Source organism: Xiphophorus maculatus, chromosome 6, assembly GCF_002775205.1.
Source record: "Xiphophorus maculatus strain JP 163 A chromosome 6, X_maculatus-5.0-male, whole genome shotgun sequence".
NCBI classification, from domain to species: domain Eukaryota; kingdom Metazoa; phylum Chordata; class Actinopteri; order Cyprinodontiformes; family Poeciliidae; genus Xiphophorus; species Xiphophorus maculatus.
Genome location: NC_036448.1, coordinates 22669371 through 23116433, shown reverse-complemented (window position 1 = coordinate 23116433; position 447063 = coordinate 22669371). Strand labels below are relative to the sequence as shown.

At 36.8% G+C, this 447063-nt stretch overlaps 13 protein-coding genes and 1 long non-coding RNA gene across 23 annotated transcripts; 10 read left to right on the top strand and 4 right to left on the bottom strand.

The window, feature by feature from the left end:
- Positions 1–1259: 1259 nt before the first annotated feature.
- LOC111608799 lies at positions 1260–4374 on the top strand. Its single transcript, XR_002752851.1, has 2 exons — positions 1260–1635; positions 3859–4374. It is a non-coding gene; the product is annotated as an uncharacterized LOC111608799 (long non-coding RNA).
- Positions 3486–8292, bottom strand: LOC102232031 (cathepsin Z-like). The gene is made up of 6 exons (XM_023334926.1): positions 8125–8292; positions 7189–7352; positions 6289–6468; positions 5952–6102; positions 5018–5183; positions 3486–3893 (listed from the first exon to the last, which is right to left on the bottom strand). The coding sequence occupies exons 1-6, from the start codon at positions 8250–8252 to the stop codon at positions 3780–3782; spliced, it is 903 nt and encodes a 300-aa protein (XP_023190694.1). The 5' UTR covers positions 8253–8292; the 3' UTR covers positions 3486–3779.
- Positions 8293–18040: 9748 nt separating this feature from the next.
- Positions 18041–143919, top strand: piezo2 (piezo type mechanosensitive ion channel component 2). Of its 2 annotated transcripts, XM_023335477.1 has the most exons (55): positions 18041–18480; positions 33167–33262; positions 42435–42560; positions 52555–52597; positions 57069–57231; positions 61317–61596; positions 65632–65845; positions 70708–70882; positions 76741–76860; positions 77396–77431; positions 79584–79701; positions 81286–81458; positions 82264–82494; positions 82876–82996; positions 84355–84548; positions 85598–85746; positions 87570–87743; positions 89652–89693; positions 91238–91270; positions 93262–93536; positions 98697–98857; positions 102333–102503; positions 103502–103627; positions 104898–105098; positions 105171–105375; positions 106259–106360; positions 107954–108119; positions 110403–110646; positions 110740–110857; positions 112260–112416; positions 113296–113385; positions 114227–114351; positions 116122–116190; positions 118288–118391; positions 120786–120906; positions 122059–122139; positions 122271–122437; positions 124115–124308; positions 124846–125019; positions 125146–125760; positions 126769–127027; positions 127159–127338; positions 128386–128698; positions 129909–130041; positions 131359–131506; positions 132410–132621; positions 133377–133535; positions 134621–134768; positions 135601–135789; positions 138087–138194; positions 138336–138529; positions 139923–140042; positions 140254–140327; positions 141468–141666; positions 142702–143919. In XM_023335477.1, the coding sequence occupies exons 1-55, from the start codon at positions 18417–18419 to the stop codon at positions 142952–142954; spliced, it is 8907 nt and encodes a 2968-aa protein (XP_023191245.1). In that variant the 5' UTR covers positions 18041–18416; the 3' UTR covers positions 142955–143919. The 2 variants fall into 2 exon arrangements, with proteins under 2 accessions (XP_023191245.1, XP_023191246.1); XM_023335478.1 differs by lacking the exons at positions 89652–89693; positions 91238–91270 and having other exon boundaries at positions 61314–61596.
- Positions 143920–146340: 2421 nt separating this feature from the next.
- Positions 146341–153339, bottom strand: napg (NSF attachment protein gamma). The gene is made up of 12 exons (XM_005801972.2): positions 153161–153339; positions 152869–152936; positions 152681–152765; positions 150929–150946; positions 150815–150845; positions 150627–150736; positions 149643–149709; positions 149487–149557; positions 149034–149112; positions 148613–148692; positions 148394–148523; positions 146341–147269 (listed from the first exon to the last, which is right to left on the bottom strand). The coding sequence occupies exons 1-12, from the start codon at positions 153214–153216 to the stop codon at positions 147123–147125; spliced, it is 942 nt and encodes a 313-aa protein (XP_005802029.1). The 5' UTR covers positions 153217–153339; the 3' UTR covers positions 146341–147122.
- A 1441-nt stretch (positions 153340–154780) lies between these two features.
- On the top strand, positions 154781–164286 carry rab12 (RAB12, member RAS oncogene family). The gene is made up of 6 exons (XM_005801971.2): positions 154781–155170; positions 157252–157312; positions 160157–160295; positions 161205–161294; positions 162065–162169; positions 162603–164286. The coding sequence occupies exons 1-6, from the start codon at positions 154939–154941 to the stop codon at positions 162708–162710; spliced, it is 735 nt and encodes a 244-aa protein (XP_005802028.1). The 5' UTR covers positions 154781–154938; the 3' UTR covers positions 162711–164286.
- An 883-nt stretch (positions 164287–165169) lies between these two features.
- On the top strand, positions 165170–255835 carry mtcl1 (microtubule crosslinking factor 1). Of its 4 annotated transcripts, none has more exons than XM_023335174.1 (18): positions 165170–166831; positions 173003–173227; positions 173648–173806; positions 198222–198281; positions 199404–200756; positions 209518–209658; positions 214311–214412; positions 216751–216951; positions 219751–219912; positions 222439–222606; positions 226074–226349; positions 229165–229506; positions 230505–230584; positions 231810–232234; positions 233254–233815; positions 234499–234994; positions 235166–235190; positions 253265–253350. In XM_023335174.1, the coding sequence occupies exons 1-17, from the start codon at positions 166061–166063 to the stop codon at positions 235181–235183; spliced, it is 5541 nt and encodes a 1846-aa protein (XP_023190942.1). In that variant the 5' UTR covers positions 165170–166060; the 3' UTR covers positions 235184–235190; positions 253265–253350. The 4 variants fall into 4 exon arrangements, with proteins under 4 accessions (XP_023190942.1, XP_023190939.1, XP_023190940.1 ...); XM_023335173.1 differs by lacking the exon at positions 235166–235190 and adding an exon at positions 237801–237858 and having other exon boundaries at positions 165172–166831; positions 253265–253353; XM_023335171.1 differs by lacking the exon at positions 235166–235190 and having other exon boundaries at positions 253265–255835.
- A 7522-nt stretch (positions 255836–263357) lies between these two features.
- LOC102226141 (acetyl-coenzyme A synthetase, cytoplasmic-like) lies at positions 263358–296996 on the bottom strand. Of its 3 annotated transcripts, XM_023335526.1 has the most exons (20): positions 296936–296996; positions 283077–283223; positions 282834–283007; positions 281153–281348; positions 278177–278268; positions 276947–277050; positions 274513–274585; positions 274333–274408; positions 273371–273455; positions 272447–272584; positions 270710–270880; positions 270499–270632; positions 269753–269885; positions 269435–269491; positions 268321–268401; positions 268067–268175; positions 267882–267950; positions 266274–266450; positions 263733–263807; positions 263358–263652 (listed from the first exon to the last, which is right to left on the bottom strand). In XM_023335526.1, the coding sequence occupies exons 3-20, from the start codon at positions 282955–282957 to the stop codon at positions 263525–263527; spliced, it is 2022 nt and encodes a 673-aa protein (XP_023191294.1). In that variant the 5' UTR covers positions 282958–283007; positions 283077–283223; positions 296936–296996; the 3' UTR covers positions 263358–263524. The 3 variants fall into 3 exon arrangements, with proteins under 3 accessions (XP_023191294.1, XP_023191293.1, XP_005802027.3); XM_023335525.1 differs by lacking the exon at positions 296936–296996 and having other exon boundaries at positions 283077–283423; XM_005801970.3 differs by lacking the exons at positions 283077–283223; positions 296936–296996 and having other exon boundaries at positions 282834–283070.
- ndufv2 (NADH:ubiquinone oxidoreductase core subunit V2) lies at positions 284875–293623 on the top strand. The gene is made up of 8 exons (XM_005801969.3): positions 284875–285000; positions 285967–286029; positions 287467–287529; positions 288850–288966; positions 290038–290206; positions 291254–291363; positions 293285–293361; positions 293446–293623. Exons 1-8 carry the CDS (start codon positions 284959–284961, stop codon positions 293537–293539), a joined length of 735 nt encoding a protein of 244 aa, XP_005802026.1. The 5' UTR covers positions 284875–284958; the 3' UTR covers positions 293540–293623.
- Positions 296997–297065: 69 nt separating the features above from the next.
- On the top strand, positions 297066–350595 carry ankrd12 (ankyrin repeat domain 12). 2 transcript variants are annotated; one of them, XM_023335523.1, is made up of 14 exons: positions 297066–297222; positions 327835–327948; positions 330806–330956; positions 333142–333213; positions 336886–337026; positions 339993–340196; positions 340366–340508; positions 341944–342091; positions 343253–346341; positions 346880–347890; positions 348387–348485; positions 348569–348712; positions 348785–348880; positions 349552–350595. In XM_023335523.1, the coding sequence occupies exons 2-14, from the start codon at positions 327889–327891 to the stop codon at positions 349735–349737; spliced, it is 5544 nt and encodes a 1847-aa protein (XP_023191291.1). In that variant the 5' UTR covers positions 297066–297222; positions 327835–327888; the 3' UTR covers positions 349738–350595. The 2 variants fall into 2 exon arrangements, with proteins under 2 accessions (XP_023191291.1, XP_023191292.1); XM_023335524.1 differs by lacking the exon at positions 333142–333213.
- Positions 350596–351355: 760 nt separating this feature from the next.
- On the top strand, positions 351356–366810 carry twsg1 (twisted gastrulation BMP signaling modulator 1). Its single transcript, XM_005801968.3, has 5 exons — positions 351356–351773; positions 354131–354291; positions 360945–361044; positions 363112–363372; positions 365208–366810. The coding sequence occupies exons 2-5, from the start codon at positions 354166–354168 to the stop codon at positions 365387–365389; spliced, it is 669 nt and encodes a 222-aa protein (XP_005802025.1). The 5' UTR covers positions 351356–351773; positions 354131–354165; the 3' UTR covers positions 365390–366810.
- Positions 366811–370088: 3278 nt separating this feature from the next.
- On the top strand, positions 370089–385767 carry ralbp1 (ralA binding protein 1). Of its 3 annotated transcripts, none has more exons than XM_005801967.3 (10): positions 370089–370152; positions 372440–372742; positions 374974–375405; positions 376664–377013; positions 379122–379283; positions 380427–380558; positions 382177–382287; positions 382380–382501; positions 382580–382700; positions 383917–385767. In XM_005801967.3, exons 2-10 carry the CDS (start codon positions 372493–372495, stop codon positions 384223–384225), a joined length of 1989 nt encoding a protein of 662 aa, XP_005802024.1. In that variant the 5' UTR covers positions 370089–370152; positions 372440–372492; the 3' UTR covers positions 384226–385767. The 3 variants fall into 3 exon arrangements, with proteins under 3 accessions (XP_005802024.1, XP_023191747.1, XP_023191748.1); XM_023335979.1 differs by lacking the exon at positions 370089–370152 and adding an exon at positions 370159–370246; XM_023335980.1 differs by lacking the exon at positions 370089–370152 and adding an exon at positions 370167–370253.
- A 1523-nt stretch (positions 385768–387290) lies between these two features.
- On the top strand, positions 387291–397313 carry rab31 (RAB31, member RAS oncogene family). Its single transcript, XM_005801966.3, has 7 exons — positions 387291–387479; positions 388667–388746; positions 390661–390742; positions 393317–393388; positions 393666–393772; positions 395092–395201; positions 395926–397313. The coding sequence occupies exons 1-7, from the start codon at positions 387444–387446 to the stop codon at positions 396021–396023; spliced, it is 585 nt and encodes a 194-aa protein (XP_005802023.1). The 5' UTR covers positions 387291–387443; the 3' UTR covers positions 396024–397313.
- Positions 397314–399664: 2351 nt separating this feature from the next.
- On the top strand, positions 399665–416892 carry vapa (VAMP associated protein A). The gene is made up of 6 exons (XM_005801965.3): positions 399665–400000; positions 409848–410000; positions 410852–410955; positions 412518–412595; positions 414245–414412; positions 415928–416892. The coding sequence occupies exons 1-6, from the start codon at positions 399943–399945 to the stop codon at positions 416090–416092; spliced, it is 726 nt and encodes a 241-aa protein (XP_005802022.1). The 5' UTR covers positions 399665–399942; the 3' UTR covers positions 416093–416892.
- A 2729-nt stretch (positions 416893–419621) lies between these two features.
- On the bottom strand, positions 419622–445674 carry LOC102222827 (protein APCDD1-like). Its single transcript, XM_023336016.1, has 5 exons — positions 445332–445674; positions 436383–436554; positions 434987–435512; positions 423643–423964; positions 419622–422347 (listed from the first exon to the last, which is right to left on the bottom strand). The coding sequence occupies exons 1-5, from the start codon at positions 445369–445371 to the stop codon at positions 421890–421892; spliced, it is 1518 nt and encodes a 505-aa protein (XP_023191784.1). The 5' UTR covers positions 445372–445674; the 3' UTR covers positions 419622–421889.
- Between the last annotated feature and the right edge of the window lie 1389 nt (positions 445675–447063).

Here is a 447063-nt window from a genome sequence, read left to right as displayed (position 1 = left end):
GTCAGCGAATGGACCTGCACGCAGTCCCGCTGTGGTCCTCTGGTTCTGGTTCTGCTCTGAACAGGAAGTTCTGTCTCCTCCCTCACAGTGAAGCAGCTGTTACTGTATCCGAAATTAAAAATAAAAATATTTTTAAAAATGCAGAGCTTGATTTTATTGGAAGTTAAACATCTTGTTACATGTTACAGTTTTTTACTCAAGCTGATTAAATACAGTTCAGGTCAAAAGGTTAAGTTGGGTAGTAACTAGTTACATTTACTTGAGTAAAATGTACTTTTAGGAGTATTTTTATTATGCTGTACTTTTACTTGAGTAACTTTATTATTAAGTATTTTTACTCTTGAGTAAAATTTCTGAATTTTCTATCCACTGAATAAAGAACAGACATAATTTAACCAGACTCAGACACACACCTGCAGGTTTTGTTAAAGTTTTCTAAGTTTTTTATTGAAAGAAACTGATTTGGAGGGGGAAAAAATATTTTACCTGATTTTATAATTTTTTAAAATTACATAAGTTATAATTTTTATGCTTACCATACTAAAGTTTTCACTTAACTTTATACTTTAGTCCGTCTGATTATGTAATTTTTAAATATGAAATAATTGATAATTTGATCAGTTACTAAGTACTTGTGTTGACTTTTTACCAAATTACTTTTTTACTTTTACTTGAGTAAAAATATGTTAAAGTAATTCTACTATTACCAGATTTTTAAAAAATGTTTTCATTTGAACCTTTCTTTCAAGGGTTGAACTTGTATAAAATATTTATTATAATTAAATATAATTTTGGGGGTTTCTATTATACAAGCATAGTCAGAATTATGCATTCAGGCTCAAATGTACGCATACACTCCCACTCATATTTGGATAAACTCCTTTTATGTTGCACCTCAGCCACGAACGACTGCCGATGTTTCATTCATGGTTTCACATGTTACAGGTTTAATGAATCGAGACTCTGGTCTCTAATCATGAAAAACTGTAACGACAGTCAGGATACTCAGAAAATAAAGATCAGGTAAGGTGCAGGAACCTTGAACAGAACACACCTCTCCTACTCTTGTGTTTTACAGAACGTCACCAGTCCTGAATATCCAGTAGGGTGACATTCATCATTTGAGTGACTCATAAACAGGTAAGCTAATTTCCATCGCTTGCTGGTGAACAGGTTTTATTGCTTTGCAAAACAAAAAACACAATAAATAGTGAGGATATCTGAAAAAGTCAGATGCGTTCTTGTTGTTTGTGCAGGAGGCTCTACTTCTGCTCTTCAAAGATGCATAGTTGTGGCCAGCAGCAGCTCATTGTGATTTAAAGTGACAGAGCCTTAACACAGCTGAAAGGAGCTCAGACAGGCAGAGCTGATCTAACCTAACCGGTTCAAGGAAGCATAAAAGGTAACCTTTAATGTTTAGGAGATTGAGATGCTAAACAGGCGTGTTTGGTTGAACTTCAGGCTCATCAGGAGACATTTGTACTCATATTTTTATTGTGACATCTCAAAGTAAACTGCTGATGTTGAATTTAAATGCGAGAACTTCGCCTCACCATCTGGAATAAATAGTTTCCTCGTGTGACTACGCATCTTGAGATGAGGAAACGTCAGCTTCTGCAGCCTGAGACGCTTCAGGTACAGAGATATTTATTCGTATGCAAAAGCTCGACTGTCGTTTCTCAAGGTTAGACCTCACAAAATGTCAAAGATTAATTTTCTCACTGTGCAATCTTAAGTCAGACCAAAATTATCTTGTTTTAGGTCAATTAGAATGACCAAAACAATGTATATTTGCTAAATGTGACAGCAATAATGAGAGAATATGTCAGATTTATTTATTAGTGTGAACTGGAAGTGATCCGTGCCATCTTAGTAGGCAAACGCAGCAAAAAGCAAAGATGAACCACAGCTTCAAAACAAAAATAAAGAAAATATATGGACATTCTTGAAAAATCTACATGAAGAAAATGGCTGCTGTCTGGATCGACCCGTTTGAGACGGAGAATAAAAACATGTCAGACAAAACAAGAGAAGTTTGGTCTGATTTTATGTCACAGTGAGGAAAAAAAACATTTGTCTTTTTTTTATTCAGTGTATGTAAACATCTGGTTTGAATTGTAACTTTTAAATATTTATCTATCAATGTTTATTTGGAGTGAACTCATTAAAAACAAATTAATTATGAATTTTCTCCAAAATTATACATAAACACTGAAATCCTCATTAATATTTGGATAATTATCTGTTAACAAATAAAACAACATACTTCTGTTTGAATGTTTTTGTCTGAATATTGGTTTCTGGGAACTGACCAGGATCATTGTCCAGTCAAAACACCAAACTGGTTCCAGGATTTAACCATCAAACTGCAGATTTTAAGGTCAAGTTAAGGAACTTGGAGACCCGCAGCATGATGCTGCCACCACCTGGCCGTAACAGTTACTGCAGAATCCTAAACTTTACAAGTTCAAACTCGACTCCAGCAAACAGAGAGAGCTTTGATTCTCTGGCAGATATTTATGCGGTGGGAAGGTTTTACAGAATCTAGAAAAAACAAGACAGGATGTAAGGAAGGACACAAGGAGATAAGGAAAGAAAAATAGGACAAGAAATGATGGAAGAAAGGACACAAGGAAGGATTGATGGAAGGAAAGAGTCAAATAAGGAAGGATGTAAGGAAGGAAACAAGAAATGATGGAAACAAGGAAGGAAGAATACAAAGGACACAAATAAGGAAGGAAGGGAGGAGACAATGGAGAAAGTATGGAAGGAAGGAAACAAGGATGGAAGAATTGACATGAAAGAAAACAGAGAATGAGACAAAGAAGGAAGGATGGAAGGAAGAAGGACACAAATAAGGAAAAATGAAAGGAAAGACACTAGAAAGGAGTGATACAAAGAAGGAAGGATAGAAGAAAGGACGCAAGGAAGGAATGATGGAAGGAAAGAATCAAGCAAGGAAGGAAACAAGAAATGATGGAAATCAGACAAGGAAGAGTAGAGGAAAGGAACCAAGGAAGGAAGGATATAGGGAAGGACACAAAGGAAATGGAAGAAAGGAAACAAGAAAGGAAGGATAGAAGGAAGGACACAAGAAATAAAACAGACGGAAGGAGACAAGGAATAAAGGACTCAGGAAATGATGGAAGGATGTAAGGAAGGTGACACAGATCCCAAACCCATCAGAACCGGGTTTGGACTTTATAAATCAGAACATTAACCTTTAACCTTTCAGAAAATTAGAACAATATGTTTAAGTACGGCATCTGTGTCCTGGGGCTGGCAGATTTAAATAAACTATTAATTTATCCAAGAAGAGTGGATAAATATAAAATAAATATATCAAACTTATATTTCTATTTTTACCTTTTGAGGATTAGAGAAAATCCACAAAAAAAATTAAAACTTTGCAGCCAGCAGTGCCAAAAGTCACTGAAGTTAAATTATGTTTTATCAGTTCTTCTCTAAAGAAACACAAATTAACAGTTATTTCAACAATACTTTATTAATCCAAGAAGAAATTCATACAATTTTCTTCAAGGGTCTCCTGTAGCAGTCAGTGTTACAGCGGTTGTGTAGAAGCCTCTGACTGAACACACTCACTGTAACAGTCTCATGAAAAGGATTCTTCTCCAGATGTAAATAATGTAAAATAATTCCTGCCAATAAGTGAATGTAAACCTCTGAGTTTTTAAAAAAAATAGTCCGTTGTACTTCTGAAATGTTTTTAAAAATTCACAGATTCATTCTTTAAAAAGCTAAAAGTGACATTTTGAATTTCATGCAACAACAGGGTCTGCGTATGCGCAGTTTTTCTCAATGCCGAGGTTAAACCAGTTTCCTTTTCCTCCTTTGTAGGAACTGGTGACGATTCTGGCCCAGCCGCGCTCTCCCTGAAAAACAGAAAACTTTTCATTCCACAAGCAGACGGGACAGAGCAGCTGCGTCTCTACTCACCAAATAACTGCAAAATTTCACATTTCAAAAATAAATCTGCTCAATGGAAATTAGTCAGGTAAAAAAAAACGTGTTTTTTGATTAAAGGTTTTGCTGCTAGGATTTTTTTAGCCATATCAAAATTAGTTTATCTCACAAAGCTGCAACAAAAGCACTTTTTTCACCTGGTGGAGGAAGTTTGCCCCTCCACCTTCTTCAAACCAGAGAATATTTGTGCTACATTTGTGCCGCTATCAATTCAAACATATTAATAATTGTTTCCAGAGGTCATGAAAGGTCAACCAACCCTGCCACCTTCTTCAAATCAGACAATATTGGTGTTATTCAACTCTGCTACGTTTGTGCTGCAAAAAATTTAGTTTGTGCTGCATTTGGTTTGAAAATAATCAAGTTTAAAGGTCAGAAGGTCAACAAGCATCCCTTCCCCCAACATTACTGAAATCAAACAAAACTGGTGTTGAAAATTGGCAACATTTTGTGCAGCAAAAATGTTTTGTTTGTGCCGCTGTCATTTTAAAGATATTAATAAATGTCCAGAAGTCCAGCTTCTTCAAATCAGGCAATATTGTCAGTCAACTTTGGTTACGTTTATGCTGCAAAAATATTTGTTTGTGCTGCCTTTGCTTCGAAGATATTCATTAAAGTTTAAAGGTCAAAAGGTCAACCAGCCCCCCTACATTACTGAAATCAAACAAAATTGATTCAGATGTTTGTGCTGCGATTGTGCAGTAAAAATTGTATTTTATGTCGCCATTTTTTAAAAGATGTTAATATTTAAAAAGTTTCCAGAGGTCATCAGAGGTCAACCAGCCTCCCGCTCACATTTACAGAAACAAATATGGTGTCAATCAACTCAGCTACGTTTGTGCTGCAAAGTTTTTTTGTTTGTGCTGCTCTTGCTTTCAATATATTGATGATGACCTCTGGAAACTTCTTTATTAATATCGTTAAAGTGACAGATCCACAAATGAAAATCTTTGCTACACAAACAGAAGTTAGTTAGATTTGAAGAAGCTGGGGAACGAACTTCAGTCGGATCAGGAAGTTGAAATAAACCGACCCAGAATTCCCCCCAGGAGTTCCTGACGATCCAGAACTCGCTGCCGTCTCCGTCTACGCCCCAGCCGGCCACTGAGACGATGTGATTGGGCAGAGAGACGGGGTGAAACTCGGAGAAAACGCCGCCGGCGTATCGCTCCAAACCGCCAGTCGCCATCAGCTCACAACTGAGAGACGAGGACAAAAACAAAATTCATTTTCTGCTCGTCTGAAACGGAGTTTCACTGCAAAAACACAAAACCTTCCCAAGTATTTTTAGTCTAGTTTCTACTGCAAATATTTCAGTACAGTTGAAATAAAACAAAACTAACTTACAAGTAGCTTTTCAGCAAAATATAAAAGCTTATTTTAGGTCAACAACTCAATATCTGGTAGAATATTTCACTTGTAACATGAAAAAAAGGTCTAATAATCAAAGTCAAAATGTATTAAATTCATGTCTAATGAGAAGATATAAACTTCTCATTGAAATTGTGGTTTGAAAAGAAAGAAAAAGACAGAGACAGAAAAAGGACAAAAAAAACTAAGACAGAGGACATAGAGAGGAAAGAGAGAAAATAAAGGAGCAAAGGAAAGTAAGGAAAGAAAGATCAAGAAAAAGACTGAAAAAGAACAAAAAGATAGGGGATATAAACAGGAAAAGAAAAAAGACCCAAAGAGAAAGAGAGAAAGGAAAGAGAGAAAACAAAGGAGCAAAGAAAAAGGAAAGGAAAGACAAAGAAAAAGACACAGGACATATACAGGAGGAAGAAAAAGACAGACAGGAAAGAAATAGAAAATAAATCAGCAAAGAAAAAGGAAAGAAAGGAGGGAAGAGGAAAAGAAAAATGCAAAAAAAGACTGAAATCATAAAAGATAGACAAAAAGAAAGAGACAGTAAAAACAAGAAGAGAAAAAGGACAAAAAGACATAAAGAAAGACGGAGCCTGCGGTACCTGATGGGCCCGTTGGTGTAGATTTCTGCTTTCATCTCGTCTCTTCCAGAAATTTCTCCATAATCTCCAACTTTCCAAACTGTGTAGTTCTTCACAACAGCGCAGGAGTCAAAGAAGGAGCAGGTCCCACACTGATTGAACTGAACGCACTCTGAAACACACAAAGAAGACTTTTAATGGTTTATATCAGAGGACGAAATGTCAACAACACATCAGTGCACATGAAAACGCCAGGTGTGTTTCTTCAGGATTTCTATTCATTTGAACATAAAATGAACAGAAAATCAGCCTGTAACTGGAGGTTTGGTAGCTGAAACACAGAGGAGTTATTTCTTACTTTGGTTGACAGCTTGGTAGTTGTTGCAGGTTTCATCAGGAATCCCGGTTTTATGAGCGTAGGCGTAGACTTTGAGGTGATCGCCTCCGAAACAGGAGCCCGCCCTCCCGCAGTCGATCACGTTCTGGACAGACAGGTAGGCGGACGGCCACGCTCCACCTCGCTTTATGTTGATACGATCTTAGAAAAACAACAAAAATACAGTCACCAGATAACTGTTTCCTGCGTCTCTGCTCCGTGGTTACCTGGGATTTAAAATGATTTCAGATTCAATTTACGATTATAATCAATTATATTTTTATTGCTTGCTTTCTTTTCTCATCCCTTATGTAAGAAGATTTGTTTGATTATGAGAATAAAGCAGAAAAAATATCTTAAAATTAAAAGAAAAAATTTGTTTTAATGAGAAAAAAGGCTGAGATATATTTATGAAGATCTGATGTGAGCAGCTCAGTTTGTATAGTTCTTGTTTCAAAATAAACTTTGTTTTAAAGTTCTGCTACTGATAATTTAGTTGATTATGTGTGAAAAGATAAAGTATTTATACTAAGCATTATTTGTAAAATTCATACCAAAGGATAACATCAAAATAAGATCAACAATTTTTTTATTTTTTGTGTTGGAGTTCTCATAAAATCACTACATTATTCTGCTAATATTACAACTTTATTTGGGTAAAAAATAAAAATCTTAGCCCTAATATTCAGTTGAACTCAAACTCCAAATAAAGAGAAGCAGTTAAACAAGATGGTAGCATTTGGCATGCTGACATCACTCCGAACTATAAAAACCCAAACAGCACATACACATCAGTAAAAAAAAAAATCCAGATTTTCCAAAAATTAAATCTTCAAAAATGTGATTAATCAGTAAAATCGATTATTGCTCAGTCCCAGCTACCTGCCAGTGCGCTGGTGGCTCCCATGGCCCAGCAGGAGCCGCAGTACTGGGGGATGTGCTGGTTCCTGGTGACGCTCACATAGTTCTTCCCGTTGATGTTCCTCCAGTCCCACGACGGAGGAAGGTCCGACGCTTTGATAAACTCGTGTGGCCGCGCTCGAGTCCTACAATAAAAATACAACAGAGAACCGGTTACTTTAAAAAACTGATTCTACACAATTCAAGCTCCAACACAGGCTTTTTAATTCTGCTTCAAAATGTTTCTCTGATTAGCATTTCGTCACCAGTTATGACATCTATGATGTATGCCGATGGCTGATAAGTCTTCTGAAAATGAAGCAGAAATAATGTAATCTTTATGAAATTAAACAAAGTCCATCCATTTTTTGTATATTATGCTGTAAACAGTAAATACAGTTTAAAGATGGGATTTTAAGCCAACTGAATAAATATTGTTTGTACAGACAAAAAAATTTAAATAAAGATATTTCACATTAGAATTAAATGGAGTTTCTATAAAACAGCTAATTTTTAATCATCTTGTCTTATTTGACTAATTCTAACAACCTTCATCTTTGAGCTTTTTCATTAATTTTTTTGATAATGAACGAAACATTAAAGTTTACTGAAATAATCTATTGCTATTCTCCTATATTACAGGAACAAATATTTTAAAGACAGAGATCAACATTTTTCAGCTTCTAACTTTCAATGATATTATGATAGAGAATGCAAACGTTGGTTGTACACTTATTTTATCCTAACTTTGACCTTAAATTGCTTTATCTGTTATTTCTGCCTCTCTGTGAGCAGATTACTAATCACAGATTATTAATCAGAAATTGCAGGATTCCGTACGTAAACGCTTATGTATTTATTTTGCCATCAACAGAATATTTTATCTGCGTCATTGTCAGTTATCTACGTGTTACCTACCGGACTGAGGCTGGTCTGTCATCTTTAATGGGCTTATAACAAGGTTCCGATAGATATTTAGCGCTGCTGGTTTCCACAGAAACCGTTGCTAACCAAAGTAGCAGCGGGCAGATATTTACAGTCGCCATCTTGACTCCTCCCTCTTTTCCTCCCGTCGCTCAGAAGTAAAGGATGCTGGTATGGAGCGCCCTCTGCTGGCTGGATAAACCACTGACAACCCCTATTCTCTGTTGTAGAAGCGCAGTGAAATAAGCTTCATAAATGACAGAAAACGGGAAAACTAATAGCTTTATTTATTAGTTATTGGCTTTAAATAGAATTTTAGCACTGATAATCCAAAAACATGAAGAAATTAGCAATATATGTGTTAAAATAAAATTAAGCACAACACTTACTGATTTTGCCAATTACAATTTTTAATACAAATTTCTAAAAAAAAAAAAAAAAAAAAAAAATATATATATATATATATATATATATATATAACAATTTCATACAAATAAATATATTGTTATATGCATTTTATAAAAATTCCTAAATATTGAAATTGATTGAATATGCCATTTACAAAATTATGTATTTAATAAATATTTGATTTATTAAATATTTATAAACAACTATTAATTTATTAAGTTAGGGACAATAATAATAATAAAAATAATAATAATAATAGGGACAAACACAATAACATAGACAAACTGAATAAAACAACAGTCTTCTTGTATCGTGGCGCTAACAGCTTGTGCTAATTTGCAGCACTTGTCCCTCGATGGGCTTTTATAAACACTATACCTAATATATAATTAAGAAATAGAATAGCAATAAGAAAATAAAATGATGAAAGGTGGCATTAACCTGTAAAATATTCAGGACAGCATTAAATACTAAAAACCTAACAAATATTTTGCATACTGTTTTATAGTCTATAATAATTTCTAGTGAAATGACATATTGGCAACATTTAAAAACAAGTGACTACATTTTAAGAAAATGTCTTATTTTAAGATTATGCATTACTGTATTTTAATAAAAATATACTTTAGCAATACCTGTACAATATTAATTATTTTTACTTTTCAAAAGCCTATTTTTCTTATTAATTTCTAACGTCTAACTGTTTTTGCTCTCCAAGCACGAAGAATACTTGACAGATTGATGTATTCTCTATTTGGGCTGCAGACACAGAACGGCCGACAGGTGGAGCCAAAGAGACAATTTTCAAGTCAAATAAAAATGATTACAGTATCAATACCTACTAATGTCTCTCAGAAAAAGAGATTTTCCACATTTGAAAGACTGGAGGCTTGCTGCCCGCAAAATAAAGAAAAATATGATATTTATGAATCCTCAAAGAGGATTAAAGGCAAACAAACATGATCAGGTTTTAATTAAAAAAATACACAATGTGGTACTTGTTTAAGCATTCTTCTTTTTTAGGTCCACAATTATTTCAATGCTCAAAGGAAATAAGTGATAGAGAGCAGAAGGGTTGCATGCTCAGCATGAATCCTTTAAATGACCGCCTGTTAAAATCGCATTATGCTTAATGCAACATAAAGGACTGGGTGCGTTATTATAGAAAATAATCAGCACTTAGCAGCGTTATCACATCACTAGAGGAGCCTGAACATTTCTGCATCCAGGAAAGCAAAAATGCTTGTGATTTAAATGACTGAAGATTAAATCTGCGTTAGCCCCCGAGTAAAGCCTGGAGAGGGAGAGAAAAGAAAAACTACTTAAAGCAAATTGAGCTCCAAAAATAGATGGTGAGAGCAAAAAGTTGGTTTAAAATTCACTTATTTGATGTGAAACAAAGTTTATTCTAGATTTTATTTGTTGCTTTTACTATTTTGAGTCATTTCTGTTTGGAAATCTACATATTTATCTGTTCTGTGTTTCCTTTTGTTTAGTTCCTGTTTTACTTTTTCAGAAATATTCTTATTTGTATTTTACCAGTCCTTCATAATCCACAGCAAAATGTGCATATTGTACCTGACTTACACATTTTAAAAAAGAATCTTAATGCAACAAAAACAAGCCTTCAAAAGAATAAAGGGGATTATTCTGAGTGTGAATGACTCAACTTTCATTAGTGAAGCAGTGATATATGGAGCACTGATCTTGCCAACACTGACAATTAAACAAATAAACATGAGTAAATAACTATTAAAATATCCATTTTTAAAAATATGTGTATTTAAAAACTTTCTTTCCTCATACATTTAATTATTCTTCCATGATTTATTGTCAGTTTTGGAAGGATTAGTCCTCCATATAAGAAGCTCAAGAGGTAGGGTTTGCACTTAAGAGGATGAAAAGAGCTTTCTGAGAGAGACTGAGGTCATTCATAACAGAGAAAACTTTTATTATTGAAGCAGTGAGATGTTCGTATGGAGGACTGATATGTCAAAAGTAAAAATAAATGAATGTGGAAATAAATAATTAAAACATATACTTATTTCAAAAAATATATATTTATAAACAATTTTATTTTCTCATACATTTAATTATTCCTCCCTTATTTATTTCTTCTCAATTTTGACAGGATCAGTCTTCCATACAAGATGCCCGGATGCTCATTAGAATAAAAAGAGCTCTCTGAGGGAAGCAGAGGTTTTATTGACTTCATAAAATCATAAACATAAATTATTCACAACAGAGCAAATTTTATTCCTGGAGCAGTGAGATGTTGTATGGAGGACTGATATGTCAAAAATGAAAATACATCAATGTGGAAATAAATAATTTAAACATATACATAGTTATTCCCAAATACATTTATTGATAAACAATTTTATTTCCCCATACATTTAATTTTTCCTCCTTCATTTAGTTATTGTCCCTCCATACAAGAATCTCCAAGACGTAAGATGTGTAGTTGAGGGAATAAAAGGAGCTTTCTGAGGGCGGCCAAGGTTTTATCAACTTTATAGAAACATAAACAGTCATTCACAAAAGAAAAATCACTGAACAATAACTCTGAGCATCAGAAAAGTCTGACGCATGTGTAACTGAGAAGAGGGCGGCTGAATGTTCCCAGAAGGAGTCGATGACCTCAGATTATTTACTTCCCTACTTTTAAACCTGCACTGAACTGAACTCCTGAGACATTTCACTCAAATCTTAAGCTGAAACCACCTCCAACAACGTATCGTGTTTTCTTTGAGGGCGGCTGTTCTGTCCTGAGAAGTGCAGTTAGACCCCATCGAACTTTGACCTGCGGACGCCATTAAAAGCTGCACTCCATCGTTGCTTTGGCGCTTCTTCAAAAGCAGAAACGATTCTCAATTATGCAGGAAAGACGGTCAGCCGGTGGGGCTGTAAATATTTTAAGAACATAATGCGGCGTTACAAGCAATCCGTCAACATGCAAGTCGTTTTTGATCAAACCGACATCCGCATGAGCTTCTTCCTGCTTTCTGAAGAGGCGATAAAAGGATGAACACACGTCAGCCGTCGTTTCAGGGGAAGCATTACACCGCAACAATTTGGAAGAATTAAACAGCTGAGAGACACAAACAAAGGGAGCAACCGTACAGCTGAGTTATTATGGAAAATAAATTAAATTCTGTGATTATCATTTATTGACCCACATGCAGAAATCACTCAGACAAAACCAGATTTATTTACAGTTTTATGAGTGCAAATGCATCTTTAAAAAGGACAATATTTTTGTCAATTATTTAAGAAAGTGAAACTTAAATATTAAATAGACTCACTACACAGGTAGTGGAATATTTCCAGACTATATTTCTAGTAATTTTGCTGATTATGGCTTACAGAAAATATAAAAATTGGAGTATTATGTAACTGTAAATAAGAAAGGATGTTTTAAACTGGAAGATATGCTCATTTGCTTTAAAATGTATTTACTTCTGGGTAATTATACTGGTTATGCAGAGTTAGACCAGCACAAGTACGTCTAAAAAATTAAAATATCATAAAAAAGTTAAACATTTCATTTCTGAAAGTGAAACTTTTACTTTACAGAGACTCACTACACACAGAGCGAAATCATTCAAGTCTATAATTTTAGTAATTTTGATGATTATAGCTTACAGATAATGAAAAGATAAAATTAAATGTCTTTGAAAATTAGAATATTATGTAACTTCACTAAAAAAGGTGTTTTAAGTGGAACGTCAGGCTTCTGAGGTTCTGTAGTTGGAAAATTAAATCAGCATCTATACACATCCTGTCAGCTAAACATGAAGGGCTTTAAAATTTCATGGAAGATTATTTACCACAAGGTGAATATATTGGTAAATTCCTGGTTTTCAGTTGGAACAGTGCAAATGCATCTCAAAAATCAAAATATCACGAAAGAGCTCAATATTTTATTTCAGAAAGTGAAGCTGATATATTATATAGTCTCACTACACACAATTTTGATGATTATTGGCTCACAGAAAACCTTGAGTCTCAGAAAATGAAACTATTACGTCACTTCTTGTTTTGACATGTCAAAGGTCAGACAGCACAAATACAAGTGATTCAGTTTTACTCTGAAAGTAACGTTTTACAGTTACGAGGTTGGGGTTTCGTTTTCAAGCCAAATCACCTGAAAATGTTTTACAACATGAAAAACAACCTAAAGCACAGAACAAAACCCTCCATAAAAATATGATTCAGTAAAGTTTGTGAGAGGAATGTCACTGGAACCAATTCAACTGGGTCATTAATCTGGTTGTTTTTATGATATTTCCTAAATTAAGCTACAGGTGGTTCTGGAGCAGCCTGACCCGGGGCTCCATCTGACCCGGAGATTTTGTCGATACGTTCCCTCTCAAGGATTGGATGAATAATGAATGAAAGACAAGATGTTACTTAAGATCTGGACTTCAAACAGCTCCAGCCAATCGCCGGCTGACATGTTTTGGGGCAGCGTTATTGATCGCCTCCGGCTCCAACTGCTCCCACATTGACCTTAAAAAAAAAAAAAGTAAAAGTCCAGCCGGTCTGGATCGCCGGGGAAAAGTGCAACTTCAGTCCAGAGGTTTTTAACTGTTTACTTTTCTTATTTCTGTAAAGCGAATCATCGCTGTGGTGATTCATCACATCACGAGTTGGACCTTTGCTGCTGTGAGTTTCCTTTTTCAGAAGCGCAGGGAGGTTCGCCGGGATCGTTTTGGGTTACTCCCTTCTCCTCTCCTCCTGCACTGCAGAGGAAAACAACTTCCTTCTCAGAGGAATCAGTGTAACCATTTAATCGCTTACTTCTCCCTCATGTGCACAGATAGAAAAAGAATTAAGCAAACGCTGAAAACTTATGTATTCTTTGTTTTTTAGTGTGAATTGATTTTCTTGATCAAAATAATTTGCAAGAATCAAATAGACAAATAAAATTCTTTACTGTCAGAAGAAGTTTGAAATGAAGAGGAAAGTTTGTCTAAAAATAATCTCCAGTAAACACCAAATGAGTCAGCACAAACTTTCTCAATACACTGGAGCTCTTTTAGACAACTTTAATTACATTTTTAATGTTGGAGTTTATTTATAACGCAAACCTAGAAGAAAAACATCACGAGTTTAGATATTTTTACATGTTTACTACTTAATCTCACTGTGTGACATGTAACGAGACATGTTGCCGACGACAGGAAACACATCCACAGCGGGAAGCGGCATCCTTTGCTGAAACGTTTCTGTCCTGATGAGGGTTTTTCCTGGTGACAGCGGCCCGGTCCGCAGGGAAAACGGCTTTCTGAACACAGTTAGAGGATGTGAGCAATGGGATGAAAAGTTCAGACAGGAAAACGACCATCTTTTCCTTTTCCTGCTCCAGCTGACTCAGGATGTTTGAAGGTCGTGTGCTGCAGCTTCTGTGGCTCGATACTGATCACAAAAAGCTCGAAATCCATAACTAGATCTTTAAAAAATCTCTTTCTCCAAGCAAACTTTGTGATCTTTTAAAATAGTTTTTTTTTCTGATCATTTTTCAAGGCTTTTCTTTAGATTTTTACCTTTTTTTTTTAATTTAATATTTTCGAATCAAGTTGATGGCGTACTAGGACCAGTGTAGATGGAAAGAAAATAGTAAATTTCCACCAAAATATTCAGAAGATTTGAGATTGATTTCAGAAATTTTCTGGATAAAATAAGGACAAATTTATCCAGAAAATTTCTGAGTTTTTGTGAGAGAAAAATTCAGAAATGTTTACATGAGATCTGAAAATTTTCAGAAAATTTCTGAAGTTGAAGTTAAAAATTTGCTAAAAAAAAAAGTTTTTAGATTAATCTCAGAAATGTTCTATAAAGATACATGGAAATTTCTGAATTTCAAAAGTTAAACATTTTTTGACTTGGAAATTTTTTGAATCTCAAAATTAAAAAAAAATCAACTTTGGAAATTCAGGAATGTCCAAATTTTTGCTAGAAAATTTCTAAGCTTAATCTAATTGTTTCTGAGTTTTCCTCTAGCAAATTTAAACTTTTCAGACTTTTCAGATTTTGTTTTCTGAGTTTTTTCCAGAAAATTTGACATTTGAAGCTCAGAAATTTCAAAGTTTTTCTACCCAAAATTGTTCTTAGAATTTAGATTTTTTTTGGCAGAAATTTGCTCCTCATTTTTTCCTACATAATTAGCTCTAATACGCCGTTGTAAATAAGGTTTATGGATTTTTCTTCATCTCTTTATGTCTTGACAATTACATTAAATAAGCAAGGGTTTGCCTGATGAAGTTTTTCCCCTCCTTGTAGATGTAAAGGCAATGTGGAGAGACTCAATAGCATTGATTTACTCATTTACCAAATGACAGCCTGAGCCAGCTAAGGGAACCTCAGAAGGTTGTGATGTTGTTATATTTTTGAAGGGAAATCCAGAACTGGAAATAAAACACCCTGTAGGGGGAGGGCAGCCCTGTGAGAGAGGAAAAAGCAGGTAAATTATATTCTGCGTTGTGAAAGGAAACATCTGCATTCACCACAACACACATCATCCTCTGCAGGTCATAACTTGCATCACAGTGATGCAGTTTAGCTTATATTCTTCCAGTTTACTGAGTGAATTAGTGGCCATAAAAAGGACGAGAACAAAGGAAGATTAGAGCAGTTTAACTTATGAAACGTGTCTGTCACCAGGCCATGAACTGGGTGTGTTTTTGACTGATTCAACTCAGTCAGACTTACAGTTCTCTGAAAAAGTTTTCAGACTCCTTGTGTTTATACTCTGTGGTACAGTTCACTGCAAAAACACCAACTTTAACCAAGTGTTTTTGGTCGTGTTTCTATTGCAAATACTTTAGTAAACTTGAAATAAGACAAAACTAACTTATAAGTAAGTTTTCAGGAAGATACAGGAGCTTGTTTTAAGTAAATAATTCCTTACTATTTATGAATAGTAAGGAATTACTAGAACTAGTACTAGAAAGTACTAGTTCTATTGGCAGATTATTTCACTTATAACCAGATTTGATAACATTGATTATAGCAGCACTGTGTTCACAGGTCAGCCTACGCTGATCCAGAACGCTGCTGCTGGAGTTCTGACTAAAACCAGGTAGATAGACCTCATCAGTCAGTTCTTAGGTCCTTCACTGCTGCTGGAGTTCTGACTAAAACCAGGTAGATAGACCTCATCAGTCAGTTCTTAGGTCCTTCACTGCTGCTGGAGTTCTGACTAAAACCAGGTAGATAGACCTCATCAGTCAGTTCTTAGGTCCTTCACTGCTGCTGGAGTTCTGACTAAAACCAGGTAGATAGAGCTCATCAGCCAGTTCTTAGGTCCCTCACTGCTGCTGGAGTTCTGACTAAAACCAGGTAGATAGAGCTCATCAGCCAGTTCTTAGGTCCTTCACTGCTGCTGGAGTTCTGACTAAAACCAGGTAGATAGACCTCATCAGTCAGTTCTTAGGTGCTTCACTGCTGCTGGAGTTCTGACTAAAACCAGGTAGATAGACCTCATCAGCCAGTTCTTAGGTGCTTCACTGCTGCTGGTGTCCTGACTAAATCCAGGTAGATAGACCTCATCAGTCAGTTCTAAGGTCCTTCACTGCTGCTGGTGTTCTGACTAAAACCAGGTAGATAGACCTCATCAGCCAGTTCTAAGGTGCGTCACTGGCTCCCTGTAGCTCAGAGGATAGAGTTTAAAATGCTGCTTTTAGTTTATAAATCACTGAAACCACAATACAGTACAGATCTACTGGTGTTGTATAAACCTTCCAGAACCTCTTAGGTCTCCTGGTTCTGGTATTGGTCTGCATCCCCAGAGCCAGAACCAAACATGGAGAAGCAGCAGCATTCAGTTTTTATCCTCCTAATCTAGAACAAACTTCCAGAAAACTGAAAATCTGCCAAAACACTGAGTTCCTTTTAGTCAAGGCTGAAGAGTTGCTTAATAACCTGGAAATGGATTAATTCAAGTCTTCGCTCCCTTATTTGATGTTGATTACTCTTTTTGATGATGGTAATTATGTTTTTATCGTTTAAAGCCCTTTGAGTTGGCTTGTTGCTGACACGTGATACACAAATAAACTTGACTTGACTTCTTCTCTGATTAATATTCTGCTCCCCCGGCTGTTTGTTTAGACGGCCGTATCCTGGCGGGTCAGGTGGTGGATTGAACTCTGACCTGTCAGACGTCCAAAGCTTGGGATATTGTTTTTGAACCAAACTCCACTTTAAACATCTCCACAACTTTAAACCGGGCCGATCTCAATGATGCTGTTTGTTTAATAATGTTCTCTAACAAATTTCAGAACAGCTGCATTTATTTTATAATAACACAAATATTGTCTCTATTAACCCAATATTTGACTTCTGGAGGCATTTAGTTTCATGAGGTATCAGAATAAAGGGAACTGAATACTTATTTATTACACACTTTGTCTAAATTTTATTTGTAAAATATGTTTTTTTGAAAGTTTGTGGTTTAATGTGACAAAATGTGGAAAAAATCCAATTCCTATGTGCCAATAGTCTGTCTTTTAATGCTAAAGACTTTTTTTTTATTTAACCAGGCAAGTTGGTTGAGAAAAAACTATCATTTTCAACAACTATCTGTTCAAAAAAACATTAAAACAATATCACAATATCAATAATAATATCAACAATATCAATAAAACAAATACACATTTTCATGCTGACTAAACATACTATGTTGATTATAAGTCAACAATTTGTATAAATTACGTAACTTAATTAATTAACAGTTAATTATAAGTCAACACTTTGTACATTTGGTAAATTAAAAACTTGGATAATTCGGTTATATCTACATATTTATGTTGAAATATTCCATCTTTCTCTGTGTTTTTTGCTGTGATTGTGCAGAAATTTCCCCATTATGAGACAATAAAGGATCATTCCTTTATTCTATTCTATTCTCTCGTTTTCTATTGTCTTGTTTTTATTCTATTCTATTCGATTCTATTCTATTCTGTCCTGCTTTGTGAAATTTGGTTTTCCACCAGTAGACGTCGCTGTTTCTCTTTAAAAACATGTAAAATTTAATTATAATCAACATCTCATAAAGTGAACGTTCTCATTTGATGTTCATTGAATTAAAAAACTGGTGTAACCATATAAAAGCATAATAAAGTTATAAACCATAGATCACGTTGTTGTTTCTCTGCTGTTGCCTTTATTTTTCTTATTTCGATTTTTGCTCATGTTCTGGTCCCACCTCTTGGGTCCAATTATCTCAGGGGGCGGGGCATACTTCCAGGCGCTCACTTCTGATTGGCTGACGTGGCTGTCCCTCTCTGGCTCGTCCTGTATCCTCTTGTTGGACAACAGAGTCAACAGCAGAAGTCAGAAAGTCAAATTTGTGTAAGTGAGGAGGGGGGAGGACTCCAGACACAAACGTGGACTTACCCGCTGTCTCTGCGTCTCATCCCGCCACCCAGAACCGGGGAGTGAAAACAACGCTGGTTAGTAGTTTCTGCGGGGTCTAGCTGAAGTTTTTTTTTGCGGTTCTAAAGGAGGTTAATTGGACTTGCGGACTTGTTGGCTCCTCTCTCCGGTTGTTTGGCGCGCCGTTGCAGCGCAGCTCGTCTGCGCACCTGAATCCGCCACCATGACCTCAGCGCATCTCCGCTTCTGAAAAACTACCATGCTGGCCTCGGTAAGGGGCGACACCCCCTGCTGTGGCGACCCACGGTGAGTGCGCTCGTTCCCCGCCTGTGGAATGGCCGGAGTCCAGGTGTCTGCAGCAGCGGAGAGCCGATGTGGCCGCCCGCTGGAGCCTGCCGGGATCTGAGAGAGCGCACCAGACTGGGATGCGAGAAGAGAGAGCCTGAGCACAGAGGGACGAACTCCGGCTTGTTTTACCTGGACCTGGGCCGCCCGGAGCCATGGCCTCTCAGATGGTGTGCGGACTGATCTTTAGGCTGCTGCTGCCCATTTGTCTCGCAGCCGGTGAGTTTAACCTCTATTGCATCACCAGAGGTGGCTGGAGTACCCAAAAGTTGTACTCAATAGAGTTGGCACTGCTTTAACAATGCCATCTCTAAAAGCCCGTTACTCTGTTTGAGTAACGGGCTTTTACTCAAACAGAAGCCAAAACGTAGCCATCCAAAAAATACTCAATTAAGAGAAAAAAAACGGATTTGGTAAAAAGTCTACTCAAGTACTGAGTAACTGATCAAATAATCAATCATTTAATGTTTAAAATGTATCTCTAATGTGAAATTAAGAGCTATTTTAAGGATGAAAATCCTAATAATTCATATTAGTAACAGAAAATAACAAAATCAGTCAAAAGAAAATTTTCCAAATCAGTTTCTTTCAATAAAAAACTTATGAAACTTTAACAAAAACTGCAGGACTGTGTCTGAGTCTGGTGAGTTTTTGGTTAAAACATGTTTGTTCTTCATACAGTGGGAAGAAAATCCAGAAATGTTACTAAAGTAAGAGCAGAAATACTTCATAAGTTAATCAAGTATGTAATTGAATAAATGTAACTGGTTACTACCCAACTCTGAGTAAAAGTAAAAAGTAGCCATTCAAGAAATTACTCAAGAGTATCAATACTTAATTATAAAGTTACTCAAAGAAAAATAAAAAGTACGGCATAGTAAAAATACTACATGTAAAAGTAAACATTTTTCAAAAAAGTTACTTAAGTAAATGTAAGTAGTTACTACCCAACTCTGAATAAAAGTAAAAAGTATCTGTCCAAGAAATTAGTCGAGTAAGAGAAAAAAGGTATTTGGTAAAAAGGCAACTCGAGTACTGAGTATTTGATCAAATGAACAATCGTTTCATATTTAAAAAGTACATAATCAGATGGACCAAAATATTAATTGAAATGGAAATTTTGGTATACTAAAGATCAAACTGAAAGTAATTCATATAAACATCGTTGTAAAATAACAAAATCAACAAAATACTCTTTTTCCAAATATTTTTTTTTCATTTAAAACTTCTGAAACTTTAACCAAAACTAAAGCTGTGTGTCTGAGTCTGGTGAGGTTTTGGTTAAAACATTTTTGTTTTTCATTCAGTGGGTAGAAAATCCAGAAATGTTACTCAACTAAGAGTAGAGATACTTTATAATAAAGTCAATCAAGTCAAAGTAAAAAAGTACAGCGTAATAAAAATACTCCTAAGGTGAATGTAACAGAGTAAATGGTCCGATGTCATTAGAAATATGAATGGACTCAAGATGCTGCCACTACTTATATTGTGCTTTCATAGCAGCCGTGCTTTGTTATGAAAGTTATTCTAATGCATAAATATGGTCGACTGGTGGAAAAGCAGTGAAAATTTCATATGGGTGTCCAGACTAAGCTGCTAACAATTTCAGGGGCGGATGGCAAATAAATAAATAAATAAATAAATAAAAATTAAATATTGAAGACATGCATCTCTGTCTTCAAACAAGATGTAAAACCGAATAATTGAATACATAAATTTATGGAATTGAAATAGAAATATATTTAAAGACATTTATAAACAATGTTTTAATGTTAATTTATTTATTTTTTGTTTTTCTGTGACCTGAACATGGTTCTCTGTGGTGCCCAACATTTTTCCAGATGGGGCCATGGCCCCCTCATGCCCTCCTCCTGGAGACGCCACTGTGTAAAGCAGAAAAAAGTTTGGGAGTAAAAGAGAAATACTGCGGCTTTTCTAAGAAATTTGTGTGTTAAATCACTGGCTTCAAGTTTAAGTGAGTTGTTGCACTGAGTGCAACAGGATCTTCCTCTGAAACCAAATTCTCACTTAAAGTTGAAATAGAAAGTTTATTGGGCTGATGACGTCGCAGTTTGCAGCTTTTCCTAAATGTTGCATTTTTAAACAAAGCTGCCTTCACAGTAACGTATAATCTGTAGTCTATTTATTTTCAAACTTGTCTGGAATTTTTTATAGCAGATTTTTAGGCACTTTATTGTTTAAATCGCAACAATTTGTTGAAATTTGATCAGAAATTTTACAAGGCCACTGAAAATATATCCCTGGGCGGTTGGTCCCAGTAAAATGGCTCTGGCAATGCTGGTTATGAAACCTTTAAAGACTAAATAAACTGCTGTTAAACCAACAGCAGTTGGTATTTTACAGTTTTCTCACTCGGGTCAGAGAGTGGTTCAGTGTTTTGCTGTGGTCTTATGGGAGCCTCTGTGGGTTTTACCAATGAAAGTTTCAAGAAAATCATTAAAAATACATAAAGCTAACGTTAAAACAAGGCTCCTGGACCGAATCTGTTTATTTTGTACATCCAAATATTTTAAAGTAATTTATTTACTTTAATTACGATGTCACCAGGTGTCTGAACCCATCCAAGCACTGAACAGATTCTTAGGACAGATAAATGTGTGGATGTGCCAAAACTTTCTCCAGCTGAACAGAAACAAAACCAAAGTTATTATTTTAGAAGAGGAACGATCAAGAATAAGCAGCTTCAGTTATTACAGCTTGAAACTAGTGATCTGACCTGACCCTTCAGAGTCGCATAAAGACGGTTGCAAAGTCGGCCTTCTATCACCTGAAGAACATCTCCAGGATTAGAGGACTAATGTCTCAGCCAGATCTAGAGAAACTCATCCATGAGTTTATCTTCAGTTGCATCAATTACAGCAACAGTGTCTTCACAGGTCGGCCTAAGCTGATCCAGAACGCTGCTGCTGGTGTTCGGTAAACACAGTCCAGTGGGTTTTCCTTACAAAACGGGCTTCTCAGTTGCTGAGTACATGAAATATCACCAATTTGCTCATTAATTTAGCATCTCAGTTGCATCTGTTCTCGCTCTGTGAGGTTCTTTCAGTTTGACCTCAGGATGCTGGAGGGTCATCTCTCATAATCGCCCCCCGTCAAAACAGACTGCGCAGCCACAAAAACCAGCGGCTCTCGCATGCAGACGCTCACTTCAACCTTCACCTGGAAGAAAGAGAAAGAAAGAGAAACGTATCTGAGCGTAGATGGTTGCACAATCCTACAGAACTCAGCTAGAACCGCCTCATTTAAGGCTAAAATCTCACTATATTGTTTTGTCGCAATAGGTTTTGCACAAAATTAATGACGGCTGTCAGATGCTGCTGACTTATTCTGCTGTTCTAAAAGCCAAAGGGATTTCTGTAATTTGTCAAAGTGGTTTTGTTGGTTAGCTTCTCATTGCTGTTGTTGGTATTTAAGCAGCTGACAGTGTTTCTGTTATTAATTAACATTTACAAGACGCTGACAGTGTTTTCACTGCTGTTTCACATTCCCCTGGTTTACTGTACAGGAGTCTGCTTTATTATCTAATAAGTTTGTTACTGTTGCTGCTATTGAATCTTTCTGCCTGATTCACTCTTTTGCTATGCAGACGTGGACGATGATTCACTCTGGTCGCTTTTTTATTTTCCTGGGCTTGTAGTTGTTCAAACAAGGATTTAAAGTTTATACAGAGGCAACAAAATTGTTTCTAACGATGTGTAAAACTCCTGGAAGGTTGCCAGGTTTGTGCTTGTAAAAAGATGTAAAGACCTTAATCTTTTGTCTAAAAGTGAGCATGTGGTTAATAAATGAAAGGTGAAAAGACGTCTGTACAAAAATGTCTGGTAATGAATTTGGACGCTAAAAAGCTAAATAAAAACGGCTTAAACAGCCATTCAGAGGACCAGTTGGGCAATAAATCAGTAACGATATATATGGTGATAGTGATCAATATCATAGTTAATACATCTGGTCGAATATTCAATAATATCACTGAACTCCAATCCAGAACCGCACAGCACTCTGGGAGATGTAGGCAGAGGAAAAGCTTTAGCTGCTCAACCTTTCACGGCTAGCTAAGCAAGGTTGGTTACATCTACTGACTCGCTCACTCTTTGGTTACCTAGCAACCCTCTCACTCTTTGGTTACCTAGCAACTCCATGTAGAGTAACTGACACAGCAGCAGTTTAAAGTTTCTCCACTGTAGCTTAAAAATAAAAAACAAGAGCATGGAGTGAAAACTGAATCAAGGTCACATCACCAGTTTGGCAACATTTCAGATATTTAAAGCAAAATAAACCTAATCAATAATTATTGATATTGACTGATTAAAACCCTTATTTCGTTGCCCTGTTCAGAAGATGACCATGAAGTGTTCGGATGGGACTGAGGCGGACATGAAGGAAGGTTGATTTTGTTTGTTCAACCATTTCTCTGTTGATTTGACTAAATGTTTTTTGAACATTTATGAACATTATTAATTTTTGGCACCATTCTTAGCTGTGTGTTTTGGAGATTGAACAAGTTGTTTTGAGAAATGCACCAGAGCGACTGAGAAAAACTGAAAAGCAACCCTGATGCCTAACCCTAATTTTACCCCTAACTTAACCACAGCCTGCAATGATAAAACGTCAAATTATACATTTTCTTATCATAATGTGCCCAGTTGTGAACCGAAACCAGACTTGGACAGGTTTAAAATTCCCCATTAACCTCAAAGGGAAAGTAAATGTTGCTGTAACTCATATTCAGATGGCTGCTGGCAGGAAGGATCTCCAGTAGCAGTCTGTATTACAGCGGCTCTGTAGAAGCCTCTAGCTGAAAACAGTTTTGCTGTAAAGCCGTTTCATAAAGAGGATGCTCAGGATTGTCCATAATTCTCTTGATTTTGAATGACAGAAAATTCAAGAAATTGAATAGTGTCAATTTCTTGAACAGGAAAGATTTTCAGAAAGTCATGAAATTAGGACACATTTTTCAATTTTTAATGTTTGTTTAATAGATTTAATGTCTTCATATGCAATCACTTTTATCGTTGTTTCGGTGCAGCATTTCGGTGCAACGTGTTTTATATTAACTTTGATGTAAATAAATTTGACACTGACATTGCCATAGTAGTTAAAACTAGACTTGTCATGAAAACAAATTTTGCTGGACTATAAATTGCCCCCAAACTTTTTGCGATTAACAATAATATTGTTGTTTTGAGACCATTTTCAAGCAAAATAACACAAGTTCACTCTTTCAAATACCAATAAACTCTAAATTTATAAAGAACCTTTAACACTGAAACTGGAAGACATTTTAAATATTGAAAATAAAACAACCAAAATCAATAAATACAGTGGAAATAATAAGCAATTACTATTGAAACCATAAATTAAATGGATTATGATGACCTTCAGAATGGAAATGATCAATATTGCTTTCATTTATTAAGGGACTAATTGACTAATTGGTTATTGTGACAGGCTTGGCTATATCAGTGGTTCACAAATGGGCTTGAATTTAACGTTTTGAATGTTAAATCCGTGATTCTGCTACTGCAGTAAAAATAAATATTACACGTTTTCTGCGGGTGCCAAGCAGTTGGTACGATAGCTTTTGAGTAAACTTAAATGCAGTTTACTTACTGCTGTAATCCTGCGGTAGGCCACAAGTGAAGAATGATTAGCGCCGAACTGCCACTGAGGTTCCAGCGCGGTGTCTGTGCACCGCCGCCGGGGCACTTTTAAAGCTAACAGCATGCTTTCTATAGATAAGGCCCACTCAGTGGAACCGTAATGCATCGTTTGACAGGCTGACGTGCCCTTTATTTCCAAAAGCAATTGTGGGTCCATGCGTTGTCTCCATTAATTCGTGGAAAGTCGTTTTAACAGTATGAATTAATAATGCGGTTGTTAGGGAGAGAAGAATTGCCTTTCCCCTTTATCGTAAACATACCTTTAATATTTTATGTTTTTTTCTTCTTCAAAGTGCCAATGAGCTCTTGTCATGCTCTGCAGCTGTGAGCCGGCCACTGACAGGATGATGGAAATGTCATGAAAGAGCTAAAAGAGGAAGCGCTTCTTCCTAATCTGACGAAGCAGATTAAGATTGAAATGAAAGCTTTTGCAAACACCAAACCTTACCAATTATTTTTGGTGAAGTTTATAGTGCAAGTATCATGGTACACTTGAAATAAAACTAACTCGCAAGAAACTTTGTATAATCCAATAACCCCTTAATAATAATTAGAAAAAGTACTAGTTCTTATAACAAAACATTTTTCCCACATTATAAGTGAAATAATCGGCCAGTGGAACTGGTACTTTTTCATCAATATTAAGGAATTATTGGCTTAAAATTAGCCACTATACCTTCCTGAAAAGTTACTTGTAAGTTAGTTTTGTCTTATTTCAAGTTTACAGAGAAACCTGACTGAGGCTGCAACTGACGATTATTTTAGCAATCAATGTTTCAGTCAACTATCCTGACGATTAATCGATTTAATCGGATAAAAAATTGACACATCCTACAGATTTTTCATTTAATTACTCAAACCTTTTTATACATGATTAGAAATGCATCAAAACTTTTTTTCACAAAGAAAATAATCATTTTATTGCCTAAAATTCATTAACATAGCATTCCTTTTGCATGTTTGAAACAGGTTAAGGTAAATCTATGGCATTTGTGGAGTTTAGGGTAAAACAATGTTTTGGGCTACTTACTGCTCTGAATATGTTGTTGTTGGGGTTTTTTTTTAGCTTTTTTTGAGTCTGTAGCAGTTAATTGATTACTAAATTAGCGAACGATTATTTCAAAAACCGATTAATCACAATTAATCATTTAAGCTCTCAGCGAGACCAAAAATACTTTTTGTGTTTTTGCAGTGAACTATGTTGTAAAAATGATTTATTCTCCTTTCTGTGCTACATAAATAAACAAAAGAAAACTCCAGCAGCTGTTATGTGGCTTCAGACACCTTCATTACCGTCTCTGTATACGTTGATGTGTGCAGCGCATGTTGCAAACTGCTGCTTTTCAGCCGCTAGTGACTGAGCTGTCTGCTGACGTTACAGAGTCGGTGTTTCGTGTCGGCTGTCTGACAGCACCTCTATTGAAACTGCGCCGCTGTTGTGTACACAATCGCCTCGGCCAGCACACACACACACACTCTGACTCACAATTACAGTTTTCCTGATCAAACAGGCCGCTGTTTATGTGTTTACCGGCAGAGTTCGGGAGTGCAAAGCGTAATTGTGAGCGTTCGCTTTCCCAAACGTCTCATCTGAGGCTGGAACGTGTCTTCAAACGTTCAGGAGAAAACTCAACAAAACGGATATAGAGAATGCAGAAAGCAGTGATAGAGATGAAGTGGGATTCATTAAACAGGAGAAAAGGTGCTTGAGAAGAAGAAGTTTGTATTTTAGTCTTCTGAAGCGTCTTTAATTACAGCAGTCACACAGAATTAATTTAATCGTTATTGTTTTTCCAGCAAGGCACAGATTAGGTTTTCATCATGTGATATTTTATCGCTTACTATAAATTTTGAACTTTGTAAATAGTAGGGTTTTCCAAATTGTTTTTATTTTGATGTAATAAGCTGTATGGAAATGTCCGAGAAAGTCTGGAAAAGTCCAGAATTTGGTTCCAGTATTTTACAGGTCTGGATTATTGTGGAAAAACAAAAATAAGAATGTGAAAATATTTTATTATTTCCAACTTTATTCACATCTGTTTGACCTACTTTTCTTCTTTCTGTCCTTCCTTACCTCCTTGTGTGTCACCTTCATTTAGGGCTGAACAATATGGCTGAAAAACTTATTGCGTTTCATATTAGTTCCTAACAATAATTAGGTTATTGCCATAAGACTACTAAACTACCATTCATTTTTATTTTATTTTACATATTTGTATTGATGTTTTTTTATTAACACTTATTTATTTTCTTATTATTATTGGAGCCTTGCATTGAAATTTTTCTCAATAACGCACATTCAGTGTACAATTGAATGCCAATAAAGTAGGTCCAAATCAGTCGATATTGATCATTTTTGATTCGTTTTTTTATTTACATATGTGAAATACTGCCAAACAGTTTTCACTCCACGCCGTTGTTTTTTATTTTTTAAGAAGTTATGAGGCACAGTGGCTAAAACGTAAACTGCTGCTGCTGGCAGTTACTCAACAAGTCGTTGCTAGGCAACCGAAGAGTGAGTCGGTTAATTCCCCCAGAATGCAATGCGGGTCTGGATCAGAATTCTGTGAATATATGGATTAATATTCTATCATCTGTATTATTACTTTATATTGATCATCTTTCTGTTGTGATATATATTGATATTGATTTATTGTCCAGCCGTACCTTTATTACCTCCTTGATTCCTTTCTTCCTCCTTTCCCTTCCTGTCTTGTACTTGACTTATCCACCTCTCCTCCACATGCCTTTCTTTATTTACTTTCTTCTTTCCTTGTGTCCTACCTCCCTTTCTTATCTCATTCATTCCTTTCTTCCTCTTGTCATCTTTTTCTTTCTTGACACCAAATGTTAGATGTTTTTCTTCTTTTGTTTCTTTTTCTTCAGTCCTTTACTGCGTACATTACAAAAGAAATTCTGGTTTTGGATTGGGCCAAACTCTTTGAACTTAACTTTAAAGAAAGTCACTGTCAGATCTTATGTGCGGATGAAACATTTGGTGTGGAATGCTCTTTATTACTTGGAGATTCCTGCGTTATCCCCGTACCCAGTTTGCACTGGCACCGGGTTGCCTTATCTTCCAACCTTATGTTGTCTTTTTTCATGTATTTAGGCTTCTTCTCCTAACAACACTTGATCCCGACTCTAAATGCAACTCTACTTTGAATTTTTATGTGTTTAGGTTTTGTGTTTCAGTAAGAATAGCTTCAACTCCAGAGAACAAAATTCAGAATTGAATGGGAATTTTTTTTTTTTACTGTAATCTGATGTCTGAAAGAAACGATAGTTTATTTTCATACTCGGTGTAAAAATCCTCAGATGTTGAGTCATAGCGCGAACGGCCAAATGGTCAGGAAGGCTGCGGTCAAGTGTCTGCAAGGCCTTTAAATACAGCCCTACCATCAGAAACAATAAACAGACTGGGTGCAAACATCTCTAGATTTGTAACTATAAGCAGATGGGCAGCGATGACGTTGTGTTTAATATCACATTTATTAAAAACGTGCAGGGTGGAGGACAGAAGGCTGTTGGACAAAAGAAAAAAGTTTCTCACTCCCTCCTCCAGCATTCCAGCTAGAAAATCTCGACTTCCTGCCAGTAAAAAAGACACAAAAGGAATCTGATATACAATAATCATTAAGTGGTTTCTCTGTTTGGCATATCATGCCGTCTTGCGCAACTGAAACCAATCTCGGAGATAATCTGCAGATGTTTGCGACTTGCAAAAACATTGCACTCCTCCTCCTGCCATTTATCAAACTTTTGTTAGTTTTCCTTCGGCTTGTATCTGAGAGTGGAGAAAAGCAGGAGGTGCACTTACTTCGGCACCAAGGGAAAAGCCGGAGCCAAGTCAAATGTCAATGAATGGCTCCATTGACTGCGCAAAGATAAATAAAAGCACCATTTTCAGCGTTTAAGTGTAATTTTTCAGTAGTTCGGCTCGACTTCGACGATAACTCGTGCGGCCGACTTGGTTGTAAACTCCGAGCTTGTTGATATTACGGCAAAGACGAATTTCAGGAGGTCAGACTGACTGTCCACATGCTACACAAAGTCGCTGTGTGCTGCCTTCCTCACTGCCTGACCTAAAAAATGTTCAAAGGCTTGTCGCTGTTTATGCCAGATGTTCTGCTTGTTTTGAGGTTTAACCTGTAATTGAAACCATGACTTTGTGTCAGTGCGCAGCTTGAGTCATTCAGGGAGAAGAAAAAAACACTCTGTTTGTGGTGTGGTAGATTCTGCAAGTGTTAATTGACACTCAGTGAGGAGATGTGAGCTGTTTAACCGGTAAAAACCTGCAGTCAGCACTGATGGGAGCTGGACTCAGGAAATGAGGTGGATTGAGGATCAATACATCAATTAATGCGTTTTAGAAGCCATGTTTGCTCTAAGGTGTTTTAACTTTCATCACAGAGACTAAAAGACGTCCTTTATGCCTCTGTTTGTACAGTATAATGTGCAGGGGTCCTAATTTAATCCAGAGCCAACATGCAACATTTGCTTTCATGCATGATTTGTTTTTGTTTTAGAAGTCAGCGCAGCGTGGCGACACCGTAAACCATTTTATGTAGCTATTAATCGAATCGCTTGGAGAGGAAATAATCTTCTGGTATTGCCTCACTAAGCGTTTGATTCAAAAGTGGGATTTTATGGGAATTAATAAAAATTTTCAGGTATAAACTCGGAATTAAAAATGTTGCCCTGCAAAAACACAAAATCTTACCAAGTATTTTTGGTGTAGTTTCTAGTGCAAATATTTTAGTACACTTGAAATAAGACAAAACTAACTTAAAAGTAAAGATAAAGGAGCTTGTTTTAAGTCAGTAATTAATTAATATTGAAGTGAAAGGTGCTATTTCACTTGTAACAAAACAATTTTCCCATCTTATGAATGTAATCCTTAAGATTAAGTGACCTGTGTGTTTCAGAAAGTACATTTTTAATTCTGTGGAAGCAACCTCTACAGAAAGTCGCCTTTGAGTTGAAGAAAAAATAATCTGCACGATCCAGGAAAGGATCTGCATTGTAAAAACACAAAATCTTACCAAGTAATTTTGGTTTAGTTTCTAGTAGAAAGATCTTAGCACATTTAAAATAATGTACAAGTAGCTTTTCAGCAAGATATATGAGCCTGTTTTAAATAAATCATTTCTTCATATTGATGTAAAAGTACTAGATGGCAGATTATTTCGCTATAACAAGACATTTTCCCTTGCTATAAGTGAAATTATCTGCCAGTGGATCTAGTACCTTTTAAAATCAATGTTAAGTATTTATTAATCTAAAACAAGCTCCTATATCTTGCTGAAAAGCTACTTGCAAGTTAGTTTAGTCTTTTTCCAACTGTGCTAGGATTTTTCTACTAGAAACTAAACCAGAGTTACTTGGTAGGATTTTGTGTTTTTGCAGTGTAAATCTTGGACCTTGAGAGGTTTTCAGTTTGGTTGAGGAAAATGTAAGCATTTGATTAATTTTGACAAAAATAACCAGATTTCATTCAAGTACACTTGAGTATATCTAAGCTGTTTCTCAATCAGACGTGGCACTCTGCTTGCCACCTGAATGCTCTCAACTTGAGGGTAACTTTACTCCTAGCTGTAGAAAAAAAGAACAAAATAGTGAAGTAAAGGTACTTTTGCCCCACAAATTGATCTTTAAAAAACTGATATTGCAAAATGAATCCTTGGCCATTGCCTTGCTACACAATTTCGTTCGATTCTCATCTCCGCTCTCTGGGATTTCTCCCATTTACTTGGATCGCATCAGGTAGAATTTCAGTCGGCGAGTAGAAGGAGAAGTTGTGAATGGTGTCGTTGATTTTCTGCATCGTTTTGGAATCGTAGACTGCTGGTAGCTTTAGCAATAACAGCGGAGTAAGAGAAAACCTTAACGACTGGGTAAAATCCACGCCTCCATGAAGCAATTGCTTGTGTTTGCTTTGGAAATTAAACACCTGCACAAGTTGAGTTATGCAAACAAGTCTGCAATAAATCACATCATAGTTTCAGTTTATTTCTTAAGGATGACATTTGTTATGACCTCAAGCTACATAAATAAAAATAATTGACTTAAACTGGCTGCAGTGGGCAGACTCCACCTAGCTTACCTGACGTGTAGCTTTAATCGTCAGGGATTTATTTTCCTTCTGCAGAAATCTTGTGTTTCATTGGGAGGGGAACCAAAAAATCTTTCTTAGATCATCTCCTTGACCAATAAATATTTAAACCACATTTCCTTTTTCATCCAGTCGTCCCAAACATATGGCAGCTTCTTTTCAATCCACTTCAGCCCTGATTTTTTTCTGTGTAGGTGTTTTTTGTATTTCTGAACCTAAATCACATTTGTTTCAGTTTATTTCTTACATTTTGGCTCCTGTTTCTGCCCATTCATCGTTGTTGTGCCTTTTTATTATTATTTTCCTCAAACATTGCTCTGAGTGTTTTTATTCTAACACTTTGACGTCTTTCTTAGTCCGCCAGGATGCTTCCCGTTTTGTTTTGCTCCAAATTGTAGACTCAGCTGACTCGTTCTGCCACCCTTCATATTGATTGTAATAATCCTTTCCATCTCAGTGGCTCTGTTTCTGTCAAACTTATGGAAAGTTAATGCACATTAAAATCTGAAAACACTTTCTTATTATAGAAATACAAAGTGCAGGGTGATTTTATGTTTTGCCTCCACAAACTGATCAAACAAAGATGACGTGTAATTACTTAAAGAAATATAATTTCTTTTCCTTTTTTAGCCAATATCCAATTATTTTACAATCCAGAATGTTTAGCTGTTATATAATAGGTAATAAATTTATTTTGTTTTTCTGCTGCAAACTGTATTATGGATGAAATTACTTGCTAATTGAAATATCATCTTTTCTGATTTACCTTAGGGATAGTTTTATATTTGCAGCACTGTGTACCACTGTGCGAGTTAAAAAACCCAACAATTCCACTTTTTGAAAAATGTGTTGATAAAAAACAAAGTATTCATATTTTTTAATGGAAATGGGTAATTGGTTAAAATCTTTTGCTTTTCCGGGTACTCCTGCATACAAAACGCCTTGTTAAGCCTTAATTGGTGGTTTTTAATTCCTGTGTGTGTGTGTGTGTGTGTGTGTGTGTGTGTGTGTGTGTGTGTGTGTGTGTGTGTGTGTGTGTGTGTGTGTGTGTGTGTGTGTGTGTGTGTGTGTGTGTTCGTGGGTGTTTTGTCCTTTCACTGTTTTGACCTTTTACAACCCACTACCACATTGATCCGGTGTAGAAAATGAGTGAGCAAATAAATGTAAAACTGTAAAATCTGAGTTTGTTGAGAACTGAAGGTTGATTTTAAATTTAAAAGTTTTTATTAGCTTTTCAAGTTTTTGACCCTTTTTATTTGCAAATTTCTTCTTTTTCAAACATGTTTTGACATGTTCTCCTTCCATGACTCTTTGGTCACAAATGTTTGTTACATTGATATGCACAACAATTTATATCTAAGTTACAAATGTGTATTTTATTCCATTTAGTAAATATTAAACCTTTATCTTGACAATTTTGTTTTTCTCCTACAGAGTTTTACATTCAACCTCACAAATGTGTTAATTTTACCTAGGTGTTAAAATCATGATCACACCTGATCTGTGTTAACAGATATTCATATATCCATGAACCCAGTTAAATTTTCACTCAATTGTTCCTCATCCTGCCTGAAACTCAACCACACGCTCTTAAATTCACTCCTGCTATTAAATATTTGCCTTGTGGAAGCCATTTCATAAAATAACTCATGGTTACACATCTGTAAAACATAATCCTGTGCTTCTTTTGTTGATTTTTAAACTCATGAATGCAGTTTTTTCTCCTGCACAAACATAAATGCAAGGCTTTAGATGAGTTGCTGATTGTGGTTGGCTTGTTTTTGTTTTCCTTCTGGAAGAATAATCGGTCCAGATGGGGCCAAAGGCTCAGGCAATGACGGATCAAACAATAATTAGGTCAATTTGAGTCTTTTATTGATACCACAATTTCTTTTTTTATTGAAAACAAACAGCTGCCTCAGTTTTGCCAATCAGTTTTGTTGAGTTTTATATGATACATTTATTGCTTTTATTGGGCTGGGCTCTCTTGATATTTCCAACTCAAACCCTCATTTTGGATGTATGCTAAACGTTTCTACACACAAATACTTTTTTGAGTTGATCTAGTAATGTTCCAGTTTTTAAACTCTCCTGGTTTTAGCAACATGTTTTTATTCTTCCTGTTTTGACAGCATTTTGTGCTCCCAAATGCGTGCTGCATTCAGGTGCAACTGGGGCATTCGGCTGTCGAAACGCCAAAACAACAATAAAGTAATTCATAAGTTCTTTTTCACAAATATATGCAGTTTTATTTAAAATATCTAAACATTAACATTGACTGTTTCCATGTGGTTATATTGTTGTATAATCTATTTATGCCTGCTTAAACTTTAATTTACTGAAAAACATCCAACCAAATCTCAGTTCTTGCCACTTTATTATATTTTAGTACATATTTAGTAAATATGAAGTCAGAAATATTTAAATATGACAATGATACCATGTAAAATTACTATTCTGGAGAGATTTTTCTAAGCGTTTTCATAGTGGAAGGAAAAAATATGTAAAAGGGTAACTTTGTCAAATAGGGTGATTACGAAAAAATCTAAGATAATTTATTTGTTTTAGAAGAGGGGACAAGGCTTCAATACAGCACTGGAAAGTTCAAATAAAGTCAACAACAATAAAGACATAAAAGTAGTGCAAATATTGTTCAAAGAAGCACTTTTACAGAATGTTAATGTGCAAAAGAAAGAATATTGACTTCAAATATATCCGCACAAACATGCAGTATCTGTGCAGAGGAAAAACATGGACAGGGTTTGTTGTGTTGACGATAATTAAAATTTTGCTGGTTAATTGAATTGTGTCAGATTCCTTTAAATTAAAAATATTCATGTTATACAAACCAAATTTTTTAGAGATTAGAAAGGTGCAAATGCAGCTCCAGGAAATCTCCTGACATCCAGGAACTAATTAGAGACAATTTAGCTTCAACAGCAAACGAGGTCCTGAATTTTGTGGTTTCTTGTCATCTTTCTTGTGATGAGATGAATAGCCTTGTGTGTGTTTGGAGTGGTCCACTCAAAGGTCCTGTTGTTTTATTACCACAGCCAACTTTTCTTTATTCTGATCTAATTTTCTGCGTTTGTCTTGCTCTGTTCTGCAGCTTGCCTCTTCAGGTACAATGTCCTGTCCCTCGTCTACCTCATCTATCTCCTGCTTCTTCCGCTCTTCCCAGAGCCGACAAGCACAACAATGCAAGGTAAGATGTGCTTTTTATTTCTGCTTCAGGCCTTGAGGTTTTCACCGAGTTTATAAAGGTCACCTGTTACAGGTTAGGATGGATCTATTCAGCTTCTATGTATCACAAATCTGGAATAAACGTCAAGAAAACTGCAAAACGGCTCACTGGAACACTGATAAACATAATATGTGTTTTGGTGATTTTGATGATTGACAAAATATAATGTTTGTTACTGGTTTCTTAATTGATGACTGTATGATGTTTTTATTTTTGTGTTTTTGTGATATGAAGCTCTTTAAATTGCTGAAATGTGCTATACAAACAAACTTCACTTGACTTATGGTTGATACAAAACATTTTAGTTGCATTTTTTTTTTTTTTTGCACAAAATCATTCTTAGATAATGAGCTTTAAGTATGGTCAGTTCTTTCAGCTTTTTTGGGCCTTTTGTCACTTTAAATCCAAAGTAGCTGCTGCTCCGCTTTGGTTGCTAGGTGACGGGGGAGTTCCGCTGGGGTTGCTAGGTAACGGCGCAGCTCGTCTTGAATGAGATTGAACAATCTGGAGGTTTTTCAAATGGCTTATTTTCCCGACACCAAGAAACATGAACTTATTGCTAAAACCTAGATGACCCAGATGTGATGACTTTTAAAGCTTGGGTTGTTTTTAAGAAGCAGTTGATATCCAAAATGGAAGTATAAAAACATGCAAAATGTACATTTTGCATAGTAAGTCCCCTTTAAATGTTTAGCTTTGGTTTGAATGTTGTCCTCTGTAACACAAACCAGCCCTTTCCTGCAGGAGACGTGAATTTCCCTGTGATGAGGTTGGATTTGGCACACAGTTTAGCCCCGTGAAATGTAATATTGGTGAGTCCAGGCACGAGTCCATCTGTAATAACAAAAACGATCCGCTGTCAGGCAGATCTCAGATAAAACGCTTCGATTCGTCAGTTCAAGATCTGAAGTCTGCTTGATGAAAACGGACACTTCAGGCTCTCTCCTTCTTCTATTTAGTTTTATTTAGCAAATCCAATAAATGTGTACGTTTAAAGAGCACAATTAGTTAATTCAGTCCATGTGAAGGTTTGATCTTAAACTTTTTGCTCTTTAAGCTACATCAACCTTTCAGGGCTGTAGGTATTCATCGGCTGCAGAAGTATGAATCACAATGGACGTCTGCGGTTTTTGAGAAGTGACTGAGGTGACTGTTCTGCTCACGGATGATAAATGTGGGATTGCAGCCGCTGGCCCTCCACCGCGAAGTACTAAACAGCACACCTCCCAGACCTCCACAGCAATAACACGGGTTTCTGGAGGAGACCGCATGCAGTGTTTAATAATACATAAAACCATATTGGCGGAGGCGGAGGGAGCAGCATCCAGTCCCAGGTTCGTCTCCGCGTCTCCAGCTGAAATAACAGGCAGGAAGTAAAGGGAGGAAGAGAAATGAGAGAAAGTGGACCACTCACAACCTCATCAATAATTAAAGAGAAAAGGCTTCTAGTAAAGCTGGATGCTCACCTGTCTAATAGCTGTTGACTTCAAGAGTAGCTGAACATAAATATCAGTAGTCATATAGTCAGTTTATAGTAATTTTGTTTGTTTTTTTAGAAAAAAAAATCATTTTATTGTCCCACAGTTAGGGGAAATTAAGATGTAGCAGCAGCAAGAAATATAGGTTTACACAAAGATCAAAAACTGTTAAAAGTATATAAATACACACCCGCGCACACCCCACACACACCCCACACACACCCCTACACACACACACACCCCTATATATATATATATATATCTGTAAAAAATTAGCAGCCCACTGCACTGAACTCTATTGAAACCTGGTTATTCCACCAAATATTGTTTTCTGAACTCTACCTGAGTTAAAACATTAGTGTTGTTGTTTCTAAACAAATATGAACTTTTCTTTGCTTTATTTGAGGTCTGAAAGCTCTGCGTCTTTTCCGTTATTTTGACCATTTCTCATTTTTTGCAAATAAATACAAAATTTTTGCTTGGAATTTCAGAGATGATCCTAATCTTCCTAGAGCTTTATATATGTAAAGTGTAATCCCTCGTCTCCGCTCCAATAGGTTGACTTCACGACAGACACAATCAGGTTCACAGTATTTATTTTAACAAAAACAGGAAGTAAAGTTTGTGATTAACATCAGTTCAGCAGCTTCTGCCTCTATACATTAAATAAAATACAATAAATAACCCCAAACAAACTACAAAGCAATAACTCCCAGTGAGTAGTTAATAACAGTTTTAAAATTAAACATAGCAAAATTCCTCATGAAACATTGTATATAATTAAATTAGTCTAAAATATAATATTTGTAAAGAAAACACAGAGCTGATTCTAATACATACCTCAGTTACCAACGGCAACAGAGAAAAAGGGGGAGCAGCTGTCAGTTACCGGTTGCTATGGTAACCACCAACTGCCAAGAGCAGCGTAACCGAACTGAGAAAAAGTAAACAAATTTTGACAAACTTCACATCTATAATATTTTTAAAATGAAACTTTGTTGCATAAACAAGATTATGAATACTACTACTACAATACAGTAGTACTTTTTTAAGAGTTAATTTTTGGAATAATCTGGATTCTTCTACTTATTTGGACTTTAAAATCAAGTCAGTTCTACAACAGAATATCAGGGTAAGATTTTTTTTTATTAAGCTACAAGAATAAAGTCATAGGGCAGTAAAGTAATATTACCAGAATAAGGTGGTAATATTCTGAGAATTAAGTAGTAATTTCAAATTCAATTCAAAATTGCTTTATTGATCCCAAAGAGAAATTAAATAATTACATTTTTTTTTTATTCTCAATTATCCAAAAAACTATCTTTGCTTGATCGAAATGAAAAATTAAGATATTTACTCCTCACAACCCCTCTACAGAAATCCCACTACAAAAGAAAATCTGAACTGCCCCTTTAATGCCCTTTCGATTTGTTTTGCTTTTCAGACTAATTTTATTTAATGAGGTCTAAATCAGATCAAGAAATCCAAACCAAATAAACTGGTGTTTCTTTGTTTTCTTATAAAACTAAAATAGAAAAGCTTAACTTTTGACAGATTTAAATAAGGATGGATTTTGAGAACTAAAGCAGAGTTTTGTGAAAAGCCAAGCCACAAAGAAGTCGTCACTCAGAAAAAAACATTGTTGTAAAACTAATATAAATACTCTGCGGCTCACCTCATGTCATTCAATAAAAAACATCATATTTTGTTTTCTATTCAACGTGATTAGCCTGAGGAAGACTACATTGTCCTTTTGTGTGTATTTTTGTTAGATGTATTTATTGTCGAAGTGATCTACCTGCCTTGTCCAGATCACAAAAACAGCAGCAGTAAAACACCCAGAGCGTCGGAAAGCGTGACATACTGATCGGGTTCAGCTGGTCCGGACTTGTATCCCATCTGTCTCTGGCTCAGCTGTCTGTCATCAGGGACGGCCCGCAGGATGACAGACGGCGCTGAGGAAGGTACAACAAACAGGATCACAGTCGGGGAAACACTTCTGACTGGAAACGGCTGTGATGTCAGCCTTGCACAATAAACTCTGGATTTTAGCTAAATATTTGCTTTTGAAAACAATAATCTCTTGTTATAATCACCACAGATTAAAGGCTTTTTTGTTGCATTGAAGCTACACATGGCTTATTTGTGGCTTTTATTTCTGTGGGAATTATGGTTTTCTTTTCTGTCAAATCTCTATGGAGCTAAACTGACACCATAAAAGTGGGCTCAAAAATTTTTCAACTTGGATAAAACCATTAAAACTATTGTTAACACCCCCCCCAAAAAAGCTGAAAAATATTTATTTCTTCCGTTTCAAATTTCAACTATCATTCACAGCTTTGACAATATCCTAAAGCTACACGTTTCTTCTGTTTGCAGTGGACCTATCATGCAAAATTCACTTTTTACCTTGTTTTTATACTTCCTTTTCTACTGCTTCTGTAAACCGTGTTTAAAAAATGCTCATACATTTTTTTTGGCAATAAGTTCATGTATTTTGGTGTCTGGAAAATTAGCCATTTCAAGAACCTTCCAATTGTTAAGTCGCACTGTGCTGTCAGTCCATCAACCCCAGCCGAGGCCATCCCGTTACCTAGCAACCCAAGCGGAGCTCCAGCAAGTTTGTTCAACTGATTTTACCTCTGCATGTGATGTACAATGGCTGCTGGAAAAGACTAGTGTTTAGTTGTTGACTTAACTGTCCAGAAGTCACTTGCTACATTCTTGTTGGTTGTGCGGGAGGCACTACTAATGCTTTTAAAAGATGTACAATTGTATAACTGCGTATCTGTTTGCTGCCATTTTCACGTGAGAGTGTAAACGTTGAATTGGCGGGCGTGTCCAGCAGCAGCTTATTTGGATTTAAAGTGACAGAGACCCTAAAACAGCTCATTCTGAAAGGAGTTCAAAATAGGCAGAACTGAGCAGACTAAAATATCATTATCTAAGGATGATTTTATTCAAAAGATGTAATGAACATGTTTTGTAAAATTCATAGACCTAAACTGACCTGTTAATAGATCACCTTTGAACAAACTTTATGGCACCAATTTAGCTCCATAAATCCCACCAGAACAGAGAGAGGTCACAGGATCTCGCCCATAGGCAGCAATATTAGTTGAAATGTCAGGATTTGTAAATTCATATCTTCTAGTTTTTTTCCAAAACCAATTGTGGTTTTCCAGGAGTTGCTGTTTGTTCAGACATTTAAATCCTGTGTGATTTTCGCTTGTCTCTACTGTTGATGCAGGCTCGGTATTTTAAGTCTGGCATTTGAAAGACTAAAACAAAACAAATTTATACAATAGCATGACTACAAAATAAATAAAGGCAGAAGAAGAGACACATTTCCAAATATATGTATTTCAACATAGAATGTATGAAACTAATGTCACATGAAACATCATACATTACCTCAAATATCATATAAATTCCTTACAAATATTCCTAAATTAGCATCACAATGCAAAAATCCTCCACAAAAACAATCACAAACTCCTGGAGGAACAGCTATTAATATTTTAACAGTTTAAAGGCTCTTATCAACAGATTCTGCCCTTTAACATTCAGATTTTTGATATGGTCCAAAGTGAAAATGAGTTTGACATCCGTGATATATAGTATTTTTTTTATACAATCAATCAATCAATCAATCACGTTGTGAGCACATTTCTGCTACACGGCAGTTCCAAGTTGCTTTACATCATAAAAACACACAAAAAAGAAACAACTGGCCCAGAAGATGGAAAATAACATTTAAAAAACAAAGCTTGTGTATCAACAAGAGGTCTCACTTCAACATCAATTGTAGGTGTGTTTCTGTATATACTGTATGTGTTTCATATACACTGCTCAAAAAAATAAAGGGAACACTTAAACAGGTGTTTAACACTTAAAGTGTTCCCTTTATTTTTTTGAGCAGTATATTTTTGATTAAAACGTATTCGCTCTTCATTATGTGAAGTTACTGGCAGTGGGTAAAGTGTCTGCAAATGTTGCACAAGTAAGAGTAGCAATATTTTGGGGCGTGCTGTGGTGGCGTAGGGGGTTAGCACGCCCCACGTTTGGAGGCCTTAGTCCTCGACGCGGATGTCGCTGGTTCGACTCCCGGCGACCTTTGCCGCATGTCTTCCCCCCTCTCCTCACCTTCCTTCCTGTCTGCCGACTGTCTAAAAAATACGAGCCACTAGCGCCGCAAAAACTCTTCGGAGAAAAAAAAGGAAAAAAAAAAAAGAGTAGCAATATTTTATACTTCAAACTAATTTTACTCAAGTAAAAGTAAAAGGTACAGTGTAGTAAAACTATTCCTATTTTTCCACAAACGTTGCTTCTAATTAGTTATTCCTAATTAGCTTTAAAATCCTTTGATTCACTGGGTATTGTTTTTGTTTTCCTACATTTTGGCTGTAACCAGCATGATAAAAAATGTAAGAGATGAAGACACAGCCCACTCTGTTCCAATTATTTTGGCATTTAAGTGAATTTAATGCTGCGTTTTGATGGTCTGTTTCATTTCGCCTGCCGATCCTAAAGGATGGGCAGCAGTCAAATCTGTTGGGTTAATTTAAACCAAATGTTTGGCATGTATAATTCATTAAATGTAAAATTGTCCTTTAAAAAGCCACAACAGTGCAGTTTGCCCTCCAGGATGTGTCAGTTTCTGAGGCTTTAGAGACAACTTGTTTGGATATTAACTCTAGTTTTAACTGTGCTATTTGGCTTCAAGGTATTTAATTCTCATTGGAGAGGAACAAAATGTGAACTATTACTCTAATACACTGGGAACATTTTAAGAGCCTTCCATGAGACATCCTGTGCCTTGTTAAATGAACACCAACATGACTGATTCACTAAGAGAAGCATTCCTGTATATATTTTGATAAATATTTTATGTTTTTGTAGATTTATTGTGTTTATGCTTACCCCAGGTTTGCTTTTTAAATTCTGTTCGTTATACTTTTCTGACTTTAAGAACTCCACTTTGTTAAGCCTGGCACAGAATTTTTAATTTGAGGCAAATTGCATTAAAAACCCATTTATTTCCCTGAAGACTATGGAGTTATATTAGGATTGAGTGCAGTCAATTGAAGCGGTTCTCAGTGTGGTGATGGCGAAGAAGCAACTATAAAATCTGAACAATGGCTTTTGTTAGGAAGCTTATAAAACGTCATCTCAGGGGAAACCAGAGCGCTGGACACAAGCTGCCTTCACAGAACCAAACCTGTTCTGGAGCTGCAAGGAAAGATGGAGCAGAAATGAGCCCAGAGTCGCTGGAGCGGATTTAGAAATCAGCGAGGACTCACAGATTTCACATTTACAAGATTTGGTTTCACTGGTTTCATTGGTTTCACTGGTTTCATTAAATGTGATGGAAATCAGAAATAAAATGGGAAAATGGCGTCAGTCAGTCCATCCATCCATCCATCCATCCATCCATCCATCCATCCATCCATCCAATTGTCTGTCCATCCATCCATCCATCCATCCATCCATTTATACACCCGTCCATCTGTTCATCCATCTGTTCATCCATCCATCCAATCGTCTGTCCATTCATCCATCCATCCATCCATCCATCCACCCATCTATACACCCGTCCATCTCTCCATCCATCCAATCGTCTGTCCATTCATCCATCCATTCATCCATCCATCCATCCATCCATCCACCCATTATTACACCCGTCCATCTCTCCATCCATCCAATCGTCTGTCCATCCATCCATACATACAATACATCCTTTCGTTCATCCATCCATTCATCCATCTATCCATCCATCCAATCGTCTGTCCATCCATTCATCCATCTATCCATCCATCCAATCGTCTGTCCATCCATTCATCCATCTATCCATCCATCCATCCATCCATCCATCCAATTGTCTGTCCATTCATCCATCTATCCATCCATCCATCCATCCATCCACCCATTTATACACCCGTCCATCTGTTCATCCATCCGTTCACCCATCTATACACCTGTCCATCTGTTCATCCATCCATACATCCATCCATCCATACTTCCTTTCGTCCATCCATCCATCCATACGACCTTTCGTCCATCCATACGTCCTTTCATCCATCCGTCCGTCCGTACGTACGTAGCTCTGAACTCTGTAAATGTGATTTTGGAAAGTTTTTCTGTAAGTTTGTAGAGTTTTTCTGTAAGTTTGTAGAGTTGTGAGCGTTTCTGGAAGCTGTGTGCTCAGCGGTAGAGCCTCCATTTACTCCGGATATTGCACAGCAGCACAGTAAAACTCCGCCATGCGGATGCTGTAAACTTAATGAGAAGAAGACAGTGCCACATTTTAACCGCTGGATCGCAGAGAGCAGATATGTACGATCATCTAATCAAGGTAAGACATCAACTCAAACTGAATCCGGAAACTTAAAATTATCAAAAAAATCTTAACATAAATGAATGTTTCATTTAGTTTCAACGGCTCTCTGCTTGGGAATTATCCTGAAATTATCCCAAATACCTGTAGGTGCACCATAAAGCAGCCATGTGTTGAGCAGCTGTGGCGGCTCCCTCCCCCCAGGTTCTTTACCTGCAGTAATCAGGGAAGAAACAAATTCGTTCAACATATTTACATTACAGAAATACAGAACCTTACCAAGTATCTTTGGTCTAGTTTCTAGTGGAAATATCTTGTTACACTTGAAATAGGACAAAACTAACTTACAGGTAACTTTTCAGCAAGATATAAAAGGTTGTTTTAAGTCAATAAATGTTTAATATTGATGAAAAAATACAATTTCCTATGGCAGATTATTTCACTTCATCTTGGGGAAAATGTCTTGTTATAAGAGAAATTGTCTTCCAATGTAGTTGGTACTTTTCCCATCGATACTAAGGAATTATTTTTCTCTAAATAATTCCTTACGAGTTACTTGCAAGTTAGCTTTGACTCAATTCAAGTGTATTAAGATATTTGTACTAGAAACTAGACAAAAATGCTTGTTAAGTAACTTAGCAGCAAGAAATTGTTTGTTTTCAGTGACTAATTCATGAATACTGATTTTTAAAAAGTTCTGGTTCTCATGTTATTTCACTCATAACATGGGGAAACCATCTTGTTATAAGTGAAATAATCTACCAGTGGATCTAGTACCTTTTAAATTAATATAAAGAAACTATTGATTTTAAAACGAGTTTTTATATCTTGCTGAAGTTACTTGAAAGTTAGTTCAAGTAAACTAAGATTTACTTGACAGATTTGCATTGGAAACTACACAATAAATGCTTATTCAAACGTCGTTTTTACAGTGTAGGTGTTTTAAAAACAAAACCTCAAGCGGTGACATCAGTCACCAAAACCAGAAGCCAAATCAGCGATGAATAAAAGCCGGTTCTGCTTCTCTGACAATGAATCAGAGACGTAAAGGCCTTGTGGTCCACCAGAATGTTTATTTAGGTTTCTCTCAGTCATGCCAGCTTTTTGCCAGGATATGTTTTGTGATCATCTCTAAATCCCTCCCAGTTGCCGCCGTCTCAATGTAAAGCACATTATGTCAATAGAAACCAGCTGTACATTTTTAATGCATTCCTCAATAACTGCTGTCTAAAAACGGAGAAATACCAAGAACATTTTTTTTTAAAGGAAATTCTTGCGTGAACATGTTGAACCCACTGTGCTCCTTCTTCCTGTTTAGGCCACACAGGGCGTCTGCTGCAGTGCCTCTGCTTCACCAGTATGTCCTTCCTGCTGCTGCACATCATCTATCAGATTACCGTCAACAGCCTCCTGGCCGGGAACTCCATCTCCTCCAACTTCAGCTGTGAGTACACTGCAGCCTTTGTGGTCGAAGCTTTAAGGCAGAGCGCCGTTGTGTGCAGAGGAACCGAAGGACTTCGAATAATCTGAGAACGGACCTGAGAGATGCACTGCAAAAACACAAAATCTTACCAAGTATTTTCGGTCTAGTTTCCAGTGTAAATGTCTTAGTTCACTTGAATGAAGACAAAACTAACTTTCAGCAAGATATAAGAGCTTGTTTTAAGTCAATAAATCCTTAATATTGATGAAAAAGTACTATTTCCACTTGCACTTTTAAGTAAAATGACTTGTTATAAGTGAAATAATCTTCCAGTTAAACTGTTTTTTTAAAATCAATATCAACACTGCAGAAGCACAAAATCTTATTCCTTCACTACAAAAAAATAATTTAAAGTATTTAATTTCCCTTTGGGATCAAAAACACAAAAGTCTTACCAAGTATTCTTTGCCTATTTTTAGTGTAAATATCTTAGTACACTTGAATTAAGATAAAACTAACTTACAAGGAACTTTTCAGCAAAACATAGTAGCTTGTTTTAAGTCAGCAGTTCCTTAACATTAATTTTAATAGACTTTTTCCATTATAATCAGACATTATCGCCATGTTGAAAGTGAAAAGTCTTTCGAACTAATACTTTTCCACCAACATTAAGGAATTATTGACTAAAAACAGCTAAAAACTTGCTGAAAGGTTCTTCATTTAGTTTTGTCTTTATTGAAGTGTGCTAAAATATTTAAACTAAAAACTAGACAAAAATATTTGGTAAGATTTTGTGTTCAGTTCAATTCTCAAAGGGAAATTAAGTGAAGGAATTATTTTCTCTAAACAATCTTGCTGAAAAGTTGCTTGTAAGTTAGTTGTGTTTTATTTCAAGTGTAATAAGACATTTGCATTAGAAACTAGACAAAAATACTCGGTAAGATTTTGTGTTTTTGCACTGTGGAGGTCCCTCCATTGCTCTTGTCTGTCTGAAAGAGAGATGAGAAAACATCTTAGTTTGATAAAACTGCAGATCCGTCTGGTATTTATATTTTCCGAGAGTAGCACAAAATACAGACGATGCTTTAATTCAGGCTGAACTGCCTCCAGATATTGGTGGTTTGTGTCTCTCAATGGTGGAAATCTGCAGCTTTGCCATGTGTTTCTACATCTCAGACATATGTGTCCCATTAATCCTGCAGGCTGGTTTATGTTTGAACTCTGACCTCTGCAACTGAAGGTGGAGCTTTTTCACAGCCTGAAGCAAAAAAAAAAAACCTCAAAATAAACTGTTAATAATTTTAGAAATATGCCCAATTCTTTCATATTTTCTGATTTTCTACAACATTCTGTAGCTTTTGTTACAAAAGTTATTCACCACAACCTAAACAGTAGTTTCTGAAGCTTCTGTATTATGCAGGTTGATTTAAAAACATACAAGTAACTTACTTACTACAATGCTTTTGTAACACTTTGAAACTAATAATTGTTCCTGGAAAGTAAATTACATTATTGGCCATAACATCAACATTTACATTGGATATTGATCGACCCAAATTTTCGTATTGGTGCATCCCTAATTTCTTTTGTTGGTTGTAAGTGTTTGCTTCTGTTTAATGTAATTGCAGGATTTCTCGTTTGTGCCGTTTTGTTTGTTTTGTTTTTGTTTGTATGTTTTGGAGTTAGCATAATTTATGCGTTTGTATTTGTTTGCATTTGTTATAGATTTAAAGTTTATAACATAGCCAATTAAATGAACACTTTAGAATTTATTTGGAAACATTAATTTATGAGAAGCTAAACGTTTTTCAAAAGAACTAAAGAGCTAAGTGAAAAATTAGCTCCTCTATTAGTGGATTAGTGGAAGTATGCCCACTGCTAATTTAAACATTAGTTTTTCCTGAAACTTAAAAGTTGCTTTCTGGAATTTACAAGTTGCTTCTCTTACAGATTATTTTAAATGTTACTGTCTTAAGAAAACAAATGTTACTTTCTGAATCTTCTTGCATATTCCTTCTGGAGCTTACAGGTTATCAGTTACTGGTCTCCTGGAGTTCAAATAGTACTTCCTTTACTTGCAGTGTTGTTTCGCAACTCTTCCCTGAATTTGATTAACTCCCTTGAACGTACGGTGATGTAAAAACAAAAATGTTGCTAGCAGAATAAGCTACTCATCCACTGTTGGAAAGGTGTTAATAGCTGGCTTCTGGGCTTCTCAGGAGACGTGGTATCAAGCTATAAAATTTGAATGTGTCTAGACGGGGACAGAGCCTGACCTTGTGCTCTAATGACTTGTTCTTTCTAACGAGAGGAGCTTGCTTTGCTCGGTTGAATCTCGGCCAACTCAGAGCGCAGAATGAACCTTATCACCTCAGGTGGAGACACACAGAGCCGTTCAGAGACCAGAGGCTAAATATGCTCTTTATTACCAGATTCTCAAGGGCAGTGAAACGTTTTTGGTTTTGCACATCATAAATTCTGTCCACTTTATCTCACGTTGCATATTCATTTAATAACCTCATATTTTATGTTCATGTTATTTTATGAGGATATTCAAGATGGTTTTGGGTAATTATGAGGCAGGATTTTGTTTCATTTTTGTCTCTTACTGTGAAATCATAAACACTGACTATAACTGAGGGAATTGGTTTGTAGTGCTTTAAATGCATTTCAAATCAGTTGAATCTATAATATTCAGTTAGGGTTGGACTGAAAAATGCATTACAATACAATCAGTTCATATCAGTTGATATTGATAATTCTCGATCTTGATAATTACTGATTAGCTTTTTGTTGTAAATATCTATAATACTCTCAAACTGGTGGCATGACCTTTTCTGTTTTATTAACAGTTTTCACTCCATCTCATTGTTGTTTTTATTCTTGGGAAGGTATTGAGGTATTGTGGCAAAACCTCAAACTGCTGCTGTGCCAGTTACTCAACAGGTCGTTGCTAGGTAACCAAAGAGAGTGAGTGAGTTGCGAGGTAACCAAATAGTGAGAGAGTCATTTGATTCCACCAACTGTGCTTAACTTTAATCAGAGCATAATTATTATCAACATAATTTTCTTAAAATGGAAAATGTTAAATGCAACACAAAGTATTTGTCTTTTTATAACCAAGCTTTTATGGTAAGTAGAGTTTATTCAGAAACTTTTACTGAAAAGCCAACTTTGCTGCATACAAATCATAGAAAGCGTTTTTAAAGAATGTGACCCAAATCCTGTTCTTATACTGAGGTTAAATTTGTTCAGTGAACCCCAAAGAAATTGAAAAATCGATGCTTTTCTCTTAATAGAGTAAAAATGAAAAATAATTTTGATGTTTTCGACTTGGACCTGGGACAAAATGCTTGGACACCCCTGAACTAAGTGATTTCTTGTTTTTGCAGGTCTGGTATTAATCAGGTCAGTGTTGAACGTGAACATAGCTGCCAAAACATTTAGTAACATTTACAGTTAAACCAACATTATATTTATTTGCTGCATGACCACAACGTTGAAGACTTTTTATTTGTAATCAGGGTAAAAGATTATTATATTTATTTACGGCAGGTTATTTATTAACTTATAGTGCTGTGAAAAAGTTTTTATCACCCAGATTTTCACTTTTTATTTTGCTTCTGAGGATTTAGACATTCTTGTAATGTTTTAAAGTGATCTTAAATAAAAATGTCCTCCCGGATTTCAGAAGGTATTTGAAAATTTTCTTTGGACTTGTACTACTTTTTAAAAAAATATTTAAATTTTTTTTGTCTGATTCTTGTACCTCACCATGAGAGCATAACGCTCCAAACATGTGGGGAAAAATGTGAGAAAAGCAGAATCATCAGGATTAAGATAGACTGAATCTGAAAATCATAACTATTAATTAAGACGGTATTTTATTGTTTTCATTGTTGCAGAAATGTAGCTTGTTCCAAACAATTTTTGTTTGGTTGTTTTTCTTGTAGTGAGAAAGGAAGTCTGATATTATGTGTGTACTATTTCTGACTAGATGCCTTATCTCAGATTTGTATATCTGGTATTTAGCCCTCCTGACACGCTTTTCCTTTTGGCAGCCGAGTATAAACAGGGAGTCCTCCTTCTCCGTGAAGTGCTTATTTCCCTCTGGAAAACCTAGTGGGCTTCCTTTTGATTTTAGAGGCCAAAAACACCTCAAGATCTCTGAGCTGAGCTAAACATGAGCTAGAAAATCTCTCCTGGGAGAGCTAAAGCCTCCAGCTGTTGGGGCAGGTCAGGGAATGGCCACCAGATGAGCCGTAGCCATCTTCCTGTGCAGCCGTCTTTCATTCCTACGCTCTGACTGGACAAGGATGGAGCCGCGTTTACAATCTGTTTGTGTTAGCCATGAAGGATCACCAGGTGGGTGGAGTTTGTTGCAGGTCATGTTGACGTACTTGTCACCTCTCTGACTTCCAAACATTTTCCTGCAATTGTCCAAAATTCTCTGTAGTCCTTAATGCTGATTCCCAGAAGTATGACATCTTAGGAGGTTAAATCAAGTCTTTGAACTCATAGGGTTCATTCACACCAGACCTGTTTAGTCCACTTTAATCAAACTAGTTTGTCTATAAACTCTGGTTTGTTTCTGGAGCTTTGAATGTGCAATTTAACTCTGTGGACCAAAAAACAACCAAACTCTGATTCGCCTAAAAACCTTGGTTACAATTTGGTTGAAGTGAATTCTGGTGCGTTTCGGACGCATATGTGAACGTAAAGCAGACCGGAGACCGCTCCAAAAGCAGGAAGTGGACTGTAGCACAGGGCATTCTGGGTAAATACAGGCAAAACAAACATGTGACTCTAGTGCAAATGGGAGAAATGACTTGTGGTCTTTTACCAAAGAGAAATCCTACAACCGCAGAAATCTGGCGCTACTCCATTTTTGTTTACATTTTGTGAAGAAGGAAGCTTGATTCAGTGTCTTCTTGAGAGGTTTTTGTGTCGTTTCCTTCAGTGGTTCTTGGTGCAGCGCCACCACAGGCAAGGAGGGGAACAGGTTTTTCAATTAATTTGGCTCATCTGACAGTGCAGTGTGAAAGCGAACCACTGCAGCTCAAAATAGTGTTGTCTCATTTGATAAACTTAGTTTGATTGGGAACCAAAATTGCAACGTTTCACATTTTGGGTAAGAACAAGTCAATGCTTCCACTATCTGCAGATTCTCGTGTTTGTTTAGATTGTATTTACCCAGAATGCCCTGTACTGTAGCCAACTTCCTGCTTTTGGAACACTTGGTGTTCTCATATGCATTTGAACCGCACCAGAATTCACTTCAACGGAACCGAGACCAACATTTTTGGGCAGACCACAGTTCACTTTAGTGGTCCGCATCAGAGTTCGATTGAGGATTCATACATCCTCAAACAAACTGGACATCCTAGACAAATGGACTCTATTTCAAATAAAGAGGACTAAACTGGGCTGGTTTGAATGAACCTTAAACTAAGGCCTGCTCACATGTTGTTGCTTTACTTTTACAGTGTGTGAAAGGGAGTAACTGGCGTTTGGCCTACAGAGATAGAAGAGTGCAGAAAACTGCTGCATGGAGGTTTACAGCCCGGGCAGCACAAAGGGAGTTTTATGATGCTGACATAAAGTCTGGAGGACAGGTATTTTTGGTACCCAGCTAGAGTGAAACGCTGGCCCCTTCTCGACAGACTGAAAATCTCAAACTTTCTTCCAGAAGTGTCCGTGCTGAGCTCAGTTTGTTTTACACAATATTCCCCTGTCATGCTACGGATCAGACTCTACCTCATTTTACCTCTGGCATTCCTCAAGCATGAAGTCACGCTCAGGATGGGGGCTTTCCTCCCACACCTGAAGGTTTAGTGCTGTCAGGGAGAAATTACGTGTTGCAGAGGTTTGGATACTGGTACTCATTTAAACAAGCTGGGTTTTGCTTGCTTTCTCTGGATTTTATTTGAACTTTTGAATGGCGTACTGTGACCTTACCTTCATAAGTCTTTAAACAACATGAAGAGACCTTATTTTCATCCTGCATGATCTGGCTTTTAATTACATTTAATTTTCCTTTTAATTCTCTTTAAAGCGTATAAGTTCAAGTGTCTCTAACTTACTCTGAAAGAATATGAGGTAATTTTTATTGATCCTATAGATTACTTTCAACTAGAGGTAGACAATAAATCAATAACAATATATATTACGATATATACGTGATCAATATGTTTGATAGAATATTCAATATGTAAAATTTTCACTCAACTCTGACTCAGAACCGCACTGCATTCTGGGAAATGTAGGCAGAGGAAAGACAGCTTAGCAAGGCTGGTGGAGTCAACTCACTCGTTCATTGGTTACCTAGCAACTCACTCGTTCATTGGTTACCTGGCAACTCACTCGTTCATTGGTTACCTAGCAACGACCCTTTGAGTAACTGGCGCAGTAGCAGTTTAAAATTCCCCCATAACGGCTTAAAGGTAAAAATTAACTCTGTGGAGAGAAAACCGCGGATAAAACAGAAATAGTCATACCAACAATTTGGCAGCAGTATTTTCAGACATTTAGAACAAACAAAAAACCAAATCAATAATTATCGAAATTGACTGAAATGAAGCGCTTATATTGTGATAACATTTTTCAGCCATAAAGTATTGTATTTCCTACAATACATACTTTATTTGATCTACACTAAATGTAGATTACACTGTCTGTGGTTTTGTATGTTTTTGTTCAGCTTTCTGCTGTAAATTACTCATCCTGTGAAATGTGAAAACAGTCAGACACAGTGGACTGAAATAGATTGAAAACTACGTTTTGAATCTGTTCTTTCTTTCTAAATATACTAAATTCTAATCCAGAGAGATTTTATCATATTTCTGCCACACAGATTGTAAAAAAACCTGGGAAGTTAGTTGTAATTTGAGTCCTTGCTCCTTCCTTCCCTTCTGAAATGGTGTCGATGTCTCCATGTTGTCTCTAGACTCCATGATGCTAATCTTAGTTTTGTAAAAGGTACCAAAGTTAAAATGGCTGTTCTTTCTGTTTAATTTTTTGGTGCTGGTTATCGCTGATAAGTCCATCTGTCCTCTTTCAGAGTGGTTTTAGGATCAGTGTGCAGCTGGACAGATAAGTTTTAACAGCTCGGCATGACTCGGGGTGAAGTGCTCGTTGTCAGGGATTAGTCATGCAGCCGCCTCCTTAAGCAGATGTTTCTTGCCCTTTTAAATTTCGCAACAAGACGTTTAGCGGCTTCCCACTGAGCTGTCTTCTCTTGTTTAGCAACTGTAGTTCCTGGTTGAAGAAAAGTCATACTCAGAGCTTCCAGCTTTGGCAAAAATAGAAGGAGTTTCAAAACTCTTTGAAATTATGAGACATTTTTGTTCAAGCTGATTCTTTAAAATGATTTCACTTTCACACTGCACTAAGTCAAATGAACCCAACCCTTTGAGAAACCTGTTCACTTTCCTGCCTGCGAAATATTTTACTTATCTGAAATCCATAATTCTTGTTTTTTTTTTAAACAGATGATGAAAACTTATGCTTCTTTGCTTTTACGCCTGAGTTTTTGTGGTTTTGAAAACAGGAGCACTTGTGATTGTGCTTGTGAGACTAACTTTCTACTTACAAGCAGCTGAGGAGTTTAAGGGAGTTTTAACACCTGATTTTAGACTCAGTTCCTTTGGGGACCAAAGTTGCAACAATTGTTGTTAAATATTCAGCTGGTGTAATCAAATTAATCAAAACATTAGAAAAGCCTGTTCCCCTCCTCGCCTGTGGTGGCGCTGCACCAAAAACCATTGAAAGACATGACAGGAGATCCTCTGAAGACGACGTGACACTTCTTTGCAAAATGTGAACAAAATGATTTTAGTGGTTTTAGGATTTTCTTTGTCTATGGTAAAGGACCACAAGCCATTTCTCCTGCTACTCTCGTGTTTGTTTTGGTTGTATTTACCCAGAAGGCCATGCACTGTAGTCCACTTCCTGTTTTTGGAGTAGTCTCCAGTCCACTTGTCGTTCACATATGCATTCGAACCGTACCGGAGTTCACTTCTACTGAACTGAGACCAAGATTTTCAGGTGGATCAGAGTTTGCTTTTTTGGGCAGCATTCACACCTCCCCAAACAAACCGGACTTTCTAGGCAAACAAACTAGAATTTTATTAAAGCGGACTATACTCTGGGTGAATTCTCCTTGAGTATGTTTGATACTGACCTGCCAGTCTGGTGGTTTTCTATGGTTTGCCATGCATGCTGTCGCCTAACTCAACATGCTTGAAGGCTCCTTCAGTGAAATTTATATTGGTGCAACTAATTACCACCTGGTTAAGAAACATGGTATGGTATTGTAATGAATTTCTGACATTGCATTTTTGGGAGTACGGTACATTAAAACGCAATATTTCTTCTGATATAGTGTCCATGGTTGAACAGTACTTCACTACAATAAGAAGACATTACATTGTGTTTTCAAAGAGGAAAAGTGCATGTCTCTTTCAAGAAAATCTTTAGTTTAAATCATTATTTTGTCCTGCTGCTCGGTGTATCTATCATCAGGCTGCAAGCTAAGCTTTTATCTTTATAGTTTCAATTCTTTGGAGATATTGAACCATCCAAGTGACCTTTTTCTGTCTGCATCCTCTGAAAGCGAAGACTTCTTTCACAGTTGTTAACTTAACAATCCCAACCTAAACAGAAGCTGTAGCCTCCACTCATGTGAAACAGAAGATAAACTCAATGAGATGAAGTGCTTTGTCTGCGATCTCAGTTAAAGCATATTTAACATCAGCAATGTCCTCCCTGCACATTGTAAACCTGAAACCTGAGTTCACTAAAGTTTAGCACCTAATTATTGGGCCATTGAACCAACAAAGCATTGAGGTACGTCAATGCAAGTCACAGACTGAAGTTATGTTTCCTTTGCATTTAGAAAAAGAGCCAAAAAACCTAAACCTTTGGAGAAATGTAAGGATTCAGTTCAAGTTCAAAAATACTTTATTGATCCCAAAGAGAAACTAAATTAAGTTTATGCTGCATTAATGGCACTTTTTTAAGTACTTGCTGTTAGTATCAAGAAAGGACTGAAATGATTAATTGGATTAATCGAGATTAATCAAAAATAATCATCAACTAACGTAGCAATCAATTAATCATTAACTGGGATAACAGACACAAAAAAGTGAATTAGGTGAAAATAAAACCTAGGATGTTTTATATAGAGCTAAAACAATTATTCAAAATTAATCGATTATTGAAATAATCGTCAACTAATTTAGAAATCAATTAATAATGAAATTATTACTTGATGATAATTTATCAAAAAGCTCATTTGCTGAAAAAAACAACATAGTCAGTGCAGTATTTAAGCCAAAACTGTACAATATATGAAAACATTTTGCATTTAAGATGAAAACACTTTTGTCTGTAAATATGTTTTAACCAAACCTTCTCAAGTCTCATAGTTTTATTTTCACCAGATTCAGATCTACTCAACGAAAGCATGTTGTTGCATTTTATTTTAAAAAGAAATTTTATTATTTGTTTATTTGTTTTTTTTATTGCAATATATCAAATATTGTATTAAATATGCTTAAATGGTTAAATGAAAAATCTGTAGAGTGTGCCAATTTTTTCCTCAGATTAATCGATTAAGTATTAGAATAATGGATAGATTAATTGATTACTACAATAATTGGTAGTTAGACCCGTTTTTAACTGCTTTAATTTTTTGCAGCCTGGATACAACAAGCTATCTAAAACATTCCTCAGACATTTTTTGACTATTGATTGTTGCTTCACTTCTTCTGCAGATTTGCTTGCTGCACATCTGTGATGCATTGCTTGTATTGGAAATTGTATAAATTGTAAGGTTAGATATCAAAAACATTAAAACTATCTTGAGGCTGATTCTCCTGATTTATTTTTATTATTTCAAATAATAAACTGTCACTTGTGTCTGTCTGTAAAGAAAAAATCTGTCACTACAGTCGTTCGTTTTTTGCAGAGAAAAATGTCTCAATATTAAATGTTTTTGTATTATTTGTTCTAGGTTCGTCATGGGAGAGCTCCATACGACAGATTGGCTTCGAGAGGTAAGAAAGTAATTATTTGATCTACTAAAACAAAAGAATCATGAAGGATTTTAGAAAAAAGTCATTGCTGAGATTCTGTGGATATTTTTGTACAATATTTAAGAGCATTTGGGTGTTTTGGACATGGATGTTTACTATATTTTGCATTATTGGCCGACATGCTATTATGGATTTGCAAAGGGTTGTAAATTGATAGTTGGCTAATAAATCTTTTTAAATTTATAGGAGCTGGTAATAAATGGAGTCTGTTTGCCAGGGAAATATCCTGAAATAGAAACACATGTTGATTTTCACATGAGTTTGGTACAACTATACTTAGGTTACAGCTATAATAAAATGCAATAATGTTTTATCCTGACATAAATCAATTGTGAATGAGCAGTAATGTTTAGGGATATCTCTGTGTTTCAGTTTGGCTGCCTGAATCTGATTTCAGAGGTGAAAGTAAAAACTTTGGCAGCTTCTCTGCAGATTAGAATGATTTTATTTAGAATTCTGGCTGCAACTAACAATTATTTTAGTAATCCATTATTTATTCTATTGATTATTCTAACGATTAATCAATTAATCAGATAAAAAAATCGGAACATTTTATAAAAAAAATTGTATTTAAACACTTAAGACTTTTTTTAAATATTAAAAATAGATTAAAAATGTAAGTAAATAATTCAGTTCCATTTTTAAATAAAAAAATGGAAAAAAAATATTAAAAAATATAAAAATGAATTTTTTGTCGTCTGAAATGCATTAGCATAGATTTCCTCTAGTGAATTAGAACCTGGTGAAGCTAAAATTATACCACTGGAGGAGTTTTTTAAAACATTTTTATTTGAAATGCAAATTGTATACATATTTTGTACAGTTTAATTTAATTAGTGCTCTGAATATGTTGCTCTTTCAGCAAAGGGCCTTTTTTCAGTCTGAATAATTCAGTTAACGATGAATTGTTTTCTAAATTAGTTGACAATTACGATTAATCACGATTAATCTGATTAATCGTTTCAGCCTTATTCAGATTGAACAAAAGAAAAACCTGTAACACATAACTCATGCACTTCCCATTTTTTCACTCCATTCCTAAGGAAAATGCTACACAAAGTGTCCTATATATAGCAGCCTCTCAACAACATTTACCCCCGCTTTTTGCATTTAGCCACACTAGCTAATCTTCTCTCTACCTCCTAACCTGTCCCTTTGTGGATTCTTAATGAAGGCCAAACCCAGTTAGCCCTCACACTAAGCTGAGGGGTCTATTTTTCATGGCTTTTGTTTGCCTCTGCCTGAGCACATCCCCGTGATCTTATTAAATGTGGTCTGTAAGTACGGGAATGTCCGAAACACAGCCACGTCCTTTTTTCCAGCACTCATCAGCCCTGGGTGGATTGTGTACTCTACAGTTAAGTGGCGGAAATAGACCCATAAACATTTTCTCCTGCCTGCATTTACCTGTTTGTGCTGAGGATCATATGTAGTGCATATACAATATTTGCTGCTGTAATGGCTGCATTTCAACAGCCTGGGCAGAGGAAAATGTTACTCGAGTCACATTTAAAGGAGCCTGAAGAAGATGGACAACTTCTGTTCTTTTGTCTTGGTTGCCCAATATGTCCTGTTGCTGTATTTTTAAATACATCGACATCTGTTGATGACTGAGTCCATGAGAGTCGTTAACTAAAACAGGCGTTCTGTCAGAGCGAAAATCAGTGAAGTCAGGAGTTACAGCGTTGTTTGTTCAAATACAATTGGTAACTTCAGTTCAGTGATGAGTTGCCATCTTTGTTGTGGCGGGTAGCGATGATTCGGTCTAACTAGCCGACAGCAGGAGTTAAAGCTTTAAGATGCTCATTTACATGATGAGGCACAAATGGAAACAATAAAGTAAAAAGAAGAGACAGAAAAATGTAAAATACACATAAAAATTAAAAGAAAAAACAAGACAAAAATAGTTATATAAAAATTTAAAGAAAAAAACCCGCAAAATGTATATGGTATGCTTAAACTTAACACGTTTTTGAATGGACTGAAAAAATAAATATGAAAGTCAGTTAAATTATAAAAAACAAAACAAAGTAGTTTTTTAAAATTAATTGGTGCATTTTAAGTGTATTTATTTATTTATTGGCTCATTAATGTATTTCTGCTTTTATTTTTAATTACTTAACTATTGGAATGAATAGTTATGGACTATAATACATACATATATACCTAATACATGATATATAAATATATATATATAAACATTTACTGCATATATCATCAGCTCTGGTTAGCGGTGGCCCAATAGTAGGTTCATGCACTGCAAGCCTCTGGAGGATCCTCCACCTTGAGGTTCCAGAGGCTCCAGCAGCTTCAAATAACTGTTTGCTGCTTTGTAAGGACATTTTAACAGCTGTTCTCTTAATCCGATAAGTTTGTCTAACAGAAACCTTCCTCATTATGCCTTTATCTGTACAAACCCATCTTTGTTCTGAATCTGCCACAAATCTCTTCACAGTATGATGATAACTACACTATCTGATGATTTTCGTCAGCAGAGATCCTTTCTCTTTCCCATATTGCTTGAAACCTGTGGCCTGCTTAATAATGTGGAACATCCTTCTTAAGTAGATTTCCTTTAATTGAGCTCACCAGACAAACTAATCAACCCAGCTCTCTGAAAGTAATTATAGTGATTCAAAGAGCCCTGACACACAAAACCATCTATAAATTTAATAGCACAACAAAAAATTTAATCTTTATGACACTTAAATCCAATTTGCATAATAATAAGGAACATGGTGTATATATATTTATTTACATTTTGCATTTAAGATGATGACGCCTTTGTCTGTGAAAACTCCTCAAGTAGCAAAGTTTTAGCTCCACTTGATTAGAATTTGTGAGATGAATGTTATGTTGTTGCATTTTAGGCAATAAAATGTTTTTTTATTATCTAAAAAAGGATCTGAATTATTCTGTTATATTTCTAATGTTGTATAAAAAGAATTGTAAATACTTAAAGGAACGATCTGCAAAATGTGGCAATTTTTTTTATCAGGTTAATCGTCAGAATAATCAGTCACTAAAATAATTGTTAGTTGCAGCTTGAATTGCAACACATTTTGAACTTTCCACACTAGTAGTTTTTCCCTGAATAGGTCTGCAGCGCTGCTGATGTTTCTCTAATTCTCACACATAATATATGAGGGAAAGTGGGAGTCATTGAAGTTGCCGCCTCAGCGTTGCGTGTCTCTAATGGTTTCCATATCTTTCATTCTTGTGAGGATGCACAAAGCTTCTCAACAATAAAGCACATGGAAACAGACGTCTTTGATTGGATTAAACTCACCAGCAGCAGCCAAACACCCAAACTGGTTTTTATTCTGACTGTGCATTTTCCATCATGACGATCAACACTTGGTTTTCAACTTTTACTTGCTTTATTTCCACTCAAGACCAGGCGTGAGATTGGTTCTGTTTGAAATGACCAGTTGCTTTATAACAGCAGCCAAATCCTCTGCGTTGCTCCGCAGTTACCAGTACGTTTTATTGGGAACTGTTTAATTACACTTGGAGCTCAGCATGAAATGCAAAGAAAAACACTTTGGTGGCCAAACACAGGATGCAATCTGATTGCAGTAAAACTGAAATAGAAATTAGTTCGGATGATTAAAAAGAGAGCGTTTTAGAGGTTCGGAAACCTGTTAGCCATTTCAAGGACAGTTTTTATTTGCTGTAATTGCACATGCAATCATGGCACCTTGTAAAACGTGTCCTTTGGCAGCATAAAAGCATCAAAGTGGATTATATGGAGCTTGACATTATGGTAGCTGTCATAGCAACATTCTGCAGATGGTGTTTGGTCTCTTTTCAGAACAAATCTTTTCATGTTTGGTCAGACAGAAGAAGATGAAGTCAACACAATATTCAAAAAAATCTAAGAAATCTTTTGGTTTGTTTCAGCTGCTGCTGATGCAGATTGTTCCACCTAACATAATATATATTTTTTAAATAAGTAAGCATGATTTTTTTCCCCTAAACTGAGTTGAAAAAGAAAACAAATAAACTTTCTCATGAGTTTTCTTGTTGTTGTTGATGTTTTATGGAATTTCACTCACTTGTAAATTGCATTTGGTTTAAAGGCAGCGAGCCCTGTTTTACTACGCAGGGTGGTACTCCACATAAAATCTAATGCATTCAGCACAACACATATTAAAAGAACAATTACGTAGCGGAAAACTCACGATTTCCCGCGTACTTCGGGTAAACAGGTGGTGTTTTCTGAGAGATATAATTGCTGCACTTATATTTGTTCCCATGAGAGAACTAGCATTCTGCGAAGACGTTAATGAGCTCGTCGAGAAGATGAGCTTATGTGATTTTCCAACTTTTATCCTGCAAAACAATTCTTCTTTCGAATGTGTTTGGATTCATGGGAAGTGTGCTTCTGCTTTTCTCACTGCGTTTCCTCCATTTACTGTTTGTCCCACAGTGTTATTGGCGCAGACGCGGGAAACGGTATCCGAGTGTTCGTCCCTGACATCGGCATGTTCCTGGTCGGACTCGCCATCTGGCTGCTGTGTCGCACTCTGGTCCAGAAAAGGCCGCCTGAGGAAATGGGCCAGTACAACGAAGACTTCGACGCAGAGGAACAAGTAGGTTTAAACTGTCCGCTGTCTCTCCTGAAGTTACTTGAAGGAGGAGACATAATGTTGTTTTTATGATTCAAGAACAGCTGACTTAAGCACCACTGAAAAGTATACATGGGTTCATCTAACGCTTGATGGATTCTTTTAATTGTCTTAGCATCTTGCATTTTGTATACATACAAGCTAGAGGCTGAAGCTAACAGCTAGTGAGAGTGGGGCCAAGAGAAAATATTATTTCTATTATTATAAAACAAATGAAACGATGGTTCTGAAATCCATTACAATGATTTTGGGCCAAAGTGGTTCATCGGATTAATTGGATTAATTGTGATTAGCCAACTATTGAACTAAGTGTCAACTATTTTAGTAATCAAATAATTGCTTAGTAGAATATAAAAACTCTTAAACATGCTATTTGCTGAAAGAACAACTCCTTCAGAGCAGTGAACTGTACAACAAAATATATTTTTATAAATATTCAACCATTATGATAGGTCTATAGGAGATACAAAACATGTTTGTCGTATTTATTTATTTTTTACATAAAGTTATTCTTAGCTAATGATATTTTAGTCTGGTCAGTTCTACCTATTTTGAGCTGTTTTAGGGGCTCTGTCACTTTAAATCAAATTAAGCTGCTGCTGGCCATGCCCCAAATGTCCTGGAACTCTGCTTAGGTTGCTAGGTAACGGGTTGGGCATGGCTGGGGTTGCTAGGTAACGGCGCAGTGCCCTCCCAATGTAACTTTTTTTCTTGAACAGGCTGTTTTTAGAAGCGGCTCAGACTTAAAATTGAACTATAAAAACATCCCAAAAAAATTATTTTGCACAATAGTTCCCTTTTAAACAGGAGAAACCTTTAAATGTTCAGGATGTCTTTAAGCTGTCAGTGATGTTTGAAATGACAAAGCTTTCCAGAAGTATTTTTACAAACTGCAGACACTGATAAAAAAATAAAAAAAAAACCCGGAAGCAGGAGATAAATTAAATATTTTAGGAGAAACAGGACTTTGTAGTCAGTTTGCTTTTGGCTTCTGTCTTCAATGAAAAGTGAAGCTTGTAAAGATGTTGGCTTAGACTGAAACCATCTGGAAATCTGCGTATAAATGTTGACACTTATTTCTACAAAGCCTAGCTGAAGACTAAGCAATTAAAATCATGTTCCTGTAAACATGAAAAGATTTGGGGTAGCGCTCTCCAAACAAAACTGTTGGTCATAAAACTGAGATGTAAACATCTTAACACAAATAGGTTCTAGATTTCATGACTATAATACTGTAACAAAAAAAAGATGGTGGAAGTCGGACGTTTATACACAGTAGACCCTTTTTTTTCAGGTTGATTTACGATTAATCGATCAATCATCAGAATAATTGGTTGCTAAAATAATTGTTAGTTTCAGCCCTAATAAAGACGAGTCTTGCGCTCCTACCTTGGAAGTTTTGTGATCATTTGCTGAATGGAAATTAAAATCCGTCTGACAAGAGAACGTCGAAAATGTAGGGAAGAATTATGTCCAGTTTCCTCTTGGACCTGTTCTTATTTTGACTCAATCACACATAAAGTGATGGCAATGTAGTTTTTCCTTCCAGTTAGCTTTCCTATTATTAAGTTGACCTTTCTTTGTTAAACTCCTTGTTGAAGGTGTCTGTTACAGTTTGCTGAACATCTGTCAAGTCATCTGCTTTTCCCCGCAATAATTTGGTCAGGGGTGTCGAACTCAATTTTATCCTGGGCCTTATCAAAAATCTGAATGCTCTTAAAGGGCCGGTTATGCCAGAATGTATTGATAAAACTGTTAAAATATTAATAAATAGCTGTTTCTTCAGGATTTTGTGATTGTTCTAGTATTTTTTTTTTTTTTTTTTGCAATCAAAATTGCAGATTTTGTGGTGTCAATTAAGAAATGTTTGTAATTAATTTTACAATATTTGCGCTGATGTATGATGTTAAATGTGACTTTATTACTCACCATTTCATTTATGGACTATAACAAGTAAGGCTGAGGCACCAGTCGCTTAAACTCACTTTGACCAATTTAGAGAAATTATGCAGTAAAATCAGAAAACAAAATGGATATTTGTTTATTTTGTGTGAATTTTGCAGATTTGTGAAAAGCTGGAAGGATTTATTGAGTAATTTGGAGTCTAGAAGGCCACATAAAAATCTACAGTGGGACGGATGTGGCCCCCAGGCCTTGAGTTTGACACATCTGATGTAGGTCATAGCATAACATGTATTGATATGAAATCATTTTTATTGATCCAAGTATTCTAAAACACTAAATTTATGGTTTTTCTTTGCCATAATCATCAACATTACATGAGATAAAAGCTTTTTAATCGATTTCTTTAAAGAGTCCAAATGATATTTGAGATTAGCTTCTTTAATTACATTAGTAAATTAACTTTTCTATGATATTTTAATTTATTGAGATCCATCTGTGTAATGGCATTAATATCTTCAGCAGTGAACATAATAATGCTTTCCATGTTGCAGCTGCAGATTAGTATATTGATGAGTTTCACGTTTTGTATTCTTCTGCTCACTGACTGCAGGAAACGAGGTTATGCCCTCACGTTTTCCACTTTAGCTCCTCTGGTCTCTTAACAATAGATGCCCCATTTGAGGCTTCATCCACATCAACATAAACTTTCTGACTGATGGAGTTTAATCATTACTTTGATCCAGCTGTAAAGCTGTCCCTTTCTCCCACTCCGGTCTCGCCGAGCTTCGCGGGAGTTTGAGCATAAACTTTCGTGTGAGAGTTGATGACTTGGAAAACAGCCTCCCATCATCGCCTGGCAAGTCTCTACCACCGCTCTTTATGACTCAGGCTTAATTAAGTCCACATTTCCCCGATCCAATGTTCTCCGACTGGCACAGATGGCATCGCTCCATCTCTCTGTGCCGTTATCGCTGGGAAAAGCACCAGGGAGGTTTATCTCTACTGGCTTTTGTGGCTCATGCTTTGACTAAATCTGAATTTTTACCACCTGTTTCTTGTGCCTGTCTGTTGGTTTATGTATTGAATTCAACAGCTGAGTTATTATGTTTGTCTTTTACCGAGACTGTGGGCGACTGGGGGCACATTTGCTCACAGCCAAGGAAGAACAAAGTGGGCCAACATCTGGTTCCAGAGGAAAACATCCTTCGAAGGCAGTTTGCTCTGTAGGGCCGCAACTAATGATTATTTTAATCATTGATTAATCTATCGATTGTTCTGATAATTAATCGGATTAAAAATCTGACTGAAACACTGAGTTCCTTTAAATCAAAACTAAAAACCCACCAGTTCAGAGCAGCTGTTGAACCATAAATGCTGGAACATTGATCAGCAGTTCTGATGTTTATTATTTTAAAGATGGCACTTGATATCTTGATGATTTTATGTTTTCATGAAGTTGAGCACTTTGCCTTGTTGCTGAAATATGCGATACAAATAGACTTCATTGATGGAAAATTTTGTTTCATTCTACAGATTTTTTTTAACCCTTTTTTTGTACAATATTAGAAATACATTTAAACTGCAAATTAACAATTCACACCCCTTTTCAGATGAGAAAATAAACATTTTATTTCCTTAAATGCGATGACACAGCATACCTTTACTGTACATTTGATTATTTCTAGGAAAAGATGCGTCTGCAGCTAAAAATAAATACAAATCTATGGACTATTTCTGGATTAACTGATATAAAATAATAACTTTATGTCTTTTTTTTTTTTTTTTTATAGAATTTGAGCTCAATCAAATAAAAACTGCCACTTCATGGGTTTTGGGTAGAACATATTTACAGATATATATATACAGTAGTGGACATTTTTGGCTTAATTACTGCTCTGAGTGTGTTGTTCTTTCAACAAATGGCTTTTTTTGGCCTGTGTACGCCATTTAACGATTAATTGCTAATCGATTATTTACGTCATCGATTAATCACAATTAATCCGATTAATCGCTGTGACAGATTTATGCTCAGATCTGCTGAAATAACCTGAGATGACACGATATGCTAACGTACCTGCAGGTAAACGGTTTTCAGCACCATGTAGAGATCTGATTTCTAACCGTCGTCTTCCACCTGTAAGCAGGACGAGGAGAAACCGAGCCTGGATGACGACGACGACGACGTCCTGCTGGAGGACGACCTGGAGGCCGGGTACGAGGCCGAGGAGGACGAGGAGAATGAGGAGCTCTACGACGAAGACGAGGACGATGAAGAGGAGGAGGAGGAAGAGGAAGCCAAAGAGAGCACTAAGATGAAGATCCTGAGGATGGTGGCGGAGGTTGCTTCCAAAGTGAAGGAGATCATCGGGAACCTGATCACCACAGCAGGGAAAGTGGTGGTCACCATCCTGCTGGGCATGACAGGTGAAACTCTTCTTCTTCTCTCAACTCCTGAACTTTCCTGCAACCCAACGCTGGTGCTATCCAGTATAAGACTGCAGCCAACAATCACTTTAGTAATCCGTTATTCTATCAATTATTCTGACGATTAATCAATTCATTGCTGAAGAGAAATTCTGCAGATTTTTCATTTAATTAACCACGTAAGGCTTTTTATACATCAGAAATTCCTTTTTAAAATAAGAAAACAAACATTTCATTGCCTAAAATGTCCCAACAAAGCATCCCTTCAGTGAATTTGAAGCAGATGAAGCTAAAACTGTGGAGGAGTTTGGAGTAAAACACTTTTACAGACAAAGGTATGTTTGTCTTAAATGCAAAATTTGCGTATATTTTGTAAGTTTCAGTTGAATTACTTGTCTCAACATGTTATTTTTTCAGCAAACACCCTTTTCTTATCTGTACCCTCCATTTAGTGATTAATTTATTACTAAATGAGTTGACGATTATTTCAGCAATCGATTAATCCGATTAATCGTCTCAGCCCCTTTCCAGTTTATGGTGGAAAATAATTGGAAATATCAAACTTTTCATTAGATGGTGGTTTTAAAACCAAAATGTTGAATAGAATATTATAAAGCAAAGCATCTGCTCATCTGCTTAATAATAGCACTAAAAAACACCTTTACTTACACCGTAAATATCGATTGATTATGGTAAATATGATTAATATATAAATTGTTTGGATGTATTTTAAGTCAAATGTGCTTGTGATATAGAAAAAAAGAAAATTCAAACTCAATTCTAAGAGTGAACACGTTAATTATGGCTGAGATTGACTAATTGATAATAATTAAACATATTTTTAAATAAAAGTTTTCTTTAAAAGAAAATGTCATTATTTAAAAATCTACCTTTTAAATCATTTAAACGGTAGTTTTAATTATTTCATGTGACATTTAATTACTTAATTGCATACATTATAATAACATTATATATTTCGTTCCTTTTTAAGTATTTACTTATTTGTTTTAATAATTTCATGATGCATTTAATGAATTAAATTATACAAATATATTAAAGTATATGGCATATATATATATATTATTTTGTCACCCCTAGCCCTCCTTAATTAATGAGCTGATCTAAATGTAAATCCAATAAGAAGTGTATAAAACAATGCAGCAATGTTACAAAATACTATAGAAAAAATGGAAAAGTTGTTTCTAACATGACTTTATGAATGTTTGACCCACTCAAACCAAAGTTTATGAATAAATGCTTTAAAATAAGAGAGATCTCTTGTGACACTTATACATTCAATATTTTGGGGTAAATGTTGCATAATAAGAATGTTGCTGATGCTGAAAGGATCAAGAATTAAATTTATTCATGCACAGCACATCTCTGTCCTATAAAACAAGCTCCATAAGCATCAAACAGGCCAGAACATGTAAAATGGCCGTCAGAGAGTCGTTAATTTGAGGCATGAGTGGAGAACTGAGTCAATGTTCTGTTGAGGAACTGAGTTCGCATCAAACACTAAGAGTGCTATCATAGCTCTTTTTTTTTCTTTAGATGCATTGCACAAACATTGATACTTCTTTAACACATTTTTCACATTAGAACCACAAACATCTGTGTATTTTATTGGTATTTTATGTGACTGATCAAAATAGAAGGAAAGAAAATGGAAATTGTTTCAAGGTTTTTTAAATTTTAATAAAAATTTGAAAAGTGTGGCTTGCATTTTTAATCTGTCCCATTCACTCTCACATTTTAAATAAAGTACAATATATATAAAGACAAAATATCTGTCTTCAGACGTCACCTAATTCATACCCTTACACATTCAATATTTTGGGGGTAAATGTTGCATAATAAAAATGTCGCTGATGCTGAAAGAATCAAGAGTTAAATTTATTCATGCACAGCACATCTCTGTCCTATAAACAAGTATAAGTTCTTCACTGTGTATTTTGGTAGTCTAAATCCAGAAAAAGAGTGAGAGCTTCTTAGAGACAAAAGCCAATTTCAAGTCTTTAAAATTGCATAGTCAAATGTCCTTTATGTCATTTTTTTAAAGAGGACAAATCGTGCAAAATTTACGTTTTGCACATTTTTGTTTGTTTTTATTTGGTTTCTACTGCTTCTAAAAGCAGCCCAACTGCTTAAAAAAAGAACAACAACCAGCCGCAACAACCTAAAATTTGTTGTTTCACAAACCTCCAGAAACAAATCAGCAGGCATTGACTGTTACCTAGCAACCTCATAAGCCCAGCCCGTTTCCTAGCAACCCAAGCAGAGCTCCAGCACATTTTCTCCAGCGCTGAATGTGTTGTACAATGGCTGCTGGAAACGACAAGTGTTTTGTTATTGACTTATCATCCAGAAACCACTTGCTGCGTTGTTGCTTGTTGTCCATGAGGCTCCACTTCTGCTTTTCAAAGATGTACAGTTGTATAATTGTGTATCTGTTTGCAGCTATTTTCATGTGCGGGTGTTGGCGTTGAGTTTGGGTCGTGGCCAGGAGCAGCTTATTTAGATATAAAGTGACAGGAGGTTCTAAAACAGTTGAAAGGAGTTCAAAATAGGCAGACCTGAACAAACTAAAATCTCATTAGCTAACAATGATTTTGTGCAAAAAATGTAGACCGTAATCTGATCCTAACCTGTTCAAAGAGGAATAATAGGTCACATTAGGCCTGTCATGATAGCAAATTTTGCTGAGCGATTAATTGTCTCAAAGATTATTGCGATAAACGATAATATTGTTTGAAGACCTTTTTACACTGATTTAATGGAAATGACATAACAATGCATGCGATTTCTTGCCAAAGATAAATACACTTTATTTTCAAAAGAACACTAGACACTGGAGCTGATAAACAAAATAAAGAAAACGACCAAAAACGAAAATAAAATGGATTCTCAGTCTCCATTAACAAAAAACGCACTTGAAAAAAAAAACTAAACAACATAAAGCTAAAGTGGAAATAAATACTGCATTCAACCAAAAGAGTGCAGATTATGAAGTCTGTATATTATGTTGCCCTTCAGTAATAATTAGATTTAAATAGAGAAGATGGGCTCATCCCACTACCTGATGCAATAGTTCACACTACATAATTTTTTGCTCCTATTTTTCCCCTTATGACAATCTTAAAACGTTGGTCTTTCTAAGATTGTGTGGTGTGTTACGGTAGATCGTCGTTGCCGCTCCGATCTAAATCAGGGTTTTTTCCCCACTGGGATCTTAACGCAGCCTGTTGAATGTGACAGGCAGCCAATCAGAAAGCGTGGATTCTCCTCCGAGATTTCTGAGGGGAAATTATGAGGGGAATCCCAAACAGCTGACACGGAGCAACCCGAAGTCCAGCGAACATTGGAGATGATATGTGGAAACAACATTAATGTTTATTCAACATGCAAAGAATATAGAAATGACAAGAGGAGGAGTTGGAGCGAAATTGCTACTGCAGTTGATAAACCCGGTAACTTTTCAGCTGTTCTTCGTTAACGTGACGTAAATAGGTTCTAATGATTTTCATTCAGTCAGGACTTTACGCTGACACTAGCCACATGCATTGCAGGTAGATTGTAGTAAAGCATTGATTAATGCCTGGTTTTAAAATTAGTTAACTGAACTTGTAGCCATTATTTTGTGCCCACTGTTGGACACCACAGGGCAGGACCGAACCTGATCGAACCGTTATAGCTAGGACAGCTCTAAGATCGTGTCCTGTGCGCTGGGCTTTACACTAAGGAAATGAGGAAGGGAGGGTCAGTGGAGAGCACCGGAGTTGAGCCTTTTTTTCATTCAGTGTCATTAACAGAAAGAGAAAAAGGCCGGAAGAGACGATAATGCCGATAATTGAAAGGACGTCGATAGTTTTAATTTATCGCACGATTAATCGATTTATCATTTATCACGACAGGCCTAGGTCACATTTAAGAAATAAGTTCCATAAATATGAACTATTATGAACTTTGCTGACTCAAAAAGGTGGTTTATCTTGAACTAAGCTGCTGCTTCTTTTTGTTTTTCTGTGTTTACAGGGATCATGCTGCCTTCGCTGACATCTTTTGTTTACTTCTCCATTTTCCTGTTCCTGTGCACCTGGTGGTCTCTCTGCCGGACCTTCAACACCCTCATATTCAGCTGCATGTGCGTCCTGATGGCCATCTTCAGCGCTGGACACCTCTTGGTGCTCTACCTTTACCAGTTCCAGTTTTTCCAGGAGTCCATCTTCCCACAAGACAACTACATCAGGTCAGAAGCTAATCAGTAGTTTGATTTAAAGGTGATGCTTTTTTCTGGCATAAAACGTGGAATATGGAGACACGGCGATATTTATTTCACCAGGTTTGTTTAAATGTCAATAAATATTTGCTCTTGTTGCAAACAGGAAGGTAAAGAGAACTGGTAAACAGTGAAATTTATACCCAATAAAATGTTTTCTGTTAGATTCAGATTCAGTTTCTTGGCTAAGATAGTGTTAACAAAACAAGGATGTTGACTTTAGTTTGCAAGAGCTCACAGACATAATGTATAACTATAAAAAATACGTTATATTCACTTATAACTTGGAAAAAATGTTTCGTAATAATAATAATGTGGGCAGTGAAACTAGTACTTTTTCATCAATATTAATAAATTATTTATTTTTAAAAAGCTCATATTTCTTGCTGAAAAGTTACTTGTAAGTTAATTTTGTCTTAATTCTACAGTTCCTAGATATTTGCACCTGAAATAAGACCAAAAATTCTTGGTGAGATTTTGTTTTTGCAGTGTATGTCATGTCGTATTTTGAAAAGGAAAAGATTAATTACTGCACACATTTGATTCAGAGATGTTAGAGAAGGAATACAAGTTTAGAGGCTCATCAGGAATGGACTTATGATCCCATTAACTTCTAATTTAAACTTTCCTATAACTCAGTGGTTCCCAAAGATTTTCTGGGCCCCCCTATGGATTACAATAAAATTCCCCCTAAAAAGAAAAGGAAAATCAACTGGGCTCACACATCGTTCAATCAGACATAAACCTAAACACATATTTTGTTTTCAAACTCCACTGAAGTTTATTTCACGCTTCAGGTTGTAACAAAACAAACTAATAACCATGTTTACAGTGAAACATTTTGTGTAACTGTTTTTTTTTTTTTTTTCATTCATCCATATTGGTTCCCGCGTCCCCCTGCAATGGCCCTGCACCCCCTCACTTTGGGAACCACTGCTATAACTTATGATCAGATAAAAAATAACATAATTTTTAGATAACTTTTTAATGCCGTTTTCCCACAATATTTCTGTTTTTAATCCAAAGAAAGTCTGAAATTTCTGCTGAAATCTGGACCAAAATATGTGAACACAGTTTCCTTTATGGCAGTATGATGTTCATTTAAATGTTATCTGTTAAAATTTTTAAAATATTATAGGTTAAAAATTTTAATTCTGTGAAAATAGTAAACTGTATACCAAACTGTGATGTTTAATACATGTTTGTTTACTATAGATGCAGCATAAATTTCAAGGCTCAGCTTTATTGAGCAGTTTAATGAGTTTTTATTGATTACAAGCATATTAAAGCAAAGCGTAGTTCGCAGTCTGCTGTTCATTTATGATTAATTCATTCTGATTGATTAAAATGACAAATATCTTTGGGAATGAAGGATTTAACACTCGGCAGTCTCTAACTGAAAATGCCGAACTGTGTTTGTTGCTTTAATAGAATCCTAAAATTATAAATTAGTTCAAAAACTGAAGAAATTTCAATATGTGTGCAACCCTTCGATGTCTGTCTCAGGTGCAGTAGGTTCACGACAGACACACTCAGGTGTTTATTTTAACAAGAGGAAGTCAAGTTGGTGGTAAACATCAGTCCAGCAGCTTCTGCCCCTATACATTAAATGAAATATAATAAATAACCCTAAACAAACTACAAAGCAATAACTCCCAATGAGCAGTTAGTAGTTGTAAAATTAAACGTAGCTAAAATGAATAGAATAGAATAGAATTCAACTTTATTGTCATTGCACTGTCACAAGTACAAGCAACGAGATGTGGCTTGCATCTATCCAGAAGTGCTCTACAAGATATACATATTTATTTACAGATGTACAAGACTAAGACTATAAGGGGTTATAGCAAAGAGATATAGATATTGTGTATAAATATAAATATGGGAGCTATATGCACAGATTATACAGAATATACAGAATATACAAGAATGTTAGGGAATGGACAACATTTATAATAATAACAGTTAAAAACATATTCAAAACACAGCACAATTATTAACAAAACACTGTACATGATTAAATTTGTCTAAAATATATGTTATTTACATATACATAATGTTTGCAAAGAAAACACAGAGCTGATTCTAATACATACCTCAGTTGCCGACGGCAACAGAAAAAAAGGGAGAGGAGCTGCCAGTTACCGGTTGCTATGGTAACCACCAACTGCCAAGAGCAGCGTAACCGAACTGAACACACCAATAAATGTCTGGAGAAACGACTTCTGAACAAAAGAAAGTAAATTTAAAGAATGAATAAACAAATTTGGACAAACTTCACATCAATGTGTTAAAGTAAAAGCCTGTTACATGTGCTTCATGAAAAAAGGCCAATAAATGTTTCAGCAAACTGTAAATACAGATTAAAAATATAAACAACAAAAAATTGTGATTAAAACAAAAAGTTATTGTTTTTTTTCTTTAAAATGTGTTCCTTAAATGGTTTAGAGAGGCAATCAGTTTATTTGTGATGATCCCCAGCATCACTGTCGCTGTTTGGTGTCCGTGGCTTTCCAAGGTTTTATTGATCTAATTCGTTCCCATATGAGAGCTGTTGCTGTGTGAGAGGATCAAAGCTATTTACAGCAATATTTAGCTAAAACCGCCTCGAGCAAACACAGATTCCTCCTAAATCCCTCTGTTGATGGCAGATAAGCTGCTTGTTTTTTCTTCGAATGAACAACATCCTCATTTGCTGAAAGAGAAACTCCTTGGGTTATCAGTGTTGACATTTAACAGTGAGAAATGTCTATGTGATCGAACCCAGCAAAAACTACGCCATAACATCATTTATAGCAACAAAAAACATCTGATCTCTCTGCAGTTTAATATTATATTAATGATTGAGGCCTGGATATAATATGCAGACGATGAGAATATTAGGCCTGTCATGATAGCAAAGTTTCCTGGACGATGAATTGTCCCAGAAGTTATCGCGATAAACGATAGTATTGTTGTTTTTACACCAGTTTTAACGTAATGGCGTAATAATGCAAGAACACATTCACAAAGATTAAAATGAACATTTAACACTAGAATTGAAATACATTTTAAATATCCAAAAATAAATAAACAAAACAACAAATAAATTGAATTATAAAGTCTCTGTAAATAAAATTGGCATTAAAAGCAGAATTGGTTGAGACCAAAACACCAGAGTGGAGACTTTTATTATCCAGTTTTTTGGTAGAAAGAGAAAAGAAAATCAATAAATCATGCAAATGTAAATAATTGAGTTTGATGTAGTTTATGGTGTGACTAACTGATTTATTGCTTATCGCGACAGGCCTAGAGGTAATTTAAACTTTAACCCAGAACTGTAGCATGTTCCGTTGTGTTGACTTTCCACCAAGTTGAGGTATTTCTGCCGTCTGCTGTGTTAGAAGTAACACCTTCCCCTCGGCCGTGTTTCCTCCCTGCTCGCCTCCTGGCCGTCAGAGCGAAGCTCTCAGGCTGTAAAAACCCGCAGCCCCTCCTCGGACAATGGGCCGGCGCAGCGCCTGGCCTAATTGTGCTTGTTGACAGCAACTCGGCCTTGCTCTGGCTCGGCGTTGAGTGAAACCGATGAGAGGCCCAGCTTCCTGCCTCCCCGCCTTACAATGGAAGTCCCCAGTCACATGACCTTCCTGAGCTGAAAGGAGAAACCGTCCAGGAAGTGAGCCGGGGGCAGGACGAGCGGGGCGGTCCGCCTCTCCAGATGGCATGAAGAGTCTCAGGGGAGATGCTGAGGTTGGGGAGTTGGTGTGTGTTGAACGTCAGTGTAGTTCCTGAGTGGATGTTCATTCAGTCAGGAAAGGAGCGATGCAGACGAATAAACACATTCTTACCCTCGCTGCATTGTTCAGATTCCAAACTTCAAAGCTTCAGGTCTGAGGAATGTCTCCTCTGATGAAGTGATCAAATAAAAATAGCACACCGCTCAAACTGCTCTCCTAAAGCATAAATAGGAATAACAAGCTTTGTTTTTCATTTTGATTACTAAGCAGAGGCGAGTGGAGTACACAACAAGTTTATCGGACGATGAATTGACTCTGAAGTTATTGCGATAAATGATAATATTATTATTTTGAGACCATTTTCAACTAATGTAATGGTAATAATGGAAGATCACATTCTCAGAGCTCAATAAACTTTTACATTATAATGAATATTTAACACTGGAACTGGAAGACATTTTTAAATATCCAAAATAAATAAAGAAAATAACAAATAAAATGAATTATGAAGTCTCTGTGAACATAAATGTCCTTCAAAAACTGGTATAGGAGAGACCAAAGCACCAAGCTGAAGACTTTTATCATCCAGTTTTTGGCAAAAAAAAAGAAAAAATTAAAAACAATAAATCACGCAAATGGAAATTAGTGAGCTTGTTTTAATTTATTATGCAATTAATTGACTTCTGCCAAGAGTTGCACAACTTAAAGTAAAAGTGAAAAGTAGCTGTCCAAAAGAATTACTAAAGAGTAAAATAAAGTATTTGATAAAAATCACACTTAAGTACTGAGTGACTGATCAAAACATCAATCATTTAATCTTTAAAGATTAGACAATCACATGGACCAAAATAGATGGAACAAACTTATGAAACGTCAACAAAAACTGCAGGTGTGTCTGTCTGGTGAATTTCTGGTTAAAACATGTTTGTTTTTCATTCAGTGGGTAGAAAATCCAGAAATTTTACTCCAGTAATAGTAGAGATACTTCATAATAAAATTACTCAAGTAAATGTAAAAATATAGTTGAGTAAATGTAAGTAGTTACTACCCAACTCTTAAATTATAAGTACTTTTATAATTTTCCCCTAAACTCATGTCTTTCTTCTCTTCTTCCAGAGTCTTTGGCATCTCCCCCATCGTCCAGACCAACTGCTCCTACACCTGGAAGCTGATTGTTCACCCGGACCGTAAGTGGTACCACTTCGTCAATCCCATCATGCTGCTGGTCCTCTATTACACCCTGGCAACGCTCATCCGCCTCTGGCTGCAGGAGCCCATCGACCAACTCATGGTGAGACACCATGTCAGGGCAGGAGTATTTTTAGTTGGATTGGTTTATAATCCTGTAAGGGGGGAAAATGGAGCATCTTTACTGGGAATTGTTTTATATTTTATGTTATGGGGCGCTGTTTTTAAAAACCTTTACTAACTTCACTAAGCCTGTTATCCATACATTTATAAATGTCATAGTTCCCAATTAAATATTTGATTCACAAACTAAATATTTAGCTCCTGTTATAAATATTTAGTGTGCAAACTAAATATTTAGCTCCAAATAAAATAAGTAAAGATATTTAACTTTTTTGTTAAATGTTCAGCAAGCGAACTTAAATATGTAGTTTAGCTTGCTCAAGGAATATTTAGTTTCTTTTAGCAACTAAAGTAAATATTGTTTTGTTTGCTAAACTAACAAAACTAAATGTTTTGTTAGTTTAGCCAAACATTTAGTTTTGCTAAAGTAAATGTTTAGCAAGCAAATTAAGTATTTAGTTAGCAAGTTAGTGTGCTAACTGTCTAAACAGAACAGAATGAACAATTACATTGAATTATAAAGTATCTGTAAACAAGATTGTCCTTCAAAAAAAGAGCTAACTTGCTAACTAAATATTAATTTGCTTGCTAAACTTTTAGTTAATAAGCTAAATATTCTGCATGTTAACAAGTTAAATATTTAGATAACCTGCTAACCAAATATTTAGGTTTTTAGGTAAATGTTTAGCTAATATGCAAAGTGGAAGTGGACTGTCAAAGTAAAAGCCAGGTCTTGCAGACCTTTAATGTCATCTGTACCCAGAATGCATTGCTGCAGGACTACAGCCTGTAGCTTCATAGCATTTCATTGTAAATAGCAAAACTCTCTTTTACTGACATAAAGGCCTTCTTGAAGCTGTTCTGAATAAATTAGAAGTTGAACTGCTGCAAAGTTAATTTAACGAGGCATTTTTTTCACCTCCATTAACACAGAAGAGCGTGAAATCCTGCTAAATCCAATTTCTGAAAGGGCAAATGATGCTTTTGGCTTCAGTAAAACTTTCCTCCAATTGTTTTAATGAGTGGCAGAGTGTGCAGCAGAATGGTACGTAAACATTTTTCCACATTTTACCGGAGAGAATCCCGTCGTCCATGTTCTCAGAGGTTTCAGTGGAGCAGCCTGGTGATAGGATCTGAAGTTTGGGAGCTGGAGGCCCCGTTGTGGTTTGGCAAATTGTAATGTTTTCAGTCTGGCCCATGGGCGCCTCCCATGTCGTATAACTTGTCTAATTTAATGAATGGATGGGCCTCTGAAGAATTTGATTCCCTTCTTAGGAGGTAGTGCATCTAAACCCTGCAGGATAGCAGACGCTCTGCACCTAATTTATGCAAAACTAGTCTAAAATTTGACATTATACCTCAATGTCAAGTGTGGAAAAATGGTTTAGATGTTTTTCTTCCCTTTAGCTTAAAGGTTTCTGTATAGATTTGTACACTTGCCTGTCAATGTGGAACAGATAAACACAAAATAAAAATGTTCAGCTTTTCAGTCCTTTTCCTGGCATCTTGTCATCTATTTCCTGGTTTCAATCGACCAAAGTCTGTCCTATAATAATTCTCATTTACTGCCACTCCCCAGCCGATCATTTTGAAGCAGGAAACAACTAAGCTAATGATAATCAGCTAATTTTATTATTTATATGTGAAACAAGACAGCAGAGTGGCCATTTTGGCACATCATCAGGTTATTAGAACTAACTAACAATTAGTCAATGAATTCAAAGTCTGATCAAAGTAATACACATAAAAAATAAAATACAAAAAAGTACATCATGGTATGTTTGAAATGGTAACAACAATTTCTACAGTTGACAAAGTTGTTACTGTTATAATATCTCAATTTTTTATTTAATTTTTTTGTTTGATGCATTTGTTTAGTAAAAATATATAATAAAGAATAACTAAATTGATTCTTCATACAGCTGAAAAGACTACATTTATGTTGTTTTGATTTACTTTGATGCTAGAAGCACTTAAAAAAACATTTTACACAACTTAATATAATACTTTTATTTTAGACCCATTTCTGCTGTTTTGGTTCAGATTCTGTCTACAAAAGTTCCAGATTTTGTTCTGAAATATATCCACACTGATTTATATGAGCAGCACGGTGTCCTTGTCATTTAGGATACATCCAGGATGACCGACCAGCCCGAACTTGTCTGCTCTGTGAGCATATAATGCGTTATCTGACATGTTGCTGGTCAAATTTTGACCAGCAGGGGCACAAAATGGCTCCATATTCAAACATTAAACCGTTACATGGGAGGTTTATAATCATAAATTTAGCAAATAGTCAAAATTTATTGTGCTATTAGGGATTTTTTATTGTTGATGTTACAGTAACAGTTTGTAAAAGCAGAGAATGTATTATGTTTACAGGCCTGATCGTATTTAAATATGTTTTTCTCACAAAGTTTAAAGGGTACGTATTATGCAAAATTCAGATTTTGCATGTTTTCATATTTCCTTTGGGTCTCATCTGATTCTAAAAGCAGTCAAACCCTCCCAGACAATAAGTTAATGTTTTTTAGTGTCTGGAAAATGAGCTGTTTCTAAAACCTCCCAATTGTTAAGTCAGAATCAACGACCTGAGCCGTTACCTAGCAACCCCAGCCCTGTTACCTAGCAACCCCAGCCCTGTTACCTAGCAACCCAGCGGAATTCCACCATGTTTAGTCAGCTGGTTTTATGTTGCTATTCAAGTTAAATGCTTTGTTGTTGACTTACCATCCAAAAATCACTTTGTGGTTTCTTCTGCATTTCTAAGATGGACGGTTGAACAGTTGCGTGTCTGTTAGTAGCCATTTTCAGGTGCTAGAGTAAGCGTTGAGTTGGGGGGCGTGGCCAGCAGCAGCTTAATTGGATTTAAAGTGACAAAAAGCCCTAAAACAGCTAATAGGTAGAACTGAGCAACTTAAATATTAGTATTTAAGAATGACTTTGTGCAAAAAATGTCATGAGCATGTTTTGCAGAGCCCATAAATGTATCCAAATCTGTTTAGAAGGAACAAATTAATGACATAATGGGTCATCTTTAAATTTTTGAACAAATGTATTATATCAGGAAGTCATTTCAAAATAACCTCAGCTGCACAAGTCAATAAATACTTTAGATTCCTAAATTCACTCAACCTCACTAACTCGTGAAGCTTCATGTTGTGTGATCACCTTAAAGAAGACCTGCCTCCGTCTTCCTCCACCTCTGAGCTCGAGGCTGCGCTCCTCCATCTTGTAATGGAGTTATAGATTAGTGTTTTTATAGAGGGATCAATATTTCCCTTCAAACCTGTAGGCCTGTATGCATTATTGATCTGTCCACAAAGTGATGTGTGTGTGTGTGTGTGCGCGTGTGTGTGTGTATGGTTTTACCTACTCTTACACTTTAGGTTAGAGGCTAATAATAAAACATGATTGGTGCCTAAATCACACACTGACAGGTGTGTTCGATGGTGGAGGTGCCAGATTATGATGGATCTTATCTCTGACAAAAAAAAAAGATAAAATAAGGGAGATTTGTCTTAATAGTTTTTAGTTTGAGATGTTATATGTGAAAAATTTAAGCAACCAAAGAAGCAAAACAGAAAACAAACAAATATGTGTATATTTTTAAACTCTTAGAGATTCCTGACTATCATGTTAGCTTCATTAACCCATGAATATGGAGTCACATACCTGCCAGAAATCACGAGGAGTGTGTGAAGCACAAGACAGGCAGCATTTCCATTTCTTTGTGGGCCCTTAAACGCAGCACGTCGAGCACTAAAACACGCTTCCTCCACCCATCTGAATGCTGTTGCCAGGAAATTTTTGTTTGAATATTAGCAAATTTGATTTGATTTTTTCCTTTTTTAACTTGGTAAAAATGTAAATTCATAGGAATTAGCAAGTTTACTTTGTAAAAATTCAAAGAATAATCTCTACTGTTACATTATTGTGTTGCCATAGTTACAATCTGATCCTACGAGTTTAATCTTTCCTTTGTGTTTGAGCTCCTCCTCTTCTTATAATACTCTTTTAATCCATGTTACATTCGTCTTCTTTTATGGCCATGCTGTGCTGCTTTCAGGGGCCTGCAAATAAATGGAAATACGGCCACTATGGGCTCCATCAGTTAATAGATCTTGTATTTGTTTTATAGACTCCTTAGGATTTTTGGCAGGAATATGATGCCACATATGATCCTCTTAAATGCAAAGATTTATGATTCCCTTATTGCATTATTTATCGTCCTGAGCTATAAACGCATCACCAAACAGAAAATTAATATGTTGCTGCTGCTAAAAGTTGAGCAAAAATAAATATTAAAATAATCTGTATCATAAGTGATAAAATAAGTTGGGACACAAAAACAGTGTTGGTTTTTATATTTTTCTCTCATTAAAAACCAACCATGTAAAACCAGATGTAGGATTTGTTTAGTAAATTTAGAATGTTTTACTTGCCTTTAGAAAAAAATAATTATGCATAATTTGTGGTTTGTTAACTTTCGAAACTCAAGTGAAAGTCAGTGTAAATTTAGGCTTCTCCTGCACCACCTGTGGTATTTTAATTGCAATTTTTCTGTCATTTTTTAGCTCAGGTATTGAAATCTAACAAAAACTCTGAAATACAATAAGTAAACAGAAGAAGGCAAATAAGTTTGGACCTGTTTGACGTAAAGTTCGGATGTTTGCTTGTTTGGAAGAATAATTTCAATAAAATTTGCAAATAAAAACAAAAAATAAATATTGCACATTTAACCAAAAAAAATTTATTTTCAGAGTGGAAATAATTTAACAGTTGATCGTATGGCAGCATTTTCAGTTGGGTTTTACTTTTTTCTTGTATTCCATTCCTGAATTGGAGAATCTGGTTACTTGTTTTCTGTCACTGTTGTTTTAAATCAGTGTTTCTCCAACTTTTTCACGCCAAAGACCACTTGCCCAATTTAACAAATATATACAACCTGAAATTGAAATATTAGTGGTGTTGTTCCTCTTAAGGTGAAAGGTGGCGCTGTTTTGTACTCGGGACATTTTGAGTTATTTACAGATTCTGAAAAGAAGGATTTTAAGTTTTCCAATGATGGAAAATACATGGAAATCCAAAAAGTTCTTTACTTCAAGTATTGTTTTGCACTAGTGATGTTTTAGAGCTATTTGTAATTTAGAAGCATAATAAAAGAAAAATAGACTTGAGTTGCTTTTGGCAAAAACAAACATTTTCTTTCAGCCAGTAGGTAGTCCAATATAAATAATTTTATTTTAGGTGTTAAAATGCAGTGAGTCAGCCCGGGGTGCAGCGCTGTTCACCGCCTCCTCAGATCTAGATCTGCATTCCTGTGGCATGCTGTGTATCTTAATAATACTTAAAAACAAAAGTTTTGCAAGTCACCCAGAGAAACGTTCCACCGGGATGTTCAGAATTTCTTTTTAGTGACCCGGTTTTCCATCATTATTTCTAAGCACAATCCTTTGGTAAGCTAGCTGTAGCGCCGCACTTTGTTTACATGCAGTACCTCGCTGACCACTAAGGGGCGCCACCAGTGGTCTGGGGAAGTGTAATTCAGTGAATAATAGCACTTTTAATGCTCTTTTAGTCCAACTTTGCATTAAAAGTGTCATTGTTTACCGAATTACTCTTCATGACATAAACATTTATGAAGAATTGTTTATGTTCTTAACAGTGGAATATCAGTCTTATGCACAACGCTTCAAATAAAGTGGTATGAGATAAAACTCATCAGCATTTCCTTTTTAAAAAGTCGCCCAGCTTTGGCTGATAAGAGTAGAAAACATCAGCTTCAGTGTTGAAGAAGCACATCGAACACCAAACTGGCTATCTGTGTTTTCTCAGGACGATAAGGATGAAGATATGTGCGAGGAAGAGAAGCAGAGTGGAAACAGACTGAGTAACTCGGCCAACAGGAAGAGGCAGCTCTGGTGGGAGTCTCGCCAGGGCACGGATGAGAAGAACGTACGTCAGGGTTGCAATGCACGCATGAGCAGCCTTGTATTGATTATCGGACATTTGATTAAGTAAACATGATCCTGTTTGTTATCTAATGTGAAAGGTGCTGGGAATCCAAATAGCTAGTTTAACTGCTGAAGAACCTGCTCACAAGGCAAATAACTCGTTTTTATTCTAAAACTAAACAATCAATAATATTTTAGGTGAGCAGAAAACTAGCTGTAATATGATAACCTGCAGCTGTTTATTTTCTAGCTTCATTACTCGTTCTGTTTCAGTGTGATAAATGATCCTATTCTCCCAAACACACTTTCTGACAATGTTCTTAAATCAAAGTGTGTAGTCTGTCCCTGGCGGCCATCTGCAGCAGTCTGGAAGCTTTTAGTAAGAACACACAGATGAGCCGCTGGCTGGATTTACAAAGTCGCTCCACTCGGCTTTGTTTCTGCTTATCAGTGACTGTAAAGAACAAGGAGGTCCTTTGACTTCAGCAGCTCATCGATAACACGCCTCGCCTTGTATGCTCTGTTTTTGCTCCTAGCTTCTCTCCACCCAGGATGGAATCAGTACTACTGAGGTGCGGCTGCTCTGGATGTGTTTTTAAATCTATTCTCTACTCCTTTTGTGGTCTTCTGAGAAAAAATGAATGAATACTTTCTGCTTTTCAGACTGCATCCTCATATACAGTGCTACAAAAAACATAATAATTAGACTTTTAGTGGCTGTGTTTCCATACAGACACGTTGCAGCATGACGTCACACACGCAAGATCCCGCCTCCATCGCCCAAAAGCTGCTCGCTAACGATGACTAGCACTGGTTTTAGCTGTCAAGTTGGCAACATATTGTGCAAAATGTTAAATGTGCGATATATGTAAAAGAAAACGGGATGCAGTGCTTTGCTACTAGTTGTGAACAAGGTCAGGAAATTAAAGTTTTAATTTAGAAAAATAAAAGCGAGGGAGAGGGACGTAATTCAGTTATGCTAGCTTGACTTTGACAACCTTAACATATAGATGTGCTGCGGAATTTGGTGTGTTTTGGTTCAGTTAAAAAATGAATAAATAAGGCAACCTAAACACCAACTGTGACAGATCGTCAGTAGAGAAATGTTGAAATTAGATAATCAACCATTTCTGTGTTAATTAGCTCATTTAAAGGGCAGCTAATCTACCACAGCGATCACTTAATGGACATCAAGCCTAAAACCATAAAATTGTAACGGACTGAATGTCTGTGTGGGTGGGAAATGTTTGCGTGTTTTTTAATGTTGAATCCTGAAACATTAGTTTAGCTGTTGTCAGCGAGTTGCTATGGCAACGAGTCCATGCGTAGCGAGAGAAAAGAAGAACACAGTGGTTTTGAGTTGTTCTTCAATGTTTTTTGTGTGTTATGTTTCCCTTTCCTGCACTAAATTAATAATATCTACATCTCCAGGTTTCATTTTGATTGTTTTACCGTAGCAGTGCAGTTATGGGTGGCATGTAAAAGAATCGTCTTTTTGCCCTACAATGTTGTGCGCATGCGCAAAAATTTCCGGATGTAACGTGTCGATAACTGCGCAATTTGACATTTCAAAAGTAAACTCGCTTAATAAAAACACGCCAATTAAAAAAAAAAAAAAAGTTTTTGTGCTAGGATGAGGTATTTTCTCTGGCCGTATCAAAATATGTGTATTTTCCAAGACTGCAAAGGACACACTTTTTTTTAACATCAAATGAGTCACAATAACCAAATGATGTCACTGGTGCAAGCTACAACGAAGAAGACGACAGTAATTTTATTTTTTTATAGGAACAGATACAAAAACATGGATCAAAATAATCTAATGCTTTCATAAGACTGTATATAGCCATCGCTACTTCACAATACTCGTCCCTAGAAGGACCTGTAACAGTTGATTAAAATGAAAAGTTAAGATCAACAGTAAAAACAATAATATGATGAAAAAGACATTAAACAATATACTGAAACGATATACTTTTATACTGAAACAAAACAATTACTATATTTAAAAACGAGTACAATTCTGGTTCATCTGTAGCCAATTCTTAAGCCTTGAATTGAATATTTTAATGTGAATTATGATCTTACAATCAGAGGTAATGAGAAGTAGTTGGAGGACGATGCTGCTGCATGTTTTGTAACTACTTACTGTGCGAAAACCATATTCACGTGTGATTTTAATTACGTTTTCTGTTTAATTAAAACATCAAAATTGGGGTTTTTTGACATTACTGGATTATCAACAAGTGTTTTGCACACATTTATAATGGAGACATGGCTACTGTCAAAATACACCTTCAGTGTCAACACTTCAGGAAAACATAGCATGTATAAATTCATCTGTTGCAAATTTGCAGCTGTAGTTCCCTCATTTTTTAAAGCAAAGAAAAGGAAAAAATATTCCCTAGATGAAGTCCTTTTCATAGCAAGATTATAAGGAACTTGAATCTGAAATGCAGTGTGAAAAGCAGCAATAAAACTTTCCTTTGCCCTGCAAAGACATTGCATAGTAACAAACTATTAACTGAAATGACCAGAAATTGTAATAAATTTGCTACTAATGGAAAAACAGAGTAATTAGGCGCCTGTCTAATTAATTCAAAATTATCTCACACAGTTGCTCTGTTTTGCCTTTGCAAGGCTGAGTGTTTCACAGTAGCATAATCCCTTAGCGTCTGTGTTTTTGTAGTTAGATTGATTTTAGTTTCTGATTCCGATCCTCAGGTTGTTCCCACCCCAAACGGGACGTCTTTTGACTTCGTCACCACTGAAAATGGACCGGCGTCTCTGGACTTGTACTCAACCCCCCAGTATAAACTGGACAAGCTCAGTGATGGAACAGGTGAGCCAAGCAACGGTAGAAATGCTGGAAAACTAATTACATTTTAGATTTATTCCTCATGGACTGAATGTTAGAAAGGTTTCTAGATTAAATTGCTTCTCATTTATTTACATTTAAACAGCTTTCATGTTTAATATCTGTTTCTCACCACATAAAAAGATAAAAGTGGAGAAGAAACTGCTCAGATGCTGGCGTGAAAACAAGATGCGAGTGGCCCAAAAAAATAATAATAATAATTGAAAAGCCTCCAGAATACCTGAAGAACAAATACCTATAGCTTTGGGTTTTTTTTTTACCCCTCCAGGGGTCTTTTGTGGGCTCTAGTGCCCCTTATATGATAGTAGGCTGACAGGAAACAGGGAAGGAGAGGGGGGAAGACATGCGGCAAATGTCGTCGGGTCCGGGAGTCGAACCCGCGACGGCCGTGTCGAGGACTGAAGGCCTCCAAATACGGGTCGCGCCAACCGCTACGCCACCACGACACGCCCCCATACCTATAGTTTTTAAAGTTTATTTACTGCTGAGGTGAGGCATTGGATTGTAGAAACAAGATCAATAAGCTGATCTTAAATAACTCAACTGATTCTTAATTTTCATGAGCTCATAACATAAAAGAAGAAAAGTGCCAAACTAAAAATGACCTTTCCTTACTTTGACTTACCTTTCTTTAGCTTTTCTTAGTTTGTCTTAGCTTAGAATTGGTTTGTTTACTTTGTTTGTCATTTTAGCTTAGTTCAGCTAATCTTATTTTCAGTTTAGTGTCGCTGGGCTTATTTTAGTTTTATTTAGCGTAGCTTAGCTCGCCGATCTTTAGCTTAGCTTATCTTTTCCTCACTTCTTTATTTTCAATCTCTTGCTATGTTAGCTCAACTTAGCTAATTGTACTGTAGCTTATCTTCTCTTTTCCTAGTGTTTTGATCTTTTCTTATCTTGCCTTACATTTTCTAATCTTATGCTAGCTTAATTTAGCTAATTTTATCTTATCTTATTTTACCTACTTGTAGATTACCTTAGCTAATCTTTCACTTTACATTATTTAAGATTCACTGAGGTATCTCACCTTAGCTTGTCGTGTGTTAGCTTACCTTGTCTGACCTTCCCTTATATAGGACAAAAGGGCTATAATACAAGCTAATAAAAGCTAATATTAGGTTTTATTAGCTTAGTTTATCTTGTCTTTCATACTGTAACCTAGCATAGCCTCACTTTAGGCTCTTTTAGTTTATCTTATTTTAGTTTATGTTAACCTTTGTTTGTTTATATTAGTTTAACTTTTCTTAATTTAACTTAATTCGCTTTTAGCATTGATTGTTTTAGTCTATCTTTTTATTTTTATTCATAAAGATTCATTCTCTCTCCACACCAGAATGAGTATTTTTAAAAAGTGATTTTTTTTCTCTCTGCATGCAACAGTCAGAGGAAAATAATGTTTTTTTTATTTTAAAAACACAGATTAAAACAAAATGCTTTCCAATTTTTCTACATTTTCAATCATGTAGACTGGATATTAGGACTTTAAAAAAAAAATCAATAACAGAGTCCCACTTTGTACATGCTCACTTGATTTTTTTATCATCCAACCAGAGAAGAAAGACGAGTCTGTGTATGAAGTGAGCTTGCCTCCTGAGGATTCAGCACTGAAGGAATCAGAAGAAGAAGAAGAGAATGACATTAAGAAAAAAGGAGTCGGCGCGATGGTGAAAGTTTTCCATTTCATCATGAAACAGAGCTACATCTGTGCTCTAATAGCTATGATGGTGAGTGAAGCAAATGCCAGGTGGAGTAACATTTAATAGGAACATGATCTATTTGTTTGATTTCTATTTTTTCCATAAAGAGAAACATGGTAAATTTCATCCTATAGTTTACTACTAAAATGGACAGCTCAGTAGCTAGCCTTAGTGCCTTATTTTTAAAGGCAACCTATTGAGCAAAATTCACATTTTGCATATTTTTATACATTTATTTTGGTCTCAAGTGCTTTAAAAAAAACAACTAGATGTTTTCTGCTAATAACTTAATGTTTTTTGGTGTCTGGAAAATGAGACATTTCAAAAAACCTCCAGAATGAAATCAGCAGACACTGCCCGTTACCTAGCAACCTCAGAAGCCCCGCCCGTTACTTAGCAACCAAGCAGAGCTCCATGGCCAGCAGCAGCTAATTTGGACTTAAAGTGACAAGACACCCTAAAATAAACAGCTCATTCTGAAAGGAGCAGACTGAAATCTCATGATCTAAGAATGATTTTGTGCAAAAAATTTAATGAACATGTTTAGTATAGACCATAAATCTATCCTGATCTGTTCAAGGAAGCTTTAGGTAAATTTTCTTAGTGTTATACTTTTATACTGTTTTTGTTTTCACACTGGACATTTAAACAGCTCATAGTATGAACTTAATTAGAGTGGATCCTGTCATAATGGCCATGTTTAGTTGTCAGACAGTGGAAGATAAACATGAAAATGGGAGCATAACATTTTAGAACAATAAAGTAAGGTGGAATATTCTGTGTTAATGCTGTTATTTTTTACTAATAAATGTGAACACCGGGTCGTCTGCAGGCGTGGAGCATCACCTATGTGAGCTGGCTGACCTTTGTCTTCCTCATGTGGTCGTGCGTCCTGTGGATGGTGAGGGACCGGCGGCGGTACGCCATGCTGTCGTCCCCCTTCATGGTGGCCTACGGCAACCTGGTGATCGTCCTGCAGTACATCTGGAGTTTTGAGAACATGACGCCGGTCGCAGGATTCTTTGTCTCGAAGAAGAACCCGTTCCACTCGCTTTCATCCAAGGTTTGGAAGCTGAAATTATTCTGTTTTTATTAAATTGTAAAACAAGCCAGAGCAGTGTAGTAAACTTCAGAGTGTGTTGGAATATCACTAACGATTTAAAGATTTTCCCCTTTGCGCCTTTTCTGCACGTGTGTTTATCCTTCAGGTGCTAGAAAGTGCAATAATATTTCATAACTACTGAAATTCACTATAAGCCGTCTGACAACCAGAACATCTGCTTTGATGTTTACACACTCAGTTCTGATTTATGGCTTGGACTGAACAGCTTTCCGTGGCTTTTGGCCAACAATAACTGGCTCTGGGTCGGCTCATGTAAACCGCAGTTAATTCATCACTTCGTAGGCTCTTCTTCTCTGAATGTCGTCGTTTTGTTGTGTCTAGATGTTGTGTCTGTTGACGTTCTGGTTGCTGCTGAGACAAACGCTAACAGAGCGACAGGAGAAGCTAAAAGAAGACAGCGCAGGTCTTTCAGACGTCTTTGTGGACGAACAGAAGAAAAAGGGTAAGAATTATGCTAATCCTAATTTTGTTTATATTAGTCAGTTCTTCCAGGATGTTGTGATTTTTTGTTTGATTGTTGCAGCTTAAAAGTACACATTTTGCAGCAACTTTTAAAAAAACGTTACATTTTTTCAAGCTTTATTTTTGCCTTAACGTAGTCTTTTATAAAAAGTTTAAATTACTCCACATATCCTTCCCATTATAGACAGAATTTTAACATAGTTTGTATTTAATATTTAAGTGAATACAACATTTTTATTATCTTCTTTAAATAGCACCTTAATACACATAACATCATGTCCAAGGAAGTTGTAAAAGTGCAAAATGAATACATTTTGTTCAACCAAGTTAACATGATCTGTGTACACATTATAAGCAAATCATACAGAACATCTTGAACTAGTCTAGCAAAAAAAAGGACAAACGACTAATCGAATTAATTGTGATTAATTGATTATCAAAACAATTGTCAACTAATTAATAATCGATTAACTGGAATATACAGACTCAATTTGTTATACAGTCTTAATTTGTTAATTTGTTACGTCTTAATTTGCTGAAAGAACAACAAATTTAGACGTAATTAAGTCAAAACTGTACAAAAAAAATAAACATTTTGCATTTAAAATAAAAGAAAAAACGTATTTGTCTGTAAATATGTTATACCCGGATCTCAAGCGGCATTTTAAGCTTCACTGAGTTTAAATTTTGTAAAAAAAATATCTCTTATTAGGCACGTTTTGCTATTTACTAATAGCAAAATTATTTATTAATGCAACAAATAAACTAATTAGTAGATCCAATTATTTTATCTACAAATAATGCAAAAATTTTTTTATATTTGCTTATTTGTATTTCTACAATTGTGTAAAAAAAAAAAAAAAAGGTTTAAGAGGTTAAATAAATAGCTTGCAGAGTGTGACAATTTACTTCTCAGATTAATCATCAGAATAATCGATTACTAAAATAATAATTAGCTGCTGTCCAAAATCAAATCAAATCAAATTTTATTTGTATAAGACATTTAAGCAACAAGGCAGTTCAAAGGGCTTCACATCATAAAAAATGTTGTCGTTTAGCTTCACTCGTGGTTTGGCTTTCTAGAGACGTCGTGAAACAGGAAGTGAAATTAGAAGTGGGCTACGAGGATTGGTCAAAATTCAGCCTGTCTTGCAGTGATTGGTCAGATTTGTGGAACGGTTGTAATGATTGGTGAAAATTATCAAAATTTGTGAATGATGAGTGAAAACAAAAGAAATAAAATAATCACCACTTCTGTTTTGTCTTAAATATGTGGCTTCTTGCAGATAAATGCAAGATATTTTTAAAGAACTCTTCCTGGTGTTTATGCTCTTATAGAGGAGGAGGAACCAGAGGAGGGAGGAGAGCAGGACCTCATGCAGGTTCTGGGCGGCCTGGTGATGAGCGTTCTGGTCAAATACTGGATCTACATCTGTGGCGGGATGTTTTTCATCGTCAGCTTCGAAGGAACCATCGTCATGTACAAGATCATCTACATGATGATGCTGCTCTCCTCTGTGGCGCTCTATCAGGTACCCACACCAGTGCCTTGCTAAATTTCCTCTTATAAAACATGTTAAATCAGTCCTTATTATAAGCAATAACAGCTACTTTTAAAAACGCACAATTAAAGTGTTATTTTGAAAGACATAATAACACTTATGTCCTTAAATGAATAAGTAAAAATATTTTGGTTAAGGTTTGTCTGGTATAAAACATCTCTGTCAGATTTTTACAGAACCTGTAAAGATCTAAAGTCAGATTTACAGTGCTTAAAGGGGCCTTTCATGCACTTTTTGCGTATTACATGTCTCAACACTTCCTTTTGGGTCTCAACTGACTCTAAACACAACTCAAGTTCTTCAAAAACCCAACCAGACAATAAGTTCATGTTTTTTAGTGTCTTGATAATGAGCTGTTTCAAAAACCTCCCGTACATGCTTATACCGTTACCTAGCAACCCCAGCCGAGCCCAGCCCCGTTACCTAGCAACCCAGCGCAGCTCCAGCACATTTAATCAGCTGCACAATGGCTGCTGGAAAAGACTAGTTGTTTTGTTGTTGACTTACTACTCAGAAATCACTTTCTGGGTTTTGGTTGGTTGTGCAGGAGGCTCTACTTCTGCTTTTCAAAGATGTATGGTTCTGTAATTTTGCATCTGTTTGCAGCCATTTTCACATGTGGGTGTAAACGTTGAGTTGGTGGGCGTGGCCAGCAGCAGCTTATTTGGATTTAAAGTGAAAAGACCCAGAACAGGCAGAACTAAGCAGAAAATCTCATCATGCAAGAATAATTTTGTGCATAAGACCATAGACCTGTTCAAGGAAGCATAAGAGGTCACCTTTAAGCAAAGATTGAGTCTGTTAGTGACACTGAGTGGCATTTACTTAATGTTTTATCCCTCAAAAGACAAACAGATGTATGTTTCTATGAAACACTATGAAATAAACTTTAACATCCATAGAATATGAAGGTCCTATTAAATTTAATCTCTTTTAGTTTTGAATCCTGACATCTTGTGCTACATTTTAATTTAAAACCCAGTGATATCAGACAATCCAATGGCTGCTGTTTGCTCCAGGTTCACTACGAGTGGTGGAGAAGGATCCTGAAGTACTTCTGGATGACTGTGGTGATGTACACCATGCTGGTCCTCACCATCGTCTACACCTTCCAGTTTGATGGATCCGACAACTTCTGGAAATCAGCGCTGAATGTGACGGACGACAAGTGAGTAACGACTGATCGGAGACGCAGGACGCCGACTCATCTCAGGTTTCCTTCCCAGCTGGATCTGAGCAAACAGCTTCGTCATCAAACCATTGATTTACCTGAAACGCCCTGGATTCTTTACCAACGTTTTCCACATGTGAACTGCTACTATTCAGGAAGAAGTTGATGTGGAAAAAAAACATGGATTTCACATGTAGGAACATTAGATTAATTTGTCATTGCAACAGGATCACGTCTGTCTCTTTAAAAAAAGAATGCATAAAAACGTCTCGTATAGGTTCTGCAGGTTTCACATTATATTTTGTGAAAAACATGGAAGAATTTCATTTGAAAAATTTTCCCACATGTGAAAAATATGTTGTAAAACGGTTCACATGTTTTATGTATGTTCAATGTCATTTCACTTGTTGAAATGATGTAGAATAGTAAAATGTGAAACACAAGAAAAGCTTCTGGACATAAAATGATTTTCAATGTATGTTTCACATTTGATCATAACATTTGAAAATGTTGTGGTCTAATACTAACATGTGAAATATTATATTGAAATGTGGGAAAATAATTAACATGTGTAGGATTTTACATGTGAACTGTTTTCACATGTTGAGATGACATACAGTACCAAAATGTGAAACACAAGAAAAGTTTTGCACGTAAATAGATATGAAGTTTATGATTCACATTTAAAAAAATTATAATCTAATTATAACATGTGAAGCACCTGGGAACAATTTCCCACATATTTCACATTATATGTGGAAGTAGTGGCAACACATAAAAGAAAACCTTGCACATGTGAAATCATTTCCATCTGGGGTTCACATGTGGAAATTATATTATGTTTTAAAGTGATAAAACCGTTCACATGTGTAGCATTTCACATGTGAACTGTTTTTACATGTTGACATAGCATACAGTACCACCAAATGTGAAACACATGAGAAAAGCTTTTGCACATAAAAGGATTTGAAGTTTATATTTCACATTTGGATTTTTTTTTATCTAATAGTACTGTAAAAAAGTAAGATAACTTTTGAGATATGGAGCAGTTTCCCCTCATGTTTCACATGTAGAAATAATGTGATGTAGTTACAAGGAAAACCTTGCACATGTGAAATCATTTATAGCTTCACATGTGGAAAATACATATTAGTGGTAACATGTGGGAAACAGTTCACATTTGTAGAGTTTCACATGTTGACATTTTGTAGAGTACGGTTTTGCATATAACAGTATTTTCAGAGTATGTTTCACATTTGGAAATTTTTATCATCTAATAGTAACATGTGAAGCACGTGGGAAAACATTTGACTTATGGAGCGGTTTTTCCTCATGTTTCACATGCGCAAGTAATGTGACATGTAAAACACATAAAGGAAAACCTTGCACATATGAAATCTTATCCAGCATGGATTTCACATGTGAAAAGTATATTATGTTGTAATATGTGGGAAAATGATTAACATTTGTAGGATTTCATATGTTGAAATTTTATAGAGTAGTTTCTGCTCATTGAAGGATTGTCACTGTTTCAGTGTTCACATTTATATAATTTAATAGTAACATGTGAAACACATGGGAAACATTTGGAAACATTGCTTTAACTTCTAAAATTTGTGGATTTTTTTGTTAAACTCAGGAAATGTGTTTTTCCAATGTTTTTGTTTTATTCTAAAAATGTTTGATCTGTTGTAACTTGGTGCCATAATTTCATAGCTCCTTGCATTTAAGCGATGAGAAAATTAAAAATAAAAACAGTTTTACTTCATGTGTAACTCCAGATCTTCTCTTTTTGTTTTGTTATTTTAAATCTGTTGCAGGTTGAAGGACTTGGGTTTGGAGCGGTTTTCAGTTTCCATGCTGTTCACCCGGATCTTTATTCCCACTTCCTTCCTGCTGGTGTGTATCCTCCACCTGCACTATTTCCACGAACCCTTCCTGCAGCTCACCGACCTGCAGGCCGTGATAGCCAAAGAAGAAAGCACCATCTACAGGTGAGGCTAGATTCACATTTATTTTTAAGGAACAGCATAATTTTAAATTTATTTTGTAAAACTTCACAGGGATTGCTTATAAAGTTATAAAGTCCTGGAAGATTCTGTGGTGACCTGCGTATAGACCTAAAGATGAACTGTCAATGGTATGCTATTGTTGACAAAAATGTATAAAAAATGTTTGCGATTTTGAAGCTCTAACTAAAAAGATGCTTGCTATGTAATCCTTAAAAGTGTGAAATTTAATTAAATATTTTTGTGTGGTTCTGATAATTAATCAGGAAATTTTTTTCCCACATTCAGCGAATGTTTTATTTTTCAACTTAATCACGTTTTATACAAAATTAGACATACATTAAAAGATGTAAAAAGCAAATAATTAAATTCCTTTTTTAAAATAAAAATAAAAGTTTTATTACGTAAAATGCAGTAACAGCGTTCCTTTAGTGTACGCTTGATCATTTGTAGCAAAGGATGCATCTGCAACTAAAAAAATAATGTCTGCTAATGGATTAGTACATGGATAGCAATGTTTTATTATTTTCTTTTTATTAGAGAATTTGAACCAGGTGAAGCTAAAAACGGCACATTCAGAGTTCTGGGTAGAACATATTTACAGACAAAGAAGTTTTTTTTAGTTTAAATGCAAAATTTTTATGTTTTTTTGTTCAGTTTTGGCTTAATTACTGCTCTGACTGTGTTCTTTCAGTAAATGGCCTTTTTAGAGTCTGTATTACTCCAGTTAATGATTAATTGATCACTAAATTAGTTGATGATTACTTTAATAATCAATTAATCACAATTATTTTGATTAATTGTTTCAGCTCCAAGTTAATTAAAACATTTTCCAGGTCTGGACTGAGAAAATGAACAATATTTGGATTACAAATCCCTTTGTCACTGTCTAAATATCTTGTTTTTGATCAAACATGCAATGATGCCAATTGACAAAACGTTATCAGTCGTAGGACGCCCAGCTGATTTCTCATCCTGAGCAAGTATATGGTGACAGTGGAAAGGAACAACATCCTTTTAGCAAGAAGAAACCTCCAGCAGGAAACGGTTCAGTATGAGCGGCCAACTGCAGCAACAGATGAAGGATGCAGTTAAATTACAAGTTAGCTTGCAATGCTAATAGTAGTTAGCATAAAGTTAGCAAATCCCATTGGTGTTCCCACTTGTAACTGAGACATGATTAAAAATAATAGGTAACTTTAGAAGTAAAGTAAATGGAAAACGCCACAGCAACAACAATTTTCCCCATTTTCCTCAATTTTCTGAGTTTATATTGTCATCTTTTTGGCCGTTGTTCCTTATAGCAACTAAATTTTTTGTATTTACCTCACAGATAATTAATAACCAAAATGTCTTTCACTAGCACCAGGGGCATCAAGGGCATTTGTCCTACAGTTTGATAATAATGGCTCTTTAATAATTTGGACCATTGAGGAGACATATGCCCAAGAAGACAAACTTTCCTTAATTTTTGTCAGTTCTATTTATTTATTCAAAGGTAAAATGATAAAATGATCCGTCACTCAGATGGAAAACACTGAGCTCACGTACAAAATTATATTTTGCTGGTTATTTTTAAATATTTAAAAACCAACTATAAATAAATACTTTTTTTTTTCTATTTGGTTGTTCTCTGAATAACATAAAAACATATAAAATGCTGACTAGTATTTCACTGCTACTTCCTGGTTTTATAATAAATATAAGTTAGTTAGACATGAGGATGAAGCCAATGTTGAAGCCACTTTTCTTCAAATTTTCTCCAGTAGAACCAGTGCGCTCACCAGTTTGAGCCCTGGTTGTTCAGTTTATTTCTTGTGGGTTTCCTTCTTGTTTCGCCGCTCCTGACCTGTGACCCGCTGCCATACTTTCTCTGCCGCCCTTCTCTCACAGCCACATTAAAGTCAGAGAACGTGTCGATTTGATCATAAATAGGTGGGTATCTGCTCGCTTTTTCTCTGGTCCCCATCTTCAGCTCCGTTCACCTCCCAGCGTCTCCGGATGTGTCCTTCCCGTCCCCAAACCTTCCCTCTTCCCTTGTTTTTGGACTCTACCGTTGCTGCACAGTAGTCACTTTCCCCTGGATTTGAGATGTTTCACGTCACACGACTGTTTTCCTTTTCAGGTGTTTTAATTTTTGCCTTTTGCTTGTAGCCCTAAAACGTTCTTAAGACATAAATTCCTCTAACTCAGGGTGTCAAACTCATTTTCATGAGCCGGTTGTGCCAGAATGTTTTGATAAAACCGTAAACTGTTGAAGTATTAATAAATAGCTGTTTGTGCATTCAATTATTACTTAAGGTAGATAAGGTTAACAATTCAATATTATTTAATTAATCTCTTCACGCTAATCAGTCCCTCCAGAATCTCATGATTGTTTTTGTGATTTTTTTTTTTTTTTTGCAATGAAAATCAGTGATTTAGAAATATTTCCAAAACATTTTGCAATATTTGAGCTCATGTAAATGTGTTTTTTTTCTTACTTGCCACATTAATCATGGACTACACTGCAAAAACAGTGGTACCAGGTATTTTTGTCTAGTCTTTAGTGCAAATATCTTAATACATGTGAAATTAGACACAAGTAACTTTTCAGCAAAGTATAGCAGCTTTTTTAAGTAAATAATTCCTTAATATTATTAAAAACAATCCACTGGCAGAATATTTAAGTCATAATAAGACATTTTTCCCATGTTAAAAGTGAAATAATTTGCCAGTAGGACATGTTTTAAATCAATATTAAGGAACTATGTCTTAAAAAGCTCATATTTCTTGCTGAAAAGTTACTTGTAAGTTTGTTTCATCTAATTTCGAGTGCAAACTAAGATATTTGCACAAGAAAGTAGACTTGGTAACATTTTGTGTTTTTGCAGTGTATAACTTAACGGTGTGTAAGCTTGAGGCAGCAGAGTAGTAGATGTAAGAAATATTTTTATTTCCACCTGCAAAGTGGAGATGGTATCACTTAAATCCAATGTTTTTGACCATCTTTACTGAAAATTTTCAATAAACTCATATTTATAGATTTATAGGTTTTGTTCAGTTCACGTGAATTTTCGCGATTTTGGAATCCTTAAAAATTTGAGGGACTGATTCATGTAATTAGGCAGTATACAGATAAAAACTGTTTTGATTTGATTAATAAAATGCTATTTAATCACTGAACTGTTCTCGTGAAGGTTGTATTTATTATTTATGCGACCCTTTGGGGCCTCATAAGAAGCTACCGTGGGCCAGATTTGGCCCCCGGGCCTTGAGTTTGACATATGATTTAACAGAAGTATTTTTTTCAGCATGTTTGGATCTGTGAGAACGTCATCTTTCTCCTCAGTACCTTCCCAATGACCCACCACCCCTCTGTCCTCCCGACCTCCCAGTTTTCCTGCTTTTTAAAATCTGTGTGGATCTCTGAGTGATTTTCAGGTCTGATCTCCGACTCGTTAATATTCACATCTGTGTAACTTTATTGTCCTGAGCAGCATCAAAGAAAAAATTCCTTCTCAACAGAGCAAGTAAGTGTTGACTGCTGGATGGCAGAATGCTTGCCTTGATATGCGGCCGGTTTATGAAAGCCAAACCCGAACTTTGACGGCGCTCCATTGCCTGAGGAGACTTTGAACGGCTCTCCTGCCTCCCTTCAGCTGCTATTTAACTGCTGCAAGAAGAAAGTGATGGAATACCATTGATTGTTGTAAAGAATGCAGAGGGAATGTGCACTGCTTTATAATAACAATGCTGATGAAACACTGCGCAGGTAGCAGTCTGAGGCTGAGGAATCCCGATTTAACTTCTGCATCAATGTGAATGAGTTGGTATTGTTTTAATATACTTATGAGGACTTTGTTTCTTTAAATTAATTCATCAAAAAACGACTTTACCGAGTTTCATTCATGGAAATTATTTCTGCATGTCAGTGCAGATCTGCTGCGTTTTTTGCCTCCACAGCTTTAGAGCTGCAGCTTCTTTTTATTGACAATAAAAGCAAACTTCTAATGAGTTGTTGATGCTTGATAAACTTTCTCCCGCAAAAAAGTTAATAGGATTTGTCCCAAAAACAAATATCTCAGCTTTTTCTTTCTAGTGTGAAACACTTAAAGGAAAAGAGCAGTTTGGCAGCCCTGCAATTAACTGTTTTTGGCGATTAATCGATTATACTGACAATTAATTGATTAATTGATTTTAAAAATTCTGCAGATTTTTTGTTTAAGCCTTTTTATACAATATTAGAAATTCATTGAAATATGCAAATAAACAAATAATTCAGGAAAATACATATTTTGTTGCCTAAAATGGCATTTTTTAGTGAACACTTGATCATTTGTAGCAAAAGATGCATCTGCAGCTCAAAAAATACTTTCGATATTGTGAAAAGTTCAGCTGTTTCTGCTTGACTTGACATCCATCCGTGGTAGGATTGAGCTGATGATTATTTTTAGGATTAACTGATTAATAAATGGATAACGAGGTGCTTAATAGGAGATTTGTTGTACAGAATTTGAACCAGGTGAAGCTAAAACTGCAACGCGACAAGTTTTGGATGAACATATTTACAGACGGTGGCATTTTTTAAAATGTTAAATGCAAAATTTATAGCTTTTTTGACTGTCTATTCTCCAGTTAATGATTAATCGATTACTTAATTAGTTGACAATTCTTTAAAGATTAAATAAATCGCAATTAGTCGTTTCAAACAGATGTTCTTAAAAAGTGTCATTGAAATAATTGTGCCCATTTACAATCACAATGTTTTGGGTTTTTTTTTACAAGACATTTATGTCATAAAATAAAGCTTCAGATGTCTCTTTAGGTCCAACTGAGACTCAAAATGGACGGAAACACACCAGTTTGTGAAAAGTAATTCAAAGTACAGAAAAAAAGTGACTTTATATTGTATTGAAGAGGTTTCTTATCACTTTTTCTTATCTAAAAAGTGATATTTAGATAAGAACAGTAACACAAATTCATCAGCTAATCAGAATGATATGCAGGTTACGAACTGCATGATGGTCAGTTATGTTTTTTGGTTAAAACAAGTTAGTTCATTTATTGAAGTTACTCACAGTGGGTAGAGAATCCAGAAATTTTACTCAAACAAGAGTAGCGATACTTCATAATAAGGTCACTCAAGTAAAAGTAAAAAGTACAGAGTAGTAAAAAGAAGTTACACAAGTAAATGTAACTGATTAAATGTAACCACTTACTACCCAACTCTGCTGGTGTCATAATATTCCCTTTACTGAATAAATCCAGCTGTAGTTTTCCTACTTTTTGTGACTGGTGATTGGTGATTAAATTAACAAACAACAAGTCTACCTAATCTGCACCAGGGATTCAAAAAGAACGAAAAAATCCTTTTAGAGGATAGAAAAATAACCCAAGTACGAACTTTAAGGGCTGAAAGCAGACATTCCCAGAAGTCCTCATAAGTGTATTAAAGTGGACATGTGCAAACTGATATTTGCACATATATCCAGGTGACTAAATGTTGTTTTCATGTCTTCAGACTGGCGGAGCCCGCAGCGAGCCTGGAGGACCTCACCATGCTCAGCGCGAGCTCGGTGGAGGCGGCGCTGCCCAGGGAGAAGGAGGAGCTGGAGGCGGAGGAGCGGAGCTGGGGCCCGGGAAACGACAAGCAGCAGGCGCTCGTTTTGGTGGCCGACGCCAACATGAGCGACGAGAAACCCAAGAGCTTCTCCGACCAGTGCCAGTCCAGCACGGAGGAGAGCCAGCGCTGCAGCGCCGCGACAGAGCCGGAGCCAACCACGGAGCAGAGCTCAGGTACACAGCTACAAGGCAGCACTCTCCGAACAAAAAGAAACGCTATAAGTTTATATGTTTATGTATTAGTTCACCAAACAAAACAAAATGGAGAAGTTCAGATTTTAAACTAAAAAATGAATTAAAGAAAAGCTTGCGACTTTTACCTTAAAGGTGACCTGTTACGCTTCTTTGAACAGGTTGGTTCAAATAAGCGTCTCTATGCAAAACATGTTAGTTTACATTTTTTGCGCAAAATTGTTCTTAGATAATGAGATTTTAGTTGTTCAGTTCTGCCTATTTAGAGCTGTTTTGGGGCGTTTTGTCACTTTAAATCCAAATAAGGTGCTCCTGGCCATTACCCCGAACTCAACATTTACACTCACACATGAAAAAAGCTGAAAACAGATGCACAATTACACAACAGTACGTATCGGAAAAATAAAAGTGGAACCTCCTGCACGACCAACAAGAATACAGCAAGTTGTTTCTGAATGGTAAGTCAACAACAAAACACTTGTCTTTTTCAGCAGCCATTGTACAGCCATAAAACCAGCTGACCAAATGTGCTGGAGGTCAGCTTTGGTTGCTAGGTAACGGCACAGAGACTCAACAATTGGAAAGATTTTTAAACAGCTCACTTTCAAAACACCAAATGCCTCTTTTAGAAACAGTTGAGACCCAAATGGAAGAATAAAAATGTTCAAAATGAGACTTTTGTGGGCGTGCCGTGGTGGCGTAGTGGTTAGCGCAACCCATGTTTGGAGGCCTTCAGTCCTCGACGTGGCCGTCGCGAGTTCGACTCCCAGACCCAACAATATTTGCTGCATGTCTTCCCTCCTTTCCTTCCCCCTTTCCTGTCAGCCTACTTTCATATAAGGGACACTAGAGCCCACAAAAGACCCCCTGGAGTGGTAAAAAAAAGAAGAGACTTTTGCATAATCGGTCCCTTTTAATTACACCTGTTATACTGCAGGACCAACATTTTAACTTATGAATGTTCTAAAAATTAAACAAAATGAAGACTTAATAAATGTTTTATAGTGGCCTAGTCAAAGTCCAGACCTAAATTGGATTCAGATGCTGTGGCTTGACCTTGAACAAGCTCGTTATTCTCTAAAGCCCTTCAATGAGGCTTTAATTGAAACAAAATTTGCATAAAGGAGTCCAGAGCTGCGTAACTTGTTACATTTGTTCAATTACATTTACTTGAGTAACTTTACTTTTAGGAGTATGGACCTTACCACAGGGGCTGCTTTTCATTGGCTGATGCCCATTCTACATGGTCACGTGTGGCCGTCTCACAAACACACCGTTAGCTTCCCGTTAGCTAAGTACAGCATAATGGCAGAACTGATACAACTTCTACACCTTGAAGCCTGTCTGCTACACAGTCTTACGTAGCTAAACAGGTCAATATGCAATGTGTCTGTATCTGACATACACTAAAGATTTTATTTTAGCAGAAAAGGCTTTGGACTAAACTGTTACTGGTGTTAGCCACTCTAGCACCAAGTACAGTGTATCAGGCCTAGGCACACTCAAACATTTGCCAACAAACCACAGGAATCACCTACTGATTTCAAAAGTAACCTACAAAACGATGAATGCCTGACTTACCTGGCCTTGCAAGAACAACAAGCATCAGTGATCTTGTCTATAGCTATATTGATGTAGAGGGTGTGTGGATCTGCCGTTTTCCTAATTGAGCGAAAGCATTTTGCTGTGACGTGCACAATGTTGGAGGCATCGCAAACACCTTGATCTCATCCAAAAAAGATGACATGAACTTCTTAGTTCCTCTGTCCATTGTAGTAGCTGATATATTATGAAAATCCGGTGGAAATGATGAACTAATTGAGTCAGAAATACACTGCAGAGAATCAGTCGAAGTGGAAGACGCCAGTTTACATAGAAACAACGCGCCGCGAGGCTTTGTTTGTGAGACTTGCGGCCACGTGGGATTTTCTAGGTCGGTTGTGGGCGGAGCTTGGTAAGGTCCATGATGCTGGTTAAATATATTTCAGCTCTAAGTATTTAATATCTAGATATTTTATGGGAATGTGGATTTGAGAAGCAATTTTGATAGGTGCACTTAATTTTATTGTGTCATGTAGCGCAGGTTGCTGGTCTTGGTCTTGACTTGGTCTCGGGTTTGGTGGTCTTGACTACAACACTGCTACATGGCTCCTTGGTTGCATGTCCTCCCCAACCCACCTTCTTTCCATCCCCTTTCTGTTGGATTTCTTTCCAAATAAATTCCACTAGTGGCAAAAAAGTGAAGTTCACACCAGCTATGTTAGGACAGGAGACAAGATGTTTCCATCCCTGAAATTATGATGCATAGAATCACATAACTAAGTTAAGCTATGTTACAGAGAGTAAACACTATGAAAACATCTGTGCTTTATCTGTGGGATTGTTCATTAGAATGGTACATTTCTGATGTATTAAAATTAAATATGATAGGTACACTTAATTATATTGTATTAGCAATTAGGTAATGCATTCAAGCAAGTACTTTTACTTTTAATACTTAAGTATTTTTAAAAGCCAGTACTTTTTTACTTTTACTTAAGTAAAAATGTTAATGTGGTACTTTTACTTGAGTACATTTTTGTCTGTGTATTTGTACTTTTACTTAAGTAATTTTTTTGAGTACTTTCTCTTCCACCGCCAACAAAATATCTTAAAGTCGTATGGATTGGTGAAAATGCAACATTTGTGCGCCCACTAGAGGCTTTACTTTGTATGCACTTTGCATCATGTAGAATCCAGTGTTTACATGTGTTTTTTATTTGGTAGCAGCTTCATTTAGCTTTAAGTGTGCAGACCCATTCCTGTGAGTATTTAGCCTGTGGCGTACAGTTTGTTAAAGCTCTCTACCAAAATTCAGCTTCACCAGCTGGTTGTTAATCAACGCAGCCCAAGTGGTAAAAATCGAGTCGCCTTACAGATTTTTTGCATTCGGTGGATTTATTTCTCGTTTTACTTTCTGATGCGGCGCGTAACTCACTTTCTCATCTACATTGGCTTCAGAAAGTCAAGCTGGTCTTAAATTAAAAGGTAGTTTATGCACACAGAAAATAAAATAGGTAATAAAACAAAGCCCCGCAGGACCTCTTGGTTTATAACGAGCTGTCGCTGCTATATCCGTTCTTATGCAAACAACAAGGCCTCTGTTAAAAACGCTCTGAGTTGGACACTTTATATCCTTTATGAGAATATAAAACTGGGTATTACACTACCTCCTATTTCTCAGATCGTTAAACGTAAAGTTTGGAATCTGAACCCATTTTTGAGCATGTTTAAGTCACTGAATACACTTCTTAATATTCTCCACTGCTATTCTCAATGTGAAATTTGAATTATTTAAATCTTAAACTTAAAAAGCAAATTAAATCCCACTATTTGACAAGCTTTTTGCTGTAATTATTTATGTATCCAACCCAACTTGATGGCAACATTAATAAGGAACTGTAAAACTAAAACAACAAGAGCTACAGAAGAGTAAACGACTTAAATTTAGAGTATTTTTCCTTTCTGTTTTTAGTGATTACTTCTATGAAGTGTTTTTGACCTTAAAATCAAAACGTGATCTGGATTCATCCCAGTTGTTTGTATTTTTGTCATTAATAAATGTTAAAGTGAGTCTTTCTAGGTTGCAATAACTTAATCATGAAAGTCCATGGGAAAAAACTAAAGTTTAACATGAACCCGTTGCTTTTTTCCCCTAAACAAACTGAAACAATCATTTTTTTTGATAGTTTTTAATTTTTTATCATTTACTTATTATTATTATGGATAAATTTATTTAAAAATCGGTAAACTGTGAAGACTGGAAATTGTTACCGTTTCGCCTTCATATTTTTTCCCGCCTTTTCCTCAGAATGTCCCGTTGCCTAGCAACCACATAACAGCTGCTAAAAATGGAGGTTGAATAGTTGCTGAGTTGTTTTTTTAAATAGTCCTTTTTCTCACTGTTTGGTGGTAAATCACACTAAACGTTTCCCCTTTTTAAGGTCAGTCATAATCCCTAAAATTATTTCTGCTTGCTAAATGGAGGATTAAGGAGAGATTTGTTTTTTACCCAAATAAAACGTAAATGCTGGTGTTTGTAATAGAGAGGAAATATAATTAAATCCAAATTGGTGGGCTAGAGTCTAACAAACTGTGACTATATGGTCTCAGTCTACATTAATTTTAGACTTTCTAAACTTTTTAGTTTTTCTTTAGACTTTAACTGCTTCTCCATTTATTTGTAGTCCACAACCCGACTATTTGTTGAATCACTGATCTCTGACCTAAAACTTTCTTCATGCAGCAATAGATCCAAATTAAAGGGACTGAACAACTGACCTAAAGACACTTTGCAACCATTATCTTCTCAATAAAATGCAATTTACAGACATTCTTTTGTTAAATCTTGACCAGAAAAGCAACAGTAACACAGTTTGACAGACAGGAAATGGGATTTTTGCTCCTTTAAGATTATTTGCATGATTTCCATCCGTCGTTTTTGTGAATTTGCCTTATTCAAATAAAGCTCCTAAAAGCATATTTGGATGAAAGTCAGCTTTTGAGTAAAAGTCACTCTAAAAATACAAAATCTTACCAAGTATTTTTTATCTGGATTTTAGTCCAAATATCTTAGCACACTTCAAAAAAGACTAAACTAATTTAGAAGTAACATTTCAGCAAAATATGAAGAAGCTTGTTTATAATTCCTTAATATTGATTAAAAAGTATTAGTTTCACTGGCAGATAAAGATATTTTTCCTAAGTTGTCACTGAAATAATCTGCCAGTGGCGTTAGATTAAGATTTTGTTTATGCAGTGCTGGGTAGATGTGGTCTTTAAAGGCAAATATTTTCTATTGTAAGAAGAAGTTTGTCCTCACTTTGCCCTAAATAAAAATCAAAGAGAAAGGCTAAACTTCCTGGATTTTTACTTTCAGGTAAAGATAATCTGGCTTAGATTGTTTCTTTTAGAACTTCTTCTGTTTTCCTCTTCTATGAAAAATGAATTAAAAAAAATTCCTAGGAATCTTTTAAAAGATCTACATAAACCCTGGTGAACTATTTTTAACACCACTTTAAAATTTAACTCTGTTTGAAAGTGACGGGAAAAGGGAGGAATGTGGGGTAGTTGAAACGTTTACTGAGTGTTTTATTTCTTCAGATCTGAAGAATAAATGGCATCTGGTGGTGGACCGGCTCTCGGTGCTCTTCCTCAAGTTCCTGGAATATTTCCACAAACTGCAGCTGTTCATTTGGTGGCTGCTGGAAATCCACATCATCCAGATCGTATCATGCTACATTGTTATCGTCTGCATCTGGGAGGTAAGGAAGCTTCAGCCGCTGCATTATTTATTGATTATCTATCTGAAAATACTAAAGCCCAGTTCACACTACACGATTTTTTCCCCCGATTTCCCCCTTACGACAATCTTAGAACGTTCTGCATCCTAAGATTGTCGCTTGCGATAATCGTAACCGATCATCCTGCAGTGTGTGGTGTGTTACGATTGATCGGGTCCAGTCGGTAGAACCTCGGTAGACCGCTCCCATCTGAAATCGGACATATTCAACATGCTGGATTATCGCAGCGTGTGGGGTTTTCCCTGACTGGTAGTGAGAACGCAGCTTGTTGAATGTGACAGGTAGCCAATCAGAAAGCACGGCGAGGAACCCCAAACGGCTAACGTGGCGCAACCCAGAGTCCAGCGGACATCAGAGATGATATGTGGAAACAACATTAATGTTTATTCAACATTTTGTGCAAAGAATACCCACAGAAATGACAAGGAGAGGATTTGGAGCGAAATTGCTACCACAGTTGATTCCGGTAATTTTTCAGCTGTTTATCGTTAACGCGACATAAATAGGTTATAACGATAATTTTATTCATTCAGTCAGGGCTTGAGGCTTACAGAATGTAATTGTCACTCGTAAAACATTGATTAAGGCCTGGTTTTAAAATTAGTTAACTGGACTTGTAGCCATTATTTTGTGCATATTGTTCTCAATGTAATTGTAAACATTAAAACAGCAAATACTAATTAACCATTAACAGAAAATAATCTAAACACACGAATGGTATAGACAAAAAAAACATAACTTTTAAAAAAATAGAGCCGCCGCGTGCCCCGTCTCCACGCTTTTATCCAACGCCTTTTCTTTTTGTTATGTCGTTTATGTTTAAAATAAGCTCACAAACTGTCGCTATTGCTTCTACGTTGTCGGCCATGTTTGTTTACTCTAAATTCACGTGTGTCATAGTGGGCTTTTCCTGTATTTTCGGTCTGGAATCTGAATGTCGGTGAGAAATCAGTTCCTGTGTGGTGTGTTGCTCTTGCTGTGTGGCTGCCTGACCACCACACACTACACGATCGGGCCGATTGAACGCGTTATACCTACGATTTTGGTCGGCTAGTGTGTAGTCTCAGGTTTTGAAAATCGGCCGACGATTCTAAAATCGTGTAGTGTGAACTGGGCTTAAGAAATACCTGTTAGATTTCAAAAACCATTTATTCAAATGAATCTAAAACTTAATGCTTGAGTACGGGAAGCTATTGGGACCACTGTAGATAATATTTGTGTCAAAAAACACATTTTTAATAAGGATGTGAATAATATGTAAGTTTGCGTAAAAAAAAATTACAACAAAATTTATGATTAAAACAAACAAACAAAAAAACGCAGAAGTTCTGCAGCAGTCAGTTGCGGCATTTTGTGTCGCAGCTGACTTAATTCCTGAAGATTTCTGAGTTTTATTTCTTAGAAATTTCTGACTTGAGTCAGAGAATATTTTAGTTTAATACTGTAGGTTTATGCTTTCTGTCTTGAAATTTTTACATTTTTTCTCACAAATTAACCATTTTCTTGTAAATATGTAAAATTAAACTCTACATTTTTAGTACAGTTTAATTTATTAAAAAATGTAGAGAACGTGGAGTGGTAGAAACTTATAACTCCATGTTTTTTTTTCTTATACTCCGTCGTAGCCCTGCGATTTCCTAACATTTCATAAAGTATAAAACATTCATACTTTATGTTAAAACAACAAACTTTAATGAGTTTTGTCGCCACTAAAGCAAAGTAGCATGATAGAAAAAAGGGAACTGTGGTTCATTCACACCAGCCATGTTTAGTTCGCTTTAATCCAACTCTAATTTGAAAGTTTGGTTTATTTGGTGGAGGTGCGATGTGCAATCAAACTCTAATACGGACCAAAAGGTGAACTCTGGTCCACCTAAAAATCTATGTCTCGGTCCAGAAGTGGATTCTGGCGCAGTTTGAATGCTTATGTGAGCGCCAAATAGACCGGAAACTGCTCCAAAAGCAGGAAGTGAACTATAGCACAGGGCATTCTGGGTAAATACAACCAGAAAATGAGAGTCTAGCTCTAGCAGAAGAAATGCTTTTTACGAAGGACAAAAGATAAATCCTACAAACGCTAAAATCTGATGAAAAATTCATTTTTGTTTACATTTTATGAAGAAGGAAGACCTGAGTGAAGTTGGCCCCCCCACCTTCTTCAAATTAGACAAAATTGGTGTCAATCAACTCGGCTACGTTTGTGCAGCAAAAATTTTCGTTTGTGCCACTATCATTTTAAAGATATAAAGAAATGTTTTTAGAGGTCATCAAAGGTCAACCAGCCCCCCACCTTCTTCAAATCAGACGAAATGGGTGTCAATCAACTCGGCTACGTTTGTGCTGGTTTGTGCAGCAAAGATTTTCATTTGTGCTGCTATCATTTTAAAGATATTAAGAAATGTTTTAGAGGTCATCAAAGGTCAACCAGCCCTCTTAATATCTTTAAAATGATAGCTGCACAAATGAAAATCTTTGCTGCACAATCCAGCACAAATGTAGCCGAGTTGATTGACACCCATTTCGTCTGATTTGAAGAAGGTGGGGGGGCTGGTTGACCTTTTGACCTTTACCCTTTCCTTAATATCTTCAAAACCGAAGCAGCACAAACAAAAATTTTTGCTGCACAAACCAGCACAAACGTAGCCGAGTTGATTGACACCCATTTCGTCTGATTTGAAGAAGGTGGGGGGCTGGTTGACCTTTGATGACCTCTAAAAACATTTCTTTATATCTTTAAAATGATAGCGGCACAAACGAAAATTTTTGCTGCACAAACCAGCACAAACGTAGCCGAGTTGATTGACACCAATTTTGTCTAATTTGAAGAAGGTGGGGGGGCCAACTTCACTCAGGTAGAAGGAAGTTGCACTCATGTCTTCTTCTGAGGTTTTTGTGTCATTTTCTTTAGTGGTTCTTGGTGCAGCGCCCCCAGAGGCCTGGAGAGGAACAGGTTTTTCAATTATTGTGAGAAGTGTGAAAACCCAGCTGAAAATCTAACAAAAATTGCAACTTTAGCCTCCAGTGGAACCAAGTCTAGCGGTTTTTTCAGGTGTGAAAACATCTTAAGCACAGTTAGATTATCAAACAACATGCAAACACCTCAAAGAGATCTGTTAAACCCTTCATCTCCTGCTAAAACCTTTTAAATATGGATAAAAGTACTAAATGTTGTATTCTGCAGAATGACACTAAAAGGAACAGTAATACATTTTTAGAACTATTTTTTCTTCTCATCATGCTGGAAATTACACAAAGAGATCATATCAAAAATATTAAATTAATATTAAAAATCTTTTTTTTTACTTCTTATATTTGTTGTCTTTAACATTCTGTAAGAAGAACATGAGTAAAGAAGTATTTCTGTGTCGTTCTGAGTGGAAAAAAGCTTAATGTGACCATTTTTATGTCCTCATTGTCTGTATTGTCTCCTGTGCAGGTGTCTTTGCTCAACTATGTGTTCCTGGCGTCGTGGGCCTTCGCGCTGCCCTACAGCCAGTACCGACCTCTTGCTTCTAGTGTTTGCACTGTCTGGACGTGTGTCATCATTGTGTGCAAAATGTTGTACCAGCTGAAGACTATAGAGCCCCCAGAATACAAATGCACCGTAGTAAATATCACCTTCACCTGTTTAACCTGTTTTATCATCACTGCATGGATCAGTTTGTGTCACTAAACTCTTTATTTGCTTTGAAAGCTTCATTACTGTAAACATTTCATTTTCATTGCATTGAACAAACAGTTAGAACCAGAAGTTTACATACACTGCTGCAAAACAAAATCTAAATCAAGTATTTCTGATTTACTTTCTAGTAGAAATATCTTTAAGTTAGTTTTGTTTTATTTCAAGTAACTTTTCCGCAAGATATGGAAGCTTGTTTTAAGTCTGTAATTCCTTAAGATTAATTGAAAAAATACTAGTTCCCCTGGCAGATTCTTTAACTTTCATCATGTAAAAATGTTATTTTATATGTATAAAAAAGTCCTATAAAAAAGTCACAGAAATTTACATGTTTTGGTTTAAAATATGCAGATTGACTCCAGAAAAAAAGCTAAAAACCTGGTGAAGATACTGTCTGAAAGGCACCTACTTCAAAAGGGACGCGTCCTGTTGTCTGATGAAACTAAAGTGTAAAAACCTGGATGCTTGAACCATCTTAACTATGATGTTTGGGAGTGGCAGCATCATGCTGTGGGGCTGTTTTGCTGCAGGACGAACTGGTGCAATTCATGCAATAGAAGCCATCATAAGGAAAGAACATTGTGTAGAAATATTGGAACAACAATGAGGATGTTAAAGTTACCAAATACTGAGGTGTATGTAAACTTCTGATTCTCATTATTGTGTGTTTTTTTTAAATCAAATTTAAATCATTTCAGTAATTCTAACTAATCTAAAACAAGATAAGTTTGGTCTGATTTAACCCCGGACAGTGAGAACAAAGCTGTTTGTGTTTTTATTTGGCGTATGTAAACCTCTAATTTCAGCTGTAAATATTCATTTTTTGTCCTGTATTATTAGCTTTTAGTACTTTTCTACTTGCTGGTGTTCATATTTACTTTAGTTTAATTAAAAACATTAAAAACAATTTCTCCTTCTGTGCACAGCCAGATTTTTACCCAGACGAGGTTAAGAAGAGGCTTGTGAAGACGCCGTTGTATAATAGCACATCTGACCTCGGTAACTGGGTCGGCCTGAGGAAGGATAACGAAGACCTGCTCAGATACCTCAGGGTGAGCAGGAAGTCCTCTTAAATATGTAAAAACACGTTTATATAGAGGCTCTGAGGGGTCAAATATACTGCTACTGTCATCAAAATGCTTGATAAACCAAGAAATGTACATATAGGTGGAAAATTGTTTACTTTTTTTGTCTTCACATGACGCAACACATTATAGAAATATAGTAAAAGTACAGGTACCGAATGTAAAATATAGTGCCGTAAAAGTTGGACGTGTCCTTTGATACATAAAAACTGTACTGAAGTACTTCACTATATCAAAGCACTGCAAACAGATCTGATTTCTGACATTTAAAGGGGTAGTTTTATGTAAAATGTATTTAATTTTTAATATAATGTTATGCCCTCATCAAAGTCAAACCTGGAGTGTTGCTATTATTCTTTCATGCATGTGTGAGAAATCCTTTAAACTCCATGGCAACCATTCAGCTGTGCAAAACTCCTGGTTGGATCTAGCCCCGCCTTCGAGATGTAGCTCCTCCCCCCACTCAGCTCCTTCAGACTAGCCGGCTGCAAGCAGCAAACACCTAGTGAAACTGAACATCTGCTAAACTCATTATAGAAAGGCTCAGTGTAATGCTGGTAAAAACTTTGTTAAAGGGTTAATAGAGGGGCCATGTTGTGATCACTTCCTGAAGGCGGAGTTTCAGAATGAGCAGGAGCTTCTTAAAGAGACAGAGGCCCAATTTCGTGGAGTTCAATCAGGAAGTAAAATTTCTTTTAAGTCCTACAGCTCTGGAAAAAATTAAGAAGCCACTTAAAATGACCAGTTTCTCTGATTTTGCTCTTCATACGTCTATGTTTGATTAAAATGAACATTGTTCTTTTATTCTATGAACCACTGACAACATGTCTCTGAAATTCCAAGCAAAGATTTAGTATTTATTTGCAGAAAATGAGAAATGGTCAAAATAACGAAAAGATGCAGCGCTTTCAGACCTGAAATAATTTAAAGAAAACAAATTCATGTTCATTTAGAAACAACGATGCTAATGTTTTAACTCAGGAAGAGTTCAGAAATCAATATTTGGTGGAATAACCTGGAGATTTTCAACAGGGTTCAGTGCAGTGGGCTCTTCAGTTTTTACAGAGCCGTATATATTACATTTTTATAACAACTGATGTTAAAATAGTTACTTGTTTGTTCTATAAAATGACAATATGTGCCTGGAAAACATACAACCCTTTAAATTTTGAATTAATATCGGATTTTTTTTTTCACTGAAAGCCTTAACCAAAACAAAATAATGTTATTGTTGCAGAACAACCTGTTGATGTTGGCGCTGCTGGCCTTTGAGGTGACCATCTATCGCCATCAGCAGTACTTCAGGCTGAGGAACAAACTGTCGCCTCCCGCAGCCAGAATCATCTTCCATGATGTCACTCGCCAGCACCTCGACATCGGCATCGTCAGCTTTGTTAAATACTTCGTCAACTACTTCTTCTACAAGTTTGGACTTGAGGTAGAAAATTCAGTGACGTAGTGAATGTGTGTTTTATGGAGAGATGTTTGACGCCTCTGCTGTGTGTCTCAGACGTGCCTGCTGCTGGTGGTAAACGTGATTGGTCAGCGAATGGATTTCTACGCCATGCTCCACGCCTTCGCCCTCATCGCGGTCATGCACAGGCGAAGAAGAAAAGCCATCGCTGAGATCTGGTCAAAGTACTGCTTCTTCCTGGCAGGCATGCTCACAGTCCAGTACTTTGTGTGCATCGGGATCCCACCGGCTGCCTGTAAAGGTTTGTGCGCTTGGATAAATCACAATAAGAGTGACATTTCTGCCTGGTTTTTATCTAAAATGTTGTCCTGGATTATGTCCAGACTAGATGCAGATATTTGATCCTTAAATTTAAATCTAGTTTTTTTTCCTGTTGCCTTAAGTTTCCAAAATTTGACTGCGCATTTTGTGTTTTTTAATCTTATCCTACTGAAGATAGTGTATTTAAAGCTGCAGTATGTAACGTTTATTTTAAAAATTATGTTTTTTTTTTACATATTTATTAAATTATCACCATGTCTTGACAGCATAATATGAGACAAATAATCTGTGAAAAGATACATTTCTTCCACTTTCTCCATGAGCTAGTACTGCCGTCTGAAGAAATGTCCCACTCCCGACCAAAAACAACCAATCAGAGCAAGGAGGCGGGTTTTAGTGCTGTCAATCAAGCTCATGTACTCGGTGCTGAATGTGCTAATAGTGGGAAAACAACTTAGCTTCTGTGTAACAAACTGTGTGTGCGTGTCCTTGATAAGCATCTCAACATTTCCCAGGAAACTGACAGGCTCCGTTGTGTGTAGCGTATTAGAGAAAAATAGGGAGGGTGTGAGCAGTGTGTACACAAGCATGATTGACAGAGTCAGGAGACTCCTCCTGGTTCTGATTGGTTGTTTCTGACTGGGAGCGGTGTATTTCTGCAGATGGCAGTAACACAACAGTGTGAAGGCAAAGGAGCTTGATTTATTTATTTTTTTGATTATCTGTATCATGTTTTTTTTTTTACAAATATGTTAAAAAATAATAATATTACATCCTAACTTAAAAGTTCTTCACAAAACTAACCTTGTTGACATTTTTACCTGTTTTAAACACCCATCTCATGGTGAAGTTTTTCTTTCCAGATTATCCCTGGAGGTTTCCAAACTCTACGACCGGCTCCAACGTGATCAAGTGGCTCTATGTCCCAGACTTCCAAATGAAGCCCAATCCATATTTCCTCGTCTGTAAGTGAAGTGAGAAATAAGTTTATAGGGTAAAAATTAGAAACCTCAGAATGAGAATAGCTGTATTGGCTAAGAATGCAATTGTTAATCATCCTCATGTACTCGCTGCTCAATGTGCTAATGACGGAGAAACAACTTACTGTTGCAGGAAAACTGTTTATCCACCTTCACCAGTGGCTATGCTAACTAACTTTAGCGTTCGTGGCAGACTATGTTGTGGTGAACCAGATGTTGGGTGGGGCTTTCAGATAAAAACATATTAACACATTATGTCAATAAAAAGTTTTCTGATTAAATTAATAACAATTTTAGAAAGTAGAAGCCTAAACATGTAAACAAAATCCTTTAACAGTCTTTCTCAAACTGTGGCCCCCTAGTGGTCCATGAGGTACTGCATGTAAACAACAGTTTGCCGTGACGTTAGCTCAAAGTACGACGCTACAGCTAGCTTACCGAAGGACTGTGTTTAAAAATAATAGAGGATAATTGGCTGAAAACCTGAAGATACCGGTGGAATGTTTCTCAAAACTTTTGTTTTTGAACATTATCACGATGCACAGCACTGCACCCCATGGTGACTAACTGCATCTTAACAGCTAAGATAAAATTATTTATATTGTGCTACCTACTGACTGAAAGAAAATGTTTGTTTTTGCCAAAGCAACTTAAGTCTATCTTCTTTTATTTGCTTCTAAAACATTATACACTTGTAGTAAATAACTTTTTTGATCAGAAAGCTTAGAATCCAAACTTTCAGAATCTGTAAATAACTCAAAACACTCTGAATTGTTCATGGTTTTATTCTAGCCAGTCACATTTACAAAACAGTGCCACCTTCACATTAGGAGGAACGGTAACACTTTATTTGAATGGGTGTGCATAAGACTGACATGACACAGTAATAAACATAAAGGAGTCTTCATGAGTGTTATGACTGTCATATGGTAAATAATTACACATTTAATGCAAAGTTAACACTTTTGATGGACTTTTAATGCAAGATTTGGTACAACTTTGCATTAAAAGTGTCATTATCTACTGAATAGTTCAAAGTTGGTCATTTTAATGGACATTTAAAGCATCTTTTCAATAAAAGTGTCATTATTTACCGAATGATACTTCATGTCAACAGCACTAAACATTGATAAAGACTCCTTCATGTTCATAACAGATGTTATGTCAAGTTTATGCATATCCTTTCACATAAAATGTTGCCATAAGAACAAAGATAATGAGTTAATAGACAAAATCTTTAATTTCAGGTTGTATATATTGAGATGTTGTGTTCTACTTATGTGGTGAGTGTTTTTGTTAAACAGGGTAAGAGGTCCTTGGCCTTGGAGAAACAATCTCTACAACATGTTAAAAATGTTTTTAATGGACTGAATATGAGTTTAAAAGTTCACAGATGGAACATTTGAGTCCTTTGGAAAGCCTAGAAAACTATTTATTTAGAAGATTTCATAAAAACAGCCAGCTAAGAGGGAAATGTAAACATACCGAGGGAAGAAACTGTAACTCTGGAACAGACAAATTGAAATTCAATAAACCCGGACGGATTTATTCAGATATTTTGCTCTGCTGTCCCTGTAGACGACTTCATGCTGCTGCTCTGCGCCTCTCTGCAGAGGCAGGTTTTCGAAGACGAAAACAAGGCCGCGGTGCGCATCATGGCCGGAGACAATGTGGAGATCTGCAGAGACCTGGACGCCGCGTCCTTCAGCGTCCACAACCCCGTCCCCGACTTCATCCACTGCAGGTTCCTTCAAAATGATGGCTTTGGACAGAAACACCGACCCAAAGAGAAGTCCTGCAGTTATTTTGGTGCCATTGCTTGGCAGTCATTAGCACAGAGGGAAACTGGAATGGAGAGGAAGTGAAGCAGACAGAGTAATTGATGCATAACGGTATCAGATGTCGACAATAAAGTCAAACATAATGCGCTGCATGCAAGTGAAGCTCATCAGATGCATTCAGCGGAGGATTTGTGGTGTCGGAGTTTATTTAGAGCAGCATGAAGTAGTTTTATTAGTCAGATATTAAAGCAGTCTGAGACGTTAAACCGGATTCCAGGAGACGATTCAGTTTGAGAGAATCTGTTCGTTACTCACATCACATTTTTATCTAAAACATGAGGAAGAGATTTAACAAAAAACTGGAAATACGGGGCATTGATGAGTCTGAAAAATTAACTTTTAGTTTCCCAGGTTGATTTTAGTGTAGAGGATTTCAAAATAAGAGTCGTATTAGGCAACATGTAAGGAATCCATCCATCCATCCATCCATCCACCATCCATCCGTCTGTCCATCCATCCAACCATCATCCATCCATCCATCCATCCATCCATCCATCCATCCATCGTGTCTAAATCTAAAATTCTTCAGCGGTTCTTCTTCTCATGCATAAACATATTTTCTCTTCTGGCTTCATCCCATTTCCAGATTAAGATCCAGATTACCGACACAGTAAAACGTGAGCAGCGGGTTTTTAAAGGCAGAGGATCGACAGCGATAGCATCCTGACCCGTCCACCGCCATCGATTATGTGCTCTTCACATTCCACTGTTTTGATGCGCAAAGTGGACAAGTGTTTTATTAACGCACTCTGTGTCCATCAACAAGCCCTTGTAGAAAGACAAAAATCTGCACAGCCGTCTGTCCGTGGCGCAGCAGCTCTGCACTTATTCCATCGTTTCCCTCCAGGATCGAATTACGGATAGAGGGCGCGGGTCGGAGAAATCCATATTCCACAAAAACACTCTGTCCGTCACTCCGCGACTCAGACGCTTTCGCCCTGTACTCTAACTCAATAAATAGCTTTTAAGTATGGAAAAGGTAGTTTCTCCCTCTGATGAAGGAGGACACTCACTCAGCCCATCAACTCGTCGTCCGAGCCAAACCCACTTCATCAGCGCCGGCGCTGCTGCTGTTGTGGTCCCGTGCGCGTCTAGTTAATGAGCGGCACATCCTATGTTTTCACGTTAATGGACGGGGAGGGAAGGAGGGTTTCAACATGTGAAACCAGAGAGAGAAAACATGGAGGAGCGTACCTGAGCTGAGCAACAGCGTCGGGTTACAGATCTGATTCCCATCCATCGATCAGACGCTTACCGGCGCTCTGACGTCACAAAATGCGCTAACGGTGATTCATGAGCTGCACAAAGCGACAGGATGGGCAGAAATGTTGGCAGAGTGGGGTAGTAACCAGTTACATTTACTTTAACTTTTTTTTTTTTATTTACTTTTAGGCGTAATTTTGTTACCTTTTACTTTTACTTTAGTCATTTTATTTTAAAGTATTTCTACTCTTACTTGAGTGAAATATTCTGAATTTTCTACCCACTGAATGAAAAACAAACATGTTTCAACCAAAACTTCGCCAGACTCAGACATACCTGGAGTTTTTGATAAAGTTTTTTTATAGAAAGAAACACTTTTGAAAAATGTTTCTTTGGCCTGATTTTGTTATGTATATTAATTGTTTTCATTTTGGTCTTTAAAATAACAACATTTCCACATAGATTTATATTTTGTTTCAATTTGATGCTTAGTACTTGAGTCGTCTTTTTACCAAATATCTTTTTACTTTAGTAATTTCTTGGATTTCTACTATTTGGTTTTACACACATGCAGTTTTTGCTAAAGTTTCATAAGTTTTTTATTTAAAGAAACAGATTTAGAAAATTTTCGTTTGCTTCATTTTGTTATTTTTTGGCACTTATGTAAATTATTGCCATTTTCATCCTTAAAATACCAATATTTCCAATTTATATTAACAACTTATATTATATACAAATATAAGTTTAATTGCTTTATTTTAGCAACCAAAGTCTAGAGACTAACTGTGGAAAACTTCCAAAAACCTGAATGTGTTTAAATCAACACCGGCTTAAAGAAATCAGCTTATTGGAAGCAGATTTTAAATAATTTCTTACCTTTAGTGGTCCTAAAATATCCTGTTCAAACACAGAAGCACAACAGACTCAAAACGAAAAGAGAACCAATCAGATTCACAGGTAGTTTTTGATTTTTCCTTCTCCAGGTCGTACCTTGACATGCTGAAGGTCATCATGTTCAGCTACCTGTTCTGGTTCGTCCTCACCATCATCTTCATCACCGGCACCACCCGGATCAGCGTCTTCTGCATGGGCTACCTGGTGGCCTGCTTCTACTTCCTGCTGTTCGGCGGTGACCTGTTGCTGAAACCAATCAAGAAGATCCTCCACTACTGGGACTTCCTGATTGCCTATAACATCTTCGTAATCACAATGAAGAACATTTTGTCAGTAAGTAAACTTACTAATTGACACATAAACAATGCTTCCAATGGTCATGACATTTATAAAGTTCTGTGTTGACTAAAGAAGGTTTTGTTTTAGATCCTGGCGTGTGGCTACATCAACTCTCTGGTGAAGAACCAATGCTGGTTGATCCAGTTGTTCAGTCTGGCCTGCACTATCAAAGGTTACCACATAGAAACCATACCGTCCAGCCAAGGTGAGTGACCCAAATATCAACCTGTCAAAGGTTTCTGCATAAAATTTAAGATATTTGCACAGCTAGCATTTTAGCACATGCTGCCTTAGTTTGCTAATCATAATAATAAACATTGTCCTCCTGAGTTTTCAGCAGTAAATATGAAATTCGTCCAATGTATCCTTTTAAACCTAAAATTAGAATCTGAATATAAATCAACAATTTGCCTCAGTCAATTATTTGAGACGGCTTGTTCTCTGCAGGAGAATATCTCAGTTTTAGTGAAAAACTTTTAACAGTATCTGTTCAGAGAACATGATAACTTTACTGCTGGATTTGATCATTTGCTTTCAAATTCTTCTGAAATTTTACCCTGAGTGAAAAACTTTATCATCTGCATATATTAAAAATTACACTGCTTATGATTGGAATTTATATGATTTAGTCATACTAAAAATAATGGGCTCAGCATGGAGCCCTGTGGGACACCAAACGATAAAGCTACATGTAGCTGCTAGATTTTAGGTCATTTGGAAATGACGTAGAAGTGTGAATATTCTTAAAGTTTATATCTTTGTAAATTAGAGTCTAGAAAAGCATAATTTTTTGACATAAATATTATGTGAGAAACCTGACTCCTGCTTTTTTCATGGGATTTGTTTACATTTGAGTTTCTTTGATTAATATAGATAAGTTTAACTCATTTATGATTAAGTAAGCAAGACTCATGTGGTTTAAAAGCATAAACTATGTCAGTCTTTTGCTTGACTAAAGGTAACTGTGTCATCTGCATACATGACAAATCGATCCATTGTCTATACCCTGGTAGCTGCAAGGCAGCTGTGCTACCAAATGTGCCATCATGCATCCCCATATGAAAAATTACATTGATAAAATACAGAATGTTCATAATTTCCAAACATCCTGATGGACATGGGCCCAGCATGGAGCCCTGTGGGACTCCAGATCACAATGAATTTGGTTAATAGACTCGGTTCACACAGCAAGTCCTGGAAAAGACGAGTTCTTTGTTGTTGCTTTACCATCCAGAAACCACTCCCTGCTTTCTTATTGATTGTACAGGAGGCTCTACTTCTGCTTTTCAAAGATGTATGGTTGTATAATTGCGCGTCTGTAGCCATTTCCACGTGTGAGTGTAAACGTTGAGTTTGAGGGTGTGGAAAGCAGCCGACTATATGAAGTTAAAGTGACATGAGCAGACTAAAATCTCATTATCTAGGAATCATTTAATGAAAGACAAGCTTAATAGATCACCTTTAATTATTGTTTTCTTATGAAGTGATTTGAATTGGTTTATTTTAGACCATTTTTTTCATCTCCTTATTGAAATCTTGTTAATTAGATATTAGAGCTGAAAGCTGTTTGTTTCTGCGAATAAATCTGATTTTGTTTCACACTCCAGCCACGGGAAACTTCTGTGAGCTCCCCAAAGACGAGGCCGGGATAATCTGGGACAGCATCTGCTTCGCCTTCCTGCTGCTGCAGAGACGAGTCTTCATGAGCTACTACTTCCTGCACGTGGTGGCAGACATCAGAGCGTCGCAGATCCTCGCCTCCAGGTACTCCAGACAGCAGCTGCACCGAGAGGGAGGAGCAGCGGCGCCTTATGTGCTTGGCTTTTACGCCTGACGACCGTTTTCTATTCTGTTCCAGTGATCCATATGGAAGAGGATTAGGGCCAATAAGAAACAAAAAAAATTACAATTCTGACTTTTTTTTTCTCAGAAATCAGACTGTAATCTGTGTGTATCTTTGCCAAAATCCACATAAATAACCAAACATTATTAGGTTTGTGTTGTTGCAAATGAAAAACAATCACTTGTTTCTTCCTTTTTGTGGTTTTATAAACCTGGACTTTATCCATTCTGAAAAATCTAATTTATTGGATTGATTTGATTTGTCTTATGGTGCATAAACAATCTAAAAAATTCAGATCTTGAGAAAAAAGTCAGAGATTAAAGTCCAGATTGTAAGATTAAAGTCTGAATTCCTAGGTTAAAGTCTGAATTATGAGATTAAGGTCAAGATTATGAGATTAAGGTCAAGATTATGAGATTAAGGTCAAAATTATGAGTTTAAAGTTTGAATTCTGAGCAAAAAGTGATCATTCTCAGATCAGAATTCTGAGATTTATGTCAGAAATACTAAAGTCAAAATTCAGAGAAAAAACTGTCCCTAATCTTCTTCCATAGATTCATGTGTTTTGTTTTTTTCTTTATTTAATCTGATAAATGAAATAACATTTCAAATTTGAGTGATTTTTTTTTTTTCTGAACAAAGACTTTAATCATGTTGATTCCAGTTATACATGATGTGTGATAAATTAAGATTTAGATAAAACAAGTTGTTTTTTTTTTAATCCAAACATCTGAAAACATCAGATTTAATCTAGATTACTGCACACGGGGCCTCAGAGTCTATCTGTTTTCTTGTTTCAGAGGAGCGGAGCTTTTCCAGGCCACCATAGTGAAGGCGGTGAAAGCTCGGCTGGAGGAGGAGAGCAAATCAGTGGAGCAGCTGAAGAGACAGTGAGACTCTCCATGTTTGACCTTTGACCTTCATGGTATTCAGCCGCTCTGTTCTCCATGAGAGAACTGACACTTTGAAATAGATTTAGTTTGAAATTATTCCCATCCTGAAATTATTGATCCTTGCTTTCTCAGACATTTCTTTCTTTTGAGATTTTATTTTTTGTTTACTTTGGTTGGTTGGATGGTTGGATGGTTGGATGGTTGGTTGGATGGATGTTGATAAACATCTGGACGTCGTGAATCATCAGAAAATTATTTTTGTTCATCAGATCAAAGATTTGATTATCAGAAGATTATTGATGGAATAACAAAAGACATGGAGGAGTTCATCCATCCATCCATCCATCCATCCATCCATCCATCCATCCATCCATCCATCCATCCATCCATCTCTCATACGTTTAAAGAGAAACTCTTTAAACTGGATTCTGTTAGATGTTGGTGATAATCAATAGGAAGTCAGATTTTTACTCTTTGTGATTTTCTGACTTTAATGCAGCATCCATCCTCCTTCTTTCTCAGTTTCTTTGGTGAACCTTGCTAGGCGTAACTCCGTCCATAATTAAGTAATCATGATTGTTGTGGTTTAAAAGCCTCTCCAGACTCAGCGTGGCTTCCTGTAAGGCGGCCATTAGCATATCATACCACCTAAAAGCAGCGTGTTTCCACTGCTTATAGTTTCCTCTGTAGTTCCTCAGGAGCCCAGTTGATGCCCACTCACCTCCACTAATGAGCACTCCGCTGTAATAGAACATGCTCTTGTTTCCAAGCTGAAGCTTGGAGATGTTTGTGGACGCCGTGCGGTGATGTTCCTCTGCGTCTTTTCTGATCTAATCAGGATGGACCGCATTAAGGTGAGGCAGCAAAAGTTTAAGAGGGGCAAGGAGAAGATGCTGAGCCTGGCGCAGGAGTCTGCCGACGGACAGACGCTCGTCCGGCCCGAGGAGGAGGAGGATGATGATGGTATGATGAAGGCTGCCGCCAACTCTCCCTGTGGAGCCCATAATAAGACTCAGATAATGTTTATCAGACGTAATGATGCCACCGTTTGAATTCACAACCCTTGAACTTTTTCAACCAACTATTTTAATGTAATTTTTACATGAAAGACAAACAAAAGAATTAACACATAACTGCGACAAGTTTTGATTTTTAAAAAACCCATTAAATTAAATTGCATTTGTGTTCAGCCACCTTAACTCTGACACCACTAAATAAGACCCAGTTAAAAATAGAGCTGAAACAATTAACTGAGTAATCAAATCATGATTAATTGAATCACGATTAATCTGATTAATCAATAAATCTGATTAATCATAACTGATCATGATTTATCGAATTTTGAAATAGTATTGAAATGATCATTAATCAGATTTTTTTAAATAATCAATTAATCACAATTAACTATAATTAATCTTGATGAACCAATTATTGAAATAATTGATTAATCGCGATTAATCGTGAGGACTCTCCCTGACAACTAATTTTATAAACGAATTATTGTTAACTGGACTATATAGATTTGAAAAAGGCAATTTGAGGAAAGAATAAAACACTCAGAGCAATAGTTAAGTCAAAACTGTACAGAAATATTTGCATTTTGTATTTACGACGAAACATAAAAACCCTTTGTCTGTAAATATTTCTTACTTGGAACTCCGCAGGTACTGTTTCCTGTTTGTTTATTTATTTATTGGTTAATAAAACAATAATCAGCAGATCAATGCTACACTGAACTTTTCACATATTGATGTTAAAGTATTTTTGCTACAGATGCTATAAATGATCAAAAAGTAAAAAATGCTATTATTGCATTTTAGGCAATAAAATGTTTTATTTTCTTTTAAAAAGAAATGGAATTATTTATTTTAATGTATTCCTAATATTACATGAAATAAACAGAATCTGCAGAATGTGCCACTTTTTACCCAATTAACGGTTTAATCGGGTAAAACTAATCGATTAATTTAACATTTATTAAAATAATCGTTATTTGCAGTCCAATTCACAGGAACTCTCAGAAGCCACATTATCAGTAAATAACGGCTTGTTGTGCAATTTAATCTCATCATAAACTGTTTTCTTAAGCATTCATAATTTTTTTAGAGAACATTAATGAATATACATCGTCATGAAGAAACACAACAGACAGAAAAGGTTAAACGTTTAAAGCAGATTTAGGTTTAATGCACCAAACATGTAAAATATTTCTTAATTTCTGAATCTGTGATGAATAACGTATGTTTTTCTACTTTATTTGCTTAACTTTAGTTCAGTTTTTTTTAAGACTCAATAATTTTGGCCCACATGACAAAAAGCTTAAACAATCCTGACCTAGTCAAAGTCTAGACCTTAACACAGTTCAGTGACATGGAGCTGTTTGGAAGAATCTGTCAAGTTTTTAGTCTTTAAATGTGCAAAAATATAGAAAATAGTTGAACAAAGTGACTATTTAAATGGATTTGACTCACTTTTTGTTTTTATTTGAGAAAGTATAAATCACCTTTTATCCGTTTGCCTTCTACTTTATTCTGCTCCATCAAATAAAACTCTTTTAAATTTTAAATTGAAGTTTGAGTTTGTAACTTGACTAAATGAGAGTTCAAGGTGTGTGAATATGTTTGCAAGCTGCTGCAGATTGCCTTACTTAAGAATCTTACATTTGTGGATTTTTATTTTTTATTTTTATTTACCTTTATGCTGTGTTGCACTGATGTATTTGTGAAATTTTAGGAGCACAGCGAGCGAAAGCCAAGACCAAAAAAAAGCAGTGGTGGAGGCCGTGGGTTGACCATGCTTCCAGTAGGTTGACCCCCAAAACCTTGTTTTTCTCTTCCTCCACTCTCACTGGCCCCTTTTGTCCTTGACCAGAACGCTGAGGATTCCCATACTGTCCCAGGGCTCTGAAGGCACCGTCCCTCCAATCATTAATCCTTTTCTGTCTCTGCTTAAGGCGCCGTTTCGCCGCCTGCTTGAGGATTTTAAAAATAAAACCATAAAGAGCCTGGTGGCCTTAAACAGACATGTTGATGAAGGAGAAAAGGAGTAATGTCTGGAGGTTTGTTGAACATTTTTCACCTGAAAAGCCCACAGTAGAGAATCGCTCTGATTTTTAGGCAAAGACATGAAACGGACCCGCCTGTATTCTCAGTACTGGAATAAATAAGGAAGGTTTTTTTCCTGCTTTGCCTGCAGACATGATCACCAAACAGGTGAAAACAAAACAGACGATTCAGACATGAACAAAACTCTGAAACTGATAAAAAACCACTTTAAAAATCCCACTTTTCCTCTGAGTTTCCCACACTGATTGCCTGTTTGGTGCAAACTCATGTCTCATGTCATCGTCCGCCCCCACATGACATTTTACAAATTATTTTATCTCTTTGTCATTTGGTGCTTCATCTCCATTTCCTAGCATCCTCCCTCATTTCCTGCCCACTGCGGTTCTGCTCAAGGACATAAGTCAGCCTTGTCTATCCATCGCTTCTGACACTCAGCTGCTGCAGCCTGGAGTCTCTTCTTACAGCTTAGAGAGAAATGTTCACACAAACCATAGGTTTCTTCATTCACATAAACCTCATAACAGTTTAAAAGGTTCTGTGTTTAAAAGAAATGATTAAACATTCAACTCTGAGGATTTCAAGTTCTTTACCAGGTTCTAAAATCGATTATATCTAACTTGAAGTGCACCGAAACATACAAGTTAGATTTTTATTTTTATTCATTTTGTTATAGATTTTGTTGTCATTATTTGATTTAAAAAGATTTCTGCCACAATTTATTAACATGTGGCAGCCACAGAAGAGAATTAAGGACTATGGTCAGTGAAGAACAGAAAAAAATATGTTTTGTCAAAATTCTGAGAAAATAATGAAAATTCAGACAAAAATATTTGAGAGAAAAAAAAGTCAAAATTCTAAGAAAAATCACAATTTTAAAGGGGAACAAAATTCTTGAAAATTTCAAATTCTGGGAAAAAGAAGTCAATATTTTGAGGGAAAAAGTTACTATTTAAGAATAAAATGTCAAAATGTTAAAAAAAAAAAAAAAACTGGGGGGAAAAATCTTAGAAAAGAATTCAAACTTTTGAATGAGGAAATTTAGAAAAGTAAAAAATTTTGATGAAAAAAATTAAAATCTCAGAAAAGCTAAATAAAAAATCTGAGGAAAATGTTCAAACTACTGAGGAAAAATATCAGAAAGAGAATAAAAATTCTAAAGAAAAAAAGGCAAAAATCAAAATAAAGCAAAATCAAAAAATTTTTTGAAATGAATCCACATCCAGGCAGCAAAATATATATATATATATATATATATATATATATATATATATATATATATATATATATATATATATATATATATATATATATATATATATATATATATATATTTGTAAGACTGAGTTTTGCTTTTAATTTGTCTTTCACCCCATTTTGAGGATTAAAACATTTTTTGTTGTTTGTTTTATTATTTTTGTTTTGCTTAATTCTCCTGTACCTTTCGACTTTATTAGCAGAGTTATAAGAAAGAATTACCTGTACATAATTTTTGATGATAGTGTGGATTTGTTGTGAATTTATTTACATTTGAAGTTAGATTTAAATAATTTTAGAACCTGGTAAGAACTGATTAAATGTATTATTTCCTGATAAATAAAATCTTAGAATTGAAAGTTTGTTCTTTCTTTTTGTAATGACTTTATGTCTGTATGTGTGTCTCACTGTAGATATAATTTCTGTTATTTTTGAATTAATGGAGAGTATTATAACTTTCATACATCCTTTTTCCCGCCAACGTCTCCTCTCTGTTTCTGATTTCAATGTTTGACGATGAACAAATGACAGTTTCTGGCCTCTGAGTTCATGTAAAAACATTTTCTCTTCTGCCCCCTAGTGGTTAGAAGTGGAGATTATTACTTGTTTGAAACTGACAGCGAGGAAGAAGAGGAGGAGGAGGAGAAAAAAGACGAGGAGCCGCCAAAGAAGTCGGCCTTTCAGGTGGATCGATATTCCTCGGGTTTCAAAAAATATATATTTTCTCATCTCTCTGCTGTTTGAACACTGAGAATCAAACAACTTTATATTTATTAGGAATAAAATCTACGTAGTTTCCTGATGGATTTACTGTATCAAGCAAATTAAACTATAATAAGTCTTGTTTCTTTAAAAAAAAAAAACAAATGGAAAGGATGTTTTCTGATGTTTTTTCTTAAATAAAGTGAATGTTGCTCTGTTGGGGTTTTATGTCCACTTGTGATATAAAACAGAGCGAAACACTTGAGAATCTTTTTATCGTCAGTCTGCAGACTGTCTGACCTTTTCCTCACCCCGCCTCCAACAACGGTTCATTTCACCTGATTCTACATAACATCTCTTTTTTTTAAATCATATATTTTTTTGGTTTGTTAATAATTTGTGCACAAATGAATGTGTTTAACTCATGAATTTCCATCTCCTCTGCCTCCTCACACAGGTCTTCCTTCAACCTGCAGTCTAACTCTACTAAACCTTGTCCTTCTTTCTTCTGCCTTTTAGCGAGCGATCAGAAAGTTTGTCTCAGCCATTCTGGCTTTGCCCAAGTCTATCATTAGGCTGCCTAAAACTGTGCTGCAGTATGTAGTCAAGGCAGGAAAGGTACTCACCATACTCACCTGACCATGCTTGTTTTGCTGTGGGAACATCTAAAGGGGACCTGTTATGTAACAGTTAAATTTTGTTTTTCTACTTCCATTTGGGTCGCAACTGCATCTAGAACCAACCTGAGTGCTTAAAAAAACAATTTTATGATAATAAGTTAATGTTTTTTGGTGTCTGTCATAAGTCAGCAGGCACTGCTTTGTTACCTAGCAACCCCAGTGAAGCCAAGCCCGTTACCTAGCAACTAAAACAGAGCTGGTTTTACATTGCTGTACAATGGCTGCTGGAAAAAAACAAGTGTTTTGTTGTTGATTTAACATTCAGAAACCACTTTCTGCATTTTTGCTGGTTGAGCATTAGGCTCTACTTCTGCTTGTCAAAGATGTACGGCTGTATAATTGCGCAGCCATTTTCACGTTCGAGTGCAAACATTGAATTTAGGGGCGTGGCCAGCAGCAGCTTATTTAGATTTAAAGTGACAAGACACAATAAAACAGCTCAAACTAGGCAGAACCGACCAGGATAAAATCTCTAAGAATGATTTTGTGCAGAACAATGTAACAAACATGTTTTGTATAGGCCACAGATTTATCTTAACCTGTTCAAGGAAGCATAACAGGTCACCTTTAGCAAATAACATCGCAGTTTTATGATGCTTGCAGCTCATATTTGGTGTAAACCTTATCGAAACAAAAATCAGCAAATATGAGCCAGAGTGGGAATGTTTTTGTGCTGCATGATTGTTACTCTGGCATGAAGCGTTCTGCATGTGAAGAAGGTTTTTCCTGCCTTTTGTTAATTGCTGCTCTATAGAAATGTCAGATATTGTTGCACAAGACAATGTAGAAGATAGTAGTCGATGTAAAATCTGCATGACCTGAAACATGTCCAAATGTGTTTTTATTTTTATAGATATGCAACTTTGAAACCAGACTGGGAAAAAACATGATACATCGTATTTTTAGTTTGTTAAAACTGGTTTATGTTTAAGTGGTTGAACATACAGCTGCTAAAAATTCCTTTATTAATTTTATTTTAAGGTAGAATATCTTATAGTTTACTATTAAATAATTGGTCTCTTCAACAAGTGAGCCAGCCTTCAGGATTAATTTAAAACATTGTGACTGAATTTTATTTTACTGATAAGAATAAAATTATTATTGCTAACTATGGAGAAACGTTTAAAATAATTTCTTCATTTTCTGCAGCTGCATATTTTCACATTGAAAAGAAATAATAGAAAATGAAAAGAAAAAAATACAAATTTAGTGCATTTATTCATTGAGGGCTTGAACTAGTAACAAATTTTATGCAAAATCTTACGATATTTTACAAAATTCATGTTTTGATCTTAAGTTTTGTAGGACGAGAAACAGGAACGTCTCTGTCATAACTCAGTAAAAAACAACTTTTTAATTAAAGTTTTAGATATGGAAAAAATATTGGATCAATGTGTTACTTAGATGTCATGTTTTCTTGTCTTTCCCATTTTGAAAAGTGGCTGACAGATATACATCATATTTATACCCAGTGGAATAAATGTCCTTTAATTCGATGTTTCAACTTTTTTATGACACTTCAGCGAAATCTAATTTATATAAAGGCTTTTTAGAAATAATTACATGTGAATCCAGCGTAGAGAGAGAATTATTGTTTCATTGGTGTTTGAAACAATAAATAAATGTTTATTTTCTTCTCTGTCGCTCCACCAAAACCGACCCGGTTGATACTAAACGGGTCTGCTCTGCTCTGCAGTTTCTTTACCAGGCCTGGATCACGGACCCCAAAGCTGCTCTGAAGGCGCGAGCCAAAGACAAACGCAAGTTTTGGAAGAAATACACAAAAAGAGTGAGAGGCAGGAAAAGCAAGAAAGATGGTAAAGCTGTAATTCTTTGCTTTTGATTCTTTAATATTTTAATGAAACGTTGCTGAACTGGAAAACTCAAAAATGTACATTCTGTGTGACAAACTCCTTATGGTTTGTAAGTTTAAGAGATAAAATAGTTGTGTTATGATAAAAAGTGGTGCAAGTTTGGTTTTGACTGCTTCAAAGAAGAGCAGCAAAAGCAAAAGAGGTGGATTAGCAGTGCCTGTAAACAACTGATGATGTCATCCAAGTCGTGTTTTTGTAGAATATCTTAAATATCGAGCAGTTAGCATGTCATAAAACTAACATACAGCGACGGTCTTCAGTCAGAGGCTTCTTGAGATTCGTTGTGAGACTGACTGCTACTGCCCACACATGACAATCCACAACTGTTTAAATCACATGTGTCAAACTCAAGGCCCGGGGGCCAAATTCGTCCCGCCACAGCTTTTAATGTGGCCCTCTACATTCTAGACTAAACACCAAGTCTGCTTAAATATCATGTTACCAATCAAATCAATGCAGATTTTATCTGTTTTCTGCCAAATCATATCAATCAGTCGCTCCAGTTTCTTGAGAATTATCATGGAAATTCACACAAAATCAACAAATCCCCACATTTGTTTTGCACTAATAATTGGGAGTTTATTGCAGATTTTGCTCAAAACTGTCAAAAACTTTCTTACTTTTACTAAACAGCTGCCGCAGCCTTAACTGATGTCAGATTATAGTTCATGACCTGTACAGCGAGTAATAAAAAGTCACATTTACCGTCACATAAATAAGTGCAAATATTTCCATATTAGTGCGTCAGATACAGAGTCTGGAGGAACTGAAAAGATGTTTAATAATATTATTTAATTTTAAGAATTCATTGATACTTTAACAGATGGTGAACAGGTTTTATTAATACATTCTGGCACAACCGGCCCTTTAAGAGCATTCATGATCTTGATTTGGTCCAAAACAAAAATGAGTTTGAGAACCTGATTTAAATAATATAGATACAGTTTTTTTAAAATAACATCTTAAGAGACATAGAAGTAAGTAGGTAATTTATTAAAAAGGTAATCTTTTAAAAATAATTAGTGAATATAAAAACTGTAAATGTGTTTTTATTTTTTGCTGAGCCGTTTTGAGGCATTGGTTTTATTTTTTTAGCAGGTCATGTTGCGATCGAAGTGGGGGAGCTTTCTGATGGGCAAGAGACAGGAGAAGAAAACAAAAAGTCTGCTGGTCCAGGTACGTTTTTCCTCATTTAACCAAATAATTTAGCCCACTCGTCCTCCCTTTCTTTTTATTTCTCTGTGTTGTGCTGCAACGTTTCCCCTTTAACTGGTAACATGCGGCTTGTGTTGCTTCGTCTCACGCAGACAACATCATCAAGCGGGTGTTCAACATCATAAAGTTCACCTGGGTGCTCTTCCAGACGACGGTGGAGAGCTTCACCAACTGGATGAACGACATGTGCAGGGAGTACATGGACATCTCCACCGTGCTTCGCATCGAGCGCTGCATGCTGACGCGGGAGGTCAAAAAGGTAAAACCGGGCTGCACACTAAAAACCGCTAAAAACAACCCAGTTTGGAACCCAGTGCTGGTCAAATTTGGGTTGTTTTAACTCAACTGGGTTGGGTTGATGGCTTGACCCAACATATTTTGATATGGCAACTAAATTGACCATTTTTAAAAGTAGAAATGACCAAAAACTTGGTTGAAACTGAGGAAACGTCTATATTTGGGTTTAAAAAAAAGAAGAAAATTTAAATCCACCATATAAAAACTGGATTAAAAACAATCTGAATATCCTAAAACTACTTTTATTTAGATGTGATACCTATATAAATCCAGCAGAGTTCATTTACAAAAGTAACAGAATATCCAAGTAACAAATAGTTATTTAAAAACTATATAATTAAATCGCTTCATTATTTTACAGCTCCAAAATATGTTACTGCAGAGTAAGATAACATTTCATGTAAAAAGTCCATTTTAAACCAAACTACAAGTAAAATTGTCAGCCATTAAACAAATAGTAACTTTTTCAACATTATTTTTGTTACATTTAAATGTTTATATCAGACAAATATGACCTGAAGAAACACAAAAAGCCGTTTTCAGGTCAGGATTTCATCCATTAAGGGGGAAGAAAACTTCAAACCAACTTCCTGAACCTAATGGTTGTGACGATCTGAGTCAGATTTTAGTCTGTACTTTGACTAGGCCACTTCAGAAATGTCATTTAGTGGTGTGGTTTTTTTTTTCTAGCTTTTTAAAAGTGGACTTGCTGGTGTGTTTTGAATCATTGTCCAGCTAAATATCCCAAATGAGTTTTAATTTAAGGCTACAAGCATAGACCGAATCTTTTCCTGCTGGATTTTCTACTAGAAATCAAAATTTATTCAATTAAAATCAAATGACTTTATTTTACCCCAAAGGGTATTTAAATGTTGCCTTAGCTCATATCGTCAGATTGGATGGTGATGCTGTGGGCTAGAAGGATTTCCAGTACCAGTCTGTCTCGCAGCAAATCTGAGGAAACCTCTGGAAAAAAATCCAGACTGATGTCAATTATTTGGTTTCTCTCCTTTTTTTGTTGAGTTTGGGTCACAACTTGTTGCTTATTGGGATCTGTTAGCCTACTTCATGTTGTCAAACAGATACTACATTCAATAAATCACAATATTATTGAAAAGTCCATTTATTTCAAGAACTTTATCACAAATTGAATTATGTTAAATAGATTAATTACTCACAAATTATTGTTTCAAAGCCTATGAAGATTTTCTGCTTAAAGTTAATTAAAACATTTACAGTTAGAAATTAATCTAAACATTTTTAATACAAAAATTTATCCTTTATAAAAAGTATGTTTAATATCTTCCTAAAGGTTGTCAATTTTTAAAAGTTTAATCTGATAAATGAGACTCATAATTTATTGAATATGACTGTATTTAAGTTATTTTTCTGTCTAGCAATAACCAGACCTGGATGTGGTTATTAAAATTAAACAGAAATATTTGATTAATCACAGCAGATTTATGATTTAAAAAGGGGGAAATTATGTTTCAGATGACCTTTTGTATTTGCTCACGATTTATTTGCCTGATATTAAAAATTGATTGGCAATCTAAAGTGTGAGAGAAATGCAAAAATAAAGATAAAATATGTAAATCTTGGTTATTATTTCTAAGTTAAACCCATTTTGTGACTCCAGGGCAACGTGCCGTCCAGAGAGAGCATCCATGTTTACTACCAGAAGGCCATGAGGCTGAACATCTCCAGGCAGGCCAGCCTGGACCAGCTGAGCGAGGACGGGTCCATGTCCGGCTCCACCAAGGGCCCAAAGAGAAGGAGAGCCTTCCCGATGGAGAGCCAGGACTCCACGGCCTCCAGAGACAGCATGTCCAGGTACACAGCGCCACACGCTGGAAACTTTGATCATCACATCCTCTAAAAACCACAGAAAATAAATTAATTCCTCATGTTTAATTTCCACTGCCTTTATTTACCATGACAAAGAAAATAGCTGAGAGGTTTTTTAATATTTAGAAAATAAACGTTAGCTTTATTGATATAAATACACAGTAATACTACTTAGTTGAATAATAATTGTCTTTTTGTTTCCCCAGATTACTGATTTAGACATGTTTTGGATCATATTAAACATTTTATAGCGTAAATTCTGCATTTATGCTTCATGTTATGCTTGCAGTTTTTGTTCATAATATATTTTAGGGGCGACTGACTCATTGTAACTTCTCTGAATTTTAAAGCTTTCAAAAAGCTAAATAAATAAATTTTGAATAAACTTTTTATCGAGAACTAACTTTTAAAAATTCACTTTTTGCACATTTTTGTATTAGTTTTTACCATCATGCATCGTTCCTGAACATTGTCTGTCCTTGTCACTGCTGCTCGTCATGCCATCCCATCACTGCCTGCCAGTGCCTTCACGGAGGCCACCACCCTGTTTTCCCGCCAGTCCACTCTGGAAGACATGGACCCAATGCCGGAGAACATTCCCAAAACCAGTCAGCGCCCCAGGCCCAGCCTGCGGAAGATGTACAGCATGGACATTGCTAATTCGTCCATAGACAGCAGCAGCAGCGTCGTATCCAGGTTCGCCATTTCACTCACATGCTCACCATCGCTGCATCTCATGACTGTTTTCATCAAGTTCATTGCTTTTAAAGGTTGTTTTTTTCCTGTAAAATAAATAGTTTTTGTTTGTTTCCCCCTGTTTAGTGAAACGACTCAAAGCGTCATGATCTACTCCAGACAAGGAACCACAGACACCATCGAGGAAGTGGAGGACGAACAAGATCAAGGAGAAGACGCTCAGCGTCCCGCGGACAATCAGGAAGCAGAGGAGACGCAGCGTGAGGAGGTGAACGTTGAAGATGATGGTAAAGAGCTGCGGCAACCTGATGAGGAAGTTGGAGGAGAGGAGCAAGAAGTAGAGGCTGCTCCCTGCGACTCCTTTGGCCCAGATGAGGGGCCGTCCGCCAGGCAGGACGACGCAGAGTCGGCTGCCTCATCACGGGAGAACAACTCAATCAGCGAGAGCGAAGACGTAGTCGGACAGCAGGACTTCTCGCAGACGGAGGACCAGGCCGTCATGCTCTACACCCCTGATACGGACGCTTCTAAAACGTCCGACACTGACGTGCCGCCCAGCTACAGCAAGGCGGTGAGCTTTGACCGCCTGGAGGTCAGCAACGACGAGAGCGACGATGAGAGCGACTCCTACCGGAGGCGGCGGTTGGTCATGACGTCCGACAGCCGCTCGGACAGCAGGTCGGACATCATGCTGCCATCGATGACCACCGAGCTGACGGCCAGCGAGCTGCTGCTCAACAAGTAGGTCCATTTGATCAAAAATTTATATAAACAGTTCACTGCAAAAATATTCATCCCTTTGAAGATCTAACTAAATCTTACCAAGTATCTCTGGCCTAGATTAGTGGAAATATCTTAGAACACTTGAAATACGACAAAACTAACAAACAAGTAACTTTTAGGCAAGACATAAGACCTGGTTGTAAGTCAAAAATTACTTAATATTGATGCAAAAGTACTAGTTGTAAGTTAAATAATCTGCCAGTAGAACAAGACATTTTCCCATATTGTAAGTTAAAGTGTCTCTGGTTCGTTTGAGTAGAAAGTCCGGTTCTTTTTGACGGCATGAATGTACGATCAAACTCTGATATCGACCAAAACATCAAACTCTGGTCCACCTAAAAACGTATGCCTTGGTTTGGTTAAAGTGAACTCTGGTGCGGTTTGAATGCAAATGTGAACTCCAAGCGAACTGAAGACCGCATAAAAATCAGGAAGTTAACTATAGAGCAAAGCAATCTGGGTAAAAACAAGCTAAACAAAAATGGCTTGGGTCTTATACTAAAGACAATAGAGAAACTGCTGAAATCTGATGCTACTCCATTTTTGTTTACATTTTGTGAAGAAGGAAGTTGCACTCATGTCTTCTTCAGAGGTTTTTGTGTCGTTTCCTTCAGTGGCTATTGGTGCAGCGCCACCCCAGGCGAGGAGGGGAACAGGATTTTCAGAGGATTTAATTCATTTTACAGTGCAGTGTGAGAGTGAAACGCACCAGCTGAAAATAGAACAAATGTTGCAATTCTGGTCCCCAATCGAACAAAGTCTCCAAGACTATCTGGTCTGTAAACACCCTTACTGTCTCCAAGCTGGGTTCGCCTGATTTTTAGGATGTTTTTGTCAGTTTTCAGTGTGAGGTCTGGTTTACCCCCTTCTCTTCTCCTATTCCTAATTGTTTAGATTTTGACCTTTATGCTTCGAGTATCTAAGCCCAAGTTCCCAGGTTTTTCATGGCCGCCTCTCTGCGTTCAGGATGTTCTACGACGAGGAGCTGGAACAGTCGGACCATTTCTACCAAACCCAGCCGCTGATCCTGCAGTTCTGCTACGCCCTCTACAACATGCTGGTGGCCCACTCCGAGTTCGTTTGCTACCTGGTCATCATTATCAACCACATGGTGTCGGCCTCCTTCGTCACCCTGGTTCTCCCCATCACCATCTTCCTCTGGGCCATGCTGTCGGTGCCGCGGCCCAGTAAACGCTACTGGATGACGGCCATCATCTACACAGAGGTAAAAACACAGAAACGGTGATGGATGCGTCTTCATGATGTTTCATTTTCTAGATCATCTCAAGGAGGTGAGAGGATTCCTTTAGTATTTATTTCCTGAAGCTTAAATAAACTCATCTGTTTCCCCTCCAGGTCACCATTGTCATCAAGTACTTCTTCCAGTTTGGCTTCTTCCCCTTCAACCAGAACAAGATAGACAGGAATAAACCATATCATCCTCCCAACATCATTGGGGTAGAGAAGAAAGACGGATACGTCCACTATGACCTGATCCAGTTGCTGGCTCTGTTCTTCCACAGGTCCATCCTGAAGGTACCAGCAAATGGAGACATAGAAAGTGGTCTTAACTGGTGAAACTGAATTAGGGGGCGTGCTGTGGTGGCGCAGGGGGTTAGCACGCCCCACGTTTGGAGGCCTTAGTCCTCGACGCGGACGTCGCGGGTTCGACTCCCGGACCTGACGACCTTTACCGCATGTCTTCCCCCCTCTCCACACCCTCCTTCCTGTCTGTCTACTGTACAAAAAATACGAGCCACTAGCGCCGCAAAAACTCTTCGGAGAAAAAAAATGGAAAAAAAGAAAAGAAAAGAAACTGAATTAGATAGAAATGTTTGACTAATACTAAGATATTTACACTAGAAACTAGAAAACAAAAATACTTGTAAAATGTTGTGTTTTGCAGTGTAAGTGGTGTTCTTTCAGCACTTACCTTTCCGAGTCTGTATACTAAAGTTAATCGATTACTAAATTAGTTGACAATTACTTCAGTAATTAGTTCAATAATTAATTAATCACAATTAATTTGATTAATCATTTCAATGCTTCATTACTGCTCTGCACTGCAAAAATACAAAATCTTACCAAGTATTTTTTGTCTAGTTTCTTGTGTAAATATCTTAGAACAAATAATTAACAAATAACTTGTATACATAGGATATAGGAGCTTGTTTTAAGTAAATAATTGCTTAATTTTGATTAAAAATACTAGGTCCATTGGCAGATAAATTCACTTATGACGCGGGAAAAATGTCTTGTTATAAGTGAAATAATCTGCCAGTAGAACTAGAACTTTTTCATTAGTATTAAGGAATTATTGACTTAAAACAAGCTCATATATCTTGCTAAAAAATGTCTTTGTTAGTTTTGACTTATGTCAAGCATACTAAGATATTTGCAGTAGAAACTGGGCAGAAAATACTTGGTAAGATTTTGTGTTTTTGCAGTGTTTAGTATTCTTTCAGTTACTGGCCTTTTTTTGAGTCTGTATACTCCAATTAATAAATAATCAATTACAGTTATTTCATTAATCGGTGCTAATTTGAAGTGTCTTCATCCGGTTGCTCTCCTCCTCATCCTCAGTGTCACGGTTTGTGGGACGAAGACGACCCCAAGGAGAAAAAAGAGGCGGCTCGTCAGAGTCAGAGCGAATCTGAGGACGAGGGCAGAGACAAAGAGGAGAGCGAGAAGGAGTCGGAGCCGGCCTCATCGCTGATCAACGAGAGGAGAGGTTCCAACCACACCTTGAAGTCCATGACCTTTGGCACTTCCATTGATTCAGGACAGGTCCAGGTTCATTACCCGCAGCCGCAGACGTACCAGAGGCGGAAAAGCTCCAGCGGAGGCTCGCATGTTTCCTACCGATCTCGAGGTTCTTCTGCAAGATCCAAGAGAGGTGAATCATGTCTTATTTCTGCCAGCTTGTTTGGCATCCACACTTATTGACATCTGAGACGAACATAATCAATCACTCAACAAGTTTATGTGTATAGCACATTTCAGCACCAAGGCAATTCAGAGTGCTTTAAATCATAAAAACACAAAATACATCAACTGAGACAATTGAAAAAAAACAGTAAATATAATATTTTGCCAAGTTCCATCATTATACATCAAAATGTTGGTTAATCTTTCATTTATTATGGTTAAAAAGCAGCTCTAAACAGCTGGGTTTTTAGACTTGATTTAAAGAAACTCTGTGTTTTGGCTGTTCTGCAGTTTTCTGGAAGTTTGTTCCAGATTTGTGGAAGCTGTATGCTGCTTCTCTGTTTGGTTCTGGTTCTGGGGATGCAGAGCAGAACCAGAACCAGAAGACCTGAGCGGTTTGGAAGGTTGATACAATATAAGTAGAATATTCTTTACATATCTGAGGTTTTTTGAGTGAACGTTCACATTTTCAAACACATTCGACCTTGTATGTGTTCGTCAGCGTGACCTGCAAACGACCTGAAAGTGCCCCGCATGCGCAGTAGAGGGCGCAATAACGTCTGCGTTGTGAGTCCTGCCAACTGCCATAAAGAAGAAGAAGTGCTCCGTGTTAGCATCCATGTTTGCGGAAGTAAACATGGATGCTAACGGTGGAGCGTAGCTTATGATTTTGAAGTTGTTGTCCGATCGGAGCAGCATATTAACAACTTAATCCTCATTATAATCCCCCATGATTGTTGTTTTTTTTCCCGCTTGTGCGACTCAGGACGCAGAATAGTGACGTTTATCGAGTATCGATACGTCCAGGTCGAATTCATCCGACCTGGACGTATCGGATATCCAAGTGGCCTGGGTCGCATTCGAAAAAAAATCCGGCTTGTGTTGTTCAGACTGTTGTGAAAATATCAGATACAGATCGCATTAAGGCCAAAAAAATAAAATAAATATTGGATTTGGATCACTTCAGGCTGAGTGTGAATGCAGCCATATTACCACTTGTACTGTAATCTGTCCAAGTTATGTGAAAAGTCAGGATTAATAAAGCCAAATTATTGACACATTTTAGCATTTGCATAAGCTTTAACCTGCGTGTTTTCCTGTTTCCAGACATGATTTTGAAGATGAAATCTACATCGTCACGGATCATTAACTGCTCAAAATGTAAATTGCTCCCACAGGAAGTACAGCTTCCCGCCACAGCAGCCACAAAGATGGCAGCCAGGCCAGCGTCCAGCAGAAGACCCGCAAGCAGATGATCATCGAGAAGCTGAGGGAGCAGCTGCTCAAAGCAAAGGCTTTCGCCATAAAGCGGTATGATGCCGCGCCGTTTCACAGAAACTGACTCACCGCCCGTTGGTTTCCCGTGGCTCTGCCACATTAGCAGAGCTTCGTTCAGAATATTCCTGTTGAGTGATGCATCCCGTCCTGCTAAAAGCTTTTACCAGGCACGTGCAGAGGGGGGGCGAAGGGGTTTTGAGCCCCGGCCCCTTTTATCCTTGATGCCCTAGTGCTCTTTTTGAGTTGTTGTTTTTTTTTCAAAATAATTTTTTTTATTTTTTAAATCTGTCTGTCAGAAGGCCTGCTTGTGCCCCTCAGCTATAATATTTAGCTAAATATAATAATTTAACAAAATAAACTAGTCTGGCTGCCCTCAGTCTAGTAATGACTCTCAGAGCCTCCATGTTGTTCAGACTCCGGGTCCAAGGTGAGGAGGAGGAGGATCTGTGTCCTCTAACTGTCAAATTATGGGCAAGAATATTTTTTCATACACTGTTTTGTAAATAAAAACATAGGTCTGATGTTGATGTTAGAAAAACTGTTTCTATTTATACTTTTGTAATTGTCCTTGCAATAGCGGGCCAAAACCCGCCTCACCACTAAACTCAGAAATGCTTCGGCTGCAGAGAAACTTGTGACTTTAACTTCATTATTCTGCTAAAGGCCCGGTTCACTACAGGCAGTCTGAGTCGGTCCCACCGACAGATAGAAAGAATGTCTGTCTTTATATCAGACATCCTGATATAAGATACGGTGCTGAAATGTCACCGCGAGTCGCGGTGCAGCTCAAAGCCCCGGTACCACCTGGTACCACCTGATACCACCCGGTACCACCTGCTGACTGTTGGCTCTGCTTCTCCTTAACGTTTCTAAAGGTACGCTAAGCACAGTAACGTTGTGTTCAAGCATTTAATTTAAGCAGGAAGGTGATTTACCTTAACTATATTTGTTTGGATTGTTTCAATCTTTTGAATATTTATCATTCCTAATGGCTCAATGAATTATTCATCATCTTATATTTTACATTTACATTAAACATTGTTGTTAAAATTGGGTAATTTTTTTGTTTTGTTCTCAAATTTTGCTATATTTTAGTTTATCTACAGAATTAATATTAATAATAATGATAGATGATGAATTAAAACTGTCTTTTTGAGTTAATTTGTGTTGTTTTTAATCTCCAAAGTTTAAAAACTTACCTTGAAAAATGCTTGAATGTGCTTGATTTTTGCTGTGGGGAGAAAGTACAAACCCTGGATATTTTTCCTGACTTGTTTTTGAAAAACGGACCTCAGTAACTCAGTCATTGATTTTAAATCTGATCGATAACATCTGTTCTGGTCTCTGCAGGTTTTTGGAGCTCTACCTTCCCATGAAGCAGTTCTTCTACAACCTGATCCACCCGGAGTACAGCGCCGTCACCGACGTCTACGTCCTGATGTTCCTCGCCGACACCGTCGACTTCATCATCATCGTCTTCGGTTTCTGGGCCTTTGGGGTGAGTTTTAGATTTTAGATTCTCTTTAAATTACAAACAAAAAAACTGCTTTTATGTTTGCATTTTTACATACATAATCACAATTTTATAACCAGTTCCAGAAATTAAACTGCCTTTTATTTTCTTTAGAAATATATATTTTTTAATTCATTCATAAATAAATTCATTGAAGAAGAAACATTTTTTTTAAATAATTGACTTTAATAATTAACTTCAGTCCTAACAATAAATATCAAAAACTGTGTAGCTCTACAGGCTGTTTACTGTCTATTTTAAACTATTTTATATTGTCATAGAAAAAAGAAAGAAGTTTTTTGCTGCTGTTGATTTTTTGTTTTGTGTATTTTTTAATAATTGGCTGCAAGTATGGATGGATAGAATTTTTTTTATTTAAATCTTGTGGGGGAGTTGTTTTTGTTTTATAGAAAAAGAAAACAAAATAAATGTATTTTTTTATTCCATTTGCAAAAATATGGATATTTTGAGTGATCATAAACAAAGTTTTAGTTTTAAAAACAATTAAACAGTTAATCAGTTAGTTTTTCCACAATATTGTTAAATAAATAAATTACTTTTATTTTTTCACCATTTATCAAAACTTAGAATAAAAAACAAAATCTCAATTAAACATAAATTTCTGAAAGGATTTAATCACAATGTAAATAAAATTGCATTGATGAGGTTGAAAAATGTGATTTAAATGAGCACAAAAACAAGCAAAAGTATGAAAAGATTTCTATGTTTAGTTTAAAAAAGTGTACGAATGATAAATAAAAATATTGTCTGAAAAATGCAAAACTTGGAACAATTTTTTGAAATTTCCTTCATTACAGTGGAATTCAAAGTGTCAGATTTACGGAGACACATTAAATTAACCTTCAGCATCCTCTTCCTCTTCTTTAGAAACATTCGACGGCGGACATTACGTCGTCTCTCTCGGAGGACCAGGTCCCCGGTCCCTTCCTTGTCATGGTTCTGATCCAGTTCGGCACCATGGTGGTGGACCGGGCTCTCTACCTCAGAAAGACCGTCATGGGGAAGGTCATCTTCCAGGTCATCCTCGTCTTCGGGATCCACTTCTGGATGTTCTTCATCCTGCCGGGCGTCACGGAAAAGTGAGAGCGTGAATTTACTCCTGGTGAAATTCATCAAAAGAATTTACGCCCTTGAACATTTTTTCCAGTTCGGATGTAAACTTTCCTCAAAGGTTCTTTATTTAAAGGTGACCTTTTGTGCTTCCTTGAGCAGGTTAGGATATGTTAGGAATGTACGTATGAAACATGTACATTACATTTTAGCACAAAATTGTTCTTACATAATGAGATTTTTAGTTTTGTCTGTTAACTGTTTTAGGGCATTTTATCTCTTTAGATCCAAATAATCTGCTTCTGGCCACGCCTCCCAGCTCAATGGCTGCAAGCAAATTATGCATCTTTTAAAAGCATAAGTGGAGCCTCCTGTACACCTAACAAGAATGCAGCTAGTTTCTAGATGGTAAATCAACAACAAAACACTTGTCCTTTCCAGCAGCCATTGTGCGTAACATAGAGTTCCGCCTGGGTTGCTAGGTAACGGGCTGGGCTGGACTGGGGTTGCTAGGTAACGCTCAATTCCTGTTGAATGTTACTTAATAAACGGAAGGTTTTTGAAACGGCAAATTTTCCAGACACCAAAAAACATTAACTCATCTCCAAAAACTGGCTGAGACTCAAATGGAAGCAAATAAAACCATGCAAAATGTAAATTTAGCAAAATAGGTCCCCTTTAAACATCCTGAATATGTGTTAGGATTAAACCTACTGTTGTTATTTGCCTGATGATGGTTTATATCAACCTTTGCGCCTCTGTGTTCCTCCTCCTCCTCTCTCAGGCGTTTCAGTGAGAACACGGTCGCCCAGATGTGGTATTTTGTCAAGTGCATCTACTTCGGGCTGTCAGCCTATCAGATCCGCTGCGGCTATCCAACCCGGGTCCTGGGAAACTTCCTCACCAAGAGCTACAATTACGTCAACCTGTTCCTGTTCCAAGGGTGAGTCACACTACATCTCTTTACCATATAAATCTGAAGATGTTGTCTTTGGACCTAAAGATCCAGATCAGGGGCGTCAAACTCATTTTCATTTTGGGCCATATCAAAAATCTGAATGTTCTGAAATAACCAGAATGTATGGATAAAACCCATTAAACTGTTAAAATATCAGTTTGTTTCAGCATTCAGTAAGTGTTTCTTAACATAACGTAATGTTTTCACTCTGGTCAGCCCATCTAGAATTTTCTGATTGTTTTTCTGGTTTATTTGCAATTAAAACCACAGATTTCATGGTGCGAATTTAGAAATGTTTGTATGGACTTTTTACGGTATTTGCGCTAATGTGTGGTTTTAAGCATGACTTTTTACTAATCGCCGTATCAATCACACTCTAAAACTTAACATAAGTAAGACTGAGGCGGCAGTCACTTGAACTCAATGCTTTTGGCCAATTTTGAGAAAAAATTAGCAGTAAAAATCAGAAAAAAATGTGGGGATTTGTTGACTTTGTATGATTTTTGTGTGAATTTTGCGGATTTGTGAAAACTGTAGGGACTTATTGATGTGATTTGGAGTCTAGAGGGCCACATAAAAAGCCAGATTTGGCCCCTGGCCCTCGAGTTTGACACATGTGACCTAGAGTCAATACTCAGTCAGTACAGCTGGAAACTTGAGGTCAGGTCTGATAGTGTAGTGCTGAACTCTGATCTGAACCTTCACAGCCACATAAAGACAGTTACAAAGTCGGTCTTCTGTCAACTGAAGAACATTTCCAGGATTAAAGGACGAATATCCCAGCAGGGTCTAGAGAAACTCATCCAGGCATTTATCTTTTGTCGCACAAAACAATTTCAAGGCACTTTGAACTGCCTTGTTGCTGAAATGTACAAATTAACTTGACTTGATCTTGAACTAGAGCGCCACACAAATAGTTCAGATTGCAGTTTTCCTTCTTTGGTTTGAAGTTTTATGTCACATCTTTTATTTTTTCTTAATTGAACAAGCTTCCCTCGTAACTGAAAGAAATGTTTTGTGGGCAGAAAAGTTGAATTCATGTGTGATTAATGTCTGGTTTGCTTGTTCAGTTTCCGCCTGGTGCCTTTCCTGACAGAGCTGCGAGCGGTGATGGACTGGGTTTGGACCGACACTTCCTTGTCCCTGTCCAGCTGGATCTGCGTGGAGGACATATATGCTCACATTTTCATCCTCAAATGTTGGAGAGAATCTGAGAAGGTGTGTTTATGTCTATTGCTTGTGCACAATTCTAAAGTTTTTTCTTCCACTTAATTTTCCACCCGTGTTTTTGTCATGCAGGAATTTGAGCTGAAATACTTACTTCTTTTTTTATTACTAATTTGAGAAAATTCTTTAGTACTTGTCTCTCCAAAAGATTAATTTGTCCCTTAATACATTTCCTTCAGTAGGTTTACCAAAGTGAACACAAAGCAGATTCAGAAAAACGATTTTCTTCATGTTGACCCCACGCAGAGTTTGGGTAGAGTTCCCAAAAACTGTACTCAAGTAACAGTAGCACTTCTTCAACATATTTTTACTGAAGTAAAAGTAAAAAGAAGTCATCTGAGAAATTACAAAAACTATTTGGTAAAACTTTTTCTCAAGTACTCAGTAACTATTAAATTATCAGTCATTTAATATTTAAAAATTACATAATCAGACGAACCAAAATATAAAGTTAAGTGGAAATTTTGGTATTTTAAGGTCAAAAATGACAATAATTCATATAAGTAGCAAAAAAATAACACAATTGGGGAACAGAAAATATTTTCAAATCAGTTTCTTTCAATAAAAAAGTTATGAAACTTTAACAAAACTGCAGGAGTGTGTCTGAGTCTGGTGAGTTTTTGGTTAAAACATGTTTGTTTTTCATTCAGTGGGTAGAAAATCCAGAAATTTTACTCAAGTAAGAGAAGAAATACTTCATAATAAAATTACTAAAGTAAAAGTAAAAAGTACAGCGTAGTAAAAGTACTCCTATAAGTACATGACTTACTTCAGTAAATGTAATTGAGTAAATGTAAGTAGTTACGGCTCTGTCCCTCTGCAGAGATACCCTCAGCCGCGAGGCCAGAAGAAGAAGAAGGTGGTGAAGTACGGGATGGGAGGAATGATCGTGGTGCTGCTCATCTGCATCGTCTGGTTCCCGTTGCTCTTCATGTCGCTGGTGAAGTCCGTGGCCGGCGTCGTCAACGCGCCGCTGGACGTCTCCATCACAATCACCCTGGCTGGATTCCAGGTGCTCTGATTTTTATCGAATCGTGGGATAAAACACCCACAGTCCAGAACATAAGGGCATGTTTTTAATTAAAAGATGTGTATAAAACCTTAAAATAAATTATTTTGTTATGCAGCGGGATAATCTCACACTCCATTTCACTCAAACTTTCAATTTGACTGAATTTAAAACATCCGATTTAGGAAATATTTATTTTTAATATATAATTAATGTAAAATAAATGTAACTTTTTAACTCATAGTTGTTTTGATTGAAGTGTTTTTAGGACAGGTGTGAATGCTGTGCAGTTTACTACAAAAACACAAAATGTAGTGAAATATTTTAGTCTAGTTTCTGGTACATTAAGACAAAACTAAATTACAAGTGACTTTTCAGTGAGATATCAGCTTGTTTTTAGTCAGTAATGCCTTAATTTTGACCAAAACGTACTATTTTCACTGGCAGATATTTTTTTACTTACAACATGGGAGAAATGTCTCGTTATAAATAAAATAATTTTCTGGTGGCATTAATACTTAAAAAAAAAATTAATATTAAGGAATTACTGACTTAAAACAATCTTCTATTTCTTGCTGAAGTGCTAGTTGTAAGTTAGCTTTATCTATTTCAGGTTTACTAAGATATTTGCACCAGTAACTAGACAAAAACACTTGCAGCGTTGGAAGGAGTTTTGTTCTTACTTTTCTACTTTTGCACAGTTGTTCTGATGCGTAACCGTGGCAACAAGGTATTGTTTTGTTTTTTTTTCTTTTGCAACCAGAAGCAACTGATTAGCTACCAAATACCGTATTTTTCGGACAATGAGGCGCACCGGATTATAAGGCGCATAAAGCGAAACAACATACGGTAGTCGGATAGTTCAGACTTTATTCAAATCATTAACAATAACTGTCAATATTACACAAAAAATACACTCACTTTTTCAATCATTCATCTTCTACGAATTCATCAAATTCCTCGTCTTCGGTGTCGGAGTTTAACAGTTGGGCGATGGCGGCATCAAGCAGGTCATCTTCTTGTTTCCTCCACTTCCGTACCATTGATTCATTAATGTTGAATTGTTTCGCAGCTGCTCTATTCCCATGTTGTACTGCGTGGCTGGTGGCCTTGAGTTTGAAATCCACGTCGTAAGCATGTCTCTTAACAGGTGCCATTTTGGGGTTCTTAATTACCGGATGTTGACGCACCGTACGTATCAGGAAAAGTGGTTCGCCACTCCAAAACAAGTCTGGCTAGACAGCATAGGAAGCTGACTCCACGAGGTTTCTGACCAGCAGCTATTGTGCTTCGACAATCAAGGGGAGTGACTTCGTTGCTTACCAAAGTCGTAATAAAACATACGGTACACTGTTCATACATAAGGCGCATTGCCGATTTTTTTGCAAATATAGGGATTTTATGTGCGCCTTATAGTCTGAAAAATACGGTAATACAAATAATTGAACAAGAGGCCTCATGGATGCAGAGCAGGACCCAAATCAAATGTCTCTGCCTGACTTTCTAACCAAACTGCCAGAGAAATTTAAAAAGAAGCAGCAAAAGCAAATGAGGTGGATTAGCAGAGGTACTTATTCAGGACATTTACTGTGGAATATCATCTCTGCTGCTTGGATACTGAACTGTAAGCATGTCATGAGTCTTATGTCAGAGGCCTCTTTAGATTTGTTGCAACACTGACTGCTACTGGAGCGTTACTATCCATTACAACTTCTAGAATAAACTAGGATGATATAAATTACGACATTTAATTACCCTTTGGGATGAATAAAGTATTGTTGAATTGAATTAAGCGAAAAATGAGGCAGTTTTATGGCGTTTTACTCGTTTACCTGGGTTGTGCTTTGATCAGATCTTTGTCAGGTTTTCCCCCAGAAAACTTGCCAAGTCTGTTGGTAGGAGCGCTATGGCAGTTATCCAGCAGCCCACTTTGTTTTTGAGTTAAAAACACTTTTGTCAGAAAATTAAAAAATATGACCAGGTAATTATGTTAGACATTATTAACAATACCTAAACAAAAGCTGTAAAGTCATAAAAAAAAGGAAAACTAAAAATAAAAGCTGTTTTTGGACTAATTATAGAGTCCATCTTTGCTTCCACTGTTACTGGTGTATAAAAAACCCCCATGATAAATAAACAAAGGGTGCCTAGCCTGGTGGGGGAGCAAGTAAAGCCTGGAGGTCCGCCAGGCTTATAAACCACTGGGAGAAACCCTGCTTTGTGCAGTCACGCTGACTTCAGCAAATTAAACCCAGATTTTTCCCAAACTTACATTTATATTTAAAATTCTGCCTCCACAGCCCATCTTCACCATGAGTGCTCAACAAAAACAACTCCACTCCGTGAAAGAGGACGACTTTGTCGGATTTAAGACAAAATTTGTAACAACCGACGAAGCCAAAACGAATGTAAGACTATAAACCTACAATATGTTGTATTATGTGTTTAATGTTGCCGAACTGTTTTCAGTCATTCATCTGTTTAAAGTGAAATTTGATTCATGAGTTTCTCCATGAGTTTTAACGGTTTTCACGTCGTTCTGCGGTCAGATGGCCATGCAGTGGCTGGAGAAGTACTTTCCAGAGGATTTGATCATCGCGGAGCTGAAAGGCAGCTCCAACTCCCTGTGGACCATCAGCCCGCCCAGCAGACTCAACCTGATAGAAATGTTGGGATCGAAGGAGAAAGGGGAGAAGGGGGAAGATCAGGAGTTCCTGATCACCGTCTCCTGGACTGTGCAGAGGTAAAATCTGTTACCAAACACAAACAGAAGTGATTAAAGTTGGACAGAAACGAGGGGAAAATAATCAAAAATCCCCCCAAAATATTGACATTTTAAATAATTAGGCCTGTCACTTTAACAAATTTTACTGGACGGTAAAATGTCCTAGACGTTTTTGCGATAAACGATATTATTGTTATTTTGAGACCGTTTTCAAGTGGTATAATGAAAATGTCACATTCTCAAATATCAAACTTCAAATTCTAATGAACATTTAACACTGAAAGTGGAAGACATTTTAAATATTCAAAATACATAAACAAAACATTACATAAAATGAGTTATGACGTCTCAGAAAACAAAGTTGTTCTTCAAAAAAAACAAAAACGCCAGACTGAAGGCCAGTAAAAAGAGAGAGAAAAGAGAAAAACTACAAGTAAAGCAAATGGAAATTATTGAGTTTTTTATAATTCAGGGGTGTCCAGTGTGTGGCTCGGGGGCCATTTATGACCCGTTGGACTGTTTTTGTGCAGCCCTCAATTGCAATTCAAAAAATGATACAAAATTGACCCATTGATGCAGATGGAGACGTTTAATTTGTAATCAGGGTAAAAATTGTTACCAATATTATTTTTTTACAGAGGAAAATGCAAAGTATATCACAAAGCATTCACCTTTTATTAACCAAGTTTAAATAACAGTTTATCCAGAAACTACTACTGAAAAGCCAGATTTGTTGAACCAAAGTCAGCTTTTATTCTCTCTTAAACTTGGCTAAATGTAGCAAACATTTTGATAGAAAGTGACCCAAATCCTGTTATTACTGAAAATAAATTTATTCAAACTGAAAACTGGATGTCTTTCTTTTAATACAACAAACATGCTACATCAAAGTGGAGGCAAATAGCACATTTATGCCAAAATACTTTGAGAGTAATCTCAGAAATTTTCAAGAAAAGAAAAATCAATCTTTAGATTAATATCAAAAATTTTCTACAAAAAACGTGGAAATTTCTAAATTTCAATTGAAAAGTTTTCTGGAAAATTTCTGAGATCAATCACAAAATTTACTATTTTTTATACCTACAGTGGCCCTAATAAAACATTGTAAAAATCGCTTTCAAATTATGGATCTATAATAAATATCGGGCTTCTTCATTTGCTAGATTTTATGTTGTTTGGACACACCTGTTTTAATTTATGATGCGATTAATTGATTTAATGTTTATTGTGACAGACCAGTGAGAACAAACAGGCAACAAGGTTCCAGTTTTGCATTTCTGTGAGCCTTGACTTAATGCTGTCTTTCTTCCTTTCTACCTTTTTTCTGCTTTTGATTCTTTTTTTTTTACGTTCAGAAAGATGAGGCTTGAAGAAAAGTTCCTCACTTTTTACTTTCCTCCTCTGTTGTTAGAAACCTCAGTCTTGGTGCCAAATCTGAGATGGCATCTGGGAAAAATGTGATACCTCTGGAAGAAAGCACAAAGCGGGATCTCGTTATGCTTCTGAATGGGACAGCCAGCCAGTTAAAAGTGTAAGTTAGCCTCCTTCCCTGCAGGTGGCGTCCTCTTTCCCGCTGCAGATGGAAAACCCGTTGTAACTAGGGTGTTTTCTCTGGATTTTTGCAAATTTTCGAGCAGAATTGGCACTGTTAAGCATAATTAACAGAATAAAGAACAACAGTCGCTCCCGGTTTTGCTCCAACAAACGGATCGCCAACGCCGTGTTCTTCTTCTTCTGTGCAGGATGATCCCAGAACTCATTCCCCGCTACATCCGAGCCCCCAGCGACTCTGAAGCCACGCCCGTTGAACAGCTCGGTGAGAAAACTCGATCGTCCTGAAATTACAAGGTTACCTCTAAAGCAAGGGTGTTCAAACTGGGGGTCAAGGGCCATTTGCAGCCCTTGAACAGATTTTGTACGGCCTGTCCGATTACGGAAATTAAATACATTAGGATAAAACTACGACTTTTAAATTAAAATCTACTTAGAAAAATGTCAGATGCAACACAAAGTGATTATGTTTACCAAGCTTTCTGGTTTCCTTCTGTTGTCATGGTAACTAGGACCACATCTACACTAAGGTACGCCTTGATGCACCAAAATCTGCTTTTAAAACTTGGCTAAATACAGAAAGCATTTTCAAATGACTTACATTTTTTTATTGTTGAGAACAGATGAAATATTTTTTCAGTTTTCTTCAATCGAGCCCAAAATAATAATCAACCTGTGTGCCAGGGGTGTCCAAACTTTTTGTCACGTTGGCCAAAATCGAGACGAAAGTATTTGCAGGACAAGAAAATAAAAACCAAAACTAGAATAAAGTCGTCCAACTTTTTGTTTTTTGTTTGTTTATTATATGAAACTGATGTTATTTATCGTACATCTAAACCATATTAAGGATTTCTCTGAATTAAAAGAACTAAACCTAGCTTTTGAATTTTTGGGGCTCGACTGAACAACTTTATTGGATTATAAGAAAAGAACTTGAGTCATTTTCTTTCACAGCCCTTTTATAAAGTAAATAAGACCTGAAAAAATCCAATACTTTGTGTTGTGTTTAATTTTTTCCATTGTAGAAAAATTCTGTTTGTATCTCTGGGATGAATTAGCATCTTTCTTGAATCGCAGTTGGGGGCCACACAAAATCCATCCAGGGGCCACAAATGGCCCCCAGCCCACACTTTGGACACTCCTGCTGTATGCCTTAAAACCAGTTGAAGTTTTGGATCCACAATCCTGTACTTTAAAAAAAAAAATCTGATTATTTTATGTGTGTAAATAAAATAGTTTGTACAGCCTGTCCGTAATTTTTTATTTATTTTAGTTTAAAAAACCCAACAAAATCAGAGAATAGTTAATTCTGAAATAGTCAGTGATTTATTTCTACTAAAATACGTTTTAACTGTAAGTGACCTACGTGTTTCCTTGTTATTTATATGTTTTGTTTTCGTTTCAGGTGAAAACATGTTCAACGTTTCCCTCACTCTGATGCGAGCCCACAACGCCTCTGATCAGATCCAGGAATGGTGGATCGTGAACCAGGTTGACTCCGGGCCCTTAGGCAGCATCGGTATCAAAAACGAACCGGGCCTGAACATCTACGTCTTCAGCGACCAAGTGAGCCCGCCCAGCCTGGGCTTCCTGGCCGGATACGGGTACGCACCGACAAACAGAAACGCCTCCGCTCGCGTTCAAAATGGACGCTCAGTATGAGGAAGAGGAGAAGAAGAAGTTTATTGTTATTGCATATTTTCAGCATCAGTTCCATTCAAAGTCCTTTACAAAAACAAAAACAACTCAAGCACGACAAACTACAGTATAAAATGTTCCAGCTGATATTAACTGAAGGTAATTTAAATGAGATTAGGGAAATATAAAACTAAATGTTGGTTTTCCTTGACATCATAAAACACAAGAATTGAAATATTGTATTTAGTAAAGAGCCTTTATTAAAATTTCCGTTTATTATGTTTCAAAAGCAGATCCAAACAGTCTAGATTTAAAGGCATTAAGTTTCTGCTGTTTTTTTGCTCCAATTAACGATTAATCGATTAGATTAAATTTAAACTTACTTCATTGCCATTGCATGAAGACAAGACAGCAAAATTTGGCTACAAAATGTAATTGCTTGGTTACCGGAATACACAAAAAATACTGAAAAACTACGTGACTATAAATACATATACATATGTACAAGTGTTACTAGTGCAATCACAATAATAATGTTTTTTATTTATAATACCCTTTTTGTCTTTAGATCTCAAAGGGCAGGAAACAAAGAAAACAAGCAAAAGTAATTAAATAAGTGAATAGACGCAAAAATAAGAGATTGAAACCAATATCCAAGAAGAAGAACCAAACATTTAGCTAAAAAAGAAATGTCTTAAGTTCTTTTTAAAGCACTCAATGGATTGTGTTGCCCTCAGTGTCAGTTAAAAATAATACATGAATTAAAAAAAATCTAGTATAAATATACAAATAATAATACAATGCTAAATATGTAAAACCAATATTGAACTTTCAGACAGTCTGATTGGGGGATTATTGGTGTTGAGCAATTTGATGGCTGATTTCAATAATTGATTAATCGCAACTATTCTGACCAATCCAATTAATTGTGATTAATCGTTTAATGTAAACGCAGCTGCTTGACACCGGGTCTAACTGTCCTTCTTGTTGTGCCCGTCTAGAATCATGGGTCTATACGCCTCCGTTGTTCTGGTCATCGGGAAATTTGTGCGCGAGTTTTTCAGCGGCATCTCCCACACCATCATGTTCGAGGAGCTGCCCAACGTGGACCGCATCCTCAAGCTGTGCACCGACATCTTCCTGGTGCGAGAGACGGGCGAGCTGGACCTGGAGGAGGACATGTACGCCAAACTCATCTTCCTCTACCGCTCGCCGGAGACGATGATCAAGTGGACCCGGGAGAAAACCGAGTGACAAACGGAGACGACGCTGAGCTTTTCAGGGGAACTGCGTGAGCACAAAACGGCGCTCAGTCGGCCATGATGCCTCGCAGAAACACTGATTTTAACTTAAACTGGTACATTTTACTTGTTAAGGGTGAAAAGCAGTGAAACTGAGCACAAATCTTCAGCTGCAGAAGTTGTTTCTACTGCTCAGCGTGAAACGTGGCTGCAGCTTTACTGATTTAAGGGCTTTCCACTGATGAGCATGAGCACAGTGAGGACCAGACGAGCTCAATCCCAGACTCTCCAAACAGGATCTGTCGGATCGGGACCGAGCAACGATGGGAGCGCACACAAAACAAAGTCAATTAGTGACAGAGAATCATTACATTTCTTCACACAAGGCAGTCTGAAATGAGAAAAAAATGACTTTCTTGCCTTATTTTGTTTGTATGAGAAGAACTGAACCTGTTCAGAATCACACATCTTTCTCAGGAAGAGCCGTTTTCACCGATACGTTTGTGTTGTACCTGTAGGCTTTAACGCATCTAAAAGAATGTGAGATTGTAGAAAAGGTGAGAACTATTTAAATGGCATGAAATATAAATAGATGGACTGAAGTCAAGTTTGTTTACTGCACATTTGGGAAGGACGGGTGGGGGGGGGTTCTTTGAAAAAAATGAGATCATTGCCAATCAGTTACATTAATTCAATCTGAGTCTTCATCACCCATAAACTCACAGAAAGACAGAAGAAGAAACGCTTCCTCACAAAAAAGGGCTGAGAGACACGAGCCCTTTGGTCCAGACTATGCATTAAATAACATTTTAGCATGACTGAAAAACTTAACTATTGCCATGAATAATTTTCAGAACATGTACATACAGGGGGATCATGTTACTGAAGGGGCCGGGCGCTGAGGAATGATATGTGAAATCGTAGCTGTATATTAAGACGATGTGACAAGATGTGCAAATAAAAGATGTCTTGAAAGGTGGTTTTTTTTTGGTGCTTTGTTTGGAGAGACTGTGGGAGAAAACGATGATGGAAAACAGCTGGATCATTTAGAGGCCACACTGCAAAACCACCAAATCGTACCGGGTATGTTTGTCTGGTTTCTACTGCAAATATCTTGACAAGCTTGAATACTAAGAAGGTTATAAATATAAAAAAGAGAGAAGATACATGAGGAGATGGTTTGAAGTATTAAGGAAAAGGTTAATTTATTAAATCTTTTGAGGAAGAATTTGGGGAGTAAACATAAAGAAATTGATTTTTAAAGAAAACTAAATTATTTCATAGAATTTGATTATAGTAAAGGTGTTTGTGAATGTATGTATGATAAATAGATGGGAAGAATACAAAGTTAGGTATAAGTATTTGTATGTATATATATATTTATAGGTAGAATATATTTATTTTTTATTTATGTTGTTAGAATATATACTGTATATGTAAATATAAATGTATATATGTAGATAGATAGATAATAACGAACCAGTAGGTGGCGGTGATGCTACTAAAAGTTTGTTGCCAACCGCCAGTAAAACCAAGAAGACAAAACTGACATAAGAGCTTGTTGTAAGTAAATAATTCCTTAATATTTATGAAAAAGTAGTAGTTCCTCTGGCAGATTATTTCACTTAAGCGGAAAATGTCTTGCTATAGTGCAGAACTAGCACTTTTTCATCAATATTAATGAATTACTGTCTTAAACAAGCACCTACTGTATATCTTGCTGAAAAGTTACTTGTAAGTTAATTTTTTCTTATTTGAAGAGCACCAAGATATTTGAACTAGAAACTATATAAAAATACTTGGTAAGATTTTGTGTGGCATGGAAGGAGTTTTTCTTTTAGTTCATAAAGCAGAGATTTTAGAGGGTAATTTTTCCATTAAGGAGCAGCAGACCTAGCAAACCAGCGTCTTCTGGGGGACGTAAAAGCTCTCTGGTGAGTCCAGTTTCTCGAACACTGCAAAAACACAAACTCTTAAGTATTTTTTGTTTAGTTTCTAGTGCAAATATCTTAGTTATCTTAAAATAAGACAGAACTGACTTACTAGTAAAGGTACGTTCACACCAAACGCATTTTGAGCTTCGGGCACCTCCGGTTTACATTTTAGGTGGAGTTGCGGCGTTTGGAGCTTTAACATACCTGACAAATAAACTGGTAACGGTAAACAAAAGCTAGAGTGATTTTGACATATCTGATGCGCCCTCAACGCGCCTCCACATAGACTTTGAATGTAAACCAGACGAACGAAACGTGTTTGGTGTGAACGCACCTCGAACTTGATGTGTCGTGGGAATGCACCATAACTTTTCGAGAATTTTTTGGAGCTTGTTTTAAGAAAATTATTCCTTAATATTTATGAAAAAGTACTGCTACTATTGGCAGATTGTTTCATATAACGGGGGAAATGTTTTGTTATACTGAAATAATCTGCAGATGAAACTAGTACTTTTGTTTTTATCAATATTAAGGAATTAGCGCTTATATTTATCTGAAAAGTTAATTGTAAGTTAGTTTTGTCTTATCACTAGAAACTAAACCAAAAATACTTGGTAAAATTCTGTGTTGTACCCATGTGGGAGGATTTTTCCTTTTTGTTCATGTAGAGGAGACTTAGAGCGATTTGTCCATTAAGGAGGAAAATGTCAGGAGCAGCAGCTTGGAGACCTAGCAAACCAGCATCTTCTGGAGGGGCTTAAAAGCTCTCTGTGGTGAGTCCAGTTTCTCTTATTATCCACCACACACTTCCAAAATAACATGTCTAGTTTCTAGTCAAATATCTTGGTATACTTGAAATAAGTCACAACTAACTTAAAAGTAAACTTTCATAAAGATACAGAGTGCATTTGGAAAAAATAAAGTAACATAATCTCCTCTCTAATAAGCGATACAAACAAAAGCAGCTCCAGTCAAGTAGTAGGAGGATATTATCCTGTACTGTAAATAAACATTCTGAAAGCTGGATTTCATGTTTTAATTAACTGTGAGGACTTTTCATCAAAATTATCTGAAATTAGCATTTGAACTGCATCACTGTGTGTATAATAAAGGTGAGCCCCACTTTTTTTAAACTGAACTAGTGAATTAAATTAATTGTTCAATGATTTCTTAAAGAACCCGAGGCACAACTGTACTTTTAAAATATTTGTTTTCGCAGCAACAAAACTGGAAAAGACTCTAATAGGATTTTCCATAATAGAAAAAAACCTTTCCTTGGATTAACTCTCGCTTCCTCCTAATGCCCGGCTGCAGTCGTTTACTGCAAACGCATTAAATTTGACTTCTACAGACAGAAAGCATTCGCCTCATCAGTGATGGAAAGCCGTTCTGGAGCTGCCGTTAGACTCCAACTGATGTGGAAAATCTGCTCGATACTTAAAGGAAGTGAAACACATCAAGAGCCTTCGAGGGCCACAGAACAGGTTTATTGAGAAGTGTGCAAAGTTTGGGAATCTGGTTGAGGAGTAAACAGGAAATGACGGGGAAAGGGAATAAATAAAAAATGTAAACAACCACTTTATCATCTTAATAAGCCTAATATTTCATTTATAAACTGACAACACATCATGGTCCCTTTTTTATGTTTTCCACTTAAGTTTCTCTGATTTATACATTGCAAACGTAAATAAAAACTGGCGGTACACACAGGACTATATTTCTTTATTTTAAGGTAGCACACACCTTGAAGTAGAAGAACAAACTTAGCGTATATTTTGATTGTTGTTATTGTAATCACTGATGCTGAAGACAACAGGGTCACTCTAGAAGATTCTTAAATGCATCATATTTGACTTTGCATGACCATTTTATTGTTTTTAAACATGCATTATTACCAGTGTGATTGCATATTGCTTCGGTATCATTCCCAGCAGCCGTGAATACTGAATAAATTATCTCTGTACAAATAAAACACCTATCCACTGATCCAGTCGCGTTTAGAGTATTTTTATAGTTAATAATCTAACAATAACAGCAAAATGTACAGCTTCACCGAGACGACACAAAACAGAACACGTTCCTGCGCCAGGCAGAAGAACAAACTTAAGAGGCCCGATATGCTCTTCTGCGGCACTGGCTGGAACGTTTGGGTTTTTCTCCTTTTTTTATCAGCTTGTTAGAGATCAAACAGGCCAACGTCCGGGTTGAAAAGGTTCTGAACATAGAGGAGGTCCTGGTGGCGACAGGTTAACACAACCCGCCCTCGTACTCGTCATCCTCCTCGTCCTTCGCAGCTGAAGGCGCCCCGCCGGCGCCCCCTTGTGGAGCAGCGGCGGCCTTCTTCTTCTTCCCTCCTCCTCCAGGGACTTTCAGGGAAATGGCCAGTTTGGCGTACTGGAAATACAGAAAAGGATTTTAAAAAAATATTTATGTAATTACCACTTACTTACCTTTGAGACAATGTCATGAACTAGAACGACCTTTAAAGAGAATTAAAGGTATTAAAATTGTAGGAACAATCTTATTAACTCATTAAATACATATTTATATTACAGACACTTTCTACTTTCACTTTTGTGTTTCAGTGGCAAAAAATTAGACTTAACAGACAGATGTAGTGCTATAAAATAATCGTTTTACAAGTTTACAGTGTAAAACAATGTAACGTGTAACCAGTGATGGCACATTTATATTGAAAAAGTAACTTTAATCGGATTACTGATTACTCCTTGAAAAAGTAACTTAGATTGCCTATTACCTGATTTGGAAAGTAACTAAGTTAAATTACAAGTTACTTTATTAGTGATTTTCAGCACCTGCTAACAAGAACCTCAATATAAAAATTACATTGGGTTTAGCTAATACTTGCTTAATTGCAAGTTCTTTTATAATGTTAATATCAACAATGTGTCTCCAATTACAAAACTGAACTGAAGAGGAGATTGTTTAATGGTTACAACAGTCCAAAAAAAAAAAACTTTTGTAATTCTGGCATGTTTTTGTATTGTTGTCTGGAAAACTCTAAACAGGATTTTAGAGTTTTCTTTAGAGAACCAGCCACCAGGTTCTAACAGCAAACGCTCTGCGCAGCACAATGCAACACGTGTTGCATGTAACACTGTAACATGTGAAACGTGTTGCATGTTAGTGTTACAATATTGTAACATATGTTACAATATTGTAACACGTGTTATATTGTGTGTTATAACATTACTATACATGTAACATTGTAACAATGTTACAATGTAGAACTGCAACAAACGATTTTATTGATTATTCTATTCATTATTGGCCCAATAATTGTGTAAAAAATGCATGTTTTTCATTTAGTCACAGAAAAACACTAACTCTAATTGTAAATTGGACATTCATGTTTACAGATGCTATTCATCTCCTGGAGACAGATTTGTTTCCAGATTTTATTGGTAAAATTTAAACCCATGTATAGTTTTTCCTCCACTTCTCAATTAAAGTTATGTAAAACGTCGTGAGAATACTTTCTTAGTAAGAGTACTCACGTCGTTGTCCATGTACTTCAGTAAAGGGGAGTTGCACACGCGGTAGGCCTGATCCTCGTCCTGCTCGTCGTAGCCCTGCAGCAGCGTCTCCATGGCAACGCAGTCTTCACTCCCGCTGTAGCCGGGCAGACTGGCGGAGACGCAACGCTTTACATAACCAGCGCCTTCACTAATGATCGTAAAGTTAAAGTTAAAGATGGCGGCGGCGCATTCCCGTACCTGTAACTCTCCCGGACACATTTATCAGCCGCCACGAAGTCGCCGCGGTGAAGATGGACCAGAACCTGGGCTGTCGTTTTCTAAAGCATCAGAACATTACACCAGGAGGTCAGGTCGGCGATAGGGACTCAATTAACACTCTGAGTTTTAATTGGTTGCTTTAAACTGAGTTCATGTAAAGAAAAGAGCGAAGGAAGAATTTATAACAAAACAAAGAAAGAATTGATCAAAAAACTAAAAGATTTCTGACAAAACAAAACAATTTATGGCAAAAAGAAGGAAGGAATAAAACTCTTTAAGTCTTTTCTACCTTAACAGATAACTGAACAGAGCCGCATAAATCAACCATGAACAGTTCTGACTGCCTTTCCTTCAGGATCAGACCCGGTCATGTCCAGAACCAGAACCTGAGCAGACCCACCTTGAAACACATGGGGAAGTTCTCAATCTCTTTGTACATATTCTTCTCTTTTTGCAGAGCAACTGCAGCTTCGTCCAGCCTGTTTAAAATAAATGTAATCACTTTTCTATCACAATCACATCATCTACTCTACATCGCAAGCACAACCACCATGTAGGTTAATATTTTCAACACATCATCATCATTTCCAGGCATATTTTCTGACTTCATGGGTCACCTAAACAGATAAAGTTTTAAAAAGTGGGATGGAAAAATGTGTTTTTAATTTAGTTGCATGATAATTCTGCACAATAATTGTGCACATTTAGATATTTTCCTAAAAAGGCAGCAAAAAGGCTTATTTGAGCGCTATAGTTGGTAATTAATAAAAGATTAAGACTCAAAAATAGCACTAATTGTGCACACTGCGTGTTAAACAATCCTGTGGAAAATTACAACTAAATAATCTTTCACCTTTTTAACCTGACCAGCAGTCTGGAGGCTTTTCCCAGCAGCTCCACCGCCTGACGCAGACGGTCTTCGTTCTGCAAACGTTACACCACGACGTCGTTAAGCAATAGCAAAATAACCAAAAAATCTGAATTATTCAACTTTTAAAGAAATTCTCACCTCAAATACACCTGCCGCCTTCTGGTAAAGGTCAACAGCTTTCTCTAGATTTATGGGCTCTATGAGTCTGAGGAGGAAAAATGTGTTTTAGTTCAGAAGAAAATCAGTTGTTTGCACCATTTGTTTTTATGACCAGACACTAATGCTAAAGTGCCAGAAGCTAAAATGTTGCGGTGCTTTGCAAAGGTCCTCTATCTGTTAGGTTTTTCTCATTTTAATGGTCTATAATCACAGACTTCGGTGTATTTTAATGATTTTATGTGGCGCACAAACAAAAAGTGTTGGAAAATTGTGAAATTAATTTGTTTTCAAAAATATTTTGCAAATAAAAATGTGAAAATTAATCCAATATGTGTATTTGTACTCTGACAATATTAAATAAACTCCAGGGCAACCAAATACATTCAGGATTCACTTAATTATTAATAGCAATAATAATATTATTAATGATAATATATATTTTTAAAAGACTTAAAGATTTAGAACAGTTAGGGCTGCAAGTAACATTATTTTAGTAATCCATTACTCTATGACGTTCTTCCAGCAAATGGCCTCTTTTTGAGTCTGATTAATCGCGATTAATCGATTACTAAATTAGTTTACAATTACTTTGATAATAGATTAATCGATTCAGCCCTACAGACAATCTCTTCATGAGGCTGTTATGTAATATAATAAGAGTGTCTTCAATAAGAGGCGTCTTCTGAAGAGCTGTAATACAGACTGCTACAGGAGTTCTTTCCAGCAGCTCTTTACAAAAACCTTTAATTTCCTTCCAGGATTAATGAATTATTTTTATAAATTAATTGAGTTAAATTCACAGGGATTAAGCCTTTAAGGACTGGAATTTAAAACCTTTAATTAAAGGTGTGGTCGTAATGCGACAGACTATGATGAAGGCATGAAAACCACAGTGTCAGCTGACTGTTTATCACGCAAGTTAACTCTTTTGCTTCTCTAAGGAGGAAATAGCGTTGGTTTTACTTTCCGGCCCGATCCAAGGCCATAGCGGCGGTGTCGGGCGTCCCGTTCTCCATGTACATCATGCAGGCCTTCTCTATGTACTGGATGGCCTCTGGCATTTTCTTTTGCTCCTGTTGTAACAAGGCAGGTTAATCCACACCGGATGAATATCGCCTCCCAGTGGATCACAAAGTCCTGCCAGCACTCACCTTCATCATCATCCCTGCCTGCTCAATAGCCCTGAGGAAGAGGAGGGCAGATAAGCCAAGATAAACGGCAAGTTTCATGTTTGCAGCGGGTCAAATGTAATTAATGATACTTACTTTGCAGCATGAAAGAGTCTGTAGATCAAGTTAAGGAAATGTGGAGAACACAACATGGACGCATGTTGAAGACATAAGGCTTAAAATGGACATTAAACAGTGATGGATTTATCTATGCATTTAATTACAAGGGAAAAATAAAAAATCTTCCCAAGTATTTTTGATCTGGTTACTGGTGCTTGAAATTAGACAAAACTAACTTACAAGTAACTTTTCAGCAAGCTATGGGAGCTTGTTTTAAGTAAATAATTGATATTGATTTAAAAAGCACTACTTCCATTGGCAGATTATTTCACTTATAAAATGGGAAAAAATGTCATAAGTGAAATAATCTGTACTTTTTCATTAATATTAAGTAAATATTGACTTAAAACAAGCTCATTTATCTGGCTGAAAAGTTCCTTGTAAGTTAGTTTTGTCTTACTTTAGGTGTACTAAAACATTTGAACAAAGAACTAGACCACATGTGTCAAACCGAAGGCCCACGGCCCAAATCTGGCCCACCATGAATTTCCATGTGGCCCTCTAGGCTCTACAGAGACGCATAAATAAGCCTTCAGTAAAACAGTAGTGTGTGTAAATATTTTATCAATGAAATCAAAACAGCTTTTATCGTATTCTACCAAATGACATTAATGTGACAAAAAGTTATTTAAGTTTAAGAAAACAACAAATATTCACATTTTAGTAGTTTAATTGGTGTTTCTATCAATATAATTTGCCAGAACAAGTACAAGTACAAGTCCTTCAAGTACATTCATAATCCAGATGTGGCCTCAAATAAAAACCAGAACAAGTCCAAAAGTACTTGGTAAGATTTTGTGTTTTTGCAGTGTAACATACTAGTGTCAGTGAAAGGAGGACTGGACACTTTCACAAGACTTGCTCAACCAAGCCACTTTTCAAGCATTTGAAAACCAGACGACTTTCTTTTAGAATAGAAAACATGCAAAATCCTTTTTAACTTTGCCATCTACAATGAATAATATTCCTTCCCAACAAAAACCTCATTATTTGCTTGATTATATTTCATTTTGTTGGCTCGTGTGATGAAAGGTTTGGACACCCTTGGTAGAAACATTGAATTTTTGAATTTGAGCACTGTCTCTTTTTTTTAGTAACAGTATGATAGTTGTCCTTCTCTGCGCTGCACCACTTTGTCTCAAAGTACAGCTCTGGAAAAAAAATAAAGAGACCATTTAAAATGATCGGTTTCTCTGATTTTACTTTTGAGTAAGTTTGAGTAAAATGAACATTGTCCTTTTATTCTATGAAATACTGACATGTCTCTGAAATTCCAAGCAAAGATTTAGTACTTATTTGCAGAAAATGAGAAATGGTCAAAATAACAACAACAAAAATGCAGTGCTTTCAGAAAAGGAAACAGGTTCATATTAATTTAGAAACAAAAATACTAATGTTTAAACTCAGGAAGAGTTCAGAAATCAATATTTAGTGGAATAACAATAAGGTTTTTAATGGAGTTCAGGGCAGCAGGCTCTTCTTTTGTCCAGAGCTTTATGCTGTCCAGGTCAGCATAAAGCTGACAAAAACGGGATGAGTGAAAAAAGAATCAAACTTTGACAGAAAACCTTTTAAAAACCTGGAGAACCATTTGTTAGCAACTCTGTGAAGTTCCACATAAATGTACAGAAAGATCTGGGTTATTAATGGCAGCAGAACGTAAATAAATGAGTTGTGGTGTAAAACCTTTAAACATGTAATGGGTGTTAAATGCTATCTGCAGGATACGTCTTGTTTTCTGTGTGATACTCAGCCTCCTTCAGGTAAGCATCCTTAGCTTGCTCATACTGCTTTGCGTTCTTGAAGCAAACAGCTACAAACAAAAGATCAACACAGAGACAGTTTACTATAAACTCGTTAAAAACCTTCTCTCTCTCTCTCTCCAGGTATAAACCCGGGTTTATGATCTGTGTTACCTGCTTTGGCGTACTCTGATGCCGCACTGTCAAAGTCAGGTTTCCATTTTGTCAGACTCGTCTTTAAGCTACAACATTAAAATAATGAATTAATAACAATCAGTCTAAGCAACCATGATAAGAAAATACTATTATTGAGAATAAATGTCTATTAAATGTTTATTAATGTCGCAGTATTGTGTGCGACATACAAATAAATAAGCTGCTACGGTGGCCTTACAGCAGCTAGCTACAGCAACATAAACTGCTGCTAGCTCCGCGGATAAATCTTCTCATTTCTGTCGTTTCTCACCATTTCTCCGCTTTAGCGATGTGTTCATGGGCTTCGTTTATCTTCTGAGCTGCCATCCCGACGCTCTTCAACGGTCCTGATATCGATAATAATCCCGTGGATGTTGGTCCCGTCTGTGTTTGGATTAGCAGGAACTCCTCCTCAACGGAAACGTCATCGGATGTCGCAGCCTACGGGTGCCGCGGAGGACAAACGTCTGCGCGAGAATGGATGCAACGTGAAAAGTGGGGAGAAGCGTGAATGTTTAAACCAAAGTGAATAAATACATAAATAAAGAAGCAAAAATAATAAATGCAAACAAATAAATGTAAATAAGCGGATTAGGGCCACCGGGAGAAAAAAAATCAGATTTTTTTCTCTGAATTTTAACCTTTTTTCACAATTCTTGTTTTAAAGTCTGACTTTTACCTCAGATTTCTGACTTTGATCTAAGAATTTTGATTTTATTCTGAGAATTGTAACCTTCATCTCAGTATTGTTTACTTTCTTTCCATCTCAGAATTCAGACTTTTTTTGTTCCTCACAATTCCGGAATTATTTTTTTAATTTCTGGTATTAAAGTCAAATTTTTATCTCTAAATTCAGACTTTGGTGTCAAATTTGTGATTTTAATATCAGAATTGTGACTTTTTTCAGAATTTGTACTTTTTTTCAACCTCAGATTTCAAACATTTACCTCCAAATTTTGCCTTTAGTCTTGGACTTTTGATTCTACTCTCAGAATTTTTAATTTTTTCAGAATTTTGCCTCTTTAACCTCAGAATTTTTAGTTCTTTCTACCTTAGATTTCAAAAAAAAAAAAATTCCCCTCACAATTCAGACTTTTTTAATACAGTTCTGGGAATAAAGTCAGACTTTTATATTTGAATTCTGACTTTAATCTCAGATTTATGATAATAATGGGGGCACAGAACAAAACAATGAACAAAAAAAACATGACAATATTGAATTGTTTAATATATTAAGTGAGCCACTTGTGCCTCCAGAGCAGGTTTCACAGATGAAAACTGTGATCCTATCTCAATATGACTGAAGCTAAAAGAGCAAAAGCTTTTATTATTATTGTTATTATTAATTGTTAAAGTAAAACTGTGTAGAGACCAATTACTGACAGTTTATGTGTCAGCGCGTATAATAAGAAATTGATTTAGTATTTGCTCTTCAGTATAGGGGCCATGAAATGGATCAGGACAAATTCGACAAGGGCACTGGTCCCTGGTAGTCCCCATCTAGGACCGCCCATGGGTAAAGCTCCCTGAAACGCTACTGTTTCAGGGTTTATCTTCTACATAATAAACATTATCAGATGCAAAGAAATGAAATACGTTTCTTGCCAACCGCTAATAAATTTAAAGAAGAAGAAATGAAATGAGCTCTATTTAAACCGTTTATTCTTCTAGTTCTTAATTATTTCCTTTCCATTCCCTGCAACTGCAAGAAGGAAGTGGGATTTGTTAGTTTAATAATTCATCTTTCAATTAGCGGAAACAAGGAAACGTTAAATTGTAAGTTTTTGTTTTGTTTTGGGGTTTTTTCCCCCTTAGATTTCGTATTTTTTAGAAGCAAATATTTGGAGAAGAATAAGTCTGGGAAACGGAAATGACGCAATGACATCCAGGGTCTTTAATGGCTGAACAACAACAACTATCAGCGGGCAACAAACTTTCCCTAACTTCTCTGGACAATAAAGAAAGTTTGAAGTAGAAAATTACTTCGGCAGTATTTCAGCTTAGGTTTGTTCATATGTTACTTTTGTTGTCATAAATGTGGAATTACTGATGGATCCGAGATATGATATACCGCGGAGGGCCGCTGCCGGTGGTGGCAGCGGAGGCTCGGAGAACTCGTCTCCCGCTCTGGGGGCTCAGTCCCGCCGCAGGAAGATGCCTCCCCGACCCGCTGACTTCAAACTCCAGATTATAATTATTGGCTCCCGTGGAGTAGGTAAAACCAGCCTCATGGAGAGGTTCACGGACGATACTTTCTGCGAGTCATGCAAGTCGACAGTAGGTGAGTACAGGATCTGTTTTTTCCCCCCCTACTTTTTATTCAGGCAGTTTCAGTTGGTTTTTAAAACGGGACCCGACTACTTCCTGAAAACCCATTAAAACTACGACGGAATGAGCGAAATGCGGGTTTTCCCTCCCTGTTTACTGTGAGAAGCTAAATCATGCTTACTGGTGTAAGACGACAAAGAGTGAAGTTTATAGTAATAGAGTTAAGTTGTATTTACCGTAGTGTTAATAGGTTTCTAATGGTCTAAAAATTATCTATATGGGTAATAGTTGCAATTAAAATATACTGTTAAGCGTGAATTAACATAAAGATAAGAAAAAATTACGTAGGTTTTATGAGACGAATGTCTGGTCTAGTTCAGCCACTAGCTCCCATTTCCCTCCATTTTAAATTTGAATATTTTCCTGCATCGTTTTGATAGAAAAAAATATGTGCCTTTGTTGTTTATTTAAACATAAAATTAATTGTTGTTGCGACCCTGTAAACAGTCCTGTGACCTGGACGCCAGCCAGCCATAATGGCCAGACCCAAAATAGTCACACACAAGCAGCTGCTATGATAGAGCTCCATGTTGTCTTGTCATTCCTGTGACCCAGCACTCTCTGATATTATGTTAATTTTATCAGAGGCCACTTGTGGAAATGTTTTGCATTATCCTGTGTAATGTTTATTTATATCCTGTAATATAAGTCTGCTGTGTTCTCAACTTGTGTTTCCTATTTTACTTTCAAATATGCAACAAGTAGACTATACTGTTTGCTACTTGTTGTCATACTCTTCACATTCAGATTTAACGCTGTAGAAGAGCTCAGAGAAATAATTTTCTTTAAGTAACACAAAATAAATTAAAAATATGAAGTAAAATTCATTCAAAGTATCTCAGTATGCACTTAGCCAAAGTAGCAGATGTCACTAAAATAGATTGGATCAGGTTGTTGGTTACCAGTGATTGGCGTTTTGTATTCTTTTGTATTCTGGCTTTGGGGATCAATTTTCAGTCCTGCTGCCCAGGAACTTTTGGCTGCGGCTGCTCTCTTGCTCTGCTGGGATCGATTGGAGGAGGTGACTGTCACAGGCCACTGATTGGGATGCTCTGTGCCTACCTCTGGCAGAGCCTCTCGAAGATAGTCCCCACAGAGTCCAGGCACCTCCGCACAACCAACCCAACCCTGCGGGCGAGTTTGTCTAGACACCTGCTGTTCTTCTCTGTCAAGCAGCTACCCAAAAGTCGACTTGGACTAGGACTTTTGGATTTTATGTTGATTCTTTTTATATAATAGCACAAACTCAGTCAGATTGCCTACAGAGGAGCTCAATTTAAAATCTGAACGCTTGCAACAATTTTTGATTGGATGTAGTTCTATAGTTATACATTGCTATTTAGGGATTTTGCCCAGCAGATAGGTGAATCTCCATCCTAGTCTTTAGTCTTTTTTATTTGTTTTTTGTATCTTCTGCATATCTCTGTCTTCAAAGATTAGATGGATTAATACTGCCATTAAATTAAATTACAAACAAACTCTATTTACCAATTAGGTCACTTCTGACACTTTTCAGAGATTTATTTTTAAAAATCTAAATTAAAAAAGCAGTTCTCCCTCCACTGCAAAATCATGTTCTGTGTTTTTTTTATCCCATAAAATCCCAATAAAATGCATCAGTCTGTTGTCGTAATGTAATAAAATGTTAAAAAGCTTATCAAAGGAACTTTAATCCATCACAGGTAACTTTAAACAAGATTAAAAACCAGTCAAATGGAAACCCCACCAGAAACTATTCACATGAAAATCAAAGCAACACAATAAACTTCAATGTCAGCCTTCATCACCTCAGTAAAAAACATAGTACATAATATGCCTGCTTTTAGAAATGTTTTAGATACTTGGATACTAAAACATAGTTGTACTTTTGTCTGTTTTTTTAATATTCTTCCTTTTTTGCTGAATGATGTTTTAATGTTTTCTGACCAGGTCATTGTTGAAAATGAGAATTTGTTCTCATTGAACTCACCTGGTTAAATAAAAGAAATCATGGATGGCATTCAGCTGAATTCACATTTCTGTTTCCTTTTGTAGGTGTTGATTTCAAAATCAAGACAGTTGAATTGAGAGGGAAGAAGATCAGACTTCAGATATGGTGAGTTTTCCTCTGGGATGACAAGCAATTGATGCTGCACCAACCAAGCTGCTGCCATGCAAGGCTCATCTGACCTGTGCAGATGGTTCGTTTATTTGTTTTTAAATTAAAAACTAGACATTTTGAAGGCAGTGTGAGTTTTTACTTAAGATTTACATACATTTTAAAGAAACAAAACAAACATATTCTATTAGCTCACTGCACTAATGTGCTCTAATAATGTAGCACTAATTACCAAATATTATCTTGATGATATTCATGATGCGTTTTATTTCAATTTTATTTCATTCAGTATTTATTTTTAGTTGTGTCTCTCTTACAGCTTTAAACCTTCCTGAATATTTGAAATGGAAATCTAACATTTAATCATACTTATGATTAAATTAAATTACAGATTAAATGTGTTTTAGGTTCTAGAACAAACAAACAAACAAAAAAAATCTGATATATTTTCCAAATGGAAGAAAGCATTTAGTTTAGTAAAAATAAAACATTTAACTTCACTACTACTAAATTTCTTTGCTAAAACAATTTTTTTATTGACTATTATTTTTTTAAAAACATAGTTCACATTTATCCTTTTTTGATTACTTCTTTTTGTTGTTGCTTCATCACATGCAACAAATAATTTCACTAAACTCCAGGTCTTTATGCTCACTTCCAATTTTTTATTGTTAATGAATTTATTTATTTTTTTATTGAAATTCAGTTTTATTTTGTATGGTTGTTCATACTAAATAAATCAGTCAGTAATCTGTGTGAATGGTTTACGACTCCGAACCGAACCGCATGCGTAGAAGAAGAAAGTAGATGTTACGTTTGTGTCGCATAAAGATGATGAAATCCCTTTAATTATCAGAGTCAGAACTGCCTTTAATGTCATTGTGCATGAATAAAGCACAGCAGAATATAAAAAATAGCAACTCTCAAAGAAACAAAGAACAACTGGGATGTTAAGAATAAAATAAATAAAAATAGATAAATAAAGATCAGGTTTTAGATGGATTTGCTATGTTCAGTGCAACAGCAGCTCTTTGTAGAAACTGTTCTTTTGTCCTTGATTTTATTTTCCAAATTACATTTTTTAACTCCCGTTTCAATTTTTCTGAATTGAGATTTTTTCCACTTTTAACCATATTTATTAAGATAAGATAAGATAAATCTTTATTGTCATTGTCACAAGGAAAACGAAATTCAAACCCAGTTCTGGTACTGACGAAGTGTAAATTTTAAAGTTCCTAATAAAGCACTTGCTTTGGAGGATGGGTCGTTTTGGATTTATTGAATTTCATTTACATCCAGCTTATTTGGCAAGTTTTGTTTGTGAAAAATTACACAAGCTGAACTTTATCGATTGGTTTTTGGATCCGAGTCGCGCCACTCGGAGCCATGAACGCGCTCAGCTTCAGTGTGGGACCGCCTTTGCTTGTTTCACTAACACATTTCTGCTGCTGACTAACAGTCACCCACCTTCCCATCTCAAACTCACTCCTCCACCAGTCCTCACTCTGATCTGGACAGCTGTCACCCAGGGTGTGTGTGTGTGTGTGTGTGTGTGTGCGTGTGTGTGTGTGTTTTCGTGTTGAAATCTCTCATCAAGCTCCACTTCAGCTTTGTCCAGTCTCGGCTAACCCTGCCATTGTGCTGCTGTCTGTCCACTCTCCTGTTCATTAGCCTGACTGTGACTCACTGGGGAAAAGGGAGAGACTAGATGGCTGAAGGTACAGTAGCTCTGCACTTAGTGTTGCTCATACTGCTGTCATTAAAAATCCAACTGTGGGTTGTTGGTTTTGTTTTGTTTTTTCTTCCTTTTAATCTTTAAATAAAATCTATGAACAGGGAATTTAATTCAGACATCATTAAGCCATGATACCATAATTACAAACCTGTTTAATAATACACTTCATTCTACTTTTTATCTTATTTTACCAGCTGTTTAAATGTGATTGCGTCGTAACACACAAACATTCTTTGTACGTTGTATATTTAGAAGTTTTTATGGTTAAAAATGACAAAAATCTATGTATTTTAATCAGAGCGTAAACAATTAATCGGATTAATAAACTGTTGGCATAATTGTCAACTAATTTAGTAGTTGATTAATCTGGAAAAAAAAGTCGACCTAGAGGGCTTAACTATAAATCCATGCCACAATTTCACATTTTTATTCACCAGAGCAATTGTTGAAATAATCAATCAGATAAATTATGATGAATCAGTTATTGAAATAATCCTAAACTATTTTAGTAATTGATTAATTATTAACTGGAGAATGCAGACTCGAAGGGGGGGAGGGATTGCTGAAAGAACAACATATTCAGAGCAGGAATTAAACCAAAACTGTAAAAAAATATATACATTTTGCATTTAAGATTAGAGCTGGAACAATTCATTGTGATTAATTAATCATTTAAATAATCGTCAACTAATTTAGGAGTCAAAAAAGCCATTTACCAAAAGAACGAAATGTCATTTTCATGTCAAACTGGTATATTTGAAGTGGCAGGAGAATTTGTAGTTTATGAACCTTTTCTGTAAATAAAAATCAGAAAAATGTGGCATTTTTGTTCAACCCTCTTTACTCCGATATGTCTAAAAGAAGGATCATAACGTTGCGGCTCTCAGCTGTCGTTAATCAGAGAAAACAGCAAATCATTAAAATGATTATATCACTAATGTAAAAAACAAGCTTTCTCGATTGATTCTTTTTTGATCATAACCACATCTTCATTTAATATAATGAAGTCCTGTTCATCTTAAAGTAAATTATTTCTGATTCAAACTGATGTTTTTGTTTATATTGAAATGCTTTTTAAAGAATGTGGTCTGATCTCTGTGCGACAGGGACACTGCAGGCCAGGAGAGGTTTAACAGCATCACTTCGGCCTACTACAGAGGAGCCAAGGGAATAGTCGTGGTTTATGACATCACAAAACAGGAAACGTTCGATGACCTTCCTAAATGGATGAAAATGATAGACAAGGTAAAAGAAACTCATCAGATGTATTTGATTAAGAAGACACCTCTGTGATACAGACGAAGAGGAAAGAAATTTAGCTCAAAAGTAGTACTGTGTATCCTGATGAGCATTGTATATAGTCCCCCTCCTGTAACTTTTCGATTTTCTTAGAACTATTACCGATCGACTGTACAGTACAGACCAAAAGTTTGGACACACCTTCTAATTCAATGGGTTTTCTTTATTTTCATGACTATTTATAAGGCAATAAATCCCACTTATTAACCTGACAGGTTGACCTATGAAGTGAAAACCATTTCAGGTGACGACCTCTTGAAGCTCATCAAGAAAATGCAGAGTGTGTGCAAAGCAGTAATCACAGCAAAAGGTTGCTACTTTGAAGAAACTAGAATATAAGGGGTATTTTCAGTTGTTTTACACTTTTTTGTTTAGTGCATATTTCCACATGTGTTATTCATAGTTTTGATGCCTTCAGTGTGAATCTACAATGTCAATAGTCATGAAAATAAAGGAAACTCATTGAATTAAAAGGTGTGTCCAAACTTTTGGTCTGTACTGTACTATGTGTAAAGTAAAAAAAATAAATAAAATGCTAATTTTAAAAAAAGAAGAGGAGGAGGGCATCAATCAGGGAGACTGAAGAGTGAAACTACGTCAAGAAAGGTTTTTTTTTTTTTTTTTTTTTGTTCTTTTCTGACACACAATTACTACTTTTTTATTTTAATTTTCCTTTAAATACTTTCTAAAAACCTGTCAAATGTTGTGAAAAACATCCCAAACCTAATTAACTGACCCATAGCGGTTTTTTCCAGCCAACATTGGTTGACACTGTAACTTTCTGAAAGCCCAGTGCTGTTTTCTGAGTTGATGAAGTTGTTTTTCTCCGCTGTGTTTCTGGTTGTGGCGTGTTAGTACGCCTCAGAGGAAGCAGAGCTTCTGCTGGTTGGGAACAAGCTGGACTGTGAGACGGATCGGATCATCTCAAAACAACAAGGAGAGAGAGTGAGTTCACGTCTTTGTGTCATCGCTACAACTTCAGACTTTCCTCTCACGTTTACCAGCTGATGCGTAGGCCTGTCACGATAATCAATAAATCAATTAATCACATGATAAATTAAGGCAAACTCAATGATTTCCACTTGCATGGCTTTTTTTTCTACCAAAAACTGGATGATAAAAGTCTTCAGCCTGCTGCTTTTGTCTCAACTAAACCTTTTTTTTTCTGAAGGACATTTTTGTTTACAAAAACATCATAATTTATTTTATTTGTTGTTTAAGTAACTCTTTATTTAACAGGGTGTTCATAAGACTGACATGAACATAAAGGAGTCTTCATGAATGTTTGACTGTTGTCTTCAAGTGTCATTGAGTAAATAATGGGACTTTTAATGCAACTTTGCATTAAAAGTGTTATTATTTACCGAATTACACTTCATGACAGCATTCATGAAGACTCCTTGTGCTCCTTATGCGTCAAAGTGTTTCTGTTGTTTATTTATTTCGGATATTTAAATGTTTTCCAGTACCAGTGTTAAATGTTCATTAGAATTTAAAGTTTATTGATCTTTCACAATGTGTTCTTGCCATTATTACAACTTGAACATGGTCTCAAAACAACAATTTTATCATTTATTGCAATAAATTCTGGGACAATTTATCGTCTAGTAAAATTTGTTATCATGCCAGGCCTACTGATGGCTCCCTTCCCCGCCGGTAATGCTAATGATGCTAATGCTGCATTTCCTGATTTATGTGACGTTTATATTTTACAGTTTGCCTCTCGGATAACTGGGATGCGCTTCTGCGAAGCCAGTGCCAAGGATAATTATAACGTGGATGAGATTTTCGTCAAGCTTGTTGATGACATTCTCAGCAAGGTTGGTGTGTCCAGGATTTTGAATATTTATTTATTTATTAGGTAAAACGATGTGCAGCTAAATTAAGTATTCATGTTTTAACTGATTATGTTTGTAACCACTTTTATCTTTTATTGTTCCATTAGTGTAATTAGATTTTAAATAATTTAATGGAATAAAGAGAGATCAGGGGTAACATTCAGCAAAGCCAAGAATTGGCATTTAATTGCATATATTATATAAAATTATTTTGTTTTGAAAATAATTTTGAATCCCTTCTGATTTGGGAAAATTTTTTTATTATTATAATTGGAAATCGCATGTCATGAAAAAAATCAGCTGTTTTTTTAATCCATATCTCCCAGCTCCAGTGCAGGTAAAGCTCCGGTTTGTTGCCATTTCTGGCTTGTTTTCTCACCTGTGCACGGCTGAGTTTCCTGTTTTTATCCTCCAGATGCCTCTTGAGGTTCCCAACAAGGAGCTCTCCAACAGCGTCCTGTCTCTGCAGCCTGAACCCGAAGTGCCACCGGAGCTGCCCCCTCCCCGCATGCGCTGCTGCTGAGACTCTGTGTGGAAACACACCCGACACACACACACACACCCAGACACTCTCTGAAACCTGCAGTGCACCAACGTGGCCACATGGGGGCAGTACACAGCAGCACTTTAGCGTTATTGACCGCTGCTGTAATTGTTGCATGAATCGAGCAGTATTATCCTCTCTCTGTTCCTTCCTCTTCTCCGTTACTGAACACTTTGACCTGCAGCACACTAACGCTTACACCTGGAGACCCTTCCTACCACCTGCCTGTCTACACCCAGACTACCTCAGTGTTTGGACGGTTGTTACATTAGGCATGTGGGGAACCTCTCACTAATTTTAAAATCGTCCGAGTCGCTCCGAGACAAAGGGATTACATCTCACATCTTTCTATAGCTCAGTTTAAACTTGACGTGTTTTTACTAAGTGACGGATAAAAAATAAATACGGTGTGGTTGCTGTAATTACTGGATAAGGTGGAGATATTTTTGCCAAGTTATAGATTTATGGATCTACTTTACCTTGAAGTATTAATGTGGCTGGAGTTATTTTTCTATAAATTGTAACGTTTTGCACTACAAAACCAGATTCCCATTTTACGCTGACATGCAGGAAAACAAAATAACACAAGTTGTAGTTTATTTAGCACTAACGTGGCTACTCTGCAGACGCAAGGAGACATGGGTAATGTAGTCCTGGATCTATTTGTGTTAAGCAGGGGAATAAAGACAATACCGCCAGAATGCAGACATAGTTCTATCCTTTCTTGTTACTAATACTTCTTTGTTGTTTGTTTATTTTCTAATGAATTCAGGGGGAAGAAAAAAAGAATAAAGGCTTAAAAAATTGGAGCAGTTGAAGGCGACTTGCTTGGTGTTTGTATGACTCAGGAAACTGATGGGCTCAACTGCACAGTCGGGATTTTCTTCTGAATTAAAGTCCCATTATGTTAGGTGTACTGACATCTAGTGGTGAAGTTGTAAACTGCATCTAACTCCACAGCCTTTCTACTAATTCACCATGTTTAGATCACTTATAATCTTGCATTTCTCCCACATTTTGGTCTGGTGGATTGTTTAAGTTCAGGCTTTGTTTGTTATGAAATTATTGCAGAAGCAGCAACGTAGCACTGTGACTTTTCATAATAAAAAGAAAGAAACCCTCTCAAACTGACAGCTTTTCTAGAATTAAAAAAATATTAAGTTTTCAGTTAAACCTAGCAATAAGATTATCGTCCAGCAGAACAACGTTTGCGCTGAAATTATCTGGAAAATTGGGATTTTTATCGCCTGAGTTTTGGAAGTGTGAGCGTTTCTTCAGATAGCGGTGTTTGTTTGGAAAGGAAACCTTTCTTCCCTCAACGTTTTGGCACTAACCCTGTGGACTTCGTTCTGATTACTAAGCCTTTTAATACTTTGTGGTTTAACTATACATTTAAAGAATTGCATTTTATTTGCAACGTGTATCCATTATGATGTCTGTTATTTTGTGTTAAAACCAGTCTCTGGAAGGTTTAAAGCAGGTTGACTGTATTTATAACTTGTGGCATTCTTGAACTAATGAAATGCAATTAAAGATGTCTATATTTATTACTAAAGATTTGTGTTTATTTACGTTTTTTGGGTGACTGAGAGATTAGGAAGTTTGTGGTGGTGGCAGCATCATGTGGAGAAAAAACTGTAAGAGTCTGCAAAAAATATGAGACAGGACCACGACAAGCATGAAGCCTGACGCTAAAATCAAATAGCTTTGAATAAAGCACATTCATGTGTTCAAATGGTGTAGTCAAAGTCCAGGCCTAAATGTAATTTGGAATCTGTTGCAAAGCTTGAACAGTTGGCTAAGTGTCTAGATCTGGAGTCTGCAACAGAGCACTTCTTCCCAGCTCAGTTCCTCCAGACTAGCGACAGCAGTAATTAGCATGACAACTGGAAGAACTGCAACTCTGTGGAAGTCATCATACAAATTACTTTTCTGTCCAACTCTCTTAAAAACGGCTGTAAATAGTTTAAAGCTGCAGGAGGTAACTTTTATTAAATATGTTTATTTTTTCAGATTTGTTAAAAATGTCACCGTGTCGTCACAGTTTGGTAGGAGACAGATAATCGATGGAAAAATCAAGCTCCTCTGACTTCTCCCAAGGCAAATTTCAGAAATACACCATTCAATCAGAAATGACCAATCAGAGCCAGGGGGAAGGTTTTAGCGCTGTCAATCACGCTTGTGTTACACACTGCAGTTTCTACCCAATAGCAGAATGCTAGGCTAGTTAGCATGGCCACCGATCACTGCAGTTTCCTGTAAAGGTAAGTTGTTTCTCCGCCACTAGCATATAGCAGTGAGCATGATGTTGATTGACAGCGCTAGGACCCGCCTCCTGGCTCTGATTGGTTGTTTCTGATCTTTTCACAGATTATTTGTCTCATAACATGGTGACAGCTGTAAATATTTTTGTAAAAGTGACATGCTGCGGCTTTAATGGATAAGGTTTGTTGTGATGACAAGGCAGCTGTCTGAAAGAGTAGGAACTTCTTAAAGAGACAGAGACGTCAAATTGGAAAGTAATGTCTTTTCATTTATGTTTGCTATATACACTTTTTCATAACAATTCCACTTAGCAGTTACTGGATTGTATGTCACTGTGCCTGTAAAGTACAAAACATCGCCCCTACAATGCAATACTTTTCAGATTTTTACTTGTAAAAGAAAATGACTCATCAAAATGCTTCCACCTAATTTACCACAACTTCGCTTTAACTTTGTTGTGAACGTTTTGGTTCGATATTCTGTTCCCCTTTATTGAGCTTTTGCATAAATATTTGTCCCTCTGTGAAAAGGTGTTCAACAGCCTCCAGGACATGCGCAGCCGAGCGTGGCAGACCTGGTCCCACAGAAAACAAGGGGTATGAAGCAGCAGCGCATGCGCCTCGCAGGAATCCACGGGCGTCGAGCCTCACACCGCAGCGATTGCAGATTTTACGTGTCATTTGTGAAGGAGAGCGACTGGCTGGGGGTCCGGAGCGCATGAAACGGGAACGGAGGAGGAAGCTATTTGACTCCGGCTCACTTCTGTGATTCCCAAGTTGAGTTGAAGCAGCCCGGGCTGCAGATGCAACCTGCCACTAATCCCCTCTCCTTCATTGCAGCGTTTCCTCCGGAGGCTCCACAGGCAGAGGGGACTACAATGACAACCTGGTGAATGTTGCTGGATGGAGTGAAAAGCAGCATCCAGGCCGCCGCAGGATGCGCATCCCCAAACCGACAAGGAAGAAGAAAGCAGAGCAACCTGGCTGCTTCCCTGCAGGCGCACGTCAGAGATTTTCCTCGGTGCCGTGGATTGATCGCTTCCTTCCTGATCATCCCCCTGTATAATGGAGAGCTCCAATGGCTCCGACTCCAAACCGCAGAGCCAACAGTTGGAGAAGAAGAGGCTGAACCGAGCGCCTTCCCCGGCGAGACCTTTCCTCAAGGATGTGCACTCCCGCTCCAACAAGCCACCTGCCATCGTCCCCAAATCCCCGAAACTCGTCAAGCAGCAGCAGCAGCAGCCTGCCACGGCGTCCTTAGCCCATCCGAACCGAACCTCCAGGCGCAACACAACCGGGGCCAAAGAGAAACCAGCCACGCCAAAAAGTAGCATCAAGTCCCCCGCCGCGAAAAAACCCACGAAGACGCCGCAGCATGCAGTGGCAGCAGCCAGCAGCACCAAGCCGGACAGCACCAGCAGTCCGATCCGCACCAAAGGCAAGAAGGGCAAACTAGCCGCGGGATCCCCGGGGCCTCTCAGCCATGTGTCCCCGATCAGGGTTCCGACCGGCGCGCAGCTCAGCCGGGTCAGCCAGACGGACAGCAGCTCGGACCTGTCGGACTGCCCGTCCGAGCCGCTGTCCGACGAACACAAGCAGGCGCCAGCCGCCAGCGACGCCGAGTCCGGCACCGGCTCCAGCGACCTGGATCAGCCGGTGGGCGATAATTCCGCTGCTCCGGCTCAGTCTGCTCCGGGGCCGCAGGGAGAGAGACAGAAACCGGAGAAACCGGACACCAGCGCACAATTCAAACCGGCAGGAACCAGCAGGGCTGCAGCCGAGGACGACCTGCTGCGGGAGATAGACGAGCTGAGATCTGAAAACGACTACCTCAAGGTACAGACTGGGTTTGATAAAAGCCTGGAACCATAGCTGATGGATGCAGGGGCGCCTCTAGAAAGTTTTATGATGGTTGGCTAGATGGGGGAGCTTTAATTTTGTCTGAATGTCAAACCAAAATTCAGAATAGCAGAAATTTTAGTTTTATTTAGATGTGGGAGTTGAAACTGTGTCCCAGTTACCTCTGAAGTCAGAACTCTAGGTTTAAAGTTGCAACATTTAACTTTTATAAAAAATATATTTTTCCCCCCTTTTTTTTAAACTGTCACCAAAGTACAAGATGATGACGGATAATCTGTGAAAAGATGGAGCTCCTTCATCTCCTCCCTGAGCTACTGTTGCTGTCTGCTGAAATATGCCACTCCTGGTTAGAAACAGCCAATCAGAGCCAGGAGGCGGGTCTTAGCGCTGTCAATCTAACTCATGTACTCTCTGCTAAATGTGGTAATGAAAGAGAAACAACTGTTTGTCCTTTGACATTGGTGGTCATGCTAACTAGCCAATCACAACCCATCAGAGCCAGGAGGCGGGTCTTAGCGCTGTCAATCAATGCGGTTCAATGTGCTAATAACAGAGAAACAGCTTACCATTCCAGGATAACTGTTTATCTGCTGTCATCTGTGGCTAGGCTAACTAGCATTAACGACAGACTATGTTGTGGTGAACCAGTTGTAGCAGAGAGCAAAAGGGACGACGTGAGCAGTGATTGACAGCGCTAAGACCCTCCTCCCGGCTCTGATTGGATGTTTCTGACTGAATGTCTGCAGTTAGAACTGGGAGAAAGCAGAGAATTTTATTTTTCACATTATCTGTCTTATACTGTCAACATTTTAGCAAATATGTCAAATAATTTTTTTTTAAGTTACATACTGAGATTTTGATTTCCGTCATGGCGGCGCCCATAGACATTGGTTGCAGTAGCTTTCATAAACATCATTTTAAGCAAGCATAACTTTTAATTTGTTCAGTTTACAGTTGCAGGTGCTACATCCATGTAACATGTTCATTTTAGACGCATTTTTACATGTGCGTGTTGTAAAGTAAACATGTTTCCACCACATCTTAATACTGTTGATGCAATGAGCGGCCATATTGAAATGCGGAGTCGCCCAGTAAATGCCTTACAAGTCGGAGTTGCTCTCACCAGTGGGAAATCTGACCTTGGAGAGCGTTCCAGTTGATTTTTTCAAAAGAGACATTAATTAGCACATCTTACCAGCTGTCGTTATCTATATTCTTGTGTGTTCAGCCAATCAGCACCAAGGAAAATGAATGGCGCTTCTGGATTGGGTGCTTTGTGTAGGAGCATTTCAGCTTCCTAAGCTGAGTTTTCTTTTTTTATATTTCAGATTTCCCTGCAAAAAATGGACAAATATGCAAATTTTCCACGAGTAATTTGGAGAGACATTCCACAGACAAAGCCTCAAATACATGATGATCCTCTGTATTTACCAAAAATCCACTAGTTTCACATGTTGGAATGTGAAAATAATGTGCAGTTTATGCATATAGTCATAAGACCATCTGACCACGAATGGGGGGAATTAGTGGGGGAAGGGTGCAGCAGTCTTCACAGCTGATTGTCATTTATGTCCTTGACTTTTCACCTGCTTTATTATAACTTAATTTTTCATCTATATCTCAAATCTAAACACATTCCCACTGGTTTTCCATCCATCATGTCATTCTGGTAATCTTCTCAGCCGTCCCTGTGGATTTGACCTTTATTTGTGGGACTTTTATGAGGGGGAGGCTTCATCCTGGTGCTTCCCCATGTTTTTTCTCTTTTTTCATATTTTTCATACTATTTCAGTCAAATCTAAAGCCTATTCTGACATAAAGTCTCACGTTTTGCTCAGATAAATGCATCTGTGCCAATGAGAGCCAGATTGTGCAGGATACAATATTTTCACTGCAAAAACAGAAAACTGAGCAAATCTGCAGTTTGGTAAAACATATTTTGCGTATTTGTTTTCGTTTGGTGTGTCTTTGTTTTGATGCAAGTAATTTTGATCTACCGCAAATCTATTAGTAAACTTAAAAGAAGACGAAAACTAACTTACAAGTATCTTTTCAGCAAGAAATATTAGCTTGTTTTAAGTAAATAATTCCTTAATATTGGTGGCAGATTTTCACTTTTAAGAAGAGATTTTTCCATGTTATGAGTGAAATAATTTGCATTGGAACTAGTGTTTTTTTAAACAAATATTAAGGGATAATTTACTCAAAACAAGCTAATATTTCTTGCTGAAAAGATACTTGTAAGTTAGTTTTTGTCTTCTTTTAAGTTTACTAATAGATTAGCATTCGAAACTAGACCAAATTACTCAGTAAGATTTTGTGCCAATTATCTATTTCTTTAAAGATTATCTGTAAAAGCTGAATATTTGAAGCATATTTTTAAAACAAAGCTTGAATCTATCTTGGACTTTCTGTCTCATTCGCTGCTTTAACATTCACCTACAGATCGATAAAAAAGACAAAAACCCCTCACAAATAAAGCATCAAGCTCTTCTCCATTTCAAAGATGAAACGGTTCCACAGATGAAAGTAATGTTTCAAACTTGATCACTTGTTTCTGTCTGAATTGAGACACAAGAGAGTTAATCAGCTTTGCTGCCTCTGGCTGAAACGGCTTTATCTCACAGGACTTGATGACAGTCAGATGTCAGAGTGTGGAGGAGGTGCGTTCAAAGACCCTGGGTGTTGCCGCCTGCCAGCTGGGTCTCTAAGGTCCTCCAACCTCCCCCCAACAAAACATGTTTACCGAAATAACCGAGTTTCCCCCCACTAAGCAAAGTCTGCAGCTTGGTAGAACATCTTTGTTTTCATTTGGGGTGTCTTTGTTTTGATGCAGCTGGATTTCTGCAACAAGTTCCCCTCGAGTGGCTGGTAAATTTATCTTTAGCTACAAATATATGCAAATTTGGTGTCCATGAATTATCCAATTAACTGGTCTGTCACTTTAATTTTTATCCAGCAGATTCTCAAATATTAACTATTTATTAAGAATCGGCTTTTATCGTATTGTTCATAATTTATCGTGATAAATTTCTCATCATGATAAGAATTTTGATTTCTTGTTGTCACAATAAATTTCAGTTAATGATGTTTAAAACACCCAAAACTGTCCAGATTGTAAGTTTTAGCATTTTCTCCAGTTTGTTCAATGATCGCATCGTTACTTATCAATAAATATGTAACTTATTGATACATAATAAATTATGTAATCATATTAAACTGCATTTCAATGCAGTTTGATTATATTTAATCGCATTTAAAATAATTAAATTCAGTTACTGTGAGCAATGTAGTGACACAAATAATGCTACTTTATGTGAAAAAGTAAGAAACAGTTTTCATTGTCACTATTGTCGTTATCACAATGTTACCACAAAATATCGCGATAAAACTCTTAGTCAACATCACTTACTCCTGCTACTTATAAATACTAATTTTACACCAGATATTTTTACTTTTTAAATAAGAACATATAGAATAAAAACAGTAATAATTAATAAGAATATTGGATATGTCAGGGTTAATTATACCAAAACAAAACTTCTGACTTAGTTTCAAAAAGCTGTGAAATACATTTCGATATTACTTGTATCTTTCTTTCTACTAGAAACGTCATTATTCCAAAAAAAGCATAAAACAATTAATTTAAAATAACATTTCAGATCTTATAGTTTTTGATTTATTTTGGTAAATTTACAACATTACAAAACAAGGAAACAAAATAAAATTCTATTTTGCAAACTAATAATTTACCTAAAAAGCTTTATGATTCCTTAATTTGCACTTACTTAATTTTTCTCATGCTTACATGACATTATATCGTCATCTTTACAACTTTTCTTTTTAATTTGTGATCAGTCTTGTTGCTCACAATTTCATTTTTATGTTTAAAGTTTAAAAATATGCAGAAATGGATTAGAAAAGCCACATTGAGGTAACTTGATTAGGCCGAAAAATGTTTGCAAAACAAAATGAGCTCAAATTCACTAAAGGAAAGCCGTGTTGTCTTAGGCAAAAAATGCATTTAAAAAAGGAAATTAATGACTTATTTGTATCTTTTAATGTATTTCTACTATCTATAAAATGGCTTAATTCTGTAGAATGCAAAATTCTTTTATCTGATTAATCGTCAGATTACTAAAATAATCATTAGTTGCAGCCCTGGATCAATCTTTTCAACGTAGAGACATTTAATTCCTCATAATTAGACCTGTCACAATAAATCAATAAATCGCATGATAAATTAAAACAAGCTCAATAACTTCCATTTGTACAATTTATTGTTTTTCTTTTTTCTCTTTTTCTACCAAAAACTGGATGATAAAAGTCTTTAGTCTGGTGTTTCAGCCATTTTCTAAGGATAATTTTGTTTACACAGACTTCATAACTCATTTTATTTGTCGTTTCTGCCGTTTTGTTCGTTTATGTTGGATTTTTAAAATATTTTCCAGTTTCATTTGAATTTAAAGTTTGTTGATCTTTCAGAATATGTTTTTGCATTATTATGACATTACCATTATATTACTTGAAAATGTTCTCAAAACAACATTATCGTTTATCGCGATAACTTCTGGGGCGGTTTATCGTCCAGTAAAATTTATTGTGACAGGCATAGTTCTAGTAGCAAATTAAAACCCAGTCAGAAAATTTCCCAGCTCATATTTCATTGAGAAAAAAGAACAAAAGTTTTCCTTTAAACCTTTTTATTTTGCATATAACCTTTCTAAGTGATCAGAACCACTGACGGCTGAAGACAAAGTGTCTTCAGAAAGAGGACCAAACGCTCCTGTAATAAACACCAGAGGTTTTCTTTAAGTGTGCCGCTCTGAACCTGTGCATTGATCGCTTCGACCGTCTGCGCGGTCGTTAGCTGCTTCCTGCTCAGATAACACTGGCCTCAGTGCTTTCCCAAATCAGGATGGATTTAGTTTTCTTTAATTGACACGGTTCTCCCTCCTTCGTTGTCTTTTCATCACATGTTGGGATCGCTGTCCCCGGGAAAATCTACGCAGTAAACAGATCCGGGACAGAAACCTCTGCATGTTCATGAGTCGATTCAGCCCAAATAAGGATGTTACGTCATCATTACTGGAGCTCCTGCTTAACCATTTAAAAGTATTAACATAATCCACAGTAGTGTTTCATATTGCATATTTTCCTTAATATATTTATGCCAGAAAATAACCTTTTCTTGACCTTTTAAATCCGTTTTATGACACAGCTTTCATCACACTGACATTTACTGATCAATTTGGTCCCGATTTAATTTTCTGGTCTTTATAGCAGAAAAAATAAACATTTATTTAACAAGTTTCCTTTTCTTGTGTCTCTCAGATCTGAACTTTCTGCACAGTTGTCCTAAAAAGAGGCTCAGTTTTAAGTTTTAGTTGCAGAAAAGCTTCATAAAAATGTTTTTGCCTTCTGAATGACAGAAACCTTAAACTATATTAATATTTTTGCTACAACAGCTGAAACTCACATTAAATTTATTCAGCTCCAGCATGTTTGGTCAGCTGGTTTTGTATGCACGGTACAATGGCTTCTGGAAAAGAGAAGTATTTTGCTATTGACTTGTCCAGAAACCACTTGCTACATTCTTGTTGGTTGTGCAGAAGTCCCTGCTAATGCTTTTCAGAAAGAAGCCTTAAAATGTATGAATATTTTTGTTTTAGTGGAACAAAACTCACATTACAATGTGTTAATTTGTGTAAATTTATTCAGCTCCAGCGCATTTGGTCATCTCTTTTTACAGCTGTATGTGCAGTACAATGGCTGCTGGAAAAGAGAAGTGTGTTGACTTACCAAGAAAGCACTTGCTGCATTCTTGTTGGTTGTGCAGGAGGCTCTACTAATGCTTTTCAAAGATGTACACTTGGATAATTGTGCATCTTTTCTCAGCCATTTTCACGTGCAAGTGTACTCGTTACGTTGGGGGCCTGGCCAGCAGCAGCTTATTTGGATTTAAAGCAGCTCAAAATATTAGAAACTGAACTGAAATCTTATTTTCTAAGAATGATTTTGTGCAAAAAATGGAATCATGTTTTTTATCGCCCTTACACGTGTACAAGGTAACAGATCACCTTTTAATTTGATGACACATTAAGACCCAAAACATTTCCTTGTTTCCTCCATCTCTGCGTCTCCCAGGATGAAGTGGAGGAGCTGCGAGCGGAGATGGAGGAGGTTCGGGACAGCTACCTGGAGGAGGAGGTCTACCAGGTGCAGGAGCTACGGCGGGAACTGGACCGGGCCAACAAGAACTGCCGCATCCTGCAGTACCGGCTGAGGAAAGCGGAGCAGAAGAGCCTGCGTGTCGCTCAGACGGGCCATGTGGACGGAGAGCTGCTGCGCAGTCTGGAGCAGGACCTCAAGGTGCTGCTTGTTGATTCGATTCGTCTGAAATTTCTTTTTGTAAAACCTTCAACAGAGAGGAAGAAAAACTTCTACGGTTTTTTACTGCATACAGCTCAGGAAAAAATTAAACACCACTTTCAATGATCAGTTTCTCTGATTCTACTCTTTACAGGTTTATGTTTGAGTAAAATGAACATTGTTCTTTGATTCTACCAACTACTGACAACATGTCTCTAAAATTCCAAGCAAATATTTTGTATTTATTCGCAGAAAATGACATAAAAAAAATAACAAAAACGGTGAGTCAGTTGGAAGACATTCTGCTTTACTCTGATTTATTTTGTGTTCCGGTAAAAGACGTTAAAGTATTGAAGTCTGAAAAAGGATTACAGATGAGACCACAAAAATATTAATCTGGTGCAACTGAATGGTCCTCAGGTTGCTAAGGACGTGTCGGTGCGTCTGCACAACGAGCTGGAGAGCACGGAGGACAAGCGCAGCCGAGCGGAGGACGAGAACGAGACGCTCAGGCAGAAGATCATCGAGGTGGAGATCTCCAAGCAGGCGCTGCACAACGAGCTGGACAGGATCAAAGAGGTGAGGCGGCGGCGCGTCGCTAGCATCTGTTAGCATCTGTTAGCATCCGTTAGCAGAGGAACACCAGAGGCTGAACTTCATGAAAACTGTTGGATCAGAGAGAGAAAACTCATCAGGCAGATCATGCTGCAGAGCCTTTGCTTTCTTTATCGGTAGAGTTTGGTAGTAACTAGTTACATTTACTTGAGTAACTTCTTTTAAAAAATACACTTTTAGGAGTATTCTTACTACACTGTATTTTTTACTTTTACTTGAGTAAAATTTCTGAATTTTCTACCCACTGAATGAAAAACAAACATGTTTTAACCAAAAATTCATCAGACACAGAGACACACCTGCAGTTTATTTTTAAAGTCTTATAAGTTTTGTTTTTTTTAAAGAAACTGATTTGGAAACATGTTTATTTGATCTTTTGTTATTGATATTAATTATTTTCATTTTGGTCTTTAAAATACCAACATTTCCACACAGCTTTATATTTTGGTTCGATTAGATACTCTGTGCTCGAGTCGCCTTTTCACCAAATACTTTTGTTACTTGAATACTTCCTGGACGGCTCCTTTTTACCTTTACTTGAGTAAAAATATGTTGAAGTATTTCAACTCTTACATGGTTAAAATTTCTCAGTTTTTAATCGAAAGAAACCAAATTGGATATTTTTTTTTGCCTCATTTTGTTATTTATATGAATTATTGTCATTTTCGTGCTTAAAATGCCAAAATTTCCACTTAACTTTAAATTTTGGTCTGTCTGATTATGTAATTTTTAAGTATTAAGTGATTTATAATTTGATGAGTTACACAGTATTTGAGTTGACGTTTTACCAAATACTTTTATTCTGAGGCCTAATCGGGTCATTGGATATAAATGTTTTTATATTCAGTGATATTTTGTAGAATATTAGAAATTCATTAAAGGGGCAGTATTATGTGTTTTCCTGACACATAGTGGCATTTTATAGCATAATCAAGTAACTATGTTTGCTTCAGTTTTTATGAAAATTCTGCATATATTGAATATGACTTAAAAGAAATGTTACTTCCTGATTTGAAATTGGGCCTCTGTCTCTTTAAAAATTCCGCTTTGAGAAAGCCATCACAACATGGCTCCTCTATTAACTCTTTAGCAAAGTTTTTACCAGCGGTTGACTGAGATGTAGGTCCAATAATGAAGTCAGCAGTGCCACCAGGTGTTTACTAATTACTGCTGGCTAGTCTGAAGGAGCTGATCTGTGAGGCCGAAGCTCTGAAACTTGGAGGAGGAGCTGTGCCTCGAAGGCGGAGCTAGGTCCAACCAGGCGTTTTGCACAGCTGAATGGTTGCCATGGAGATTACAGGATTTGTCAAACCTGCATAAAATAATTAAAGTAACACTCAAGGTATATTTTTGATGAGTGAATAACATTATAACATGATGTAAAGCTCAAAAAGTAAATTTTACATAACACTGCCTCTTCAAAAATGTGGAATATTCATAATTGGCATCTCAACATTCACCAGTAGTATCACAGTTACATGTTTATTACGTGATTTTTGCAGCTGTGTTGCCCAGAGAAAGTAGGAGGAAATTTTTACTTTGTCGGTCGTGAAGTAAAGTCTCAGCAGTAATCAGATGAGCTGAGTTTATTCTCAGAGCCGCTCAGGTTGGACTGCTTAGACTTATCGATTCTGACAGCAGCAGGTTAGCCACCGTCTGCCAGCCCAGAGGAAGTAGGCCAATCCCAGACACACCGAGCAGTTTGGTGATTCCCAAACTCTGTCTTTATCTGACTGTGTGCAGCTTGGCTTCAGATCTACATTTCTAACAAAACAAAAAAACACATTGCAGTTGCGACATTTCTACACTTTTGCTTCTAGAAAGTATTTATTTATTGTCACCATGAGAGGTTTCAGTCTCCATTCAGATTTGAGCACTTTGTTGGTCCTTGTTGTCGGTAAAATGATGCAAAGATGACTATAAGCCTGTTGCAGTCATATTTGATGTTATGGGCATTCATCAAAGTGTACATTTTCAATAAGGATGTTGTTTTTTCATTTCCAGATATTATTTTTATACCATTTGAGAGAAAAAGTCTCTCCACTGGTGGAGAATATGAGGAAAGGAAAAGGAAATGATGCATAAACAGTGTCCCCCAACTTCAAAATAAAAGCATAAATTAAAATATCTTACTTTGCAACCAAAACTTCAACACAAATGTCAAACATTAAAAATAATCTGGGAAAATTAACTTGGGGGAAGCTAGGTGCTAAGCTAAAGATTTTCAGACTTAGCGAAAATGCTAATATGCTAGACGGAAAGTTAGCAAAGTCATTAGCTTGTTAGCAAATTAGCAAAGGTTGTCCTTTTGCAATAACCAATAAATCAGTTAATGACATGATAAATTCATGACTTATAATTTTTCTCTTTTCTCTCTTTCTACCAAAAACTGAATAATCAAAGTTAAGTCTAAGGTGTTTTGGTCTCAACTAGCCTTTTTTTTAGCACAATTTTGATTACAGAGATTTCATAATTAATTTTATTTGTTGTTTTGTTTGATTATTTTGGATATTTAAAATGTCTTCCTGCTCCTGTGTTAAATATTGATCATAATTTAAAGTTTATTGATTTTTGAGAATGTGTTCTTTCATTATTGCATTGCTTGAAAACAACAATATTATCGCAATAACGTTTGGGACAATTTATCACCAGTCTGTCGCAGGGCAACACAGAGACAGACAGGACAAACAACCAGGCACACACTCACACCTAGGGAGAATTTAGAGAGACCCATTTACAGTCATGTTTCTGGACTGTGGGAGGAAGCCGGAGTACCCGGTGAGAACCCACGCATGCACAGGGAGAACATGCAAACTCCGTGCAGAAAGGCCTTGGGCTGGGAATCGAACCCAGGACCTTCTTGCTGCAAGGCAACAGTGCTACCAACTGCACCACTGTGCAGGGAACAATTCATCGTCCAACTAATTTCTTGCATACATGCATGAGCAGCAGATGACATGCAGAGCGTCTCTTTGAGAGAAAGGGGAGGAGATGAGTCGAAGGGCTGCTGCTCCAAATGATTGCAGATTTATTTATTTTTTGTCTTCCCATGTGGTTCGTCCCAGAAAAACACGCTTCCATTTCTGGGTGTGTTTTTATTATTATTTTTTGATGCAACACCCCCGCCTTGTCTTTAAATAACAGCTCCACATTTTTTCAAATACTTTCTTTTCACTTTTGAAAGGAGCCTGTTGAAGTTTTAGTAAACAGAGAGTAATTATTTCAATGCTACTGATTGAGATGTGCAAAAACAAGCTAATTGTAAAAACCGGAGGTATAACTCAGCTGCTTGACTCACATTCTCAGATATAAGAGAAGGAAGTCGGGCTTTACTGATAAGAAAGTCGTCTGACTGGAAGGAGAAGACGCTCCTGATTTACTGCTTTAACCTCACCTTGTAAATCATCACTGAGGAACAAGAGAAAACAAACATCCTTACTGTTGAAACCAGAAATCCACTCAAAGCATTAAAAAGATACTTCAGTGTTTTTTTTCTTCCTGTCTGACTATAATCGCGACTAAAATTTTCCTGTTGTTTTAAAACTTCACGTTTTAAGGCACTTTGAACGTCCCTATTGCTGAAAACATGCTAAATAATAATAATAAAAAAGACTGCATGACAGTATCATGACTGTTGTGACATGCTAACAGCCTGATTTCTCAGCAACTTGGATGAAAACATTAGTGGTTAGTGAGCACTACTAATCCACCTCATTTGCTTTTGCTGCTCATCTTTAAATCTCTGGCTGCGTTTCAAATGTGCACAAAGTTATGCACACATTTGTAACATGTGCAAAATTTTGTCAATATTCTGTTAATATTAAATAAACACAACTGACATGACGCCGGCTCCGACCCCATTCGAATGTAGAGCAGACCTCTGACAAACAAGCAGTGTTATAATGGTAGAGGTAGCGGCACTCAGTGCGTTACCCGAGATATTTTTTGAGTCATTTTTGGATCATCAGCCAACAGAAAGATTCTCCATTGAGTCCTACACCAGGTCTGTAAGGCTATTAGTGGAAAACAGCAGAGAAATCAGCGTTAAACTCCAAGAGGAACATTTGTGAGGGATACGGAGTTTCATTTAATGCAAGTGTGAACGTTGTGTCTGACGCATTTTGCACATACAAAGCATGTGGCTAATGACTTAAATAATACCGGCTTGTGAAAATCTGCTTTCAGGAGAATGCTTAAAAATAAACATTAGCATAAAAAGCTGCTTAAATGTAAATACTGCAGTTACTGCAGCACTTGATTTCATACTGCTATAGAGCTACCAATGGAATTTACACACTGGAGCAGCGCTGCGCCCCACGCTAACTAACTGCATCTTAACACCTAAAATAAAATTAATTATGTTGGACTATGAATGATAGTCATAGTCTATGAAAGAAAATGTTAATTTTGCCAAAGCAACTTAAGTCTGTTTTGGAATAATTTAAAAATGATTAATTATTATTACAATAATTCACTAATTTCAAGTCTATTTTCTTTTATTTTGCTTCTATGAAAAATATAATTAATGTTTTTCTATAAGCTTAGAATCCATAATTTCAGAATCTATAAATAATTAAAAAGGTCCCAGTCGACTTGTTTTTGGTTTTAATTTATCCAGTCACATTTACAGACAGCACCACCTTCACAGTAGAAGGAACAAAGACAATGAGTTAAGAGACAAATATTGTAATTTCGGATTGTTTATGTAAAGATGTGTTATTGCAGGGCGACTTCTAGTTGTTTGGTCTGTGAGTGTTTGTTAAATGGTGTAAGTAGTCAGAAAAAGTTTGACAAACTGATTTAAAGCCAATCTGGTTGACAGGATCTGCTGCTAAAACCAACCAGGAAGCGATCTAAGAGTTGTTTTTGGTTTTTAATCAAGCGCGGCCTTCTGATGTGTGTAGTGAAATGAAACGAATGAAATGTTTGCTGCATGCAGAGCGTCAGGTAATTTATTGTGCGTTCCCACTCTGCTGTGATAAATTCATCTTTCATGAAAGACGAATGCTTGGCCTCTGTGCGGTTCTCTTCCTCCTCACTGACTTCCGGGTTTTCCTCCTGGCACATTTCCTCCTCCTCCTGTCGCCTCAACACTCCGTAAAGTGGGGACGTAATTTACTCTCTGCTTATGCTTTTTATTTAAACCATCAGTGCGTTTAGACGCTGCTTTTTATTTGGGATCTCTCTTACATTTGGTGAATTGTGACCTTTCAGGCAGTCAGCTGCGGCTCATTTGTTCAGTTAAATAGATTTTACTTCAATATATTTTGCAGCTTAAGCTTGGAAATTATTACATTGAAAAGTGGTCACTTCTTGCCTGCTAGATGGATCATTTATTTTTAAATTATTTTCTTTACAATTAATGGAAAAAATTTAAAATATTATCAGGTGATAATAAAAAGTCTAACCATCCACTCATATACTTTTTTCAGTGGAGGGAAAATTGAGAAATATCTGATTTTTGTTGCTACAACATTTTGTACAACCTCCTTTTACAAATTAAAAGTCTTATTTATAACATTTCACTAGCCGTGTTGTTGCAGTTCATCCTGAACAAGAACTGGTTAAAATTAACTGATTCATGTTCACAGTTTACCACAAACTTAAACTAGTTCTTGTTCATTTAACATATTTTAACTAAAATAAAGTTTAAATATATATTTAGTCCATTCTCCTGTTATCTTTGCTCACACAAACTGTGTTTTTATAATGACTTAATTATCAGAATTGATATTTTAATTAATGTATTTTAATGTTTTTAGTATCAGAAAACATATTGAGTCTGAAATCAAAAGCACTTACTTTAGACTATTCTGTAATAACTGTAATTTGGTAAAATGGTATAAAAACAACAATATTATCATTTATCTGGGACAATTTATAATTTGGCATAAATTGTTATTGTGACAGACCTTCTTATTAGGCTGTTTTTCTTCATATGTTCACACTCAGAAGCCAGTTTCAATAATCTCAGTTGTTTATTGCTCACTGATTGAGCAACAACGGCAGCATGAGTTATGAGCTTTTGTTTTATCACACCTAGAAAATTTTAATCCAACAGGAAATCCTCCAACATTGAGTCTTTTCTAGGCGTGTTTTGCTTCTAAAGCAAACGGAAACATGTTTACATTTTAATAAGTCACAGTATCGGAGCAACAGTGACTTGTCTTCATCTCTCTGTCTTGTATTTCCCGTTCTTCTGCTTCCCTGCTGTAGTAATATAAAGGAATCTCATTGACCTACTTAATATCCTGTCTGACTCCACCAGCAGGAAGGGGAGCGTTCACGAGGAGAGGAAAAATCTGCTGCAGTGACATACATCCATATGAAACATATCACCATGTAGCTGCTGCGCTGAAACCCCCCAAATTTACCATCTATGGAACAAAGAAAAGAGTTTGGAGCCGTTTTTCTGCACAATATGCTGCAGAATTCAAATCGTTTTAAAGCGTCTCTCGTATTTTTCTGTAGGTAAACTTTGGCTTGCATAGAGAAAATGGGGCAACCATCAGTTGTGTGAAACCTTGGGGAGTTTGATGCTTTTCTTTGAAGTTTAAAACCCGTGAAAGGTTGAATTTGTCATCCGCGCAGACGGGATTTTCTGAAAATGTTTTGCAAGTGATATAATTTACTGAAGCATCAAAGCTGCCACTCAGTAAACGAGAGCGTCGTCGTACAAACGTCAGAGTGCCTCTTAAAACGTCTTCAGACGAATCAAGGCTTTTCAAAACAGCATCAAAAGATTATTTGTTTTGATCTTCAGAGATCTTAAGGTTCTGCTTGTATTTTCTGTTAATTCAAGCATCATCTGCATCAGATCAATGATGGAAAATATAAATTTGATTTGGCTTTTTGGCTAAGAGCAGCAGAATTAAGAAAAATACTTTTATTTTTAGTAATATGCATCATTTATTTATAACTCAGTTAATGAATAGTGATGATTTTATGTTTTCTTCGTCAAATTCAGCCATAAGTGCAAAACAAACTACAAACCTGAGGCTGAAATAGTGATGTACTTCATTTTTAGTACAGGATAAAGATGAAGGGCAGGACATGTATGTTCACACAAAAATAAAAGTATTAAAATGTATAAAAAAAACAAACTTCAGAGTAAGATACTATACAGTAAAGGCAAGATTATAGCATAAAATAATGTACAATTGTCAATAATGATTCCTCATTTCTGTTCATCTGAGTTGAATAATTTAAAAAAATAGAGGAAGGATCTGCTTCAACGCGTTATAGTGCACCTAGGATGCAGCAGTTTGTCAGTAACAAATGTTTTCTCCTTTATTTGGCTCAGACACTGAGGAAACAATGCCACTACAGCTAGCTAAGCTAATGTTTTGTAAGCTAGCTTACAAAAAAGATGAAATTGCACCACATAGCCTTCAAAATAAGACAGGATTGTACAATATATGAAAATAAAAACTGCAAATACCAACAGAAATGTTATGTAAAATAAGTAAAACTCTAATGCTACTAGGGATGGTAGCATTATTGAGTTTTTTGGGAGCAGTGATGGTTATCCACCTTATTCCTGGGAGGCTTAGTGGGGAAGCGATTATGGGTCTTACTTCCAACACCCAGCGAAAGTAGCAGTATTTCATTGTAATTTGTAGGTTTTTTTTTTGCTAATCTACATTTATGATAGAAGTTACATCTCTCTTTTCGGTTATAATACAATATCTAGTAAAACTTGTTTACGGACTCGCCGTCTGCTATCAGAGAGCTGCTCAGTAGAGAGGATTGTAATTATGAGTTTAATCACCGGGAGCGACAGGAACACGATCGTTAAGTTTTGTAAGAGAATGACCGAGACTTAGCAGCGCTGCTAGCAGCTTATTTCTCTGAAGAACTGACAGTAATAAAGACGAGAAAAGCAGAGAAGCTGGTCTGAGCTGCAGGTTTGTGCCGACAGTGTAAAACAGCAGAACTACATAATATTAGCTTGGTTTGATGTGAGTTTTATTTTTTGTTTGAATTTAAAAAATAATAAAGTTCATGATCTGAGTCTTTATCATTATGACTGGGCCAGCAAAATTTATTTATAAGACAAAATAAAATATCTGGGATTATTTAGTCCATCAAAACCAGAACCTCAAGGTTCTCTTTTGCTGAGTATTGCTGCAAATCAGCGGAGAAATGACCGCAGCTGCTGCGCTCCAGAACATAATACGGACCAAGATGCAGTGATTGGTCATGGAAAGAGGAAATATAGAAAACATTAAAGTGATTGGTTGGACTTGTAGATAATTGCGATGTTTGCTGAAAATGGCAAATGATGAGTAAATTTAGATAAACAGTAGCACAATTAAGTAAGTATTTTTACCTTCAGTTGTCATAAAAATGGCATATATAAATATCAAACATGACCTAAAAGAGATTTAATTTTGCAATTTGACATATTGAAATTGGGCCTCTGTCTCTTTAAGAAGCTCCTACTATTAGCGTTAGGCTCATCATCGCAACAATGCTCCTCCATTATGCCTTTTACATAAATTCTTAGTGTTGGCCTGAGAAGTAGTTTGTATTATAAGTTCAGCAGACTCACAGTTCCACCAGGTGTTTGTTAATTGCTGCTGCCGCTAGTCTGGAGGAGCTGAGTGAATAAAATAACAATATAACACAACGTAAAGCTAAAAAAAGTAGATTTTTACATAATACTTCTCTATTTTAAGAAAACAACAGGAAACCACTTTCAGTGGCTTTGTTTTCTAGCTATAAGTTAATTTTACCCATTAAATTATAAGAAGCAAAAAACAAATCAACAGAATTCAAAGGGTTTATTTTCCATGTAGAACAGAAATCAGATCCATGACAGATGGATATTCAGATATATTTCCCTTCTACAAGGCGTTTTTGTGTTTGAGTTTTTTACGCTAAATAATCCAGTTCCGTTTCTTTGAAGCTGCAAGAGAATCCCAGTAGATTATCTGGAGTGCAAATGTTTGATTTGCAGGAAAAATTAAAAATACCGAAACCTCTTTCAGTTTGCAAACCGCCGCCGTATCAGTGGCAGCGACAGACGCCTCGTCGCCTGGCAGCGCACGGCGCAGCTTTAACCTCAAAACATCAGAATGTTTCGCCCAGAAGCCGGTGTTGTGGAAGCTTCTCCTCAGCGTGGCGAATGGTTTCAGCGGTTATATTTAGGGAGGTTGACAGCAGCTTGGCAGGCGGTAATTCTGACGGATTCACAGCGTTCCTCACCTCCGCGTCAAGCAGAAGGAAAGAAACAGGCTGTCGGGAAAATAGAGCCTTCGATAAAATAGAGGGGAATGTTGCATCGGAGGAAATATAGTCGGGAAAGTTTAGTGGTTCTCGCTAAGAGTCGATGAAGGAGAAAAGATGTCAGGTCCACATCTAAAATGGATGATGGGTAGTAATTAGTTACATTTACTTAATTAGATTTACTTGAGTATCTTTTCTGAAAAAAAAATGCTTTTGCTACGCTGTACTTTCTACTCTTTAGTAAATTTCTGGATTCTCTGCCCACTGACTGAAAAACAAACGTGTTAGAATGAAACATTCAGGTGTGTTAGACAGAGACACACATTTAGGTCCAAAAATCTGCAATATAAATCTGGACAACTTCAGAAACTGTGACTGTACCCAGTAGCTGTTGCTCTTAGACACACTGTTGCAGAGTCCATCAGGGTTTAGATGTAGTTAAGCTTCACTGCAGCTCCACAATCTTTGTTGATAAAACATTTAAAATTTTACTTTCCTCTCCCTTTGGGACGTTTTTTTCATCCAAGTGTGCAGAAGCGGGAACCCCTCCCTCCTATTGTGAACCCCGAGGCCACTGTAAAATGCTAACCTCATTAGCAGACAGATGGAGACTCATGGCCTCTCGTTTTTCAGAGCTCCTGTCAGAGATGAGAATAATGCCCCATTGTCTGAAGCAGAAAACATCGGGGCAGCTCGGATGGAAAGACCCAGATACAAGTTTATGATCCCAGGTTAATAAAGTTTTATTTATCCGAGTCTCACTTCTCTGAGCTGCTGGTCATTATCATAAAAAACAGCAGATGATAATAAACTTCTGATTTAATTACACCACAGAAACCATCTTGGAAATGTTGGGGGGGTTATTTTATTTTTATTTTATTTTACTTTTTTGATTTTTTTACAGGAGAAACATTAATTTTCTTTTTAAAATTCTGCCTCAAAATTCCAGATTTCTTGAAACTCAAAACCTCACAACAAAAACTTTAAATCAGTAGTTTGTCCATTCATGAGGAAAACATCAGGAGCAGCAGCTTGGATACCTAGCAAACCAGCATCCTCTGTTGGGGCTTAAAAGCTGTCCAGTTTCTCAAACACTGTAAAAGCACAAAATCTTACCACATTTTTCTTTCTAGTTTTTAGTGAAAATATCTTATTACACTTGAAAAAGACAAAACTAACTTACAAGTAACTTTTCAGCAAGATACAGAAACTTGTCTTAAGTGAATAATTCCTTAATATTGGTGAAAGAATGCTAGTTTCATTGGCAAGTTTTTTTCACTTATGGGAAAAATGTCTTACTATAAGTCACATCCGCCTCTCCTTTATGGCTGCCGTTCGCTGGCTGCAAACGCTGCCATCCCAGAATGCCTGGCGGCTTGTCGAGTCGGACACAGCAGCTCTTCCCTCCTCTTGGCCCGTCTGAGTTGCAGCGACATTTATAGCTGCTGGTGTTGCTCAAATAAAAAACACGTCGTATTTTTTATTTTTTATAGCGTTGCTCAGAGCCTCAGCCGGTTTCAGAGCCCAGTTTTTCAGAGTTTGATGTGACCTCCAGACTGAGACGCCGAGTCGATGCCTTTCACACGGCGTCGGCCTCCATTCGTCCCTTTGGTCCCTCGTGGGATGAGAGACAAAAGCTGAGGAAAGCTCGCCGTCCTGCAGCTCGTTTACTCATAGTCTCACCTGGGAGCTGACCTTTCAGACCTGCCCGGCTCTAAAGTGGAAAGAAATAATCTGCCTACCTGCATCTTTAAGCAGTAATGTGCCGTGTTTTCTCATCGTTGTTATTCATTTATACATTTTAAAATTAAATGCTTTAAAATATACACATAAGCACAACAGCCCTGCAAAAACAGAAAATATTACCAAGTATTTGTCTAGTAAAAATATCTTAGTACACTTGAAATAAGACAAAACTAACTTACAAGTAACTTTTCAGTGAGATATAGGAGCTTGTTTTATCTAAATAATTCCTTAACATTGATCAAAAAAGTAGTAGCATGTCATGAGATTGTCACATCAACAGTGTTCAGTCAGAGGCATCTTCAGATTCATTGCAAGACTGACTGCTACTGGAGATCCTCACCATCAACAGTAACTCTTTAAAGGGGCGGTATCATGTAAAGTTGACTTTTTTGAGCTTTACATTGTGTTATAATGTTATTCCCTCATCAATGGCGTGTTGCTTTAATTCATTCTTATATTTGAGAAATCCTTTAGTCTCCATGGCAACCATTCAGCTGTGCAAAATGCCTGGGTGAACCTAGCTCCGCCTTCAAGACGCAGCTCCTCCTTAGAGATGCAGTTTCCGAGCTTCTGCCTCACAGAGCAGCTCCTTCAGACTAGCCAGCATCAATTAGCAAACATCTGGAGGAACTGCACATCTAGCTGAGCTCATTTTACGAGCTACTTCTCTGTATAACGCTGATAAAAACATCGTTAAAGGGTTAACAGAGGAGTAATGTTCGGATGACTTCCTGAAGGCGGAGTTTCATGAAGAGCAGGATTTTCTTAAAGAGACAGAGGCCCACTTTCAAGGAAGTCTTTTAAGTCATATTTGATATAATTAACAACATTTTTTTTTAGCAACTGAAGGTAACATAGTTACTTGACTATGTGGTTGGAAAACACAACAATGCCCCTTTAGATACTTTTTTTTGTACTTTCAAAGTTTACTTAACGTTCTAAATTACAAGTAAAGTTACAGTAATGCAATAATTAATGTTGAAAGGAATGCGTAGAAGTAAAAATGTATTAAAATACTTGGATGATTTGATGACAACAAACATTTAATGACAACATTTAATTTCCCTTTGGGATAAATAAAGTAAGGCTGCACGGCTGCACAGTGGCGCAGTTGGTAGCACTGTTGCCTTGCAGCAAGAAGGTCCTGGGTTCAATTCCCGGCCCGGGGTCTTTCTGCATGGAGTTTGCATGTTCTCCCTGTGCATGTTGGGTTCTCTCCGGGTTCTCCTGCTTCCTCCCACAGTCCAAAAACATGACTGTCAGGTTAATTGGTCTTTCTAAATTCTCCCTAGGTGTGTGCCTGGTTGTGTGTCCTGTCTGTCTCTGTGTTGCCCTGCGACAGACTGGCGACCTGTCCAGGGTGAACCCCGCCTCTCGCCCAGAATGTAGCTGGAGATAGACACCATCAACCCCAACCCTATTAGGGACAAGGGTGAACAGAAAATGGATGGATAAAGTATTTTGAATTGAATACTTTTGTATTGTATTAAGCTAGTACAAGAGCTGTTTGGATCTGGCGTTAGTCACATTTTTGTTTGCTGATGTTTTTTCCCCTCCATCTTGTCCTGATGACCTTTTTCTACCAGTTTCCTACTCCGGCCTTGCACTGTCCTCATCAGACCCCCAAAACCTCGAGGCGTAGCTGCCACTTCTGGACTCATCAGGGCTTGTTGTCAGACCCGCAGCTACTCAAACGGTTCAAACAGAACAAGGTTGAGTTCATTTAAAAAGCTGAAAACATAAACCCAGCAACGGTTCAACTAAATAAATCAACCATCTGAGTAAAATAAACCTCATTTCTGCTGTTTTCAGGTTAGGTTTTCTTTTCTTCTTCAGATTTGGGTGTTTTAAACCGCCTGTTACCACGGCAACAGGTGATGGGCGCCCGTCATTAATTACCGCGAAAAGTTTTGCTGCCTTAATTGCCGGTCGCAGAGTAACCAAGCGGCTACAGTTTCGGACTGCGAGCCAAGAGGGACGTCTGCGACGGTTCATTACTATCTGCTCAGGAGTGTTTGCGTTTAATTAACACGCCGCCGCTTTACGGTGTGGTTGTTCAGCGTTGCAGCGACAAGAGGCAGAGGGAGAATTTCCTTACTGAAGATAAATCAATAATATGTTAAGTGAGACAGTAACTTGGAGCTTATAGCTGAGAGTTAAAAACGCTGTTAAATAGAAGCTTTGTGCTGCAAGCTGAAGCAGTTTCTATTGGTATTCTCTCGTTTGATGGGAAACATGTTTCCAGTGTTGTATCGTTTATCATTTATTGTGATGAGAAATTTGATTTGTTTTGCTTTGATAGATTCCAGTTAATGATGTTCAATAAAAAACAAGACTGACAGTATTATCAGAAGAGTTATTTTTACAATTTTCTCCAATTGTTTGTTCAATGAATATCAGTAACGTTTAAAATAGGATTAAATGCAGTTACAGTGTGCAGTTTAATTAAATAAAACTTAATTGTTTAAGTAACTGCAGTCCAGAAGCGTGATTCACATGGGAATAGCCATACAGCTAGTTAAAATATAAGTAATAAATTGTTGTTTTTATCATAATCTTTCTCGTTGTCACAATAAAACCATAAATCTAAATCATATTCTAATCTAAATCCATATCGCAAACCCCAACAATTTTGATCTTCAGGTCAGAAATTTAAAGGTTTGGTGGATTTTTAAAGGGGAACTGTAATTCAAAATTCACTTTCTGCACATTTTTGTACTTCCATTTAGGTTTCTACTGCTTCTTTGTTGACTTAATCAAACATTGGTTGATATTTCAGGACTGAATTGAAATTATTTTTCATAAAGCGGCTTGAGGCAACATTTGTTGTGAATTTACGCCATAAGTACACTGAACTGGTGTAGTGGAAGTAGATGTACTGTATGCATTTGAGCCTTTGTTTATGTTTTTTTCACCCTGTCATGACCTGCATGAATGAAATCATGAAGCATCATTGTCAGTTAGCGCTGAAGCTAATAGTTATTTTAGTACTCCGTTATTCTGTTATTCTGACAGAGTAATTTTATTAATAAAAACTATTGCCTCGTTCTGCAAATTTTTCACTTAAGCACTTTATACAATATAAATATATATTTTATACAATATTAATAATACATAAGAAAATTCAAACAAATATTTTAATTCTGTTTTTAAATAAGAAAATAAACATATTGCTGCCTAAAATTCATTTCTTTAGTACAGCTTGATCATCTTCAGCTATAAAATACTTCTAACATCAACATGTGAGCAACTCAGACATTTCTGCTTAACATCAATACTGTGGTGATCTGTGTTTTTCTGTGTATTTATTTCGAGTTTTCTGTGTCCCTGAGTCTCTGTGCCGTCCTGTCTCCCCTTGATCATTCCCAGGTGTGTCTCGTTTCTGTGATTACCCTCTGTGTATTTAATGCCACCTGTGTGTCTGCGTCCTTGTCTTGCAGTCGTTTGTGCGTGTCGTATGCACCGTTTTGTTTGCTGTCCATTCTAATAACCAGTTGCTACCGGCGTTGAGCCCTGGCTTCCACTCAGTCGTGCTGCCTGGTGTTTTGGATCTTGCACTTTCACCATTAAACTGTCATCATACATCTTACCTGGGTCTCAAGCGTCTGCCTCATCCACCACTTTATGACAAATACAGTGTAATTAGTGGCCTGAATTTGTTGTTCATTCACCAATCAATTACGGTAATCAATTACTAAATTATTTAACGATTATATTAATCATTTTTCCTCTTGAACTTTATCGTTGATTTTTTTGTTGTTTCCTGCTAATAGCCTTGCAGACCTGATGTAGGACTCATTGGAGAATTTTTCTGCCTCAGTGTTGGCTCATAAGATGATTAATCTGATTAATCGTCTCAGCTCTAGTAGCATGTAAACTTCTGACCTTCTTCCACTAGCTGGTTTTTATCTGTTACTCTACTATTGTTAAAAATAAATCTCTACTGCTTTTAATTTAAGTTTCCTGCTTTCCATTTCTTATAATATGTTTCCTGTAATTATACAACTCCTTGTGGCTCCCAGGTTTCTCTTCCTTATCTGTATTTGAACCTTTTTCCTCCTTTATGCTTCCGTCAGGGGTTTATTTAGAATAAAAATGGTTGTGGCCGGTTTGCGTGTCATTATGGGACCCTGAAGCGGACCTGATTGTAATTATACATTTCAAAGAAGCTAAAGCAGCTTACAGAAGTGCTCACTGAAGTGTAAGCCTTCCCCTCGTCTCTCGTCTAATTTTCTCCCCACCGTGGGATCTGCAGAGTCAGCACTACGCTCTGAGTATGCCATAACCAGTTTGCCAGCATGCCAGTAACTTATGCAAGCAAAACACTCTCTTGCATAAAAACACTGACTGAGGAAAAGGTAGCTTTATTCTTTGTTAGCTTACAACTTTACCTGCTGTGTTTTACTTAAAATGAGGTTTATGTGACATAGAGACTCAAATCAGAGACATGGAATTGGTCACGTTTGTCACAAAAATAAAGATTTGACTTCAATTTTAAAAGCTTTAGGCTTGACTCAGGCTCAAGTTTTGGGACTTGAGTCTAATCTGCAGATCAGGGTGAAAAAAGCCCAGTCCAAAAGGAGACCAAAAATGGCAACAATTTATGTAAATAACTGATCAGGCCCTATATTTCTAATATTGATGAAATCTCAGGATGCCACATGCATAGAAAAAGAGGTTGTAGTGACTAAAGATTTTAAATTCAAAAATGAAATGTTGGTGTAAGTAATTTTAATTCAAATTATTTTTATTTTGAGGCAGTCTAAAAAACCCCACTAACTTGTACTTGAATCCAAATTTACCCCATGTTACTTTATAATAATCTTTCAAATCTTCTCAATAAAATAAGAAAAGCCCTCCAACCCTTTAAAGCAATTGTCAAACCCAAGGTTCACGGGCCAAATCCGGCCCATCATAGCTTTTTCATGTGGCCCTATGGACTCTAAAGGGACACATAAATAGAACCATCAGGATAACAGTGTGCTTAAATATTATTTTATCAATAAATTCAAAGTAGTTTTTGCTTTTTTTCTTACAAATTACATCAATTAGTTCCTCGTCAAATTATCGTGAAATTTCACGCAAAATCAACAAATATCTGTACTTTTTCATGCTAATATATACTTGTGAGTTTAAGTTTAAGAAACTGTGATCTGCAGCAACTACCACATGTTCGTCTCACAAAGGTAATTGGTTGTAAACATCCCATTTTTTGTCATAATGACACTTATTGATAGTCAAATCAAAGATCAATAAGTGAATGTAGTAGCTTGATTTTTTGTGTGTAAATTCCAATGGTAGCTCTATGGCAGCATAAAAACATGTGCTGCAGTAACTGCGGTATTTACATTTAAGCAGTTTTTTATGCTAATGTTTATTTTTAAGCATTTTCCTGAAGACAGATTTTCACAAGCCGGTATTATTTAAGTCATTACTCACCTGTTTTGTACATTCTAAATGTGTCCGACACAGCGTTCACACTCACATCCAACGATACTTTGTATCCCTCACAATTTTTCCTCTTGAACTTTATTGTTGATTTTGTTGTTGTTGTTTCCTGCTAATAAGCTTACAGACCTGATGTAGGACTCATTGGAGAATTTTTCTGCCTCGGTGTTGGCTCATTAGGCAAAAATGACCCAGAAAATGTCTCGGATAATGCATTGTATTCCACTACCTACCATCATAACACTCTTTGTCGGAGGTTCGCTCTACTTCTCCATGGAGTTTATGCATCAGTCTAGTCGTGTGAGACTTTACTTGTACTTGGAAATCTTATGACTACCTCCGTCCTGTTTATATCTGTTTTATTAATCTGACATGTCATGAAGTGCCTCTTCACTGCTCCCTTGATGCCAGTTGGCTGCGTGGCAGCGTGCCCTCTGCCATCAGCTTCCTGGGTTGTTTGGGAAGATTTTTAAAGCGTGAGCAACATTCCTCCATGAAAGGCTCCCTTGTCTTTTTCACTGACGCTCCACGTCTGCTCTCAGAGGTCAGAGTCGGCTTAGCAGAGAGGAGCAGTGAGGGAGTTGTTTTCATTCTGCTGTACAGAATGATGTACAACCTGTGCATCCTGGCAAAGGTCACCATAGCAACGAGGTTCAGTCCTAATAGGAATTCGGTGTTTCCTGGATCTATAGGTTCTATAGATCCAGGAATACAGCATGTGTTGATTCACAACACATGCTGGAAACAAACAGCTTATTTGTCATTAAGTTGTTTCATGTCAAAAAATAATGTGGATTTCCCCAACCTTGAATTGCAAAAATCAGTGGTGGGAAGTAACGAAGTACAAGTACTTCGTTACTGTACTTAAGTACAATTTTCGTGTATCTGTACTTTACTTAAGTAGATTTAATAATGGATACTTTCTACTTTTACTCCACTACATTTAACAGTAAGTATCTGTACTTTCTACTTCACTACATTTCTATATAGCGTTTCGTTACTCGTTACATCCAAGACGCATTTCAGTTTTTTGATTTGTTCGTTAGTTTGAAAGTATCCAATGGCGAGAGCAGAATCAGTCCGCTGAACCAATCCAAAGCGGGAAATAACCATTAGGCCCCTCCCTCAAGAAGAGCAGCACAGTACGTAGGACCTGCAGAATCATTAACTCCCAGAATGGAGTCCAAGGATAGTCATCCTCCAGAAGACCTGCCCCACCCATGGCCTTATTTAAAAGATTTCTTCGAAATAACTGGGTCAAAAAACGCTTCCTGGAGATTCCAATGCCGCCTTTGTCTTCCCCGAAAGCATGAAATTCTATCTTTCAAAAATTCACCATCAAATTTGAAAAAACATATTGAGGTAAGTTAAGTTGCTAAACGCTATCGATGTTAAATTAATTTGTGTTAGTGAAGTTTTATGTAATCTTAGCAAGCTTTTTGTTGAACTCGACTGCAGTAAATAAATACGATTACTGTATATTGTTATAAGCTAGCATGAACTTGCAAGTAACAGTGATTACTGCGGTCGTGATCACGTCTCCCGCCATGAATGTTACATATAAGTTGACGCTAAACTCCTTCACGTCCTGGTTATTGAATAAATGTTAGCGCCATTAAAATAATCTCCATGTAACAGTTATATTCAATAAATTAGAATATGGGTTCCAATGAGACGCAATTGTCGCAAGTCCGGCGACATTGGCGGACATTCCCGCCCACAGAGTCAGCCGTACCCCCCCTGCCTGGAAGGTGTTTATTGTCAGCCCCTTTCTGTTAACAGTTCTCTCAAAATAGCTGGCAAAAAAGTTAAGTTCATGTTTTGTTAGGACGAAAGACTAGATGTTTCCAAATCGCTTGATGTTTGTTAGGTCAGTTTAAAGTCCCTTTTTTCAGGGAAACAATTTTCTTTTGAACGTGTTTATTTTGAATTAAATAAAACATTTCAAAGGTATAATAATTTCTCTCATTTTGCCTAATTACATGTAACCCTGCAGGTCATCCCTGGAATTCTGATGCATAGAATAAAATATCTAAATCTAAACTGTCACAGGGGGTTAACACAATAAAAACATGCTTTATCTGCAGCATTGCTCATTAAAATGGTACATTACTGATTTATTAAAACTAAATACGATAGGTACACTTAATGACATTATATAAGCCGTTAGGTATTATGGTCGGCAAGTACTTTTACTTTTAATACTTAAGTAGTTTTAAAAGCTTGTACTTTATTACTTTTACTTAAGTAAAATAATAATGTGGTACTTTGACTTTTACTTGAGTAAATTTTTGTCTGTGTATTTGTACTTTTACTTAAGTACATTGTATGAGTACTTTCTCCACCACTGGCAAAAATCTACATTTCTTATCTCCTGCTTGTCCCAATCGATACATTTTGCCATTCTTTAGTGAGCTATTAGATATTTGCAGTTTTTCAGAGCTTTCAGTGATGCTGCATTTAAGTACCAATTGTAAACTAAATAATTCATACTGGCTATAAAAAAAAATCATCATTCATTGTTATCAGCACACTTCACTGAGGTGAAAAGCCAGAAAGAGTAATTTCAATAATTACTTTAAAACCATTTCTGGTAGGGGCGTGCCGTGGTGACGTAGGGGATAGCGCGACCCATGAGGCCTTGAGTCCTCGACGCAGCCGTCGCTGGTTCGACTCCTGGACAAGATGATATTTGTCTTCCCCCTTCCTGTCAGCCTACTTTCATATAAGGGACACTAGAGCCCACAAAAGACCCCCTGGAGGGGTAAAAACCCCCATTTCTGATTCAATGGAGACAAAACAAAGTAAATTTTCTAACTGCTGTGGCGTTCATTTTCTCTGTTAGCTGAGTTTGACAGCAAGAAGTCATAATTCATTGGAAATGGGCGTGCCGTGGTGGCGTAGTGGTTAGCGCGACCCATATTTGGAGGCCTTGAGTCCTCGACGCGGCCGTCGCGGGTTCGACTCCCGGACCCGACGACATTTGCCGCATGTCTTCCCTCCTCTCCTTCCCCGTTTCCTGTCAGCCCACTGTCATATAAGGGACACTAGAGCCCACAAAAGACCCCCTGAAGGGGTAAAAAAAAAAAAAAAACTTCATTGGAAATGTGTCTCTGGGCAGCCATTAATGTGAGGCGATAGAGACGCTTCGCCCGGCTTACGATGCTTTCTGGATTCTTCCTCAGAAGTTTCTGTTGCCACAACTTCCTGATAAGGCAACAGATTTAGAGAAACTCATAATGACTGATAATATAAACACATGTTAATTAAGTAATTAAGTAATTAATCAATTAATCACATGATAAACTGAAATGAATTTGATAATTTCCATTCTAATGATTTATTTTTAAGGACAGTTTGGCTTACAGAGACTTCCTAAAACATATTTCTTGCTTTTGATTATCTAGCATTTATTGTTTGACATATTTTCCAATTTGTTCCAGTGTTTGAAAAATATGTTTATCTTTAAGTTGACTGAAGGACAGGTTTCAACCAGACTTTTTCCTTCCACTCAACTATCAATCAGTATGCTTGGATATAGCTTTCTGTGAATGACCAGCTCCTTTTAAAAATGATCATTTATTGTGCTAATGTAATAGTTATGATCATCACAATTTACAGAAATAATAGCTTCAAATACATTATATCATCTTGTAAGGGAGATATTTAACAGGAGTTTCACTTGTTGAATTGAATTGTATTTTTCTCATTTATTCCAGTGTTTTCAACCAGACTTTTTCCTTCCACTAAATTGTCCATCAATATATTGAGATATTACTCCGTATGAACAGCCAACGTTTTGTTAATGCAACAGTTAAATATTTCATTTCATAATCAAATTTCCCAGAAATAACGGCTTCAAAATTTAAATTATTGTGGAACCAAGGTATTTACTTTGAGTTTCAGTGGAATTGCTGGAATAAACAAAGTTTTTAATGGTTTTGTTATAATTTTGCTCCATTTTCAGCTGTAAATTGAGTTTCCGTGTGTGTTTGTAGGATGGATGCCGTCCAGATGAAATATATTTAGACTACTGCAGGTGCTGCAAGCCAGAGATTGATCGTCCGTGTAAAAATAACCCATCTCGATGCAGCGGCAGCTCCACTGTGTGTCCTTGGATTGGCCCAAAAAATTAAATCAAGCAACAAAAGGGGAGGCCTTTTGGCTCCTAAATGTGTTCAGTCAGGGCTGTGTTGTATTAATTAATTTATTCAAAGGGATTACAGGCCAGATTGAGCTCTCATTCATGCAGATCTCACTAATATAATCTGGCTCTAAACATTTCAGAGCGACTTATCTCTCTGAGACTCGTTTGTTCTGTGGAGCCAGAATCCTCCGTCAGGCTTTATCTGCATCTGACGGCCGCCCCAGCGCCTTTTGTACCCACAATCCCCTTTAATCCCGCCCACTTACCCCCTTACATCTCCGCTCCCGTTTAATCCCCATCTAACAGGCGCCACTTCCTTCTTTGAGGAAAATCATAAATAGGCCAAGCTGATGAGTACAGATGCTGCTGAAATGTCTTTCACTCCTCCCAAAGTGTTTTCCACAGAGGGGATTTTAAAAATATTTTTCTGGTGATGTCATTGCGTGATGTCATCCAGCTTCAAGGCGGGTCCGAGTGACACAGAGTTCCTCATTTTCATGGTGGGAACGTCTGTTTTCATCCGCATCTGCAGCATCGTTTCTGGCTTCAGTGATTTGTGTTTAAGCTAATCGAGCAGAGGCAAACACACCCATATGCACACACACCCACACGCCAACACACGCCCACACACACAGACACACAGACTGGTCTGCTAATTACGGTGGAGAGCAGTTAATTAATGCTAAGTACCAACATAAGTAAAAGTCACTGCTGTGTTGTTATTTTGCAACTTATTTACAGTGATTGTCCTCTGCTGGTCGGAGACATTCAGACAAAAAGAAATGGGTGGATGTATGGATGAGTGGTTGGTTGGATGGATGGTTGGCTGGATGGATGGATGGATGGATGGATGGATGGATGGATGGAAATAGAAGCAAACATTGCTCCAGCTGCAAAGAGAAGGAATCATTCACTGCAAAAACACAAAATCTTGGTCTAGTTTTTTGTCAATTGTTTCACTTATAACATGAGTAAAATATCTTGTTGTAAGTGAATATATTTGTCAGTGGAACTAGAACTTTTTCACCAATATTAAGGAATTATTGACTCACAACAAGCTGCTGGAAAGTGACTTGTAAGTTAGCTTTGTTGTATTTCAAGTTTACTAAGATATTTGTACTAGAAACTAAATGAAAAAACTTCAGATGTTGTGTTTTTGCAGTGTTGTCGTTTATCATGCCACGCCTCAACCCCCCCCCAAAAATGGACAAAGTTCTAGAAAAAGAACCAATCTTTTAGTGGAAAAGTGATGGAATGGAGTTCAGTCCATATTTAGGAAACAGGAAGTGAGTCACAGGCTGCTGTGGATAAAATGGGTTTTATTCCTCATGTTTTCCATCCATTTGGCCATGAATGATTCACTCTGGCCCATTTCGGATGGCAGGGAAGACTTTTATAAATACAGAACAATATTTAAAAAAGCAACCAGGACATTTTTATTTTATTTAAAAGCATTAAGGAGAAGTTAAATTAGTTTCATCTTATTTATTCAGCCTTTAAAATGCATTTTGAGATTAGACAAAACCAACTCCATCAGCCAATTTAAACAGCCTAATTCAAAGAAATATTTAATATTGATTGATTGTATCAATCAATCAATCAAATTTTATTTGTATAGCACATTTCAGCAGCAAGGCATTTCAAAGTGCATGAAATTAAGTAAAGTTCCATCATTAAATGTGTAATTGATTATGTTTTAAATACAATCCTAAACAGGTGGGTTTTTAGTCGAGATTTAAAGGAAGTCAGTGTTTCAGCTGTTTTACAGTTTCCTGGAAGTTTGTTCCAAATTTGTGGTGCATAGATGCTGAAAGCTGCTTCTCCTCGTTTGGTTCTGGTTCTGGGGATGCAAAGCAGACCGGAACCAGAAGACCTGAGGGGTCTGGAAGGTTCATACAATAAAAGCAGATCTTTAATGTATTGTGGTGCTAAGCCGTTCAGTGATTTGTAAACTAACAACAGTATTTTAAAGTCTATTCTTTGAGCTACAGGGAGCCAGTGAAGGGACTTTAAAACTGGTGTTATGTGCTCTATCTTCCTGGTTTTAGTGAGAACGCGAGCAGCAGACCTGTCTGTTGGACAGACCTGTGAAGACGCTGTTGCAATAATCAATACGACTGAAGATGAACACATGGATGAGTTTCTCTAGATCTGGCTGAGATATTAGTCCTTTAATCCTGAGATGAAGTAGTATAAACTACTTCATCTCTGTGAAACCTTAATTTCAATATACTTTGACATAATACATAACTTTCACTACTCTGAATGTTTAATTATTTACATATAAATAAAATTGGATTTTTCCAATTTCACTAAGGCTTCGTTCACACTGCAGCCCAAAGTGACCCAATTCCTATTTTTGGTCAAATCGGATTTTTTTTGGCATGGTCGTTCACCCATACAAGTATATGCCGCTTGTACAGTATGTGTGAACGGCAAAAGACCTGAAAGTGTCCTGCATGCGCAGTAGAGGGCGCAATAACGTCACACAAAACACTGAGCGTGTCAACCGCCATTAAAAGAAGAAGAAGTGCTTAGTGTTTGTGGAAGTAAATATGGACGCTAACGGTGGAGCGTAGCTTACGATTTTGAAGTTGTTGTCCGACCGGAGCAGCACATTAACAACTTAATCCTCATTATTGTCCGCCATGATTGTTTTTGCGGGACTTTATCACGACTTGATAAACATCGTGACGTTTGTCATCTGGACCTGGCCGTTAGGATTCAGGTCACTTTCGAAAAGATCAGATACGTATCGGATATCCAAGTGGCCTGGGTCGCATTCGACAAAAAAAAAGACAAAAAACAAAGTCCGACCTGTGTTAAAATCCAACTGTCATAAAAAGATCAGACACAGGTCGCAGAAAGGCATAGATAGAATTGGGCCACTTAGGGCTGCAGTGTGATCGCAGCCTTAAAGGTGGGTTTTATTTCCTCCTTATAGGTATAAGGTCGTCTGGACACGACACATAAAAACCCAACTATTCTAAAAACTGACTCAAAGGATTTCTGAGAAAATCTGGCACTTAAATGACTTTTTTCATATCTTAAGTAAGTAGTAGGTATTCCTGAACGATGCTCCATGACAGTTTAACAGCCAGTTATGGTTCCTAGAAGGAAGCTCTGCTGATCGTCAGACTTTAAATAACCGTCCGAGCAGCAATCTGTCTCTGGCAGCAGCTCCATTTATAGCTGGGGTTTCTCCTTCCTGACTTCTCCTCCATCTTCTCCCCCCGTTTGTCATATGATGATGTAAGACAAAATCTGAATGATTTGATCAGTTGGTGAGGCTAAGCCGGCGTGCAGAAGGCTGCCTTGTTTTTGTTTTTTGTTTTTTATCCCGGCTTTGCATGCGATGTGCACTGCAGTATTAGCTGCAGGACAGATTTCCACGCTGGGCAGGCAGATGCTTTTCTCCCCTCCCCTTTGGTGTTTTTTGGAAGTGTCACACAATGCAAGGCGAGAGGACGCGTTGGTGTGAAGCAGCATCGTGTTGCAAAGCATGCAGCAGAGCACACCGCATCGTGTTTATCAGGAAATGTTTTCAGTCTGTATTTATGTGGGATAATTCCCAGTATGCATTTCTGTTATTTTAATCTACAACCTATTGCATAGATTAACCCTCTTATATCTTATTTCTGACGCTTCTTGTAGCAAAAATAATCAAATACCAATCATATCATAAACATTAATGTTCTTTACTTGGTTTTTGTCTCAATGTTGGTGTTCTTGATCATCTTTTTTTAATTTGCAGCAACATTTATGATCTAGGAGAACATTTTAAAAACTTAATTTTCTCTCTTTTAGACTGCACTGAGGCGACGCGGAAGCAGGGAAGCTTTTAAGGACAAGAAATCCTCGAGTCAGGTAAAAATAAATCCCTTTTACTTGAACTGTGTTATGCAGTATACATCGTCAGCCTTATAAAAATGATTGAAGGTGAAATCTGGGAGTAAAAAAAAGCACAATTTTTCAAGAGAAAATATTGGTTATTTTAGAGTATCAGCATCTTCCACAAACTAACCCATTTAATAAATTAGAATATTATTGAAAAGGTGATTTATTTCAGCACCGCAACCACTAATCCTTAATATTAGTTTCTCTAATCCTAAAGTGTAAAATCAACATGGTTTTTAGTGGAAGCTGATGCTAAAACTTTCATTTAGATTATGTCTGTACCCTTGAAAGTCTACAATCCTTCAGTACATGTTTATTTTTAACATTATAATTTACATGCTCAATAACGCCCTTATATGTCATGTTTATGTTTATATCTTGTTCTCCATTTTCCATTTTATTTTGTTCCTGTATGTTTCTTGTTTTAAATAAAGTTATTGGTGGAAAAGAAGAGAGAGGAAATGGAACTGCTGCCTAAACTTCTACATAAGTGCATTGAATATAAATGTACATTACATAAACTACTTGATAACCAGAAGTTCAAGACAGATGTCAAATTTTATTCAGCTAAAAGTTTACAAAACAAAAATTAGCGCTTTATAATTTATCTGGAAATGTTATTTAGGGGAAGCTAAGTGCGCCAAATGTTTTGAGAGTTATCAAAAGCGCTAAAGAACAAGTCTAAAAATTTGGAGTTGTTGTTTCTGAAGGCTCTGAGCTTCTGCCTCACAGAGCACTCCTTCAGACTAGCGGCAGCAATTAGCAAACACCCTGTGGAACTGTGCATCTGCTGAGCTCATTACATGAGCTACATCTCAGTGAAACGTTGGTGAAAACATTGCTAAAGGGCTAATAGAGGAGCGATGTTATGATGACTTCCTGAAGGTGCAGTTTCAGAAAGAACAGGAGCTTCTTAAAGAGACAGAGACCCAATTTCAAGACTTTAAATTACAAAGTCATATTTCTTTTTAAGTCATATTAGACATATATAGCAACTAAACTTATTTGATTGTGCTACAAAATGTCACTCTGCCAATTAAAATCTCAACTTTGCCATTCTCCAGTCTTGACCTGCCTTGTCTTTATTCGCAGGAGGATAGTGCAGACCTTCGATGCCAGCTCCAGTTCGCCAAAGAGGAGTCCGGCCTCATGAGGAAGAAGATGGCAAAGCTGGGTCGCGAGAAGGATGAACTTGAACAGGAGTTGCAGAAGTACAAATCAGTTTACGGCGACATTGACAGCCCCCTTCCCCTGACGGAGTGCGCAGGTGGCGGCCCTCATACGACTCGAGAGGCCGAGCTCAGACTGCGCCTGAAGCTGGTGGAGGAGGAAGCCAACATCCTGGGGAGGAAGATTGTGGAGCTGGAGGTGGAAAACCGCAGCCTGCGAGCGGAGAACGAAGACATTCGCAGTCAGTATGAAAGAGATTGCTTTGGGAGGGAACCCTTCGCCAGCATGCCCTCGTCTCCTTACGGCGGAGACCCGTTGGAGTCCGCGGGTGAGCTGCGGCGACATCTCCAGTTTGTTGAAGAGGAAGCAGAACTTCTGCGCCGATCCATCTCCGAGATTGAGGACCACAACAGGCAGCTGACGTCTGAACTCAATCGCTTCAAGTTTGGCCCCAGCAGCACCTCCGGTGCTGACGAAGGCAGTGAGGTGGGATTGTTTAAATCTGGGAACGGGGGCAGCGGTATGATGATGGAGGAGCTTAAATCGGCGCGGATGCAGATCAACGAGCTGAGCGGGAAGGTGATGAAGCTCCAGTACGAGAACCGAGTCCTCATATCCAACGTCCAGCGCTGTGACCTGGCTGCGCACCTCGGCCTTCGCACCGGGAGCCCTCGAGACAGCGACGCGGAGAGTGACACTGGCCGCCGAGAGGCTGCAGAAGAGGAGGAAATGGGCCGACTGCTTCTCCTACAGCCAAAACGGGAGGGTCCAGTTGGCGGAGAGAGTGACTCCGAAGACCTGTTTGAGAAAACGGGAACCACTTCAGGGTTGGGAAGCATCAAACCCTTGGATAGCAGCGACCTGAGTGCCGTTGAGCTTGCCAATCGCAGAAGGGAGGAGCGGGAGTCGTTCGCCAACGTGAAAAGAGAAGCCGACCGGCTGGGGAAGACCGTCGATCGTCTGATCACTGACACAGACAGTCTAATCTTCGAAGGCAGGCTGCTGATGACCACAGGGGAGAGCCTGGAAGGCGGATCCAAACCAGATACTCAAGTTCTGGACACCATCAACACTCGCATGAAGGCTTTCCGTACAGAACTGCACATTTTCATGGAGAAGCTGGATCATGTAGGAGACGGGCTGAGAGAGAGGACCGACGATCTGTCTCCAATGCCAAACCTCACAGAGTCCAGCAGCTTCCTGTCTACGGTTACGTCCATGTCCCGCGACTCTCCCATCGGCACCTTCGGAAGAGACCTGGTCACGGACTTCCAGGTTAGTTCAAGACACTTTACTGCGGTTCTGTTCGATCAAGGGGACATTTTTACTTTAATTTTCATTTCTTCTGCTGCTTTATTTCCTTGTAAAAACATAAAAGGAAAAACATTTCTAATGACCGGCTCAAGCAAAGTTCTCTTACGCTCTTACATTTATACAAGAGGTTAAACGATTAATCAAATTACTCATGATTAATCGATTATTGAAATAATCATCACCTAATTTAGTAATCAATTAATCATTAACTGGAGTATACAGACTCCAATAAAGGTAATTTGCAGAAAGAAGAACTATTAAGACGAGTAAATAAGCCAAAACTGTACAAAAATATATAAATTTTCCATTAAAGATAAAGCAAACCCTACTTTATCTGTTATACCCAAAACTCGTCAAGTGGCAGTTTTACCTTCACCAAGTTCAAAATATGTAATAAAAATCAACAAAAAATCTTATATTTACCACCTTTTCCTGTCCAATTATTAATAGTTTAATAAAAAATAATCAACAAATTATAAGTGAAGCACAAAACACTGAGCTTTTCATGTGACGTTTTAAATGCAGAAGCATCTTTTGCTACAAAATGATGATTAAGAGTACACTAAAGGAATGCTATGTTATTGCATTTTAGGCAATAAAATGTTCAGTTTCTTATATAAGAAAATTGATTATGCGTTTTTTTGGCATCTTCTAATGTATTTGTAATATTTACATGGAAAATCTGCAGAATATGCCAGTTTATTTTAATTAGATTTATCGATTAATTGTCAATATAATTGACAACTAAAATAATCATTAGCTACATCCCTAATTTATTCAATTTCCAATCTTAAAAGGATCATCTCAACATGAAACAAAATTGATTTGTCCCTGTCTTTACTTGCGAAGCAGATCAATCCAGATATTTGGCTAATGATGGGTAAAATCATTCTAAATTAATTTGAGTCTGCATTAAACTTTCCCAAGTGTTCAGTCATTAGAGGAGCATTTAAGGCAAAAATCAACCAGACAAGTGCTTGAGTCAGCAGTGTGTGTGGAAAGAAATCAGTTCTAATTAAAGATGGTGACAACAGTGTGCAGCAACCTGCACAGACAGGCCCAACAAAGGAAAACTCATCAGGCTGGAGGAAAATTTGATCTACTATAGTGTCTCAGATTAATTTTCTACCCTGTCCTTAAACAAAATGGGTTCATGACATTTCAATAGTGCTTCATTGTAGATTAGATTCAAGAAAATTATTAAAATTTCAGCTTACAACTACTGTTCTATTTGGAAAGATGACGCTGTCATTACTCATTGCAACTAAAATACTTTCTAATTGTTTTTCTCCACTAAACCAGTGCTGATTTTTGTATTGCACTAGTCAGTGTTTGCACATCCTTAAAGTGTCTAAAATTAAGGCTTTAGAATGTCTTAAAAGCATTAAAAGATTAAAATACATTGTCTACAAATGCAGAAATGCATGATTAAAATTTTGTCTTGGCATGACTATTTAATCTAGTAGTTTTTTATTTAGTTCCTCGCAGGACTTTTCTGTCAGGCCGCTAATATAACCTTGCTAGCTAGTTTGCTAAGTCTTTTACGTCTATCGTTTGTTTAGTTCAAATGCGTTGCCAGTTCATCTTCGCTATTGGCTCGTGTCTGTTGCCAACCCATATGAGGTGCATTTTGTTCAAAAAAGCTTGACACTTTGGGGGTTAATTACATGGAGAGCATAGCAAAATATGCAGGTCTTAAATTTAATTCAGAACGGTCTTAAAAAGGTCTTAAACCTGAGGTGGTGAAACCTGCAAAAATCCTAAGTTACTGTAAAAACATCTTTTACTTTGAGGTAGGGTTGACAAACTACAAAAATAAAATAAAATTCCAAGATGGAATCAGAAACTGAAGTATCAAGCTTAGCACGCTTTTATCGATCCGATCAGTATCTGCCGCCACCTGCTACTGATCCCAAATTGGTATTATTATTATCTATATTTTGGATCGTTTTGTTCACTTTGGTTAAAGTTGGAGTTTGTAACTTCTATAAAAAAAATGTTTTTTTTTTTTTTTACATATTTGTTAAAATTGCCACCGTGTTGTGACAGTTTATGAGGTCCTTCACCTTCTCCCAGAGCTACTACTGTATTGCCATCTGAAGAAATGCACCACTCCCACTCAAAAACAACCAATCAGAGCCAGGTGAAAGGTTCTAGCGCTGTCAATCAACCTCATAAACATGCTGCTATACCTGCTAATGGTGGAGAAACTACTTACTGTTACTGGAAAACTGTTAATCTGCTGTCATCAGTGGACATTCTAAGTAGCCTTAGCATTCATGATAGGCTCTGCTGACCGGAAGAAGATTGACCTGCCTTTTTGTTCTGATTGGTAGCTTTTTGTTAGCACTGGGAAAGCTTCATTTATTTTCTCTCATTAGACCGTCGCAACATAGTAACAGTCTCAACAAATGTGAAAATATTTTTACCAAAGTTACATACTGCAACTTTAAGCATTTCTCAATCATTTAAAAGAGTTATCTTTCTGTAATGTGGTACTAAAGCTGAAGTGTTATTTATTTTTATTAGTACAGCTAGCCTTAATGTTTCATTGCGAAGGGGGAAAAAAAATCCCCCTAAAAAATTGGATGTTGTTAAAATGTGGTAGGTCCCTGTTGACCTCCAGTCTCAGGTCGCTTCATGATAAGCCACCCAGCTCTGCCACACTGGCAATAGACACCACTTCTCCTCAGTCCCACTGCCACCGCCATCGCTTCCTGCTGCCGCTGCATCCACATCTGCATCTCCATGCACATCCTCATAGCCAGCAGCCCTGCCTGTCCGCCTCCCTGCACTCACTGTCTGCAGTCTTCCTGCTTCCAGTCCCCCGGGGCGCTGAGTGGAGTTTGCTTGGTGTGAATGGAGTAAGTACTGAACGGGTCACATCAGCTTCTTCCATCTGGCTCAACTTTCTGGGCCTCCTTCTGAATTTGTTGCATGATAAAGATTTATCTTTAACGTTCTGCTGCATTATTCTGATCTAGGGGTGGGCAATGATTGTATCGTTTATCGTGATGAATTTTTTTGTCATGATGAGATTTTTGATTTATTATTGTGACGATAAACTCCAGTTAATGTTTAAAATACAATTTTTTCTACTGTTTTTTCCACAAGAGCGTCAAGAAATATCAGTGAATTCAAAAATACGACATTTATTGATGACGTTTTGGTCCAAAATAATTGTTTGATTTATTAAAAGAGAAAAATGTTTGTTTTTCAGTTTACCATATTGGTTTATGTTTAAATACTAAAGGTTTGATATGTATGTTCCTATTTATTGAATGATAAGAGTAGGAGTGGGCAATTATTGAATAGTTTATAGTTTGTAATAATACATTTCTTGTCATGATAAGATTTTCGATTTATTGTTGTCTCTATAAATTCCAGTTGATGTTTCAAATAAAGTTTTTTCCACAATTTTCCCATAAGAGCATCAATAAATATCAGTTCTGTTGAAATAAACATGAAGGAAATATACCATAGGCTCAGGCTTTTTGATGAAGTTTTGGTCCAATAAAATTATGTTTGAATCATTTGAAGATGAAAATATTTGTATTTTAATTTCCCATATTGGTTAATGTTTAAATACTAAAGGTTTGATATGTGTGTACATGGTCAATTAGCCTGAGCAAGATACAATTTCAAGTAGAAATTACTTAATCATTTTTAGTTCGATTGTAGAATTTAACCATAAATCTTGTTGTAAAACAATGTACGCTGGATTCTTATTTATTGAACAACAAGAACCGGGGTAGGCATATATTGTATCGTTTATTGTTTATCATTTATCGTGAGAAATTTCTTATAATTTATTGTTGTGATGATAAATTCCAGGTTATGTTAAAAAAAACTGACAAAAATATTATTTTGACTATTTTCTCTACTATTTATTTCACAAGAGCATCAATAAAATATATTAATTTAAGTGTCCATATGCAGTTTTAGTTAAATAAATCACACTTTAAGTATGTGGCGTCTTGAAAAGAAGCTTATTTCAAATAGGAATGTTTTTCAAAAGCTGGTCATGAATTCTTTGTCATGCAAAATAATTCATAGGGTTTCTATTAGAATTTTTGTTATTATCACATTAATACTACAAAAACTTATCCATATTGCCCACTCCTATTCTGATTATAATTTTTTTTGCTGCATAAATGGTTTGGCTTTTGTGTTTTTACAATATGTCATGTCACATACTTAGACCTACAGGAGGGAAGTGGTAACTCTATTGTGTTTTTAGAGACACAGACCGTAAAATGTGGGGAAAAAATAAAATGTTTAGTGACATTAGTTGCATGGTGCTGTATGAGTGGCCTGTGGAAGAACCTTGTTGCCTGGCATCCTGCTTTCTGTCCATGTTTTACTGCAGCTCAGTGTAAGCAAACATGTTCGTACGGTTTACTTTTCCAAAGCAGCTTCGTTATCTCTCTGCTACATGATCAAGCAAACATCTTGCGTTTTTTTCAAATCAGTCAGACCCTATTAGAAATAAAGCAAACTATCTTTAAACACATATCACTAGGAGAACCCTGTCTTCTTTGTAGAGAAAGTTTTAAAACTTTCTGAACGCTCATTTTGTCTAATGACTTGTTCCTGCTTTGCTTCTCTACCTGTAGGATTTACTGGTTAGTCTGGGAGAAGCTGGGTGGTTTAATCACAGCTAACCGATGCTTTAATAGCCAGTACTTAGTCCAGATGTTTGTAAAAAAAATACATTTGACCAATAAATACAGTCACCAAAGGAACAACAATACTCTTTATAATGTATTTTTCTCTGAAAGACATTTAACTCCAAATTTCATTTTATATTTATGACCTAAAACAAAACAAACTTGAAGAAACTGCTCCAGATCTACTCCTAGATTTAGGGTTAAGTTCTCCACCGAAATAGTTTTCTTGTTTTTTTGCGTGGTTGTTTGTACTACTAATTAAAATGCGGCCACAATCTCACATTTTTGTGTGTGCGGAAGCACAACAGTAACGTCACAAGATTGTCACAAGAAGGAGGAAGCTACTACGAAAGAAAACACAACTAATAGCAACGACCGTTTGTAGCACATTGACCTCGACTTCTGTAGAGAAGTTTGTTTGGTTATGTAGTTGGAACCAAGATACGTTCGCTCACTGCGATACGTTCACTGACACTTCTCTGATAATTTTCATAATTATAATTTTCAACCATTGTTTACGCCCTGTTTTACATCGTATGGCTTATTCTGATGTAGAATTATGACACATGTCTGACAACAATTACGTTAAAGTCAGATAAGATGTGACATGGCTGTTCTGATTGCATACATATTCGATGTAGTATCACATGTGGAAGTGGCACAAATTTGATATTTTTGGGGGGTGAGAATATTGGGATTGAGCCTCTCAGACTACCATGAAAAAGTCAGATTTGAGTCACATTTGGGCACAAAAATTGGCTTTGAGTCGCATTTGTCTGCTGTGTGAGCGTAGCCTTCGATTTGAATTGAGCTCAGGTCACAAAAAAAACAAAGACCCGAGTCTTGAGTTGACGTAGACTCGGGCTCTAAAGACTTGAGTCTCAACAGCAGAAGTGATATATTTAAAATTTTCAATTATATTGAAATTATTATTTTAACAACATGGCTTCTGGCTTTATATATACAGTATATATATAAGTAGAAAAAAAAGATTACTTAATATTTTTAATTATTTGTTTTTTGATTTGAAATTTACTTTAAATCCAAATGCGTACAGATCTGTGATGTTTTTGTATGGTTACACACGTGGCTGATTGGGGACTATTTGGTTTCAAGTGAGGATATTTGATAAACCTGGCCAATCTCCAAAAACTGTTAAAAAGCCATCATAATGAAAGACAGCAACACTACAGACCAATTCACTTCATAAGCTTACTATCTGCTTTCTGAACAAACACACAAGTGAGACAATTACGCTTGGCCTTAAGAAGTGAAAAACAAAATGGTTGCTATGACAATTCCATGGTTTCCATGACAGCAGGCGGTAGTAGTAATGTTGTCTGCGCACTGCGGACTAACAGTTATCACTCTTTTTTGCTCCAAACGTGCCTCTACGTGGTTTGCAGTCTTGAGAATTCTCGTTGAAAAAACCGCGAGTAGACATACGGCTAGAGCTTACTGATGAAGTTTGTCTCTGGCAAAATTACGTTTAATTTATTCAAAGATCAGAAAATGTTTTTGATTTAACAAATTGTTGAGACCTAAAATCTGACATGTGTGCAAGGTTCAGCTTCCAGCAGAATAATAGTTTGTAATTTTAATTGTAGAATTTAGCCATAATCTCTTTTAGAAAACAATGTACGCTGGATTCCTATGTATTACATAACAAAAGACGCTTTCATTGTTTTTAATAGTAAACATAAACTGTTTACTAGCTAATGTGACCTTTTAGCTGAATGTAGGAATGGTTACAACCTATTTTAACCACAAAAAAAGCTCCAAAGTCTTGACTTGGACTTAAGGTTTCTGATTTTAGTTTCAAATGAATATGCAATTAGGGGTGAAAGTTAAAAGGTGCAAATATTTTGGGTAAATAAATAATCGTATCCTTTGTGAATTACTGCAAATAACCTTGTAGTTATGGTAATAGTACGAATAGAACATATGTGTTACCTGTAGTATTTCATGACAGCACTTGCCAGTATCAGAAGTCAAAGTAAATGTAGAGCAACATCTTCCAAATTCATTAGTTTTTATTTAATTCTACGTACAATAAATGAGCTAAAAACTGCAGCTCAGACAGAAATGTACACATTCTCCCATGAAAGAGCAGATTTGATTTATTAGCCTCGGGTGTTTGTGGCTCTTTCTTACTCGCTCATAAAGATCTGTTGACGTTTGCTGTTTGACCACACGAATCTAACGCCAACTCAACTCTGTTTTAAATTTATTTCAGCTTGAACTTTACTGGAATAAATTAAACTGAGTCTTCTCCATTTCTACAAGCTTTGCTTCAAGTAAGGCAAATAACATTAACTTGTTTAAACATCTTAAAAGTTTAACAAAAATATTTATTAATTATTTATTAATTATTAAAACCAGAGCAACCCACCTTTTATAACTTTAACTTTTTTGTGATTTCATGTGGTTGTGTCAAAGTAAATATGCTGAAAATTCGTAGACGACTTTTTTTTACTTTGTTGGAATTAGATTCTCAGAAATTTAAATGCAATATCTGTACTGATGTTTCTTCCTGTGTGATATAAACAACTTTAACTTTTAAGTTTAAACGGAGACTTAAACATTTCAGTTAAAACGACCAGATTCAAATGCAAAATAACTTCCTCTACTATAACTACCCTAAAAATATTTTTTCTTTAAATAGCAACTACAATGTCTTCTGTTTGAATCATTTGTAGTTTTTGATTAGCAATAATATTGTTGTTTTTGTCATAAAACTTTCACTTAATTTGCCAGTATTTGAAACAAATCCTTGGATAAAATCAAGCTAATTTGGAAAAAGTCTATAAAGTCTCGGAAAACTTTATGGCCAGATGATAATCATTAATGTTCAAAGCTTCAAAAAGTGCAGCTATCCTTTTTCAAACAAAAATGTTAAGGGATTTTTAGATGAACGATATGAGTTTTTATTCCTTTGGTGAATGTTTTTTTTTTGTTTTTTGGGCTAACTTTGTTAGCTTGCAACTGTTGGTACATTTTAGCACAGTTTCAAGGCATGCAACTAATGAGTTCTTGCTTACAACTTTAAAAAAGAGGCATAATTAGGAATTTCTATATAATTTTTTTTTCCTTTGTTCCATGCTTTTTTGTCTTAGCAAACGGTTAGCTAGTAACCGTTAGCACATGCTACCACAGTCTCAAGGTATGTAATTTTACAATAAAATTTATTAGGAATTCGTGTATGTTTTATACTTTTAATATTTCTTTCCATTGAGCAAGGCTTTTTGTCTTGGGAAGCTTTAGCTTTATTGTTAGCTAGTAATCGTTAGCACATGCTAACACAGTTAACACTTTAAGAGGTTCTATAGCTTGTAACTGGTTTGTGCTCAAAAATGTCAAATAAAACGCCTATGAATTTTTCAATGCTGATATAATTTGCTTCATACAGACTTTTAGATGCTTTCCTTAGACTTTTGCTTCTGTGGCACACATGACTGTGCGCTGACATGTGTTAGAAAAACCATTAGCGTGCTAGCTCTCGCTCTGCAATTTTCCGCGGTATTTCTCAGCTGTTGGTTTGGACTCATGTATCCCTCATTGCATGCGCTTCATAACAAGTGTTTTGCATTCTTTTCCCCCCGGTTCCCTCTCTTTGTTCCTCTTTGTGTTCCCATCAGATGTTTCAGCCCATGATTTTGTTCATCCTCATTCTTGTTCTCTTCTCATCTCTCTCATACGCCGTCATCTTTAAGTTGGTGTTCCTTTTTGCGCTTTTCTTCGTACTCTAGTCTGACCGTTCTCCACACCGTTTAGTCCGTTAGTTGATTTTTTTTTTATTTGCATCCCCTCTCCTGCTTATATTCTTTATCATTTTATTTAATTTTATTTTAATTTTCCCCTCCTGCTTGCTTTCTTTCCTTGGTCCCTTACCCTATTTGGTGTCTTTTGTCTGTTTTGTCCACAATCCACTTCACACATGTCCCCCCCACCTCTCATCATGACCACGGCCATCCCTTGTACCCGTTGCCCACCCTTCTACCCCTTTACCACGGCCACCACCCCTTTACCCTCCCTTCCCATGTTACTCACAGTCCGTTCAGAGGGATGAGCTGGAGTGGCGTCTAGGACAGGAGCGAGGCGTGGAGCCCCAGAGCCAGGTTGGGGGCCCGGCCCAGAGCAGGGGAGCCACGGGACTCCCCATGTACCACAGACCCCTGGCTTTAAGAATAGAGGTCAGTGCCTCCTCCCTCCTTCCCTCCTCTATATCTCCACATCACCACCAGTTTAGGCCCTCTGCCAGGTCTTAACACATGGATCTGAACAGATTTTGAGACGGATGCTGTTTTAATTTAATTGCTCCCTCAACTAAAATGATTCAGAGCAAAATGTGACTTAAAGTTTTCACCTTAGAGTGAGCAGCCGCCTAATGAAGCTCCACAGGATTTAATGAATTTTTAAGTAGAATTTCAAAACAATCTGTAGCTTTTAATGCTTAACATACACTTTAAAAAAAAAAAAGTCACTAATTTACGGTAAAATACCAGCAGCTGTGGTTGCCAGAATGTTACTGTTCTGGTGAAATCCATTCTGGTAAAATCTGTGTTTATACGTCAAACTTCTGGCAACCTGCTGGTATTTTACCGTATTTATACGTTAAAATTATATTCCTCTCCATATATAGGGAGAGGGATTTTATAGTGTATTGTAAATGTAAGCACAATCTATTTCCTCCAAAAACATGGATCAAACTAATAATTATATATATTTTAGTTCAGTAAGATGGGGATTCTGTGAGGGAGGGAAATCTTTGTAGCTTAATAAAAATGATGAAAATGTTTTGGGATTTTTTGTCATTTTCCATCAGCTAGCTGCTGGTATTTTGCCGTAAATTAGAGAAGTTTTTTATTTTTATTTTTAAAGTGCATTTATGTATGGTGCATGTGTCAAGCTCAGGGCCGGCCCAAGCTTTTTCAGAGCCCTAAGCAGATTTTTATTTGAGTTCACCCTACCGCCACCATACAGTTTCAGTTTCAGTTTTATTCATTTTGGGAAATGGGAACTTGGTTTGCAGTAGGCACCAAAATACACAGAAAATGGAAAACATCACATTTATTTTGTTAGTGCACTTATAGATACTATGAATATAAAATATGCATTTAATAAAACCTAGAAAGTGGTTTGGATACAGTTGAAGCCAGGGAGGTTAAGCTCAGAAATGGCTGTAGAAATTAAAGAAACCCCTAATTCGCTGATTTCTGATCTTAGGCAGCCTAAAGCGGTGATCAGATGGAAGAAGATCGAACTCTCTAGACTGGATGTTAAAAATCAGTTTAGCCTTAGCTCTCAGAGTAAGCCTGAGAGAGCTAATATGGGCGTATATTTGTTGGAGCTGGGCTTTCTTCACTCCAATTATCTTGTTTGCCACATTATTGAGCCTCATCAACGTATTTTTACTAGACAAGGTACGGAAACCAAACCAAGCCGTTAAGACGCCAGTGGACAAGAACTCATTCAAGACACTTGGCGCCAGTGGCCACAAGAGCGGCGCCAGGCCAACATGTCAACCCCATTTCTAACCTAACGTACATTAGCACCATTTGTGCTTAGCTTACATAATATAGTAGTTCCCCCAAAAACTATCTAAACCCGATGGTACGGGCACTAGTTACTAGTTGCCCCATTGTGTTTTTGTGTTAAAAAATGTTAAAAGTTAACAGGAAATTTTGGAAATAAAGCACCAACAACAAAGAGAATATAGCAGTGCACTGAATAAAGCTAGTATTTCTGTAGGTTTTGTATACAGAATCAAATGCAATTATCTTTTTAAAATGGATAACTGTCTGCTAAAGATTACTGATGTTTTACTATGTATATTAAAACCCGTCTGTCACTTTTACTGGAGCATTAAAATACATAAACAAACAATGCTTAGCCTGGTGGGGGGTCAAGTAAAGCCTGGTGGCCCGCCAGGCTTTTAATGGGGAAAATCCTGATCACACCAGTGTTATGGATGTTATGCATATTGATTTAACCTTACAGGAGTAACAACCCCCCCAAAAAAATGTTTTGGATTTTGAAATGCAGATTAGAATTTAAGTGCCATATTATTTTAATTATTTGAAAGTTACATTAGCTGATAAACTCTAAATTTAGAGTAAACAAGTTACACTTCAGCACAACATCATCAGGAAGAAATTAACCTTTATCTGTTTAACGGCTATAAAAAATACATGGAAATTGTATTTTCATGTGTAACCGCTTTTAGTTAGCAGTTAAGGTAAAGTTCACAAATTAAAATTCACATGTTGAGAACCACAGTCACATTATTTACGCACATAGCTGTGAAGTCAATATTCAGAAGTTATTTTTGGGAGCTGGTGAAACTAAAATAGCTCAAATGTTTTGTATTAAACTTTTATGAATACTATTATGTATTATCAGTAGTTCCTTCTTTCACTTTTTTATGCTTTTGTTGATTTTTTTATATATGGAAATGATGTTTTGTATTGACTACGAGCCACTTCATGCAAGCTTCGGGAACGTTTCACACTTTGAAAATAAAACTATATTTTTATAAATCAACTTGCCCAAACAGGGATCTGAATCACAAACAATGGAAATAGTTTATATATATGATTTATAAATTCTAAAATTGTGAAATATGCAATAAATTAAGCTTACAGTTAAACATATTTTTATTTTTTAATCGTTATAGTTCATCAAAATATTTAATTAACTGGTATGCAGCGGTTAATTACATGGATACAAACCTGTTAAGTGGAAAAAAAGAAGTCGAAATGGGTGTCCAAATTGACCCAAAACTATTATTATTAATAGCAAATATTATAGCCTCTCAGACTTGTTTTATGTCATTTTTACAGTGTGATTAGTTTTAGTGTAATTTAAATTTTGCTTTTTGTTTGAATAGGGTGAAATTCAGTTAACTCTCTTACAAAACCTTAAAAATGTCCCCGAAATTTATCACGTTTGACATTCAACCAACAATCACTTGACTATAAACACAATCTCACCTCTATGGAGGATGTTTCTGTCAAAAAAAAGTGTATGTACAAGTAAATGTGTGCAGAAAAAAACTTCAAATATGTCAAATCAAATATATAATGGTGATTATATGTTTTGTTTGTGAAGGAAATCCTTAAGAAAAAAAGAGCACACGTTGGCTTGTACATACATTTTCATGTTTTTTGACAGCTATTTTTCTCCATACATTCCCGTCACATTTACTAATGTCACATCCCCATATCTACTGATGGTTTAATTTTTATCTCTTTTTTATTTGTTTGGTTTTACATTTCATACATGCAGTGATAGTTTGGATTAGTTGTTCTGCTGCCAGTTTTTTGTCCTTCAAGGCGTCAGCAGCTAAAATCTGCTGTTGATGTGACTGTTAGAGGTATCAGAGCTGAGTCTGCACACATTTCACCCCGAAGCGAAGCGATGCCCCCTGGCGCCGGTTCACCACTGAACAGACTCACTTGCCATACTCAACTGATTAAACTAAACATTTAAATACACATTGTGCACCATAAATATCATGTATCTCTTGTTTTTAGCATCTTAGCTCTATACGCTGAGGCCATTCATAATCACCGACTGATGTTTGTGTTTATAGAGTTACGTAACGCTGGCAGTGGTGATGCGGCACATTGCTGCTGTAGTCACGGTTATAGCACATTCGTGTGGACTTTTTGTTCATCTCCTGTGCTTTCAGCAGCAGCCTAATCTGTGGGGTGAAATAAATGAATGGGTGAATGGGAAAGCAGCTTGGATATGGCAGGATTAGCACCGCGCAGTCAGCATGTGTGATTTGCATTTCATTTGACATTGGGCTTGACAGGGAGGTGATGCCGGGTCAGGACAAACCGAGGAGCTCAATTTACCGACGGCGCAAACTGATTAGGTGCAGAGAGGGAAATTAAAAATGTAACATTAATTCTGTGGGTTGAATTTAACTATGTGATTATTACTTTTAAACACTAATGATCACATCCATATTCATAAAAATACACAAAAGCAAATAAGAGAAGTTCTTGCTGAAGCTGCGTTATTCAACCTACAACATTGATCAGAAATACATTTATTTGCATCTAAAAAAAAATTAAAATGGCATAAGAAAATACTTTCATATATGGGTTACAGCTAATTAACGGCCAAAATTCAGTTTCTCTGAAAACTATTAGGTCAGTGTTTTTCAAGGTGGGGGGCACGGGCGCCTGGAGGTCCACCTACAGGCAGATAGGAGCCCAAGAAAGCTGTAGGAAAGATGAGAATTTTTTTAAAAATCTAATAAATTGTTTAATCACACATTTTTAATCATTTTTAAAAATTAACATCTAGTCTATCGCCATATTAGGGCCATTTTAGATGGAAAAAATAGAGTAGTTTGTGCCAAAAAGAAAAGAGTTAAAATTAGCTAGAAATTCTCAAAAATTAAGTTCTGTTTTTTTTTTTGTCTTGTATAATCTAAATTTTTTCTGAAAAACTGACGTTTGGGTTTTGATTACCTGCATTACCATATTCATCAGAATTGACAGAATTGCTTGAAATAAGTTTCTCTCTGTGTAATGCCACCATATATTAGTTATAAATGTTCAGTGGTATTTTAATTAACTAAGATGCATGTCTTTAAAAACAGCACAGTACCAAATACTTTAATTTAGTAAAACTAAATAAAACATCTTAAGCAAGTTATCTGACAAGTTCTCCTCAACTGGTGGTTTCTTTTGCAGTGAATAAACCAAAAACAACAAATAAAATCAGCAAGAAAATTCTCATTTTGGCCTTTAAGCGCAACTTGAATTGTGGTAAAACCTTTGCATGGATCTTAATAAAAGTTTTTCTTTTTGTGCTGTTGTGGGTTCAGCACCGGGATACGGCGGCTGCTGATGTTCAGTTTCGTCTGGATCACGAACGACGGATGAGAGCAGTGACAGAGGAGCTGGAGCCTGGCAGCAACCTGCCTCAGGTACGCCATGACATCACAGTTTACCTTGGGCAGGTCTATTTCACCGCAGAGATTTGGACCTTAGTTGGACAAAGCAAGGCTGTAAGGAAGACTTTGTTCCACTTTGTGCAGGTTGTGCTTTTTTCACGTAAATAATAACAAACACTTTAATGTGCAGGAGAGGAATGAATTATTAAATTTGGTAAAACTGCTTTTTTCTACGATACTTACTGTTTTACTGAGCCAGTAAAGGCTTTTGAATTTAGTTTGGATGGGTTTGTATGGTGGTGTAGTGGTCTTAATATTTTTTAATATTTAAATGACATTTGGAATAGCCGTAGAAACCCATAAATTGAGGCTATTAGTGCTTAGTTGAAGAATCAAATGCAGATAGGTATATGTATTTATATTCTAATCACAATTTTAGTTGCCATACCTGGAACAATACATGATGTAATAAAGTATGAACAACTTTAAAAAGCATGTTGCAACTTAATGATATCTTTCTGGTGAAGAAAAAGCAAAATAAATTGCACCTACTACCTACTGATACCTGTTCCTAAATCAAAAACTCGGCCTTTGTCTTGAATTTGTTTTTGTTTTTTGTCATTTTCGAATGAAAGTTTTTGAAAGTTCATTGCTCAATAAACAGTGACTTCCCAAAAAATAATTAATACATTATTTTTAGCTGAATGAGTCAGAAGTTAAGTTGAATTTCCATGCCAGTTCCAGCCACTTTAACTAGCTGCAGTGAGTTAATCTTCCTTGGCACAGACAGAGCATCTGCATAGCATAGCATGAGTTTCAGTATTGGTACTTTCAAAGTATTACTTTAGTGTTGCATCACAAAATTGTGATATTTCTGATTCTTTTTTTTTTACCTATCCAAAAAGTACTAGTTCAGAGAGATAAAAAAACAGAGATGGATGCTTATGGATTGGTTTTATCTGTTAAGTTATCAGTAAACGTGCTAAATATTAAATGTACAACTGATAAAAGAAAAAAAGGATGCATTGCTTTGCTACTAATAGCTAACACTATGACGACTAGATAACAAGATCAGGAAATACTTTAATTAAGAAAAACTTAGCGAGGGAGAGGGAAGTAGTTTAGTTATGCTGGCTTGACTTTGAAAACCGTAACATGTGGATGTGATGCAGTATTTGATGTGTTTTGGTTCAGTTAAAACCTAAAAAAGGCTAAATACACACCAACTCTGACAGATAATCTGTAGAGCAGGAGTTTGAACTAGCTAATCAACCACCGCTGTGTTGGATTACTTAATAGCAGCGGTAGCTAATCTACCACAATGATCACTTACTAATAATCACAAAATAAACATCAAGCCTAAAAAACTGCTGCTATAACAAACCGAATGTTCTGACCTTTGTGAGGGATGTGTGAGTGTTCTTTGGTGTTGAATCCTGAAACATAAGTTTTTGTCACTTGCTATGGAAACAAGTCTGTGTGTAACGTAGCCGACACAGAGAGCAAGGAAAAAGTGGTTTTGAGTTATTCTTCAACAGTTTTTCTGTGCGATTTTCCCATTTGTTGTGAAACCATAGCACTAAATTAATAATACCAACATCTCCAGGTTTCGTCTAATTAACGGGACGGTTCTATCGTAGCAGCGCGGCTACGGACGGCATGTAAATGAATCGTCTCTCTGCCCTCCAGTGTTTTCCAGATGTAACAACATACAAAGGGTCCATAATGTACCTCAGACAGATATGCAACATTGATTTGAGATTATCCTCATTTAAGATTTAAGCATAATTTTAACAAACAGTGGAGAAGGAAAAGATTTACACTTTTGAAACTCAGAAATTACCGATTTTTTGTCTAGAAAATTTCTGCGATTTCTCTCAAAATTTACAAGTTTTTTCTAGCAATTTTTGCTATTTTTCAAACTCAGGAATGTTCTTAACTTTGCTATAAACTTCTGCAATTAATCTAAAAAAAATCTTCTTTTCTTTTTTTAGAAAATGTTTGACTTTTCAAACTCAGAAACCCTCCTGCTTTTTCCAGAGATTTTAGTGTAGTAACATATCTCCATCTAATGTATTCATGTGATACTCTTAGGCTCCTTTTTCTCAAAATGAAAGCATCAACACAGTGTGCAATGGAGAGCATCAGAAGTTGACTAAACATTTCTAGCTTGCTAAGAATTACTGAAAAATTAAATCACCATCTTCATACAGTTCAACAAAGAGAAGCTTGAAGTGATTTAAAATGTCAAGATTTATGATACATGTCTGATATATGCCTCAGATATTTATGAATGTATATATTTTCTGCTGGTTTATGATTTAATAAAAGCTTAATAATCTGTATAAATCAGCATGGTTTTCTGTGGCAGGAGGAGCAGCGTGAAGGCCTGGAGCTTCAGGGCCTCCAGAGCCACGAGGCGCCCTGGGCTCAGGAGCGAGCGCTGCTGCAGCAGGAGGTGCGCCTGTTCAGACGCAACACCATCATCTTCTACATGAAGCTCAGGGGAATCCTGCTGCACTGGAGGCTCGGCTGCAAGGGCGACCCTGGAGACGAGACCGCCGCTCCCGACGTGAGCCACGCAGCTTCTGTTCTCAAAAATACAAACAAAGACGATTATCTTGCAGCAGACAGCTGCAAGTCTCAAACCATTTACTTTAATGATCAATCAACTGAGTGAATTTCAGGGTGCTTGAATTTGGTGTTTTCAAGGTTTGGAAAGTGCTTGATTTTTGTATATAGTTCTTGAAAGTTCTTGATATTCAAACTGCGCAGTTTGGTAATAAAGTGTAATCCAGCCCTTGATTAAAAGGCTAAATTTGGAAAACATAATTTACAACTGAAACCAGATATTTTCATACACTTTATAAAAAGACACTGACACATTTTTGTGTCTCTGTCTTAAGTTAATCAGATTTAACTATTATTTTTAGATCAGTTTAATTACCAAAATTACTTTTATTTGCTAAATATCAGTAATTTTTAAAAAGATCTTCTTTCCTAATTTTCTTTGTAAATTGTGTTTATGCATTTAATTTGAGCAGGAAGGTAATTTACCTCGACACCATTTGCTTGGATTATTTCAGTGTAATTAATATTTATTATTCCTAATTTCTCAATTACTTATTGATCTTCGTAATTTAAATAAATATTAATTTATTAATTAATTCTAATATTTTATACATTAAATAACGTTATTGAAATTGGGGGATTTTTTTGTTAAATTTCTGTTTTGTTCTCAGACCAGTCAGATTTAAAGGGTGTTTGTCTCAAAAGTTTTCTCCTTGCAGTAGAATGTAAAATACCATAATGAAATATTAATAACAGAGATTAATGAAATCATATAATAGTGAAACCGTCTTTTTAGTTCATTTGTATTGTTTTTCACTCCAAAGTGGGACATGGAAATGCTTGAAAAGTGCTTGGATTCTACGTGTTGTTTTTGTTGCTTTAGGACGTGTTTCTTGATTTCAGTGCAGATTATTTCTAAAGTCTATCAGATTGCCGGCTATTAAAACCAAAGCAGTAAAGACGATGAAAAAACGAGCATCTGAGTCGTTTCCAATGGTGGAGATATCTTGTCTCCACTGGGACTCGTGTACCTGCAGGTCTGACAGCCGAGTAGCTGCCAGGCTTGATTGAGTCTCTCCGTTTACTGTTTGACTCGTCGATTCTGCAGTCGATGTTCCACTTCTGCTCGTTATCCTCCTGGGTTTCTGGTTGATTGGAGCCGCAGTCTGTGAGATTCTTGTTGTGTTTTGTTTTGCTTTTTGTTCAGAGGATTTCCTGGAGATCACATCCTTGAGCAAAGTTTGGCCTTTGCTGTTTAAATCTCTGTTGATAGAAAACTGAGTGCTGTAGTTAAAGCTGCAGCATTGATTTAATGATCTTCAGGAACGTATGTGTGTGTGTACATACGTGATTCAATGTTTGTAAAGGTAAAAATGTTGGTAAAAATTTGGACCACTTGCAGCAGAAGACGTTTAGAGTGAGATTTTAATTAAAGGTGACTTACTATGTTTCCTTGAACAGATTAGGGTAGGTTTATAGGTAAAACAAAACATGTTCATTAAATTTTTTTTGGACAAAATCAGTTTTAGATAATGAAACTTTAGTTTTGCCTATCTTGAGCTGTTTTAGGGCATCTTGTTACTTTAAATCCAAATAAGCTGCTGCTGGCTACGATCCACGTCAATGTTCACACTCACACGTGAGAATGGCTGCTAACAGATGCGTAATTATACAGACGCACATCTTTGAAAAGCAGAAGTAGAACCTCCTGCACAACCAACAAGAATGCAGCACGTAGTTTCTGGATGGTAACTCAACAATAAAACACTTGTCTTTTCCAGCAGACGTTGTATAGCAGTAAAACCAGCTGACCACACGAGCTGGAGATCAGCTTGGGTTGCTAGGTAACAGGGTGGGGTTTGCTGGGGTTGCTAGGTAACAAGGGAGTGCCTGTCGATTAAGACTCAACAAGCTGGAGGATTTTGAATCAGCTTATTTTTCAGATACTTAAAAGGCTGGATGTTTATTGTTTTTCTTTTATTCACTTTGGTTGTTTTTAGAAGCAGTAGAGACCCAAATAGAAATGTTAAAAATATGAAAAAAAATAGAATTTTCCATAATAGGTCGCCTTTAGCAAATGAAAATCTTCTTAAAATGGAAAAAGTTAGGTACAACACAAAGTGTTTGTCTTTTATCAACAAGGTTTTTTTTCTTTTTAATTTAGCTGGCTTTTTGCTTCACTTATAACATGGGAAAATTGTCTTGTTAAAAGAGAGATAATCTACCAATGGAGCTATTACTTTTATTTATTCAATATTAAGGAGTTATTGGTTTAAAACAGCAAGCTCCTATATCTTATTGAAAAATTACTTGTTAATTTTGTTTTATTTCAAGAGTACTAAGACATTTGCACTAGAAACTAGACCAAAATTACTTGGTAAGATTTTGTGTTTTTGCAGTTCATGTCTATGTCTTAAATTTGACTTTCTGAAACCTACAGATACCCTTTATAAGCTTCTATAAGCCATAACTGCCATGTAGAGAGTGGCCTGAAGTAGTTTTAGTTTTAGTTTTTTTTTATCTGAAATGCATGATAATCACCGTACAGTTTCAGAAAGTATTGCTTTCCTTCTCAGTTTAATTCCTGCCAGATTTACTCCACCTAAGTCCACTTGTGTGTAAATGTCCAGAATATGAATCATGTGTGTTTTCCTCCAGACTCAACAATGGTTGCCTGTCTTCTTCGTCACTGTAAATGTTCGGAAAAGCTGCCAATCTGTGGCAGGAAGTGTTGCTATGAAAACAGAACGGAGCGCATGAATCAGAGCACGGCTGTTCCTGACTCGCTCATCTGTTCCAGTTGGAGAAGCTGGAGGGTTTCCCAGAGATGGGAGTGACGGCGGAGGGGGAGACAGAACGAGATGACAGGCCGTGTTTAGCACAAACGCCGGAGGACGTCCCTGAAACTGGACCCGCCGTCTCTCTGCTGTCCCCTGACCAGCACCTGCAGCACCAGAGACAGGTACCGACCCGCTTACAGCCACAATGCTCACGTTTTAAATCACTGGACATTAAATATATATACATAGTTCCCATGGGACGTCACACATCTGTGAACTTTTTTTTTACTTTATTTCTAACAAATAACATTAACATACCTTTGGAATCTTTAATACAGTGACAAATATCACAATATTATAATAAAAATAAAGAAAAACCACATTGACAGTGTTGGAGTTAAGGTCTTGCAACCTTCAAAGTAGAATGAATAAATCATTAAACAGAAGTTCAATAAATACATACATAAATTGGTCAGTTAAAACAATGTATAACTTTTCGTCTATATTATTTCTTTAACAAAGAGTCAAAAATACATTCAAATGCAAATAATAAAGGGTCTGCTCCAGCAAAAGAAAAATAAAAGTAAAAATATAACTGAGGGATCTACTTTTGAGATAAAGTTAAAACTTTGTAACTGACAGCCATCTTTGCAGGCAGTTGCTATGACAACAATAAACAAGCTACAAGCTTAGAACTACTTTCAACTCCTATCTAACTTATAAACAATAAAACTACATAGTCCATATTACTCGATTACAGTTTTTGAGTACTCTACCCACCTCTGTGTAACATTAAGATAAATATTAGTCACTGCCGAACTAGCAAAGTTAGCTTAGCTAACGTAGCTTATAGCTGCAAGCTAAAATGGACATGTGGGGCAACAGATTTTTCAAAGAGTTTGGTTTGACTCAGTTTAGTGCGAAAGAGAACCAGACCAGCTGTAAATGTAACAAATGTTACAACTTTGTCCCAAATTGAACCAAATCTACCGCTGTGTTGTCAAAACACCCTAAAGATCACAAATCCATGTTTTGTTGCTGCAAATTAAAAAAAGCTTAACTGCAGAGTTCATTCTGTGTTAAAGTCACAAATATTTAAATGAGATATTCAGCTCAGATTAAATAAAAAAGAAACTGTCATGAGATTGGGTTGGATTAAGCCAATTTAGAAACATGGCTGCACTTAATCCTGAAAATTTAACTTGTTCTGAAATTGGTGAATCAATGCTTTTTGCGCTCTTCACTTGTACTTTATTCTCCATTTCTATGTAAAAAAATATTTGGATGCTTCTGATTACAGAGAACCATTGCAGTAAGCAGATTCTGACCCAGCAGCACCAGATATGTTGGATAAACCCAGTTTTCTGCTTATTGAGACCAAAATCAAATCCTGGAATCTCAGTTAAATTTGATGTTTAAAGAAGCTGACGTGTTTTCAGGATTTTTTTTTCAGCTTTCCTAGAGATCTGCTTTTAGGTCCCAGTCGCCCATTTTACCTATCTGTAAGGTAAAACCTGTACATGTAGGCAGTCTGGATGCATTATTAATCACCCTGAAGTGCTTAACTTTGTAGAAGCTTTTGATTTTTTTCCTCTTCGCATCATGAAGAGGATTTTTCCTGAGATCTCACTTCATGGTCCTGTGGGTAGTTTTCCATTTTATCCCTACAATGTTCTGTTGAGTAACTACAGTGTGTGCAAGCTGTAGTATGTTGCACCAACTGTAGTACATTCACAGATTTTTCTGTGCGATGTTACTCAGTTATTTGCAGAAAATTACTATTCACAGATTTTTTGTGGAGCATTTATGAAGTGTTTGGAATAAAATGTGGCTTGCGAAGCTGAAATACCCAGGTGCAATGCTAGTTGATGCACTATTAGTTGGAGTTTGGAAAGCTGTCAATCCAGGAGTGCCGTTCATTTTCATTCAAAGAAGTTGTCTTGACTTGCTGTTTGAAGCAGCCAATCCCCTGTTATTCCCCCAGTCTGCTCCTTCAGACTAGTGGCAGCAGCAATTAGCAAACACCTGGTGGAACTGCAGATCTGCTGACCTCATTATATGAGCTGATTCTCAGTCCAACAATCCTAAGGAAGGTTTTAAACAGCTTAATGGAGGAGCATTGTTGTGATGACATGCTGAAGGCAGAGTGCCGAAAAGAGCAGGAGCTTCTTAAAGAGACAGAGGCCTAATTTCAAGAGGTCAGATTTCTTTTAACTCATGTTTGATGTATTTTATAACAACTGAAAGTAACATAGTTACTTGATTGTGCTATAAAATGGCTTTATGTGCCTGGAAAATACAAACTACCAGGCATTTAAATTTAGCCTTCACTTTATTATTGGTCATAAACTTTCATGGCAGCTTCAGGCCTTCCTGCACCTGAGCTCATTTAAAATTTTTCTGAAAAGGCTGACAGAGCCAGCAGGCCTGTAGTGACACCTCCAGGTGATAACTGGTTTCCCAGGAACTGAGTACTCTCCACTGGAGGACCACCACAAGCAAAACCCACCACTGATCCAAGCTGCTCAGTTCTCATGCAAGGCTAATAAATCATATTTCAGCTTTTATTACAGTGCAACTCTGAGATTTCAAAGGATTTCTGGCATTATTTTGTTCCCTTCTGTGTCTAAATATTTATTCAGGCTTCCTGTGTGCAATGTTGCTGTTTTATTTTTAAAATAATTAAAGTGTTGGTTGTCTGTTTGCAGTTTGGTGAGAACAGGCGAGTGCTGCAGGCCCTGCGATCGCTCCTGGAGGAGTTTCGAGACGAGCTGAGGGAGGAGCAGATGAGGCGGTGCCAACTGCAGCAAGCGTACGCCAACGACAAGGCCGCCTGGGAGGTCAAATGGACGGAGATGAAGTGCCAGGCCGCCCAGGTACAGATGGCGTCTCACCGCCCACCTTTAAAGGAGCACAGCAATCTGGTGGAAAAAAGCTGTTCTTTCAGTAAACAGTTAGAGGACAGGAAACATGTTGCCTCTTCTAGGCGTGACGGCCAAATCTGAACATGCTGCGTGCGTTAGCCTTTCTAGGCTGCATTGAAATGATTAAAAATAAACCTAATTTTGATTTAAATGTTGTTGCCGAGGACATTTTGCATTTAAGATAAAAAAAAAACCTTGATATGTTCTACCCACTGCTTCTCAAGTGCTAATTTTAGCTTCACCCAACTATAAAAAATAGTTTCATTTATAAATGATAATATTGTTGTTTTGAGACCAATTTCAAGTAATGTAATGGTGCACATTTGCAAAGATCAATAGACTTTAAATTCTAATGAATATTTGTCACTGGAAGACATTTTAAGTATCCAAAATCAATAAACAAAACAATAGAAACAGCAGATAAAATTAGTTATAAAGTCTTTTAAATTTATAAATCATAGACAAAGTTGTCCTTAGAAAAGGACTAGCTGAGACCAATGCATCAGAATGAAGACCAGTTTTTGTAGGAAGAGAGAGAAATGATAAATTATGCAAATGTAAAGTAATGAGCTTGTATTCATTTATCTTGCGATTAATTGATTTATTGTTTGTTGTGATAGGCCTACACCCAATGCACATTCTGTCAAAAAATTAAAATAAATCTTCTATGAAGCACCTTTTGCTGTCGAGTTATTAACTGGTTAATCCAAAAACAATGATCAAGCGTACTCTAAAGAAAAGCTGTTATTGGGCTTTAGGCGATAAATGTTTACTTTCTTATTTGTTTTAAATATGCTAACCGAACGTCCTGGAGTTTGTCTCTGGTTGCTAGGTAACGGGCTTGGCTTCTCTGGGGTTGCTAGGTAACCGCCTTGCTGACTTGTGACGTTACATTCTGGAGGTATTTTTTAAATGGCAAGCTGTTTTTTAAGCACTTGGATTATTTTTAAAAGCAGTTGAGACCCAAGTAGAAGTAGAAAAACCATTCAAAATGTGAATTTTGCGTAATTGGTTGGGAAAGAAAAGCCCAGAAAGGACTGAACCCACGTTAAATCGATCCGGCAACTCAACCTCCTATAGAGTTGCAGTCAGTTGGAGGACATGTTCTCCGTTGGACCAAAGCGTTCGGAGATCCAATCTGAAGCTCACCGTGTCAGAGTGGAGTCTCTTCTAAGCTTTATCTGATTAAAAAACGGGAAAATGCAGCTTTTGGAACCAATTAGGAGGTTTGAGCTATTGGAAGAAGATTATCTTTTTAACTCTCGCACTTCTAATCCGCGCGGCTCTTACACGGTTCAATCCCCCCACAGTGCAGAGGTTGCTGAGGGCTGCACTGAGAACTAATGTGCTTAGTTTCATCTGATAATGTCGGCTCGCTCGCTCCGGGCTGCTTCGTTCTGATTAAGCTGTTTGAAATGTTCTTTTTACCCATCATGATTACGCAGCTCAGCAGAGCGGAGGGGAAATGAAAATCGCCCCTCACCTGTATGTTTAGATGTGAACATAAGGTCCAGTTTGACCTATGGCTTGTTTGAAAAGCCTCACAGAGTTTTATAGCTGCAATATAAGCAGGGCAAACAGTTGTGAAAGTTATGCAAGCGGCCTTGAGACGCTCCTCACATCGCTGAAACACTTCGTTCTGGTTTGTACCGTTCTGCTGGTGGATCAAAGCCTCTCTGAAGATCACAAAAAAACGAGAAGTTGCACCCTTTTTTTGTTGTTCTGCAGCTTTGAAGATTTCTGCAGGACCTTTGAGTCCTTCATTCAACATTTCTCTTTCTCAGGAGAAGACGGATTATAGGACAAAGTCAAGAGAACAGCTTTTGCGTTTTGTCTGAAATGAACCGAGGTGCCCAGTCACAACCCAACAGACAGTACGTTGGTTGTTTTCATCTAAAACCTGTGGTGCATTTTTTTCCCCCTGGAACAGATTAAGACCAGTTTTTAGCATGAACAAAAGCAGAAAGAAAATAATAAAAAGCAAACATGACTTTCATCACATGTTGGAACCGTTCACAGGCCTTGTCCACATGTATAAATATATTTATAAAAACAAAAATATCCGCCACATCGTTTAAAAAATACTATTGTACACGAGATCGGTTTCATAAATCTTTTCATCCACATTAATCCATACAAATCTTTAGCTCCACCTGAGAGTGGTTTTAAACATGCCGCACCCATAGGGGGCAGTGTAGCACGAAGCTAAAACCTGTCAGCCAATTGGATTGCTTCAAAGCAACCACGACTTGTTATTCTGACGATTAATTGAATAAATAAAAAAATTGGCACATTCTGCACATTTCATTTAACCATGTAAACTTATTTCATATAGTATTTAAATGCTTTAAAGTATGTAAATAAACAATTCAATCCCTTTTAGAAATTAGAAAATAAATATTTCTATTGCAGAAAATTCAACAACACACCACATTCTTTATCTTTAATGCGAACTGTATGTGTTTTTTAAAACGGTTTTTACTTAATGACAAATTAAGTCATATGCTCTGAATATGTTGTATGTTGTTCTTTCAGCAAATTCCCTCTTTTGAGTCTGTATTCTCCAATTACTGATTAATCAATTACTGGTTGAATATTTCAATAATCAGTTAACCACGATTAATCCAATTAGTCCAATTAATCCATTCAGTCAGAGTTAAAATTAGATTATTTTTTTACAGAATCTGAACCAGATGTTCCATTTGAAATTGAACATATTTACACACAAAAAGTTTTTTTTATTTTAGATGCCAAATGTATTATTTTGTACAGTTTTGGCTTAATTACGGCTCTGAGTATGTTGTTCCTTCAGCAAAATTGTCTTTTTTGAATCAGTTAGCGATTGATTAATTACTAAATTAGTTGATTATTTCATTAGTCGATTAATCACGAATAATCCAATTAATTGATTTAGTCCTTTTTAAAGGAGGTGTTTTTTTTTACAGAATCTAAACCAGATGGAGCTAAAACCGTGCCATGTGAGGTTTGATTGACTACAAAATTAGTTGGCAATTATTTAAATTATCAATTAATCATGACTAATCTGATTTATCGATTCAGTCCTACTTAAAAGGGGATTTTTTTTTGTTTGTTGTTGGTTTTTTTACAGAATAGGAATTAGATGAAGCTAAAATGATTATATAAGTTATAGCATAGCTTTGGCTTAATTCCAGCTCAGAATATGTTGTTGTTTCAAGAAAATGGCCTTTTTTGAGTCAGTTAATGATTAATGGACTACTAAATTGTTTGACGATTATTTAAGTTATCGATTAATCACTGTTAATCATTTCAGTCCTGGTTTTAGTCTTCACTCTGATGACAAAAACAACATTCTCTGTTCTTTAGCCACACATCTTCCTGTCTCAGGTGTCATATTTCTTAAAATCTACCCCAGTTGTCTGTGTGTTTGGTCTGAGCAGCTGGAGGAGGAGGCAGGTGAAAAGGTGCGAGGTGAAGCTCAGGGAGGCGAAGAGGAGCCGCCTGGAGGAGAGGCGGAGTGGGCCCTGACCCAGGAGCGCGAGGAGCACCGGCGCCTGCTGGCCCAGAGCCACAGCGAGTCTCTGGACCTGCGCTGGAGGCTGCAGCACGGAGAGAAGAGGTGGAGCCGCGAGAGGGCGGAGCTCCAGGAGCGCTATGACCGGGAGCGCCAGGAGTGGGACGGCAGCATGAGGGAACTCCGCTGGAAGATGGACCGGGTGAGAGTCGCTGGGACTGACCCAGTTCTGGACCGAAGTCTAACCAAGTGAGAGAAACATCCAGAATTTAAGAGAGAACTCTGGATGTTACTGTAGAAGATGCAGCTCTGCTGGTTCAGTAAGTTCAGTTCACTGAACGGCAGCAGGAAGATCCTCGTTACTGTCCCGTCGCCATGGCAACGGGTTTCATTCAGACATACAGATGGTTAAAGATCTAAACACATTAACTCAGCATCCATCCATCCATCCATCCATCCATCCATCCATCTGTTTATCCATCCGTTTATCCATCCATCCATTTATCCATACATCTGTTTATCCATCCATCATCCATACATCCATCCATCCATCCATCATCCATCCATACATCTGTTTATCCATCCATCATCCATACATCCATCCATCCATCATCCATCCATCCATCCGTTTATCCATCCATCATCCATACATCCATCCATCCATCATCCATCCATACATCTGTTTATCCATCCATCATCCATACATCCATCCATCCATCATCCATCCATCCATCCGTTTATCCATCCATCCGTTTATCCATCCATCCATCCATCCATCCGTTTGTCCATCCATCCATACATCCGTTTATCCATCCATCCATTAACCATCCATCCATCCATCCGTTTATCAATTTGTTTATCCATCCATCCATCCTTTCATGGATCCATCCATCCATCCATTCATCTATCCTTTCATCCATCCATCCATCCATCCATCTATGTATCTTGTACTAAATATGAAACCTGAATGTTTTTTCCAGGATTTATATTTATTTCCAATCCCTCTACATAATTAAAAAATAATTTGACATGAAAAGGACTGAGGGACTCTGAACATAGGATCTTATATTAATCAGAACATCTCAGAGAGATTTTTAAAATGAAGATGATGAAATATAGAAACATTTTCAAGCCTTACAGATGAGACCAAATCAAATCTTGAAGTCTTTGACTTTGTCTCAGCTGATCACAAATGATTGTATTAATCTGAGAGGAGAAGCAAAGACAAAGCTCTCAGATTGAATATCATCCCTGCTGTGGTTAAAGCAGCTTCCGAGGGTCACTGAATAATGGATTTACTTTTTCCCTCAGTTTCACCGGATGCTTCGCTCTTCGTTTTGTGGCTGCTGGTCAAAGCAAAAAGCAGAAGAATGAGCATCATTACCATGATAGCACTGTGAGACTATTATCATCTAAAGCAGGGGACAGGAAAAACAGCTCTCTTAACACGGCTAAAAAAAGATGCTGATGCACCAATGAATGTAGATATGAAGCAGTAAAGGCAGATACATTATTCAGCAATGTGTTACTAAAGCTAGCCTAAAGATGCTCAAATAAGCCGGCTCTTCTTTCTTAACCCTGATGTTACTAAGGGACTCTTATTACATCAATAAATTAGAAAAAAATGGAGTCTATTTACTTAAAGCATCAATAGTTGTATTTATGTGGCCACAGCCCACGGTGTTAATTTAAAGCAGCGCTGTGTTTTATATGGTTCATAGAGAGAGATAATAAAAATCGACAGGGCAGCCAGTGGAAAAAATGACGGGAAATAAATGTTTATTAGAGCTTTCACACATAACAAAGGTTTTAACTGTAAAAGTATCCTTATACAAACTGAAAGATGACAAACCAGAACATATTATTATTAATAATATAACATTTTTAGTAGTTATTAACAGAGTATCATGACTGTCAAGTTTGAAATTATTGCCATAATTTATTTCTTTAATGCAATTATAAATAATCCAGATTTTAAGTCAAGTAATCTTGAGGGTTTAAAAGATTTTAAAGCCCACCTGATGCCACACTGTAGGGCTACACAATATATCGGAGATACAGCACCATCGCAAAATTAATTAGCAAAATTCACATCGCAAAGAACCAGGACTGAAACGATTAATCTTGATTAATCTTGATTAATCAATTCTTTGTTTGTTTCTTTTGAATTAATGAGTTGAGCAGATTATAGATTTGGGACATGGCAATTTTTGTAGGAGAAACATTTGCATAAACTTAGCACTGAAGTGATTAATCGAATTAATCATGATTAATCGATTATTGAAATAATTCTCAACTCCTTTAGTAATTGATTAATATGGAATATACAAAGTCAAAAAAGACCATTTGATGAAAGAGCAACAGACTCAGAGCAGTAATTAAGTCAAAAATGTACAAAAACAAAAACATATATATGTTTATCTGTAAATATATTTTATCTAGAAATGCTCAAGTGGCATAGCTTTGGCTTCAGCTGGTTCAAATTCTGTGTAAAAAATAATTTAAAAAAACTCTTAGAAATCACTTTCTGCTGTCCAATTATTAATTGGTTAATCTATAAAATGATCAGCAGGTTGTCCTTGCACTGTATTTATGTTTAGTCAAACTGAAAGGGTTGAGATTTTCAAATGTTGATGTCAGAAATATTTTTTACCTGCAGATGCATCATTTGCTACATATGATCAAGCATTTGTTTGTAGGAACACTGTTATTGCATTTTGGGCAATAAAATGTTTATTTTCTTATTTTAAAAATTAATGTAATTATTTATTTGTGTCTTTTAATGCATTTCTAATATTGTGTAAAAAAAAAAGGCTGAAATGAAAAATATGCAGGTTGTACCGTTTTTTTATTCAATTAATCATCGGAATAATCAAAGATTAATCGATCAGAATAATCACTAGTTAATTCCAGCAAAAACTGGCAGTACTTCTCCATCTTTAAACTTTTCTTCATGGAGAATCAAGAGAGGGTACGATGAGTTATTTTGATGTGTGTGTTTATCTTTAATCGTTCAGATGCAAAGGGAACTGAACAGCAGGCGAGGCGAAGGCCCCGACATCAGAGATGGCAGCTTAGCCCACAGAGGAGTGTTTTCACCTCAGGAAAGCCCGTGCAGCGTCCCGCGCTCCCCTCACGCTCCTCCGTCCCCCTGTTCGTCCACTCCAGTGCCTGCACCCCCCACGCGCTCCCACTCAGACTCGGAGGCGTTGCTGGGAGAGAAGGGGGCCGCCGTGAGGCTGAAGGGCCCGACGGAGAACCTGTTCCTGGATGCGCTGTCTCTGGACCCCCTCAGTGGCCTGGAGGTCCCGCCGCCCTGCCGACTGGAGAGCGAGAAGAGGTTCCCCTGCATGAACGAGGTTAGCATGTCAATTTTACACTGAAGGTAACGTACGGTAATATAAAAGTATTACCCAATCCCTCACAAGATGATTTTCATAAAGGTGTGGGCCACGTACATAAAAGAAATTAAAATTAATACGTGGCATGTATACTTCTATATTTAATAAGTTATTTTTTTGTAATTTGTATAAAAAATGTATAAATATTTTAAACATATTTAAATTTTATAAATTTTAATTTTTACTGGGTTTTGCATAAACGTACATATATACATAAATACATATTTTTATTTTTTTTATATTTTAACATTTTATAAAGTTATTGATTGGGTTTTACATTTAGGTCTTGATTCAAGGAGATAACTCTGTACATCAATCATTTTATTCATGATTTCAGTTGTGTTTCCATTTTATTTAATGTTTTTAAATGTTGTGTTTTATTTTGGATATTTAAAATGTCTTCCAGTTGCAGTGTGTTGTTTTTTTTGTTGTTTTTTTTTACATAATTTAAGTTTATTAGCCTTCCACGCTAATAAACGTAGTTTATTAAGTTACGTCTGTCACATTAAAATCACAATATCTTTATCTCAGTAACTATGGGCACAAAGCAAAATTTATTATTGTGACAATTGTAGTTCCACTTTGACCACCCAGTTTTTAGTAACAAAAATCCAGCTTTTATTCCTGCTCAGTTAACATCAATTCTTGGTGTTACTGGGTAATAACAGAAGGGTTTGTTGCTGGAAAAATATCTTTTCTAGACCAAATAAATTAAAGAAAATATCCAAAAGTCTATAAAACTGTCTTCATTTTACTAAGACAACAAAACTGCCACTTTGTTTCATTAACATAAAACTTGTTTAAATTGTTAGAGTGCATTAAAAAAAATCACAGCATAATTATTTTGTTTTAAGTTTCTAATACAATATGGCCGCAGAGTAACTTCAGCTCTGGGATTCTTGCCGATGTTTGGCCTCCCCTGCTGGGTGTAAACAGAGTTACATCTGTTGTTTCAGGCTCTGAATGAGATTTCAGAGGGTGACGGCGCTCCTGGATACCCAGAAGAGGAGATGAGGGAAGGTGGAAGTCTCCTCAGGTAGGAGTTAAAGTCAAACCCCATTCAGCCTGACTGGTTGTCGTTTCCAGGCTTTTACTGCATTTCTCTCACTCCTTCCTCCACGACGGCCCCTTGGGACACTTTGTGTTGATTCTGTTTGCTTTTACTAGAAGTGACACACAGTTTGTCCCTGGTGGCTTTTATTTGGGGTTTTCTTTTTAAGCAGGATAGAGATGCACACTGCTATGATTATAAATAATTCAGCCAAGTTTGAAATATTACGAAGGGTTCATTTGGTTTACAAAAAAAAGAAAGAAAGAAGGATAGAACGAAACGGGTTGTGTTAAGATCATTTATCATCCTGAGTGGGGATGGAAAGGAGATGAGTTCATGGTTTTTCAGGATTATATGAAATGTTTTGTCATGTCTATAAAACAAGCCGTTTCAAAAGCTTTCGGAATGTAATGTCACAAATCTTACCTTGTAACCCCAGAGAAGCCCAGCCCGTTACCTAGCAACCCAAGCGGAACTCCACTCGTCACCTAGCAACCCAAGTGGAGTTCCAGAACATTTGGTCATAATAATAATAATAAAAATATTTTTATAATGCCCTTTATATCTTTAGATCTCAAAGGGCAAAAATATAACAAGCAATTGTAATGAATGGAAATAATTAATAAAATTAATAAATAAAAGAGATTAAAACGAATTTCTAAGAAAATGCTTCTGCTTTTCAACGACGTACCGTTGTTTAATCTCTTTGCAACCATTTTTGTGTGAGTGTAAATGTTGAGTTGGGGGGTGGGGCCAGAAGTAACTATTTGAATTAAAAGCAATAAAATGCCCTAAAACAGATAAAAGGAGATCAAAATAGGCATAACTGAGCAGACTAAAATCTCATTATCTTAGAATGATTTTATTCAAAAAAATTTAATGAACATGTTCTAAATAGCCCGTAGCCCAGGAGTGTCCAAAGTGTGGCCTGGGGGCCATTTGCGGCCCCTGAATTCATCATGTGTGGCCCTGACCTCAGTTCAAGAATGATACAAATTTGTTTCCCTGGCACAGGTGTTTACAAAATTATTACAGACAAAGTTAAAATAGAAAAGTACAGCGTAGTAGAAATACTACTAGAAGTTATTTTTTTCAAATGAGTTACTCATGTAAATGTAATTAAGTACATTTAACTAGTTCTTACCCTACTGTGATGGTTTATTACTTGCTCAGGGTTTAATTTATTGCTTTTGATGTGTTTTATGTTCAGAGCCAAGTCTGTTTGCTCCATGAGCGACTTCCAGCGGCTGATGGACAGCTCGCCATTCCTCCCCGACAAGTCACGCCCCGGCGGCCCCGACCGAGACGACGTCACGCCGCCGCTCTCTCCGGACGACCTCAAGTACATCGAGGAGTTCAGCAACAAGGGCTGGGGCTTCCCCGGCCCACGGTCGGTTCTGGAGGGGGAGGCCGGGTCCGACCCGTTTCCGCCAGCCTCCTGGTTCCTGACCACCAGTGCCACCCTGACCACCAGCACCCTGAGCAGCCCCGAGCACTGCCACAAGTCCCCGCTCAGGGGCCCCGGGGCCGGGGTCGGAGTGGAGCACTACGGGGTTCCCATCCTTCACAGTCCGACCAGAGCGGGGGCAGCGGACCGTACCACGACCCAGGACCCGGATCTGCTTTATTCCAAAGGTATTGAGGCTGCAACTAATGATTGTTTTAGTTATCAATTATTCTGATGTATGTAACTATTATAAAAATATTTTTTACTAGGGGTGCACCAATTAATCGATTACTGAAATAGATTATTTCAACAATTGATTCATCATGATTAATCTGATGAATCATTTCAGCCCTACTTAATAGGAGATTTTCTTTTAACAGAATTTGAACTGAGTGAAATTAGAATTATGCCAATTAAGGTTGCTTTTTCATATTAAATTCATAATTTATATATTTTTACAGTTTAGGTTAATTACGACTCTGAATGTGTTGTTCTTTCAACAGAAGCCTCTGTATACGCCAGTTACTAAGACAAGATAAGATGTTTTTTTTACAGGTTCAGCAAGTTGAATATTTAAACTGGACAGAGGAAGAGTAACAGAAATAAAGACAAACAACAAGATACTAAGATATTTTTGATAGAAAGTTATCCAAAAGTACTCGATAACATTTTGTTTTTGCACTGCATCGTTCGATAATCGTTTCAAAACAACAATATTATAGTTTATTGCTATAATTAGTGGGACGACACTGCAAAAGCACAAAATGTAACCAAGTATTTTTGTCTAGTTTCTAGTACAAATATCTTAATACACTTGAAATAAAACAAAACTGACTTACAAGTAACTTTTCAGAAAGACACATGGACTTGTTTTACAAAAATAACTTTTTAATGTTAATTTTAAAAAAGTACTAGTTGAACTGGCAGATATAATTCTAAAGAAAACACAGAGCTGATTCTAATACACAGTTACCGACGGCAACAGACAAAAGGGGGAGGAGCTGTCAGTTACTGGTTGCTATGGTAACCACCAACTGCCAAGAGCAGTGTTACCAAACTTTACATGCCAATAAATGTCTGAAGAAACAACTTGTTGGCTAAACAAAATAAATTAATTCCTGCACACTCATAATTAATTGATTACAAAATTATTTGCTGATTATTTCAACAATCGATTTGTGTCTACTAATCTGATGAATTGTTTCAGCACTAAAGGGTAGCAAACAGCGGCTGGGCGGAGAGGCCGGGGGATCAGACGAGGTGTTCAGCGATCCGCGGTGGCCGTGTCTCCTGGAGGGCGGCGGACTCCGGACGTCTCCCAGTCCGTCCCCCATCTGCTCCACTGTGGGTTACGCCTCTTCTATGGAGCTGCAGCTTGAGAAAAACCTGAGCGACGACATGAAGGAGGTGGCCATCTCCGTCCGCAATGCCATTCGATCGCCGCCGGGGCTGGCGGTGCGCGACACCGCCTGCCAGACCAACGGTTTCACCACGCGAGGAACCCAGACGACCCAGACCATCAGCGTCGGCCTGCAGACGGACCTGCTGCGGAACCTGACCAGCAGCCCCCACCGCTGCCTCACCCCGAAAGGTGGCGGCACGCCCATCTCGTCTCCGTCGCGCGGCACGAGGAAGGTGCAGTACTCGCCGGTGGTGCAAAGCAAGTTCGAGCGACCGTGCTGCTCGCCCAAATACGGCTCCCCAAAGTTGCAGCGCAAGCCATCCACGTCCGGGAAGAACGAGCCGCCAAACAACAGCCGTGCTGCCACGTAAGCAATTAATCAATTAATGATAAATCAAAATGAGCTGGATGATCTCCACTCTGATGATTGAAGGGGAACTGTAATTCAAAATTCACATTTCGCTTTCATTTGGGTCTCTACTGCTTCTAAAAACAACCTAAGCACTTTAAGAAACCACGCAGCTGCTTTATGGCAATAAATTAATGTTTTTTGGTTCCTGGAAGATGAGAGGTTTCAAAAACCTCTGGAATGTAATGTCACAAATCAGAGGGCACTGCACGTTACCTAGCAACCCCAGAAGCCTAGCCTGTTTCCTAGCAACCCAAGTGCAACTCCAGCTTATTTGGTCAGCTGGTTTTGTCTGTGCTGTACAATGGCTGCTGGAAAAGACAAGTGTTTTGTTGTTGACTTACCACCCAGAAAGCGCTTGCTACATTCTTGTTGGTTGTGCAGGAGGCTCCAGTTCTGGCTTTCAAAGATGTACGGTTGCATAATTGCACATCTTTTGCAGCCAATTTTACTTGCGAGTGTAAATGTTGATTTGGCGGCGTGGCCAGCAGCAGCTTATATGGATTTAAAGTGACAAGAGGCCCTAAAAAAGCTGAAAGAAGATCAAAATAGGAAGAACTCACCAAACTATCATTTGAATATGGTCTCAAAACTACATTATCATTTATCGCAATAATTACTTGTTCTTGTTGTCATGACAGCCCCACCGCCATGCCCTCCACCCCCCAGAAGGGCAACAGTGAGTCGGCGTGGGCGCGCTCCACCACCACCCGGGACAGCCCTGTCCACACCACCATCAACGACGGCCTCTCCAGCCTCTTCAACATCATTGACCACACGCCGGTCGTCTTCGAGAAGTTCAACAAATCCCCAAGCCGCTCCCGGCCGACGCCGCCCGCCACCGCAGAGCCCAGCCCGGCTCATGGCGGCGCCATCAGGGGACGGTCACCCAGCCCGGTGCAGCTGATCGTGGAGACGCAGGGCGACAGGAACCCAGAGGTGGTCAGCATCCGGCAGGACCTGTCCGCGCCACCGGGATACACGCTGGCTGAAAATGCGGCGCGTATCCTGAACAAGAAGCTGCAGGAGCAGAGCTTCAGGGAGGAGCGGCGCCTGCAGGCGGGCGGGCAGGGCGGCCACGGCAGGGACGCCGTCCGGACGGCGGAGACGGACAGAGGACAGTCTGGATGTATGGAGGTAAATATACAGACGCCCTGGATTCAGCGCTTCATCATGCAATTGATCTGGCGGCCATGTTTTATGACACACTGACATCATTGCCTCGGATTCCCTTTGAAGACAAACAAGTTTTCAGTCGTAGTCCAGATAACAACATGAACTAAAATGTTGATTTTTTTTTTCTCTCAGATTGAAAACACTGACTGATGCGATGGTAATGTTAAAACATTTAGCTCTCCTCAGAAACACTGAGCCTCTCTCCTCTGCTGCATGCTGGGAGTTTCTTCTTCTCTCTGTATCTTCCTTCTGCTTGTAGTCTGTCTTCTGGCCTCCGACTTTTACTGAAATACGCTTCACTTTGCTGATAACTGGAGCTGTGCGTCAATATTGCACAGACTTACAGCTTAAGAGTGAAATTATTAATCAATCTTTTAGGGCTGGGCGATAATTCAATGTTATTATTTTATTGATTATTTGATATTTTAATATTTAACTTTTGGAAGATAAATTCCTTGTGTTTCTAGGATTTAGAGTGATGCCCAGGGCGGCCATCTTGTTTTAGAGCTTCTATTTACTTGAACTTTGAACTCAGGTAAATTCTATTAGGGCCAGATAGAGCTGGACAATAAATCAGTAACAATATATATTGCAGTGGACACATAATCATTATCAATAGATAATACATCTGATCAAATGTTCAATATATAGAATATTCTCTGAACTCCCCGCACAGCATTCTGGGGGATGTAGGCAGAGGAAAGATTTTAACAGCTCAATCTCTCTCACATCCAGCTAAGCAATATTGGTGGAATCAGCTAACTAACTCACTCACTCTTTGGTTACCTAGCAACTCGCTCATTCTGTGGTTACCTAGCAACAACTTGGTGAGTAACAGCAGCAGTTTAAAGTTCCATCATAACTGCTGAAAAATGAAAAAAACAACAGCTTTGAGTGAAAACTGTGGATAAAACAGGAAAGATCATGCCACCAGTTTGGCAGAATTTCAGATATATATATACAGTATATATATATATATATATAAAATGTATCAATAATTATAAATATATACATTCATCGATATCGAAATGGTTATATCGGGACATTGTTTTCAGCCATATTGCCCAGCAAACTACAGTTATTTTTTCTTTTACTTGCAACAAAGTCATAATATCACAAGAATAATTCTGTAATATTAGGAGAATAAAATGGAAATTTTATGAGAACTTCAACAATAAAAATAGCATAAAATTAAAATGAGGAATGTTGCAGATCTTATAAAATCATACTTTATTATAAGTCTTGCAAATAAGGAAATACTTCATTTTCTAACATATTACCATTAAATTCTTACTAGTAGCAGCACTTTGGAACAATTGTGGATATGACTTAATCTATTTCAAATTAAAAACTGAGCTGGTCACATTAAATCCTTATAACTTTTGAAACATTTCAGAACAGATGAGTGAAATAAAACCCATTTTTGAAAACATTTTCTGTTTGTAATTTGTTTTTTAGAAAAGAAAGTAAGAAAAAAATAGATAAAAATCACATCTGATATGAAAGAGAGCCACATCGCCCAGCCCTACAAATATCACTGAATCCAATTAAATCCTTAACCAGAATGCATAAGCAGTTGTGCTTTGAGTGGCTTGATCAAATCAGAGCTTCAGCCGTTCAGAGAAAATATATCTGCAATAAATATACATAATTTAAAAATAAACTGTTAATGTTTATCAATTTATTGCAGAAATACTTTACCCTATAAAAAAAATTAAATGTTGTATCCTTAAAGAGTTGTTGTGTATGGTGATAGATCTCCAGTAGCAGTCAGTGTTGCTGCGGAACTGAAGATGCTTCTGACTGAAGAGTGCTGCTACATGATGGTCTCATGACTGTCACGCTTAGCAGTTGATTACAACTGCTAATCAGATGCTCCCAGTTGTAAAAACAACACCTTGTTGCCATGGTTACACGTCATAATAACTGTCCAAAAGTTAAAAAAAATGTTGGAGCAAAAATCCCTCCAAAACCAGAAGGAATAATTATCCAAAAAATGGTAACACCTCAACCAAAAGATTGTGAAATAAAGTTTATAAACGAAGCTAATCACAACTACACTGCAAAAACACAAACTCTTACCAAGTATGTTTGGTCAATTTATAAATAAGTTGACATTGATGTTGGAATGTTTTACAGTATTTGAACCAGATGAAGCTAAAACTGTCACTTGAGGAGTTCAGGTGGAACATATTTACAGACTAAGGGTTGTAAAATGTATGTATATATATTTTTTCAGATTTTTGGCTTACATGCTGCTTTGAGTGTGTTGTTCTTCCAGCAAATTACCTTTTAGAGTGTGTATACTCTAGTTAACAATTAATCGATCACCAATTTAGCTGGCGATTAATCACAATTAATCATTTCAGCCGGTCTTCTGAAAGTAATCAGAATGAATTTTAAGTTATCCAAGTAAAAGAGGCTAAATATCAAATGCGCACCACACTTTTCAGATTTTTATATTGAAAAACATAAATAAAAATTCACTTAACTGGAAGGAAGCTACAGGATTTTCAAAACTCACTGACATGGAAGTTAGCTGTTTCTTCTGCTGCTTTTATTCCAGGTTTGTTTAACTGCTCTGTGATCTGGAGGCTGCAACTCGCCACCCTATGTCTGCTTTCAATTTGCAAATCCTTCTTTTCCGTTGCTCAGTTTTATAAAATAACATTTCCTGCTCTATATCTTCCCTTCCTCTCCCCCGTTTCCTCCTCTTCCTCCTCTCTCGGCTCGCTCTGTCCCTCCTCTTTCCTGTCCGCTGATCCAGAACCACACTGTCATACTAACAACTCCTTGGGGACTCTAATTCTGCTTGTCTCCATGATGTAAGTTCCTCTTCCTCCTCCTTCTGTTCTTCTTCTTCTCCCTTGTCCTGTGGCGGTGGGTTCACCGGGCTCGCGGACCTTTCACCTCCTCCACATGCCCTCTCCTCATGAATGCATGCTTCACAGGTCAGCAGCGTGTGAAGCCATCGGCGCGGTCGACACGTTGTGCCATGCCTGTGTTGGTTCTGCTCCTTCGTGGTGATGCATGCTCTGTTTATCTCTGTGGGACCCGACTGCTGGTTTTGCATGTTGTTGTCCATTAAATATCAGTCGCACAAATTCCACTACAACCCCATTCTGTTTGTTACAGTATTAATATTCAGATGAAACTTATTCACACTTTCTGCACTTAGGATGTAAAACAGCCTCTGTTCTCATTCAGAGCCGGCCCAAAGCATAAGCAAGTTAAAGCTGCAGTTAGTAACTTTTAAATAGGCAGGAAAAAAACAGCAGAGGTGGGCAGAGTATCCAAAACATGTACTCAAGTAAGAATAGATATACTATTTTTTCCTCAAGTAAAAGTAAAAAGTAGCTGTCCGAGAAATTACTCAAGAATAAAAAAGTATTTAGTAAAAACTCTACTGAAGTACTGAGTAACTCATCAAATTATCAGTCATTTAATATTTTAAAATTACATCATTAGTTTGACCAAAATATAAAGTGAAGTGGAAATTTTGGTATTTTAAGGACAAAAATGACAATAATTCATATAAGTAACAAAAAATAACAAAATCAGGCAAAAGAAAATGTTTCCAAACCAGTTTCTTAAGAAATCTTTATAAAAACTGCAGGTGTCTGTCATTCAATGGGTAGAAAATCCAGAAATTTACTCAAGTAAGAGTAGAAGTACTTCATAATAAAATTAAAAAGTACATTTTTTTTCCAAAAAGTTACTCAAATAAATATGCTTGAGTAAATGTGGCTACTTACTGCCCGCCTCTGATTGTGAGACAGATAATCTGTGAAAAAATCAATGTCTTCTCCTATCGTGGCCTGCAAAATTGCCGGTCAAAAACAACCAATCAGAGCCACGAGGCGGGTCTTAGCGTTGTCAATCAACCCCATGTACCAATGGTGGAAAATCAACCTACTGTTACAGAAAAGACCTTTATCCACTGTTATCGGTAGCTATGCTAACTAGCCTTTGCATCTGTGACAAAGGCTATGTTGGAGTGAACCAGCTTTAGCATAGCAGAGAGCAAACAAGAGTGATTGACAGCGATAAGACCCTCCTTTTTTTCACAGATTATTTGTCTTATACTGTCACAGTATAAGACCTCTTTCCATAATGATAGTTTTAACAAATAATGATAGTTTTAACAAATATGTAAAAAGAAGCATCCTTTTCTATAAAAGTTACATACCACATCTCTAAGCGGCTACTTTGGTCTCCCAAGCACCACGGGGCCCCCAAGAGCACCAAGCTAGCATTTTATATATTTATATATAGATATATATATATATATATATATATATAAATATATAGAGATATATCTATATATAGATATATCTCTATATATCTATATATAGAGAGAGAGATATATAGAGATGTATCTATATATAGATAGATATATCTCTCTATATATGTTATTATTTTTATTTTCTTTTATATGTGTGTGTGTGAAGTAATAGGAGCTGCGTTTCCATTACAAATGTGCACAAGACCTTGTTGATATTCTGCTGATGTTGAAAAAACACAATTTTTGTTTCTATTAAAACATAAATTAAAAAAATCTCCCGTGAATAAGTTTGTTAAAAAACATGCTGTGCCGTCATCCTCCCACCACTTCCTATCGTCTTCTTCGTCTTTTCCGCCAGTAGTAACAGCCGGTTGTTGGTCATGTGACTCGTGTGATGTGGAAAAAAGTCTTCCCATCGCACTTTTGTGAAACACTCCAATTTCGAAAAATGACTTTTTTTTATTTGCTTTTTGCACATTTATTTTTGTAATTCCAATTTTTGCTGTTATGTGGTCAATGGAAACGCATCAACATACAAAAATAATACAAAACAAACACTTTCACATTATTTCTTTATAGTTGTTATATAATAGGTAAATACCTTCCTGCTGTTCGAGAAATATAAAATATTAAACTTCTTATGTTGTTTACTGTAAATATAGTTTTTATCTACTTATATTACTTTCAAATAACTAAAATAATATGGCACACTTAAATACCACCCTGCATTTCAAAATTCAAATTGTTTATTTTAGATTGCTACATAATAACACTGGTATGATGTAAGCTAGTTACAAAATGATGCTGATGACAGCAGGTATGTTAGAGTAGCTTAGGAATGATAAAACATCTGCTGTTGTGTTGTATGGGGGACCCAAATGAAAATCTGCTTTGGGCCCCAAAAATGCTTGGGCCGGCCCTGCTCTCATTCACATATTAAAGGTGTTTTTGGGAAGTTGACATTTGTGGATTTTAACATTAACATAACAACTTATTTCATAACTTTATTACTCACTTTGTATGTTGTGCATGTGCTACAAACCACTAACAACAAACAAACTATTAACCTTTGACCTTGTCACTCATGTGTTGATGCTAATTATGAAGACGAAATGTTAAAGGGAATAAATCAGTTTTCATTCAACTTTTCCTTTTGAATTGGGTTTAGCTGAGAGGTGTGTGAATAAATCCAAAATTTTAATCATGCTGAAGTTGGTATCAGCATCATGTCGATACTAATGTGGTAAAATTGATACTTTAGTCTCAGAATCCATCTTGAATTTTTTTTTATTTTTGTATTGTACTTTCTGAATGCCATCTCAAAAATATCTCGTTTAGATTTGCTCTCAATTGGTAATTTTTTGCACTTTTTTGCAAACTTTTGTTTTTCTATTTATCATGTTAATGTGTTGTAACAACATAATTTAAAGGAAAATCCACAAAAACACCTCACGGTCTGGAGGTTGATGATATATAAAACTTAAATAATAAAACATATCAATATTGATATCAGTATTGGTGACTCTGTATTTACTTTAGTATCCGATCAATACAAAACCTTGCAGAATTGCACATCTAGTTTAGGCTAGCAGCTAATACCAAAGCTAGTTCCCAAACTACAGAGCCACTTAATAAAGTAGAATATTATTCAAGTAAATTTATTACATTAAACTTTTAATTTGATCCATTTTTCATAACCACACATTATTTTTTATTCTTAACGTGTATTCTGAAGTATTATTGAATAAGTATAGATCATTATAAATTGATTAATAATCATGCAAAACCACAGTTGGGATCCTAAAACTCATCAGATTTGGGTGTTTTGATCGTTTGTTCATCTAAAAGTTGCTCTAGTAAAAAACGTCTGACAGATTTTACAGGTTGGATGTTTTTCCATTTGAGCTGCTTTTAAATCAGACTAACGCTGTTTCCACTAGGTTCACTTCTATATGTCATAATATCATTTGTGATGGTTTTGCTTCACCTTTCCAGTGCATTATGGGATTGTTTTTCCTCCAGGTTGATCCGATTGTTTCCTTTGACAAAAGATGAAGATGACTGGTGGCGTTTTTATTTTCCTTTTAAAAATATACTTTTGTACACATCTAACACATTTGTGTTGTAAAAAAACATCAAATAATTCAATTTAAATGTAAAAACCCTAAATTTAGTTTTCCCAGGATGGAAAATGTTTAATTTTATTCATGACAATTGTCCCTGACAGTTGCTTCATGAAATAATATTGAATTATTTATGTGCTTTTTGTGACATTAAACATTCAGATATGTTAGTATTTATTTCTCAGTTAATTTTTTATTTCAATAAGTTGTTTTGTAAAAGATTAAAGGTTTTCCGTTGGTTGACCCGGAGCGAAGACTGTTTCTGCCATGTTAAAGAAAATAATAAACATATTTTTAGCTGCTTAATTAACATACAGTTTGAATCTAAAGTAAATATGGCAGATTTAGATTTAAAATTATTTATTTATTTAATCAGAAAGTTTGCTTCTGATTAGAAATTAGATATAATCCCTCAAAAGATAATAAAATCATCTAAATGAGATTTATATTTTTTTTCTTTACATCTTATTAAATGGAAAGAAATGAAGGAGCTAGTGTGCATTCAGAAATTCAGGATTTGTGTTTTTCCGTCATTGCTGTTCTAATGTATGTTGGGCTGTTTTCCAAAAAGCTGGAAATGTTGATTTTAGATCTTTGATCTGATGTTTTTGCGACAAAAACTTCGTAAAGTCCTGCAAGCCGCCGTCAAACGCCTGGATTTCTGAATCAGTTTTAACCAGGATCACATTTTCCATCCCCGTTATCGATCACTGCGATCATGTCGCTTAACAAGTGAAATAATTTTGTGAGAAATACATTTGGTTATTTTAAGTGAATTTAGAAAACAGTTTGTTGATCCGAAGTATTTTAGAAGACAGAAAAGCCTAACTCAACTCCCACCTGAGAGATTTAATTAAAGGGCCAGTGTTGTGTAAAAATTTACGTTTTTGAGCTTTATGTTATGTTAGAATTTTATTCCCTCCTCAAAAACGTACCTGGAGTGTTGTTTTGATTCTTTTATGCAGGTTTGAGAAATCCTTTAATCTCCAGGGCAACCATTAAGCTGTGCAAAACGCCTGGGTGGACCTAGCCCCGCCTTCGAGGCACAGCTCCTCCTCAGAGCTGCAATTTCAACGTTTCCAGCAGAAATGAGCAAACACTGTTTGGAAATGTTGATCAGCTGAGCTCCGTAAGGAGGCAACTTCTCAGTGAAATGCTGGTAAAAACATTAAAGGGTTAATAAAGGAGCCATGTTGTGATAACCTCCTAAAGGCAGAGTTTCTTAAAGAGACAGAGGCATTAAATTCCAAAGTCATATTTGATCTACGGTGAACCCTCTGTATAATAATGCTATAACGCTGTTCACCTTTCACGGTCTCGCTGCTTCGCAAATTTTTTTTGTGCAGGTTTTTTCAGTGCATTGTGTTCTGTGTCCTGATTGGCTAAACATTCTCTGCACTTCTTCTCTACCTGTGAGCCAATAACATTACGGTATTTAAATATACGTAATACAGCTTGGCAAATTTTGGTAAATGTTTTTGCAAAAGGAGAAAAAAAGAGCGACAACAACAACCGATAACTATGTTCTTCTTTCGAAAGAAAACACCTTCACCGCAGGCTTCAGGAGAAAAAGCCACTAGAGAGCGGAGTCAGGCCGCAGCGTCCCAGTCAGAGGAACAGTGAAATACGCGAGTCACAGTTTGTCCTACTGTACTTTGTATTGATGATTAAAATGATTATTTTACTGTAGTTATTTACTGTAGTAATAAAGCGTTATATTTGTTTAAAAAAAATGCTTGGGCCTGAAATGATGAAATAATTTCCCTGCTGGGATGAATAAAGTAATTCTATTCTATTCTATTCTAAAACAGGTTTTGTTCTTTGATTTCAATGTAGAGTATTTAATTATGCTGTATAATAATTGTAAAAAATAAAAGTAACTACTTCACGGATTTCGCCTATCAAGGGTTCTTTTCGGAACGCAACCCGCGTGAAAAGTGAGGATTCACTTTAATCTATATTGCAAAAAAAGACAGGTAGAGAAGAAGCGCAGAGACTGTTTAGCCAATCAGGACGCAGAACTCGATGCACTGTGAAAAAAACTGCACAAAAAAAATCCGCGATGCAGCAAGACGGAGAAAGGTGAACAGCGTTATAACGAGGGTTTACCGTAGATCAAATATGACTTTGGAATTTAATGCCTCTGTCACTGTAAATATATATATATGTACTGTATATATATATATATTTATAGATTTATTTATACATATATATATATATATATATATTGGTAGAGGTAGATATATAGATAGATTGATTGATATCGACATATCAATCTACCTCTACCGATATATATATAGATATATAGATATATATATCTATATAGATATATATATATATATCTATATATATATATAGAGAGAGATATATATATATAGATATATATATATCTCTCTCTATATATATATATATATATGTATATAGATATATTTATATCAGTAGAGGTAGATATATAGATAGATTGATTGATATAGATATATACAGTACAGACCAAAAGTTTGGACACAACTGTGTGTCCAAACTTTTGGTCTGTACTGTATATATCTATATACATAGATCTATATATCAGTATGTACTATTTACAGAGAGAGAGAGAGAGAGGAAGGTGTATATATATATACATGTATATGTGTGTGTGTGTATATACAGTACAGACCAAAAGTTTGGACACACCTTCTAATTCAATGGGTTTTCTTTATTTTCAAGACTATTTATAAGGCAATAAATCCCACTTATTAACCTGACAGGGCAACACCTATGAAGTGAAAACCATTTCAGGTGACGACCTCTTGAAGCTCATCAAGGAAATGCAGAGTGTGTGCAAAGCAGTAATCACAGCAAAAGGTTGCTACTTTGAAGAAACTAGAATATAAGGGGTATTTTCAGTTGTTTTACACTTTTTTGTTTAGTGCATATTTCCACATGTGTTATTCATAGTTTTGATGCCTTCAGTGTGAATCTACAATGTCAATAGTCATGAAAATAAAGGAAACTCATTGAATTAAAAGGTGTGTCCAAACTTTTGGTCTGTACTTTATATAGGCCTATATATATTTATATACAGTATATCCGTATATGTATATAGAGAGAGGTAGAGGTAGATATACTGTATATAGATTGATTGATATCTAGATATATATATATGTATATACTGTATATACACAGTATATATATATTTATATATATTTATAGAGAGAGACAGATTTATATATAGATATACAGTAGATAGATATCTATGTCTATATATATAAGTAAATTTAGATATAGATATATATATATATCTTCCCCAGAAAGATAAATAGTTTTCAAAGTTTTTTCCAATTTGAGGTTTAGACTTCTAAAAACCTCTTTTAGTTTCATGCTGTTTACATTTTCTTTTCCCAAATCTCCCTTTAATTAATAAATTGTGTTTGTCTTATTTTCTGTTTAGAATTAGAAATAAAAATCTTACAATGAATGAACTGATGTTGTTGAACGTGGGGGAAGCCGGAGCACCCGGAGTGAACCCACAGCTACACGGAGAGACGTTTCCCACCGTGCAGTCCTGGCTTTTTAATATTAAAATGTCCAATTAACAACAACAGTAGCTCTTTATCCAATTACCACCAACCACCCAACCCACACAGGCCCCACCCCCCTTTTAAATCTAATGTACTGGAGACAAACTGATGTCTACGCTGGATGGACGTCACTTCTGCCTTTGAACTGGCGCAGACATGATGGAGTTACAGCCTTTTTGATTCGCCTCCACAGAGAAATCTTTTTAATGGGTCTCTCTTCTGGTTCAGAGTTGTTCTGATCAGCTGACTCTTTGGCTGCTTGAGTCTCTGATTCCTCAGGTGTTGTTTGGATTACATCTTTGTTTAATGTAACCTTTACCTGTGCAGACGATGTTCTCTGTTTTTTCATCAGATCACTCTCCCCCTCTGTGGAAACGACAGGAACCTTACCTGTTACATCTACTGAGACTTTGCAATGTTTTGTCTCTGTTTGCTCAGACGCTGCCTGTGGGATCTCTGGTATTATTTCTAAATCAGTTTTTGGCGTATCAGTGTTTCGGATCAAGTTTTGATCCGTCTCTTTTGGGTTTAAAATGGTTTCCAGTTTAGCTTTCTTTGCCTTCTTTTTCTTACATTTTGATTTGGTCAGTGGCCTTTTCTCATCTGGTTGATCCCCATTTTGTTGTATTTCAGGGACCATCTGGTCTTCAGTCGCCGGCTGTTGTTTACCAATCACTGTTTCATTTTTATGAATCTCAATTATGATGGTGCCTGTCTGATCCCCGACTGTTTCTGGTATTGAAACTTCTTGTTCTGTGTTTTCTACAGAAACTTTATCATTGTTGAGGTTTTCCAATTCAGAGGCAACTTTCATTGCTACCTTTCTCTTGTTCTTGCGTTTATATTTCTTTGGTGGTTTTCTCTCTTTCTGGTCTCCATTTTGTTGGGTTTCACAGACCGTTTCTTCTTCAGTGGTCTGTTGTTCTTTAGCGATGACTGTTTCTTTTGTATGAATCTCAGTTTTAACGGAGGATGTCTGATCCTCAACTCTTTCTACTGTAGAAACTACTTCATGTTCAGATTTTTCTCCATAAAGGTTTTCATTTTTGAGGGTCTCCAGCTCACAATCAGCTTTTATTGCTGCCTTTCTCTTGTTCTTGCATTTATATTTCTTTGGTGGTTGTTTCTCATCTTGCTGGTCCCCATTGTGTTGGATTTCAGAGACCGTTTCTTCTTCAATGATCTGCTCTATGGTAGCGATCTCTGTTTCTATCATATGAATATAATTTTTAATGGAGGCCATCTGATTCCCACCTGTTCCTACTATAGGAACTTCTTCTAGTTCACTGTTTTCATTATTCAGGGTCTCCAGCTCACAGGCAGCTTTCATTGCTGACTTTCTCTTGATCTTGTGTTCATATTTCTTCGAAGGTTTTTTCTCATCTTGATGGTCCTGGCATCTGGATTCCAGCATATCTATCTCAGTTTGCGTGGAAATGGTTTGACAGATTGGTTTTAGTGGATAGCTGGTTTCCAGCATATCCATCTCCGTTTGCGTGGAAATGGTTTGACAGACTGGTTTTGGTGGATAGCTGGTTTCCTGCAGATCCATCTCCGTTTGCGTGGAAATGGTTTGACAGACTGGTTTTGGTGGATAGCTGGTTTCCAGCATATCTATCTCAGTTTGCGTGGAAATGGATTGACAGACTGGTTTTAGTGGATAGCTGGTTTCCTGCAGATCCATCTCAGTTTGCGTGGAAGCAGATTGATAATTGGCTGCTTTCTGCTTTGGGCTTTCTTGTGAATCTGTCTGAATTTGTACGGAAACCATTAACTTATTGCTTTGTCTTCTCTCTGAAAGTACTTTCCTCATCATATCTTTCTCCTGTCTAAGTCTAGCATTGAGTTTTTTGTTCGTATCAAACATCTCATCAAGCTGTTTCATAAGGTATTTCTCTACTTCTTTGAATCTCAATTCAGTTTCCTTAAATTTGGCAAGACATGTACACTTTGCTTGACTTGTCCTTTCAGAAGAGTGGGGCAAGTTTTGAATTTCGTTTATACTTTCTCCTTGAACATTTTCTGCTGTTTGATTATGAGGAACCTCCGTTAAATTCTCTGTTTGGATCTTGTCCTTTTTCAAGGAAGCTGCCTCATCCCGTTCTTGTGCCTGCATTGAAACATTTGGGGTTTCAATATTCTCAGCAATAAAACTTATATCTATGTGCGGTTCTGACTTGGGGAGCGTTTTCCAAATTGTCTTCTTTCCTCTGATGGGCAAAGCTGCCTGAAAACTTTGGTTTTCCTTCACAGGACCGTTATTGACGTCACTGTTTTCAGAAAAAAACGCAAGATCTATGACAGCATCAGGCTCGGGGAAAGATTTCCATAACAGTGGCGTCTTCTTGATGCGCTTCGTCTTTGATGTTTGTTTATCCTCTTTCTGATCCACTTTCTTCTGTGATTTTGAGATGTTTTTCTTTTCGGTGACCAGTTCTGTTGTAGAAATCACAGGTTCCTCTTTGCAAATCTCCTTCTTTAAGGAATTTTCCTGCCCACCTTCTTCTTCAGGCAGAGAAGTGTCCTGCTTTTTAACATTTTCAACGCCAGACTTAAAGGACTGTTCCTTCTCTGGTGTCTCCTGCAGTACAGAGATCGATTCCTGTTTGGTATCCAGTGAAGCGTCTTCCGCTCCAGTACTTTCAGCTGAAATCCTTTGATCAGCAGGGGCATGTGTCTCCAACCAGATTTGAAAGGGTATCCTTTTCTTCTTGTTGCGCCTGGTTGTTGGTGGCTGTTCCTTAGACATAGAGGGCTGTTCCTTTTCTGCTATGTCGATTGTCTCCTGCACTCCAGCGATGGACTCCTCCTCGCTGACCAGTGAATCGTTCTGCTTTTCATTATTTCCTGCAGAAATCTCTTCGTCAATGGGTACTTGTTCCTCCGAACAAGTTTTAATTGGTACCTGGTTCTTCTCATTGGACTCACTCTCAGGTGTCGGTCTGTCCCCTTTTTGATCCACTGTCTCCAGATCTTTGGCGATCGATTCATTTTCAAAAACCAGTGAAGCGTCCTGCTGTTCGATATTTTTAGCAGAAACCTTAAGCTCTTGCTGCTCCAACCAGACTGCAAACGGCACCTTCTTCTTCTTGTGCTTGGGTGGCTGTAATTCCCTTTCGACAATGTTGTTGGATGCAACCTCTTCGATTCTAGGTTGGCTGGACTCCATTTTATCCTTTGCTTGTTTCAGGTTCTAAAATCACTTTTCTAAAACCTCGGTAAAGATTTCACGATACGTTTGATGTCAATCTCCAAAAGAAATGTCCACCAAACAAAGTTGAAAATCTTACTGTGAACTGCTAAATAAATTCTCGAGAGAAACGTATCAACAACGGCTGCTAAACGGCTGTGATGAAAGTAGATGATGTGAGCCGCTTATATAATCGCTGGTGATGTCAGAATTCTGCCTTTGGAGTTATATTGTGATGTCACCTTGTGATGTCACAGTGTCGTTTAATATTCAGAGCGAGCTTGTCTGATGGATTTTTTATTAACATGACAGATGCGCGCGCAACCTGACTGCAGAAAGAGTCAATGGGCTTTTAAACTGTCACTGGTTGCCATAGTTACCAGTGGACAGAAGTGAGCCAGAGCCTCACCTGTCATAATGGAAAAATATAATGATAAAATAATTTATATTGCTATTTTCACCCTGTGGTTTGTACTGTAAAGTAATTATTTTTTATTTAGTTTAACCATTTTTTATTATTTTATTCTTCAAAATCACTAAAATTTTCGCATTTTCCCATTCAAATGCTCGGAAGCCCAGCAGGTGAGGCAGCAGCCAGGTGAGCCTCACCTGAGATTGCGCAACCTCCCGCTAACTGCCATTCGATGAGAGCAGGGTCCTCCTGTCTGTATGTCGCCAATAAAATGGTTATAAAAACATTTCATATATGAACTGCTTTTCCATAATTTAGCTTATGTATTTAATGTACAGTGTTTTTGTCACCAACTGTGTGTGTAACGTGCTTCGTGTGATGAGGAGCGATCAGAAACGGCAGAGAACAGATTAGAGGTGAGGCAGGCAGTTCTCTTGCCTCATGACAGGGGGCGCAATTGATCCCAGACATTGTGATTCCACAACTGCAGAGTAAGAGACAGTAACAGCGAGCTAGGCATGGAGCTAGGCATGGAGCTAGCCATGGGGTTAGCCATGGGGCTAACCATGGAGCTAGGCATGGAGCTAGCCATGGGGCTAACCATGGAGCTAACCATGGAGCTAGGCATGGAGCTAGCCATGGAGCTAACCATGGAGCTAGCCATGGGGCTAGCCATGGGGCTAACCATGGAGCCATATCATAAAGTAAAGTGCAGTGATATATTTATAGTTTTCTCCTCCTTCCACAGCAATCACTTATTAATAATGGCAAAATAAACATTAAGCCTAAAACCATGTTACTAACAGACTGAATGTTCTGCTCTTTGGGTGGGAAATATTTCAGTGGTTTTTTAGGGACCTTGTTGTCAGTTGCTATGGCAACGAGTCTGCGTGTAGCCTGGCCGATGCAGAGAGCGAGAAAGTCGTGGTTTTGAGTTGCACTTAAACGGGTTTTCCCTTTGCTGTGGAGCACAGCGCGAAATTAACCCTTTAACAACCACACCAAGAAAAAAACCTGTGAAAATTTTTTTCTTTGCATTTCTTTTACCCTAGGGTGACTCGTATACACAATCAAAAAAAAAAATTCCAACAGACCCTGTGGTTTTTAAAATATTGATCTCTACCAAACAGTTGAGATGTCACTTGATGGTTTAAGTATATGATGTAATAAAAATACCAAGTACAGTAGATAAATTCAAATAAAATGCTAATTTATAAAGAAATAACCAACAAAAAATGTCTGGGGCATTGGATACAGTTTATTTCTGTCAAAATGCCACAAAACACTGGTTTGAATTTCAACCAAGGAAAATATTGCGTCGAACAAGGGAATATTGCATTTTTAATCTTCCCATCTTGACTGTATCTGTATTAAAGTGCAACAGCACAAAATTCTCACATTCAATCCACTTCTGATTATAGGTAACAGTGCAAAATATTCATTTTTACATTCAAAAAGGAAAAGAAAATACTGCAGAACAATAGAAACATTTGTTGCTTTTATATCTCAGCACACCTTTTCTGTTTTGGTGCAACAGCATGTATTTTGGGACACAAGTGTCACGTATCTGGAGGATTGACTGAACTAGTGTTACTTGTTTTCATTTAAACTTTGAAAAAACATGGCAAACACAGAAAAAACATTACCAAACATATTAAAACATCACATTTCCAACCTTATCTATGTGTTTGCAAAACAACATTCTTTTTGTGCATTAGATGCACTTTACCTCTGGTGATATAACTTAAAGCATTCCTGGTTTGCATTCAAACACAGGAAGACATTACATTTCTCACATTTCCACCTGGACACTCCTTTTGGACACAGACTACATCTCCCTCATAAATGAATGTATCGCCGTAACAGCTGGAATCTCCTCCTTGGCATGATGTCAGTGATCAGGTCGAAGCGTGATTCACGGTGCCAGTAGTCCTCCAGTGATGGGAAATTGAAAACACCCATAAAAAGAAGGATCACTAGGAAATGCTCTATCTTTTCAGGACTAGTCTTGATTGGATCCCCCAACTCTTGAGCATAGTACAAATTGGTGTGATGTGCGATATATTCAATCATCTCATCAGTGAAGAGCATTTTGAAATACTGGAAGGGTGAGGGCACAGCTTCAAGGGGTTAAAATCTTGAATTAAGAACCTGGAACTCATCAATGTCTTCCTGCTTCCAGATTCTTCTTGTGCTTTTGTTGGGGCCTGGGGTGTAACTTGGGTCGGCGTTGTCATTTGGCTGCTCCAAGGGAACAGTTTTTAGTGTGTGTTTCCCTTTCCGGCTCCTTTTACGAGGTGGCTGTGTAGAAGATCTGCTTTTTCAGGGAGCCTCCTCTTCATCCAGGGATTCAGAAGAGCTGTCTCCAGTATCATCTGCTTGTGTGGGCTGATAATCAGGATCGTCTACTTGGTCATCATCACTTAGATGACAATCAGATTCTTAAGGATTTTGTGGTACAAGGGCGAGAAGAGTGCGTGGCTTTGCACCATAGAAGGATTTAGTGTCCCTCTAGTGGTGATTGAAAAGTTAAAATTAGTTAGTAGTTGTGAAAATTATGATTTCCCCACATTTATTCTAAAATTTTACCATATTTGCTAATATCAACTCAGAAAGTCACAAAAATTATTTTGTAAGATAATGATGTTATAATTATTCTTAGTGTATAACACTGTAATAACACATTGTTTCATATTTACACCAATAGATGAAAATTACTTTTGATTTTATAGCAAAAAAAATTAAATGTTAACTACATTAGCTTAATTTGCAACATTTACCATAAAGTGACAAATCAACCGTTTGGTCAAGCATATTTTAAAAAAATTATTAGACCTTTAATTTAGCTTTTTAGGTGGTATCAAGTAACATAATTCTGTTTAGTAAGGTCTATAACACTATTATATGCCAGAAACCTATTTCTACCTTTCAAAGTTTTACCACAACCAGTCGATATTTGTGACAGATTTTTGTGTTTCTGACTTCCTGGTTGGAGAGGGGAAGAAGAAGAATACTATTTAAAGAAACAGTGCCCTCCAGTGGATTTCTTTAGCATATCGTACCTCAACCAAGCGGCAGACATGGCTCAATCAGGTTAAGCTAAGTTAGGCACTCCTCATATTGAGATATAGAGACTCAAAATGTGCTAAATCATATGGTCGAGTGGGCAGTTAAAGGGTTAATAATGTCAAAATTTCCATGTTTCATTGAGTCAACAAAATTATTATACCGCGGCGGCGCGGCTATGGATGGCATGTAAAAGAATTGATTTTGCCTTCCAGCCTTGTCCGCATGCGCGAAATGTCCTTATGTAAACAATAACATGCGGGGGGGGTGGGGGGGCTGTATTTGTTTATCTGATTAAGAGATCGCAGCGGAGTCAGGCCGCAGCGTCCCAGTCAGAGGAACAGAGAAATACGCGAGTCACAGTTTGTCCTACTGTACTTCGTATTGATGATTAAAATGATTATTTCACTGTAGTTATTTGTAATAAAGCGTTATATTTGTTTAAAAATGCTTGGGCCTTAAGACATTTTTTTGTTCTTTGGTTTCAATATAGAGTATTTAATTATGCTGTATAATAATTGTAAAAAATAAAGGTAACTACTTGATTTCGCCTATCACTGGTTCTTTTCGGAACGCAACCCGCGAGTAACGAGGCTTCACTGTATACACCATTTTTATCACAACTGAAGGTAAAATAGTTACTTGATTTTGCTATAAAACGATATTATGTGCCTGGAAAATATGATTCTGTCCCTTTAAGTTGAGTTGCTGAAGCAATGAACTTGAAATCGTTTTTAGATTTTTCTCCTTCCTCTTTGCCTATTTTAAGCCAAGTAAGTTTTTCTCTGCTTCTCTCTGCTGACATTTGGAGGAAATAGACGCAGCAAACTTTTCCAACCTTTACGTTCGACTGAACGTTTTTAATCTTCCTCCTGCGACATTAAACATCTTCTACATTAACTGAACTCAACTACTCACATTTCCCTCACCTTGATGCTCGAAGTCGTCTTTAAAACATCCAGATGTTCTAACTTTCCTGTGTTCCTCAGTTTCTGTTCACCAGAGGTGGTTACAGTGACGTAGATGAAGGTTTTCTGTTTGCTAAATGATCACAGACGAAGTAAAATCATCTTACAATAGAAAATTATGGCAACATCACCAATAATTTGTCTTTAAATAATCGTAATGTTTACTTTTTGCACATCTATCCAGTGATTTTTACTCAAATCTGCATTAAAATTAATGTATTACATTTGGTTAAACATAGCAAGCATTTCTAAATAGAGTATTTTATTATGTCGATAATTTGCAGAGGTAAGCATCCAAAATTTATACTCAAGTAAGAGTTTTGCTACTTCAGCATATTTTTACTCAAGTAAAAATTATTTGGTAAAAAGTCTATTCAAGTACTGAGCAACTGATCAAATTATCCATCTCTTAATATTTAAAAATGACAAGATCAATTGGACCAAAATATGAAGTTGAGTGGAAATGTTGGTATAAGTAAAAGTAAATATTTTTCAAAGAAATGACTCAAGTAAATGTAACTAGTTACTACCCAGCTCTGGTGTTCACCTTCCTCTTCGTCGCTCAGCTGCAGACGCCGTGTTGCTTTTCTTTTTCTTCTTCTCCTGACTGCTGCTTGTCGTTGGCAGGACCTGCCTCGGTCGCCGGTGGCGCCGCCTTTGGACTCCTGCTTCCTGCGGCCGGCCCGCCCGGCTAACCGCCGACCCCCGTCACGCTGGGCCGCGCGCTCCCCCTCCTCTTCACCCAAGTGGAGCGAGGGGACGAAGAGGAGGTTCACCTTCCCGCCGATGGGACACAGGAAGCCCATCCTGGAGGGAGAGGAACCGGCGTGACTTATCCCTCCCCCCTCTTCCTTTGTTTAAGCCGACCCAGTACCTCAGAATCGTCCCCCCAGAACGGGAGACCCATAAAGACATGGCGCCTGAACCGGGGGAGGATCTAATACGTAGCACCAGCGGATCACTAAAGGAACCAGGACTTTTTGGAAGAATCTGGAATGTACTGTAATATCATGACATCACAGCGTTCAGTAAATCCATTTCCATCAGAGGTGCCTGTCCAGGTGCGTCTTAATGAATCAGAATATCACAGAAAAAATTTAATTCCTGCAGGATTTCAGTTCAAAATAATCGATATTGACACAGAGTGAAATATTAATATGTTTGCTTGTACTGAAAGGTGAATTTCCTCTGGGATTAATAAAATAAACTCAATTCAGTTCAGTTGTGTCTTACAGATAATAAAAACCCTTAATTCAGTTTTTGGGAAATTTGAAAGTCACATAAAAAAAGATTTTTAATATGGATTCATAGATATTAAAGGCCGATATTGATATTTGATATTAATATTGCTGCTATAACCGATATTTACCAATATTATATATATTTTACTTCCTATTTGACACATTTGGAAAAAAAAATATTGGTTGTTCATATCGGCCCAGTTTTATTCAACAGTCTGATACTGATGTGTTTAAAAGTGACTAATATCGGCCGATACCGATGTTAGTGCCGATATCCAACAGCAGTCAGTGTAACAACATATCTAATGAAACCTCTGACTGAAGACTGTTGCTGTATGAAAGTGTCATGACATGCTAACAGCTCAATGTCCGATATTCCAGAGTAACATGTCCTGAATGACATCATCAGTTGCTAGCAAGCACTGCTGATCCACCTCCTTTGCTTTTGCTGCTCCTTTTTTTTTATTTCTGTGGTTAGAAAGCCTCGCAGAGAGACGTTGGAGTAGGGGATGTGATCCTTTCTCTTAATAATCCATGGAGGAGATGGATTTCACTTTCTCCTTCTGTTATTTGAGGTAGTGAGATGCTAATTAGCTGCTCCCTGCTTTAAAAACAAACCGTGTTGCCAAGGTTACATGTAACCAAAAATCACTCCAGCTGTACTCCATCATAAACTAAAGGAAATAATTGTCCAAACATCTTTTTTTTTTTTTTTACCTCCACCACCTTTTGTGTTCCTATACGTATTTACAGTCACACTTGTAGTTTTTCTGTAAACTCTTGCAGCCAAACATTTTGTTGACAAATTCACTATTGTGTCTTTGTGCAAAGGCAATAAAGTAAGTCTAAATATATTTTTAAAAAAGTATGAAGAAAAGTTTACAGGATGCAGACTAACAAAATATCTCTACCTCCATTAGCGGCCAAATTCTAGAATTCAGTTTTTCCTTCCACTCAACTTTAACTTAGAGGACATTGCTGTGAACAGTAACCTTCTTTAGCAATGACCTTTTCTTTGTTAATCCTGTTTTTCATTGATTTTATGTAATTCTCTGAAGTTCTAAAAAAATAATTTAGGTTCTTGTTAGCTAAAAGCCATAATGATCAAAATTAATATAAATAAATGCTTGAAATATTCTCTGTTTTAGTAAATCTGTGTAAGTTAAACATTTTGAGCTGAATCACTGAAACAAATTAGCTTTTTGGTGATATTCTAATTAATTGATACGCACTTGTATGTTTAAGTTACTCATTATCCCTCATATTTAAATGTATTTAAATGTATTTGTTGCAGTTTTTAACTTTTTTTCAGGAAAAAACTGCTGGCTAGCTGAACATTGCACTGTTATTTTCTGTTACCAATTTATTTTTTTACATCATTCATGCATCTGAACGTGATTTTTTTTACTTTGCCTGCCTCTCAAGTTCACTTTTCTCTTTCAACACAAGAAAACAAAACAAATTTGGGTTTATTCTTCCGACCTGAAGAGGAAACCCATGATGTCATTTCTGATGCTACCGCCCTTATTTATTTCTACGTTAAGATGAATGTTTGTCTCTGTTGACTTGATGAACCTGAAGAAACTTATCCATATTTGGAAGGCAGAATAAAACCAGTTTGCATGCCTTTTGAACACTAGCACTTTAGTGCATGTACATCTGAGCTCTAGTCTTTTGTGGTCACTCTGCTCAGCCGTGAGGAAAAACTCATCGCAAAGGGAATCTAGAGCTGATTTTGTTGTCACATGAAATACCAGTTTTTAAGTAAATTATTGTACCTTCTAGGCTGTCTTTGTTACTGTTGGATATGGATTTTTTTTCTTTTGACAAGAAAAACGGATTGTGAAAACAAAAATATGAATGTTTTAAATGGAACGTCTGTGTCAAAAAAAATGTCTAACAAGCTATAGTCTTATGAAAATATTAAATGGTAATAAACATGAATGTGTATTTACAAGTTCCCCTCTGGTTTCATGTGATTATGAGTTACAGGATGATCCCGGACGAGCCCCCAGTTTTTGCTTTGTTTTTAGAACATTAATTGACTTTTCAGCAAGATTTAGGAGCTTTTTAAAGTAAACAATTCATTAATATACATTTTAAGAAGTATTAGTTCCACTGCTAGATTACTGCACTTATAAAAAGATATTTTTCCCATTTCCTAAATTAAATAATCTGCCAGTAGAACTAGTACTGTCTTTTTTATTAGCAATTTCTAAGAATTATTGACCAAAAGGCTGCTTATATGTTAGTTTTATCTTATTTTAAGATAAAACTTAAATAACTGTGCTAAGATATTTGCACTAGAGATTAGACAAAAATACTTGGTAAGACTTTGTGTTTTTATAGTGTATTATATAAAAAATGATTTCAAAATAACAATTTATCTCAATAATTACTGGGACAACATTGCAAAAACACAAAATCTTATCAAATATTATTGTCTAGTTAGTTGTAGCACACTTGAAGTAAAACAAAATTAACTTTCAAGTAACTTTAAATCAAGAAATTGAGCTTGTTTTAAGTCAAATACTCCTTAATATTTATTTATAAAGTTCTAGTTCTATTGGCAGATTATTTCACTTATAAGAAGACATTTTTCTCATGTTATAAGTGAAATAATCTGCCAGTAGAACTTATACTTTTTATCAATTTTAAGGAATTATTGACTTAAAACAATGCTGAAAAGTTACTTGTAAGTAAATTTTGTCTTATTTTGCGTGCATTAAGATATTTACACTACAGATTAGACAAGAAATACTTGGTAATATTTTGTGTTTTTCCAGTGTTGGATGTTTGAACATGACCATTACAATCTAGCAAGACTTTATACTTGTATTCACGGTTTGGGGAATAAGTTGTTTCGACTGGACTTGTGATTCTACAAGGACGAATTGAAGTGACCAGAAGAAAAGCAGTTGAAGATGGTGAAAGTTCGCATCCGATGAAGAAATTAATAAATGATTTTCTGTTAAAAAAAATTATCTGGAAATCTAAAACACACCAATAGGATCCCGGAAAAAGTGTAAACTCATGGTGGATTGTATCGCCTGTGATTTAAATGAGTTTCCTATTCATGCTGATCCCAAACCGTGTGTGTGTGTGCGTGTGCGTGTGCGTGTGCGTGTGTGTGTGTGCGTGTGCGTGTGCGTGTGTGTGTGTGATCAGTGTGTCTGCAGATTACAGTGCAGCGCTCAGGATTACAGTGGGTCAGGCAGGATGGAGACAGAGAACATAAATAAGAAGATTTCATCCTCCCAGAAGTCAAATCCTCTTTTATTACGATCATACATGTGTCATCTTAGTCATGTTTTGCAGCATGTCACGCAAGATAAACCCCAGAATAATACACTTAGTTATTTATATAATGGTGATATGAAGACATTATTGTGAGGATGTGTAAAGGAGAATCATTTTATTCTGGAGATACTGGATTATTTTTGGGTTTTATTATCTGTCATACTCATCAAAATTACAAGAAACAAAGACTGGAATATATTATCACTATATGTGTGATGATTCTATGTGTTTTTCACTTTTATGCGATATTTTAATTTTTTTAGATGTACTGTTATAATCCATTAATGTAAATTCTTAACTTAATTACTTCTCTATGAACTCTGTGCGTTCTGTAAACTTATCTTAAAATCTATATCTCAAAACTTCCTCAAATATTGTATTTATCTTTATGAAAAGTAAGAAAAACTCTTAAAGACACCAGAGTTTGATTAGAGTTTCTAACCAGAATCTCAGAATGAAATCACAGCAGCAGCTTCATTTCTATTCACCATATAATTGCACAACTTGACAATTTGAAAATAAATTTGCTTAATGGAAACACAACAATTTTGAAGAAAATAAAGTTTTCAATAGAAAACACCATAATTGAAAATTTGTGTTTTTTCATAATTAGTGGAATATTGACAAAGTTTTGCATACATTTATAAATTAAATGAAGCTACAGAGTGAAAATTTTCTGCTTCTTGTTGGCACTAAGTAGTTGTGTTTCCATTAACTGTAGAGTTACACAGATTAAAATTACAAAAATAATTTTTTTCAATTGAAACATGCCAATTTAAAAAGAACTCACATTTTTTAATAAACAGTTTTGGTGCTAGAATTAGGTGCTTTTTCTCACTGTATTGAAAGTTGTTTATTTTTCAAATCTGCAATGGAAAAACTTTTTCTGCATCACACAAGTCACTTGATCAACAACTAGATGTTACTACTGGTGGAAACCACTAAGAAGAAGAAGACAGGAAGTATTTGGAGAATGATGGCGCTGCATGTTTTTTAATGACTTATTGCCTGAACAAACTTATTTACAGGTAATTTTAGCTGAGTTTCTTTTTTAATGGAAACACCACAATTACAAAATTGTGTTTTTGGACATTAACTGCCTTTCCTTTACAAATGTGCGCAAAACTTTATTGATACTCCGCTAAAGTGAAAAAACAAAATTTCGCAATTGTGGTGTTTCAATTAAATAAGAAATGAAAATCACATGAGAATAATTTCATTCAGGTGATATGCCATTATGAAACATGTCATCCTGTTACCACTTCCTGTTATCTTCATCTTCATGGTTTCCATCAGTTGTAACATCCGGTTGTTGATCGTGCGACTCGTGATGCGAAAGAAGTGTTTATGTTGCAGTTTTGAGAAATGAACCAATTTTTATAAAACTGAAAACACGTCATATCCGAGCACTAAAACTTTTTGTCTAAATAATAATACTTTTTATTATTCAATTTTTTTCCCAAATGTCAAATTGTGCAACTATAAGATCAATAGAAACGCAGCTAATCGCAGAATATTTACATTTGTAATAGAAACGCAGCTAGAGTGAAAAACATTTGCTTCTTGTTGGCACTAAGACAGAGAGCTGCTGAAAATGGGTAAAGGGATTGATGGAGTGGATGAAGCAGCAAGCTGAGGGCCCAGGATACCTTTAATGAATAATAAATGTGGCCCCAGCTGCAGGCTGGGAGCCACTGATGTCTGTGAGTGGGTCAGCAGAGAGGAGAAAAAGAAGAAGAAGAAGAAGAGGTCGCTTTGCTTTTACTTCCCTCTGCCCTGAGAGGAACTCACCACTGCTGAATAATTTACAGCAAAGACTCTGCTCACTCAGACACTTTGCTGCTATCTGGAGACCGGCCCCTCCTTTAATGTTGGATGTCAGCAGCAGGAAGGAGGCAACCCAAGCAACAGACACAGAAAAGAGAAAATAAACATCATATGCAGGAAAAGTTTGATTTTATTGAGGTAACTGTTTGCTAACGATTAACTGAAAGAGAGAATCTGTGTTTCATTGTTAAACTTAGCAAAGTGAGCTGCTGGGTTTTTACATTTTTACACAAATCTCATCGATTTGTGTTTTTGCAGTTGATATAATATATTATATTCAAACAAAAAGCTGTTTGGATCTACTTCTGCATCACTTCCACCAACATTGGTTGTTTCCGTGATGGCTGACAGGTACAAAAACCCAGGAAATAGCAATATGAACTGCAAACACATTAATGATTCAAACTCCAAGACATTAAAAACAAACACAAATTCACCAGAAGCAGTTTTCATTTGAAGTTATTTTGTTGATTTTGCTTCTGTTTTCTGTAATTACAGCATTCTTTTCTGACTTGTAGCATTTTTCTCCTGCACTTCTTTCTTGTCTGTCTGTTTGGAGTTTGCATCATTCATGTGTTTGTAGCTCACTTCTACAATTTTGTAATCTGAAATTTTTCAGTTTCAAAAGTCAAAAATATGTGTATTGTGGAAATTTTCAAAAAGAAATTCAACTTTGCATCAGATTTATTTTTAGTGTTTTATTATTTTCTGTAAAAATAAAATAAAATAAATCGTAAACTTACTTATTTGAAAGCAAACGGTTTTCACCCAATCAAAATTTTCTTCTCTGTTGCGAGGCAGATAGTTGTCAAATCAGCCAATCATATCACTCACTCCTCTAAATGGGCTGGCTTTGTAGTGACAGGCTCCGCCCCTTTTGAGGACTAACCAATCAGAGCTCAACCTGCATGTCCGGTGCTAGACCCTGCTTTAAATACACTTTGAAACCACGGCGATGCATGTATATCTATATAGTTATCACTGAAAACAATTTAATGACTTATTTTCGTCACAACGTGTCGCGTATGCTGAACTGACAGCTCCTCTGACGGTCGGACTTCTTAATGCGCATGCGCAGGCATGCGTACTCACTGCATGTATGCTATTCTGACAGCGTATGATAATCTGGTAGAACACCGGACATGGCAGCGGGTCAATTTCCGGGCTATTAAAACAAAGAAGAAGAATTTGAGACCCGCAGAGAGGCTGCTAGCTTAAGGTAGGAGAACACTTTAGCTTGTCGGTTTACGGCGGAGTTCCGAACATTGAATTTTAACTTAAAGTTGAATTATTTGGCTAAAAAATTACCCAGCACCGAACTCAATTTAAAGTAGAACAAAAATGGCGTCAGTTAGGTTTTTCAGCTCTTCCATGCCGCCTTACGCTGTTTTCCCAAGACCAGAAATTAACAAGAGGCGGCAGCTTCCAGTTTCTGAGCTCTGATTTAAACACAAACAGTTTCCTGTTTAATTTAACACTGAAAACATTAGTATTTTCTGTTGCTTTCAAGTCAAAGCTCAGTTTAACATTTGTTTTATTTATAGCACAGCTACTTTCCAGTCCTTTGCACAAAGCAACATGGAGGCTGGGCTGATGTTTTTCTCCTCAGCGGAATAATCTCATTTCTTCCCGTGCAGCAGGGCGGTTTTCCTGGAAAACATTTCAGACATCCTGTGTTCTCCACTAATGTGCTAAATGTGTTTAAGGACCAAGTGATTAATCAGTTTTAGACATGAAATAAATATCACTCTTACATCACTGTTTATGTGATGTCTGACGTTTGAGCTGAAATGTTAATTTGCAGCTTTTAGATGCTACAAATGTAATGTTTGATCAATATTTGGATATTTTCTCTCTTTATTTCCAGAGAAATTCACATTAATGCATCTATTTAATTTTTTACTCTAATATTTTATGCTAAAATCTGGATTTTATACTGTCAGTTTTGACGTGACAACCCTACCTACTAGTCGTTTGCCACACTCCTGGGTTAATTGCGATTATTATGAACACACAGTAATTGTGAAACTGTGTTTTTTTTACATTACCATAATTTCCACACTGTGGCGAACCTCTGCAATGGAAATTCTGTGGAGCTAAATTGGAGCCATAAAGTTTGCATTAAAACAATTTTTAAACTGAAAAAAGAAAAAAATAGAAATTGAAAAAAAAAAATTTAAAGGTGAAGAAATGTTGAATTTGAAAAGGAGTTTTTAACTTTTTCAATTTCAAATTCGCCTGTCTTGATGTCAGATTTTGATGGACAAGTAGACCAAGAAGTTATTTCAATAAACGATAATATTGTTGTTTTGAGACCATTTTCAAATAATTTAAATAATGGCCATTATCAAACATCAATAAACCTTAAATTCTAACACTGGAACTGGAAGACATTTTAAATATTCAAAATAATTAAACAAAACAGAAATAACAAACAAAATAAATTATGTAGCCTGTGTAAACAAAATTGTTTTTCAAAAATAAGGGCTACATGAGACCAAAGCACCAATGATTTTTGGCATCCAGTTTTTCATAGAAAGAAAGAAAAGAAAAATTTTAATTTATTGCACAATTAATTGATTTATTGCTTATTGTGATGGGCTTCAGTTCAAACTTAAAAAATATATGTTTTCAGTTTTAAAATAAAACTTTGTGCAAACCTTGTGGCTGCAATTTAGCTCCATATTTTCCTGAATGAGCGTTAATTAATCATGTTTTTTTTGTGTATACTGCTTTGTTTTGAAGGAAAGTTTGTTTATTTTTCTGCTGCAGTTTTAATCTGTTCGTCAAACGACCACATATAAAATGCCCAGCAGAGCTGCGAGTTCGGTTGCACCATCTGTCTTTGCCTTTCATGATTGAAAACAAAGAGAGGACCTTCATTAAGTGCCTTATTAGTTCCTCCTTTTGTTTTTGTTTCTGGAGTTTGCCTCGGACGGCTCTGGCACAAACCCAACGCTGCGCATTCATTCACCGCCTGCTTCATCTCCCAGCAGCCCAAATGCTCACGCATACAGAGACGATCCTTCAGGGAAGCAACAAAGCAGTTTGAAGTCTTTTTTTTTTTTAAATCAGTGTGAAGCCACAAATAATGAGCTCAAAAAAAGTTAAATTTTGAAGGAACATAAAAGCGGAGCATCGCTATTAACCTCCAGGTCTAAAGAAATCCTTAAAAATTCTGCATTGAAGCAACTAAATTATTGAATATTGTAACTTAAGTCCTTTTGAGATGAAATCTACAAAAACCCCAAATATTAGAAAAAGACAGAAAAATGTTTTCATCTTCCATAAAGTCACACATCTGGGGGAATATTATGGTTCAGAATACTGCACCATTAAATGTAGAAGTTGATGTTCGTATATTTAAAAACTTTATAAAATAAAGCTAAAGCTTTACTTTGGTGACTATGTGTTAACAATCAGGAGCAATACTTTAAATTTTTTGCATTATTGTTGCAGATGTGACTATAAAAATATAGTTTTACAAAGTAAGTAAGTATTTATGACAGTCAAAGCTAATAAACTAGCTAATTAGGCCTGCATTAATAAATCAATAAATAATAAGAGAACAGATCAGACAAAAAAAGTGAATATACATTCAAGATTAATTAAATAAAATTAAACAGTAAAACAGAAAAAAGCCCTGAAAAATATGAGTAAACGGTATAAATATTTAAAAAATTTAAAAAATAAGTCCAGAAGGAAGGGAAAAATAGATCCAATGAAAGACAAAATTAACAAGTTGAAAACAAAAAAAATGTCAGGGAAAAATTCTAATAGATTATTTAAGTAGATATAAAATAAAGTTAAATTAGAAATAAAGAAAAATGGATAAAATTAAAGTGAAACACTTTTATGTAAACTCCAGATCAAATAAATATCTGATGTTCTTCTATTTTCTTTTTTTAAAACGTATCGAAGCTGCCGGGTTACCAAACATCTGCAGGAAGAAAGAGAGGAGGATGGGATGAAGATGTGAGGTGGTGGAGGAGGAGGCGGTTGCCATGGTTACAAACAGCCCGCTGCTGGGGGTAATGATGCAACATCTCCGTTTTCTCCTCCTTTTCTCCTCTGTGTTCCTGATTGCATAAAAGAGACAAATATCTCTTTTTTTTCTTCTCTTTTATCTCAGTTTTAAATCATCTGAAGTTTGTAATTTCTAAATAGTGTCACTCTCTTGCCTTAAGACGCCCTTTTATATATTAATTTCCCTGAAATAACTGCATGTGGGAGAGTTTTCTGCATTGTTGCGCAAGAAAAGGGAGCGCGGTTTTCAGGCAGCGGCTGCAGAGGATGATTCCTGCCACATGGGGGCGACATTTAGCCGCTGAGAATAAAGGTGGAACAGCAAAAACGGATGACACGTTTTATTATGGCTGGATTAATGTGGAAATATACATAAAGTGTCAGCAGAAAAATAAATCACTTTAAAAAAATTACAATATGTTGGCCCAAAAATCTACAATAAAAACATTTTCTTTGGCTTTAAAAATTATTTTCTAAATTTCTGAGCGCCTCCTCAGGCGGCGGCCTTGCTCCTCTGGCTGAACAACACCTCCACCACCTTGGGGTCGGCCAGTGTGGAAAGGTCACCCAGGTCCTTCTCGTTGCGCGCGATCTGCCGGAGGATTCGCCTCATTATCTTTCCTGAAGAAGAGGAGGAGGAAGAAGAGGAGCTGAGCATTTTATAGGGAAACAGTCGAGGAAGAGGAAGCAGCAGACGTTACCTGAACGCGTCTTCGGCAGCGCCGGGGCGTTTTGAATAAAGTCTGGTGTGGCGATTGGTCCGATTTTCTCTCTTACTAAGAGGAGGACACAGAAAAGGTGAGAAATAAACAATTATTTATGAATATAAGTTAATATAATTTCTGTTTCGGTTTTAGGATACTATATTGATAGTAAGTTATTCATTGTTTTACACATAAAAGCATTATTTGCTAGTATTTTATACCTAACAAGAACTTAAAATTTTAACCTGTTTTTGAAGCTACATCAGTTCACTAATGAGTTCAAACCTTTTATTCTGGAAGCTCTCTAGAAGATATTACTAGAAAAACATGAATATTTTTACCTAATTTAACCTTAAAAATGATTAAAGAAACGTATCAGTGTTCTGTTTGATGTAAATTAGCTAAATGCTATAAATTGAGTTTGAGTTTTACATTTCTCCTTATTTTCAAGTTGAAATAAAAGTACAAAATCTGATTTAACGGACAAGATTTAATTTTTAAGTATGTTTAAGTTAATGGAAAAGAAAAACATCAGTTTTTTAGATATTTAATAGTTTTCTTTAAGGTTTAAAGTGATAATTTAACTATTTGCGTTAGTTACTTAAATATGTCATTATAAAATACCTTTACGCAAACTGGATTGAATTTGCATTGTATAAAAAGTTTTAACTGTCTATTTAATCTTTTCAGGCATCATGTATGATGGAACCAAACTTTCATCAAGGACACAAACAGGATATTTTTTAATGTATATTTGATCTTGAGTATTGTTGTTCATGGTGAAAAGATTATTTAAAAAGAACATTCTAGTAAAAAGAAGCTATTTTTTTTACCTATACATCAGCGTCCAATAAACGCCAATCTGTGTTTATTTGTACGATACGTCTTGCTTAGATTCATGAAATCTAAAATATGATGTACGTTTAGTTAGTGCTTGCTGTTGGCTACAAAACTAAATAATATAAATATATCCAGCAGTATTAATTGAATATCAGATATCATGAATCGGGTATTATATATCACATATAGTTTGCTGCATATTGTTAGTCAAATATATACCATTGTATATGATGTGGCAAATATTGTATATTCCATATTTTACGTCATTTATTCCATGTTGTGTTTGATTTATCGTACATTGTCCATGGTATATAGCCTGTTGCATGTTATATGTTGTGTATCAAACATCATATTTCGAACATCGTGTGTTGTATTTTGTATCTCTAAAGCAGTCTGTCTCAAACTATGGTCCACGGGCCACTGGTGGGTCGAAGTACTGCATGTAAACAACTGATTATTTATAGTGGCGTTAGCTCTAAGTGCCATGCTCAGCTAGCTTACCAAAGGATTGTGTTTAAAAATAATAATGGATAAGTGGCTTAAGACCGGGTCACTAAAAAGAAAGCCTGAAGATACCAATGGAAAGTTTCTCTGGGTGAGTTGCAGAACTTTTGTTTCTGAACATTATTATGATACACAGCATGCCACAATAATGCAGATCTAGGTCTGGGGAGCGTGTTGAATGTGACATGATGGTGACGACGTGTGAACAGCGCTGTGCACTGACTAACTGCATCTTAACACCTGAAATAAAACTATTTATGTTGACTATCTACTGGCTGAAAGAAAATGTTTATTTTTACCAAAGCAACTCAAATCTATTTTTCTGTAATTATGCTTCCAAATTACAAATAGCTCTAAAACGTTATTATTAGTGCTCACAACACTTGTAGTAAAGAACTTTTTCATTTCCATGTGTTTTCCATCATTAGAAACTTTCAGAATCTGTAAATAACCCAAAACGTCCCGAGTCGACTTGTTCATTTCACATTTACAAAACAGCACCATCTTCACATTATTAGGAATAAAAACAGTGAGTTAAGAGACTAATACTTTCATTTCAGGTTGTATATATAAAGATGTTGTGTTATTGCGTGGGCACAGTTGCCTTGCAGCAAGAAGGTCCTGGGTTTGATCCCCGGCCAGGGGTCTTTCTGCATGGAGTTTGCATGTTCTCCGTGTGCATGCGTGGGTTCTCTCCGGGTACTCCGGCTTCCCCCACAGCCCAAAAACATGACTGTCAGGTTAATTGGTCTCTCTAAATTCTCCCTAGGTGTGAGTGTGTGTGTGCCTGGTTGTTTGTCCTGTATGTCTCTGTGTTGCCCTGCGACAGACTGGCGACCTGTCCAGGGTGACCCCGCCTCTCGCCCGGAACGTTTACTGGAGAGGCACCAGCACCTCCCAACCCCACTAGGGACAAGGATGTAAGAAAATGGATGGATGGATGTGTTATTGCACGGGTAATTTCTAGGTAGGTGGTTAGTCAGTGTTCGTTAAATGAGGTTAGTGGTCCTCAGTTTGAAAAAGTTTGAGAAACACTGATTTAAAGGTTTATTGAAGAGGGTAATTAATACAGTAATTAATAGGCTGCAGTATAATCAATACGATTAAAATTATTTTATTTTGTAACTTTTCTTCAATTTGAGCATGAAGCTATATTCTCCCACCAATGTCCCCATGTTTGGGTTTGAGCCTCACCCAGCGTCTTCAGCTCCGCCACCGTCTTCTTGTCGAACTCCCAGCTGTCTTTGAGGGTGACGAAGCAGTAGAGGCACTCTCCCTTCACCTGGTGAGGTCGGCTCACCACGGCGGCCTCCGACACGGCTGAGTGCAGCGTCAGCGCCGCCTCCACCTCCGCTGTGCTCAGGAGGTGGCCTGAAGGATGAGACAAAAACACACACAATCTCACTTCTGTGTGAACGATAACGGTTTTTAGAGCGACCCGCGTGCACCGAAGAAGAATGATGACTCCACACAGCTGTTTACCGAAGTAATAATGGAGTTATTAATGCAGGGGCGTCAAACTCGCTTTCAATTTCTGCCACATTAAGATCGCGAATGTTCATAAGGGGTCATTTGTGTCAGAATATATCAATAAACCAAATAAACAAATGGTTAGAACTTTCTCTGCATTTGACAAGTTCTTCTTAAAATTAAATCATATTTGATGGTGGGTTCACACCAAACGCGTTTAGTGCGTCTGGTTTACATTCAAAGTCTATGTGGATGTGTCAAAATCGCTTCTGCCGTTGTTTTCCATTACTGGCCTATTTGTTTGACCCATCAAACACTCATAAATGCTCCAAAGCGCCCTCAACGCGCCTTCAAAGACTTTGAATGTAAACCAGACAAAGCGTGTTTGGTGTGAACGCATCATAACAGTTTTTCACATCAATCAATCCTCTAAGAGTTTGCCTTTTTTTGTTGTTGTAGTTTTTAGCAATAAATTGTTAATTTAGAAATATTTGCAAGGAATTTTGCAATATTTGCACTTATGTATGATGGTAAATGCGTCTTTTATTACTTGCAAATGATCAATCGCAGACTATAACTTGACATAAGAAGTGTAGAACATACCGCCACTTACAGATGGGAGTTGGCGTCACGTCAAAGCAATATTTTAGACAATTTTTTGGAAAATTTTAAATAAACTTACAGTTATGCATAAAAAATTGTGTTGATTTTGCATGAATTTCCACAATCACAGTAAAACCGGAATGGTTGACTAATGCAATTTGGCGGTAAATGGATAAACACTTCAATTTGATTGATTACATTTTCAAGCACAAAAAAAGAAACATTTAAAGTTAACTCAGGCTGTTTTTCTGTATCGGATGGATATTGACCGATTCTGTGTCGGTGCATTCCCAATATTTAATTCCACATATGGAAGTGGCACAGATTGGATTTTTTGGACTGAAAAGATTGGAATTGGGCTATTCAGACTGCCGTGAAAAAGTCTGATATGGGTCGCATTTGCTAGCTAAGGATGTCAACTCTGTTTGCTTCAGCCATTGTTTACGTCCATATTTAGCGCGTCTGGCTTCTTCTGGTGCCGAATTATGATGCATGTCTCACCACAATGACATAAAAGTTGGATAAAATGCGACATGACCGTTCAGACTGCAGATGCCTAGAGAACAATCAGATGCGTATCTGATTTAAAGCCACATATGAAAGTTGCACAAATCAGATTTTTGGTGGTTGTTGTTGAAATGATTGAATTCACATTTGACTTTTGTGAACGTAGCCAAAGTCAAACTGAGCACAAGGTTGACAGGAAAGGTGTGACTTTCTGAAACCTACCCGACACGTTCAACATGTCGTCTATCCTCCCTGTGATCCAGAAGTATCCGTCTTTATCCCGCCTGGCGCCTGAAAAGGAGAAAACAAGCTGCATAACCTCCAGAAGAGCTTTAAAAACCAAACATCCGTGACCTTGTGAGAAACAGAGATGTGTAGTCGGTTGGCATTTTATTTTGACGACTCACCGTCACCAGTCACATAAAAGCCAGGGAATTTCTTGAAGTAGGTGTTTTCGAAGCGTTCGTGGTTTTCATAAACTGTGCGCATTATTCCCGGCCAGGGCTTTCTGAAAACCTGCAACAAGAAGAGATTCGTTTACTCGTGCACAACATTTAAATTCACACTTTAATAAGTTTTTAGCTTTAAATTTAGAAATGAAGATCTTTCTTAAAGGTGAGAGATGAGATCCAGAATGGTTTGGTTCTCCTGGGAAGCTTACCAGATAGCCTTCGGCCTCGCCTTCCACTTCTTCTCCATGTTCGTTCAAAATGGTTGGCTCTACTCCGAAAAAAGGAAATGTCTGAAATATAAAATAAGTCAACTCAGTTCTTTCATTCAGAAATTCAATTCAATTCATTAAATTAAATTCAACTCAAACGCATTGAAATAAATGGAAAAAAAGTTGGGGTTTTTTACATGTAGTTCAAGAAAGTCTGACAGTTAATACTCATAAAAATAAAACAAATGTACTATGAGATTACAAGCTGTAAAATGTTACAGACACTTTCTTCTTTGCATGGGAACACTAAATAATGAAGCGTTGGTGAATAAACCCAACTCCCGATGTCCATTGGGATAAACATTCAACGTTGAAAAATATCCTACAATTTAATGATTGAAAATATTTTCAAAATAAATTCAAATGCCGATTTTACCAGGCTACCATGAATTCAAATTTATAATTTTGACAGAAAATAGATGCTTTGGAGCAAGTGATATGCCTGAAGCTCATTCATATCAAGTTAAAATATAAACATTCAAATTTATTGGTCAATAAGAAACTAATTAGTAATACTTGAAATGACAAAATCCCTATTTTCTTTATTTGTTTAAAACCAGAAATACATCATCCATATCCATATCCACTAATCCAGTGGATATGGGACCTCAAAGGGTTCAAGAGTTGAAGGTTCTTCTGTAGCAGTCTGCATTACAGCGTATCAGAAGAAGCCTCTGACTGAAGACACTGCTATTTAACATTCTCATTAACAGGATGCTTGTCTATAATTTTCTTGATTATATGAAGAATCATTTATTTAATTAGACCTTCGTTGTGAATTAAAAGACAGATGAGATCTGAAGGTCCAGAGTTGCTTTTAGCTCCTAAAACATCCAGATTTTGATCTGAACATCCAGACCCTCCTAGTGCTGCCTTGAGAAAAGCTTTAAACAATGAAAACCTGAACACAAGTTGCTCTAAAAACATAAATATCTGCCATATGTTGGATTTAGCAACAGCTATGGAAGCACTTATTATTGTCGTAATATTCTGTCTGTTTCTTTTAAACATTTTGATTTTACTTGAACTTATCAGAGTAAGTCGTGTCACTTACAGCTGATCCTGGTTTCAGAGGCGTGGCAGCAGGTAGAGGTGTCAAAACATGACCTCCCTGCAGAAGATTTAAAAACAACAAAACATCACTAACACATCGACACACACATAATCTAACAATGACCACGACATATCGAATCACAGTTGGTGGGAATCCAGGCTATGTGAATCTTAATTTAACAGTCCAAACACCAAAGATAACGTAATAAGCATCAACACGAAGAGTGGAAACTGAATGGAGAATGAAAATATGGCACCAAAATATTCAGCAACAGTAGAAATCTAGTTCTGGTTATCCGCTGCAGTGCGATTCTCTCACCGTCTCCGTCTGCCAGAACGTGTCGACCACGGGGCATCGGCTCTGACCGACCGTCTTGTAGTACCACAGCCACGCCTCGGGATTAATCGGCTCGCCTACAGTACCCAGAATCCTCAGGGAGGAGAGGTCGTACCTGGAAACATAAAGAAAAACCTAAAAAAAACTGACATTGGTTATATCTACTCAATATGTAATATTATTCAATCGTCCGCCTGTCACGATGACAAATGCTGCTGGTCGATAAAAAAATAAAATTAATTATGAAATAAATTAAGAAATTAGCAGAAAATAGAAATTGAAAATTACTATAAAAAGTGAAATTATAAACTAGAAATTATGAAAAATGGACAAATGAGATGAATTCAATATTATAAAGTAAAAAAAAGACAAATGCATAAAACTAATTGCTATGAAGATGAAAAAGTTATTTAACAATAAACAGAAAATGGAAATTTTATATCTAATTTAAAAAAATCTAATTCAAAAATACTTTATTGATTCCTAAGGGAAATTAAATAAAACTCTTAACAAGTGGTTTGTATTCAGAGCAGAGAAAAACAAGATTATGATCTGATTATTATCGCAAGGTTAGAAAATAACCCAAAAAATGAAGAATAAAAGTTTTAAAATTATGAAGTAAAGTAAATAAACCAACAAATCAACAAAAAATACAACAATTTAATATTTAGTGAATACATTTTTAATCCGTTCCATAAAAAGGGATACATTAAACAGCAGCAACTGACTTCTGCAGCGGTTCTTGTCCGTACTTCATCAGCAGGCGGATGGCGGTGGGAGCCGTGTAAAACTTGGTCACCTTGTACTTCTCTATGATCTCCCAGAACCGGCCGACATGCGGGTGGACTGGGATTCCCTCAAACTGGAATCACACGACAACATTTAGACCGTAGGGAGCGGAAACTCCGGAGTCGGGGCGAAGTTCTGACGTTTACTCACGAGAACGCTGGTGGCGCCGTTTGCAAGAGGGCCGTAGGTTATGTATGAGTGACCCGTGATCCAGCCGATGTCTGCTGTGCACCAGTACACGTCGTCATGGTGATAATCAAAAACGCACTTGAAGGTGAGGAAGGTGTAGAGCAGATACCCGGCGACGGTGTGGACGACACCCTGTTGTGATTAAAGAGGTAGTCTGAATTAGAAAAGAGAGGCTGATCAAGGTTTTCTGTATTGTCCTGGAAAAGTCTTCACACCCCAAAATCTGGCCACTTTTCACCCAGAAATGTGATTTTATTTTGTACTTGTATTTTGCAGGATAAACTAACATAAAGTAGTGGTGGTGAAGGTAAAATCATGCAAAAATAATCTGCAAAAATAAAAGTGGGATCTACATCTACATGAGAACCACTGCACATAATTTAATCTGTTGTAAATCCAGTGGCGGCGCCAAAGGATGGGTTACGGGGGGACATAACCCCTCCTTGGAAAATGCTGGCCACCCCAGAAAATCATGTTCAAGTCATACAAAAGCATACAGTTATGTTCATCAATCCATACATAAATCTAAAAGCTAATAAAAACTCTGTAAAAAAAACGAGAGACCGCTTAAAATTCAGTTTATCTGATTTTACTTCTTATAGGTATATGTTTGAGTAAAATGAATATTGTTCTTTTATTCTATGAACTACTGACAACATGTCTCTGAAATTCCAAGCAAAAATGTTGTTTTTATTTACAGAAAATGAGAAATGGTCAAAATAATAAAAAAGATGCAGTGACCTCAAATAAGGCAAAGAAAACAAGTTCATATTCATTTAGAAACAACAACACTAATGTTTTAACTCAGGAAGAGTTCAGAAATCAATATTTGGTGGAATAACCAGGAGGTTTTCAATGGGGTTCAGTGCAGTGGGCTCTTCATTTTTTCCAGAGCTGTATATATAAGGTGTTGTTACATAATGCAGATTAATTATATCACCAAGTTTGATATAAAAGTTTCTCTTCTGTAGAGGATTACTTAGTTCAATACAAATGCTTTGCATTTTCTGATTTTAAGGGTAAAAAGGAGAACCATTTCTCACTTTACTTCACCTTTCCAAGAATGTTAAAGGTGACCTTGAACAGGTACAGTATATGGGCTATACTAAACACGTTAATTAAATTTTTTGCACAAAATTATTTTTTGCTAATAAAATTTTAGTCTGGTCAGTTCTGCATAATTTGAACTCCTTTCAAATTGAGCTGTCTCTTGTCACTTTAAATCCAAATTATCTGCTGCTAACTCAACGTTTACACTCACACATGAAAATAGTTGCCAACAGATGCGCAATTATATAGCCGTCCATCTTTGAAAAGCAGAAGTAAAACCTCCTGCACAACCAACAAAAATCGTTATGCTAGTTTCTGAACAGCAAGTCAACTGCAAAACGCTTGTTTTTCCAGCAGCCATTGTACAGCACATACATCGGTAAAACCAGATGACCGAACGTGCTGGAGCTTTGGTTGCTAGGTAACAGGCTGGGCTTTGCTGGGGTTGCTAGGTGACGTTACATTCTTGAGGTTTTTGAAACCGTCAAAAAATAATTAACTTATTTATTGCCAAAAAATGTGTGGATTGTTTTTTTCTTAAAGCGCTGGGACTGTTTTTAGAAGCAGTGTTTTCGCGTAATAGCTCCCATTTAAGCTCTGATTTTAGTTCGACAAACTGTGGAAAGATACTTTGGCGAGATCCATTACTTTAGGTTTGCCGGTGGAGCCGCTGGTGTAGAGGATGAAGAGCGGATCTTCGGCGTCCAGCCATTCAGGCTCACAGTCCTCAGAGGAGTCGCTCATCGCCTCGTCCCACCACTCGTCCCGCTCTGAGTCCCACGGAGTCTGGACTCACAAAACAAAAACCTGCTCGACATTTAAATTCATCAACTTGCATCCATATTGTTATCCTTCTCTGAAGTTTTTCTGTTAATCTCAAAATGTCTGTGCGCTTAAAGCGTCTAAAGCCAAAGTCAAATTCCTTGTTTGTGTGAACAAACATGGCCGATAAGCTGGTGTTGTAGTGCGCTCTTGTTTATTGAACTTGCAATGTTTTCAATTGATTAGGCTTCACAACACGCAGCCACAAATGGCTAGAAATTATTTTTAAAGTTTTTTCTGGGAGATTTAATGGTTTTGAGGAAATGAATGGGTGTGACACGGTATTAGGGCCACACTAAGAAAAATAAAATACAATTAAGAGACTAAAGTAGTATTTATGAAAATAAAGTCACAATATTACACGAATAAAGTTGTACGAGCATAAAGTTGTCATAATATTATAAGAATAAAATAGGAATAATACAAGAATAAAATTGTAATGTAAAAATAGTCTTATTTTGAGAATAAAGTCGAAATATTACCAGAATAGTTGTAATATTATGACTTTATTCTTGTATTATTTCAACTTTATTCTTATACAGCTTTATTCTTGAAACATTTTGTTCTCGTAATATGACTTGTAATTATTTTTTCTTTTCTTATTGTGAGAGAAATATGTCATGCTAATAAATGTAAAATGAGATTAAATGATGTTTTTCACATGGGTTGTACACAGAAAACCTAAATGTCACTTATGTTTCCTGGTGGCTCAATTTTAAAGAGTAAAGCTGCAAACTCAAACATGCTGACCTGTAATTTGTTGCATGAAGCTCCTGTTTTCATCCTGAGTGCTTGATGCTTTATAACCAGGCACTTGCTGATGCTAGACGACCCTCTGTGAGGAAAATTTAAGAAAAGAAAAATGATGTGAGTAAACGAGCAGCTTTGCTTTCAAAGATTTTAACATCTTGCAGATTCAGTTTCATTTTGATTTATCAGATAATTTCTGCTTTCAGTTTCATTTATATCCACGATGGCTCTGATCATTTATGAGGAATTTCACCTTGTAGATGATTGTTGGGACTTTGGAAGTAGCGTAGTTTTAACCTGGTTCAGCTTTTGTAAAAATTAAAATAAATAAAAAATCTCCTATTGACGTATAATCCAGCTACGACGGATTAGTAGGGCCACGCTCACAAAATATAAATAATATAGAATACAACAATAATGTTAGAATGTTATGAGAATAAAGTAAGGCAAGAATAAAGTGGAAATGATACAAAAATAAATTCAGATCAAATTCATTTCTTCAGTATAAAAGATGGATTAATCGATAACTAAAATAATCATTAGTCGTAGCTGTAATATTGACAAATAAAATGCACGACATGCAACACACAGTTGATTAGAAAGTGAAATCTCGCCTCGAAGTCGTATTTTCATCTGATTCATGTCGGTGTTTTGTTCCAGTCTTTTGTCTCAAACCCACATCTGCACCTGTGACTCTTTGTGTCCCTTGGTTGATAACCCTTCCCAGCATGCTCTGCCTTTTCGCTCACATCCCTCTCTGGTGCTTGTTCCCATTGGAGACGAGCAGCTCGGGCTTTTCCTGATGGATTTAAGTGCTCCATGTTGCCCGGCAACCTAGTAATCTAAAACCCTGGCGGTCTGTTGTTTGCAGCCACTCTGATAGCAGCTGACTGCACTCTACGTCCCATTACCAGCAGCGGCTTATGTAAATACGACTGGTTGCTGGGAACTGGGAAACCTACTTCTCCCTGCTCTTCTCCAGCGCTTCATCGGAGATCTGCTTCAGGTTGATCAGTTTGTCTCCTCTGTAAACACCATCTGTGGGTGAGGGATGTGCAGCATATGATGAGGTGTGAAACTAAACAGATGAGTATCGTTTCGCAGCCTGCGGGTTGCTGCAGCGTGATTGTAGCCTGCCGTACCTGCTGTGACCAGAACGCTGCTCTGGGCATCCATTATTCTCTCACACAGAGAATCTGAGGAGAATCCTGCAAACTGAACAGAAGAATAATAATAATACTAGAATGATTTATCGCGATTAATCATTTTTGGGGGTTTTTAAACAATCGTCAATAGGCGAGTCACGATAACAAATTTTAGTAGAAAAAAAAATTGCCCCAGAAGTTAATGCAATAAACTGATATTGTAGTTTTGAACCCATTTTCAAACAAATTATAATGCTAATGGCATAATCATAATGCAACCACCTTCTCAGAGATCAATAAACTCTTAATTCTAATAGACATTAGAGTTAAACTGGAACTGGAATACATTTTAAATATCCAAAATAAATAAACAATACAGCATAAACAACAGTAAATTAATTATGAAGCCTCTGCAAACAAAATTGTCGTTCAAAAATGGGCTGTCCCATCCTTCAAAAATGATAACCATGTTTATCATTCCATAATGATAGTTTATCATTGTGGAATGACAATAATAATTCTGGAATGATTTATCGCGATTAATCGTGAATAATTTATTTTTGAAATAATATGTATATATATATATATACTGTATATGTACTGTATATATAAGAGAAGACATGGCATTCTCTTATTCCAATTTATAGCTGAATAACCTTGTCTAATCTTACATAATGAGCCGTCCGTCCGTTAACTGCTCTTTTAGACGGCTGCCATCTTGTTCTCAGGCCAAGGTTAACAGTTCATGGAGTGTAAAGTTTCAGCAGGGATGGCAACGCTTCAGGTCACGACAGACTCTGGACTCAGCAGAATGTCGCTGCGTTTACTTGCCTGAGTCTGAATATCTTCATGATTATTCATATTGATCAGCAACAATCCCAACCAGAACAATAATAATAAATTATATTGGCTCAAACCTTTGAGAAAGTCCAACAGTTTGCCAAAATCAGGCCTCCGTTGGTCACGCAGAGTTCACCTTGGAGGGTTGCGTTTATTTTTAACAGCCGCTAACCTACGCGTGGACGGGGAAGGTTAAACCGCTAAAATAGCTTTCCCAAGCTGGAAGCAGCCAGTCGTGTCTGACCCATTTACTGAGTGCAGGTGTTGTCAGTTGTCAGCATTCACACAGAAAACAGCTGATAACTGCTGGAGTGCGGCAGTCTGCGCTGACAGAAACGGAGGGTTTCTCTGTGGAAATGGGGTCAGAGCAGCAACTTGCAACATGGTTGTTTGTATAAATGAGGACAGCATCAACTTATCATGTGGGAGTGGAGCAGAGATTTCTTTAGGAAACCAAATGAGACCATAAAGGTATATTTGGATTCTCACAGGAGGTGGGAACAGTGATTTTTACAAGAAGAAAAACTGATTTTTAATTTGTTGTTCAAATCATAATTAACAATAGAGCAAGTGGAGTTTGTTTTTGCTCCCCCAGTTTTGTGTTTTTACCCAACTAGGCCTGTTGCAATAAATCAATTAATCAATTAAAATAAACTCTATCATTTTGCATGATTTATTGTTTTTCTCTTTTTTTTTCTACCAAAAATTAGACAACAAACGTCTTCAGTCTGCTATTTTGTTATCAACTAGCCTTTTTTTGAATGATAATTTTGTTTACAGAAACTTCATAATTTGTTGTTTGGTCTGTTTATTTTGTTTATTTAAAATATCTCCCAGTTCTAGTGTTAAATGTTAATTATATTTTAAAGTTTATTGATTTTTAAGCATGTGTTCTTGCATTATTTTGCCAACATTACGATTGTATTACCGCAAAAACAGCAATATTATTGATTATTGCAATAAGTTTTGGAAAAATTTATTGTTCAGCAAAATTTATCATGACAGGCAACGTCAATGTCAGATTTCTGAAATTAGTCATGATTTTCAAATTGAAATCAGAATAAAATTAGTTTCAGAATTTCTACGTTAATTTCAGAATTCTGAGGAAAAAAAGCAGCATTCTGACTTTAATGTCAAAATTCTGGGAATCATAATCAGAATTGAGATTTTTAAATCAAAATACTGAAATTAAAGTCAAAATTCTCTGAACTATGTGATTAAAATCAGTTTTTTCTTTCTTTTTTTCAGTGGCCCCAGTCTTCTCCAATAGTTTTCAGTCATGCACAGGAAACGTAACTCTACCAGAGTCTGAGTTTGTTTTCTAAGTGTTAAATGAATCTCATTCACCATAAATCAATATGAAACTATAGAAAACCTTTCACCGCGCCACAGTTTTACACCCAACTGAAATCTGTTGCTTCTCTACACTGGTAATTACGGCATCGCCTGGACTCTTCTAGGACAAAATCTAGCAAAGAACGGTTAGAATAGCCTTTTTAATCAGCATACACCCAGCCAGAAGAGGAGGTTTGTGTGTATTTTTCCACATTTTCTTGCTCGTTTTACAACCTGAGCAGGCGCCCATGCTCACCACCACAGAGTGGACGGCTCCTATCCGTGCACATGCCAGCATGGTGTAGACGAGCTCTGGGATCATGGGAAGGTAGATGGACACTCTGTCTCCCTTTCTCACTCCTGGTTAAGCAAACACAGAAACCGTTTATTTAAGTTTGAAGGATTAAATTTAAAAACAACATCTGTCAGAGGAACAGTTCAGCTAAGGCTGAATTATAACTGCAGCTTAATATGTGAACGAATAGTTGAGATCTGGGCTGTTGATTTACTTCTAACCAAGAAAACTGAATGCCAGAATTGGATCACATGGCAAACGGTTTTTGGTTTTTTATCTTTTTTACATTATTCCCCTCACAGATTTATCAGTTTAGTAATACATCATATTTATGTCATTAAATGTGAAAAAATATTTCAAAAGTTATTTTGGTCTCATTTCTTTGCGTTATAAAATTAATCATAACATAACATATGCAGACAGTTTATAGCTACTGTTGATGGTCTGTAGTTTAGCTAGCTATCCACCTAGCTACAGATTAAGCTAGGTAGACAGCTAACTACATTAAAACTAGGTAGATCTGTCCATAGATATATTTATATTCTTTACGCTATAAAATTTATTTTAACGTGTGGATGTTTTATTGGTAATGTTGATAGCCAGCAATTTAGCTTGGCATTTACCTAGCTCTATGTTTAGTTTGCTATTTTATTGGCTATATAGCTAGCTACCTATATATAGTATCACTCTACGTACGTGTAAAGCTAGCAAGCTAAGTACTTAGCTATTTAAGTAATGAGATGGATAGATTGCTAATTACTCAATGTAATTAGCTTTATTATTGTTATTAGCTGTATACCTAGCTATATAGCTAATGATTTGCAAGCTTTGTAATTAGCTAGCTAGCTATCTCATTACTTAGGTAGTTAGAAAGTTAGAAGCATATTTACATTGTTAGTTAAATTCAATTTAATTAAAAAATATTCTATTCTGAAAAGGCCTTTGACTTAAGACACTTAGTATCTATATACATTATTTAGATAGCCTAAATAATGCCTAACTGGTGTTCCAGCTAGCAAATAGCAAGAGGAAGCAGAGTAAAATCAACAAAAATGTAAATTAGTTTAATGTTACTTTAAGGTTACATTCAAAAAGTGAGCTTTTTTACATTGAAGCTGTCAGAAATTCAATATTGTATATTAAATATTATATAGAATTTGTAATTTTCAGTTACTCAGGTGACTTTCTCACCCATTCTCTTGAGCACATTGGCACAGCGGCAGACGCTACTCAGCATCTGTCCGTAGGTGATAGTCGTGTGATGTTCAGGTGAGTTCCCCTCCCTGTAAAAACAACAAAACGATTATTTCTGTATTTCATTCATGTAGCATTCTAAAGATCCTGTGTGCTGACAAAAATAATGTGTGATTTACTCTGAATACTCATTGAAAACCTAGAGTTTTTATTATATTGACTGAACCAGAGAGGGAGACGTCTATTAGTCAGAAAACTGCATTAGTGCACATAAAAGAGGTAAATTGCCAAAATGGTGACGCAGTACGGTCCAGCATTGTGAGAGCTCTGGAGTTCATAGTGGAGTCAATGAGGTCCAGTTGTTACTAAGTCTATATTTGGCTTGGATGTTTGTCAGAACAGCTATTTATAAAACCACTTGTCATTGTGCCTGGCAAAGCAGCAGACAGATTCATAGTAAGACGCTACTGTAGGACAGAGCGCTGCAAAACCCTGTGGAATCAGACTGAAAATTATAATGGAATAAATGAGCAATCAGTGATGGGATGGCAAATGTAACATGTCTTAAGTCTCAAACTTTCTGACTTTACAGTAAAATAAAAGCAGATATTTAAATATTTTCAGCAGCCCAGTTAGTGTGTTACTGTTAAACAACAAAAATGATGACATTATTTATTTGACCCATTCTTTTTATCCTTTAACAATTGTTGTCCCTCCATAACGTTCTTCAAACACTCTTTTTGCATTAAAATATTGCTTTCATCTGAATAACCAAATTTGTGAGTGAATGTAGTGAATTGTGCACCATTTTGTCATTTGTTGTTCTGCTTCAATCTCATTTTCTTGCAATATATATTTGTGCTTGCTATTGATATTAAATTGCACAAATTATAGCAATTTTGTCATGATAATATAGCTTAATGTAAGTTGGTTTAACATGTTAGCGTTTGCTACCTTTTACTAATATTTAAGACTATAAATGTTAATAAATATGCTTAATAAATAAGTTAAAAAGTCTCTAGCTAGCTGTGCTGTAATTAGCTTGGTCCCCATTTCAATAGATGTCTATATGTAGCTTGCCTAACCATACAGCTAGCCACCTAAGCTAATGTCTAGCTAGTCGGCTCTATGTAGCAAGCTAAACTGATAATTAGCTATTTAGGTGGCTACCAAGTTAGCATGCTATCTATTTAGCTCTCTAGTTAGCTAGATATGCAGCTAGATAGCCAAGTAGACAGCAAGAGCTAAGTTGTAAATTTATTTATTTATGAATTAAATTTACTTCATTTTATCTGCGTATGAAATGTTTTGTTCATGTGATTAAAGGTACAGTAGCTGTGAAAGAGTTAAAATACTTAGTGTCTGGAATATTTTCAGCTAAACGTCATCCTGCACATTTCTGCACTTTCCTTTGTTGTTTTGTTTTGTCTGATTAAACCCTTAATCAGATATTTAAATACTTTCTGTCGTCATGCTGTTTTAAAATCCAACCTTTAGTCACAACAGTTTAGATGATGGTCAAAACAAACCATCAGGGCAACCGTTATACCTCTTTAAAAACCGTGCAGGAAAAGTGTTTTTGCAGCCAACACATATAATGTGTGTGTTTTGTTTATTTGCTGCAAACAGTTTTAAAATGCTTGGATGATCGGCAGTATGGCCATGTTCCACTGAACCCCTATGCTGCTGAGCTAGTAGAGCAACTGCTTCTTGTTTGCAAAAGCTTCTGCAGTTGACAAAGCAAATATCTGCCTTCATGTATTGTTGCAGAAACAATAGAAAGTACAGCAGGCAGAAATAAGCTGAAAAGGATGTAAAGTGGGATAACTAAGCAACTACAACTAACAAAATAACAAAAACTGAAATTGAGAAAACAATTTTGTTAATTGTAATCAATGGGGAAAAACATTAACTATAACAATACTGAGTGTTTATAAAACCAAAACTTACTGAAATTGTAGATATAATATCTTTAGTTTTTATGTTTATGATTCTATTTCTCTTTTACACACACGAGCAGTTTACGTCAGAAATCGGCAAATTACTGCTGGCGGCTACGCTACGCTAGTCTGCAAAATGGCGGTAGCAAAAGTTGGGAGAAAATGCCAGAGTCAGTTGGTTGTTCAACAATAATTGCATAATTTTAAAAAAAATATATATATACTGTTGAGTGTTTGTTCCCGGTGTGTGATTAATCACATAACTTTTACTTTTTGACTTCTGCATCTAAAAATTAACCAAAGTATGAAAGAATTAAAACTACCAACACAGATAATAAACGCTAAACTAAAACTAAATAATAGTTCAGTTTCCGGTTGAAATATGCAATAATTCAATTAATCACATGATACATTAAAACAAACTTAATTTTATTTTAATTATTTATTGTTTTTCTTTTTCTACCAAAAACTGGATAACAAAAGTCTTCAGTCTGGTGCTTTGGCCTCGCCTTTATTTGACGGACAATTTTGTGTACAGTCATTTTCTAATTCATTTTGTTTGTTGTTTTGTTTATTTTTGATGATTAAAATGTCTTCCAGTTCCAGTGTTAAATATTAATTAGAATCTAAAGTTAATTAATTTTTGAGAATGTGTCCTTGCGTTGTTATATTATTACCATTATATTACTTGAAAATAGTCTCAAAACATCAATATTATCGTTGATCGCAATAATTTATTGTCAATATAAAGAATATTTAACTAATAAAAACAAGCAAGCACACTCTAAACACTAATTAAAATGAATTAAATTACACAGAAAGTGACAATGAAATAAAGCTAAACTATAATGGAAAACCTAAAACTGTTATAACCCTGAAACTGAGGCCCTGACATTCCTGCTGCTGCTAAGTGGGATTTGTACAGTGTAGTTGGCAGCAGTTGGTTTTGACTGGAATACCTGACAAAGTTCAAATCAGTACCGGTACCTTTGTATTTTTTACCCTGGTTGTTTGTTTTTTAGTTTTTGCTTACCAGTAATAGGCGACCTTTTCGCCGAGGTTCCCCTCCCTCACATGTCTGTCCAAGACATTATAGCACATGTTGGTTTTGGCTCCTTCCATGCATTTGACGAATATGTTGCCCTTTGTCACGTCAAAGTTGTACTGAAGCATTGGACCGGTGGCTGGTTTCTTCCAGAAGAACTCATCTGCAACCTCCTTCCAGAACGCTGAAATAAATTCACATTTTAAGACTCGTTTTAGGGTGAAATGTATTAAAATACAGCAGCCTTTTTGAAACTGCGGTGGTCCGCGGGTGCCCCCTAGTGGTCGTCGAGGTACTGCATGTAAACGGCCGTTTATTTTACCGTGACGTCAGCTCAAAGTGCGACACTACAGCTAGCTTACCAGAGGATTGTTTAAAATAATAATAAGTGGCTTAAAAGCGGGGCACTCAAAAGAAAAACCGAAGAGAAAACAACTGAAATGATCGGATGAAGCTAAGTTATACCTTCTGAGAGTATAAATGTGTATTTAGCTAACAATTCGATTCTTTTGAACGGCTCTGCCGTTAACGTGTCTTCAGTTGGCGAGAACTGGTCTTTGTTTTTACGACTTTGATTGTTTATAATGCTCTGATCACACATCAGTAGTTATTGTTATGTCTATTTAATTAAAATGACTTAACCAGCAAATAAATACAGTTGATAGAAATGGGTGGATATTTTTTTTATATTTAATGGTGCAGAAGATGATATTTGTTTGTGCCAAAGCAACGAAAAGTTTATTTTTCTTTTATTATGCTTCTAAATAACAAATAAAAAATTAATGCACACAAGATTTCTTTTTTGATTTACGTGTGTTTGACATAATTGGAAAGTTTGGACTCCAAATTTTCAGAATCTGTACATAACTTTAAACACTTCTAGTCAACTTGTTCATGGTTTTGTTGTGACCCGTCACATTTACAAATCACTTCTCATTAGAATGAACAAAGAAGACAACAATAAGAGTTAAGAGCAGAGTTGGGAAGTAACTAGTTACATTTACTCAATTACATTTACTTAAGTAACTTTTTTTGAAATGCTGTACCTTTAGGAGTATTTTTATTATGGTGTACTTTTTACTTGTAGTGGAGTAATTTTATTATCTGGCTACTCGTGACTAAAATTTCCAGGTTCTCTACCCACTGAATGAAAAACAAATATTTTTTAACCAAAAATCCACCAGACTCAGACACACACCTGTAACTTCATAAGTTATTTTAATGAAAAAAAACTGATTTGGAAAATTTTATTTACTTAAATGAATTCATTCAGTCATTTTTTCCTTAAGATAAAAAAATGTCCACTTGACTTAATTGGTCCATCTGATGGAGTAATTTTTAAATATGAAATGATTGATAATTTGATCAGTACTTGAGTAGACTTTTTACCAAATACGTTTTTACTCTTGAGTAATTTTTTTGGACAGCTACTTTTTACTTTTACTTGAGTAAAAATATTTTGAACTAATGCTAATCTTAATTGAGTATAACTTATGAGTACTCTAGTTAAGAGACTAATATTTTCATCTCCATGTTGTGTTATTAAGGGTCGATTTAAGGTTATTTGGTTCTTGAGTGTTTGTTAAATCATCCTCATCCCAGGTAAATCATCCTCAGCCTGAAACGGTTTGGGATTTAGAGGCCGAGAGAAGTGGGGAGTCTAACCTACCTTCTGGATTCTCCAGAGACTTCTTGTACATTCCCACATAGGAGCTGAAATCAGGCACATGTGCATCCCTCTGTAGGTCAGGAGGAGGGTGATACAATTCTCCTTGAGATTCAGGAACAACCATTATGAGGCAGACAAGTTGAGTCTTTAATGTTGAGTCTTTTCTGGTGAATCCTGCAGGGTGAAGTGAGAACAAGGCCTCTTGCAATGAAGCAACACAATTCAGCATGCATAAAGACCCACCTCTAATCCCGGATCTGCAGACTGCTCCCTCAATCTGCTTAGTGTCAGGGCAGCCAATCGGCTCGCGGGATGGAGCACTCCCACTTTTTGGTTGGATGGGCCTCCACTGGCATGCTGATCACATTATGTTTCCAAGCCAAAGGCTGGCTGAGGAGAAAAAGAAGGAGGAGGAGGGAGGCGTGGTATGCTGCATGATGAATGCTGTGGATTCAGGCTGATGTTTGTTTTCAGAGGGACGGTAATGCGCACTCATGAGGAAAAAACACACAGGAAGCAGCAGCTGTTTACTGGTATATCAGGGGGGGTCCAAACTGTGGCCCGGGGGCCATTTGTGGCTCTTGAAATGATTTGAGTCTTGACTTAACCACAAGTCAGGACTGGTACAAATTGTCCCAACCAAATAGAAAACTTGACCCTAAAATTTTGAAATAGTTTGTTTTTCTTCACTACAATAAACACAAAATCTTACCATGTATTTTTGGTCTACTTTCAAGTGCAAATATATTAGTTTTGTCTTTTTTCAAGCGTACTAACTTGCACGTAACTTTTCAGCAAGATATAGGATCTTGTTGTGAGTCAATAATTCTTTAATTTTGGTGAAAAGGTACCAGTTCCATTGGCAGGGTGTTAGAAAATGGATGGATGGGTGGATGAAAAATTTATTTTTGTAAGTGAAATAATCTGCCAAAGGAACAAGTACTTTAAAAAAAAATCAATATTAAGGAATTATTGATTTAAACCGAACTCTTATATTTTCTTGAAATGTTACTTGTAAGTTAGATTTGCATAATTTTAAGTGTATAAAAAATATTTACATCACAAACTATATCAGAAATACTTGGTAAAATTTAGTGTTTTGCAGTGATTAAGTTTAGGATCTTTAAGGATTCATAGATTTCAGAAAAAAAGTTTATTATCAAGCAAGTAAAGCTAAAAAACAGAGGGGGAAAATTCCCCAACATCTTTACATTTTAAATGTACTTAATATTTTGCCCCCCCAAAAATTTGTGGGTTTTGGCCCCCGAGGCAGAAGGTTTGAAGACCGCAGTGATAAGCCATTGAGCGATTAAGCATGTGACACTTTAGTTATACAAATAAAGTAGTCAGATTTGTTGTTGGAAATGGACGTGTAAATTATTATAGACCCAAAACTTAAATAGGGTTTTGCAGGTTTGCCTTATTAAAATAAATTAATTTGTTTTTTTGGTATCAATTGGAAAAAAATAGAACAAAACGTTGTTTCTGAGCAATAAAATAAGGATGTCAGTGGCTCATTCTTTGAAAAAAAAAACTTGTTGTATTTAGCCAAGTTTAATAAAATAATTCCAAGCAGTTTTGAGGAGGTAGAGGACAAATTTGTCTCATTCTTGAAATGTAAGTCAAGGGCCACAGGCAATCAGTCTTGGGACATCCCTGGTTTTGTGTTTACAATGCGTTCATTTTAAATATAAAATGTCAATTTTTTTGTTTTTAACATTCTTTTGAGATGATTTACAATTGCCTTACATGTGATTGTATAAATAAGCTGCTAAATTCAGCTTCAGAAAGTAAAACTATTGGATAAATTATGTATTAAACTGTAGTAATAATATTTTAACACATTATACTTCATTCTTAGAAAAGATGCCACTTGATTAAATTAAATTCAATCAGTGTATGTATATAGTGCCAATTCATAAAATTTTTTATTTCAAGGCACTTTACAAAACTAAAATTTAAAATAAGCGGTTGTCTTAACAGTTTGAGGTCAATCTGGGATTGATTTACACAGAAATTGAGAAACGCAGCGTATGACGTCAGACCGTACTAATCGAGCGCCGGTGTTGCTGTCCGCCGCTGCTGTCCCGTCCTACTGCTGCTAACACGAACTCGAAGCTTCAGGATGTTTTTATCTTCTGCAGTTCGATCTACTGTTTCACAGGCGGTAAGTTTATGGTTTTCCCGCAAATATTAACTATCTCAATCAGAAACTGTTTGCTCGGCAGATTGGAGAGGAAGTGCTGTGACTCTTCACAAGGACATGTAGCCCGGACTACTAGGCTAGGCTAGGCTACGATAAGCTAGGCTAAGCAACGTTTGATAACAGTGACAGTACCATGTAGCTTAGCATCAAACTATCAGATATTTAAAATTTGATAACATGACAAACAAGACTGTATGAAGGCATAATTACTCCAAACGTACATCTTTGCAGACAGAATCGATACGTTAATGATTTGTGTGATTTATTTCGGATTTACAGCTGAACAGGAGATTGGTGTTGATTTACGCAACTGTAGGTCAAAGCAAATAAATATGACTGTATATGTAATAGAGCTGTGCCATCCGCATTTAAATATTAAATATTGCTTTATGCTACCATGTGAAACGTCCTCATATAATAATGTAAGTAAATAATATATCATTTAAAATGTTACCAGTGGTTGAATGAGTGACTTCGGCTATTGTTTATGTGCTATGATGGTTAAGGTTCTTACAGAATAATATTTGGACATATGCTACATTTTTAGCATTTCTTTTACAATCTAACCCTAAGGCTGAATTTTTTTTCACACAATCAGCATGTTGTTTTATTCTCTATAGTATTCATGTGCTTAATTCATCATATAGTTTTGTATAGAAACAGGACTTGTGTGCAGACTCCATTTTAAAATAAAGTACAAACTAAACATTTGAGCCAAATATTTAAAGATGTTGCTGCAAATAGTGGTTCTGTGTTTGTAGTGCTTTATGTTTACAGTTTTTTTATTTTCCAAATTATCCGTTTAAAAATGAGACTTGACAGTAAATGGTATTGTAACTAATCCAGCTAACTAAGCATATATATTTTTGTAGGTTAGGTTATTTTTAAAAATGATTTATATTTCATCTGTCTGACTCTGCATTGCAGGCCAGGCAGGTCAGAGGTTTGCATCGATCTGCTGCACGAGCTGGAGCTGGAGGCATCTTTGTGGTGAGTTTTTCAGTTTCAAATCAATATCCAGGACATTATCTTAAAAAGGGTCCCAAGTCAGTTATTTTTATCATTATATACTCAGTGTTATCTGGCTAAATTTGCCAAGTTGAAAGTACTCAAACCAAAATATTTTTAAATAAATTTCAAAATATGAAAAGTAGTGCATTCTTTTACTTTTGAAAAAAATAATTTGAACTTGAAATATTTTAAAGAGACAAATTTATTGTAGATTCAAAAAAAAAAGTCTGACATTTTTCTTTAATAAAAGGAAGGTGTAAAGTCTCAATCCGTGTATCATTCCTTCTTTCCATTTTCAATTGACAGCCAAAAGACAAAAAAATTAAAAGTTGGCTAGTGTTTTATTTGTTTTTGAATTGAAAATAAACAAACAAGGTATTGTTTTTCACATTTTTAATTTACTTATTAATTACTTGGGCTTATACATGATCTGGATATTGTTCTACGTGCAAAAGTTTTTTTACTTCCAACATAAAATAGTGTAAGCATGAGACACTTTAGCTTTACAGCATTTAAACAAAAGTCAAATTAATGTATAATTTTGAACATGAGCAACTTAAGTTATTTTCATTACACACAAAGCAATATTAAATAAACTCACCTGCTCTCTTAGGATTGTTCTAACCAGATCTTCTCCTGAATTCAACCTCACTGATGATTCAACAATTATCTAATCTTTGGATCAGTTTATTTTCCTAAGATGTTCAAAATTCAGTGCAATCTTAGAAAGAAAAAGATGTAACGCCTGCGTTGTTTATTTTTTTTAGAAATGAAGTTGAATTTTGTGAACTACTCTGAAGATTACATTATATTAATTCTTCCAAATTCATCAGCCAATAACAGTGCAAAGAAATTATGACCCCCGCCTCACTCTGCTCCATGTTTCTACTAGATTAATCCCAGGAGCGCTTATTTTTCCGATTGTTCCCTTTTTATCCAGGGAATAACCTTTATTACCTGTTGGGCGCTCAGACAAACATCACAACCATCTCGAAACTCGTATCTTTGTGTATTTCTCTTGTTGATAGACATTTCAACAACGAAAACCAGCCAAGACTCTTCTTTTTATTAACATTTTTTAAAGTTGCACAAAGGGGCATTTGCTGCTCACAAGGGGGCAGTGTGTGCAGTAGCAGAAATAATTGCCTGTTATTCATCTCCTTCTTTCTGTGGTTGGAGGAAAAACACCTGTTTCCTCTGTGGGCTTTCATGGCGCCCTCCTGGTTAATCTTTTATAAACAAACTATTTAAACATTAAAGTAACTGTTCTGCATCAGCTTTTTAATGTAATAAATTTGGACCTTTTCGGGTGATTTTTTTTTTCTCCAGAATTTTGTTGTTTTTATATATTTGGTGGAGACTGCATGCACTCTTTATAACCCAGTGTGGGTTCTACATTTTTTGTTGTTGCTTCAGCACAGAGACACGCCTGACAACAACCCTGACACTCCGTTTGAGTTCACAGCAGAAAACAAAAAGGTAAGAACGGGTTCTGAAGTCTGATCTGCTCCCCAGAGGTTTTATATACATGTTTTTACAGATCCTAGGAGGAAAAAAAGCAACTAACTCCTGACAATAACAAATGTTCTTAAAGGGCCGGCGTTATATCATAAAAATAAAATCTTAGATTTTTTCATATCAGATCTAATGTCTATTGTTTATTTATTCAGCACAAGCAGAACATTCATTAGAAATAACAAATGTAGATTTTTTTGTTTTCTTTCCTCATGCATCTCTTCCTTGCTGCCAAATAAAAACCTAATAAAAAGAAAATAAATGTCTAAAAAACATACATTTTGCCCTGAATGATTGCAAGCATTAATAACTCACAAGATCAAGACAGTATGAAATCTAATTTCCAATTTTAATCAATTAGTTTTTTTCCCCCTACAAAATTAACTTACAGAAAACGTTTTCAAAATGTAGCTTTAGTTTCTCTCAAGTTGTACAGTGCAAAATAAAAGCCAGGCTACCAAAATTTTTGTTTACTTACAATAATATAGTTATAGCACAAAAAAAGACACAATTCTACTAGAAAAGAAAACGTCTTAAAATTACGAGAAAGTTGTTTCAATGAGAAAAAACGTTAGCTATCAGCCCAGTTTGTGTAAATCTTTCTTTGAAATAGATATAATTATTTGCACGGTCATGTCAAAGTCCTACTACTGTTTATAATTTATTGCTGATTTTTATGAAGTATTATTTGTAGAACCTATATCAAAGTATAACTTAAATTTTAATTTTTTGTGTATGAGTTCTCATAAAATTCTGACTTTATTTTCGTATTATTTCAACTTTAATGTTGAAGACAAGACTTTATATTATGTAATTTTATGATTTTATTCTCATAATTAAAAAAGAAGTTTAAGCCTTTATTCCTTCATAGCGTTGACTTGAATTGAGATTCCAAATAAAAAAAATCTGTAAAAAAGCTTGTGAAACAAGATGGCCGCCCTGGGCGCGGCAACATCACTCTAACCTGCACGAGTCCATTGTGAAAAAAAGCGAAGATTTTCCAAAGAAACAAAAAGTTGGGTCAACCGATGAAATCAATTTATCGCCCGGCTCTATATTCTTACATTTTGTTGGCAATCATTTTTGTGGTGTAACTTTTATTTTTCTATAGAGCTGCTTGTTAAAGAATTGCTTGAATAGTTAAAAAATAAAACTTCTTTGAAAATGAGGTGCATTTATATCTGCTTTTCTAAGAAATATTTAAATAATTTGATTTTTTGGTTATAAAGTTGCGTAAGAAAAACAACAAAACAGTGTTATTAAAGATCCTGTTTTTTCTTGCAGAGGATTGATGCGATCCTCTCGATGTATCCCGAAGGACACAAGCAAGCCGCCACCATCCCGGTCTTGGATTTGGCCCAAAGGCAACATGGATGGCTCCCCATCTCTGCCATGAACAAGGCACAGTAATTTCTCTAAAGCCTCTTTCAAACTCGCTCCGCTTTGTAATGTACCGAAATTAGCAGAAACAACACAAATAAACCGACTTTGTCGTCTCTTTAGGCCTCTGAGTAAAGATTCTGATCATCTGATTGAAAGAATCATTGATTTAAAGAAAAAGATTCTGATCATCTGATTGAAAGAATCATTGATTTAAAGAAAAGAAAGGTGCTTGAAATTTCACCAACAGCGAAGCATTTGCTTTGGGTTTTTCATAGTTTCTGAGCCAAAAAGAAAATCCACTTGATACAATTTGATGTTTGCCGATACAGATTCTGATGAGTTTTTATTTTAAGTGGCAAAATGTCAAGAAAACAACTGGATTTATAGAGTTTCATGTTCTCATTTTATAAAATCTACTTATTGTTGTGTAATTTAAATAACATATTTGCCCTGATAATGTAAAATGTGGAAGATTTGACGTCTTGTGAGAAATCTAGTAATTCGACGCAAAAACTGCGAAATTTTCTGAATTTTTTTTATAAATTAGAAACAATCCTCTTAATAACTTTGGCCAGCGAATGATTTTAAATAGAGCTATAATAAGAAATGCAGGTTTTAGTGTTTTGATTCTTTTTAAATTGAATAATTACATTGGCCAGTCCATCTAGGACAGGGGTCTCAAACTCCAGTCCTCGAGGGCCGCAGTCCTGCAACTTTTAGATGTGCCTCTGCTGCATCACACCTGAACAGAATAATTAGATCGTTAAGGCTCTGGAAAACTGATCTACACAAGGAGGAGGTAATTAAGTCATTTCATTCCAGTGTTTTGTACCTGTGGCACATGTAAAAACTGCAGGACTGCGGCCCTCGAGGCCTGGAGTTTGAGACCCCTGATCTAGGATGATGCAGTGTTTTTTTGTTCCTAAAATTACTGATTTTGTTGCACATTCAGATATTAATTCATGCATAAATATCCACTGTCGTTAAACAGCTAAATTTCACCACTTTAAAAGACTGAATGGATGCTTCTACTTCAGCTTTTGCTCCATATGAACGTTTGTAATTATTATTATTATCTTTTTTTTCCAGGTGGCTGAGGTGCTGGGCGTCGCCCCGATGCGAGTGTATGAAGTTGCGACATTTTATACCATGTTTCTGCGTAAACCTGTGGGAAAATACTTCATTCAGATCTGCACGACAACCCCCTGCATGCTCTGCAACTCCGACAGCATCCTGGAGGCCATCCAGAACAAGCTGGGTAAGAGAGGGATTTTACATTTTAAGGTTGATAAATGAACCAATAAAGACATGAAACGCAGGTGACTGTAGAAATTTTTAATCACTTATAAATTGAATAAACAGTTAGTACAAACATGTAAATATACAGGTTTAAACTGTATTAAAGGTGACCTATTATACTACAGGTTAGGATAGGTCTGTGGGCGATACAAAACATGTTCATTATATATTTTTTGCACAAAATCATTCTTATATAAGGATTTTAGTCTGGCTAGTTCTGCCTATTTTGAGCTGCTCTGGGCGTCTTGTCACTTTAAATCCTAATAATCTCTTGCTGGCCACGCCCCCCAACTCAACATTTACACTCGCACATGAAAATGGCTGCAGACAGATGCACAATTATCCAACCGTTCTTCTTTGAAAAGCATTAGTAGAGCCCCCTGCACAACCAACAAGACTGCGGCAAGTGGTTTTTGGATGGCAAGTTGACAACAAAAGACTTGTCTTTTCCAGCAGCCATTGTACTGCGATAAAACCAACTCATCAAACGTGCTGGAGCTTTGCGTTGGTTGCTAGGTAACTGCACAAGGCCGTTACCTAGCAACGGTAACACTTTTTTAATTACATATCTATACGTCACATAAATTACTTTATTATTTGTTTATTTATCAATCTGGGACCGAATTTTGAGTCCAAATTTTGTACTACAAACATGCAAAGGTAGTATGACAATAAAAAAAAATCCTTAATTAGGTGGTTTTTGAAATGGCACGTTTTTCAGACACCAAAAAGCATCAATTTATTGCCAAAAAATGGCTCTGTTTTTTAACTTATTATTAAGCGACAGGGCTGCTTTAAGAAGCAGCAGAGAACCAAATGGGAGAATAAAAACGTTCAAAAAGTGAATTTTTCATAATATTTCCCCAGTATCAACAAACAATATGGAGATGCAGACATTTAGAAGGCAATACTAACATTTTTTTACTTGCAGTCAAGGAGATATTAAATACTTTACTGTCAAATGTTGCTGCATCAGTTCATGTTTCTCTCCTTATGTTCTCCACAGGTATCAAGGTTGGAGAAACCACTGCAGACAAGATGTTCACTCTGTTAGAGGTGGAATGCCTGGGCGCCTGTGTGAACGCCCCAATGGTCCAGATAAATGACAACTATTATGTGAGTGCTCGACTGCTCCGCGCAGATGGCGCGCTTAACAAAATTAACAAAATTAGATTAAAACCTGGAGTAAGTTGGTAAGGAACGCCTGCAGAGACTGCAGCTATCAGCACTGCTTTACCGAGTGAAGCTCAGGTGTGCTACAGTCTACTCGTACCATGTTTTCTAAATAATTCAGCTGTTATTTACCAGTAGGAAAAGGGGCTGCAAACTTAAAATTAGCTACAGAGTTTGAGGCAGAAGTCAAAAACCTCAGAAATTAATAGTGATTTTTATTACACAAGTTTTAGTCGACATTGGATGTAAGCAAACAATTAACTTTCCTTCGAAATAATATTAGATCAACCAATTTTGCCTCAACCAAAAATGTTTATACATCATTGAGGATGGCATATAAACACGCTGAAGGGTGCAGTTCGCTTTCACACTGCAGTGTCAACTGAACACCAAAACCTGTTCCCCTCCTCACCTGTGGTGGCGCTGCACCAATACCACTGAAGGAAACAACATAAACACCTCTGAAGAAGACATGAGCGTAACATTCTTCTTCATGAAGTGTAAACAAAAATTGAATAGTGTCAGATTTTAGTGATTGCAGGATTTCTGTTTTGTGTAGGTAAAAAAATCACGAGCCATTTCTCCCACAAGCTCTAGATTCACATGCTTATTTTGGTTGTATTTACCCATAATGCCATTGCTCTTTAGTGAATTTCCTGCTTTAAGCGTCGTCTCTGGTTTGCTTGGCGTTCACCAGAGTTCACATCAACTACAGACCTAGGTTTGTAGGCGAACCAGTTTCCCAAATTAACCAAATTTTCTAGACAAATGAACTGGAGTTTAATTAAAGCGGACTAAACATGGCTGGTGTGAATGCACTCTTAAAGTCTATTAGAGCTATACAATATACGGCAAATACATCAAAATCGCAGAGAATAACTCTCAAATACACAAAAGGAGGTTAATTGCCTACAAGATGGCAGCATAACCTGGATATAATTTTTTCATATCGCAATATACACTACAGGGTATGGCTGGACAATAAATCAATAACATATATTGATCAATATCAGTAGATAATACATCTGATAGAATAAAGATTATTATCTGATCCAGAATCAAACTGCATTTTGGGAGATGTAGGCAGAGGAAAGACTTTAGCTTCTCCCAGCCAGCTAAGCAACTGAGTAGAATCAACTAACTCACTCACTCCTTGGTTGCATAGCAACTCACTCACTCTTTGGTTACCTAGTAACAACATGCCCAATAACTGACACAGCAGCAGTTTCAGAGTTTGCCACTGTGCCTCATATCTGCTGAAAAATAATAAAAATACAAGAGCAGCAGAGTGAAAACTGGATAAAACAGGAAAGGTCATGCCATCAGTTTGGTAATATTTAAAATATTTAAACAAAAAACTAATCAGTAATTATTGATATTGAATTATATGAAACACTTTTCCTGTAAAAAAATCTTTGTGTTTAGAAAAGTGCTATACAAATTAAATGTATTGTAATAATGATTATGATGATTATTATTATATTGTGATAGGTTTTTCAGCCATATCGTCCAGCCCTACTTCTGTCAGAAAATAAAAAATCGAAATGTTGGTCCTTTCCTATATCGCAAGAAAAAAAAAAAGCATCTTCCATATTTCAAATTCAAAAGTACTTTATAAATCCCAATAAATAATATTCACAATAATATAACCAATCATTAATTATTGTTAACTATTTTAAATAATATTATTTATTACTATTATTAATATATTAATAACATTTTGTGGTTTTGAGCATGTCAGTTGAAAATGGCATCTACTGCTTCTGGCCTTAAACTAACTGTATTTTTAAATATATTTAAAACTGAAACCAGTCTTATTCCAAACTCTGAATCCACATCACTAAATGCTTTATTTGTCCCTCAGGAGGACCTCACACCAAAAGATATCGAGCAAATTATCGACGAACTGAAGGCTGGACAAGTCCCACCACCTGGACCAAGGTACGCGCAACCAACATCAGATTGATAATAACATCTGCTTTTCCATCTTTTACGCCTTCCTGTTTTGTTTTTATTGTTTTGTAGGAGTGGCCGTTTCTCTTGTGAACCGGCAGGCGGATTGACCTCCCTGACAGAACCGCCTCCAGGACCGGGATTCGGTGTCAGAGCAGACCTGTAGATATTACTAATGGTACTCTGAGAGAAAGTTGCTGTCGTGTTTAATTCAAAGCATATTGTGTAAATAAAATGTTCATATACTTGTTTAGGTCCAAGCTTGGTTCTTACATTTACTCAGTATGTCTTAATGATATACTACTACTTATTTATAGCCATTTTTACACCTAATTATTATAGGAAGCCATATTATTCCTTTTTTTTACTTAGTTGTACAAAATTAGTGCAAAATTTATTAAAAATACATGGTATCAGGTAAAATCCCTCAAGGGGAACCTTATTGAAAAATAGCATCAAATAAATCAGGTTAATATTGACTATCTTCTTCTAAACTGGAGGTTCTTAGTTTAATTATTCTCATGGATATTCTGCATTTATGAAATACAAAACATTTACAAATATTCATAATTTCTTAAAGAATCTACTGTTGCCAGTGGATTTTTAATTTCTTATTTCTATTAGTTACATAATTGGGGCCTAGTATTGGAGTTTTTAAACCATTTCTATTTTGACTAAAGATGTATTTTTTTAATGCCTAGTCTGTTAATCTTTAGTTACCTGTATACCAAAAATCACCTGATTTTATAGGTGAGCACATGCTTTTCTTGCCAGAGCAAATTTTGTTTTACTAAAAAGACCTGCAGTTATGTTTATCTTAAATTTCTAAATACTTTGAAAAAGAAAAACAAGCAGGAGAGTTTTTAATATGTTCTTAAAGTGAAAATATTCCAAATTAATATCACCTTCTGACTGAATAGAGGTTTTTATTAAATTACATTTTTTTACCCACTGAAAAGAGATTGTGCCTCAGTTTTATTTTTTAATTAAGCCACTTATTTTTGTGTAGCATATTTTCCTATGTTTTTCATGTAATTTGAGGGATGCTAAATATCCTAGAACTTTACCCTTAAAATAAGGTTGTAGTTGTATTTTCTTACCTAAATATGACCCGTAATTCTGTTTTATTGTATTATTTTACGTTCAAGTCCGTTACTCTAATGCCGATTCATACTTAAGTAAACAAAACACGAGCCACACTTATCCTTGAATTCACACGTTCATCCGAATCCAGATTTTTTTTCAGAAAAAAAAAACTGAAAATGGCCGACCTGATTTAGAGCCATCAGGAATAATGTCACAGGTAAAAGCTTTTAGTTTTTATACGATAGCACGGACGCACTGACGTATATTTCCTCTGCCAGCGCAGATTTGTGATTTTCTTTTAAAGGTTTGACTATTCCAATTTAATTTTAGGGAAAAATGTGGCACAGGTTTTTCTTTTTTTGGTGCTTTGATTAAATTGAAAATGAAGTACATTTTTAGTCCTTTTTTTAATACTAAAAATGGTGGGAGTATTTGTGTTTTACACATTTAATAAGTGGGAATCTGTTCATTGCATATTTTACTGTGACATTTCTAGTTTTGTTTGACACAGAGCTGTATGTGATGAGTCATTTATCTACAACTGAAAAACACCTGGTGGAGACAGAAACTAATCACAAAGTAGCTCAGAGGAAACGAGTGGGAAGTAAGACTGGACCTTTGGGGTGGCTGTTATTTTTAGCACACTTTTATGTCTTAACCTTTTAACTAAATCATATTGGCATTTTGCTTTATTTCAAACATTAATCATCTGTGGCTTACAATAACTTAAATGCAGCTGTTAGTGTGTCTGATTAACCCTTAAAATACATTTATTCCCCAGTAATATCCTTATAAATACCTTACAATTTAATTTTGTGCTTGTATGTATGTACTGTACCTAAAAAGAGGCAAACAGGATGAGTTTTAAAGCTGCTTTTTATCAACTTTATTTTCAATATTGGCATCTGTACGTTTAAAAATATGACATAATAAAGCATAATGACTTAAGAAAATGAGAACAATTACAATGTTAAAACATAACAGAGGGGTACATTGGTTTAAACAAAACATTTATAGGCATTAAAATTAAGTTATAAGGCTTTCAGTTTTTCACCACTTTTATAAACATAAAGAGTTTTAAATCTAATAAGAAAATGTAAAAGTATAAAACCTTTATGTCGTAATGTTATTTTACAGTTCACAATTAGTTGAATTGTGTTCGATTTCAGTCCAAGAATATTTTACATAAATAATCAGAAAATATGTGAAATTTTATGTTGCAGTTTTACAAAAAGGTAAGATTTATCAAAGTCATTTCCACTACAACAAGAAATGTTTTGTTGGATATATTCAATTAATTCTGAAGTCAATTTCCTTTATCTTGGTTAATACTTACTGATCCACACCAATGACTAGTTAATATTAAGTTATTGTTCCAGTAAAATTAACGATTTAAACGACAATGGCGTATGTAATTTTAAAAAAATCCAAAATAGCACAATTAATCCGTCCGTTTTTGGAGCCTGTATATTTCGTCCATTTTAGTTTAGTAGCAACTAAATAAAACCACAAATACTGGCGTGTATATATATATATATAATCCTCAAAAATACAGTTAATGTCAGAAGACACTTTTCATCCACTAGTTGGGATTCATGAATACTTTGAAACCATTTTTCCTAAAATATCTTTTATTTTGAACATATTTGCTACTCCACATTATGGAGCCAAAGTAACATGACTTGTCTACAAAAATTAGATAATTGAATAGGAATTGTGTTGACATTACAATCACATTTAAGAAATTCAATCTTTTTAAAAATATATTGTTTGGTATTAAACACCACAATCTATGTTTAATTCAATTCAGCTTAAATATCATGTTTTAACCCCCCTGATTGTTAAGTATGTATCTATTTAAATAATGAGATTTATTTTTCCAGACAACGTCATAGAATGTAGAATAAGCTTTATTTTTTTTTTTTTTTTTTTAGGAATAATTCATGTTTTTTATTTTCTGTTGCTGCTTGGTCTCCATCCCGTCCCGGTGGCGTTTTCGTGTCTAGTCTGCGCCCCTCCCCCCACTTTATGGTCTGCAACATTATGCGCCGTGACGCATGCGCGCCATGTCCGCCCTGATGCAAATGCCACTGCGCAACCAGTTCAAAGCTGACTCATTCACACAAAGAAATGGCGGGCATTAAATGACAACTAATCCCAACCACTTAGTTACCGACACTAGGCCTAAAAATAAAAGCAGGAAACGTCAACATGAATAAACGTATCCACTGTTTAGCTCAAGCCGTCATCTTTCGAGAAAGTTCCTACTGACCGCAGCGGAAAAGATGACGTCAAGCGGCCATTCCTGTTTTCTCCCTCTCCTTCCCTTTTAGTCCGATTTACCACGTTTAAAATCCACATGAAGGCGTTTAACATGCCGCTAAATCGCGAAAGCACAAATAACACTGCCAGCATTAGAAAGTGCGGAGTTACTCACAGCTTCCACAAAATATCACTTAAATCGTTTGACACATACCCATCTAGTCTGTCCGGCAGACGGAGACCTTATAAGCTCGGTGGGGGCTCGGGGTGCCACGTGACTCAACTCGACCAATGAGAGCACGTCTTGCATGTTTTGCTAGGCTTTTCTCGGAGCGGACGACAGACGAACGGCTGCGATGTTTTCAAAAGCAGCGATGAACGTCACACAGCCGTAGGCTACGGTTAACGTACAAGATTTAGGAAATAACTGTTAAAATCGCGCACCACTAAGTTAAATCAGGACGCGAATGAGTTGGTAGGAGCGTGTGACCCGGTTTGAAGGTAAGCGCAAAACTGTTCTTGATTGGGTTGGAAATCCTTGTTAGCCGTCTGGCTACGTTTACAGCGAGCAGGCTAATGTAAGAGCTAACTTTACGTAAACTGCGTGCGAAAACGAACGTTTAAGTGTTTGCGTGGGATCGGTATAGTTGTACGCCACGTGCCTTACACACATTGAAGTAGTTTATGACACATAAACAGCCCGAGACACATTTCAGGATCCGCTCGTGTACCAGTGAAGCGTTGTGTTTGAAGCGAGGGTTCAGGGAGCAGATAGGAAAATGTCGGAGCGAAGCAGCTGGGTTAGACCCAGTCAGTCAGCGAGGCAGTGACGGGCTGGAAACGCTGGGGAGGGGGAACTGTGTAAGGGCAGCGAAAGGGGCTGCAGTGGGCTTTTGTCTCGAACAGGGTAGGGTGTCTGTGTTGATTACTGCCGTTTGAAATATTACATACTCTCGCTTGTTTTTTAAAATTTTATTATTTTTTTCACCTCACTGGCAGCGAGTAGCAATCATCTAAATATTCAAATGTAAACTTAACTAGGGTAAATGTATTATTATTATTATTCATTGCAGGTTATAAGCAAAAAAAAAAAAAAAAAAAAAAAAAAACAGAGAGAAAAGGTTATTGGTGAATTTAGCGCTTTCTTACATTGTTTTCGGTGTATTGGAAGAAAGCGAGAGCGGCATAAATGTTCCACTGAAGTGGGTGGTGTTGTCTGCAGTGATCTCGCCGCCGTTTATTTACAATCAGCGCTGGTTTTTGAGATAATCACCACCAGGTCTAGTGTACGATGTAATTAGGATTTATTAATACACACACACACAGGGAACTTGTTTCGTTGAAATAATTAGGAGCCCGATTCTCCAAGCCGGTGACTCTGACATCTTGGGGGGTGTGTTTGCCTCGTACAAAAGCTGTCTGTTTTTTTAGATGACGAGCAATCTGAAGGCAGACGACAAGCTAAAAACAAAAATGGATAGATCATCTATTGTGTGAAACAGTATTTCATAAAGCTTTTAAATTGTACTTGCATATATAAACGTAAATATAATTACCTAAAAAGTCAAATAAAATGCTAAATAACATCATAAAATGCACAGAATTCTAATTTTTCGCTAAAGTATTTTAAAAAAATGAATAATATCAGCTATTGAAGGTTTTGTGTAAACCAGAGGAAGCATAGACAAAGATGACTGCAGATGCAGCTGCATGAATGAGGGTACTTGTTCTTTTCATTGTCTTAGAAATACAAGGACTTGATTTCCACTGTAGTCTGCAATAGTGACGCACCATTCAATTATTAGGTTTTTTGCCCTTCATCGGCAGGTTATTAATTGAAAACTGGGATTTTTTTAAATCAAAAAGAAACCTGTGAACTCCCTCATCTTTGGTTTGTAAATGCATCACCTTTTTTACGTTTACTAAAAATCCGATAAAGGTCAGTGACATATGTTTAAATGCCAATTATAATTCCTTTTTATCTTTTCGGCTCCAAACAACCACATGTACCTCGGAGCCTTCAGCACATTTTTAATGTCAGCGTTTGTTTGTTTCATGTAGTAGTTAAATTAAAATGAGCGTGTTTATATGGGTCGAAGTCGTTAAAAAGAAAATCTGGACTGACGGGTCAGACCTATAAGAAAACCAGAAATTATCTGTCATTCGAAGCTTGACTGATGCATCTGGAGACTTTAATGATTAAAAGCTTTAATTCAGACATTACCACAACATTTACCCAGGATTATAAAACATTTATGCTCTAAAAGGACACTCCTATATCAAGATATAAACAGTGTAAATGCAAAATGTTAGCTTTTTTCCCCGTTAATAAACGCTATCAACAACAACCTGATTTTATTTAAATATTGTTTTCTACACCTGATAAGTTTGTAGTAATTGGGGTGTATTTTATATTGCTGTGAAGCGATTTTGGCACAATCTTCTTTGCTGAATTGTTTTAATCAACTAACACTGAAGGGTTTCTGAGAGCCAGCTATCTTTTTAAGATCATCCTACAACTTCTTGCGTCCAGACTTTGAGTAGGCCGATTCCTAACCTTTGCATTGTTTATTTGTTTTTGTTTGACTCATTTGCTGGATTTGTTTGTGTGGTTTTGAATGTTATCCAGCTGTGTAAACCAAGGGCTCTTCAGCTTAAGGTTACAAACCAATGGCCAGACCCTCCACTCCAGGATTTCCTAAAGCAGAGCAGAACTTATGGTTCTGTCCTCCAGGTTTTGGAGTGGAGCAGCTCAACATTGTCACATTAATTGGTTGTCCTAAATGCAGTTTTAGCTTTTTTTAAACCAGATGTAACAAGACACCTTCCAAAAAGTTCTACGTTTATCCTCCCGAGATGTTTTTGAGATCATAAAGACGCGTTTTGGTTTTTTATCAGTAATGGGTTTGTCCATGAACCTCCCATGGATGGGAGATTTGACCCAGTCTCTTTCTCGTTGTTGACTCATAAACTCTGACCTTGACTCAGGCTACTGAAGTCTGATTAAATGTTCTGGTTTATTGCGACCTCCTGGACGAATCATCAATTCTCTCTTGGAGTATTTTTTGTAGATTGGCTTCTTCTGTGAAAATCTACCATGTTCCAGGCTTTTTCTATTTGTAGGTAATGACTCAAATTAGCATCCCAAAACCTCAGAAATGGCTTTGAAATCCTTTCCAGACTGATGCACGACTGTGACTTTCTCTACATTGGGTTTATTTGTCGAGCTTTTCGCCTACTTCATGTTGTCAGAAAGCTTTTATTTCAGTTTTTTGGCAGTAATCAGGCCTGGATGTGGCACGTAAATCTTTTTTTCCCACTGTAATGTAGTAGGTGATATGATACCATTTAAATATACAGAATCAAAACATGTTTACAATATGCAAAAGCAAAGAAATCTTTATATAGTTTCCAAGCCACATTTTGTCCTTTTCTGCTCTAGGATTTCATTATTTTATGTGACAAGAGTAAACTTTACCTTGGTGTATCTCCTAATTTTGCTAATAAATTCCAGATTTAATTGGGATTATCTAATCTTTCTAACTAACTAAGCTGGAGAACTTGGACTAGTGAATCTAATTGATATTTAATACCAATAGTAATACAGACATGTTGATCATATTTGGTTTTTTACCTTATTAATTCATAGCAAAGTAACAAATACCATTGTGCTGCTTTGGATGTAATTACTTTAATGTGTTTATAATAACCAGCTCATGGCGTATTTACTAAATACAAAGCCTGATTCTTTTCAAAACATTTAGACACATTAAAGAACGGTACTAATAAGGACTTTGTTTAGACACCACTGACAGATTCTTATGAATGGGTCCTATTATTCTCATATAAGGATAATGGCGCTTCAGATGAAAGGACCGTTTGTACAAAATGTGTTGATGACGATCTGATTGCATTGTTGTGTGGTGGGATTTTTCAAGGCTTTTGTTGATGTACCAGTTTATCCGCTTCATAAAATATACATTTCAGGGGTGTGTTGCAGTCTAAGATTTCTGTACTGCAGGATGAGGAGACAAAACGTTGTTGGTTGCACGCCAGTGAGCGAAAACTCCCACAATCAGCTCCACAATCCTGTGTACCATCAAACTCTTGATTATTATTATTGGTAGAATGAAACTTAAAGCACATCCATTTGTTTTAGAGTTTACTTGGATGTGTTTCTCTCTCATAGTTAATTTCTGATAGCACTTTCCCTTTAAGTAGTAGGTGATTGGGACGTTTTATAAAATTTTTTTTTTTAAATTTTAGTCTACTTGAAATTTATTTATTCTGATATTTATTGAAGAGTTTTAATAATTTAAGAACAGCATTGAAAATAGTGTTTCCAACATAAATATGCGTTGGTGGTAATTATTTTTATATTGAGACTTTCTGAGAGAAGTTGTAATAAAATGACTTGCTAGTAATTTAAAACCAAGACAAAATGATTGAGTTCTGTATATAACATCCATTTGTTATAAGTTAGCATGGCTTTCATTAATAAACAACAATCTCCCTGTTAATTATAAATAATTTCCTTATAACTCTGAGATTTCCAATATTATCCAAATCCATATCAAATAATAAAACTGAGCAACGTTGTTGTACTCTGTTGAGCGTTCTTGTTAATTATTTTAAGTGTAGTGCTGATTCATGTTTACAATGCAATTGGAGAGAAATAAATTTGGAATATTTTGTTATTCGTTAACCTTTAATGTGGAAACTACACTGCTTTTTACTTTTTAAAGCTGGACAAGAGGAACCAGTGGATCAAAATGTCATTTAATACTATATATATCTATTTAGCCTTGTTTTGACAATACTAATTTATGGCAAATTTACAACTACCATTGTGCTGCTTAGTAGTAAAAAAAAGTGTTTTTTAAATTAGATTTCTATTTAAAAATAGCCATCAATGCTATTTTTGTTATCATTGGAGTCAAAACCTCTTTTTCTTCCAAAATACCAGTTCCTCCACTGGTATTTTGGAAGGCCTCCTTTCCATCACCCTAATCAGGTTCAAGTTGCACCATAACATTAATATTACTTCCAGCTAAGAGAAATATGTTGCTAAATCTGCCAGGGGTAATTTTAAGTGTAATTGGCCAAATAGACTTTGAAAGAATGGTCCATTAAATGCAACACCTAACAAAATATTAATATTGCAATAACGATTACAATTTGAACTTGAAATACTCGTAAGCAGGCAGGAATGAATTGCAGCCAGTAGTCATAATAACACGAGTACACTGGTTGTAAAATGCTGTTAAGCAACTTGAGGACCACAGGGAAAAAAGTAATGTATACATAAGCACTACAGCAGAAATACACCTATGATCTGTATTTCAGTTTAAATTTTGGTTTTTAAGAATTTAAGTGGTACTTTGTTCAATTTTGTGCTGCATCGGTTGTTTATTTCGAAACCTCCCCTTTGGACTCCTGTTACCGCATTCTTTCGGACAGGCTGTAAACTCACACAGTGTTGAAACGCCTCCACTTTCTTCTTTTTTACGATATTTATCACCTCTGGTGGCTTTGGGTCTTACAGATTCAGTGCCGAGGCCTTGCCGTCCGTAAACCAGCGCGGCTCTCTCTTGCCTCGGCGCTCGGGGGTCATTTGGGTCGGCTGGAAGTTGGAACTTCTGTGTCAGTTTTCGATTAAAACCAGCTGCGTGTTGTTACGTGACTGTGAGGCCTGTGAGGTTTTAAAATGCGCCGTCTAAACCAGTCCTTGTTGTACCTTAGCCGCTGACCGTGAGCGGCGCACGATTTATTGACTCCTCTGACTGTGCAGGCACCGTGATGAATGTTGTAATTAAAATGGTGCAGCTCGAACACGTCGGATCCAGATGTCTTGTACAAACGGTGTGTGTGTGCTTCAGGAAGGTTGGTGATAAGATGCCTCAGCGTCGCTTTATAGTTCAAACTGATTGAGACTCAGAGGTCACATTGTAACGATGATGGCTGATAATGTTTGTTGTTTCTGCTCCAAACATCGGGGTCAGCCAGTTTTCAGTTAGCACATTTTACTGGATGATAAATTGTTCCAGAATTTATTGCGAAAAACAACAATGTTGTTTTTGAGACCATTTTCAAGTAATACAATGCTGTAATGTAATGCTCTTTTGTTCTCAGATGTCCAATATGGTCAAACCCCCATCAATGAAACCCATTCCTGTGATTGGAGACTTTCAGGTTATTATTTTATGCCGAATAATGTCTATTTCTAATTCAAAACTACAATATCTTTAGCCCAGGTCTCCATTGGGTATAATTGTTAGAAAAGTAGTCAAAATCAGAACCAGCAGGTCAGAAAAACAGAAACCAGAGATGCATATTTTTTAAAAACAATGCTGTTTTTCAAAGAAATGAGCACAAAAAGAGCACAAATCTGCATCTGATCCATCAACTAAATTGCAGATTGAAGTTCCTGACCAGAGATTTTCAGATGTTTCCATAGATGGTAATCACAGTGGGAACCCAGTTTTAGAGCGTGGTCACGAGCACGGCTGCACAGTAAAACATGTCATTGTGGGGAGTGCTGTGGTGGCGCAGGGGGTTAGCACGTCCCACGTTTGGAGGCCTTAGTCCTTGACGCGGACGTCGCGGGTTCGACTCCCGGTCCCGACGACCTTTACCGCATGTCTTCCCCCCTCTTCTCACCCTCCTTCCTGTCTGCCTACTGTCGAAAAAATACGAGCCACTAGCGCTGCAAAAACTCTTTGGAGAAAAAAAATGGAAAGAAAAACAAAACATGTCATTGTGATGCTGCTACTGAACACATTGATGGTGATATCTTTAATTACACTTTTTCACCAGTCTTTGTAAGTTGTTGCATATCAGCCACTGAACATCTACATCAAGAGTGGCAGAGAAACAAGTAAAAAAAATATTATTAGCATGTTGGCTTTGCATAAATGCTGCTTGGAAAGTTTGATAGACGATAAATTGATATTTACGGGACCTTCATTCGTCACACTCAGAAACTCATCTACCAGCCATGTACCACCACGATGATTTCCATTTGTTGAGACCGGGATGAAATGAAATTTATTGTGCGGTTCATCTGTAAAGTTACACTTACACTGTAACTATCAACTACTCAGCTGCCCACTGTGTTCAGTCTATCTGCTTACCTGTATAAATACTCCTGCAGCGCTCTTCCCGCCGTTCAGTCTGAACCAGCAGCTCCTGGAGGAGAAAGGCTGCCGTACTCCAGGCATCGCTCCCGTCATTTTAAGGATGCCTATTGGTCCCCCCAAAAATGATGAAAACCCGGGCATAATCATCAATCACTAAAATCCCCTTGAAAATTGGACGTTATGCTGCTAACACTTGGCTTTCGTTAACAATTCAGGCGGAAGTGAAAGCTCCGCGCAACACAAGTAATGTCCCAAGTAATAACATGTTTTTAATACTCAAATGTCCAGAAAGTTCAAACCCTCATCAATGAAACGGATTCCTGTGTTTGGATAATTTTAGGTTACTATTTTATGCCAAATAATGCCTGATGTCTCTAATTAATTACAATCTGTTGCATGCATGCATTATATTCAAATTACAGAAATGTGATCCTGTCAAATTTTGCTGGACAGTAAATTGTTTATTGCAGTAAACAATAATTTTGTCATTTTGAGACCATTTTTATGTAATATAACAGTGGAACAATAATGCAAGAACACATTCCCAAAGATGATCAACTTTAATTTCAAACTAAAATGTTACATTTTAACTAGAAGATATTTTTAATATCCAAAACGTCAAAATATGTGTAAATAAAACTGCCTTTCAAAAAGGGAACAATTCATTGATTTATTCCAACAAGGTTAGATGTGCAGCTGGATTTTGAACATATTTTGTCACAATTGTCACTGAAAATCACTTAAACGTTTATTTTTTTAAATACAGAAATGATTGAGGTTGGAAGGAGTGTAATCTGTCTTTACTGAGTCAGAGAAAGACATTTGTGGAGGCTTTTTGAAAATACTCCTGCGTCTTTTGTTGGACGTTAGCATTTCTGCAGAAAGTGACATGTCTTTAGTTTGCTGTGAGGCTTTGGACACTTCCTTTGTAACACTGTCTCACATGTGAGTCAAGAGACTACCACTATTGATTGATAGGCAAATAGATTGATAGACAGTCCAGGATCAATATCTGCAAGCCAATTTATAAAAATGGAAAAGATAATTTTTGAAATAATAAAAAAACAAAACAATGGATCTTATTCCATCCTGTGCACATTTTTCTATTTAGACCTTAAATATAATTGAATGGCAAAATATTCTTGATTTTTAACCATCAGTTTGGTTGTTTTACCAGTGGATGTACGGACTATATTGTTGATGTTTGTGCGTTTTATGAATCTAATAATTGTTGTTTATCACTTTCACTTTTAATTACTTTACATTACTTATGGTTTAGTTGGATAAAGTAGAAATAATCTGCGCATGAATCTCTCTGGATATCTCAGTCCAGAATTTTTCCTGTCAGTTTTTGCCTCCTTATGTTAAATTAATTTGATAAATGATGTAGTACAGCGGTGGATTTTTATTTTCTGACTTGAGTGTTTTGTTTGTCTTGCTCTGCTTTGCTGCAGTCATCCTGGTGAACTTTGACTGTAGTGTTTTAGTTTCTGTAGCTCCTGGCAGCAGCATGAACCGGACCAAGGCGCTCATGAAACTTTTGAAACAGAACAATTTCTAAGTCAAGGAAAAAAACATTTTACCACACCATGAGTATGGTTTGGTTGGTAGGTATAATGAAGTCTAAGCATATATTTTTGTGAATTTTCTAATTTTTTCCTCTATTCCTCATACAAACTGTTCCATACTTTTACTCCCTGCACCAAAGTGTACATTTGTTTTAAAGTATTACTCACAGTTTTACTTTTAAAATTGTACTTCCTGTACCAATTCAAGTGATGCAACTATTCGTACAACTTGAGTTTAAGACAAAGAACTTTGTAAATTAATTTGCAATAATCTCTTTCTGGCTTTAATCATAACTAATAGCATTTTTTAAATTAACAGTGTTAATTTAATTTCAAGATATTTGATCGAATAAGCAATGTGTTAGTATGGTCTCAAATAAAATTCTCAACTTTCTTTTGTTTCGCAAGCAAACTTCTGAATAAGAAAAAATAAATATGGAACAACAAATGAATAATAAAATGCCTGGAGTAGAGATTCACCGATCCGATATTAATATTTGTATTGATTCTGAAAATGGAACAACTACTCAGTCTAATTCTACAATTTGTGCTCTGAGTGACGCCATTCTTTAGTTTTTATTTCGCGTTATATTATTAGTAAATGCACTCTCTGAAACATTTGAAAGAAGGTTTGTTGCTTCTTATTTTTGTACATGTTTGACCAATGAAGTCGACCTGTTTGTTTTTTGTTACTAATTTTGCAATGGCTGTGAAACTCCTGATTTTATTGACTGAACAAATGAAAGTTGTTTGTCCAAGTATTTAAGTGTGACTGTACTGGTGCAGAGATGTAAAATAAATGTGTAATTTTTCATACTTATGTCTGTTTAAAAACATTTAAAGTAGGTTCAGCACTGTTTTTCTGTATCTAAACCTCAGATATCGGTATTGGAAGTGAGAAAAGTGGATCGGTGCATCACTAGTTAAAGTCACTCAAGTCAGAAATATTGTCACCGATGTGACATTTGTTAAGGAGTGCATTCCATCTTGAACATTTCTGATCACACCCTTAGTGCCTCAAGTGATCCGGGTTCCCAAAAAAATCACCTTTTTCTCTCTAATTTCAGTCGCACGATGAAAATTACATGAGTGAAGATCTGCAGTCGCGTCAGTGTGGCACGTGCACTTTAGGAAAAATCTTCAGACTGGTGCAGTGAGGCAGAACTTGCACCTAAATCTGTGAGGTTTGCATCTAAAACACTTCAATAGCCCTTTATATCTAACATAAACACAGGCTGCAAATAAATAGCTTCCATACAGCACTTTGTATACGTGCAGCTGTAGAATATAGCATGGCGTCCATATGTAATATCCTCTGGAGTCCAGACAGAGTGTAATCCTCTTAGTGAGATGGTATTGACCAAGGTGCTATGATGCAAATGCAGCCAGATAAGCTCAGACCATTTTCTCCCCGTGCACGTTTGGTTCTCATCACAGCGGGAGTAATTCTGGGTCCGGCTTCAATAAAACGGATCAGAGTCGGCCATGCTTCCCTGCTTGCGTGTTTCTGCAAAGTGCAGAAATACACGGCTGTTACGCAATCAATTAGCTGCGTGTTTACATGCGCCTGAGAGAGAAAGGAGAAGGAATTTCAAACGTGCTTCGAAAACAAACAGCCGTTGTTTGCTTTGCCATAGATGTGTCTTAGAAAATGACTGTTTGATTTTAATGATCACTCTGCAAATTCTTGGAAGAGAAGGTGTTTAAAAATTTGTTGTGCATGTTGTTGATGAAAACAGAAAGAAAAGCATGTCTGAAACAAAAGGAAAGAAGTCTTGAAAGTCATTTTAGTAAGGTATCACCAAAAGTTTATGCTTTTTAAAAATTGCTTCTAGATTTTATTATTAGGCAGGTTTAAAATCATAAATTTCTGATGTATGTCACAGATTAAATTATATTAATATTGGCAGTAGGAGTATGGCAATAAAAAAATGACAATATTTTGTTGGACATCATATCCCAAAGCTAAGCAGTCACATTTTATATATTAATAATATATTTAACCAGTTGAATAATCTCTTGAATATCCACTAATTGTATATTTTATGGGCTTGAATCCAAAGTCTTGTGCAAAATGTGATTGGATTCTACAATTTTATTCTGATGATTAATCACTTAAAAAATGGCACATTTTGCAGATTTTTCATTTAATCCCTTAATATTAAAAATATGTAAAAATACAAATAATTCAATTACCTTTTCTAAATAAAAAATAAATATTCTACAGAAATGCAATATTGGCAGATCAATAAATACTTATTAAAGCCATTTCTACTTCACTTAATATTAGTATAATGTAGGGCTGATTTATTTATTTATTTATTTATTTCAATTAACCGATTAATATTTTTTAAATTTCTTTACAGTTTCAACCAGGTGAAACTAAAACTGCTGCTTAAGGAGTCTTTGGTTGAATATATTTACTGATAAAGAAGGGTTTGCATCTAAAATGTTTTTTTGTTTTGTTTTTTCAGCAAATGTTCTGTTCAGAATCCTTTATGCTCCAGTTAACGATTAATTGATTACTAAATTAGTTGATTAATCCGATTAGATTGGAGTTGGGGAAATGCGAGTTAATTGTAATTGATGTTTGATGCATGTTTTTCTGGTATTGTGCAGCACTACATGGCGCAACAAATATAATCTTGATCATATTTAGGGAAAAAAAAACCCCGTCCTGAATTATTGTTGTGCAGTGACTCAGTGTGAGGTTTAAAGGGCTGCGCTTTTAAATTAAAGCCATCTTGCAACATTTCTTTACCAATAATGGGTAAAACTTGAAAAAAGATAGTCCTTCCCTTGAGACAATATTCCGAACGCAGTTCCTCTTTTATTGCTTTGAGCAATCAAGCCAGGCTCATATCTTGAGGGAAAACCCCAGAAACGGTTTTCTGCTCTCACCGTCAGAGTTGTAAAGTGTTGACTAATACTACTTTTTATAAGAGTAGCCGAACTGAAATGGTTTTAAAGGCTTCTCTGTCGCTCTAATTTGGTCTGTTTGGACAAAACAAGCTGCTTCCTCTGCTTTCAAGCTGCTTATAAATTCATTTTGACTTCAGCTGAGGCTGAAAAGTTACAGGTGCCGTTTTTTTGGTTTTTTTTGTTTAAGATAAACAAGCTTCCAGCCGATCCAGACTGTTTACTGCGCCTTCAGCAGGCCCAACCAGCCAGTTTGTGTGTTGGCGGGTGGAGCCTGAGATTACGCAATGCGTTCAGCAGGGCCTTTGTCAACGCCTGAGCGTTGTTTTTAATGTGTTGAGTTCAGTATCTCAGTGTCTAACAGCCATGCGCTTCAGGCTGACGCTTTGATGACTTGTGACCTTCCCTGCTAGCATGCTAACGTAGCATGGTGACCAAAAGAACGGGAAGAGCTTTGTTTAGGTCTATTTTGTAATGTTGTTATTTTAAAGGCTTTGAAGAGATTCCTTTTTATGAATGAACTGTTAGCCTGTTGGATAAGGATGGGAAAGAAACAACAGTGGATGTTGGTTTGCTCTCCAGTATGGAGCTGCTTTCACTTTACTAAAGCCAAAGAAGGCAGTCGCATCCTGTTTACATTGGCTCCGTTTGAGGCCATGCTGTCTGACGATGAGAACCCTACTGCCCTATTTTGGATTTATAAGATTTCCTCTCAGTGGGAAAAATTATACATGTGCTTGTTGATGGAGGAGATGCACATTACTCTGACCCTGGGTTATTTTAGGACTTGTATTTCGCTACTTTCTGCCAGCATGCTGTCATTATATTATAATGTTGAAGCTCCTGAAGACATGTCTGTGCAGGTTTTCACACCCTTTTTAAAGCAAAGTTATATAAGGCATGTTGGTATCTGAGTGTGTTGCATTTTTGGATAATTTTTAGGGTTTTCTTTCTCATTCAAACAACAGATAACATGGATGATTGTAGTATGGTAAATATCACAGAATTGTAGTTTTTGATATGGGCAGCGGCCCAGGGCGGCATTAGAACGGGGCGGAGTACCCATGAACTAGAAAACAAGTTTATTACTTGTGTGTAATATTGTGTTGTTGTTGTGTGAAGATAGATCAATCCCATGAGCCAAGATTAAATTAAAATATATAAAGTTTTAGGAAATATTTGGGGAAAACCAAATTTATTTTTCTTTCTTTTGTTTTTACAAATAAAGTAAAAGTTTTTTAGATTTTTTTAAAAAAAGGTTTTAGTGGGTTTTTTTGTAGTATCTGCTAATCACTGGTTGGTATACTATTTTCATTATTTAAATTGGTGCTAATGCAAAAAATAATAATAAAATGAGCACCTGGGTGTCCATATTTTTTCACCATAATTACAAATGTAAGCATAATTTAATTTTTAATTTTCTTCTTTTTACTTTCTTAGCAATAAATTAGACAGCAAATCTTCTTTTTAATAATAAAAAACACCAGGAAATAAATTATTGTGGGTCTGAGGAGAGATCTCATACCTTTGTCTTAATTAAAAATAAAGTTGAAAGGTTTGTTAGGTTTTTGTAGAGTAGATATTTTTAGTCTATGACCAGCAAAAAAACAACTAACTTTGTTCAAAAACCTTTGCTTGATGAAAGACTGCGCCCAAGTCTGTTTATAACTAAAAGTCGCTTCATGTTTATGTGTTTTAATATCACATAATATTAAAACTAAACCACAGAAACAGGACAAATAAAATAAAAGCACTTTCTGTTTACAGCGAACATTTTCTATTTCACCCTAAAAAAGGTTCACTTAATGGCAGGACAGATTTGCACCATTCTGGATCTGCAGTCCAGGTTCTTGCAAAATTACTGCAGTGGCTCCTGATGCTGCTTTGGACATGCCTGATTCAGATGCCAACTTTGGTGAAAATCATCAATTTTGTGGCTATCAAACCAAAACCATCATTAAATTATGTCAGAATGGCGCGTAGTTTTATGTTTAACATATTTATTCAGTGGCTTTGATTCTCACTATCCAATGAGAAACTCAATCCGTTGTTTATTGGCAGTTATAGATTAGCTTATTAAGAGAAACAAAAAGAAATAACAGAATTGTTATTGGTTGTGGTTTTTTCCATGACTTTGACTTTTATTTTTTTCTGCACTTTTAAGGAAAGCAGGCATGTTTCCAAATCTTTGTTTTTAATTTGATTTTTGGAGATTTTCTCGAGATTCTTCTCTCGATTGTTGGTCTTGGTGGCGCCATGTTGGATCCGCTTTTGATCTGATTTCTTCCTTTTTCTGGAGTTTTGTCTACTAGGTGGTGGTGTTTTTAATATTTATTCCCTCTGGTTTTAATGATGTACAACTGGGAGGCTTTTTGTTTGACCTTTTTTTTTTTTTACTTTTTTTTTACTTTTGGACACTTGTTACAATGCGTAACCGTGGAAATGAGGTGTTTTTTCACAACTGGGAGCAGCTGATTAGCTTTTCAAACGCTCAAATTATAGCTGAACTACGATTAAAATCCCAGAGGAGCCAAAACGGAAGATCTAGAGGAAGTTCAAACTTTCTCTTCCCAGCTTTCTACTCTGGATTTTAGAAATTTAAAATGGAGTGGCAAAAGTAAATGAGGTGGATTAGCAGTGCTTACCACAACTTTCTTGTTACTGTGGAAGATGATCTCTCCTGATCAAATATTTATCTGTTAGGAGACTGCTATACAGTCAGAGCCCTTTACAGGTTTTGTAAACTTGTAAGTTTTTGTAAAGTTTTGTAACTTGTAAGGTTTTGTAAAGTTGTAAGACTGACTGCTTTTGAACATCATCAGCATTCAGAGTTGCATCAGCATTTAAATTCCCTTTGGGATGAATAAGGTCATTTTGAATTGCATTGTTAATAGGCCAGATTAAATCATGTGATCAAATCAATTGTTCGCATGATAAATTAAAACACACTCAATAATTTCCAGTTTTTCTATCTCTAACAAAGATTTTATGGTTAGTCTTCAGTCTGGTGCTTTGGTCTCAACTAGAGTCTCCGTAATTCATTTTATTTATAGTTTCTGTTGTTTTTGTTGGATATTTAAAACGTCTTCTGGTTCCAGTGTTAAATTTTCAATATAATGTAAAGTTTACTGATTTGTGAGAATGTGTTTTTGCATTATGTTATATTATTGCTGGAGAACGGTCTCAAAACAACAATATTATTGTTTTTCACAATAATTTCTAGGACAATTTATTGTCCGGCGGAATTTATCATGACAGGCCTACTTGTTTACCAAATTTTCAAACTACCTGGTTGAGTTTTTAATTAAGCTGGATGTTGTAATATGGCTGTACTGATTAGTTTAATTTACGTTGGGGTAAAACATTAATTGTTGGTAAAACCCCATGTCCAGCTAACTGTTAGTCATGGTCCGTCCTTCCTCGTTTCTTTCACACAAGCATTTATAAGTAGATGTGACCTTTGCTATGGTCCTTTACAAAGTTCAAAAGGATGTTTTGTTTGAGCTGCATGAGTCTTTCTCTTTTCACACGTTGGTTTCATGTTTTCAAAAATACAAGATTGTGAGAAAGAAACTTTGAAACCACAGATCTAGACCAGCTTACTTCACCCTCCAGTATTTCTGTTGCTCATGAAGCAGCGGCAGTAAGAAGTTATTTTATTCACCCTTAAGTGGCCTTACCTTTTTACCTTTGTGTCTACAGTAGAGCAGAAGTTAAAGGTAAATTATTTTATTATTATTATTTTTTAAAGGGGCAGTATCATATGAAATCAGCTTTTTTTAGATTTGGATCGCATTACAATGTAATTCCCTCATCAAAAACATAATTAGAGTTGTGTTGATTCTTTGATGCATGTTTGAGAAATCCTTTAATCTCCATGGGAAAGCGTCAGCTGTGGAAAACGCCTGGGTGGACCTAGCCCCGCCTTTGAGAAACAGCTCCTCCTCTGCAGTTTCCAATCTTCCGCCTCACAGAGCAGCCCTCCCCCAAAACGCCGCCACTCAGCTCCTTCAGACTAGCCAGCAGCAATTGGCAAACACCTGCTGAGCTCATGACTTCCTGAAGGCGGGGTTTCCGAAAGAGCAGGAGTCCTTAAAGAGACAGAGGCATTAAATTACAAAGTAATGTTTCTTTGGTAACATTTTATTTGACGGGTTGTGAATAAGACTGTCATGACAGCGTCATAAACATGAGATAACACCTGTCATGAACATGAGTAAGTCTTCATGAATATTTATGACTGTTGTCATAAAGTGTCATTCGGTAAATCATGACACTTTTAATACATACAAAGTTGACATTATTCAAAATGTCTTTATGACAACTTGTCATTAACCAAGAAATCATGATCTGATATAAATGTGTTATAAAAGTATTACTGATTAAACATTAGCTTTAATAACATAAAGCTACATTATTAGTTTAAGCAGTAATACTTTTATAATGAGATCTAATCATGATCTAATCATGATCATGAACTAATTTATGTCAGATCATGATTTCTTGGTTAATGACAAGTTGTCATAACAAAGACATTTTGAATAATGTCAACTTCGTATTAAAAGTGTCATAACTTACCGAATGACACTTTATGACAACAGTCATAAATATTCATGAAGACTTAGTCATGTTCATGACAGGCGTTATGTCATGTTTATGACGCTGTCATGACAGTCTTATTCACAACCCGTCAAATAAAGTGTTACCATTTCTTTTAAGTCATATTTGATATTTGTAGCATTTTGATGACACCTGAAGGTAACATGGTTACTTGATTATGTTATCAAATGGCACAATGTGCCTGGAAAATATTCAATACTGCGCCTTTAATAAATACAAGTTTTGCAAACGTTGTACTTTATATCAAAGTCATAGGTCCATATCAGGCAGGTTGTAATAATATCCTGGGATTTTTATAAATATAAACAACATTCAAGTATTTGAAAATTATTAAATTAGTCTTTTATTTTTATTTTATTGTTTTCAGGGCCTATTTTTCTAAATCTGGCCCTGAGCATGTACGGTTGTAAATTCCTGTTTTAGCATCTTGACTCGATATGCTTCAGTTTCAAAAATGTTTAATATTTTTGATATTTCTCAGGTTTTCTGGCTCTGAAATACATCTCCTCTGTTGGAGAATACACTGATATTTATTATAGTGATATTACTGCATGAGTACAAACATTCAGCACTCCCCTGTTATATATTTCTCACATTTCATGAGTCGCAACAGATCGGCGGTGATTGGTTCAGTCAGGAGCTGGACCCACGCCTCGGCTCTGACCTTTGCTCTAATCCCTCGCTCACTCCCTCCCTCTTCTTTTAACCTATAATCAGCAGCAAAAGCTTCATTGTTCGCGTCCTGTGCTTGGGTATCAGATAATTAACCTATATTCAGAGCAACGTCGGTAGACTTCTTAAGGCTCTCAGACTCTCTGACCGGGTAAATGGGCGTGTTCCAGCGGCGAGGTTAACCCTATCTCTGTGTCCTCGCGTACAAACATTCAGCTGTTTTTATGATGCTTTAGATTTATGTACAAACCATGTGTGGACCCTCTCCCTGGTGACACAGGCTGTTCCTGTTTTTATGGAAGCTTTTAAGTGATGGATAAGGCTGTAAAACTGTTTAACTTTCAGTTTTGTGTCCAGAACAGAAAGTAGGGTTCAAACTATTTCTGGGATGTGAAACAGCTTGGAAGAGTTGCTCTGCAAAAACACAAAATCCTACCAGTTATTTTTGTCTATCAAGTGCAAAAATCTCAGTACTCTTGAAAAAAGACAGAGTTAACTCAAAATTAACTTTTCAGCAAGAAATATAAGCTTGTTTAAGTTAGTAATTCTTGAATATAGATTTTTAGAAAGTACTGCTTACACTGACTGACTTTTTATGCTTACAACTTAATATTTTTCCTGATTGAAGTTTGTATATGTGTGTTTATGAATTGACTTAAAACAAACTTACATATCTTGCTGAATAGTTACTTAAGTTGTTTTTGTTTTAATTCAAGCGTACTAATATATTTGCTCTAGAAACTAGATACAGCTCTGCGAAAAAAATAAAATAAAAATGAACCCACTCCACTGAACCCCATTGAAAACCTCCTGGTTTTTCCACCAAATATTGACTCCTGACTATATTAACTCTTCCTGAGTTAAAACATCAGTATTGTTGTTTCTAAATGAATATTAACTTGTTTTCTTTGTATTATTTGAGGTCTGACAGCACTGGATTTTTTCTCCTAATTTTCTGCAAATAAATACTAAAATTTTGCTTTGAATTTCAGAGACATGTTGTCAGTATTTCATAGGATGAAAGAACAATGTTCATTTTACTCAAACATATACCTATAAAAAGTGAATTCAGAGAAACTGATCATCTAAAATGGTCTCTTAGTTTTTTCAGAGCTGCTTACTTGGTAAGACTGTGTGTTTTTGCTCAAAGTCTTGTACAAAAAATATTGAGCTAAGATGGTATTTGTGAGAAATGATAAAAACTGTTGTACACGTTGAATTATTTTGGTTTTAAGAGCATTAAGGCAGCAAAGTGGTAAGTTTTATTCCTTCTAGGTCAGTTAGTAACCCACTAACCTGGGTTATTGGGTACAGTGAATTATTAGGCTTTCCACATATTTAAAACCAGAACCTTCTCCCTCATCTCTGCAATATGGCCGACCACAAAAGAACAAAAACAACAACAAAAACAAACCGAGCGAAAGCCAGATGCCCTGGTTGGCTGGGCCGTGTTTTGTCTGTGTGGGGTTAGGGTAGCGAGAGGTGAACGGACGCCTGCAGGCATCCGCTGTCTTTCTCTGTTTGCTTGCTCATGTTGAAATATGCCCTAAGTTCAGACAACAAGAGGGGAAGAGCAGCACTTACTGCGCTCCTTTAAATGTTGGGCCCTTGAACTTGGTGCAGGAGAATCTGAGGAGCCACATAGATGGAGAAAGCTGAGGTTTTGTTACTTCGTTTTTTGTAAATGTAAAATCTGAACATCATTACTTCCATGTGACTTTTCAAATAAATGGCTTCTGGCTCTCTTTAGTTGTAGGGGTAGTTTGAGGTTCTGTTGTAAGTAGGGATGCACCGATTGCATCTTTCTTTTTTTGTCTGAAATGTTGCTAAGTTAAGCAAGAAAGTCTATTGGTAATGACTATTGTTCGGATGCGTCAGTCAAACCTCTCTAATGGGAGAGCAGAAAAGGACAGTGGTTGATTTGTAGACCGTTCCAGAGGTCGATAAGATCGGCTTTACATGCAAATATCGGCTGATCACCGATCTCCCACAATTAAGGAAATTGGTGTTGATGCACCGATTGACCGATAAATCAGTGCATCACTAGTTATAAGGAAGCAAAAACCTTTTTTTACTGCAAATTCAGATTACACTGGGTTGCAAAAAATATTTTTTTGGAAGTTGTCTATGTTTTGTAAACTGAATTAGGACTATTTTTGCACAGCTGAATTCAAAAATGACATCCATTTTTCTCAACCAGGTCAGGTTTTTATGCTGATTTGAGAAATACGGTCTGCTGATTAAATCATTATCAGTTTTTTCCCCATTTCAATTTCTCATCTGCAAAAGGTTTTCTGAGAAAAAAAAACACAGTGTACTTTCTAACAGTGTATTAATTAAATGTTACAAACTTGGATTTCTGTAAACTGAATTATAAACACTGATAAGGGGAAGTATGTAAATTGAACATTATGTCTTCATTGTGCAAAATTCTCCATCTCTTTTCTGTCCTGATGGAGTTTGTCCTTCTGCTCATCACTCATTGATACCAGATTATCAGGAAACCGATCCATATGTGAGAACAAGTAATGCTTTTTAATGCTCATCATGTTGCATCCATAGTTCAGAAAGTTGACCTGATTGAGCAAAACCAATGTGATATTTATTTATTTGATTCAGCACATCAAAATTACCCTAAAACAGTTGAAAAACCACAGACATTTTTTTGGCTGCTGACCAGTGTAATCTGAACCCGAACTTCTGGTTTTCTCAATTGTTGACTGTATGGTGTATTTTAACGTGAGTTTTTGTGTTTTTGTTTCTATGATGTGAAGCTCTTTGAACTGCTTCGTTGCTGAAATGTGCTGTAAACATGCACATTAGTAATGTGCTACTTTAGGGCAGTGGTCATAAAAAGAAGCAATTTTTATCACTAACTTACACACAATAACTACATTTAATCATATTTTAAAATTTATTTGACAAACGGTGGAAAAAAATCGTAAGACTTTACGGAATCTGTTGTGACAGCGATAAATCAAAATTCTTATCGTAAGACATTTATGATAATTGATCAGTGATAAACGATATGATTAAATACACTCCAACCTCAAAAACCTTACAGACTTTTTTGATAACTTTGGCCAAAAATGCCAAAGAACTGAACATTTTTAAACTAAAAACCAATTATGCTAAAAATGACAGTGCTAGCAGTTTTTTTTTTCTAGCCGTTTTTTGCAAGAAACATGCAAAACATTTTCCAAAGGAGTGATACGAACACCATAAAGAGTATCCTTTTATATGAAGTCATGTTTTCTTTGCCAATGGTTTTGGCAAATTGCTGACCTTTTCTAAATTTTTATTCGTCATTGAAAAAAATGTTTTAAACCTAAAAAATTAAATAGTTAAAAATCTATACCAAGCTCCTATAGTAGGCCTTATAAAAACAAGCTATTTTATTTTTAGTTGTGTTATTTTTGTGGCTCTAAACAGCTTTTTATTTTTATTACAATATCTCTCAGGGTTGTAAAGTTTGGTCAACCCTTTCATAGACTCTTCCCTTGCTCTTCATATGAACCTTTAGACAATTTAAACCAAATTTGTGCTTATTTAGACAGGAAATGGAGGATGAAGATGGTGCAACGTTAATTATCTTCCTGTGTGAAACTTGTACAAAGAGAACAGTTGGAGCACTTCCTGTCAGGTTCTCTGTAATATATGGGGTGTGTCCGATTTGTACCGCAATATTTCAAGAAATAATTGCTCTAATGATATTTATGTAAATTTATATTGGAAAAATTAAAGATCACCTATATTTAATAATGAAAAATAGTTGGAAATAAACAAAGACCACAAGTAACCAAAGAAACATTTATTAATTTGACATTACCTTTTTGAGTCGATTAAACTCAAACTCTAAAGAAAATGACAAGGTACACTTTAACTGTCACACTTTAAAAAATTTAAAGTTAATGTACGGGAGCCTGTCCAGGTGTTAAAGTTGGTCAAACTACAGTAAAATGGTTTTGGTCATTTCCATAAAGTGCTTGATATTTGTGTAATTTAGAGCTGAATTGGTTTACGTTTAGAGCATAAATGCAGCTGCTTCTGCCTCCTTCTTTCACCTAAACAACACTTCTATCTTATGAATTTAAAAAAATCCTATAAAGCCATATAATTTCCATGAAAATGCACAACTAAATGCAGAATCTCATGTAATTCACTGATTCACCAAAACACCAACATCCTCCAAAGTAAAAGTTTAGCACAAGGTTGAGCAGTTTTCATGAGCCGTATCAAGTTTTCTGGGAGTCTTGTCAGCACACCACCAAAACTCTGACAGTCATGTACTTTATTGCAGATTTCTGGGACAGATTAAAGAAATAAAACCAATCAGGTCCTGATCTTTATGGAAGTGCATATTTTGCAAACAGTAAAAACAAAGTTTTACTGTTTGCAGTTTTCCTTATGAGACATTTTTGGTGTTGGATTTTGTGGAAAAACATGAGATTATTTTGCTCAAAATGTTTTAGACATTTTATAGAAATGACGGCAAAATACTTTTAAATACCTTGTTTAGGGCCGTCTAAATTGAAAGCAAATGTTCTTCTGTTTTTATTCATGTGGGCTCTTTTCCAACATCGTTTCCATAAAAACAAAAAAACTATTTGATTTACATCCCATTATTACGGGTGTCGCCTCAAAATAAACCAGGGCTGAAGTGATTAATCGTGATTAATCGATTACTGAGTTGTAAACCAAGTTAGTAATTGATTAATCGCTAACTGGCGTGTAAAGACTCGCATACAAACCATTTGATAAAAAACAGTCAGGGCGGTAATTGAGCCAAAACTGCAACAAATATTAATATTTTCCATTTAACATATTTGGAAAATGTTAATACCTTTGTCTGGGAATATGTTTTAGTCAAAATCTTCTGGTGGCATAGATTTAATTTCATCTGGTACAGATTTACAAAAGGAATGTTATAGGCAAAAAAATGTTTATTTGGAATTTAATTATTATGCAGAGTGTGCTCTTTTTTTAATCAGATTAATCGTCAGGATAATTGATTAATCAATTCCAAAATAATCAAGTTGCTGCCCTAAGCTTGTTATAACCATGAATATGGACCTGTTTAGTCATTGACGCCATATTAACAGGATTTTTGGATCATTAAATATGACTAGGATGAAAAAAGTGGAATGCAGAAGAAAGAAAAAAAAAGAATTTGGGGGAGAATAAAAACTGATTTCATTTAAAAATCTCACACTTGAAGACAAAAACTGCTAGTTTCCAGAACTGGATCAAGGCTCGTGTGCTGTAATCACTTGAACTCATGGTTGTGACTAATAATTGTTTTATTAATCAACTAATCTAAGCATTTTTCAGGATTAGTCAGTGATTATTAATCTCAGTTTTGTGTGGGCGCATCCTCTTTTCTCTAGAGTGCTGCATGTTCAGTCGCTCCTTTTCCGGCTTGCATAGGTGTGCAGGGCAAACCATAAAATTATTTTCCACATTATGTCCATTAAGCATGATAAAATCTTAAACAGATTTTATTATTGTTCCGTTGTATAATTATACATATAAAAAAAAACAACCCAAGACATTAATTTGAATTATTTTTAAAAGCTCCAGGTTCTTGCTGGGTATTGTTTCCCCTCTCTCCCTCAGTCTCCATAATCGTGCCTTTGCGTCTGGCTTTGTCCTCCTTCTCATTACGCAGTCAGGGTAGGAGGAGGAGGAGGAGGAGTGAGACGAAGACTGGGAGTGTGTGTGCAGCTGAGTGAGACCTCCCCCATCATTTAGCCTGGTAGCAGAAGGACCACCTCCACGTGACTGGCTGTTTATCGTTGCAGCAAGTCTCCTTCAGCAGACTTTCCTGCCGTCTGATGTGAAGTCTAACCCTATAAATGCCATGTTTGTGTTGTTTTTTCCCCCCTTTTGCACAACATTTTAACTTGTAGTCCATTTATGATTGTTTTTAAAGTAATTATGCTTTTTGCAGCTGGTTTTAAGTGCAGCCACATGGAAGAGCCGAGGGTGGGGGAGGGGGAGTATCACATGTATTTTCCACATGGCGTGTGAGAGCGCGCAGCAGGCGGTGCTCTGGAAGATGTAGTGGAGTAACGTTTCTGCTACTGCTGCTGCTGCTGCTGGGGGCGACGTACTCTGCGAGCCGTGTGTCAGCCTCGATGCTATTCTTAGCCCTCTTCCCTCCCTGCCCCATCCTGCAGTCCCTGGATCAGGTTACCGTAATGTTCGTGCGCTCTCCATCCATCCCAGTTAAAAACACGATACCCCCCTCACCTCCTTTCAGCACACACCAGCATCCCCACCAACTCCCCAAAACCGCTTCACTCCTGGAAAGACATGCGTGCTCTGACGCTGAGTCTACCGTCAGGCCAACATGCTACCGCTCCACAGGGAAATGGCTGTTGTTGTTGTTAGTCGCGATCATAAGAACATCATGTTTTCAGTGCGTCCAGACTCAGAGAGACCGACTTACTGCGGTCAGCAACTGCGTTTCCATTACAAATGTGTATTAGACCTGTCACAATAACAATTTGCTGGGTGATAAATTGTCCCAGAAGTTATTGGGATGAATGATAATATCGCTGTTTTGAGATCATCTTCGAGTAATATAATAGTAATGGCAGAATAATACAAGAACACATTCTCAGAGATCAATAAACTTTAAATTCTAATAAAGGTTTAACACCACTGGAACTGGAAGACATTTTAAATATCCAAAATAAATAAAACTTGCTAGGCCCGTTGGTAGGATCACTATGTCAGTTGTCCAGCAGCCCACTGTGTTTTTGAGTTAAGAGATGTTTAAAGTTGACAGGAAATTTGAAAATATGACAAGGTCATTGTGTTTTTGATAGGAGTGCACCGATTGCAGTTTTCTGGCCAATTACCGATATTTTAAAATAGTCTAAACTCCTGATTCTGAATTTAGCCGATACCAAATTTTTTTGTCTGAAATGTTGCTCAATATATCAAGAAAGTTGCTGAATTGGCAACAGTGGGGTGAACATTGTCAACTGTAAACGTGCAGCATGACCTGGTGGGCCAGTCCATCAGTCAAACCTCTCACGGGAGAGCAGAAAAGGACAGTGGCTGATTTTGAGACCTTTGCTGAGGTAGAAAAGATCAATGGATAAGATCGGCTTCACGTGTAAAAATTGGCCAATTACCAATCACCCAAAATTAAGGAAATCGATTGGCCGATAAATCAGCTAGCCGATACATTGGTGCACCTCTGGTTTATGGTAAACGTCATTAACAAGACCTAAACACCAACTATATATGGCAGTTGTTTCATCCTACTTAAAGTGTCAACAAATAAAATTAATTATGAAGCATCTGTAAACAATATTGTGCTTCCAAAAAAGACAAGGTGAGACCTATTCATTAGACTGAAGACTTTTGTCTTCCAGTTTTTGGTAGAAATAGAACGAAAAGAAAAAAACAATAAATTATTCAAATAGAAATTAAGCTTATTTAAATTTTGTCATGCCATTAATTGATTATTGCTAATTGCAAGAGGCCTAGAAATGTGTGCAAATCTATCCAATTATGCTAATAAATACATTTTGATACAAGTGGAAAAACTACCTTATCCTAGCTCAAAAAACTTCTTATCAAAAGCTTCTAAGAAATTACTGTGTTTCCATTAAGCAAATTTATTTTCACAATAACAGTTTGTTATTTTATGGTTAATAGAAACACAGCTACTACCACTGGAAGTTTGCAATATAAAAAAGAAAAGCCTGGGTCGCAGTAGGGATGGGCAATTCTCGTATCATTTATCGTGACTTACTAAAGATTTTTGATTTATGGTTGCCTCAATAAATTCTAATTTTTTTCCAAACAAAAAATCGGTATTGGTCAGTTTTGCTAGAACAGTTAATTATATGATAATTTCTCATCCAGGAGCTGAAAGGCCAACGTGTTGCCGCTTTACAGGGAAAAGGCTGCTGTTAGTTGGGAACCAGTGAAGTTGGATCACAAGAACGTCATATTATAATTACGATCTGACTCAGACTGGATGATGCATTTCACTGACTTACTGCAGTCACTGCCACTGGATGTTCACAATTAAGAACGATAGTTAAAACCAAACCATTTTGGCTAAAGAATATTTACAAAGCTTTGTTTTTATCTTAAATGCAAAATGTTAATACATACTGTATGTGTGAAAAAATTTAGAGACCTCTTAAAATGATCAGTTTCTCTGATTTTATTCTTTATAGGTATATGTTTGAGTAAAATGAATATTGTTCTTTTATTCTATGAACTACTGACAATATGTCTCTGAAATTTCAAACAAAAATGTAGTATTTATTTGAAAATGAGAAATGGTGAAAATAACATAAAGAAGCAGTGCTTTCAGACCTCAGATAATGCAAAGAAAACAAATGTATATTCATTTAGAAACAACAATACTAATGTTTTAACTCAGGAAAAGTTCAGAAATCAATATTTGTTGGAATAACCAGGAGGTTTTCAATGGGGTTCAGTGCAGTGGCTCTTCATTTGTACAGAACTGTATATTTTATGCAGTTTTTGCTTAATCACTGATCTGAATGTTTTTCTTGCAGCAAATGGAAATTTTGTCTATATACACCGGTTGTCAATTAATCGATTGCTAAATTATTTCAGTAGTTGATTAATCCGATTAATTGTTTCAGTTCTAATTGACATTCTATGTCTCTTCAGTATTTTCTTCCTTCCTGCTTGGTTATTTATTGTACTGCAGAGGAAACGAGGATTCCCAAGCATCTTAAACGTTGCTTCATCTGCAGTACGTCACCCTGCATTTGATGTCCGTCTTCTCTACTACCATCAGTTGGAGTAGGTAATTGTTGCTCTCACTGTGCTCAATCCAATCCTCGGGTAATCATAGCTGGAGCTTCTGCGAACCGAAGCAGTCATCAAGGACGGGTTTGATCTGGACTTGAAACGGGCCGAGGTTAATGGCAGGGCCTGCAGGGGCTTACGCAGCCCCTAGCTGCTCGTGAAACGCAGCGAATGTAAATCTCGCCAAACTGGCGAGTTCCCAAATACGTCTGTAATTATAGTCACACCCTCCTCCTTTTCATTTTCTGGGCCAGATTGGAGTCGTATTGTCGTGTTGTGTTTTTCGTTCTGGTTCTGGCCTCTCTGTAGCGGCGCTTTCTACCTACACACCCACTCTGAGCGGCTCGGTTCTGGCTTTCAGCTGCCTGAATAACAATGATGTTGCATACTGGCTATCTGCTGACTAATGAGTGACTGGCCTCAGCAGAGCCGGCTTGTGCCAAAGATTTTACCTGGCAACACGCAACCAGGGCAGCAGCTAACAGTTATTGTAGTAATCAATTATTCTGACAATTCGTCGATTAATTGGATAAAAAAAAAAATTGGTACTTTCTGCAGATTTAACAACTTAAGCTTTTTTCATTCAATATTAGAATATATTATTATGTGCAAATAAACAATACAGTTTCTGTTTTAAATGAGAAACTAAACATTTTATAGCATTCCTCTGGCGTATGTTTGATCATTTGTAGCAAACGAAGATTTTAACATTGACATGTTTCTTCTCGACTTAGCATTTTTACACTGAAGGCACAATCCGTAGATTATTTCTTGGATTAAATGATTAATAATTTAAGAGCAAAAGGTGCTTAGGGTTAGAGATTATTTGTACAGAATTTGACTCAGGTGAACTTAAAGTTATTCCACTTGAGGAGTTCTGGGTAGAACATATTTACAGTTCTTAATCTTAAATTCAATTTGTTTATATTTTCTTATACAGTTTTGACTTAATTACTGCTTTGAGTGTGTTGTTCTTGCAGCAAATGACCTTTCTTTGAGTCTGTATATTTCAGTTAATGATTAATCAATTACTAAAATAGCTAACGATTATTTCAACAACCAATTAAATCATGATTCATACGATTAATCATTTCAGCCTGACTTTATGCACATAAAATGAACTCAAACTGCATGTCAAGCTCTTCTCAGCCTTTTAGATAATATATGATTACAATGTTGTTTTTTTAGCGGTGTGTTGGTACTCGTAATGTTTCAAATATCCTGTACAGCCCCATTTGTACAGCTGAATACATGCAAAACAATGCTTTGCAATACTCTGGATAAGTACATCTGACATATTTCTATTAATTTAATGTTTGCTATGCTTTTGTTTTGTCATTAATCAGAAACAGCAAGTGGGAAAAAAAATCTGAAAGTCGATTTGTAATCATTGAAAGGAGATTAAATCTATAGTGTGTTTGTCTGGGAAGAAGACAATTCCAAACGGTGGTGTTTTGTTCGTCCATCCAGTAATTTTGCACTACAAAGACAAAATATGTTTTTAATATCCAGGATGAACCCAGACTTCACCGTAAAATGCACTTGCAGCGTCGGCAGCCTTTTCTCCTCCGTTTTATGTGCCACAGTGTGGCTGTTTGTTCACGGTTCTGCTATAAAAGCCTTGGCAGACTAAACCTGAAATGTTTTTGCTTTTATTCCCACTGTGGTCCAGTATGACTGTGATGTTCGTGCTACTGTATCTTCCATTTTAGCTTTTGTTTGCCATGCTGGTAAGATTTTATTTTTTATTTGCATTAAGATGGTTCTGTTGTATATTTAGAGTTTAGTTTTAAGAGTTTTTTAAAAATGATTTTAAGCTTTCTGTGACAGATAAAAGTGATTATTCAAATTTCTGTTGGTATTAAGTCCATCTCCTGGTGTCTCTCAGGATTTATTTATTTGCAGGTTTTTACAGGATGATTATTATACCAAAGTAATCTAAATAACCGATTGGCAGACAAACACTATTTGGTGCAGAATTGTGAAGGGAAGGAAACTGATCTATAGCTTTAGAAAAGGTTTACAAATAAAAATATAATCACTGTTTAATGGATTTTGCATTCAGCTCAGTGCTTTGCAGAACCAGTCTGATTCAGTTTGATTTGTATGCTACATTTTCAGCAACAGGGAAATTCATAATACTCTACATGATTAGAAAGAATATAAAACAACAAACAAGCAAGACAAAGCAATACATTTCAGTGGCAAATTAAGGAAAAATGATGACGGGCTGTAAAACACAGCAACACTTCATGACTCCAAGTAGGTGGGTTTAGCCTTGATTTGCAGGAACTCAGGGTTTCAGCAGTTTTCAGGAAGTTTACTCCAGATTTGTGGTGCTTAAAACTGAATGCTGCTGCTTCTCCATGTTTGGTTCTGGTTCTGGGGATGCAGAGCAAAACCAGAACCAGAAGACCAGAGAGGTCTGGAAGGCTGATACAACAACAGCAGATGTTTAATGTAATTTGATTCTAAGCAGGGTTTCCCCAGTGTATTATAAGCCTGGCGGGCCATTGCTTATTTATTTGTCTTTTTAAAATGTTTGCATTTTTTAAAACTTTATAGTTGGGGTCCAGGTATTAACCTTACAATCTTTCAATAATATATAATTATCAAGTGGCATTTTAAAATTTCCTATCAATTTTAAACATTTTTTAACTCATAAACGTGATGGGCCTCTGGATAAATGATTGCCCTAGTGCCCAACCACCAGCTTAGCAAGTTTTCTGGGGGAAACCGTGCTAAGCCAATCAATATATTTATAAACTATTACAATTATTTTTAAATCATATTTTCTGAGCTACAGGGAGGCAGCGTAGGTTCTTTAGGCAGGGCTGTGCTCTATCTACCTGGTTTTAGTCAGAACACCAGCAGCAGCACTTTGGCAGACCTGCAAAGAAACTCTTGCAGTAATCAATGCAACTAAAGATAAGTCCATTGATTATTAGCTCAATATTACCCTTGGACATTAGTCTTTTTTTTTTTCTTCTTTTTTTTTCTCTGAAGAGTTTTTGTGGCGCTAGTGTCTTGCATTTTTTGCGACAGTAGGAAGACAGGAAAGAGGGCGAGGAGAGGGGGGAGGACATGCGGCAAAGGTCGCCGGGACTGGGAGTCGAACCCGCAACGTCCGCATCGAGGACATCGCGGGTTCTAACCCCCTGCGTCACCACAGCACGCTCCGGACATCAGTCTTTTAATCCTAGGACTGTTCTTTGTGTTTTAATAAAAGGCTGTATTTGTAATTATCTTTCTGTTTCTGAAAGTTCAGGTCAGAACTGCAAGTATTTTGGGGCTATGTATGTATCGACTTGTATCTGTTTTTTACAAAATAGCTCAAATTCAGTCAGATTGAATACAGAACGTCTGTGTAAACATGAAGTCCTGGATTGAGGATTCTCAATTGGATTTAGATCGGGACTTTGGCTGGGCCATTTATCCACATAAATATCCTCAGATCTAAACCATTACATTGGATTGTATCTCTTTTTTTTGGGATTGTTCTCCATTGTCAAGTATTATCATTTTCTAAAGCTACAAAATTGTGCAGTTTCAGTACTGGCCCTCCAGGTTTGTTGGAGAACAGCTCTATTTAATTTTGTTTAGGGGCGTCGGAGTAAAGACAAATACATTAGTTAGTGGTTGTATAATAAATACATATATATATATATAATATAAATAAATAATATAATAAAAAGTGAAACACGTTGATAGAGATTTTACTTTTGGAGCTGCTTAAAAACGTAAAATTAAGCAAAGGCATGTTATCGTTAATGTCGGACCTACCACCGGTGTTGAGCAGGAACACTTTGAAATTAAAGGTAGTCTTTTATGGCATCACATTCCTGCCCGAAACTCAACAAACGTATCACAACAGTTCATTTATTAATCATGAGAGAATACAGCTCTGGTTGGAGCAGCAGCATAGCAGACTGTAGATATCCACAGATAACTTTTACCTAATAAAATAAAGATCACTGGAGGAAAAACATTTTTACACGCAACAAAAAATTATTTTCCTCATCTTCTTCTCCTACTAGTCCAAATCTTGTGCTGATTATCACCAGATTTTACCTGAAAATCCATCCAATCAAGATTTACAGATGGTTATTGTTTTTGCTGCAACAAATCCATCTGTGGGGCTTCCCAGCAGTTCTGTACTTCATTTATTATGAAGTATGAAATGTCTTTTTCAGAATAGTCAGCATGTTCTTTTACATTGAGTAAAAGAGAAAAAAAAATCCAGTTGTTGCAGAAGATATCTAGGCTTTTACATTCATTCAGGAGGAGATGCAGCTTGACATTAATATGAAAATGTAACCTAATTAGCATCGTCAGAAATCCTTTTTCTTTCACCCGTTAGCCAGAAGAAGAAAATGTTCTTAACCTGATTCAAATACAGTTCATGTTGCCTTTAAATATTACCATAAACGAAATATTTTTCCTTTGGTTTTTGGATGAAGTTTTTGTCATCAGTTAAAAATAAAATGTGGTATTTTGCATTGCTGGATGATGCCGTTTCAAATATTCATAATTTCAGTCAAATAAAAATGTATTTTATAGATTTTTCTGTGGTATTTAATGAAGTCGTTTATGTCTTTTTTATGTTTTGTTGTTACTACTAGATTTTTTTTTTTTTTTAAAGCATACCGTTGTGCTTCTTCTAAAAAGAAATCGTCAGCCGTAAAATGTTGTAAAAAGTACTTTGCGTTCATATTGAGTAATGGGGCTCTCCCAGTCCTTTTGGTAGCAGCTAATCAGTGGCGCTTCAGTTTCCTAACTTACATTTCAATGTGTAGAGCGGCAGACTGCTTCTGCTTAATGAAACTGTGTGAGTGTAAAAAAGGAAGAAGGGAAAGTTCATTCAGGGTCTTATGACTGAGGAGGGCGATCCTCATGTGACGAGCTAGCTCAGGTTCAGCTGGAGTTAGCCCACGCAGCACTGCGACGACTCGGCTACTCTTCTGTTGTTGTCATCAACCACATCAGAGCGAAGCTCGGTCGCATCAACCAGCAGAAGTAGTGATACCGTGGGTGTGTGTGTGTGTGTGGGACGTTTTCCTCTCAGAGGCTGAACAGTCCCTAAAGCCGTGATTCATGCAACCTCTTCTGGTACAATGGAAAGTTCAATAAAAATCCCTCACTTCTGATCTGCTCTGAAGAAAAGAAAAACAGCAACATGTGAAAGTATCATTTCTCTCCTCCCTAGTTCAGTCGGTGGCAGTGAACCTTGTGAGCCGCGCAAGGAAAACAATGTTTGATTGTAGCTTTTTGTGCGATTGTGGGATCTCTTCTTTGTGTCTGATAAAACATCGAGAGTTGTTTTTGGCAGGAAGTGGTAGTGGGGTGGAAGTCCTTCTCATTGGTGTTGTGTCTTCGCTCCACAGGTGCATGATGAGCCGGCTGTGCTGTAGGCGTCTAAGCTAGTCAGGAGCCGCACCATGGCCAAACCTGGGGGCGACCGAGATGGAGCCATGGTGGATAAGCAGGCGGGGAAGAAGGTATGTAAACAAAACCACTAAAGTTTACTCTTAGCTACTTTAGTACCACTAAAATGAAGTTAAAGTGACTTAATTTCAGCCAGCTTTTAATAGACCCAAACAGATTGGTGTATAATCGTAAAGTACAGTGTGTCACGATAAAAAAAATTTCTGGACAATAAATTGTCCTTGAAATTATTGCAATAAACAATAATATTGTTTTGATACCATTTTCAACCAATATAATGATGATGGTATAATAGTGCAAACTTCAATTTTGTACAGAACACAGTGGAACTGGAAGACGTTTTAAATATCCAAAATAAAAACAAAACGACCAAAAACGACACAAGGAAAGAAAATAAAAAGCACACACAACTGAAACCATAAATAAAAATAAATTTCCATGTCTATAAATAATATAAGAATAAGAAGAATAAGAATATTAATAATCAGAATGGAAATTATTGAGCTAATTTAATTTACTGTGTGATTAATTAATTGCTTACTGCGATAGGCTTAGCTGCAGCTAACAATTACTTTAGTTATTGATTATTTTAACGATTAATCAAATAAAAAAAGCCTAATTAAAAATCCGCAAATTTTTCATTTAAGCCTTTTTATGAAATATTAGAAATACATTAAACGATACAAATAATACAATCCCTTTATTAAAAAGAAAATAAAAATAGTCTAAAATACATTACAATATGCACCTGTAGCTAAGTCGTATAAAATATTAAAAATGACAAAAAAGCAACTTTCTTCTTGAGTTAAAATATTTTATTTTATTTTATTTTTTTCTGCATAGTAAAAAGTAAGTAATGGGAGATTTACTAACAAAGTCTGAACCAGGTGAAGCTAAAACTATACCACTTAAGAAGTTTTTGGTGGAAAATGATTACAATCAAAGGTTTTTAAATCTTAAATGCAACGTTTATATGTTTTTTGGTACAATTATGGCTTTATTTCTGCTCTGAGTGTGGCGTTCTTTCAGAAAATTGCCTTTTTTAGAGTTTGTGTACTCCAGTTAACAATTATTAATTGCCGATTAATCAGATTAATCGTTTCTAATTAAAATTCACTGTATTTGGTCACCTGTCTGCTGTTTCCAAATCCAAGTATAATGCATGGAAGTTTGCTGTTGTGATGTGACAACATTCTAAACATCTACATGTCTGCATTATCTGCATGAACGTTTCTCTAATTTGAAACCACATTTTGTGAACAAACATCCCATAAAAAATAACATCTGGCTGCCAAACAGGGAACACATCCTAGTTTCAGTGTTCTCACTCTGTTCCGTATGACCTTTGTGTTTGAAAATATGCAAACTCAGACCAACAGCATGACTAAAAATAGCTGGTTGGTTAAATCAATCTGTCTTGGTGCAGCTTAGTTAATTAAACTGCTTATTTTGATGTTTTGGTTGGACAGTTTCTACTAAAGCAAGTAATTCTCTGACATGCTTCCCTGTTTTGTTCTGCAAGCTGTTCTCCGTCTTCCTATCCAACACACTTTTTAGTTATTCTCCTAGATAAAGGAGAGATTGTTTCTGCCCTTATTTTTAAAGCAAAAGTCCTTCACATGTTAGCTCTCTTCTGCTCTCAACATCGCCAGACGCTCCAGCTTTGCACAGCTGGCACATTTCTTCTCCGAGATCAAAGACGCGCCACACTGCAGACATTTTCTTACTGCCAGAAATGTATTTTACTGCACCAAAGTGCTTCCATAAAAGTAATGGAGCTGAAAGGGCTTTACAATCAGATCGGAGGACTGATAAGTAACTAATGCTGCTGGTTTTACATGCTTGTTTGCTCCCAGCTATATCAACTTTATATATTTTATGCAGATGTTGTGCTAATGGATGATTGGTGAAACTATTTCTCTGTTGAACTGGAGGATCAACAACAAATCGATCGACCAATACTTGCATGTGAAACCGATCTTATCCACAAATCCTATCTGCCTCTGCAGAGGTCTGAAAACCAGCCACTGTCCTCTTTTGCTCTGTCACAACTTTGTGGCTATATGTAGCGGTTTTTCAGATTAAAAAAATAAATTAAAAAAAGGTATCGGCCAAAACACCAGAATCAGTTCAGCCCTAAATTAAACCAATCAGATGTAGCGGATAGGATGAATTAATCTAAATATTCTAATAAGAAAGAAATGTAAATAACCAGAGTGTTTAAGGTTTTTGCTTTTGAAATAAACTCATTAGCCACTTAGGAGGAGATTTAACTAAATTTTGTATCAAACAAACTATTTAAAAAGCCGCTTTATCAGTTAAATTGATTGTTTATCTCTAATTTCTTTAAAAGCACAGCCCTTAAAAGTCTGGGGAAGCATAAAATGAAATAAAATCAATTCAAAATTCAAGAAATGGTCTGATAACTACACTGCTGAAAAATATTTGTATTTTTAGACTAGATGGATGAATGAACATTCATATGTTCATTCATCCAGTTTGTTTGTCTGTCCTTCATTACAGATGTCTTTTTGAAAAATGTTTTTAAAGTCTTTGTTTCAAAACAGTTAACTGTGAAAAAATTCACTTTAACACACAATACAGTATTATGGGTGTGAAAAATTTGCACCAGTGCAACCAGACTTGATTTCTAATTGATTAGTTTCCAATCAGAGATGTTTGATTTTTCACTTGACTGAGGATTTGTATATTCCTGAAGGAGTCTGGCAGACGTAGCGTTGTTGGGTTGATATTCTCATCCCTCCTGTTGGATATAGGTCATATTCCTGCTTGTTTTGTTTGCTCCTGAAGCTCCGTCTGCAAGCAGTTTGTTTATTTTACTAAATAATTGTTTGATATTCTGACTTTCCAATCCTTGAAGTTCTCTAACGATGCTCTCTGCTCCGACAGAGCAAAGACAAGCTGTCGCCTTTCACCAAAACTCCGAAATTGGACCGGAGTGAACTGCTGGCAAAGGAAGGGAAAGCCAAGTCTTCCATGAAGCGCAAGCTTTCCTTCACTACAAGTCCGCCCCGGACGGAGGAGCGGGACTCGGACACCGGTAAGCCCAGTCACTGCCTCACACTGCCTTTCAGCTGGCTCACTGCCATGTCCCCACGCTGCCACCTGGTGGATTCAGTGGGTTTTAAACATCCAAACGAGGTCAAAATCTCTGCTGGTGGATTCCAGAGATTGTTCTGATTGTAAAGTTGGAAAGAGCTGCACTGATATGTGCAGCTATAATCTGAAAATATGATGCACAATTATATATTTTAGTGTTAAAGTCAAAGATGACAAAGAAGTGATGATTGGTGAATTAAATTAAAATCTTGATATAATGATTTGATTGTATAGCAAAAATATTCTGTAAAAGTATTTACTGCTTTATGGATGTTGTTCTTCTCACTTTAATCAATCAAATTGATTTGAATAGAACATTTTAGCAACAAACATCATACCTGTAAATGTAAAATACCAGACTAAAATAATCACACTAAACACAAAAAGCCTTTTAAAATCATAATCTACTTCAGTAAGATTAAAAAACTTCCATACCTCATTAATATCAAGAAAAATATATATTTTAACTAAATCCTGAATGAAGTGTAATTAACCATATTTTTGAGTCATTTTTACTCGTCAGAGCAAGAAGTCACTTGTTTTGAACCAGTGTGACGACATGAAGTAGGCTAAAACACCAAATCAGATTCTGAATACGGTTAGTTGATGTTTTGGTTCTGATTTGCTTCTTCAGGACCTTAAGTTCAAACGTACCTGGATTTTTAGGACAGTGATATACATTTGGATGGTTGAAAAACAAAACAAAATGAAGAGATAAGAGCACCAAGCTAACATAATAAAATATATATTTATTTAAAATAATATTGAATAATACAAACTGATTGCTATTACACATGGAAAAACTATGTTGTTTTTATACTTAAATAATGGGTTAATCTCCTCCTGTTGATGGCTGATGCCACTGTTGAGGAAATACAAGAAAATAAACTAGTTTACTGTAAATTTAGTGTTTATCAGTTTATGTTGCTTTTAAATAATTTCTACTCCTGTAAGGTTAAAATCAATAGCCATAACAACACTGGTATGATGTAAGCGAATTACAAATGATGGCAGGTATTTTACACAAAGCAGGGCTGGACAATAAATCAATAATATATATCACTATAAACTTGAGATCAATATCAATGGATAAAACGTCTGATAGAATAGTCACTGAACGTCAGAACTGCACAGCATTCTGGGAAATTAGGCAGAGAAAAGACGTTAGCAGCTCAACCTCTCACGGCTAGCTAAGCAAGGTTCATTCACTCTTTGGTTACCTAGCAACTCACTCATTCTTTGGTTACCTAGCAACAACCTGTTGAGTAACATGCGCAGCAACAGGTTCAGGTTTTGCCATCGTGTCTCAAACCTGCTTAAAAAAAATATAAAAACGTTGTGGAGTGAAAACTGGAAAAGAGGAAAGCTCACACTGCCAGTTTGGCTGCCAGATATTTAAATCTAAAAATTAATCAACAATACTGACCTATTATAACGTCCAGCCCCAACACAGACAGCAGCCTAGGAATGATGAAGAATCTGGTGTTGGTATAGGAGGCAGGGGCCCCAAATGAAAATCTGCTTAGGGCCCCAAAAAGGCTTTCTTCGTCCCTGACGGTGATAAACTGAAACTTTTCGGGGGGTTTTCAGTTCATTTGCTTTTTTGTGTGTGTGTGCTGGAAAAGTTTGGAAACTTAACCTTGAAAATGCTTGAAAAGTGCTTGAATTTCGCTGTGGGACAAGTAAACACACCCTGGACCTGATGAATAAGTTGGTGTGTGTAGCTCAGCTGTTACAACAAAGCAAAGCGCATGTTTACACACACCTTAAGCCCTCCTCTGTGGAGCGCAGCGCGGCGTTGTGTGGTCCTCCTGCTGAACGAAAGCCTCCAGTTTAGATGTGATTTATGTGCTGCAGAGGCCTGAAAGGTAAACTGGCTTTGAGGGCGACGGCTAGCGGAGCGGCTGAAGGGAGGAAGCGAACGGCCGCCCGATTGGATCGCCTCTCCTGCCTCCTGTGTTGCCATGACTCATAATCTGCAGCGCAGAGCGTGCCGCTGCGCCTGTCTGTGTCTGACTACATGTGCAACGAGGAGGGTGTGAGAGCATGAGCGTTAATGCAGTGCTTTCCCAAACCCCCCTCCCCACCCTGTTGCTCTCTCCCTTCCTCTCTGCTTTGCACTGTAGATGACTCAGACCCAGGCCAGTCGAGTGAGACCTGGGGAGAGAGATTAGTGCCCCCCTGCAGGATATACGCAGGTAACTGCTGCAGCCCGCCCCTCCCCTTCCTGTTGCTGTCTTCTTCGAGTACCTGGAGAAGTTGCCACCTCACCACCACCTTCTTCAAATGTGTGCAGCAAACACTTTGGTTTGTGCTGCCATCATTTTACAGATATTAATAAATGTTTTCAGAGGTCAAACACGTTTACAAAATCAAGCAAATTTACCCTCAAATCATATGTGGGTGAACGAGTATGGAGTATGACTACTGTCGATAAAAATTTACCAATTTAGAGGTGCACCAGTTGCTGATTTTTACCTACACCATTTGTTTTGTCTGAAATGTCGCTAAGAAAGTCTCTCAACTGGCAGCAGTGGTAATGAGCAGACATGACGTGGTGGATCCGGTCTGTCAGTCAAACTTCTCTCACATAGAGCAGAAGAGGACAGTGGCTGATTTTTAGATCTTTGGTGAGGTTGATATGATCAGTGGATAAGATTGACTTCACGTAATTATCAGCTGATCACCAAAATTAAGGAAATTGGTGGCGATAAATGGGTGCACCCCTAGTTTATTGACTTACATTTCCAAATTTAGACTCATACTACCGATAAATCATCTGAGCCGATAAATCATCAGACACAACGGATATAAATCAGTGCACCCCTAGCAGGAGTCTAAATGCATAATGTAAGTCAAAAAACCAGGGGTGCACCTATTTATCGCCACCAATTTCCTTAATTTTAGGAGATCGGTGATCAGCCGATAATTACATGTGAAGCCGATCGTATCAACCTCAGCAAAGGTCTAAAAGTCAGCCACTGTCCTCTTTAACTTTTAGAGATTTGACTGACCGATGGGCCCACCAGGTCATTTCTGCACATTTTCAGTTAACAATAGTTAATAGTTAAGCTATATTTAGCGACATATCAGGGGGGAAAAAGGTTTCTGCCAAAGTCGGAATCGGCAGGTCAGGCTTTTAAAAGATCGGCAATCAGCCAGAAAACTGCATCCCTACAGTTAATGTGAATAAATTTAAGATTTGTATTTGTTCTGTTTTCCCACAGACACGTGCGAAATCAGAGATTTTATCTGTGAGAATAAAATTTTACAAGTTACAAAGTTGCAGCTCTGCAACAATACAAGGACAAATCACAAGTTTATGAGGGATTTAAAATCCGTCTAAACATGGAACCTTTCCGCTGAAAATACCGACAGTTACAATTTTACAAGTTACAAAATTACAACTGTGCAACAATACAAGTACAAATTACAAATTTACGAGTATAATCTGTCAAAATCGAACGCCTTACTCTAGCTAAGGTAGCAGGGCTCGCAGTGCATTATGGTCTGGGGTTGCCATGTTACCAGCAGCAGTTTTTTTGTTTTGTTTTGTTTTTTCATCCCTGAGTTGGGTACGGTGCTGTGAGAGTGTGAGGTTTTCTCAGCTTTGCTTGCAGAGACCGCTGACTGGAAACTGCTGGTGTTTTGGGATGCTGATTGGGGGAAAGTTCCAGGTTTTGACGGCTGTTATTGTCAACGTTGTCGTCTACAATCAGAAACAGATTTTAAATCCTTTGTAAAATTGTGATTTGTACTTGTATTGTTCCAGAGTTGTAAATTTATAGCTTATAAACTTGTTTTCTCACTGATAAAATCACTAGATTTTTCATCAAATCTTAAATTTATGAATGTGTATTTACTTAAATTTACACATTTTGCTCCTATGCATTAATTTTTATTGACAGTAATCTCACTCCATAAAGGCATCATGTATTGTACTGGAAAATTTAGAAAATGAGTGCTGAGCTTTTTGGGGGAGGTTTTCCCCCAATATGCAGAGTTTGGTGGAGTACTCAAAAATTAAACTCAAATAGCAGTAACATTACTTCAACTTATTTTTACTCAAGTAAAATTAAAAAGTAGCCATCCAAGAAATTACTTTAAAAAAAAAAAGTAATTCAGATTTACTGAATCTGAATTACTTCTGATAAATCATCAGGCACAACGGATATCCTTGTACAAACTGTGGGAATAAATCGGTGCACATCTAATAATAAATTATTTAAATTTAAATAATTTCATATTTAAAAATTACGTAATCAGATAAACTAAAAAAAATACAAATTAAAAATTTAAATGATTTAAAATGATTATAATTTATATAAATAGAAAAAGAACATCAGGCACAATAACAAAATTTCCAAGTCAGTTTCTTTCATTAAAAAGCTTGTGAAACTTTAACAAAAACTGCGTTTGTGAGTCTTTGTCTGTTGTGTTTTTGTTTAAAACATGTTTGATTTTTATTCAGTTTGTAGGAAATCGAGAAATTTTACTCAAGTAGGCGTAGAAATACTTATTAATAAAATTATTCAAGTAAAAGTAAAATATAGAGCATAGTAAAAATAATTTTTTTTCAAAAAAGTTATCCAAATAAATGCAACTCTGACTATATGCATGTAGATCTGTCACAATAACAAATTTTGCTGGACGATAAACAATAATATGGTTGTTTTTGAAACAATTTTCCAATAATATAAAGGTGACGCACAAACACATTCTCAAAGATCAATAATCTTTAAGTTCTAATAAACATTTAACACTGAAAGCGGAAGACATTTAAAATATGCAAACTAAATAAACAAAACAACTAATTATGACGTTTCTGTAAACAAAATTTACAGAAACGTCTGTAAATTTTGCACGCACCTTAAGCCCTCCTCTGTGGAGCGCAGCGCGGCGTTGTCTGGTCGTTGAGTTGAGAACTAGTCTCAACTAGTTCTTCAGAGAAAGAACTAGTTGAGACTTTAGTCATCAAGTTTTTGGTAGAAAGAAAAATGATAAATCATGCAAATGGAAATTACTGAGCTTGTTTTAATATATCATACGATTGATTTATTGATTGTGACAGTTTTCTATATGCATTTGTTTTTATTCTTTTATTATTTATGTTGGTTTACTGTGAGGATTAGGTTGTTCTATGTAAATCTTATGTTTTTGTATTGCAAAAAAATTTGTAAATCAATCAAATCTTGTGCAAAGTTAAATTAATTTATATCAATGTTTTTGAAATGATGTGCAGGTTGATCTCTGGTGACATCTGGAAATTTTATTCTTTTTTTTTTAAGTATAACATCACAAGTGAACATTTTTGCTGCACAAACTCATTTGATTTAGTAAATGTGGACAGGCTGCTTGACCTTTGACCTCTGGAAACATTTATTCACATCTTTAAAATGACAGCAGCGCAAACTAGAGTTTTTACAGCACAAAATCTGAAGAAGTTGTGGGCGGGGATTGGTCCAACTTCACTTTTTTTTCCTTTTTTTCTTCGAGTCAAAACCTGCTGCTGCTGCTGCTCCACACACACACACACACGCCCAAACACACACACACGCCCACATGCACGTGTGTGTTTTCGCCTTGCATCTGCCCCAATTACAGCTCAGCATGTCTGTGTTTAGCACCAGTCGACCGATCGGAGATGGGGCGGGCGGGGGGATGCCGCCGACGCTTGACTGACCTCGGAGAATGCCGTTTTAATTTTTCCGTCTTGTTTTTTCCGAATCTCACGCTTGTCATCTGTTTCTCAGCGAACTCAACAGATACAAGAGAGGAGGAGGAAAAACGGTTCACCTTCTCGCTGATCGGGGTGAAAATGAAGATTTGTTTTTTGGGTTTTTGTAAGTGTTTGTTTGATTCTGTTGCAGATAAAGACGGACCAGAGAAGAAGAAGGTGAAGAAGGAAGCCGGCAGCAGAAGGTCCAAGTCCTCCAACCTGTTGTTCGGCTATCCGCTGTCGGAGCGCAAGCAGATGGCTCTCCTCATGCAGATGACGGCCAACAGTCCAGGTCTGTGGCTCTGACCTTTCACCCCCGTTCAGACGATGTGATTCATTCGTCTGAGCCGTCTGTGAATCATTTGTTCATCGGATCTTTACTCATTCCCAGAAGGAGTCAGGATGATCCGGTTAGACTGAGTCACGGGGTTCCTGAGACAAGTTTCTGGAGAAGATTCAGGAAAATAAACGATTCCAGATTTTATTCACAATTAGGAGAGAAATCCACCAAAACGTCTGTTCAGATGTTTATCAGTCCGTTTTCCCAAGTATCTGATTGTCTGTCCTTCTTTTCCCTTTTCTTTCCTCCCTTCCTTTGCTGCCTTTCCATGCAACTGATTTTCCTTCCTTCCTTCTTTTCTTCATTTTCTTTCCTTTCTTCTTTATTTCCTTCACTTTTTCCTTTGTTCTTTTTCTTCTTTCCGTCTTTCCTTTGTTGTTTCTTTCTTCTTTTCCTCCTTCTTTTCCTTCATTCCTTCCTTGTCTTCTCATGCACCAGATTTTTCTTTTTCTCTCTTCTTTTTTTTTTTGTATAACTTTCCAAAAGTAAAGAAAAAAAAAACCCAATTTCTTCCAGCTGCAAAGCGTCCAAAACCAGAGGGAGTAATTATCCGAAATTCAACGCCTGAACCAGAAAAAGAAAAATAAAAGTTAAAAAAACAGAAGAAACCAGAGCTAAGATATCTGATTTGCTGCCACATTCTGCTAACATGAACAAAATTTATTAAAAAATTTCTGCTGCGTCTTTCAGTAATTATCAAAAACATTTTGATAAATTAACACAGAAACGTCTCATTTTACACCAAATCAACTCTATCAGAGCAGAGAGTCGTTGGCGACGTGGACTTTGAATTTTATTGCAATATTTTGTGGCACGATTGTGATGACAATAAAAATGACAATTAAAAGCTTTTAAAAAATTTTTTAGATAACAGTTTGTCTGTGACTGCAAAGCACAGTATTCACAGCCAAACAAGCTCAAAACATTCTCATCTGAAATTGACGTTTTTAGGACGACGGTTACTTCAGAAAAGTGAGATTTACGTCACTAAACTGCAATTAATTATATACTTGAGTTCATAGATAGTTATTGATGATTTTGTGGATCAAATAGTGGAGAAAATATTTAAAAATAATACTGAATACTGTCAGTTTTATTTTTATTTAACTTAATAAGTGAAACAATGACAACAACAATCTTGATATTTATATATGTATTAGCAGATTTGTCATAAAATCACTAACTCTTTTTTTACACTTTTGGAAATGCATGAAAATAAAACAAATTTCTTTGTTTTAAATAAGAAAATATACATTTTATTGCCTAAAATGAATTAACATAGCATTCCTTTAGTGAATTTTAGCTGAACGAATATTTTTTTAAAAATTGGTGAAACACATTGACAAAGGTGTTTTTCTTAAATGCAAAATGTTTCTATATATATTCTTTACAGTTTTGGCTGAATTACTGCTGTGAATGTTTTTTTTTTTCTCCAAATGTGTTTTTTATGGCAATTAAGAACCAGGTGAAGCTAAAACGATGCCACTTTTAGCTAAAACATATTTATAGACAGAAGTTTTTTTATCTTAAATGCTAAATTTATATATTTTTTGTACAATTTCCTCTTAATTACTGCTCTGAATGCGTTTTTCTTCCAGCAAATGGACATTTTTTTATGTCTGTAAACTCCAGTTAGCCATTAATCGAATATTAAATTAGCTGGTCATTAATCTGATTGTTTTTGCCTGTATATATATTAGCGATGCTCCAATCAGGTTTTTTGCTGCCGATTCCGATACCGATCACCCATGAAGCCGATCTCTGCTGATCGCCTGGATTGGCAGTTAATTTTTCGGTTTAGATATAAATGATACTATGTTGCATCCATCCATCCATTTTCTTACATCCTTGTCCCTAGTGGGGTCAGGAGGTGATGGTGCCTATCTCCAGCTAACGTTCCGGGCGAGAGGTGGGGTCACCCTGTACAGGTCGCCAGTCGGTCACAGGGCAACACAGAACCGACAGGACACACAACTATGTTCACGCACTCACACCTAGGGAGAATTTAGAGACCAATTAACCTGACAGTCACATTTTTTTACTGTGGGAGGAAACCGGAGTACCCGGAGAGAACCCACGCATGCACAGGGAGAACATGCAAACCTTATGCAGAAAGACCCCGGGCCGGGAATTGAACCCAGAAACTTCTTGCTGCAAGGCAACAGTGCTACCAACTGCGCCACCGTGCAGCCCGATACTATGTTATCTGGCAAAATGGAAAATATTATCTGGCAATAAATTCACCCAATTTAGACATAATAGACATATTTTGATACATATTTAAAATCTTTTCTTTATTTACATGCTGGAGCTTTAAGCAGACGTTCGGTGTGAGAGTTCACTGTCTGGTGGAGGTTGAGCAGCACTACATCTGTGAAATATTATTACCAGTAGCACATAGCGGTGGTCCAAGGGCGAGAGCAGAACCAGTGTCTTACACCGCCAGCTTAAAGACTTGAATTATTTTTAGGGTTATTTGTTTAGCTTTCTGACCGTGATGCTAATCCATGTTAGCGTTGGTAGCTGTGCACTGCTTTATCTGCTATCTGGACGCTCCGGATGTCCTTTTTTCCTGCATTGATGCTTGTTTTTTAAATGTCATATTAGATTCGTTGTGTTGATGCATTGTGTCGTGCTTCACGCCGCAACACCCTAACTTCCCCATTCACTCTCAGAGCGGTATAGTCCCACACGGCAGGATTTGTTGCTGCGCTCTGGCGCAGTGTGAAGGAAAGAGATCAGCTGCACACGCAGGCTGAGAAGTGAGAGACAGGTGATTGTTTTGGTGATCGGCAACAAGAGACGGTGATCGGCGATCACCGATCATACACTTTTTCATGTAAATTGGCAGATTTTAAGTGATCAATGTGGTGTTTATCAGCATCTATTAAACCTGATCACTTCTTTCCTGTGTGCAGACTCGACGCCCAGCCATCCCTCGCAGACGACGCCTGTGCAGAAGAAAGTCCCCAGCGGCGCCTCGTCTCGCCAGAAGGACAAAGTCAACAAGAGGAACGAGCGCGGGGAGACGCCCCTCCACATGGCGGCGATCCGCGGAGACGCCAAGCAGGTCAAAGAGCTCATCAGCCTGGGAGCCGACGTCAACGTCAAAGACTTCGCAGGTAGAAAATCGTTTGGCGGCTTCATTACGTCTGAATGGCTGCTGATGACAAGAGGCGGCATCTCTGAGAGAAAGCAGTCAGTACGCCTCCCGGTGCTGTTACTGCTTCTGCAGAACGATTTGCAGCTGTGACTTCTGATTGGTCTGACGTTTCCTCCCGCTCCCCCCAGGTTGGACTCCGCTCCATGAAGCCTGTAATCTGGGTTACTACGACGTGGCGAAGGTCCTGATAGCAGCAGGAGCAGAAGTCAATACGCAGGGTCTGGACGACGACACGCCGCTTCACGACGCCTCCAGCAGCGGCCACAAAGACGTAAGTGCCAATCAGGAAGTTTGTCCACAGCTGAAGGGCTGAAGACCAGATTTCAGATTGAAATGATGAGATTAAAACCTTTAAGCATCAGTTTAAGACAAAAGATTTCCAAATTTATATCTATCTGTACAAAGATCAATATTACTGGAGTTTTTCATCAGTTCCAACATTGTACCTACCGTTAGTGTAAATTTCACTATGATGCAAAATAGCACTACTAGGCATGTAAGGAATGAAATAAACATTTCAGTCTCAATATGTTGTTTTATTTCTCAAACAGGACTTTGAAACAACCATTCTGAACAACCATTGTTTTTTCATAATATTTTGTGGCTAAATACCACAAAATGTCTTTGCTGCACCGTCTCATGAGCTCCTAGCTGCTTTCTTATGATATGAAATCAGTTTTACAAGTCAAATGTTTCAAATGCAGCTAAATAAATAGTGAAATATTCCTTTATTGCAAGGGTAAAACCCACATATATCCAGATAGAGCTGATTTGCACCCAAATCAGCTTTTATTGAATTTCATTAAACATTGCTAAAGCGAAACAAAGTGACCCAAATCCTCTTCTTATGATGGAGAATACATTTGTTCAATCAAGGCAGTTTTCAAGAATTTGGAAACTAGATCGTTTTTAATTTTGGGTCGACAATTAACATCCATTTCCAACAAAAACGACATTTTTTAAAAATTTAATGTTCTTGGCCTGCAATTTTCAATTTTGGCTGATATGACAGAAAGTTTGCCTTACTGTATTCTCCTAGGAGAATTTAGCCCGTTTCACTGAAAAATGTTGTAGTATTAGAGTCCATATTTATGTAATTTCTTATTTATTCATCATACTTGTGATATTTTTTGTAATTTGAAAAAATCTTTTCATTCAAAGTTGTAGAATTAAAATACATGCACAGAATTAGCAATTTCTTTGATTATACATATTGCTTCTCAATACTACTGTTACTTATTTTAATTACTTAGTTGCCTAGTGTCGCTAAAAAGCATCAAACCCAACATTAGAAATAACTTAGAACTTTGTTGACTTGTGGTCTAGTCTGATACCTATTATTATTATTATTATTATTATGTATAATTATATTATTTATTTTTATTATTATACAATTTTTAAACAGGAAATAACCAAACATTCCCTTGGATTTATTAACAGAAATAGTTGTGAAGCTAATTAGCTTCATTAGCCTATCAGACATGACCTGATGGAGAACGTTAAAGCGTTCCTTCAACTTGCCGATTGAGTGAAAAATGTCCTGTCATTGATGAACCTCATATATTAAACGTATTTGAATTGAAAAAATTTAAACATCTGAGCATCACTTGAAGAAAATCCCTCTAGTACCATAACTTTTGTTATCCTCGGTGTATTTTTTTTACTCACTATTTAAGTCTTGCTTTTGTTTTTCCTTCAACCTGCAGATTGTGAAACTCCTCCTCCGTCACGGTGGAAACGCTTTCCAGGCCAACAAGCGCGGCGAGCGTCCGGTGGACGTGGCCGACTCCCAGGAGCTGGAGCTGCTCCTGAAAGGAGAGGCGCCGCTGTCCGACCAGGACGACAGCTCCTCAGGTGAGCAGGGGAGGCTTTTACCTGACGGGTTTTATTTTCATCTTTTATTTTCCTACTTTTGTCTTTTTTCTGTGGCTGTTGTTACCCCTGCCTCTTTGTTTTTCTCTTGGTTGTATTGTTTTGTTTGCATTTTATTCTAATTCATATAAATCACTTTGACGTGTTTCTGAAATTGTGCTATATAGATAAAATTAGATGACTTTACCTACTCAGCAACCTGAGAGGTTCCTGTATTGTTGTACTTTACAAATATGTCGTAGAAAATTGTGGTTTTCCCACATTATTAAACTTTTTCTTCAGACAAAAAACAACATTGAATGTTTTTGGGGGGTTTTTTAATTCGGCATGTTGTAAAAAGACTGTCTGCCCTCTTGATACAAGGCTTTTAAGGAAATCGATAGTCAATCAATAAGATTACTCAACTTTAAGTTAATTAAATTAAAAACGTTCTGCCACAAACTTGACAAATTTCAATAATTAAATTCAAAAAGCTAAACTCCTATAAAGTCCATTGAATCAAAAACTAATTTATAGCCGTCTTTATTTGTGTAAATTAAAGTGTTTATGGGTCACAGCTTATGAAAAACCAACATTTAGTTTCTCAGGAAATTAAAAGATTAACATGAAAGTAATTTTTAATAAATAAAGGTTTTGTTTTGGCCTACACAATTAACTGCAGCTGCAGTCCACATCTTGTGAATGTCACCAAAATTCTTCTATAGGTTTTGATTTATAATCCTACCACACGTTTTCCTTCCACTAAACTTTCCATTGATATGTTTGGAGCTGTTGGAGCGATTATGTATTGTAGCTTACTCAATTTCTTATGGAGGATTTTTATAACTAGACAGGCATCCAGTCAGCAGTGTTTCTTTTTTATTATTATTATTATTTTTCATTTTTCAAATGATACAGCGATGCTCCAAGCCCTTCCCTTCATACCAGATCTCACATGAAAATACAAAAAAAATAAGATGTTCTACATGTTCTGGGTAAATACAAAACTGTACACATGTATAAAGATCATTTTTATCACTTCATTAGCTGAAAGCAATAATCATCAAAATAACAGACTTGTTTGAAAATATGATTTTCACTGTGAGTTTTGAATTTTTCCGACAGCATTCCAGTTTGTTGTAACTCGTCTTTTCCTCCCTGCAGAGTCCGAAGACCCGCCATCCGTCAACCCGTCCAGCGTGGACGACAACATGGAGGACTCCGACACCGAAAAGGAGTCGGACGGCAAACCGGCCACCAAAGCGTCGTCGTCCGTGCCAGGCTTGGACGAGTACGAGTTTAAAGACGAGGAAGAGGAGGAGGATCTGAGCAAGGCGCTGAACGACAGGCACATCCCCCGGAGGGAGCTGCGGCAGCGCGAGAAGGAGGAAAAAGACAGGAACCACGTGGCGGGAAAACAGAGCAACAAGGCCGACTCGTCCTCAAAGTCCAAGAAGCAGAAAAGCTCCCGCGTCCACTGCAGCTCCGACACGTCCAGCGACGAGATGGAGAGCCTGTCGGAGAAGAGGAACTCCCCGACCTGCTCGCAGAGCTCTGATAGCCACAAAATGGACACCAGGTTGAAAAAGGACGGCGCCGAGCAAAAGGACAAGGGGAAGGTGAAGAAGAAGAGCAAAAGCCAGAACAAAAACAAGGAGAACGAAGAAGACGGGAAGGAGAACAGCAAGACTTTGGTTCTCTCTCTTGCATCGGTGTCGGAGAGCAACGAGAAGGGGCACGAGGAAGACTCCTTCAAGATGTCCTTCAGTCCTAAAGACGACTCGTCCGTGCACCTCTTCCATTTGTCCTCCATCAAGTCTCCAAAGCTGAACCACAGCCTTGCGGACAAGCAGTGTCCACTGAAACAGGAAAATACCAAGGTGTCCATCAGCGACGGCTCGTACAACCATTACTCTGAGGCGGACTTCTGCAGCGAAAGCTCCAGCGCGAAGGGCTGCAAGCACAGGGAGAAGAGCAAGCATCATCAGAAGGAGCCCGGCTTGGACACAGACGACGGCCACGACAGCCCCTGCAAGGACGCAGTCACAGGGAACAGCGTGGACGGCGGCGAGCCGGCGGTGCTACGGAAGACGGACCTGGATGGGAAGGTGGTGAAGAAGCACAAGCTGAAACACAAGGAGAAGGACAAACACAGGCGGGAGTACGAAGCCGAGCGTAGCCGCCACAGGCAGAAGGAGGCCAGGAAGGACGGCCACCGGAACCTGGAGTTCGACAGGGAGTTCTGGAAGGAGAACTTCTTCAAAAGCGATGAGGCGGATGAGCCGCCGGTGGGGAAAAAGGACGGAGAGGATGCCGGCTCGCTCCAGAAGACGGTGGCGGACTCCTCTCCGGTGAAGGATGAGAGGAACTCGAAGGAGAAGCACTCCGGAGGCAAGGAGAAGAGGCTGAGAGAGGAGCGGGAGAAAGACAAGGCGGTGAAGAAGGAGCGGAAAGAGGAGCGGACAAAGGAGGAGAGTCACGGATCGGGCCGGAGTCCGGAGGAGTCTCTGCAGAACAGCGGTGTGAAAGAAGAAGCAGAGGAGAAACCCGTCACGGCTGATCAGGACCAGCTGGAGCCGTCCGAAAAAACGGCGCGAGACAAACCTGACAAGAGGCTTCCAGGAAAAGAAAAGGATTCAGACAAAACGGAGAAGACGCATCTGGACAAGGAGAAGAAGATTAAACCGGAGCACTCCGACAATTCAGTGGAGCGGTGGAAGGAAAAGGACAGATCCGGAGCCGCCTCTTCACTCTCACCTGGAGATAAAAGCTACAGAGACAACGACAAGTTAAAGTCTTTATCCACCGCCAAGAAGCACGATGACGGCAGGAAGAGTAAAGATAAGCAGGAGAAACGGTCCGACAGGGAGTACGGAGGCGGAGATCACAAAGAAAGAGACCGAGCAAACAGCGACAGACGAGGGAAACCTCTGGAGAAGACCGCGGATCACCGGTTGAAAGAGAAGGACTGCGACCGGAAAAAGAAGGACAAAATGAAAGACAGCGGCGTGTCTTCAAGCTCCAACCTGAAGCTACTTCTGGAAGACAAGAGGAGCTATCTGTCTGAGAGCAGCAAGGTCTCATCCGCAAAGTCAAAAGAGGAGGCGGCGGCAAAGACGCCCGAGAAGGATCGGGACCGGCGAGACCGGGAGCGAGACTACGACAGACACAAGGACAAAGAGCGGCACAAAGAGCGCTCCCAGCAGGCCCGCATCGGGAAAGCCAAGTCCTGCGAGGGAGATGCAGAAAAGAGCAAACCGAAAACCCCGACGGCCACTCGGGACGCCAAGCCGAAGGAGAAGCGGCTGGTGAACGATGACCTGATGCAGACCAGCTTCGAGCGAATGCTGAGCATGAAGGACCAGGAGATCGAGCTGTGGCATCGGAAACACCTGGAAAAGCTCAAGCAGAAGGAGCGGGAGAGGCTCAAGCAGCGGCCTCTGTGCGACCCAGGGAAGTCCAGACCCAAAGACAGGAAACCGGAGATCTGCCTCAACAAGGAGCTGACGCGCTCCAAAAGCTCGGAGACGTCCGACGTCCACGGCAGAGAAAAGAAAGACGCTAGCGGCAACAGGACACTGTCTCTGGATGGGAAGAGCGCGTCCCTCAGTGCCAAGGTCATATCCGTGGTGGAAAACTGCCTGAGCAGGTCGCCGCGACCCGAGAGCGACCGTGGCGGCCTCATGTCCCGCTCCGTGTCCCTGGTGTCCGTAGCGAGCTCTGAGGAGTCGTTCCAGGCCACGACGTTGACTCCCAGACACACGGAGTACGACTCGGACATGAACCTGGAGACCTCCGACTCCCAGCAGGCGTTCCTCCAGTCTTCCCTCGTCATCCAAGCCGCCAGGTCGCCGTCCGTCCACGACAGAGACTGCAGCACTCTTCCAGACGCGCCACAGTCGGGGAAGCACGAACCCCAGCACCTCCAGAGCGTCCTGGAGGAAGACCCCAGTCCGTCTGCCGAGGGAGACTGCGCGGAGCACCCGTCCAAGTGTGGCCTTACCGCGTTAGAGGAGACGAAGGAGAGCTCGGAACCTGAACAGAACCTCAGCGGACATCCGGACCCAAACCCACCGGCGGAGACGCTCGGAGAAAAGGAGGGAAGCACGGAGGGACAGTCAGCAACACAAGATCTTCCAAATAGAAACCAGACACTTCCACAAAGCGACGCCTCTCAGGCGGAGCAGAAAAATCCTCCTTCCCCGGATCCCACCGCAGCGAAAGACGTCACCAGTCCGACAGAAACATCACAGGTAGGCCTGACACAGGAACAAGCTAGTAAATATGACAATTATTTACTATCCTGTTCATGAGACTTAGAAAAACTGTCTTCAGTCAGAGGCTTCTTCAAATTCACTGTAATACAGACTGCTAGAGGAGATCTTCTCCCTCTACAATTACTTTGAAGAATTTGAATTAATACGAGTTACAACATTTAATCAATAAAGTTTTGTTGAATTTCCTGGACTATAAATAGTCCCAGAAATTATTGTGATTAATTACATTGTTGAGACCATTTTCATGTCATAAAATGGCGGTGGCATAGTAACGTAAGAACAGATAATTAAAGATAAATAAACTAATCTTTTAATGAACATTCAACACTGGAAGACATTTTAAATATCCAAAATGAATTAATAAGACAGTAGGGTTTCCCCCAGAAAAGGAGCTGGTTGAGACCAAAGCACCAGACTGAAGACTTTATCATCCAGTTTTTGGTAAAAAGAGAGAAAGGATAAAAATGATAACTGGAAATGCTAATTCTACCTTATTATGTGATTTTTGCGACAGGGTGAAAGTGTTTGCGGAGAATCGGATCAGCCGCTGACGTCCGGCGAGCCGTCGGCGCTCGAGGACGCAGCGACCTTCCATCAGAGAGAGACGCCGCCGTCTTCCAGCACCGAGACCCAGCAGCCGTCCGACCTCCAACCGGAAAACCCTCCTCAGGAGAACATGGCCGCCGGTTCTGACAACCCAACGCCGCCAGACGCGCCGCGCAGTCCTCCACCAGAAACCAGTTTGCACATTCCCAGTTCTGCTCCAGCAGAAGAAGACGACGACTACGAATCGTCCGCAGACGATGAAGACAAATCCCAGCCTTCCACTGACAACGCCGGCACTTGTCCTGATGTCCAGATGGAGGACGCGGCGTCCTCCGAGACCCTTGACCCCAGAGAGGAGTCGAGCGACGCTCATCAGGGCTCAGAGAGCAGCACCGCAGCAGAGAGCTCTCCCCTGGACGGAAGCGCGGCCGACACTAACATGGAGACGCCGCCTGAGCCGATGGACGCCACGCCGGCGGACGAAAAGACGGAAACATCGGCAGCCGAAGAGCAGAGCCCGAGGTCGGTCCAGTCGGCGCCGCAGACGGACAGCGGCAGCGCCTCGGGCAGCTGCTCGCCGCAGTCCGCCGACCGAGACTCAGACTCCTCCGGATCGAAGCTGAAAGCCCGGCCGGCGGACGAAGACGCCGACGTCCTCGTCCCGCACCCACGCAAGAGGAAGATGCCGAAGCCGGCGGCGTCGCCGCTGAGCTTGGCCGCCCAGCAGGAGAGAGAGAGGTGCCAGCAGTCGCTGGCGGCCATCGTGGACGCGGTGAAGCTGGAGGAGATCGAGCCGTACCAGACGGAGCGGGCCAACCCGTACTACGAGTTCCTGCACATCCGCAGGAAGATCGAGGAGAAGCGCAAGGTGCTGTGCAACGTGACGCCGCAGCCGCCTCAGTACTACGACGAGTACGTGACGTTCAACGGGTCGTACCTGCTGGACGGGAACCCGCTCAGCAAACTCTGCATCCCCACCGTGAGTCCGAACGGATCACACAGAACCGCAACAGAACCACAACATGCACCGTAGGACTCACTGACATGTGACATTTTCTTTCTTTATTCCTTCCTTTCTTTCTTCTTTCTATCTTTTCTTCTTGCCTTCCTTCCTTTTTCCTTTTTATTTCTTTTTCATTTTCCTTTCTTTTTCCTTCCTTCCTTTCTTTCTTTTTTCTTTTTTTTATTTCTTTCTCTTTCTTTCTTTTCTGGCTTCTTTATCAAAATCTGAAAAGTGCGCTGTGCATTTTAATCCCTCTGTGCTCTAATATCTCTTGATAAAATCTGTTATTTATTGTCTGACTGAAGCACGGTGGTGGCAGCATCAGGTTTATTTTTATTTTATAATCATGCAACTTTTTCCTTCCTCTTTATTCCTCATGTTTCTCCTTCACATTAAACTGAATAATTGATCAGTTTTTTCTCTAAACGTGTTTAAAAAATAATGATCAATAATTAATCATCGTATTTTCCAGATAACTCCGCCCCCTTCGCTTCCTGAGCCGCTGAAGGAAATGTTCAAGCAGCAGGAAGTCGTCCGGATGAAGCTGCGGCTGCAGCACAGCATCGAGCGCGTACGTTTTTTATTTTATCTTTATTAATGTCACCCAGGTTGACCTGACGACCTCCGGCTGACCTTTGGCCCCTCTCGTTTCAGGAGAAGCTGATCGTTTCCAATGAGCAGGAAGTGCTGCGGGTCCACTACCGGGCCGCCAGAACACTAGCCAACCAGACGCTGCCGTTCAGCGCCTGCACCGTCCTGCTGGACGCCGAGGTGTACAACATGCCTCAGGACATCCAGGTGAGCCTCGCTCTGACCTCCGACCTCTGACCTGCTGCTCTGGGTTTGAACCTGTCGGGTTTTTGTTGCCAGGGCGACGACGGGAAAACGTCGGTGAGGGATCGGTTCAACGCCCGGCAGTTCATGTCCTGGCTGCAGGACGTCGACGACAAATTCGACAAGCTCAAGGTCAGACTTTCAAAATAAAAGCTCATGGATCTGGTTTTTAATTTGGAAGTTTTTCAGAGGAAGAGGAGGGTGATTGATGAAGGTTTTTACTGATCAGGGATCAATAAGAAGCTGGAGGTTTCATGTTATTCACTGAATAATTGATTAAAACTGAAATGTCAAAGGTCAGGCTGAAGGAAGTCGACATATTTCCTTTCTTTATTTCTTTTTCTTTCTCTTTTATCTCAAAGGTTTCAGATATTTTTTTTCTCTTATTTTTCTATAAATTCCCAATAAATTACATATAATCACGTATCAATAGTCCTGATTGATTTTCACTTTGAATCCTAAAGTTTCAATTTTATTAATTTTTCTGCTTACAGCAGTTTGCAGCAGTTTGCAGCAGATTGTTGCCCTTAACAGTCAGTTCAGGGTCAAAGGTTGAGCGTAGGGAAGAAACCAAACCAGGTTTGTTTCTCAGACCTGGTTCTGACCCGTTTGGTCCTGACCTGTTTGGTCCTGATGTTTGGTTCTGACCCGGTTTAGTCCTGATATTTGGTCCTGACCTCATTCTGACCCGTTTGGTCCTGATGTTTGGTTCTGACCCGTTTGGTCCTGATGTTTGGTCCTGATCCAGTACTGACCCGTTTGGTCCTGACCCGGTACTGACCCGTTTGGTCCTGTCCCCCCAGACGTGCCTGCTGATGCGGCAGCAGCACGAGGCGGCGGCGCTGAACGCCGTCCAGCGCCTGGAGTGGCAGCTGAAGCTGCAGGAACTGGACCCGGCCACCTACAAGTCCACCAGCATCTTCGAGATCCCCGAGTTCTACATCCCGCTGGTGGAGGTCAACGACGACTTCGACCTGACCCCCATATGAGTCGTCGCCACGGCAACGCCACGGAGCAGCACTTACAGCCGGGTTTTTTTTGTTTTGTTTTTTTTTTTACCAGAACCGGGCCGTGAAGATTTCAGATGTTTTCAAAGTGTTCATACGTTGTGTACAGACTGTGCTCTTAATTTTTTTTAACTTATTTTATACATAAAAAAAGTAAATGTGCATTTGTACATAGTCATGTAATTATTGTTTTAAACTGTAAAAAAAACAAAAAGTAAAATAGATATTTTGATTGTAAACTCGTTCCGTCTGATGTTTTAATGGACCAAAGTCGTTTTGTTTTGGGTTTTTTATCCGGTCTTCGTCTGTGATGTTCTCGTCGTTCGTTGTTGTCGTCCTTTTCTTTTCTTTCCAACGTTTCTTCCTTCCTTCCTTCCACATCTGGAGCTTTACGCCACAGCTGGTGTTTCCTGGACTTTGGCGGTTTTAATGCTGCATGCGTTGCGATGTTCTTTATCTTAAAGTACCGTGGACTTTAAATTCGTGAGGTTTTAACTGAAGTGTTCCAGCTCTCTCTCTCTCTTTAGTCTTTTTGTTTTTATGTTTTATTTTCCACCCCAACATCGTGTCTCTTTCTTCTGGCGGCCTCAGAGCGTCCTCCTGTGTCGTCCATATTGTGTCTCGCGCACATCGAAGTCTGTTGTGGCTTCCAAGAAAAAAAGAAAAAAAAACAAAACACTTTTACAGTTTCGACGTGAGATCACAACAAATCCTATTTTTTCAACATAATGCCTTTTGAACGATAGTTCTAAAAAAATGTCTATTTTAATATTTACTTGTTACATGACTTGTACATATTTGTAATATATAATTGAATAAATTTTATTTGTTGTGAAATTATATCTTGTGTTGGATGAATTTTTTATTCAACTGCATAATAATAATAATAATTATTATTATTATTGTGTGGATGCAGTACTCTGATCTGCCAGGAGGGGGCACTGCAGACAGCAATGCAAATTGCCGATGGAGGTACAGTAAATATACATATATATATATATATATATATATATATATATATATATATATATATAGAAAATAATTAATTTGGAAATTTTGTCTTTTGCCTAATGTTTAATTTATTTATTTATATGAATTATTGTCATTTTCATCCTTAAAATACCCAAATTTCCGCTTAACTTTATATTTTGGCCGGTCTGATGATGTGATTTTTAAATATTAAATGATTGATAATTAGATCAGTTACGTACTTGAGTAGCTTTTTTACCAGATACTTTTTTACTCTTACTCGAGTAACTTCTTGGACTACTTTCTACTTTTACTTGAGTAAATATGTTTAACTAGTGGCTATTCGTATTCGAGTACAATTACTCTGATCATAAATCATTTTTTTCCAAAAGTGATTTCTTTTGATTTTGTTGTCTGAATAAATACCATGTGGCGTTTTAGACAAAAACCCATTATTACGTCAGGAGGTGTTTTGTGTGTTTTTCTTGTCACGTCGTGTTGTTTTCTGGTTAAAGTTGCAGTTTCCCAGTTTCCAGCTGATCACCTGTGGAGCTGCAGCGGAGCATCGCCTTACGAACCAGCCGCCCAGCGGGACGTCCGATCGGCTTCCTCACCTGACGAGGCGCCGCCGATAGGAGAGGAGACAAAGGACCCGCAAACTGGGAGGAGAAGAAGATCCATCACGCAACCCGAGCCAACCCGCTCACGTGTTGGTTTTACGCAGCGCTTTTACGCACGTTTTTTTGTTTCCCCCCTTCTTTTTCTTGATCCGCTCTGCTCTGAATCCGAGTCTCGGTGCGCTGATTTGGGATCTGTTTGACCTCGGGCGCCGGTGTTTTCTCTCCGCAGAGGCTTCGCTTTGAAAATGGAGCGTGTGCCTTTAAGGCGCCCGACCGCCTGCCGCTTTGTGCTGCGGAGAGACTGACGCCCTCTGGACACAGTGGACACCGGAGCGGCGGCGGATCACCATCCCGGAGGAGTTCAAAGAGAAAACCAGCTCCGCTTCTTACAAAAAAAACCCAACCTGGAGGCTTATCGACTGCGTTCAGGTGAGTTTAAACACCTTTTTAATCGGCGCTGCTGCGCTTGCGTGCGAGTGAAACTTAAAAAAAAGAGAGAGAAGAAAAAGCAGAAAGGCGCTCAGGAATGAGGGAGCTAATGTCCCTCACATGTTTCCTCTTCGTCATGTGGAGACGATGTATGCAAAAAAAAAAAAAAACAGAGTGGAGTGTGTGTGAAAGTGCAACACACACACACACACACACACACACACGCACACACATAGAGTCAGAAAATGGATGCAGGCAGCTGATGTTGCCAGATGTGTTGCGCACATTGTTATTCCTTAAAAGAGGAAAAAAGCAGCGCTGGCTGCTTGACTGACATGAGACTGCGGCCCTTTTCTTCTCTCTCCATCTGCAGAAATCAGAGTTTAGCTGCGATTTCCACCAAAGTTACAGGACAATCGGCTCCCGCTGCTCCACCTTTTCACATTTAAAGTCCGGTTAGCGGCGCGGAGAGAAAAGAGTTTCGACCCGAAACAAACTGATCGTTTTAGAAGCAACTGAAATAAAATGTTTCTATTTACATCCACGAACTTTAAGCCATTGAACTTTGGTTTTTCTGCAACAAATCAACGCAAATTAGATCATTTTAAAGCAAATCTGTTCTTGTGAGCTTACGCTCAGCCTGTCATGCTTTGACTAGACCATTCTAACTCCTGAAGACGTTTTGACCTAAACCAGCTGTGTTTTAGATTCCTGATTCAAATGATTTTATGTCTCTTTAATGAATGTAATTTTTATTTTTCTGACAAATCAACACAAAGTTTTAAAGTAAATCTTTAAAAAAAAAAAAAAAGTTTAATGTTTTGGAGAATCTGAAAACCAAACTTTACTTGTTTTTGTAAATTTAAGCTCAGCCAGATACTCTGTTGAACTTTGACTAGGCCATTCTAACTCATGAAGACGGTTTGACGTAAACCTTTGGTGTTCCAGGTATCTTATTAAAATAATTGCTAATGGAAAACATCCCCACAGCATGATGCTGCCACCGCTTTGCCTCACAGTGCAGCAGCTGAAACTCTGAGTTGCTTTTGAACAGGAATCACTGGAACTTTGACCAAAATATTTGATGCACATCGATGATTTCAATGATGTCCCTCGACAGAATTTAATTTTTTTTTCTTTCTGGTGACTGTTTGATGTTTTCATTACTTTTTATTTGTCTGTTTTTATGATGTAAAGCACCTTGATTGATTGATTTTGCCTAAAAGGTCAAATATTTGGCAGAGAATGTTCTTCGTCATGTTTTCTTGTTTCTCCTGCTGCAGCCTGGATTCCTGATGCCCAACTTAAAGCCTCTTTCCCACAAAACTGAGGTTGCAGCAATGAATCTTAAATAATTTTGGGAATCTGTGATTCTTACATGTGAAGCCAATATTATCTTCCTCAGCAAAGGTATAAAAATCAACGACTTTCTTGTTATGTTTAGCAAAATTTCAAATAAAAAATCAGTATCGGCCAAAATCGGCAGGTCAGGCCTCTTAAAAATTGGTAATCGATCAGAAAACTGCAATCGGTGCATAAAACCCAGATCAGGGATCTGCGACCTTTTTGACCTCCTACAACGACTTTTAGTAACTTTGGCTAATAAAAGGTAAAGAACTGGAGCTGCAACTGAGATTGTTTTGTTTTATAATTCAGTTATTCTAACGATGAATCGATTAATCAGGTCGTTATTGTAAGTAAGAATTTGTTCTTAATAACTCACCAGTTTAAACAAAGATTAAAAGAAAAAGGACTTTTCCATTTAACCTCTTAAGCTTTTTTATGCAACATTAAAAACACATAAAAAATGCAAATAAAGAAATAATTCAGTTCCATTTTTAAATCAGAAAAAATAACATTGCATTTTAGGAACAGATGCTTAACAGGAGTTAAAAGAACCTCTCAAGGCGTTTTGGGTAAAACAGATTTACAGATAAATCAAGTTTCTTTTTGTCTTAAATGTGAAATGTTTTTATTTTTGTACAGTTTTGGCTTAATTACTGCTCTGAGTGGGTTGTTTTTTCAGCAAATGGCCTTTTTAAAAGTCCAGTTAATGGTTTATTGATTACTAAATTAGTTGACGATTATTTTAATAATTTATTAATCACGATTAATCGTTTCAGCCATATGTAAAACTTCCTGTTTATTTCCACAAAATGGCCTTTTGTTGAGTCTTTATACTCCAGTTGACAATTAATTGATTACTAATTCAGTAATTGATTAATCCGATTAATCGTGTCAGTTTTAAATTTGATTTCTTCAAACTTTATGAAAATTGTTCAGACTTTTTTCTTATTTTGGCTGCTTTGAAATGAAAACCTGAATAAAAATGTCGTTGACGCTCTTTGTGCTGCAAGGTGTTTTCCCGTCGCGCGCTGGTGAGACCGTCAGGATGAGGTCCGCTCGGCTCATCCTCCCCGCCACGGCAGCGCTGCTCTTCCTCCTGGCCGGACTCTCTCTGACCTCCGGCTGCAACAAAGCCCTCTGCGCCAGCGACGTCAGCAAGTGTCTCATTCAGGTGAGGCCTTAAATCCTGGCCACAGATCGCGAGCGAAACGGAGGGATGATTGTGGGGTTGGGATCTTGGTCAAATTAAGCAAACGGCGCCGATCTTCTGAGCAGATAAAAGCAGCAAAACGCAACCAGGATTTTTGATTCTGTCGACGTGAACGTCGAACCGCATCAAAGTTCACTTCAACCGAACCAGGAAAGAGGGTTTTTAGGCAACTAAAAATCCACATCACAGTTTGATTGTGCATTCACACCTCCCTAAATGAACCGGACTTTCTACGGTTGGTGTGAATGCAATCAGAAAACTCTGGGCCGTTTGTCCAGAAGGTCCGGTTTGTTTGGGGCGATGCGTAATCAAACTGTGATGAGGACCAAAACAGCAAACTTTGGTTCACCTAAAAGCATCGGCCTTAGTTTGAACGTCCAGCAGACCGGAGATTGCTCCAAAAACAGGAAGTGGACTACAGCACGGGGCATTCTGGGTAAATACAACTAAGACAAACATGCTAGCCTAGCGCTAGCAGGAGAAATGGCTTGTCTTTTACGAAAGGCAAAAGAGAAATCCAGCTACCACAAAAATCTGTCTCTTCTCCATTTTTGTTTACATTTTGTGAAGAAGGGAGTTGCGCTCATGCCTTCTTCTGAGTTTTTCATTTTGTTTCCTTCAGTAGCTCTTGATGCAGAGCCCCTACAGGCGAGGAGGGGAACAGGTTTTTACAAATGTTGCAATTTTTGTCCCCAGTCGAACCGAATCTACCGGACAATCATAAGAACAGCCTAAGAGTTCATCTCTGGCCCATTTCTTCATCACATCAGCAGTCTTCCTCTCTTCTTCTCTTCCAGTTGACTTCTTTCCAATGGTCGTAATGAGCTCTGCAGCTCTTGCGACCTCGCTGACACCAACTTGCTAGCTGTCAGAGACAAGAGTGGCGGCTTGTGTGTGAAGGAGAAACTTCTCCGCCTGCAGAGGCTCTAGATCAGGGGTGGGCACTCCTGGTCCTCGAGGGCCGGTGTCCTGCAACTCTTAGATGTCTCCCTGGTCCAACACACCTGAATCCAACAGCTGAATCACCTCCTAAGTGCAGTCAAGTTCTCCAGAGTCCTGCTAACGACCTCATTATTTGACTCAGGTGTGTTGAAGTAGAGATGCATCTAAAAGTTGCAGGACACCGGCCCTCGAGGACCAGGAGTGCCCACCCCTGCTCTAGATGGTCCGTGTTGCTTGTGATTAGTTGGATCTGCTGTCTGGAGCTCGCTTTTCTCGCTCTGCTGCCACTTCCACTCATTTGTCTGGATTCTCTAAAACCCCCAAGGGTGGCAGGTTGGAGGTGGTCAGCAGGAGGGGTGTGTGTGTGTGTGTGTGTGTGTGTGTGTGTTGTACTTTTAGGAACTTGAGCAGGGTTGTGGGGTGGGGCAGCACGATCACTTTCCAACGCGCCGCTCTCTGCAGCGGCTGCGCATTAACTGATGGCTGGGTTTCCACTTGAGAGCAAGAGAAGCCAAATAAGAGCTTTTTAAGATAACCTCATCGGTCTCGGCATGGAAATTGCTGTTGGACGGTAAAAACCGGCACTTGTGCCGACTAGCTTGTTCGCTCATTTTTTAAATGGTTATCATCCAAGCTACACATGTTCAACCAACCTGCAAAGTTAAAAATAAATGAAACTCAGGATGGCACTTAGGATGACCGACGAGTCAATGTTTCTACGTTCTAAGTTGGAAAAGTCGTCCAAGTTTCTCTGGTTTAAAATCCAACATGGCTGCCATGGCTATGGTACATAGTGAAGGTTTAAAAAATATTTTAAAGGTGACGTATTATGCTTCCTTGTACAAGTTAGGATAGGTAAAAAAAAATTTGCACAAAGTCATTTTTAGATGATCAAATTTTAGTCTGGATATTTCTGATTATTTTAAGTTACTTTTTAGGGCGTCTTTTAAATTAAAATAATCTGCTGATGGCCAAGCTCAACATTTACACATGAAAATGGTTTCTAACAGATGAAACAGTTTTTCACATGGCTCCATTTAAAATCAAGAACACTTATATATATACTGTATATATATAAGCTTGAATGCATTTGGGATGCTTCCATATCTCATTTTTTAGAAAATGAGACGTTAGGAGTATTTCTGATTAATAAAACGTGGCTTTATGGGCTGTTTTATGTAGTTTTATTTCTTACGCCACCTTTAATAAGTATAATTAGCAAAGGGCTCAGATCTTTTAACATCTTTTTATGCTTTAAGCTGACAAAACTAAATTTTTTTATAGGTGTATTTGATTAGCAGCACTTAGCTAGTATTTTCCTCTTAACGCCAGTGGAAGCAGCAGGGGGCGTACTTAGTTTTTACTTCACTCTATTCAAAATAAAAAAACACTTTTTCTATAAATATACACGTTAGGTTTGTTTTGATTTATTTTATTTGCTAGCGAAGTTGCTTGTTGCTAACTTTATCCTGATAGCTAAAGGTAAGCTAGCCTATGTTAGCAGCACCTCCATTTCTCGTTTTTTTTTAAGACAATAGGGAGTATTTTTGATTAATAAAACGTGGCTTTGCGTGTTGTATAGTTTTATTTTTTTACAACATCGCCTTTAAGAGGTATAATTAGCGGAGGGATCAGATTTAGGGGCAGAGAGACGGTGATTATGCGAACTGTGTGTGGTTTTTTTGCAGTCCCTCTCTGCTGAGTCATTTCTGAGTCTTTTATTATTGCTGAGGGTGTTTACACGGAGGAGACGGTTCCTGAAAGGATGAGAGGGAAGCTGTGTGGAGAAAGAACACGGAAAGGAAAGGAGAGCAAAACGGGCAGGAGGAAAGTTAGGGGGGAACTTTCTGCTCTGTTCTCCAGGTGTTTTCTTGCCCCTCTCTCCTCCCGTTCCTCCCCCATTATTGTCGTGACCTTGACGTGGAGGAATGTGCTCCCTGCTCCAAGTCGAGAGGGAGGAAAATAAAAGCTCCTCCGGCGCCGTTTAATCCCACCAACAAGGTTTTACTTTTGTCTCCTTCAAAGTCGAACCACTCCGGAGTGAAATGGCGCGTTTGTTCTCTGGTTCCTGCAGAAGTTTCCAGAAGCGCTGCGTCTCAAACTGGAAACTTTGATTTCTCATTGCCCTACCAAACAGACCGCATGTTTACTCCAGTTTATCGCCTACCTTTAACTGAAGATTTAAGATATGTTTGTGGTTTTTGTTTTTTTTACATGTCTGTGACTTAGCCTGAAGTTTAAATGGTGGATGGACGTTTTAAAGTGGCTTTTGTGGCTGTTTGAGTCATGAATATCTCGCCATCTGCGCCTCTGTTGTTGAGTTTCTGGGTTTAACAGGAGGTTAAGTTAATGCGACGTGACTCATGGGGTAAAACGGGGCAAAACTCAGGAGCTGTTGCCTCATGAAGGGCTGCAGCTGCAGGGCTAATAAACGGATTTGTTCACAACACCAACCTTCTCATGCATCGTCACTTTAAATGGAAAACTTCTCTGTTGTACTTTTTTTATACAAAGTACAACACGGTATTAGCTCCAGACTAAGATTTTTGAATTTATTAAACATATTTACAAGAAAAAAGTCATAATGTTACCAGACTACAGTTGTAATAATATGAGAACAGAGATGAAATAATAAAACAATCAAGTTATTGAGAGAATAAAGTTGAATAAAACAGAATAAAGTCATTATATTATAAGAATAAATCTGTAATAATAAGAGAATAAAATCATAATATGAGAACAATGTCGTAATAATATGAAAATAAAGCCATTAAAAGTTGTAATAATATAAAAATAAAGTTGTAATAACACTAGAATAAAGTCATATTACGAGAATAAATTTGAAATAATTCGAGAATAAAGTTGTAATAATATGGGAATAAAATCATAACATGAAAATAAAGTTGTAATAACATTAGAATAAAGTCACGTTTCAGGAACAAAGTCAAAATAATGCAAGAATAAAGCCATTCAGAGCACATAGTTTTTATAATATATGAATAAGGTTGTAATAATACAAGAATAAAGTCGTAATAATATAAGAATAAAGACATTACACTACGGGAATAAAGTTGTATGACAATAAAGTCAAAGTAATACAAGAATAAATTGCTGAGATCCCTATGGTACATGAAGTTAAAAAAAAAATCCATATATTTAATAAACTGTAAGATGAAGGGCGGCTACCTGCATAAGTATATTGTTAATGGACCAGTAATACATATTCCTGTTAGAAAAGACAGTTTTATGTAACATGGAAAACATGTTTGGTTCTTTACTTTCCACTGCAGTCAGTTTAATATCATAATAAACAGCAATTATTCCTGAAAAGAGTCCTGAATGTGTTGCTCTGGGCTTCATTTCCTCCTCCAGGTCTGTCTTAGAGAAGACAGACCTAAGCAAACATGAAGGCGAACGTGTTGGGACCTGCTGTGGAAAAGCTGTTTCTGCTCATGTTTTCCTGATTTACCATCTCTGTCTCACATTCTCAGATAGATAACAGACGTCTCATCCAGATTACTGTTGCGTTCATGAGCATTTTATCGCAGTTTTTCTTAAAAACTTAATTTCTGTGGCATTGTTTATCACCAATCAGAGTCTGCAGTGAAACTAATCTGAGCGCATATATTTACGTAAACAAACAATAATTTCTGGTGTTGAGCGTTTATATCTAACATTTGATCGCTAAATTTGCGTCTGTCACGCTCTCTGCTCTAACATTGCCGCTCCTCATGTATGGAACACCAAACATATCGAAAATGTGTGAAGTTTCATGTGTTTTTGTATGTTTTTAAATTAATGCGTATGTAAATGAACAACACCTCCAGTGAATGACAGATTGTTTTCATCCAATCAGAATGTTCCTTCGATGAAAAAGAACCAATCACAACCAACGAGTAAAAATACTCCAAGAAGTGACAGAAATAAAACAAAACTGTAAGATTTGACAACATTATGCACTTGAATTTTGTAGCCTAGTATGTTGTTAAGCACAACATACTAGTGCTTAACTAGTATGATTACTTTGTGCATTCAAGGTAACATTTATACATTTCTTAAGAATAAAGTGATTATATTACGAGAATAAAACCATAACATTAATTTTATTTATTTATTTCAAACAGGTTTTTAAAACCTTTATGAGAATAAAGTTACAATAATACAGGAAAATGATAATTGAGTTACAGGAATAAAATCATAATAATACCAGAATAAGGTCATACGACATATTCAAAATAGTACAAGAATAAAGTCATTATGTTACAGTAACAAAGTTGTAATTATATGAGAATAAAATTGTAATAATACAAAAATAAGGTTATTTTATGAGAAAAAAATCATAATATCACAATAAAGTCATACAAATATAGAAATAATCATATTGCAAGAATAAAATTGTAATAATACAAAAATAAGGTCATTATTTTATGAGAAAAATCATAATATCACCATAAAGTCATAAAAATATAGAAATAATCATATTGCAAGAATAAAGTTGTAATAATATGAAAATAAATTAATACTACCAGAATAAAGTCCTAATATTATTATAATTGAGAAAAACACAAGAGATGATAAGACAGCTGAATTGTGTAGGCTAATAATATGTAGCTAAGCACACATGCTAACTTTGTGCATTTCAGGTAAAATTTCTCGATTTAATATGATGTCATCCTTTCCCAGACAACTCACTGTTTTTTTTAGTCCAGTAATAATTACTGTACTGGAAGCAAACCAGTGGTTGTCCTTCCTGTTGCTGGTTTAATGACAGGCTTCCTGTTTGAAGAGCCTGGCCTCTCGCTGCCTCCTCTCTCTGCACCTCAGTCTGGAAATATCAAAAAACCTTTTAAAGCTGACGTTTTTCACCAAATATACGTTTATATGTATCAGAAATCTGTATTTCTATTTCTAAATTTCTCCTCAGACATTCTTAAGAGTGTTAGGGTCAGGTTAAGAAAAATATATAATTTATGAGAATAACGTAATAAAATTACCAGAGTGAAGTTGTGATATTATGAGAAAAAGTGGTTTTAACTGCAGACAAATGAAAAATGTTGAGCATCTTGTGAAGTTATACTTTGGTATTTGTTTTAGAAATAACAAAGTAATCTATTAACACATCTTGCTGGATGCTACTGGTAATAATATGATGCTTATGTGTTTACTACAATTTTATTCTGCCAATATGATAACTTTATTCTCGTAATATTCTGACTTTGCTATTGCAATATTATGACTTTATTCATGAAATATTATGACTGAATTATCTTAATATTATTATTTTACTACCGTAATATTACGATTTTACTCTAGTAATACTATGCCTTTATTCATGTAATATTTTGACTTTATTATTATATTACGAGTTTATTATCTTAATATTACAACTTTATTCCAGTAATATTACAACTTTGTTATCATAATATTATGACTTTATTATTGTAATATTTTAACTTTAACACACTATCACAACTTTTTTTTGTAATATTGCAATTTTGATTTCGTAATTTTAGGTATTTTTTGTTTTTTTCTTAGCCTAATTCTGCGTCGTACATGATTAAGTTTCGTTGCTCTGAAGCAGAAATGCATCTTGAGGTCTTCGCGGTGTTCTTAAGCATGTTGTGTGCGTGTGTTTTCTTTTTCTCATGCGTGTTTCCATGCATTCCCTGCAGGAGCTGTGCCAGTGCCGTCCCTCGGATGGAAACTGCTCCTGCTGCAAAGACTGCATGCTGTGTCTGGGGAACCTGTGGGAGGAATGCTGCGACTGCGTTGGTAGGTGCAGCCGACGCGTGTGTTCGCTGTTCGCAACAGTCAGGTTCACTAAATTTATTCTAACAAAAGAGGAAATCAGTTTGGTGGTTAACATCACTCCAGCTGCTTCTGACACTTTCAATAAAATACAATAAATAACCCTAAACAAACTACAACACAATGGCTCCCAATGAGCAGTTAGCAGCGGCTAACAGTTGTAAAGTCAAACATAGCTAAACCATACAACATTAACGATGAAGACAGTTAAAAACATATCAGAAACATAGCAAAATTACTCATGAAACAATGTATATGATTAAATGTGTCTGAAATATATGTTAAATTATAATATTTATAAAGAAAACACGGCAAAGGCCCTAATACATACCGCTACAGTTACCAATAACAACAGAAAAAGGGGGCGGAGCTGTCAGTTACTGGTTGCTATGGTAACCACCAACTGCCAACAGCAGCCAATTGAACACACCAATAAATAAATGTCTGGAGAAACAACGTCTGGCCAAAACAAAATAAATTCAAAGAATAAATAAACAAATTTTGACAAATCCATCTGTCGTCTTTCAAATGCCAAAATTTCCACTTAGTTTTATATTCTGGTCCGTCTGATTATGTCATTTTTAAATATTTGATATTTGATCAGTAACTCAGTACTTGAGTAAACGTTTTAACGTTTTTTACTTTTTTAGTAATTTCTTGAACGACCACGTTTTCCTTAATTGTTTGAGTAAAAATACATTAAAATAGTGCTACTTTTACTTTAGTATGGTTTTTGGGTCATCTACTCACTTCTAATGGAATGTCTGTAGATTTCTTTAACTTTGCACAAAAAAATTCAAAGATCAGATTGCAGACACAGACATGTTTTTAGAGGGAGAAGAAGAAGTCGGATCTCCTCTGACTCTGGAGATCACAGATCTCTCAGATCCGCGCCGACTGACAGATATTGCTCCGCTTGCTGACATGGAGGCTTTATTAAAACGCTTTCATGTGGAAAAGAAGAACAAGGATCTGAGCGCCACACTCTGTTGCTGCGGCGCAGATGTTGGACCGCTGGTTCTCCTCCTGGACGGGGCTTTTACGGCCCACCGAGGAGATGTTGTCGCTCTGAGCAAATACATTGTCTTCCTTTATGTTTTCTTCCCTTTTTCACTGTCCGCTTTCCACTTGCAGCAAATTATCTGTGCCAAACGCCGACTGCTTTGAAGTGCGAGTGTTTAGAGGATCTGGGGGGAAGATTTAGGAGGCTGGTTAGAGGAGCTTGGATTTAAAAAATGCAGGGAGGGAGTGGAGCGGCCATGAGTGTGTTTTATCTAAAACAGCTGCTCTGGCTCTGCTTTTAGCGTCGGTTTCTGATCCAAATCCTCTGTCAAACTCCGTCCCCCATTAAATGATTTACCCATTAGCTGTAATTCACTTGGACTTGTTGCACAGGGTTGAGAGATCGTATCTGGGGATGTGGGGACTTGCTTCTGTGTTGAAATTAAACGAAGTGTTAAACAGACCTTAATTGAGATGAGACTTTTTTTTTTTTTTTTTTTTTACAGTGCTGTGGTTTTTTCAAAACCAACCCCGTTGAGTTTAAAGGGGACCATAATGCTGCTTTGACCACGTTAGGTTAAGATAGGCCAGGGGTGTCCAAAGCTTACAAAGTTAAGCTAGTGAGGGATTAATCTGATTAAATATTTTAGCACATTTTAGCACTAGCAATTATACAACCATACGTCTTTGAAAAGCATCAGTGGCGCCTCCTGTGAGAATGCAGCAAGTGGTTTCTGGATGGTAAGTCAAAAACAAAACTGTCTTTTTCAGAGCCGCTGTACAGCGCATATTCAGTAGTAGTAAAACTAGCTGACCAAACATTCTGAAGTTCCACTGGGGTTGCTAGGTAACGGGCGGAGCTCTACTGGGGTTGCTAGGTAACAGTGCAATTCCTGTGGAATGTAACTTTTCTTGGAAGCAGTTGAGACCCAAATGGAAGTACAAAATGTTTTGAAAGATTGCTTTTAAAACAGTTTGTGGAGGCAGAAATGTTTCCATAACTTGCTCTGACGCGTCTCCCATCGTCAGGGATGTGTAACCCCAAGAACTACAGCGACTCTCCTGCCACCTCCAAGAGCACGGTGGAGGAGCTGCACCGCCCCATCCCCTCGCTGTTCCGCGCCCTGACGGAGGGCGACGCGCCCATCAACATGATGGTGGTGTCCTTCCCCGTGGCGGAGGAGTTCACGCACCACGAGAACCTGGTTTCCTTCCTGGAGTCGCTCAACAGCCAGCCGCAGAACGTGTCGGTGCCCGGGAACAGCATCCACACCGGCATCGATCCTCACGGTAAAGCATGTTTCTTCTCACCTCGTTTTTCAAAATAGGGGGCGGGGGGCCATTTGACACACCTGGACAGATTTTTTTGCGGCCCCTCGACCTCAAATCATAAATGAATTAGGATAAAAGTACGACTTTTACATCAAAATCTATCTAAAAAAAATGTCATATTCAACACAAAGTGATCATCTTTTCCAAGCTTTCTGGTTTCTTTCTGTTGTCATGGTAACTAGGACCACATCAACTCGTTGCTTTTAATTGCTCCCTTTATTAAAACCTGGCTAAATACATCAAGTGTTTTCATATTAAGACTGACCCAAATCCTGATTGTATTTCTGAGAACAAAATATTTTTTAGTTCTCTTCAATTGAGACCAAATTAATAAGCAAACTGGATGAATTTTGTTTAACAAGCAAAACATGAAAAAAAAGCCTTTCAAGTTTTGTATCTGCAGTCCCATTCCTACAAAATAAAATAGATATAAAGGTATTAAAAAACTTCATAAGTAAAATATATCATTATTGTTATATACTATTATTAGGTATATGTTAAAATAAGATAGTTCATGCTTACTTTATTGTTGAACATTTTTGGTGATTTTAATGTTTGAAAATGATTTTTTTTTTTTATCCTGCAAGAAATTTCAAACTGACCATTTTTGGCCCAATGACAGAAAGTTTGGACACCCCTGGTTGTTGGACCACCCGCGGTGGTCATTAATGTGATTTATTAATTTTTTTTATACAATGCAAAAATATTTTCTTCCATGACGTTTGCACATTCAGACAGAATTGTTGAGGAAATTACTAGGAAATATCGTAAAATTTAGCAAAAACTCTGAAAATATTCTGAAATATTAAGAAATTAGCTCACCTCGCGTTTGAATAAGCCACATAGCATCCTGAATGTTCAACACCACGGGTGCCCAAAGTGTGGTCTGGGGACCATTTGTGGCCCTTTAAATGATTTGATTCAGCCCCTGAATGGTAAAAATTGGAAATTGTCTATTTTTCTTTTAGTAAAGCAAGAGTCTGAAGCCTTTTTATGTTTTGAATCTTTAATGATATACTGATTAAATTGGTTTATTATTAAGCAGGAAAAAAACCAAACAAAAGAATAAAAATTGCAATAAACTAATTTTTGCATTTTTAGTTTAATTAATTTTGTGGCACACCAGTAGTTTAAATTAAAGTTTGGACACCACACACCAAGACCAATCAAAACGTACGAAAGAATGTGTTGCGGCAGCCACCCAATCAGTGGCGAATGTATCATTGGCAAAAAAATGTTGGAGATGGTCAACAAACAATCCGCAGTTTGTGGTTTTCTAGAATTCTTTATTAATGCCAATTTATTTTCAAACTTAGAGGAAAACCAGGTCGGCCAATAATGTCGGACCATTTTAAGTTTTTAAGTTATTATGATATGATAAATGTTAAGTTGCTTGTATTGAGTCTTAAGAGATTTTTCTGTATAAATAAAGGATTATATATTAAAACACTTCTGAGTATTTTCACAACACTACTCTTCAGTTTTTCAGTGTTTTTATATAGAGACTCTGTCAGATCAGCTCTGATAATGCAGAGCTTCAGTTTTTTCCATGTTTTTGTTTTAGTTTGCTGCTATTTGTTGGCGTTTCACTCTTAAACCATTGCTATAAAGTTACAGCATTCCCACAAAGCTCAGCAGTTAACTCATTACACCGACCCAAAACACATGGCCTCACTTAATTACAGCAAACCCATCAAGTAAAAGTAGAAACACTGAGGGCTAAAGGTAATTATGTGTTCTTGTGAACCATGTTTTGCTGAATCCGTGACTCAACCTGCTTCCTTTCCTTCCAGAGAAAATGTGCACGGTGGTTTACTTTGACGACTGCGTCTCCATTCGTCAGTGCAAGCAGTACTGTGAGTCAATGGGCGGATCAAAGTACCGCTGGTTTCACAACGCCTGCTGCCAGTGCATCGGCCCAGAGTGCCTGGACTACGGCAGCAAGGCTGTCAAGTGCTTGAACTGTCTGTTCTGACCCGAACCGATCCGATCCAATCTCTGGGCACATGTTGGCACCAAAAGACTGAGGGAAGAGAAACCCATCACTGTTATATGTTAGCATTCCTCAGTAACCATGTAAAATAAACCCCCGCCTCCTCCTTCCTTCCTCTCCTCCTCCTGCAAATTGTTTTTTATTCTGCTGTTACTGTATATTTTTAGATATGTCTACCATAGTGTGTTTTTTACTAGAGGTGTATATGAATAATGTATTTTTGCAATTACTGTCAGCAAAATCCCAGTCTTGTACCAAATAAAGAAAAGATTTGGTAACTTAAGTGTTTGTGTTACAAAGGCTAGTCTCAGTTTAACAGAATTAAACCTTGTTTGCCCATTTTTCACTGCTTTTAAAGCTGCAGTGTGTAACTTTTATAAAGATATTTTCTACATATTTGTTGAAACTGTTATTGTGCTGTGACAGAACATTATGAGACAGATAATCTGTAAAAAAAAAGGAGCTTCTCTGCTTTCTCCCAGTGGTAACTAGAAACAACCAATCAGAGCCAGGAGGCGGGGCTTAGCGCTGTTAATCACCCTTCATGTGGCACCACTGAATGCTAAGGCTAGTTAGCATGGCCAACAATGACGTTGGATAAATAGTTTTCCTGTAACTTTAAGGTGTTTCTCTGCCATTAGCATATTTACAACAAGTATATGACATTGATTGACAGCGCTAAGACCCCGCCCCTGGTTGTGATTGGTTGTTTTTGGTCAGAGTGATACATTTTTCCAGATGGCAATAGCATCTCAGGGAGAGTATCTGTCTCATAAACTGTCACAACATAGTAACAATTTAACAAACATGTAAAAAAAATCCCCATATTTTTAAAATAAAAGTTGCACACTGCAGCTTTAAAAGATATCATAGTTATGTAGTTACTGTTAATAGTTTGATTTTTGACTCATGAAATCTTTCTGTTTTGGTTCTTCTGGGCCTGAATGCTGTAGTAGTTACAGTAAGAGTCAGAATCTTATGTTTAATCTCTTTACAAACCATCAATCATATTCAGTTTTAAGCCCAATTTTTCAGTAGGAGTTTCTGCGTCCAATGAATGAATGTTGGTCATTTGGAGTTCCACAAGGCTTCATTCTAGGAATCCTTCGAGATTTAATTTCCCTGTTAATAATTTTGCTGTCTAAAAATGTTGGATCGTTTAAATGAAGAAATTTAAACCAAAAAAACTGTAATTCTTTTTATAACAGGCATAGAAAACAGGTGAATTAGTTTTTCTCACTCTTTACATGTGGCGTTCCACAAGGCTCCATTCTTGGTACCCTGCTGCTCTCTTTTTGTGAAATCCTTTGGAATCCATTTGTTGAGATTATATTCTGCCTAATATGATAGCCCGGCCCTAATACAACATTTATTTTTATTAAGAGAATAAAGTCATAACATTATGGTGATACCGTTACAGTGTTATGAAAATAAAGGAAAAGAAATATGAGAATAAAATTGTAATAATACAAGAATAAAATAGTAAGTTTATGGGAACTATGTTTTATAATGATAAAACAATTAAATGAGGAATGTTAGGCATCTTATTAAGTTATACTGGAAGTATTGGTTTTACCAATAAAAAATATATAATTTTATGGTATAATGGTGAAAAATATGGAGAAAATTAATTTTTTTATAAGACATACTTACTGAACCTGTAATGCTTTTTGGTTTTAATCCAAGAAATGAATAAATTCAGTAGTCTAAAACAACACATTTCAGTCAACGTAAGAGACTACTTCTTTAAAAAGATTATTTTAAAATATTTGTTCGTGCTTGTGATATTCATATGGAAAAGGTAACGGGTAAATGTTTTTCCCTAGTTGTCCTTTCTGCCACTCTAATCTTAGCTCAGTGTTTCACAAATCAGGAAACACATCATTTCCTGGGGAAACAACGTTGTTATTCTTCCATTCTGGTCCACAGGTGTTCAGCTCTCAATGACCATCTCATGCAAGCCAAGAGGAAAACATTCTCTGATGCCAATCTCTCGCCACCGCACACAAATGCTCTTTGTTGTGCCAGTGCACTTTGAAAAAGCAGCGGGACGCCCTATCACTGATTATGTTCCCAATTGGCATGCCACAGCAACGTGCACAGACTCATCTTGCAGGCGTACAATGGAACCTTGTCTGTCCCTTTCTTTTTAATTATTATTATATCGAGCCCTGACCTCCTTTCGCCACTGCAGCTGTGGTTTTGGGTGCAGACAGAACCAACAAAAGATCATCAGAGGACTAATTTGTTTCATATGTCCCAATGACCACCAGCTGTAAATCCCAACCACAGAGCCTTGGGAAAATACGTGTGACTCAGAATAGCAAATGGTTTCCCCAAATTTAGTTTGCGCTGCTGCTCGGAGCTCTGTTTGACAGTTCCACCACCTGAAAGAAATCAGAAGTGAAGCTGAGATCAAAATGATACCACAGTCTAAACATTCTCCAAACCTAATTTGGCCGAAACACAGAGGATATTTATCACTGCACTGCTCAGACCTGGCAGTAAAACCTGAAGGAGTCCAAACACCAAGCCTGTAATGTTTGTTGTTTGGGTGTCCTGGTATGGCATGATGCTGCATTATTGGGTTAAATAACCACAGGGGACAAATGTAAAGGTGGGTTTAAAAATAACCACAATTAATTTTAGAATAAAAATTCACCATCTTTGAACTGCAAAAACACAAAATCTTACCAACTATTTTTGATCCTGTCAACTATTTTACAGGACTTCAGTAAAATATAGGAGCTTGTTTTAAGTCAATATACGTTTCACTGCAAAACATGAGAAAGCTGACTTGTTATAAGTGAACTAATTTGCTAGTGAAAGTTATTAATTTAAAACAAACTATTAATTGATAATAATATTACTCCTCTAAGATATTTGCACTAAAAACTAGATGAAAAATATTTTATAAGATTTGGAAAATGGTCTGAAAACAAGACCATTATTATTGCTCAATGCAATAACTACTGAGACAACACTTCAGAAACACAAAATCAAAGTATTTTTGTCTAGTTTCCAGTGCAAATATCTTAGTGCACTTGAAATAAGACAAAACTCAATCAAAAGTGACTTTTCATAAAATATAGGAACTTGTTTTTAGTCAATAATTTCTTAATATTGAATAAAAAAGTATTAGTTGCTCTGGCAAATAATTTTACTTTTAACATGGAGAGAATATCTTGTTATAAGTGAAATAATCTTCCAGTGGAACTAGAGCTTTTAGAACTAGAACTTTTGCAATTCCAAGACCAAACGATCGTAATGTTGCTTCCTCCTCTGGATCTGCAGCTCATTAAACATGGACTGAGACGAACGGAGGGGACAAGCATCCTGCGGATTTAAAGGAGAGGACCCATCTGACTTATCCATCACACAGTTTAAGAGCCAGCATCTGACATGAACAGATGCTGCGTTAGCATAAACTTCCCTGACCCAACTCCTTATTAATTTAAAAATATGGAAACGTGCCTCTAAACGCAACAGGAATAACAAATGTTCAAGAAAGCTTTGGCTGTGTTGCAAAAATATTTAGTCATTTAATTTATAACGCTATGTATCTTTGTATGGACCCTTTGCAACTACTTCACTTAATCATTAGAGGCGCCATGATGGAGGTCATTTAAAAATATGGAAACGTGCATGTAAACGCAACAGGAATAACAAATGTTCAAGAAAGCGTTGACTATGTTGCAAAAATATTTAGTCATTTAATTTATAACGCTATGTATCTTTGTATGGACCCTTTGCAACTACTTCACTTAATCATTAGAGGCGCCATGATGGAGGTCGGACGTGAGGAACGAGAATGTTGAACATAGAGGTCAAAATTGATGACCCAAATTGTTTTTTCCAGTTTATTTATGGTTTCTGCTTGTTCGAGTCAAACTAATTTGTCTGTGAACGTAACAAACCTGGTTGGGCTCATACACGGCGGTATTTACAAAAATTGGCTATAGCTAGCTTAGAAACAGACCCATTCCTCCTTCCTCTTGATGTGTAGATCAAATTATCGACTTTGCCTGAATTCACACCACATGATTTATATCACCATGGTATAAACAGCATTTCTCTTTACACCGGAGAAGCATTAAAAACGTACAAAAGACTAAATGCTAACCAGTTTTTTCCATACATGCTAGGCTACATGACGCATTGTCTCCATGGTTACCAATGATTAGACGTAGCTTCTCCATAATGCAATATTTAATGTCTTTCTAATCATACATACTTATAAAGTATGAACGTTAATCTTACCTTGTAAAAAGTGTTCCAGTGTCAAAATATTTAGCTTATTGTATTTTCTTGACCTCAAAATGACAGAAAACAACATAACAACAAAGCTTGTGTACAAATAATTAGTGTCATTTTAATTTTTGTTTAAAACATGTTTGTTTGTCATTCAGTAAAGTTATTCACAGTGGGTGGAGAAGTCAGATATTTTATTCTATCGAAAGTAGCAACATTTAACTATAATAAAAAGTGTAATATAACTACTCCTAATCCCCCCTCCCAAAAAAAGATTACTTAAATAAATGTAACTGGGTAAACTGAGTAGTTACTATCTACCTCTGGATATTAGACATTTGATTTTTTTTACTTGTCTGGTCTGCTTTACCCAAATATCCATTTTAACTTCATTTCCCATGACGCACTTGTGCATTCACGCATGCGCTGTAGAGTTTATTTGGTATATACACACAACCGGAAGCTCCTCCGTGGGATTGCCCGACCAAGACTTGGTAAAGTTTATATTCTTTTAAATCTTACCCTCTAAAAAATCAAGAACGGCTGTCTGAAAATAAGTTTTTTGCATCAGCCTGTGAATTTATGAAGGTAACCAGTAAGTATTTATGAATATATCAGCGGGTTTTTGTCGTAACCGACATGTTTCCAGCTAGCTGAAGTAACGTTAGCAGATGGGCCCCTTCTCCATTCAGACCAGAGCTTCACTTTATGGCTGTTTGAAGGAAAATGCGCTTCAAATTACGCATCGACAACAAATTGTGGTATTATAACAGCAGTATAATTAAACAGGACTGGCTGTGTGGAGTTAGTTTGCTCAGATGGGGCAGAAATTAATTGTAAATTGTGATGTCGATCTACCAAAGCAAACAAGGGGGAGATTAAAGTCGACGCTGCTGATGCTGGTTAGTCGTTTTCTACAGTTTAAGTCAGTGTTATATTTACACAGCGGTTTGTATAACTGGTCATTTCTGTATTGTTGTATTGCGCCACTTTTTTACTTTACACATAACAGCTGCGTTAGTCCTTAACGCCACATCTCCTTTTAGGGTCATTTCAAATGCTTCCTAATACACTTTACAGCAGCTCAGGTTCCTTTTTGTTTTCGTTGCTGCAGTAATAAATCAACTTACTACCCTGCTTTTCAAGCTGTCTGCAGGCATCAGATGCATGAATGGTGGGGTCACATATGAATAAATGACTGTATGTTGTTGTTTTTTGAATGGCAGAAGCCCCATCTGCTGGGTGGAGGCCACATCTGCAATCAAGAGGTTGTTGTTTATTTGGGCTGACTGGGCTTTAAGTTTGGAGTTTGCAAATCACTTGCATAATATTTCTGCTTGCTCAGGTTGAGATTAGTCGGTTCTGCTTTTGTTTCCACACCTGAGATTAAGATTCGTGTTAGAAAATGTGCCAATCATGTTTTGTTTTAAAATATCTAAGCTGATATGGGGTTGAATATTTTACTACTTAAATCCTGATCACAAATTAAGTAAAATTAAGTTGCTATTTAGATTTTTAGTTAATAGTTGGCATATTTCCAAATCATATTTCTCTATTTAGACCCATTCAGTAAGTTAGAATATTATTAAAAAGTCATATAGATTAATTATACAAAGATTGGTGTTTTAACAACTTTATTTCTCTTAATTATGATGATTTCCTGATAGGCGCTAACAAAACATGGCATTTAAAATTAGAATATTACATCAGATGTACATAGAAAACTATATTTGTAGACAGAAATGTGTGCTTAATGAAAAGTATGTTTAATATTTGCATGAAACTGCTTCACTAAATGTCGGGAACAAAATGACAGAAATTTCAAAATGGTGGAGAAATGACAGAAATCACACTGGATCTTTGATTGTTTGTCACACACAGACATATTTTGTTTCTTTTTGCAAAGTATATATAAAAGATAACCAATAATTATCAGTTTGAGTTGTATTTTATTCTAATTCAGCAATAATTTGTATCATATCAAGACCTGCAGTTGTTACTTGAATTAAAAGGTCAGTAAAAAGATAAAAAATTAATGCAATTTATACTTCTGCCATTAACAATTATTGAAGTAATTGATTATTCTTACAATTAATCGGATAAAATATTGGCCCATTCTGCAGCTTTTTCATTTAACAACTTTTTAAATGCAATATTATAAATAAACTGGAACACACAAATAATTCATTTTTTAAATAAAAAAAAGTGCTACAGCTAACATTTAATTAATTTAAAAATTAATTTATTATTTTGACAAGTAATAGACTAATTCGATAAAAATGGGCACATTTGGGGGCGTGACGGATAGCGCGACCCGTGTTTGGAGGCCTTGAGTCTTCGACGCGGCTGTCGCGGGTTCGGGGGTACAAAAAAAATGGGCACATTCTGCAGATTTTTTATTTAATTACTTAAGCTTTAACATTAGAAAAACATTACATAAAAATACGTTTTTTATTTTGAATTAAAAATGTATGTATATTTTAAACAGTTTTGACTTAGTTTCTGCTCTGAATATGTTCTTTCAGCATTTTGGCCTTTTTTGGGTCTGTGTACTTCAGTTAATGATTACTTGATTACTAAATTAGTGAACAATTATTTTTATAATAGATTAATCACTACTAACTGGACTAAAGCCCTAAGAATTTGCTTCAATACCTTTCACTGATTACTTTAGAGTTACTTTTTGTCAATCAGGTCACATTAAAATCAAGATCTACTGTAGGACAAGTGTTGCGTTGACTCCTGTTGTTCCTATTTCCACCCATGTCTCCACCTGTGCAGGTGCGATGGGGTCTTGACGTGTCAGTCAGTGGAGCGATACGACCAGACCAGACATGACCGAGTGCTTCCTGCCGCCCAGCAGCAGCCCTGCAGAGCAGCGCCGGGCCGATCACCCCGGAGGCGTGGCCCGCACCCCGAGCTCCGAGGAGATCAGCCCCACCAAGTTCCCGGGCCTGTACCGCACAGGCGAGCCATCGCCACCTCACGATGGACATCATCACGAGCCTCCAGACCCGTACGTCTCAGACGACGACAAAGAGCACAGCAAGAAGAAGAACAAGTTCAAGAAGAAGGAGAAAAGGAGTAAGATGTGGCTTCACTTTCTGACAGTTTTGATTTTACTTGTATAGCACATCTCAGGAACAATCCTAAAAATACAAAGTCATAAAACAATGAGTTCCTGTAAATCTAGGCTAAAAACCCACCTGTCCAGAGTTGCTTTAATGATAAATGAAACTCTGAACAACATTTTGATGTGTAACGACAGCACTTGACAAAAGGTAATGTTTACTAGTTTACTCTGTAGAGGAGTGACATTGTGATGACTCCCCGAAGGAAGGAAGTTTCAGAAAAGGCAGAAGTTTTTAAAAAGCCAGAGGTCCAATTTCAAGGTGTTAAATTACAAACACACTACTTTTAAATCCATTGAAGGAAACATAGTTACTTGATTATGCTATAAAATAGCACTATATACCTGGAAAACGCATAATACCGCACCTTTACAGCAAAATTCATGGCTGAGCACAGCAGTCTTACTCTCCTTGCTCATCTTTTTACTCATTTTTGCGACTCTGCATCGCTGACCGCAGCATAAGACTGCTCTGCTGTGAACTCGTTAACCCTCCACATGAGAGACTCTTTTAGGTCAAAATTGGTAATGCGATTAATCTGCATTATGTAGCATTAATGTGTTAAATGTTTTAGATTAAATGCATAATAAATGTCTGTTTGCAGCCATTTTCATGTCAGAGTCCAAACATTGAGTTGGGGGCGTGGCCAGCAGCAACTTATTTGATTTAAAGTGACAGGAGGACCTTGAAAAGCTAATAGGCAGAACTGAGCAGACTAAAATCTTATTATTTATGAATGATTTTGTGCAAAATATGTAGCCAAAGACCCTTTCCTAACGTGTTCAAGGAAGCATAATAGGTCACCTTTAAAGTAATTAGAGCTGGTTAAAGACTTTTGCACAGAACTGAACGTTGCTGATACGGCAGGACAGTGCATTTATGGAAACAGATAAGAGATGTTTCCACTTTCCCATCCTGTTCTCGCCCATAGCGTGGGCTGTTTGTCCACTTTGTGACATCATTTTTCCACATATGGAATCAGCTCCCACCACACACTGAAAAAACACAAAACTTAAATACCAAAAGTATTTTTGGTCTAGTTTCTAGTGCAAACATCTCACTACACTTGATATACAAAGTGTATAGACAAAACTAACTTACAAGTAATTTTTCAGTAAGACATAGGAGCTTGTTTTAAGCTATTAATTCCATAATATAGATAAAATAAATACTTATTTCTCTAAAAATAAGACATTTTTCCTATAAGTGAAATAATCTGCCAGTACCAATAGTAGTGGTATCAATATCAGAGGTGAGTAGGATACCCAAAAGTTGTACTCAAGTTGGAGTAGCACTACTTCAGCATATTTTTACACAAGTAGTTGTCCAAGAAATTACTCAAGTAAGAGTAAAAGGTATTTTGTAAAAAGTCTACTCAAGTACTGAGTAACTGATCAAATTATCAATCATTTAATATTTAAAAATTCCATAATCAGATGAACAATAAAGTAAAGTTAAGTGGAAATTGTGGTATTTTAAGGAAGAAATTGACAATAATTCATATAAATAACAAAATTAAAATTTTCCAAATCGATAAAAAACTTATGAAACTTTAACAAAAACTGCAAGTGTGTCTCTGTGTCTGGTAGATTTTTGGTTAAACATGTTTGTTTTTTACTCAATAGGTAGAAAATCCAGAAATTTTACTCAAGTAAAAGAAGAGATACTTTATAATAAAATGACTTAAGTAAAAGTAAAAATACTCCTAAAGTATATTTTTTCCTAATTAAGTCTAATTGAATAAATGTAAGTAGTTACTAGCTAATCCTGATCAATGTTAAGTAGTTATTTATCTAAAACAAACTTTCATATCTTACTGAAAATATATTCCTAAGTTAGTTTTGTCTTATTTAAAGTGTAATAAGATATTTGTAGTAGAAACTAGAGTTGGTGAGATTTTGTGTTTTTGCAGTGTAGTGACCCAGTGAGAGAAAGGAGGGAGTGGATGATTCCCAGTGAAGGTGTGGAAGAGTCGACTGGCTGGAAATCTACCTAAACGACGTGTTTTTACAGAGGAGAGGTGCTGAGGGAGCTGAGCTAAATCAGTGGCTGACCTCTTTTCCCCGTTCTCTCTCTTCACTCTCTTCCTGTTTCTGTTTTGCTGCCGTCGTCGCTCTGCTGTTGGAGTGTTTGATTTTTTTTTCCTCCTCTCAGATTTAACCCGGTTTCTTCCTCGTGTTACAGCTGAGGGATACGCCGCCTTCCAGGAGGACAGCTCGGCGGACGAAGCCGAGAGCCCGTCCAAGATGAAGCGCTCCAAGGGAATCCACGTGTTCAAGAAGCCCAGCTTCTCCAAGAAGAAGGAGAAGGACTTCAAGGTGAAGGAGAAGGGCCCCAAGGAGGACAAGGCCAAGGAGAAGAAGTCCAAGGACCTGACGGCCGCCGACGTGGTCAAACAGTGGAAGGAGAAGAAGAAGAAGAAGAAGCCAGCCTCAGAGGCTGAGCCGGTCCCGGTGGAGACCCCCACCGTCAGACCCATCTTTGGAGCGCCGCTGGCTGAGGCTGTGAAGAGGACGGCTCTGTACGACGGCATCCAGCTGCCGGCCATCTTCAGGGAATGCGTGGACTACATCGAGAACTACGGCATGAAGTGTGAGGGCATCTACAGGGTCTCAGGTATTCAGTTTAATCTGTTTATCATGCAGCACCAGTTCACAGTTTATCTATAAAACACAATTTCATTCAATTATGATGAGCCAAGGTGTTCAAAGTATGGTCCAGGGGCCATTTGTGGTCCCTGGAATCTTGAATTGACTACAATTTAAGAATAAATGAGGACAAAACTCAGATTTTTTTAGATGTGGTTGATATGGATTTAAAGTTTTGTTACAATAATAGCAGAGTTGGTTAGTAACTATTTAGATTTACTCAATCACATTTATTTGAGTAATTTTTGGCAAAATATTACTTTTAGGAGTATTTTTTACTACACTGTACTTTATTTTTTATTATTCAGTATCACTACTCTTCCTATAGTAAAATTTCTGGATTCTCTACCCACTGAATGAAGAGCAAACATGTTTTAACTAAAAATTTCCTAAAAGTGTTATATTGAAATAAATTGATTTGGAAAAATGTTTCTTTCTAATTTCTAACTTACTTATTTTCTGTATAAGTTATTGATATGAATTATCTTCATTTTGGTCTTTAAAACACCAAAATTGCTGCATAACTTTATGTTTTGCTCAGTTTGATGATGTAATTTGTTTGATCTGTTTCTCAGTACTTGACTGACCTTTTTCCAAAAACTTTTTTACTTTTACTTGAGTAATTACAGCTAATTTTGACTTTTACTACAGTTAAAATATACAAAAGCAGTGCTACTTTTACTTGAGTGCAATATTTGGGTACTCTACACACCTCTGAGGATAACTAGCCAGCAAAGAGCTAGCTAACTAGATATCTTCTTGCTAGTTAGCTAGCTTCCTTGCTCGCTAGTTAGCTACCCTAGTTTGTATGCTAGCTAACTAGAGCAGCTAACTACCCTTGCTAAATAGTTAGCAAGGGTAGTTTGCTAACTACCCTGATAGCTACTGTATTCTTGCTAACTAGCTTCACCCTTGCTAGCTAACGTGCCAGCTAGCTATACTCAAGTAAGAGTAGCACAACTTCAACTTATTTTTAGTGTAGTAAAAGTAAAAATTAGACCTCCAAGAAATTATTCAAGTAAGAGCAAAGTTAGCTAGCTTTCCTTATATCCATCATGGTTAAATGCAAATTTATGTTTTTCTTAGGAATTGGTTCACTTCTCTTTCCAATCCATATGAGTCTTAAGTCTTAAAATTCTTTCAGAAAGGTTTTAAGAGGTTTTACATTTGAGTTGTTAAAACCTGAAGAACCCTGGTTGTTAGAAAAAAGTCTTTCTTCATGGCAGGTATGAAGTCCAAAGTGGATGAGCTGAAAGCGGCCTATGACCGGGAGGAGTGTCCCTGCCTGGAGGAGTACGACCCGCACACGGTGGCCAGCCTGCTGAAGCAGTACCTCCGGGAACTGCCGGAGAACCTGCTGGGCCGGGACCTTACCCAGCGCTTCGAGGATGCCTGCGGCCGGCCGGCGGAGGCTGACAAGCTGGCGGAGTTCCACAAGCTGCTGGCTGAGGTGCCGGCGGACACCCGCCTGCTGCTCTCCTGGCTCGTCACGCACATGGACCACGTCATCGCCAGGGAAACGGATACCAAGATGAACATCCAGAACATCTCCATCGTCCTCAACCCGACCATTCAGGTCTGCAGGAGGGAAAATATCTGGGTCTAGATTTATCTGCTGTTAGTCTAAAACATCTGTTCATCCATTCATTGATTTATCCATCCATTAGTTCATCCATCCATGCATTGATTCATCCATCCATTGATTAGTTCATCCATCCATCCAGTAGTTCATCCATCCATCCATTAGTTCATTCATCCATCTATTGGTTCATCCATCCATCCATTAGTTCATCCATCCATCCATTAGTTCATCCATCCATCCAGTAGTTCGTCCATCCAACCACTAGTTCGTCCCTCCATTGGGTTATCCATCTGTCCATTGGTTCACCCATCCACTGGTCGGAACATCAATGCATCCGTCCGCCTGTCTGTCCGTATATCCATCCATCCATCCATACATCCATACATCCATACATCCATCATACATCCATGTAATCCATGTAATCCATATAACCATAATTTTTTCCATCAATAATTCATCAATCTATTGTTTCTTTATCATCTATCTATCAGTTTGTTCATCCGTCCATCTATCCACCCTGTGCTTGTTGTAGTTTCCATATTTAAAGTATGTCCATCATATAAATGTGGTTAATTATTTTAAATCTGGGCGTTATGTCATGTAGCGGTATAGTGGTCACCCTGTTTCCTGAAGCTTTAGTCCTTGATGCAGCCGTCCTGGTTTGATTTCTGACTTTGCTTCGTGTTTCCCCCATTATCCTTTTTGTCTCTCTGCCCATTTCCTGTCTGGTAACTCTCAATGGAGACAACTAATGCCAAAAAATCTTCAAAGTTAGACTCATAAAATACCTTAAAACTTTCTGATTTTGAATCTGGAAAGTATGAAATTATGACGTAAAAAGTTAGTAGCAATTCTGAACGTTCCCCTAGCAACAAGCTCAGTGAGTTTTTTATTGGTTCTCACATGAGTTCATGTCTGACCCCCTGGCTCAGTTCAGTGCAGCTAATTTATCCCCACTGGAGCCGTCTCTACGGCTGTTCTACTTATTCTGAGCCAGAAACACGTCTGTTTAAATAAACATGCAGGAATCCAGGATCAGTGTAATGAGGACAAGTAAATATTAAGAAATTTATAGAGAAGCTGCTCCAGAAACCTTTCAGCTGGCAGGTGGAAACATTTCACTCTGCAACGGACACCAAGATGAACATCCAGAACATTTCCATCGTCCTCAACCCGACCATTCAGGTCAGCAGGCAGACCGGACCGCAGGACGGAAAATATCTGGGTCTAGATTTATCTGCTGTTAGTCTAAAACATCTGTCCATCCATTCATTGATTCATCCATCCATCCATCTATTGGTTCATCCATCCATCCATCGGTTCATCCGTCCATTGGTTCATCCAACCATCCATTCATTGGTTCATCCATCCATCCATTCATTGGTTCATCCATCCATCCATCCATCCATCCATCCATCCATCGGTTCATCCGTCCATTGGTTCATCCAACCATCCATTCATTGGTTCATCCATCCATCCATTCATTGGTTCATCCATCCATCCATCCATCCATCCATCCATCCATCCATCCATCCATCCATCCATCGGTTCATCCATCCATCCATTGGTCCATCCATCCGTCCATCCATTGGTCCATCCATCCGTCCATCCATTGGTTCATCCATCCATCCATCCATCCATCCATCCATCCATCCATCCATCCATCGGTTCATCCATCCATCCATTGGTCCATCCATCCATCCATTGGTTCATCCATCCATCCATTTGTTCATCTAGTCATTGGTTCATCCATCCATCCATTTGTTGGTCCATCCATCCATCCATCAATCCATCCATCCATCCATCCATCCATCCATCCATCCATCCATCCACTCACTCACTCACTCACTCACTCACTCACTCACTCACTCACTCACTCACTCACTCACTCACTCACTCACTCACTCACTCACTCACTCACTCTCTTTCCCTCCATCCATTAGTTCCACTTATTCTGAGTCAGAAACCCGTCTATTTAAATAAACACATCTGATCTAGGATCAGTGTAATGAGGACAAACAAATATTCTGGATTTTACATAGAAGCTGCTCCAGAAACCTTTCAGCTGTCAGGTGGAAACATTTTGTTCTCCTTCCTTTCAGATTGGGAACCGTGTTCTCTACATCTTCTTCACCCACGTGAAGGAGCTGTTTGGGGACGTAGTCCTGAAGCCGGTGGTGCGGCCGCTCCGCTGGTCCAACATGGCGACCATGCCCGCTCTGCCTGAGACCCAGGACAACATCAAGGAGGAGATTCGGCGGCAGGTTGGTATCAGTCCACCATCTTTTTCTCGTTTTCATCGGCTCAATGTATAAAGAAGGGAGCATGATTGCAAAAGAACTGTTAAAGTAGTAACTTTTCGGAGTAGTTTTTACCATAAACTACTATATTTAGACTTTTACTTGAGCAATACTATTGTGAAGTATAATCCAGTATAAATTTCTGGATTCTCTACCCACTCAATGAAAAACAAACACGTCTTAATCAGAAATGCATCAAACACAAACCTGCAGTTTAAGTCAAAGTGAGACCTCTTGTTTGTACACAAGCTTTGTTGTTCTAGAGTTGTTTTCTAGTTTCATCAGTTTTATGTTGAAAAAAATATTATGTTAACGTTTCTTCTGGCTTAATTAGTTTTTTGTAATTATTAGTAGTTATAGTATTGTAGTTATTTATTTGTCTTTAAAATAACAGCCTTTGCATATAATTTTTTTTCTGTCTGACATTGTAAAATAATAAATAAGAAATCATGATACGGTAGTCAGCACTTAGTAGCCTTTTTATCAAATACTTTTTTTATTTTCACTAGAGTAAAATATGTTAGCTTACTTGTGTATTCTGCCTACCTCTGATTAAAACGTAAGTTTTATTTATTTTTTTAACCATTTCCCTGGTTTAAAAAAAAGAATCAGAATTGTAAAAATTTGATTTTTTTTCCCCTCCTGATCTTAAGTTTTCTACAGGACAAAATTCTAATATTGTTAATAAATGTAATTGTATTTACAGGTTTTATGTTAAATTAAATTCCTAACTTGTGATTAGATCATGATTTTAAAATTTTAGGGATCTTTATTTTTATTTTATAAACTTTGTTAGAAAAAAAGTTTATTTTTTACAGCTTGTGAGCACAATCATTTCAAGAAGCTTTTACATTAGAGTGAACCTCAAAGATTTTATTTCTTCCATGGTTCTAATTTATGTGCTTCATGTTAACCTACAGATAAGTCTGACCTGAAATGTCCAGAAAGGCATAAAAACTAACAAAGAACAGTGTTAACTTAATAAGTTAACAGTAGGAACCCAGACTGAGTGTTGTTACAGCCGTTTGTTGTTGCGTTTGACGCCTGTATGCTTGTCCAGCTCGTTATCTTGGACCAGTGTGAACCAGTGAAGATGTGTGTGTCCAGGAGTTCCTGCTGAACTGCCTGCACAGAGACCTGCAGGCGGGCGTGAAGGACCTGTCCAAGGAGGAGCGGCTCTGGGAGGTCCAGAGAATCCTGACGGCTCTCAAACGCAAGCTGAGGGAGGCCAAGCGGCAGGTAATGCTCCCACTCATCTGGAATGATCAATTATAGATGAAGGAAAACTCAGGAGACAAAAACCCAAAGCAGACATGTAGCTGTTGCTGAATCCTGCATGAGTTCAGATTTATCCATTATTAAAATGATGGAATTTAATTGTTTTAATCAATAACTGCAGCTTGACCATTAGGCTTATAACAAGACATTTTGCCCACAATACAAATAAATTAATCTGCCAGTGGAACCAGAACATTTTCATCAATATTAAGGAATTATTTACCTAAAATAAGCTCTTATTTATTTTTGTTTTGTCTTATTTCAATTGTACATTTGCACTAGAAGTTAGGCTGAAAATACTTGATAAAATGTAGTTTTTCTGCAGTGTGTCATTTGAAAATTGTCTCAAAACAACAATATTATAGTTTATTACAGTAATTACTGGGACAACACTGCAAAAACACAAAATCTTACCAAACATTTTTGTCTGGTTTCTAGTCCAAATATCTTCTTTTTGTCTTATTTCAAGTGTTCTAACTTACAAGTAATTTTTCAGTAAACTGTATTAGTTTGCTTTAAGTCAATAATTTCTCAATAGTGATGAAATTGTGCTAGTTCCACTGGCAGATTATTTTACTTATAGCAAGATATTTTTCCCATGTTATTTGAAATAATCTGCAAATGGTACATTTTCACCAATATTAAGGAATTATTTACTTAAAACAAGCGTACATGTCTTTCTGAAAACTTACCTGAAAGCTAGTTTTGTCTTATTTAAGTGTAGTAAAACATTTGAAACTAGAAACCAGACAAAAATACTTCATAGGATTTGGTGTTTTTTCACTGTGACATTTTAAAAATGGCCTTAAAACAACAATATAATTTATTGCAATAATTACTGGGACAACTCTGCAAAAACATAAAATCTTACCAAATATTTGTCTCTGGTTTCTAGTCCAAATATGCCTGAAGTAAAACTAAACTAACTTACAAGTAACTTTTTAGCATTGTTTTAGTTCTAGTTTTTCAATATTGATAAAAAACTAGAACTTTTTCATCAATATTAAGGAATTATTTACCTAAAATAAACTCATATTTCTTTATGAAATATGAGCTTATGACAAGACATTCTCCCCATGTTAAAAGTGAAAAATCCAATTATGGAATAAGAAATTTTATTCAATTTTCATGAATTATGGATGTGCCGTGGTGGCGTAGGGGATAGCGCGACCCACTTTTGAAGTCTTCAATGCAACCGTCGCGGGTTTGACTCCCGAGCCTGGCGACATTTGCCGCATGTCTTCCCTCCTCTCCTTCTCCCTTTCCTGTCAGCCTACTTTCAAAAAATAAGGGACACTAGAGCACACAAAAAAAATAAAATAATAAATATATATGTATATATATATATATATATATATATATATATATATATATATATATGTATATATATATATAAAATAAAAAATTCATGAATTATTCACCTAAAACGATGCTGAAAAGTTGCTTGTAAGTTTGTTTTATAATAACATATTTGAACTAGTATCTAGACCAAAAATACTTGGTAAAATTTTGTTTTCTTTGAATCTACATCTGATTTTCCTTATTTCTATTCTATTCTTTTTCATTTGTGTTGTTTCAGGAGTGTGAGAGTAAGATAGCACAAGAAATTGCCAGTCTCTCAAAGGAGGACGTGTCCAAAGAGGAAATGACCGAGAACGAAGAGGAAGTAATCAACCTGCTTTTAGCACAGGTGACTCAGTCATACACTTTTGTGCGACTAAATCAACAGCATGCCAATAAATTCCGCATTAAAATTCTGCACAACTTCTTTTGGGTGATCAGGAGAATGAGATCCTGACCGAACAGGAGGAGCTGATCGCGCTCGAACAAGTGCTGCGGAGGCAAATCGCCACCGAGAAGGAAGAAATCGAGAGGCTGAGGGCGGAAATCGCCGACATCCAGAGGTAAGAGAAGAACAGAGAATCATTTTAATTATGATTATGTGATTATAGCGTGGTAACAGTGGCGTGTTTCCCCATCAGTCGGCAGCAGGGTCGCAGCGAGACGGAGGAGTATTCCTCAGACAGCGAAAGTGAGAGTGAAGATGAGGAAGAGCTGCAGATGATACTGGAAGACCTGCAGAAACAAAACGAGGAACTAGAGGTGAGAAACGTTCAGGATGGTTTAACGGCTCCATGCTAGCCTGTTTGTGGCATCAAGAGTGTAAAGTTAAAAGAAATGCTTGATAAAACTCTTAAGAGCTTGCAAATGTATTCCTACCCTTTAAACTTTTTTTATTTTGAAACAAAAATCTAACATTCATTTGTGCTTAATTCTATTTAAGCCTCCAAGAAATTATTAAATTACTACAATCGTCAACTACTTTAGTAATCAATTAATCGTTGACTAAAGTTTACAGACTGAAAAAAGAGCATTTGCTAAAAGAAAAACACACTGACAGCAGTAATTAAACCAAAACTGTACAAATATGTTACATATTTGCATTTAAGATTCAAATAAACCATCCAGTGGCTTAACTTAGCTTCACCTGGTACATATTAAGTAAAAAACCTTACTTAATATGTACCAGGTATTAAGGATGGAATCCCCTTTTGCATCCAATTATTAATCAGTTAATCCAAAAACTAGTTAGCAGATCAGCCCTACACTATATTGATAAGTTAAGCAGAAAGAGCTGAACCTTTCACATGTTGATGTTAGAAGTATATTTTTAGCTGCATCGTTTGCTACAAATGATTAAGGGTTCACTAAAGAAGTGCTGTGTTACTGGATGTTATACAAAAACACAAACAGGAAGCGTTTAAATAAAAAAACTGCAGAATTTGGTGATTTTTGTATCAGATTAATCGTCAGAACAATCAATCAACAGGATAATTGATTAATCGTGAGGATAACATATTAATCGACAGAACAAGAGGTTATTTGTCTCAACAATCAATTAATCAACAGAATAATTGATTAATAGGCAGAACAAGCAATTAATTGTGAGAATAATTGATTGTGAGAATAGTTTATTAATCATCAGAATAATTTATTAATCGTGAGGATAATATATTAATAAACAGAACGATCTATTAATTGTCAGAACAAAATATTACTTGTCACAACAATCGATTAACAGAATAATTGATTAATAGTCAGAATAAGCAATTGATTGTGTAAATAATTGTCAGAATAATTGATTAATCAACAGAACAATCAGTTAATTATGAGGATAATAAATTAATCATCAGAGCAATTGATTAATTGTCAGAACAATATTTTAATCAACAGAATAATTGATTGATTGTGGGAATAATCAATTACTAAAATAGTCGTTAGTTGCAGCCACTAAAGTATTGACATTGTTTCCTTCCAGAACAAAAACACCCACCTGAACCAGGCTATCCACGAGGAGCAGGAAGCCATCCTGGAGCTCCGGGTCCAGCTCCGCCTGCTGCAGAGCCACAAGCAGCAACAGCAGCAGCAGGAGCTACCCGTCCCGCCGCCGGCCGAACAAGCTCCTCCCACTCAGCCGAGCCCAGAGGCCCGCAGCGAGGAACAAACCAAACGCTCCATCTCCACCGTGGCCGCCACTGGAGACGCACCCGCCCCAACCAACGGGAAGCCGCTGAAGGATCCTTCAAAGCCGTCACCGAGCAAAGACAGACGAGACACCAACATGTGAGATGAGCGACAGTCATCACCGCAGATGGTCAGTTCACCTGTAGCATTGGTTGCCAAAAACAGGAAACTGAACACCTGTATCCTCTGCGGCATTCTGACTTTGTTTCCCTTCACTGCAAAACAGAAAACCTAGAAACGGAGTAGCAACTGTCTCAGATGACTGGCTACCTCTGTGGAAACTCCCAGGGACCATTTCATTTAAATCTGCTGTGCCAAGCCTGTTTAAAGGAGGATTAGAAGGTGACGATGATGGATGTGAGAGAGATTAGAGTTTATTTTTCTCTGATAATTAAATCAAGAAATTATCACAAAACGTAAGATTGTTGCAAGTCCCTCAAATTTGACATCACCGACCACTGTGCCATAACTCAAGTCGCCAGAGAACCACGAATACAAGCGCTGGAGGACTTCTGATCGGTCTCTCTGTATATTTTAAACTTCAGTATCATTCTAACAATATACATACACTGCAAAAACACAAACCTTACTCTAGTTTCTAGTGTAAATATCTTAGGACCCTTTAAATATGACTAAATTAACTAACAGTTAGCTTTTCAGCAAGATACAGGAGCTTGTTTTAGGTCAATAATTACTGACTTCTGTTGGTAGATTATTTCTTGTATTTCATAATAAACGGGCACTGCGCTGTTACCTAGCAACCCCAGCCAAGCCCAGCCCTTCACGTAGCAACCCGGTTCTAGTTCCGCTGGCGGATTATTTCACTTATAACATGGGAAAAATGTCTTATGAGTGAAATAATCGACCAGGGAAACTAGTACTTTATCGACAATATTAAGGAGTTATTTATTTAAAACAAGCTCATATATCTTGCTGAGAAATTATTCATAAGTTACTTTTGTCTTATTTCAAGTGTATAAAGATATTTGTACTAGAAGAAAGACAAAAATACTTTGTTTTTGCAGTGTGTCATGCTCAACAAATGCCCTGATTTAATTTACAGCTTTTTAGTGATATATATAGCTCTATTGCTGTTTTTGGAAATGAAAACTGGAGCAGAAAAACCTCAATTCCATCACAGCAAAATGTAAACAAGTGCACTCACCGGAAACATGGAGATTTACGTTTAACGTTGATGTAGCACATCTGTGGGTATGTTTTATGTGGGATGTGTGAAAAAAACCACTGAAGGGTGTTTTAGGTTATTTGTGTGCAGTTTATTTTTATTATTATTATTACAGTTGTGTTCCATCATTTCATCACAGATCCTTGACTCCTGGAAAGGACTGTCATCCTTCAAATGCAATTTAAAGCAAAGGCATTGCCTTTATTGTAAATTATAGCAATGTATTTTGAGCTCTTATGTTCTCATGTTGATTTTTATATCATTACAGATTTGTAGAGATAATTATAGTGTGGCTGCCCATGCTTTCGTCTCAGGCTGGATATAACTGTATTAATCCTGTGACTGAAACCTACACAAAAGCTTCTCCTGGGGCTATTTTCACATTGTTTGGAGCTTTTGTACCAGACTGTTGCTGGCAGACTAATGCTGTGAAGAATAAAGTGTTGATCTGAATCTCTGCTTGTTGCTCACAGCCTGAAAGTTTGGGGGTTTTACTCTGAAAGTGTCAGAATTTTCCACTTTTTAGGTCCCAGTCTAATTAAGTGTTCCCTTTTAATATAGGGGCGTTGGAGAGTGATCCAGAAGCAATAAAACTGGTTCCTTAAAAGTATTTTTGTCAAATGTGCCAAAAAATCAGCGAGAAAACAACAAGCTTAAATTCTGACTTTTTATTAATCTCAAAATTTTGATTTTTTTTCTCAGAATTTTGAGATTACAAAAAGTGAGAATTCTTTTTGTTTCAGTTTTCATAATCCTCTTCCATATATTTGTCTAGTTTAACCTGTACACTATTTGTACCGCACCTTTCTGACATCATTAAGTAGGTTAATCCATCCTCCATCCATCCATCCATTTTCTTACACCCTTGTCCCTAGTGGGGTCGAGAGGGGTGCTGGTGCCTATCTCCAGCTAACGTTCCGGGTGAGAGGCGGGATCATTTTCCTCTAACATAAAGAAATTAAAGAGGATTCTGCAATCTGCTTTCTAAGTCTTTGGGACTCCAGAGAACCACAGTGAGTGTCTTTATCCACAAATGGTGAAAACATAGAACATGTTAAAGCAGTAACTGGGTAAAAATTACTTCAATGGGACAGATCCAAGACCAAAAACAACACAAAGACCCATTTTAAACATTCATAAAAACATCCTGATGATTTTTTCTACATGTTGCATAAAACTGATGCTAAATATAGGAAAAACATCATAGCAACAATGTCCAATCATTGCCTCATGACCTTAAATGTAAGTGCTTAAATCTCAAAAACAAAACTTTTGGAATGGGCTATGCAAAGTTTTGAATTGATTCAAATTGAAATGTGGCTGAATTGAAACAATTCTGCAAAGTAAAGTAGGCAAAAATTCCTCCTGAGCAAAAAAACGTTTTTGGTACATTATTTATTTGGATACAAATACAACTCTTCTACAATATAATCTGCGATACAACAAAGTGTCCAATCTTTTGTACGTTTAAAAACATGTGGAAGACAGCTGCAGTTTGAGGAACATTTATTTTCTTCTGTGGTTTTCGGGAAACACAACCCTAAGGAAAAACTGATGGTTGTTGACTAAATCTCTGTTCAGTGCAGGCGTGTCCATTTTAGGTTTGATTTGTAAGTATTTTAGATGCTGTTTAGAAAAAGAAAAACACAACAAAATAGTTAACAGCTCCGCTAATGCTTCCGTGAAATCATAGACACATTAATGATTTAATCTGACTCCAACACAGCTCGAGCTGATCTGCTTTTTTGTGCAGTTATTTTTGGCAACATTCTACTTTTCTTTCTCTGAATTTTGCAGTTTTAACACTTGTAAGCCATGATATTAAACTTAAGAATTATTTTGTGAAATGTGTACCTTTTACGGCATTCTAACTTTTTAAGATGGAAAAAGATGTTACTAACCAATTAAAAAAAAAAGAAAAAAAAAAAAGAATTTTTTTTTATTTTGAAAATCTCGACCGGAAGTCTACACCGACTGCCAGCTTTTGGGATTGATGGTCAGCCTGTCTGTGTCGGGCTGGGTTTCTCTTTTATCCAAGAAGAGGGGAGAAAAAAATAGCTGTGACAAACATGACGAGACAAAAACAACGGTAAAACACCAACAAATGATGAACTAGACACTTTAAAGAACCCGCCATGGCTATAAGGGAGCTCAAAGTTTGCCTTTTAGGGGTAAGTGGCAGATGTTTTTCTCTTCTTAGGGGGGAAAATTCCATCAGTGACTGGAAATAACGGTAGACATTTTGACGTTAAAAGCGACGCGAAGGCTTCGGTTCTACGTTCCTCCAGCTGAGACTTAAGCTATTTTCTTTGTTTAACCTCGAAAAACTTGTTGATTTAAAAGGAAAAAGAAAAGTCCGACAGTTTTATCCACTCAACTTGCACCACAGTCATGTTCTGGTTTGTTTTATTGCACTATTTAAACAAACAAACAAAAAAAAAACCGTGTTTTTCACTCGCTTTTCGCTTAACGGCTTTTTAGCGGTTTTGACAGTTTGTCGCCCATGACGTCATCCACTGACCAGCGGCTACACGTAAGCCGTTAGATTTCCTGCTGCGTCTGCAAAAACTGAAATAATAATAAAGAAGAAGAAAGAAAAAAAGCCTCAACCGATCTTTAAACAATCTATCAAAGATGAACAATTATCTAAAACAAATTTGACTTTATCACTGAAAAGTTTTAGACTTCAAAAAGGTTAGAAAATTCTGTGTACAACGCTGCAGGCTACTGACATGCTCATCAAAACGGTTCACTTTGTTCGCGAAAACCTTTCATTAGAGGGCTATAATTGTATTTTTGGCTCCAGTATCTTATTTCAGTAAATATTTTGCTATTTAATCCTCTTTAACTTTTCAGAAGCTTCCTGCAATTTGAACTGTATCCATTGCTAATAAAAATAGTTTGATGTCACAGCTGTATCTTTCTTGTATCTATTGGTACAATGTTATGTTGGAATAATTTTAAATTAAAAGGTGTAACTCAGATCGTCTAAGTATCTATCTAGAGTTGTTGTGAGTAGGTCTGTAACGATAACAAATTTTGCTGGACGATAAATCTAAGTGGGACCTAAAGGGGCCATTCATTCTAAATTAAATGAAATTGTAGATTGAAAACTGAAATGTTTCAGATCACGAAGCACAAACACTTTTTCACAGCACCGCATATTATATCTGCTTACTTGGGTAAACAAAAACAAAAGACATAAACTTTTGCTGTAAACTTAAGGTCGGTATTGGTATTAAAGGTCTGATCAGCTGAGCTCCTGACCATCCAGTTGCTCAATCAGTTTGGTTCAAAGTGACCCTTGATTGTGTGCTTCTGTTTGCTGTGACTGACATGTGATTCTCTCTGCTTCCAGGACACAGGAGTGGGTAAATCCAGCATTGTTTGCAGATTTGTTCAAGATCATTTTGATCACAACATAAGCCCCACCATAGGGTGAGTATATGAATTACATGAGGTTCTGCCACTGCTGCAAACAAGTTTTTCAATCTTGTTTTGTGGCGAGGTTTAGCAGATTAATGCTCAAATCGAGGCTAAGGTCAGAAATACTGGGGCTTCTATCGACGTGCTTATATTGGAGCTTTTAGGTGCAGGCCGATATATTCTAATACTCGTTTTTTTAGCTGATCTTGGACCGATTTCTGATATTGATGTTGGCATGTGACAATCCTGTACTGTAAGGTGAGCAGTTTTGCAGGCTGATTTACTTTATAAAACATGGGCTGAAAATTTGGCCCAATTCTGTGAGATTATCTGCAGGTTTTATAGTGGCTTCATGTTAATTTTCTATATGGGTTTGATGGAGGATATCTGGATAAGAAGAGGGACACATTATTGAAAAATTAAAAGGGTGTCTGTCATTTTATCTCTACACCTGCTGTTTATTTCTTCAGTGGCACAACAAAGTATTCACCCCCCTTTAATTGTTCCGCAATTGTTAGGCTGCGTTCACACTGAAGCCTGAAGTGACCCAATTTCGATTTGTTTTGCCTTAATGCAACCTGATGATGATATTTTAATATGATATTTTAATGACAGTCTAAAAAGCACAGGTAGGATTTTTTTTCAAATGCAACCCAGGCCACTTGGATGTCTGATACGTATCCGATTCAAATGTGACCTAACCGCCAGGTCGTATTCATCCGACCTGAATGTCATTGATACTCGACAAATGTCCCTATTCTGATACGAGCAAGCGGGAAGAAAAACAACAACCATGCCAGACTATCCATAACCGGTCATGGATTGACAACCATGACCGGTTTTCAATCCTCATTGCCAACCATTGGTTGGCAATGAGGATTAAGTTGTTACTGTGTTGTTACTGTGCTGCTCCGGTCGGACAACAACTTCAAAATCGTAAGCTACGCTCCATCGTTAGCATCCATGTTTACTTCTGCTAACACTGACCACTTCTTCTTTATGGTGGTTGGCAAAACACTGAGAATGCTGACGTTATTGCGCCCTCTGCTGCGCATGCGGGACACTTTCAAGTTGTTTTCAGTTCACACTGGAGAACACATAAATTGATCTTGGCACAATTTTTCATATCGGGGCATCCCTACAAAATAGCATGTACATCACGAAGTAGTCACACTTTTGACATAATTCACCCACTTTGCTGTGTCACTCAGAGCTGAGCTTAGGTGCATCAGGTTTACACTTATCATCATTGAGAAGCTTATGCAACTGAATTTGAGTCAACCTGCGTTCAGTTAAGTTGATCGAACATGATTTGGAGTAGAACTCACTTATCAGTTTGAGGTCTCCCAATTGATACTCGAATCAAAACAAAAATTAAACAACGAGACCTGAAGGTTTGGATTGTGGCAGAGTATATTTCTAGGAATTATACTCTGGCACATTTTGGCAGCATTGGAGTTTCCAGAAATCTCTCCCAACAAAAGAATGACTTAATGTTCTGGAATGACCCACACAGAACCCTGACCTTTATCTAATTGATCTAAAATGGCTTTCTAGACTGACTGACCTATGGAGAAAAATTGTGCTAGGGTGTTGAAGACTTGTAGACATACACTTAAGACTAGTATTAAAATGCCTGAAAACATACTTTCATATTTTGAGTATTGAGTGCACTGTTGAATTTTAAAAAAGTTATAATCACATATGTTTTTAACGCAACAAAAAGTGTAAAAGTTTTAAATAAGTGATGTTTTTCTTAACTAAATTTGTTTTTAGAATTACAAATAATAGAGGAATTAATTTCAATTTGTGTTTTATTGCCTCTAAAGTCACCTGGATACAACGTCGAACCTCATTATAAATTCTTGTTGCTGATATGAACAGATGACTGGAAAACCATTGTTGACCATTGTTTATTGTCCACAGGGCATCTTTCCTGACCAAGACTGTACCATGTGGGAACGAACTACATAAATTTCTGATTTGGGACACAGCTGGACAAGAACGGGTGAGCAGCTAGTCAGTAATTTTTTTAGTTTAGACTCTGGACTCCATGAATCATACTTACGAAGTTGTTTTCCATTAGATATCTGGACCAGAGAGCCAAATCATCACATTGTGTTTTTTTAGGGTGATTGATTGTGTTCAAAGGTTAGGAGACATTTTGTCTTTTGACGAAAAGGCAATATTAAGTTTCTTTTCACTTATTTTAAACTGAAAATAAGAGGGAGAGAAGAATAAATAACTCCTGTTAGTGAGTCTGTACTGAAGTAGCAGTTTATTTATTTAAAAGCAGGATTTGTCTACTTGTAAAGGTATTTTTATTAAATGTCTTGCAGTTTCAACTAAGTCATGGCCAAATAAATAATCCAAAACTGTAAACTTTCTTTGACAATTGGACAAAAAGTATTTGTGTTTTAGTGACTGCTGATGCTGGATGTACAATACAAAACAGCTTTCCTTAAGCGTGCTATTATTATGTGGGAACTTGGCAAGCCTTATTTTCACCAGACTGAAAATAAGGATGGTGTTCTTCTACCTCCTGTTCCATTTTTGCATCTGTTTGGTGTGGAGTTCTTTAGTCAGGAGATAAGTCTTCTTGTTTTTATTTAGACAACGGCTTATAAAAATAGAGAGTAGTGATCACCTGTGAGCGATGTATTTTATCCTGACTGTATCCACCTTCGAGGCATGTTCAAATGGGCTGGTTAGAATTAGAAGTGGTTGTTAGGATAATTCCAAGAAGCCTCTGCAGTTATTGGAAATTCAGTCGCTTCATTTCCAGGTATCCTGGTGACTGAAGATTCTCACAAATCTCTGATGTCTAACAAATATTTTTCCAAAACTAAATTTGTTTTCTTCTACAAGCATCATGAATGTTATGGATTTCTGTTACGCACCAGTTCTAGATTGCTAGATTAGCAGAATGTAACCCGCTCTCTCTCTACACTAAAACTAAAATATCTACATTTTGGGGATCTTTGCTAGATTTCAGAGATGCAGAATTCCAACCTGGATATTTTCCTTTGACATCTGGAGGTTCTGGAGAATTACAGGCAATTATTTATTTATTTTTTTAAATCCATTGATTACATTTCAGAAATCCTCATTTGAATTATGTCTGAACGTTTGGGCATTTGATATGGCACAGTTTTGTTTTGCACTGCGGCAAAAAAATATACATATTTTTTTGGTGATTGACCTAAAGATGTGAAAACGTTTTCATTTATATCCTTCTTGAGCCATAGAAATGGACTGCTGTCACGACCCAGGAGGTTCTTGGTTTTGGTCCCAGACAAGCCCCCAATTTTTCATGACCCGACTCATTGGCTCATTGACAGAGCAGCCCATTGAGATGTACATTTAAGAACAACAATTCCTTAAATGGAATTATTTCATGAAGTTACATTACGTTAAACATGTAAGGTCATTACATGTGTGTGTAGTTGCCTCGGAATGCCAGCTGGAACTTGTTTCAGTTTATTGCAAACTTCAGTCAGCTTAAGATCCTGGGAGGACTGGCCAGGTGCTGCCAGTCGGGCTGACTGCCACAGCTGATCAGAACCTACAATGATAAACGGCAACCACAAACCTCTTTTTTTGGCCTCTGCCAAAACAGAGGCCTCCACACTTGTTTTTATCTGCCATATTCATGGTTTTAGCTATGTAATAAAGCCAACTGAGAGAATGTGAGTGACTGAGTGACATCGCTGTGATTTATTTGATTGAAGGGGGGGTGGTAGTGCATGTGAGGTCGGGTGTGAGTGGGTGGAGTTTCCTAGGACTTGCCAAACTTGCTTACTGCATGGAAAAACTAGTTCATATATTTCCTGGATGTGTGTGAACACAATATCTGGAGACGTCATGTCACTGGGGTTGTTGCATTACACAGGACTGTCTGTGATCTAAAACAGAGAACAAGAGACTATTATAAGTCTTTTGTTTTGTATAATTGTCAGCAGATATGTTGCTGAATAAAAGGAGAATGAAAAAGACAAATTGGTGAATTGTTTTGGTGTTTTTTAGTTACAGAGAAGGAGACTGAGGAGATCCGTTTTTGTCATGCTTATTTTACCAAACGGAAAGTATGATGCAAGTTTATGCTGACGACAGCGAGGGTAGTTTTACTGATGTTGCAAATTTCATTACATGCAAACAGAACATTAAACACTCATTTAAATTCAAACATTCTTCAAACACAATGCCCTCCACCTCTACCTGCACCTTGGTGGGGAAAAAGCCTTAAAATCATCTTTATCGAAAAGCAACACATCCACCACACTGCACATTTGTTAGATTTAAAGCTTCACTCATCAGTAATCCTACTGGAGGTACTCCGGGCTTGGAGCAGACCCAGAAGTCAGCTCATCCCTCCTGGCCTGGAAACGCCTTCATGATCCCCAAGGAGGAACTGGGGAGTGTCGCTGTGAAGAGGAATGTTTTATTTTACCATTTAGATTTTAAACTGGTTTTCCTTTAACTACATTTCAATCTTTTTTAAAATTAGCCTAATTTTTAGTTAATTTTAAATGTGGAGTATTTGTTTGCTGATTCTAACTACTAAAAACTTGTTCTTTTCCAGTTTCATTCATTAGCTCCTATGTACTACAGAGGATCAGCTGCTGCTGTCATTGTTTACGACATAACTAAACTGGTGAGTGCAACAAACTGATCTCCAACCCTCAATGTATAAAAATAAAAAGCAAATATCTGTTGTTTTGAATGGATGGAAATAGAAAAAACTGGTTCTGACAATAAGATCTGCTTATAAAACTTCATTACTTTTCCATCACTCTGGGATGTTGTGCCATACTTTCCTCGTCGGCCCTTGGAAACTAGTGTGAAAACAGCAAAACTCTTGACTGTGTGACATTAGGTAATAAACGCTGGGCGTGTTCCAGAGCTGACCACAGCGTGTTCCTGCTTTCCAGGACTCTTTCCAGACACTGAAGAAGTGGGTGAAGGAGCTGAAAGAGCACGGCCCGGAGGACATCGTTGTAGCCATAGCAGGAAACAAGAATGATTTAGGGGACATCAGGTGAGATTATTTCTTCTCTCGTGCCATGAAATAGGATGTTTTTAGTTTTGTTTTGGATCTACACCAGAATTTCAGCATCTAAGAAAACCTGAGTACAAAGTACAATAAACCGTTTTTATTTATTAAAGGGGAAAAAATGCCGACCTGTGTGGAAAAGTAATTGCTCCTCAAACCTAATAACTGGTTGAGCCATTTTTAGAGGCAACAGCTGAGTGTTTTACTTCGCCGTTGAGGAATTCATTCCCTTGTTATTCAGACACATTAAGATTTTTCAAGTGTGAATGGCCTGTTAGGTTGTGGTTTATATCCAAACTTTGTCTAGGTGACTGCAAATTTTCAGTTTGTGTGTTTAGTTTTTTATCCATTAGTTGTGGAGTTGCTTGGTTGCGTAACCCAAATACGCTCGAGTTTAATGCCCCAATATTCTCCATTTTGGTTTTAGTAAAGGAGGATTCATGGTTCCATCAATGTAATAATCAGATGTACGAGGACACACTCGATCCAGAATGGTCCTCTTTTGTCTCATCAGTCCTTAAAATACTTTGCCACAGATCCTGAGGATCATCAAGATATTGTTTGCAAATATGAGGCGGGCCTTTGGGTTGTTTTTTGGATCTTGGAACTTGCTGACTGTTGAAACATAAATGCTGACCTTACTGAGTGAGGCCTACAGATGCTGCCTGGATTATCTAGCGACTTCCTGGATGAGTTGACAATGACTCAGAGTAACTATGGTAGACCAAGGTTCACCACTGTGAAGCATTTTTCCATTGTTGGGTGATGGCTCTTATCTTGTCTTATCTGCTTTTGAATGTGTTTATCTTGGATCTGTTGCTTTATGAGATCTTTAAGTCTACTTCCTGTTGTTCGTTTGGATTGCTAAATGAAATCATTATTGGAAAACTGGGTGTTTATTCAGACTACTTTTGTCTGCTCTGAAAATGCGTTTTCTAATGTAAAACATTAAGTGCCACTAAACGGTAAAAGCAGAAGAAATCTTACAATCTTATATAGTTTTTTGCAGCACTGTGTTATCTGTGGCTGTATTTTAACAATAATGAAACTCTTTCTATAACGCAAAAGTAATAAACCCAAGAACACAGACATTAGAGTCTTAGAGGTTTGGGAGATTAACTTTTCATTTCACACATTTTTACCACTGGAAAAAGAAATAAGCGTCCTAATTGCTGTAACTTTTCTTACTCCACGCAGTTTTTTCAGCATTTGTCCAGTTATAAATAGAAGAAAGGAGAGTTGCTTGCAACAACTGCACTTTTTTCCATCTTTTTCCACTTTCGCACTGTTCTTCTGTTTCACAGGGAAGTTCCTATGAAGGAAGCAAAGGAGTTTGCTGAATCAATTGCAGCTATTTTTATTGAGACCAGCGCCAGAAATGCGGTGAACGTCGAGGAGCTCTTTCAGAAAATCAGTAGGTTTTCATGACGTTTTCTTCCATCTGGTGATTCTACCTGTAGCTCCTTTACTTTTACATTCTTCCATGCAACATTTCATGAGATTTATTAACAAAGTTATAGTGAAATGTGTTTCTTCTGATGGAATCATAGGAAGAAGATATAGATCGTCTGATTTCCTGCCCCTCTCATACACAACAGCATAGAAAGACGCCTGAAGTATTCCCACACTTAAACAATTCTCATAAATGAATGTACAATTATTTACAAATTATTAATATCAACAGTAGCATTTTTTTTTGCCTTTGAGTCACTCATCCTATACAAGATGTTTTCCAATCAGCTAATTCATATTTGCACTTTTTAAGCTCATCGTTTAATCCATTCCACAGATCTATCACACACACTGATATACAAAACTCTTTTTGTTTTTAAATTTCCTCCTGCTCTCAAGTTATAGCCCAAAATGTCACTTATCATTTTTTTAATATTGTGTGGAAATTTACATTTTCTTACTTTTAATGTCCGAGCTCTAGCAGTTAAACGTTTAATGTAGTCTGTTGACAAAGTTGGTTCCTCAGTAATTCAAGTGCTGCTGGAGTCTTCCCATCACCAGACCTCTGTCCCTCCCCCAGCACCATGGAAGGAGCTGAAGTTGTGCAAGAAACCTTTGGATCTGCAGTGAAAGCTTCTTGATTAAACCCCTTCATGTGTCAGTAACTGTTGTTTGTGCCTCCTTAGGTAAACAGATCCCACCCCTGCAAAACGCTGAAGTGGAGAGCAATGATTCCTTTAAACTCACCCGGCCGCCCAATCCCACCACCAGGAGGTGCTGCTAGTGAGAGGAGATCATTTAGCTGCCAAACACCGGGCCCTAAACAAAATCCAAACGCTCATGACGTCCTGCCGACGCAGAAGATAGACCAAGGTCACCAAAAAGTAAAAAAACAAAAAAAAACAGCGTTAAATAGGTCAAAACACCAACTTATTTAACTAAATTTTATTTCTTCTGATCATCAGAAGTCTTTTGGTTTGTCTCCCTCTAGTGGTGGTTTGACAAAATTACATCTATCACGTTATAATCCCAGATTACCCAGACTGATTTGCTGTTTACATGCTGGATTTTGTTGTTCATGCATTTTACTGTGGCTCTTAGACCAGCTATATTCATCTTCATGTATTCATAGATTTTTTTTTTTTGTTTGTTTTGTACAAACTTCAGCTGAGCGTTTCTTTGAGTCGTTCACACACCTTTACATTCCTCTATAAAGGTTTTACTATGATGCTGCAGAATGAACTTCATCATGAGTTTGGCGAAGATGTTTGGTACATGTTGAAACATTTAAGTGTTCACTACAGAGAATGACTGTAAATAGCTGACAGCTTTGTTTTTACCATTTGTGTTAATTATACTTTAAAAAACTGCAGGTCATTTACTAGAAAACATCTAGTTGTTTAAATGATCTTTTAAAGGAGATTTTTGACTTGCAGGAAAACACAATGCTTTTTTTTTTGTTGCTTTTTTTTACCGATTTGGTTTTCACCACTTTTTAAAAATCCCAGCATTTGATTAAACACTTAAAATTACTGTTCACCACAATGTCAATGAATGAATTGGATTATTTTTTACTACCATTTGATGTAACATTAGTATCTTCAGATCAACACTAATGGAGTCCTACGTGTGTTGATCTGAATGTTGAATCCAACTTTTTTAGGAACCTAAAAGCAGAGTTATGCAGTGAATATCATTTAAAGTGTGAGTAAACGTCAGAGTTGTGACTACAGCCTTTCCCTGCACTGCAAGTTGTGACTTTAAAATGAAAGATTACTGAGATTTGAATGTTAAAACTGTTTGCTTTTTTTCAATGTTTAGTGTGATTATGACCTTCAGTATTAGATGAAATGTCACAAAAGTGCCTTTGTTTTTTGTTTTTTTTATATCTAGATAAGTGACTACCACTAAGACAATGATTGTTGGTACAGTCTAACTGTGCACTTTGAAAGTGCCCATTCTTTATAGTTAATCTCATCCAGTATGTATAAGTCATGCATCCCTGTGTTCCCAGTGCAACAGGTCTAATTTTATGTATTAAAACATTGCAATAAAGTATTATTCATACACTTTCTTTGTTTTGTTTTCAAAGTTTTTTTGAATTTGCAATTTAGTTAAGACGTCTGTAATACAGCTGTAACTCGAGTTTGAACTTCAAACCTTAAGGAGGTAATTTGAACGTTTATCCCCTGACCTCTGTTTAGGATTGTGCATCAGTAAAGTAAATTAGAATTATGTGGCAGATTACGTAACAAATTGCTGCTGTGGTGTTGGACAAAATTGACTGAGCTGGACGGCCTGTACGTATGCAATTAAATGTTCTGCTGTTTTTCCATTTGCTACAACTTCAAGCGTTGTGTTATTACATACCTTGACCGCAATCCGATTTCTCCCAACTGGACTGCGGGTAGGATTTGTACAGACTGTTCACATGAACCTGCAAGTAAATTAATATTTTGCCTACTTGGATTTCTTTGTTTTTGCTTTTTCTGTGTCAGACCTAAATGTTTCTTGCCTGAGAAACATTTGCTCTACACATGTTCTATGCTTTGCTTCGTACAGAAGGTCTGGATAAGAAATCGTTGCTTGCTGGAGGTGTGGAAATTTTACCAGCTTGCTAACATAAGACAGCGTATTAGGACCATTGTAGATAGAAAAAAAAAAGAGTAAATTTCTGCTAAGAAAACTGAAAGTTTCTAGAAAAAAACGTGGACATTTTTGAGTTTGACATTGAAAGTTTGCTATAAAAAAACTCAGAAATTTTAAAATTAGTCTCAGAAATTTTTTAGAAAAAATAGTCATTTCTGAGTTTAAAGAGTAGAAAATTTTCTGGAAAAAAAAAAATTTTGATCTTAGAAATTTTCTAGGGGAAAAAAAACATGGAAAATTTTGAATTTCCAAAGTCAAAAATTGAGCTCACCAGACAAACTAATCAACCAGCTCTCTGAAATAAATCATAGTGATTCAAAGAGTCCTGACACACAAAACCATCTATAAATTTAATAGCACAACAAAAAATATAATCTTTATGACACTTAAATCCAATTTGCATAATAATAAGGAACACAGTGTATATATTTTTTTAATTTCTGAGATCGTTCTCAAAATGTGAAATTTTCCTAGCATATTTTCAACTTTTCATACTCAGAAATTTTCTTTGGCATGAAATTGTTTTCAGAGAAAATTTCAGAGATTTTTTGGTGTAAATTTACAGCTTTTGTTCCCCTATCTTTTCTCTCCTAATATGAAAATATTAGCTGTTATGCTAACATATCCCAGTGACATACATAATTCACCAATTCAACTCTATGTAGCTTACTGCAAATTGCCTGCTCTGTAAACTACCATCGTCCACTGCAAGGACAGAAATGTCAACCTGAACAAGATGGCTGTTAATGTTTAGTCAATATTTAGCCAACACCGATTGTACGACTTTGTTCACTTCCTCTCTGCCATTGCTAAAACTCCAGACAGATTACGATTCTAAATCTACATCATCGCTCACAACTTCTGTTCACTGATTGGCCTGTTTGAAATTCTACTGGAGAAATCCAAGTCAATGGGAGAAAGCCCAATGACAACAGAAGGAAACCAGACCAATAGGAAAAGATAATCACTCTGTGTTACGTTTTTCATAGTAGATTTTAATTTAAAAGTCATAATTTTATCCTAATTTTTTTTATTTAATAAATAAAAAAATTGACTTATTAAATCAATTTAATGTCATGTTTGTATGTCATTATTAGCTGTAATTAGAAATAGTTAATAGAAATAGATAGATAGTCTTTATGTAAGTCATCTATGTAATTGGTTTTGAGGAATTGAGTTACTGAAACAAATTCATTTTTCATAATTTTATTTATTTAATATCACATTTTACTTGTAAAATAGCCTCATGAACAAGATGGTCAGGCTTTTCCATAATGTTCATGATTTGCTAGATCAAGAAAATGTGTTAATTAAATCAATTTAATTTCAGGTTTTATGTTTTTATTAGTTGTAATTAGAAAATCAATATAGTTAATAGACATAAATGCTCAAAAACCGGAGTCTGTGTGTAATTAATATATATAATGTTTAACTGAATTGAGTTACTGAAATAAATAAAGTTTTCATATTTTTAGTTAATCAATATGACTGTTTACTGGCAAAGTAGTGGAATTTAATCTATTTTGAGCATTTATTTTATGATACGAGAATGAGATGCAATGGTAAAATGTTCCAATAAAATCTGATTTTGTTATCAGAGGTCATGACTTGAAACAAAAATGAAAAAAAAAACGCCTCATGTTACACCAATATATCTAATTACTATCTAATTACTACCCTACATGCTTTGCAACTTATTTTTCCAAAATCGATTCCAGGTCTTTCCTTTCCTCACAAGCAACGTAAACCACAAACAGACCAAGTGAGGCGCATTTAATCTTATGAGAGTCACATCGGGGTATTTGAGCAGTTTTTATCAGCTGTTCTAAGTATTTTAGTGTATAACGAGTTTAATGTAGCGTAATCTCATCAGTTACCGAGCCACGAGGACGCGGCGCAGGGCTGAGCTCCCAGCGTCTTCAAGTATTTCTACCCACATGCTGCTCCGCCGCTAAAACTCCGCCAGTGTTTGACTCACTCCGTGGCAAGGCATCCAGGATTTCCACTTGTCACTCCACGATACCGACAACTAAGTGCATCCCCCCTCAGCTAAAATGTCCAAGTTGGACCAGGTCCTGATCCTCGACCCTCCCTCCGACCTCAGATTTAAAGGTAGGATATTTAATATGTCTTGACATGTAAAGTGTCTTGTGTGTGTGTGTTGTTGTTTTTTTATTACACCCTGGAATGATTTGTTTTACGCTGCTTAGCAGGCTAGCGAGCATTCACCGCCATTTTAAGTTAGCTAAGGAAAAAACGACGGGCCTTCACAGCCTCGGACTCTAGTGACGTGGCTAACCGCCGTAGCGTGCACTTAAACGGGCCTCCACTGATAACCACGTCGCTGGAAATAAACCATCAACAAAGTAGTAACGCTTTGAAGGAACTATTGTGTATCGGATGTCAGAGTTTAAAAAACGGAATTAAAATGAAGACATTGCGTTGTACGTTTGCTGGTGTACATTCGGTTTCTGTTACTATGCAGGTATCACCCAATGTTAGCCTTACAATTATCCAACAGGAGGTGACGAGGATCAACATAAACTTTATTAGCAACACATGTCGTTTAGACTAAGACACTAAACGGAGAAATATCTCCATGTTCAGCTGATAAAGTGGCTGACAGTTGAATGACAAACTTAGCTGACTGCAACATTATACCGTTTTAGTGGCGCTGGGCTAATATTAGATCGTTTCTCCTAAACCTTTAGCTTATAACAGCTCATTGTAAATGTGTTTAACGGAGACATTGTTACCAGAACCCACTCAATGGGTTATAAAACCATCCACCAATTGGGTTGCCAGTGATTGCTTTCCTGACTGTGATAAGGTTCAGTGATGTGTCAGCTAGCCATAGTTAGCTTAGCCTGCTAGCATTACTATACGGTGAAGTTAGCACTAAAGTAAAGGACTATTTCACTGTTTTAGGGGCATATTTTAATAGATTTCATCTCACGATATAAAATATCTACACTGATCAAACCTTAACTGGGTAATTTTAGTCGGAACAAGTATTCATAAAAATATTTTTGGGGGATTTGTGAAACTCTTATTCAGTTTTTTAATACTTGATGTGGCTTCTTGAATCAGCTACTGCTAAAATTCAATGAAACTATGGTTTATTAAATACCAGAGGGAAAATAAATATTATTGTAAATCATGTTAGTCAAGGTTCTTCAAAACGTTGTTGTGGACAGGAAGGAATTCCTGTAGCGGTCTGTATTACAGTAAGTCTGAAAAAGCCTCTGATTGAAGAGACATTGTTGTTGTAAAGCGGTTTCAATTGTTCGTAATTTCCACGATTATTATTTTTTTTGAAGAATCCTTCTTTGGTTTCAGAACCAATTTCTTTATCAGATTGTTTAGCTTATTTACGTTGCTGTTTCTGACGTCACCATGACAACAAATTATGTCATTGTTTGGAGAGATTACATACTGCACAACAAATGTACAGAAAATGCACCATCTTTTTGCAAAAACATTAGGATCTTAGCTTTGCTAAGAAGTGCAGGTGTTTATAAGTCAGTTGGGGATATGTGAAGCTGAGGAGATGTTATGTAAAACATAGTTGATACTGTTGCCCTAAAATGTAAATGTAATGAAAATGTAACAAATGTTGCAATTTTCTACCGGATTACCAAGTGTGAAAACACATTAGATCTGAACCGATTGATGATTCTTAAACACGAGCAGGACCCAGCGACATTTGTAGCCCATTTGTAACTTTGAAGAGCATTAATTTCCCTTTAGAATAAATAAAGTATTTTTGAAATTGAACTGAATGTCTAGTCTGATCTCCACGTTTTGACTCCAGCTTCAGTTCACTGCCTGTGAAACTCCCATAAGTTCGTGAATGGATGTTTTGCTGCCTTTTCTTGAATCTTTTCCTACCAAACTTTTTCCTTCCACTCAATGTTTTCTTCTGGACATTTGTTCAGTCAGCAGTCTTTCCTATGATTGAGACTGAAAGATCATTTAGAGACTCGGGGAACATTTCCTTTGTTGTTAATTAGCTTATTAGGAGCTGACACAATGAGTTTCCAGTCTAACGTTTTCACAGTATTATAGTTTTTTAAAAAAATGAACTTGGTTATATTTGTGTGTAAAACACTTTGAACTGCCTTGTTGTTGAAATGTGCTATACAAATAAAATTTGATTAATTGAATAAGCAATTAATTAGTTAATCAGATGGCAAATCAAAATGAAGGTTATGATTTCAATTATTTTTCAAAGGGCAAGTTTGTTTAGAGACTTCATAATTCATTTTATTTATATTTTCGGTTGTGTGTGGTTTTAATTTCAGTTTTGTTTTTGTTTTTATTTTGGTTATTTAAAATGGCATTATTTACACAATTACAGTTCATTGGTCTTGGGGAGAGAAAACTTGCATTACTATGCTATAGTGAATATTTTACTTAAATGGTTTGGAAACAACAATATTGTTGCTTATCACAATAATTACTGGGACAATTTATCAAACATTATTATGACAGGCCTACTTGTAATCATGATTGTTTTAATCTTTTGTTTAAAAATAAAACATTTTTTAAATCTTACATACAAAATGTACAGTTTTGGCTTAATTACAGTTCTGAATATGTTGTTGTTTCATCAAATAGGCTTTTTTTAGTCTTTATACTCCTGTTAACAAGTAATTGATTCCTAAATTAGTTAACAATTATTTCAATAATCGATTAATCGCGAATAATTGACTCAGCCCTAACTGTAAAACATCTTGTTTTTTCTGTTTCTGTTTTTGCAGTTTGGTTATCTGGTTACCCAAAATGTTGCTAAATAAAAAATTAAAAAGAGATGAAAGCTTTTCCAATGCTAATTTAGGCACACTGGTTCCAACTGGATAGCAACTAGACTGCCTTGTTTTGTTTTTTAAATATTTTGTTGTCTAATGACTAAATTTAGCTGCTTCTCTTGAAGCGATGAAGCTTTCCTTTTCCCAAAACTCTAAAATAGTCATAAGTGTTTCTGTGGCTTTTGGTTTTAAACGCCGTCAGTCTGGGTCTGTTTGGCTTTCAGAAGGCAACAAAGAGTTAAACCCTAATACCATAAACGAAGGTTTGTGCCTCAGCTGAACCTTATATTGAGAATTAGCCAGGTGACGGAAACATAGAGCATAATCTCATAAAGGACCGCCATATTTCACCCTGTTTAAGAAATCCAGCTTTAATTCAACTTATTCTGATAACTGATCGGTCACAGGGTTTTATTTTTCTCATCAGATCAACCTTTCACTGTAAATTTAAATGGATGAAGGCCTAAATTGCATTGGCATGACATAGAAATTTGTATGCTTTTTTTTAATTTCTTTTAAATACCATCCTGTCAAACTATCTTGCATGTAAGGAAGTAGGGCTAAAAAGCAGAAGTTTGGGTCTTTAAAGTTGCTCTTAATGGATTAATGAGTGGGAGAAATGTAATCTGCATGTTCCACCAGAGTGGAAGAAGTTATAATCTTCTTCTATGGTGCATTGGCGCATCCTCACTGTGTGTGAGTCAAATGTTGTGGATGATTTAGTGGATGCCAGAAGCATCTCTTCTGGCATTGTGTAACCCGACTATGAACCAACTCCAATTAAATTATTTAGCTGCCGTAATCTAATTCAAATTCAAACAGTAAATTGAAAACAAAACATCATCTGGAGTTCCTTTTTTTTTTCTTTATTTGGGTAGCATGGATGAAAATGAAACGATTCCTGTCGGACGTTGAGGAGCAGCATTAGAAACTATCCATGTCGTCTTCTTCTTCTTCTGCTGCTGTTACAGAGGCCGAGCTAAATTGGTCTGTGTGTATGTGAGACCTGGACTGTTTTTGGAGGCTCTCTTGGGATTCCTCCAGCAAAGCAACCAGGGCAGCCCTCCTCTCCTTGACTGGTATTTTTAGACTAGGACGGGCCTGGGGACCCTAAGCCCAGCGTACTTGCAGAGAGATGGGAAAAGATGGAGCTGGCAGTGGTTTGAGGAAGAGGTGGCATCTTTCAGAACTACGGTAGTTTATTTTATGCTTACAGTGTATAAAACACAGCGACTGTTCTTTTAGTCTTAATTCTACTTAATGGATCTTTGTACAAGCTTCCATCCAATGGATTAGGAACTGACTTTAAAGAGGAACTTATTATTCAAAATTCACTTTTTCCATGTTTTTATACTTCCGTTTGGGTTGTGTATTTCTTCTAAAAGCTTAAGAACAAAAATACATCCAATCATTTTCTGGCAATAAGCTAACGATTTTTTCGATGTCTGGAAAGTGAGCCATTTCAAAAGCCTCCTGATAAGTTAGAACCAACAGGCTCCGTGTCGTTACCTAGCAACCCCAGCCGAGTTCCGCCCTTCACCTAGCAACCCCAGCCGAGTTCCGCCAGTCACCTAGCAACCGCTTAAAATCTTAAGCGGAACTCCAGCACGTTTGGTCAGCTGGTTTTACCATATAAACGCTGCTGGAAAGGACAAGTATTTTGTTGATGACTTAACTTCTAGAGATACAGACACGTGTTAAGGAAAGCCATTACCATGGAAATAGATGTAAATCCTATGATTCAGCTCCCACCTGTCACCTAAAGTCTCCACTTCCACACAGATGACTACTTCAGACTTGTAGCGATAGCTTAGCAGAATTTCAGAACCGCCTGCACATTATTGACATCACGCCGCTTTCAAAGAGTGTGGGAAATTTAAATATTGTCATAGAATCAAATATGTTAAACAAAAACTATAAATAAAGGCGCACACAATATCAGATTTTTAATTGAATTATTATTTATTGATACACATTTACGATTGAGAAAAATAGTAAAAATAATCCTAACAATATGGCAGTTTTTCAACATCATTAATTGGAATTTCTTGTAACAAAAGTGACACATTTTGCTAGACGATAAATTGCTCCAAAGTTTAGTGCGATAAACGATAATATTGTTTGAGACCATTTAAAAATAATATAATGGCAAAATAATTCAAAAACACATTCTGAAAGCTGAATAAACTTTAAATTCTAATGAGCATTTTTTACTAGAACTGGAAGACATTTTAAATACCCAAATTAAACAAAACAACAGAAAAATGATTAATTATGAAATCTCAAACAAAATTATCCTTCCAAAAAAGGGCCTGTTGAGACAAAAACACCAAACTGAAGACTTTTACCATCCAATTTTTGGTAGAAAGATGGAGAAAAGAGAAAAATTATAAATCAATCCTATGGAAATTATTGAGCTGGTTTTAATTTATCATGCTATTAATTGACTTATTGCTTATTTCGACAGGTCTATGTAAGAATAAATCAAAATCTTAAATAATTTTTCATTATAAATTATGCCCATCACTATAACAGAGGCATAATACTGGAAATATTAAATGATCAGAAGTGTCTTTCACAAAGTTCACAGTAACTTTTTCACCTGGTTAATCTGTTTTGACCTGGATAATCTGTTTTTACACTGGCAAACGCAGTGGAAACGAGGTTTTAAAAGATATGCAGAAACCCGTCAAGGTTCCTGGAAAAGTTTCCTGGAGTGGAAACGCTCTTCAAGTCTGGATTTTTATTTTTATGTCTTCCTTGAAGATGATTATCTCTGTTATTCTCGGGTCATAAAACACGTTCTTTGTCTTTGTTTGTTTTTCTTAATTTGGACCAATATCTTGCCCTTTCCCATATGACAGTAATAAAATTAGCGACTCTCCTCGTTCCAACAGTTAAAGTTCAGTTACTCGTCAGCTGACAGCGATTAACGATATCAGTAGTTTTCCATTAAAATGTTTCACCTGTGCGTTCACCAACAATCACTAAGACTGAATTTATGGCTTCACAACAACAAGATGAGATAGATTGACTTTAAGGAAGTTACTCTTATTTATAAAGATAGCTGCAGCTGCACATACTAAAGCTGTGGAAGGACGAACTGAACAACACGTCTGTTTTGAGGTTTTTCAAGTTTAAAGGAATGTTTTTTATGCTGCACCTGTCTGAAACAATTCCCCAGTCATGAGTGTAACTGCGTTTAGCTAGGTGGAGTCAGGCAGTCATGCAGCGCTGCTTATCTCTCTTAGCTTCATTCACTCCTCCTTTATGTGTAACAGTGGAGTTTGCTTAACAATAGAGTATTTGATTATAGCTTTTATTTGTTTTTGTTTCTTTAAAGAGCATTCCTTTGGTATTTTTAAGATTTTATTTATAGTACTCCACATAATATGGATTAAAATGAATGAAATCTTTTAACATGGCGAGTTATTTTAATCCAAAATTGACATTAATCTTGGTACTAGAGCTGAAATTATTAATTTTGTAGCAAAAAGACTAATTAATGGAAATAAACAACTAACTTAATGGTCAGTTAATTTGTAACTGGAGTATAGAGACTCAAAAAAGAAAAAAAAAGTTGAAAGAACACGCCAAGATAAAACTGTAAAAAAAATTACGTTTTACATTTAAGATAAAAAAAAACTTAATCTGTAAAAATGTTCAGCCCAGAGCTCCTCAGTTGGTTCCAACTTTACAAAAAAACAAAACAAATCATATTAATCGTCTTTTGCTATCTGATTAATCGGCTAATAAAAGAAATAATCACCAGATCAGCGCTACACTATTGATAAGCTGATGCAGTGTAGTGTTCATCCTGTAATTGCATTTTAGGAAACAAAATGTTTTGTTTAAAAAGATAATTTAATTGTTTTATTTGCATATTTTATTATATTTCTAACGTATAAAAAGGCTTAAGAAGATAAATGAAAAATCAGCAGAAGGTGCCAATTAATTGTCAGAATAATTGATTACTAAAACAATCTTGAGTTGGTAGCTAAATTTGATTTGATGAGAGACAGAATTAATTGTTTCTGAGATTATGGAATAAACATTTTATTGGACTGTGATGTGGTGCCTTTCAGTGGTAAAGACTTCTTTATAAGTTCATAATTTTATTTTTCAGCTATTGTTTACCCCTTGCTTTTTCATGTCTCACATTAGTGACGTAAACGTTGATAAAATCCGACATTCAGACGCTTTGAAAACAAGCAGAGCCGTATCTGATTTAGCACCAGATGTAGAAGTGGCTCAATTTTATTTTGTTTTTGGGTGAAAAGATTGAAATTGGGTCGCTCAGACTGCCATAAAAAATCTGATATGGGTCATATTTAGGCAAAGAAATTGGACTTAGGTCTCATTTTCTCAAGTTTCTTCTCATCACATACTTATTTGCTGTAGCTCCTAGCTCCAGATTGTCAGAAAGTGGAAATGTAAGTCTTCTGGAAAATTAAATAAAGCTGTTTTAGAACTTATTAATTCTTTTAACCAAAGTTATTTAAGAGCAACATCTTGTTCTCTGCAGTCAAAATATTACCAGGTGTGAGATGAGAACAGTATGGATTCTCACATACTGACGACCGCTCATAACTCCCAGATTAATCTGGTTCCTGAAGACTCGGTTCCATTTGTTAGCGCTGAAACCTGGGCTGAGAAGTAAATGGTCAATTAAAGTAAGGGCTGCAACCTGCACAATTTGCCTGTAGATAACTTTCATTGCTGTATCCAAACCTTTGCCCTCCACATAAACCCATATTTTTCAATTCCAAACAAGATTTGGGTGATTTGAAAATATTTCAGGATGTAAAATCAAAGGCTTTCCCCCAACCCAGTTACCATGCTGTCATAAGACGTGCTTTCTGTGCAGTCTCCCAGGCTAATTGGCACAGATTGAGTTTGTTGTACCCCTGACTTGGCGACCACTTGTGTTTTTGACATGGTATTGATGATGAAAGCAGCTTGTTCTGACCCTGGTTAAAGCTCTAATTTGAAGCCAGCGCTGTCACAAGATGGAGATCTGTTGCATAACGACGCATCCCCTGATAAAAGACCCGACGGGGGGAAGGACTCTCGTTTCCAATATCATCATGGGACGTCAATATGAAATTATTTTTCTGGGAGGGGGCTGACAGTAATTGATTCAGGTGGTTTGTTGGATCTCATCTGCAGGAAGTCGTCGCTGTTTATCAATCTGTGCTCAACCTATAACCTGCTTGATTAAAAAGTGTATACAGGACAGATTTTATATGTTACACAAAATACTGCATAAATGTGGATGTTGACTAAAGAATGAAATCAAAAAAAGTTTGGCATCTATTTGAGGCATGTCTGCACCAACTATCAAATTTGAAATGTCTGCAATTTATTTTCCAAAAGAGTTGAAACAAAGACATTTTCACACCTGTTAGTCCTGTAGACTTGGTTCTATTGGGAACTAAAGTTGCAACATTTGTTATATTTTCAGATGGTTTGGTGTCAAATTAACCAAACTAATTGCAAAACCTGTTCCCCTCCTCACCTGTGGTGGCGCTGCACCGGTAACTACTCAGTAAAGCAACACAAAACCTCTGAAGAAGACACTCAGGGGAACTTCCTCCTTCACGAAATGCAAACAAAAATGAAGAAGCTATAGATTTCAACGATTATATGATTTTTTTTTTTTTTGTGAACCACAAACCATTTGTCCCACTAGCGCCAGATACACGCGTTTGTTTTGTTTCCATGTACCCAGAATGCCCTGCGCTAAAGTTCGCTTCATGTTTCTGAAGTGGTGTCCGGTCGGTTTGCATTCACATATGCCTTTGATCAATCAAAGGCTTTTAGGAGGACCAGAGTTTGCTTTTTTGGTTCGGTTGTGCATTCACACCTCTCCAAACGAACTGGACTTTCTAGACAAGCGAACCAGAGCTAGATTAAAATGGATTAAACATGGTCGGTGTGAATGAACCCTGACTCATGTTCTGCAAAGTGTTTTATTTTTCCAAGTCTTTCCACAGAATCTCAATCGAATCTTTGGGCCATTCAAACATATTTCATTGCGTCTCTCGCTTCAATTTAATTCATGAAGGCACGGAGGGTTTGAATACAAATACATGTAAAACATTTCACATTTAAATTTGTAAAAGTTTGGAAAACCATTGTATTTTCCTCGTATTTCATATTTTTAAACCACTTTAAATTGGTCTGTCATATAAAGTTACAATTAGGGCTGGAGAACATGGCTGAAAAATGTGTCACAATGTAAGCTTTTCATACCAGTCATCAATAATTATTGATTTGTTTTTTGTTTTAAATATCGCCAAACTGGTGATGTGACTTTTCCTGTTTTACCCACAGTTTCACTCTATGGTGTTTATTTTTAAGTAGTTATGAGGCACAGTGGTGAAACCTGAAACTGTTCAAGTTACTCAACAGGTTGTTGCTAGGTAACCAAAGAATGAGTGAGTTGCTAGGTAACCAAAGAGCGAGTTAGTCAGTTGAGTCAGTGTTTCCTTTGCCTACATTTCCCAGAATGCTGAATCTACTGATATTGATCATATGTATATCGCAATATATATATATATATATATATATATATATATATATATATATATATATATATATGTGTGTGTGTGTGTGTGTGTGTGTCCAATAAATCAATTAGTTTGTGGTTAGAACTTTTTAAAAATGTGGAAAAACTTTGGTGTTTCTGCATCATGTTTTTGTGTGATTTGAGCCTCATTTAATATTACCAGCATTAAACAAACAATTGTCTTTTTCTTTATTTAGTTTCAAGCTTTCTAGTTCTCTTTCTTTTTATGTATTTAATCAACTCTAATGCTAGACGCTGCAGTCTAGCTTCAACTTAACAAGCCGGCTATTCAATAAGGCCTTCTGACCGTGTCTGTCTGATTGAGTTGCTTTTTTCTATTTTTCTGTTCATCTTTTTAAAGTCTCTTTTGAACCTCGAAACCAAACACTCCAGGCCTTTATTTGTGTCAGTTACGATCTTGAAATAAAGTGAATGATTTGCATTGACTTTGTAGAACGTTATACATGTTTTGCAATTTAACGTATGTGCAGATTGCTTTTGTCGGGTGTGTGTTGCATTGAATACAGAACTAGAACCTGTGTGTGTGTGTGTGTGTGTGTTGTTCTGTGTGTATCAGGTCCGTTCACAGATGTAGTCACCGCTAACCTCAAACTGAAGAACCCATCTGATAGACGAGTATGTTTCAAAGTGAAGACGACGGCGCCTCGCAGGTACTGCGTACGGCCAAACAGCGGCGTCATCGACCCAGGTGCAGCTGTCAACATCTCTGGTAAGAAACTAAAATATATTTCTGCCATTGAAAAATGATTTTTGTGTGTTTTCCTTCCAAAAACTTCTGGTTTACTCTTGTTCAGTCCAGTCGTTGTACCCAACCTTGATGACATTTTGTTTACTAGAATACTACAATACTACTTATCCCTTATTTTTGGATAAATTAAATAAACAAATGTGTATTCTTGTCCATTCAGTGTATATTGTATAGATTCAATTGAAGCCATAGTATAGTTCAGTTTAATTTAGCATTTAAGCCCAAAAGTTATCCAAGGAAGCTCAGTTGATGACTGTTGATGACTGTTGATGACTGAGCTTCCTTGGACTGAGCTTCCTTCCTGATTTACTGATGACAGTAAATCATTTATTGCAATTTTTCATCCTGAGCAAGCATGTGGCGAAGGTAGAAATTAATTTAAATGGGAGGAAAACTCAAAACACAAGGAAATTATTGAAGTACTGAACAGATTAATCACGACTAATTCAATTAATTGTGATTAATCAATTAGTAAAATAACTGTCAACTAATTTAGTAATCAATTAATCCTTAATTGGAGTATGCAACTAAAAAGTAATGTGCTCCAACAACAATATATTCAACGTAGTAATTAATCTAAAACTGTACAAAACGTATATAAATTTTGCATTTAAAATTAAATTCAGGATTTGTCTTTAAATACGTCCAATCCAGAGCTCATCAAGCGACAGCTTCTGTTTTTAGCTTCTCCGATTGTTCCTTAGTTTGAAGCATTCGCTCAGTGTTTTCAAGTTTATATTTAATATTCTTTTATTTTTGTAGTTATTAGTTTTTTTAAAATCTATTTATACAATAAAATCTCTTTTTTTCAGTTATGCTACAACCCTTTGACTACGATCCCAATGAAAAAAGTAAACACAAATTTATGGTTCAGACGATTTTCATCCCATCAAATGTTTCTGACAATGACACCGTGGTAAGTATTTATTAGTTTTTTAATTTCATTTTCAGCTAAATGTTTCCAATGTGTTTAAATATCAAATATAATTCTGATTATTGGATCAGAGTTGGAATTTAAAGTTGTATCCTTTGACTTTGGAGCAAATTTTTACTGTTTATTGTTGTTAAAATTCAATGTATGAATGGGTTCTTTTGAACACATTTCCACCAACTCTTACATTTAACATATTAAATCTAGGCTTAAATCAAATTTTTAATGAGTTAATTAATTCAAAATAATCTAAATAAATACTAATATTAATCAATAATAAATAAATGCTGCATCAAATAATTAAATGTTCCCATTAAATTAAATAAAATGTAAAGAAAATTTGAATATGGGTAGGCTACTTTTGTTGTATTTATTCATTTCAGTGTTTATTTTATCATCTTGTTTTATTTTCTAAAGATATTTTAATTATTTCAAGGACTTTTATTTTCTGTGTTTTTATTTCAGGTTCTGTATTTCTCATTTTCAAATGAAGGGCCAGAGTTTCCTTAGTTGGAGCGACTTTATTCCTAAATTTATTGAACACATGTAACAAAACGTATCTCAAACATAGTGAAAGAAATTGCTAAAATATTAAACATTCAGAAATTTGCCCAAACAAATTGGCAGCATTGATTTTTTTTCTTAAATATTGGTCAATTAGTTCCAGTTTTATTAAGACTTTAATATCAATCATGCAGAACTAAATAAAAAAATGAATAAAACTATGACAAAATAGGCTTCCCAAAAAAACCAAATCATATTTATTTGGTTTTATTTAATGGGGAAATTATTTATTTGGTGGAGTATTTAATAATAATATTTAATTTTGAATTAAATGGCTTACCATACTTGGTAATAAACAGAGAGATAGTTTTTCTGGCTGAAAGAGAAACTATTTTGTACATGTTATGATTCAAATTTTCATATTTTGGCTCATTATTTCTCTTTATATTACTATTATTGTTACGTTTGATTGTTTTTATGGGTTTTTTTAAAAATCTGGTTTATGTAATTACATAAGTGATGTTGAACAAATTACATGAAATAAGTCAAATCTATACCTAGGATCAATACATTTGTACATTTATATTCAGCAATAAATTAAAAAAAATTGTTTATGTGGGGAATTGCATTCAAATATTTTTTCTTATATTGTTCAGCTCTCTAGATTGCTTTAAAAACAAAAAAAATATTAAAAGTAAAATGTATTTTTTAGTAGTTTCTTGGGTAAAATCTAGATTTTTAGTTTAGATATGTCCCGCATTTGTCCACCAGGGGGCAGCAGACGCTTCGCAACACAACTAAACTAGCTTTTATTCTTTCTTTTTAAATATGAGCCATTACTGTTTACATATTTAGGAGAGTAAGGCCAATGCTGCATCAGTTTAGCAGATAAAAAGATGCATGTTGTGAGTTTTTATTGGGTTTCAAGGTTTGAGATTACATTTACGTTTGTTTGTTTGTTTATTTGTGTGTGGATGGAGGGGAAAAATAAATCTGTCTGGATGCAGTTTGAGTTAATGAATGACGTGTTTCTGATCCGTCAGTGGAAAGATGCAAAGCCCGAAGATCTCATGGATTCCAAGCTGAGATGCGTCTTCGAGTTGCCCTCTGAAAACGAAGTGGTGAGAGATTTTTTGATTGAGAACTTTTGTTTTCATTCACATTTTTCTGACCAACAGAAACACATAAAGGTGTGTCGCACACACTCATTCACTTTTATATCTTAAAGTTTAACGGGAACAAAAACTACTGGATGTGTTTTACTAGCTTTTCACAAAGAGAAAGAGAAAATGGCTTTGCTTTTTATTTTTTTCTTAAAAATGATAAAATATTAGATATATATGAAAAAATACAAGTAGTCTTTGAATGTTTTTATATTCTTGAGTCATTTAACATTTGAAACAAGTTTTAAATTGGACTCTTTCGATCGTAAAAGTTGCAGACAACTGGATCAAAGTCGAAGCATATTTGTATTACTGTCGTAATAAATCCTAATAAACTAAACTAATACTGTAATATCTCAGAATATTTTTGCAAGCTGCTTTAACGATTAATCAATAACTGAAGTAATAGTCAACTAATTTAGTAATTGATTAATCGTTAACTGGACTATACAGTTTATAAAGAAGTTTTAAAAAATTAAATTCAGAGCAATAATTAAAAGTAAAATGTACTAAATTTATTAAAATTTTGCATTTAAGATAAAAATGTTTTAGTCTAAATATATTTTGGCCAAACGTGACGCAGTTTTGGCTTCCTTTAGTCAGATTCACTAAAGGAATGTTATGTTGTTGCATTTTAGGCAATAAAATATTTATTTTCCTCTCTAAAAAACTGAATTTGTTTACTTGCATTTTTTATTGCATTTCTAATATTGTGTAGGATGTTAAATAAAAAAATCTGTAGAATATTCAAAATATTTTCATTAAATTAATCGATTAATTGTTGCCAGAGTTGGGTAGTAACTAGTTACATTTACTCAACTACATTTACCTGAGTAACATTCTGAAAAAATTTACCTTTAGAAGTACTTTTACTGCGCTGTGCTTTTCACCTTTATTTGAGTGATTTTATGAAGTATTTCCACTCGTACTTGAGTAAAATTTCTGGATGTTTTACCCAGTGAATGAGAAACAAACATATTTTAACCAAAGATTCTCCAGACACACACCTGCAGTTTTTGTTAAAGTTTTTTGTTGAAAGAAACATTTATTTTGTCTGATTTTATTTTTTGTACCTATATGAATTATTTTCATTTTGGTATTTAAAATACCAAAATTTCCACTTATGTTTACATTTTGGTTGGTCTGAATATGTAATTGTCAAATATTAAATGATTGCTAATTTGATCAGTACCTGAGTAAACGTTTTACCAAATACTTTTTACTTTTACTTGAGTACTTTTATTATGAAGTAGTGCTACAGTAATGTTTTTAAGTACTCTTCCACCTCTGCTTGTTTCAGCCATATTTGTATGTGTAGTCGATTTACATCTGAAAGCCGATTTCAGTTTTATTTACAATAACTAGTTGGATTGTTTAAGCACTACTCCACAGTAGCCCTGTTTTATTTCTTTGCCCATGTTGTCATCTTGGCCGTCCAACAAACAAAACCACATCAATCGTTACTCTTTTTTTTTTTTTTTTTTTCAATCAAAGAGAAACTTTGACAAAGCCGCCTTTCTCTGGCGTATCGGTGGGATCTAACGGGTTGAGTCTGGCCATGCTGGATTTCTCCTCAGTCATGCTTTTCCTCCTCCTCTGTGGGGCAGAACGACGTGGAAGTGACGCGAGCGGCCCCAGTGATAAACTCCCTAAAGTCCGAGCCAACGGCTGCAGCTGCCGTGGGAGACGACATGGAGGTGAAGAAGCTGCTGGAGAAGTGCAAGAGGCTGCAGTCGGACATAAACAAGCTCAGCGAGGAAAACAGGCAACTGAAGGTCAGACATGTTGAAAAGACTTTTAAAAACCTGTTTATAAAGGTTAGCCACGTACCAAGACAAAGATAAAGTCCCAGCTCATTGAGAAGCAGAATAATAAAAGTTCACGCCACAGTTAGTCACTGGGTGGGTCCGTTATGCTAAGAACATACAGAACCGGCTGCTGGAGATGAAGTCTGTATGCTTTAAAAACTGGCTGAGGATTCAATCTGGAAAAGTTTGTAATTTTCTACAATAAAAAGCAGGAATCCTTTTTATTGCATCATCAGGTTTTAAATGGCAGAGTTTCTGCAGGTTTCACAAACCCACATTTAAAACATTTAATGCCATTCTGGATCAAATTTAAGACCTGTATCATGACTGTAAGTCGGTTCTCCTCTGTTAGCACATTCAACAGCCAGTCCGTGATGTTGATTGACAGCGCTAAGACCCGCCTCCTGGCTCTGATTGGTTGTTTCTAGTCAGTGCTGGGAGAAGGCAGAGGAGCTCAAATGTTTTCAGATTGTCTGTCATACTATATTGTTACAACCTGGTCGGTTTAAACAAATAAGCCCCGCAGCTTTAAGGATGTAATGGTAGTAGTAAACTATTAATAAAGGGATGGTGTTCAGTTTCAATGTAATTAGATGCTGCAACAGATAAGTTAATAAAAGTTAATTATTGTGTTTTGACGTTTGGTTGGTTGCTGGTGCTCTAATGCTGCGTTCAGACCGATCGCGATTTGAGTGTCTGGTTTACATCCAGAGTCTATGTGGACGCGTTGAAGCGTTTCAAGTGTTTGACACGTGTTGACCAATCAGAGAGACTCTGCTTCGTGACGTAGTTGTTGTCAGGAGATGCAGGCACTGATGCGGGTTAGCAGGTCGTCATACGGATAGGGTATGACGACCTGAGACGAAAACGGCGTTGATGGCGACCCTCGTCACATCTGAATTATCTGGTAAATTCAAAGATGCCGACGTCCTGTTTATTTCAGTAAATAAAACCAAGACACTCAATATTTCGTCCGCCATTGTTTAAAGTGACTGGGAGAAGAAAAAAAGGCAAGAGACTCCAACATGCGTCAAGCTGTTGTTTGTTCAATAAAAATTTAACACAAAATGTTAAGCAGAGATATCCGGGGAGCCTCTGTTATGATTGCAGAAGCTTTTGGTGCCGCTCTCTCATTTGCATCTTCCATTGTTCAGATCTACTTGGGGGGAGGGGGAAAAAAAGGCAACAGGCTCCAATGCACGTCGAGCCGTTATCAGCTGTTGCAGTTGTTTATTAAATAAAAATTGAACCCAAAATGTTAAGCAAAGACACCTGAGGCTCTGATTACAGAAGCTTTTGGTGTCTCTCTCTCAATTTCGTCCGCCATTGTACAAACAGACAGGCGATGGAAAACAACGGACTTCCCAACGCGCGGCACAAGTAAAATATCAAGTGTCAACCTGAAGCGTCTTCGCAGCATTACGACGCATCAGATCGCGGTTGCTAACGTCTTGATGGCTGAGGCTTTGTTGCTTCTTGCAGGACGAGGGAATGAGGATGAGAAAGATGCAGCCGCGCCCAGACCACATGACATCAAACTCGACCAACATCGTCGGCCGAGAAACCAGCGCCGCCTTCCTGCCCTCCCTCCTCGTCGTCATAGCAGCCATCTTCATCGGATTTTTCTTCGGGAAGTTCATCTTGTAGACTGGTGTCGCGTACGCCGGCCATATCCCTTCGCTCCGGCTCCAAAAAGAAAAAAGAAAACAAACGACGACGAGGCCTGGAAGAGCAAGACGTCTTTCTGTTGACTTTGCCATATCATCGGTTGTGTGGCCTACAGTGAACGCATCTGTACAGCTTCATCCAAAGGCGTCGCCTTTTTACAATGTCGCACATTTATTGAGCCCAGAGAGTTCACTTAAAAAAAAAAACAACAAAATTAATCCCTTTCTTGTTTTGTTTTTTTCTTTCAGTTTTTGATTAATGGGTATTAATTTGGTGGGACAATGGAAAGACGGATCACGGAAAAACCGGGAAGCATTGGGAAGAAGCAGTCCAGTTTTTGTTCCTTTCTTTGCTTCTTTCTTTTTTCTCTCTCTTTCTCTGTGTGCTTTTAATAGGAGTTGAAAGAAATGCTAGGCGTCTTGTAAATGTTATTTTAAATCCTTCCAAACAAAAACACGGACAGAACTTCCATTCAAACGTTGCTGGACTGCCTCTGAAGTAAATTTGTTTGTAATTTCTACTCTTTTTTTGTTTTGTTTTTTGTTGGAATGTTCAGATCCAGCTGAGGAAATCGGTGCCTCGTTATGTGCATTTGTCCTGTCCTTTTCCTCACAATTCAGAATTATTATTATATTATTATTATTATTATTAATAAACATTATTCACATTTATTCCTTCTGAGGCAAGTATTGACTGAAATGAGGTTTCCATTTTTAAAACTATCTCCCATGGTATTAATCATTGACCAAATAAAATTGAAAAAAAATGTGGTTTTCATAGCCATCTTTTGCTTTTTTCACTTCCAGAAACTTTACTGTTCTTTATAGTTTAGGTACACGTATTTAAAATTAACATTCTTTTAACTTGTCTTAAATGATGGAATATTGGTTCCATTGTACATTTACACCAAAACATTTGGAAATTTTGAGATTAATTTAACTTATTTGCAAGAAAAAAACTTCTAAAGTCTCTGAAATTGCTGTGGGAACAACAGCTGAAACTTTTTTGTTTTAAGTATCTGAAAAACTGCCAAGATATTGACAGTTCAGATATATCTAACAGATATTGTTAGAAATAAAACAGTTTTATTTCTAAGCGGTTATGAAACGTTTTTACTGCAGCTAAACCAGTTATTATATATGTTGAAAATGTGACTTTGAAAAATTAACACTTTTCTTTACATTTCTACAATTATAACTATTGCAAAAACTAAGTATTTTGTTCCCAAATAAATATTTATTTTAACTATTTAGTCCCAAATGAAATCTTTATTTTCCAAAAGTAGTATCTAATTTTCAAACCAGACCTACATATTTAGCTTGCTAACTAAATATGTGTGTTGCTAGCTAAATATTCAGCAAGAAAGTTAAATGTTTGGCTCGCTAGCTAAATATTTAGCTTGGTAGCTACGCGCTAAATATTTAGCATTAAAAGCTAAATATTTGTCTTACTACATATTTATGCTTCTAATTAAATATTTAGCTCGTAAACAAACGTTTAGCTTCTAGCTAAATTGAGCTGATGCCTAAATATTTGGGTTTGGAAAATAAATGTTTGGATATTTAAGAACATTAACATTTATAAATATATGAATAATATGGTGAAAATATGACTGAAAAATTAACACCCAATGTTTTTCTTTATGAAAAGCCAAATTATTGCTGTTGGTTTTTCTTTGTATATTTACAAAAGTGAAGTTGACATTATGACATTATTTACTTCAAGCACAAACTGAAAGGTTTGGTTTAATTTGCTGTGGGAACATGTTCTAACTAAAGTGACCCAACAGTCCAGAACCAAAGCTCGGGTTCTGCTGATCTTTTCTATCAGATCTGTTGGAGATTAATTGAGGCAGTTCCATGTTTTCAGCTCATTATGACTTTCTGCGTGACGGAGTCTGTTACGGTAAATTCAGTCAGATAACGAGCTGAAATTAGCTCTCTGTACGACGTTCCCGTTTCCCACGCAAGCACAAACGTCGAGTCGTTTTATCAAAGCGTGAAGTTGAGGTGATTCCACGGAGACGGGATCGTGGGAAACGAAATGTTGACTTTCTCCTTTTGGCAGCAGACCTGAATATTAAACTGACTGTTTGGGTCAAAATGAACGGCGTAGAAAATGCTGGCAGTGTTTCCACGCTCATAAATCACAGTCAAATAGAACTGCTTATAAACACGCTGAACTTTATTTAGTTTATTTTAGTCACTAAACTTGAAAGCTTAGAGAATGGTAATAGAGCTTTTTAAAATGTTTCCGTTTTTTGTCATAACGTGATCACATTTCGGACATTTCTGAGCTTGAAAAGTTTAAATTGGCAAGAAAAAAAACTCAGAAATTTCTAAATAATAATAAAAAAAACTCTTCTATTTCAATAGTTGAAAATTTGCGAGTTGAAAATTTTTTTTTTCTCCGATGAGTTTTTGCGGCGCTAGTGGCTCGTATTTTTTCAACAGTAGGCAGAGAGGAGAGGGGGGAAGACATGCGGCAAAGGTCGTCGGGACCGGGAGTCGAACCCGCAACGTCCGCGTCGAGGACTAAGGCCTCCAAACGCCACCACGCGTTTGGAGGCGCAGGGGGTTAGCACGCCCCACGAGTTGAAATTTTGTAGAAAAAACACATTTCTGAGTTTTGAAAGTCAAAACATTTGCTAGAAAAAAAAGGGTTGAGATTAATCTTAGGAATCTGAGAAAAAGAAATCGTGGAAATTTCAGAGATCCAAAAGTCAAAAATGTTCGACTACTGAAACTTGGAAAATGTCTGGAAAAACTTACTGCAAATTTGTAACTTTTGAAACTTTTTTCTTTAGAGTATTTCTCAGAATTTCAGTTTTTGTGTGTGTTTGTGTTTGTGCAAATTTTCGACTTTTTGAACTCAGAAATTTCCACGTTTTTTCCCATAAAACCTTTGAGTTTTTTTGATGATTTATTTTTCCTATCTAGTAAACAACAAAGAAACACATAAAACAATGTAAAAAATCTCTAACCTTGCGACCAAAACAATTATTTTTTTTACAGTTTCTGTTAAATGATAAAAACAAAATCACTAATACTGTAATCCAATATTCCTGCTTACCGACAAGAAGTTCAGACGTTTCACTTGGCAGAACATCATATCCTGGAACAATCTTGACGTCATTTCCTGTCATATGCATCAACTGATTGAATAACTTTGTGCTCAAATAACAGAAAACATCAATTTTTGGTTCCGTTTTGTGAAAGAATTAATGATATTGTCTTCATATTAGGATTGCTTAAATGTAATAATCTCGGAAGGAAACGTTAAACGTCTGTATTTTTATTGGCTCAAACATGGCGGCTCTCCTGATCAGGCTGTTGAGAGCAAGGATGTAAAACAGCGACATGTTTGGGATTCAGCAATGACTTGGACGACTCAGGACTGATTACGGTGTAAGTAAACTCTGTAAGCGATGAGAATGTCAAGTTTGCAGCGTTTCGTGAGTTTATAAATCTCCGGTTTCGAGCTGTCTGTGAATAAAACGTCTTTCAGGTGAATTCAGACGACTTCATTTATTTCAGCAATTGCTTTCAAAAAGTTAACTTCAAAATTTGTAGGTTTATTGCACAGTGTGAAATGTTTCTGATTTTAATAATTATACAAAATGCTGATTAAAAAAAATACAAAATGTGACTATTAACCAATGTGAAAGACCGCTGACTGACTTATTTAAGAACTTAAGGACTTAAAAAAAAGTTTTTCAACAAAAGCCATATTAAAAAAACTTGAACAAAAAATAATCTTGCCAATTTAAGACTTGATGTAAAGTTATCTTTAATCAAGTTAAATACATTAGTTTATTCTTTGACATTTGAATAAAATGATAAAAACACATTCTTGAGAGTTATTGCATGTAAGTTGTTACTGATTTGCCACATAGGTTTGTTGCTTTGAACGGGAAGTTTAGTGGAAGGAAAAACTGGTAGAAAAAGCAGCTTGCGATTCTGAACCAAACCTCTAAGCTGAAACAGAGCGAGCCTCCATGTATCATCCTGGTTGTTTTGTTAGAACATCTTGAGTGTTATATCCAGTGGCGGTAGCTTTGCTAATGCTAAAGTGCTACACCAATACAGTATTTAGCTGAAGCTAACTCTAAAGCGCTAACTTCAATTAAAATAATATCTGCCCTTGAAAGACTACAACCCTTCAGCACCAATTTAATCTTATTACAAGTTTATCTGACTTTTTTTGTTTCTATCCTGTTGCATTATGATGTGTTTTTCTTGTTTGACATAAAGTTATTGGGGAAAAAAAGGAGAGGAAACGGAACTGCTGCAAAAGTAGTTTTCACCCCTTTCAAAATAAGAGTAAACGTTAAACTACTTGAAAAATTCCTAGCAGTAAAAAAACTAAAATTCAACATAGATTCCAAACTTTGTTCAACTTAAAGTTTATGAAACAGTCACGTAAATTAGCAAATTTAGCTGGAAAAATTCACTTAGTAAAAGCTAAGATAAAAAATAAATTTAGTGGAAGTTTAGAGTTAGCAAAAATTAGCTCTGGTGTTAGCAGCTTAGTGGAAGCGTTACCACCACTAGTTAGTTTTCCAGCTCCTTTACTGGTTAAGTAAAAGTTTAAATTGAAATATATATTTTGAAAAAATCCTGGTTATATGTAACCCTAACCCCAACTTTCTGAGAAATGGTTCAAAAATAAGTTTTACTTTTTGAACAAAATTGCTAAAACAAATTGACTTTATATACCCTTATCTAAAATCAACCTGTGAAAATGCTGTGGGTCACTTTTGTTTATTTTTTTACAGTCAACAGAATCTACTGAGTTTTTCTCCTGAAGACATGATTTGTCTAGAAAATGTTTCCACTCATCATCCTCTGCTTTTTGCTGTAAGAACCCACAATGTGACGGGTGCTGGATAAAAACGATGCAGAAAACAAACATAATCTCAATTCTGTAGGTATAAAGAGATTTTTTAATCTAGTTGTGGATCCACAGTCGCGTGGATTCACTCTAAAGTGCAGATCCTGCGGCGCAGCAGTGTCAAGGTAGGGAGGAGTTCAGTTTCTCACCCTCTGTATCCAAACAAAACATTTATTATGCTTCCTTGAACAGATTAGGATAAGTCTGTGGCCTATTCAAAACATGACAATTACATTTTTCTGCACAGAATCACTCTATTATGAGCTGCTTTTGGACCTCTAGCCACTTTAAATCCAAATAAGCTGCTGCTGGCCACGCCCCCAACTCAACGTTTACAGTTACACGTCAAAGTGGCTACAAACGTATGCGCAATTATACAACATTAGATCTTTGAAAAGCATTAGTAGAGCCTCCTGCACAACCAACAAAAATGCAGCAAGCGGTTTCTGGACGGTAAGTCAACAAAACACTTGTCTTGTCCAGGAGCCATTGCCCAGCAGTAAAACCATCTGATCAAACGGGCTGGAACTCCGCTGGTGTTGCTAGGAAACAGGCGAAACTCCGGTGGTGTTGCTAGGAAACGGGCGAAACTCCACTGGGGTTGCTAGGTAATGGGTCTATTGATTTGTGAAGTTACATTCCGGAGGTTTTTGAAACGGCTCATTTTCCAGACACCAAAAAGCATAAACTTATTGTCAAAAATCGTCTGGTTGGGGTTTGTTTTAGCCGCGTTGGGTTTGTTTTAGAAGCAGTTTAGACCCAAACGGAAGTACAAAAATATGCAAAAATGTGAATTTTGCATAATACGTTCCTGCTAAGTACATGAGTTGTTGCCGTTAAGTCCCATTGTTTGTGTAGAAAGAAAATGCCTTTACTGCCGTCCCTAACTCTGACAAAGTCGCATCAGAGCTGTGACCAGTAGCACGGTGACGCATCCGCTGCGGCCGGCGTGCTGCCCCGAGCCGCCGTTGTGACGCTGCTGAGTCTGCTCGGCGTCATCGTCCCCCCGGCTGCGGTCGGACCGCTGGCTGCTGGACGAGCACTGGACCAGGGGCATCTGGTAGGAGCTGGCTCTCTTTTCGGGGCGGTCCGGGCTGGCGCCGTCGCTGGGGCGCTGACCGTTGTAGAGCAGGTAGCGGCCGTGGGCATCCTGCTCCATGCGGAAGAGCTCGTACTCCGTGTGGGGGAGCCGGATGCCGAGCGCCACGCAGCCGTTAGTGACGGTGACGTCCTGCTCCACCCCGACCTGCCATGAGCCCTGAACGCCGCACTCGTCGCCATTGAAGACGTTGAGGAGGGAAGTGGTGGCCAGATCCATGGGCGTCACTCTCATGTGGTTCACTAGAGGACAGACACACAGGAGGAATCAGCTCTCTGTTGAGTTTATCCAGGCTAAAACTGAAGTATTTGGAAAAATGCAACCTTTATTTGTTTATTTGTAGTTTTTGTTGCCCGAAAGTTGTACCAGCTCACTGAAAAAACTAAATCTAGCAAAATATTTTGGTTTCTAGTGCAAATAGTTTAGTCAACTAGATTAAGACAAGACTAATTTTGAATTAACTTTTCTGCAATGTATATAAATAGAACTTAGACGATTAATTAGATTAATTGTGATCAATCATTTGCTGAAATAATCTAATAATAAATCAATAAGCTGTTACTTTTTTACAAACTCAAAACAAGCCTTTTTCTGTAAGAACAAAATAGTCAAACACAAAAATAACACAGGTAACTTTTTAACAATATACAGTACTTAAGTAGGTCTGGAACGATTAATCGTGATTAATCAGTAATTGAAACAACCGTTAGCTAATTTAGTAATTGGTTAAATGTTAACAGGAGTAGAGAGACCCAACAATGGCCATTTGCTGAATAAACCACATTCTTAGGGCAGTAATTTTTGTTATGTGATTTTTTTTCTGACAATCGGATAAAAAAATTGGCACATTCTGCAGATTTTATAACCATTTAAGCCTTTTGCACATCATTAGAAATAAATTTGAAGTTTCAAACAAATAATTTAATTACCGGTACCTTTTAGAATAAGAAAATAAACATTTTAATTTCCAGAAATGCAATAACATTTCGTTCCTTTAATGTTCAGATTAATCACTTGTATCAAAGGATGCATCTGCAACTAAAAAAAAATACTCTCTACTAATCTGTTAGCAGACAAAAACAAAAATACTTAAGATTTTGTGTTTTTGGAGAGATTTAGTTTCAAATTCTGTAAAAAAAAAAAAGTTTTATGAGGAACCTTTTCTTATCCAAATATTAATCAATTAATCCAAAAGTAATCAACATATTAGCCCTACACTGTGCTGATGTTAGCAGGAATGGCTGAGCTTTTCATGTTAATGTTAGAAGTACTTTTTTTAGGTGTAGGTTCATCTACAGCTAATATTTATCCATAGTGGTTTATATTGATTTTCCAAACTCAAAATCAAATTTCTAGACATCATACTCTCTACGAATCCCAACATTTTGGATCTACTAAACGTAAAGATGCGTCACATAGGAGCATCTTTACTCCAGCTGCGTCTTGAGTAAGATTTAGTTGGGAAATACGACACCAACCAGTCGAACGCCTTTCTTCTCTTAATTACAAACGAAAGTAAGAAGAGAAGTTTGCAAACCTTTGAAGACAAAGTCGGTCCCTCCCATGACGCGGGTGGAGGCCAGGCCTCGGCTGTAGCGGCCCTGGGCGTAGATGGTGAAGGTTGGGTGTTTGCAGGTGGGGTCAGAGTAGTGGTAGTAGTGGCCCTCCCAGGTGTGGTTGCTGTCGTGGAAGACGAAGTGGCGGGTGAGGAAGAGGACCTCGGGCCGCACTTCGCAGCGCTGGCTGACCCACTGGCCATAGAGGCCCACGGTGAGGTCGGCCCGTGGCGGCAGGATGGGCGGGTGCAACTCGTCCGAGCGGTAGATGATCCGACAGACGATGCAGCCGTGGTCGTGGTTCTGGAAACAAAGGCATGATGGGCTCAGTTAGTCAAGATGGAAGACAGTTATTGTGATCCAACATGGAGGCGAGTTATGTTACTGACAAATAAAAAATGCTTTATGTATTCTTAACTTTTACTTTTTAAACTTTAATATTAAATACATACATTGACTATTAAAAAATTTTGTTCTGGTAGAAAGGTATCATTAATACAACAAACTTTAGTTTAACCTAGTAGACTTGGTTCATTTTCAGCTGGTGCGATTCTCTTTCACATTGCACTGTGTCAAACAAACCAAACTAATTAAAAAAGCTGTTCCCCTCCTCGCCTGTTGGGGCACTGCACCAATGACCATTGAAGAAAATGACATGAAAACCTCTGAAGAAGACATTGAGCAGAACTTTCTTTACAAAAGGTAAACAAAAATGGAGTCAGATTTTAGTGATTGTTTTGGTAAAAGGCCACGAGCCATTTCCAGCGCTAGTGATAGACTCACACGTTTGTTTTGATTGTATTTACCCAGAATGCCCTGCACTATAATCTGTTTCCTTTTGAGCGATCTCTGGTCCGTTTGGTGTTCACATATGCATTCAGACCACACCAGAGTTCACTTCAACCAAATCAAATCAAGTGTTTTCACACTTGGTAGTCCGGTAGACTCTGTTCAGTTGCAACATATGTTACATTTTCAGCTGGTGCGGTTCTCTTTCACACTGCACTATCAAATGAACCATACTAATTCAAAAAGATGTTCCCCTCCTTGCCTGTGGGGGCGCTACACCAAGAACCACTGAAGGAAACACAAAAACCTCTGAAGAAGACGACTTCCTGCTTCACAAAATGTAAGCAAATATGTAGCGTCAGATTTTAGCAGCTGTTTCTATTTTACAAACAATTTCTCCACTCCACTAGTGCTAGACTCACATATTTGTTTTGGTTGTATTTACCCAGAATGCCTTGTGCTTTAGTGTGCTTGCTGCATTTGGAGCGGTTTCGAAACAAACCGAGACGTTGGTTTTAGGCGGACCAGAGTTCACTTTGTGATCCGATTACTCATTCACACCTCCCCAAACGAACCAGACTTTCAAGGAAAAAAAAATTGGATTAAAATATTAAATATACAATTTATTATTGTTGTTGTTATTATAATTATCATTAGCTATCTCTGGAAAATAAATTGATTTACTTGCATGTAAAACACCAACATGTATTTGTTTTACCCTATTGGAATTTAATTGTTAGACACATTTTTACACCCTAACTTTGAGCAAAGTGTGAGAAGTTGGCTGAGTCTTTATCTTTTTTTTGTTTTCTTCTTACTATCATTTACCATTTGTCAGCTTTATTTTTGTATTTATGGTGTTTTTATAAATCAATCAATTTCCTAAAACACCTCTGGCTGAAATAACTCCAAGGATTTGCTTCTTCTGGCCTTCTAGTGGTCTCTGGCTTCGGCCCGGGAAAAATTTGACACACTCTTCACTTTCGGCTCTGACATGTTTGAAAGGTTTCTTCTATGTCCAGCCTGTTTCTCATCTGGATGAGATCAAGTTCCAGGCTTTGACTCAGACCAGGTCTTTCCAGTTCCAGGCAAGGAACAGAAATGTGTTTTAAAAGTGTCTACTGTTGTGAAAGTCCAGATGTAAAGGTGCAATTCGTTCCTGATCTCATCTGCACTTTAATCTGGACCTTGAGACAGATAAGAGCATTTACTCAACAGACCTCAACAGATTTAGAGGGGATAAGCAGATTTAAAAGATCAGAAGTAGGAAGGTGCCAACGCCTTAAAGACAAATAATAAAACCTTAAAATCAAATCTAAAGCTAACCAACAGCCAGCCTCTCCACTCCAGTAAGTCGCATAAATAACACCTTCAAGATAACCATTATGTGATTTACATATTAATTTATCAAAGCAGGTTTGATTGTTTACCAAATTACAATCAGTCCTCCAGTTTTTAGCAATTCTGCGATTGTAGAAATTCACACAAAATCAACAGCATTTTTTTTTTAGATTAATCTAGGTTTTTTCAAACAAATGATCAACTTTTCTAATTCAAACTTATTTATTTTTTTCGCAAATCTCTGAGATTAATATCAACATTTCCGAATTGTTTTCAAGCAAATTTTCACTTTTTCAAACTCAGAAATTTACTTGTTTTCTTCTAGAAAATTTCTGAGACCAATCAAAAAATGTCTGAGTTTTTTATAGCAAGTTTTTGACAAGTCCAGTCAAAAGTTTCGACTTTCAAACAAAATATGTTTGTTTTTTCTAGAAATTTGCTAAGATTGTGCTAAAAAATTATGAGATTTTTCTAGCAAGTTTCTGAATTTATGAGATTATGCTCAAAATTTTTGAGGTTTTTCAAGCAATTTTTTAAATTTTAGAGTTCAGAAATTTTCTTGTTTTTCTTGAAATTTTACATGATTATTCTGAAATTTTCAGATTTTTTTAGTGCAGGTTTTTGACTTTTCAAGCTCAGAAATGTAAGTGTCTTTGATTAATCTAAAAACTTCCTAGCTTTTTCTAGAAATGGTTTGACTTGAAGTATAGAAATTTCTTTGTTTTTTGTGTGTTTTCTTTAGAAAAGTTCTGAGATTATTCTCAAAATTTGGGAGATTTTTCAAACAAATCTACTTTTCAAACTCAGAAATTTACTTGTTTTTTTCTAGAAAATTTCTGAGTTTTTGGGCGGAAATGTATTCTTTTTCTCTAATATTGCCCTAGTATGGCATCATGGAATGTGACGACAGAAAAGTGGGGAGCATAACAGGAAAAAAACCTGCAACATGATGGAAAAAAACTTGCATCCAAATATGTTGGGATGCATAAATCCATCACCAGCGTGCGAGAGTTGAAAGAAGAAAACTCAGATAAAGATCCAGGTTCGCCTCAGAGTGTTCGCATCCTGTCCAGATGTCTGGATGAAACGGTGAAGCCTTAACACCACGAATGAAACCGAAGGTTGTCGTGATGCAACATCATCAACAAGAACATACTGTTCAGATAAAATCATGTCTGCTGCACCAACCGGACAGCTGCGGCTTTCCAACTGCAGAACAACTGGAAGCTTTCAAGTGCTACAAAAGAAAATCTCTTCCAAAGACCCAACTCCCATGAGGCTGGTTTGACTCCGTCACTGCAGGGTGGGTAAGGTTTAATACCCAACCTCCTAAACTCGGTCACTGTTTTCCCAGACAACCTGTCTGCAACGGGGCTTCAGGAAGAACAAATGAAAAGAAGGAAAAGGGAGGAGAGAAATCTGCGGATGAGATATTCCCAGTGCAGCTCCATAAACGCCTCGGAGTGAGAAGTTTATGAGATGACTGGGATTAAAACGTTCTGGATATTTGTATTTTTTTAAATGGTTGTACCACCATCATGGATGCTCATGTGAGCAAGAGTTGATGCAGAACTACAGGAAATCAAAAAACAAAAACAAACATTTGTTCTGGTTGCATTGTAATCCTGTCAGCAGATGACAAATAAAGAATAATACTGGACTGTTTGTGGTTGCATTTCCCTGGAGACTTGGCGGAAATATTTTTTATTACTAAATAAAATAATTCAGTGAAGTGTTAAATCCAGCTGGGAGGAACTTTGACAAGTTTGTTTTTTTTCCAGATTGCAAATAAAAATGTTACAGGCACAGTGACATGGTTCCAAATGAGCCGGTTTGTTTTCTTTAGCTTTTGTGAGGATTCTTCTTCGTTGGTTCCAAGTTTATTCTTCCACTGAGAACATCTGGACGAAACCCGAGCAGAAGGCATGATGGGAAAATGACAGACCAATAAAACTATGGGAAATGTAAAAAGGAACGACGCTTTTGGTTAACGTTGAAAGAGGAAATGTATTTCTCTGTAAAGTTATGGTTTATTTATTTTTTTTAGGTGGGCGTTTATTGTGATAAACATCTGATCATGATTAGATTTTCATTGATCATTTTCACAATAAATACAAATTAACGATGCTTGAAAATATACACAGCTGTTCATATTGTTGCGATTGCTATTTTCACAATTTTTCCCCACTGTTTGTTCAACAAAGGTGAATCAATACATACCAATAATTCAAAATAAATATGATTAAATGCATTTTAGTGAAACTAATCACACCTCTTTATGTGACTGGTGTCCTAAAGAAACATATTACAAATGGGAATATTTTTCTAAAGCAGTATTTTAAAGAAGGTTACCTATAACAGAAGTATTGTCACGTTTATTGATATCACAATAGTCCATATCGCCCACACCTAGTTCTTATGTTTGTACTCTTGCTTATAATTTGAGATAAACGTCTTTTCCCGCCAATTTAGTGATCATTTTATTGTATTTACGCCAGTCTTTCTCAAACTGGAGGTCCGCGGGTGCCCTCTAGTGTTCAACGAGGTACTGCATGTACTGCACGTTTATTTGCCGTGACGTCAGAGCAAAGTGTGACGCTACCGCTAGCTAGCTTACCAAACGATTCCGTTTAAAAGTAATAATGGATAAATGGCTTAAAAAGAAAAGCCGGAGACACCAGTGAAAAGTTTTTAATTATTAATAGGAATGCAGATATTGGTCTTAATATATACGGCCTTTCTTTGTGTTATTCCCGGGGCAACTTCTAGTTAGGTGGTCCGAAACAAATCACACTTCTTTGTGTCACAGGTGTCCTAAAGAAACATATTACTAATGGGAATGTTTTTCTAGAGCAGTACTTTTAAAAAGTTACCTAAGAAAATCAGTAAACACTGGTTAACACCGCTGGTTTACTGCCATCATCAGACTGAAGGAGCACGACGACAGCTAACGGTCAAATTTAATTTAAAATGGTTTAAATCTCCAGGAAAAGAGAAGTGACGCCGATGTTTCAGAGTTTATTTGTGCCTCTTTCTTGGACAGAGTCATTGACTAAATTATTGCTTCCAATATAACTCTGGACTTTGGTTTCCATTTCCAACAGAAAGTACCCCCAGCACTACGTTCAGCTGTGCTGCTGCCAAGACCAACGGCGATATGGTCTTGTTTATGTTTGGCTGAGTCTGTTTTCTACATGGAACAGTAGGTGGCGCTATTGCCAACAATAACTGTGTGTTACTACTGGTCAAACATTTCTGTTATGTTGCATCTTTATTAAAAAGATGAAACAAATTGAGGTTTTCCTTTCCCATACATAATACATGAATGTTTGTGATTTTTCTCATCATGTAAACTAAAAAACAGAAGTTTAAGGAAACTACACAGCTTTTCCTTTTAGAAAAATCAAATACATCCATCAAGAAGAAAACGCATAATGACCAGCATTATTAATATAGGTGGTTAAAGTAGATAACTTAATATAGCGTTGGCATAAAACAAAACGTTCTGAGTACAATTAGTAGTTTGACCAAAACATTAAAATAATGTTTTTTTAATTTCAATTACTTTTTTTTAAAACTTCCAATTTGTTTGAAAAGTGTGACCTTCAGGTGATGAAACTGAGGTGATATTAGCTACATTGTTTCTAGCTAATTGTGTCTGTAAGATCTTAATTTAGCAAGAATAAAATTTTAAAATTTCCACTTCTGGAAACAATTTTAAAATGTCCAGTTTTACACCCCAAAATGCAAGAAGATAAAAAACACTAAGACTGATTTTATTTCTGGAATTTTCAAAGTTAATTTATCATAAACGAGCCTGACGCAATAAGCAATAAATTAAAATGAGCTAAATAATTTTCATTCTGAGGATTAATCAGAATGCCGATGATGCCGAAAATTGCAGATGATTGACAGCAAATTTATCAACAGAGACTTCGTAAACCATTTCATTTATGGTTTTATTTTATTTATCGTTTTTAGTCGTCTTGTTAATTTATTTCTGGGATATTTAACACATCTTAGTTCATAAAGTTAAAGTTTATTGCTTGAAGATGTTCTCAAAACAAAATTATTGATTATTGCAATAATTTCTGGGACAATTTATCACCCAGTAAAATTTGTTATCATGACAGGTTATTATTGTGGTAACCTTTTATTTAAAAACCTTTTTAAAAAAATCGTAAATAAAAAATCTATATATTTTTGTACAGTTTTGACTTAGTTACTGCTTTGAATATTTTGTTCTTCCATCAAATAACCTTTTTTATACTCCTGTTGACGATTAATCGATTCCTAAATTAGTTGACGATTATTTCAATAATCAATTAATCGTTTCAGCCCTAACTGTAAACCATCTTGTTTTCTCTGTTGCAGATTATTGTGTTATCATAAATTAAATTAAGAAAATATCTATGAATTATGCTGTTTTAATAATAATAACATTTTATAAAATGTACTTTAAATGCTACAAAATGACAATAAAAGCAATAACCAATATAAGAATAATAAAACTTATTTAAAACATCATAAGATTTAATTTATTAATTGAGCTTTGTAAGATATAAACTAGAAACAGCAAACAAGCTTAATGAATAGCCAGGTGAATATTAAAAACTACATTAAAAATAAAATTTTTTAAGTAATGCAGAAATAAAGTGAATTTCTAACCTTAATTTCATTTAAATAGAGTCCCGCAGGTCCTTAGAAACAGCATTTCTTCAAATATAAATGATTTCCAGTAAAATTTCTGAATGTAGGCGACAAAATAAGAGCAGCGGTTGCGACCCAGAATAGATGATTACAAAGTTCGTCTCCCTCGGTGACGTAGCGCTGCAGCCGGGCGAGAGAAAATGAAAGAAACAAATTTCTCTCTTGCATCACCGCCGAGTTCCACCCAGTAACCACAAATGAACATACTGGCACCAGCAAGGGTTCTGGGCTGGGACCAGTTCTGGGTACAGCAGCTTAAAATTAATGGATCGGATCGTCACTAAAAACCCCTGAGTAAAAATGAAAAATGTTGCAGCTTGAAGAGGAGGGCGAGCCGAGCAGCAGAGCCTTTTTAATCACAAAGAAACAAGACAATTAGAAACAAATTTACTGTTTGTTCACAAGATTAAGCAATACTTTCTGTATATGAATAAAGATTAATAGGATTTTAAAAAAACATGGATTAGTTCACATGTGTCAAACTCAAGGCCCGCGGGCCACATGTGGCCCGCTACGTCATTTTATGTGGCCCTCTCCCCCACCACCTTTTTACAGCCCCATTGAATGACTTAAAATAGGTTTTGAGCACGAATTGACTACAAACTACATCTCCCATAATGCCGTCCGATTGCTACCAGCCAACATTACGGCTTCTCGCCACTAGAGTGCAGCAGAGTCACCTCAAGCTGATTATTAATTTTCCCAGCGAATAAAACTAAAACATCGACAAGCTAACAAGCTAAAGAGCGAAGTCCCGTGATGTTTCAATCGAGGACTTTTACCGTCTCCTGCCCCCTGATTTGATGCCACAGCTTCGACTCCACGCAGCTCGTGTTTTTTGTCCATGTCTGGAAGCACCTATCTGTGCGAACAGATGTTTTCAATAATGAATTTAAACAAGACCAAGACCAGATCGCGCATTACTGACGAAAACCTACACGCCGTTTTGCGGATTGCCACAGAATAGAACTAAAACCAGACATGGACGAACTGACCAGGGGAAAACGGTGCCAGACATCCGGCCAGAAATCATTGGTAAGCACAAACAAACTAAATTAAAATACAATGAATGTAAAACCAAAACTCAGTATACTGGAATATGCATATAGTTTATTGATTTTGCTTGTGTTTTGTTTATTTACAGAACACAACACAATGAGGATGTGTGTGAGTTGGTGACAGGGTGAAGAGGATCAGCTTTGTGTTCAAGGACAGGCAACATCACCTCATTGTTTTGTTCTTATGTGAAATACATGCTCGTTGTGTAATAAATAACGAAAAAGCTTTGTGAATGAAGTTGAGAGTTAATATCAAAACTTGTTTTTATTCTTTGTCTGCTTATCTTTAAAGCAGACAAAGATTAATTTTCCCAGCGAATAAAACTGAAACATCGACAAGCTAACGAGCTAAAGAGCGAAGTTTAGCTGAACAGTTTAAAAATACTGAGCATATTTTTAAACTGAGCAGTTTAAAAATATTGTAATTTTTAAACTGAGCTGTAATTTTACATCCATGCAAACTCAAATGTAATATTTAAAACTTGAATACATAAAATCAGTTATTTAACAATATGAGGTGTTGTTTAATTTATTTTAACATTGTATTTTCATACATTTATGCTAGGGTTGCCCAAGTCTAGTTTTCCAGACCTATCAGTCTGCAACTTTAGATGCGTTCCTTCTCTAACATACCTGGATCATTGACTCATTCATAGGCCTCTACAGAACTGAGTTGCTGCTAATGAGGGAAGTCAACTTTTTGTCTGGGGTACATTTTAACAGGGACGCATCTAAAAGTTGCAGTCTGGAGGGCTGCACTTGGGCATTCCTGATTTATACCGTCAATGTGGCCCGTTGAGGGTGGCAAATATGCTGAAGTGGCCCTTGGTGAAATTGAGTTTGACACCCCTGGATTAGTTCATGCATTTGAGCTTAAAAATATAACTGGAAAACATATCCAGATAGGTTTGTTGTTGAATTAAAATGTTAGCTTAACGTCGTCTGTGCTGAGATAAATCTAACTCCATTCATTACTCTTTTTTTTTAAAGAGGCAGTATTATGTGTTTTCAAGGCACACAGTGTTACTTTATAGTTAAATAACCATAACAATGTTTTCTTGACGATAAATTTTCAAAAAAGTTATTGCAATAAACGATAATGTTGTTGTTGTTTGAGACCATTTTTAATAAATATAATGGTAATAGAATAATAACGCAAGAACACATTCTCAAAGATGAATAAACTTTAACTCTGGAACTGGAAGACATTAAATATTCAAAGTGAATAGAGCAACAGAAACAACAAATAAAAGTAATCATATAGTCTCTGTAAACAAAATTGTCCTTCAAAAAAAGGGCTAGTTGAAACCAAAACACTAAATTGAAGACTACCAAATTATTTTTGGTAGAAACAGAGAAAAGAGAAAAACTTTAAAAAGTTTAAAAAAGATTAATTAATTTATGACAGGTCTACAAGTGACTTTCAGGCCTTAAAAATATATATATATATATATATATATATATATCAAATATGATTTAAAATAAATTTTACTTTACTCCTCTATTATCGCTCTAACAATGTTTTTTTTAATCAACATTTCATGAAGAAGTAGCTCATATAATAAGCTCAGCAGATGTTCCACCACGGGTTTGCTAATTGCTGCTGGCTAGTCTGAAGGAGCTGAAGGAGGGAGGGCTGCTCTGTAAGGCAGAAGCTTGGTAGATCATGGGAGGAGTTGTGCCTCGGAGGCGGAGCTTGGTCCACCCGGGGGTTTTCCACAGCTGAATGGTTGCCATGGAGATTAAAGGATTTCTCAACACTCCAGGTTTGTTTTTGATGAGTGGATAACATTATAACATGATGTAAAGCTCAAAAAAGTAAATTTTACATATTGTTGCTCCTTTCACTTCAAGGCAAATTAACTTCCTCTTGGCGTTCATGACTGAACCGAGTCCTATACCAGGGTCAGGTTTGGAAACACTCTTTGTCTCGAGCCTGAAACCAGACCCAGTTTTCTGGAGTATTTAACGCAGATTCTACGAATGCGGCGTGTTTAATTGGTCCCAGAGATATTCCCCGGCTTCACACTGCGCCTCTTCAGGTCAAAGGGGGTGTCAGTACGGCTGTGGTCTTTTCGGCTCAACAGGGAAGACCGTGTGATCCTTCCACGCTCTGATCTGCAACACCGAAGCCCATTATCCCGGTGGAAAGGGTATTTATTTAGACAGCCGACTCCAGCAAGATTTCATTGTATTCTTAGCGGACTGTGACAGTGAAAACATCACTCAGGAGTTTGTAGCCAGCAGGGAAACTCCCGTTCAGCAATGTAAACAGAGAAATTACATCCTGTCAGCACAGCAGACGTTTTGGATTTGAGATAAAATCAACACAGTTTCTGCTTAGTTTATATTAACATACACTAACATACAGAGTTACTGCAATTCCTTTGCATAAAGGAAGAAACTTTGGTGGTGAAAAGTGAGATTCTTCTGACATTTAATGACACCAGGGAGAGCCTTCCTCAATTTATTTGAACTACATATTGAAGATATTCAACAAATAAGTTCATGAACACTTTCATTTCAATCCTTAAAGACACAGTATGTGACTTTTATCTAATTTTTTTTATCTAATTTTTTTTACTTATTTGTTAAAACTGTCATGACAGTTTAGTATGAAATTACATTTATGAAAAGACTGAACTAATCTGCCTAGGAATCTGCATTCCTAACTAGATACAACCAATCAGAGTGGGTGTTAGTGCTGTCAATCATGCTTGTGTAGGCGCAGCTCACACTCTCCCCTTTCCATATGTTAGGCTATGTTAGGTCTTGGATGTTCAAGCCAGTTACCATTATCATTCAAGCTAACTTTTAGCAAAGACTAAATTCAAGTTAGTCTTCGCTAAATCCTGGCTAGCATTTAAGCTAACTTGAATGCTAGCTTCAATGCTAGTTTATGGATAAACATTGTCATTATTTAGCTACAAATAAACAATATTTTTGTTTATCTACCACTGATAAAAAATGACCGTCCATCATTTTAGTCTTTTACCAAAGAGTAAATTCAAGTTAGCTTCATAGCTTCAATACCAGTTAGCTTCAAAACTGGTTTGTATTGAAGCTAACTAGGTTCAATGCTAACTAGTTTTCAACCCAGCTAGCTTCAATGTAAACCAACATGGGTTGAAAGCTCGTTATCATTCACCCAGTTAGCTTTAGCTAATTACCTTGAATGCTGGTTAGCTTGAACTAACATTCAAGACAGTTACTTCAGTTATGAATAAATAGCGTCATTGTTTATCTACTAATATCTTTGTAAAGGTTACATGCCTCAGTTTTAATGGTCAACATGGCTACTGGTTATGGAAATGCAGGTAAATCCATCCTCAGTTAACTGGATATAATCAAATTTGTTTAAAAAAATATCCAAATAAAGACCCAAAAACAGCACAGGTCACCCTTTTTTTTTGTTTTAAGAACCAACCTTGGCGTTCTGCAGGGGGATCTGGTAGCTGGACGGTTTGTAGTAGAGCCTCTGCGACGGCTCAGTGTGGATGTCTCCCAGGAACAGCTCCTCCACCAGGTGATCCAGGTTGTGATGCAGGTACTGCTTCTCCACCCGCAGCAGCTGCAGCTCGTGCATGGTGAAGTTCAGCTCTTTGGAGCAGTCGAAGCCTCCCTCTTCGTTCCACAGCTCGTACATCACGCCGGGCTCCCAGGGGCCCCTCGCGGCCCCCCTGCAGCTGCGGCCGAGCCGCTCGCTCAGCTCTTTGGCCTTAGCGGCGGTGTGAGGCACGGTCTGGACCTGGTGGAGTTGGTACTCTGCCTCTGTGCCGCCCCGGACTATCCAGGAGGCCTGGCGCAGGCGCAGGCGGCCGCTGATGACCAGCGTGTAGGTGGGTTTGGTGCAGTGGTTGTCTTCGTAGTAAAACTGGTGGGCCTGGAAGGTGTTGTTGGGGTAAAACCTGTAGGAGCGGGTCAGAAACTCTGGGCCAGGTCTCACCTCACAGCTGCAACAAACACACAGGAAGTCACATGAAACTTATGAAAGTTCATGTTTAAAATTACATTACATTCCACATTTTTACCCAGAGCATAAATTAAAACTAGGGATGAAACGATTAATGGTTTAATTGTGATTAATTGATTATTGAAATAATCATCAACTTAGTAAATCGATCAATTGTTAACTGGAGTATACAGACTAAAATAAAGGACATTGCTTAAAACTAAAACATTGCGATATTTTAATGCGCTGCTCAGAGCTATGAAGGTAAGTATGGAGGGCCAAAAGGGCCAAAATTAAATAAATGTTTTAGGGCATTAAAGATTATTAAAGTAATCTTCAAGTAATTTAGAAAATCGATAAATCTTTAGATGGAGCACATAGACTAAAAAAATCAACAATTAAATGATTTAAATAAATACATACATCATTAAATAATTAATTAAATTCACCATAAAATAAAAACTAAAACTAGCTTGTGTTTGCAAGCTAGCTAACCTTTCCAAAAACTAGCATTTGGTGCTAGCTAAATGCTAGTTTGGAAGCTAGCTGTATTTTAGCATTTTATTGGCTAAAATGCTAAAATATAGCATTTTAGGCATTAATATAGTCTAAAATGCTATATTATTGCATTTTAGCCAATAAAATCTCATTTAAAAAGCAATTGAATTACTTGTCTATTTGCATCTTTTAACATTTTTAAAAAGGCTCAAGTGGCTAAATGCAAATTTGTAGATTGTGCCATTTTTTAAAACTCTAATGAGTCGATTAATTGTCAGGATAATTGATAGATTAATCAATTGATAAAATAACCATATCTTGCAGGCCTAATTCAGCCCTTTGTGTAAAATAGCTAGCAGGAAAACCAGCTAACCTGGTGGACACCCAGTGGCCCTCCACGTCGGGAGGCATCTGCACGGTGATTCGGGCTCCGCTGTGGAGATGCTTCAGCATGTGGTTGCACAGCGAGTCTCTGGACGAAGGGCCGAAGGTTTTCTTCAGAGAGCGATGACTGGAGTGAGGCAGAGAGGAGCCTTCAGCCCAAACTGAGGGAAAAACAACACAATTACATTTAGACTGACATCACTATGAACTATGGAAGCACAAGGAATAAATTGGTGGAAACCCCCCCCTGATTTTCCAAAAATTAAATCTTCAAAAACAGAAAACTCAATTAATCAATAAAATTGATTTATCACCCAGTGCTCAAAGCAACTGTGGGGTTTTATGCTCTACTAAATTAACTGTGCAGGACTCATAAAAGGTAAATTAGAGCAAAATCAAAAAATGAAAGGACCATTGTTTAAAGCTTTACTCGTGGTTTTAATTGACTGAGCTGTTTTGAACTTCTTTTGAGTTCTTAATTTAATCATCTTAAACCAAGCAGACACATCAGTGACGCCTCTTCTAAATGAAAAATGTGTCTGATCAAGATGAATAAACAGTTTAAAGCTTTATGTCTGAGTTCTGCCGGCCCGCTTTCCGTCCAACCAAACGGAAAACAATAACCTCAGCGCTGGAATGAGCCTGTCGGGATAAAATGTCGGAAATGAAAGCATTTTCAAAGCCCACAGACAAAGACTGGCCCTGAGGCTCACATTCCTCTCAGGTTTTATTCCATGTAATACCCCATATCATAAAAATCTACCTTGAAATATGAAGACTTGGCTCTAAACTCTTTCTATCAGACCTGACTCGCCTGGAAGTATCATCCAATGCCCTGGAATGCCACTGCAGGTTGCTCTGTGTTTTTAATTTGAGACTAATGAGGCAAGGACGGACAAAAAACCCATTTTATTAAAAGAAACCAAAAGCCCAGAAAAAGCCAAAGCTGCCTCCAGCTGTTTGACACCAAATTGGCCAGAAAAATAAACAAATCAAAAAGCAATATGGTTTTAAGAAGCTGCACTGTTTATTGTTTGCACCTCCAAACTATTTCAGAAAACACAAATAATGACAATATTAATCTAAACTAAGCGTTTTCACACCTGTTAGTCTGGTAAATTCAGTTCAATTGGGGACCAAAGTTGTAACATTTGTGACATTTTCAGCTGCTGTGGTTCTTTCACACTGCACTGAGTCAAACAAACCAAACCCTTTGGAAAACCTGTTCCCCTCCTCACCTGTGGGGGCGCTGCACCATGAACCATTGAAGGAAATGACATATAAAACATCAGAAGAAGACATGAGCACAACCTTCTTCCTTTCCTTTTTCACAAAATGTAAACAAACATGAAGTCGTGTCAGATTTTAGCGTGTACAAGATTTCTTTTTTGTCTTTGTTCAAAGAGCCATTTCTTCCTGTAGCGCTAGATTTGTGCGTTTGTTTTGGTTATATTTACCCATAATGCCCTGCGCTAGTCCACTTCCTGCTTTTGGAGCGGTCTGCGCTCCAGTTGGCTTTCACATATGCATTCGAACTGCACCAGAGTTCACTTGCAGGTTTACTAAATTTTGCATTTTTGATCTGCATCAGAGTTCTGTTATACATTCACACTTCCCTAAATGAACCGGACTTTCTAGACAAACGAACAGGAGTTTGATTGAAGCGAACCAAGCAGAGCTAGTGTGAATGGAGTTGTGATAAGTCAACACATTTTTACTCAAGTAAAAAGTAGCCATAGAAGAAGTTACTCAAGTAAGAATAAAAATGTATTTGGTAAAAAGGAAACTCAAGTACTGAGTAACTAATCAAAACATTATTTAATATTTAAAAATTACATTCTCAGACGCACCAAAAGATAATATTATGAGAAAATTTTGATATTTTAAATAATTCATATATATAACATAATTACAAAATAAGAAAATCAGGCAAAATAATTTTTTTCCAAATCAATTTCTATCAAAAACTGCAGGTGTGTGTCTGTGTCTGGTGAAGTTTTGGTTAAAACATGTTTGTTTTTCATTCAGTGGGTAGAAAATCCAGTAAAAATACTTCATAACGGGGCGTGTTGTGGTGGCGTAGGGGATAGCACGACCCACTTTTGGAGACCTCGACTTGGCCGTCGCGGATTCCAGGACCCGGCGACATTTGCCGCATGTCTTCCCCCTTTCCTGTCAGCCTACATCCATATAAGGAACACTAGAGCCCACAAAAAGACCCCCTGGAGGGGAGAAAAAAAACTTCATAATAAAATCATTCAAGCAAAAGTAAAAAGTAGTAAAAATACTCCTAAATGTATTTTTTCCCCAAAAAAGTTACTCCAATAAATGTAACTAGTAATTACTCAACTCTGTTTAGGAACAGAGCGTGTCAAAAGCAAATGCGGTGGATTAGCAGTGTTAGCCAACAGCTGATGGTGTCATTTAGGACATGTTACTGTGGAATATTGTCTCTGTTTCCTGGATAATTAGATGTTAGCATGACAGTCATACAGCAACCGTCTTCAGTCAGAGGCCTTTTTAGAGTCATTGCAAGACTGACTGCCAGTGGAGATCCACAACGACTGGATGATAGAAGTTATGATAACATTTAATTTCCTTTAGGGTTAAATAAAGTATGTTTGTAACTGAATTGTCTTTATCATGGTTATAAAGCTGATTGAAATCTGATAAACTGAACTGTATGTGACAGAAAAAATATAAAATATTAAAGTGGGCAAATTAAAATACAGCATGGAAGTCCAACTGGGAGCTTCTGGTACCAGAACCAATCAGATGCAAGCATGGGACTCGTCAAAATGTTTCTCGATCCTATTGTTTTGATGACTTCTTCTGTTTTTATGATGTAAAGCACTTTGAACTGCCATTTTGCTCAAAATGCTATAAAAATAAACGTGACTGACATCAGCAATGCGACAGAAATCAGCAAATATCAATAATCGATTACAATAATGATTTTAGTAGTTTTCCTTAAAACAATTATTTAAGTAGTTTATTGTATTGATTACTAAAAAATGGAACTTTCCGCACATTTTCCATTTAACCATTTACACTTTTAAAAAATATTTTTACATAAAATATGCACTAACATATTAGTAATTTAGTGTTTCATCATTTGTAGGAAATGCTAAACACTACTTCTAACATCAACAAAAGCTCAGCTCTTTCTGCTTGACTTATCAATACGGTGTATGGATAATTTATTGACTATTTTTTGGGATTAAGTGATTAATAATTGAATTGAAAATGTGCTTACTAGCATATTTTTTTCTGATGAAGCTAAAGCATTATTGGCTGAGGAGTTTTAGGTGAAGCATAATTTGAGACAAAGGTTGTTTTTAAATTTTAAATGCAAAATTCATATATTTTCTGTAAAGTTTTTATTTAATTACCGCTCTGAGTTTGTTGTTATTTTACCAAATAGATTTTTTTTGAGTCTGCACACTCTAACAATTAATCAATTACTAAATTAGTTGACAACTATTGTAATAATCGATTCATCACAATTAATCGTTTCAGCCTTACTTGACATACCTTTAAGAAAATTCCCTATTTTTATTACTTCCCTGTCGTCTGAAGCGTCTAATCTTATTTTCTGGCAAATAAGTGGAATATTTTGTCTAATTTATCTCCTTAAGCTGCGATCTAAAGTTAGCAGCACTGCCCAAACCTACTAAAAATCTCAGCATCATAATGAGATGTAAACCAGTTTTAAATCAGAGTAACAAATCTTTTTACGTTAAAGCCAAATGGGAACCAACTCCCAAATGGGAACCAGACCGACTGGGATATAAATGAGGAAATGATTATAAGGAGCCGATACGTTCCCCGTTTGAAGTCTCATGCGTCTTCCTCAGGTGACGGATGCACCGGAGAGCGGAGCGCCATCTTTTTTAACTTCTCTCTCGTCATTAAGGCAATAATCATAACAACTGAGACGTTTTCTGCTGCGGCTGCTTTCCCAAGCTGTTGCACTCTACCTCGAATCAAAGAGACCACAAAACTCCCAGAGCTCTAAACCACAGCGAACATTTCCAGTTGGCCTGATCCCACTGGTGAGGTAAGAGCACTGGGAGCTCTGACAGCAGCCGAGTCAAAAAAAAAAAAAATCCAAAGAGCCGGAGTGGGAGCCACACAAAGGACTTTTGTTTGTTTTATCTCATATCAGGGAGAAAATAAAACCAACTTTAAAATATTTAATTTATTGGTGATATTTAGACTCTACTGGAGTTCAAATGATTTTCTTTAAAGGGGACCTAATGTGTAAAATTCACATTTTTCATGTTTTTTTTATTTTCCATTTGGGTCTCAGCTGCTTCCAAAAACAGCTCCAGCTCTTAAAAAAAAATCCACACAGCCGTTTCTTGGCAATAAGTTCATGTTTTTTGGTGTCTGGAAACGAGCCGTTCCCAGTCACAGTGTTACCTAGCAACTCCAGACAAGTCCAGCCTGTTACCTAGCAACCCAAGCTGAGCTCCAGTACACTTGGTCAATTGGTCTGTTTTGTTGTTGACTTCCCATTCAGAAACCACTTGCTGCATTCTTGTTGGTGGTGCAGGAGGCTCCACTTTTGCTTTTCAAAGATGTATGGTTGTATAACTGCATAATTGTGCATCTGTCTGCAGCCATTTTCACGTATGAGTGTGAACATTGATTTGTGGGCGTGGCCAGCGGCAGCTTATTTGGATTTAAAGTGACAGGACATCCTAAAACATCTCTTTCTGAAAGGACTAACATCTCATCAATATCATTTAAAAAATATTAATAAATGTTTCCAGAGGTCAACAAAGGTCAACCAGCAAGTCCACGTTTACAAAATCAAACAAAATACAGGGAAAATAAACTGTACTACATTTGTGCAGCAAAGGTTTTGTGTCGTTATAATTTTTAACATCTAAATGAAAAAAAAGGTTCCAGGGGTCACCAGGGGTCAACATGCCACTCCGAAACAAAATTGATAGAAGTTAATTTAGCTACGTTTGTGCAGCAAAAATTTGATAGACACAAAATTTGTTTGATTTTGTAAATGTGGGGATTGACCTTTGATGACCTCTGGAAACATTACTTAGATTATATTAGATAGCACAGAAGGGCCGGCTGGCCAGCTAGCTAGGTAGACAGATAAGGTCATCAGTTGTTTTTTATATTGTTAGCCAGGTTATTCACCATTCCTGAATTGTAGTCATGGCCAAACAAAATCATTTCAGGGGCCACAAATGGCCCCATGGCCACACTTTGAACACCGTTGAATTAAGTATTACATCTTCTTCTAAGATTTGTATGTCTTCTTGTACAAATTTTCTTTAAATAAAAAGATTACTCTGAATTTTTACGTTGTCAAATTTTTTTTAACCCTATTTTACTTATTTTGAATGTTCTTTCTGGTTTATGTTTTTAAACATTTTTTGCTTCCTGTTTTTTAATCAACATTTTTATAGCAATAATTACCAGAAAAGTGCTACAATATAATTTGTGAATTTAGATGCAAATGTCAATTAAAATTTGAATATGCATTTGTAGTTATTACAGAACAAAACATGCAGATGTTTGTCTGGTTTTTATTATTTTGATGCGAATAATAAACATGAGCGAGTTTACTGTTCACGTCAAAGCAGATGGAATAAAAAAGTTTCTGTTTTGAATTAAATGAGCACAAAAAAATTTAACTTTAGCAATAGAAGTAAGACATAAAAGCTAGATATCTTTTTTTTTCATTTTACCACATTAATGTCAATACGAGGCCTCGTATTGACCCTCCTCTCCCATCTCTAACACGTGTTTGCACAGAAACAGATGCTTCTCTGGCTGCTGGGTGTTTGGTCTCAGAAAACCACTTGAGCTGAATATTCACTGCTTTTATAAAATCTGAAAAGTGAAGCCCCATTTGGACTCAAATTTATTTAGTGTGGACTAAAATAACATTGTCTGAAAAGATTAATTTAGGCTCAAAAGACTGATTCAGCATTTCAGTCTCTCAATGTTCCCATCAAATATGCGGCATCAGATTTTTTTTCACAACAACTAAAGCAATAAAAAGTTAAACGTTTGGCGTTTTCATCATACAACACACTAATAAAGGCTAGATGTGGTTACAGCAATGCAGACCTTTTTATTAGAAAGATATTTTTTAATTTCTTAGTTGGATATTTTTGCTTTTTGAAGATTTCATTCTTGGAAAACTGTATAATGTTGCGTCACTAATGTGTTTCCACTGTTCAGAGTGATGTCATCGCGCCCAGGGCGGCCATCTTGTTTTCACAAACAGCCATTTATTTATTTGGAATTTGAATTTAGATCAAGAAAAAGACAAAATATAATATATATGTGTTTTTTTCTTTTTTTACACAAATAAAGTCAAAATGTGACAATAATAGGGTTATATGACAATAAAGTCCAAATATTAGTGGAATGAATGAAAGTTTTTGAAATTAATTATCCATGCTTTTTTCCATTAAACAACTTTTTTTTGTAACTTTAATACATTCTCTTGGTAAAATTTCATTTTTATTCTGCTATTATTATGACTATCTTCTTGTAATTAAACAAAAATTACCATATCCTGGCCCTAAAACTACATTGTACAACTCACAGAAGCGATGATTGAAAGAAAAGCCACTTTAAAAAAATATTTTCTGTCATTTTGTTTTTGGAAAAACTGCACAAAAATGGATTAAAATTGGGAATTGGATCCATTATTCTTAAGTCATATTATCCAGCCCTGTTTAAAGGTTCATGAAAATATGATTTCACAGTTTGTTAATCTTCCATTTCTGCTTTTAACAACACTCTGCATGTGAGCTCTGAGGTTTTTCTCCTCCAATAAATTCCCAGCACATTGTAATCCACACTGACAGAGCATTTTTGTTGCCGCTGTGAAAACCTGCAATAACACACCACTTAATTGAGACTTTAAGGCACTTAAACACACTTAAGAATAAGTGGAACGCCGAGGCGTCCTTTTTATCTCCGGCAGTTCTTTAAGTTTGCTGCCAAAACGCTGCTTTGTACTGTCATCTGCAGCAGATGGAGCGGGTCAACGGCAGGCCCATAATCCAGCGCCGCTCAGACACGGGTTTTATCAGGAACGGATGTTTAAAGTGGCTCTTAACCCGCAGAGCTTTCATCTGCAGAACTGCCTGGTGATGCCCTCTGACCTTCCAACATGACTCACTGAGGAGGCGTTATTATTCAAACCTGCTGATAAACAGGTGCAACAATCACTAGTTTACTGCTGTAGTTCCATTCAAGGGTTAAATCGCACACAAACTGACATATTTCAACCATTTCTTGTGGTTAATTAAGTTTTTTTTAGAAGATTTTAATCTTACACATTACTAAGAAAAGATTTTGAATACAAATATGTCCGCTTGATGAAAAAAAAATGTCCAGTGAACTGCACTAAATGCTGAGTCAGGGGGCTCGTTTTACATGAATTACTGCGGTCCACTCAGTGAAACAAACATATTTGGTAACCGTGGAGACCGCGGAACCGTGGTAGCCGTGGAAACGCCAGACTTGGCTAGAAGCTGATTAAAAGCGTTTGAGTTGAGCAGGAAGAATTTGGGGCTGCGGGACAGACGCCAGTAACCATGAACCTTCATCAAAAAGGCACTGTAGGGAGTACCAGAAGTGCCAAAAAAAAAAAAAAAAAAAAAAAGAGTATGGATTTGAGGGGCTTTCTTTTTTTACCCACAAAAAAGTGAATGGATTTGTTTTACTTTTTTTTTTTTACACTGAATTTCCAAAAACATTTTTTTAAAGCAATTTTAGACATGTAAATATAAGTTTAGTAAGTGAAAACACCGGAAATCCCCAGTTTGTAGATGGTGCCAATGGCAAAACGCCTAGGTTTTTTTTTTTCTTTTACTAAAACTTCTGTAAATTGCTGTATTTTACCTGAGTTTTATCTATCTTTGCACAGACAATGTGAATGTATGTTTTACAAATGTCCGTAACCTTATTTATAATATTTATAAAAGGTTAAGACTGTATTACTGTATAATGCAAAAAAAAAAAAGATTTCGAGTGGCAAAAGTATCCAAATTATTTTACGTTCTATCCTTATTTTCTCTGAAACTATAGCAGCTGCTGTAATTTTGATACCAAGATTATTGGAATAGAGAGTTTTGAATTGCACAGGAAACGATATTTTTTTTAAACACATATTTCAGAAAATCTTATGGGGCTTTGCATTGTTGGATTTAGAGTCTCATCTTCCTCTTGACAACATATATATATATATAGATCTATATCTATCTATATATAAATCTATATATATAGATCTATATCTATCTATATAGATATAGAACTATATATATATATACAGAGAGAGAGACAGAGAGAGAGAGAAGGAAGGAAGGATTATTTACCCAAATAATAACAGACAGGTGCTTGACAGCCAAATAAACAGGTGTGGAGATGAAGTAGGACTGATTCATTTTCAGCTTTATTTATTATGTAAACATAAATTAAACAAGCATTTCACCACCATCCGTATCTTCATCAGGGCATCTGTTTGTGCACATTTTGCCAACACATTTTTACTTCCACTAAATTTCCCATTAGCATACTTGGATACAGCTCTCTAAACAGTCTTTAGCAATTACTTTTTGTGGTTTAGCCTGCTTGTATAGGTCTGCTGGAGAACCACCTCAGCAGTCTTCATTATGACTGTTTTAGCCATAGTAACATTTTTGTTTTAAAAATATATTTTTTTACGAGTCTCATGTAGTATTTTAGTATAAATTAACTATTTCAATAATATCTCTGAGGGCAATGAATTATTACAACATACAAGCTTCACTTTTTGAATGATTTCTACGTTTCTACACATATCTACGGGAATTACAGGTGGATAAAGTGGAATTTAAGTCTCTTCTTTGTTGCAGCAAATCAAGATAAATAAAAATAAAAGTGATTAAAAAATAAAGTTTGTTACCTAAAAAAGCGACAAGAAACACTGCAGGAGTAAGCTCCATTTCTCCAGCCTGAACGCAGCTTCTCAATAGACAGGTTGGCTCTGTTTCCTCTTTAGTTATTCCCGCAGAAATCCCGGTTTAATCCAGAGTTTGGAGCAAATTCTCCTTCGAAATCCGAGCATCATGGCAGAAAACAAGCCTCCCGTTGGGCAAGAGATAAAAACCATCCAAGGTTCGCAGGAAAATACGCGCACATAGAAACCAAAAGCGAGTCCAAACGCTTTTCAGCGCTGCAGCGTTTTAAATGAGGCAGCTCGGTGGATGGTCGCGTCCTTCATGCGCCCCGCGCCCCGGAGGAGTGTTTAAAAAGTGAGTCCAGACACCGGAGTCATCGCCCCGCCCGGGGAGAGACTGAAGGGGCGTGGAGGTTGTACTTTATTGCCCCATTTGAGGTCCAGACTGTGACGGGGAAATGGTACTCATGTTTCTGTGGCGGCACAGAAAAAAAAAAAAAGCTCAACATTTGATGTTTAAAGTGCAGCGCCATCGACTTGTGATAAATCTATGGAAGTCCAAATGTGCCAGAATTCGATAAATTAAATTCGGACTGACATACACAATCAAATTTTAATTGACACATGCGTCTTAATTAATTAGTTGCTTGGCTTAATATATTGTGGTACTTTAAAAAACAAACAAACAAACAAGTTATTGCTATAAAAGTGCTTATAGAAAAACACACAGAAGCAAAACATGTATCACAAAACAAACATTTAAAACAAGTAAAAAATAAATAAAATTGACTTCATAAAAATGCAGAGGAATTTTTTTTATTGAATTAAAACATTATTTGTCTATGGCTGGCAAAAAATACTGCATACATGTCATTATTTGAACATTCTTGCAGTATTTATCTTTGCTTAGACCCACGAGTGATTTGAAAAAACGTTGCTGGATGTTTGTGGTCATTTATAATATAAAATTAAACTGAAAGACAAAAAGCTTAGCTATATAAGAGGAATACTAGGCCAGACTAAGAAAAAAATGTAAAATAAAATTGAGAATAAAGTCATAATAATATGAAAATGAAGTCATAGCTTTTCAAGAATAAAATCATATTAGAAAAATAAAGTCATAATAACACAATAAAATAGTAATAATGAAAATACAGTCATAATATTTCAAGAATCAAGTAGTAATAATATGACTTTATTGGAAGTCATTTTAAAACTACAACTTTATTCTTGTATTATTTTGACTTTATTGTCATAATTGTATTACTTTTTCCTCATATTTTTATAGAATACATTTAGCTTTAGCTTATATTTTCCATTTGATGTTTTTTTTGTGTACGACTAACCTTTAAAAACACATGCAAATTTGCACCACTCTTGGATTATATTTAGCGGCCGTAAAAAAACACTTCAAGGGCCACAAGTAGCCCACGAACTACAATTTGGGCACCCCTGATTTAAGGCACAACTCTGGAAAGAAGTGGATTTTATTTTCTGTTTCTGATCCAAACACATTTTGTGCGATATGGCGCTGGGATATTGTTTGCAGTGTGAGGTCTAAGTGCATGTTTTCACTCAGACACTGAAGTCCGGGAGACGGAGGCCCCACCAATTCAAAAACAGTATTTCATGTGATTAACCTCTAATCCTCCTCCTCCTTAATCAGAAGAGCAAAGCTCCTCTGAGGGACTTCTAATTAATTTCCATTCTTTGGAGTCTTAAACCCCTCACTACCGCC

Coding starts and splice junctions, on each gene's coding strand:
- LOC102232031 (XM_023334926.1), bottom strand. CDS start 8,252: ATGGCGACTGTAAATATCTGCCCGCTGCTACTTTGGTTAGCAACGGTT. Junction 7,353..8,124: donor GACAGACCAGCCTCAGTCCG/GTAGGTAACACG, acceptor TTTTTATTGTAG/GACTCGAGCGCGGCCACACG. Junction 5,184..5,951: donor TACACCAACGGGCCCATCAG/GTACCGCAGGCT, acceptor CTCGTCTCTCAG/TTGTGAGCTGATGGCGACTG.
- piezo2 (XM_023335477.1), top strand. CDS start 18,417: ATGGCCTCTCAGATGGTGTGCGGACTGATCTTTAGGCTGCTGCTGCCC. Junction 77,432..79,583: donor ATGGAATCAGTACTACTGAG/GTGCGGCTGCTC, acceptor TCCGATCCTCAG/GTTGTTCCCACCCCAAACGG. Junction 106,361..107,953: donor CAATCCATATTTCCTCGTCT/GTAAGTGAAGTG, acceptor CTGTCCCTGTAG/ACGACTTCATGCTGCTGCTC.
- napg (XM_005801972.2), bottom strand. CDS start 153,216: ATGGCAGCTCAGAAGATAAACGAAGCCCATGAACACATCGCTAAAGCG. Junction 152,766..152,868: donor ATCAGAGTACGCCAAAGCAG/GTAACACAGATC, acceptor TTTTGTTTGTAG/CTGTTTGCTTCAAGAACGCA. Junction 148,524..148,612: donor TGTGTCCGGGAGAGTTACAG/GTACGGGAATGC, acceptor CGTCTCCGCCAG/TCTGCCCGGCTACAGCGGGA.
- rab12 (XM_005801971.2), top strand. CDS start 154,939: ATGGATCCGAGATATGATATACCGCGGAGGGCCGCTGCCGGTGGTGGC. Junction 157,313..160,156: donor AAGATCAGACTTCAGATATG/GTGAGTTTTCCT, acceptor TCTGTGCGACAG/GGACACTGCAGGCCAGGAGA. Junction 160,296..161,204: donor GGATGAAAATGATAGACAAG/GTAAAAGAAACT, acceptor GTGGCGTGTTAG/TACGCCTCAGAGGAAGCAGA.
- mtcl1 (XM_023335171.1), top strand. CDS start 166,061: ATGGAGAGCTCCAATGGCTCCGACTCCAAACCGCAGAGCCAACAGTTG. Junction 216,952..219,750: donor ACGAGACCGCCGCTCCCGAC/GTGAGCCACGCA, acceptor CATCTGTTCCAG/TTGGAGAAGCTGGAGGGTTT. Junction 232,235..233,253: donor GGATCTGCTTTATTCCAAAG/GTATTGAGGCTG, acceptor GAATTGTTTCAG/CACTAAAGGGTAGCAAACAG.
- LOC102226141 (XM_005801970.3), bottom strand. CDS start 283,062: ATGCTGAATTGTGTTGCTTCATTGCAAGAGGCCTTGTTCTCACTTCAC. Junction 277,051..278,176: donor CAATGTGCTCAAGAGAATGG/GTGAGAAAGTCA, acceptor TTGCTTAACCAG/GAGTGAGAAAGGGAGACAGA. Junction 270,881..272,446: donor GCTCCACCGGCAAACCTAAA/GTAATGGATCTC, acceptor TAATCACAACAG/GGTGTCGTCCACACCGTCGC.
- ndufv2 (XM_005801969.3), top strand. CDS start 284,959: ATGTTTTTATCTTCTGCAGTTCGATCTACTGTTTCACAGGCG. Junction 287,530..288,849: donor TCACAGCAGAAAACAAAAAG/GTAAGAACGGGT, acceptor TTTTTCTTGCAG/AGGATTGATGCGATCCTCTC. Junction 288,967..290,037: donor CCATCTCTGCCATGAACAAG/GCACAGTAATTT, acceptor TTTTTTTTCCAG/GTGGCTGAGGTGCTGGGCGT.
- ankrd12 (XM_023335523.1), top strand. CDS start 327,889: ATGGCCAAACCTGGGGGCGACCGAGATGGAGCCATGGTGGATAAGCAG. Junction 327,949..330,805: donor ATAAGCAGGCGGGGAAGAAG/GTATGTAAACAA, acceptor CTGCTCCGACAG/AGCAAAGACAAGCTGTCGCC. Junction 330,957..333,141: donor GGAGCGGGACTCGGACACCG/GTAAGCCCAGTC, acceptor TTTGCACTGTAG/ATGACTCAGACCCAGGCCAG.
- twsg1 (XM_005801968.3), top strand. CDS start 354,166: ATGAGGTCCGCTCGGCTCATCCTCCCCGCCACGGCAGCGCTGCTCTTC. Junction 361,045..363,111: donor GGAATGCTGCGACTGCGTTG/GTAGGTGCAGCC, acceptor TCCCATCGTCAG/GGATGTGTAACCCCAAGAAC. Junction 363,373..365,207: donor CACCGGCATCGATCCTCACG/GTAAAGCATGTT, acceptor CTTTCCTTCCAG/AGAAAATGTGCACGGTGGTT.
- ralbp1 (XM_005801967.3), top strand. CDS start 372,493: ATGACCGAGTGCTTCCTGCCGCCCAGCAGCAGCCCTGCAGAGCAGCGC. Junction 377,014..379,121: donor TCCTCAACCCGACCATTCAG/GTCTGCAGGAGG, acceptor CCTTCCTTTCAG/ATTGGGAACCGTGTTCTCTA. Junction 382,288..382,379: donor TCAACCTGCTTTTAGCACAG/GTGACTCAGTCA, acceptor TTGGGTGATCAG/GAGAATGAGATCCTGACCGA.
- rab31 (XM_005801966.3), top strand. CDS start 387,444: ATGGCTATAAGGGAGCTCAAAGTTTGCCTTTTAGGG. Junction 387,480..388,666: donor TCAAAGTTTGCCTTTTAGGG/GTAAGTGGCAGA, acceptor CTCTGCTTCCAG/GACACAGGAGTGGGTAAATC. Junction 388,747..390,660: donor AACATAAGCCCCACCATAGG/GTGAGTATATGA, acceptor TATTGTCCACAG/GGCATCTTTCCTGACCAAGA.
- vapa (XM_005801965.3), top strand. CDS start 399,943: ATGTCCAAGTTGGACCAGGTCCTGATCCTCGACCCTCCCTCCGACCTC. Junction 410,001..410,851: donor TGCAGCTGTCAACATCTCTG/GTAAGAAACTAA, acceptor TCTTTTTTTCAG/TTATGCTACAACCCTTTGAC. Junction 412,596..414,244: donor TGCCCTCTGAAAACGAAGTG/GTGAGAGATTTT, acceptor TCTGTGGGGCAG/AACGACGTGGAAGTGACGCG.
- LOC102222827 (XM_023336016.1), bottom strand. CDS start 445,371: ATGGAGCTTACTCCTGCAGTGTTTCTTGTCGCTTTTTTAG. Junction 435,513..436,382: donor GGCCACTGGGTGTCCACCAG/GTTAGCTGGTTT, acceptor TGTTTGTTGCAG/CTGTGAGGTGAGACCTGGCC. Junction 422,348..423,642: donor GACCGACTTTGTCTTCAAAG/GTTTGCAAACTT, acceptor TCTGTCCTCTAG/TGAACCACATGAGAGTGACG.